Consider the following 576,716-nt stretch of genomic DNA (forward strand, 5'->3'; position numbering starts at 1 on the left):
GGGGAGGCTGTGCCTCCCCTAGCACAGCTGTCCCTGCTGCCCGACACCTGAGCTGTGGTGCCTACCCCTTCCTCTTCCTCACCCTGCTCTGACCCTTCCTCCTCTCCTCCCCTCCACCCTACCCCCTTTGGAGGTCACCACAGCTGGGGACCCTGTCCCTCCTCCAAACCCTCCATCCCTGCCGGGTGTGTGTGTGTGTGGGGGAAATAGGCAGGGGGGGAACTTTACACAAGTGAAAAAGCCTTCAAGAAACCTAGTAGCAGATCACTGAAACTGTTAAACGGCTATTCAAATTGTAATGAAGCCATTTAACAGGCATTTGCCAATGCACAGGAAGCCTTTGGCTACATTCAGCTGGCTTTTGTATTGTAGGAAAATATGTTGTTTGGGTTAAAAACAGTTTCCAAACGACCCATCCCATCCCTCTGAACTGAGCAGAAGTACTTTTGACTAACCTGGCTCAAGGAGGAGCTGACATAGCCAATGAGTTTGTTTCTTGATGGCTATTTTACAACAGAAAAGCTTCAAAAACAGACTCCAAGGAGAGACTGCTGAGCTGAAATTGATATGCAAACTAGATACAATCAACTTAGGCTTGAATAAGGACTGGGAATGGCTGAGCCATTACAAACATTGAATCTATCTCCCCGTGTAAGTATTCTCACACTTCTTATCATACTGTCTGTACTGGGCTATCTTGATTATCACTTCAAAAGTTTTTTTTCTCTTACCTAATTGGCCTCTCAGAGTTGGTAAGACAACTCCCACCTGTTCATGCTCTCTGTGTGTGTGTATATATATCTCCTCAATATATGTTCCATTCTATGCATCCGAAGAAGTGGGCTGTAGCCCACGAAAGCTTATGCTCTAATAAATTTGTTAGTCTCTAAGGTGCCACAAGTACTCCTGTTCTTTTTGCGGATACAGACTAACACGGCTGCTACTCTGAAACCTTTCTTGATCTAGTCGTTTTATTCAAACCCAGTTTAAGCAAACGAATGTGGCAGGGAATTCTTTGTAAGAAAGGTTATTAAACTACTGCCTTAATGCAGGCTGCCAATGACAGACACTTTTCAAAAGGAGAGCTTAGGCCTCAGTTTGGCACAGGTAGCCTGGCTTTTCATCTCTCTATACAGTATACCCAGAACTCCTGACCACGCAGAGGAGAATTGATCTATAGCTGTTGCTTGTTCAGTTCCCTTGGGGAATGTTATTAGTGCTTTAGGTGAAAAGGGGAGAGGGTCTTGCAGGGGAGGGGGCAGCAGGGTGAGGAGGTGAGCAGTGAGCCAGCTGCACAGCAGATCGGGGGGATCTAGTGGGGGGAGGAGGAGGAGGAGGAGGAGAGCAGAAGGTGGGCGAGTGGCAGGCAGGCAGGGGATGAGGTAATCAGAGGGGAAGACCTCAAGGTGTGTGTGAGAAGAGGTGAATGGTGAGTCAGTGTTGGGTGGGGCCTGGGGCAGAGCAGGGGTGAAGTGTGGGTTGGCCTGTTGGCTGAAGAGGTGGGACAAGGAGCTAGCCTCCCACAGGGGAAGTTTCACCAACCGCCCATGATTACAAGAGTGGATGGGTGGGTGGGTGGCTGAGGTTCTGTGGCCTGGAATGTGCAGGAGGTCAGACTAGACCAGGGGTCTGCAATCTTTCAGAAGTGGTGTGCCAAGTCTTCATTTATTCACTCTAATTTAAGGTTTCATGTGCCAGTAATACATTTTAACGTTTTTAGAAGGTCTCTTTCTATAAATCTATAATATATAACTAAACAATTGTTGTATGTAAAGTAAATAAGGTTTTTAAAATGTGTAAGAAGCTTCATTTAAAATTAAATTAAAATGCAGAGCCTCTGGACCGGTGACCTGGGCCGTGTGAGTGCCACTGAAAATCAGCTTGCGTGCCGCCTTTGGCACGCGTGCCATAGGTTGCCTACCCCTGGACTAGACTATTATGATAGTCCCTTCTGACAATAGTCTATAAGTCTGAGTCTATGAACAGGGAGGATTCTTTTACTTGTACTTTGATTCTTTAAGGCATTTTACAGGGACATAAGCTATGATCTACTCATAGGTTTCCATTCTTCATGGTCTGAAAAATCCTGTCTACAGTACAAAATAACACTTAGAAGTTTTTTAAAACTTGGCTGTAGCTCAACTGTGTCCTAACACTTTGACCACAATGTCTGGGCAGAGTGAAGTCATGTCAGAACTGTGTTTAGAAAACATGCTTTGTCTTAACTTGTCAAAAGTTGCTTAGGGAGGGACAGACTTAAGGTTGTTAATTTCCAATTCATTTTTGGATACACGGATTTAAAATATTTCAATGTACCCTTCATGAGAAAATCAGGACCTGCTAACTTATTTAAAAAAACAAAACCCTCCAGTGTGAGGGTTCTCTTGAGTATTTTCATTAATTACTTATACTTTCTTAGTTTTAAGTGCAAGAGTGTATGTAGATGAATATAAATATACATACTACAGTGGGGTTATTCCCCCTGCAAGATTGGAATCTTTGTTACCCAAATTACTACTAATACCTTAAGCACTGATCCTGGGGCCACCTTATGCCTCCCCCCTGCCCCACCCATACCTCTCAAATGCACCTCATTTTAAGGAACACTACTCATTTTATTCTCCAATTTCCACACGAATTAGGGGTCTCCTTCCTTTTACTGTTGAAAGTTGTTTATATAGGAAATCTTATATCTCAGATTAAACCAAAGGTTGTATCCAGTGCAGGGAAAGCCAACCCTTTGAGTTTCCTGCAGGGATAATTGTTGGTACTCATTCAATCTTTGACATACTGTATCCCACATTTGGGCCTTAGAAGTTGGAGGGAGGTGATGCATGTGAACTAGGGTGACCAGACAGCAAGTGTGAAAAATCGGGACAGGGGGTCATAGGAACCTACATAAGAAAAAGACCCAACAATCGGGACTGTCCCTGTCCCATCTAGTCACCCTAATCATGTGAACAACTTTAGGGAGGAAAGCTGGTGTCACAGTTTCAGGTTAATTGCGCCTTTAACTCCCTGCTGGGGTTTTCTCAAGGGCTGCCCTCGCTGGCCTTGAGCCTGCTCAGCTCCCGGGGCAGGGAGTTCAGGCTGCAGCTGCACTGGGCTCATCCCCACGCAGGTGAGGCTGCGTGAGCCCAGTGCTCTGCTCGGTCTCTAAGGACGCGCTCTCTCTGGCCGTGTTTTTTGCTAGCGCCCACCCAGCGCTCACAAAGCGGCCGGGGTTGGTTTAAGGGCAGAGGCGGCACCCACGGAAAGTAACGGCATGGAAACGCCTCGGCACTAGCCCCGCGACAGGCCCCCTGCAGGACGCGGACCCATCCCGCTCCAGGGCGCCCCGTGCGCAGTAATAGCTGGCGCGGCGCCGGGCGCGTCCCCGCGGCGGCAGGGGCGGGGCCGGGCGGTTGGTGCGGTTTCCCCTATAGGTGTTGGCGGCGGCGGTGACGCGCCCGCGCTCGTGGCCGCGCGTACCCCCCTCCCCGGCTGCGCTGGTGGCGGCGGCGGTGGCGGCTCGGCCATGGCGGACCTGAGCGCGGAGCGGCTGTGCTCGCTGCCCGGTAACTGGAGCTACGGGATCAGCCAGGGCGGCCGCCTCTTCTTCATCAAGTGAGTGCGGGGCCGGGCGGGGCGCGGGGCGTTGGCGGGGCTGGCGCTGACTGACCCGGTGTCTGTGTCCCCCCCGCAGCGAGGAGGCGAAGAGCACGACCTGGCTGCACCCGCACACCGGAGAGGCCGTGATCACCGGGCACCGCCGCAGCGCAGGTAACGGCCCCGCCCGCCTCCCGCCGGGGCAGCGACCGCCTGGGGAGCCGCCGCCTGCGAGTGCAGCCCCCCAGCGCCCTTCCCTCCCGAGCCTTCGCCTCCCCCCTGCCCCAGCCATTTCCTCACCCCGACCCCACCCCATCCCACCCTTCTCTTCACCCCACCCCCGCCGCTAGCACCACCCCCTGGAGCTGCCTCACCCCTGCTCTGTTCCCCCAGAGCCTCTTGTTCACCCCACCCCCAATTCCCACCACAACCGCTGCCTCCTCCCCCGTCAGAGCCCTCACAGCTGCATCCTCGCCCCCAGACCCACCTTACCCCCCCAGCAGCGCTGCTTCCTCATTCCTCCTTTGGAGACCTTGGCACCTAAAGAGAATTACGATAGGTGTATTAAATGTCTAGGGAGAGCCCACTAACTATAGTCATCTAGAAACCTCCCCCACCGCCTTTTTCCAATCTAGGCTGAGAGCGTGTGCGTGTTTCTAAGTGACAGAGAGTGGCTTGGGTAGGAGGAAAAGGGGCTGAAGCATGAGGAGTAATTTGGGGGTGGAATCAGTCTCCTCTGTGGCTGCTGTTTGCTCCTCTCGGGAGAAACAGCAGCAGAAGGAAGTGCTGGAGGAGGAGGATTTTCAGCAGACGCTCTTGGAGACCCAGAGCCAAACTCTCACTGCTGGAACTGTACGCAGGCTACAAATGCCATTGGGAGGCTGTGTGTGTTTATAAATGCAGTTGTTTTCGTTCGTGTAAACTATGGGGGAAAGAAGAGGAGAATCTGTAACTGAGCAAGTTATTGGAGTATTCCTCTTTCATGTTTACATTCAAGAGGTTCTTTATTTTAAAATATCACCCAGGATTATTGAAAAACATAGACTATGCTCCCTCCCTTTTTTCTTTTCCTGTGAGTTGGGACCAGTTGGGGGAGTGGGTTTCTTATTTTAAATCTCCCTACACTTTTATCTGCAGTGAATAGTTGTGAGTTATAACCATGAGCCTTTGAAATGCAGGAAGTAGAACCATTGGTTTCATGCTCTTCCCCTGTGTAATTAGCATTCATATTAACTGAGAAATTATCTTAAATCCACTATGAAGGGGTAAAGCAGCATATGTACATGAGGTACATTTGCTGTTGGACATTGCTGCTAGTCACACATGAATTCCTTGTTAAATAACTGTTAATGGCTCTATTGAATCATTGATGTTTTATCCTAATCACTTAAATGCTTGATTTTTATTTCTACCTTCTTGTTTGCCATTATCCTCTTTTAGAGGAAACAGTTTTGTTATGCAGTATTCAGGTATTGATCTAACAGGAGAGTTATTGGCAGGTAAACTTAAATTTTCTTTTAACATTAGTGTGAAGTATTTTCTGTGTCATATCATGCACATATGATAACAGATGCAGTATCGTGTACAAAACAAACCTGTATCTGTATTTTCCGTTTTAATGTGCACGTGTTCATTCATTTCCCGTATGTAGACAGAATTTTGTAACTTATTTTGGCTGATTTTGGTTTTGTAACCTAAATTGAAGTCTCTGTCTTAAGGAGGGATTGTGACCAAATAACTGATCTACATGTACTTTTGCAAAAAAATAACGTCATTCAAATATTTCACACTGTTAGCAGGGGATTGTCTTCTTTGAGTTGAGGTAGTATCTACTTTGTGAGAGCACCAGTTATGAGAGACTTGTTCTTTCTCCATGTGATGGCCATTCCTATTTACACTGGAGAGGCATCCTGTTGGTCCATACTTTCCCCTAGTCTTTTATCAAAAGACTCTAGATTTCCTCTTCTTCCCCCCCCCTCCTTCCCCCCGGAGACTGCAATATATCATGAAGTGAAAAAGCAGACTAGAGGGATAAAGAAAACAGACACATTAGACTGGATAGTTTTGTCTTAGCTTTGAAAATGAATTGTTTAAAAAACCCAAAGCATCTTTAAATAGCCTTTATTCCCTTAAGTCCTCACAAAATCCCCACCTTTTACAGGCTCGGGGGCAGATATTAAAAGGCATTTAAGCACCTAACATGTAGGTGGTGGGACTTTCAGGTATCTAATACCTTTAAAAATCTGTCCCTCAAGTTATTCTATCAAGATTTTACTTCTCTAGATGGGGCTTCTGCCTTGTTGACTCTTTTGCTTAGGAAACTGATACTCAACAGAGGGGAAAAAATAAGTCACCTCTTTCTCTTTCCCCCTAGATGTGAGGTAAATGTATTTTCATGCAGTGTTGGACAGAGTTGTAAACGCTGCAAGAAAGTTGATGTGTGTGTCTTAGAGACAGTGTTTAGTGATGTACCTATGTTAATATAAAACAAATATCTTCTGTGGTGTATTTTAAGAGGATATCATGCTTGTTAGGGTGCATGTGACTTATGCGCACTGCAGAACTTTGTAAATTGATTTGCTTAAATCTTTACCTTATCAAGTAATTTGGAACTACTACTTTTTAAGATTAGGCCTGCAACAATTCTAATTATTGTTTAAAGAGAAGGAACACTTCTGGGTTTACATATGTCCTTACCTGAATTACTACTTCTGAAAATGCTAATCTAATTTACATTTCACCATTTATATTGCTTGCACACTACAGGGAATGGTTTAAGCCCAGACAATTTTTTTGTTGACTCTCTCTATAATCTTTAACAGTTTGAATTTTGTTTCTCTATGTAGACAAAGGTACATATTGGCCAGGTATGCACATTGCTGTAACTCTGTACTAGTCTAGCCTATAAAACTTATGATGTATCACTTCTTGTTTTCTAGACTTACCCACAGGTTGGGAAGAAGCATATACTTTTGAAGGTGCAAGATACTACATAAAGTGAGTTGAATGATAGTTTGTCAAGATATTAAAATTTGAAATTTCCTAAGTGTGGCTGTATATTATTCGTAGTGAGTACATTTTAATTCAGGATTAAATGCAATGCTATGAATAATCACTTTAAAAGGAGTGTGCACTGTACTATAGCAGAGATCAATTTTATTTAGTTTATTCGACATTGTGACAGTAATGATTTATTGAACTTAGTGTCTAGATTTTTTTTTTTTTTTTTTGGAGCGTTTCAGGTGCAGATGGAAACTATCATATGTTATGATAGTGTGTACACATCTAGCAAGAAATGGCTGGGCAATTCAAGATATAGCCTGAGTTTGTGTACATATGTGCTTATGTGATGTGTGTATCTAAAAAGTTTTCAGAAGGACAGTTTTAAAAAAAAAATTTTTTTTCTCTCTTGTTGGGACAGGATTCCTGGCTACCAAACATCATATTTATAGTAATTACATTTTTAAACCACTAAACTGTCAGTTTTGTTTTTAATCTGATTTTTTTTCTTACCTTTTTTCAGAAATTCTGCAAAAGAAAAAACTGTCTGCATTTACCATTGTGTGCTTAAATGTGTCATATTGTAACTTTAGCACAGTTCTCAGTTAAAGTAGTTTTTCAAATATCTGTCTTTTGATTAATGAGATGAGGTTTTTTTGTGACTTGACCAGATTTTTATAGTAGAAAAGAATAAATTGATCCTTAAGCTGTTTTCAGAATTCTTTAGTATATTAATATTTGGGTAGAAGAAACCATGTCTCTTCTCTCTCCCTCCCCCCCCCCCCCCCCCACCGGCCTTTTTTTTTTTTTTGAGTGATTGGTTCAGGGAAGTGTCCACTTTGGTTGTTTTGTGTAATATTCTTTTAACTGAGAAACAGAGGTGAGGCGGCTTCTTCTTCTTTTTTTTTTTTTTAAAGTCCAAAGTAGGTGTTAGATCTGTGCAAACTTCTTAAAACCTTTTCAGTGTGAGGTGAACAGAATATTTTACATTGCACCCCCCTCACAACAAAAACAAAAAACCACAACAACCTAAAATATAGAGGAGTATTTCCTCCTCTTCTGTTCAAGCTTAGGCACTCCAACAAATTGTAAACATCTTCAGACTTGTGAAGGCACTTCTTAGTATGCTGTGGTCTGATATACGTTCCTTACTTGCATTAGTAGTGTATAAATGGGACAACTCTTATGAGTAAGCACCACTAATGTAAGAACGGTAGGCTACTGCCCATTTTTCTACTATTCTTTGCAGTTTTCTGCCGTGAATGTTGAGGAAGGTGATGATATTTAAGTTGTGCCAGATGGCAAGTGACGGGTACAATATAAATGCTTGTATTGATTTGACCCACTGTATACATCTTTTAGAACTGATTTTGAGTTTTCTGATTTTGATTGTAATACCAAAACTTGCAATTGAAATCTGTATCAACCTATATTAAAAGGCCTAATTGTTGATGGACTGTGACTTGTATTTCCGAGCAGCTTGATTGTCAATATTAAAATGTTCTTTCCAAAGGCTACTCTCCTATAATGCATTCATGCAACTTTAGGTAGAAATGCTATAAAATGAGGTGATAAAGAAATAAAATGTTTAAAATTGCTCTGAACTGTGTCAGGAACCTGCCAATTAAGAACCATGCTGTTCATAGTGAGAAGCACATTTTTGCAAATGTTCAAACTTACAGCTCTTGTGGCACAGGATGTTGTTAGAAATGTTATTTGAAGTACACATTGCTGATAGTACTTTCAACACCAAATAGTTAAATATTATACTTATTGCATCTCTGAGAACATATGCTTCATTTTACTGCAATGTGCTTGACATGTTATAGCAGTATAGTAGTGTATCAGTTTATACTTTAAAATGTGAGGGATGAAGAATGATGTTCTTGGCTTTAGTTTGTGTTCATTGTTTGTAAATGGAGTATTTGAGGCTATTTACACTTTTACACTACGATTTCCTACCATTCAGCTCCACCAGCGTTAGCAACTATGAGTGGTAGAGTAGACAGGGTACCTTAACCAGTCTTGTCTAACTTGTGCAATGCAAGTCTGGGTATGTTATAATGTGGCTGTCTGAGCCCAAACTATACTTGTGCTCCCACAACTGGTGGAGAATAGGGGTTGTTAGGTGGGGAAGGGAGGCGCTAGTATGGACAAGATCGTAGTGTGGGGCAGTTTTCACTGTAACACTGCTCATGTGAATATTTTATGTGGATACATTGTTTTGATACTCTAAAATGAACTAATCATCTTAATGACTATTTAACACTTAGAACAATAGTAGAAAATAAAATATTAGAATCTTGTGGATTATTATTAAATAAGAAAATAGGGAAAAGACAATTTATTCCATCTTTGTTCCCAGTTAAAGGTTGTAAAAGAGATGATCCTAAGTTATATTTAAACAGGGAGTAGATGGAAATTAGTGGAACTCTGTGTTGGTGTTTTTAGCCATGCACTTGTGTAAATTTTCTTTATGGTATGCTATAATGTACTCCAAGAGAAAATAGGTGAAAATATTATTTCTGTGTTAGGAAACTTGAATGTAACTTTTGAAATGTGATTTCAAATATAGTGGTTGAGTTAGAACAGGGGTGGGCAAACTTTTTGGCCTGAGGGCCACGGTTCCCCATTCCTGGCCAATGGGAGCTGTGGGGGGTGGTGCCTGCAGGCGAGGGCAGCGCACGGAGCCTTCTTGCCCGCCTGCGGGGGCTGCAGGGAAGTGGTGCCGGCCGCTTCTGGGAGTGGCGCGGGGCCAGGGCAGGCAGGGAGCCTGCCTTAGCCCTGCTGCACCACGGGCTGGATTGAAAGCCGTATGATGAGGCGAATCAAGCCGTAGTTTGCCCTCCCCTGAGTTAGAATATTGAATGAATTTTTTTGGAAATACTGTGTAATCAAATTGAGGTAATATAGAGGAGAATACGCATCCAGCAAATCTTAACTACATGCTTTAGGACTGGCATTAAACAAATGTCTCAGATTACATTCTGTATTGAAATGTGATTATTTAAAGAACATTTTTTGTTGGGGTGCATATTTTCATTTTCAGAATAAGTAAAGTTGGTTATTCCATTTCTGTTTTAGATTTTCTGCTTGGCTTTGGGTCTATGCTAATTTTAAAGCACAGATAGGTAAATAGAGTTCTGTTTGCTCTGGGTAATGAGGTTCTGTCTGAAGAATTTGAATAAGATTTATTTAATGAGTTGGGAGTAGGACTTGCAATTTGGGTTAGTAGAAGAAATCTAATAGTGAAACTAGCGTGGTAGAGGTAGAGGCTGTCTCTTTTTACTGTGGAATGTCAATGGCCAAAGCTCATTGCTAACTGAAAACAATGTTTTTCCAATCTTGTAAGTATTTTATTAGTCTACTTCATTTATCAGTTTGTTGTATACTTCAATTATTTAGAACAGCTATCATGGCACTCCACGAGTGTGTTGAATCACATTGTTAAAATGACTTGTCTTTTTCATGCATGTATTCTTTTTTCCTGAATAGACTTTACATACTTCTGTACATGAAAGTTGTAAAATTAGACATGTATGCAGTCAGCTCTGCTTCCTAGTTAAAGAAAACTGAACTGTTAAGTAATTATGAAGTGAGACATGGCTTGCATGTAAACTACAGTTTGCCTCATTCTTTTTAGTAATTGTACACTTCTCTCTGAAAAACAACACTTTCACATGTAACAATTGTTTGTAGAATTAATACTTCCAATTATAACTTGGATTTCATTTAAATTATCTCACTTGTTAGGTAAATACTTTCACATGGTATGTTCAAACAAGTTAAGATTAAGCTAGTATGGAGAAATTTAATTTGCATAATTGAGCTCAAATTGTGGCAGTGAGTGCCATAGGAATGCCAGTAAATTTAGGGATGGGGAAGCAAAATTATTGATTGAGCTAGTTGTATATCTTTGTTGTTAAGAGCTGATTGTCAGCGCTGGAAAGTGAAATGTTCTAGAATAGGTAGTGACACTGCAAGCTTAGATATTACAATGCTCATACAGATAACTCCCAATATGCCTCGACCTTCCAAAACAAAATAAGGTTTACTTTTAGGGATGCAAGGGATGTTCAGTCTGTCTCAATTCATTCTTGATTGTGTGCTGCTGAGACATCTATCTATACCAATTTGGGTAGTGTAAGGTGTCAGTCTTCCCTTGCTGAGAAATGCAGGTGCCTGTACATTAGAATTTGATCTGAGTCTGCTAACTTATTTTACATGACCTCCAATTCCTCCAAATACCATCAAATGTGACTTCCAGAGAGAATAAAACTTGGGTTTCCTTTAAAATCTGAGAGGCTTGCAAAAATTCCAGAATTTCATCAAAGTTTTTTTTTATCTCACTCTTGGACTTGAGTGTTAGATGTCTTAAGACTTGAGATTCGGCATATTGCAGAAACATTAAAGTTTTGGTGTTAAGCTACGGAAGTGCATATTATGTGTAATGCTTCACGGATGGTAAACTGCATGGGTCTGTGCTAAGAGTTGCGTTGCTGCAGTAATCCCAGTAGCTGAAATCATAGGGTAGATAAGCGCTGAGGGCTTGTCTACACTTTAGTGCTTCAGTGTAAGCACTACCTGTGCCAACAGGAGGGATTCTCCCATTGCCATAGGTAATCTACGTCCATGAGAGGTAGCAGCTAGGTTGACAGAAGAATTCTTCTATCAGACCTAGCACTGTCTACCGGGACTTAAGGCAGCTTAACGGTGCTGCTCAAGGGTGTGAATTTTTCACACTCCTGAGTGTACTTATGCAGAGCTAATTTTCTAGTGTAGACCAGGCCTGAGTTTTCATAGACTTCTAAGTAAACACCATTAAGATGAGTGAGAATTTTAGTGATGGTAGAGTAGTATGGCTGTAGACTCACAAGACAACAGTGCATTGGTTTCTGTTGCCACTGCTATAATTGCAAATGAAGACTCTGTGATGCAGCTGGACCTGTGATAGTTGCAACTGGTTAGAACTTGCCTGAACTACACCTCTACCCCGATATAACGTGACCCAATATAACACGAATTCGGATATAACACGGTAAAGCAGTGCTCCGGGGGGGGCTAGGGGGCTGCGCACTCCGGCGGATCAAAGCAAGTTCGATATAACGCGGTTTCACCTATAACGCGGTAAGATTTTTTTGGCTTCCGAGGACAGCGTTATATCGGGGTAGAGGGGTATTTTCTTTGACCTTGTCTAAACACAGACATGCACTGGTTCAAGTAATAGTGCTTTTTTAAAAAAGGCTTAGTTAAACCAGAGCAGAAATCCTGTGTGGGTATACTTAAACTGATTTTAAATCTCATTTATATAATTTAGCTTGCATTGGTAAGTTCATCTCTGTAAGCAAAGTTTAAAATCAGTTTAACAATGTGCACACAGGGCTTTGCACTAGTTTAACTAAACTGTTTTTTAAAGAAACCTCTTTAGGCAAACTGGTGCAAGCTTCATGTAGACAGGGCCTTAAATTTGCCTGTCTTTTCTGTAGCCCTCCTGCAGCTCTAGCGGCAATAGACAGGGTGGGAGTACTAGTATGCACTAAATCAGGGGTTCTCAACCTTTTTCTCTCTGAGGCCCCCCTCAATGTGCTATAAAAACTCCAGGTCCAGCAGGGGATGGCTTGGGGCAGGGGCCTTGGGCATAGGCGTAGTTTGACTTCTATTTGGGGGGGGGGGGCAGGGGCCAGCGGTCCAGGGAGGGAGTGCCACTTCCACCCTCTGACTTACCTTATCAGGCCATCTGCCTGTCTGGGTTGGGGGTGGGGGAGAGGGGGGTGGGCTGCAACCAAAAATTGTAACTCAAAGGTGGGGGGCTTAGCTAAAAAAGTTTGAAAACAGCTTAGGGTGCAGGGTGGAGGTGGCTAGGGGTTGTGTGAGGGCAGGGGGGGTAGCTCAGGGCGCAGGGAGGGGGTAGCTGGGGCTGTGTGCGCACAAGGGGTAGCTCAAGGTGTGGACAAGGTAGCTGGGGCTGTGTGCACACAGGGTGGCTGTGGGTGCAGGGAGGGGGTGGATGTTACTGTGTGCGGGCAGAGGGGTAGTAGCTCAGGGTGTAGGGAGAGGGGTACTAGGGGCTGTGTGCTTGGAGGGCTCCCCTGCGGTCCCTGTTCCTGGAGGGGTCTGCCAGCCACGGAACCGGGTCTCCCAACCTGGGCGGAAAGGGGGCTGGGACTCGGGAGCTGAGGAGCAGCTTCAACCCAGCGCACCAGCAGGAGAGGGAGGAGGGAATGCTGCGGCTGCCTGCTCCATGGCACCTGCCAGAGCAGCAGCTGCCCCACACTGCCTGGTGTAACAGCAAAACCAGCAGCCGGCACATTTTCCCACCAATAGCGGTTACCTGCTGAGCCTGCTCAGTTCGGGTGAGCATGCTCAGTACAACCTAGATAGGAAATTCTGCCAGGGAGCTGTTTGCCACTACATTGGCTCTGGCTTCCCGCCTCCGACCTGGCGGGGGGAAGGTGTGGCGCTGCCCCTGGGACTGCCGTGCTCTTGTGCTGTAGTTTTTTTTGGGGGGAAGGCAGTGTCCTCTATGCCCCCAACTCTGCCCATGGGCTCATGGCTTTTACCCCACAGGGAGCAACAGGGCTCAGGGCTTGAGCCCCGCGCCTCCTGGCTTGAGCCCCGCAGGGGGCGCTAGAGCTTGGGGTCTGGGTTTCAGCCACGGGGCCCCGTGGATCCCTTGAAAGGGCTCGTGGAGCCCCAGGGGGCCGCGGACCACCGTTTGAGAACCGCTGCATTAAGTGGTAAGGGGTGCATCACACAACTTGGAGCTCAGCCCCGGAGCTCAATGTGACTTTTGTAAGGAATTGCTCTAATTAAGCAATTAATGGCCAATCACTGATTTGGCTGCATTGGTGTTTACCCCGGTGTAGATAGGCAAGATATTATAAGCCCAAGTTGGGCAGAGAAGTTGTACCAGTGCAAACTGCAACATGTAGAGGTTTCGCATGTCTGTGCTTAGGGTTTGTACCATACAGATACATTGGTGGGTACAATCCCCAGAGTAGATGGATACTGAAATTCAGAAGGATAAGGGATTATAAGTAAAAAGGATTGTCCTGTATGAAGCCTAGTCTGCTCTTAAAAATTGGATCCATTTAGTTACATTACTCAGGGCTGTGAAAAATTTCACACTTCGAGCACTATACTTTAGGTCAGGGATCGGCAACCTTTGGCACGTAAGCCCCCTGGCGGGCCGGGCTGGTTTTACCTGCTGCGTCCGCAGGTTCGGCTGATCGCAGCTCCCACTGGCCGCGGTTCGCCACTTCAGGCCAATGGGGGCTTCGGGAAGCGGCACGGGCTGAGGGGGAAATGGAAGAAGGCACAGGGCTATATGGTTTGACAGGGAAGTTTTAAAATTAAAAAAGAAAGCTGTGCTAGTTTGTAACTGATGGAGCTTACTACTGTTCCCCTTCCTGTCCCTGCTTCGCTTTGCTTCCTTTGTCTTAAGTTCAGTCTCTGTCTACATTGTGACAATTAGCCATGTTAATTAGAACACTTTAGTTAATGAGACCATGCTACCTGTGTGTGTGCACAATATCTAGTGTATTACGGTCTAGATTGGTGGCCTTGACCACTACTAAATATGTTAAAAAAACAAACTACCCAACAACTAATATTCAAACATACCTCAGAGATATTCCTTGGTTCTTTCTCTAGTGGGTGGAGTACTGAACATGAAAATCAAGAAAATAGTTGTACTTTGGCCTTGGCTACACTTGCGAGTTACAGCGCTGAAAAGCCGCCCACAGCGCTGTAACTCACTGACCGGCTACACTGGCAAGGCACGTACAGCGCTGTATCTCCCTGGGTACACCGCTGCAGGTACTCCACCTCCCCGAGAAGCATAAGAGATACAGTGGAGTGGCTACGACTCTCCCCTGTGAGTGTGTACCAGGAATCAACCTGCAGCGCTGTACTGATCACCTTGTCAAGTGGCCAGTCCTCTCCATTGTTGTGACCGGCTGCAGGAATGCGGAAGTGCCGGTTTCAAAGCTCGTACCACAGAGAAAAAGCAAACAGTTTGCTGTTTGCTTTGAGTGAGTGAGTGAATGAATGAATGAATGAATGAGCAGGGGGACGGGAGTTCGGAACTTGCAAAATAGAGTGCTGACACGCTCCAAAAAACGCACTCTCTCCCCCCACGCTCTGTCACACTCAACCCCCCTCACCCCCCGTTTTGAAAAGCACGTTGCAGCCACATGAATGCTGGGATAGCTGCCCATAATGCACCGCTCCCAACACAGCTGCAAATGTTGCAAGTGTGGCCATGCCACTGCGCTGTCAGCTGTCAGTGTGAACAGACTGCAGCGCTTTCCCTATTCAGCTGTACGAAGACAGGTTTACCTCACAGCACTGTACAGCTGCAAGTGTAGCCAAGCCCTCTATGTACACAGTGTGTGACATAAAATGTCTTATTCATAGTAAGGATGGCCTTGAAAATTATGTGAAGAAAATAAACTAAATACCTGCTGCTATTTCTTATTCGTATGTAAAAATGCAGTATTCAGTGTAATCACGTGCTGTAAAAGCTAAACTTCTCTCTCTATAGCATATTAAATTAACTAAGTCTTCTTAATATGAGATTAAAATTAAATTGAATTAATTGAGAAGATGCTTAAGATACTGAAGGCTGCATTCTATCTATTAGCCAATTATAATCTCATTTAATCAAGTTTAAATGGCTCAGTAGTTTTTGTAAAAGGTGATGCTTCAGTCTCAACCTCAGTCTTAGCTGTTATTGAATTGGTAATGAGGAGGGTGAATATGCTTTGTTTTCAGGTGCCCTTTTGTGTTGGTATTACATATAAAAGGAGGATAAACAGTGAAGCAAATACTGATCATAACTTTGTGTGGGTGGCTAGTGCAGTTGTTATGACCACAGTGATGCATTGATTTTTCCATTAGAAAAATATAAATCTGGACTAATTTGCACACCAGTATTTCTGTTGAAGACCGAGAACAGGAAACTAAAAGGGAAGAAAAACCTCTTTGGTGCTTAACTAGTATTGTCATCTTTTTCCCTAGTTTTCCAGTCAGTTCTTTCGGGACCTTTCTTTCCTTTTCCCCCAGCCTCCATGCCTCTCTGGAAGCCGCCTCGGTAAATTTTTCTTACTGAAATGAAGTACTAAAAGAGCTGAATTGGCAGCCCAGAAACTTTGGAATGTTTTAGAGTAGAAAAATATTTGATGTAGTTACTCTTCAGTGAAACCTTTTCAGATCCAAATGTTAGCCTTCATCCGAATGCACACTTTAAATTTTTCACTTTAAAAGCATTTATTGCTTTCTAATCTGAGTGTTATGTTTATTTATTGCATTGGGTCAGAAACCAGAATCTGTCCTGGTGCTGTGTTAAGCCTGCTTTTCCTGCATGTGTTCTACAGTGTGTTAGCTCTTGTTATAATGAATTAATGTCCATTATACCAGAGGCACAGTTTGGTTCAGGCTAAACTGCGGTGTCTGTCTGTGTGAGCACCAGTGAAATACAGGGATAGTACCTAGTTGGAAAATGAGCCCCCAAACCCTAGCTGCTGGGATTCCTGCCACCGTGCTGTCTGTATGTGATTATCTGTTGTTGTGTTTTTTGTATCCTTTGTCAAGTAAGTGTCTAAGTTTGAATATTGTTTGCTCTTCTTCCCTCACTGTCTCCTTCAGAAAGGAGGGGGGGGGGGAGAAACAGCATATTCTCACTCTCCACCCCAAAGAGTTGGAGGGAAGGTGGTGATGAGGTGCAAAGGCACTAGTTATTTGTGGACTGGGGGAAGGAAGCACTGCATCAGTTCAAATCTGTGAGGTTATCTTTGATACCTAAAAAATGAAAGTTTAGATTAATAGAAAATTGAAAGCTTAAACACCCCAACCAAATTGCCAGGGAAGACTTGCCAATAGGAGTAGGTCAGTAGATTTTTTTTTTTTTTTCAAGCCCTTTTAAAATATTGCTCTATTATGTTGTGAACCCAACCAGTATTGTCTTAAGTGCAGGAGAACCAGGAAATTAAATCATTGTCCACTTTTAAAGTGAGCGAACTGCAAAAAAAAAAGGCAAACTACAGTGTAAATGTTGGAAAATAACATTTATTTCAGGTAGCATACGCATATTTCAATGTTTGTACATTGTTCTTTAGGGATCAAGGTAGTTAAGTCGACTTACATTATATGAAATTTGTTTTTGAATCTTAGTGTACTGATCAGTTTTTCCTTTGTAATATCTTAACATCAGGGTATCACAAGGATAATTAAAAAATATATATAACTCAAGCAAATGCTAGCTAGCACAAACCCCTACAAACAAGATGTCTTTAGATTATGTTAAACCTACATCCTTTGGGCATATAAAATTGTCCAAGTGTTCCATTCAAACCCAGGAAGTCCCTTACTGGAAAAAGGATAATTTTTAAAACAAGATTTTGAAAACTTATATGGCAAACATCCATTTTTAGTAATGGTAAAGGAGTTTGTGAAAACAAGTTCCAAAATACTTATGATTAAAGATATTTTAGTCACTCTTTATATGGACTATTTTGTCTATAACTACTTGAGGATTATTGGTAGGCAGAGATACTTTATCCAGCAATCCACCCTTAATAAGTTAGCTTATTGCAGAATCCATTTACTACCAGAGTTAGCAGAAAGAAGCACTTAATGACTATAATTTTGCATGTTCTTAGCTGAAAACATTGCAGTATGTCAAACAGCACAGGAAATAATATCTTGATATTCAAATATCTTTGAATATGAAATAACCAAGAAAAATATTCAATAAATATTTTGATTTAAAATGCCATCTTCAAAACCTTTTGAGTAAATAATTTTAAAGCAGAAATATTCATTTAAGATTTTCTTGTATGCTTTGCCACGTATTTGACTAAGTAGAACCACTAAAAATTGTGGTGTATTTCTTGCACAATCAGAACATAATTTCTGATACTTTCATCTGGGTTGAACTACCAGCTAAACATTATTCTGTAGCTCATCTTGTTGCAAATATTTTTTTGTCCATAGATTTTACACATGTATTAAATGCAGTATGGGTCCAGGAATTTTTTTGTTTAAAATGGTCTTGGAGAATAGAATGTCTTTCTGAATGTGTGTGTGTGTGTGTGTGTATATATATATATATAGCAACTAACTTTCCTGTGCATCTGATTTAGAGGAAGAAAGTGTATAGACCAAAGTATAATGCAATACATTATATACCAGAGGTAGTCGATAGGCGGACCATGGGGCAAATCTTGATCGCCAGATGCTTTTGAACGGATTGCAAAAGCTTTTTATTTACTCGTGTTTTTTTATATTTTCTCTGGAATCTGGACCTTGACTATACATTGACAAAGAAATTTGGATCTTGACAAAAATAGATTACCCCTGTTATATATGAAACACCAAGCAGTGTTGTTTTTAAAATCCATTAACTTAAAAAATGAGGAAGAAGGGTCTGTTGTGGCTAAGATAGATGTGTTTTTTTTTTTCCAGGTAGCGAGGCCCAAAACTAATGTTTGTTGCTGTTAGTTTTGCTGACATTAAAAAATTTATTTTAGGAGAAGTTATAAAGAGAGAGAGATACATAATACAGTCCCACTAAACACTAAAATTTCTTGGTTCTGACCCTTACTGGAGACAGATACGGAAGGTAGTTATAGAGAACCACCAACAAAAATATATATTTGAGCCATCATTTTCATAATTCAGAATAAGGTTATTTAATATCTATCTTAACAGCATAAAGATAAAATCGGTTAGATGCATATATAACTTTTTTTTTTATGGTAAACATCCAATAGGGAAAAAATTCATTAGCCTCCATATTACCTTCTAACCTGATTTGAGAAGGTAATATCAGAAACTGATGAAGATTCTAACTATGTCCAATTATCTATACTTGAATTATTAATTGATCAGTGTTTGAGAAAATGAACATGTTTTTACACTGAATGTTCAGAGAGGATTTGGCATTCAAATTAGAATCCTCTTGTTTATATGATAGAAATAACTGTTCAAAAGGCTTGTTGAATCAAATATCTAAGAATATTTTCTCAGTGTCATAATTAACTATTGTATTCAATATCTACATTACAAAATCCAGCCTTGACAATGGGAAAAGACTTAATTAAAATTTGTACCTGTAGAGATTTGAGCTGGTTTGGAGTCTTACAAACTTACGCTAGTTGTCTAAGGCACTACGACCACTTTTACAAAATTTAACACTTACCTCAACTTTCTTTTTCAAGGTTCTATTTTATCCAACTATCTCTAACTTCTCCTGTTTCCTTCTTCATTGAATTTCAAGGACAAGATGTGACCAAAGAAATGTTATGTGGTTGATCCACTTAAGGCAGTACCGGTTTCTTGAGATGATGGTCCATCATACATAAAACTGACTTGCCATTGATCTTCCTGTCTTCTTCTGCGATAATGCATAAAACCCAGGAAAAAGCGCATGATTGACCCTTCTTGACGAAGTGGCTTAGCAGTCCTGGCACAGAGTTTTCTCTCTCTCTCTCCCTCCCTCCCTCCCTCCCCACCCCCCCGAAAGAGAGAATGTTCCTTTCCCTCTGCTTCAGACTGTGTCTGAGTACAGAATTAGGCTGGCAGCTCTGAACCACAGAGGTTCCACTGCAAAGTGGCTGTGGTGCTCAGACAGGGAGGCTACTCTGCCATGTAACCTAGCTGAGAAAAGGTGACCAGATCTTCTCCTTCAGTCTCATCTTTTTATGCTGTTCTTGTATTCAGCAAATCTAATATTTAATTGAAGTGATTTCAGGAAATTTAAAACAAACTCTTCAGCAAATTTTACATTTCCTTACAATGTTTGCAACCCAAAGATTGCAAAATATTGAATCCATTTAGAGAATCAGCAGATGAAACTGACCAGAAACAAAAATGAATTCTGTATTGTGTTCAGCTTGGACAATAATACCAGATAGTGAACAAACAGCTTAAAAAGTGAAAAATGCAGTAGACTTGAAATTTTCCGTTTTAATAGTATCTGGCATTAGGAGTACTGCAGGTAAAATGACTTATTTCTGTCCTATTAGTCCTCTGGTACCTGTGCATCCTTTCATTTCCAACAGTGGTTTAGTGCTGTGCTGGGAGAACATGTCTTAAGAGGTGTTGAACTGTCTTATATGAACATTGTTGTGTATCTTTTTCACCAACCCCCAAATTACATGGAATTGGGTGGTATAATTTTATACATTGTAACTTAACCTGAGGTCTCTTCCAACCCTGATATTCTATGATGCTATGAATCACTATTTAAAATCAGAACAAAAATTAGTCTTTCATACACTATAGGAAAAAAATAGTGAACGTTTCCAGATGGTGTCCTTGAGTCCCATATCTTGGAAAACATCCTGAGCAGTAAACTAAAGAGTTTCCAGTTGCTTTGTTGGCAATAAAAAAAAATTAGGGTGAGATCCAACATATTTCAGGTGAGTGTCAGACCTGTCTAACTAGAAATGCAGGCTTTCCAATGCCTTTGAGCATTCCCATTGTGCTTTGGACAACAAAAAGTCCTCCTGGATTAAAAAACTAGTACTTTCCACATCCCTTTGAATCTCTGGTTAGGGTCCTTAGTTTTTGTTGCTGCAAAGAAATTCATGCTGATGGGCTCACAATTTAGAATTGCAGCTGGAAAAGAATTCTTTTCTGATTTTATAGGCAGGAGTAAAGAATTTTGTGAACAGTAAAGGCGGTCAGAAGAATTCTGTTGAACTAAGCAGTGGCTTCCTGTGAGTTTCCAGGTGGAGCTTAAGTTTAATGTGTAAAGCCCTAAGTGGTTTGATCTTCAACTGAGTGTGCACACCTGCTGCAGTATGACACGGGGAAAGAGTCAGTTGGCTGAAGAGCTTGGGCTAATAGCCTTCTGGTTTAAACAAGAGGGAGTTAGGGCCAGGAGGGTGTGGGCTCGGTGAGGGATCCTCTGCTCTGTAATTTAGTTTACCCCTTCCCTTATCATTCAAGAGAACTGGGATTTGTTAACCTTTAGGGCAGGCTGAAAAGCACATGTACGTACCTAAGCTTTTTAATGATAGGGGATAATGTCATTTGGTATAAATATTTTAATCCGACTTGATTTTTATATGGTAGCTCATTGCACAGCTTCTACATTCTTATTGTAGGTTTTATTTTATTAATGAAAATAATGCTCAGAGAAGTTGAGAATAGACCCTTTAATGAAATCCAGAATTAGGGCTTTCATTTAATGCTTCATGCAGTGTTGTAGCTGTGTTGGTCCCAGGATATTATTGAGACAGAGTGGGTGAGGTAATAACTTGTATTGGATCAACCTCTGTTGGTGAGAGACAAGCTTTTGTGCTTACACAGAACTCTTCTTCAGGTCTGGGCAGTGTACTCGGTGTGTCACAGCTAAATAAAGTGTGGAACAGACTGTTTAGGTGAGTGGCTCTCAACCTTTCCAGATTACTGTACCCTTTTCAGGAGTCTGATTTCTCTTATGTACCCCCAAATTACACCTCACTTAAAAACTACTTGCTCACAAAATCAGACATAAAAATACAAGTGTCACAGCACACTATTACTGAAAAATTGCTTACTTTCTCACTTTTACCATATAATTATAAAATAAATGAATTGGAATATAAATATTGTACTTAAATTTCAGCGTATAGTATATAGAGCAGTATAAAAAAGTCATCGTATGACATTTTAGTTTGTACTGATTTTGCTAGTGCTTTTTATGTAGCCTGTTGTAAAACTAAGCAAATATCTAGATGAGTTGATGTATCCCCTGGAAGACCTTTGTGTACCCCCAGGGGTACATTTACCCCTAGTTGAGAACCACTGGCATAAGACGTTAACACATTTCAAGAGACCATTCAAGGTAAAGTGGTCTGTTAACACCACTCCAGTCATAGTGGGGAAAGGAGAGAAGAAGAAAAAGCTTTGGGGGGGGATGGGAGAGAAGTTGTTATGGATTGTTGCAATAAACTGTAAGTTCAGTGTATTCAGTCCATGATTTTTAGTATCTAGCAAAGTTATGAATTTAGGATCCCAGGCTCGTCTTTTGAAAGTGTTGTGTCCTCAAAGGAAACCTGCACAATGCCTAAAGTCATAAGCCCTGCTCCTCTCAGTTTCTAGGTGGAGATTTTCTTTGCACAGACCTAGAGAGCAAATTGTTTCTGTGATGTGGGTCAACAATTTAAATCAGTCAGTTTTTACCCAGGGTAGTGCGTGGCACCCACTTAAGTCTTTGGGAGACCCAAATTGTGAATGGTATTTAAGAAAATGTTCACTTCGCTTGTGTAGATATGCAGTCTGGAAGGATTACAGTGCACTTTGCCCAGTAAAGAAAAAGGGAGGGTTTCTATGCAGCCACTTAATGCTTGTCTGGATACTTTGAGGGAATGTGCCAATGCTATTGCCCCTGGTGAATGTCCCACTGCTAACGTTTCTAGTCCAAACCTTGGTACGCTATGCCGGGGTGGCCAGCCTGTGGCTCCGGAGCCACACGCGGCTCTTCAGAAGTTAATATGCGGCTCCTCGTATAGGCACTGACTCCGGGGCTGGAGTTACAGGCGCCAACTTTCCAATGTGCCGGGAGGTGCTCACTGCTCAACCCCTGGCTCTGCCACAGGCTCTGCCCCCACTCCACTCCTTCCCGCCCCCTCCCCTGAGCCTGCTGTGCCCTCGCTCCTTGCCCCCCCCCCAGCCTCCTGCATGCCAAGAAACAGCTGATCGGGGGTGCGGGGAGGGAGGGGGAGGTGCTGATTGGTGGGGCTGCTGGTGCGTGGGAGATGCTGCAAGTGGGTGGGGCGGAAGCTGCTGGGGGGCTGCTGATGTATTACTGTGGCTCTTTGACAATGTACGTTGGTAAATTCTGGCTCCTTCTCAGGCTCAGGTTGGCCACCCCGCACTATGCAATAAAGATTGAACTCTTTGCTTCCTACAAGTTGTCTGTTAAGTTATAATATGTTTTTATTTTATTGTAGAGTGGATAAAAATCAATGATTTAAAAAAAAATAAAAGAAATCTTTTTTTTATTTAAATCAGTTTTTTTTTGATAAAATGCTTTTTGAGGGAAAAAACATCTAAAGATAGATGCATTTATAGCTCAAAGATATCTCATCATGGCATAGGGATTATAAATTCTGATTCTATATTATGAGACAATATGTTCATGTAATGTTTAAGAAAAGTTTTATAAATGAGTTCCAATAGTTCATGGATTCGGGACCCAATCTTATGGAGTTAAATTACAAGCATTAAAAAAAGAATGGGACAAGCACTATCTCCAGCTCATTTTCTTGCAGATATTCTCAATACTTGGTACGAGGGTCAAACCTTAACTGCTGAATAAGAGGAGTTGGCTATGACATGGACATCCAGCAATCATCCCTCCGTAATGTCAACTATAATAAGCATCAGAGCTAAGGGTGAACCATTCAAGAAATGTATGTTTGCTGCTGATGTGTTAAAGAAAGTCACACCAGTGAGCTGGTGGAAGTCACTTAAGCACTTGGATGCAGAGACTGTTGAAGTGATATCACTTTTAACAGCATTAGCTTCTTCTGCCGGTGTATTTTCTTCCTTTGGACTAATTCATTCCAAATTGAGATATCATTTGGGACCTGAAAAAGCAGGAAAGCTTGTTTTTCTTTTCCAGATTATGAACAAACAGGAAAATGAAGGTGAAGATGACTGAGTTAGCTGCAGAAGCCAATATTTTAAGTTTCTTATGTTGACCTGGCTGACATAGTCCATTTAATTTTTTTTTTTTTTTTTTTTTTAAAAATTCATTTAACTATTTTAGTTAAAAACAATTTTAACAAAAACAAACCTGATTTAAAAAAAACTTGAATGTTTAACTAAATTCAAAAAGTCATATGCTTGTTTTGTTAAAATATTGTATGTTTGCCGTTGGAAAAAAAATCCTCCAAATATTAATGATTAAGCTGTTGAATTGGAGATAGTTCACCTCCCAATGACTTCATAAATATCTGTTTCAGTTTCCTTTGGTAAATGAAATAACCAATCAATCATTCATTTTCTGATATAGCTGTAAAACTAATCTGAAAAGTTTTCAAAATAAATTACTTTAGAAATGTATAGCGTGTACCTTCTAAAAATGAAACCTACATCTATGAGTTGTGAAGAATATGTATTAAGGTTATAACAACTAACAAGAATGCACTTTTATGTAGAAATCCATGATTTAAATCAAGTCTTCCTGACTAGTGATTTAAATCATGATTTAAATCAAATCCACCCTGTTTTATTGTGAACACAGCAGAGTAGTCATCAGCTGGTGTAACCAACATTTTTATCAGGTAATGAGGACTGAGAGGGAGGGGTAGGATAGGAATGGTGAGAGGGGTTATGGCTGTGGAAGGGGCAGGAAATTGGGGTGAGTAATAGGCAAGCCTTGGATTGGTTGTTTGAGAACTTGTATTTTATTAGCTCCTTTAATAGGTCAGACAGAATCTTTGAGTGAGAATGAATGGGTTGTAAAAGGAGATGAAGAGCACCTTGTATGTTTCAGCAACTGTGGGATTGGCAGAGTAAAGGTATGTGTGTTAATGGGGCATTTTAAAGCATTCCTGAAAGAGGGCAGAACCTTTCTGCATTTCCTGGTTTTGAGAAGTTTGTTTTGCTCAGTATAATGTTCTTCAGGGGGATGACATACAACCAAGCAATGTTGATCCCAGATAACATAGCTTTTTGCCATTGAATAGCTTTATTATTGTAAACCATTAGCATAGACTCAATTTACACTTGCATTTTTTTACACTGGTTTCAAACCAGGTAAATTGCAATGGGACAAATCATGCTTCATTTGTGTAAATTTTGTCTGATAGGGTTTTTTGTACCAGTCAAATAGCTACACCAACCACCAGAAACCCAGGGCAGACAGAGCCTCAGCTAGTGGTCCATCAGTGCTTTTGAATAGGGTTCATTCTTCTAATATACTTGGCTTTCTTACTTGACTCAAGTGGTTTGGCCCTTCTTTATCGTTTCTCTGTTTCAAAGTCTGAATCTGCTTTTCTGGGCACTTGCTACTACATAAACAAGGTTTTCTGTTTTTCACAGGAAATGTTGATGTCTGCCACTTTTCTGTTCCTTTCCTCTTTGACCTTCTCTCTCCTTCTTAATATATGCCCTGGGAACTCCTTCCTCCCATTTCACCGTTACTTCTGTTTGCTTCTAGCTCTAGTAACAAAACTAGCATTAGACATGATTTCCCTCAATTGGACAGCATGCCAAGCTTTCCTAAGGGGGAATTGTAAATACTGTGAGGTCAGTTCAGTAGTATTGTGCCTGTGGCAAAATCCTGCAGCCTAGAATGAAACCTGCAGTATGTTCTGCTGTTCTAATTTAGAATTGGCTCAGCAGACACTGTTAAATATTGCTAGTTCAGGATTCTAGCTTTCTCACTAAACTCACTCTAAGAAATTGATGAACTTAATGGAGGCAAGAATAATTAGCTAATAAATAAACAAACAAACAGATGTAGATACAAATTTGTGCATATATTTGGAAAGTCCCCAATTCTTGTATGATGCATGACTTTAGACTGGAAGTTTCTTAGGGCAGCGACTGGGTCTGTCAGCATGATGTCTAGTATGGCATCATCACAATATAAATATGTAGTAATAGACAACCTGCATCTCTAACTTCCCTCTCTCCCCTAAAAAGAAATGAATTCTATTTATGCAAGAGTCATCCATCCACTTAATTTAAAAACAGTATTTTCTAGTCCCATGTGCTTCATACAAAACCCTTGAGGACCATACCACTCCCATCTCAGCCTATGGCAGCCATTCTTCTGAAGATCATACAGAACTAATCACTGTTGCTTTTTAATTGGCCAAATGATCCTGCAGATATAAGTTAATCATATCCTGCTAGAGGCTAACTCAGTGCTTTTTCTAGCTGTATGGAGAGATGAACTAGGGTTTGGTAATTGACCTTGGTCTTCCACTTTGTGGTATACCATGAGATTGGCTTAGTTCAAGGATCTATTTTATTTGAATTTTAGTCTTGTAGAATTTGGAAGTCAGAGTGCCCAGTTCTTCTTTAACTTTCATGGTTGCAACTCTGTCCTTGCAGCTGAATCCATGTAGCAGAGTAAATTGGGCCTGATTTTAAGTGCTGTCTGTCCTCTAGAATGGTGATTGAACAAGTGTGAGAGGCTTAAGTGTTCATGTTCTGTTGTCCAGTACATTAACAGACCGAGTCGCACTCTTCCCTGTTATCTCCAAAAGTGTAAGATGATGTGATAATGTCAGTGGGAGAAGTGCATAAAATTATGACTTTAATATCTGAACAGTTGTTGCACTGTTTTTAAATTGAAAATAAGTTGTTGGTTTTTTTTTTTAAAGCCAGAAGAAAGGTAAATGCAATGTTTATGCTTCCAGGAGGTAAATATGCAATACTTTATTGGAAACATTGCAATGTACTCCAGGTCTCTCCCAACATGCCTGTAGCTTTTTGTCTGCAGTTTTGTGAGAGACTTCTGTGATCTTAAGATGAAGAAATATGATTATCAAATGGTGGGTTTCAATTTTCTTAATGGATTAAAGTATTGAACTCCTCTATAACAGGCTAATGGGACAGGAAGGGATTAGTGCAGAACTAGAACTAAAACAGATTTTAAATATATGTGGAATAAATCATTTTAGTGAAATTTATCAGACTTGGACATACATGGCCAAAGGTTCAAAGGTGTGGGCTTATAGCATAATAATTACCTTCTAAAGGTGGTGTGTTTAAGGCTGGAATTAAAACTTTGTAAAGTAGACAGCTCATTCTGAAGCAAGGGATAAATGTATTCTATACAGTAAACCACCAGGGTACAGAATAAATATCAAACACATTAAAAATTTTATTAAGAGTTTTACTGCTTCTGAGCTGCATGCTGTTGAACTGCATATTTTGGTCTTCCCATGTCTGTGTGCATGCAGACTAGGTTCCTTTTGGGTTCAGTTTTTAAATGAACAGATGAATTGTAAAAATCAAAACGTTGTCCTAGTAGCATCAGTAAAACAAGAGGAAATAAAACAGTAGAAGGTAAATGTTTATTAAATCAGATGAACAGCTTTACTCCCAGCTGTCTATTAATCTGTTATCCAAAATAGTCAAATTTTAGCAAATAAGCTTTTCTTAAAAAAGTTATCCCATGGCTGTATGTGTTGCCATTTGGTTGTGATGGGAGTTAAATATGCTTGACATCAGAAAAGATTTACAGTGTGTGGTTCATGATTGATTGTCTTTTCCTTTACACTGCCTTGTAATAGATCAGTTGAGTTACTTGAGCATCAGCCTTTTTTGTGAAAGCTATAGTTTTAGGGTCTGATACTGTAAATATTGATGAATGTGCATAACTTCAGTCAGTGGGACTGCTTGAGTGAATGATGTTATGGACATGCATAAGTATTTGCAGGATGAAGCTCTAAATGTAAATTCTGCCATTGAATGTTCTAAGAATTGTCAATAATGCTGTGATTGGGAAATTTGCAAACAGATTGTAGTTATGTTCTATGAAATATAAATAATTTGTGGAGGCTCTTTTGAAAAAGCAGAGACTTTTAATCCAACTTGTATCCTTTGCATCATTATAACCTTTTAAAGGAATGCTGATGCAGTTAAATTTTTCACTTAGGAAGAATGGTGCAGAGCTGCTGTTTAACTTGTCGTCTGAAAAATTGTTGCCTGGATTTTCTGTCTTCTGTATGCCATGCAACTAAATGCCTGTCAAAACACTAAACTTAGATGAACTGAAGGAAAAAATGACTTGAGGGGGTAGGGTTTTCTGAAGACAAAGTGACTATTGTTCTCCAGGTCTTAAATTGTATTTAATGGAGGTATATTTATAAGTGTAATCAAACTAAAGAGCATAACTGATAAAGATGTAGTTTTGTGTATCTTTATGTATGTGCATAATACAGCTGTATTCACCTATATCATCAGTTCTCAACCATGGGTCCAGGGCCCTCTAGGGGGCTGCAAGCAGGTTTCAGCAAGTCCACCAAGCAGGGCTGGCGTTAGACTCGCTAGGGCCTAGGGCAGAAAGCCGAAGCCATGCTGTGTGGTGCTGAAGCCCCACTCCGGGTCTGAAGCCTGAGAGCAGCTTACCTGCACTGGGCCCCCTGTGGGTAGGACCCCACACAATTGCCCTGCTTGCTAACCGCTATTGCCTGCCCTGGCTTTTATATGCAGAAAAACAGTTGTGGGACAGATGGGCTATAAATTTTTTTATAGCATGTTGGGGGAGGGCGGGCTCAGAGAAAAAGGTTGAGAACCCATGACCTAAATAAAACTAGTGTCTGACAAATTGTCAAGGAGGTCAGCTGTATATTTTTTTTACTCATTTAATGTATTTTTTGAGATTAATATATTCACACTTGGTGTGGATTAAATAGTTCTTATAGGCTTATAGATCTATGAAAATTAGCTAACACAAGTTTTACTGACCCTCAGTTATAAATGTTAACAAGAAGACAAGGCTGTTGTGAGCCGTTCATGTTCTCAAAGTGCAACCCAAATTGGGAATTCATTTTTATATTTTATTCTTTAAACTAGTCTAAAGTTATGAGGGAATGATTGGTGTAAAAATGAAAGTGGAACATGTTGGGGAAATTATTTTAATACATAAACAAAATGTCTTTTTGTACATAGAGAAAATAAACCAGAAGTGAGATGTCTAAAATCAGTCATAAAGAAACTAGAAAAATGTGGGATATCTAGACAAGTACCTGTCATATTGTTAAATTAGCGTTACAGGAAATAACTGATTTTTCCACAGAAATAATCTTTCTTTATTCCCACAGGCACTAACATTATTCTAAACTGAAATGCATACTTTTCCAAAAAGGATCGTTGTTTAAAAAAAAAAAAAAAAAAATCATCTAGGGCCACTAGTCATTGGTCTTAGAGATATTGAGTTTTGTTGGCTGCATTCCAAATTGCAGTGTATTGAAATTGTAAGAAAAGATACATCAAGAAAACGAGGTTAGTTTGTTGGCTTGATGCATTTTCAGATAGCTTCAGCTACTCTAAGACCGTGTAAAAATATGAAAAATATTTTAATCTCTTACTTCACAGAACTTAATAACCTAGCAGCTTGGCTTTTGTCTTTATAGAAATACAAAACTTTTTTTGAACTTGCATCCAGGGCCATATTCTCTTCACTTCATCTTTGGAAGGGTTAGTCTCATGCCTTAGGTTGTATGTTCTCTTTTTTTGTACAAAAATGTCATGCAGAAATATTTATGGTTCTTGCAGCTTGTTTCCTCTGTGGGACATCTTTTGAGAGATCCCTTTCTTTACTACCCAACTGCCCAATCTTTCTCAGATCATTCTGTTCTTATGTTCTGTGGAGCACAGGAAAGAGCTTTTTCAGACCATTTTATACCATAATTTGAGAACCACTGAAATAAAGAATGAGTACATGTATTCCATACTGATTTGCTCAAGATGTACTATGACTAAATGGGTATAAGCATCAGATCTGACATACTTAAACTCTTCAAAACTCTTCAAAGTTACAATTCTAATTCTAGCCAGGATCAGCTCAGCTCTTCATCCAAATAAAGATAGCTGAAATGAAGTACCATGCACTTAAGTTTCTTTCAGATGACCTCTTTAAAAAAAACAGGTCCTATCTGACCTGTGAAGTCAGATCCTGTAATTCTTTACATTAGAATAACAGCCTGCTCTGCTATCTTTAGTCAATTTGTGTCTTCCCTGTGCTCCATGCTGTTGTGAGCTGGCTGTCACTTAGCTGCCACTAAGAGGAAAGCTTTGTTTCTTTGGAATAAGAGGTGTACAGGTATAAAATGTTTAATATATTAACAAGTAACCACCTGTGGTGTTTAGATGCTGGATGTGATTATTAGAACTGGGAGCACTGGCTGTTGGGAGTCTGAAAGGACAGGAAACAGGAAGGAGGGGGGAGGAGTTGAGGAGGCGGGGAGAGTTACAGAGTGTGCAGCTACAGCTTGGAAAAGAGACTTCCACTGTAAATAAAGTTCTGTTCAAGTTAATACTTTGCTTGGTGGATACAACACCTTCCTCCTCTTTTGAGGAATGGGGATGTGACACATTTTGTGTTAGTATTATAAAGGCTACTTAAATTATCCAGATTAATATATGAATTTCATATTGTAATAGTGAACTGCTAATCTGTCTGGTTTGGAATTCAGGCATAATATCACGTGCTCATTAGTGAGGATGGAAAAACCTGATCCCATACTGAAATCTTAAAAATCAACAGTGAATTGAATAGTAACTAATCCTGTTTTTGATTCACTCTTAGAGTATCACAAAGTAAAGACAAGACTTCCTGAAGGCCCTGACAATAATATAGAGAGAGCTAAAGAAATATAGAATTAAAGACAATTTACTAAAGAACTAATTAAAGAAAAAGAACTAATTAAAAGATAACTTTCATGGAACTAGTAGATGTGTATCACAGCTGAGATAACTAAATTGTTTTGGAATAGGAGTTCTTTGGGGTGTGTACCACTCCAGTAAATAAGCTGGGGGTAGAGGAGATGGGAGATGTCTGAGAGAAAACAACTTCTTGAGGGGGAAAAAAATAGATTTTAATGAAAACTGACCTTGGTGTCTTTCCAAATATTCAGAGGAGGATTGGCCTGCTGTGCCAACAGTCAAAGAGGGGATGGGTAATATGTGAAGGGAGATCAGGGATTTACAAATATTTAAACCCATGTGGTTGCTTTACTAGGTTCAGAGAGAGACAACTCGTTAGAGCAGTAGTTCTCAAACTTTTGTACTGGTGACCTCTTTCAAATAGCAAGCCTCTGAGTGCGACGACCCCCCCCCCCCAATAAATTAAAAACCCTTTTTTATATATTTAACACTATTACAAATGCTGGATGAAAAGCGGGGTTTGGGGTGCAGGCTGACAACTTGCGACCCCCTGAGGGGTCCTGACCCCCAGTTTGAGAATCCCCGTGTTAGAGAGAGAGCCAGTTTGGGCTCTAGTAGAGAATATACTGTAGCAGTTTGCTGTAGCTTTATCAGATGTTTCCAGGACTAAATAACATGGTTAATGTTAAACATTTTATATTCTGTATGTTTCCCCCTTTGTACCTTTTTAAAATTTTTATCTAACCTGGATTTGATCAGACTTCCTCTTTGTAAGAGATCTTGTTATTACAAAGGGGGCTTTATAGGTTTTTGTTATGGAAAAAAGGACTAATAAATGAAGAGATCTGAGGCCAGTGGACCAGTTAAAAATATTTTCCTATCATCTCCTAAAGTAGTTGAGCACCAAAAGGGAGCAAGGATAATAAGACCAGATAAGCATTTAAAGATAATTCACTTGAATGGATGGATTGATTTCCTTTTTCTATAAGGTGTAAATATTGGCATTCTTTTTCTAGATTTTAAAGCATTGCTGGGCTTTTGGTAAAAGTTAATAGTAAAAAAAAAAAAGAAGGGGGGAGGGAAGGAAGTCTTCACCTGGTACGAACAGTATTGCAGGGGAATCTGAATTTTTTTTGACTTTGTGCTCTGTTCATTCTTTACACACTGCAGCTACTGCAAAAGTATTGAACTTTTCCTGGCTGGTTGAAAACAAGCATAACCATTTATTTACACTTGCATATTTGAGTTTCTTTGCAAAATCTGCTGTTGCATTCTCAATTTGTTTGGTTTTTTTTTTTTTTTTTAAACAGTGCTATATTGACAGCTTTGAAAACTGCTTGCCCTCTTTATTGAGTGACAGTGTCCCACATGGGCTGCAGTAGTACAAGTTTCCACACTGTCCTACCATTGTGCCTTACCCAAAGAGGAGATATCTAAGTATATGGCTGTATAATGGAGCTGGAAGTATACACATAACTCTGGCAGCTCTGATTAAGCTAGCATGTTAAAGTTCAGGTGTAGCCATGGAGGGATGGGCTAGTCACCCCAAGTATGATTCTGTCTGAAACCCTAGTATGTACTCAAGTGGCTAACCCATACTGCTGCTGCTGTGTCTATTTTTAGCATGCTAGCTTAGGGTTACCAAAATTCAGGTCCCAAAAAGAGGACACTGCTGGGGGGAGGGGGAGGTGGGGGAGGAACTGGGAGGGGTATCTACTGTGGGGATACTCAGTGGAGGTGAGGGGCAATGTTGCTCCCTGTCACAGTGGGAGGGCAGCTGGTGCAAGCCTAGGATGTAGCGCCAGCTGTCAGTCAGCTCCTCCCAGTGAGATCCCTCCCCAGGGCTGAAAGTGGGGGCCTGGGTGAGTGGGATTCAGCAGCTTTGGCTTGCGGGGCAATAGACCAATCAAATGCAGAGGAACAACCAATCGGGAAGCAGACCAATTGGGGCTCTTGCTGAGCTGCAACTTGTCTGCTCTGCAAAAATGTTGGACGTTTCCTGTTTTTAAAATTCCTCTCCCTTCCCCCCCTGGAGAGAGAGGTGGCTTAAAAAATATGCTGTGGTTGTGAAAACCTGGATGTCTGGTAACCCTATGTTAGGTTTGATCATAGTTAATACAGGTATGTCTACCTGAGCGGGAAATTAAACCTCCAGGTTCAGTGTAGACATACTGTAAGTCAAGGTAGAGAGGTCAGTATAGTCAGCATGTCCATTCAAACCAGTCTTCAAAGCCTTCCAAACTACTGCCAATTAGTGTGAATTGTACTGTGTATTTTCATGTGCACATGAACATGAAGTTAGGACTACCAACCTCCTTTCACATATACCACTGAATATTAGTAGTTTTTGGTCACTCAAAATGGATGTGTGCTAGCTTGCTAGAGGTAATGGCATCTATCACCTTTCTATGGAGCTTCCAGTCCAATAATTCTAGTGATGTTTCTTTACAAAACTGCTTGTTTTAAGAAGTGGTTTTTTTTAAGAAGAATGTAAGAACTACTCTTTGTATTTCCTTCTAAACGAATATCTTAATTGAATCCTATTTTCACTTTGTTAGAGTATTTTGAGGATGAATGTCTGTCTGGGGAATTAGTACTTTTACAGTTTTATTGGGGGAGTTACATTTTTGTTAATGGATATATTAAGTGCAAACTGTTTTATATTCTATCACTTTGTCATTCTCGCTAGAGAAATGAGAATATATATCAGTAGTTACCAACGATGGTTAACATGGTCTCTTCACTGGGGAGGTGGATAGTATGTGTATGTGTGTGTTCATTATGGTAACCCCTGCCCTGTAATAGATGCTCTACAAATCCATAGAACGCCACAGAGTTTCTGCTTCAGAAGATCTTACATTGTAAAGATGCAAGATATGGCAAAGGATCAGGAAAAAGGATTAAAAAATATACATGCGATTTATGTATGTAATCTATTCCCAACTGCCCCTCAACTTTAACTTTATTAGTTGGCTCATTTTACCCACTGTGGCAAGTGGGTAAAGAGGGATCTGAGTGAGTAGCTTTGTGAATTGGCTCATGGAGGCTGTTATAGATATAAGGGACAAATGTTGGAGAAAGTATGAAGACAGTTGTGTGGGGAAAATGGGCAAACAAGGCATCAAGGCTGGTATCTTTAATAGAGCATAGAGGATCCAGTGAGGGACATTGGAGGGTAAATAAGGAGAAACAGAATTGTGCAGATCTTTAAATGCCGGAGTAGGAAGCATGAATGTTGAAGGAAAACTATTGGCTTTAAAATACATTTTAAACCAAATACAGATACTTTCAGTTATTAAAACGGTCTGTTAAAAACCTAATCTAAGTTTCACTGTTTGCATTTGTCATCTTGAAAAGACAGTATAAGTTTCACTACTGTTTCTAATCAGCTTCTGATTGCCTGTCAGGATCTTCTAGTGCAATATTGCAATGTGAAAATTGTAACTATTTCAGGGAAATGCTTAAAAAACCAGTTAAACCGGAATATAAAATAAATGTTTGGGTTTTGTAAGCTGGAGGAATTCTAGAAGTAATAGGACTAAACCATTAGAACACTTTCTGGAAAACATTCTAGACCCAAAAGGAAGAAGTTAAATATTTAAGTGCTTTCGACTGATTGGTGGTATTAGTTTTAAAGTTTTGACGCATTCATGTAACGCTCTTCAATCTGTAACACTGTTGCTGTTGACTGGTTCAAATAAAAATTTCTAATTCTTTTAAAACTAGGTTTCCTATGTGGCAGGACAGCACTGCTTTCTAAAACTGGATGTTCATCTTGTGGTGTTGGATTCGTATAGTGACAGAATGTCTTAGCTTCTAGGTAAAATGCATTCTAAGTATCAAACAAGGGATTACATTTTTTCTTATGGCAGTACCATTTAGTAATTATAAGATCCAACCTCACTGCACTATGGAGAAAACAGGCTTTTTAAGTTGATCTTCAGCCAAAGAAGTCACACACATGTAAAGGCTTAATACATTAAGTAGTGTTGCATAAGTAGATATGCCCTAGATATTCTCCAAAAAAGGTTGTAGTGCTATTGAGGCAAGGGCACAATTGTATAAGGAACTAGCTTTGAATCAAGAGGAACAATGCTATTCTTTAAGAAATGAATGGACTTGTCTAGGTCAAAAATGCCTGCATTTAATTACCCCAACGACCATGGATAGATATGCAGATCCTGATAGGGGGTGGATGATTGGTATCCTGTTGCTAGAGCTGTGATAGCTAAGACAAAACAGCAGGAGGAAATTCTCATTGCTTTAAATAAAGATTTGACGCATCTTTAGTCTGTTGAAAGGTAAATCTTAAACTCTCAAAAATGAAGTATGTAAATATAAATGAGCTGCTGATCTCCTGTGCAGGCTGTGCTGTTGGGCAAGATGTAATAATGAGCAGTATGGACTTAAGATCCCTTTTCTCCTCAGCATTGAGAGAGCAGAATATGGAATGGGATTGATGTAATTGAACTTTCCTGCCTGGAAACAACAGGTAACTTGTTGAAAGGCTAGAGAGTGGGAGTACCTGGCAAAAAAAATCAAAGCTAAAGTGTGCTCCCTTAATAGCAAGAGGAGCTGGGGGATAAAGTGGCACGTGCTTTCAGTGACATTGTGATGAAACCCCCATAAGAGGGAGGCATAATGCAAATGAACCTTGGGAAGATCAGGAGTGGGGAGCCAAGTGTGTCATATTAGTATGGGTTTGGTTTTGCTTTGAAAAACAAACATCAATTTCCTGAGCAGAGAAAGCATGCACATGCCCTCCCTCCTCCACCTCTTGAATGTTTCCTTTCCAACCCCAATTTCCTATCTCTAGAGCAGGAAATAACTACCCTTCAAATGGTGGCCATCCGTCAAGTTGTTCCATTGCCTTAGACTAGTGTGTTCTGGAACTCAGCTGTCCTCTTCCACTTAAGGGGCAAGTCCTATGGAAATGATCACAAAAGGACTATCTGCTTTGGAAAGGGCTTTCACCACCATTCAGATCACTTTTATTTCTCTAAAATTAGAATGATCTTTTCACTGGCCAAAGAAGACTAAATGTAGGAAGTCAGAGCTTATAATGTGCTTTTTGAAGTTATTGCATACCAAAATACTAGAATATTTGTTTTGAAAACCTAAAAATTCAGTGAATTTGAGAACTCATAACTAACACTGAACTTCAAATATCTATTAGCTATATACATACCTTGCCTTATGTTCAGACTTAAGTGAATAATAGACTTTACAGCCCTACCCAATGGCTTGCATTCATAAATATATGGACTGTCTACTCTTTAATACAGTTGTTGTAGCTTGTGTACAACTCTTAAAAATTTGACACAACTTTTGTTTTCTAACAGAAAGCTTTTTCTTGTGGAAACAATTACCTTTTGTCATGACTAAATTCGTGTCATTGCTCCTTCTCAACAGCTTGAAGTATTGACTTACTGTAATGATTCACAACAGTACTTTTTGTTGTAGACTAGCATTTATCAAAATACTCTTATGCATTCTTTTGGAAGGTTCATCACATGAGACCATTTCCAAACATATCTGTGAATAGCTTTAAAACGAAAATATTAGACTTTATTATGTGAAATTACTTTTCCTCCCAGAAAATAACCATGTTATTTATTTTAAGTTTTCTGTTCAAATGGTATGTTTGCTTTCTTATTCTTGAAGGCAGGATTCACATGTCCCCAACACTTAAAATCGAAGGCTGAAGGGCTAGTATAAATATGAGACCACAAATGCTTCAACATACTGGAGCAGACTAAAAAATTACATCTGCGGGTAAAAGGCAAAATATGAAGCCCAATGGATGTATGTGGTAGACGTCACTTGTATCTTTCAACTTTATCTTTCTGTCTTGCTTTTGGTGGGATGAAGGAGAGGGAAGGAATAAAGTAATAGAATGAGCAGCATAGTTGCAAAATACTATCTCTTAGACCAGTGGCCTCCAAACTTTTTTGATCGCGCACCCCTATCAGTAAAAAATTTTTGAGTACGCACCCCCTGCCATGCCGGCTCTACCATTTTTGCCGAAGGAGGGGGGGGGAAGCCGCTCGGACGAAGCGCCAAAAAAAAAAAGTGCTCCTCCTGCTACACACCCCCAAGGATCCTCTTGCGCACCCCACTTTGGAGACCACTGTCTTAGACAAAAGAGTAAGGGAACTATGTAAGGGCCAAAAAATATTGGAAATTTGGCATTTCATTCAAATCTTTGGCCTTCGTTTCCCACCCTTCAGCTATGGATCACCAAACAGAATTAAGCATTGCACCAGTGTCTTGCTAGTAATCCAATAAAACTTTTGAATAAGGGTATTCAGTCATTTGTGTACAGGATTTGTCTTTCTCTCAACAGAAAGATAACAGGGTTCCTATAAAGATACATTCAGGAATAGTTAGGTACATTTTAATCACAGAGCTGTGGATAGAGGAACTTGATATGCTTTCCAGTTTTCAGGTTCTTGTATGTATCTTGGTCTGTCTTGCAACCAAGTGCTCCTCCTCCTCCTACTTCACCCAAGAAGTTGGCTTGTATCCCAGACTACAATAGAAGAATTGTTTGGCAGAGAAGTCAGCAACCAGTATCTTGGCACTAACTTCAGTTTTTGAGGCCAGGTTACTGAGAACAAAAATAAGCATAAGTACTGCTTTGCAAAATATTTAGCCTTCCAAAAATGAACCAAGTGAAAGAAATGGTATCATTTGGTTAAGAACACATCTTGTACCTACCTGCCAAGGTCATTCTGATGTATCCGCTTTTTACCTCCAGAATGCAAAATGGAACCATTTGGATCTCTTGGGCACCAATTCACATTTCATACATTTTTATATTTGGAATCATTAAGGGCTATTGACGGACTCAAGAACAACTTTTGTAAAGCATTTTGTTTAGAAACAACTTCACGTTACTGTTGGTACATTTTGTATGTAAATTGGTTATTTAATACAAAATACAAGTTATTCAGTTATTGCAGTTAGTTCCTTACTTCACTTTCAATCCATTTGATACTATTCCCACATCAAAAAATCAAGTTGAAAACCAGTGAGTTGCCACTTCATTTGGTTCTAATTCTTGTTCCCCACTGGCAACTTCTAATATCCAGTTTTCACATAAATAACTTTTGTAATAACTAAAGGAAAGTAAATCCTATGAAGAGTTCTCCTGAGGGTCAATTTCAAAGACTTACACAAGTTGTGGTTGGTCTCTGTCATCATTATTGTTGTGTACCCTTTTTAAAACAGGCTTAACCCAATTGACTCTGTATCAGTACTTGAACACCAGCTTGGATATAGGTGTATGCTTAAGCATTAACAGAAGCCTCCTTTAATTATGTCAGGCATTCATGTCATGGAGTGCAGTGCCCTTGTTAGCCATAACTGCTATTAGATAAGGGGAGAGGAGAAAGCAATAACTGGTAATCTTCACTCTTTCTATAAAACCAGTTCCTGTTGATTTCATTAAGGTGGTAACCTTCTTTCATTTCTGTTCTGAACCTGAGCTGAACTTACTAGTCAAGGAACCATCTTAACAAATGCAGTTAAGGAATTCTGAAAGGTGGGCCCTGCTGAGAACTAAGTGTACTGCAGCAAAACTACATGTGGTATAATTTAGATATGGCCCAAAAACTAAATGAATACTTTGCCTCAGATTTCAGTAACTATGATAATTTGCACATGGGTATGAAGGCAGGATGGATGCTGGAAATGAGTATATAGAAATGGAAATTGCCACATCTAAGGTGCGTTTTTTTGGTTTGCTTCCTCGGAAGCATCAGAGGTGGCCATGGCTGGAGATGGGACACTGGGTGGGGTGAGTCAGTGCTCCTGAGGTGGCACTGAACATTCTCTCACATGCTTAGCTGGCTGGTTCTTACTCACGTGCTCAGGGTCTAGTTGGGAAGGAATTTCACCAGGTCAGTTTGGCAGTGACCTGGGGGGTGCGGTGGTGTTGTGCCTTTCTGTAGCATGGAGTACAGGTCACTTGCCAGGATTATCTGGGTATATCTCACTTAAATAATTCCTTGCCATTGAAGGTGCCTCAGGCATTTGTGCTCTTCAGTCCCTCCTATTCTCTGCCTGTGGGATGTAATAGTTTAATCTCCTGTAGGCTGTAATGCTATGGTCCAATTTTGGTGGTTGGGTTTAGTGTGTGGGTGCTGAGGTGGTGTTCATGGCCTGTGGTATACAGGAGCTCTAGACTAGATGATCTGATGGTCCTGGCGGACTTCAAATTCTATGACTCTCTTGTGTGTTGTAAGATGCCCACTGAACAGTTCCAATCACTATAATTTCTATTAGTATTTATTGATTTGGATCCATAATTTCACGGTGCATTCTATTATGGAAATAGCTGCTGTCTAGTTGTTCCCAGAGATATCTAGTTGACCACCGGAGCCTCTTGCTTAGATATTCAGATTCCAATACAGAAAACATGCCTTGAAATCTGACACTTCTTTAAAAAGCACCCTAGTGGTCTTTATGGCCACCCTGAATAGCAGTCGTTGTCAAATAATAGAGTGGAAAATATCATCCATGGGACCACTGTTCCATCTGTTGATGTGTGCCTTAGGGTACGTCCATACCTAAGTTCCCTGTAAGCTGCGCGGCCGCGCAGCAGCCTTCTTAGCGCCGCGCAGGCACTCAGGGAACCTGCCCGGGGACTAGCTGGGGGAGGGGTGATCCTACTCCAGCCCCAACCTAGCCCAGTCCCCAACCTGCTGCGGCCAGGGCGACCCTGCCCTGGCCCCAACTCTGCTGGGGTGGCCCAGCCCGGACCCAGCCATGACCTGGACTTGCCGGGGGAGGGGCACCTATCCTGCGGCCCCAGCCCCGAAGCTGCTGTGCGGGGAGAGGCACCTCTCCCCCTCAGCCCAGGTGCTGCTGTGGGGGGAGAGAGCTGTAGCCCTGGAGCACCCCCTTGCACTCCAAACCCCTCATCCTTGGCCCCACCCTAGAGCCTGCACCCACAGCCGGAGCCCTCACACCCCTGCGCCCCAACCCTGTGCCCCAGCCCTCAGCCCCCTCCTACGCTCCGAACCCCTTGGCTCCACCCCACCACATGAATTTTGTTATGTGCACCAATATGAAGGTGATGTGTCACACATGACCTTCTTATTGGTGCACATAATAAAATTTGTTCCGCACATGGGTAGGAAAAATTAAAGGGAACACTGGATACTGCAAAAAGCCCTGCAGCAGTGAGTCTCAGCCCTAATCAACTGGCTTGGACTTGTGCTACAGGACTAAAATTTTGGGAGTCTGCGTTCTGAAACCCATGGGAGGGTCTTAAGACCTATGCTGCTATTTTTAGTTCTTTATGAGAGCCTGAGTCAGTTGACCTGGGCCCTGAGACTCAGTTTTTCAGTGTAGAGGTATCCTTAGACTTCACCTTAGAACTTCTTCGTAAGGTTGCTTATTGACTTCACTTGTCCCAAGACAGAAAGAGGTTGAATGTGAGATTTGTGAAGAGAAACATATAAGCTAGGCCTTGTAGTCAGTCTTTAAAGATAGAGCTTCTGCACCATTTCGTTTCTCAAGACCCCGTTTTTACAGCATTGGCTTAGTGAGGACTTTGGAAGAAAAGTTCCTGTTATGTTGAGAAGTCTTTTGGAATTATGGTCAGGTAATATTTATAGAATCCCTTTTTCTCCTGGAAAAAATGCAAATATGTTAACACACACACACCCGCCCCCCCCCACCTATATTTCAAAGAACACCATTGAAATACTGCCACTTTTGGGGTGTAATATGGCAGATGTTAAGCATCATGCAGTAACAATACACAGGAATTTGGAGCAGAATACCATGGTATCTAATAAAATGTATGGGGAGGTTAATCAGGTAAAATGTAATTACCTAAATAGGAATTATCTGGAGACCAGGGTTAATACTGCTAATCTTGCAGTGTGCCATGGGATCTTTAACCACAAGTGTTCCGGATCTCAATTTTAATTCTTCTGGTGGTTAAATCACTTATGCAGTGCGAGTCCCTGAAAGTTCTAATATGTCAATTTAAGTTTTAAAGGTGATCTACAAAGAGAAAAGAATTGGGTTTGTGCCCTTTTGTGCTTCTGTATGATGTAAAAGAAGACCTGAAAGATTTTTGTCGGTTTCTTTTCAGTTTGTTTATACATTTGAAATTCAGGTCTTCAGCCTAGAAGATTTGATGGCAACTAGAGAAATATTGAAATTGACATCAGAAAATGAAAGCTGAGTAATAGAAAAACCTGTTCTTTCAATCACATGTTTAAAACTTTTCTAAAACACTAGTGCCCAATGAACACTTTGAGAGGGGGGATATATCTGCTAGTCATGGGCGTGCGCAAGAGGGGGCAAGCAAGGGCATGGCCCCCACAATCAGTGGGGGCACAGAATTCCCGTGGGGCTGGGGTGGGGAGAGCGCGCTCCTCCAGCCCTGGGGCTGCATGCGGGGAGGGGGCAGAACCAGGTCCTCTGGCACAGGGGAGAGCCAGCTCCTTCAGCCGGGGGCGGGGGAAGGGGGAAAAGTGAGCTAGCTCCTCTGGCTGCGGGGGGCACAGAGGCCAAATTTTTATTCCTGTGCATGCCCCTGGTTAATCAAGAAAGTTGTCCCTCCAATATTCATTTGAGATCTCCAGCTGTTCTTCCAGCAAAAGCAGGGAAAACCAGACTTGATATTCCTGGTATCTCCAAGGTACAACAAACAATGAAGGAAGAAAATGCATTTAAGGCTTCATTATTATCAGAAGCAAACTGAATCATCCAGTTCTAACTTAATTTGCAGATTACCTTTAAAATAGCTTATACTATTTATTTGTACTCCAAAGTAACAAAACAAATCTACCATTTTATACAAATTAAAACAAAGTTTAATCTTAAAAATGAACGCTAAGAAAAGGCTTTGCCTACAATATTGACACATTAATTATATGTCAGGATAACGTCATGATTTTGTTGGGGGGGGGGTACAAATTAAATAACAAGGGGAATGGATTTTTCATTTATTACATGATTGTGCATCCACGAAAAATATAGTTAGTAAATATCAAAATTGGGTATGGGAACTACTTACACTCAAGTCACATGTTGAATGTAATTATCATCTTACTGCTAGAATGAGCTATAGATTATTTCTATTTTGGACCAATACTTGTGTTAGGTGCTGTACAGAAGCAGAGCAAGAAGATGGTCCTTGCCCCAAATTGCTTACAATTTAAGTAACACGAGACAGGTGGATGCAGATGGAGGCGCACAAGCAAACACTGACAATATTGGTCATGATAGGAAGTGGGCTTGGCACACCAGCTGTCCAAGCTTGGTCTGAGTGACAGGGAGGATAATGGTGTTGTGCAGTGTGATTGAGCAGCAAAGCAGGAGGACTTAAAGTGGAAGATTAGAAGTGATATTTGGTCCAAGTTAAACTGAAACTGACACCTGGAGATGTTGGAAATGGACAGATTTAAGTTTGGATAAAATAAGACAGGTCTGATTAGACAGGTAGATCTGAGAGTCAGTCGCTTAAAGATTATAGTTGAATTTGTGTTTGGGAATGAGATTCCATAGAAACAACGTGTAAAAGGGAAATAGTAAGGGATCAGGAATGGAGGTCTATGGAATCCCCACAGAAAGTTGGAAGGTGGGTAAAGAGGACTCTAACAGACTAAAGGAGTGATTAGACTAGTAGGAGGACAACCTGAAAAGGACTGAGTAAGTAGTCAGACTAATGGGCCCATAGCAGTGGTGTTGGTTGGTTAGTTTCAGATGCGGAATTGGGAGGTCAGTGATAAAAGCTTGATGTCAGCTGTCACAGAGGTAAGTGCATGAAGGAAAGTTTGAACGTCCAGGTCTTGAACACTATTAAAGGCAGCAAAGCTATGAAGGTATGAACCCCCAACTGGATAGCTGCAGTACCCACCCAGAGAGAGCACACAGGAGAAGATGGTAGCTGGACTTTGTAACTGGGAGGGTTTGGGGCCCTAAGATGGGAGTGTCTCATTGGGGCTGGCAGGTCCGCTGCTAGGCAAGTGGAGTAGTTTGTCCCACCTGGGATGGAGGGGGGAGCATCTACTATTTTTGGTTTTAGAATGTCCTATTCAAAGATAAAATCCTTTCCATCTCAGGTATATGTTGTACTTTGCACAGTCTACTTAACTCCAATATTGAATTTACTTGCATAAGGCTTGTTTATACTTCATTACATCAAATTTTCCTTAAATTTAATTGATGTTTTGATTTTTGAAATCAGATCCACAGTAACAGGTCAAAGTCAGCATTGCCTAGTCCAGTTTTTATGTTAGGTAAAAGTTCAGAAGCATATAGATTTTCAAGATATATGGATATAGTAAATGAATCAACTGGGATTTATTTTATTAATACTTAAAATAAGTTACTCATTCAGTTATTGCTTCAGGTTATGAAGTATCAGAGGGGTAAATTCTCAGAATGGAGAGGGGTAACTAGTGGTGTTCCCCAAGGGTCAGTCCTAGGACCAATCCTATTCAATTTATTCATAAATGATCTGGAGAAAGGGGTAAACAGTGAGGTGGCAAAGTTTGCAGATGATACTAAACTACTCAAGATAGTTAAGACCAAAGCAGATTGTGAAGAACTTCAAAAAGATCTCACAAAACTAAGTGATTGGGCAGCAAAATGGTAAATGCAATTTAATGTGGATAAATGTAAAGTAATGCACATTGGAAAAAATAACCCCAACTATACATACAACATGATGGGGGCTAATTTAGCTACAACGAGTCAGGAAAAAGATCTTGGCGTCATCGTGGATAGTTCTCTAAAGATGTCCACGCAGTGTGCAGAGGTGGTCAAAAAAGCAAACAGGATGTTAGGAATCATTAAAAAGGGGATAGAGAATAAGACTGAGAATATATTATTGCCCTTATAAATCCATGGTACGCCCACATCTCGAATACTGTGTACAGATGTGGTCTCCTCACCTCAAAAAAGATATTCTAGCACTAGAAAAGGTTCAGAAAAGAGCAACTAAAATGATTAAGGGTTTAGAGAGGGTCCCATATGAGGAAAGATTAAAGAGGCTAGGACTCTTCAGTTTGGAAAAGAGAAGACTAAGGGGGGACATGATAGAGGTATATAAAATCATGAGTGATGTTGAGAAAGTGGATAAGGAAAAGTTATTTACTTATTCCCATAATACAAGAACTAGGGGTCACCAAATGAAATTAATAGGCAGCAGGTTTAAAACAAATAAAAGGAAGTTCTTCTTCACGCAGCGCACAGTCAACTTGTGGAACTCCTTACCTGAGGAGGTTGTGAAGGCTAGGACTATAACAATGTTTAAAAGGGGACTGGATAAATTCATGGTGGCTAAGTCCATAAATGGCTATTAGCCAGGATGGGTAAGAATGGTGTCCCTAGCCTCTGTTCGTCAGAGGATGGAGCTGGATGGCAGGAGAGAGATCACTTGATCATTGCCTGTTAGGTTCACTCCCTCTGGGGCACCTGGCATTGGCCACTGTCGGTAGACAGATACTGGGCTAGATGGACCTTTGGTCTGACCCAGTACGGCTGTTCTTATGTTCTTATGGGTAGCCGTGTTAGTCTGAATAAGTATTTCTGGGTTAAAATGAGGGATTTTTTTTGTCTGCAGCTGATAAAAATTTACTTAAAAGATTGAAAAAGGACAGTGGTTATTTCAAATAAGGAAAAAGTTATCAAAGGAAGTGCTTAATTGCTGTTTTGTAACAGGAAATTTTGTGGATGTAAAATTGAAGCAATGGGTTGTGTAAAATAGGTAAACTACCTTATTTGAATATTTTGAGATCTAACATTAATTGTGGCTTAATTCTATCCACAGAAACTCTAATTACTTCATATTGTGGTCCATCTAGATTATGTGGAAAAATCTCAGAGAAACTTGGCTTTCCTTAAAGTTAGAACAGATACTCTAGTATGGGGTTCATTTCCTAGGGCAGTGGTTCTCAACCTTTCCAGGCTATTGTATCCCTTTCAGGAGTCTGAAGCCCAAGCCCTACTGCCTGGGGCTGAAGCATGTAACTTAGCCTTGTGGGCCCCCCTAAACCTGTCCCACGATCCCCCAGGTTGAGAAACACTGATCTAGATGAGTTGATATATCCCCTGGAAGACATCTGCGAACCCCCAGGGTATGTGTACCGCTGGTTGAGAGCCACTGTCCTAGGGGATTAAACCCCTGGAGCAAAACCTTAAGAATTAAAAATTTAGGTATTGCCACATTTTTCTTTTCTCGAAACATACATCAAAATGCTGAAAAGAAGGGTGGCCGTGTAAGTAGGATCCTAGATTGGGATTGAAGGAACCTGGATTCAGTTTAGCCACAGACTTCCTTGTGACCTTGGTGTATGTTACGTTATTTGCCCATCTCTGTTCTCTGTTTTTACAATGGGGATAGTATTTCCCTATCTCACATGAGTGTTGAGGATAAAATCCATTAATGATTATGAAATGCTTGAATGGAAGAGTGATGCGGGATAGTTAGAAACTGTTTAGATCGTATTATAGCAATAGTCTTCTCTTCTCTGCCAGATTGCTGCTGAAGGCTTGAAGTCTGGTACAAGGGAGTGCTTATAAAATTTAGCTGAATCATGAAAGGCTTTTAGATTTTGCTCTGTGAATTTGTTTGATGTTACAGATGTGTGCTGACTGAAACTGTCACTTGCTGCTCTTGCATTTGCTATCACTGTGATTGTAGCTTATGACAGTGGTTCTCAACAAGGGGTCCGTGGCCTTGTGGGGCGCACCACATGTTGGTTTCAGGGAGTTGGTGAGCCCTGGTACCCTGCAGCGCAGAAGCCTTGAACCCCTTGGTGGAGTTGGGGGACCACACAGTGGTGTTGCCCCCAAACAACTGCAGTTCCAGAGCCGGGCAGTCTAAGGGGCAGCTCCAGATATACTGACCCCGGCCAGGTTGGAGGTGGGAAGCTAGTGCCAGGCAGTGCGGGGTGGCGGCTGCTCTGGCTGGTGCCATGTAGCGGGCAGTCGTGGGTTCCCCGTCTCCTCCAACTGCTGGTGCCCCAGGGCTGCAGCTGCTCCTTAGCTCCCAGCCCCCTTTGACTGCTTGCTCACCTAAGAGCCGCCAGTGCACAGTTCCTAGCTACTCCTCTCCCTGCATCCTGAGCTACCCCCTGCTCTGGACCCTTCCGTCCCTCTCTCCCGCAAAATAGAAGTCAAACTATACCTATGCCTAAAGACTCCCCGCCCAGTGGCCGGCACCCCACAGGGCTAAATTCCCAAGGGCTCCCCCAGACTGGTGGCTAAAGCCCTGAGCTGCCGACCTGCCCTCTTTCTCCCCCCCCCCCCCCCCCCCCGCTTGCTGGGCCCTGGGCATGTTGCTAGGGCCTCGGAAAGATTGAGAACCCCTGGTTATGACAAAGAATAATGTACGTCTGAGACATTATACAACTTCTTCAGTAAACATGGTTTATAATCCAATCTGGGTACCTTTTTACAGCTTAATAATCTAAACTAAGTTATAAATTTAGCCACAATGGTTTGAATGTTGGAAATGTTTTGGTACAAGAGTGCAAAATGCAGTGTACTAAATATGTTGGTGCACGGAGGAAACTGAAGCTTGGGTGAGAAATAGCTGGCTCAAACTGAATCCAGGAAAGACTAAAGTGATCCCACTTGGAAGAAGGGAGTATTAGGAGGAATGTGCAAGTTCTTTCACCTGGCTCTGGATAATAGACCATATGTTAAGTCAGTTGGCAATGCTGGGTTCATGACCAAATCATTGCTGACAGTGGACCCTCAAATAACGACCTACACCAAAAGCATCTTTCACTTCAAGCTAGCAAGCTTGGCTTCCTGAATGGTGACCTGGCTCTGGATAAAAAGTTGTTAACCTACAGCCTATGCATAACACAGGAGTCAAGATTTACATCTACTGCTTCTCCCCATCCACCCTGTCAAAAAAAACTATTAGGTTGGTTTGACATGACTTGTTCTTGACAAATCCATGCTGACTGTTACCTATCTTATTATCTTCTCTGTGTTTGCAAATTGATTGCCTAATTATTTGTGCCATTTATCTTGGTACTGAAGTTAAGATGACTGGTCTGTAATTCCCTGGGTTGTCCTTATTCCCCTTCTTATAGATGAGCACAATATTTGCCTTTTTCCATTCCTCTGGGATCTCTCCTGTCTGCCATGATTTTTTTTTGAAGATAATCACAAATGGTTCAGTTATCTCTGCAGTTAGCTCTTTGAGTATTCTAGGATGGTGGCTTGAAGACATCTACCTTGTCTAAGTAATTTTTAACTTGTCGTTTCCCTATTTTAGTCTCTGATTCTACCTCTGATTCACTGGCATTCACTATGTTAGATGTCCAATTGCTACTAAACTTTTTAGTGAAAACTGAAAAACGTCCTTTAGCACTTGTGCCATCCCCCCCCCAAAATTTGAGTAATGGGCCAGCCGTGTCCTTGGTTTTCCTCTTCTAACGTATTTGTAGAATGTTTTCTTCGTCTTCATCTAGCTTAATCTCATTTTGGCCGTGGCCTTTCTGATTTTGTCTTTACATGCTTGTGTTGTTTATATTCATCCTTTGTAATTTGACCTAGTTTCCACTTGTAGGACTTTTTCTTGTGTGTTTCAGATCATTGAAGATCTCCTGGTTAAGTCAGGGTGGTCTCTTGCCATACTTCCTATCTTCCCTACGCAGTGGGATAGTTTGCTCTTGTGTCCTTAATGTCGCTTTGGAAAAACTGCCAATTCTCTTGAACTGTTTTTCCCCCCCCCTCCTTAGACTTGCTTCCCATGGGATCTTGCCTACCAACTCCCTGAGTTTGTTAAAGTATGCCACCTTGAAATCCATTTTTATTTTATACCCATATTTTAATTCATATTGCATATAATGCTCTAAAATTTCAAGGAATTATTTCTAGAGCGTAAATGTAAAATGTAGTAACTGGAGCAAGGGAATGATAAGCTGCACCATACATTTCACATGGGTAGCTAATGGTTTACTTAAGTTTGTCAAGTTTTTATTCATTTATATTCTCAGTATAGATGTGTACACACACATAGGTTCTGCTGAGTGAAAATGAAAAGAGCTCTGCTCTCTAGCATTTGTAACACAATCCAGATCTGAATCACCTTAACTCACACGGTAGGTGAGGAATCTTGTCCTGTCCTTTCTAGACTTTGCATTTTAAATCACCGTTGTCCATCCCGTCCTTGTCCATCCCTACACGAACGCAAGTCGATGACATACCATATGCATTTTAAATACAGTTCTGTAGAAAGACTCGGTCGGGGCTCGTCCCTCTGCGGGGCTGTGGGGCACCACACTGCCTCGCTACACCGTTTCTGCTGGGTTGGGGAACCCCCAGTCATTGGCCCAGACCTCCAGGCAGGGCCATGTAAGAAGTACCATATAAGCCCTGGCCCTGGGCTAGGGCGGGGCAGCAAACAAATAGAGGCCCAGGCCCTCAGGCAGTGACTGAGCCAATAGTTCAATAGAAGCCCAGGCCCTGGGTCAGGGTGGGCAGCAAACAAACAGGGGCTCAGGCCCTCAGGCAGGGACTGAGCAAATAGTTCAATAGCAAACCCCAGGCTCCTGTTGGGTGGCAGGGGGGACGCAGGCCCACCCACTCCACTGCGTCCCAGCCTGGGGCCCTAGCAGCGGCAGAAGACCTGCAGCTGTGTCAGTGGGGATCCTGACCGCAACACACTGACATTGATTCTGGCAAGGCTGCTACCAGACTAGGGTTGGCCGCCCCCGGGCTACTTCCGGACTCCCCTTTGTAAGGTACCTGGGTTAGGGCGGTGTCCTCGGAGGTTTCCAGCACCATCGGTTCCTCTGGGTAGCTGGCGAGGGGTAGGTTGGCTGGCCCGTCCATTCCTTGGGTCGGCTGCGGCCTGCCGGCGTCTCCCAACTCGGAGCTAGGCCACAGGCGTCTGGCCTCTCCGGCGGCTGTGGTCCAAGTGAGCTCTGGGGTTGGGCTTTTATACTTCCCGTCCTGTGCCGTGACCTCTGGGGGGCGGGCGCAGGATCCACTGGCTCCACCCATGTTGGTGTCAGGGGAAGTTCTTCCCTCTGCGGAGCTGTGGGGCAACACACCACCTCGCTACAAGTTCAAATTACAAGTTTAGGATTGTAGGCATTACTGGCTTTTATACAATAAATATAACTCTCGAACATTGTTGTGCTAAATATGTAGGTTGATTTGTGTTATGGGGCACAATTTTTTTTTGCCATATTCACATTGTTTCTTAACCTCATAGGTATCTAGTGGGCTTTACAACAATGGTGTTATCCTGTGGCTGTGGTTTATATCATCCTTTCTGAGAAAGCAAACTTGCCTTTTTAATTATACAGTGTAGCTCAAAACATCTACCTGTAAATAATGTGATGACTTTGTTGTTGAACTGATGCATTTGACCTTATTTGTACCTCGTGTTTTTTCTTGGGGACCAGTATTGCTATAAACGCTTCATGCTGTGGAAGTATAATTAATTTTATATTCACACAGTTTTGTTTTGCTAATTAGTTTCTTCTTTTGTTAGGAAAAAGTACAGTATTTCAGTGCTGTGCAAGATGTATCTTTTTTTCCCCCAAAGAAGGATGTATTTGGGGATCATGTGTGCTGAGAGTCAGGGGGATTTGATTATTTATTGTACCTGCTGTGGAGGGGGCTTCTGGTGTCTGGTTCATGACAGACTCAGTATAATTTGTGGGAATGGAAGGACCAGTCTACGATGGCACTTAATTATAAAAATAATAAAAATGCCAACACTGGGACAAGTTGTTTGTTTTGCAATACAAAATAAATATAATGCAAAAAATGTTTAGCTTGGCATAAACAACTTCCCCTTCCTGCTTTTCCTATTCTCAAGTAGTCCGGGGAATAGAACCTTGGTAATTCAGCTCCAAACCACTGCTTAAAGCTAAAAGGAGTGAATCTTACAGCAGTTACAGGCTGTCATCTTCTGTGTGTAATGCCCACTTAGCCATGTGTTACATGCTCCCACTTCCAGGGGGAGTTTATCTCCAGCATTAAAGATCCATATGAACTTCAAATTCCCATATGGGGTGACCATTTTGTAACTACTTCCCCCACCATGGGTCAGGATCAAAGAATGAACCTGGTACCTTGAGCCCTTTTTTTAAATGATAAATCTGAGGATTGAGATGTCATTAGAGGAGGTTTTGGAACAAATTGAATAATTGAACAGTAATAAGTCACCAGGACCAGATGGTATTCACCCAAGAGTTCTGAAGGAACTCAAATGTGAAATTGAAGAACTGTGGTATTGAACCTATCTTTTAAATCCACCTCTGTTCCAGATGACTGAGGATAGGTCTGTGACACCAATTTTTAAAAAAGGCTACAGAGGCAATCCAGGCAATTACAGGTCGGTAAGCCTGACTTTGGTACCGGGCAAACTGGTTGAAACTATAGTTAAGAACAGAATTATCAGGCACATAGCTGAACATGATTTGTTTTGGGGAGGAGTTTTTGTAAAGGGAGATCATGCCTCACCAATCTACTAGAATTCTTTGAGGGCATCAATAAGCATGTGGACAAGGGTGATCCAGTGGATATAGTGTACTTAGATTTTCAGAAAGCATTTGACAAGGTGCCTCGTCAAAGGCTCTTAAGCAAAATAAGCTGTCATGAGTTAAGAGGGAAGGTGCTCTCATGAATTGGTAACTGGTTAAAAGATAGGAAACAAAGGGTAGGAATAAATGGTCAGTTTTCAGAATGGAGAGGGGTAAATAGTGGTGTCCCCCAGGGGTCTGTACTGGAAGTAGTCCTATTCAACATATTCATAAATGATCTGGAAAAAGGGGTAAACAATGAGGTGGCAAAATTTGCAGATGATACAAAATTATTCAAGATAATTAAGTCCCAGGCAGACTGCAAAGAGTTACAAAGGGATCTCACAAAACTGGGTGACTGGGCAACAAACAAAATGGCAGGTGAAATTCAATGTTGATAAATGCAAAGTAGTGCACATTGGAAAACATAATCCCAACTATACATATAAAATGATAGTCTAAACTAGCTGTTATCGCCCAAGAGAGAGATCTTGGAGTCATTGTGGATAATTCTCTGAAAACATCCACTTAATGTGCAGTGGCAGTCAAAAAAGCTAACAGTGTTGGGAATCATTAGAAAAGGGATAGATAATAAAACAGAAAATGTCATATTGCCTCTATGTAAATCCATGGTACACCCACACCTTTAATATTGCGTGCAGATGTGGTTGCCCCTTCTCAAAAAAGATGATGTATTGGAATTGAAAATGGTTCAGAAAAGGGCAACAAAAATGATTAGGGGTATGGAATGGCTTCCGTATGAGGAGAGATTAATCAAGATTGGGACTTTTTCAGTTTGGAAAAAGTCTAAGGGGGGGCGGGTCTGATAGAAGTGTATAAAATCATGACAGGTGTGGAGAAAGTAAATAAGGTAGTGTTATTTATTCCTCAAACACAGGAATTGGGGTCACCAATCTAATAGGCAGCAGGTTTAAAACAGACAAAAGGAAGTATTCTTTCACAGAACGTACAGTCAACCTGTGGAACTCTTTGCCACAGAATGTTGTGAAGGCCAAGACTATAACAGGGTTTAAAAAAGAACTAGATAAATTCATGGAGGATAGGTTCCATCAATGGGCTATTACCCAGGCTGGGCAGGGATGGTGTCCCTTGCTTCTGTTTGCCAGAAGCTGGGAATGGATGATGGGATGGATCACTTGATTACCGGTTCTGTTCATTCCCTCTGGGGCACCTGGCATTGGCTGCTGTTGGAATGACCCAGTATGGCTGTTCTTATGTTATTACCTTCAAAATCAAATGTGCACAGGTATGTCTTCATTGCTGAGTTAACTAGAATTATAACTCAAGCCCTTAAAATCACTATCCCACTTGAGTTAATTTATGTTGTCTGACCTGAAAGTGAGTATAGGATCCAGCTGAAATTTGTGCAACCTGTCAACTGCTAAGTCATTCTGTGCTGCTAATCCAGTTACTCTGCAGCTGGAATGTTGGGCTGGTCCACATGGGAAAACTGACCAGCATAGCTATAACAAGATAATTATTCCTTCAATTTCCATGGGTAGAGATGCCCTGATTTTTTTTTTTTTTTTTGGTTTGGTTGCTCTCTCTGGAGCTAGGCTAACTAGAGGAGATAATTTGAGTGTAGATGTAGAATACCATTTGAACTAAAGGGGCCATTCACTAGAAGCAGTTCTAAGCTGTTACCTTGCTTGTAGACTGGCAGCCACAGGAGCATGCAACACACTTGATATGTTATGTAAACTTTTTTGAAAGAAATTGTTTCCATTTCCTCACCCTATACACAACTCAAATTGTGATTTTTCTACTTAGTACAGCTGCTTGTGTTACTTTAATATAATCCCCATCTCTTCCTTTTTGAGAGTTATGGATCATTGTGAAACCATGTACCCGAGAGATGGATTTGACACTTTCCTGTTAAGTATGAACACCCACCTACAATAGTTTGGTCAGGGCAACTTTGGTTGTATATTGTGTAGTCAGTCTCATGGGTGTGGAAAATAAATAATACTCATCAGGACTACTAAAATTATTTGCTTTGCTCCATCTAAATGTAGCTGAAACTTAAATATTCAGTGTCAGTGAAGAGTAATATCTTTTTAAGGTAAACATTTGAGCTACAGTTTGGTGTACTTTTGGTTCTGAATGTCTTGGATATTCTAAACAGCTTCAGTTCTTATCACACCACATCGTCATGCAGATACTTAAACCCCATTATTTTCTTGCTTCTGTAGCAAACAAGTAACAGGCTTGGCACACTTTTTCTGATTTTACTGCTCCTGCAAATAGGAATAAAAACCATAGCAGAGGGGGACAGTGACCTCCCATGTCTTGCATATGACACTTTTATTAATATACCCCCAACTGCACCCCATTGTTAACTCTTACTCAACTTCTGATCCACTATAACACCCAGATCCTTTTCAGCAGTGCTACCACCTTGGCAGTTATTCCTATTTTGTAGTTGTGCATTTGATTTTTGCTTCCTAAGTGTAGTTCTTTGCACTTTGTCTTCATTGAATGCCACTGAACAGCTTATAGAGGCGGGCAGGAGGTGCTGGGAGGGAGGGGGAGGAGCTGATCAGCGGGGCTGTTGGTGGATGCTGAGCACCCACTATTTTTTTTTTCTGTGGGTGCTCTAGCTCTGGAGCACCCACAGAGTCAGCACCAAAGCCCTGTATTTCCTGGCTTTGGATCCAGAGATTTATATGAATCTGAAAATGTAATGAGTAGTTCATGTGAATAGGGTTTCTGATACACAACCCCCTGACCAAATGTTCCTGCAATTTTCTTTCCTTTGGTTGCATTAATTTCCCTTATTCAGGAACACCGTGAAAAGTAAAAGTTGTTCATTACCTAAAGTTCTTATATCTTTTATATCTTCCCTCTATTTAATGCTGGTTTCCTTGACAATACTTCTAAAGTAAATCATAGTCTGCATGTGGTTTTAGAGCTCTTCAAAATATTACTCTTAAACTAGAAACTTTGGTCTCAGGACAAAATTTCCAAAAGGAGACCCTGCAGAATGCAGGCACTGAGCAAGGAACATGCATTCTCTAAAACCAGCCAGGGCCAGGGCTCAGACTTCCAGTGCATGGGTGTTGCTCAGGCTGTGACCAACTGTACTGCCTTGCTACAGGTGAGCATTTTGAATAAGCGTAGCCTGAGCTGACCTGAAATTGCAAACATCACCCTTATTTTTTTATTCCCCAGAGGGGCAGTAGATGACACACTCTAGTGGAGACTAAATCCTGTGCTGCTACAGCCGTGCTGCTAAAAGGCGCACAGTGTAGCTGCTCTTTGTCAGCAGGAGAGCACTCTCCTGCCAACAATAAACTTGCACCCCACACGAGCGGCTGTGGGTTTGTCAGCAGGGTGCTATTCACATCTACACTTTTTGTCAGTAAAACTTTTGTTGTTTGGGGGTGTGTGTGTTTTTTTTAACACCCTTGAATGACACAAGTTTTGCTGACAAAGTGCCGGTGTAGACAAAGCCTAACTGTGTAGATCCATTTGAGGAGGATTAGAGACATAGTTTGAACTTCAGGTATGTGCAAAAAAAAAATTAGACTGACCAAGTGATTTGTAAACAGCTAATTTTTTTTATGAATGGCTCTATCTTGCGAAACCTTTGTTCAAATGACTCCAAATTTGGCCCACCAACCCTATTCTCCACCTCGTGATGCACAACAAATTTAGACAATCTGAGTAAGTATGTAGATTTCAAGCACTTTTAATAATAGCCTATTAAACCAGGGGTAGGCAACCTATGACACGCGTGCCAAAGGCAGCATGTGAGCTGATTTTCAGTGGCACTCACACTGCCCGGGTCCTGGCCACCAGTCCGGGGGGCTCTGCATTTTAATTTAATTTTAAATGAAGCTTCTTAAACATTTTTAAAACCTTATTTACTTTACATACAACAATAGTTTAGTTATACATTATAGACCTATAGAAAGAGACCTTCTAAAAACGTTAAAATGTATTACTGGCACGCGAAACCTTAAATTAGAGTGAATAAATGAAGACTCGGCACACCACTTCTGAAAGGTTGCCGACCCCTGTTTTAAACAGACAGTGATGCTCAGCCTTAATTATAGCAGAATTGGTGATCTATGTCCAAAACAGTGAGGGACAAGTTTGATTATTTTGTTTTTAAAGCTTTCAAGCAGGCTGGAGCAAGTTAAATCAAAGTGGTATAAATCAGTGATTTCAAGTAGGGTTGCCACCACTGAGATGAAGAATAATTGGCCACCCACCACCCCATCCCAAATAAAGGGTCCTAGTATTGACCATGCAAACCTCATGTCCATCTTGCTTCCCAAAGTCCTCAAGGAGGCACTCCCTACTGTCCCCTCCCAGGAGCCCTGCTTCTTACCCTCTCCCTACTGGTGAGTCTCACGTCGGTCCTACTTCCTGGTTTCTGGCTCTGAGAGGAGCTGCCTTGGTTTCAGCAGGTGAGGGCTCTGCTCAGAGTGGAACCTGCTTACTGGCAGCTCTCCCTACGGAGATGTGCATGGCTGGTATTACAGGATTGTTTCATGCACAGCCAAAAAGGCACACTATATCTTTTGAGATGTAGGCCGGGTAAAAACCAGCCGGGTGGCAATCCTAATTTTAAGCATGATTTAAATCAGCAAGCATGAAATTATATTTTATCTTTGATTTAATCTTGTTTTGCCTTTGTATTTTTTAGCTGTTTTCCAAAAGAAAGGTTGATTGTTGTTGGTTGGTGACCAATTAAGCTTTTACACTAAATTTGGTGGTACTTTTTGCTAACCAGGAGAATATTGTGTGTGTGTGTGTGTGTGTGTGTGTGTGTGTGTGTGTGTATATATATATACATTTATTTAAGATGACATATAGCTTAACAGACATTTATTCAGATTCTTGATTTTTACTTTAAGTGGGGAATGATGCATTTCTCATTTACTAGATTAATTTTTTACTTGTGACTTATGTGAAGTTAGATTTTGATGGAAATTCAAATTCAATTAATGTGCAAAACCAGCTTAAAAAATTCTTTATTAAATAAAACTACCTTAAATGTGCTGGCTCCATCTTGGGGGGGGGGGCGGGAAGAGGAGGGGATCAAAACCTGTTTTGCAGGTTAGACTGATTTATTAAAGGAAGTATCAAGTATCTAGTTCAAAAAAAGAACTAGATAAATTCATGGAAGATAAGTCCATTAATGGCTATTAGGCAGGATGGTGTCCCTAGCCTCTGTTTGCCAGAAGCTGGGAATGGGTGACAGGAGATGGATCACTTGATGATTACCTGTTCTGTTCATTCCCTGTGGGGCACCTGGCATTGGCCACTGTCGGAAGACAGGATACTGGGCTAGATGGACCTTTGGTCTGACCCAGCATAGCCGTTCTTATGTATCTGTAGTTACTGTACTGAACCGATTGTTTATGGTCACCATATCCTTCATGATTTTAGGATTAGTAGGTCTCATTCTGACGCCTAGTTTTTATTAATGAATTGGAAGAGGAAAACGAGTTTTCTTGCATTTTCAACTTATTCGTTTTCTCAAGTTAGAATGACTTAGTCATTGAACTGAGTAAGTTGAATAAACTAAAATGGAGGAAGTATTCTCTGCACCTTGAGGAGAAGCTACTCGGTCAAAAGCTGGATTAGTGCTTCAGCAAATTCAAGTTGCAAGTATTTAGGCAGTGACGTTCACCAGTTCAGTGGTTTGACTTTCTTTAAAACTTTGGCAGCAAACATATACTGTGATTATTTGATTTAATTAATTGGTTTTAATAGGTTATGGTAAGTTTAGGCCTAAAACTTGAAATTGGTGTTCTATATTAACTTGAAATAGGTTAAGTTTAAAAAAGAAAAAAATATTTAAACAATTACATTGTAAAATGGCAGAAACTTTCTGATAGTGACACCTCTCCACTTATTATGTTACGATTCAGTTTCCCTTTCAGTGAATAACAGAATGCACTCCGGAACCAAGTGTAATATTTCATTGGTTTTAATTGCTTCATTTTATCTGCAGTTTATTTTATCAGTCAGACAATGCAGTGTATAACTCTGAAAAATAAGATTACTGTCAGACTTGAAGCTTTATTTGTTGCTACTGCATTCAGTTGCACAGTGGAGCTACAGGGAGTTGCCCCTCAAGGGTCAAAGGTACAGTCGCTGGTAAGATTATTTACCTATTGCACAATTTGCTGTGTGCGCGAACTAGAGTTCCCGGGGGCAGATCCTTAGCTGTTGTAAATTGTCATAGCTCCACTGAAGTCAGAGCTGTACCAGTTGAGGATCTGCCCCTTAAAGTATGTAGCAATATAATACAGTATTCCAGTCAAACATTGTCAGATTGGATAACTAGTTGAATGCTTCTTTTGCTGTATTCTGATACTTGATTCAGATTTTAACACATCTTCAGCTTTTTACTGCTATTTATTCCTCTTCTCCATACTTAAGATGCATGAACAATGTTGAAATAAACTTCTAGTCTATGAAAATAAAATTATTTAAACTATTTGGCTGTTTGTGAATCATCTTTATTTAGCCTGTAAACAGACACAGGGACCAGCACAGAAGGAAAATATAAACATCCTTGTTGTTCACCATTACTTAGCAAATGTGTATACTTCCTTGCTAAGCCATACATTTTTATGGCTTGTGTGTCCAACAGGAATAACTTGTTTTTTAAGCCTAAAGGAGTACCCGATAATATAGCGATGAAGCTTTGCTTTTTCTTCCTAGCATGTTTGTTTTGATTTGTCTGGGGTTATGCAAACTGTACTGATGGTATTTGTTTACTTTTTGGTTTCTTGAGAAGTAATGCATTTCTCTAGAACTGTGTGAGTGAAGGGGGATGGGAGGGCAGTACTATGATGCTTAACAGCATTGCCAAGGATCTTCTATCTGAGACTTGCCTTGCTCCAGACCCAAAGTAGAGTGAATTCCTTATTGTGAGACTTGATTTGAATCTTCTTTTAAAGAGTGATTTAGGAGGGGTTGGATACTAGGAACTTGTTTATGTACAAGGACAATGGGCAGATGCTTTTAACTTTGTACCATTTTTAGAAATGCTTCCTTTCACTTGTTCATATATAAGTAGAAAATGTGTCTTGGCTTTAATATGTAGCCTATCTAAAGAAGGAAATAGGTGAAGTCTGTGTTAAAGGTTGGTCATTGCTACAGTGAGCAGATTGAAGAATATAGCAATTTAAAAAAGAGGCACAGCATGGTGTTTAAAAATGTCTAGATTTGTGTTTTGCAATAAATCCTTTTCATTCATCTTCGTGGCCAGGGCAGGGAAATTAGGGAGGTTCAACTAGGAATAAGGTGCTTCTTGAGAGAGACACCATTGCATTAAAGCACAAGGTTCAGCCTTCTGAGCTTTGTGGCTGCATACTTCCATTTGTACTTCTGTGATTATATACATTCTGTTTTCAGCACAAACAAGAAGGACAGTGTTGACAAATTTCATTAACCAGTTTACATTGAAAAGCCTTATAAAGGCCATCTAAGGCCAAATAGTATATTAGAATGGGTCAGGGTGAGGGATGCAGGGTCTTAAAATTGGCACTACTTTTTAGTAATCCTTACCACTGTCAAATCAGTGTTCCTTTGCAGTTTTGAGGTTTGTACTTGGGCTGGTTCTAGGCTGTTTCTTCTCACTATGCAGTTCACTTTCAGAATTGACTATATTATTGTTTCATCTGTGTGGATGAGGCATAATTCTTGAGGTTCCCAAACAGTTTTTGGGATTAGGAAAGAATCAAACTCAGTCTTGGGTTGTTCACACAAACATTTAGTTATGGCTAGACTGAGGTGTGAATCTACTCTGCCTGAGCTGGCTGCACACTAACTTTCCCATGGACTCCGCCCTTGCACATTATTTGTTCCTGTGTTTTTGATCTTGTCACATTTCAAAGCGGATTAGATCAGAGTGCACTAACAAACTGTTTAATGTGTGTCGGCTGAGTCCATATGGCCAACTAGTGCAAGGTAGATTCACAGCCCAGCTTGCTCGGAGTTAGGTGTTCATATAGACAAGCCCCTAGTATCCAACAGATTTTTAAAAACTGTTCCAAAAGAGTCAACTTTGCAGGGTAGAAAGTGCCTAAATCAGATGACTTTCAGAAAAATCTGTCATGCCAGAGATTCCTGTTGTATCCAGTCAGTATTCATAAGAACGGCCATACTGGGTCAGACCAAAGGTCCATCTAGCCCAGTATCCTGTCTTCCAACAGTGGCCAATGCCAGGTGCCCCACAGGGAATGAACAGAACAGGTAATCAAGTGATCCGTCCCCTGTCACCCATTCCCAGCTTCTGGCAAACAGAGGCTAGGGACACCATTCTGGCTAATAGCCATTGATGGACTATCCTCCATGAACTTATCTAGTTCTTTTTGAACCCTGTTATAGATTGGCCTTCACAACATCCTCTGGCAAGGAGTTCCACAGGTTGACTGTGTGTTGTGGGAAAAGATGGACCACCGCTAGCCCTAATTAATTTAGAAAAGTATGAGGGCAGGCGTAGGGAGGGTCCAAAAGGGGGAAGGTAGGAGAAGAGAAGGTAGTTACAGTAGAACCTCAGTTATGAACACCAGAGTTAACCACACACCTCATTTGGAACTGGAAGTATGCAATCTGGCAGCAGCAGAGACTTAACCCCCCGCCCCCCCCAAAACAGTACAGTACTATTAAACTTAAACTATTAAAACAGAGGAAAGCAGCATATTTATTCAGCACAGTAATGTTTCAAAGCTGTATTAAGTCAATGTTCAGCTGTAAACTTTTGAAAGAACAACCATAAAGTTTTGTTCAGAGTTATGAACAACCTCCATTCCACTCATAACACCTGAGGTTCTACTAAACCAGGGGTGGGTGAACTTTTTGGCCCGAGGGCCACATCGGGGTTGTGCAACTGTATGGAGGGCCGGGTAGGGAAGGCTGTGCCTCCCCAAACAGCCTGACACCTGCCCCCTACCACTTCCCGCCCCCTGACTGCCCCCCTCAATCCCCAACCCATCCAAACCCCCCCGCTCCTTGTCCCCTGACCGGGACCCCCGCCCCCATCCAACCCCCCTGCTTCCTGTCCCCTGACTGCCCCGACCCCTATCCAGACCCCCGCCCCTTGACAGCCCTCCCAGGACTCCCACCCCCTATCCAACTGCCCTCTGCTCCTCGTCCCCTGACCACTCCCTCCCAGGACCCCCTGCCCCTAACTGCCCCCCCTTATCCAACCCCCCTGTCCCCTGACTGCCCTCCCGACCCCTATCCACATCCCCGCCCCCTGACAGGCTCCCGGGACTCCAACTCCCAACCCTCCCTGTTCCCCATCCCCTAACCCCCCTCCCCCCCGAACCTCCGCCCCATCCAACCGCCCCCTCCTCCCTGACTGCCCCACAGGACCCCCTGCTCCCTTACCCAACCCCCCTGCCCCCTTACCAGCAACAGGAGCTCACAGCCGCGACGCCTGGCCAGAGCCAGCTGCGCTCCCCATGCCGCCCAGCGGGAGCGGCGGGCCAGAGCGTGGCGGCATGGCTGCGGGGGAGGTCCCGGGGACTAGGCTCCCCGGCCAGGAGCTCAGGGGCCTGGCAGAACAGTGCCGCGGGCTTGATGTGGCCCGTGGGCCATAGTTTGCCCATGTCTGTACTAAACATTCATGTATAAAGTGTCAGAGGGACACTATTGAGATGAACAGAATAGGTGGAATGGGGAAGAGTGGGAATGTAGGAAGGGCTGCAGTTTTAAAAGGATATTATCATAAAGCACTTCAGTGCAAATGATGCTTCCACTCTACCCAAGTATTCCCAAAGGAGATGTTAAACCTGAACATGCTAGACATGCATATTTCATATATCTTCTCTAGTCATGTTTGTCTATTTTTAGACAACTAATTATTTAATTCTATTAATGTTTTAGTACAAATCTGTAATTACCTGAAATTAACCTGTTAATAGCTAATGCATGAACTTCTCGTCTTTCAGAGACAAAGCAATGAAAGAAATAGTTATTAGTATGCCTCTACAGTAATTTCAAATGCTGAAAATATATTTCAGGTTCTTACTTTAACAGTTTGTAAGCTACAGTAGGCTATGACTGTGAGACAAACTAGCTACTTGTCAATCTCCTCAAATATGTTTTAAGGTTGCCTGTCAGTTGAATGGTACTCGGGTTTAATTTATAATACACAAGCTGAAGTTCCTGATAAATGCATGCAAACTGTTTTACTGCAATTAAAAAAAAAAAAAGTGCTGTAAAAGTTTTCTTTTTTCTACGAACCCAAGTTATGGAGCTTCTCCATCATGGTAGTTCAGAGTCCTGGATTGTCAGTCTCTGAAATTCTCACTCATTCCTAAAGGTAGTTGGCAGTCAAGCTCTTGGCTGGAATAGCTCTCTTATGGAATCACAAGGAAGGATGGATTTAGCTTGGGGATGACGGGGGGAAGCCACTAACTTCAGTTGTATTTTAAGCATATTTGTAGCTAGCACAGTCCTTTTACACATGGTACGCAGAGCAAAAATATGAAATAGCTGTATATTTTGGGTGTCAAAGGAGCCTGTTCTCCCAGCGCCCACATAGAGATACCAGATTGATGCAATATATCATGTTTCAATATTTACTAGCAAAACTGACTCAATCATTGCTTTGAAATAGGATTGTGTTTTTATTAAAAATATAAGCTGCATTTAAGCAAAAAAGCAAACACAAGTTCTGGCAACTCAATCTTTGAAAAATATGGGTTCAGTCCCCTGCTTCCCTGAAGCAGAGCTAGGTACAGTTGAAGAGCAGGGAGGCTAAAGTGGCATAAGCCACTGCTTCTTTTGTTCTTGTCTCTGACCAGGAACCAAACCAGCCCTTGGTGCAAATTATAACTTTTGCAAGGTTACTGTAACTTAAACCAGTTTGTAATGATTCTCTAAGAGCCATTATACTATCAAGGATCGCTAAAATGCAGTATGGTCTGCTCTGCACTTGACACATCCCTTTGGCCAGTTTTATGTTATCAGAAAATTTCTCTATGCCAGAGGAATCCCCAGCTGCCGCCAACAGCAAGTGAACAGAATGCCTTCAAAATAGGGTACTAAGCTTTTTTCTTCCTTTGCTTGAAAACTTCATGTTCCCATTCTAAAAACGATTTGCAATTGTATTTCCAGCCTGCTGTATGTTAGAATGAAATAGATCCATTACTAAAGCTGCTGCTATTATCTTTTGGTCTATAGTGCTGGCTTTTGACAACATTTATCTTCATATTTTGCTTTTGCTAAATAGTCCTCATTAGTTGGTTTTCCCTATTAATACTTCAAAATATATGGGTTCCCTAGCTATTGTTGTATGAGAACAGTGCCATATTTTAATGTTCACCAAAAGTCTAAATTCTAAAACAGTAGCTAAAAACTTACTAAATGTATACAAACAGGCCTATTTTGTCAATGAACTTTTTGTCAGAGATGTAAAGACATTAATATTACTGTATTCAGAAGTGGTGCCAAACATTCAAGGAAAAGGTACATATTAGAACTGAACATATTTGTCTGTAGACTTTTTCTGCACAGTAATTAAAACAGGTATTTTGACTCCAGTGATATGTTTTAACATTAATTATTTACTGGAATTGGTGCTTTTCCTTGTATAAACTTATTAAACTCCTTCTCTGCATATAAAACGTGCGAAGTACTTGGAAAATTCATCCTTGTTTTTGTAGCCTCATGTTGTTGTCTTTTTCTTCCTGAAAATAAACTCTTTAATTAAACAAGCTTGCATTTTTTCTTCCTATGGACATAAACTTATATATACACTACACACTTTTTCCTGCATTAATGTTAACACTTTATAGATTCAGAGGACAGTGGGAAGTGATGAGATTTAAGGACTTTCTGCAGTTCTTTGTAAAAACTTAGTTTAATAAGGGTTCAATTATTACTATTAAGTGTATGTATGTATTTGATATGCTATATTGTATGCACATGAGTTAAATAGTAATTTATATAAAAATTTCAATTAAAAGTTTAATTCCAAATTTGATAACATTTTTGTTGGCAGATAAAATTGTTATACAGAAGTCTCAATTTGGTGGCCATGCTTTTCTGTTTCAGAATCTTGGGTGAGGATGGACTGACACAGTTGAAAGCTTCGTTTTATTTAGGGGGGGACTTGCAAAGGTTTTTATGTAGTGGGGAGGCAACTCTGGTTCATTCTTACAAGTATAAATGGAAAATATGCAGCAACATATAAATTTAGCCACTTCTAGTCATCTTGAACATTTGAAATGCTTTTTGGGTAGTTTTGCTTTGAAGTACTTTTTTCCCAGCGCTATTTCTCTCTTAACTAATGAGAAAATGTTTCTTGAATACCTACTAGCATGACGTCCAAATGAAATAATATCCAGAGAACCTCTTTAGCGTGCTGTCTCTTGAGTGACCATTTCAGCAATGAACTTTGAAATAATTAATTTCTAGCATAATGGTTAAATTTTTCAGGAAACAGGATTGTTCAGTTTACTGACTAAACATTTTCTGGCATCAGGGAAACCGTGTTTAATTCTCCTAATATTTTTGTCCCTCGTGTGTCAGTCTGTCCACTGCTACTCTAGGATCACTGTGGATTTCCTTCTCTTCTTCCCCCCCCCCCCCCCGCCCTCCCCCCCCCCGTGCTGAATTTTGCTGATCCTCTTACCAGCTGAGTACCAGTGAATGTAATTCTCCCTCCTGTAACCTGCCCCTTGCACCAAATTAATGTAACACCTGGGCTGGCCAGAGAGATGCCACTCAAGACTTTATGTGCTCTCAGTATCTTGCCTCAATTTTCCAGCCTTGGAGTCCATGATAATCTTAGGCTTGGATTCCCCCATGTGGAATTGTGGTGCACTACTGCTTGTTACTAGGTCTTCCTGCTTTCCTATTTTATCATATGCACTTAACTGAGTGTATTTCTAATCAGTCCCTTTAGTGTGTTCAAGTACTTCACTTTCACAAGATAATGGAGTTTAGATTTCATCAGAACATTATAGTTTGTAACTGAATGAAACTCTAAATATAATTAGAATTTAAGATCTGAACAGGGCATAGTCTTTTTATTTATAAAGTAACATGAGCATTTATGGTTCTGTAGAAATTATAACCTAAAAGTGATGGTCTTTGGACCATTAAAATTTGCTTCAGAAACTGGCTGTAAATATATCTGTACTGATCAACACTTAGTTTAAAAAATGTAATGAGGAGAATCTTTTCTAATTGATTTTGTTTACTATTTGATGAAATATTTTACATTTTGCAATTTGGAAAACCAACTTCAAGCAAATAAAAATTTTAATTAGTTATTAGTATGCTATCACTTATTCTCCAAGGATGTTACTTCAAAATGACAAACATTTTATTTGTGGAAACCTCGGTTCAAATCTAATTCACCACCATTGCTGTGGCAAAATTACAGTCAGCAGACGTATTCTGCATAATAAAGAAACTAATCAACCCAGGCTGCATAATCTAAACACTGAACTCCAGCATTGACTGCTGTCAAGCTTTCATCATACTTTGCTGAAAAGTTCAACTGAATATGAAATAATCAGGTTAGCAAACTCTACCTTTGGCTGGATTGCACTACTTGCAGTACAATTATTGCTATCACTCTAGAAAGCCTCTCACCCTAAAGTTGATGCTTGAAACTTGTATAATTGCAAGAGACTAAGCATCCACCCACATCAGGTGTATGTATTTTACTGATGAATGTGATCCAATTAAAAGACAAATAATAAAAAATATTCATCAGGTAAGAAATCCTCAGGCTAACAGGAAGTTGTCCTGCAGTAGTGCATCGAGTAACATTCCATATAATGATTACTTGAGCCTCTGTAGTTAATTGACTTTCAGAAATGTCATGAGAACTTCCTTGCAAACAGTTTGCGTAAACTGCTGATTGATTCACTATTGATAATTTGCTAATTTTATGTCCTTGAAGTAGCTCAGTCTTGTTAGTATTCACACTTGCCTTTGAATTGATCTCCCTGAATAAAACTTGTAACTGGGTCCCTAAGCATTGCCATATCCATTTCCTTTTGTCTTATTGTGAGAGTACTGAACAGACCTATTCCTGGCTGGAAACTTTTGTTGTAGGTGACCTTTAAATAGAACTAACAATTCCATAGTATTCAGCAATATGTGATGGAAGCCCCCACTATAAGGTATATTGGCCAAGGTAAATGGTAGGCCACATGGCACTCAGTCCTGTTGTGGCTAGCCAACTTCCATTCTCCTATTTATTATATTTCTGATGCCACTTGTGCATTATGCTGCTGTTGGAAGATCTGCTAAAATCCCGGGTGTCCCAAGAACCTATCCTATAAGAATTGACAGTTTTTTGTATGTTTGCCAAGTCACTGCTTTTATATCCCAAATAGTTTATTATTTTTATTCTATTAGTTTATTAAAAAACACTTTGTTCCTCCGTAGGCAAGCTCAGTGAAAGCAAAATCATGAAATCCATGATTTCACCAATTCGGGGAATTTTGTATGGTTAAAGCCAATTATCTGCATCTCTAATTTATTGGAGGTGGATGCTGTGGGATATAAAATGGGGAGGGAGCTAGAAATGTTTGCAGTAACTAAAGTATAGAATATTCTACTTTGTTCAGTAGTCATTTGATATGTATTGCTAAAGGTGATGAAGGTTAATGAAGTACTGCTTACTGGGATGATAGCATAAACAATTTCTCATGCTTCTGTGCACCTCTCAGTCAATTAAATACTTTATTAAATCTAAATATACATCTGAAAGCTACTAAGACACCTAAACAATGATACATGGTTACAGAAATGCAGAATTTGCTTGGTCCGGTTAGGGATAAAATCAGGACTAAATAGACCTAAGTGACACCAGTATTTAATGCTTTTTTGCCTTTGTCATTTGTTATGATGGTAAAGTATGAAAGTGAAGGGCTATATAAAGTCCTCCCTCATATCTCCAGAACCCTTAGCTTTTGGTTCGAAGCAAGAGGCTGGATTGTTCTTTTTAACATTTCCATCCTGAAAAGCCACAAGTATTACCTTTCTGTTTACAGTGATAGACAGTTAAATTAGTTTTTAATAGTTTTTAAATAAAGTTTTTAATAGTTTTTCAGGAGAGCAGTCTTTATGCCTTAGTTGGCAAATGTTTGACAATTTCACAAAGATGACTTAGAGTTACTAGACTGATTTGCCTTAGTTTGTGCTATGTACTTTCATGAAGTTTATAAATTCTTCAGGCTCGAAGGAGCCATTGTGATCATCTAGTCCAGCGGTTCTCAAACTGTGGGTTGGGACCCCATTTTAATGGGGTCATCAGGGCTGACTTAGACTTGCTGGGGCCCAGGGCCGAAGCCTGAGCCCCACTGCCCGGGGCTGAAGCTTCAGCCCTGTGTGGTGGGGCTCAGGTTACAGGCCCCAGGGTGGAGGGGCTCGATTGTGCTCAGGATTCAGTCCCCCATCTTGGGGTCATGTAGTAATTTTTGTTGTCAGAAGGGAGTCGCGGTGCAATGAAGTTTGAGAACCTCTGATCTAGTCTGATCTCCTTATAACACAGGCCACAGAACTTCCCCAGAATAATTCCTAGAGCATGTATGTTAAACTAATGTTAAATATCAGAGGGGTTGCCGTGTTAGTCTGGATCTGTAAAAAGCGACAAAGAGCCCTGTGGCACCTTATAGACTAACAGACGTATTGGAGCATAAGCTTTTGTGCATGCATACGACGAAGTGGGTATTCACCCACGAAAGCTTATGCTCCAATACATCTGTTAGTCTATAAGGTGCCACAAAACTAATGTTAGTTGGTATTTTTGGTCTGACAAGACTTTGAAGCATCATGTTACATTCTGAGTTTAACAGTTAAGATTGTAGTGCATATAATCACCCTATTCATTGAGCTGTATCAATGTCAGTTCCTCCCTTCTCCCCCGCCAAATTAATCCAAATGTTAGTTTGATTACTTTCTCTAAGGGATCTTGAGTCTTTTGGTGACCTTGCAGCCCAAGTTGTCTGGCTAATATAGCGTGGGGGAGAGACAACTCTGCAGGTTTCTTGCCTCCAAACTCTCATGTGTTTAGGTGGCAATAGGGGCAGCGGCAGTTTATTAGTTACAGATTAGGGACAATGATGGTGTATTTTTTCTGTACTTTGAAGTGGGTTATCCATCTCATTGAGTTTCAGCAATTATGTACAATAGAACCTCAGAGTTCCGAACACCTTGGGAATGGAGGTTGTAACGCTGAAATGTTCATAATTTTGAACAAATCGTTACTGTTGTTCTTTCAAAAGTTTACAACTGAACATTGACTTAATACAGCTTTGAAACTTTACTATGCAGAAATGTAATGCTGCTTTTTTTCAGTAGTGTACTTTCAACACAATACTATACAGTGTTAACTTTTTTTGGTCTCTGCTGCTGCCTGATTGTATTTCCGTTTTCAAATGTTGTGCGGTTGGTTGACTGGTCATTTCGTAACTCTGGTGTTCATAACTCTAAGGTTCTACTGTATGTCTTTCTTTGTCCTCTTCTCTTTGTTCTTGGCTTCCTTCAGCAGTCATGTAGTATGTGCAGTTCATGACATACTATAAAATGGTTTTGAGGGGAAAAAATCCTGTTAAGCAGAAATTGACATGCAGTCAAAAAAATCCCTGTGCCTGTATACGACTAGGTCTTTGTTACAGTTTTAGCTCTTCAGAGGTTTATGGCTAAATCAGGACTGATATTGTAAAGAATGGTTCATGTCTATTAACTTGCTATTCACCATATTAAAGAATCTGCCTTCAGAAAACTCTAATGTTCAAAAAGGTATTGCGCACATGATGGGGAGCTGCATGCCTGACTTCTGTTTAAGCTTTTGCGCATAAAAACTGGGTAACTGGATGCAGTATTCTGCAGGTATATCTATTATGCTTTGAGTTGGAAATCTGGAAAAATTGAAACATATAAAATGTTCTCTAAGTTCTTTCTTCTGAGATCTGTGTGGCAATGACTGAGTACATGTTTCTTGAACCATTTTGCACGCTGTGGTTTAGGGGGCTCTTGGGCTTGATAACACTTGTTGCTACTCCAGTAGTAGCCTGTGCTTTCTCCAATGGCTGACTGCCAAACAACATGTTCATAGAAGGCCTGGTCATATCCCTTTGGACTATATCATGCCCTTTTTCCTATGTGCAGCGGTTCACTCTTTTTTTTTTTTTTTTTTTTTTTTTTTGAAGCCTCGCATACCGTCAGTAAATACCTGTTGCCCCACTCTGCAGAAGTAAGATTTAGTTCTAAAATTTGCAAAAAGAACAGGAGTACTTGTGGCACCTTAGAGACTAACAAATTTATTAGAGCATAAGCTTTCGTGGGCTACAAGTGGGTTGTAGCCCACGAAAGCTTATGCTCTAATAAATTTGTTAGTCTCTAAGGTGCCACAAGTACTCCTGTTCTTCTTGCGGATACAGACTAACACGGCTGCTACTCTGAAACCTTCTAAAATTTGGATATTTCAGCAAGTTCCTTTCAGAATTCAGAGTCCAATTCAGTTAGCATAAGAGGAATGACCCCTGATGTATCAGTGTGCTGTGATTTCAAGATGTGAAAATATAACATACTTCAGTTTAACTTTCAGATAGTTATCCTTCTGAAAAAAAGCCCAGTTTTCAAATATTTATTTAGGTAGATAGGGTTATACTGTAATCCCAAATACTGTATCTAGTGTATTGATAACTATGCTTTTTCAGTTTAACTAAGTTAAGGATTGTCTCAAGGTGTTTAGCAAGAAGGGACCTCTATCCTAAATTATATTAGACAATAGATGTTCAGAGCCCAGAATATAGCTGTGCTGCTACAGGCATGTCACTAAAAGGTGCACAGTGTAGCCGCTTTTTGTTGGCAGGAGAAAGTTCTCCCACTGACTCTCTCTCTCCCCCTCCCCACCCAAAAATCCACCCCAACGAGCGACAGTAGCCTTGTTAGCAGGAGAGCTCTCCCGCTGACAAAGCGCTGTTCACCTGGGTGCTTTCCGTCGGTAAAACTTTTATCGTTCGGGGATGTGTGGTTCTTCCCCCCCCCCCCCCCGAATGACAAAAGTTTTACCAATGACAGTCCAGTGTAGACAAAGCCTAAGGTTTGTTGTTGGCCATGGACATTGCCAATATATCCAGTCCTACCTTTTGGTTTTTCTGCTGTGCTGAGAGTATTTTAAAAAGGTATTAGCAACTTCTTTCAAGACTTGGGTCTAAAAATCATCACTGAGTAGTACATCCTAATACTGTTCATTGGAGCATTCCTTCTAAAGGACAGATATGAGAACCTCTCATCACTGAACTCACAAATACAGTCACGGCCCACCACCACAGCAAGGACGTGCCTGGCCTTATTGGGGCATATAGCATCTTGTGCCCTTGTGATGCTTCATGGTAGACTACACCTTTGATGCATGCATGCATGCCTGACTGAGGTCAGCATCCACCCCGAGCAAACACCCCCTGGATATGACTCTTACAATGTCCTAGTTTAGTCCTCTTGCGTCAGTCATAGTGCAAAGCCCAGGAAACTTTTGCAAGGGTGTTCTCTTCACACCTCCTCCCTCCTGTGTCAAACAGTCAGATTGTGGAACTGTCAATAAGACATCACATTTCCTTCTCAGCTGTCCACTTACCTGACTTACAGAACTCCCTCACAGACAATCTGAGCAGACACTTCCTGTTTAATTATGAATGCAAGATCAAGGACCCCATTTGTCATCACTTTCCCAAGGAATGGGGCCACTGGCTTATAGACCTGCTTTGAACTTGACACAACAAGAAGTGCCAAGCTTTTTACTCCAGAGGAGGTCTGAGCCCAGGTTCTCTGACAGATGCTTTTCTGATTCTGTGGACAAGGGATATTGTACGTCTTCCCTCCCATTCTTCTAGTTCTTCTACTTCTCAAGGTCAGACAGGAGTCTGCCAAACTGATATGGATAGCTCTGGCCTGGCTGAGGCAGTTTTGGTTCCCAGATGTCCTAAGGCTGTCCAAGGTCCAACCCAATACCATGTCCCTTGTACTGGATCTGCTATCACACTGCAGAAGGAAGATGCTGTACCCAGACCTTTCTCTCTCCACATCACAAAGTGGCTGCTGGATGTGTCTCTAATTTAGAATGTTCCTGCTCTTCTCAAGTTAGGGATTTTTTTGGTCAATAACAGGAAAGATTCCACCAGACATACTTGTGACATGGATCATATTCTTCACCAGGTCTTGCTCAAGGTCATTCCTGCCTCATGAAGTACCTATACTAATAATCTCGGAGTACCTGTTAGAACTGAAATGATCTAATGTCTCTCCAATCTCAGTGAGAATTCACATGATGGCAATCTTAGCCCATCAGCTGCCTGCTGATTGCTAGTCTGTCTTCACTCATCGGACGGTTCTGAGATTCATAGGGTTTGACAAGAGTTTTTGAACCTTTTAAGGGCCACTTTTCCTTTTGGGAAACTTAATCTAGTTCTTTCTGTGCCTATGGGACCTCCATTCGGACCTATGCCGTTAGGCTTCCTTCTATATCTTTCCATTTTTAGCAGTCATCAGCTCTGCAAGACAAGTATGAGAAATTCAGGCCTTAATGGCGGCCCTCCACCTCCATTCAAAGTTTTTACCTAATGTGGTCACAGAATTCCACTGAAGTCAGCAAATACACTTATCTGTATTCTTTCCTAAGTCTTGTATGTCTAAGATGGAAGTGGCCCACCACAGTTGTGATGTCAGAAGAGCCCTAGCAGTTTATTTATGACGAACAAAACAATTCCATTCTTTCCAAGGCTCTTTGTAGCTGAAACTGACCGAATGAAATGCAAGGACATATCTTCACAACTCCTTCACATATTCAGAAATATATTTCAAGAATTTTGACATAGCGAAGAGACCCACCTGCAGGGGTGAAGGCTCATTTCAGATAGCCTCATTAGCTCACTTGAACAATGTCTCAGTCCTAGACTTTTGGAAGATGGTCATCTGAAGCTCTGTTCATACTTTTACCAAGCGCTACATCTTACAGAAGCCTTTAGGTCAGATGCTTGTTTTGGTAATGCCATTCTCCAGTCCCTTCTTTCATAGACTCCAAGCTCCTATCTCCAATGTTATGGTCCACTTCTTGGAGTCAGCAGTAGTGGAATGTTCGTATATCTCCCAATAGCGGGGTGGGGGGAATCCCCCCGGGAGCAAGATGCTTGGATTGTCCAAATTTATCCAATAGTGGGGTGGGTGTCTCACTTTGGAGCAGTATCCCTTGTTCACTTTTGTACACAAAAATGGCTTTTTTGGTGGTAGTTAATATAGGAAACAATATTTAAAAACACTTTCCTAGATTTTTCAAAACTGTTCTACATTTTGTCCCTCCAAAAATTACTTCTGCATGAGTTAAAGCGCTCTATACCTTCCCCCATCCCTCCAACACAATAAAACTTGAGATACGGAGTGGTGTGACTAACAGGAATCATGCAGTGAGAAGCAGATTGATATTTCCTTCAGGGTGGACATATCATGTTATGCTGCTCAGATTTGAATTGTCTTATTTACATTGTGACACAGTAGATTTATGCAGACAGAAGACTCCAGTTTTTTTCATTTATGGCTAACAGTAGAAGCTGCCCTGAATTGGCAGTGGCAGCTGCGGTGGTTTTTAAGGAAGCTTTTTAAATGGCACGTGAATACATTCTAGCTTTAATTATTGCAAAAGTGACTTTATTGAATTAATTAGAGCAAGTAACACTACGTATTCTATAAATATGCCACATGATTAAAGGCGTTATTGACAACTTGTCAAATTAGGCATATACCTTATTAGTTGGTGAAATCAGTCTGGATTGCTTGCACTTCTGAGCATTTTGGAAAGCTCTTTCTTTAATCTGTTACAGTAGTGCTTGATTATTTTCAATCTCAGACTGTTGAAAAATCCATAACCTGTGATTCAAGAAATTCGTTAACTGGGGCGAAGCAAATGCTTAAGTATGACCATATTTTTTCTAATGGTTATCGGTCTAGTTTGGAAACTTTATCTGAAGCACCAGTGGATGTATATAAACAATGTGCATGTTCTTATTATCAAAAGGGACAACCTTCATAAATATATATGTGACTTTCGTAATTGTGCAGAAGTGTGCTCTGCAAATGTATCTGATTTATCTTAGAGTTCACACCATTTTTTCTACAAAAATACACCTCTACCCCGATATAACGCTGTCCTCGGGAGCCAAAAATTCTTTCCGCGTTATAGGTGAAACCGCGTTATATCAAACTTGCTTTGATCCACCGGAGTGCACAGCCCTGCCCCCCGGAGCGCTGCTTTACCGCGTTGTATCCGAATTAGTGTTCTATCGAGTCGCGTTATATCGGGGTAGAGGTGTATTTCTACTCAGTAAGCATGTCTCCTGCTTTATGGCAATACTGTTTTTGTCATGAGTGTATAAGATGCTGATTAGAATGATAGTATAGCTTCAGTCTCTACCCCTAAATTTACTCAACTGTACTGCTGATGTGATCAGCTAAATAGACAGAAATATTAATGTTCTAGAAAAGCCTCCTTATAAGGCACAACATTAATGTTGTGCATAGTAGTTCACTGACATAAAAGATCAGGTCCCGGTCTGAGGAATTTACCATTGAAACTGAGCAAGTCCTTAATTGTCTAGGAGGCCTAGGGACTGTGGTTAGTGCTACTCTAGCAATATCTAAATATGGATGATAAGAAGGTGATAAGAAGTTGGTGGATTAAGTCAGGGGAGGAGACAACACTTGTATTTCTTATTGTCCAAATAAAGTTTATTGAACTGAAGACAAGAAAAGGTAATTGTGTTGTAGAGGAGAATGTTTATTAGTGAAATCAGTGTAATCTTCCATCTCCCGCCTCTTCCCCCTCTATTCCCCCATATTGAGTAAATGCCTTAGACAAAATTATAAAGGGTATTGTATCAGGAAGTGGTACACATGTTCTAATTCCATGGTGCAAGGGCAAACTCGCTATTTTGTATTAAACTAAATTTTAAAAGTTAATGATTTTCTGTAGGGAATGCATCAACATAATGGAAATCTCAAAGGAACTGTTGTACAAAAGAAAATGTGAGAACACTTTTCCAAATCAATTCACTTTGTGTTCCCATCTCCATTATTTAAGATGTTTGTCGCTAGAGTAAGAGTTCTCAAGACGGCCCTTGCTTCTCCTATTGCCTAATTTTGCAATGGTGTATGAGACTCAGCATAATGTGAGCAGGCTATTTTATACTAGAGGTTTTAGTCTTATCAGTAGAAACCAAATGTTTGGTATGAAGAATTACCACTGAAAATCTTGAATTCGTGGTATTAATTTACATTGCAGATGAAGCGTCTTTCAGGAACGTCTATGAATAAGTTATCTATGTTCCACATTAAAATTTTAATGTGGAAGATATTTAACTCCTTGGCATACGAAGTTGCATTTTCCAGGTGAAATGTCTTCAGGCAGCAGCAGACAGTCTCTTTTTGGTACCGTTATTCCTTGGTATGCTCATCATTCTTTAATTATTGCATCATACTCATACTCATTACTCTAATCAAACATGGAAAAGTCAGTTTTAAAAATTATATGTTATGCTAATATGAATAATTTAAGGAGTACAGATTAGTTCTGGGGCAGTGGACACAAAGCTAGCCTTTTAGCAGAGTTGGGATGAGATTTTTAGTGGTAAAGGGGAGCAACAAGAGTTTTAAAGTTGGTAAAATACCTATAAGGACAGATTGGTCTGAAATGAATATAAACATTTGACACCTTGGGTGCACGTCATGTGATAAGAGGTATGAAATATCTAAAGTTCATTTGATAGTGGTAAAGTATCTGAAGGGGGAAACCAGTGTGTTGGCTCTGCTCCCGAAAGCTCCTCAGTAAGTTGAAAGAATAAAAAGCAAAATATTTTGGGGTGATTTTTTTTCTTCTTCTTTGTACTTTGGGCAGCATGCCAATGAATTTGAAAGCACGGAAGTGTCTGGAGATGGTAAGCTAATGATAAACATGTCAGCATTTGGATTTATTTTGAGTATCTACTATTTGGGCCCAAAAGAGCTGAGCTGGTGAATTTAGTCTTTAAGTCATACAAAGTTTGAGTTTTAAATTTCTTACTCTGAAGGACTAGGTCAAACAATGATAATCAAGGGTAGTCTCATTCTCAGAATCTTTGCAGACCCAGCAGTTAATCAGAATCCCCATCAGTCAATCTTTAGAATGAGTTCCTTTCGGAATGCAAGCACAAGAAATCCAGGACTATTCTTCTAAATGCTGATATGAAGGTGGATGTGTATGATAGTCATGACTAATCTTAAACCAGTACAAGGAATATTTCCTTAGTAAGTAAGGGAAGGGGAACTGTCTTGCTTGGATGAATAAACAAAAGGAAAGGTCATATTTGGAAAGTAAAATTGGTAGTAATTTTGGATTGTAATAATCTTAGTCTAAAGTATTACATACACGCTACCAATTTTTAGTTCAAATATACAGGGCTGCGGAGCGCGGAGCAGCTCCGGAGCAGTGGAGCTGCAGGTTTTTGCCTGGAGCTGTAGCGGAGCCGGAGCACAGCTCCAAAGCCTTGCAAATATATACTTCAGCAAATTTGCAATAGTCTTTGGTTGACAATACCCATATTCTTGATGATTTGTAAATAGACTTGGCGTTACAGCATTCTTAATCATTTTAACAGAAGCTTGTTTGTTTGTTTTTGTTTTGTTTATTTAAAAAGCAGTCTAAAGAAAAAAAATTAAAGGTGAGGATTTGATTCCTGGTCTTTTGTCCCCGATTTTAGTCTTTATAATATATTGTTTAGTAATCTTAATTACAAGGTTTATACCTAGATAAGGAATCTGACACCTTAAGTTACAAAAGAATTGGACAACTTTGCAGTTCTAAGATTGAGGGCTTTTTTTCTTTAAATTTATTTGAATGAAAAGAAATACAGTAGAACCTCAGTTATGAACATCAGAGTTACGAACTGACCAGTCAAACACATACCTCATTTGGAACTGGAAGTACTCAATCGGGCGGCAGCAGAGACCAATTTAAAAAAAGGAAATACAGTACAGTATTGCGTTAAATGTAAATTACTAAAAAAAGAAAAGCAGCATTTTTCTTCTGCATAGTAAAGTTTCAAAGCTGTATTAAGTCAGTGTTCAGTTGTAAACTTTTGAAAGAACAACCATAACATTTTGTTCAGAGTTACAAATATTTCAGTTACAACCAACCTCCATTCCCAAGGTAGTTCGTAACTCTGAGGTTCTACTGTACTACAAGTTGGGATGCTAAATCAGGTCACTCATTCTAAGAAGTGCAGAGAACCCAGCGATTGTGAAGACAATGGGAATTACTGAGTGTTCTACATCTGTGAACCTCAGAGGGCTTATTTAGGATCCTAATTATAGGCTCCTGGTTGGGATTTTAGACGAAGATTTTCAAATTGGCTAGGAAGACAAGCAAGTAAATGGCTTCACTGTGCACTTTAAAAGTTGGGAGAAATATAGGAGTTTGAGAGACTAGTTTTTAAATCCTGTCACACTTTTCCATGCACTCCTAAAGAAACACATGCTCTGTACATTTAGAAAGTGTTCTTAAAAGAAGTATCAACTTTGTGTATTCTTGAAAATTATATTGAATTGCACCTGGAAATATGTGCATCAGGTGTTTTTTCCTGATACACCTTTACCCCGATATAACGCGGCCCGATATAACACGATTTCAGATATAAAGCAGTAAAGCAGCGCTCTGTGGGGGCGGTGCTGCGCACTCCAGCGGATCGATATAACGCGGTTTCACCTATAACGCGATAAGATTTTTTTGGCTCCTGAGGACAGTGTTATATCGAGGTAGAGGTGTATGTGGGGAAATTGAAAGAGCAGTTTTTAACTCCCATGTTGTAATATTTAGATCTGTTTCATGCTGCTGCCTCATCATTTGTCTTCGTGCATAAAACATTCTCCTAATAGCTGCTAATGGAAAATTTTCAGAATAATTTGAACATGCAGAATTTAATAGTTAAACATTTGTAGTTGTATTTGTTTTCTTCAAGGATGATATCAAAATCTGTTTACCAGTGACATTTCTTACGATAGTTCAAGACAGTTGCCAGTACAGAACAATTGAAAGACAGGGCTTGTCTTCACTGTGGCGCTAAATCGGCACTGATGCAGCGGTGCTGACTTAGTGCATCTGGTGCAGATGCACTATGTCGATGGGAGAGCGCTCTCCTGTCAATGTAATTACCCCACCTCAGTGAGAGGTGGGAGCTATGTATGCAGGAGAGCATCTCCTGCCAACATAGCACCGTATAGACACTGCTTAAGTTGATGTAACTTACATCGGTTAGAGGAGTGGTTTTTTCACATCCCTGAGCGATGCAGTTTTCATCAACCTAAGTGGTGGTGTAGCCAAGGCCACAGTAAAATTATGCATTTTATGATTTACCTCCACCTGATGACCAATAACAATTTATAATTCTCTGTAGTGGTATTAAACTTTTACTTGCATTTTGAATAAGATCAGTGTTTAGAAGATATTCCACAGAGAAAATAATCTGTATTTGAAGTACAGTATATGATTATATTTCATTAAAAAGTCACTTATTTCTGTGCAAATTGCTTCATAGCATTTGACTCAAATGAGTTTCTTTAGAGGCGTCTGTGCCTGTGACAAGAATTGGTGCAGTAAAAATGTTGACATTTTATTTAGCCAGATGAGGGCACTTTATCTTTACATTTCTAGAGTTTCAGTGTATCATAAGGCTATAGCAGGCATATTCTGATGTGATTTCCTGATTACTGTCTTGTCTGGACAGAAAGACAGCTATGGAGTAACGTTCTGTTTTTACAATTATTTAATGTGATGAAGATTTTTTTTTTTTTTTTTTTTGGCTACTCTTGTTTTATTTTCTGTTTATACTATTGCCTCATTGCAGGAAAGTATATATTACAAAGATTTGCAGCAAAATCCATCAACACAGGGCTGGCCTCTGCAAAATGGCATACACAGCATATGGCATTTGGGGATTAAATCTGAAACTGCATTTATTATCTTTAGACGGTTTTATAATACATGAATGGCCAACATAGTTGCTCTGGGATGAGAAATTTCCAGGCGAGTGGAAGGTTAAATGTTGTCTCAAGTTGTGCTTGTTTGTTGTTTATAAAACAGTAGTATGACATACTACTATACAGCAGTAGTATGACATGTCTTAACTTCTTGGGGAAAATGCAGTATTTTTATTTAAAAACTAATAAATCCAGCAGCTATAGCCATTCAGCTGTTGCATATTTTTCCATGTCCTCAGTTCTGACACAAGACTAACATCATTTACACCATTTTTTGGTTTGAAATTACATAGAGGTGTTGTAGGTATCACACACTTGCAGGAGTGTGTTTGAGAGTTTACTTTGAAGTTTTCAAAGTGTCTGTGTGGTTCTAAATTGTAAAACTTATGTTACTGTGGAAGATCTTAAGCATAAGCAAAGCCTCCTCTTAGCAGTAGAATCAAAAGAAGCACCTGAGCTATGGAAGGAGGCAACACATAATCTAATCCTCCCTTCAAATAGCGGAGGACCCTATAGATTGTAAGGCTGTTCTTGTATATCATATGTGTTGGAAATAATTGCCATGTCTGATGTTAAATATACTTTATTATTGCACATGTATTTTTGTTCAAATTAATATACTGTTAGGGGTTATGGCAGTAGTAAAGCTAGAGTTCTAGTCTATTTTTTTTAATAAGGGGGTGGGGGGGATGGTTCCAGTACGACTTTTAATTCTGCAAATAAACTTGGGTAAGAACTCAATATTTTAAAATATCAAACCAAAGTGAGACGTTGAATTGCTGAAGCGATTGCTAGTAGGATATAAGCATTTCTGGGGCAGGCAGTTCAAATATGGGGTCTAGTTTTTATTGACTGAAAGGTAAACTGTATGAAGGTGTGTGTTCAGCTCTGAGTGGATAGCTATGACCCAAACCATTGCTGAAGCAGGCAGTACTGGTACTCTTTTTGGCAACCTCAACTGAGAATCCAAGAGGTGAATCTGACTGGACACTGAGGGACCTATGAGCCATGATTATGGAGCACTGAAGTGGGACTTGCATTGCTACTATGTGGCATGTATCTGTTTGGATGGGTAGAAAAGTTCCAATACCTGTGGTATTAATCTGACACTTCACTTCATGAGCACTGCATAAATGAATTGAAAGTTGGCAGCCTTTTCCTCATTCAGAGTCAGGGCCCCATTTGCACGGGTTCTGAAATCTATTCCTTGCTCTAGAATCTAAGCTGTGCTTTATTTAAAAAAAATCTAGCCCTCTTCTTTTTGAAAATCTTGAGTTAGACTATAACCTTTAGTGCTGGCTACCTGAGTACAGGTGGGTTGACACCGTTTTGAATGATGCTTCCATAATATTTTCACTTTACCAACCCATCAATGGCCTACCTTGTTCATCAGTTGGTCTTCTGCTCTATTTTGGACTAATTGGGTCTCTTCTGCTATAAAGATGGAGTTAATTTCAGTATGTGATCAAGCTAGTACCTGGTTTCCATTGGGGAAAATTAATTTGTTTTTGAATATTTCATAACTCATCAAATTCTCATTTTCAGTGCAATAAATAAAATGGAAAACATTTCACATGTTAATATTTGTAGGTTTATAACAGTAATAGCATATTTATAATGTACCATTCTATAGTATAGGCTGTGTGTGTATGTGTGTATATGTAGATGACCATTTTAAGAAAAGGATAAATAGTTAACAAAATATCTCTTGGGTTTACTTGGCCACTTACTAATATCTAGCAGCCTGCATCTGGGGATTCTCAGTTGAAGAGCAGAGAAACCAAGTTAGCCTTAATTATTGACTGAAGTATTTTCTAGTTGACTTTGGTTCATGTGAACCTCTTTATGATCAGTGTCTTCAAAAATGTTGAGAGCGTTGCATGTATGATTACCTGCCCTGTGGGCGGATGGCGTATGTGTGCAGTTGGTGCAAGGAGCTCCTGGCCCTCAGAGACCATGTACGGACTTTGGAGGCCAGGGTGGCGGAACTGGAGGAGCTGAGAGAGGCAGAGAGGTATGTTGATGAGGCTTTCCGGGACACTGTAGAATTGTCCCACCTCCGCTTAGACAGCACCTGTGTTGTTAAGGAGGAAGAAGGGCCCAGGGAAGTAGAGCAGTCAATGGGAGCAGAGGGAAACTTTCCCGTAGTTGGGACCCTCCTTCCAGATGGTTCTGGGGTTGCCTCTCGCACTGAGGTTGCCTCTCCGGGGGAGGGAACTCCAGTTTCTAGGAAAAGGCAGGTGTTAGTAATGGGAGATTCGATTATTAGAAATGTAGATAGCTGGGTCTGTGATGACCAGGAGAACCGTATGGTGACTTGCCTGCCTGGTGCGAAGGTTGCGGATCTCTCGAGGCATCTAGATAGACTTATGTGTAGTGCTGGGGAGGAGCCGGTGGTCGTGGTACATGTAGGTACCAGTGACATAGGGAAGGGTAGGAGAGATGTCCTGGAAGCCAAATTTAGGCTGCTAGGGAAGAGACTGAAATCCAGGACCTCTATGGTGGCATTTTCAGAAATGCTCCCAGTTCCACGCGCAGGGCCAGGTAGGCAGGCAGAGCTTCAGAGTCTCAATGCGTGGATGAGACGATGGTGTAGAGAGGAGGGGTTCACGTTCATTAGGAACTGGGGAAACTTCTGGGATGGGAGGAGCCTATACAGGAGAGATGGGCTCCACCTAAACCAAAGTGGAACCAGACTGCTGGCACTAAACATTAAAAAGGTTGTAGAGCAGTTTTTAAACTAGGAGATGGGGGAAAGCCGACTGCTGCAGAGGAGCGTGTGGATCGGACACAGACTTCTCTTAGGGGAGAGTCTGATGATAGAGAATCCCCAGGTTATAGTCAGGAGCAGAGGACTGAAAAGTATAATGTAAGGGCCGGATCAAATGATAAACAGCCACATAAAAAAGAATCTGGCACATCAGAAAAAGGCAGGCTAATAAACAGGGACAAGTTTTTAAAGTGCTTGTACACAAATGCCAGAAGTCTAAATAATAAGATGGGTGAACTTAGAGTGCCTTGTGATAAAGGAGGATATAGCTATAATAGGCATCACAGAAACCTGGTGGACTGAGAGCAATCAATGGGACACAATCATTCCGGGGTACAAAATATATCGGAAGGACAGAACAGGCCATGCAGGGGGAGGAGTGGCACTATATGTTAAAGAAAGTGTAGATTCAAATGAAGTTAAATCTTAAGCGAATCCACAGGTTCCATAGAGTCTCTCTGGATAGAAATTTCATGCTCTAGTAAAAATATAACATTAGGGATCTATTATCGACCACCTGACCAGGACAGTAATAGTGATGATGAAATGCTAAGGGAAATTAGAGAGGCTATCAAAATTAAGAACCCAATAATAGTGGGGGATTTCAATTATCCCCATATTGCCTGGGAACATTTCACTTCAGGACGAAATGCAGAGATAAAATTTCTCGATACTTTAAATGACTGCTTCATGGAGCAGCTGGTACGGGAACCCACAAGGGGAGAGGCGACTCTAGATTTAATCCTGAGTGGAGCGCAGGAGCTGGTCCAAGAGGTAACTATAGCGGGACCGCTTGGAAATAGTGACCATAATACAATAGCATTCAACATCCCTGTGGTGGGAAGAACACCTCAACTGCCCAACACTGTGGCCTTTAATTTCAAAAGGGGGAACTATACAAAAATGAGGGGGTTAGTTAGACAAAAGTTAAAAGGTTCAGTGACTAAAGTGAAATCCCTGCAAGTTGCGTGGGCCCTTTTTAAAGACACCATAATAGAGGCTCAACTTCAATGTATACCCCAAATTAAGAAAAACAGTAAAAGAACTAAAAAAGAGCCACCGTGGCTTAACAACCATGTAAAAGAAGCAGTGAGAGATAAAAAGACTTCCTTTAAAAAGTGGAAGTCAAATCCTAGTGAGGCAAATAGAAAGGAGCACAAACACTGCCAACTTAAGTGCAAGAGTGTAATAAGAAAAGCCAAAGAGGAGTTTGAAGAACGGCTAGCCAAAAACTCCAAAGGTAATAACAAAATGTTTTTTAAGTACATCAGAAGCAGGAAGCCTGCTAAACAACCAGTGGGGCCCCTTGACGATGAAAATACAAAAGGAGCGCTTAAAGATGATAAAGTCATTGCGGAGAAACTAAATGGATTCTTTGCTTCAGTCTTCACGGCTGAGGATGTTAGGGAGATTCCCAAACCTGAGCTGGCTTTTGTAGGTGACAAATCTGAGGAACTGTCACAGATTGAAGTATCACTAGAGGAGGTTTTGGAATTAATTGGTAAACTCAACATTAACAAGTCACCGGGACCAGATGGCATTCACCCAAGAGTTCTGAAAGAACTCAAATGTGAAGTTGCGGAACTATTAACTAAGGTTTGTAACCTGTCCTTTAAATCGGCTTCGGTACCCAATGACTGGAAGTTAGCTAATGTAACGCCAATATTTAAAAAGGGCTCTAGGGGTGATCCCGGCAATTACAGACCGGTAAGTCTAACGTCGGTACCGGGCAAATTAGTTGAAACAATAGTAAAGAACAAAATTGTCAGACACATAGAAAAACATAAACTCTTGAGCAATAGTCAACATGGTTTCTGTAAAGGGAAATCGTGTCTTACTAATCTATTAGAGTTCTTTGAAGGGGTCAACAAACATGTGGACAAGGGGGATCCGGTGGACATAGTGTACTTAGATTTCCAGAAAGCCTTTGACAAGGTCCCTCACCAAAGGCTCTTACATAAATTAAGCTGTCATGGGATAAAAGGGAAGGTCCTTTCATGGATTGAGAACTGGTTAAAGGACAGGGAACAAAGGGTAGGAATTAATGGTAAATTCTCAGAATGGAGAGGGGTAACTAGTGGTGTTCCCCAAGGGTCAGTCCTAGGACCTATCCTATTCAATTTATTCATAAATGATCTGGAGAAAGGGGTAAACAGTGAGGTGGCAAAGTTTGCAGATGATACTAAACTACTCAAGATAGTTAAGATCAAAGCAGATTGTGAAGAACTTCAAAAAGATCTCACAAAACTAAGTGATTGGGCAACAAAATGGCAAATGAAATTTAATGTGGATAAATGTAAAGTAATGCACATTGGAAAAAATAACCCCAACTATACATACAACATGATGGGGGCTAATTTAGCTACAACGAGTCAGGAAAAAGATCTTGGCGTCATCGTGGATAGTTCTCTAAAGATGTCCACGCAGTGTGCAGAGGCGGTCAAAAAAGCAAACAGGATGTTAGGAATCATTAAAAAGGGGATAGAGAATAAGACTGAGAATATATTATTGCCCTTATATAAATCCATGGTTCGCCCACATCTCGAATACTGTGTACAGATGTGGTCTCCTCACCTCAAAAAAGATATTCTAGCACTAGAAAAGGTTCAGAAAAGAGCAACTAAAATGATTAAGGGTTTAGAGAGGGTCCCATATGAGGAAAGATTAAAGAGGCTAGGACTCTTCAGTTTGGAAAAGAGAAGACTAAGGGGGGACATGATAGAGGTATATAAAATCATGATTGATGTTGAGAAAGTGGATAAGGAAAAGTTATTTACTTATTCCCATAATACAAGAACTAGGGGTCACCAAAAGAAATTAATAGGCAGCAGGTTTAAAACAAATAAAAGGAAGTTCTTCTTCACGCAGCGCACAGTCAACTTGTGGAACTCCTTACCTGAGGAGGTTGTGAAGGCTAGGACTATAACAATGTTTAAAAGGGGACTGGATAAATTCATGGTGGCTAAGTCCATAAATGGCTATTAGCCAGGATGGGTAAGAATGGTGTCCCTAGCCTCTGTTCGTCAGGGGATGGAGATGGATGGCAGGAGAGAGATCACTTGATCATTGCCTGTTAGGTTCACTCCCTCTGGGGCACCTGGCATTGGCCACTGTCGGTAGACAGATACTGGGCTAGATGGACCTTTGGTCTGACCCAGTACGGCCTTTCTTATGTTCTTATGTTCTTATGTATTGAGAAATAATTGGCAAAATAAGGTAGAATTTCTGAACAGTGGGCTGTATAGTCCTTTTAAAAAAACAACTGTTTATTACTCTTAAAAATAAAGTTCATCATCCTATGCTAGTTCATACTGCGGATTATAGCCTCTTTGACATGGGAGAAAAACTGCCAAAAAAAAAAAAAAAAAAATCCCACCAATTCAGTTGAATCATGGTTAGAATTTGTTAGTCTTTTCCACTTCACCGCTCTATCTTCTGAATTGATTGTTGCCATCATTTTGATTACACTTACTTTCAGTAGGTTTCACTAAAATGGTTTTTACCATTTTTTTTTACTTTCAGTAGGTTTTACTAAAATGTGGTAAAAATGTCCGGGGGGCAGCAGCTTTGCGTACACGTAGACCTTGTTGGTGCTAGCATAAATTCAGTTGAGTTGGGGACAGCCACAACCAAAGGTAAGACAAGGGTGTTGAGTTTGCTGCAGGATTAGACACTAAATCTGTTGATGTATCTTTACTTTATTTGGTTCTTATAGTTAAACAGTAGTTCATGGAGGGTGGGAGAGATTACCTGATTACTAGAAAATGGCAAATATAGTACTTACCTATGAAAAAAGGAATAAAGGCAGTCCAGGAATTGATAGACCGGTCAGTTTAACTGTGGTACCCAGAAAGATAATGGATTAAATCAATCAGTTTGTAAGTATCTGGAAGAAAATAAGGTGATAGGTAGCAGACAACATGGATTTGTCAAGAACGTATCAAACTAACCCAATATCCTTCACTGACAGGGTAACAAACCTTGAGGATGTGGGGAAGCAATAGATGTGATACACCCCTACCTCTATATAACGCTGTCCTCGGGAGCCAAAAAGTCTTACCGCGTTATATTGAACTTGCTTTGATCCATCGGAGTGCGCAGCGCCCCCCTCCACTCCCCCCCGGAGCACTGATTTACTGCGTTATATCCAAATTGATGTTATATCAGGTCGCGTTATATCGAGGTAGCGGTGTATATCTTGACTTGAGTAAGGATTTTGATACTGTTTCCTGTGACCTTCTCAGAAAGAATCTAGAGAAATATAGCCTAGAAAAACTTACTGTAAGGTAGTTATCAATGGTTCATAATCAAACAAGAATGGCATATTGAGTAGGATCCTGCAGGTATCTTTCATGGGTCCAGTTCTATTCAGTAACTTCATAAATGATTTGGGATAATGGCATAGAGAACACATGTATAAAGTTTGCAGGTATTACCAAGGTGGGGGTGGGGTTTGCAGGCACTTTGGAGTACGGGACTAGAATTCAAAATGATCATGATAGGGAGAAATTCCATAATGACAAATGCAGAGTACTACATTTAGGAAGGAATAGTCAGTTGCACAAATACAAAACGTGAAATGACTCCCTCAGAAGGAGTACAGTAGAATCTAAGAATTACAAATACCTCCGGAATGGAGGTTGTTCGTAACTCTGAAATGGTCATAATTCTGAACAAAAGGTTATGGTGGTTCTTTCAGAAGTTTACAACTGAACATTGATTTAATACATCTTTGAAACTTTACTATGCAGAAGAAAAATGCTGCTTTCCCTTTATTTTTTTAGTAGTTTATGTTTAACACAGTACTGTACTGTATTTGCTTTTTTTGTCTGCTGCTGCCTGATTGTGTACTTCCAGTTCCAAATGAGGTGTGTAGTTAACTGGTCAGTTCAGAACTCTGTTGTTCTACTGTACTGCAGAAAAGGATCTGGGCATCATAGTGGATCACAAATTAAATATGAATCAATATAATGTTGTTGCCAAAAAAACTAAACTTATTCTGAAAGTGTCTTAAGCAAGACATAAGAAATGATTAGCACTGGTAAGGCATCAAGTGGAGTACTGTGTCCAGTTATGGGCACCGCACTTTGGGATAGATGTGGACAAATTCAAGGAAGTCCAGAGGAGTTAAAGGTCTAGAAAACGTGACCTATGAGAGAAAATTGGGTTTGTTTAGTTTGGAGAAAAAAGACTGAGGAGTGGACATAAGTTTTCAAGTACACAAAATATTATTATAAAGGTGATAAATTGTTCTCCTTTACTACTTCTCCTGTTCTCAGTGGTTATGGGCTTAAATTGCAGCAAGGGAGATTTAGGTGATACATTGGGAAAAACTTCCTAACTATAAGGGTAGTTAAGCACTGGGGCATATTATCTAGAGAGGTGGTAGAATCTGTGTCATTGGAGGTTTTTAAGAACAGGTTAGACAAACACTTGTCAGGGATAGTCTAGACCAGGCCTGCACAACATGCGGCCCGCGGGGGCTCACTGTGCGGCCCGCGGGGGCAGGGCCGGCTCTAGGCACCAGCAAAACAAGCTGGTGCTTGGGGCCGCACATTTTTAGGGGCGGCATGGCCGGCGCCAGAATGCCGCCCCTAAAAATGTGCCCCGGCCGCCCTAGCTCACCTCCGCTGCTGCTGCCGCTCTCAAACCTGGGAGGGAAGGGGAGATCCCGAGCGGCCGCAGCGCGGGCGCCGCTTCTCCCCCTCCCTCCCAGGCTTGAGAGGGCCTGGGAGTTGAGTTGAGGCAGGGCCGGGGGTGGGGTAATTAAAAAACGGGGGGGGGGGGCAGCCAAAATTGTTTTTGCTTTGGGCGGCAAAAATCCTAGAGCTGGCCCTGCGCGGGGGGGTTCCAAACCCCATGCACACAAAGTCCCGAGGCTGGCGTGGTGGCGCTTCCTGGGGCAGCTCCTGGTGGCGTGCCTACCCGCCGACAGGAGCCAGCAATGCGGGCGGCTGAGTCCAGCCCAATCAGAGCTGCGGGGGCGGGGCTTTCAGGCGCCCCCACCCCCACCCAACGCCGGCGCTGGCGCAAGGATATTTTTGCGCCCTCGCGCGCCACTGGCCCTCCTGCCCCAAGCAGGACACAGGCAGGGAGCCCTTGCGCGCTGCCGCCCCCCCCGCCCCAAGCGGGACACGGGGATGGAGCCCTCGCGCGCTGCCGCCCCCCCCCGCCCCAAGCGGGACACGGGGATGGAGCCCTCGCGCGCCGCCGCGCCTCCACTCCCCCCGCCCCAAGAGGGACACGGGGATGGAGCCCTCGCGCGCTGCCGCCCCCCGCCCCAAGCGGGACACGGGGATGGAGCCCTCGCGCGCTGCCGGCCCACCCCCCGGCCCCAAGCGGGACACGGGGATGGAGCCCTCGCGCGCTGCCGCGCCTCCACCCCCCCCCCCCGGCCCCAAGCGGGACACGGGGATGGAGCCCTCGCGCGCTGCCGCGCCTCCACCCACCCCCCCCCCGGCCCCAAGCGGGACAGGGGGATGGAGCCCTCGCGCGCTGCCGCGCCTCCACCCACCCCCCCCCGGCCCCAAGCGGGACACGGGGATGGAGCCCTCGCGCGCTGCCGCGCCTCCACCCACCCCCCCCCGGCCCCAAGCGGGACACAGAGCCCGCGCGCGCTGCTGCCCCTCCCCACTGCCCCAAGCTGGACACGGGCACGGAGCCCTCGCGCGCCCCCCCCCCCAGTGGGACACGGGGCTCAGCCACCGCCCCCGTCCTGAGCTCTTTTTGGCCCACCCACCCCCCCGGGACTCCTGCCCCATCCAACCCCCCGTGTTCCTTGATGCCCCCCTCCGGGACCCCTGCCCCATCCACCCCCTTCGCTGTCCCCTGACTGCCCTCCGCCGCCCCATCCAACTCCACTCCTGATTCCCTATCCAACCACCCCTTCTCCCTGCCCCCTGACCACCCTTGGAACCCCTGCCCCTGACTGCCTCCCACCGCCCCATCCAACCCCTGCTCCTTCCTGACTGCCCCCTGGGACCCTTGCCCCCATTCAATCCCCGTTCCCTGCCATCTGACCGCCCCGACCCCTATCTACCCCCCCCCACCCCTCTGAACTCACCTGCCCTCTATCCAACACCCCCTCCCTGCTCCCTTACCGCGCTGCCTGGAGGTGGCTGGCGGCGCTACAGCCGCGCCGCTCGGCTGGAGCCGGGCCACGCCGCCACCGTGCAGTGCCTGGAGCACCGGGTCAGGCTGAGCTTGCAGCCCCCCCGCTTCCCGCGAATCAGCTGTTCGCGCAGGAAGCCTGGGAGGGCTGAGAAGCAAGCGGCGGCTTCGCGCTCAGGCCCAGGGAGGTGGAGCAGAGGTGAGCTGGGGCGGGGAGCGGTTCCCCTCCGTGCCCCTCCCCCCGGGTTACCTGCTGTGGCGCGGGCGGCTCCCCCCACCCCAGCTCACCTCCGCTCCGTCTCCGCCTCCCTGGGCTTGAGCGCGAAGCCACCGCTTGCTTCTCTGTCCTCCCAGGCTTCCCGTGCGAACAGCTGATTCGCGGGAAGCGGGGGGGGGGGGGAGGGGGAGAAGCGGGGCAGAGTGTTCAGATGCGGAGGCGAGCTGGGGCCGGGGAGCGGGGCGGAGAGCTGGAGCACCCATGGGGTCGGCTCCTAAGGCGCCACTTTTGGATAATGTGCTCAGGGGGAGCAGCTGCTCCCTTTGCTCCCCCCCAGCTACGGTCCTGGTCACTTCAACTTACCGGTTGTTAAATTTAGAAGCCCTTTTAGAACCGGTTGTCCCGCGGAGATGTGTGTGTGTGTCAGGGCACTGGGGGTCTGTGTGGGGCATTGTTTAGTTGTGGTGGTGGGGCTGTGGGGAAGGGCACTGGGAGGGAGGGAGGAGAAATCTGTGTGTATTGGGAAACTAGCGAGTGTGGGGTTCTATGTGGGGTGCTGATGTGTATTAAGAGTTACCAGCTGGATTGAGGACTGATAGATCTGGACAGAGTTTATATTGAATGGGCAAATGAAAAAGATCGCAGGGAAAAACAGTAAGGTTAGTTTAGCCGTCTTTGACATTTCGACCAATAAGGAAATTAAAATGCATTTGTAATTACATATCTTAAACTTGGCTGATAATCATTTATTGATATTTTTTAGGAAAATTTTCAATTTAAAACACAAACTTTTGTTTTTCTTTTTTTACTTATGATGTCTATCTGAAAACCCATATAAATTGACACAAATTGCAAATTAAAACTTTTAAAATGTATAAGCATTTTACTCACTTGGGCGCATTTGCCTCATGGCACACAAATTTGAACTCTGCTTCAAAAATTTGCACAGAAGAAATTTTTCTTTTACCTTAAGTATACTATCTTAGGAGCCCGCTATAACATAGTACCAAGGTTCATTACAAAGTCATATAAAAGTTATACAAAAATGCATAATGCAGAGATTTATCTACAACTGCGTTGATTGACTGCTGTGTGCAGTAATATAGTGACCCCTGGACCTACAGGCTTCCACACACCGTCAGTGCCTTGCTAGTGTGCCATGCGCCGTGAGATATCTCTTCTCTTTGTGTGTGAGTGTTTCCCTTGTGTGAATTTATTCAACAAAATCTTGAGCTTCATAATGGATACCATGAGTGAAAAGAAAAAGAGAAAAATAGAATCAGAGCACAGATTTTTCAACACTGAATGGACGAATAAATACTTATATACTATTTCCAAAGACAAAATACTGTGCCTCGTGTGTCGCGAAACGTTAGCCGTTCCGAAAGAATACAACCTTTGGTGGCACTTTGAAACTAAGCATCCCAATCTCGCCAAATTGAGCCCAAATGAAAAAATAATTAAAGCAGCCAGTTTAGCGAAAAACCTTAGTAGAGAACAGCAAATTTTCAAGAAAGTGAGCACTGAGAACGATACAGTTACTAAAGTAAGCTTTAAAATTTCTAAGGAAATTGCTGCTGCTGGGAAATGCTTGACAGAAGGCGAGTTATTAAGAAAGTGTATGTTGATTGCTGTATCTGAGTTATGTCCAGAAAAGAGGGGAATATTTGAGAATGTCAGTCTATCACGCATGACTGTACGGAGAAGAATAGCTGACATTTCTACCAATTTAAATGATCAGTTAAAGCAGAGAGTCAGTGAATTCTGCTTTTACTCCCTAGCTATGGATGAAAGCACCGATTTAAAAGACACCGCCCAACTTCTTATTTTTATTAGAGGTATTGATAAAAACTTTGAAATTACTGAAGAACTTGCTGGCATGTGCTCCATGGCGGGTCGTACAACCGGAAAAGAAATCTCCAGTGAAGTGATAAAGTGCACGAATGATAAGTCGGGATTAGATTTCACAAACTTGGTGGCCATTTGTACTGATGGTGCTCCAGCTATGTGCCAAAAAAATGTTGGAGCAGTTACTCTTCTTGAAGACTTTATCGGGAGAGAAATAACCAAACATCACTGCATTATGCATCAGCAGGTTTTGTGTAGCAAAGTCTTAAAATTTGAGCATGTAATGTCAGTGGTAGTTTCCATTGTAAACTACATCCGTTCTAGAGGACTAAAACATAGGACATTTCGAGCCTTTCTTGAAGGGGTAGACACCGAGTGCAATGACTTAATCTACCATACAGAAGTGAGGTGGTTGAGTCGAGGAAGAGTGCTCCAGCGTTTTGTTGCTTTGAAAGAGGAGGTAGCAAAATTCCTAGAAAATGGGCCAATAAAATTCCCAGAGCTTGAAAATGAGTCCTGGAATCAAGATCTCTTTTTCTTTTGTGATATTACAGCACACCTGAATGATCGCAACATTCAACTTCAGGGAAAAAATCAACTTATATTTCAAATGTGTGCAGCAGTGAAAGCTTTCAAAATGAAATTGAAACTTTTCAGAAGTCAGCTGTCAAAAGGTGAAATGTGTCACTTTCCCACTTGTGCACAGCGTATCCCTCAGCACAAACACGCCGAGTTAGGAGAAAAATACGCAAAGCACATCATTCTTTTGATTGAAGAATTTGACAGAAGACTTACTTTGTCTAAAGAAGAAGACGTCCAGTTGAAGCTGATTGAAGATCCCTTTTCTGTGGATCCAGAGGAAGTGCCACTAGATTTGCAGTTGGAGGTTATTGAACTTCAGTGTTCAGCAGTTTACCGAAATAAGCACAGAGAAAGCAGCTTGCGGGACTTCTACAAAAGTCTGGACAATGAAGTTGCACTGAAAACGTTCAGCATTTTTGGACGCACTTACATATGTGAACAAACATTTTCCATCATGAACATGAATAAAAACAAGCAACGTTCTTCTCTGACTGACGACCATTTGGAAGACACTATGAAAATATCCACTTCAAATATGACCCCCAAATGCGACAAGCTTGTTGCCGAAAAGAGATGTAATATTTCTCGTTAAATTTGCAAGGTAATTATGAAAAGTACAAATGTTTTCTTTCAACGGAACAGATGTTTTTAATTTTTCCATGATTAATAAAAAAAATTAAAATTTAAAAAATTGTTTGATTTAATTGAAAAAATCTTAATAAAGTATCACCCCCCCCAAACCTTAGCTGTTTCGGCGGGGCGGTGCTGGGGAAGGAGGGCTTGTTTCCGCGGGGCTGGGCGGTGCTGGGGGGGGGGGGGTGTTTCCGCGGGGCCGGGGGGTTTCGGCCCTCAGCTGTTTCCTTTGGAGTAATATGGCCCTCGCCGCTTTACGAGTTGTGCAGGCCTAGTCTAGACCAGTGGCTCTCAATCTTTCCAGACTACTTTCAGGAGTCTGATTTGTATTGCATACCCCCAAGTTTCACCTCACTTAAAAACTACCGTACTCAGTTTTGTATTTTTATATCTGATTTTGTAAGCATCACTGCACACTATTACTAAAAATTTCTCCTTTTTACCATATAAGATAAATCAATTGGAATATAAATATTGTACTTACATTTCAGTGTATAGTATATAGAGCAGTATAAATAAGTCATTGTATGAAATTGTAGTTTGTGCTGACTTGGATAGTGCTTTTTATGTAGCCTGTTGTAAAACTAGGCAAGTATCTAGAGGAGTTGATGTACCCCCAGGAATCTCTGTACCCGTGGTTGAGAACCACTGGTCTAGACCTGAGATTCTCAAGCTGCTGGGCAGGTCACCCTCGGAGGGTGCAAATGTATTCTGGCAGAGGCATGAGACGCTTTAGGGGGGAAAACTTACTGTGCACGTTTTATGCACAGCAATGAAAAACTAGCAAATCTGATTCCTCCAGACATATCAGGTCCTCAGATGGTGCTGTGCATTTTGGTGGGTATCTGTTAAGCTTGCATAGCATTATAAAAAGTCATTTCCATCTGTATATTAATACATTTGCTAGGACGTGGTGTGCACATTTAATTGTAAGCATGACCACAATTGCAGCTTTGTTTTTGCTCTTATTACTACACTGGATTTTTGTTTCTGTTTGAATCAATGCCTTGCTGGTCTTAATAGTTAATGAGAGTTGCATATTATTTTTTTATCAGTATATGTACTTGTGTGGCGGGGTGGTGGTGGTGGAAACTACTACAGACGCAAAGAAGGGGGGCGTAATCAAATGAATTTTGAGAACCACTGGTCTAGAACAGTGATTCTCAATGTTTTTGGGCTCTTTACCCATTTGTAAATGTTCATAGCTTGTCGCAAGGCACTAAATAGGATGAAATTCACTAAGGACAAATGCGAAGGAACACTTAGGAAGGAACAATCAATTACACACATACAAAATTGGAAATTACTGCTTAGAAAGGAGTACTGTGGAAAGAGACCTGGGTGTCATAGTGGATCACAAGCTAAATATGAGTCAGTGTAACACTGTTGCAAAAAAAGCCAACATCTCTCTGCAGTGTATTAGCAGGAGTGTTGTAAGCAAGACATGAGAAGTAATTCTTCCACTCTACTCTGTGGTGATTAGTCCTCAAATGGAATATTCTAGTTCCTAGTTCTGGGCACCACATTTCAGGAAAGATGCGGACAAATTTGAGAGGCTGGAGGAGAGCAACAACAATGACAAAAGGTCTTGAAAACATGACCTATGAGGAAAGAGTGAAAAAAAAATTGGGTTTGTTTAGTCTGGAGAAGATGAGACTGAGGGGGGACATAACAGTTTTAAGTCCAAAAAAGGTTGATACAAGGAGGGGGGAGAAAAATGCTTCTTAAACTCTGAGAATAGGACAAGAAGCAATGGGCTTAAATTGAAGCAAGGGAGGTTTAGGTTGGACATTAGGAAAAGCTTCTTAAGCAGTGGAATAAATTGCCTAGGGAGGTTGTGAAATCTGTCATTGGAGGTCTTTCATAGCAGGACAAACGCCAAACGTCAGGGATGGTCTAGGTAATACTTAATCCTGCCTTGAGTGTTGAGTGGACTAGAAGACTTCTCATGGTCCCTTTTAGTCCTACAATTCTATGAATCCATGGGGCATGTTTACAAGTTTAAACTAGTGTAAATGGTGGATTCTCTGTAACTTGAAGTCTTTTTAAATCATGATTTGAGGACTTCATTAACTCAGACAGAGGTTATGGGTTTATTACAGAGTGGGAGGGCGAGGTTCTGTGGCCTGCAATGTGTAGGTCAGTCTAGATGATCATGATGGTCCCTTCTGGCCTTAGAGTCTAACTTCCAGATTTAGGGTAAAGGGTTTAATTAGTTCCAAAGAATATGTTTTAATGGTTACAAACAAATGAGAATAACCTTTCTTTAGGAAAATAACTGACATAAAAATGCAAAACAATACTTAAAATGAATTAAAGCAGTGATTTATACCAATTCACTCTGGTATTTTCTTGTCGTTTTATCTTTTTTTCATTTTTCAAAATATTTCCACATTTTATTTTTCTTCCATTTCATTTTCTCCTTCAGTATTTGTGCCTTCCCTTAAATTCCTTTTTGGAATTCCCCAATTCCTTACACATCACAGAGTCCAGTCCCTTTCCATAGTGTATCAATCATGGGCCAGGAATAAGAAGCAGCTGTTGGGTTTTGCATAGTAGCAGTGAAAGTAACTCAAAACAGCAGAAGAATAAACTGCAGGGAAAAGAGTTTTCACTTTCTGCATCCCCAAAGAATGCATGTTTCAATTGAATGAGGTAACATGAAGCAAAAGCATGAATGATAGGACTAGGAACAGACATATAAACTATACAGTGAAATAATGTTTGTCCTTTCATGTAAGCTTTCACTATATGCTTTGTTCTGATTTATCAAACAGTTAATGCTAGAAGCTTACACTGTAAATAACATGCAGTAACCCTCCCAACAGCCCACAGAATTTGGCATGTTCAAGTCCTAACCTCAGGAAAGCCTGAAGAAAATTAGTACCCCCTGCAGCATGCCATCAATAAATTTGGGCTGCATATGGCCAGCCCAGAGGACATTCAGAGCTAAGGGACCTTCTCAGAAGATGTCCTGCATCTAGCCTCCTGAATTTGAATCTGGAGGATATATGCTCAAGAAATTGACTTTCACATGACGTGGCACCAGAAAGCATGTGAGACAGCAGGGCTCAGTGGATAGGTCACTGGGCTGGGACTGAGACTATCTAGGTTCTATTTTCAGTTCATCACTGACCTGCCATTGGACCTTGGGTCAGTCACATCTCTCTGCCTCCTTATCCCTTCCCACCCTTTTATGTCTTGCCCAAAGAGTGTACAGTATAAGTACACATGGATTCTTTTTTACCATGTTCAGTGTTAATGATCTCAGTTGGGGTCTCTAAGTACCATAGTACCATCACCACCGACACCATGAAAAGAAAGGCAGTCTAATCTAAGGTAGCAAAGTACCGAAGTCCATTCAGGGTTTTATGGGTTAAACAACTTGAACTTCACCTGGAAACTAGTTGGGAGCCAGTGCAAGTTACACAGCACACACCATCCTCATTAAGAAATTCTGTGAAGCAAAGCTGTTTATGCACATTGTGTTTGTACAGTGGCCAGAACAATGGAGCCCTGTGTCACAGTTAAGGGCAGCTGCATCTGTATTTCCCCTTCCATGGTCCAGCAAGGGCATCCACTGTTAGGCTTCTGTGTCTCCAGCTGTAATGTCATCTCTCGTGGCAGAGACGCATGCCTCTTCCCATCCTGACCAGGGTATTTCCCGGCTGCACAGTTCCCTGCCTACAGTGTGTTACTCCCCAGAAAGGCAGACTGCTATACAGGCCCTACAAGTGTGCTTTGCTTACATGTTTTTGCCTTAAATGAGTAATTGCCACAGTTATAAATACTCTGAAACCTGTCACAGTTACAAATGTGCTTGCTTAGAAAGATGTGTGGCAGTTTATTCTTAAGGTAAAAGCTTTGAGAGGAAAGCTATTAAAAACAAGAACTACACACAGGATAAGCTTACTAGGAATCACCCTCCCTTTCCCCCACAATTCTGACAAGGGGTCTGGCCAATGAGCAGTCCTGCCAACCTTTTTATGGGGTTATTCTGTGATTAAAAGTTCATAACTGCTTTGGCTCAGAACACGGACCCTATGAATCAGTTATTCTTTTGTGGTGTTTTGACCTTTTTTAAAAATCTGTCCTCATGTAACAGGTGATTCAGAGACAAAAGGTCCCTTTCCTCCTGGCAAAGCGCCAAAGGCTGAGTTCTTGCATATCTGGATAAGTTTCTATTTGCATATAACTCTTCTTATAGACCTCCTGGGAAACCCACTTAACTTTAAAAAGCTCATTGTTTCAAATAATCTTTGAAGCTCATAACACTTCCCAGGTTTTACATTAGTCAGGTCTCCTCAGAGATGTTATGAACTATTCCATAATTACATATAAACATTCGAACTTTTAATACAATAAACTTCTAAGATACTTAACCTGATTTCGGTAAGCTTTAACTTAATTCAATAAAATATGGCACGAAAGCACCATATCTGTTATATCCTGATCTTGATATAAATAAATATTGATGATAGATGGGTTTGAATGTTTTTAAGGTGTAGACCAGGGGTAGGCAACCTTTCAGAAGCGGTGTGCCGAGTCTTCATTTATTTACTTTAATTTAAGGTTTCGCGTGCCGGTAATACATTTTAACGTTTTTTAGAAGATCTCTCTCTATAAGTCTATATATTATATAACTAAACTATTGTTGTATGTAAAGTAAACAAGGTTTTCAAAATATTTAAAAAGCTTCATTTAGCATTAAATTAAAATGCTGATCTTACGCCACCAGCCTGCTCAGCTCGCTGCCAGCCTGGCATTCTGTTCACCTAGACCAGCAGCGGGCTGAGTGGGGCCTGACCTCTGAAGCCCCCCCCACCCCCAGAAGGGTGGGTGTGGAGGGCTTCAGAGGTCAGGGCAGAGGGCTGGAGGGGTGGGGGGGGGTGCAGGGCAGAAGGCTGGGGTGTGTGGGGTGGGTCAGGGCAGAGGGCTGGGGTGTGTGTGGAGGTTCAGGGCAGAGGGCTGGGGTGCTCCGCTCGTGGGGGTGCTCCCAGCCCTCTGCCCTGAGTGGCTCATGGCAGGGGGCTGGAAGGGATATGTCTTGTTCCACCCCCTGCCCCAAGGCCCGTCCCTACCTCTTCTCTGCTTCCTTTACCCAGGGCCGGCTTTAGCAAGGGGCTGCCGCGCGCCAGCTGGAGCTTCGGCCGGGAGAGCGGGGCCGCGGGGCTTTTGCAGAGCAGCGAGCACGCTGCCACTCCTCGCCCCTCCCTTTGCAAGGGCTGGCGCAGGGAAGGAGAGGAGGAGGGGCAGGAAAGCAGGCTGCACCACGGCTGGGGGAAGGAGGGGGGGAGCTTGGCTGCTGCAGGACGGAGCTTCTGCCTCCTGCCCCAGCAGGGGAGAGCGGTGGGCGGGGGGGGGGGGCTGAGTGCGGCTGGGGGTCGGAACCGCGGCAGGCAGCCGCGTGCCATTCAAAATCGGCTCGCGTGCCGTAGGTTGCCGACCCCGGTGTAGACTGTATTGCCCTCATCCAATATAGAAGTGATTTGCAAGTGTGGCATCAGAAATTATTTTACACCCACGTCAAATTCTGTTTATAACCAGGAGGATACAGTGTGTGTGTGTATACAGTGTATAAAATGTATGTTTTACGCTATATTAACTGCTTAAATAAGTGTGTGTGTGTGTACACACACACACTTATTTAAGCAGTTAATATAGCGTAACATACATTTTATTCAGATTCCTACTTTTTACTTTTTTTATGTTGGAAAATGGTGAACTGATACATTGCTTATTTATTAGGTTAATTTTTTATTCATTTGTGTCAAACTGCATTTAGATGGAAATGTAAATTGAGTTAAATTCACAATCAAGATTTTAAAGTTTTTTTTATCAAATAAAACTTACTTTCAGTGTGCTGGATATGTAAGAGAATGTTCATCAAAATGTGTTTTGCACTTTGTTTATTAAAGTATTATCTGTGGTTAATGAATTGAACTGATTGTTGCTAGCCACCATGTCCTTTGTGGTTTTAGAGCTAGTTTACTGCAACCTGTGACACGAGGCTTTTATTCATAGACTGGAAAAAGAAAAGCTTTCCTGTTTTTTCAACTTTTTCAATTTTGAATTAACTAGTACTCAACTAATTCAGTTCAAATATAGTGCAACCAAGAAAATATTCTCTGCACCTGCACAAAAGGCTATTGCTATCAAGTTAGTTTAGCACTTGAATAAACTCTGGTTTGAGATGCTTAGCTAGTGACTTGAACTAGTTCAAGTGGTTTGACTTTCTTTAAAACTTCAGCAAACGTACTGTTTGAATACTTTTTATTTCAATGATTTTATTAGATTATAGTAAGTTTAGGCCTTGTAGTCATAATTTTAAATTCATTTTAAATAGGTTTATTTATAAAAAAAAAAACCATTTAAAATCATTATCCACCCTCAGAAATACAGACCCCGTCTAGCTATGTTTAAATATTATGGTAATTGACACACTAGGAACAAGCCATCTAAGTTATGAAGAGAAAGGAGAGAACATGACTGATGCATTACATGAAAAGGTGAAAGTAACGTCTTTACATTTTATACAGATACACATCCACCCTTGTAAATTTTTCTGCTTCCCTTCCATGGTGCCACAGACCCTGCACATACATGCTTTGGACTAGCTGTAAACATGATCTTCATATGACTTCAGTAGATGCATTGTTGTGTCAAACATCCAAGTGTGAGGGCACAAGTGCAGGAGAGAGGCAGCCAGCAAGTGGGAGCACAGGTGATAAGTGGTAGAGTGACGAAATGGAAGCAAAATACAGAAAGGGAGAAGTGGGGACCCTAGACTCTCACATTTCTGGAGGGTCTGGCCTCAAAATCTTATTGGTGGGCGAAGCGGGCAGAGGAATTAGCTTTTGCAATGTGTTGCTTGAGGCTACAGAAACAAGAATTGGCACAGTGAAACATATTCAAGAAACATGCTTGTGTGTTGGTATACACCAAAACAGTGAAAAGAGGGACAAAAAACCAGGTGTGATGCATATGATCTTAGAAACTGTTTTGGTCACTAAAACCATATTTGGTACACCTTTAAAATGTATTGAGGAAATAATATTCCCTATATTGTGTGCATCCTTCTATCATGCTTGATTAAAACATTAGTCATGTAAATAAAAATGCTTTAACAAATTCCATCCAAAATAGGGCATAAACTTGCAGACAAATGATATATTTCATTCAAGAGTGCAGGGGAGTTTTCTGTTTAGACTTAAAATTAAACAACATAGCACACTGGTCTTGCTAAAATGAACACCTCTGCTGTCAGTACATATTATTGAAGGTGTTTGTATGTGAACTGTTGCATTGTTGCTAAGAGGTTTTTAAAAGGGAGTAACAGTACTTCAAGGATTGTGCCTGATATTCCTGCTAAAGTTTAAAAAAAAATATTAAAAAACCCTCAGGCATTAAATATTTGCCATTGTGCCTTCTAATTCCAGGCTGAGTTTCAGTGAAAACCTTTTTTCCCTATTTCTAGAACATTATTCTATACCTCTTAAGACTCATCACCCTCTATACTTGCAGAAGTCTGGTTATAACATTATAATGTTTTGCTTGATTTCAAGATCTTACTGAGGAAGCTTTTTGAGAAACACAATTAAGTGCCTCCCTCTAATTTTAAACATTATTGTGCTCTGGCGATGGCAGAATTTACCAATAGGACCATGATCACTTTCTAGAAATCTTGTATGCAAGGGTCCTATTCGCCATCTAGTTCTTATTTTTTGAGAGCTTTTTATTGAATTGCATATTAAATTGTGATTTTTTTTAAAATATTTTTTTCCAAATTTGATCCTGAATGTATAAAACAAGTCTTTTAAAGGACAGTTTTAACTTTAATGTTTCACTTTTCTCTGAAAGCATTTTACTTTTTTGAAAGGAACACCTAAGATTATTGTAGGTGGAACAGAAATTCTTTTTCACTCTTTGTGCATTTGATCCTACTTTGTTTTGGTCATTTTCACTGTTTTTCTTGGTGTGAGTCTTTCACACAACAGCAGAGATATTAAAACTTGATTTGTAAAACTGCAAAAATTGGAGGAGAGACTGGCATGTGTAATGCCTGGAATTGCTTTTAACCCCTTTTCAAAAAGGGTCACAAATTTGAAATCTAGTCAGCTTGAACTGCAGAGGTGCTCCCAGAGTTGCCTTTATTTTAAATTTGGAGACCTTTGTACAGGATTATATTAAATTAAATCTAAGAGATGATTTGTTTGACTGGAAAAGCATCTAGCCCAGTGGTTCTCAAACTGTGAGTCGGCAGGGCTGGCTTAGACTTGCTGGGGCTCGGTGCTGAAGCCCGAGCCCCACAGCCCTAGATAGGGGGGCTCAGGTTACAGGCTCCCTGGTTGCAGCTGAAGCCCTTGGGTTTGGGCTTTGACCCCTTCCCCATCTGGGGTTGTGAGGCTCAGGCTTTGGCCCCCTAGCCGGGGCGGTGGGACTTGGGCGGAGTCAGGCTTCGGTCCTCCCTGCTGGGGTCGTGTAGTAATTTTTGTTATCAGAAGGGGGTTGCAGTGCAATGAAGCTTGAGAACCCCGATCTAGCCTAAAGAAGATTTAATGAATGATTTGTGTTCAAAACGATGGGATGTTGGGAGGCAAAGGGGGCTATGTCTCTAAGATAAGTGAGTGATATCAGCCTTAATTTCTCCTTGGTTTTCCAGACCCCTTTTTCAACTCTTATACCTCAGATTTTGGAATTAATGACAAATAGATAGCTGTACTAATCCATATCTTGCTGTTATGGGGATTTTCCTAAAATTGATGTAGATTAAAGGGATTAATCACTGAGTTTATCATTATTGGCCCAGTATGGATGATTCTATTATTTGGCCTTTCTTACTCCAAGGGTATGTCTACACTACGAGAGTAGTTCGATTTTACTTAAATCGAATATGTGGAATCGATATTACAGAGTCGAACGTGTGTATCCACACTAAGGACAGTAATTCGACTTTGTGAGTCCACACTAACGGGGCAAGCGTCGACATTGGAAGCGGTGCACTGTGGGCAGCTATCCCACAGTTCCCGCAGTCCCCGCTGCCCATTGGAATTCTGGGTCGAGCCGCCATTGCCTTCTGGGGAAAAAAATGTGTCGAGGGTGGTTTTGGGTAACTGTCGTCATCCAACCGTCACTCCCGCCCTCCCTCCCTGAAAGCGCCAGCGAGAAATCAGTTCGCACACTTTTCTGGCCAGTGACAGCGCGGACGCCACAGCACTGCGAGCATGGAGCCCGCTGCGACCATCGCTGCAGTTATGGCCGTTGTCAACACCTCGCACCTTATCATCCACCTTTCCCAGAGGCAGATGCTGAGAAATCGGGCGAGGAGGCTACGGCAGCGCGGTGAGGACCTGAAGTCTGAGAGTGGCACAGACCTGTCACAAAGCACGGGACCCCGCGCCGAGGACATCATGGTGGCAATGGGTCATGTTGATGTTGTGGAACGGCGATTGTGGGCCCGGGAAACAAGCACGGACTGGTGGGACCGCATAGTGCTGCAGGTCTGGGATGAATCACAGTGGCTGCGAAACTTTCGCATGCGGAAGGGGACTTTCCTGGAACTTTGTGAGTTGCTGTCCCCTGCCCTGAAGCGCAAGGACACCCGGATGCGAGCAGCCCTAAGTGTCCAGAAGCGAGTGGCCATAGCCCTCTGGAAGCTTGCAACGCCAGACAGCTACCGGTCAGTCGCGAACCACTTTGGCGTGGGCAAATCTACCGTGGGGGTTGTTGTGATGCAAGTAGCCAACGCAATCGTTGAGGTACTGCTCTCAAAGGTAGTGACCCTGGGAAATGTGGAGGTCATCATAGATGGCTTCGCCGCGATGGGATTCCCAAACTGCGGTGGGGCTATAGATGGAACTCACATCCCTATCCTGGGACCGGACCACCAAGCCAGCCAGTACATTAACCGAAAGGGCTACTTTTCAATGGTGCTGCAAGCACTGGTGGACCATAGGGGACATTTTACAAACATCAACGTCGGATGGCTGGGCAAGGTTCATGACGCTCGTGTTTTCAGGAGCTCTGGTCTGTTTAGACGGCTGCAGGAAGGTATTTACTTCCCAGACCACAAAATAACTCTTGGGGATGTGGAGATGCCTATAGTGATCCTCGGGGACCCAGCCTACCCGCTAATGCCCTGGCTCATGAAGCCCTATACAGGCGCCCTGGACAGTGAAAAAGAACTGTTCAACTACCGGCTGAGCAAATGCAGAATGGTGGTGGAGTGTGCTTTTGGACGTCTCAAGGGGAGATGGAGAAGCTTACTGACTCGCTCTGATCTCAGCGAAACCAATATCCCCATTGTTATTGCAGCTTGCTGTGTGCTCCACAATCTGTGTGAGAGCAAGGGGGAGACCTTTATGGCAGGGTGGGAGGTTGAGGCAAATAGCCTGGCTGCTGATTACGCCCAGCCAGACAGCTGTGCGATTAGAAGAGCCCAGCGGGATGCGCTGTGCATCCGGGAGGCTTTGAAAGCTAGGTTCCTGGGTGAGCAGGGTAACCTGTGACTATTAAGTTTGTTTACAGAGAAGCTGAACCTGGCCCCGTTTCTTTACCCAGTGAATGTTCATTATCCTCTCCAGTTACATACCCCGTTCACCCCGTTCCCCTCCTTCCAACACACGTTTAAAAATAAAATCACTTGAAATTTGTTAATGAACACCGTTTTCTTTATTACTGTTTTCGCGGTAAAGTGTTGAACCTGGGACGCAGACTGTGGTGGGGAGCGGGTGTAGTGTAGTGATGCAAAGGACGCTTCTAAACTCGAGGAATGACAGGCTCTGCACTGGTGGACTGGTTGTTTCAACGGAGCCTGCCACCCTCCTGTTCGGGACTCTGTGTGTGGGGGCTATGTGACTTTGTGGCAGGGGGAGGACGGTTACAGATCCCCTGCTGCGTGGCTCTGTGATCCAGGATAAGGACCGCTGCATAAGATCTCTAACCGCCCTCCCCTGCCACAAAGTCACATAGCCTCCCCCCCCCCCCACACACACACAGAGAACATGAAAACCACCTCCCAGACTGACCAGGGTGCCTAGTGACTGCAATGTGTGTGTGCCCTGCTGCTGAACCTGCCCCCGCGTCTGTACCCTGGTAAAGGTGACTGTCCTGTCCAATTACCAACCCCCTTCCCCCCCTTCAAACAGACTCTCCTCTAAAAGAACATGATGGAAACAGTAATTAACAGAAACGTATTTTTTATTAGCAACTACACATGAAACTGGGGGCTTGGGTGAGGCGGGAAGGAAAGGACTTATCAAATTTTGGGGAATGAGAGCCTTCTGGTACTTGAGCAGTCTGCAGGGGTGGAGTGAGAGTTTTCACGGACTCTGCTGCCCCTCCTTCTTGGGACTTTGGGTGAGGGGGGTATGGGACTTTGTGGCGGGGGAGGGCTGTTAGAGATAGACTGCAGCGGGGCTCTGTCCTCCTGCCTCCGGTCCTGCAGAACATCCACAAGGCGCCGGAGCGTGTCCGTTTGCTCCCTCATTAGTCCAAGCAGCGTTTGAGTCGCCTGCTGGTCTTCCTGCCGCCACCTCTCCTCCCGTTCAATGTGTGATCAGTGGATTTGGGACAAGTTCCCCCTCCACTGGGTCTGCTGGGCTGCCTGGGCTCGGGAGCAGCCCATAAGTTCCGAGAACATGTCCTCCCGTGTCCTCTTCTTCCTACGCCTAATCTGCGCTAGCCTCTGGGAGTGTGATGCCAGGGTAGGTCGGGAGACCGTCGCAGCTGTGGGATGGGAAAAAGGGAGTGAATTCCTCAGAAAGATAAAATTTTTTGTGAACAAAGAACATAGTCTTTCTCTGTGAACAAGACCATGCACAGCACCTATCACATGCGCTCTCAGGACAAGGTCGAATTTTCGGCCTTCGCATTCAGTGCCTGGGGTCTTGCAGTGCAGATCAGAGAAGCGGGGCAGGATAGCGGAATTTGGGTAACAGGCTGACATGGTAAGCCGTAGACTTGTGGCTGCTTAAAACTTTAATAATAGCACTGGCCTCCTTTCACGGTCAAAGCAATGCCAGTCCCTGCTGCCAGCAATCCGGCAAGCATGAACTCTGCCCCTGTCCCACGCCCTTGCGGCTGTCCCAGGGAAAGATCCCTGTATGCTGCTCCTCTCCCGCCTCCACCGCGTGGCTGTAAACCGCCAGTTACAGTTCTGTAGAGGAACAGGCAAGCAGTCCCAATACTAACATTCCCCTACCTAATTCAAAGCAGGTCACCATGAGCGACATCACTCTGATGAGGATTTCAGAGACCGAGAAAGAAAGGATGCTTCGGGAAAGCCTGCAAAGACCAGGGCCGTATGCCGCCATGCTCTGCAAGGCAATGATCCCCGAGTACTTGCTTGTCTCCTGGCGCGGAAACGTTTCCTACCACGGAGGACCCAATAAGGCCGCTCTCCCCAGGAACCTGATGCAAAGGCTTTCCAATTACCTCCAGGAGAGCTTCGTGGAGATGTCCCAGGAGGATTTCTGCTCTATCCCCGGACATATAGACCGGATTTTACTGTAGCTGCACTGGCAGGGACTAAACAGTAGAGCGCCTAGGGCAAACCAATCATGCTAAACCGGACATTGTTAGATTTTTTTTCAGTAGTTGCACTGCCAAGGACTGAAACGTTAAGCGCCTAGGGCAAAGTAATCATGAAAAACCCATTGTTAATATTGTTAATATTCCTGTTCTGTTAAAAATAAATGTTAACATGTTTAAAACACTTACTGAGTGATCCTTCCCCTGATTCTGTGTCCGGGTTAACACTTGGGGACGGTTGGTAGGGGATCTCTGTAAGGGTGATGAAGAGATCCTGGCTGTCGGGGAAATCAGGGTTGTAAGCGCTGTCGACTGCCTCGTCCTCCTCATTTCCTTCCTCATCTTCCCCGTCCGCTAACATCTCCGAGGAACCGGCCGTCGACAATATCCCATCCTCAGAGTCCACGGTCAGTGGGGGGGTAGTGGTGGCGGCTGCACCCAGAATGCAATGCAGTGCCTCGTAGAAACGGCATGTCTGGGGCTGGGATCCGGAGCGTCCGTTTGCCTCTTTGGTCTTCTGGTAGCCTTGTCTCAGCTCCTTGATTTTCACGCGGCACTGCGTTGCATCCCGGCTGTATCCTCTCTCTGCCATGGCTTTTGAGATCTTCTCGTAGATCTTTGCATTCCGTTTTTTCGATCGCAGCTCGGAAAGCACGGACTCATCGCCCCACACAGCGATCAGATCCAAGACTTCCCGATCAGTCCATGCTGGGTCCCTCTTTCTATTCTGAGATTGCATGGCCATCTCTGCTGGAGAGCTCTGCATCGTTGCCAGTGCTGCTGAGCTCGCCACGATGTCCAAACAGGAAATGAGATTCAAACTGCCCAGACAGGAAAAGGAATTCAAATTTTCCCGGGGCTTTTCCTGTGTGGCTGGTCAGAGCATCCGAGCTCGGACTGCTGTCCAGAGCGTCAACAGAGTGGTGCACTGTGGGATAGCTCCCGGAGCTATTACCATCCACACCTAGCCTATTTCCACAATTTCCATCCACACCTAGCCTAATTCGACATGGCCATGTCGAATTTAGTGCTACTCCCCTCGTTGGGGAGGAGTACAGAAGTCGAATTTAAGAGACCTCTGTCGAACTAAATAGCTTTGTTGTGTGGACGGGTGCAGAGTTAATTCGATGTAACGCTGCTAAATTCGACATAAACTCCTAGTGTAGACCAGGCCCAAGAACCACTTGTTTTAAAGAACAGCTGTTCTTGTTTTGACCAACTTGTGGGGGTTTTTTTAGAAAATTCTTTACACTTCACCAATCAAAACACAAGTTGGAGAAAATTCAGGGATGAACAAAAGTTATTTGGTTTGGAAAATAAATCCTAGTGAGGAAAGTTTGAGATGAGAATTCATCTTAGAGAAGAAACTTAAAGGGCACTTGTGACCTTTTACATTATTTTTAAAGAAGACAGTGACCTATTTTTTTCTCATTAGTTTGTAGGACAATACCCAGGTCCTCACTGTGCCACAACCTTCCTTCCTCAGGCTAATGGCAGATGAGAATGCTGATTCAAGAATATTGCCACGTGGCCAACCTTTTACAGGATTTTAATGTATATTGATGTAAGAAAAACACATACTAGCCTAGTGGGTATTGAAAATCAAATGTTTGCAGTTAGTATTTCATCATTACCATTAATCTTTTATAGTGCTGTAACTTACTCATGTGGAAGCAGAAATGAGTGCTTTAGTTGGTCATGCAAATCAGGTTTTACTATAGCACTAGGTCCATTGTGCATCCTGATTTCAGGGTTTATGCCTTCCAGGAATTTGTAGAATAAAAGTACAATCTATCATTTTGTGCAAGTTTAGAGTCAAATGGCAAGGATGAACATTAAAATAATTACCTTTAATAACAAATATTGTTCTTTATGCCAGAAGAGTTTTTGTAAATATGTTGACAGAATTCTCAAATCTCAGACTGTTACCGTTTTCAGATTACTTACAATGGAAGCTGCAGGTTCTCATATGAAATCAGATTTCTTTTTTTGCATGGATGCTGAAATTCGTAGCTAATTATTAAGAGTAATTGGACTTGAGAATGAAATCTTGCTTTTCTCCTGACTAGTGTACCAGTCTTCGACGGCTACATTACAAGCCAGGAACTTGATGTACTCCTCCTGTGGCAAAGCCTTCACTGATAGGGGGTTTGCAGTAGCACAAGACACCACAGCCCCTCCACCCTCACTCAGCAGATGTGGAAGTGGCCAGAGCAGGCTCAAAAGTCAGGGGTGCTGTTGTCGAGGGGCTGTAATTGGAGTGCCTAGGAAATTATATGATTCAGTATATCTAACCGAGAAGCTTTGTTGGCCATTTGGCCAAACCCTTTGCCCATCCTTTCAGGGCAGGGAGAACTCTGCTTGCCTCCTGCTCCCCATTATCACTTAAATACTTCCACTACAGCAATCTGGCCCAATTGTGTATGAAGGCAGGAAGCAGAGAGTAGGCAGTGGTCCCTGCCTTGCTTCACTTCAAGCTCCTGTGAAAAACAGGGAAAAACACAAATTAGGAGATTGCTTAAACCTGCAATGCTGCTTCTGTGATCCCATGAGAATGAAGAGGTAGCAATGGTGGGTAGGAGGAGTTTAGAGAGACAGCTGCAACAGTTTAAAGGGGTGGTTTTGACGCTTCAGTTAAACCAGTGTCAACCATTGTGTGGACACTTATTTCAGTTTAAACTTGACTTATATTGGTTTAATTTGCTTCATTAAATTGCCAGGTGTAAAATAAACCAGTGTAATCAGTAGATTAATTTGATTTTTGTGAAAATCACAGAGGATTTTCACAAAAATCAAACTAATCTACTTTAGTTAAATTGGTGCACCTCCTGTGTGTAGACAAGGCCTAAGATGAAAAAGAGTGGAAAAAAATCACTGGAGAAGGGGGGTGAGCAAAAGTAATAGTGGGTTTTAAAAGACAAATACAATAGTACCAAATAGATTATTCCTTCCATGCATACTCTGTTTTGTAAAATCAGTCCTGCTAGATTATGAGGAATCAGCAATCCCTTGTGTATTTATTTAAATTACATTTTCAAAGAAATAAAAACAGAAAAATAGGAAGAAACAGCCAAATACACAGGAAAAGATAAAAGGTGGAGTAGAATGAACAAAACAAGAGATGAAAAGTGTCAGACCACCACAGTGGGTATGTCTACACTTAAGTCTGAGTTTTCTTGTGGCACAGATAGATAGATATGTCCTAACATTGCTAAAAATAGCAGTGTAGATGAGGCAGGATAGGCTTCCACACAGCTTAGTGATGTGAGTACATACTTAGGATCTCTGATGTCCTTGTACAGCCTGTGCTGCTGCATTTGCTCTTTTTTTTTTTTTTTTTTAAACTAGTGCTGCAATCACACCTCTTATTGTGGTTTAGACACACCCAGTGTGAGGAGTACAAGCAAGGGTGGGCAAGGTATGGATCTATCAAATGGCGGACTTCAATTCAAAAAGGTTGTGAACTGCTAAACAAAGCTATTGAATCACTTCAGTTTAAAACTAATTAATGTACCCATGCCATGGCATGCCCTGCTTTATCAACTCCAAATAAAATATCAGCTGTTCTTGTTTAGAACTTCTTTTTGAGAAGCAGGTGTATATTGCTAATTCAATAGTCAGGGTTTTTTGAGAGTTTGAGTAGTGGGTAGAAGGGAGGTTTGTGAAAGTGAGAAAAATGAAGTCGGTTTCAAATACATAGAGATGATTAGCACTTCTACATTCAAATTATATTAGGCATATGGCAATTCCTCCTTACTCAAATACCTGATTTCTAAAAAAAACCTAATATGATATATGCAGAACATATGAAAGATGCATGCAAATGCTTTTGCTTGTCCTGTGCTGTGTGCATGTGGAGAAAACGCGCTACAAAACACAATGCACTTTTTTCATTAGTGTAACTATTTTAATTCAGGTTTCAGAGTAGTAGGATACAGACTAACACGGCTGCTACTCTGAAACCTAGTTTAATTCAGAAAGCAATTGATTTAATTTCATGTCAAAATAATTGATGAATCTGAGATTTAGAGAAGTGGTAATGTATTCCCTGATTTTTTTTAAAAGGTAAAACAAGTAGAACTCACCACTTAATGCATTGTTTTACTTGGATTAGAGGAAATTGGACAAATGCGGTTTTCCACAGACCAAGTTATGAACTGCTTTTAAGGTTTTTAGGTCATATGTTGATCTGGTAAGTTTCCATTCTGGTAAACTAGCATTGTGTAGGTATGCTGACACATGGTGATGGTGTTCAAGCCTGAGGATATGTTTCAGTAAAACAGTGCAAATAATTGTCTGTACACAGTCAGATGAACAACCCAAAAAGAGGAAAAATCAATATTTCTCAGTGGTTCAGATTTATTTATTGGAGTTAATGATTTTAGATTTGATTTGCAGCTGAGTTTGTTTGGAAGTAGGGCATCACATGCTGAGATAAAGTATCAGGCTGTTTTAAATTAGATACGGAGCATGCTCATATCAAGTACCTACTCTTAGGATTGCAGTTTGTCTCAGGTCTCTGTTAGTAGAGCTGTCACTGAATTGAAGAGGAAGAGCGTGTAGCATGCCCATTTTTTTTATCATATCAGAGAACATATGATTTATCTTTGGAAACTGGAGGCTGAAGATGGAGATAAGCTTCACTGTTAAGACATCAGCATTCAACTACAGGGTTTTTTTTGGTGAGTTAATGTTAGTCTCTTTTCAGATTATTTTAAGAGGTTTCGCTGACAAAGCCGGGTGTAGTGTTCACTTCCCCCTCACCCTCCAGTTGTCATGCCATATACATTTTAATGTATTAAACTGAAACTTTATATAGGCAATAATAAAGAAATTTTAGCTGTTGTGATGTGTGGATGTTCATGGAAGAATTTTCATTAAGTGAAAGGTTGTTTTCTAAAAAGAATGCTAGGTTAATATTTGGGTCAGAAAAGTCCATAAAAACTGTGGGATATATTTTTGTTATGTAACCTGCAGTTTACTTCTGGTAGAATTCTGCAACAAAAATGTCTGCGCACAATATTTTAAAATTCTGAAAAATTCTGCATATTTTGTCAAAATAACACAATATAACCACACCAGTTTCAATTATTTTTGGTCATTTATTTCAAAATACCTGTCAGCAAGTATGTCTGTAACAATACAGACAAAAAAGATTCAGGAAATGTTTTTTGACAAATAGATTCCTTACTAGACATATTAATACAGAACTCTGAGCAAGTCATTTAAACTACAATACAGAGACGTATTTCCCACACCCTTTAGAAGCAGTGCAAAGGCTTGGGGGAGTCAGGGGTAATGGAGGGATAATGGAGGGAAGTAAATTGCTGGGAAGGAGCCTGGGTGTGGAACAGGTTTTTTGGGGGGAGTGGGGAGGGGATTGTTAGGGAGCTTCCCCCATGCAGACCCTGACTGACCCTTAGCCTCTCCCATTCAGTGAGGCACATCCGCCCCTGTCCCCATGTCTCTGTGCCCTCACCCAGCTACTCTCCTGTCCCTATGTAGCTCTGCACCCCCTCCCCTGCCTCCATGTGTGTCTGTGCCTTCACCCAGCCACTCCCCTGTCCCTATGTAGCTCTGCCCCACCTCCCCCATGTGTCTGCATCTCCCTACCCCCCCGGCCCTGTGCCCCCCCCCCCATCCAGCCTCAGTCCCTTGTGTTCTATTGCCGCAGCGCCCTCTGGTGGACAAAAGGCAGAACTGCAGAAGTTATTTTCTGATGGGAGCTGCTGCTGTTCTTGTGCCACGGCACTCTCTGGTGGGCCAATGATGGAACTGCAACAACATTTTGGTAGAAGCTTTTCTGTGCAAAAAATTAGAAATTTGCAGGGCTCATTAAATATGTGCGCACGCAGTGGCGCAGAATTCCCCCAGGAGTAGCGGTTGCGAAACTATACTAAGTAATAATAACTGCTGCTATAAGATATGGTGATTTCTCTTCCTTTTTCATGCTCTGAATATGCCACAGTTAAACATTTCGATTATCCGTTTAGTGAATATACGTTGCATTATAGAGGGAGCTCACACAAATGTACTTTCTAAAAGGGAATTTTATTTTTATATTTAAGACTTGTATTAATATATAGAATGATGTTGAAAGACATCAATTGCACTTGGCTTCAACAGGAATTGCAATTTAATAAGCAGCATAATATAATGAGATCTAACTCATAAAACTGTTTTTTAAGTAATCTTGGCTATAAACATGTTAGTGAAATGTGTTTACTATTTTCTATCAACTAAGAAATTTAGGAGGGAATCCTTTAAAATTGCTGTTATGACTACCGGGACTTATGGCAACTTATGAATTTGCATTATTCCTTTGGTAGTGAATGAACTACGTAACAAGAATTTTTAAAAATACTAATGGTGCTGTTTTTAGCTAGTGCTTATAGTTCTCATTTCAAGTTTTATCGATTTATATTGAGTAACCCTTGAAAAGCAGTATTTACAAAGCAGAATTACTTTTGTCCAATGCTGGTAATTTCTTATAGCCATGAATAGTTCTTCCTTCCCTCCAGTAAGATACAGTACACTTCTTGAAGATTTTCTTGTCCTCAATATGCCTCATTTTGAATGACAGCAAACAATTCTGTTAATATTGTATGGTCTACAATATACAAATTAGGACTCCAAGAGGAGTAATGATTGAATTGCAAAAAAAAAAAAAATTTTTTTTTGGTGTGGATAAAGTTGATGTTAATGGTCTCAGCTATTTAATTGGACTATGTATGTGTTTTGATTCAAATATAGCATGTTGGAAATGCCTGTTTAAAATTCAGTTAATCACTGGGTTAGGATTTGAGCATCAGCTAGAAGGGTGGAGGAGTTTTGTGGCAAGAACATGTCCTCCCTTTATACTGTTTGACCAGGAGAAGGTACTACTAGGAATAATCTTGTCTAATGTATTCTTTAACTTCCTTTGAATGAAGAGATGTTTCTGGCTAATTCCCTTTCCTGAGCAGAGTTATTTGGTGCTGGATATAAAGGATAACTACAGTTTTACACAAAGGATGCACTCTACAGTCTTTCTTAGTATCCTGACCAGTTTGCTTTAGCACACTGCATTTGGTTGTATGTTCAGTGCAGTAGTAAATTTCTGAACGCCATGGTTTTTGTCTGAATGAAGGGATTGCTGTGCCTGGAGGTATAATCTGGGGGCGCGGAACATCTAATATTTACCTGTAAATCTTCTTTTCTCCGTCTGAAATGCCCATATCTTGGGTTCTCAACCCTATTTATGAAATGGTCTGTGCATTTTCTCTTTTTGAGACCTTGGTTATGTGGGCTATTGCAACAATTACCTATGGAGATCTAATCTAGTAAGAGAATGGGTTTTAAAGACATTCTGGACATCATGAGTGAATGGTTAGTGTTCAAACTAGTAGGGTGGATTTTTTAGGATGTGTATGGAGGTGTGATGGATGGAATTTGAGAGGAGTTGTATGGCTTTTTTGTTTTTGGTAGCATTGAGAATGTGCTCAGTCCTGTGACTGGCAATATAAAAAAGCATCTCTTTACTACTAAAATGTAGATTGGTTTGTGAAGGGTGAAAAAAGTTAATGGATTTTTCCCTGTGGAGAGAGGATTGCTGACTTATTCAGTGCTGTTTTCAATAGGAAAGCTGTACTTTGAAGAGTGCAGCAAAATTTGAATGACCTTACTGCACTGTTCAGAGTTGCAGTACCTCAAAATCTGTTTCATAAATGATACTGTAGATTTATAAGAATATATTGTCCAAGAGAAGGTGCTGAAATAATTTAATGTTTTTAGCAATACTTCAGTCTTCTGCATGTTGATATGGAATAGAAAAGGCCTGTAAAGTCTCATCTGGACTGTATCTCTAGGGTAATAGCTAAACACCTGTATCCTACAGCACAGATATGTCTCTGAATAGCCAGCAGTTATGTGACGTATAAAACAAAAAGCAAAACATGGAAAATTAGTTATATCTATTTGTGTTTTATGTGAATTATAATTTTTATATACAAATGGTATAACATTTAAGCTGTCTGTCAGTTTTTCAGTGACTGAAATCCTTTGGACAGCAAAGGCTCATTCTTTTTCGTAGAAGTAGATTTATAAATGAGAACATTTACTACTAGCACACATAGAAAGCTTAACAATTTTAAACTAAAGTTTATTTTGAAGAAACCTTGTTAGCATTCTGTTTCAAACCTTCCTGACCAATTTTAGACAATTTGCTAGAATCTGATGCTTACAATGGGAAAATGCGTCCTATTTGAATTAGTCTTCTCACACAGTGTGGGGGGGAGGGAACTTATTTTTTCACTACTGGGACCTGAATTTAATATCTAATTTTTCCAAACAAAAAAGAAACTGCACTGCACAACACTACTTGGTACTGAGTTGGCTGTAGTATCACAAATGTTTTTGATACAAATAAAAATATAATAAGAAAAAAAGGGTAAATTATTACATAACTCGTTCTACAGGGAATTGGCATAAATTGGAAGGAAAATGTTTTGAATTTTTTTTTTAAAGCAACCACATGCTCCATTATAACCGAGTTATTCCGACTCCTGGAGGAATTCTGCACCAAAAAATTAAAAATTCTGCACACAATATTTGAAAATTCTGCATATTTTATTTGTCAAAATAACTATATCATGCCCGTTTCAATTATTTTGGTAATTTATTTCAAAATATCTGTCAGCAAGTATGTCTGTAACAATACAGACAAAAAACAGATTCCGGTAATTTTTTTGACAAATTCCTTACTAGGCATATTAATACAGAACTTTGTGTAATTCATTTAAATTACAATAGAGAATTGTATTTCCTGCAGCTGTCAGAAGCAATGCAAAGGTTTGGGGGAGTCAGGGGTAATAGAGGAGTTGAGGGAGAGGGGAGGAGCCTAGGAGTGAACCTGGAGGGTGTTGGGTGTGGGTGGGAGAAGGTTTTTGGGCAGGGATGGGGGATTGTTAGGGAGTTGGGAAGCCTCCTCCATGTAGACCCTGGCTGACCCCAAGCCTCTCCCATTCAATCAGGCACGTCTACCCCTGTCCCTGCACCCTGCCCCATCCCCAGGCTCAACACTGTCACCCCACTAGCTCCTGAGCCTATGCACAAGTCTGTCCCCTCCCCACTAGCCATTCTGATCCCAGTCTCTAACTCTCTCCCCCCCCCCCCCCCCACCAGCAGCCCTGTGTGCCCCACTCTGTCCTAACCTGGCTCCGCAGGCACGGTGCTGTGATCAACTTCTACTCCTGGGGGAATTCTGCAGCACTGGCAATAGAATTTTGTATTTTCCTGCATAAAATACATTTTGCCTAAGTGCTGGAGTTGTGGCACCAGAACAGCTGGCATGAACACAGCGGGCTGTTCTGGTGCCACAGCAGCCTCTGGTGGGCAAAAGGCGGAACTGTAGCACTTCCTAGGCAAAATGTTTTTTTATGCGGGGGAAATACAAAATGATGCAAGACAGAGGAATTCTGCGTGTCCGCAGATGCGCAGAATTCCCCCAGGAGTATTCATCTTCACCTTCCAATCATGGACGTCCCAGTGTGGATTATTTTGAGTCTCTCTAGCTTTGCATGTTAGTGCCAGCAGGTGGAGCTGTTGAAGATTGGTCTTCTGGCTGCATGAGCCTAGAATCTCTAGAATTGAGGTTTTCTACTCTTTCAGTATCTCCAGGGTTTGAAATTAATGTTGGACTGAGTTCTGTTAAATTTGTTAGATGTTATCATAGTATATTAGTCTTGTATAGTTAAATTACAGCTATGGATTTGGAGAGAAGGCATGGTAAACACCTAATAGTCAGTCATTTTTCTTTGCTTCATCAAATTACAACTTTTGGCATTTACAAAATAAATTTGTAATTTAAAAAATTACAAAAAACCTTCAAATATGAAAAATGAAATTCTCTGACAGTGGCATGTGGAGACTGAGGCTTTGTACTTCCCACACTAGGAAATGAGCTAGTTGTTCATGGCAGGGACCTGTTTGGGGCTCCAGGGGTTACAGCTGATTTTAGCCAGCAACAGGTGAATTTTATGTATAGAGTAACTTTAGCAGCTGTCATCGAGGTGGCTAATCACTTATCATAGCCAGAGGGTGATGCCAACAAATGCTATTCCTGTATCTCATACTGTGCAGAAGACAATGGAAGGCTGAGAATAAAGGGTTGAAGATTTTCTAAAACTGAAACTTGTCAATAACTATCTTGACAACATTACCTGGATGAGGTGGGAGGAGAAACCTTTCATTGAGTATCCATGTGTGATCCTCTAGCAATGCAGCTTAGACCAAAAAAGTGGAAATATTTCCCCCCTTTTTGGTGGTGGTAGAAAGACTGAATAAATGTTTGCAGCATATTCAGGGACATGCTTTGCCAAAAGGTATTAAAAAAAATCTTTCCACCTTCTATACGGTTTCTTTGCTTCTGCATGTCCACAGTTGTCTAGAGGAACTAGGAACCTCCCTACTGCTCTAGTGAATATGAACATTTAAAATATTATGTGTAGGGGGCATTTACAGTTTAGTGCACATTTCAGTTCAACAGAAGAAAATGGCTTTATTTAAGCATTTAGTTCAACTGAGAATCAGGTTTTGCATCACGTGTTCTTGAAAGGAATTTAAATGTATAGAAGCATACACAATGGAAGGACTGACTCATTTTTGCTTCTTGCTAAATTGTTGCTGTAGCAAACTACATTCTGACATTCAGGAGTAAAAAGCCAATATTTCAGTGTCTTGTAGAAAATTTGGGGGGCTTGAATGCATTTAATATGCCAATGTGTGAAAATACTAATACGTTTTTTAGGTCTCTATTTTTCTCCTACTTGCTTGGACACAGTCAACTCAAATTTATTATTTTTAATCTGTATTTAGGAATCTGTGACCCTGAGAGCACCTCAGTGCCAGTGGGCACACTGTTGTCATGGTAGACGGAAGATGGCATGTAATATGTCTTTGGAAAACTAATAATTGATCATTGATATTCTTGAGTGATGTATGTATAGTAAACCCACAGAAGGACTTCATAGATTTATGCTGCAAATATGTGCTTAAAATGTATTTTGCAAGCAGTGCCTAAGCCCCGCCTGTTCTGGATAAAGGAATGGGTTCCACCTGCTTGAATGTATCTCTGATGTAAATTGCACAAGATGTGACCAAGGACAAAGAAAAGCATATTTACATGTGAGGTAAACAAAGCCATCAGGCGAGCAAGTGGGAGATAACTACTTAAGTCTCAATGGATGATGGAGACTGCACCCCAGAAGCCTGCATGCTTCTTGAAGCAGGGTCAGTGAACTTCAGGAAGACAGCATGGTGTCTGCATGCCAGCAGGAGAGAGAAGCTTTGTCTGGGCTTACTTTTCAAAGAATACATTTCAAAGGTTTACTAGACCATAAAAAGAATGGGGAGAGAACCCCATAGTGATCCATCACTCGATGGACTAAAGAAGCCAGAGCTCTTGAAACCTCAGAATGTTGGATCCTGTAACCAAAGGGGTTGAAGTTTCTGAGACCTGAGTACAGGTGAGAAATTGATGTAAGCAAAGAATTTCAGCAAGTTTCTACACATTTTAGTCTTAGCGTATTTTTACTTTTTTTGTTTGTTTAACCATTTCTGTTCTTACTCAGTCTACTTGATAGCACTTAAATCTATGATACTATAAAACAGTTCAGTGCTTTGATTGAAATTAGGTGTTTGTTAACCCCAGTTAAGGTAATAAGCTTTGGAGCTGCAAACATAATTTCTGTAAGAGTTCAGCAAGAGATCTGATGCTACAGGGCTGATGGTTTGGGGGAAATTTGGGACTGGAGAGGTGTTGGGTCACCTAGCAAAAAGTAACTGGGTGGTGGAAGCCAGGGTGTGACCTGCATGCTTGTGTGCTGGCTGTTGGTGTCAGCTATGTGAACCATGGCAACATAGCATTGAAGGTACCCAGATTTGCAGGGCAGGTGGTGACAGTGTCTTACTGATGTGGGTTGAACCCCAAAGTGTTCTCTGCCTCATTAGCCATTGTTAAGGCTACGATTTAGTCGTGCGTAATTTTAGTAAAAGTCATGGACAGGTCACAGGCAACAAACAAAAATTCATGGACCCGTGACCTGTCCATGACTTGTACTATATACACCTGACTAAATCTTGGGTATTCTCGGGGGGCTCCCGGGATGCAGCTGCTGCTCTGGGGTGCCTGCCAGTGCTTGGAGTGGTGGTGGTGTGGCTGGCCCTGGGACGGCCCGGGCTGCTCTGGGGGCCCTGGGTTCAGTTGTACCTGCTGGCTGCAGAAGTCATGGAGGTCCCGGAAAACCATGGAATCCATGACCTCTGTAACAGACTCGAAGCCTTAGCCATTGCCTGTATTTACACTCATTCACAGGTTTAATACAGATTTGGATGATTGCTCCCTTTGCATCTTGTACCTTCAGATAAAATAGAGCATGTATATGGATTCTAGAGCAGCATATGAGCATAACATAGCCATGCTCATGCATATCAACAAAGTCCCCTGTCTTTGTAGAACTAACGTGAATAACTGAAGTTCAATCAGTACTCAGTGGAAAGAAATACTACATGGAGATTTCTAAGGTGTAAAGTAACTTTTTAATTATCTAAGCGTTATTAAACAGCTGTCTTGCTAATGAGAAATTTGAGCCAAGAAGTTAATTTTCATTGTTGGTCTAAATGTAAATGCGTTTTTGTTTGGGAGTTGGTTTGTATCTTTTTCCCTAGAGAAAATAGTCTAAGAAATCTCAGGCTGTCATACCCTAAGCTCAGAAGGAAAATGTATTCTTTTCAGAGTTCATTTTCTGCAACAGTTAACGGTCTTTTCATCCCTGAGGTCCAATACTTCAGAAAGGCTTCTGATTTCTATCTCAACAAAGCAAAGACCTATTTCTTTAGGATCTGTCATGCTGAGACTGTCAGAATAAGTGTTTTAGTGCCTTCCTAGTACTTTATATAATATAAAGGTTATATAAATAGCCTATATTTATTGTAAGGACCAATTCAGTTACCTCTGGTGAAATATGGCAGCTGTTGAACAGCACAGAAGCACAAGAGTTTAGGGCAGGAAATATATAAATAGAAACTCCAGGGGGAGGTTGTGTAGGTAGTCATCACACCAGATGGAATTTGGCTAGAAGTTAAATCTCCTCATCTTCTGAAAAATACCCCCATTGAACCATTCTCGGGGCATGGATCAATAAAGAAGAGTGCCATCTACTGAATCACCAATACCTGCATTCATACTGTCCAGGAACAGCGAAAATGAATGGTTGCTTTTAAGAGTGTGAAGTCAGCTTTTGTCAAATTTAATTTTCGTACCGTCCTGCTAAGCAGGGAATTGAGCCCTTATCTCCCAAGTCACCAGCCAGCACCTTAACTGCTGGACCATACTTCCTGTCTGATTGTTCCTTAGCATTTCTTTCATTTCTTACAACATGCATCTGTTTTTGTTCTATTGAAATCACTAGGTATAGCCCCGAATTCCTATTTAATGTGGTGCAAGGACAAAGTCATATTTTCTGAAATAGAGCAAAAATGGATACTAGTTTAGAATTTCTTTAACTGCATTGAATACATACATTTTGTCATTGATTGCAAAAATAAATATCTACTATGGAGCTCTGTTTGACCAGAATAAAATAATCAAGAAATGAACAATGTATGGTCTTAGTTACATTATTAACTGAATTGATTGAGGAAAGAGGTCACCTGTGAAAAACTGTTTTGTGTTGAAATGGTTAGGAATTTCACTACAACCCTATTTTCACATGCACAAGTTTCTGAAAATCTTGTGGAGCTAAAACTCTGTGCTTTGTCTTACTAGTAGTTCACAAAATGTGTGACTAAAGTAACCCCAGACTTTGTACATATAAGAGAAGTATAGGATTTTTCTGTGGGTTCGAGTCTTGGAAATAGTATTTAAGTTATGATTCCAGAGCACTTGATAATTGCTGTCATTAATTTTCTTCCTGTGCCCTAAAGTGAAGCACTCCAAAAATCAAAAACTCTGAAATAACCTTTGCATAGCATAGAAAAATCAGTAATCAGATCAGAAGCCTTCTACTGAGATAATTTTAGCAGAAATTAAGAAAATTTGTTGTACCATAATATCCCCCAGGATTTTACTGTGAATTGTGGTCTGTTTTTTGCAAGACTGGTGTCAAAAGTATCTAATTTTCCACTGCTATTCTTTATGTGAAGAGGAATTTGTCCTGATCTTAGTTGTGACTGTTCCTACCAATATTTTGCAGAGGTTTCCTGGTCAATTGGATTTTTAATAATCACAGAGGGTTAGGAACTCTGCATTACTCATTTAAGAGACCATCTCTTCAGCAGCACAGTATGTTGTAATATGCAGGGGCATTCATGCAATACAATACAATACAAGGTGTTGCTGCAAACAAGCATCTAAGAGCAACTGCTGCTTACAAGCAACATTTCCCCTCCGGACGCTTTCCCTACCATGAATTGTCCACTTGGTAACAGCAACATAGCTGCTGCATAAGAGCAACGTTTGTGAAGTTGTGACATCATATCCAGGGACAGAGATTGGGGAGGGGCATGTAGGGGCGTTGACTCCCCTCCCAACTACATCTTTCCACTTCCTTCCTGACCCTAGCCCAGTGGTTCTCAAACTTTTGTACTGGTGACCCCTTTCACATAGTTAGCCTCTGAGTGCGACCCCCCCCTAATAAATTAAAAACACTTTTTAATATATTCAACACCATTATAAATGCTGGAGGCAAAGCACGGTTTGGGGTGGAGGCTGACAGCTCGCGACCCCCCATGTGATAACCTCGCGATCCCCTGGGGGGTCTCGACCCCCAGTTTGAGAACCCCTGCCCTAGCCCTTCAGCGCAGCTCCAGGGCGCATAGCTCCATTCCACTTGTCCGGCCTCACAAGCCTGCGTGGAGCAGAGGCAGGCAACCTATGGCACGCGTGCTGAAGGCGGCACACAAACTGATTTTCAGTGGCACTCAGACTGTCTGGGTCCTGGCCACCGGTCCGGGGGGGCTCTGCATTTTAATTGAATTTTAAATGAAGCTACTTAAACATTTTAAAATCCTTATTTACTTTACATACAACAATAGTTTAGTTATATATTATAGACTTATAGAAAGAGACCTAAAAACGTTAAAATGTATTACTGGCACGTGAAACCTTAAATTAGAGTGAATAAATGAAGACTTGGCACATCGCTTCTGAAAGGTTGCCGACCCCTGGCGTAGAGGGTAGCTTGGGGGCAGGGTTTGGAGAAGGATTTTTGTGGGACGGGGAAGATTGGGTTGGGGGAGCAGCAGGAGTGCAGCTAGGAGGTTTCCACTTCCCTTCCTCAGTGTCCGGCTTGCAGGCAGTGTGTGTGTGGGTTGCTATTTTGCAGTGAGGAATATTGCGCACTAAGCTTTCTGTTCCCTACATCTTGGTTGCTGGTGGCAAGATGTAGGTGTGCTGTTTTGCACTGACCTGTCCCTTCTCTCCCCCCACAGTCTCTGCTGTCCATGCTAGGAGCCCCCACATCCATTGCGGGCTGCGCACTGTGCCCCAGCCTGCCATCCTCTGCCAGGGTGGAGTGTGAAGCTGCAAGCGTGAGCATCCTCAGCCAGTCCCCCACAACCTCACTAGTTAGTCTGTTGTAGTTAGGAAGCTTTTCCTAGTCTCTGACTAATCTTCCTTGCTGAAAATTCAGGTGATTTCTTCTACTCTTGGTGGACATGGAGAACAATTGATCCTTGTCCTTTATGACAAACTTTTACATATTTAAAGACTTCTCTAGACTACTAAACATGTTAACTTTTTCAGTCATTTCTCATAAGTCATGTTTTTAAAATCCTATCTTTTTTGTTTCTCTTCTGAACTCTCCAAGTTGTTAAAGTGTGGTGCCTGAAACTGGACACAGGACTTGCGCTGAGCCCCCATCTGTGCTGAGTAGAGCGGAATAGTTACTTCCTGTGTCTTCTATACAACATGCCAGTTAATATATCAGAGAATGTTTGCCTTTTTTGCAACAGCATCACATTGTTGACTCAATATGATGAGCACTGACAGTGTTTTTGGTATAAAACGGAGGAAAAGATCCTGCTCAGTGGAACTCCAGTGTTCGTCTGATAGTGGGTGCCGTCTCCACATATGTGGTATTTTGTGAAGTTTTTAGTTTCAATATTAAATTTAGTTTTATTTAATTTCTGTTAAATTGCGCACATAGAGATGAAAAAAATGTATTTGAGGAAGTTATTGCTATATAGGGTTAATAAATCCGGCATCTTGTTTGTGGCACTGTTTACACTGGCGCTTTACAGCGCTGTAACTTGCTGCGCTCGGGGGTGTTTTTTCACACCCCTGAGCGAGAAAGTTGCAGCGCTGTAAAGCGCCAGTGTAGCCATAGCCTAAGTGAAGAAATTTGCCCTTTGTTTGTTTGTTTTTTTTAATTTCATTGAATTTAGTTTTATTGATTTCAGAGTAATTCTATAATTTGGCAAGGTTGTTTTGAATTCTAATCCTGTCCTCCCAAATTTCTGCAACCCTTCCCAACTTGGTGTCATCTGCAGATTTTAAAAGCATACTCTCCACTCCATTATCCAAATCATTAATGAAAATATTGAATAGTACTGGACCCAGGACTGACCCCTGTGAAACCCCATTAGATGTGTTTTCCTAGTGTGAGAGTGAACCATTGATAACTACTCTGATTATGGTCTTTCAATCAGTTGTGCACCCACCAAACTAATTATATCTAGACTGCATTTCCCTAGTTTGCTTTTGAGAATGTCATGTTGGGATTGTTTCAAAGCTTTACTAAAGCCTCGTCTGCTGTGTCCCTCCCCATCCATTAGGCCTGTAACCCTCTCAAAGAAGAAAATTAGGTTGGCTTGGCATGATTTGTTCTTGATAAATCCATGCTGGCTATTCTTTGTAACCCTATTGTCCTGTAAGTGCTTATTAATGGATTGTTTAATCATTTGTTCCAGTATCTTTCCAGGTATTGAAAATAAAAATATAAAACAATACATGTCTGACACCTCAGAGATCCTCCAGCAAAACCAAAACACAAAACTTGACATGACTGATATTTCTGTGGTGGTAATTGTGTATTTTAAAAAAAATCAGGAGTACTTGTGGCACGTTAGAGACTAACACATTTATTAGAGCATAAGCTTTCGTGGGCTACAGTCCACTTCTTCAGATGCATATGCATATGGCTGTAGCCCACGAAAGCTTATGCTCTAATAAATTTGTTAGTCTCTAAGGTGCCACAAGTACTCCTGTTCTTTTTGCGGATACAGACTAACACGGCTGCTACTCTGAAACCTGTCGTTAAAAAAAATCACTACTCACAAACACATTACAAAAAGTCGTCCTTCAGAATCCACCAAAAGGACAAAAAGACACAATCCCAATTTTTTAAAAAAGCTTGAGTCACTTCTACGTCCTTCAAATTAGGAATGATTAAATTGGCAGGAATAAAGTCATTCCCCAGGTAAATTTACAATTTTGTGTACTTATTCAAAAAGCCTATAATAAATGAAATAGTTGTAACTAGGATGATAGAATGTCAAGAATAACACAGTTCTCCTTTAGTTTGATAATTCTACTCTCTGCTAGCTTCTATTCATTTATTTTTCAAATTGTCAGCTACTTGTTCTCCATTCTTTAGGGTACATAAGTCTAATTTATTATAGGTAGGGCCCTACCAAATTCGTGGTCCATTTTGGTCAATTTCACGGACATAGGATTTCAAAAATAGTAAATTTGATTTCAGAAATAGTAAATTTGATTTCAGATATTTACATCAGAAATTTCATGGTGTTGTAACTGTAGGGGTCCTGATTAAAAGAGGGTTGTGGGGGGTTGTGGTATTGCCACCCTTACTTCTCCACTGCTGCTGGAGGCAGCGATGCCTTCAGAGCTGGTCGGCCAGAGAGTGGCAGTGGTTGTCTCGGAGCCCAGCTCTGAAGACAGCGCTTCGAGGAGCAGCGCAGAAGTAAGGGTGGCAATACTGCGACCCCCCCCTAATAATCTCATGACCCCCCCTGCCGCTTTTGGGTCAGGACCCCCAATTTGAGAAATGCTGGTCTCCCCCATGATGTGTATAGTATAGGGTAAAAGTACACAAAAGACCGCATTTCATGTCTGCAACACGTTTTTCACAGCCGTGAATTTGGAAGGGCCCTAATAGGTCTTTATAAGCAAGGATGATTTGTGCTTCCACTGAGAATGTTTTAACTCTTGTATTTCATATAACGAGAGGTCCAGTATCCAGTTTTTGTAGGCAGTGCATATAGTTTAGTTTGCCTAATGCTTTCCATTGTAAGACTGTTTTGAGTCTGCTTCTAACTTTGCTACACTTCAACTGTTCAGGTTGAAATTTTCCATGCTTGCTGTCTGCCTCTTGCTTAATTTTGTATGTCAGTTTCACTGAAAATGTAGTTTTGTGTGTGTGTGTATATATATATGTATATGTGTATATATATATGTATATGTATATATATAAAAAGAGAGAGAGAGCTGTTTCTTTGGAGAGCTCTAACACCTCTGTACTTTGGAGCATGAACTTGAAATTTAGACGAAAGCCCTGGTGTCAGAGGGGTCTTCTACTTTTCCCACAACTATCACCCAGTTTTGGCTTAGTCATAAACCTCTGAAAATTGCAGCTTGCACATGCTCAGTAGAGCTGGTTAGAAACTTGCTGCTTAAATATACAGACATACCAACTCCACTGAGCATGCTTCCATCCCCCAATGAACTGCTTAGGTGGTAAGAGCTAGAGATTCAGATGGGGAGTACAACAGCAGCAGTTAGCCTCCACCTCTTTTGGCCTATGAGACGATGTACTGGATAGGGAGCCAGGAGATCATATGTGTTAGTCTCTGCTCTATTCTGTTCACTTCACAACTGTTGGAAGCTGGCAAGTAGCTTTCATCCATTTTTACAAATACAATAACAGAAAAATACCAGAAAATGACTTCTTGCAAAGCTGGGAATGAAACTCCAAGTTTCTAGTATGACAAGGCTTATCACCTTAGCTACCTAGCCTTTCAGAATGAATGTGTTAAATCTATGGTCATCACTGTGCTGTTTGTGACCACTAGATCACATTCCTATCTAGATCCAGATAGGGTGACAAGATATCCCGATTTTATAGGGACAGTCCCGATTTTGGGGTCTTTTTCTTATATAGGCTCCTATTACCCCCTACCCACTGTCCTGATTTTTCACATTTGCTGTCTGGTTACCCTAGATCCAGATATAGAACCCAGGACTCCTAATACCCTGCATTCCTTTGTCTATCAAATGAGCTGTTCCCCACTAGTGGCTGGCTACTTAGGGTACGTCTACACTACCCGCCGGATCGGAGGGTAGTGATCGCTCTATCGGGGATCGATTTATTGCATCTACACTAGACGCAATAAATCGATCCCCGATGGCTCTGCCGTCGACTCCGGAACTCCTTCACGGCGAGAGGCGGAAGCGGAGTCGACGGGGGAGTGGCGGCCGTCGATCCCACGCCGCGAGGACGCGAAGTAAGTAATTCTAAGTCGATCTAAGATACGTCGACTTCAGCTACGCTATTCTCGTAGCTGAAGTTGCGTATCTTAGATTGATTTCCCCTCCCCCAGTGTAGACCAGGCCTTAGAGACTAACAGCCTACTATCTCAGTCAGTTACCCCTTTGTTAGTGTTAGAGCTCTGTTATAGATCTAAGTGGCCAAGGTTCCACTTCATGCTGGGTGTCACTATGGTTACATGTGGTGGAATCTGGTTTTTTTCCCCCTTTGGTTTATGAAAAACCTAGGAAACTGCATACACACAATACATTAAAAGAACAGTCATTGCAAAGTCAAATATTTAGAAGTTAAGAAATACCACAGTAAGGTTTCCCATGCCTTGTGTATGTTTTATGATATTTAGTTATGTGTGGCCGCCTTAATTGTAGCATTTTCTAACTTGAGCATTTTACTTTGAAACCTTTATCATTCTTGTATCATAGGTATTTGTGCGCAGTGGATTGGTATTAACCAAGTATTATGGAAAAAAAGTTGAAGACCGTTAGGCTCAAATTTGGTTCAAAAGTGGCAAAACACTAATTTAAGATCTAGCCTGTAAATACTTTACATGTGTAACTTTTTTAAAAAGTTAATATAAAAAGTAGACCTATAACTTGCAGTAGACTGCTACACTAATAACAAAGACTATTTGCAAATAGTATTATTCAATGCACCTTGCTTTTTAGAGTATTTTGAATTTAGCGAGTTTCTGTGATGTCTCAAGGCTGCAAAGGATTTCATTGTCACATTAGCTGAACAAACACATAGTAAGAGTCCCTACCCTGAAGAGCTTACAATCTAAATGGACAAGATAGACAAATGGTGGGGAGGGAAACCGGTGCGGAAAGGTGCTCAATGTCTTCTGACTCCAACTAGTATCCTAGCCACTGGAACACACTGCTTCTAAATGTACAAAAGGTTTGTATCTTTATCCTTTAAAACTTAATCTGTAGGAAGGAAACTGGCATCTTAAAACAGCGAGAAACATTTTTATATTACATACACGTTTCAGTACAAGTAAACATGAGAGATTGCCAGTTGACAGTTATTAAATATATTAGCAAGTATTTGTGATGCCCTTTCTTATTCTGGAGGTGACAAAATGACCTGTTTGTATTTGTTTCCTGTGTTTCTGGTGAAGTACTTGAGAACTCCTGCATATAACAGCAACTTTGAGTGATTACTTCATGTGGGATTTTTTTAAAGAGCATATAGCACTTAGAATCATAGGGTTGGAAGGGACCTCAGGAGGTCATCTAGTCCAATCCCCTGCAGGACCAATCCCCAGACAGATTTTTACCCCAGTTCCCTAAATGGCTCCCTCAAGGATTGAACTCACAACCCTGGGTTTAGCAGGCCAATGCTCAAACCACTGAGCTATCCCTCCCCCCTGCCCATAAAGTCTCTTGTATGGGTAGGATGATTTTATTTATTAGTTGGCTCTAGGTGTTCATTGTTTTAGTAATAGACAAAGCTATCTGAGGAACTTACAAGTTGAAGAGGAGCAGAGGCTTCTTCATGATAGCTCAAGGATCTGGGGATTGATAGCATTACAGGGGGAAAAAGGACATCAAATCCCAAATAATACATTGTAAATGGATTTAAAAATATATATATATATTTATATTTATATTTAAGAGTAAGGAAAGAAGTCAGGTTAGTGATTCATGGGACTACAGAAAAATCCTAACCTAAAACTTCTGAGAGAGGTTCCAGCCAAAATCCTGACAGTTAGAACTTTCTTCTGTGCTATGTTATGTATAGACAATTTCATGTTCTTGTAAAATTATAGTATACCTATCAAATTGTAATAGATTTAAATGTTTTTTTAAACAAGTACAGAATTAGTTTGTCAATTGGTACTTTATAGTGGATACGTTAGTCTACTGCCTGCAGAAACAAACATTTAGAGGATTTAAGTTTCATGTTTTTTTTTTTTTAAGATTAAATGTACTGAGCTGTACCACGTCTAATTTGGTCCAGTCAGGCCTACAGAAAATGCTTCTCTTACATACAATATAAAGGATTTAGCGCAAGGTCCTGAACATGGGAATATGGTGTCTTCCTTTCATGTATCTGGGGGGGAGAATTAAAGTGGATCCACAAAGGTTCTTGCTTAGACGTTAGAAAATCTTTTAAAAACTCATGTCTCTTACGTTCCACTTAATTCTGGGCCAACCTTTTTCATGTTGTTCTTCAGCTTGTACAGTAACTCCTCACTTAAAGTCGCCCCGGTTAATGTTGTTATGTTGCTGATCAATTAGGGAACATGCTCATTTAAAGTTGTGCAATGCTCCCTTCGAACGTCGTTTGGCAGCCGCCTGCTTTGTCCACTGCTTGCAGGAAGAGCAGCCCATTGCAGCTATCTGGTGGGGGCTTGGAACCAGGGTTGACCGGCAGCCCCTTATCAGCTCCCCGCTCCCCTAAGTTCCCTGTGCTGCAGCCGCCCAGCAGGCTAGCAATTGCTGGCAGTTCAGCTGTCCCTCCCCCCACTGCCATGTGCTGCTCCTGCCCTCTGCCTTGGAGCTGCTCCCCGAGCCAACTGCTTGCTGTGAAGGGGGAGGGGACTAATGTCAGGGTGTCCTCCTCCCCCCTGCTCCTGCACCCCACTTACCCCTTCTCCATATAGAGCAGGGAGGGGACACGGACAGAGAGCTTGGGGCAGCAGCTGCTGTCTCGACTTCCTGATCCACTTAAAAAGACAATGCACTTAAGAGTGGGTCAGCTTACTTAAAGGGGCAGTACTTGTGGCACCTTAGAGACTAACAAATTTATTAGAGCATAAGCTTTCGTGGGCTACAGCCCACTTCTTCGGATGCATATAGAGTGGAACATATATTGAGGAGATATATATACACACACACATACAGAGAGCATGAACAGGTGGGAGTTGTCTTACTTAATTGGCCTCTCAGAGTTGGTAAGACAACTCCCACCTGTTCATGCTCTCTGTATGTGTGTGTATATATATCTCCTCAATATATGTTCCACTCTATATGCATCCGAAGAAGTGGGCTGTAGCCCACGAAAGCTTATGCTCTAATAAATTTGTTAGTCTCTAAGGTGCCACAAGTACTCCTGTTCTTTTTGCGGATACAGACTAACACGGCTGCTACTCTGAAACCTGTCATTAAAGGGGCAGTGTGCATCTCTCTCTCTCCCACACACACAAGGTGTGTGTCTGTCTGCTATGCTTTCTCCCCTCCCCTCCATTCCTGCTGCCTTGTAGAGTGTGAGAGGCTACATTAAAAACTGTTAACCCTTGAGGGCTCAGCCCGAGTGCTAGTTCATTCCCTGGGAAATATCCCACCCTTTCCCACCCTCTAACTTCACCGCCTCAACCAAGCTTCACAATCATCATAGCTGTGAACAGTATTAAATTGTTTGTTTACAACGTATACTGTGTGTATATCTATATAATATATAGTTTTGTCTGGTGAAAAAAAATTCCCTGGAACCTACCCCCCCATTTACATTAATTCTTATGGGGAAATTGGATTCGCTTAACATCGTTTCGCTTAAAGTTGCATTTTTCAGGAACATAAATACAACGTTAAGCGAGGAGTTACTGTACCTAATATATAACCATACTCATCTAGAATACTCAGTCGAGCCATAGACTTGATCCAGTCTTGCAGCTCTCCTTACTGAATATCAAGGGAATGTGGCAACTAGAACTGACATACACTGTGATTTTGATGAATGTGGGTTTGTGCCAACAGTTTATTTTGTTGAAAAGTTTAATGTGGAATTTCTGGTTTGAATAATCCCACAGTCAACCAAAACTCTTTTCATATGGTTTTTCACTCTATATGGCACAAGTATGCTAAAAGAATTGCTAGAAAGGGTGAATCTGCCAGTGCTTTTCGTCAGCTCTTTGATCTTTGTTTGCTTGTTGATGAGGAAATTTTCCCTTTAAAACTGGTACTGACTTTGTGCTGTTGGGCACTTCTGTTGCTTTACTTTATTCTTCTGTTGTTGTGACAATCTCAAATGTAAATATACTGTTAATTCTCTCACAGTTAAGTTTAATGCTTTTAGATTACTATTAGTCTTGATGAGTTGAGCAGCTGTCACATTCCTAGGCCTTTTTAAAGATTGAGCTCAGTGATCCTCAGCTTTTTAATTTTTGATGCTTTTCTAAACGATGAATTAGTCACATCATCAAGTTAAACAACACATAATGAGTGTCACAAATATAAACAAGAAAAGGAAAATGACACATACACAATATAGTGATTTTTAGCAATCCTTTTAGGTATAGTAAGCCACTAACTATTTTTGCGTAATATTGTCTGTCATAAACCCAATAAATATAGTTAATTTAGAGGAGATTTGAATATTCTTATCTGAAAAAACAAACAAACCCTGAACTCTTTTGACTCAGCCTGCATGATGGTAGTTTCAAATCATCCTTCTGAAGCTTCTGGCACAGACACTGTCAGAGAATGCCAAACAAGGTGGACTAGTGGTCTGCTGGTTTTGAATCTGAAAATTCACAAGATAAGCACTTTGTCCTGTGAATTATTGATGATCAGTTTTTAAAACATAAATTTACAATTGATATTTCCAAGCCTACTATTTGTGGTGGCCACATTGTTGCAAGTTTACCTAATGTGACAGTCCTAATTTGAGATTGTAGATCAGGGGTCGGCAACCTTTCAGAAGTCGTGTGCCGAGTCTTCATTTATTCACTCTAATTTAAGTATTCATGTGCCAGTAATACATTTTAACCTTTTTAGAAGGTCTCTCTCTGTAAGTCTATATTATATAACTAAACTATTGTTGTAGTAAAGTAAATAAGGTTTTTAAAATGTTTAAGAAGCTTCATTTAAAATTAAATTAAAATGCAGAGCCCCCTGGACTGGTGGCCAGAACCCGGGCAGTGTGAGTGCCACTGAAAATCAGCTCGCGTGCCGCTTTTGGCACGCGTGCCATAGATTGCCTACCCCTGTTGTAGATCATATTCAAATCTGGTTTCGGTACTAGAGTAGAAAGAAAAAGATGCATTTCACTGTGTAATATACAGATCTTTCTCTGACCTTTTTGATTCATTTGATAAAAGGCTGGATGTCAGGTGAATAGTCACATTGATTTAAACTGGACTACTTTTCAGAGAGGCTTTGCAGGATCAAACCCTTCTTTATATAAGGAACAGGATGAGTTCTGTTGAAAAGGAGTTAAACAATAGTGATTCCTCAGAACGATACTTTATAAGCAACAGTGAAGCATGCATAATTGCATTACATTATCTCCTCATGGAGTATGGATTAAGCTTTTTTCTACCACTTGGGGGGAGCAGAAGCCTGTGATGGAGAAGTAATGGTCGCACTTTTGTCTCCTGCCTCACGATTGTCCTTGGTTCTAAGCAGCAAGAGACTGTGGAGGCTTTGCTATTCGCATTTGCCTGAAAACCTATTTTGTGGTGAAATAAAACACTTACAAAATCAATTAAGTTTCATGATTGCTTCTTGAAAAGACAGCCACAGTCCATATTTATGGTTGGATTAAAAGTCATGAAGGATGCTTTAGAAAAGGAAGGGAGGGAAATAGCTCATATGTTTGTGTTACTCTGAAGTGTAGATCGTGGCTTCTGGAGTCATAAGTAGGAACCTTAAAAAAAACAAACACCCTTCTGTTTCCTATTCAACAGCTGTGGTTGATGGCAAGCTGTCTTTCTATGACTGCAGTGTTAGATTTACCATCAGTGCTGAGGAGGTCTGCAGCTTCTCTATTTGTCTTGTTGAATGTGAAGGCAATAGGTTATATAAAAAATGAATGGCCAGCTAGTCACTGATTTAGCTGCAGAGATTTGAAAATCCCCTCCTCCAATCTTACTCATCTCATTTTTCCCCATGTATTTAACTTAAAAATGGTTTATAACTTTCACCAGAGGTGAAGGGAGAACCCAATTTCATTCCCTTTTTCCTCAGATGACATTTCCCCTTCCCTTTCACTACATCTTTCTACTTTTGTCTCTCTGTACTTTGCTATAAAAATAATGTAATACTGCAGTTAACAGCTCTGGAAACTGAAGTCCTGCATTTATCTATAGAAGTGGCATACTGGTATGTGTAGCATTTGTGTAAGCTTCCCGGCCATGTCTACATTCTAGCCTCATCATGGGGTAAGATGTCTCTGTGCCCATTCAGTACTTGCCATCCATGCTGAGGTTATCAGCAAGGATGCCAGTAGGCAGCTTCTAGAGTGGATCTCCAGCCTATGTGCTGTTTTAGGGCAGAATACCAGCAGGGACTAGGCTTCTCCTTTAGAAGAGTTCCCCAGTTCTGCTCACTCATCTTCTGAATTCCTTAAATTGTTGTGGTCACAACATTCAATTTCTTTAAGCACTTTGATAATCTGTATTAATTTAGCATTTTTGGGTGGAGGGAGTAGTGTTAGTGAGGTGGCTTGTTTATTTCTCTGCCCTCTTAGGACTGCTCTCTCTCCTGCAGCATGAGGGTATTTCTTTATGGCAGATGGGTAGACCATTTAAAAAAAAAAAAAAAAAAAAAAGCTTTTACACTTCTATTCTTATCAGATGCTTTGTAAGGGAGTCCCTATCTTCTGCAATAGGACCTTGTGGTATCCACATCTTTCCAGACCAGGAAGTCGTCCTTACTCTGGATCTGAAGGGAAGTTAGGACAGGCAGGGAGCATACACAGAAATAAATCTCAGCAATTCTATCAAGTGCAAATCAGCAATCCAAGGCTTTATCTATACTGGCAAATTACGTAGTCTTTGAACGTTTATTGACTAATGACATAAAATTACATTAAATACAACTTAACACTCTGTATTGAAAAGGCTGTTGTGTGTTAACATCATGCTAGCTGGTGGTGGGTTAACATAGGGTATCTCCACCCAACCATGTGAGCTTTTTAGGGTATGTCTACACTTCAAATGCTACAGCGGTGCAGCTTGTGGCACTTTAGTGTAGACAGTACCTATGCTGATGGGAGGGATTCTCCCATTGATGTAGGTAATCCACCTCCTTGAGAGGTGGTAGCTAGTTTGACAGAAGAATTCTTCCATCAACCTACTGCTGTCTACACTGAAGATTAAGTCAGCTTAAGTACACTGCTCAAGGGTGTGGATTTTTCACATCCCTGAGCAATAAAGCTAAGTAGACTTAATTTTCTTGGGTAGACCAGGCCTCGGAAGAGACTTTTGTATGTTGCCTGATAAGTTTTTTTCCCCTAATATAGGACTTTTCCTTTGGGAATATTTATGGTCCCAAAAGTTCATCAGTTTGGGTAAGCTTCAGATACTGGTGCAAAGACTACAACATAGTTAGCTCTGCCACACACCCCAATCCTGGAATTGCTTCAAGATGGTCTGACCAATGGAAGTATTGATATGTATACTGAGGGACCATAACTAGGCCATTTTCAGCATGTTAGGAATTACATTGACAAAATCCTACTGAACTCATAAAGATTCTTCAGAGTGGCAGATAGAATTAGCTCACCTCCACATATTACCCTTAAGTACATATGATGCCCACCCCATTGAGTAACTTCAGTAAAACCTTTGAAAGAGGTGCTCAAAGTTGTGACCTAAGTGCACTGGTGTCTGCATGAAAAAATATGTAAGGCTACTGTATGGTTTTCTGTTCTTCACAAAATACTACATGATAGATACAGGTAGTAGTTTATTTGGAGGTAGGAAAGTGGATCCTACCTGTCAGTAGCTCATGGGTGCAAAATGTCACACTTTTCTATAGTTGCTCATTGCTCTTTGTCCTGCGGAATTTTATCCCCTGATGACATGACATGATGCTAATAGAATTTCCTTGTCAGAGCTATATGTATGCTTGACTGAAGAACAGAATAATTATTTTCTATTATGTGGAAATGCTTTCTTTATATTATATATGACCCTTCTTGAATCAGCAGAGCGAGATCTTCAAAATCTATTGGAAGAATAGGGATTGATGGCTCTAAGGTATGATCGTTATGTTTTAGCATTAATCATTAACTGTCATGTTACATTTTTATAATATAGAACTAATGGTTAGGCTAAAGTTTTTCTTCAGCTTTGGAAGCTAACTCAATTGGCAAGTTTTTCAGAAACAGGAAGCTAGTCCTTGTCAGTGACTGAATATCCTTACATAAAGAAGAGATGTATTTACTTAACAGTAGAAAACCGTGAGAGAGTAGGAATTGTTTCCACTGAAGCAATAGAATAAAGGACACTCTTCACATTCAGCACCTAGTAACATGGGTGGTGGTAGTGGCAGAGAAGAGTTCACTCCTTTGTTTTTTATATATTAAAGAGGGGTGATTTGCCATGGGGCGAGGGGAAGATGGACTAATTTAATACATCTTTTATCTCTAACTGTTGTGATCTTATTTCTAGCTGCAGGAAAAAAAGCAATCATGCATTGTCAGGTCTCCCTCTGAAACAAGGGCTAAAATTGTTATGAAACTTGATTATGGAGAAAATAGCAAAATTATTACAAAGGCCTTAATGCCTCAGTTCTGTGCTTGTAGAGGATTTAAGTTACCTCGAAAAGGTAGTCATATTGATTGAAAATGAAAAAGTTGTCAAGGATATTTCAGCAAAGGGTCTTTCTGTTTTCTCCAGATAAAGGGAGAGGCGGAGCTGTACTCTGTGTAATGTTGGCCAGTTGAGTAGAGCAGATGTCTGTGTTAGTATATGAGCATGTGGCAGGGTGGACTAGATCCGGAGGCCCCCTGCTGTGGAAGCCTCATGGCCCTGCATCATCCTGTCCCAGAACAGAGCAGCAAGAAATCCTCCAGGCAGCCTAGAGTGGCTGCAGAAGAGTGGCCAATCAAAGGGACTGCTGGAGTGACCAATAAGGGGCCAGAAGCGCCAGATAAAAGGCAAGCAGCAGAGCAGAGCTTTCAGTTGCTGTGTGGCGCTTGACAAGGGAAGACTGAGTGCCTGGCTGGCTAGACGAGCAGCAGGCCACGCACGGGCTGCTCACTGCAGAGAGCTCACCAGGCAGAACTGAGCCCAGGGAAAGCTACCAAAGACCAGGTGCCAAGCTGGCTGGATAGAGTAGCAGCAGGACCATGAAAAGGTCAGTGTGGGCAGGCTGAGCCCAGCACCTAGCCAGGCCAGGCAAAGGTACCATGATGGGCCATGCTGGTCTGGTTGCGGACTGAGCCCAGGGAGGGTTGCTGAAAAGGACACCAGCTGAGGGTACCGAGAGGTCCCCGGCTGGGTGGTCGAAGAAGGCAGTGCCTCGGGGAAGAAGCCTTCGAGCTGTGGCCCCATCCCAGAGCTAAAAAAAAAAAACTTTGCATACCCTGGAAGGTGGGACAGTTTGCGCAGCTCAGCCAGAGGGCTGAGTTGCCGAAGACCAGCAGAGAGAGCTAGCAGCCGGGCGGTGTGTGCGCTCTTGCGAGAGGCAGGTGCCACCCTGATCTAAGACCAAAAAAGAAAAACAGGCTCTCACCTAACAGAGAGAAAGGGGGACATCCACAAGAGGTGAGTGCCTCCCCGAGAAACAACTGTTTGCAGGCACTATTGGCCAGAGAAAAGGGAGCGCTCGTGAGAGGTGGGTGCTGACCCCATTACAGAGTAATGATTTGTTTTATAGTAATTGCTATTAGAGTGATTTGACATCTTCAATCTCTTTTAAAATTATGTACTTTCAGGAGTGATTTCTTTTTAAAGAAAAGTCTAAAATCTGTTGGTGTATTTTGATTAAAAATTTCAGACCTCTATTGCCTCGTTTTGTGGGGAAAATGGAATATGAATCACTGCTTACTGCAATATACAAAACATAGTTACTGTATTCAGTGAGTTTCTTCCTTTGCATCCCTAAGTACAGGATGAAATTTCAAAATGAGTCAGTATTTTATGAGCAATTCAAGCTGTATATAGAAACCCAGTCTCATAAGTGAAAATAAAGTAAAAGATTTGCTGTTTGTGTAACATAATTTGACACTGTTTTTTAAACTAATTGGACTTCAGTATTTTGCCCTGCAAGCTGTAATGTTTAAAATCTATACTCTTGGTTTCAGTTTTTGTTGAAAATAGCTTTTATTGCTCAATACGTCTTGTTTCATAGCACTTATTGGTAACAATTTCTCATTGGAGAGAACTGAGTTAGTGATTTGGAGCTGCAATAACATTAGAGAAGCAGTGTGACATCACTCTGGTATCAGTTTTCTAGTGAGGCTAGGAACCCTGACAGCTAGAGGATGTTTTTTCTCCGTGTCAGGGCTGTGCAGTGCTCATTGGGGAGCAGCTTCAAAGACAAAAGGGCTGTGCCTCACATCTTTTCCAAGTGTTGTTTTTGTTGTTTGTGAGTTAAGCTTTTTGGTAGAGAATGAATTTCCCTGAAGACTGGTGAGTAATTCTTGTGTTTTGTATACATTTCATCAGCTAATGACTCTAAGTGATGGGCTTTTCTTGCTTTCTTGGGGAAAAAACAAGTTTTGCTTTGTATGAATTTGGATATATAATGAATTTGAGGTGCCTTAGTGTATAATCTACATTAGAAGTTAAAAGTTGAGAACTCAGTTTGAACTTGAAACAATAGCTACTTATTTCAGATTGCTATCAGTACGTGTATATAGCTTGAAGGGTTAGCATTTTTAAATATAACTTCAATATTGCTTTTTTTACCTTTACTATATATCTTTTTTAATGAACTGCTACTAGAGGAAACTTGCATACTGCATGTAAAGTGATTTAAATGACTACTACCAAAATCATTTATATGAAAACTGCAGCCACCCAGAGTGCTTGTCTGTGGTTTTAATATTTTCATAGATATAATATACAATGCATAATTACTGCTGTTTAGTTCTATAGCTCATTTGTGAGTTTTCAAGCATTTTTTTAAATTAGTGTGCAACAATAGGAATACCTCAAAATAAGTAGCTTCAGGTGTATCACAGAACATAATAAAGGTAGTGCTAGGAACTGACCGTATAACACACATTACATATGTTGAAGTAGGAGTGTTTGTGACAAATATACAGAACGGAAGAGGAAAATCTGATCCATTCTCAAAGAAGCTATATCAGTGGAGACTGCAAAGATACTTTTTAAACCTTGTACTTTGAGCTGTGAAACCTGTCATAAAATGTACCATGTTGTATTGTATGGCAAAGTCTGCATGTTTATTTGCAGCTTTTCAGGCATGAGGTATCTGAAGTATATTTAACAAATTCCTACGTCATACAAACTGATTTTTTTTCTTATTACAAAGGTAACAAGATATCTCACTTTCATTTTCCAGGCACTGGACAAAACCCTTGAAGGGAAGCCTTCTAATGGTAGCTTTACATTCCAAAAACCCTCGAGCAGATTCAAATGTTAAGAAAATTATTTGAAAAACCTGTTAAGCGTTCTCTTTTTAAGGACAGGAAATTCTATATAAATACATGAACAGGTATATTTTATGAAAAAAAAGCCTGCATATTTATCACAATAAGGATATCAAGTCTTGATGGATAAATAAACCTAAACCCATCTAATCGAATTTTCTGGAGTTCCTAGAGAGTAATGAAACTAATCTTTGTAGATGTTAGATTCTAGCAAAGTAGTAAGTTCAGGATCAAATATGTATGGTCAAAATCAGTTCTTTATGTAGCTAGGTGAATGTAATATTCTTAGATTTCAGAAGCTGACTCTGTGTGTCACTTCATGTGTGCCATCCCTGACTCACTGTTTCTGGTATAATACTTGGTGATACTGTATTGTTATAGAATTACTATCGTGTTAGTGATTGATATAATTTGACTGCTTGCTATTGCAGTAACCTTTTTTGTAGTTCTGGTTTTCACTTGCGGTGAATTTCCAGCCAGAGCTAAAAATAATTAATTGAAGGAAATTAATTCCAGTGAAGGAATACACTGATACAAATATGTGCATTTGTAATCTTTTTGTTAAGCTTTCTAGAATGAGTTTAAATGTTCCTGCTGCATGTTTTTTATTTCTGTTTATCTTTTTAATTTGGTAATCCACTGGATTATTCTACTGCTGATTGGTCTCTGCCCGATAAACCCTATAAATATTTCCATATTAGAGGTGCTGCTTAAATGTTATAGAAGATGAAGTGGGGCGGGGGAGTGAAATTTAGTATCAGTTTGGTGTAGATATCAAGTTTTGTATAAAGTGGTAAGAGGATAGCAAATTATTTTAATTTCAATCATTGAAGGATCATAAGGTCAATTTTCACACAAGTCAGATGCAAAAACAAAGCAGTGTTCCCAGTGCTAAGCTAACTGGATATCAGGGCACTGGATGTGTCTCTCTTCTCCCCCTTCTCTCCCCCCCCCATCCCCCTTTGTATTTTGCATGCATGTCAGTTGTGTTTTTATTTACAAGAGAGAAATTAGAAAAGATAACGTTGCTCTAATTTCTAGTAAAAGAAAAGCAACTGAAATGATGAGAAAAGGCTTTCTTAAACAGTTATTATGCAGGACTAATTGTATCACACAATGTGAATGTGAAATTTAAGGTTTCTATTAACCTGCTAAGTGAGAGTCACTTGTCTTGGGTTTGTTCTTGAATCTGAGTCAGAGCATAGGGGGATTGGGATTTAATGATCCAGCCATTTTATTTCTACCACCTACAGTAGTAACGGCCTTGTTCACGAGGAAAAAAAGGATGCAATATATAAGTGGGCTCTGAAAAGCAACTACTAAGCTATTTAATAAATCTGAGCAAATGCTTTTAAATAATCTTCTGAAATCTAACTTGATTGAAACACCCTGATATTTTTAATGTAATACTGTGAGCTGAGGGGTGAAAACATTATCACTGCTGGAATTGTTTCTTGGAATGTTAAAGGAATAAAATAGTGTACTTCACTTGATAAATGACTTTTAAAGTATTCTTAGTGATTTTAAGTTTTATGTGATTTAATTGAACCTGTTGTGGTATCAGCATGACTCTTTCATGAGGAATATGTTTCATCTTCTGTTGAAACCACTATTGCATTAAAATAATTTGATCCCTGTTGAAATCATGTGCTTCATGAACACAGTGCAGAGTGTGGAAGCATGATAGAACTTGTAGATAATAGAGATGTGAACACTGGATGGGATTTTTATGATTTCCTCTCTACTTGCATATAGAACCAAGTTTCATTTGTAGCCATGTTCACAAGAAAGAACTTTGTGCACACGCAAGCAGATCTAAGTAGTTCTGAGTTTATTTGATAGTGTGGGTTTTAATTTTCCCATATTGAAATACCAACATGAATTTTTCATACCTTGATACCGTGGGCAAAGTAAAAACAAGTAAAATTTCTTGATCTTGCAAAAGTAAGTGTGCACATTCTTTGGAGCTGAGCAAATAAAAGTTTGTTAAAATGTTTCCATTTGCTAAAATATATTTAGGCAAGTGAAGCTCCCAATTTGGTACAGAGATTTTTTTTCCCCTCCAGATGTTACTTTTATCACTACATGTGTTTTATTTTCTGTTTGTTAAAAATTGAGATGACATCTCAGAAGTAAAAATTTAGGAGCTAGCTGGCAAGTTTCCATTAAGAGTTACGAATTTTGAGCAAATTATTTACCTTGCTGTCAACCTAGCAGTAAATGAAGGTGTAAACAGAACATCCCTCTGCTAGCTCCTTACAAGTTCAGTTTAAATACATGGCTATTTCTCCCTAAAAGCTAGGAAAAGTGATTATAAATAGAGGTTAAATTGATACTAAATTAAAAAAAAAAGGCATAACTGTTAACACTCTAACTTTTCAGACGCTTACAATAATATCTAATTCCTCTCTAGATTTTTTTAAATTTATTTTGTGCATAATTTATTAGTGTTAGTCTTCTGGAATCTACTTTTTACTTTGTTACCCAAAACATTTATTTTCGTGAAATAAATACATACAGAAATATTAAGTCTAGTTTTAATGTAACATCAACAAAATCCTCAAATATCACTGATTTATATTGCTCATATGTACTGGCAATACTGATAGGTTTTGTTCAGGTTAAAAATATTCTAAACCAAAGAGGTTTTTTTTCTTATTACAGGCAATCTACAAAGAATTTTAAGTTGGCCTTGTGCTGCTGTTCTGCTTTAAAATGCATAAAGGTAGCCTGAATTTTTAAATGTATTTTAATTTTTTTATTTAGTGATATTTTTAAGGAAAAATACAACTGTCAAGCTTGTTCTTCCTTGGTTATGTTGGAAGACCTGTTAGAGGTCTCTGGAACATTTCGTTGTGAGCTCCAATGCTTTAATTAAAATACTGAGGGTGTTGGGTCTTCATTAAAGATGCCATTTCTCCAAAACGTTACTTTACCATTGTGCTAACAAACAAAACATGCTTTTAAGCAGTCTCATTGAAAATGCCGTTGTCAGTTGCTCAACTTTCACTCTTTTTGCTTTTGTGATATTAACATTTTGCTAGTTCTTAAATCGTGAAAGACCAACAGGACCTAAATTCCTAATGATAAAAAGCATAAAAGAAACCACTTTAAATAACAAAACAAAAAATCCTTTCAGACCTTCTTTATGCATCAAAGAAGCAAGAGGGGGGAACAAACCCATTTTTTTCACTTGGAGGTCACCTTTATGCAGGAATTTTGTGACTAAATTATAAAAAATGTCAGGCCTTTCTTTATACATCAAATAAACATTAAATGGCACAAGTCCAGTGTTTTCTTCCCTTTCCAGATCATCTTTTAAAGGTTTACAATCAGAAGATTATTTTTCCCGTTGGTGTTGGAGAGCTTTGGATGGGACAAAAGTAAGAGCATTATCAGTAACCATAAATAGTTGATGATTGTGAGTGGAGGGATAGATTTCAGGTTTGTTTTTTGAAGTTTGCTGCTATTTATGATGCCTTAATACTGGTTGCATGGTCACAGTCCTAACAGGATGGTAAGAAATTGTTTCCAAAGGCTGCACTAAGACTTATTTTCTTACAACTTCCCACTAGTGGTAGCAGTAGTATAGATGCGGCTGTAGGCAGCTGCCAGTATTTTAAGCATCCTATCACATGACTGATCAGAGCAGGTCTATACAAGCCAGAGGTTAAAATGCCAGCAATTGCGTAGGTCTGGTCTGTAGTAGTAACACTCCCCTTATTGTTGCTGCCTTGTAGTGCCTGGAATCCCAGTGATACCAAGAGGAGTTTCTTACTAAAGAAATTTAATAAGGTGATTGGGAAGCACTGCAACAACTAAAAGTTGGACTGCATGACATCAGTAGACTTGAAGGATGCCTATTTCCATATCCCAGTTCAGCAGTCTCACAGATGCTTTCTAAACTTTGCTCTGGGAGCACAACACTACCAATACAGGCCCTTTGGTTTAGCAGTGGGACAGTGAATGTTTACAGAAGTTTTAGTAGAGCGACAGTCTCCAAGAGCAGCCTAACATCGGTTCTTCCCAAAGAATATTTCTGCAATCTGGAAGAAAAAAACTGAGGCAAGGAGGTCTTCATTTTTTTGTCCCTAGGGAAAGTTAGTGATTCAGAAATCTTTTCCGTCTGTGCATGTTTTCTAGTGGTGAAATGAGTAATGCAACATATGGTAAACTGTAGTTAATTTTTCCTGTTGCAAGCAAGTTACTATTTGTTTAGATCTCTAATAAAACCAGTTTTGACAAAACTTAAAGCTAGTTTTGACACAAAATGTATGCAGTTCTTTAAGAATTTAGCAAGAATTAAGCTTCCCAACATGTGGGAATGCAGCAACCAGGTCACTGCCATGCTTTTGTTTTCTAAAATGTATGCACTTTGACAGATACAGACTCTAAGTGGTCCACACTATCGAAGTTTCCTTTTATCCCTGTTACCTTACTGCTTTTATACATCCATAAAGAAATTAAGCTCTGGTATTATGTAAGTGACTTCATACTGAAGGCTTGTCTAAGCTGGGATGTTTTGCACATACGTAGTTAACACCAGAACAAACCGCTAGTGTAGATGTGCTGCTCTACCATAAGTGACTTCACCAGTATGATACTAAGACCTTGTCTACACAGGGAGAAGTTGACAAGCACAGTAATTCCAGATTGCCCATTCCTCTATAGCTGCGATGATATAATTTATCTATTTAAAGTAACCCCCATGTGGACACTGTTCTTGAATAAGTGATTTTATTCTGAAATAATTACTCAAAATAAAGTAAGTATTCTGGAATAAAGTAACTTTTTAAAAATTTCTGAATAGTGTGCTCACATAGCGGAGTTATTTTGGAATAGCTTTTATTTGTAATGAGGTCCACAGATCCACGATGTTGAGTTTCTGCTCTATGCAGCCTTTAAGGCAGACCAAACTTGTCAATTAGTAGCAGGAGAGGTTGGCCCCAGTTCTGAGAAACTGCCAGTACAAGTATCATCTGCCTCTTGAGCTGCAGGCAGGCAGACTGTCTCTTCCCTGCTGCAGAGCAAAATTTAAAGAAAGGGGTGGGGGGGGGGGAGTCTTCCCTGAGGAAGAGGAGAAATCAGGGCATGCAGACAGCCATCCTAGATCTTCTGAGAATGGGAGCAATAGATCCTGTCCCTTGCCACAGAGGAAACAAGGCCTTTACTCCATATAGTTCCTAGAAAAAAAATCAGAAGGCTATAGAGTAGTTCTCTACTGCAGATATCCCAACAGATTCATGAAGAAATCAAAACTCAAGGCGGAGACCTTAAAATTCACACTAGCTGCCATTAGTGAAAGGCATCCTTCAAGTCTACTGATGTTATGCAGTCCCTATCTCCATATCCCAGTTCAGCAATCTCACAGATGCTTTCTAAGCTTTGCTCTGGGAGCACAACAGTACCAATTCAGGTCCTTTGGTTTAGCAACAAGACTGCTAAGTGTTTACAAAAGTTTTGGTAGTGTTTAATAGCAGCCCTCAGACATGAGGGCATCTGTGTCTACCCTTTCCTATGTGACCCTCTTATCCAAAGCATCATCCAGAGTAAGTCATACATGTTAGCTAGCTTAAAAGGATGCCGCAGAGTCACAGGTCTGTGAAAATCAGTTTAATACAATCTAAGCCAGTGGTTTTCAAATTCTGGGTTGCGACCCAGAACTGGGTCGCGGGTCGTGGCGGCTCTGGTCAGCACAGCTGATCGGGCTGTTAAAAGTCCTGTCGGCGGTGCTGTAGAGCTAAGGCAGGCTAGTCCCTACCTGTTCCCACGCCGCACTGCGCCCCTGGAAGCGGCCAGCAGGTCCGGCTCCGCGCTCCCATTGGCCGGGAACCAGCCAATGGGAGCAGGGGTGGGAGGGGTAGCCTGTGGGCGAGAGCTATGTGGAGCTGCTTGCACGCCTCCACCTAGGAGCCGGACTTTGCTGGTAGCCACTTCCGGGGCGCAGCGCAGTCCACAGTATCAGGACAGGTGGGAAGCCCGCCTCTGCACACTGACTGCGCTGCTGACCGGGAGCTGCCAGAGGTAAGCCTGCGCCCCAACCCTGAGCCCCAATCCCCTGCCCCAGCTCTGAGCCCCCCCAAACCCAGAGCCCCTTCCTGCATTCCAAACCCCTCATCCCTGGCCCCACCCCAGAGCTTGCATCCCCAGCCCAGAGCCCAGACCCCCTCCTGCACCCCAACCCCTTGCCCCAGCCCAGAGCACCCTCCTACACCCTGACCCCCCCATTCCTGGCCCCACCCTGCAGCCCTCACCCCTGCACCCTAACCCTCTGCCCCAGCCCTGAGCCCCTCCCACACCCCAAACCCCTCACCTATAGCTTTGTTGGGTCACGGGCATCAACAATTTTCTTCAACTGGGTTGCCAGAAAAAATGTTTGAAAACCACTGATCTAAGCGGATTCCCTATCTCTGTGTGGAGACACACTGTCTACAGTGTTCCTTATTGCAGGAAAGACAGGAGAAACTGAGGGATGTTATTAAAACAGTCAACCTCTCAAGGGAAGTACCCATTCATATGCTTCTGTCTCTGTTGGGATCAGTGGTCTCCTCTGTGGATATTCTTCGTGGCTCTGTACTCACATGAGGCCACTACTGGGCTGCTCCTTGTACCTCCCTGAACTATTGCCTATCTTGCCTTCAGTGAAGGTATCTTTCCCTAGAAAGATTCTAAGGTCATTCATGTGGCAGATGAGTTCAAGCAGCTTCAAGCCAGGCTTTCCAATAAGAGAACCAGTAAGGACAGATACAAGCCAGGAAGGATGGGGGTGTTCACACACAATCAAAGAATGTCCAGGAGATGTGTTCCAAACAGAGAGCAAGCACAATATAAGCTGGTGAGAGCTCAGGACAAGCCAGTACGGCCCTTATGTGGACTATCCTTCATGTGCTGATGATTTGGGCAGAGGAAGATAAGCAGTCAATTTGCTCCTTTCACATCTAAGAAAAAACTAATGTTATGGCCAACTGGTTCAGCTGATGTAAGTTAGATCAGTGATACTCAAACTGAGACTCAGGAGACTTTTTAATGCGTCTCCTGCAGCTCTTTGCAGCACATATTAAAACACTGTGATTTGGTTAATAATTAAATCAGGGTGCTTTTACTATGTTATTAACCAGTTGTAGAATATGTGTGTGTGTGTGTGTTTATTTATTTATTTTCTCACGGTAAAATGACTGACCAGATATTCTACAGTTGATTAATAACATAGTAAAAGCATCCTGATATATATCAAAATAGTAAATGAAACAATGAATTCACACTACTGTGGCTTTTTTGGGTAATGTTGATTGCTAATTTGGCTCCTCAACCACTGAGGTCTGAGTAAGATGATCCATAATGGGGACTTATACCCAGAGGCATTTTCATCTACTGGTAAAGGAATTTGGTCCTTTAGATCTTTTTGCCTCCTGTTTGAAACATGAAGCTCTTCTTCAAGTGATTGTTCATGTCAGTTCCAAGTAGGTATGCACGTGCCACATGCAAAGTTGTCAGAAGGGTTTTCCCCTAGCGGTACCCATCGGGATGGCTGTGGAGCCCCTGGAGTGGCGCATTTATGGTGGTGTGTATATAGGTCCCTGACAACCCGCCGCCTCTTTAGTTCCTTTTCTCTTGCCTCAGGTAAGCAAGCATTCCCTAGCATTCCCTTTCTTTGTTTTGTAAATAGTTTTATTAGCATAGTATTGTTAGTTTTTAGTGTAGTTACTTAATAGTTGTCTTTTTTGAGGGGTACCTCCCTACCCTACATGCTCTCCCCTTCAGGGATCGGGCCATGCCTTGGTCTCAAGGCTTTAAATCCTGTGGATCCTGTCAGAAGCCTGCACAGCCCATGTCGGTGCCAAAACCCTGCACTTTGGCGTGGAGCGCACCGGCCTCAGTAAGGGAGGCCGCAGTGCGGGCAAAGGATCCGGCATCCAGGGACTTGTGGCACCAACACTTTCCGGCACTGAAGACAACTTCAGCGGCCTCTCGGCACCGGCGCATAAGAAGCAAAGAAGAGCCGAGAGTGGGGCATTCACCAACAGTTAGCTCAGTGGAGCATGATTGGGCTTGCAGTGTGTGTGTCGTGCGGGGACACTCAGCTCCTGCTCAGGCGAAACTGGCACTATTGACTCTGGCTGCACGGGTGGAACCATCGAGTCCGGTCCAGTTGGACTCCCTGAGCGTGGGAGAGCCAGATGGGGGAGTTGGATATGCCATCTACCCAGGACACATTTGAGGCTGCAAGGGACCTTATAGAGATGATGGCCCAGCAGTCTCTGGCACCGGAACTGCACAAGGGGCCAGTTCTCTCCAAGGGCAAACGGGCCATGCTTCGGCAATGATCCCGCTCTCCTCCTGCCCGGCACTCCCGTGGTCCTCAAGGTCGGACTCGTTCTCGGAGCCAGAGTCATATATCACCAGGTGGAGCTGGCACCGTTCTCGGTGAGAGGACACTCACCAGGTCCCTATGGTGCCCTGCCTTCCTTAATGGCAGGCTCCCATGTAATGGCCGTTCTGGAGCCCCTGGGCATACCATCAAGCCCGGGGCCAAACTCCAGGTCCCTGTCTGTTGCCTCGGACAGGTGGGAGCCCCCATGTTCCTTGATAGTAAGGGAACCTCCAAAAGAATTGGAGCCAGATGCCCAACCCAGCACCGTGCAGATGGCATCACTTGGGGATCAACCCCATGAATTGGAAGGTTAGGAGGAACCTGTGCCCACGTGGGCTTCATCTTCCTTCCCAGACGAGGCAATAGTGGGCAATAGCGGCCACATCGGGGAATAGAAATTGTATGGTGGGCCATGAATGCTCACAAATGCTCACATTAGGGTTGGGGTGCGGGAGGGGGTGCGTGGCTCTTGAAGAGAGCTTCTTAAGCCAACGAGATTATTCAGAGAGCGAATATCCACAATTTTAGCTCCCAAAAATAAATCTTAACTCCTCTGTATTCAAGGGCCTGCTTGAGTTTTGCCCACTGATACCAGGATAAGAGTCTCACCTCATATCTGCATTGGTAGTACAAATTTGTGAATTTCTTAAATGGACTTTGGCTAGGCCTGGCAGTTCAGACTCTCCAGAGTAGCAGGCAAGAGGCAGATTTCATCTTATCCAAATGTCCAGTGTTGTGGCTTTTTTTAAAGCAGCATCTTTTCTACATTCTCCTGAAGTGCAAAGAGTTCTTTTAAATGAGCTTATCTGGTTCTCAGTGCCATTACAGGCTCTCCACTTGAACCATTCATGGTGTCTCATTACTTCTGAACCATTAAGGTGACCTTTTTGATAGCAATCATGTTAGTTTGCATTTGTGTTGAGTTAGGCTCTCCTTTCCTAGAATCTCAGTTCTGCAACTTCCATAAAGAAAAAGTGGTATTCTGAACTGACACGGTCTTCATGCCAAAGACTAACTCCGTGCTCCACAAAGTATGGGAAATTGTCTTTCCGTCCTTTTGCCCAGGTCTATTGCACCTAAAAGAGAAATTGTGGCATATTTTCAATGTCAGCAGAGCTCTCCAAGTATATGCTCACCTTACAGCTCATTTAGAAGGACAAATTCTTTATCTGGTGTCAGGGAAGGAAGGCTTTGGAATTCTCTGTTTCCAGATAGTTAAAATATCAAACATACAAGTAAAAAAGCATAACTCCTATTTCCAATATCAGAACTCACTCTGTAGAACTGTGGCACTTCATGAACAGATAGACCATAAGCAAAACTGTGTTGCCAGAAGGCTCATCTGTAGATCTGCTTCTTTGTCATGTGCTCATACCTTCTTCAAAATTCTACAGGTTGAATGTTCAGGCATCACCTTATGCTACTTTTGGTAAATGGGTGCTCCAAGCTGTAATATCCCAGTAACTACTAGGAAGAGGTTATTCCCTTCCACATCTGTACATAACTGTATATAATGTCCCTCCTCTCCCCCTCTCCAGTGGACACTACTTTGAAAATCCCAATGTTGTTGATCTGTGGCCCTCGTTATAGGTAAGAACTGGAAAATTTATTCATGTCTTACCTAAAAATGTCCTTTCTTCAAGTAATGAGGTCCATAGATATAGATCTAAGCCACCCTGCATGGGCAGTTAATTAGATAAAGATATTATATTATTAATTGACATTCAGTTTGTTGCTCATTTAATTTCTTTCTATGCAGGAAGATTGTTCTGTTTAGTCTTAATGCTTAATTATCCTTACATGGAGTAGTTGGTTTTCCTAGGCTGTGGAAGTATCTCAACTGGTGGTTTCTCAGAGTTGGAGCCACACCTCCCCTGCCACCAATTGATAGGTTTGGTCTACCTCCAACACTGCCTGGAGAGCAGAGACTCTGTCATGGATTTGTAGTCCTCATTACTGTAAGAACAGAAATTTTCAGTTAAGACATAAGTTTTTCCATGGTGGAATACCTATTCCAAAATAGCTGTGCCAGTCAATTTCCACACACAGACAGGTCTAAGTGCTTACAGTGCAAGTAACTTCTTTTGCACCATTGCAACAAATTTTACAATAGGGCTTTGCATCAGTGAATTAGTGGGGTTTAAAAAAAAAAAAAAAAAAAAAAAAAAAAAAAGACAAACCTAGAATATTTGTGCATATTCCTTTGTTCACCTCTATAGTTGACTTTTCCCAGGCTTCTGTTTTCAGTCACTGATTGCTAGATTGGGCCCTTTGACACTTCCAGGTTGTTTGGTACACAGGGCCGGCTCCAGGCACCAGCCCACCAAGCTTGTGCTTGGGGCGGCACCTGGAGGGGGGCGGCGCGGGGCTCCGGTCGCCGGGGAGAGCCGAGCCCCAGCCGGGGCTCGCCGCCCTCTCGCCGCCCTGCCCCCGGCGCTCTGGCCGCCGGGGAGAGAGCGGAGCCCCAGCCGGGGCTCGCCGCCCTGCCTCCGACGCTCTGGCCGCCGGGGGGAGAGCCGAGCCCCAGCCGGGGCTCGCCGCCCTGCCCCCTGCGCTCTGGCCACCGGGGGGAGAGCCGAGCCCCGGCCGGGGCTCGCCGTCCTCCTTCCAGGGCTCCGGCCGCCCTCCCCCCCGGCGCCCTCCCCCCGGCTGCCGTGGGGGAGAGTGGAGCCCCCGCCGGGGCTCGCCTCCCTCCCCCCGGGGCTCCAGCCGCCCTCCCCCCCGCCCCGGAGGGGGGGGGGGCGGCCGGAGGCTTTTTGCCTGGGGCGGCAAAAAAGCCAGAGCCGGCCCTGTTGGTACATGAATATTTTAAGCATATTTTGTTCGCAGGTTTAGGACCTAAGAATGTTTGTATCTGCTGTACTGATAAAATGAGAAGTTCAGATACTCTGAATAATTACTCTTTCTTCAGACAGACTTAATTGATAATGCACAGCACATAGTGATTTAGGGAACTGAGTATTGCCAGTGGTTGAACAACTTTTTTCTCTTGGTGAGATAATGAATTTATAATCTAGGTACTATTTATAGGCTTGACAGAATTTGATTTTTTTGTTTTATAATTTTGATGGAGAATGTCTGTTTACTTTTAAGCATTTTCTCTTATTATCAATTTAAATTTTCACAGTGGTGGGAAACTGAGGGGATCAGACAATTAATGACAGTAGCTGAGATTCAAAAAGTTAAAGCTTTATAATTGTTAAAACACAAATTGTCAACATTACATGTCAAAATATTAGTTTGATTTTAATGGTGTTTACTTTGTATAAGTTCTCACAACACTTTTCTGTGTCTGCCTGTAAATTTAGATTATCGATGGAAATATTTTACATCTGTATGTGGGGTAAAATCAGCATTTCCCAATAAATCTAATCCTTCCAAGCCTAGCTATTTAAAACAAAATGAATGAGAGCTTTGTTTTTGATTTAGTTCCTGAAAACAATCCCTCTCATGAATCTTATTTTTGTTATTTAGACTTAATTGGATAATAAGAAAAGGTCATGTTTCTTCATGTGACTTTAATAGGTCAGTGTTACCAGTTGCCTATGTACTGTGTTAATAGCAATACTGTCATGAAGCAGTTATTGTTGAACTCATTTACATCAGAAAATCGCAGCCCTTGGCAACAGGTTAACACCCAACATAGGTTGGTTATTGCTCAATAAACTAATTCTTTATGATGATGAAATGATTTTCTTTAAGTAATCTCAATTTAAGAACAGTATGTAGAGATGTATGCTGTCAATTAAGATATTGAAGTGTGATCCTATAACTAGGTTTCTCATGTAGCAGTGAAACCTGCAGTTTCCGAGTTGCTATGCTAGCTAACCACTTATTTTGTAAATAAACTAAATGCATTCCCTTTTATTTATGGGGAAGATGCACAATGCAGAAAAAGTTGAACAGATGTTGAAAACTGTGTAGATGTGAAAATATAGGAAGAGACAGCCAATAAATGGTTTCATCTAGCAGAAATTTCCAAAGCTCGTGTATCCATTGGTTTGAGCATATTGAATACATTGTTTCAAGGACTTGTGATTCAATGCAGCAGATATGCAAATAAACCAGTGCTTTGATATAACTTGCCTTTTCACCTCACCCAATACCACTCAGATAATGTGTTTGCTGCTGACCTAATGTCATGGTAGCTACTTCAGCATTTTTAAAGGAAATATGGTTCTAATGTATTTTACACAGAATGAGATATGGGGAATCACAGAACAAAATCATCCAGGTTTCCAACTGTGAACAGCCAGCAGACTCCAGAATGCTCAGGAATTATTATTAAGCATTGGGCAATTGATGAAAACTTTTAATCAGTTTTTATGCTAAAATTTCGTAATGAAGATTCTGGTAAAATGAATAACATAACCTGTTACCTAAATGACCTTGCTGTAATAGCAGCTCTTATTGTGCTGCTTTGACCAATCAACCTTTTGAAATACCTGACTGAATGCATTATGTCACACTCAAGTGATTCTAAGCCGTTAGCAATACATTTGTTTTCCAGTATAGCACAGATCATTGCTGCTTTTAAAACTTAATGTGCTTTTAGTAGTTTGTCTGCTTTTACTACATGAATGTATCTGTGCAGTTAAAGAAAAAGGAATGCTGCGTATAAAAGGCTTAAAAGTAATTACTGTTCATAGTTACAAAAATATTGTATTTCCCATTTATTCAGGAAAGCCATCTCTCTTCCATCCCTCGATCTTAATAACAAAGAACCAGTGATGATGTTTAGGAAAATCATAGATTACTTCGGTTTCTTCAGTTTGTCCCACTGTGATGTGTACCGGTGTAAGTCATTTTGGACTGTGACAAGTAAATTCAGAATTGAAATTATTGAAACACTATGTGTAGGAAAATAGTGTCTGTTTGTTTTCGGGTTGATTTGTGCTATTCTGTTATAGTATGGCTGGCCCTAAAACCACTGGATTTTACCCTAATCATCTGGAAATGTGGACAGTCTTGTTTGAACTGTGGAGGCATCCTTAAGTATGTTTACTTATTCAGAATCCTACTTAGTGCATAGATCTGTGATTATACTGGTTTTGAATTTTTAGGCATATGAAATTTGACACAGCTAGAAATTAGGTATCTGGGGAGAAATGCTCAGAAATGCTGAAATTTGATAACTCACTCCAGCCTTACTTGATGGTTGTTTTTTTTGTTTTGTTACATGGTGGCAGACTGCTATCCTGTCAGCTGCTAATCCAGCCCTTACAGTAATTGCAGAGGCAAATCAAAACATGGCTACTGAAAGAGGGTGTACTCTTCAGCTCATCCCATGAGTCCTATTGGACTGTAATTACTTCAGCCTGACACAGCGGCCACTAGCCAGTCATGTTCTGACTGCTGAACTCCTTGTAGTATGCCACTGTAGAGTGTTTATTTCTGGCATTGAAGATAGGCAGAGTCTTTTGTGTGATTTCTCTGGAGTCTATACACCCTTTTCTGTCTTGAAATGACCATGCTTCCATTACTTTTTGGACCATGCACGAGGGAGCCAGGAGTTGACTCTGAACAGAACGTACTTATTTGCTAGCCGCATTCACTGTCAAGGAAGAGATTGCATAATTTGTGGTAAACTTAAAATTTACAGTGATTGAATCCTAGTAGTGTTAAATTGCCTAAAACGTGGCAGAGACTGCATAAAAACATAGATGTGTAGTTCTTTAATTATCGTTGGCAAGACTTCCTAGCATTTATTTTAATGCCAAAAATTACTGAAGTTTACTTATAATTAAGACCAGTGAGGTCCAAAGATCCATGACATTGGGTACTCTGCTCTATTCAGCCTTGAAGGGGGATCAAACCTGTCAATCTGAGGTAGGAGAAGTGTGACTCCATCTCAGAGAAATGGCCAGATTTCATCTGCCTCTTTGGCTGAAGGCAGGCAGACCAGCTCCTGCCTGCAGCAGAGCAAATTTTAAAAAGGAAAAAAAAAAAAAAACCTCAATCTCCAAACTGTCAGGAGTCTGCCTTTATGGGCAGGAAGCATGTCCTTTCTCCTAAGTTGCTGGGACTCTCCATGCCCCCTGCTCACCCATGACACAGAGAGCTGAAAGGGGAAACCAGATGTCTGCTGCCCTTCCCTGCTGATTAAGTGTCTGCATGAAGATCTGTGCCTGTTCTGTAGAGCCTCAGGCCTTTCCAGTGCTCACACAGGGGCAGGGTTTCCATCAGCCTCCCTCCCCAAACGAGAGCTCCCAGGAAAAAGTAGCAGCAAAATCACTCAGGCCTAGCACAGGTGACAGCAGCAGCTCTGGGACAAGCAAGTAGAAGCTCCTTCCTACCTCTTATACATGCAGTGGCGTAGTAGGTTGAAGCACAGTATCAAAGGGGCAGCGAAGCCTGCCCAGCCTCTGGAGCCTACACTCTCAGCCCAGTGTTTACCCCAGGAATTGAAGTGTGTGTGTGTGTGTGTGTGTGTGTGTGTGTGTGCGCGCGCAAATTTACAAGGGTGGCGTGGCGACACCATCAGAGGACCCAACCACATCAGCCACACCATCAGGGGCTCATTCACCTGCACATCTACTAATGTTATATATGCCACCATCATGTCCCAGCAATGCCCCTCTGCCATGTACATTGGCCAAAATGGACAGTCCCTAGGTAAAAGAATAAATGGACACAAATCAGGCATCAGGAATAATAACATACAAAAGCCAGTAGGAGAACACTTCAATCTTCCTGGACATTCTATAACAGATTGAAAAGTAGCTATACTTGCACAAAAAAACTTCAGAAACAGACTTCAAAGAGAAACAGCAGAACTAAAATTCATTTGCAAATTTAACACCATTAACTTGGGCTCAAATAGGGACTGGGAGTGGTTGGCTCATTACAAAAGCAGCTTTGCCTCTCCTGGAATTGACACCTCATCTATTATTGGGAGTGGACTACATCCACCCTGATTGAATTGGCTCTGTCAACACTGGTTCTCCATTTGTGAGGTAACTCCCTTCTCTTCATGTGTCATTATATAATGCATGCCTGCATCTATAATTTTCACTCCATGCATCTGAAGAAGTGGTTTCTTACCCATGAAAGCTTATGCCCAAGTAAATCTGTTAGTCTTTAAGGTGCCACCAGACTCCTTGTTTTTGTGGATAAAGACTGACACGGCTACACCCTGATACTTGAAGCCTGCTATGAAGCACTACATTTGTTGTAATTTTGCACAACTCTGTTAATAAACTTCTCGAATGCAGTGCATTCATCTTTGGTGGCATCTCATGTGTCCCATGTTTCCAGTTCATGATATGCTCATGATCAGACAGAAAGCAACTTCTTTCTGAACTCACAATTCTATTCAATGAGGAAAAAGAATGTTCAACTCTAGCTGTTGAAGTAGCAAGAGATGAATTTCCACTTCTTTCATCACAGGAAACATAGCATAAAGTTTGGGTAGAATCACTTGTGGAAATAAAGAAGAAGTTGAAGTCAAATCTTCATTCGTTCGTCTCATGATATTCCACTGTGTGTTCAAATTTTCTGTTCTGTCCTGATCAATAGCAGCCCCACTGCAGGTAGTGCCTCACTCTACTCAACTGTTGGTGTTTTATAAGACAGGCTTCTGTAAAAGCTACATAGAGGTTGAGTAGAATCCAGAAGTCACTGTTGTAGATTTGTAAGAATCAAGTCTGTGTACTTCTTCAGCTGGCTTAACAAACACTTCTCGTCCTCTTCACATAAGGACTCAATATAAGTGCCTTCATTAGTCAACTTCTGGGCTGAAGTCTTTGTTTCTTCCAGTACGTTTTCAATGGATATCTCCCTGATCCAAGTATACCTTCTATTGCCAGACAAAGATCTACTACTTTTGTAGCAGATGCCTGGATGGCATTGTTTAATGACCCAAGTGGTTTCAACAGTACATTTCCAAGAGAGAGAATGGCGATTTATTTTATTCGTTTCATTAAGTGACCACTAGAGCTGAAATCACTAATAATCAGGACTAAGTGCTTAGACCTGCTGTGGGGGACAGTTTCTGTGGAAGAGACAGCAGAGCCTGCACTAGCTGTGAGGTTCCCCCACTCTGAGAGCTGAAATCATACAGCTAGGTGGAACCTCAAGAGACTGACTTGCAGAGGTCGCAGTGGCAGCAGAAGGTGATGGCGCAGGGCCATCGGTGACAGAGCATTGGAGTGAATGGTGGCAGGACAAACAACAGCGGCCAAGTGAGCAACTGGAGCAAGTGGTGAGCAGCTGGAGGAACGAGCAAGGTGCCTTCTCCCTTCCCCCACATCAGGGTGGGAGGTGAACTCACACGAAAGCACCTCTGAACTCTGGGTCTCCACTGACTGACAACTATGAGTGGGACACGGTGGAGGGAGAAGGAAGGGGCACGTTAAAGGAACATTTGTTGGTTGGACTATGTTTTAGTGCCTTTGCTCCAGAATGCTAGATTGTGACTGAGATGTTTATTTAAATATACATTTCCCAATAGGCCAAGATTTTTAATATGCACTATTTGCCATGGTTATCTCACATTGTCGCTACCTCGAGAGGTTATCTTGGGAAGTTTCTCTACTAAACATTTTATTATAATTAATTTTTTACATAAGAATTTTGCAGAAGTTTTAGGTTTTTGGTGCAGAATTCCCTCAGGAGTAGGATTTGCAGAACACTCAGAGGATGTTCCCTTTCCCAGACTAACAAATATTTTTGACCTCCTCCAAGACCTGTAACCTTAACAATGAAACTTTATAGCTTTAAACATTCCAGGAAAAGCTATGAAGTTTCAAAATCTGAATTATAAAATCACTATACCTTTATTTTTTAAAAAAACATGGTAATAGTTGATCAAAAGGGACTTAATTTTCCGCACAACGCTAAATTATGTTTTTCTTCCGCATGGTATTGAATTGGAGGTAGACGGTTCCCATCAGAGCTGTCAGAGAGACATGACTCAAAAGACAAAAATGGGATTGCGATTTTCAAGACTTCTGCAACTGAAGCAGGGTGGAACTTCATAGATATTAAAATCAGCCACACTGGACATATTTGCTACGATTGCATGTTTGTTAGGAGCTCATCCACTTTATGCAATTTCTCCTAGACATCTTCAGCCATGTCGGTAATACAATGAGATATTGTGTTAGTTGATGCTGCTTCAGGCCCTGTAACTTTTGGAACTGTTGACTGTGCAGGAAAGGATGGTTTTCTTAAACTGTATGTGCCTTACTCTGTTATGTGATTAATGTCTATACCAAACAACAAGATACTTAAAAGATGTTAGTTTGGACATGACACAGTTGCACACCCTTCCATTCTGCACTATTCTGGACTACTGGCTAGTGCTATCCAGTCAAAATATGATAGCTTTAAAGAGAGACACCATTAGAATATTTGTGGTGATCATTCATCACTTGAAAGTTTTGCAAAAAATAATTCAGCACATTTAAAGTTTGAGTAGGACCCACTCTTTCCTCCAGAATGGGGGGGTTGTGATCCACAGCATGGGAAGCCGTGTACTATAGAATTTGTTTTAAGCGCTGTAGCTCAATTGAAAATCACTGTGTGGGGCAGTAGGAAAATGGAAGTAGGGACACTTTTGATACTTTTCTGTCTCAAACTTTGTCAAAAGAAAATAAATCTTTCTTAAAAATGAATAAATTATTCACTTTGCAGAAATTAGTAAAACAGTGCCCCTTTTTTCTTTCACTCAGCAGACTGAGTGTGTGTGACTTGCTGTGACTAATGTACCTGATGCAGTAGAATGAATGTGTGCACTACTTTTTAAAAGCTTGTCAGAGTAATTAACTAACAACCTGTTCAGATGCTAGGAAACAAATTGTTGTATAAGAGAACTGGGGTTAAGGAGCCATGTTGCCTATTGGGCCATGGTGGGGTGATCAAGCACTCACGGAAGTGTGATGTACTTGGGCTCTTGTGGAAGGTGGGAAAAACTGACAGCATATGTTGCTTTCCTACAGCATGTTTTGTTGGCTGAGGGATGTAAACAGGATTTGCATCAGAGGAAACAAATAGATGTTTGTTTAACTAAACTAGGTGGATGGCAATGGCCAATACTGTCAGATGAGATAAGAGAAACATGTCTCCTGAAAAGATATAAAGGAGAAAACTGTTATTAGTAAAGAGTATATTTATTAATAAGTATCAGATTTCTGTTACTGATGTACTTAGCTAAATATTTCAGACTTGGCAATGAAATTCTTCCAGATCATAACTCCCTCTACTACTATGTTCTCTGTATGCTAGAAAAGCCCACCATTTAAGTTTAGAGTCAATAATTTATTTAAATAAACCCTTAAAAATACATTCAACTAAATAATATTGAACAGTTAGATGTACATCTTTTCCCCAGTGTGCAAAAATGCTTTAATGGACAGTGTTATGCTGTAGCTTTTGTATGATGATTGTTTTTTAAGTGATATCCCTGCCTTAAAGAGTTTGTTGCATAAATTAGACAAAAGTGTGACATGAAAGCAGTAGAAGGCAGGAACTAGGGAAATACCAGGGTTAAAATCACAAGTGAATCATATTTCATAGCAAACAAATAAGTAGTGACCCCCGGGGCTGCTGCTGACTATAGTCCGGAGCTGAAGCTGGGAGCTACAAACCATAGCCCTGTGCCCCTACTTTCCTGTACCCCCACTTCTGCCCTTCAAACAGCTTTACAAGTGCATCATCAGGAAGCAAGCTCCCCACAGACCAGGATACACCAACTCAAAGCTGCACCAGACTCCTGCCAGAACAACAGATATAAAACCTGCATACATATTCCGCTGCTATGATGATCAACGCCCCTTTCAAGATCCATGGGTCCTACACATGTCCTACCACCAGGTGGAGTCGTGCGCCCTCCCCAGATCCTGCTGTGCAGAGCTGGCTCGATCCACACCAGCTCTTGCCCCCCCAATATAGAAGTAAAACTATGCTTATGCCCAAGGGTCCTCACCCTGGCGTGGAGCCCCGAGTTCCCCCCGCTGGGCTCTGGTGTTGTTATAGCAGGTTGAGGGGGGCCTCAGCAAGAAAAAGGTTAAGAACCCCTGCTATATCTGACCTATCAGTCCTCATCCTCAAAGGAAACCTGCAGAACACTGTCAAAAGATGAGCTTGGGAGCTTAAATTCATAAGGGTGCTCAGCACCAAAAATCAGGGACTGAACAGAGACACTGGATTTATGGCTTATTACAGCAATCTGCAACTCACTAACCCCGTTTAGTCCTGTGACTACATAGGTGTGAATGGTCCCTTATCATATGTGCTAACTACTTACACTAAACAATCTGCTCCCCCTTGCATTTTGCTGTAGGGCTCGGAGTTCCTTTCCCAGACTTGAACAGCTCTATGTGACGCTGTTGCAGGGATGGGGCTGAAGCTAGGAGCTGCGGGGTTGAAGCCCTGAACCCTGGTGCGGCTGTGAGCTGTAGGCAGGAGTTGCAGCCCCAAGTCCCAGTGCCGCTGCAGTCTTCAAGCCCCGAGATACAGTGCTGTCCCTGGTGCAGCTGTAGCCAGGAGCTGAGGGGTTGAAGCCCAAGCCCCGGTGTACCTGCAGGGTTGAAGCCAGGAACTGTAGGGCTGAATCCCCGAGCCCCTGTGCCGCAATGGGGCTGAAGCCCTGAACCCTGGTGCAGCCGTGGGCTGTAATCATGAGCTGCGGGGCTGAATCCCTGAGCTCTGGTGCTGCCAGTAGCTGCAACCCTGAACCCCGGTGCCACTGCAGAGCTGAAGCCGGGAACTGCAACGCCGAGCCCTGGTGGTATCGTGGGGTGGCAGCCGGGAGCTGCAGTGTTGAAGTCCTGAGCCACGGTGGCATCGCCGGGCTGGGAGCTGCGTGGGTGAAGCTCTGAACCTCATTGCTGCCATGGGGCTGAATCACAGAGCCCAACTGCCCCCCAGGGGTAGAGCTGGGTGCCGCAGGGCTGGTGCTGCCGTGGGGTAAAGTCATGAACCACAGTGTCCCACAGGCTTAAGCAGGGAGCCGGAGTGCTGAAGCGAGAACTGGGAGCCTAAGCCCAGATCTGTGGTGTGCCCTGTGGGCTGAAGCCCCTTCCCCCACTGGGCGGAAGCCAAAGCCAATGCCATGGCTTCATCCTCAGGATGTCAGGCTCAGACTTACAAGTCAACCATTGGGGCATGGGCCTCCCAGCCTGTAGGTCAGCCTCAATGTCTTCTGGCCCAGTGCTTGTTCTGCTCCAAGACTCCAAGAGACCTGGCATGTGAGAGCTCACTCCTTGGTTTCTGCCCTGGGCCCAGTGAGTCTAACACCAGCCTTGCAGGTTTCGGTGCAGCTCTATTTACTGGGTGGAAAGGAGCTATTTCAGTGGGAGAAGGACAAGTTACACAGCACAGGGAAAATTAGTGTAAATGTAAACAATACATATCAGTTATGTATAAAATTTTAATTCAGTCATCAGCTTCAAAACAACAAAACCCAGAGATCAGAGATACCGACCTTCCTTCAGCAAGTTCAACCACCGTAAGGGCTGAAGAATACTGAGGAGGTGGTGTGAATAAAAAACATAAAGCCGTTATTAATCTTGCAAAAATTAGGAAATACGAAGACAGCTATCTGAATTTTGGTTTTATTGGTTATGGAAGTGGAGATCTACCTCAACCTCAGTGTGTAATTTGTGCATAAGTACTGTCTAATGAATGTTTGAAACCCTCCAAATTATGGACATTTAATTACAAAGAATGAAATCTATAAGGATAAGCACTGTCCATTTTTTGAGCAAAAGGCCAAGGAGCTGCTTGGTACTAAAGCAGTAATGAAAACGCTTTAAAGATCATTTTACATAGGGGCACAGAAAACTGCTAAAACAAAAAAATCACACACAGTTGCTGAGACTTTGTTAATGTCTTGTGTTGAAATAATGAAGTGTTTGGAGAGGATAAGGCAAAGGCACTGACAAAAATACTAGTGTCAAACAACACTGTCAAACGACAGATCATTTCTATGTCAGAAGACAGTTTCTCAGTGTATTGATTGGCTGTGTGACAAGGATTTTGCTATACAACTAGATGAATACATAGACATTTCAAAAATTTCCCATTTACTTGCCTATGTTCCTTATGTGTGGAATAAGGAAATAAAGGAAGACTTTTGTTTTGCGAAGAGCTCAAGACAACAACAAAGTCGGACGGCATTTTCAAACTGTCAGATGATTTTATGATTTCAGTAGAAATCAGCTGGACTAATTGCATTGGGGTCTGCACTGATGGAGCCACAATGACTTGGAAAGCATTCTGGTTTTGTGCAAAAAATAAAAGCCGTTGCACCTCGTGCTATTTGGACACACTGCTTTTTAGACCAAGAGGCTCTTGCTGCAAAAGATATTGAACCAGGTCTTCACAGTGTTCTGAACACAGCGGTAACACTTGTTAATTTTATTAAATCCAGAGCAACAAACTCCAGGTGTTTTGCTGAACTTTGTGAGGAGGTGAGTACAGAGCATCATTCCTTGCTCATGCATACAGAGGTGAAATGGCTGTCCTGAGGCAGAATGCTTGCCCATTTATTTAATCTCAAGGAAAAGTTTTATGTACTTTCTTAACTGATAAGAACCCTGAATGTGCAGCAGAAGTGCTGAAAGATGGGTGGCTGTCAAAGCTGGGTTACCTTGTCGACATATTCAGTGACATGAATAAGCTGAATAAAACTGTGGAAAGGCAGGAAGACTAATTTTATTGCCCAGCGTGAAAGAATTGAGGCATTCAAAAGAAAACTACGACTCTGGAAAATTCGTGTCTGTCAGGGCACGACTGATATGTTTTGAGCTCTTACGTTCTTTCATTCAGGAACGAAATACTGACTTCGATGTAATTAAACATCTGCTAGTAGCGCATTTGCCTGGTCTGCTTAACAGATTTAATGCTTATATTCCTGAACTCACAACAGAACCAACATGTGGACTACAAACCCCTTCAGTGAGAAGCAAAATTTCCATCCCTTGTCCCATCAAAACTGTTAGAAGAGCTCACTGACATTTCATCAGACAGCTCCCTCAGAACCAGGTTCAAAGAAATGCTGCTGGAAACATTTTGGTGTGGGTATTCTGATGAATACAGCACTGCTTCTTCTGCAGCGCGGAAAGTTTTGATCCCCTTCGATACCACCTACTAATGTGAAGCTGGATTTTCTGCCATGACATCAGTGAAAACAAAGTACTGAACCAGGATGAATATTGACCATGACATGCATGTGTGCTTGTCAAAGATACCCCCACTTCTTGACAGGATTGTTGATCAGCACCAGCAACAAGTTTCACACTGAGTAAATAAAAAAAAAAATTAGTTTAATTTTGTACATATCTATCTATCTATCTATCTAATCTTGTGTGTGTGTTTCATTTAATACAGTTTTTAATCTACTGGATATGCAGAAAAAGCAGTTGTGGCACAGGTGGGCCATGGAGTTTTTATAGCATTTGGGGTGGGGGGCACTCAAAGAAAGAGTTGAGAACCCCTGCTATAGGACATACTACCATTTCAGGGTGTCTGCCCTGCTCATGACAGTCTGCCCCAAAGTAGACACTCAGGGTCGTGAGCCCCTCCAGATAGCATGATGCATGATCATTTAGAATAAATGTTGGGTAAATATTTAATAAGAATGTATTAATAACATCAAGTTAGTAGCAGGAGTTTTCTATTTAAATTAAACTCCAGACTTTCAGGCAGATTTAAATTGGCTTTTTGATTAAGAAAGGTCTTGTAGAAGTGAAAGCTTGCAATTTCAAAAGTATTGGATGCAGCAGAAGCAATCATATGCGTTCTAGAACGATCTTTGAGAATAAGTATTAAGTATAGTGAAAGAACTGAGAACAATGATCTATGTAAAAATGAAATAGGAAGGCAACTGGACATCAGTAAGAGGGAAACAATCTTTTTGTACATTGGCAATCCTGTTTTGAATTAATTTTTTTTTAAAAGCATCAGGAAAATAGGCCCCTAGGAAATACATTCTCGCTTGATCAAGAGTGGTGACAGCAACAGCCCTAAAATAAGTTATGTCATTGTCTGCCAAACAAATGGAAAAATGTGGTGTGCACACATACTAAAATATGTGGCTGCATGAAGGGAAACAAATTAATTCCAAACACTGATGTTTTTCACAGTTTAATGTGAGTGGCAGTGTGCACACACGTTGGAAGCATGGATTGTCTTTTTTACTCTGTCTGACTGACAGTAAAACTTTTGATATTCATCTGTTTTCTAGAGCAGCCATGCAATATGGTTCCCAAATTTATTGTTCAAAACCCCTTAATTGAAAAAAGGCTCATAATAGATGGGTATTTGAGTACCGACTGGAAAATGCTTGCATGTGCTATTTACTATGCCATGTGGCATTGCATTTTTAGTAAAATGGAAGGAGTTGAACAACCACAGACCACATCCTTGCTAACAGTTATACATAGGGGCTGCGTTTACTTATATTTTTTCCAAATTCAAATAACTTTCTATTAGGTAACCATAAGTTCCTGCATTTATTTCAATTAGAAATGAAAAGTTCTTCTTAGGCTGGAAAGCAAAAATGAGGCAGAAGTTGCTGACATACTTTTTTCCTGTTCAGATCTGAAACACCGGTTCAGAAGTAGAACAGAGCTTGATCAGACTTGCTCTGCTTGTCTCCAGTTTAATTTTATGTCTGTGCAGAAACCTAATGCATTTATAAAGAGGGCAGGGATGCATCTGCCCCATAACTTTTTCTGGAATTTGTTTGCAATTTTTAAATGTAAGTAAGTGGTGGTAGAATTTTGCTTTTCTTGCAAAATGAGGAAAATGTTTAAAGTGAGTATTGCTGAATAAATAATGTGACACATGAATTACATTTGCTAAATAAGGATTTGGTTAATAAATCAAGAGCTTGGTAAATCACAAAGTCTTCACATTTACTTTTCCCCCTTAGTATTTGTTAGGCTACTTGTCTTGATATAATAACTCCTTAAGCATTCACTTATTAAAATAAAGTGTCTTTTTAAATTAAGATATGGCTTTTAGTTCATAACATCATGTTTTTGTTTTTGTTAGTATTTTTGCAGTGAAGCATTATTCAGCTTTTGCTTTGTTAGTCTTATTGGAAATGAGCAAATAAGAAGGCTCAAGTGTTAGTAACATATAATATGTGCAAAGGTAAGGTTCTAGAGAAGCACTGAAGTAGCCTTTAGTTTTAGTTTCAATGGGAGAAAGCCAGATGTCACTGTGAGAGTTCTGGCTGAGCTCCATTTCTTGTAGGGCAGGGAAATCAAACAAATGTGTTTTATTAAAGAGAGCCCAAAACCAAATGTCCCAGCCCTGATCTTTTGATCCCTCTTGCTACTTCTGACTGAATTGCTCTATTCCAGATGAAAGCTGTTCTTAGCCCTCATTTTTCCTTGGTCTTCTATCCTGCTGTACAACTGCTCTGTGTACCCTTCATTCTGTTCCATCAACTCTACCTGAGTTGCTCACCTCCTCCAAACAAAAACCACAGAAAATATTAGTGTTGGAAGAGACCTCAGGAGGTCATCTAGTCCAATCCCCTGCTCAACGCAGGACCAACACCAACTAAATCATCCCAGCCAGTGCTGTGTCAAGCCCGGCCTTAAAAACCTCTAAGGATGGAGATTCCACCACCTCCCTAGGTAACGTATTCCAGTGCTTCACCACCCTCCTAGTGAAATAGTGTTTCCTAATATCCAACCTAGACCTCCCCCATTGCAACTTGAGACCATTGCTTCTTATTCGGTCATCTGCCACCACTGAGACCAGCCTAGCTCCATCCTCTTTGGAACCCCCTTCAGGTAGTTGAAGGCTGCTATCAAATTCCCCCTCACTCTTCTTTTCTGCAGACAAAATAACCCCAGTTCTCACAGCCTCTCATCGTAAGCCCCCTAATCATTTTTGTTGCCCTTCGCTGGACTCTCTCCAATTTGTCCACATCCCTTCTGTAGTGGGAGGACCAAAACTGGACACAGTACTCCAGGTGTGGCCTCACCAGTGCCGAATAGAGGGGAATAATCACTTCCCTTGATCTGCTGGCAATGCTCCTACTAATACAGGTTATGGGAAGTACTACCTTCAGAATTGTTGAATAACGTAGTATTAGGCTGTTATTTAGACCTGGTCTGCACTAGAGTTAAGTCGACATAAGAGAGCTTACATACACCTAATTATTTCAGTATACACACTACAGCCTTGTCCCGCTGATGTAAGTACCCTACTATGCAGACACAATAATTCCATCTCCACAAGAGGCATAGGACATACATCGGTGTAGTTAGTGCGACGCAGTGTCTGTATAGACACATCGTTACTTATATCAGCTGTTGGCTGTCTTGTCACTTTCAGGGCTCCATGCTAGAGCTTTGGCTGCCCCCAGGTCCCTGCTCCAATCTGGGCTGCACCTGCCCGACTCCCAGCTCCCTGGCTGGGAAACAAGAGGCAAGAAGCCCAGGAGGCTGGCCCCCACTCCATATGGGGAGCTGAGCCCTGGCTGCCAGCCTCCCCCCGCACTGCCCCTCTTCAGTCAGTGAAAGCACTCCTGATGAGGATGCGCACCACTGACAGAAGGAGCGTAGTGTGGTCATCAGGTCGATTTTAAGTCTGTACTGTAGACGTGCTCTTAAGAGGAGAGAAATGTGTCTGAAACTTTCTATATGAAGCTTTTTTTAGCCTCACTTTGAGTCTTTGTTCCATATTTGGCCCCAGTTAAATTGATTCAGTATTCTTTATGTAGTATTAGGGCTTGTTTACATTTACCGTGCTGCAGCGCTTAGTGAAAACACTCCCAATGCTGACAGGAAAGCTTCTCCCATCAGCATAGGTACCCCACCTCGCCAAGAGGCAATAGCTATGTCAATGGGAAAAGTCCTCCTGTTGACATTGTGCTCTCTACACCTTGGGTTGGGTTAGTTATAACTACATCACTTGGAGGGGTGGAAAATCGACACCCCTGAGCTATATAGTTACACTGACATAAGTTTGTAGTGTAAACCACGGCTTAGAGCAGGTTAACAACAAATGTGTTTGGAGAGAGGAAGGGTGTGAAAGTGCGTGATTGTTAGCTTGTAGCACACCTTGTAAACAGAGCATTGCTCTGAAAGAATGTTAGGAAGGGGAGGGAAGCAGATGCTAGAGGGCAACAGCATGAGTGGAATGTAAAATGGATAATACTGAAGTTGTCACCCTGAAAGATGGCTTCCCATGTGGAAAAAACTGGGTTTTGTTGGCTCTTCCCAAAGAAGTACCAGATCCTGTACTGTTGAGATGGAAAAAAATCAAACTCTTGTTTTCCGAAATCACATGGAACAAGCTAAATTGTGTTGTTACAGTGAATTATTGGGTTACACCATGTAGTTGAGAACAGAATTTGTCCCCAAGGTATTATGAAACCGAATTGAAATTTTGACCCACTTTTTAACAGGTGACCATTGATGGACCTTAGTGGAACTAAGAACGAAATAAGATCCATGACACAGGCAAAAAATAGTTTATTTTCTACTGAATGCATATCCGAAATGTCATCTTAGCCAGCTGTACCTGCTTCTGGAGTTCTATATACCCCAGTGCAGTGATACTCAGACCTCAGTGGTTCAGGAGCCAAATTACCATTCAACATTACCCAAAAGAGCTACAGTAGTGTGAATTCATTGTTTCATTTTATATAGACAGATGTATTATTCTCACAGCAAAATGACTGACCAAGTATTTTATCAACTACAATTGGTTAATAACATAGTAAAAGCATCCTGACTGGCTGTTAATTGAGGGTTTTAATATCATGTGCAACAAGGAGCCACAAGAGTTACATTAAAGAGCCTCAGTCTGAGTATCACTGCCCCAGTGGCATATATAACAGCCATCTTGTATGTATTGAGTTAGGGAACGTATGATCATGAATATTAATAAAAATATCCAAGGAAGTTTTGATTTTGGATTTTGGCTCTAGACATGACCATATTGTTGAGATAGGCCAGCTCCTGGAATTAAAATAGAGCCAACTCCTGAGTGGTGGTAATGGAAATACTCTGTTTATAATGGTGTAACCAAGAACAGAATTTGGACCTCCATTTTGAGAAGTTTTACTGCTGTGCATGTATTCACAAGGATGCTATATTTCTGCCTAAGTGAAAGGAAAGAATGAGTTAAAATACCTTGGCTTCTAACTGTTTTTAAACCCACTGTAATACAATCCTTACCACACAGTACAAGTACAGACGCAGAAAGCTGCAACACTGTAATTTTGAAGTGCGGTTTTGGCACTGTGGAAACTGGGAAATGAATGTGCTGAAATATTAAAGGGAAAAAATTGGCTTAATTTCCATTGAGTTGTATTAATTAGATGCATATTATCATAATGAAATATACAAAATGCTGTGCTTGTGTAGAGACCTAGAGTGGAATTTTGTGCATCACTGACTGATGCCTAAATTGAACACACTGGAAATTGTGCCTAGTATGTGGTAGCTTTTAATAAAATTTTCAATGAACTACAAGAGATGAAGCCCGTAAATAAATGCCTTGGGGCTACTGTTCTATAGAAGGAACATAGAAATTATCTAGGGACAGTACTTCTTACATAAGTATTTTGAGAAATCTAGGTAAATGTTGGTAATCTAAGTTAAAATAGTGCTGAAACCCAGCTGTTTGGGGTCCGAAATGAGAATCCGCTGTTTTTAAAAGAAAATATTTGGGTTTTAGTCAACAAATCACATTTCTTTACATAAAGCATTTTTTATTACTAGAGCAAGTTGACATTCATTGTTAGCTGCAATGCATGTTCATTCACATGACTTCGTTTGGGAGTCTGGGCTTAGGAGAGATGGGAAGAGGAGTGTTCCTTGCCCATTTAAGTGGTAGAGATCTCTAAACAAGGAAGGGAAATGGCTCCTTGCTTCACAATGTACTTTTACAATGTCCATGCCAACTTTCCAGGCCCCCTTTCTACCAGATACTCATTATTGGGCCAGGTTTTCAACTTCAGACATGCTGTCTGTTTATCACATATCAGTTTGAATGAGGGGGAGAAAGGTGGTGTCTCTTTTTTTCTAGGTTTAGCCCTAAAATTATTGACCTAACAGTTGTCCTCAAATGGCTTTTGTGTAGTCATCTGGGATTGCTCCCCTCTCTCCAATGTTTTCCATTTATTCTTGCCATTTAGATGACCTTTCCTTTAGTAAGGAGGAGTGAACACAGCTTCTTATTGACCTAGGCAGTGCCACTGTGTGCAAGTTGTTCCCTCCCAACAAAAGAGGGAATATTCTACTTGGCAGCCTTTTGGGATGCCAGTTGATGGCCAGATGTATCAAATTGTCAAGGTTAAACATTAGAGCAGTCTACATCACTATAACCTAACTGAATGACACTCTTTTTTGACTTAGTGTGGGATTTAAAAAAAAGCCTGAATTAGAAGCACAAGTCCCATGGAAAGTCGGTGTAACTTGTGCTCCTCAGGCACTTTTAAAAATCCCACCATTTATGGCCAACTTAGTTGGTTGTGGCTTAATGTTGTCCACCAAGGCCACATGGGGAAAAAAAAGTTGAAAATAATTATTTTATGATGATAAAAGTTCAATTCATGCCCTGTATTCCATAATCTCAAGTGCTGTGGATACAATTCTCCAGCCTTTCTCAAGAGATCAAGACAGTGAGTCTGTTGAATTGGAGGAAAAATATCCACCTAAAAATGGATGTTGTGCAGTGATGTTTGTAACTTAGTTTTCTTTTTCTCTGAGCCACTTTATCTTCCTTAGGGAACATAGAATCATAACAATTTAGGATGGCAAGGACTTAGCTGAAGAGAATCTATCTCATGGCCCTTCAAAGGTTATGGATGTACTTTCCCAATAGAATCTTTTCAGAGGTTAACCTGATTATAGTTGTTGTAAAAAGGTAGAGAACGATGTACTTCGTCATTATTAGCCCCAAATATACACAACTTGCTTTAAACTAAACTCTGACATAAGAAAACATGGTACAAAGAAATGGGTTACATTTTTACCTCTTTTCTGTTTGTGTTTGCATATTATATCCAATACAGCTTAAACATGAAAGAAGCTTTCATTTTTTTACTGTAGATTTTTGTGTGAAAGGGGACTTGTGACTAGAGCATGACTGTGAAACTGCAAAGTGATCAAGATCTAAGCTTTTTAATATAAGCACCAGCCAGGGAAATGTTAAGATTCCTCTCAGGAATGGTCTAGTTATTAGATAGTCCTGCCTTGAGTGCAGGGGACTGGGCTAGATGACCTCTTGAGATCCCTTCCAGTCCTACACTTCTCTGATTATCTTGCTGAAGTTAAGACTTCGGGGGGTGGGGAGCAAGGTTTGCAAAGTAAACAGTATTTTGTATAGTTAAAATGTTAGTGTCTATAACCAAAGGTTATCCTTAAAGTGCCGTAAGCTTTCATTCTGAAACAGTGTTAAGATTTTTGTAATTTTTTGAAAGTTTCATTGGAAGGCTGATGTTTTCCAGGTTTGTTACCTGTCTACGTGTGAAATTTTTGGGGAAGTTGGTGCAGAAATAAAGGTATTTCCCTTATACAAAGAGAGAGCTGTGTCTCATATCAGTACTTCTGGGTAAATAGATTTCAAAGCAAAAATCAATGTTATAATTTTAAATCTACCAAATAAAAAGTAGAAAAGAAAAAGGAAATATTGGCAAAAATTTTCTAATGTTTATTCCAAATTTGTTGAACTTGCCTAGATACAAACAAGCTCTCTGAAAATGAAAAACCTCATTTAAGATAGGGAATTAATATTGCAAAGCATTTGCTATTGGATGTACTGTATTGCATTGATTATAGATATTATGGTTTGAGATTACATATAACAGTTTAGTTTGATATGACAGACTTTCGAAGTATCTGAAAACTTTATAGTGGGATCTTCTGTTATTTCAGTTAATAGGTTTTATGTTTCCATACAAATCCCTTTGACATTTTCCTGTATCAGCTGCAACAGTAGTGGCAACAACGAATACGCTCTGGTAGCTTACATGACCTTCATGATTCTAGTATCTGAGTGCCACACAGACATGAATGTACTTATCCTCTCAACATCCCTGTGAGACAGGGAAGCATAACCCCATTTTACAGATAAGGCACTGAGGAATAGAGAAATGAAGTGACTTGGCCAAGGTTACACAGGATCTGAAGTGTGTGGCAGATTGAACCCAAAGATCCAGCATCCCAGTCCAGTGCCTTAACAACAAGACCATTGTTTATCGCTGTGCTTTTGCCTAAACAACTAAAAGTGTATGTTCTGTTTCACACAGAACTTGGAAGAAAACCAACAATGGCTGCTTGTTTTTGTATTTTTGGCACCTGCTGGTTAGTCTGTCTTCAAAGACTTGAAATTGTAAAACTTTAGATGAAGTCCGATTCTGGTGAGAGAGAATGTGTCTAAGTTGGAACTCTACTTCGATCTTTTTATTTTAGTTTCATTTTATGTTTACCTCTTGCAATATACTTCTGATTTTTATTCTTGTGGCTTTCAACTTTTGTCTCACTTGAAGCCTCTCCCTTGATAATTTTCCTTCTCAGTTCAACTCCTTCCACAAAATTAGTATGAAGATGCTACTTAAAGTTACTATGTGCAGAGGTAGGAAAGGGCCAGACGAGCATAGGGACATTTAACATCTCCTGCTTCTAAGATAACCATCTCCCAGGTCTGTAACTCTATCTAGAATTTCTTCAATACACTATTTTTAGAAAGGCCCCATCTTGAGACCTGCTGCAACTCTTAGTTTGTAACATCAGGTTTTTACCCTCTTGCCAGGAGGAGGAGGAGGAGGAGATCAAAAATATTTCCAGTGTAGGCAATCTTGAAAAATTACCAACACAGTGGAGAGTTTGATGGTATCGACTGTTGCCTGAAAAGTAACAAAATGGAAGCGACGGCAGCAGCATTCCAAGGAATGTCCAATATAGAAATATTTTTGACAATCTGTATCTGCTGGAAGGAGGGTAGAAAACCCAGTATTATAGAATGCTTCAAGCCATTTTCCAACTGAAGCCACGAGGAAGCTCTTGTGAGGATAAAACAATCTAGCTCATCTCCATTTTCTGCCTCTCAGAATCTGCTTGAGTTGCATTGTGATCACATACACACATGATACTTTCATATGAAGCAGACACACTTCTGGGAATACAGCACTTTTTTTGTATAGACGAAACAGGTGTATTGATACTTTTTACATGCTTCTGGTGTAGTGACCAAATGAACCCCATTCTTATGTCCATGGTATCATTATTCAAAATTAACCTACTTAGAAAGGTTACAGCCTTTCATAGGTTAGTTTATCCCTATGAAATTTCCTCCTTCTTCCACTCATTTAGCATTGACCTTAGTCTGCCTGTCTTCCACAAAATCTTGATATTGCTGGTGGAAGAACCTTCTCTTATAGAGTTCCTGCTGTTTTGAACTGACTTTCTATATATATCAGTCTTAGTGACTGTTTCTTTTCAAATCTAAGGTAAAAGTATACATTTTCTCTCTCATCCCTTTTTAATTTCTCCCTCCTTCTGTTATTAAATTACATGAAGGATCCAGGGATACAGGTTCTATTAAATACCTCATGCAAAATACATTTGTACCATAGTCAATATACTGAATGTTACACTACTCCAGATTATTCCAGGTTTAAATCTCACTTTCAATTTGGAGAAAATCAAAAAATTTGATTTAATTTTGAACTGCTTCTTCAGTTTTGTGCCAAATGTTATAAAGTCATATGTCTTCCCCACAGTGATGGGAAGAATTTAGGACATTGTTACAAAACCATTGATTTTAATATAGTCTCTTGTTGCATGAATTTATTGTGCCTGACTAATACTTATGACATTTGCATTCATTATGATGCCATAAACAATATGCAGAGGTAATATAACCATGAAATGTAATTTATTTGTGCTTGATTAAGTTAAAATGAAACATGGGTTTTATCTTGTGTATATATCTATCTGTAATCTTCTCTTTTTTTGGCTCTTACAAGTTCATAATGTTTCTTTATGACTATCACGGCATTTTACTTGGAAGTTTTAAATGAAAAATGCCAAACTCCAGATTAGAAATCATTAGCTTTTTTTATCCCTAGAGCAGTGTTAAAAGCTCTATTAAAAGCTTTTATTTTCCTCTCTAAATTGTTAGAAAATGTTTACCATAAGGGTTTCAATCATATTGTGAATGAAGCAATATTAGCATCCATTTTAAAAATAAACTGGTTGCATGGTTTCAACTGTAGCATGGATAAGGGCACAACATGCAAAGACACACAAATGTTTTACATCTGTAGTTGCCAGGAGTTAAGTTCCAGACATCACAATGAACTCTTCATGGAACCGTCCAGCTATTTTCCTTGTATTTGGACCTTACACTAGATCCTTAAAAGAATTTTACAGAAAACTACAAAATACATAACTTTATAAATGCCTGTGTCTCTTCTCCACAGTCATAATGAACGGAAAGTGACCTGCAAGCATCCAGTAACAGGACAGCCATCACAGGATAACTGTATTTTTGTTGTGAATGAACAGTAAGTGAAATGTGCTTTGCACAATATAAAATGCATGCATTCTTAATTCATAAATTTCACAATGAGCTCCAATCAATATAGAAATTGATTTCTTTTCTAATCTAATTCTTCTGTACTCTGCTAATCCAAGACCAAAGAAGCACAGTAAAACAATTAAAAAGAAAAAAAAACTAGCCCAAATAGGGTTTTCTATGTTTTAATGAGGTGTTGGGACCATTATTTCACTGTTCACTACAGTTACCCTACCCAATTTGCATGCAGAGTAAACTAAAAGATTTTTAGCATGATAGTCTAGTAGGCTACCATAAGGTACATTTTTGATGATCCATTTGAATTGGTCTGGAATATGTTGGCATTCCATATCTCCTGTAGCAGCTAGGACTCCTTTTCCATTTAATATTGTTATTCCATTGCCCTGTCAAGAAGTTTTCTGAGCAGGTGGATGATAGATTTGTTGACTATTATTTCATTACTCTTGCAGAATAAATCATGAATGACATGATTTCCTTAGACCTTCCTGAAGGTTTAGGGGAATCAAGAATTTATGTGCAGTAGTAATTCCCGATCTCTGGTTGTGAAGTGGCTGAGTCTTGTGTATCTAATCAAATTACCAGACTGAACTTTAGTAATACTTAAAAGTCTCATATTTTCACTAACATGAGATTGGTGTACAGCATTCTCTTACTAACTGTGCTGTGTGGTAAACCATGAATTTGAATTAGTTTAAAGCAACTTTTAGAATTTCCTATAGTAGAACTAAGTTCGTCTTTGCTATACAATTTATTGACCTTTTTAATACTTGGTGCAGATAATTTTCTCTTGAAATCTGAATTGCTTGCTTCAAAATTGGAAAAGTAAGACACAGTCACTATTAGAGAACATCTTAGGGACATGTTTTAATATCAGTCTGCACACACAGCAGGTTCTGGTGTTATTGAATATTCTGATTTTCAGGACTGCTGCAACCATGACATCTGAAGAAAAGAAAGAACGAACAGTAAGCACAATAAGTGACGCTTCCAACTACAATTTGACATCAGATTATGCTGTGCATCCAGTGAGCCCTGTGGGCAGAGTAAGTCACTGTATCTGTTTGTTTATTAATGTAAAATTATTCAATTATTCCATAAGATAGCGAACAGAGTCCTATAATTAAAGAGAAACTTTGTAATTAATATTCTATTTTAAAAAAGAAACAAAGCATATGTATATCTCAGGGCACTTGATAACCTGAATGTTTTTATTTGGAAGCTGAGGTGTCTGAAATAACTTATCACTAAAGCTGTAATGTTTGTCACAGGCTTCTTGGCTCTTATGACTTTCACGTTCTGATATTGTCTTTGGTATTAGACATCTGTCTTGTTTTGTATATGAGCAACTGTGTGTTTTAGTGGGCATATAGGTAAGTGTGCATGTGGACAATTGCACTATGTTTTGAAAGATTTGACCAAACATCCTCATGGCAGGAGCAGGGGCGGCTCCAGGCAGCAGCGCAGCAAGTGCGTGCCTGGGGTGGCAAGCCGCGGGGGGCGGCCTGCTGGTCGCTGTGGGGGCGGCAGTCAGGGAGCCTTCGGCGGCATGCTTGCGGTAGGTCCGCCGGTGCCGTGGCTTTGGCGGCAATTCGGCGGCAGGTACACCGAAGCCGCGGGACAGGCGGACCTCCCACAGGCATGCCGCTGAATCCGCGTTACCAGCGGACCTCCCGCAGGCACGCCGCCGAAAGCTGCCTGACTGCTATGCTTGGGGCAGCAAAATACATAGAGCCGGCCCTGGGCAGGAGTATGGAATTATAGCAATTAGTAAGGGATTGGTTGCAGCCCTTGAAAGCAGTTATGGGAACAGACCAACAGACCATATGGCAAAGGTTACATTTTAACTAGCAACTGCCAGTACTAGAATTTCAGTGCAACTAGGTAGGAAAATTGCTCAGTAGCCCATGAAATCATAAGCAGTCTTCCTTGTTTTGTAGTCTGGTCTTGTGGTTAAAGCACAGGACTGGAAGTGAAGAAGCTTGAATTCTATTCCCGGCCTTCCCTTATTTGTGGGATCTTGGATAAATCAACTTAACTACGTTGTGCCTCAGTTTCCCTATCTGTAACTGGGAGATACTTCCCTGCCTCTCAGAGATGTTATGAAGCAAAAAGCTTTAGAGATCCTTGGATAAAAGGCAGTATAGAACTACAAGTTTCATTTTGTTTTTCAATTAGAGGCCACTTTGTAGAAGGACAGTTCACTTACTACAAAACTGAAAATTTTCATTGGGTTTTGCCAGGATAGATTTATTATCTTCAGAGAAAAGTTAGCCAGATGACATCTTGGTTAGTGATGAGATAAGCAGTGCCATCTGTCTTCTAGTTAACAGTTAACATTTCTTCTTGAGTATTTTTACATTCTCAGTTGCAAACAAAAAAACCTGTTGAATTAGGCACTGAAAGACTGTACCCAGCAAAGTGGTTCTCCTGCAAATGAATCAGATTTGTAACATATGTACTTTGAAGTGTTAGTGTTAACTGAGCAATTTCTTTAATTTCAGTAGGTTTGGATTGAAACCCTGTTTATTTTCTCTGTGAAAAAATGAACATTTTACAATTTCCCATAAAATAAGACATTTTGAGCATGTTGGAGACTGCTGTTAAAGCAGCTTTTGTTTTAAATGGACACAGTCAAATGGTCAGGCAAAAACTTGACCTACATTAAAACCATTATCTACTGAGAAAAGACTTCCAGATTCTAGAAAATGCCTTAATCTAACAGTGTTGCTGAGAAAATAGTAGCAGTGTTGATTTATTAAAAAATGCTACTGTTAAGCATGACCTTACAATAGTTGCTAAGCCCCTGCAGGGACAGCCATCAAAAAAGCACAATAAAATCTTTTTCTCAGGACCGTGCTGACGACATCAGTGATGCTGATGCAAAATTATTACAACAGAGCTATGTTAGAGTTCGTTATGTGGGGTGAAATGTGGATGAAGGGAAGGGGAAATATGTTCACTTCCATTTGGGAGGCAATCAGGAAATTAGTTTAGGGCTTTTGCAGACAAAATTAAAATAAACTACTTACTGTATTTCGTTGACAATGTACTGGAAAGAAATGGAGATTGCCACTGGCTATTGAATTATAGGCATTTGTCTAAATTGTTAAGTTAGAGGCTTTGACTGTTTTGTTGAATGGGATTTATTGAGCTACTTTTTAGAGAAATCAGATTTTTGCTTTTATACTAAAAGCTGCGCCCATTATCCTTTTTTCAATTACTAAATTAACTATTTACGATGTTCATGTGAATGCTATTCAAGTTACTTTAAACACAGTTATCAAAAATAAACTTGTTTGCATTATTGTACCATTTTTGATAGTCCAGTCTCAGAAGACAAGTGTCTGCAACATAGAAACCATAGTTGACACTAATCAGCCTCTTTGGCAGTTTCAGAGGGCCCATGGGTTGAATGCATTTAAGACTGTTATTCCCTTGTGCTTAGAAGTGGCCCTTCAGTGATAGTACTGAGGAACTTTAGCCCAACCATGAGGAGATTTGTGCTATCAGTTTTGATGTCTACCTCTATCTATGAATAGAGAACTTGAGGTGCCGGGGCTGCCTTACTAACACTAGTCTCTCACAGTCTGTCTTAAAAATAGTATTACAGTGCATGAGAGAGAGAAAATAGTTGGGAGAGTAGTTATTTAGGTTCTCCATAAACTAGGGAAAGAGAGAGAAAAAGCTACATTTGGTTACTTCTAAGACAAGCAAAAATACTGGTGGCAATTGGGGGGGAGGGATAGCTCAGTGGTTTGAGCATTGGCCTGCTAAACCCAGGGTTGTGAGTTCAATCCTTGAGGGGGCCACTTGGGGATCTGGGGCAAAATCAGTACTTGGTCCTGCTAGTGAAGGCAGGGGGCTGGACTTGATGACCTTTCAAGGTCCCTTCCAGTTCTAGGAGATGGGATATCTCCATTAATTTCAATTTCAATTTCAATTTATTAAAGTTGTTTGTAAACTCAACTGTTTTCAGGGATGACTAATGAAAATTGCTAATGGGTTTATCTAATTAGTTGGGGGAGATCATGAATTTCATATTGGGAACAGCTCAGTTGAGATAAAGGACTGTTTCAAGGCTCTTGTTAGTACAATGCTGTTCCTTTTATTAATATAAAACCATCCAGAATTAACATAACAATATTTGTAGAAGATTCTGTTTGCAGTTTTGTTCAAAAAAGGCTGACTAGAGTCTAAAGCCACTGTTCAGCGGCTGATACAAAAAATGAGGTGAGCTGAGTGAGACCAAACAGAAAGGGGCTTGATTTGACAGTCAGGCCTCCTTCTCTTGCTCCCTTCCTCTCTCCACCCAAAAATAAAATAAAATGCTGACAAAGGAGAGAGTGCAGATTCATACCAGAGTGGTGTTAAATGCTCCATCTTTCCAGTCAGCCTCAAGTATGTTCTAACTTCAAAGCCACCTGTCCAACTTCCTGATTTCTGGAAAGGAAAAGGTGCTCTTTTTACTTCCCATCCTAGACCAAAACCTACTGAAGATGGTGTGGATAGAGCCTGGCACTCTCCCTCCATAGCCTCCTGGCTGCTAAAAGGTGGAGGGGTGGGAGGGTTTTTCCATTATTCTACCCTTCCTCCAGCCCCTCTTTCTAAGTTGCTATCCTCCATTTATTCTGCAGATGGTATTAAAATCTTTATAAAGGCCTTTGTGAATGATATGATCGAACCCCTATAGCACATACAGGGAATATTGCTTAATAACATGGTATGTACTTGCACAGGCAAAATTGTACTGGTCTCATGGTGATCTCTGTGGCTCCAATGTCTACCTCTGCAGTTCTTCATAGCTTTCCCAAACATTAGCAGACATTGGGTTGGGAAACTGACATGGTCCTTGTTAGGTTCATTGTTGCCCACAAACTTCTGATTAATAGCAGTACTGCCCAGTCTTCTCAATTTCCCTGCCAGTGCTTGGAAGACTGAAGCAGCACTGATGCTAGAGCTGCCTACAGAATTAAGAAGGCAACACTGCATTGGTTCATATTTTGAAAGTTATCTTATCAATCATAAGGATTAGAAACTTATTTTTAAACAAAAAATTAAATTTGGCAGAAATTGATCGCTCAGATGCACCTCTTCACACCCCACACACATCACAAGGGAAAGCTTCCAATTTGTTAGACATTTCCAGGCCTTGTTTTAAAATACTTAAGCAATAGTTTTGCTTCTGTGTTCTTTAGATAAACTAATCTACAAGGTGACCACATATTTTTATTGTAGTATTTAAGTAATACAGTAGCTTCACACAGTGTTTAAAGCGTGCTGGGTCAAAAAGGGTTGCAGACCCAGGGAATATCTACAACTGGAGCTGGCTTGCTGAGGGGCACACATTTTAGTCCTACTTGTGGGGAGGGTGTGGGGGAGGAATCCCCTCTGATTGGCATCTTCCCCCCCCCTAGCCTACCTTCTGGGGAAGAGCCAATCAGGGTTGCTGCATTAGGCAGGCAGAGCTCTCTCCCCAGGAGCAGACACTGACCATTCACACAGGAGAGGAGCAGGGAACAGAAATAGCCAAGGTGCTCAGGTCAGCTCTGCTCCCTCCTCCTCCGTCCTTTGAGCATCCAGATGGGTCCTGTGCTCCTCTCCCTTCCCTTTAACACCCATCCTGGGAATGGGGAGAGGGGGGACCCTGCTGAAGCCCTCCAGGCCTGGGGAAGGAGGATGAAGAACCCCAGAGAGATTTGGGAAGGGGGGCAAAACTGATGGGGGAATGAAGGGGACAGAATAATGGGTGATCCACCCCCACACACTTTTTTTCACTAAGCACTGGCTTGACTATAATATTTATACTATTCTAAGGTTTTAAAATACAGTCTTGAGATCTTTAGAACACATTGTGTGTGAGTTGAGATTCTCATTATACAGTATAAGATAAAATAATTGACAAGTGTCTAGTGTTCTGTTTATTAACTAATATTAGAAAACTCAAGCAGTGCCGTGTTAACCTAAGTAGATATTTGCAGTTGGTAAAATGTATGAGCCTGTAAAGGTTCACTTCTGAGCTCCATGAGCTTTGTGTGAAAGTGTGCATGTACTTGGTTACCAAACCAAAGAGATGTGCATTTAAATTACCTGAATCTGCTAGAGGAGTTGAAATTATTATTTGTTTTTTGGCAGCACCACCTGGATGCATTAACCATTTTGCAAACAAAAAGGGATTTGTTGGCCTTGCGTTGGGGAGCTTACACCCTTTCATACCAAATGGTAGCGTGGGCATGAGTATTGCATCACTGGTTCTTAGAACATGCAAAGACCATTTTGTTTGTATATTGCATGGTAGAAAATGTTGAAGGATTTTGATGAGTATTAGTAGTGCTGTTTTTTTGTTTGGGGGGAAAAAATTCAACCAGAAACCAACAACTCTTTATTAAAAAAACCAAAACAAAAAAATGATTTAAAACAAGTGGACACATTTTGTTTCAGGTCAAACAAAACATTTTTTTTTCATTTCCAGTCATCCTTTTTTAAAAGGAAAGGAGATGAAGGGCTAGATTCACAAATGGTTGCTGGCGGTAATCGAGTTGCTTCCTCATTTTCAGCCTTTAGACCAGCGGTTAGGGCATTTACTTATGATATGGGAGACGCAGGTTTAATTCCCCTATCTGCCTGATGTGGGGCAGGGATTTTAACTTGTTTCCCACATTGCAGGAGAATGCCCTATTCATTGGACTATAGGGTATTCTGGGCAAGTCTTCCTCTCTCCTGTTGAAACTGTTCATAAATAGTAATTGGAGCAGTGACTTGTCTCCAAGGCGAATGCCCTAGCCACCCGCTCCTCCCCTCCAAGTCTGTAGTGTCGTTCTCACTCTTGCTCGCCCGGCGATTAATCAAGTATTTTATACAGAATGGAATAGCTTCAAAAAGGAGGGATTGAGACTACCCTATTACTCACTGGTTGAGACACTTTCTGGCTGTCTTGTGAATGACAGCTAAGTCTCCTTGTGAATTTTTTTTTTTTTTTTTTTTTTTGGACAAACTATTTGGCAAACTTTGTATCAAATTTTCAAGTAGTTTAGGTCGATCAAAACTTGCATTTTTAGTCAAAAATAACTTATTTTGGTGAAAAATTGCACCCAGCTTTAGTAGGACATAGGGAAATGTCTTTGAAAACAATTATGAAAATCTATGAAAAAAACAAACAAACGTAAACATAATAGTTTGAATGTAATTTGTCACAACAGCTTCCAAGTTTTGGAATCTTAATGTATACTTGTCAGACCTGATCTTTAATTTATTCTGTCTGAATAGTCTTGTCTTCCACATTCTTCCCTCTGCTTCTTATAAAGCAGCATTTGCTGACTTCTCCTGAACGTGGACTGAGTTTCCCAAACCAAAATGTTGAGCTTTAGAACAGTTTTGACTTTTGTTTTGAATTGTGTGTGTATTTTAAATTGCTTAAGCTTTTTTCCCTAAACCAAATTTTGTTCAGCTGCCTTACTTCCAAATAAACATAAAACAGCCTCTTCACCCTTGCTTTTCATCTTGTGAGCTTAAGTCAACCCCTTAATAAAGACTTTGGATTGTAAACCTCTTTTTATTTTAAGACCTTATGCTGCCGTTCACAGAAAATATTGTTCACAAAAGCTGCATATTATTATTAAGGTAAAATATATTATGCAGTGTTACATGTGCTACTATATTATGAAAAGTCCCTTTGAAATCTAATCTAAATGTCCTGTTCATTTCAACAAGGCTGTTCAATAAAAGTACACTCTGACACTACAAAATTTTTAATAATCTATGCTTTGCAAACTTAGTAGAGAAATATATTATTAGCATGCTTCCAAGAGAATACAAACAAATCAGAATTTCCGAAAAATATGATCGGCTTCCTTTTGAATTTTGTATTAAAAATTAAAAATCTTTGTCTTTTTCTTCCTCATCTCCTGTGTTGCCAGTGCTAGGGTCTTAATATTGTCTGCTACATATATGGAAAATACTGTTACACGCAGAGTCGAAATTCAACATGGGCACACTAAAATGTTTGTTCATCTGAAAATCAATTCCCACTGAAATCTTGTTTATCTGTTGTTGTATTGGTTCCTAATCTGAGATACACCTCTATGCTCTGTTGTTGTTTTATAACATCTAAATGGTGACCATGCTCCCACTGCTTAATTTATGCAATCAAAGAGCTATCCTATGCATGGGTTACTAAGATAGCCAGTTGTTTATCTGAGAGCAAAGCCATAATTGTCCATGTTCAGCATTTGTGTTGGCTGTATCACGTCTTTGTACACTTTTCAAATTTGTCATTCCCTCATAACTTGTGGAATTATTTCTCTAAATTAGAGGCTTTGTAGACCACAGCTCAGTGTCTAAATCCAAATTTAGAAAGCACCTCCACAAAGCAACCCCATATCCAGGCAATAATTTTTGGAACACAAGCTTGTAGATACGAGAAGCAATAATAGTATTTTTCACATTTATAAGGACTTTTCATCTGAGTATCTTAACAAATATCAGTTAAGGCCTTAAAAGTCCCCTTTGAGGTACCAAAGGGTAGCCGTGTTTCAGCAAAAACAACGAGGAGTTTTGTGGCACCTTAAAGACTAACACATTTATTAGAGCATAAGCTTTCGTGGGCTATGACCCACTTCAGATGTATGGAGTGAAAATTACAGTAGGCAGGCGTAAATATACAGCACAGGAAAAGATGAGTTATCTTACCAAGTGTGGGGTCAGTGATTCAATCAGGGTGGATGTGTCCCATTCCCAACAGATGACAAGAAGGTGTGAATGTCAACAGAGTAAAAATTACTTTTTGTAGTGCAAATGATGCCAATTCCATCAGGGTGGATATCTCATCGGTGTTGGATTAAACTGAGGTGCAGAAGTTACATGACTTGTCCAAAGTCAAGCAGTAAGTCTGTAGCAGAGCCAGGAACAGAACCTAGGATTCTTGTTTCCTAGTCCCCTGCTCTTGATGAAAGGGAAACTATCCTTGTCAATGCACCAGCCTCTAAGCCATTCATTTCTATGGAATTTAAGCTTTTAATATTAAAAAATAGGTTTCCATCCTTTGTTTGCAACAGTAACTTTCCAAATAAAAACTAAATGTAAACCAATGCAGAGCAGTATTCAAGACACGGTGAATCCCTCCAGTGTCTCTGCTGCTGCTTATTGCTTTATGAGGCAGAAGAAGAGTGAAAAAAATAGGACTCTTGTTAGTTTCACAGCCGCTCTCCTAAACTGTCAAGAATCCCTTTAATTTCATTCTGTAGCAGCTTGGAAAAAAGCTATAAGCAGCATGAGAAATGGATGCTGGAGTTACAGGGGAAGGAGAACCAAAACAGCTGTTGGAGCAAGTAGAGTAGTGAAGATATTCTCCCTTTTGTAGCAGTCAAGAGAAAGTGAATGGGAAGATTGTGAGGGGAGAACAGACAGAATAAAAGCTATTTCACCAGAGGAAGATATGAAAGGCTCAATCAGAAGCCAGAGATTGCACCCTTGTAGCAATCTGACCTCTTTCCCAGTTATTGGGGTTGTGCTGGGAACAGAAGAAAGCTGGGCTTTTCTCACCAAGATGTTGCTCTGGAGCACCTTTTTCATTATTACTGCCATCTATCATAGTTTTAGTTCTCTTACTAGTTCTTGTATTGTCTTGTAAGTGTTCTTCAAGCCCTGTCTTAGAATAAAGTCAGCTATATTTTTGTTTTTAAAAAATTATATTAAATCTGTATTTAAAATGTTTTGATCCTGTAATGCTCTGGGATTTCTCTTTTTCACTGCAGAAAATTTAGAGAAATTCTGGAGCCAGCAGAAACAGCATGGCAATTACCGTACTTACTTGTCTAAAAAGGAACAAAGCAATATCCTGCAATTCTCAAGGGGAAACGTGGGTAGAGAACAAAAATCTGAGGAAAGAAATGTATGACAATTTCCTAGAGTTAACAGACACTGATGGTGCATTTTCTAACATGTTCATTCCATTTAGACGTCACGGTCTTCAAAGAAGGTTCATAATTTTGGAAAGAGATCAAACTCAATAAAGAGGAATCCTAATGCACCGGTCATCAGACGGGGGTGGCTTTATAAGCAGGTATTCATATTTTTCCTTGTTTATTATTGTATGCAGGACAATAGTTTATGTGAAACCTAATGCTAGAAACATTGGAGTGAAGATGACAATCTCTTCTGGTGCATGTGTGTTGCCTTTCATTAACTCATATCACCTACTGAGTAAAATACACAATGAAAAATAAATAAAGGCAGCCAGGAAGTACAGAATAGTGGTTTACTTGTTGTATTCCTTTGAGAAGCATAAGAGGAGAAAGGTACAATGTTATAAATTCAGGGACCTGTTATATCTGAAGGATTTGGGTGATGGGTGTCTGGAAAATACATATTGGGGATGGAAGACTAAGTTAATAAATCATAACTGGTGGGAAAATGGGACAAGAATGAGTGGCCAAATGTTTTGCTATTTATTATTCTGGGATGGCTACTGGGGGATATTTTTTGCCTTGAACATTGGTTATATGTTCACATACTGGGAGTGTGTTTGTTTGAAATGTGATTTTTTTTTAAGTCACTTATGTACATTAAGGGAAAGATTTTTAAAAGTATAAATAGCAATTAGGCACCCAACTCCCATTGAAAGTCAATGGCTTACCTTCCTTTTTTACTTTTGAAAATCTCTCTCTAACTGGTTGTACTTTCTTGCAATCAACAGTTCAGGACTATTAGATCTTAGGGCAAGAACACTTCTTTTTCTAGCATGTTGTGGGTGCTACTGGAAAACAAACTGGTCTTTTTAGGTGAAAATAGAGGCAGGGGGAGGGGGCATGTATGTATGTATTGGACCCACAATTGCCAGGCATAGTCCAGTTAACTATAATGCAAACAGATGACCTAAAATAGTTTTTTCTCAACCTTTTTTTAGGTAGATAATTAAAAACATTGATCATTTAACTACATTAAGCACTGGCTGATATTCAGTTGGGGGTGGCAGTGGGTTTCCTCCCCCATATTTAGATTCTTCTCCTGGCCCATGGTTTTATCCAGCCATTGCCAACTAAAAGACCATAAGGTTGGGTTATGTGGGCTTCCTCTTTGGTTACTTTATGGCTTGAAAAGAAGCTGCTTTTGAATTTCTGTTGTAATTTCACTTCTTAATTTATGTCCAGTTAACATATTAGTTTGAATTAAAAAATATTGGACTGAAAAAAAACATTGTGGTGGAATGAATAGCGTAACTCCTATACAAAATGTTCAAACCAACGGATACGTTCTATACTAAGAAATAAAAATTATTTGTAAGAAAATACTTCTTATTTGCACCATGAACCGAATTGTTTAATGAATACTAATAAATGAGATGGTTAGTTATCCTAATTTAAATCCATAAATACAACAATTTTGTACAGGTAGCAGCAGCATAATTTGGCCAGCAGAATTCTTACGGTTAGTGGTGGGCAAGAAGGAAAAAAGGCCATTTGGATTTTCAAATTCCAGTTTGAATTAGGAAGGATAGCAGAGAAAAACATCTTTTTTCTGCTGCACTTTAACCCACTAACATAAATGATGTATTTCTCTAACTAGTGTGAGGGGGGGCAGTAGAGCTCAAGCCCTTCTTCCTGCACCTCAGCTTAGCTCCAGGCAAGACGACAGTTCTGTCTTTTCACGACTTCTCAAAAATCAATACACAGAGTTAAACCTTGGGGCTATTGTATGTAAAACCCTGACAAGTGAATGTTAATAGTTCCCAGTCAATTTTGAAGAGTACACCATATGTTTTGTTAGTAAAACATTTAATGGACACAACACACTGTAAATAGTATAAAATATTGTAAATACTATGAATAACTTCTAAACAAATGTTATTAGACAATAAATCTGTTGGTGTTCCTTATATAGTTTTCCCCTTTTGTTTGTTACAAACATTCAAATATAAGGTTTAAATATAACATTTTCTAACTTCATTGCACACATCAAAACATATTCCCCTCTGATTTTCTCTCAAAGATGATTTCTCATCTTTATAGTGTAACCATAGTATGTAGTGCGTGTCACCTGTAAGATGCAAATTTTTTAACAGTGAGTAATTAACCATTGGAATAATTTACCCATGGGGGATTCTGATAAATTTTAAATCAAGATTGGATTTTTTTTTTCTAAAAGATGTTCTCTAGGAATTATTTGAGGGAAGTTCTATGGCCTTTGTTACACAGGATATCGGATGAGATGATCACAATGGTCCTTTTTGGCCTTGAAATCTGAATCTTCAGAGCTTGAGAAATGTCAGCATCTCAGTCCTGTCAAACACTTCAGAACCCAGTACGCAAACAAACAGTCTGGGGATCTCCACAGCTAGCATCATTCCAGCTGTTGTGTTAATAGCTGACTGGTCCTCTCAGTTGCTGGTGAAACAGAAGTCTGTATCCAAAGTGTTACAGGGATTGGGATCACATATAAAATATCCACTTCCTTGATCGCTCTAGAGCACAGTCTTCTCCCTATAAGCTCAGCTAAATCAGGCAAGAATTCACAAACCGTCACCTCACTAAGTAGTGCCTCATTCTCTTTCTGAAACAGAATCCCAGTTTAAAGCAGTTAGCTGATAGCTAAGTATATGTTCTACAGGCTCTGTAGCTGCTAGAGGTGACACATACTTCTCCCACCTGTCCCTCTAGGTCCATAAAACATATTGTGGTGGACCAAACATTATCCTAATGAAGGGCTTCCTTAGCCAGTAAAGCTGAAGTTGCTCTCACTTGTATCCAAAGATAGAGGTATTGGGACCTAGCCCTCACAGCAGACACAATTCTTGGTTCTGCATCGATCAGCTGTTGAGTCCACAGGGTTGTTCTTAACTCCTTTATTAAAATCCCTACTCTCTTTTGCTCTCTGTTTGGCACAGTTCTCAGAACGTGACTAGGGTGTAACCTGCCAGATGGGTTGTCCACAATGAAAACTTTATATACAGCCCAGAACATCTACTGAACATGTCTGGTAACTACCACCTTATTCTGGAAGTTTCTGGGTCTTTAACTGAGTTGCCCTGCCCTGCTGTCTGCACATGTGCTGAGAGAGAGTATCCAGCTAAGATCCATGTCTCCTCCCCACTGTTTCTCTCCCACTTATGTGGAGGAACGAAGTTATATACTGCAGTATAAAGCATATGGGTTACGTTAGCACGATGCAAAGCCTGTGGATCTTGTTTAGTACCATCATTTTACAAGCAATATTTAAAATTGTCCTTTTTTTAGATCTACATATAATATCCCTTTGTATAACAAAAGTTGATTGCTTTTCATTCATCAGACAATTCTTTGTCCTATTCTGGATAATGGACAGTTTTGTGCTGTGATATAGAAGGACTTCTCATGAGTGTGTGGACCTGAGGCAAAAAACGCTTGATCAATAACATTTCTATCATTAGACTGTTTTACACAAACATTTTTGATCATTGTCTGAAGATTTAGACAATTTTAAATTCAAGACACTGAATGTATCTTAATACTAGTAAAGTCATTTTAGAGGTCTGAATGTCTTTGCCAGTGTCTGTTGCTGTGATTGTTTGCTCTTGGCTGTCAAGATAGTTATGTTTTTTAAGAAGCATTCTTTTAGAATCAGCTCCTCCCTAAGAAAAATGAGTGCTAAGCAGCGCTGCTTAAGATAGCTTGTAATCAGAATCATCAGTATTGTGATGACTTTTTTGGATGGCAGATGTCTTCCTTTGATGCACTATAACTTCACATTTTGGGCTACGTGCTGCTAAATTGCAAATGTTTCCTTCAGAGGTGTCACTGTCATCAAAGGTCTTCACATTTGGGCCACAAGTCGTCGTGGGTTCGCACTCCAGGAAGTGGACACCTAATAATTTGAGAGACACAAATGCAAACAGTGATTATTAAAAAATGTTATGTAAGGAGCAAATCTATATCAGCAGGATGATAAACTAGATGACCTAATAGGTATTTTCTAACTCTAGTTTCTGTTAATCTATCAAGATACTGGAAGCTCTGTTTGAAAAGGAGGGATGTATATAGGGATGCAAACATACATATTGTGTGCAAAGGTAGGATTTGATTTTCATAAAGAAAGCCTTGAGGCCTTCTGTGCACATTGGCGTGCCTATAATTTGTGACAGAGTCAGGCCGGACGGCTGCAAGAGGGTCCTGGAAGGCCAATATATTAGCCCTAGAATGTTGAAGGCCCTTTTTCCTACAAGCTGAGAAGGGGTTACCTCAGATCAATTAGGGACACCTGAATCCAATTAAGGGCTGCCTGAAGCCTTTAAAAAACACTCCTTTGGGGAGAGCAAAAGAGGAGCGAGAGACAAGCTGCTGCCAGGCTAGTGGCAGCAGGAAAATAGACTGTTCCAGGGTGAGAGGCTGTGCTCCTTCCCATAAGGCAGTGTTTCCCAAACTTGGGAAGATGCTTGTTTAGGGAAAGCCCCTGGTGGACCAGGCCGGTTTGTTTACCTGCCGCGTCCGCAGGTCCGGCCGATCGCGGCTCCCACTGGCCGCGGTTCGCCACTCCAGGCCGATGGGAGCTGCTGGAAGCAGTGGCCAGTACGTCCCTCGGCCCGCGCCGCTTCCAGCAGCTCCCATCGGCCTGGAGCAGCGAACCGCGGCCAGTGAGAGCCGCGATCGGCCGGACCTGCGGACGCGGCAGGTAAACAAACCGGCCCGGCCCGCCAGGGGCTTTACCTACACAAGTGGCGTCCCAAGTTTGGGAAACACTGCCATAGGGGAAACAGCCAAACCTGAGTGCCTGCTAGGGGAAGGACTGACACCCCAGGGCAACCAACTGGATGACACCTTGCCCAAGCGAGGGGGGCAGCGAAATGTATCTCCCTGGGTTTTTGTTTGAGAATGTTTCCTTTTGTTTGGTGGAGGATCACCCCTTAAGCCGACCCTCAGGCCTACCCTGAAAACATGACCAAGGGAGCACAGAAGGGGGAAGGCAGTGGGTCCGCGCCTCCTTTATATGTTCTGGCCTGAGAGCACAAGGCACGGCTCTCACAGGTGCGGCCCTACGGACGCTGCTTTTTGCAACCTCCAGTTGAGAGGACACACGTGAGCGCACATCCTTATATACTCAAAAGGAGTGAGTATTATGGAGAGGAATATGAGGGAAGTAAATTCAATTTCTGAAATGAGAGATTACCACATAGACTACATCTGGATGCACTATTCTTTGAATCACCTTGTTATGTATTTACCCCTCATGGTAGTGAAATTCATCAAACACATAATGCATGATTTTCCTTCCCTCACATTCCTCTCCATAATATTCACGCCTTTGAGTATATTTCCACCATAGGATGTGCGCTCACTTGTGCCCTCTCAACTGGAGGTTGCAAAAAGCAGCGTCCATAGGGCCGCACCTGTGAGAGCAGTGCCTCGTGCTCTCAGGCCAGGACATATAAAGAGGCGCGGGCCCACTGCCACTCCAGTTCCTTATCAGTTCCTGTGGCTTGAGACAGAACAATTGATGTATCTGCTGCTTTCATCTACTTCCTGCCTTTTTCTTTCTTTCCTTGTTGTTTTTGTTTATGCAGTTAGTTTTCATTTTGCCTAGTTATTTTCTTCTTTGTGGTAGCACAACTTGTGCTCAGAGGGTTCCTGAGCCCCCCACCCCCAACTTCTTGCTGTCCCTATTGTGGTATATGGCACTTCTCCGTTTTATGCCTAAGACCCTTGGGTTCAAGCCCGGCCAGACCTGACCCAGGTCTTTCTTCCACAGTTACAGGCAGGCTATTTTGAGTGTCTCAGAAAAACTCATGTCCCGTTGTGATGTACAGTCCACATGAGTTTAAAGGCAGGTCCTGCAAAGAGAGAGGCTAGATCAGCGGTTCTCAACCTGTGGCCCACATGCGACCCAATTTGCACACAGCTGCAGCCTAGTTGTGTGCTAAAAAAAATTCAAAATTTGCTGCTCTGGTCTGCAAGGGGGCAGGGCTGGCTGAGGGGGAGACAGCATCTGGCAGCCTGCTGGAGCGCTCCCGGCAGCATGGGGCTGGTGAGTGCCACAGGGTACAGGAGAGTGGGTCTCCGGGTGGGTTTTTTTTTTTTTTTTTTAATGGAGATATCCTATCTCCTAGAACTGGAAGGGACCTTGAAAGGTCGAGTCCAACCCCCTGCCTTCACTAGCAGGACCAAGTACTGATTTTGCCCCAGATCCCCAAGTGGCCCCCTCAAGGATTGAACTCACAAACTGGGTTTAGCAGGCCAATGCTCAAACCACTGAGCTATCCTCTTTCCCCCCCCCCCCCCCCCACACTGGGCTGTGGAGGCACTCTGGGCAGTGAGGGGTGTCGGGGTTCTGGGAGCTAGGGGAGTATGGGTGCTGCAGCACCCCCAGGTTTTAGGCTGCATGGTCCCACACGGCAGGGTCTGGCCCCGTGCCCAGGGTGCCGCTCGTGGCCCCATTCTGTGGCGGGGTCTCTGGGCAGGGGGTGCTGGGCATAGGGGACTGTGGAGGGGTTGGTGGTGGAGGTGCTATGGTTCTCAACCTAAAGTCCTTGTAACACATTGTGGGCCACAATGATAAATAGGTTACACCTTTCCATATTTGTACAACTGGCTCCTCAGAGGCCACTCCTCCCAAGAGGCTCAATTAGCAACCATCTATAACCCTATATCAGTCTCTGGGCCTCTGTGTCAATATAAAAAAAGTCTAATACCATTCCAGCAATAGACTTAATCGGGTCCTCGCCAAACTCCCTAACCGCTTGGGCTTACCTTCCCAATGACAGATTCTTCACTATGTCCAGACTGACCTTTACAGCATAGTCCCCAATAACTGCAAGAATCTGCCGGGCTACATTTTGGTCTCCTTGTTCATTACACGGCATGCAAGATTGCACTTCAGGTGTCTTCAGGCATGGCTAAGGATTACGTACACCCTAAACAGACAGTCTTTCCAAACAAATCACCATGCCTATGTAAGTAGTAGACTCTTTCGGGTGGTGGAAAGTCCCACTAAAGATCTTTATGGGAACTCCATTTTCACATCCACCACTTCAGAAACAGCTCATTATGGACACTTCTTTCCTCATTTGGGGGGGATCGCATCTGAGGTGCCACAGCACAAGACCGATGGTCCTCACAAGAGACATTGCTTCACATTAACATCCTGGAACTAAGGGCAGTCTGTGTGTTAGCACTTCCTCTGTGATACCGAGGGGCACACTCTAAGGGTAATGTGAGACAACAGGGTAGTTTGTAGCTGTATAGTACAAAAACTGACAAGTGGGAACAAGATCCCAGTCCTTAAGCACAGAATTGCTAAGGCTGTGGGACTGATACTTTTTACATTACACAGAAATCTCCATGATTTACCAGCCAGGTCTTCAGAACAGGGATGGCCATCGGGACCACGCATGGGAAGCTCCGTGGCTCCATTTTCCACAGCATCTGCCAGATCTGAGGCCTCGTCAAGGTAGACTTCTTCACAGCTTCAAGCAATGTAAAATGTCATCTCTTCTGCTCCAGAAGAGCATATGGCCACAATTCCTTGGAAGATTCCTCACTAGAATCTTGGCCCCACTTCCTGCTCTATGCTTACTTGCCTGTTCCTCTAATCATCAAGACTTTGCTTCAGACTGAGATAAGAGAGGGTGAGGGCTATCATGATAGCACCATTGTGGCTGAGGCAAGTGTGGTACTTTGTTTTCTGGCAGTGCCTCTCCGCCTTACCCTCAGGAAAGATCTCCTGTCATAAAGCTCAGGTGCCCTGACCTATTGCAACCTCTAGTCTCTGGACCTGACAACTTGGCTCCTAGATGGTTCTCGGGCACAGAGTTCACAGCTCAGCCAATGTTCAGTCAGTCCTTCTGTCTATCAAGAAACCTGCTACACGTAAGACTTACTGCCAAAATGGAAATGCTTCCATTCCTGGTGTTTTCACCACTCTGCAATCCTCTCCACTCTAGGGATCAGAAGCTCCACTCTAGGGATTCTAGATGACCTATTGGACTTAGACATGAGGTCTTTCAGTGAGCTGAGTTAGAGTACTCCTGGCCACTGTTATGGCCTTCCACTTACCTATAGAAGGGGTTTCACTCTTTGCCTATCGAACCACCACCAGATTCCCTAAGGATTTATACAAGTTATTCCCTCTTGTCCGAAACCACGCTTCTCCATGGAACCTTAATCTGGTCCTCAGTGTCTTGAGCAGCTCCCCGTTTGAGCCGAAGGCTACCTGGTCCTTCTCACATCTCCCTTGAGGCTTCATTTCTGATATCCTTCTGGCTGAGGTGATGGCTGGGAGAACTTGGGGCACTCATGTCAGAACCATAGTAAGCTACTTCCTACTATGACAGGGTCATGCTATGCCTCCATCTTCAATTCATCCATAAAGTATCATTGGAATCTCACATCAACCAAGAGATCCATTTATTATATCCTAAGTTCCATACCCCGAGGGAGGAAATTAGTCTCCACACATTAGATGTCAGAAGTGCCTTGGCTTTCTACCTTGGCAGAACTAAGACTTCAGGGCTTCTCCCAGACTCTGTATCCTTTGCCAAAAGGATGAAGGGACAGCTAGTTTCCACTCAACTATTGAAGTGGTTTTGGGTTGTATCTTGACCTTCTGTGAAACTGCTGGGGTACATCCCCCTCACAGAGTGACAGCTGACTCCACTAGGGCCCAGTGATGAGAGACTGATTGGGAATCTGCTATAGTGAAGCATCTATAGAGATATATATTTGAAGAACCAGTCACTTACCTGTACAGTAACTTGAGTTCTTTGAGATCTTTTGTCCCCTATGGATGCCCCACCTCCTGTTCACCTTTTCTTCTGCTGTGGAGTCTTCCAGGCTTCATGGTTAAGAAGGAATTGGATTGGTGGTGGGTCCACATCTCCCTATATGACCTTACGTGGGAGCACCAGGCACACCTCTGAGATTGTGGCCTTTCACAATCTCCAGTTGAGAGTACACAAACATGCATATATCTTACAGTGAAGCATCCACAGAGGCAGAACATTTTGAAGGACTCAAGTTATTGTACTGGTGAGTAACCGCTCCCTTTTTATCCTGAGCTGTGTCTTTGTAATTTGTTTTTATAGGAAGATATACTTCTGTTGCTAAAACAACTTGATACTTTCTTTATTGGAATGCTCAGGAGGAGGGGAGAGTTCCTCTTACATATTATTCATTTCTTAAGGGATACATAATATCTTGTCCGGTTAGTATATCATGGTAGTGCTGAAATATTCAAGAACGAAAGACTTACTATGGGAGAAGGAGTAAATTAAGGTACAGAGCTATGCTATTTTTGTAAAGGTTGTATTCTCATTGCTATATACGAATGTTCAAACCCCTTTTAGAATGTAATTCCTATCTTGTTTCACTAATGAAAAGACTACAGCAGATAGATTTTAAGGTAAACTCGGCTGGAGCGGGCGTACAGACTTAATTATTCTCTTAACATTTGAATGGTGGTTTCAGATAGGAAGGGGATGCTATAACTTACTGTGCTGTGTAAGTATTTACAATGACAGTGACACAAGTCAGCTGATCTAAGAGCATTATCTGGATATGATATGTCCTTCAGAGAGCTACAGTTAAAGTACATACAGCTTTCTTTCTCTAATAAGTTAACTAGTAATAGTATTCCTACTATATTTAATTATAGAGAACAGTAATTTGAGTCTCAGGATGTGTAAGCTCATTACACACAACATCATTCTGTATCAGGGTTGGGCAAACTTTTTGGCCCAAGGGCCACATCGCAGAATAGAAATTTTGTGGCAGGCCATGAATGCTCACAAAATTGGGGTTGGGGTGCAGGCTCTGGGGTGGGGCTGGGGATGAGGAGTTTGGGATGTCGGAGGGTGCTCTGGGCTGGAACCGAGGGGTTCAGAGAGTGGGAGGGGGATCAGGACTGGGGTGCGGGAAGGGGTGCAGATTCTGGCTGTGGGTGCGGGAGGTTAGGGCTGGGGATCAGAGGTTTGGGGTGCAGGAGGGTGCTCTGGGCTGGGATCGAGGGGTTTGGAGAGCGGGAGGGGGATCAGGGCTGGAGCAGGGGATTGGGGCGTGGGTAGAGGCTCAGGGGGATGCAGGCTCCGAGTGGCGCTTACCTCAAGCAGCTCCCAGAAGCAGTGGCATGTCCCTTCTCCGCCTCCTACGTGGAGGCGCAGCCAGGCGGTTTTGCTCGCTGCTCCATCCATAGGCACCGCCCCTGCAGTCCCATTGGAGCACGTAGGAGCTGGAGCGGGGCCATGCCGCTTCCGGGAGCCGTATGGTGCGGCCCCGACCCAGCGCCTCGGCCGGAGCGGGGCCAAGCCACTGATGCAGCCCCTGACAAAGTGCCCCGGCCGGAGCGAGCCACGTGGTGTCCCCGGCCAGAATGCCAGAGGGGGGCCGAGCCGCTGGTGTGGTCCCGACTCAGTGCCCTGGCCGGAGCGGGGCCGAGCCGCTGGTGCAGCTCCGACCCAGCGCCCTAGCCGGAGTGCCTAAGCGGGGCGGAGTCGCTGGTGCAGCTCATGGGCCAGCTTAAAACTGCTCGTGGGGCGGATGCGGCCTGCGGGCCGTAGTTTGCCCACCCCGTTCTATGTTCTTTCTACCAAATCTGAGTCTAGAACCAATTCTTAACTTTCTCATTTATTGAAAACACTGTCCAATTGCTGTGTAATGACACTCAACTAAAAGAAAACAAATAGTAGCTTGCAAATACACCATATACAAATGTATTGACTTTACTGGAGGATTTGCCATACCAGAACCATCAACTCAACTCTTCTGCATCTTGGCCTGATGATTCAAAGGAAAGCAAAAAATAAAATCCATAATATTTGAGTAGTGGTGCAGTTATGGGCATGATTTGGGGAATTTTCTTGATCCCTGTAGATATCAGTTGAGGTCCTTGAGTAAGAGAATGTCTGTTGTGTTGGATGGCTCAATTAAACAACCTCTTAAATAGTCTTTCACGGGTTAAAAGAATGCTTTAGATTCAAAAAAAGCTTTTAGAAGCATTTCAAGTCTTTAAAATTAATGCTCTTGTGGCTAAAGCACAGTCCTGGGAGTCAAGTTCCCTGCTTTCTAGTCCCAGTTCCACTGCTGAGGTAGTGTATGACCTTGGTAGGGCAAGACCTTTATGTTCTTGTTTCCCGATCTGTGAAATAGGAATATCAGAGACATTGTTGAGACTTAATTCATTAATGTTTTGTAAAGCGTTTTGAGATCCTCTGATGCAAGTTTCCATAAAGTGCCAAATATTCTAATTATGAAAACTGTCAGTGGCAGAGGGTTTGCTAAGTATAGATAAAATTATTCAGAAAAAGTAGGTTTTACACTCTGGGTAATATTTGTTTTTTACCTAGGGAGCAAAGCTTGAAAAGAGAGGCCCAAAAATTTGATGACTCTTCTAATTTTTTTATAACATACTCTCTCCTTATTTGAGTGTATATAAAGCTTAGGGTTTTACTATAGTGCCATCCTTGAATATCACTTTAAACCCCATTCAGTACAAGAATACTTTTAAAATTCACACATACCTTTCTTTTTGGAGTAGATTAACATATTTATTAAATCTTATTTTACCAGGATGTGCACACTGCAAAGCTTCATCTTACTTACACTGCAGTAGTGGTGGCAGTCCTTCATTCTGAGAAATGTATTGCAAATTGGTTACATACATAAAAGCAAATGAAATTGGTTTAGAAATAAATTTTTTTATGTTGGAGAGAAATTTGCTTTAGGTGTATGAATACTGGTGGAGCAGGGAGTTTGGCACACACTTGATATGAAAGACAACAAAGGATAAGGATAGCTTTTTAAATATTGGCTCACATAGTTCCTCTAAAAAAAAGCATAATGTTTATTTCCTTCTTCCCATTTACTGTAAATTGTTGTCTCTAGGTTCCTAAAATAATGGGCTTGTATTTCATTTAATCTTAGATCAGCTGTATGCTTTCTGGTAATCAGCTTGGTATTTAAAGTCAGGACTATGTTAAGAAATCAAATGTGCATAAAACATGCTCTTAAACAAGAAAATCAATGGATGGCATAAAATCACTGCAAACCAGGGGATCTGTTTTCAGTATGAGGCATTAATTGTTGATAGTCTGACAAATGCTTACTTGAACACTTTGATTTAATGTAGGATAGTACTGGTATGAAGCTGTGGAAGAAACGATGGTTTGTGCTTTCTGATCTGTGCCTCTTCTATTACAGAGGTAAGTTTTCTTTAGAAAGGTTTGTTTTTGCTTTACTTTGGAAACAGGAAAATCTTAGTGTCTTTAAAAAAAAAAAAAAAAAAGTTTGTAAGAATTGTTGACATAAACTGTTCTTCCCCCACCCTTCTGTCCCCTGCCCACTACAATTGAGCCTTTAAAATAAAGCTAATCCTGTCTTCTAATTGGTGAAAGGGTGCAAAGAGCTGTTGGTTAACTTGACATGTAAAATCAGCACACTAATAGAACTAGCTGCACCTCCCAGGTCAAAACCAACTGCTGACATTGTGTGTTTGGCTATGCCAGAAGGAGGACAGGAGGCACTGGATGTGGTTTAATTAGGCTGCAGCTTTATTGTTAAATATCTGGGAGTATGTGGCAGATAGACTAGTACAGTGCAAGTAATTCCATAACCCTTGCCATATACTCGGGGACTGTCCCCAACAGCCAATCCACTGTTGGGACCCAGCCACCCCCCTCATATGAGGGTTGTGCGGGGGAAGGCTATAACGAAGGGGGTTGACTTCCCCCCCCCCCCACCATACCAGTTGTAGGAACCCCAAATCCCCTTTCTCTGCTCTTTTTAAAATTCTTTACCAGTCCATTTTATGAGATCAACATATCCATTCCCTGTGGAGTACCTGCACTGGACATCCACCACAAGCTTGCCTGGTCCAGATAAAAGGGGGCTTTTCTGGCACAGCTCTCCGTATAAATACCCCCCCCCCCCAACTGGAGGGGGGGGGAGTGAGGGCAAGTCACCATGCTGACTTGGTCTGCCTTTCCTTGCTTCCTATGTGGAGTAGGAAAACCTTTCTGGGACAGGGGTCTTAAAGGGGCGATGACCACTTTTCTACCAGCCCAGCCACACTTGCAAATAAAAGGGTAATTCCTCTTCTCTGTTAAAACAAAGGGCCCCACCCTTTAATATGTACTGGGGGCATTCTTCCTTTCTTATTTGTTTGTCTCAAAGACTTCTTTGCCAGGCAGAGCAAAATATTGTGTAAATAATTGACACCTCTAATATTTCACCACCTTGCTGTCAGTTTTTTAAAAATTTATTATATTAGTGAGTAGATATGCCAAGGTAAATTTGACTTCAACTGCAAAAATGATAAACTGATTATGGGGAAGTTCACTCCTAGAGACAGATAGGGAGGGCAAAAACAGTGATGCTTGTGATGATGGAGAGGGGCGGGGCAAAAGACATTTCTCCGATCTACCCAGCTCTCTTGGATACTCATCAGGTGTCTGAAATGATAGAAATGTCATATGTGGTGTTCCCAATCTCCACTTTTGATGCTGTTGGTGAAACTGGGAGCAGTGGGTGATGAAACAAAAATACCATGACATATAATTCATGATCTCTCATGAGAGAGGAGGTGCAAACCATAATTTAGATATTCAAAGCTAATCAGTAGTTTTGGACTTTGGCAGAGGTGTATGGCATTTTCAGTTTATTTTGAAGAATTATAGAATCATAGAATATCAGGGTTGGAAGGGACCTCAGGAGGTCATCTAGTCCAACCCCCTGCTCAAAGCAGGACCAATACCCAACTAAATCATCCCAGCCGGGGCTTTGTCAAGCCTGACCTTAAAAACCTCTAAGGAAGGAGATTCCACCACCTCCCTAGGTAAACCATTCCAGTGCTTCACCACCCTCCAAGTGAAAAAGTGTTTCCCAATATCCAACCTAAACCTCCCCACTGCAACTTGAGACCATTACTCCTTGTTCTGTCATGTGCTACCACTGAGAACAGTCTAGATCCATCCTCTTTGGAACCCCCTTTCAGGTAGTTGAAAGCAGGTGTCAAATCCCCCCCCTCATTCTTCTCTTCTGCAGACTAAATAATCCCAGTTCCCTCAGCCTCTCCTCATAAGTCATGTGCTCCAGCCCCCTCATCATTTTTGTTGCCCTCCGCTGGACTCTTTCCAATTTTTCCACATCCTTCTTGTAGTGTGGGGCCCAAAACTGGACACAGTACTCCAGATGAGGCCTCACCTATGCCAAATAGAGGGGAATGATCACGTCCCTCGATCTGCTGGCAGTGCTCCTACTTATACAGCCCAAAATGCCGTTAGCCTAGTAAACAGTGAAAATGATTGTACTTGTTTGAAAAATGTGCAGCACATTTCTATGCTAATCAAGGTAAACTAAGTCTCAAAGCAGAAAAGCTTTCCTTGTTATTCTGGTTAGTTCAAATTCTGAATTATTGGAATGCAGTCATCATGCTTGCAGTCAGCACTTGAAAGATTACATGTTGTTGGATAAACCACTGCTGAGTCAAAATTAGTCTACTCAGTAGGACTGTAATTTAGACATGGAGACATTGGTTGAGCTTCAGTTATTTTATTTAGTTAAATGGCCAGTGCATATTTTGTGGTTTTCCTGGTAACGTTTGCCTACTTTTAGGAAGTCCTTTAAGGGTATGTCTGCACAGCCCATGGAAGTTTCATTTGTTTAATATTCTAGGTTGGTTGAATCTCTGATTTTATGTTTTTCTCCCTAATGCAACGGCGAGCTTGTTTTGTTTTGTTTTGTTTTTGGAACCTAAAAGTCTAAGGGTCTGTCTACCCAGCCTGCAGCAGCAAGCCTCCCAGCCCAGATCAATAGACTGTGGCTAGCTGGGCTCACACTAGCACTCTTAAGAATAGCTGTGTAGATGGTACTTTAAAGTCCTAGCTTGAGCTCTGAAGCATATGGAGCTGTCCATTCAGCTATTAAACATAGTTTTATTTATGTGCTCAGAGGTCTGTTTCCAATTTCCCATTTGTTCTATGCTTGATTAAGGTGTTAATCGTAGGCTAGATAAGAGACACGGAAATAAAAGCAGAGTTGTCTAATCTGTATAAAGTAAGAAGCTGAAGTTTCAGACAGCTATTTTAGCTATCGTTTCATTACTGAGACATATTTAAATCAAAAAGTGTTTCAACAATGGTTTACAGTTACTAGAAATGGTTATTAAAACAAAACAAGCAGACAAATTCTAAACCCTATCCTTTTGAAGTTGTTTGTGCTAGGTTAATGCTATCTCGTTCAGGGACTTAGATGAAAAGGGGAAAATGTGTACTTGCTCTTCAATTGCAAACAATATTTCTGGTTGTCTATCTGACTGTAACACCAGTTTTAAAAGTTTGATAAGGTTTAGTCCAAAATTTTACCATGTTAAAATCCAATACGAAGTCTTGATTTAAGGGTAGAAAGAAAACTGATTTCATTGTAATTTTTAAATGCTTAGAGTATTATGTTTATCTGTTTTCACTGGGGAATAAGACTGACTGCTTTCACATAGAAAAGATATTGCTTGCAACAACAAAAAATCTTATAGAACAGCATAAGAAGATTCTCTCCTATTTGTACAAATGAAGATGGATGTAGTGGGCAGAGTAACCTAGATAACAGCTCAGATGATGGGAAACAGATTTTTAAAAATTTGGAAACTATAAGCATAGTGAGTTTTCAGAACACACTAGTTTATTTGGAGGAGAAAATGCCATGTTGCCTTTTCAAGATTTTTTTCATATTCTGGACTAGAGAAGAAAAAATGATACACAGCATCTCGTAGTCTACATAGCACTTTGGAGCACGCGGGATCGAGCCTTCCAGCCCGGATTGACAGACTTGGGGTAGCAGGACTTGTGCTAGTGTTCTAAAAATAGCTGTGTAGACAGCTTTTTGAAGTTGCAGCTCAGACTGCAGCTCGGACTCTGTAGCTTCACCACCTCTGTAGGTTTCAGAGCCCAAGCTCCAGGCCAAGCCACAACTTCAAAGAACTGTCTACACAGCTGTTTTCAGAGCGCTAACGCCAGCCCCACTAGCCGAAGTCTGTTTTCCTCCCCCTCCCCCCCCCTCCCGCTCCCGACTGGGAGGCTAGCTCCAAGACACTGTGTATGTCTACACTGCAGTTCAAGCCTGGGCTTGAGCCTGAGCTCAAGCCTAACCCCTTTGCATCCACACACCAGTTGGGCTAACCTAGGCTTCAAAAACCTGAAGGGTCTGAGCCTTACTGCTTTTCTGCTTGACTCAGGTTCCAGAAGTCCTCCAGATGTTTCCCAGAGTTCCTAGCAGCAGAGGAGTAGCGCTTTGGGCAGCAAGCATGGCGGCCAGAAGTGCCATTACTGTCTGGCTGAGCCTGCTCCCCCTTCCTGCTCTGGTTACTCCTTGCTGCTACGCAGAGTTTACCCAGAGCAGGGAGCAAAGCTGACGTGCGCGAAGCAGCTCCTGGCTGCCAGGATGTTGCAGGTCACATCCCTGCCCTGGCCATGCTGAGTCGGGAGCTCTGTCACTCTGTGTCCCTGCAGGAAAGCTGCTTAATACTTGCTCTGCTGTATGGCCCTTGCTCCCGGACCTACCCTGCCCTCTCTGGGGCGCCAAGACATGGTACACTGTCAGGGCAGTGAGTGGGAGCCAGCCCCCAAACCACCTATAGCCTTCCATGACTCCAGCTTCATCTTCTCCTTGCTATCTTCTCCAGCTAGGGGCTGGCTCCCATGACATATAGCTGAAATGTCAGATTTGCACTACTCGGTGCTTTTGTAGTATAAATCTAAATTTCTGTAGAAACTTTAAATAGTTCAGGATATGGCAAAATGTATGATTTGTAGTGTCTATATTGTAGGACTTCAATTCAGTTAAAATGCTAGAGAAGGAGTGTAAATATATTAAGGAGCATAAACTGTTGTCATGTGGGATTTAAAACATTCAATCTTGTAATTCAATATGCCCGACTTCAGTCAATAATTGGAAAGGATGTGCAAATTGGCTCAGAGGCCAACATTTTTTAAAACTATTTTGAAATCTTTCTGCTCTCTCATGTATTAGCAAGTTGTACTGAATAAACAGTGGGATGCAAGTGGTTCTTTTGTCACTGTCTTTTGCCTTACACTTTCTCAAAGATGAGGAGCGTGAGGTAGTATATTTTATTGGACCAACTTCTTCTGGTGAAAGCGACAAGCTTTTGAACTACACAGAGCTCATCTTCAGGTGTACTACTTCCACACCTTTTTCAGTCATTTACGTGTGTGCAAAGTGATGCAAAAGACAATTATTCTGATTGGGAAGCATTTTACACTTACTGTGCACTTTAGGCCTTGATCTGCAAAAGATCTGTGCACATGAGTAAGTCTCATTGGCATCACTGAGATTACTCATAGGCGGCATGTATAAGAGGCTTGGGGAGATTTAGCCTCCCCCATAATGGCTGGCCATGCAGGGGGCAAGAAATGCTGGCTGCGGCGCAGATCACATCCCTTTGGAGGCACGCTGGCCAGGTACCCTTGGAGCACCACCACCAGAAGCTCCCTAGAAGTGGGGAATCCACTGGCACCTGGATTGACCCCGCCCTCGCTCTGCCTCTTCTCCCTGAGGCGCCCCGCCCTCGCTTGCCCTTAAGGCATGAAAAAGGTGGGAGGGTATAGCCCTCCCACTTTTAAAAGTGACAAGCACACACTCCTTCCAGCGTCCCTTAGCTGAGTTGCTCTGGCATGAGCATGCACAACCTCTCACTGACTGGCCCAGCTATAGGACGACGACTCCTGCTGTGCATGCTAATGCTGGAGCAACTCAGCTAAGGGGCGCAGGAATGGAGGGCAGGTGGGGGCTATGCTCCCATCACTTTTATGGATCTTCCACCGCTTCTGTAAACCGCCCCAAACGAAAGTCATGTGACATCTGTGGGATTACTCAGTTGCATAAACCTTTGCAGGCTCAGGGCTTGACTTCACAGTTCTAAAAAAGAAAAAGACAACTAAAAAAAATCGGTTCCCTTCCTTGTTCTGCACCTTTTAATGTGATATTTAGGCATTCACGTTTATTCTGTGGGTTGTTGAGATAGTGCAGGGCTCGGCAACCTTTGGCACGAGGTTCGCCAGGGTAAGCACTCTGGCGGGCCAGGCTGGTTTGTTTACCTGCCATGTCGGCAGGTTCGGCCGATCGCGGCTCCCACTGGCCGCAGTTCGCTGCTCCAGGCTAAATGGGGGCTGCAGGACGAGGGATGTGCTGGCCACCCTTCCTACAGCCCCCATTGGCCTGGAGCGGTGAACCGCAGCCAGTGGGAGCCACGATCGGCTGAACCTGCCGACGCGGCAGGTAAACAAACTGGCCTGGCCCACCAGAGTGCTTACCCTGGCGAGCCACATGCCAAAGGTTGCCGATCCCTGGTATAGTGAAATACTCTCATTATATTAAAATCTTTATCCCCAAAGTAGTAATATGAAGAAGTTAACCTTGCCTATTGTGAAAAGATTTATATTTGTACATTAATGGCATAGCTCTTCTATTATAGTTTGCTTTGTAGGCTGCGTGCTCAGTTTGGAAAAATGCTATCATTGTGCTTCATAGCTGTCATTAGAGGCAGGCATCCAGTACATTTTATGAACAAATTGTGTCATCTGTGGAAGCGTATCTTAAGGTATATTAAGGCTAGACATGCACTGTCTGTGAAATACAACATTCACCCAGTAATTTCTGAGTTGCAGATTCTTTGGCTTTCATGTTTCTCCAGTAGTCACAATGTGCCTCTACTGGGGGGGCGTTATTAGTGACTCCTTAGTTAAGCTTATGTTGAGAGATTCAGTTAAAGCAGGATTAAAAATCCTATTTTCCACTTCAGTGATGGAATTTAGTATCTGATGCAAGTCTTTAGAGGACAATTGAATTTTCCATAATATTTGATTAGTAAAATATTTATGGTTTTCACAGGAAACATTTTAAAATGAACCTCCTGTGGCTATCCAGACAGGAGCCTTAGTCTGACTATCTAACTTTAGCAAGGCTGCTGGGGCACTCACTCCTGTGGCATTATATCCCAGAGAGGCTGAGTGAGGACATGAATGTGGGGCACAATGAGGAGGTGGAAGAATTGACAGTGGGACTGCCTGCCAACCCCTTAGTATCACCCACTCCCAGACCCCTACCTAACCCAGTTCCCAGGCTGGCCCCAATGCCCGATCTAGCTGTTTGGTTCCAAGTCCACATTCTTTCTCTTTCTCTCCCCTCAGTAACTTCCTTACCACTGTCCTGTGCCATGAAAAGCTTATATGTTAAACAATCAATCTAGTATCAAAGTAAAATACTCCTGGTGTTCTCTCTGGATACTGGCCATCTACTGAAATCCATCCTCAAACACTGAATACAGTCAAATTCTCAGATTTTCAATAAATGAAAAACATATCCAGGGGAAAGGGCGTCTAAATGTATGTACTCTGTGTATAAAACTATTGTAATCAAATATTATATTTTAGATGAAAAAGAAGAGGGAATATTGGGGAGCATACTTCTGCCTAGTTTTCAGATATCGATGCTTTCTTCTGAGGATCATATTAATCGCAAATATGCTTTTAAGGTGAGGGCATTCATTTTCAGTTTAAACAAATATAGAGTGCAGAACACTTTTCACTGTGTCTTTATGCAAGATAGGATAAACAAACTGCCTCTGAGATTGATTATGCATAATACTATATGCAGATGATCCAAACAATGTAGTCTAATATGCAAATGAATTTGTTGTAGATATAGACAGATAATTGCTAAACTTGATGAAGGAGCTAACCAGGCATATTTCATCATTTTGCAGCTCCTTTATTTTTAATTCACATCTCTTAATAAGCACACCTTGGTGGCTTGGAATTGCAGTCTCCATACGGGGCTAGTCTATATCTACATGGCCCTGCAGTTTCAACTGCAGGAGTGTGAATCACAGCATGCACTACTGTGCTGCACTGTAATTCCCCTGTGTGGACACTGTGGGCATGAACTAAAAGGTCCCTTGTTGGCGTTAACTTAGTCCTGATTAAAGAGGATTAAGTTAATGCCAACTAAGGCTATGTCTACACTAGAGACCTTACAGCAGCACAGCTGTACTGATGCAGCTGCACTACTGTAAGATCTCTCGAGTAGCCGCTCTATGTTGACAGGAGAGAGCTTTCCCATTGACATAATTAAACCATCCCCAACAAGCGGCAGTAATTATGTCAGTGGGAGAAGCTCTCCCACCAACATATCGCTGTGCATACTACCACTTAATGCCAGCGAAACTTATGTTGCTTAAGGGTGGGTTTTTTCCCCACCCCTGAGTGACATAAGTTTTTTGCTGACATAAGTGGTAGCATAGACATGGCCTTAAGTACCTTTTACTTCACATCCGCAGCATTCACATGGGGGAGTTGCATTTCAGCACACTAGTATATGCTGCCTTTTTAACCCCCTTAGTCTGAAATGCAGGGCCGCATATATAAGTCCTAAGATGTATTTTCCTCTATTGTGCACATTATGTTTATGAAACTGGGATTGCTAATTAGTGCACATCATGCTGTCTCTCTTTTTAATTTTGGGAAAAAACACTTAAGGCATTTACTATGATGTGAATGGATAAAAGAAAAAAAATTGAGTTTAGTGCTTACCTCTCAGTATTAGACAAACTATTTTGTGTTTAAATATTTATTTTAGTTGGTATATTCTTTAATCATGAGTAAAGTAATCACTTGCATATTCTCTCCTAACATGGAATTTCATTTCTTGGCTTTGAGTTCCTTTTTGGCTGTCCTTAATGACTGTTGAGCTGTACACCACTGAAAGTTACAATGGTGAGTACAAATTAAAACTTACTGAATTGTTCAGGCTGCAGAAAATGTATAATTTAATATTTATATTAAGTTAATGTTTTATGAACATCGGTATAGGATTTTTGATAGCAGAAAAATATAAATAATTTCAGCAGGGTACATTCACAGAGAAGCAACAATTAAACTTTCAAGCTAATTCTTTTATTAATCTAATTGCACTGAAAAAAAGCATAATAGTGAATGATATTGTACAAAATGTTTTCTATAAATTATTTGTAGTGTTTTCATAAACCTAACAACAATGGAGTAAGAAAACAATAACATTATTTGCCTTTTTTTTTCTTTTACAGAAATCTTGTCTTTTTATTACAATGACCTTGTCATTTCCAATCAGGCAGCTCATCCAAACATGAGGACCTATTATTTCTGCACAGATACAGGGAAGGAAATGGAGCTATGGATGAAAGCCATGATAGATGCAGCACTTGTACAGACAGAACCCGTGAAAAGGTAATGCAGTTTGGCAAACCAGTAGAACAAGGAGTTAATTTCCAATCGTGGGTTTGAGTTTGTTTACTTAAAATGTAAGGTAATTCAGCTGTGCTTCAGCCCCACCAGTGATAGCAATGATGAGAGCACTTATGGGGTATGTCTTCACTGCAGTTAGATACCCGTAGCTGGCCCATGCTAGCTGACTCAGGCTCAGGGGCTATTTAGTTGTGGTGTAGACATTTGGACTTGCACTGCAGCCCAAGCTCTGGGACCCTGCCACCTCACAGGATCCTAGATCCCAGGCTTCACCACAAGCCTGAACATCTACACCACAATTAAACAGCCCCTTAGCCTGGTCCCTGCTAGCCTGAGTCAGCTGGCATGCGTCAGCCACAGATTTTTAATTGCAGTGTAGACATACCCATGCTTGTTGAGAATTTAAAGCCTCTAACCTTCCTCAGAATGACATGGTAGTTAAAATACTAATGGCAGCTAGCAGCTTGTTTACATTTGTGCGCCGATTGTTGCTACTATCATTTGATCTGAACCACTGGTAGTAATGGTGGTACATTTCAAAAGGAAAAAAAATTCCTATGAACCTGGACACAATGAAGAAAAAAGGGCAAAAAGATGCGAAATCAAGCCCACCTCACAATTTGTAACGCTCAAGAAAAACATTTGCACACTACACACTGTATGTGATAAACTCATTCCTGTTTCATGATTCTAGTGTCCTTGCTTCAGGCAGTATGCTGATAAAAATAGAAAGTCCATAAGGAATGTTCGGACCAGTGCTGCTTTAGGCTCAATGCTAACAGTGTTTTGTAGCTATATGCATATAACCTGTAGTATTTTGAGAGCTTCTCCATTACAAGTGTTCTCACTGACCCTTTTACTTCTGCCTAGTGTTCAGAGACTTAGAGGGATGATAGTCTGACTAACAAAAACTCAGAATATACTTAGATTTAATATTAAATGTAAGTTAAACAGAAAAAAATCAGAATTTTTAGCTTTAATCCCAGCTAAAATCCCTGAAGAGCACATTAGTTAATATTGGCTTGTGGTTTTTTCCATCATCTTGAAGACAGATTATTAAAATAGAGTAATTTTTTCATTAATCTATGTGTGCCTAGCTCTTTTCGTCTAGGGGTCTAAAAACAAATTACAGATTATTAAGCCTCCCAGTGTGTCTCTGTGAGATAGAGTATGGTAGGATACCTACCCATTGTATATCTGGGTAAACTGAATCCCAGAAGTTAAATGCCTTGCCTATAAAATCTCTCTCTCCCTCCCCACCTGCCTGCATATAGTAGTCAGGAGTCTTGCTCCTCTGTAGCACTTACAGGGGTTCTTAAAGGTTTTCATAGCACAGGCTACATCTGAGAGTGGTTGTTTCATAGTCCACCTCCTGCCCCATTCATGATAACCTATCTCAGAAATTTAACCTCCTTTTTCGAGTGATTGCTCATGTGTATTCCACAATAGGTGTGCGTGCATGCCACGTGCACCGGTGCCGGAAGTTTTCCCCCTTAGCAGTACCTTTAGGGGAGCACCCCTGGAGTGGCGCTGCCATGGCGCGGTATAAGGGGCTCTGCGCGCTTCCCCCACCCTCAGTTCCTTCTTGCCACCAGTGAAGGTGCTTTGGAACTGCTCTGCTGTAGCTTTCCCTCTTGGCCTCTGTTACTTCATAGTTGGTAGTGCCTATAGTTTATTTAAAAAAAAAAAAAATAGTTTTAGTTAGACTTAGTTAAGTGCGCCTGGGTCGGGGCATGCCCTGTGCCCCGGGCTTTAAGTCGTGCAACACTTGCAAACGGCCTATGCCCGTGAGTGATCCGTGCGTGGACAGTTTACGCTGTGTGGGGGAAACCCATCTCAGCGACCGCTGCAAGATTTGCAGATCCTTCAAACCTCAGACCAAGAAGGAGCGGGACATTCAGCTCCGAGCCATTTTGATGGAGTTGGCCCTGACCCCGACTGCTCCGAGTTGGCACTGAGCACCGTGGCATCAGTGCGCAGCGACCCAGAGGTGCCCTCCACCAGTCGGCACCACTCCCCGTCCACGAGACACTCTAAAAAGGTGAAGAAGAGGTCTTCCCCACCAAGGCACCAGAGCAAGACTGGGAGAGAGACTAGACCCGCATTGGGCAGCTTTCAGTCCCCATCGGCCTTGTGGCCTCCAACTCAAGTTGAGCCGAGTAGCCCGGCCCACTCCGAGCCAACCTCCCCAGACACCAGTGGCCACATTTGGGTGCCCTCCACACCGGAGGCCCTGCAGGTGGCTCGAGACGTTATGTCTCTACCAGTACCAGTATCAGTATCACCGTCGTTGTCGGCTCCCCGGTCCAGAGGTAAGCCACTGCTCGGATCCCCACAGTCACCACCTGGATGGTACCGCTTACGGTCAAGGGAAGGTTCCCGACGCTGTTCCCCGCTCAGTGACCGCCCCGTGCGCAGTCCCCATCGACCCCCACCAGGTTGTCTGGCTGGGTACCAACCAGCAGGGGTTCCAGGCACCACTCCGCGTCAAGGGAACGTAAACCTCGCGAGGAGAGCGTGCCCCGCCAAGACCGGGACAGACGGCACCGGAGGTCATTGTCTCCGAGAAGGTACTGTAGCCCCTTGCGGTATGGACATCATCACCGTTCCCATTCCTGGTCTCGCTTGAGGTCCCCACCGCTCCCGCAGTCCCAGGCATCGATCACTGGCACCTCGCTGTCACGGATCCGCACATCGGAGCCGGTCACGGAACAGCTGCTACCGGCAGTACTACTGCTCTTCCACACCGTGATCATGGTCACACGTTCAGCACCGCTCCTGATGCCGCCACTCGTCCCAGTCATGGGATAGCAGTCGATCGTATGCCAGCCCAGCCTCCTTTCGGAGTCATCAGTCGATGGGCCAGGCTACTCAGGCTGGACAGCCCGCTCCGCCAGTGCCACAGCAGGTGCAGTGGCACCGGGCTCCCTGACCAGTGCCATGGTACCAATGGGCCCCGTGGGCCCCGACGCAGCCCCTGGTGGTGGCTCACTCGGTGGCTGGAGCCTCGGAAAGACCGTCTGCCTCCCTCTCTCGGCCTCTCAGAAAGGAGTCAGTGGAGTGCTCATCCCCGGTCCCGCACTCAGAAGTGGTGAGACCTGTGGCACCGGTGGGGACGCAGAGTACTGCACCCCCATCCTCATCCTCTCCTGATGAGGCGATCACGGCCCCTCCTCCACCAGTCCCGCAGGAGGACACGAAAGCCCACCAAGAGCTGTTGAAAAGGGTGGCATCAAGCCTCAACCTACAAGCTGAGGAGATGGGGGAACCCTCGGACTCCCTCTTCAACGTCCTCTCGGCACTGGCCAGGGTGTCTCTCCCACTCCGTGAAGGGGTATCAAAGATCTCAAATCTCAAATGCCTTGTTGCACACCCCGGGTTCCTTGCCCCCCATTTCTAAGAGGGCAGAACGGAAGTATTTCATGCCCACCAAGGGGTATGAGTACCTGTATACCCATCCTGCCTCCAACTCTCTAGTGGTCAAGTCAGTCAACCATAAGGACCAGCAATGTAAACTCACTCCTACTCCTAAAAATAAGGACTCGAGGAGACTAGATCTATTTGGTAGAAAGATTTATTCATCCTCAAGCTTCCAACTGAGGGTTGCGAATAACGAAGCCCTGCTGGGTAGATACGATTTCAGTTTGTGGCGCTCCCTGCCCAAATTTGCAGACTCCCTCCAGGAGCGTGTTAAGAAAGAGTTCAAGGCTCTGGTTGAGAAGGGCATGGCTGCCGCCAGGGCGGTCCTTCAGGCAGCCTCGAATGACGCGGATATGGCTGCAAGGTCTATGGCCTCCGCGGTGTCCATGAGGAGAGCATCGTGGCTCCTTCTGTGCCTCGCTGGACAACCCAGACAGAACTCCTTACAGGACCTTCCGTTTGATGGCAAGGCCCTGTTTGCGGAACAAACCGACGTGAAGTTACACAGTCTGAAGGACTCCCGCATGATATTAAAGCCCCTTGGCCTCTATGTCCTGGTCCTGGCCACAGCAGGCTCCCACTTAGGCCACCCACTCCAGATATGAGCCCCCTTATAAAAAGTCAAGGGACTATAAAAAGCACCCACAAAGGCAATCACGGCCTGCGCCCCAGCCTGGGCCCTCTAAGGGTAAACAGGCGGGAAAGCTCCAGTTTTGACGGGACGCCCAGAGGCAACTTACCAAGGATCCACCCACAATAAAACTTCCCTTCTCCAACCGGTTGCGTGCTTTTCTCCCGGAGTGGTCGCAGCTGACCTCCGACCGATGGGTCCTCAACACTGTCTCCCGGGGCTTTACCCTCCAGTTTATTTCTACCCCACCCACCTACCCTCCATCCCCGTCCCTCTTCAGGGACTCCTCTCACGAGAGCCTACTCGAGCAGGAGGTGAGGCAGCTCCTTGACTTAGGAGCGGTGGAGGTGGTGCCAGTGGAGTTCAGATGCAAGGGGTTCTACTCCCGCTATTTCCTTATCCCAAAGGCCAAAGGGGGGCTCAGGCCCATCCTGGACCTGCGAGGCCTGAACCAGTACATGGTAAAGCTCAAGTTTCGCATGGTCTCTCTGGCCTCCATCATCCCCTCCCTGGCACTGGTATGCCGCCCTAGATCTACAGGATGCGTACTTCCACATTCATATATTCGAGGGACACAGGCATTTCCTCCGCTTCACAGTTGGGCAGGAGCACTGCCAGTTCACTGTCCTCCCGTTTGGCCTATCCACAGCTCCCAGGTTCTTCACAAAGTGTATGTCTGTGGTAGCAGACTACCTCAGACATCGGGGTGTCCAGATCTTTCCCTACCTCGATGACTGGCTGGTCAAGGGCAGCTCCAGGTCGCAGGTACAGGATCACGTAACACTCCTCCTGTCCACATGCAGCACACTGGGCCTCTTGGTAAATGACACCAAGTCCACGTTGGTTCCAGTGCAGCGCATAGAGTTCATTGGGGCAATTCTGGACGCAACGTCGGCCAGAGCCTCCCTCCCACCGGACAGATTGGAAACCCTAAGGGAGCTCATCAGCACAGTCAGAAGGTTCCCTGTGACAACAGTCAGAGTGTGCCTCCAACTCCTGGGTCATATGTCGGCGTGCACGTATGTGATTCGCCATGCCAGACTCAGGATGCGGCCCCTCCAGCTCTGGTTGGCCTCGGTATTCTCCCAGTCCAGAGACAGGATAGACAAAGTCCTCACTGTGCCCAAACCAGTGATAGCCTCCCTGTGCTGGTGGCCCTTCCCAGGGAACATGCTCCAAGGGGTCCCGTTCAGGGGCCCACCCCCGTCTGTGGAATTGGTGTCCGATGCGTCGGACCTGGGGTGGGGAGCCCATGCAGGGGACGTTCAGACCCAAGGTCTGCGGTCCGCGCAGGACCTTGCCCTGCATATAAATGTCAAGGAGCGCAGGGCAGTCTGTCTGGCATGCGTGGCCTTCCACTCACACCTGGTGGTCAGGGTTCTCACGAACAACACGGCCTCGATGTTCTACATCAACAGGCAAGGTGGGACCCGATCCTCAGCCCTCTGCCAGGAAGCCCTCAGACTGTGGGACTGCATAGCCCACGATATTTACCTGGAAGCCCACCACTTACTGGGCGTCTGAAACTCTCGGGCAGATCGGCTGAGCCAGGACTTCTCCTCTCCGCACAAGTGGTCTCTGCACCCAGAAGCGGTGCACAGGATTTTCCAAACGTGGGCACTCCCCAAGTGGACCTGTTCGTGACCCAGCAGAACCGCCGGTGTCCCCGCTTCTGCTCCGGGGAGGGTTGGGTGTGGGCGCGATCTCAGACGCCTTCCTTCTGTCCTGGTCGGGCCAATTTTTCTATGCCTTTCCCCCGATTCCACTGATCGGCAAGGTCTTAGAAAAGATAAAAACGGATAGGGCCCGGGTCCTCCTGATTGCCCAAGCAACATTGGTATGGGACTCTCACGAGCCTGGCAGTTGCCCTGCTGTGGCCGTTGCCATCCCGCCCGGACCTGCTCTCCTATGTCCATGGTTGCCTCCTCCACCCCAACCTAGCAGCACTCCACCTCATGGCGTGGCTGCTCAATGGTTAGGCCAGGGGGAGAGGACTTGCTCGGAAGGGGTTCAGCGCATCCTCCTGGAGAGCAGGCGGCCCTCCATGCGTCAGGCCTACCCGCCGAAATGGTCTTGGTTTTCCCGGTGGGCCGCTGGTCGGGGTGTCTTGCCTGTGCCTGCTCCGATCCAGCTTATACTAGACTACCTCCTTCATCTTAGAGCCCAGGGCCTAGCGCCCTTGTCCGTCAAGGTGCACTTGGCAGGCATATCGGCCTTCCACCCGCCAGTGCAGGGTCACACGATATTCTCTTATGCCATGACTGGCCAATTCCTTAAGAGTTTGGATCGCCTCTTCCCATATGTTAGGCCCCCAGTCCCACAGTGGGACCTGAACTTGGTGCTGGCCAGGTTAACTGGACCTCCATTTGAACCGCTAGCAACATGCTTCTGGTCACACCTCTCGTGGAAGGTAGCATTCCTGGCGGCGATCACATCCGCTAGACAGGTCTCGGAGCTCTGGGCCCTGACCTCCGAACCCCCGTACACGGTGTTCCATAAGGATAAGGTCCAGCTCCGACCACATTCTTAGTTCCTCCCTAAGGTGGTCTCTGCCTACCATATGCGCTATGACATTTTCCTGCCGGTGCTCTCTCCCAAACCCCACGCATCCAGTGAGGAGCGCCGCCTCCACATTCTGGATGTGAGACGGGCTCTGGTTTTCTTCCTGGAATGTACAAAACCGTTGAGGAAGTCTTCGCAACTGGTCATCACCTCGGCCAAACGCATGAGAGGCCGGCCGATCTCCACTCAGCAGCTTTCCAACCGGATCACCTTGTGTATCCATACTTGTTACAACCTGGCAGGAGTTCCCCCGCCGCTGATTGTGAGGGCACACTCGACTAGGGTACAAGCCTCGTCGGCTGCCTTTCTGGCCCTTGTCCCTATTCAGGACATCTGTAGGGCTGCCACATGGTCATCGGTTCACACGTTCACCTCGCATTATGTGATTGTCTCCCAAACCAGGGAGGATGCCGGGTTTGGCAGGGCTGTGCTCCGTCCCGAGTGTCTGAACTCCTACCCACCTCCAACAGATATAGCTTGGAATCACCTATTATGGAATGCACATGAGCAATCACTCGAAGAAGAAAAGACAGTTACCTTTTCCGTAACTGGTGTTCTTCGAGATGTGTTGCTCATATCTATTCCACATCCCGCCCTCCTTCCCCACTGTTGGAGTTGTCTGGCAAGAAGGAACTGAGGGTGGGGGGAGTGCACAGCGCCCCTTATACCACGCCATGGTGGCGCCACTCCAGGGGTCGCTAGGGGCGCTCCCCTATGGGTACTGCTAGGGGAAAAACTTCCGGCACCAGTGCACGTGGTAAGCACGCACACCTATTGTGGATTGGACATGAGCAATACATCTCGAAGAATACCAGTTACAGAAAAGGTAACTGCCTTTTTTTTACATTACTTCCTGTTTGTGTTAATGAAATTTAATATGTGCAGTATTTTAAAGGTTAAACCTTTTGAAGATCAATGAAAATGTATTGTGTGTACTGAAAAATATCAGTGTAAACTGCTCCTATACATCTCATTGGGGTGTCAGTTCTTAAGATTTAAGATTTGTTATAATTTGACTTAATGATTTCTTAATGATTTAATGATTTCTGATCATTTCATCAAAATCATGTAAACTAATATTCTCTGAATGTAGTGTGGTAATCTTTGGGATGTGGGGCAGCTTTTTTCTGTCAAGGGTGGCTGGAGTACAGAACAAGGAATTCACGTCTCCTCACTCCATATTTTAAGTCCACCATCCCCTACACAAAAAGGGTGGGAAGAAGTGCGCATTCTCTTACCAGTACTAAAGGCCTCATCTGTCAAGTGGTCCCCATGCCTGCTGTCCAGTTTTTCTGTGACGGCTTCTGCAGTCTAATTATATTTTAATACCAAAATCTAGAGCACATTGAACATGAAAATGTCTAGGAATAGTGTAAAATAAATTTTAATTTAATATCCGATAAATAACACCAGGAATACTGCAGGGATTATAGCATTCCATTTTCATATTTAATTCACTGGAAAGCTTCATTTTCAAACTTACATAACTTTTACAGACTTTTCACTTTGTTGCGTCAGAGCACCCCAGAAACTACCTAGAAGGGTCTTGTCACAAGTTTTAGGTCCAGCTTACCTAAACCTGGACCTTATTCCTAAAATACTTTAGAGTGGGGCCGCCTTTCTGTGGATCCTGTGCTTGGGAGAGACAGCAAATCATGGACAAACCTACGAGGCCAATTCTGTCTACTTTAGCAGCTGAATATTGGAAAACAATGTCTTTAAAATGTTAGTGGTTGAAGGGATTGGTGGTAGTGAACAGAGGATCTAGGACTTTTGACCACCCAGATTTCCCTCTTCTGTGCACTCTTTAGTTTCTCCATGCAATAGTCCTTATGTTGTTATAGTAGCAGTAGATTGAGGGATGAGGTGAAGACTGAGGAAGGGAGGGATGTGTGAGTGCTGCAGAAATCTGTGATCTGTCTCAAATAATGGGTTTGCGTATTTTATATGGGGTCTTGGTTATCTTAAGCTATGTCTGTGCTGCACTGCAATGCGGACTATGGAGGTTTAAACTGAAAGAGAACTCACCTTAATGTGAACTAGGTACCTTTATAGTTCATGACAGCAGCTTCCATGCAGAGCAGTTAGGTCACAACAATTCACACCCCGTGTAGTCTGCAGCAACATGTAGATATGCCGTTAGTTGTGTCAGGGTTGTAGGATTTAGCCTTAGGTTTGTGAATATATTTTAAGGGGTTGATACTGCAGTCCTTGTTGCATGCAAAACTAAAATCGGTCCCCTTGAAAGGCACAATAATAGTCTTGAAAGAATTAATTGAACAGATACTTTTCAAGACTAGCATAGTCTCTTAGGCTTTTGTATCTGTTAGCTATAACCGGGGGGAGCAGACATCTGTTTCTGGTGAATCAATCTTTTGGCTATAAAATCAATCTTTAAAAATAAACTTTTTTAGCAGGATATGATCTTATACACATACTGTAAAATAAGTATTCTTGGATCCCCAGGCAAATCTGTTAAATATTATATCTATTACCTCATCCTTAAGTAACCTGATGTTTTGGCATTCCTGTAACACATGGGATAAAGTGCTCTTGGTTGAATTATATAATCAGCAAGTGCTTTTGTCTCTTTATTTTAATTTTTTTCTTCTTGCTAGGAGTTGTGTATCCTAAATATAATTTTCCTATTGTTTTACTTCAGGTACAATAGGTAGGCTTGTTAAGAGAACAGATACTCTCCCTGTTTTCATCCAAACTGATGCTCAACACCTTACTTCCATACCTTTTGTTTTCTGAAGTTAAATTACCTATTAGTAAAATGATTTATTTAAATGTAGAAGTTCTGCTATTTCACGAACGATGGCATTCCTGGAACTCCCTTGTACCTAAGCCTAACAGTCTGTTAAATTGTGCATTTCAGCTTTAAAAAATTCCAGCCTCCAATTTTTCTGTCTTTTGTGGGTATGAGAATACTTATTCTTTTTCTGATGAAAGCATTCCTTTTTATCCAGTTTTGCTGTAAAGTGATTTTTATCTCCCCTGTTTAAAGCCTGCTTAAAATAAAACAAAGTTTGAGGTGAGGAAACAGTTACTTTATTTCCTTCTTGGATAATTGATCTTGAATGATTAATAGCTTCAGTCGAGGGCGTGAGCTCTGGTGAAAAATCCTATTGAGAGCTAATATGAGAGGAGAATCTTCGATAAATTCCTCTTGAAAGCCAAAACTGGTCCTTATTGCCATTCTTATTTGTTGTCCAGTGAATAATTTGGTGAGTTTTCCGGATAATTCTTATATATTCAATGGAAAAAAACGTGACTAGTATGTTTGAGTGAAATGACAATTACGGCTTCTTTCCCTCTATCCCAAATATTTTAAAAAATTGAAATAAAGTAAGCATTTTTGTTACTTCCATAGGTACAACACTGAGTGTATATAATATTGTAAGGTGCATATTTATTATCATTGAATTTATTTTTCCCCATAGGCTTAATTGTAATTGCTTTTACCTGAGTAAGTCTGGCTTTATTTTCTTAAATGGTAGATACAAGTTTAACCAGGTCCTCAGGGTCCTATTGTAAGTAATCTCAATACTTTAATCTATCAAGAGTCCACTTAAACCTTTCATTCATAAAACGTGACCTGAAACAACCTCTTGAAATTGGCAAAATATCAGATTATTTCCAAATTAGATCACCACCAGCTTAGTGATAAACGATAGCAATGTAGGGTTTTTTTTGTCTGCTCTAGTGATATGTTATCGGTGTACTACTATGTCATTTTCTTTTGCTGATCACCTAGTACAGTACACTATTTACCTATGATTGCTGTGGCTTGTTTCACAGCCATGTCAGAAAGTAAGAAGTGACAAATCTAATAGGTGTCTTCACTTTTCCATATTAAGGGCTAGAGTCTGCCATATTAATGTACACTGAGTAGTCACTTATTTCTTGAATATCAGGGACTAAGTAGGGTTACCATCCGTCGGTATTTCCCCGGATATGTCCGGCTTTTTTGTCTTTAAATAGCCGTCCGGGAGGAATTGGTAATAAGGTAGAAAGGTCACGGCTGATAGAGCGGCTGGACCTGATTGAGCCGCTCCCATTGGCCTCCAGGAGCCAGAGCCCCTCCCCCCCGCCTCAGTACTCTGCTGGGGTGGGGCTGTGCGCTCGGCAGCCCGGCAGCCTGTTTGGTTTGGCCCACGTGGAACCAGCGGCTTGAGCGGCATGGTGGTAAGGGGAGTCCCGGGGGGCAGTCAGGGAGCAGGGGGAGGGTTGGATGAGTCGGGAGTTCTGGGGGGGCTGTTGGGGCAGGGGTGTGGAGAGGGATCGGAGCAGTCGGGAGAGGGAGCAGGGGGGGTTGGATGGGTCGGGGGTTCTGTGGGTGGGCTATCGGGTGGGGGTGTGGAGAGGGATTGGAGCAGTTGGGACAGGGAGCAGAGGGGGTTGGATGGGTCGGGAGTTTGGGGTAGGGCTGTCGGGGCGGGGGTGTGGAGAGGGATCAGAGCAGTCGGGACAGGGAGCGGGGGGGTTGGATGGGTCGGGAGTTCTGGGGGTCCTGTCAGGGGGCGGGGAGTGGTTGGATGGGGCGTGGGAGTCCCGAGGGTCTGTCTTGGGGCGGGGTGTGTGGATAAGGGTTGGGGCAGCCAGGGGACAGGTAGGGGGTAGGGTCCTAGGGGGGCAGTTAGGGTGGGGGGGGTCTCAGGAGGGGGCAATCGGGACAAGAAGCAGGGAGGCTTAGGTAGGGAGTGGGGTCATGGGGGGCAGTCAGGGGACAAGGAGCAGGGGGGGTTGGGAGTTCTGAGGGGGGCGGGAAGTGGAAGGGAGTCCTCTTTTTTGATTGTAGGACTAAGGTACTACTCAGTGTTTGTATAGGTGGCAAAATCAACCCCTAGATGGCTCGGACACAAGCATTTATAGCAATGTAAGTGTTAACAGTGATACGCAGTTGTGAAATTTGTTTCTGAATTTGCAAAGATGACCTTAATTTTGGCATTTTCAAATTTTTGAGTGCCGATCTTTGAAACTTTTAACATTCAATTTTTCGTATCTGTAATTATCAGTGCTCTACCTATTATTATCTGTGAGAGGTCTTTGGCAGAATCTGTCATCCATTTTCTCTTTTGGGTTGAATTGTATTAGAGAGCACATTTTTTAGAAAAAATAATTTCACCAAATACTTGCTTAGGCAAAAATACTGGTATGTTAATATTCCAAGAAAGATAAGTGTCAGCCCCATGGGCATGTGCTCTATTCTGTTACCAAAAAATCCATTGAAATTCCAATGAAAAAATCCTCAGAAGACTTAATATTGCCAGATGTCATGTTGACCTGCTAGCAGAAAACATCAGATGGATCAAACATGGGAATCCACCAACACTGTGCAAGAAACAGTACATTGTCCTGATGGGTAACATGTCAATGCGAGCAGCCACAGAGATGCACATTTGAGTATTGGTTTGCATATTTCTCAAGTGCCTTTCATCCTGTACGTTTTCTGCCTCTAACAGCTGGCCTCCTGCGCACGATGAATATTGCTATTTCTGGCTGAGATACATTAAATACACTCTTTTGTAAAAGTCAAACTTTTTTTCATACTTCACAGAGGGGTGAACGTAGGGCTATATGTGTGAAGTCAGCAAGGTGTTATTGTATCCCTTCACTTCTCAGAGATTTCATCAGAGAATTCACAGCAAAGTAGGACTAGTTGTCTTGCATAGCTTTAACCAGTGGTTTGTCCACATGAACACTGAGAGTATTCATGTTTACACTGCAAAAAAGACTCTCAGCAGCAACTCTCAGAACCCAGATCAACTGACTCGGGATCACAGGGCTCTCTCTAAGGGGCTGAAAATAGCAGTAGAATCATAGAATATCAGGGTTGGAAGGGACCTCAGGAGGTCATCTAGTCCATCCCCCTGCTCAAAACAGGACCAATTCCCAACTAAATCATCCCAGCCGGGGCTTTGTCAAGCCTGACCTTCAAAACCCCTAAGGAAGGAGATTCCACCACTTCCCTAGGTAACCCATTGCAGTGCTTCACCACCCTCCTAGTGAAAAAGTTTTTCCTAACATCCAACCTAAACCTCCCCAACTGCAACTTGACACCATTACTCCCTGTCATCAGGTACCACTGAGAACAGTTTAGATCCATCCTCTTTGGAACCCCCTTTCAGGTAGTTGAAAGCAGCTATCAAATCCCCCCTCATTCTTCTCTTCTGCAGACTAAACAATCCCAGTTCCCTCAGCCTTGCCTCATAAGTCATGTACTCCAGCCCCCTAATCATTTTTGTTGCCCTCCGCTGGACTCTTTCCAATTTTTCCACATCCTTCTTGTAGTGTGGGGCCCAAAACTGAACACAGTACTCCAGATGAGGCCTCACCAATGTCGAATAGAGGGGAATGATCACGTTCCTCGATCTGCTGGCAATGCCCCTACTTATACAGCCCAAAATGCCGTTAGCCTTCTTGGCAACAAGGGCACACTGTTGACTCATATCCAGCTTCTCGTCCACTGTAACCCCAGGTCCTTTTCTGCAGAACTGCTTCCTAGCCATTCGGTCCCTAGTCTGTAGCAGTGCATGGGATTCTTCCGTCCTAAGTGCAGGACTCTGCACTTGTCCTTGTTGAACCTCATCAGGTTTCTTTTGGCCCAATCCTCTAATTTGTCTAGGTCCCTCTGTATCCTATCCCTACCCTCCAGCGTATCTACCACTCCTCCCAGTTTAGTGTCATCTGCAAACTTGGTGAGAGTGCAGTCTACGCCATCCTCCAGATCATTAATGAAGATATTGAACAAAACCGGTGTAGAGGTTCAGGCTCAGGCTGGAGCCTGGGGTCTGAAACCTGGCAAGGGGAGTGAGTCTCAAAGTCTGAACTCCTCCAAAAGACAACTAGATCAAAGCACATTAATGAACTATTAATGTATGTCAGCAGGGTCCTCATAGACCCTTAGAGTGCAGTAGGCTAGTGCAGGGTAGATTCACACCCCAGCTTGCTGCAAACTAAATGTTTGTATAGACAAGCCCTTATAACTGCTCTGTGAGTTTGAGTATTTTAACTCGTTTTTGGGAAGGAGATACAGTGAAGGAAGAGTTAAAGTATATCCTACCAATTTGGTATATCTAGTTGACCTAGGAGATGCATACTCATACAGAATTGCCTTAATCTTTCATTAATTCTCATAACTGCCTGTATAGTTTTAGAGTGGTAGCTGTGTTAGTCTGTATCAGCAAAAACAATGAGGAGTCCTTGTGGCACCTTAAAGACTAACAAATTTATTTGGGCATAAGCTTTTGTGGGCTAGAACCCATGCATCTGATGAAGTGGGTTCTAGCCCACGAAAGCTTATGCCCAAATACATTTGTTAGTCTCTAAGGTGCCACAAAGAGGACTCATTGTTTTTGTGTAGTTTTAGTAAGTTTTGCTATGTTAACAGTCTTGAACCAATATAAATGTATGTACAAAAAAAGGGTCAGCTCCACTCTAAAACTACACTGCATAAATGCTTTATTTTCATCATTTGTAACTAGTTAGTCTAGTTGAGCTAGCACTTGTGGGTGGGATAGGAGTTTGTGTCAGTCTAAGAAATTCCTTGTAAAAATATTTGAACTAGTTCATATATCTGTAATCCATCTGTGTAGGAGTTGGTAAGGAATTCTATTAATATGTTCTAACAACTGCTTGGTATTAAAAGGCATGATTCCACTTAATGTATAAGCATTTCACCGGTGGAGCATTTGAAAATAAATGTCCAGAATTCTTGAAGAAACTATAGGAATAATGGGTAAAACTTTCAAAAGGGAATTAGGTTTCTCAGTCCTTTAGGTGCTTATGAAAATTATACCCAACATGATTCGCTTGTGAAAATACTCTTAAAGTATTTATGGTTTAAATAAACTTCTGGAATGATGCTTAATATTTGTCAGACATTTAGGCCTAATGCTCAGAATTCAAGTGGACGTAAATCAGTGTGCATTTGCATATGAAATTACTTAGATTGCATGGAAATAGACACGATGGGCTGCGTGCACTGGTAAATACTATAATTGGTGATATGCATCTCAAAGTACTATTTGCACATGCAATTGTTAGTTGTGATACAAATTAGGCACACAGTTGGAAACTTGGGGCTCAAATGTCCCAGTGTTGAAGCACCCTTGACTCCTTGAAACACTAGAATTTAAAAAGAAAATAATTAAGCTCTCAAGGTATACATTTCTATAACTTGTGTAATATAAGTACTGTATAGCAGTTACTGTTTGGTTCTAAAAATATATATAATTATTTTGTGCCACAGTTCCATAGTCAGCAGATATTTTCCTCCTAAAATTAAGGAAGCCACAAGCATTTCCCTCAAAATATACAATAGCTGAAATGACAACATACCAGAGAAAGCTAATTGATGTCAGTGACCATATAAAGTTTAAAATATAGAATAATGTGCCCATTATATGTTGAAACGACTAGCATAGTGAATTATGAGCTAGACAGGAACATAATATGCTGCCATCTGAAACACTTTGGTTTGAAGTCAGTCTGGATTTTAAGCTGTTTGCATTCCAGAGGCTTTGATTCCTGAGAAGAGCCACAGAGTATGTGCTGTTCCAGCATCCTGTCCTTTGGGAAATTAATATCTGCTCTTCCAGTTTCTCTAGCTTGATGTCAACCTGTTTAGTGGCCACTTACCATGATGGTATAACTTGGAGTTTGGCTTGGTATGGATGTTCCTAAAATAGAAAGAAGTAGAGGGGAATTCTTTAACAAACAAACAAAAAACCCTACTACTGACCATTTAAAACTAGCCTGGATTATTCTCCCAAAGACAAGCTGTTATAGCTTATTGGTTAGACAATGGTCTCTTAGAACAACCTGGAACCCATAATAATCAAGGAGTGTTTTTTCAAAAGCAAATACTTCAGCTATTACAGTTTGTGTGTAGTTATGTTGTTATGCCATTTTCTTCTCTTTTCAGAGTAGAGAAGATAACTGAAAACACACCACCTCGAGAAGTGAATAACATTTCGAACCACAGGGTGTTAATTAAACCAGAGGCACAGAATAATCAAAAAAACAAAGAAGTAAGCAAAAATGAAGAGAAGGCGGCTTTGGAAGCTGAAAAATATGGATTTCAGAAAATTGGACAAGATAAACCCTTAACTAAAATTAATAGTGTAAAGCTAAATTCAGAATACAGAACCTTACCAGTGAGCGCACTTCAGACTGGACTCTACAGGCCAGTTCATTTAAATGGGTCTGAGAATAAAGCTGTCAATATTGTGGCAGACACTGGAGATGGAGGACAGCACAATGCAGTTCACTCACATATGGAGTCTGAACGAGTCATACAGAGAACTAATTCAATGCTTCAGTTGGAGCAGTGGATTAGAATTCAGAGAGGAAAGGGGCAAGATGAGGAAACAAGAGGGTAAGCAATTTGATTATTCTTTTAATTTAGATTTTCTGTGACAATATCTTGGTCAGATTCTTTTTCAGGTGTGTAATTAACTTAATATTACATTCCTGTAAAGTCCAGTTTTTGGCTTAAAGAGGTTGTCTTGCATTATTGTGCATGCTGGTTATCTAGATACACAATCTAAGTAGATAGTAAGAGACGCTCTCAAACAGTCACTTAGCCTCGGTAAAAGTTGTTTTATTTAAATGGGCGCTGCCAGCTAGTTTTTAGGCACAAAATTTAGGTTGGGGAAGAATATATGAAACCAGGTAAGAGATGTGGGAGGGTTGTTTGGGTTTTTTGTTTGTTTGTTTGTTTTTAAATTTGGTGTTGCTGGTGACTTTAATATTCCTTGGTAGTATTGTGTGCTTAAATATTTATTAATGCATGAAAACAAATTGAAAGCATTTGGAAACAATTACATAGATCAACTTTTTTGTTCAAATTGAATGAAATCCAAAGAGTAAATAGCCCCCATAAATGATGAAGAGTAAATTAGTTATTAAAACAAAATGTTTGCTAAATTCAGTCTTTGACTTCAAGGAAATAAGACAGATGTAAACTCAAAAAATATGCATATTAAACACACACAAACATATTGCATATTCCTGTTAAAACATTGGCATGGGGTTTGTGTGCTTCTTTAAGAAGGAAATGTGCGGATAAGAAGATTCTTGTCAATTTAGGTGATAATCGTGAAATGCACGGTTTGTTAGAAATGTGATTTGCTTTCTCCTCTGCCCCTTCCTTTCCTTCTCTCTTGTCCACTCCCCTCTCTGATTGGTGGGGGCTCTGACATCAGAGGGAAATCATCCCTCTTTCTCCCCTGTCTTGTCTCTGTGTTCTTCCCTCAGTTACCATCATGCTAGGATCAGTTAATTGGTGAGTAGTGGATTTGAACAAAGGTGGTAGGTAATGTATGTGGTTAAATGAGAGGGGAAGCACTGACAAAGATGCATACACCATATGAGGAATATTGAAAGTAGCATTAAATATCTGAGTTGCATATGAAAGCTGGTCAAAAACCCCTCTGAGTGAACTTGGCCTCTATTACGGTGAAAACTTCAGATGTAATACACCTGGGGGAATTCTGTGCCAAAAAAATGAAAAATTCTGTACCCGGTATTTTAAAATTCTGCATATTTTGTCAAAATAACACTCTGTAATCACGCCCGTTTCAATTATTTTGGTAATTTATTTCAAAATACCGATCAGCAACTACGTCTGTAACAGTACAAACACACAAAAATTCCTCCAGGAGTAGAGAGTTAAGGAAACACTTACAACAACCCAGTTCCTGTTTGTCCCCTCACCCCTGAGCCCAGTAGGGTTACAGACACCCACACCCCCTCCCTCCCAGAGCGCAGCTGTGAGCCCCCCTGCCCAGACACTCGCACTTCCTCCCTCCTCCCTCCCTCCCAGAGAAACAGCCTCATGTTGGTCCCAGGCTTGTGTGGAGCTTCCTGCACGCTGCCTCCTTCCTTCAGGGCATGCTGAGAAGCCTTCAAACACCCCCTCTCCCCCCCCCCCCCCCGCAGTGTCTTCTACTTATGAGCTGTGCTCTGCCGGGTCCAGTGGCCTCTAGTGGCAGCGCTGCAGCACATTTCTGTGGAGGAAAAGGAAATTCTATGCAAAAAACTAATTTCTGTGCAAATTCTGCATGCACAGAGGTGCAGAATTCCCCCAGGAGTAATGTAGTTAAGGATTTCCCATTCCAGCACAGAGAGTGGTGATTCTTTAAAACACTTGCTTTTAAGCACTTCATGAGGGAAAGTCCCTGTTCATGAAATTGCCTGAGGACTGTTTTTATTAATAGATTTTGCTATCAAAATGCTTTTATTTAAAACTCTTACTATAGAAATATTCTATGCTATTTTAAAAAAAATTAAGTTAAAAAGATAGAAAAGTATATCCTAAATTTTATCATTTGGAGTTTGTCATGCAAATTCATCTAAATTCATGTTAATCACTTTCTTTTCTAGATATAACCATGCTTATGGCATAGCACCTCCAAAGTCTAACAGTGCATTCCAGTGATTAATCGGAAAACTTTAAAGTTCCTCTATGAATCATTGACATTATTAAATCTTGCTGTGTTGTTAGCAATTGTTCTGCATCACGGAAGCATAGGTAGGGTTACCATATTAAACAAATAAAAAAAGAGGACCCTCCACAGGGCCCTGGCCCCACCCATTTCCCGCCCTAACTCCGCCCCCTCCTCCCTCCCACTCCCAGCCACGCGAAAAGGGCTGCCCGAGCGCTACCGGCTTCACGGTTTGCCGGGCAGCCCCCAGACCCTGCGCCCCCGGCCGGCGCTTCCCCAGCGCAGCTGGAGCCCGGGAGGGGAAGCGTCCAGCCGGGGGCGCAGGGTCTGGAGGCTGCCCGGCAAACCGTGAAGCCGGTAGTGCTCGGGCTTCGGGCAGCCCCCATGCCTCCGGACCCTGCGCCCCCGGCCGGGCACTTCCCCTCCCGGGCTCCGGCGGCGCAGGGTCCAGAGGCAAGGGGGCTGCCTGAAGCCCGTAGCGCTCAGCTCTTAAACAGAGCCGAAGAGTCAGGGGAGGAGCAGAGCCGCCGCGGCCGGAGGCTCTGCTCCTCCCCTGACTCTTCGGCTCTGTTTAAGAGCCGAGCTGCCCGAGCGCTACCGGCTTCGGGCGGACCCTGCGTCGCCGGAGCCCGGGAGGGGAAGTGCCTGGCCGGCGGCTGGGGTCCGGAGGCAAGGGGGCTGCCTGAAGCCCATAGCGCTCGAGCAGCTCGGCTCTTAAACAGAGCCGAAGAGTCAGGGGAGGAGCAGAGCAGCCGCGGGAGGAGAAGTGCCCGGCTGGCATTTTCCCGGACATGTTCGGCTTTTTGGCAATTCCCCCCGGACGGGGGTTTGATTGCCGAAAAGCCGGACATGTCCGGGAAAAACCGGACGTATGGTAACCCTAAGCATAGGGATGTCTCTTCCAGGATGTCTAACAGGCAACTGCATTGTATGGCACACTAAACATGAGTTTATAATATTTATTTCTCAAACCTCTTAAAATTTTTTGCTTTCAATTAAACTTTTATGGGAATGTCACTGCAGGAGGAATTTGGAGAGTGCGAAATTATGCCCTTCACATTGTAGGGAGGAGGTAGGTTGACCTGAATAATCTTCTTTGCTGGAATGTTCTTAAGATCAGTTTCTTGCAAAGCTGTGAAAGTTTACCTTACTCTGACTCAATTGCTAAAGCTCTATAACAGACCCATCATTAAATATAACTGGTATCTGAGGGTCGTATAGTATTCCTGATATATTTGTGTTGCCAGTTGATCAATTTTTAATTTTAATTTGTACTACACGGAGTAACTATTAAACCTTGACATTTATCACATTATGTATGCTTGGGCAATGAGAACTTAACACAGTTTTTTGTGATGTAATTAGATTTTTAAATTTAGAATTAAAAAATTGTGTAACTTGCATCCAGACAGTGATAGTTGAATAGATGTTGTTTTTCAATTATGAACAAGGATAAAACCTCCGAGTCTTTTCAATTTGGATTTCTCTTATCATTGCTCCAGTATTATGTTGGCTGTATTCCAAAACACACTGATTCCATTGTGGGAGATGTATAGTGGAAAACATTAACAAAACATTAACTGGCAGAACAGAATCTCCTTGAGTATAGAGATCATTTCTTATTTAAATATGGATGAAATTGGTAGCACAAACAATATACTTAAAAATGAAGCTTGATGTAAAGCTGATCAGCAAAGTGGAATTAAAATTGGGCCTTTGCCCTTCTTTGCCTTTTTGGGATACATAAGGTAGCTTGAAGTTTTTGTTGTTGCTGCTGCTGTTTTAAGAAAAGGGTTTATAATGCTGCTTTTTTACACTAGAAATTCAGGTTTTGTCTAGACTAGAAAATTCTGATTTGGACAACTAGTGAAAAGGTAACATCACAAGAGAATGAAAGTTGAGCTATTGAGAGGGGAAGGAAGTTTTAATGATAAAACTGTTTTTTGTTTTTCAGTAAGGTTGGGTTTTGTTGTCTTTTAATAAGACGTATTTAACTTCCATGACTAAATTTTGGAGAAGGGCAGCCTTTGTTTAAAGACTCAGCATCCTCAACCCTTTTTACTAAGGTTCTTTCAATAAAGCATCCATGAGTCCTCCCAGAGTTTTCCAGCTAAAGCAGGGAAGACAAAACTTGATATTACTGTACTAACATTTCTAAGGTTAAAAAAAAGTCTTAAGGCTTTATATATATCAGAGCCAAAGGCACAAGCCCAATTTATTTAAAACAAAAAAACAGAAAACAACCCCTTACAGACCACCTCTATAAACTGCCTTACAGATAAAATTTAGAATTTCAGGGCTTTGGGGTGTTTGTAACATTTGTTAGTTTCGTTAGTAGGTAAGAGTTGCTTATTATAACAATAAGCATCTGAAGAATTACTTTTTAGGAATACTTTTAAAGAGTAGGGTGACCAGATATCCTGATTTTATAGGGACAGTCCCGATTTTTGGGTCTTTTTCTTATATAGGCTCCTATTGCCCGCCACCCAGTCCTGATTTTTCATACTTGCTGTCTGGTCACTCTATTAAAGAAAAGCGCATACTCCACCATTAGAGTTCTAAATAGCCCAAAGCACCTCAAGGGCAGAAATAATAGCATGGCTATTAATCCCTGAAATTGTTTTCTCCCTCTTGCCCTAACCGTCTCTTCCCCCTTTCCCCTCTCCCCCCCCCCCCCCCCCCCGCTGTCCTTTCTGCATTCATACTTGGTTCAAACTAAAATCAGTAGATTGGGAGAGATCAGTAATTTTTCCATAGGACAGTTTGTGCAAGCCAGTGGATGTCCCATAAAATAGCTCGTGTACATTTTTTTTGTAAAAACACAAATTTCTCCAAAGAATATATTATAATGGACGTCTAGGCATTAAGGAATAAGTTGGAAGGTGGTCTTGGGTACTGGATCTGATCTTGATCCCCCTGCTGTTTTTGTTTTTCTCACTTGCTGTGTGAGAGATGTACACAGAGGGGGGGAGAATGTGACTATTCAAGACAATCAGGAAGACTTTTGAATAGGTAAAAGTTTTGTCAAATAATCATCTGAAAACTGAAGGTGTCCAGTCTTCTGTTACATTAACTGTAGGTGTTAAAAGTAACAGTAGTAGGTAAACATTTTCAACAGAAGTGTGATTCAGCTAACTGTTCTTACAGGTGTGAGAAATGTGTGTGCCAAATATCTGCATATTTGCAGTCTTTGTTACAGAGTACACTGAGCATATTCTTAACCCGAAGATTGGTCCCATACATAGTTTTGGATTCCTCTACCCTATATTTTGAAGAGATGACTTAACTCTCCTCCATTTGCCATTTTCCTCTATACTCTCATACGAGGCAGTCTAAGGAAACCATTAATTGTACTCTTTATGATGGAGGGGCATTTTTAGTCTTGAGCTTGTAAGGTGCTTCTCTCTGTGCCTATAGGACTGAGAGATCTCTACATGTCACAGGATCGAGCACATAGAAAGCATATCAGCAAGCTCTCTCCCCCTTTAGAGTAAGTGAGTTAACTTCCAGATTGGAACAAATCTTAGAGCCCAGCAATAATCACATGCAATGGGGACATTCCCAAAGTTTTAAAGAGGTTTTTTTTATCTTGCAGAAGTTTTTCTGTAAGTTGAAGATTTTGTGGGTTATTTATAAAGCCAGCCATAGAACTGTTACTGCAGCTCAGCAGCTTACATGATGGATTACTGTCCTGCTGCTGCACATGAGGCATCTTGCTTTTAGTAGAGGTTTTGTGTGTGATTTAGGATTTGGTTAGGTCAGTCTTGCTGGTACCCTCAAAGCACTGACAACCCAGCTTTGGGTTTAATCACTGGATTGCAAGCCAGGGCATCATTTAAGGGTTTTTTTTTTTCTAGTGCTAGTAATTAGTAAGAGGTGTTGGATGTTTTAAATCTTAAGTTCCACAACTTAAGAACAAATAGTGAGTGTAGGCATTTTTAAATTACAATTTTTCATACATTAAAAATGCAAAGAATTTTTTCCCCAAATTAGATTGGATTTTCAAAGAAGTTTAAAGGAGACAAATGCCCAACTCCCACTGAATGAAATTTGAAATTCAATGGGAAATGAACATCTAGCTCCCTGGGATTCCTTTGGAAAATCTTAACTTTTAAAATCATAAACATTACATATAGCTAAAAATTAATTTGACAAATCCACTGGAAAGTCTAGGAAAGGGGAATTTGGATGTGTTGTATTGAAATATAAGGGATGAAATATGAGCATGCTTGCTCACGTCCATTGCATGCTAGGTGTGCGCACGCCACGTGCAGAGATGCGGGAGATTTTTTTCCCTTAGTGGCATCCGTAGTAATTGGCCCTAGCACCTTCTGGAGCCCCGCACACATGCGCTGATATAAGGGGCGCTGCCGACTCTGCACCCTCTCAATTCCTTCTTACCACCTGTGACGGTTACTTGGAACCACCTCCTTGCTCTCTTGCAAGGCTTTCCCAATGGTTTGGACTCTGTAGTCTATTGTATATAGTTTATGCAATTAGTGTATTTAGTAATCAATCAGTACTAGTGTATAGAGTGTAAATAGTGGTCCCAGTCGTCGAGGGACATCGTCCCAAGGACTAGGGATGCCTCCATCCCCAGGTTTCAAGCCATGTACCTCCTGCGGCAAGCCCAGACCAGTGAGCAACTTGCATTTGAGCAGTTTTAAGTCCCTCAGGGAAGCTCATGTTAAGAAAAATCTCTGGTAGCTGTGCACGTGGCATGTGCACACCTAGCATGGAATGGGCATGAGCAACACATCTCCAAGAACAACAGTTATGAAAGGTTGGTAACTGTTTTTTATTGTCTTTTTCATAATTACGGCAGTGCAAATGCACAGAGTTGGGTGAACGGAAACAGGATGATCTTGAGAAGACTTGTGTGGAAAAACTAACATTTTTATATATGATGTTTATATATGATTAATTTTCCTATCTACAAAATGCCTTGCAGATAATACTTCTGGGAGATTGTGTGGATTGATTCATTGGTATATGTAAAGCACTTTAAAGCAGTTTCCATCTGTAGTTCTTGTAAAGTATTATAGGTAATAGTAAATGTTCAAAAATGAATTATTTAGCTTAACATTTTTATTTTGCATGACTGAAAGATAGTTGCTACAAACAATTTTTTTAATACTTATTTTGTAAGGGGCTAATTACACTTAGGTCTTAACTCTGTTTTTAATGTGCCGTTTGCTGTAACCCACTAATTTTCAGTTCCAGGACTACAGTTAGTGATGATTCAAACAGTTAAATAGCTCTGGTAATGAGATGTTTAGTGCCTTTCACCTCTATGCTGTCAGTTTGAATTTAGCCTACTTTACATGTGACAGCTCATGCCTGTTCCATGTCCTGTGTGAAATGAGTTAGGTGTTATTCTCCTTCTCGCTAGAAAAGTGTCAACATCCAAAAATCATCATTACAAATAACATTAAATGGAAAACATCATGACAGGTCAGACTCTTTGGTCCAAGTCTGTCTCACTTCCCTCCAGTCACAGTTGAGGCATATTGATGGTTCATTAGGGAAAACTTTGCATTGCCACCTGATCTGTCACTGAAGGACTTCAGTTTTCAGAACTGTTTAATCTGGTATCCAATTAAAGAAGAGTTTTAAATTCACACACAAATTAAAAAGTAAAAAATAGCATTAAAATTGTTGTCTTGTAATACAAAGAAATAATTTGCTGTTTGTTCTGCTTGGGCTGATTTACGTGAATGGTTTATCTAAAATTGCAGAATATAATTGCATTAGATAATTATTACCATTTTTTCTGCCTTAGTCTAGCCATAATTAATAAATGGTTTTGATATCATTTTGCAATTATCCGCTTTTATAGACAAATAGTCAGCTTTTGCCTGTTCATGAATTTGTATTGGAACAAACAATATAAGACTTAATTTTAAATTTTAAAAGCTTGACACTAAACTATTCACCTTGCAGGTTTGAGCTGAAATAAAAACAAAATAAAAGATCATAGGGCTATGTATCCCAAGTATCTGAAACATCTATAGGAGTTGTAGGTGCACCTCTCAGGAACTGACCCAGAAATGGGTACTAAGTAAACTGATGTGAAGATTGGATTGGTATGAATTATTGGGTTGAATAATTAATCCAATCAGTTAAAAGATCCAGTTGCATCATATATAATATATTCATTTGGCATACTTGATTTTTTCAGTAGCCTTTACTGTTTCCTTCATATGATGGAGAGCATAGATCTTTTAAAATGTGATGCCCGTAGATTAGAACAGATTATGAAGTATTATATCTAACAAGCCTGGAAAAGAAATTAGATAACTTTGTATTCCCATAATAGCAGTATTCTTGACAATTAATGGAAAACTCTTGTTTCAGCATAATTTCATATCAGACGCTACCAAGAAATATGCCAAGCCACCGACCCCAAGTTGCACCCCGTTACCCAGAAGGCTATAGAACCCTGCCAAGGAACAGCAAAACGAGGCCAGAGAGTGTTTGTAGTGTGACACCATCAGTTTATGACAGGACCATAGGACCAGTAACAGCTGAAGAAAAACGGAGATCCATGCGGGATGACACAATGTGGCAACTCTATGAATGGCAACAACGTCAATTTTACAATAAGCAAACAACTCTTACTAGACATAGTACTTTAAGTAGTCCAAAAACCATGATCAATATTTCTGATCAGGTGATGCATTCCATTCCCACATCACCTTCCCATGGTTCCATAGCTGGTTACCAAGGATATTCCCCTCAACGGACATACAGATCAGAAGTGTCATCACCAGTGCAAAGAGCAGATGTAACAATTGACCGCAGACATAGGACGCATCATGCTAAGGTGAATACTTTCCTTATACATAGTTAATAGACCAACTTATTTCCAGTTTCCTTCTTTAAATAGAATGGTTCCAGGTAACAGAACACTGACTTTCCATGTTACTTTGGAAAGTTCTGCTATTGTAGGCATAGTTACATGCCACTGTTTGTTTGTTTTTATGAAAAAATAATTACTATATTAAATGTTTGTTTCAAAGAAAAAAATGACTTTATAAAGTCAGGTGTAGCCTGTGTAAGTGATGGGAGAAGTTATTTTCTTTTAGAGGATGGAGAAGTGTTCTCTTAATGGTACTAAATTTAACCTTGTATAGCATACTATACATTGCTGTGAGAGACAGAAAGCAAGTCGGTGTTCTCATTAGTCTCCAGAGTATCTTAAGGGACTGCAAACAGGTTTCTGAAGAAAAAGGGCATTTAGAATTTCTGGGATTGTAATCAAGGTCCAATATGATTTTTGGAAATGATAGTAATCTTTCTCAGCTTCTCTTCAGAGCACTCGAAGTCCTTGCCTATTTATTTTTCTCACCTTCAGCTACAAGTCAGACTAACTTTCTAGTTACTGTTAAATTATCCAGTGAGATCACTAAGGAACAGCAGAACCACATGCATATGACCTCAGTGACCCTCCATAAGTCTGTTAGCCCTTGCCAGCTTGGGTCAGAGGGAATAAGCTAGAATCATAAACCTAGATCCCCAACATGCTTTTGGTAGACTCATTAAATTATGCTATGCACATTGTTTCTGCAGTTGAGAGCTCCTTTTAAAAAAATCATGCTGTTGTAAGTAGGATGTAAAACTAACAATTTTCCTGCTCTACACTACGTAAGGTGCTCAAGGATTTCATTGAAGCTGTTCCTTGAACTCTGACCCAGGATTCTTTATGAAATGTTGTGGCTTCCTGCAATATTGAAGCATGGAAAAGATTTAAAAAAACTTTAAAGATCTTTAAATTACTTTGTGTGTTTTCCCCTTTTGGGGTTGAAATACCTCCAACCAACAAAAGAGCAGTTTCTTTCTGTTTTGAAGTCCGTTGCCCATTACTGCTTTGGAAATTTAACTCAACATTTTATGCAGCCCTAAAAAAGAGCATCATAGTCAAGTGCGCACAGGATATATACTATATCTTATATAACGGTGTCTAAACTGAGTTTTCAGTTTACTTGTATAATACATTTTACTACTATTATATATTCAATTCTTTTTAGCCAAGTTAATCTAGAAAGTGCCATTCATTGTCATCTACTGATTTTAGGTTTTCAGGTTATTTATTTTGTACTTTTTAACATTAAGCTAAGTTTATTCATAAAACCTTGAACACATTGCTAATTCCTTTATTTAAAATGTACAAGTTAGGGGACTGAATGGTTTAGGCTTGATAGTGCTGAAATACTAGATAGAGATCAAAAGCTATTTGAACAAAAGCCTTGAAATATTTCATGACCTAGATCAAATGATTCAGTGATCTGTCTAGTTCTCAACAAAAATTGTTTCATTAAAAAATACCACAACGCTTGGTCCCAATTTATTCTTGCTGGAACTCTAAGTGGAAGGGCCATGAACTGAAAGAGCCATGAAGACTGAAGTACTTTCTCAAGTTTAGAAGTGGTCCTTCCAGGGCATGGATTCAGGCACGCCAGAGGATTTGAGTTGCTTTTGAATATATTTTGTAGACCAACAGAGGACTTCGTTATCTAATGCTGTCATTCTGGGTATGTCTATACTGCAATTAGACACCTGCGGCTGGCCCATGCCAGCTGATTCGGGTCTCATGTTGTGGGGCAGTTTCATTGCAGCATAGACTTCTGGGCTTGGGCTGAAGTCCAGGCTCTAAGATCCTGTGATATGTGGGAGAGTCCCTGAGCTTGGGCTGCAGCCTGAGCCCAAATGTTTACACTGCAGTGAAACAGCCCCACACCCAGAGCCCTGCAAGCCCAAGTCAGCTGGCACGGGCCAGCCATGGGTTTTTATTTGCGGTGTAGACATACCTCTGGCACGTTTCATAAGAATGAAATTGACTTGTAAAATTATATTAAATTCCTATTTAACCCTCAATGCAAAAAACTTTGCCAGACAACCATGGATTATAATATGCAGTCTTGTTTTTCCATAGCACGTCTTCATGCCTGAAAGAAGGTCGATGCCAGCAGGTCTGACTTTACAGCCTGTTACTCCTCAGAGCCTCCAAGGCAAAACGGTGAGTGGCACTTTTATTTAGTACATCATTTTTTTATTTAAGAACAATCCATAAAATAAAATATGCAACACTGCAACATTTCTGTTTGTAGAGCTTGTTTTAAATGCAGTCTTCAATTACCAAAGATTTCCAAACCAAACAAGTTGATTCTGTTTGCTAACATTGAGGATTTGCAAGAATAGAAGTTTTAGTTAAAATTTTCTGCCAACAAATACAATTCTCTTTCTGGAAATAACTTTCATTTACACATTGAGTATCTTATTTTGGAAACATATAGGACAGCATCAAGTTTTCTATTTTAGGATTTTTCCAACATGCATTTGACGAAAAAGTTGCCTCTTCTGAATTTTTAAGAATAGTACAGTAAAATAATGTGCTCTTATTCACCTGTATAGAGCATTTGTCTTTGTAACAGAATTAAGGCTTCTCTTTCATTAGATATTTTCTATTAATGGTGATGTGTCAATGTAGTATTGCCAACTCCAAGAGCCCAAAACTCAAGATTTTTAAAGTATGTTTGAACTCCCCTTCCCTATCCCCAAAGCTTGAAAATTACAGGTTGAAATTTGTACCTTAAATCCATATGTAATGTCCCCATGTACAGTGCAGGCCCCATTCCCCGTTTGCACTTGCTCTCCGACTCCATTATTGCCCTCCTACTGCCCAGAGACCTCCCTGCTTCTTGCAGCCCTCCACACCAACCCCAGTAGGCTGCTGGAGCTGCTTCTTTCTTTCCTTGGACTCTGATCACCAATAACTTCCTCTTCTTACACTGTCGTGCTGGGGTGAGGCTGCTGAGCTGGGTGGGAAGCAAAGGGTTGTTCTTTCTGTACTTCTTCCAAGGCTTTGCCTGCTATGGGCAGCCAACGGGTACTGTAGGCAGCAGCCAAAGGGAAAAACTGTAGGTGACTCTGGCAAAATTCCTGCGCTGCCTGTATTATCACAAGAGCCCCCAGAATCTGTCCGATTTACAGCACTCACAGAATGTCACAAGGATTGGCAACACTATCACTAGCTGATATTGGGAGTTGGAGCAATCTATTATGCATTGTGCTTCTCTGTGATAGGACAAGTATGCACACAAACCAAGGATTTTAATTAATATACCATAAAAATAATTTACTTTTAATTTGGAAATTAAGTTATGTTCATGCAAGACTTCTCAAAGAAAATGTTTTCATCCCTGAAAATATCAATTTCTTATGCATTTACCATACAGAGATGTTACTATCTTCAATTTATTTCTGTGAATGTGGTCATGCAAAGAAATTAGTTCTGTTTAAAATTTAATTTTTTACGTGAAAGCCTGTCCATCTTCATTGTGAACACATTTTAAAATATATTGTAGTGACCTAAATCCTTATTACATATTTTCTGGAAATAATACTCCAGTTGGTACTGAAATGAACAGTTAGAAAGTGCAAGATTACCCATTATGGAACTTGATTCTTATATTGTGTTTTTCAGTGAAAGCTAGATGGGATTGACAACTGAAGTTATAGTAAAATTTGCTCCCTCTAGTGGACTTCTGCAGTATGTGCCCACAGTTGTACTGATGTGTGTTTTGTTTGTAGTTAGATCAAGAAACACATGAGCTTGTTCTCAGACTCTTGTTCTGTGTTTCAGGTAGGGTGACCAGATGTCCCGATTTTTATAGGGACAGTCCTGATATTTGGGGCTTTTTCTTATATAGGTTCCTATTACCCCCTCACCCCCATCCCGATTTTTCACACTTGCTGTCTGGTCACCCTAGTTTCAGCAAATGGATAGTAATTGTTTTTCAATAATATAACCTCATTCTACATTTTTCCTCCCCACTTCTTGATTTGGAAATTTTATGAAAACAGAGTAAAAGTTAATCTACTGTATTCCTGTGTGGTTTTTTCCTACTTGAATTCAATAACTGTGACAACAAAGTCAGTTGCTGTGGAAATAATTGACCGCTCATTAGACTTACTTTAGGTGGTGAATAAGCAACAGGAGCAAGTGAGCCATTTACAAAACAAAATCTGGGTATTTTTTGTTTTGTTTTTTGTTGTTGTTTTTTTTTGCCAGTATTGCAAATAAGAAAAGAGAGGATCCTCAGAAAATTGTACAGACAGAGATGTTCCTAAAAATAAGGCTGTTTGAAATTATGCAGGTGATAATAGTTGCACATGACTATTCTTTCCAAATAATCTCTATTTTTAAATGTTTAGTGAGAGCCTAACCTATAAATTGCCAGTGGCTGTAAAGGTACAGTATTAAGGTATATTTATAGATTAGTTTTTTTATTATAAATCCTTGAGGAGGTGAAAGGGACAAATTCTCTTTCATGCTTCTGACACTTTCTTCCATGCCATATGCTTGTTTTGATGGTCTTTGGTTAGTCTCATTATTTAGTAAAACAAAAGGGCTTTGAAATATGTCCTGGCCAAAAAACCCCACACATGCAGAGGATTACCAAGGACTTTTTAAACAGATAAAAGAGAAAGTAGGTCACATTCTGAGCCTACCAACCTTGACAATGTTTCTTTTAAAATAGTTTTATTCAGTAAAGGGTAAACTTCAATATTTCTTCCCCATTCCTTTTGCTATTGTATAGACAATATTTTCCTGGGGGTTGGAATATCTGGCTAGTGTGTCTTGCCCACATGCTCAGGGTCTAGTTGATCGCCATATTTGGGGTCGTGAAGGAATTTTCCCCCTGGTCAGATTGGCAGAGACCATGGGGTTTTTTTTGCCTTCCTCTGCAGCATGGGACACAGGTCAGTTGTCACTTGCAGGTTTAAACTAGTATAAATGGTGGATTGTCTGTAACTTGATGTATTTAAAACATGATTGAGAACTTCAGTAACTCAGCCAGAGGTTAGGGGTCTATAACAGGAGTGGGTGGGTGAGGTTCTGTGGTCTGCAAAGTACAGGAGGTCAGACTAGATAATGATGCCTGGTCCCTTCTGACCTTGGATTCTATCTTCCTCCTCTCTTATTGATATGGATGACACTTGTAGCCTCCACCGTTGTAGTGACCACATAGATTTCTTTTTTCTCCTGCAAGCTCCTAACCTTTGTGCCCCTTTGTACACAAAATTCCAGTTTCTACCATTTGAGGTTCAAGTGCTTTGAATTCTTATAAATTTTATGTTGACCTTTTGTTCTAAGTTCTAGGGAAGCAGTTTGGGGAAAATATTATAGTACAAGTTTTTTTAAAGGAATTTAACATGTGTTTGGCATATTAACAGTTAACCTTGAGAAGATGCCTTTAGTTTAATTAAGTGTTGTTCAGGACACCAGTTAACCTATTCTCCACTCTTTGGCTTCTCACACTGCACTCCTTCAGCCAGAGGAGCTCACGCTGCTGCTAATAAAGCTGAGACGGCAGCAAGCTGAACTGAGTAGTATCCGGGAACACACACTAGCACAGCTCATGCAACTAAAACTTGAGGCCAACAGCCCAAAGGTCAGCTATGAAGTAATGTGTGCTGTGTACCATCCTCACTAGCTCTGAGCCATTCATTAATCAAAGTTTGCGTTATGCCATTAGTGCAAAGTTCTCTGGTTAGCCATGGATGTAGATTAGAATACCATTGTTGCCTTGCATATGTGATGTTCAGCTATTAACCCTTTGAGTTCTTAACACAAAGCTTGAGAGTACATTACTGAATCAAAATAGGGGTAGGAACACTTCCAAATGTATTGTTTCCACAAAACTGGAAGCAAAATTACAGGCTCTGTACATTGATCAGGTGAAATATACTAAAATAAGTAATAATTGCCATAAACATAAATAGTTGCCATTAAAAATATGTATTATGGTAGATGAGAGAGTGAATTTATTTTGATTATTTGCCTCATCTCAGGTGTGATTTGTTTTCTATAATTTGTTCAAAACTAGGTCATTCATTAAAGCACATAAACTTATCAAAGGGTTTATAGTTGCTATGTAGTCATGTATAGAAAATCCACATGCACGTACTGGTTTTCTGTGTGTATTAAGAAAATTGTTACTAAATTGACATGAATAAAGAAATGAAATTGCAAGTTAATACCTCATCAAGCAAAGGTATACCTTTTTCTGTATCTTCCTGCTTCCTTGTCTAATTGAATATGCTTGGCTTTTTAAAAATTTACTCTAGTAGTTCATAGTGATATTTGTAGGAAATTTTAATTATCCATTTTCTCTTGAGCTCAAAGCAGTTTATGTAAAAATGTATAGAAATGTAACGTTAGTTTTTAATTAAATTGAAAGATCACTGGCTAGTTTAACTCTTTCCAAACTGACCTTTTCATACATTCTGCACCTTCTGTCCCTTTCCTTTATCTTCTTGACTGCTGCCTGCTAGAATGAGATTCTTTCACATCACCTTCAAAGGAATGCCATATATTTGGATCATCAGGTGGGATTAGCAGCTTTTTCTTTGTTTGTCTCAGTGTGTGCTGCATGCTTTTGCCAAATTTAAAGGTGCCAGATATTTAAAGATGTTTTCTATGAACTGGAGTTGAGTATTTTATATATTACCTTTATTTACAGATCACAAAAAAACTTAAATTTTATTGAAAATAGGATAGAATGAAATAATAAGAATCTGAGCATTAAATTTATACCAGAACGTAGTTTTAATTCTCAGGTTCCAGTTTATTCCTGCAGTTCACTGCTTTCCTGTAACTAACTAAAATTTCCTCAACTTTTTATCATCATAACCAAACTCATCAGAGATTTCCAAACTGACAAGTGTGACAAGTATACTATTCATAGAGAACAGCTAATTCTGATTATTTCAATGTGTTCAGAACAAAGAAAACTGAGATCAAACTTCAAAATACATTTTAAACAAAAGACAACTTACCTAATTTTGTTTTTTGCTAAGCTATTTGGTCATGAGTTATGAATGAATAAGACTTTACTCCTTCATAACTCAGATTTTTCTTCTGCTGGATTTCAGAGTGAGAGCATAATAATTTGACATCAAAATCTGTTGATAAAGAAACAATTGGGATGTCATATTCAGCTTTTTGTCTTCAAGACAGGCTCAAATGAAATTTGCAAATGGGTTTTGCAAGAGAGCTTTTTAAACGGAATGGTGAGACCTTTGACAGAAATAGAGAAAATCATAACAAGTACTTGAAAGGAAATATAGGCAAATTGATGTTTAACTATCGTTTTCTTACATGAAAATCTCAAAACTGATTTTCAAACACTGCATGCTGAATTTTACATCTTAAACATTACACTTAATGCAAACAATTTCCTGATTGTTTTTGCACCTGGACATCCTATGCATTGCTGCAGTAGTCAGGACTTCATTGAATTGTGTGTTAAAAAAAAAAAAAAAAAAAAAAAAAACCTTTCTGGCTTGATTTTTCTATCACCTTGCACTTTGGGTGGTCACTTATAAATGCAAATTGAGTGCAAGGTTGCGTTCAAGATGAAATGCTACCATTCTGATTTGGTTGTGATTTACATTCATCTTGCAATCAGTTTGCATTGATGTATGTTAGTAAATGACTAACCAAGGTGTAAGGCGGTGGACAATCCGAAACTCTGTTAGTTGTGTTAGACCAAAGTATTTCATCCAGCTCAAACATTTCCAGCGTTGATTTTGTTATTGCTTATACAAGATGTTAAACTACTACTTATGTTCCATTTTTTATATTATTGGTTGGTTACAGGGTTTGTTCAGTGATCTGTCAGTGTGATATTCTGATTTAAATAAAGGAAATGGCATTTATTGTTTGAGAGGTAGTAAAGCAGTTCTTTACTTGCATAGTACATCAGGTAAAAACTGATTATTAGAATTCCAGAACAAATGTAATTATATCTTATAAAGTTGAGGATTGCAGAAATAAGTACTTCTGCATTTGTTGTTTCTTATAAATTCATTTAATGCTGGCATTTAAAAATATAAACCAAGTCTCTGCAGTAGATCAAGGAAATGGCTAAACTTCACATACAGTAAAAAAGAGGCAGTTAGTATAAAATGAGATTCCCAGTCATAAAATCATAGGGCATAAGGTTGGAATAAATGTTCTGGGTCATCTGCGCCATTCTTCTCCCCTCTCCCTTTGCACTAGAACAGGATTGTCCCATATACTATATAAATTCCGTAAGAGATTGTAATCTTCTTGAACACCTCTGGAGCTGGTGTTTCAACTACTTCCCTTAGCAAATTAGTCCATTATCAAATTGACCTTATTTTTAGGAGAAAAAAATCCTACTGCATAGCCTAAATTTTTCCTAGTCTAATTTCAGGCCAATGCTCCTTCTTTACAGCATCTTTAATCACCTTGAATAATCCTTTGTCCTCTTTGGATTGCTTCATTTTAACTTGATATATAAATTATACATTTCCTTTTTATGACTAGTCTGTAATTTCTGTATATAAAATTCCCTAAACCTCTCTCCATGGTGCAAGTAGCTGCACTCCAATCCTTTTATCTTGGTCACCCACCTTTTGGATTGTGAGGAACTCAGAACAGTACACATTGCCTACTGCCTCCTAACCAAGGCTGCATTGCACTCCACTCTTCTCAGTACTACATGCAAAACCTTATGTATAAAGTAACCTATAGTGATTGCTGAGCTGTCTCAATGAAATATTGCCTGTGATTAAGATTAGTTTCACAAAGCCCAAGAAATCATAGGAACTTTTTTTTTTTTACTAGAGGGCAGTTCTTTATACTGCTGTTTTCCTTGGAGATGCTTATGATTTGTTACATTTTGGTTTTGGATTTTTGTTTTCTGTAGTTTTAGGTACATAAGGACAGTGCAGCACAAAATTGTCTCTAGACAATAGGTTTCCTTGAAATCTCATGGCCACCAGGAGTTTAGATCACCAATCAAACACCATCTCTTTTAAGAGGGGTTGAACCACTCTTGTGGCTGTGGTATTCAGGAAACATCAGAGGAGCCAGATGTGTTTGCTGTTTTTTTCGCAAGTGCCCACTTGGGACACCAGCAGTGATCATAGGCATAGACTATTTGCTTGCCCAGTGCATGCTCTTTTACGAGGGCAGTAGTATAAATGTAATCATGGCATTATATGAATCCAAAGGATTAATTATCTAAGTGTACTACTAAATCCATTTCCAATGGCCTCTTTATTGCCCTTTTTTCCTGACCATGCTCACACCAAGAAGTAGTAATAACCACAAATGGAAACATCAAAATTTCAAATAAAGACTGTGTCCACAAGACTTAAATGTTTTATTTCACCCATAAATGGATGTTTTATTAGAACCTGCACCCATTATCAGAGGGCAATTCCGTAAACAGGTCTTAGAACTTAATTGTAATTTTGTTACTGATGATGAAAATCTCCAATAATAACCAGCTATACTTTTCAGTGAGATTGAGTTATGTATTTTAGAGTTTGGTGCTGGGTCTGATCACCAGAGTATATGAGTACCTCCCAGATTAATTAGATTGGCATAGTGACGTACCTGTTGGACTGCATGAAGTCTTCTGTCTTCTTCCTTCTCTGATAGTAGGAATTTCTGCTTGAGGTAGAGATCTTTCTGGGGCAGGAGACGATGTTTCACCTCTAGTCAGCCCTGGATCAAGGAATCTGATAAGAAAGAGAGTATCTTTTATTCAGTATGCATCTGTTCTTTTATGGTTTTCAGTACTGAAGCTTTTTATGGTATACATTTTTTTAAAACCTCAGGAAAAGTCAGAAATTGAATAATAGAAGAGAACTTCCTACAGGAAGAGTCTCTGCTCTCTAGCTGATCATAGTTGTAATGCAATCAGCATAGTGGATGCTGTGAAGTTTCATCTGTGCAGAAAGATGTCAGTCACAGGGAAGAATACCTGATTAACTTACAAATGTGTGGGGCAATGGAGAGGAAAGAGGGAAAGAGAAGGGAAATGAACATCTTTTTGGTAAAACTCCACTGAGAGTTTTCTTGGATGTTCAGCAGATTTTAGATTGGCTTATAATGTTGCTCTGTATTCTTTGGTGTTATGGCATCTGAGTATAATATACTCACAAATTTTAAATGCTAACTATTAAATGGATTCAGCTGCTTTTATGTATGTCTTGTTTAGGGAGAAATGTTGTTGTTTCTCACTCATATACCACACTGAGTATAAAAAAGCATAGCAAAGACAGACATCAGTTTTGGGGAAGGCTTAATGATCTACAGGAAACAGCAGGCATATCTAAGATAGGTTTCTTGAATTCTATTCAGAGTTCTGCTACTGACTTGCTTTGTGGCATCAGGCATTTCCTTAAACCATTTTGTACTTTAGCTGGCTTATGTGTAATACTTTTGTGCCTGGGGTCCCGGGGAAGGGGGTCATGCTGAGGTTGCTCAATTAGGGCAAATTGCAAAGAATGGGGCAGACAGTCCCCAGAACTGGTGGTTATTCCAACACTTAGATTCACCCAGCCAGCACCAAAACAGCTTTTACAATACTTTACTGGTTACACAGAAGCCAAAACACAATTCCCTTAAAGCAACCCAGCCTTGGGCACCCTTCTAGACAGCAAAGTCAAATATGATGGGGATTACTGAAAATCTTGTTCATCATATAAAAAGTTGTATCAATCCTAAAGGATCGGACACATTACCTCCCAAGTTAATGAATACTTTAGATAGTACCCAAATATACACTTACAGCCAATTCTTATTAACTAAACTAAAATGTATTAAAGAAAAGAGAATGTATTGGTTAAAAGATCAGTATACATACAGACATGAATACAGTTCTGAGATCAGTTTCATAGTAGAGATGGTGAGCTTTGGAGTTGCATAGAGTTCTTAGAATTAGTCCATAGGTTTAGTCCAATGTCCAATACCAGGGTGATCCAAATGAATTTGGAGACCTCAATATTGAAGCTCAGTGCTTCCCCTGATAAAACATGAGCAAATTTGAGATGAAAGGATCAGGTCCCAAGAGTCCTTTATACAGTTCCTGGGCAGCATGCAGTCCTTGGGTGAACAATGGGCTTTTGAAGTAACCTTTTGTTTCCTAACCATCACCAGTAATTAACTATATGGATTAACATAAGGTAATTATCCATTAAGCAGTTTATAGACAGTTTACCACAAACTTTAAAGAGACACATAGACAATGACATTATTTCACCCAAGTTCCATGTAAATGTTATTTAGGATACAGCCCTAGACAGGAACCTTTTGGTTACGTTGTCAACCTCTAACAAGATGGGGTAAACATAGACTACTACAATGACTATCTTCTTCCAATTCTTTAACAATACAAGTTTACATTTTAAAGCTGTAGCCTATCTAACATGGAATGGCCCTAATTATATTTACATATTTTTCTAACATGTCTCTAAAGGTTGAATCTGGGTCAATTATCCTGCAAGTTACCGTACTTAACCCTTTTTGGCCATGTGTCACAATTTTAATTTAAGTTTGTAAAAAGAACTTTGTATCTTCAGATAAGACAACTATATAAATGCACTATTATTACTGTGTTATGGTGCAGCTGTTTGTAAAATTTTGTTTTCCTAGCACTCATAATATAATTTGGATCTGTTTTTATGTTAGTACTGTGACTAAGTTGCTGTCTTACTCAGTTTAGGTTCCATTTTGCTCTTCCACTTCTGTTCAGATAATTTTACTGCATATCTGTGGGTTAGTATTTATAAAAAATGGTAGAGTGAAATTGAATAAATTGACTATATATTGTATCACCTCTTGACAAATATTGAACATTTAACGGTCTGTCATAGGGATATAAAAATAGTTTGGTTTCTGCTGGAATGGCCTTTTGGTCAGCACTTTGCAATGTTTTATACAGAGGATTGATTCCCAATTGTTGACCCTCCACGGTATTTAGGGACTGGGATTGCTGTTGAGCAGTGACCTTTCCAGTCAAAATTATGAAGTGCTGTTAACCTCCTCTAGTAAAAATGGAGGAGGAGGTCCCCCAAGATACAGTAAAAGTTGTGTTATCTGTCACTTTACCATCTGGAAAGCTCTAGAAACGGGCATTTTAGGATGCCAGATCCGGGCGGCACTCACCTTGGGCAGCTCCCCGCAAGCGGCGACATGTCCCTGCTGCTCCTAGGCAGAGGAATAGCCATGGGGGCACCATGCACTGCCCCTGCCCTTTCCCGAACACTAGCTCTGCAGCTTCCATTGACCGAGGACCGTGGCCAATGGGAGCTGCAGGGAAGTGCCTGAGGATGGAGGTAGCGTGCAGAGCCGCCTGGCCACGCCTTCGCTAAGGAGCAGCAGGGACATGTCGCTGCTTGCAGGGAGCTGCTCAAGATGAGCACCGCTCAGATCCAGCATCCCGAAACCCCTCCTGCGCCCCAACCCCCTACCCACCTGGCCGCGCCTTCGCCAAGGAGCAGCAGGGACCTGTCGCTGCTTGCAGGGAGCTGCTCAAGATGAGCACCGCTCAGATCCAGCATCCCGAAACCCCTCCTGTGCCCCAACCCCCCACCCAAGACCCCCCCCAGCACCCAAGCTCCCTCCCAGAGCCTGCGCCCCACACCCCCTCTTGCACCCTAACTCCCAGTCCTGAGCCCCCTCCCTCACCCAAACTCACTCCCTCTTAGTTAACCAGAATTTTTGACTTACCCGCACCCCCCAGTCCCCGAATATGCTGGATAAAAAAGCTTTTACTGTAGTATTAAAATTAGAGCTGTCTGGAGGATGACAACTCAGTTTCATAATACGTTTCAAATTTTCAGGATTTGTTTTTGTTCTGTTAGAACAAAACCAAAACCTTTCAAATGTCTTCACAAAACAGAATTGTGTTAAAACATTTGTTTTTGGATTAAAAGATCAGTCTCTCAATTCAGGTCCATCTCTTGCTCGCTCGCTCTGGTCAGAGGTTCCAAAGAGCCCTGGACCTTAGAAAACTTGGTAGTAATTGATAAGTCTCGGTGAAATGGTTCAGCTTCGAAACAGCCTATTTGGTTGACAATGTTTTGACTCTCTTTAGTTAAAATTATTTTGTTCAAGTTGTCAGCACTTTGTTATATAGTGGGTTTAAATTAGTTCTGTCACACTTTAGTTGTTTCCAAAAGAGCTTTTGATTGGTGTACAGCATTATTAGTTTTGTTTAGCATTAACATGGACCGGGGCTGCCATAAGAGAGGAGACCCTTGTACATCATGAAAGATGTAATTCAGATACTTCGTATTCCCACTCTCTTCCATAGGCTCAGCTCCCTGCTCAGACGACAACTCCAAAAAGGCACTTCCTAATAGAAATGTTTGTTTTCAAATTTAGCCAAAAAAATTAAATTTGTCTGTGGAAAATGTATACAAAAATTAAATGTTTTCTATAAAAGGGGGAAAATGTTTTTTGACTAGCTCTGGTTTTTAGTAGTTTCCTATTTACTGCATATTATGGGGAACCTCACTGTTGTAGATACAGTATTTTCCTTCAACACAGGCCAGTTTAAGATTTGGTCACATGACTCAAAAATTGCCCTCTTAGTGTATGCTAAGAATGCTACTGATCTGCTGACAGGTAGTTATCAGCTGAGACGAACTTGTGTAAAGAAGCTAGAGCAGCAAGTAACTCTCGTTGCAAAGTAGCACAAAAACAGAGCCTTTGAGACTTTTAAACTTAGTGAACACTTAAGTATTTCATATGTGACTATTACCTTATTCTGCTTCTCTTTAGGTTTGTCAACAATATACTATAGGAATAGGGGAAAGAAATCTTGCTAGAAAAATGGTACTGAAATAAATATTTTCAAATGTTCCCTGTGGCGTAAGGACCTTTACCTAGTGGGATTGGAGTAAAAATGGACAAATGTAAATAAGTGAGGAAAATTTCACTTTAATCCAAGATGGGCCTGCTTTTGCCTCTCAAACTCTACTGTTGTCTATAATAGGGATGTCTTAATTTACAGGACAATATAACTGTCTCATTAGAGGCACAGTATGAAATAAATTCCTCACGTATACTGGAACCTCAGTATTTCCCACTAATACCTGGTAACCCATTGTGAATTAATGAATGTTGCAGATGAGTGAATAAATAAATGCACAATAAAGCAAAGAATGTATCACAATATACTTCATTTAGTAATTGTATCTTACTTTATTTGTAATTCAAATTTGATTCTTCATAGTATACTAGAAGTATTTGCTTTTTAAATGTAATGATTATAACTTTACTGAGAATGGGAGGGAAAACAGTTGTTTTTGTACAAATTATGGGGTCCTTAGCCAGTGCAAATTAGTAAAGTACCACTGATAAAGAAGGTTGGAACCCTCCCCTAAAACCACACACAGATTGGAGTTTTCAGTTTATGGGGAAATTGTTGTCACTTAGGTGGGCAGCAGAGCAGCAGCTTGTTGTCTGTCACATCAAATTGGTGAGACAATAGTTAGTCCGTATAAAAATCCACTGTGTATACAGTTACGTGGTGAGAGAGATCACACACATACGTCCTCTATAGCTGGATGTAAAATTGATGTAGCGCAAGAACTGGTTGAAATTTTTATTCAAAGGGTCTTTCTACAAAAAATGGCGTATCAAACTGGACATTTCTAAAGTAAATATCCATTTTTGATATTTTTTTCAATTTTTGTTGGGAAAACAGAATTTTTCAACCCTAAGACTGAAAATTACGGTTTTTGGTTTTTCAACAAAGTCTAAAAACTTCTGAAGAAAATTTTTGACAAACTTTTTTACTTTATATTGATTTTTGACAGGAACCAAAATATTTCTTAACCAGCTCTACCTAACACAATATTCAAAAATCTTATAAGATTGTAAGAATTCTCACCAGCATGCTGGCATAAGACAGCCATTTGCTCTATACATTGCTTGGATTTTTTTGAATGCCTAATTCTATAAATTTTTTTCATAAATGATCACAGAATCTGTTTTAAAAATTGCACTTGTGGCAGTAAATACAAATGATTTGTTCTGCAAATATGGCAGCACATATGTCTAATCTAGCTTGAAATGTGCAAAAGATGGTTTCATAGCCATATGTGGGTAAATGCAATAACTAATATAATTGACTACTTTTGTATATAAAAAAAGTGCTGCATAAAAATTGCTGCATTGTTGATTGTGAAGTACTAGTGTAGATCATTGTAAACTTGATCTTAGTATTCCGTTCCAGAAGGGCTCAAATAACTCGTAACATACTGAAGATGCAATCTACATTTTAATGTCTGGGGGACTATTTTATGAGATGGTTCTCGGATAAGAATTTGGATGTTTCTTACTGCATATTTAAATTACTGTATTTGTGTTTTAAATTACTTCAAATCTAGCTGGCTTATTTCTAAGTAATATCGTGGTTTGGCTACTCAGTATTTTATCCAGTCGTTCCTGATGTTTTACCTATTGTAACTTGAGTTTATTGGTGAAACATTTGAAGTAATGAGACTTACTAGTAACATGAACCACAGTGGAAATGATGCAGCTTTTATGAAATATTAATATAGTAACACATTCTTTTGTATATGGGAAACATGAGTTTGATATTTATCACTTATGTTTTTCAAATATTTACTTTTTCTAAATGATGGAATCTTTAAAGGAATTGGTTAAAATTTAAACTGCTGCATTATTAGAAAAAATATTGAAGTAGAGGCTATATTTACAGTGTCGTCTTTCAAATCTAGCTATGGTGTAAACTGATGTTTGCTGTATGCTCCTCCTGATTTGAAATAGATGAAAGAGAATGAACCTTTAATCACCATGGTTCACACTATGATTGAGAACTCGGCGCTAAGACCACAACTGTACCAGCAAGTAAGGTCTTGGATAGTGAATGAAATTGCTTTATCATCTGCAAAAATTTTCCTCAGTGACAGTTTTTGGTTGTTCTTCAGATTTACTCATAACATCAGTGTTTCTCTTATTTGTTTTGAAAAACCACAAATCACTCATGCTTTATAAAATGCTGCGATATTATTAGCATGGCTTTTGCTGAACGCTTTTGTTGTTGAGTATATTAAGTGTACCCTTTTGGATAACTTTTTCTGTCTAGAATGTTTGATCATTTGGTATCATATGCAGGTGTCCAATAAACTCATAAAATTTCCAACAAGCTTCCAACATTTGTCTTAACGTGGTCCTATGCACAATTAGCTTTCACAGGTGCTTCTTTTTGTTCAACACAAAAGCATGCCATTGGTGTTTACCTGGTCATATCTGGCAACTTTCTTCATTTTAGGAGATGGATTTCTAGATCTTTTATTGTTGTTGTTGTTTGCACCTAGTTAGTTCTTAGCCTTGGAGAAAAATGGATCAAAATAATTTAGATCTGGAGATTGTAGATGCAAGGGGCAATGTTTTATTAATAAAGTCATAGCAAACCTACCAGAGTACACATTTCTAGACTATATAGTCATGGCTGCAACTCTGCTGAGACATTAAGAGGGGGAAAATGTGCTGAATGGAAATATGTCTTTGGGTTGAGACCTGCATTAACTTACAAGCATGGCCAATACAAATCTGTAAGCGCAGTAGTTCCTTAGACACATGAGTTTTGCTGCACAAAATACTGTATTTCAAACATCAAAGTTTTAAAGAAGCCTAAGCATTCTTATTTAAGTGATTGCTGTATTTTGCAGCTAATTGAGCTATGAAAATCTCTGTCTGCCAAACAGAATAAATATTCGACCTGTTCCCTTCAAATTCAGGAATTACTCCAAAAGGGGAAGAGTGGTAAACAAAGTTTCATGGCTAGAAGGGAGGGATAGTTCAGTGGTTTGAGCAATAGCCTGCTAAACCCAGGGTTGTGAGTTCAATCCTTGAGGGGGCTATTTAGGGATCGGGGGCAAAAATCTGTCTGGGAATTGGTCCTGCTTTGAGCATGGGGTTGGACTAGATGACCTCCTGAGGTCCCTTCCAACCCTGATATTCTATGATTCTATGAAGGGAGTAAGACCAATTCTGCTTTGAAGAACGCTCATTGATGGTGATGAAATTTTTTGCTATGCCACTGTAATACGGCTCCCATGCAATTTTTGACCTTTATATTACTATATCACAGTGTAGAATATTTCTAAATGTTTAGGAAAACAGCCAGGTATCTTGAGATAAAGGGGAAGTGCTTTGAATCTCTAGTTTCTTCTTGGACTGAAACAGTGGCTTGCATTAACAGATTTTCCTGGAACCAATCTCCCACTCTTGTGTGCCAAAAGACAAGCTGTTTTCACACACAACTTTGAAGGGTTAGGGGTGCAATGGGAGCGCGAAGGTTCCTCCAGACCCAAACTAAATAAGATTTTTATATGTTTAAAAGCTGTCCCACTCACTGCTGAAATTTTTTTGAAAAATGCCATCAATTTTTAGAATTTTTTTAGCTGGTTAAAATAATCCATGTACGTATTAAAGCCTGTTTTATGGTAGAGATAACTTCATTTTATATTTGACACTGAAATAGCACCTTCTTGACAACCTTGTCAGAGACCATGAATCTGAAGGGTCATGAAGATTGAATTACCCTCTCTCCCCTAGAGATATGGTCCCTCTAGAATGGTGTTTTGAGATGCATTGGCAGGATAGTGCAGGGGAAAGTGTGTACTGCATAAATAAGGGACTGTCATTTTTAGTCAGTCATTGTTCTTTCACACTCTAAATTTCTTTATAAAAAAAAAAGGGAAAAAAAGCTGGAGCCCAAATATAGCTATTCATAGTAATTATTGGGTTAAAAAGAAATTTAGGTCACCAAAAATAAAAGATCACCCATTCTTCCAGACCACCTTGAACAAATTTTCTTCTACAGTCTTATCAGATGCCCTCTCTTAGCTACTTTCATTTACAACTGTGAATTTATCCCTAGGAAATATCAAAGTGACTATTTGTTGTGGGTAACAGCTGAGATTACTCAATTTAGATAGTTGTTCCTGGGTCCTGATTTGAAACCATAACGAGGTATGTAGTAACGTAAACAACATAAAGATCCTGTTGTGACAGACCCAGACCAGTGGGGTACAGGAGTCTGGTAGAGGGCAAATATACTGGTCACTGGATGAGTAGTTTTCAGTGACCAGAGCAGGGGCTGCACTAGAGTAATCAGGAACCTGCTAGAACTGGAGCCAATTAAGAAGAAGCTGCTAGAATCAATTAAGGCAGGCTAATCAGGGCACCTGGGTTTTAAAAGGAGCTCACTTCAGTTTGTGGTGGGAGTGTGAGGAGCTGGGAGCAAGAGGCGCAAGGAGCTGAGAGTGAGAGGGTGTGCTGCTGGAGGACTGAGGAGCACAAGCGTTATCAGACACCAGGAGGAAGGTCCTGTGGTGAGAATAAGGAAGGTGTTTGGAGGAGGCCATGGGGAAGTAGCCCAGGGAGTTGTAGCTGTCATGCAGCTGTTACAGGAGGCAATATAGTCAGCTGCAGTCCACAGGGCCCTGGGCTGGAACCCGGAGTAGAGGGCGGGCCCGGGTTCCCCCCAAACCTCCCAGTTGACCTGGACTGTGGGTTCTTCCAGAGGGGAAGGTCTCTGGGCTGTTCCCCAACCCACATGGTGAATCTCTGAGGCAAGAAAATCAGCCAATAAGCGCAGGACCCACCAAGATAGAGGAGGAACTTTGTCACACTGTATTTTCAGTATTTACAAGTCAAACATTTTATTGTGAGATCTGGATATGGGGCAACTCAATCTATACTTTCAACCACATTTGAGGAGTTGAGCCTGGAACAAAAGATTTAATTTCCAAGATATATACAGTTTTTTGAATGAAAAAATTTTAAGAAAACAACCCAAATGAAAAGATGGGAGAGGGATTTAGGCAAATAAATTGATCTGGCTGATATGGGAAAGGCAATATAAACCCTCAATTTGTGTAGCTCATAAAGAAATTCCTGGTAAGATCCATCATATTTTTGGAACTAGGAAGGCACTTTGTTTGAAGGATTACAGGGAAAAGGAAACCTACTTGCACATGTGGTGGTTCTGTCCAGGAATTAGGGCTTGTCAACACACGGACATCAGGAAAATTAATCCAAATTAACTAAAAGTGTGAATTTTCAGTGGATTAGTTTTAAGCCACATTAAGCCACTGTGGGAATACCCCATTCAGAATTTAAAGTTTAGCTTGGATCATTTCCAAAGTGAATTAAACTAAACCAAATTAAGGCCACTTTAATTCTGAATAAGTGTTCACACAGAGGTTTAATACAGTAAAATTCATCCACTGAAATTAACTTTTTATTCATATTGAAGAAATGTAGTAATAACCAGCTACCTATCCTCTTTGGCTAGCTCTGCTGGACACATTCAGGTACAATTAGATGAGCCTGAACCAGTACCTAACAGTACGAACAGTAAATTGGAGAAAACTTAAATTGTCCCTTTGCAACATCTCTAGACAATCTGTCCTTTTCTCAGTGTTAAGTGAGGTATATTAATGTTATATGAAGGGGATTCTATTGGTGCAAATTCACGAATACGCCTAAACTAAGGCTTAAAATTTGAGACAACTTCCTGTGCTGTGTTGACTTTTCATATTTTAAAGATCACACAGGATTTTAACGTGAATGAGTTAGAATATTGTGTGTATAAAGCACAATGACATTGAAAAGACCAGATTAAAATCTGGTTAGAACAAGATGACATGCATGCCTAATGTCAGCATGTTTATGCCGAAGAAATTGGAAAACCATTTAAGAACAGATCGCTGCCCCATACTTCAATCTAGGACAGCAAGATGTTGAGTTGTCATACACTGTTCACCAGTTGCACAAATTAAAGCTGTTGATGGGCTATTAGCTTATGATCCTAATGTTTAGAAATATTTTCTAAGCTTTGTTTCTGAATTTGTTCAACATTCTTATTTGGCCTACATCCTCTTTTCCTGCATTTCTTGTCCCTATTTGAAATTCTACATGTTGCATTATGCGAAATGCAATTTTCACATCTGATATATAATACATTCAAACCACAGTATATTCTTACTACTAAAGACATACTCTTTCAGCTAAATTACATGAAAGTATCACTGAGTGTCGAATAGGTCCATGTATTCATACTAATGGGTGAAAAGGGCCTTTTAAAAAATGCTACTAGAATCTTAAAGAATATCTCACCCTCCACACAAAAGCCCCAACTTTTTATTTAATTTCCTCACTAGAACAATCTCCCAAAAGATGTTAAACATGCCATCAGTTGTGAAATTCCATGCCACAAGACTTGATTGAGACAACAAGCTTAGTGTAATTTTAAAAAGTTTTAGAAATGTGTATTAATATCTGCACTTACACTGGCTAAAATAAAAACACAAGGATACAAGCCCTCATGCTTCAGGAAATAAACCCTCCAATAGTTGTCTTAGGTTAGGAAAAAACTTCCCCTGTGAACATCTTACATAATGTCCATTTTCATGGTTTTATACCTTGCTGTGATTCGGCAGATATTGCCCGTTGTCTAAGATGCGATACTGGACTAGATGGACTACGTTTCTGTAACTTTTGAAATCTCTACTTGCTAAATTCTTCTTTGTAGATATACGTATTGTGCACAAGACTTAATTCACAGATAGGTAGAGAAATATTTTCAGCATTACATAATGGACACTACACATTTCTCATTGAATGCGATGGCAGTTGTGTAACACCATTGTAACCGCACACAGAGAAATATTTGCCCCAACTATACATGTAGCTTACACTAACAGCAAGCAATAAATAATACTTCAGGAGTATTTAAAATGCTATTAATTCCTCTGCACTCATACAGTGTGATTTCACTATATATTTAAATGTTAGCAGAAATAGGCTATGTCAGTACTTGGATAGGAAGCCTTCAAGGAAAACTCACAAGTCTGTGGGAAGTGATGTGGCAGTGCAGTAGATGGCACTCTTCCTCTTAAATCAGTGCCCTGGCAGGGTGTAAAAAGGAACTGTCACTGGAGGCGGTTCCACTGGATGCAACATAAAAACAGGCTCATGGCCACTTGGTCACTAAATATCCCGTAGCATACTCCAACAGGTAGTGTAAGCTACCTCAGTTCCTCCTGTAATTCCAATCGAATATGATGGTGTTCTTCACATCTTGCCCTAAACCATCTAGTAGATTTGCTGTACATTATTAAGCAGCTGCTCCATTGACAGTGATGGGGCAAAGTAGTTCATATAATTTTGAGATTTTCTGTGTTAAATGAATGTAAAATGTTATTTTACAATATTCTCTATTGTGTGGAGGTGAAGTGCTTCTGTAGAAGTTTCTGCCTGTTGTGTATTACAGATAAAACTGTAAAAGAATAGAAACATTTCACTGGCTATTATAGACTGTAAAAAAGTACGCTCACTGCAGGCATGCCCCTTAGCAGCTCTCTTGTCATTTAATATCCCCTGCCATCAGCTGCTCAGGCTCTGTGGTGGTCTCTCTTGTGACGTGGCCCTCTGGCCAGGTCATTTAAGTTTCTCCCCTTCTGGTGTGTTAGTGTCCCACATGACACTGGGCATCAGTATGACATCTGCCACTCCTCCAGGGCTCCTCTTCTGTTCCACTCTATTAGAGCCAAGGGCCCCAGGACTTCAAGCTATAAAAGGAAAATTATAAACCACAACAAAAGCAACTTTGGCCCCTTCTCCAGGCTTGAACTTTTAAATTATCCTGAGTCATCCTCAGCTCTCTGTTTTTCTACAGAATTCTGACTCAGAGACTACCTTGGTGGAATCTTTCCCTTGTTTGAATCCTCAACTTTCTGCCTGTGATTGGCTTTCACTCAGGTGCACTAGCAGAGTCCCCTGCACCCCTGTTAGCCTATTCCATCAAGCCCAGGATGTAAAATCTGTCCTGAAGCTCCTCTGCTCTCCACTACCCAGAGAGGGACTATGAGGTTCTTCCCCTTTCTCCCTGCAGCCCTTTTCTACTCTTAGGGTATGTCTACACTACGAAATTAGGTCAAATTTATAGAAGTCGATTTTTTAGGAAGCGATTTTATACAGTTGATTGTGTGTGTCCCCACTAAGCACATTAAGTCGGCGGAGTGCGTCCACAGTACCATGGCTAGCATCGACTTTCGGAGCGTTGCACTGTGGGTAGCTATCCCACAGTTCCCGCAGTCTCCGCCGCCCATTGGAATTCTGGGTTGAGCTCGCAATGCCTGATTGGACAAAAACATTGTTGCGGGTGGTTTTGGGTACATGTCATCAGTCGCCCCACCCTCCATGAAAGCAATGGCAGACAATTGTTTTGCGCCTTTTTTCCGTGCAGACGCCATATTGCTTTCAGCAGATGGTGCAGTAGGACTGCTAACCGTCGTCATCGAACAACTGCTTCTGCTGCCACTCTGCTCTCCTGCTCTGGCCGCAGACGGTGCAATAGGTCGGAAAAACTGGCATTCCAACCACCGCTTCCGCTGCCACTCTGCTCTCCTGTCTCGATTGATAGCAAATTTCTCCATGTTGGCTGTCATGGGCTCCCACTTCCGCTGCAACTCTGCTCTCCTGCTCTCATGAATCCATCTCGCAGGTCCTCTCGTCATTCTCGTGGCATCTCTCTATAAATATCTATTCCATCATCCACCGCTTCCACTGCAACTCTGCTCTCCTGCAGGCGCCATACCACGGCAAGCATGGAGCCCGCTCAGATCACCGCGGCAGTTATCACCGTTGTAAACACCTCGCGCATTATCCTGCAGTATATGCAGAACCAGAACCTGCAAAAGCAGGCGAGGAGGCGATGAGAGTGATGAGAACATGAACACAGACTTCTCTCAAAGCACGGGCCCTGGCAGTGGGGACATTGTGGTGGTAATGGGGCAGGTTCATGCCGTGGAACGCCAATTCTGGGCTCGGGAAACAAGCATAGACTGGTGGGACTGCATAGTGTTGCAGGTCTGGGATGAATCCCAGTGGCTGCGAAACTTTCGCATGCATAAGGGCACTTTCATGGAACTTTGATTTGCTTTCCCCTGCCCTGAAGCACAAGAATACCAAGATGAGAGCAGCCCTCACCGTTCACAAGCGAGTGGCGATAGCCCTCTGGAAGCTTGCAACGCCAGACAGCTATCGGTGAGTCGGGAACCATATGCCGGAGCATATCAGTTTGATCCTCCAGTAGCCTCAGCATTGCCTCCTGCCTTCTCTCATCACGCTGCCGCCACCTCTCCTATTGCTCCAGCTATCTATCCTCTCTCCTCGCATTCATTTTGTGCTTTCCTGGACTCTGACATTGTCTGCCTCCACGCATTTTGCTGGGCTCTTTCAGTGCGGGAGGACTGCATGAGCTCAGAGAACATTTCATCGTGAGTGCGTTTTTTTTCGCCGCCTTATCTGCGCTAGCCTCTGGGATGGAGATGATAGGGGGAGCGTCGAAACATTTGCAGCTGCGGTAGAAAAAAAAAAGGGAGAGTAGTATTTAAAAAGACACATTTTAGAGTACAAGGTTGCATTTTGCCTCTTATATTGAGGGGCTGCCGGTTTGGTGTGAGAGATCACACACACAGGGCCGGGCAACAGAATTCGGCTTGCAGGCAGCCATGGTAAGCCACAGTCTTTTGGCTTCTTTAAGTCTTCAGGGCAAATTAATCATTAAACACGCTTGCTTTTAAACCATGTATTGTATTTACAAAGGTACACTCACCAGAGGTCCCTTCTCCACATTCAAGGTCCGGGAGCCCGCCTTGGGAGGGTATTGGCTCCATGGTGATAAACCGTTCCTGGCTTTCGGGGAGAACGGTTTCTCCGCTTGTGTGCTGTGCGCTATCCTCATCTTCCTCGTCCCCAAAATCCTTAACCCCTATTGCATGAGACTCCCCCCTTGCAGGTGTCCACGGACAGGGGTGGGGTAGTGGTAGGGGCCTCCCCTAGAATTGCATGCAGCTCATCATAGAAGCGGCATGTCTGGGGCTCTGACCCGGAGCGGCCGTTTGCCTCTTTGGTTTTTTTGGTAGGCTTGCCTGAGCTCCTTAAGTTTCATGTGGCACTGCTGCGGGTCCCTGTTATAGCCTCTGTCCTTCATGCCCTTGGAGGTTTTTTTTTGTTTGTTTGTTTTTTGTTTGTTTGTTTGTTTTTTTTCCAAATATTTTGGCATTTCGTCTTTTGGAACAGAGTTCGGATAGCACAGATTCATTTCCCCATACAGCGATCAGATCCAGTACCTCCCGTTCGGTCCATGCAGGAGCTCTTTTGCGATTCTGGGACTCCATGGTCACCTCTGGTGATGAGATCTGCACGGTCACCTGTGCTGATCAGCTTGCCACACTGACCAAACAGGAAATGAAATTCAAAAGTTCCCGGGGCTTTTCCTGTGTACCTGGCCAGTGCATCTGAGTTGAAAGTGCTGTCCAGAGCGGTCACAATGGAGCACTCTGGGATAGCTCCCGGAGACCAATACCATTGTGGAAGCAGATAATTGCGTCCACACTACCCCAAATTCGACCCGGCGATGTCGATTTCAGCGCTAATCCCCTCATCAGGGAGGAGTATAGAAATCGATTTTAAGTGCCCTTTAAGTCGACAAAAATGGCTTTGTCGTATGGACGGGTGCAGGGTTAAATCGATCTAAGGCTGCTAAATTCGACCTAAACGCGTAGTGTAGACCAGGGTTTAGTTTCTTTGCTTTATAGAAAGCACATAGCTCCTCCCCCAGCTGGACTCATCTTTTAATTGAGTCTGTCCCACCCTCTAAGTGCAGCCAGCTGTTAATGGGCCCACATTAACCATTCCATTGCCTGTGTGGGGTAAACACAAACTCAAACTTAATACTATTTGAATCAAAGTATTTTACAAGTAATTATTAAATTTGTTTTAATACCTGTGGAAGTTCTGTACCTATCTCATTAAAAGTGCATTTAGATTTTCTAAATAATTATGGAATAATAGGAATAGGTGTGAATGATAGATCATCAGCCTATTTTAAGCTACGCTATAATTAAGATTGGGCTTCTGAGAACACAAATAAATTAGCTTTTTAAAAAGTCACTAAACTTGAAAAGATTTACTTTGTATATCACTATCCAAGGAAGCTGCATAATATCTAAGAGTGTTCTGGAAAGATAAATTTGGGGTCTTGAAAAGCTACATAATGTCCCTGTTGAGTTAAACAGAAATCAGTGTAAGGTTTTAACCATATTTTTGGGAGTCTGGGCCAGATTTATATTGACCATGCTTATGAGCGCACTCTTAAAATATTTCCATTCCTAAGTTCGTTCTTTAGTTCGGAAAGGAGGGTTTTTAAAAAATATATATTGTTTCTACGCTATTAGAGGTTTAAATAATAATCTTAATGAAGTGCAAAAGTGCTGTGGCTTTTTCATATTCTGATACTCATTTTCATTAAATATTCATTTTAAAGAAATTTACTATGCGGTTTTAATACACTATACATACTTTTAAATTGTCACCAGATGCATTTGCATGAGGTATGTGGAAATAATGTCTTGAAATGAAACACTTAAGTCTTTTAAAGGTTTATTGTATGTTTGGAATGCTTGTATGTTTAACTCTCCCCAATCCTTGCATTTATAAACCTCCTTTGGACTTGTGTTTCTATAGTCTCTTTTTTGCACAATTGATCTAAAAATGTTCCAGTTAAATAACATGCATATGGAGGGGAAATGTATATGTTAGGAATGAATATGCATATATTTTTATGTATTAACTAAAATGGGATATAAAAAGTTTGGCACAAATGGGTATCTATATATGTTAGCCCGTTTTAAGTATTTTAAAATATATCGCTAGCAGTCAGTCTAGAGATGAAAAGAAGTAAAAAGTTAATATGTTGAGCATTCACTCATATCAAATCAGAGTCTGAGGATCCCTTCTACTGCTGAGTAGGATGGCAGTCATAACCTTGGTAAAAAGAGTTTGCATACCTCAGCACAAGAAATAGAATTGTATCCATTTACAGTAATTGCTGTAGTATGGAGTACCGTATCTAAAAGAAAGCTGAGGAAAAAGTGCACATTTTTTAAAAAATCCCACCTACATGCCAAAAAAGTGTGTATATCTGTATATCTTACACACACTGTATACACAAAGAGCCAATTCTGTTCTTAGTTACTCTGGTGTAAATTTGTAACTACACTTGAACACACTGGAATTTCTATACACTGCCATTAACATAAAAGAGCAGAATAATAATATTTAGAATGCACACATGAAAATTAATATAGTGATATATAATTGTGTGTGGGGATCTAATCAGGATGTAATTTTATCTACTACACAGTCTAGATTTGATTGAATTTTTATATTGCAACCATAGCACTCAACATTTTTCTGAAGAATTATGCATGCCTAATAAACTTAACATAATTCCACAGTTTCAGTTTTAATTAGCAAGATTTAATAGTTTGAGAAAATAACTGTGATATACCTTTCTCCTTCTGATAATCCCTATTTGACATTCCATTAGGTACATTAAGTAACTGAGATTTAAATATTGTTTATTGATTCAAACTATATAGTCATACATTAAATGTTTGGCATTCAAATGGAATCTGATTTTGGTGTATTAAAATTTTAACTCTAAGATGAACATCATTTTCATGGTTCTGGTGGGAAGTTATTTTATGGGAATATTATTCTTCCTTATAGTTGACACAAGAAGAATGTAGGGGTACACTATACAAATATAGATCTGAAGAATTGGATATAGATGTAAGTATTTGTTTTTGGCTTACTGTGTTATTCTGATGTAGAAGTTTCTACCCTGGTCATAAAATTTAGATGCAAAAACTACTTAATATAAAACTAGTAGCAATTGCTTTAGAAGTTGGGGGAAATATTCCTGGATGTTTGAGCAAATATCCCATAGCTGGTTTTGAATGTATTGGGGTTGGGGAGATACTAGTACTGTAAGTGAATTTGTAGGGGGGAGTGTGTGTGTATATATGTGTGTATATATATATATTTGTGTGTGTATTTAAAAAAAAATCCCTCGAATCGTCAAGAGATTTACAATACTTATTTATGTAAGTCTCTTGAATCAACAAGTCTACACTAAGGGCTTGTCTACATTACCCGCTGGATCGACGGACAGTGATTGATCCAGCGGGGGTTGATTTATCACGTCTAGTCTAGACGCAATAAATTGACCGCCAAGCGCTCTCCCGTCGACTCCGGTACTCCACCAGGGTGAGAAGCGCAGGCGGGGTCGACGGGAGAGCGTCAGCTGTTGACTTACCTCAGTGAAGACACCCCGGTAAGTAGATGTAAGTACATCAACTTCAGTTACATTATTCACGTAGCTGAAGTTGCGTAACTTAGATTAATCCCTCCTCTCCCCCGCCCCCTGTGTAGACCAGGCCTTAGATGCACTGTTTGTAGACCTGTAGGCCTTTTCTAAAGTACATGTTCCATATGCAGTTTTAAAATGGGTAAGTTTGTGAAATCAATTATTTTAAAGCTATTAAATGCATATAGTCCTTTTTCATGACTACTGCCCATGTCAAATTTCAGTTTTTTAAAGCTTCAGCCACTATAAAGGGATTACAGGAAAAATTAACATTACATTTACACATGGTTTGTTCTCATTTTAGTTATAAACATGCACAAAACTGGCTCAGCTGGTTTCTGTGAGTGACAGAAATGGAAGGTTACGTATTCACTGAATATAATATGTGAGATAAGGCATGTTAGTTGAGGCTAAATATTACAACATGAATGTGTCCTGTCCAACTGAGCCATGTACATTAATTGTAGAAGGTTTTGCAGATGCTTTATTGCCTAAACTCAGGCCATAGAAGAAAGTATTTTCTAAGGGTATGTCTACACTGGCAAGTTTCAGCACCACAAGTTATACCACTTTTATTAAAACGCTGGGATTAAACAATGTTGCATGTCCATACTGTGCTCCTTGTGACACTGGAGCGCATCCACATTAGCAGCCCTTGCAGCGGCAAAGACAGCAGTGCATTGTGGTAGCTATCAAGCTGTGCAACTGGACGCAGGGTGCTTTGGGAAGGGTTTGCAATGCCTCATGGGGCACGCACAGCATCACATGATGCAGGTTTCTCAATCCCATTGTTCCTTGGGCATCCTACTACACTGCCAGCTGATTTTCAACTGAAGTTGGGGGAGGGGAGGAGAAAGTGTGATAGGGAGTGTGTGTATGGGGGGGGGGAGAGACTGTTTTGGGGGACAGTTTGTGTCAGCATGCTGTCTTGTAAGTTCAGACAGCGGCAGGAAGTAACCAGTCTTGGGGGAGGGGAAACCCTGACATCAGCCCCTGCCTCCCTCCCTGGGCTCTCTGCACAGCGCGCGGTGCTTTGGAAGGGGAGGGGTGCATGTCTCCAGGGCAGCTGAGTTCAAAACAGTGAGGAGAGTAGTCACTTGAGGCATTATGGGACAGCTCCGGAGGCCAATTGCAGCTCAGAAAGCAATCAAGTGTCTACACTGGCAATAGAGTGCTGGAGCCTCTGCACAAATAGCCTTACGACTCTCGTCGAGGTGGGTTTTTTTGCAGCGCTGCAACTGAGGAGTTTCTGCGCACAAAGTGGCTTAGCAGTGTGTCCACGTTTGCAGTTTGAGTGCAAAAAGCTGCTTTACTGCACAGAAACTTGCCAGTGTAGACAAGCCCTAAATGTTTCACCACTTGAGTCTAACACAAAAGACAGGTGGGTACAATGCCTTACTTGACTTGTTATGTTAAATACAAGTATTTTACCTTTTCCACTCATTTGATGACAACTCACTTTACTTTCTAAGTCTAATACAGTAAAAGGTAAAAAGCTGTTTTATAAGTTTACATTTGAGATTTAGAAAAAAGAAACCGTATTTAATATGTAAGCAAAAATGTCATTGAGAGCAGATTTGAGTGTTTCAGAAAGCAAGATAAAAGGTCAGTGCAATCTCACAACATAACTCAGTATATATTTGATACCACTGTGTGTTAATATGCCTAAAAGGGAGGCTGAAAGTGGAAATCTCCGGATTCTCCACAGCTTTTCTTAAATTAAAGCCATTTCCACTTGTTGGTGCTGAGACCATTTGCTTCATCTGGTCTTTCTGTAAGTAATTTGGGCCTGGTTCACCCTACTAGCACAAAGGGAGGCAAACTGCACTTCCAGGCCAGCAGGGCTGTTTGATCCCTAGGGAAGGTCAGTCAGTCTGTTTATACCTCCTCCCTCCCTGGGGAGTTAGCCTTACCCTCCAGCTGTTGAAAGCTGTCCACAAGATATTCTAATTAAGTGTATTGCTGGGCATCCTGAGCAGCGCCCCAGTGCAGTAAATGTTGCTGGTGCCTTATGCTGCTCTGACCTTCAGGTGGACTTCTGATTGGATGCATGCAGAATGAGTCAAGCTAATGTCTCTGAATTAGTTAAATTCTAGCAGTATGTGTGTAAAGTTTTATTTGACTGTAAAATCCATTACATTTCATTACAGGAAATGTGAGAATCGTTATATACCCTATGTACTCTGATGGGAATAAAAACCATAACTGACAACAGATTTTATTTTTGCCTATGCTGGAATCTCTTTGTCAGTGTAATGGAAGCTTATACTACTGATGAGTTCTTCAGAAGAATGCTGGCCCTTAAAATAAAACTTGCAATGGAAAACTTTTTTAGAGAAACCATTGCCTCCGCAGAACACATCAGCAGCTGAAATTCAGATGTCTGTGTGTTTTAGCAATTTGATAGTACTTAGTACTGTGTAAAGTAAAAGACTTAGTGCTGCCCGTCATCTTCAAGCTAATGGCATTGCAAAACAAATAATCTATCACCAGAGTAGTCACACATACGTGTTTAACAGAAGGGTGTGAAAATAGAACCACACAGGGCTCCCACAAGCTTGCTTTCGGCTTTGGTGAGTAATTGCTCAAAACAACCTTCTGTAATATAGGATAGAAAAGAATGGATCTACTTAATATGTACCCCAACCATGGCCTGCAGGTGGGTCAAAATAGTGTGATCAGCTGTAGTAAAAGCTGCTGTGAAATCTAGAAGACTTAGCTGTAGAATAACTAGTTACTACATTTGACCCATGCTGTTTGAAATTACAGTAATACTCTAGTTAATAGGGCCTTTTTCAGAGTCTTAGGCTGCTTTGAAAATTCAATATTTAACTTTACAGCATTTAAAGTTAAATATATAGTAATAACAAAACTTTAATACTCGATTTGATACTGTGTTAATATAGATGATATGCAGAATAATAAATACTAATTACAACCATATTCTCTTAAACTAGACTAAGCTTAGCCGATTATGTGAACAAGATAAAGTGGTACAAGCACTGGAAGAGAAACTTCAGCAGCTACACAAGGAGAAAGTAGGACAATTATATTTATTACCTAAAATGGATGTTATTTTACATGGCTATTATCACAACACTGATAAAGTAAAAAGAAAATCAACCCAATGATGCAGAACATTAAAAATTAATTCTTTTTATTATAATAGTACACGCTTGAGCAAGCTTTGCTATCAGCCAGTCAAGAGATAGAAATGAATGCAGATAACCCAGCTGCCATACAGAATGTAGTCTTACAGCGAGATGACTTACAGAACGGACTGCTTAGCACTTGTCGAGAAGTGTCTCGAGCTACTGCAGTAAGTAATAGATTTTTTGCCAGTAAAATTCAATGAGGTGTTAAGCGATTTTTCTTCATGTTGGTACTTTTAATTGAGTTGTCTGCGGGTTCTTTCTTTATTATATCCCAGCATCTTTAAATTGTCTTTAATTTACCTCGAGCTTCTGGTGAGGCAGATAGAAAAATATGTTCTTTTTAATTCAGTCAACAGGTGAAATCTTTTGCCTTAAAAGGGACAAATGCATATAAACTGTAATTGATTTGGCAACTTTTTTCTGTGAGATGAAGAGTTGATTATAGAGTGAGTTATATAATACCAATAAACCATATCTTATTGAGAAGTTCTGATGATAACTTAAGATGCTGCACTTAATTTTCCAAAAATGTATTGGCTCCTTTGTAAATATGTTAATATACAATAGAAGCAACCACAGAGAGGTCGTATTCTCCTGTTAAGTTTACTATATGTTGTTCTTAGAGTAGATGTAGCAGTGTGTTCCACTTAGGTATGTGTGCGCCCACAATGCCAGAGCTGGAGAATTTTCCGTAGTAGTACCTGTATAGGGGCTGTGCTTGCACCTCATGGCCATAGTTCCTCCCCTAGATATATGAGGCAGCACTGCCCCGAGCCCTCTCAGTTCTTTCTTACCGCCCATGGCTGGAGTCAGAGCTGTGTGTGGTTTTCATCTCCCAATCCCACTATTTTAGTGACTTTTCTAGTTGTATATAATGAATTAGTATCCATAGTATAGCGTTAGTTAGATTTAGTGTTAGTTAGCTGTAGTTTAAGTGTTTCCCTGGTGATGGCCCTCACCAGGATTGACGTTGTTTAAGGAAGCAATCCCCTTCAATGATCCACACGTGGTGCTTGCTGTGCCTAGGTGAAGCCCATGTCAAGGAGCAGATCATTCACCAAATGGACTTAGGTGGCGAGGGATCTTCAGCTGTTGCTCAAACAGGCCTGCTTCAGCACCAAGGCCATCGTCATCATGGAGCTGGCGCGTCTCCAGAGACACAGAGGAGTTGTTCCTTGTCAAGTGCGTCAAGGAAAAGGTCGCATAAAACTGACCAAGGTTGCTCCAGGCCCTGTGGGGACTTGTCTTCCTCCTCCAGAAGAAGCGCGGATCGGCACCAGATGAATGCCAATGCACGGGATGGAGCATGACCTGTCAACCACTTCCCAGTATACTATGTAAGGAGGGTCAGAGACACCATGCCCTTGACTCCAATTCTGGCCACGGGGTGTCCACTGAGTCCGGTACTGACGAGGATGATGCTGACACCAGCTGTTTCTAAGCCAGCGATTAATCAGGAGCCAATGGACCTCTGCCTTTCGGTTCCTACCTCGCCCTTGGTCCAGGACTTTGCAGGCCTGCATCTTTTATAGCCCCATTGGCTGGGCAGGCTGCTGAAGCTGAGAGTTTGTCTGCACGGTGCCCTGAGATCTCTTTCGCAGTCAGTGAAAGTAGGGCTGGTGCTGGGCTCAGCACACATTTGGGAAGCCTTTCCCTCCCCGGAGACAGCAGGACTACCCCAGAAAGGGCCATAGGTACCATAGGAGAAAGCAGTCTGGTCTGGGGTTCAGATAATCCACATGCCCTCTCTTAGTGCCTCCCAAGCCCCCCGTTTGACTCCATTGGTCCATAGCAGTGTTCCAGTCATCTCTCCTTTCTCCCCACTTCCTCCATTTGGGAACAGGCTGACCCACTTTCATAATGCTTGGTACTCCAATCACCACTGTTGGGCTGTGTCATCCAGTTCCTTTCCATCCTTCCTCCTTCTGTCCTTCAGGGACCCCTCTCAGGAAGCAGGTTTGCTCTTTACTGGCTTTGGGAGCAGCAGAGGAGGTGCCGCTGGAACATCAGGGTCATCGTTTCTATTCCCAGTACTTTCTGGTGTCCAAATCCAAGGTAGAGGTGAGACCCATTCTTGAGCTTCATGGCCTCAACAATTATATTGGATAAATGACATTCCGAATGGTCATTCTATCGACTGTCCACCCTGCGTTGTCTCAGAATGGCTGGTTTACTGCTCTGGACCTTCAGTATACCTACTTCCATGTGGTGATTTTGCCAGGCCACAGAAAATTCTTTCGATTCGTTGTGGCAGTGTCATTTTCAGTACACGCTGCTTCCATTTGACTTGTCTTCTGCCCCCCTGGGTTTTTACCAAATGCATGGTCATTGTGATGGCATATTTCATGAAGAAAGGAACCCACATCTTTCTGTATCTGGGTGACTGGTTACTGAGGGGCAGGTTCAAAAAGAAAGTTCTTGCTCACATCGACAGTACTCTGCATTTGCTCAACCATCTGGTTCTCATCCTAAATACTGGAAAGTCAACTTCAGTTGCCGCTCAGAAAATTGTGTTTGTTGGGGCCTTAGTAAATTCTACACGTTCAGGAACATTTCTGCCGACCGACAGTTTTCAGGCAATTTGCCATCTTTGCCTCAGTCTGCAGTCTCAGCTTTCCACGTCAGTGTCCCAGATGTGCCTGAAGCTCTTTGGCCATATGTCCACTTGCATGCAGGTAGTCCAATTTGCAAGGTTTCGCTCTCTCTCTCTCACTCTCTCTCTCACACACACACACTCTCTCTCTCTCTCTCTCTCGCCAGGGCATTCATTCCCTTTTCTGCCCCTTGCCAACCAGGTCTGTTGTCACCGACACGTCCCTGATGGGTTGGGGAGCACACCTGGGGTCACTGAAAGTCCAAGGTCTGTGGTGGGAGCAGGAGGCCTCACTACATATCAACGTGCTGGAGCTTGGGGACACCTACAATGTATGTCATTGTGGATGGACTACTGGGCTCAGTGGTTCACATACTTACTGAAAATACCGACAAGATGTATTATGTGAACAAGCAAGGGGGAGCGGAGCACACATCTCCAGTCTTCTCATACTGTCGGTTCAGCATCCCCATATTGCTTCCTCTCCATCCCGAACTACTCACTCAGAATAACGTTTGCATCCTCTATCCTACACTCAGTTCCCTGCATCTCATGACATGGCTGCTGCATGGCTAAACGAAGAGGAAGAGCGGTGTTCAGCAGCTGTTCAACAGGTACTGCTCAACAGAAGAAAGCCATCTACCAGAATGGGCTATTCAGCTAAATGGAAGAAGTTTTCAGTGTGGTCATTGGGCTATGGAATTCAACTGATGCTGGCTTCTATCCACGACATCTTGGAGTATCCTGCTGCACCTTCAGTGGTTGGGACTTGCACTTAGTTCAATGAAAGTGCATCTGGCAGTGATATCAGCCTTTTATTCCCCACATTCAGAAAAGATCAGTCTTCTCCAATGCCATGGTAGCAAGATTCTTAAAAGGGCTTCATCTCCATTTTCCGGTCTGAGAGCCAGTTACTCAGTGGAACTGTAACACTGTCCTAGTGGCTTTAATGTGATCTCTGTTCGAACCCCTGGTATTTTGTTCCATTTTGGTTTTGTGTCAGAAAACTGCATTCCTGGTAACGATAACATCAACAAGGAGAGTCTGAGTTGCAGGCTCTGATGGCAGAGCCTCCTTATACACAGCTCTCCAAGGTCAGAGTAACTTTACGACCACACCCCAATTTTTTATCTGAAGTGTTTTCACAGTTTCATTTGAAGCAGGCAGTATATTTACCTGTGTTCTTTCCTAAGTCATTCATCTCCGGAGGAGCAGTGTCTCCACACGTTAAATGTCAGGCAATGTCTAGCCTTCTTTCTGGACAGGATTAAACAGTTATGTGCTTTGCCTTGCCTGTTTGTATCACATGCAGATCGTATGAAGTGTCAGACGATTTCTTCAGATGATCTCTAAATGGATAACCTCCTATATCAAGACTGCTTCAGCTATGCCTCCTCCGCGAGTGCAAGTTCATTCTACAAGAGCTCAAGCAACATCAATAGCGTTCCTCGGTGATGTCCCAATATTGGACATTTGCAGGGCTGCTACGTGGTCATCCGTACATATGTTTATTAAACCGTTATGCCATCACCGCATCTTTCAGGATGCAAGTTTTGGTAGGGCGGTCCTGCAGTCCTTGTTTAGGTAGACTCCAGCCCTGCCTTCTGGGGGGTACTGCTAAGTGAGTGAGTGAGTCAGCTAAGTGGAATAATTTGCTGCATCTACTTGAAGAAGAAAGTTAGTTACTGTAACTGTAGTTCTTCAAAATTTGATGCAGAAGTGTATTCCACAACCCTCCCTTCATCTTCTCTGCATTAGTCTTGTCTCGTGATATTCAGTGTGAAAGGACAGAATGGGGTCAGGGTGGTGCTGCCTCATATAGCCGGGGAAGGGCTACGGCCACAAGGCAGGAGCATCACCCCTCTGTGGGTACTGCTAGGCAAAATTCTCTGGCTCCAGCGCACTGAGTGCGCACACACCTAAGTGGAGTACACGTTTGCACCACATCTTGAAGAGCCACAGTTACTATAAGTAACCTTTTCTTTTTGTTGGTTGCTGCTGTGCACAGTGGAAACATACATTGGAATGCTCTCATTTATTCTTCAGAGCTTTGGTAATTTATGAAGGGAATCCCTCTACTGATGTAAAGTTAAGTGGATTCCCTTATTTCCCACACTAGTGTAAGCTGTTTCAAAAGGATAATTTTGTTCAAGTACTTGATTTTTGCTGGGGGGAAACTGGTTATCAGTTTGGATGGGTAATAGTATTGGACTAGATTTATGCTCTGATTTGTGCCTAATACAATCCCAATGAAGTCAGTGGGGCCACACAGAATGCAGAATTTGACTCTTTGATGTCAGGAAATACTTCAGTAATATGCGTGTGATATATTATCAAGGGATTGAATTTAAGTAAAACTTTAGTTGAAAAGTGAAATACACAGAATGGCACCTGTGGAATACTAAAGGTTGTAAAAAGAAACTTCATCCACTTGGCATAGCCCAGCAGAGTTTATATGAGAATCACCACTTGTTGCCATGCAACAGAAGCAGGGTGGGAGTGTAAAGGGGCATTCACCTCTTGAGCACCTCCCAGCAGCTGGGTATGGTACCACAGTCCTTTTCTCACCTCTGGTGCCCCTTGCAGGCTGTCAGCAGACCTTTGTTGGTCTTCAGTGGCTTGGCATTCATTGAGTCACAAAATCCAAATGAACGCCCTAATAATGTATTGGAGTCCAACAAATAAGCAATCTATTTCCCCTCTCTAGGATTTTCATCCCTAGCTATGGGCCCTCTAAATTCAGCTCCTTGTTCAGGCCCACACACTACTCTGGATTCCAACCCCGGGACTCTACACACAGTAGCCACGTACTGCTTACTCCAGTCCTGGCCCTCTTCTTACTGGGCCCTTGGATATCCAGCGTGATCTCAGGGCTAGCATCCTCAGGTTCTTCTCCCTCTTCAATCTGCATGTAAGTTCAGACAGCCATAAACTCTGATACTTTTTGGGCTGCTTTTAGTCAGAGAGAGCACCCTTCTTTGCTCTTCTGGTCCCAGCCAGGAACCGCCCCTGCAGCTTCTTTTACCTGAGCTATGATTGCTTCGGTAAGGTCTCCCTAAGCAGGCCTGGAGGACCCACCTTCACTGCTTCTGGAACAGGGTGTAGTAGGACCACAAGGCCTCCTGTAGGGAACTGCAAAGGCCAGATACACCCTGTCAGAGGGACCCTCGTATATAAAACTGTACACTAGCTCCCAACTTGTTTTAATGTTTAACAGTGAAAAGAAAAACTTAAACAGTCGCATTTTAAAATATTTGTTTCTCCATCACAGATGACTATTAAAGCAGGTTGGAATGTGATTTATAGTGTAGCGGTGTCTCAAATAACATTTTTAGCAAGATGGATGCCTCATCACTAGGCTCAGAAGCTTTGATTAATAGCCCTGCATACAGTTAAATAAATGGAACATTTCTGCACTCTGCAAATGTTGTGTTCCCTTCATCTTCCACTGTTTTAATGGTGGATTTTTCTCTGTCCTTGTGGTCAGAGGCTGACTAGACATTATGTCATGGCTAGGGAATAGGATTGCCCCTACTGAAAACCTTTGTTAGTTTTCTCTGCTTCCAGAATGGTGCAAAAGGCAGGCTACAGACCTCCATTTGTGACAGTCATCTTGATTCTAAATTTAAACACTTTCTTCATCCTGTGTCATTTGAAACTTTTATTCTCTCAGTGGGCTTCTTTACTCAAGAGAAATACATTTTTTAGACATAGTATTCAATACTCTTGTCTAGAAAAGATTTATTATATTTAATACTATGTCAGCTGGTTGTCATTAATCCTAAAGTGGGACTGCCCAGGGTTCACCATGACACAGCTGATACAAAACTAAATACAACGGTCCAATTATACTTAGTGATTAATGTTAGTTAAACACATAATCCCTAGGAGAATCCAGACCCATGAAGGAGGGTTGGCCACTGCCACCTCCTGCCCACTTTTCACAGGAACTCTGGGGAAGATTGCCAGTTCCAACCATGTTTGGAAGTGTGTCTCACAGAGCTGATTGATCAGTTACCAGATCTGGAACTGGACTGAAAACAGGAAGGAACAGCAGAAGCAATGTGGCTGTTCTACTCATTAGCAAAGCAGAACCTGAGAACAGCATTACTGCTTCTTCTATCCCCTGCAGCTCTTGATGCTCTTAAGTGGCTTCTCAGGTCACAGTGGTCCTGCTGCTAATGTGCTCCCTGCCTCAGACTTGTTGCAAAGAGTGACAGCACTGTTGCATCATTGAGACACTCCCATCCTCCTCCTCCTCCATCACCTCCCTCCCCCCCTACAGTCAGCTAGCCAGTTAGCTAGGGTGCCAACAAATATAATACTGTGGCTGTTTGCCTGGGGAAGCAGACAGGTTATGTTCCTTTCCCTGGACAAGGCATGGCCCCTCCACACTCAGACCATTTCTGTATGTGGAAAATACTATTCCTGCTGTAGCTCCCTGTCCCTGCCCAAGGCTCCCAGCCTGATCCCCAAATATAAATCAGTCGGGACAGACTCTTAAAAGGGTCAAGACAAAACCGTAATCATCAATAAACAGAAGCCTTGGTCTTACCCCTGAAAACAAACCTAAAAAGGAGACATCCTGGCTATAACTCTGACCCCTGCCCAGAGTCCATCAATATCTTACATTAAACATCAACAAGATAGATGGAAGGGTGGGGAACCTAAAGAAGGGAAAGTTAATCCTGATTCTCTTTGATGGGACAATGTCTGTCTCACAAGCCTTGCACTTTCAAAGACCAAAAAAGGCACAATCACGTCACTCTCCAACTTGTCACCATTCCAGCATTGTAAGAGAGACAAGGCAAAGAATCTTAAAAGGAAGAAAATAATCTTGGTCACTTAGTTAATGGTCTCCAGAGGAAGGGCATCTGTCCCAATTGGATGGAGAAGAAGAAAGAAACTCAAGACAGACACCTTTCAAGGTTATGTTAAATAAACTTTTTTCAGAACTCCAGCCTGAGCAGCCAGAAGAACAGGAAGTGACAGACAAAATCCCAGAACAAAAATCTTGCCCTTTAAATTCTAAGGAGGAGCTTTGTGTCCCCATCCATCCATCCACGATTCGGAGATTCAGAAATGCAGAATGAGCATTACCTGGCCAGTCTAGATGACCCAATTGGCAACTCCACAGGTTTTACTTGCTGTTGAAGGACAAGCTGGGCTTGAGTTATTCTGCCTTAGGTGGAAGCAGCAGCCTCTTCAAACAGTGGCCTCAGAGAAGGGTGAGTTTTTACCCTCCGTACTCATGGATAGAAAGATAATCCACTCTAAGGCATGATTCTGGACTTGGCCTGAAGGCATCTGTAAAACTCAGAGGAAAGACTATTAAAAATCTTAATTCTGAATTAGACACCGTACTTTTGTCCTGTTAAATAATAATAAAAATAAAAAAATCTACCAATGCATCCTGTGGGGGAAAATTGACAAAATTTAGTCTGCTGCAGTGGGTGATAATTGAAAGTCTTGTTTGTCTCCAGACGTGTTTGGAGTGTGAGGGAGGAATTAAGACAAAGGGTCCAAGAAGGAAATTCTCAGGTGCAAGCAAATTTTTTCCCCTTCTTTATCTTGTTGCCCACAGAAGAAAATAGATGAAACACCAATTGAAATTGAAAAACTATTTTTAAACAGGACCAAAATGAATTTCTTAATTTGTTCTTGAGAGGTACTGCTGAACTTGCATCTGCTGAGCTGAGAAAAAAATGGTGCACGTTTTTTAAACCGCTAACATCTCTTTTTAACTTGTCAACACCTAACGTGAGATCTCAATACTACTTTTCTTCTAAATTAAGGAACTGGAAAGAGCATGGAGGGAGTATGACAAATTAGAATATGATGTAACAATTACAAGGAACCATATGCAGGAGCAGCTGGACCGACTTGGGGAAGTTCAGGTATAGAAGAATTGTAATATGATTTTAAATCTGTTTAAAATACAAAGTTAAAACAAACAACCTCTTTATTTCATGCCTGTTTGATTCTTCCTGAAAGAATAAAAGAAAATAAAATAATTCTTCAATAAAAGGAAGAGGAGGGAAAAATGAGATTGTCCTTTGCTGCTTTTTTGGTATTATTTTTTATTATTTGTATTACTGTAATGGCCAAAATGGTAGTTTGGGTTTTTTGTTTTTCTGGGGAGAAGGGGGGGAATATTATGTATTTCATTTTTGCCCTGTTTTATTACTTTGGAAATATGAGGCATATCATGTCTAGTCTTCCTAATTTTTTCTTAACATGCCCTTGAAGGAGCCACAGAAATGGAAATGTTTCAAGCCTTAATTGGAGGAGCAGATGTGTTACAAATTTAACACAGAAATTCTTCTTCCTAAGTGACTATCAAGCAGCTGAGTTAAATCAGTGGTAGCAAAGCCAAGCAAAAATAGTTGAACAGTCTGAATAAAAATTCCTTCTTCTCTTAATTAGGTTTTACACTTTGGTACTCTGCATGTCTACCCTGGTATTCCTGGAAGATACTGTAGGTACCTAGCATGATGACAAGTCTTAAATTTCTAATGCAATAAGTCAGTGGTTCCCAAACTTGTTCCGCCTCTTTTGCAGGGAAAGCCCCTGGCGGGCCAGGCCGGTTTGTGTACCTGCCGCGTCCGCAGGTTTGGCTGATCGCGGCTCCCAGTGGCCGCGGTTCGCTGCTTGGCCTGGAGCAGCAAACCACAGCCACTGGGAGCCGCAATTGGCCAAACCTGCGGACGTGGCAGGTACACAAACCGGCCCGGCCCGCCAGGGGCTTTCCCTGCAGAAGCGGCGGAACAAGTTTGGGAACCACTGGGGGGGGGGGCGGGGGGAGTGTAGGGAACCCTGTGCAGAGGAGCGCCACAAGCCATGCATGCTACAGATTGGCTTTCCACACACAACCATGGAAGGGATATTGCAGATGATTGGTAGGAGCAGGGAAATAAGTACACAGCAGACCCATTGGCACAAATTTTGAATGGATATGGGGGCACACATCGGCCCATAGTTTATTCATCAGTGTAGAGTAGTTCATTCAGGACAAAGACAAACTCAATTCCACACTGTCAGTCATGCTGCTTTCATGTTGATTGGATCCACCTACGAGTCTGTACTGATGGTGTTCCCTTTTGGCCAATGCAAGACATGCAAACAGCTCAACATATGAAGAATCATCCCACAGAGCAGAGCTGTGGTAATGTGTACAGTGGTGAATTCCCTTGTTTCCATTCTCCTTTGTAGATTGAGACATTGTGTCCTCCTTTGTCACTAGTGAAATGCTCTACTGTCAAATTGCTTAATTTTCATTTTGGAAGATGAGATTTGCAAAGCCGCTGAATCAGGCAGCTGGAATGTGTGAGCAGTCAATTGTTGTGATGGTGGCTACTTCACTAACCACCCTGGAGAGGATACACTAACCTCCAGATAGTGTGAACATTATATCAGTGTGGATGGGGAGTGTCAATTATCAGATTGCTTCCTAAATCCTGGTTCCTTTCACTAAGGAGAGAACATTGTGTACTGTCTACAGACAGTAAAATTGTTTGTTCTTCCACCATATTATACGTGCTGTCCCATGTCTTTTTACCGGCAGACTGAGTCAGCAGGTATACAGCGTGCTCAGATTCAGAAGGAACTTTGGAGAATTCAAGATGTCATGGAAGGTTTGAGTAAACATAAACAACAAAGAAGTTCTACAGAGACAGGTAAATGGGCTGCTTTTATTAAACCACATTGTACTTCTAGGGAATAAACTTTAATTGCTTTTTTGCTTGACTGAAAACTGTTTGATATCATAGTGGCTGGAAACAAGAGTAACTGAAATTATTTACCAGTTGAAATTACTGTGTTTAAGCCTTTCGGTCAATACAGAGGCAGGCTTTTGTTCTAGTTCATAAATAGTTATTTATTGTAAACCGATTTTCATGTTTTTTTAAACAGGTACCATCGGATCAAAGTCTTTTTCAGCTATTAAATGTAAAAATGAGGTATGATTTTAGTAGTTTTATATTTTAGCATCAATGAATTTCTGAATTAAAAATTATTGGCTGACTAAAATTATTTCTGAACTCTTCTAATGGTATCAGAAATGTGTATTCAGTATATTTAAATTGGCAGATCCGTTACTGAATTATTGGATTACTTTTGAAGGTTAAAGTCCCATATAGTAATTCTAAATTTTTCATTTCTTCTGTGACTTCATATTCTTACCAATTCATGATTCTGTGTCCCCATTCCTCACCCTTTTTTGTTCCCAGGCCTCTACCCCAAAAGTGTAAATCCTGATTTTTTTCCCCACACACACATTTCATGGAGAGAAAAATTATATTGTTTTACATCTCTCTTCATATATAAAGCCTGGTTCGCAGATGTGCCGAGCACCCCAACAACAGATTAAATCGATGGCAGCTCCAAGTGTTCAACCCATCTGGAAATCAGGCCCATAATGTCTAGAAATCATAGCTTTAAAGGGACACTGTCAACGTGTTACACTCAAAATTTAAGCTTGGTTTATAAAGGTTATAGAAAATCTAATATGCACCAAAATCTTTTAATAATATTGAATTTCAATTAAAACGGTGGGGTAACAAAATCAGTATGCTTAGTCACAACAGAAGCATGTCTGTGCATGAGAGGCAGAAAGTACAACAGATAGAAATGAAAGCATAACTAGCTGAGTGAGATGCAGAAAGTAAATGGTGAAAATGAGATTTAAAAGAGAAGTATTTCAATCTCTGAATCTAGATGGTGTTAGTAAAACAATGTTGCTTGTTAATATATCTTTTTAGTATGACAGTGTCCCTTTAATTCCAAAACACAAAGCTTGTATAGCTACAGTAATATACTTTTTAAAAGTTATAAATAATTGTAAAAGGTGTGCATATCTAAATAAGGTGACTATTCTACAATCTTTAGGAAGAGGAAGTAGTCCCACCTCGTCCTCCACTCCCTCGGTCCTATGACTTTACAGAGCATCCTCCCATAATCCCCTCTCTGCCCAGTGATAGCAGCTCCTTGCTCTGTTATAGTAGGGGCCCAGTACATCTGCTGGAAGAAAAGAAGATTCACCAAGTTCAAGGATATCAGAGAAATGGATCTTACTGTGTAAGTGGCTAAAATTGCCACAGTGTACGTCAAGCATTTCCCCCCATCCGCTGCACAGTCACTTTTATTTTGACATCTGGCTACTTTTGTGCTGTGTAATTCGTTTTTGGCTAATTAGTTTTATTTCTAGCTGCATCATTTGCATCTGACATTTTTTCATCAGATATACCATGCTTATAAACGTGTTTTAAGAATCAAACATCAAAGCAAGACTCTCACGGTGATTCGATATATTTTGATCACTTTTTCAAAATCAGGTTTTTCTGAACTCTTGTTACACTACACAAACCCCAGTCCTGGCAATCATGTATCTGTTGAAGCCTTTTATAGTTAGTTTTTTGTTTCTTGGGGTTAGCGTTGTATAATAATGGTAAACTTTCTTCTTCACATCAGCCAGACTCAGTTTATATAACTTTTGAAAGTCGGTGGCAGTTTGTTTCATGTTAATTGCAAAATGAATATCACTACACCAGCCCCTGAGCAATGGAGCCTTGGCTTACAAAAATAACATATTTAAATGAGAGCAAAGTCAGCCGCAAGATTACATTGTTTGATTCTTAAGATACTAACATTTAAATGATAAATCAGTGTTCGTTACCTTTTACTATTCTCATCTTCTAGGGTCCAGATTATAGACTTTATAAGAGTGAGCCAGAGTTAACAACAGTGGCAGAAGTTGATGAGTCTAATGGTGAAGAAAAGACAGAACCAGTTTCAGAGTCAGAAACTTCTACAACTAAAGGTTAGTGCCAAGCATGTTGATTTCCAGCCTGTTTTTCAGTCTTTCACAAGGAATACAGAATATTGTAAGTGCCTTGTAGAAACTGTTATTTTATTTGTATGTGTGTGTATATATATATTTGTGTATGTATATGTGTATAATATTTATTTCACAAATAGTATGTCCATTGCTTGATGCCAATGAAACAGCTCCCGCAATAAAATGCTTTAGTTGTACAACAAGAGGATTTCAGTCAATCAAACCACAGAGAAATGAAACATTACACTTAACAACCCTGAAATCCTTATTGACACTGTGTCAAATCATATCATTCATGTCCCACACACATCACTCCCTTGAACAATTACCCATTTTCTGTCCTTGCCCTCATGTGGTTTTTTAGTCCAACTCGCAACAGTATGTTCTCAAAATGTCCAAAAAGGCAGCATCACAGAATTCTCAGTCTCTCTCAAGACAAGGAAATAATGTGTTTTTTTTTTTTTTTTAATCTTGTAATTGTTGAATTGCCCTCTGTCTTGTGATACAATAGAATTAATGTTATTGCCCTTGGAATATACTCATAATAAAGGTCTGTGCTGTTGCTGAATGCCTCAGTTTCTCTTCTTCATATAGTCCCCATAAAAGCTATTAATTACTTGGTAGATTCCTTCACCGTGAACACTCACTTAAGGAATCTAATACTCCTTGTTAAAACATGTAAAATAGCTTTTTAAAAGTTGTGTTTGGAAAAGGCAGTTGTCAAAATCCCCTCACTTTAACAATATGTGCTGCACCCCCATTAGCCAAATTGAAAGAACATTCAAGAATGATGTCTTAAAATCAGCCTCTTCCCGCCCCCGTAGTACCTGCAATGTTCAGTGCCAGTCAGGTCACTTGGCTTCTGTTCTGATGTGATGACTCAGCATGCACATGAGATGTTGGTGTTATGGGACTTGGCTGAATGTGGTTTAAAGGGATTTCATTAGTTAACTTGTAGTTTTATGTTGTTTAGTTTTGAAGAGTTGAAAAAGCATTTAATCCCTGTGGATTACCTCATTCACTTTATCTCTCATAAATGGAGAAATAATTTTGTCTGTCTGAGAAAACAGGCCTCACTTAAGAAAAGCAGATAATAAGCTGCCTATCTGATATAGATGGCACTTAAAAAAAATAGCTACAGCCTCAGTGTGGCAAATGAGTGGGAGATTCTTCCTCTTACCAGTAGATTGAGATAATTTTATTGTAGCTCTTACTGTTTATTCCACCCAATGAGCACTTAGTCTTCCAATGCACTTAATTCAGTCTAGTTCTCTTTACTCAAAAAATCCCAACAGCATGAGGGAGAATATAAGAAGTCAGTTTTTCCTAATTGTCTACATGCAGTAACAACATATTGCTTATACTTGTATTTGTATTGTTTCAGTTAACCTTTCCATACCTTCGTATCCCAAACAATTTCAGCAGAGCTCAACTTAAAAATCACACATCTAAAATTGTATTTTTACAATTTTAACAAACCACATCTAAGGGCTTGTCTACATGATGGTGTAACGCACACTAAGTGTGATTTCTATAGTGCACTAAGGTGTTATATATTAATTGGTCCATATAGACCCTGCTTGTGGGATCGGAAGGTTTACAGTGCGCTTTAACCCAGCACTATGTTAAAGCACACTGGGAACCTTTAGTGCACACCAGCAGGGTCTGACGAACTAATTAATGTGCAACACCTTAGTGTATTTTAGAAATCACATCACAGTAGTGTGTATAGCCTTACCATGTAGACCAGCCATAAGATGACTATAGCCACATGTAGTGGTTGCTACTGCAATAAAATAAGAGATTGGAAGGGAACATTTTATTTCTTTTTTTATTTGTTTGTTTTGTGCACTTTACAGCACTAGTTATTTTTAATGTTTCCCTCTGTCAATTATTTTCCTTTCATTTGTCCTTCGCGCTCCAAGAAAGAAAAAACATTTTAAAAATAGGAATTTATGATTGTAAAACTCTAGAAATTGGAGACCAGTGACCTGCAAAGGAGAAGAAAAATAGGCTTGTGCCCTTTCTTTTACTGTTTTGATGACTAAAGAAGGCCTGAAGGGTTTCTTGAAATGCATTTGTGTTGGTCAGATGCTCAGCATTCCTTGTGCAGTACGAGTTCAGGTCCTATCTAGTCTATTTTGTTTTAAAAAAGAAAAAACTTCCATGACTAATTAACATTTTGGATAAAGGAAGCTTTAGTTAAAGATGCATCCACCCACCTCTCCAATTATGACAGTAGCAATCTGCTGAGAGCTACAAGAGTTCTTCTAGCCAAACCAAAGACCACAGCTGACATTCCAGATATTTTCAAGGGAAAAAAACTTGCAAAGGGACAAAAAATTGTGAAAGCCCAAGCAAATCTTTTGGGTTTTCTTTATGTATCATGAAGAAGCAAAACAGGAGCAAGCCTGATTTTTAAAAAAATTCCTTTGCTGGTCACATTTAACATACTGGTTAAATACTGACTAGATTTCAGTTTGACTGGGTTTATTTACATAGAAAAAAAATGCAGATATACTAGTTAGGCATCATGACTTTTATGGTAAATACAAGAGTGGTAGCCTATCAATTAATGACTTCACATCCTAATATGTTTTCGTTGGAAAACAATACAGTATTGTATGTGCCATTTTGCATAACACTTAAGACGCTGTTTTATTACTTTATAGGTTCACATTTTCCTGTTGGAGTTGTCCCTCCCAGAACCAAATCACCAACTCCAGAATCGTCAACAATAGCCTCTTACGTCACTTTAAGGAAAAACAAGAAGATAGATCTAAGAATGGTATTTAAAAATAATTTGCAAGCATCGAGATTTACAACAGTGTATTTGTTTTTCAAGTTTAATTTCTGGATCTTTAGTTACTTTAAAAGCTTTATCTTTCATTTACTTTAAAACATCCCACTGGCTTAAAAAGTACAATAAAATGTATTACCTTAGTGCATTCAGTTCATAAGTAAGGAATGACAGCATTTTAAAATTCACTTATGCCAAAACCCCCATAGACTTCATTACATTTGAATTGGTAAAGTGCTAAATGTTTGTGATAAAAGCTACTGAATAATTGAGGACTTAAAATCAGGCTCTTTGATTTTTCTAGTGGTCGCCAGTATTATTGCTAAACTAGTTTTGAATCTATTGCCAGTGGGTCATCCCCAATACTGAATTAAAAGTACTTAAAGTCCTGCCTTTTAGGCTTGGTTTTTTAAAGTGCCTTTCTTGTTGTGGGGCAAAGGGACAGCATATTATTAACCTGTGTTGGTAAATAGTTTTTTTTTTTTTTTTTTTTTTCCCAACCCAAAAATGATTTTTGAGACATCTGAAATAATCAGGACAGTTGAGAGTACAGTGCATAGTACTGAACCTCTTGTGATTTTCAGATGAGATGTCAGATAGTGTGGGATAAAGGAAGAAGACAAAATGACTAAGATAGGAAAAGGGAGCAGAGAATAGAGAAGACAGAAGGGAAAACTGACAGAGGATTTTAGGAATGAGGATGGAGGCGGAAGCAAGACAATAACAAGTGTGAGTTCAGAGAAGAGATTACTACCACTTTTGAAAAGACAGTATCCAGACTTTTTGTGAGCTTTTATGACATATGCATGTTTGGGAAATCAGAGTCCACGACGACAACCGTACTCTAGTCTTCAACCTTGTCTGTAGTATGAACATTTTCTATTACTACTTAATACAGTTTAATTGTAATCATAGAACAAGGTGAACCAAGTCCAGAACCATTCAGAAAACAGCTTAAAACCTTTAAATGCAGTTGCAGAAATGGTGCTGAACATAGTTTGTCTTGGTCTATGCTTGCAGTTAAATTGTGTCCAGCTGTACCCATTCATAGAGTTTAAGGCCAGACGGGATAATTAGATGATCTCATCTGACCTACTGTATATCCCAGGCCATTAAATTTGAGCTACCCCTGTATTGAGCCCAATAACTTGTGTTTGGCTAAAGCTTATCTTCCAGAAAGATATCTTGTCTTGATCTGAAGGCTTCAAGAGATGGAGAGTACGCCAGTTCCCTTGGTAGTTTGTTCCAATGTTTAATCACCCTCGCTGTTGAAAACTTTTGCCTAATTATTAATTTGAATTTGTCTGGGTTCAGCTACCAGGGGTGGCTTTTGTTTTGTCTTTCTCCGCTGGATTAAAGAGCCCTTTAGTGCTCAGTTTTTCCCGGTGAGTACATATACATTGTAATCAAGTCATCTGTCCATCTTCCTTTTGATAAGGTAAACAGATTGAGATCTAAATGTCTCACTGTAAGGCATTCCCCCCCCCCCCCCCCAGCTTTTGAATAATTTTTTGTGGCTCTTTTCTTTACCACCTCCAATCTTTCAACTTTTTTTTAAAATGTGGACATCAGAACTGTATGCAGTATTCTAGTAGTCTCATCAATGCTATGTATAGAGGTAAAAACACCACCCTACTCCTACTTGCTGCCCATCCCTCTAGGTGTATACATCCAAGGATCATGTTAGTCCTTTTTTGCCACATTGTTGCACTAGAAGCTCAGACTGAGTTTGCTTGTCCATTGCTCAACATGAGTTCCCAATGTGATGCTGTGGAGAAAAAGGCTAATGTGTTGCTGACACCTGTTGTCAGCAATGGGTAATAATTTTTCTAGTATAGACAAAAGTTACTGATACTTTTTAGCTCATTTGACAGCAGATTAGCAACTATGGTGCTGGTATATTTTAGGAATAAATTAGGAGTGAGGAAACAACATATGGATGCCAAATGTATGGTGGTTCTTCGAGGAATGTCCCCGTGGGTGCTCCACTTTAGGTGTTCATGCACCCTGTGCTTGTAATCGGAGATTTGTGGTAGCAGTGCCTAGTTTGGTTGTGCATGCGCCATCGCCGTCTCACGCTGCTCCAGGCAGTTACATAGTACTGTGCAACCAACTGTCCCTCAGTTCCTTCTCTACTGCCTTTTGCCTTGAGTCAGAGCGATTAGCAGTGCCCTCACTTACCTTTAGATAAGATAGTTTATAGTATACTTAGTAATTAGTTTATCATTGTTACTCTTTATGCTTATTTTATTTAAAAAAAAAAAAAAAAGTCTTCCTTATTCCCCTCAGTAGGAAGATTAAGTTTAGGCTTAATCTAAAGTAGAGTTACTGCTCCCTTCTTATTTGGGACAGAACCTCTCCACATGCCCGGATCGCCGAGATTCAAACGCTGCCTGACTTGCAGACTGTCAATCCCTATCTCTGATAGACATGCACAGTGTGTCTGCTGTCTCGGCAAGACACACATTCCTCAAAAGTGTCCACATTGCTGTAATCTCATGGCCAGCACAAGAAAAGTTATGGATCTTCAACTTAAACTCCTTATGATGGAGAAATCTCTGATACCAGCCTCAAACTCTGAGTCGAGGACCCCTCCGGACCAACAGTCACCATCATCAGCCCCTACGAAAGAGACTTTACCCAAGAAGTTACTAAAAAGCAGGCTCAGACTTCTTCACAACTGGAATTGGCTACGAAAAAGCGATCCCCTACCTCCAAGTCTACCTCGGTACCGATGGCACTGAGCCAGGACCTTCCGGTACCACAAGTTTTCAGAGAGCCAAAGACCCTAAACGGGCAAGCTCAAACAGAGGCTCACAGGGCAAAGTGAAACCCTCCACCTCGGTACCCACAGAGCTGAAAAGGCGCTCCACACCACCTGCGGTACTTACACAGCAGAGCACAAGATCCTTGGCACTGGTAGCTACTACTCACACTCCCGTACCACCAGCAATGCCAACATTGGTATTGACGCTCATGGTACCACACCAATTCCTGAAACATACAGACCTTCTGGTCTTCTCAACACTGGAATCTCTGCTACTCGGTACCGATGGTATCCATCTCGATTGGTACCAAGCTGGCTGACCACTCCACCTAGGTCAGCTCCCCCTCACTCTAGTGACGATGATGATGAGGATGAAGGGGTGATGCATCCAACTCATTACTCCTCACCCAGACCTGGACCAACCCACCGACCAGAGTACCACTCATCCTCAGAGGCACGTCGTTGGTATGGGCACCTGTGGGCACAAACACACCCCATGCCATTCCCACCAAACTGGCCCAGTTGGGATCAGTGGGCAGTATACAGGGCTCAACATCATAGGCCCCGTAGCCCACCAAGATCAAGAACACCATGGTCACCTATCCCAGCAGCATCAAAAACATAAGAGGGGGTGACTGAGGAAACCTCAGACCAGGAAGCATTACCAAGAGTGAACCTGTCCTCTTCGTCACCAGATGGAAGTATAATGTCCCCACCAGAGGGGATGACTTCAAGCAATTCCAGGAACTCTTCAAAAGGTGGCAGAGACCTTGGGCATATCACTAGAAGAGGTACCTGAATCACAGCATAAACTACTAGACATACTTCAAACATCTACCTCGGCAAAGATAGCATTTCTGATCAACGATGCTATTATGGAGCCTGCCAAAACCATCTGGCAGACACCAGTAACAGCACCCCCATCATGCATAAGATCAGTCAAGAAATACTATGTGCCATCTAAAGGAGTTGAATTCTTATTTAAACACCCCACACCAAACTCACTAGTAGTGGAAGCAGTAAATGGCGAAAACAACCCATATGACAGAGACTGGAATAAGTTAGATCTCTTCAGCCACAAGGTGTATTCATTTGCAACACTGCAGTTTCGCATAGCTAATTACGAGGCCCTACTGTCCAAATATACACAGAATTTTTTTGAAAGTTTCAGAATTTATTGAAGAGAAAAAAGAACAGTTTAAAGCTAATATCGCTAAAGGCCATCTCATCGCCAGGACAGCGCTGCAGGCCTCTCTTGATTCCACAGACATGGCCGTATGCTCCATCACAATATCTGTGGTAATGCGCCATGCATCATGGCTTCATCTCTCGGGGTTTCCCAGGGAGATCCAGTCAACAGACGAGGACCTGCCCTTTTAAGGCCCAAAGTTATTCACTGCCAAAGCAGACAAGTCACTCCATACTCTTAAGGACTGAAGGGCAACATTAAAATCCCTGGGCATTTATATACCTGCAAATAAAAATAAATGGCTGGTATTCTACCCAGAGATTCTGCTTGCCGCCGTACACGCAACCGCACAGGCAATATGACCAACGCTGCAAACAAAGACAAACCAGATGTCGACAAAACCAAAACGAACCTTCGACATCCCAGCAATCTATCTTTGAAGGTGTGGTCGAGGACATGAGACAACCACACGCTCTAACGCTGGAAACCGAGACTATCTCCCGAACGTTCGGAGATCACCTGTCACCAAGTACCAAGTCTGGAACACTATCACTACAAATAAATGGGTTTTTAGAAATTATCCAACAGGATTATTCCATCCCCTTTATCTCCATCCCACCTACCCACCCCCCTTCCCTGTCCCTCTTCAGTGACCACTCTCCTGAGTACCTGCCACAACAGGAAATAAACCACCTCATACACCTAGATACAGTGGAACCATTACCAATGCAGCACAGGGGGAAAGGTTTTTACTCTCACTATTTTCTAACCCAGAAAAAGATGGGCGGGTGGAGACCCATTCTGGATCTAAGAAAACTCAACAAGTTCATAAAAACACAATGTTTCAAAGTGCTGACACTTAACAACTATAATTCCAGCATTAGAGAAGGGGGACTGGCTCTTAGCCCTCGACCTGCAAGATGCATATTTTCACTTTACCATCCATCCATCACACAGAAGATTCCTAAGGTTCACCCTGGGAAAACAACGTTTCCAATACAAAGTATTATCTTTCAGCTTGTCAACTGCCCCACAAATTTTCTCCAAAGTTTTAGCACTGGTGGCAGCGCACCTCCGCAGACAGTCATGATATTTCCATATCTGGATGACTGCCTCATAAGGGCACCAACATAACATGAAGCAGTAAGTGTCACACAGAATACGATAACCCTTTTCACAAATTTAGGATTACAAATAAACACGCTTTAAAAGTCAACATTGATTCCTGTCCAGAAACTGGAATTCATCGGAGCTTGTCTTGACTGTTCAACCACGACAGCAACACTACCTCAGCAACGCTTCATCACACTCGTCAACTTAATTTCGACAGTGACGGACAGTCCACAAACATCTGCCAGAACATGCTTACAACTACTGGGACACGTCAGCAACGTCGTTTGTCGTCAAACACGTCAGACTTCACATGAGATCCCTGCAGGCTGGCCTTAAACAGCGTACATACCTCACAGACGCAGCCTACACAGACATCTCTCAATTCCAAACAAGGTAAAGGACTCATTTAAGATGGTGGACACAATCAAAGAAAGTCTGTACAGGAGTCCCATTTCTGCAAAGGACTCCCACAATGACAGTCACCACGGATGCCTTCCTAATAGTCTGGGGAGTGCATTTACTCAACAACATAGTACAAGGTCAATGGTCCCAATCAGAGTCCAAAATGCACATAAATTTGTTTGAACTAAGGGCAATTCGCAATACATGCAACCACTTTCTATCACGAACAAAAAACCAAAGCCATCAGAATGCACACAGACAACGTACCGTGCATGTTTTACATAAATCGCCAAGGGGGGTGCACAATCACGCTCGCTGTGCACAGAGGCGATACTGCTCTGGAACTGATGCATCAGTCACAACATTGACACATCAGAATCCTACCTTCCAGGATGTCAAAACACAACAGCAGATGCACTAAGCAGAGATTTCTCACAAAATCGTAAGTGGGAAATGGACCCTGGAGTTCCACATATGATATTCAAACTATGGGGATTCCCTACCATAGACCTCTTTGCAACAGCACAGAACACCAAGTGCCCACAATATTGCCCCAGAGCCGTATTGGGACCCTGTTCCCTAGGCAACACTCTCCTCTTCAAATGGGATGCACCGTTAATGTATGCATTCCCCAATCACTCTCTTAACCTGGGTCATACACACGATCAAGAGGGACAAATCCAAAGTCATCCTAATAGCACCTACATGGCCCAGACAGACATGGTTCCCATACCTGCTAAAGATGGCGGTACGCTCACCTCGAAACCTTCCCCAATACCTCACCACCTTGCACAAGATGTGAGACACATCTACCATCCCAGCCTCTCAATACTCCACCTCAGGCCTGGCTACTCCATGGCTGAGAGGAATTGAAACGGCCTGTTTGGAGGAAGTAAAAAACATATTACTGAATTGCTGTAGAACAAATACAAGAAAGACACATGTCCATAAGTGGAAATGGTTCAACATTTAGTGCCAAGACGAATAGATCTTACCAACATCCTCCCCCTTAACAAGGGTACTGGATTACATATTAGAACTAAAAACGCTGGGCTCTTCATAAGCTCTGTCAAGGTACACTTGGCGGCTATCACAGCTTTCCATAATAAGGTGAACGGGGTCAGCATATTTGCCCACCCAACAACTAAACGTTTCCTCAAGAGCATTGACAACACCTACCTCAAAATAAGGAACCCCCTCCTATGTTGGACCTCAACCTCGTCTTACGCAGATTTATGGGAAAATCATTTGAGCTGCTTGCCACCTGCTCGCTACTCCACCTATCTATGAAGGTGGCTTTCCTCATTGCCATCATGTCTGCCAGATGGGTGAGGGAACTAGATGCCCTAATGCATGCGCGCACACACACACACACGCATGCGCGCACACACACCCCATACACAACTTTCTTTAAAGACAGTGTTGCCTTAAGGCCACACCCCAAATTCCTACCCAAGATTGTATCCCCCTTTCATTTAAACCAACCCATTTACTTACCTATGTTTTTTCCAAAACCAGATGCAGACGAAAAAGGGGAACCACACACTGGACGTTCAAAGAGCATTAGCGTTCTACATTGAAAGAACAAAAACATTTAGAAAATCACCAAGACTATTTGTCTCTGTAACAGAATGTTCAACAGGGGAAACCATCTCAAAGCAGAGACTATCCAAGTGGATATCGGGATGCATCCACCTTTGTTATCAAATGCTTCATTTACAAGCTCCAGTGGGAATCTGCACACACTCTACCAGAGCACTTTCAGCACCCATAGCTTTTCTCAACAATTATCAACATTTGCAGAGCAGCAGCTTGGGCATCAGTCCACACATTCACAAAGCACTATGCTATAGAGCAACAGTCATAATCGGATGCTCAATTTGGACTCACGGTTTTATCCACCATCAATAACGCAAATCCGAAGCCCTTCCAATGCTCAACAGTCACAAAAGTGGAGCACCCACAGGGCTATTCCTCAAAGAAGAAGAGAGGGTTGTACAGTAACTGAGCTTCTTTGAGATGGTTGTCCCTGTGGGTGCTCACTACCCTTCCTCCTCCCCTCTACTTCAGAGTTTCATGTAGATTCTCTGCGGTAGAGAAGGAATCGAGGGATGGTTGGTCACGCAGTACTACGTAACCCCCTGGAGCGGTGTGAGATAGCGACGTTGCATGCACGACCCAACTAGGCACTGCTACCACAAATCTCCAATTATAAGCGCAGGGCGCATAAACACCTAAAGTGGAGCACCCACAGGGACAACCATCTCAAAGAAACTGTTACTGCACAAGGTGAGTAACCCTCACTTTGACTGGACCAAAAAGACACAGTAGTCCATCATGAGGTGTGTGATATGTAAAAGATAATAATTCCTAATAGAAATAGAATTTGGTAACAGCATATAATTTTGCAGGGATTCTCTCCCTCAAGAAACAGGATCAGTGTTTTCAGGTCTTGTAATAAACGACCTCATAACCTTGTGGATTTTCTAGCAAATTTTTCCTGGAAATTCAATGCTCAGGAAAGTGAAAAACAGTAATAACTGGATTCACACCTAATCCAGGGTGTGCTGTGTAAGACGCTGCAGTAGAGTCCTGACTTGCTGCACCATGCGCATATATAAGTCCTGGGCCACTCCTGCATAAAGCCTTATATTTATGTCAAGCTGTGGGGCAATTTTATGATGTGGATTTGGAACTAATAAGGATTGTAATATAGCTCTCCAGAGAGGGCTAGTGGACTTAGACACTAAATAACCTAGTCTCAGGTCTTTTATATTGCTAGTAACTTCACTTACAACAGAACATCTTATTTTATATGTACTAATAATCTTGCTTCTATACAATATGTTCTTTGAGTAATCTATATGATTACTTGCAAAGTGCTAAAGAAAATGGAGTTCGGGTAACATTTAGACTTTCTGTATGTGATCAGCAGGAAAAAACTCTTCAAGAAATTATTTGAAACCCACAAAATTATTTTCAGTTAAAGGATGACTGGACAGCTAAGTTTTCTTTCCAAATACAATAGAGTATAATTTACAAAAACCATCAGAAGTAACTATAAATATATGCATTTTAAGGCAGCTGTCACTGTAAGATCAAGGTGCCATTTCTTGTATTCAGAAGTAAATCACAGCCCTTAATAAAGAGGAACAAGGCCCAGAAAAGGAAAACACCAATGCATTTGCTTCCCAGTACACATCTCTCTGGTCATTCTGCAACTTAAGGAGAGAGTTTGCAAACAGAAAGCCAGGTAGCCATCTATCATAAAGATGGCAAGATTTGGGATCAGCCTGGTCGCTAGTGATGGTAAACTCCATAAAGCAAGACCCTCCATTTAGATTACTCTGCATTGTAATCTAATAGTTAGTAATGAGGTTTTTTTTAATTGACTACTTTTTAAAGAATCCAAGACTTTACGGCCCCCAAACCCACATCCGGCTCTGCATGGGCTCCTAGGTCTACCCACCTGGATCCAGGGTTGAGGACCCAAGTTACAATATTTTCATGTCTATCTCTGTATCCCCCATTATTAAAATATTGATTTGAATTCTTATGCATTTCTATTCATTACTGTATACAGTTTTCAAAATCTCTTCAAAATTGTGCTGTCACTGACATTTTATGCTGTCCTCTTAATTTATTGTTTCAGGTAATGTTCTCATATACACCTCTACCCCGATATAATGTGACCTGGTTCGCATACAGCGCGGTAAAGCTCTGACACGCTGCTCTGAACAGCATGTTAAGGTTGCCGGTCCGGGGCTGAGGGGTTGGATAAGGGGCAGAGGGTCTCGGGGGCAGGAGCTGGGGGGGGGCAATTTTGGGGGCCCCGCAGTCCCAGAGTGGCCTGGGGGATTAGCGGGGGGCCGGGAGCAGCCCACTCCGCTTCCCTCGCCCCGGCCCCAGCTGTGTTGCTTGAGGGGTGGGGGGGCTTGGGGGAAGGGATTCCCCCCCTCCCCCCGCACTCACCGGCAGGGGTGGAAGCGGAGCAGCCCGGCCCCAGCCCACTCCACAAAACCAGCTCCTAGCTGTGGTGCTGTGCTTCCTGCCGCAGGTGAGTGCGGGACCTTTCCCCAACGACCCCCCACCCCCAGTGACGGGGTAGGGGCAAGGAAAGCAGAGCGGGCTGGGGTCGCATCGCTCCTCTTCCCGCTGCCGGTGAGAGTGGAGGGAGTCCTTTCCGCAACCTCCCCGCACTCACCGGCGGCGGGAAGTGGAGTGCTGCGGCTGGGAGGTGGCGTAGTGGAGTGGGCTGGCGCCGCGTTGCTCCGCTTCCCGCCGCAGGTGAGTGCGGAGGGCATCCTCTCCCCGCACTCATCGGCAGTGGGAAGCGGAGCAGCCTGGCCCCAGCCCGCTCCCCTCCGCCAGCACCCAGCGGCGGCGCTCCGCTTCCCACCGCAGGTGAGTGCGTGACCCCTCTCTCTCTCTCTCTCTCTCTCTCTCACACACTCACACACACACACACACACACACACACACACACACACACACACACACACACACACACACACACCTACCCCTACCTACCTACCTACCTACCTACATGGCTGGGGCCGGGGCAAGGAAAGCGGAGTGGGCTGGGGCCTCGTCGCTCCGCTTCCCGCCGCAGGTGAGTGCGGAGGGCGTCCTTTCCCCAACCTTCCTGCACTCACCAGCAGCGGGAAGTGGAGCAGCTCAGCTCGCTCTACTCCGCCACCTCCCAGCCATGGCGCTCCGCTTCCCGCCGCAGGTGAGTACGGGGGGCATCCTTTCCCCAACCTCCCCACACTCACCGGTGGCGGGAAGCGGAGCACCAGGGCTGGGAGGTGGCGGAGTGGAGCGGGCCGGGGCCACATTGCTCCGCTTCCTGCTGCTGCCGCTGGGTCCTGTCAGGGGGCAGGGTGTGTGGATAGGGGTCGGAACAGTCAGGGGATAGGAAGCAGGGGGGTGGGGTCCTGGGGGTGATTAGAGACAGGGGTCTCTGGAGGGGGCGGTCAGGGAGCAAGGAACGGGGGGGCCAAAGAAAGTTCGATATAACATGGTCTCACCTATAACGCGGTGAGATTTTTTGTCTCCCGAGGATCGCGTTATATCGGGGTAGAGGTGTAGTCACTTTAAATTTATATAAAGTTGTTTCACCTGATAAACAACCATTTCATTGGAAAACAAACTATAGTGGGCACTATTGTGCAGTGTAGGCAAAGACTGTCATGTTTTTGTTCTGTGTTTGTACAGCGCCAGTTTGTACTGGTCCATGACTGAGACTCTTAGGTGCTACAATAATATGAATAATAATGAAGTTGAACTCCATATCAGCTGGTCATGGTAACCATTCCTTATTAGCTGACCAGCTCTTATTTACCTCAGGGCAGGTCTACACTACCACTTAAGTCGATGTAACTTCAATCTCTCAGGGGTATGTGAAAAAGCCAACTCCTGAGCGACGCAACTTACAACGATCTAAGCGCTGTCCACAGGTGGAGTAATTATGCCTTCAGCCTAGGGCGTCTTCACCAGACATGGCGCAGCTGCATCTAGTGCTTCTGGTGTAGCCTAGCCCTAAGTAAGTGCAAAAGAAGAACAAAGGCAGCTGAATCTATTAACCCCAACCCAACGGTCACCACAATCAGCTGACACATTAAACATGCCAGTCTTTATCTACACTGAGTGCTCAGTCATATTTAACATTAAAACATGTTCTACCATGATGTAATTTTCTAGTGCAGATAAATCTTGTCCCTAAAACTTCCTCTGGTACTTGACATGTTGACCAGTCTTAATATAGGGGATACCAGAGTTAGGCCAAATGCAGGTGTGCAGAACAAGCTTTTTTAAGTGAACACCCACATTATATGTTCACAACATTGCTTCAAAGAGTGCCCTTTAATAAAGTATGTTCCTTTCTTTTAAGGAAAGGCCGAGAAGTGCAGTGGAGCAGTTATGTCTGGCAGAAAACACTCGGCCTCGAATGACTGTGGAGGAGCAGATGGAAAGAATAAAGAGACACCAACAAGCTTGTCTGAGAGAGAAGAAAAAGGGGCTAAATATTATTGGCGTTTCAGATCTGTCTCCTTCACAGAGCTCATCCTTTGTTAGGGATAATCCATTTAAGCTGTCTCAGGTATGCCAAAAGTTCCTTGGTGTGTACACAGTAATATGTTAGAACAAAAAAAAAATACATCTGGTTTTTTTTGGGGGGAGGAAGTTGCAGTGTCAAGTGCTGCTGCTGCTTTGGTGGCGGCATGGGCCTTGCACTTCAGAATGTCCATTTATAGCAGGCTGCCAAAATTGTCCTTAGGAATGCAAGCAGGAGAAAGGGAAATAGACTTTTTTAACAGTTTATAACTCAGCTAAACCTAAATGGAATTTCCTGGGATAAAGAAAAGGCACTCCTCTAGCCTGAGGTTACCAAATTTCAATGGCCTGCTGCAAACAATGGAGGTGTTAGCGCTTCTCAAAAAAGGTTGCAAGGTTTTTTTTTCATAATGGAAAATGTTAGGCAGCCTAAATTTGAGAATTACTACCAGCTCCCCATACTTTATGCAGTTAGCCATAAATTTTATATCTGCTACAAGCAATAAATTGTTCCTGACTTATTACAGTTGGATGTTTTAATTTCACGAAAGTCAGGATATTTAAAGTTAAGATTTCAAAAGCAATTTTAACTCTTACCTATTGCATTAAAATAACATGCCACATCTATGAGGAAATGGGAGGTAAACTTTTGAATTGAGGTCAAGCAGTCTAAAGTTTTTTTTCATAACTTTTAGCAATGTTTGAGAGGTCATAATGGAAGTCTCAGCACAACAATAGGAAAAGAGTATGCAGTAATACCACTGGATTTTTATTGCGAGTATCTCCATATATCACATTTGTTCTACAGAGTCGAAGAAAGGACGATATGGTATCCAGTAACATTAAGGAATTAGAGAGTGCCATAAGAGAGAATGATTTGGAACAAAATCATGAAACTCCTGCAGAAGAAATAACACAACTAAATGCTGGATCAGAAGAGCATAATGCAAATTTTACTAAAGAGGTAATAAGTTATATTTAGAGTGTTCAATCCTACCTCAAAAGTAACTTCTTCCACAAATACTGAGCACATCTGTAAGTAACATCACCTGCCAGTTCAGAAACTCTTCTAGATGAATTTAACTCGGGTCTTCCAGTGCATTTTGTGACTGAGGTTTCCTCCTCAGACCAGGGACCTTTTTCTTCCTTTTTTGATTTGTATAGCACCCAGCACATCAAATTGCTTAACAAATAAATAAGAGGAGAGACAATAATTTACACGGCATGGAGTTGGGCAATAATTATGATTTGTGCTGATCATCAAAGTGGTACTTCTCTCAGATTTATCTTGCATCTCACCCAATTTTACCCTATTTTAAAATATCCTAATTGCTGTTCATGATGATTTACAGGTGGAGCTAAAGGCTGTCAGAACCACTACCACGCAATCATGCCTCCTTGTAATTGAACACTTTTAAATCTACGTATGCAGAATTTCTTCTTCCCTTTTTTTGCCCATATTCTTTCATTAATCCCCTTTTCTTTTTGCTGCTGCCTCTCATTTCCTCTCCTTTACCTTTACCATTTTATCAAGTTTCCACAGAGTAACAATATAAAATCAAGTTATTAAAACTGACCATCTTTTTCTTAACACCTTTTACTTGAAGCCTTTTTGAGCCTTTTGAAAGAGTGCTATTTCACACACAGATAATGACTGTATCTAATCTGAACTTCTAAAGCATTCACACTGAGTAATGTGTCCAAGCAGTTGTGCGTTGTATTCATTTTGGATGGTGGTGGAGGTATGAAAACAATACAGAAACTGCAATCCAGATTCTAGATAGTTCCCTGATAGTTCTAGGTCACTCTCAAAATTCATTGGGCCAAATTCTGCACATTTCTTCCTGTATTGCTCTTCAGGTAATGGTATTGATGTAAATTATATAAACGTAATTCTTTAGTTATACCTATATAACTGAGGCCAAAATTTGGCTCTGTTGACAAAGCTTACTTCCTGAAAATCAGTTATCTGCCCACCATTCAGTATGTGCTCACAGTGTGTACCTACAGATTTTTCTTAAAACTTCTCAACTTTTCTTTTTAAAGTTGACAAAAAGTGATGACCCACTGTTACCAGACACGTGTGTTATAGCTGATCCAAAAGAAGGGAATGCTGAAGAAGGAGTAGAAAAACAAAAGAAATTGGGAAAAACACATAATGTAGATATCAGGTAAAAATAAATAAATAAAAATAAGATAATTGCATATTGAACTAGTCCAACAGTTAATTACAGTTTAATAATGAATATTTTAGTTTTTTACCTTTGGAAGCTTGATTCACTGTTCTACGCAACTCCAAAGGGGAAGTGTGGGTAGTATGGGGCTGCATGTAAACAAATATGTTTATTTTCTCTATAAAGGTATAAAGAATATGAATGGTTAGGTGGTATGAAAAATGGAAAAATTGATTTAAGTATGGACAGGTTGTTCATTACAAGATGTTTTTTGTGTTAAGATTTGATTGCATAATATAATCATATAAAGAAATAGCACATATTTGACCCAGTCCTGCATTCATTGTCAGAGGCAGGTATAGGATCAGGCCATGAACTGTTTACAGATGGGCTTTAAACTTTGTGATTCATGGAAATAAATTCTTCAGGTCTGAATAATATTATCAAAGTTATTCTGCTCATTAATTTCACTCTTAGATTCTCTCTTTGTAGATATTGAGAGAACTAAAATACTCAAGATTTTTCTCCCTACCCCTGTTCTCCTACTTCCAGACAAATTCAGAGTCCATTCTACTTAGGGGCTCCAACACAGACTTCATTATTCTGAGAAGTAGAACACAACACAGCTATGGAACAAAATATAAAAATATAACATATTCTGAATGCAACTTAGTTTTTCTTCCTTTTCATAGCAAACTCGTTATACTTAGTCATGATTCATTTCCAGCCACCTATTGAAATCAGAAATTCCCTGAGTTCACCCACCATGGATTGGTAACAAGGAGGGAACTTGGTCAACACTGGTTCTTAGATCAAACTTGGGGCAAAAGAAATAACAAGTAATTGTGAAATAGCTTGGAGTCGGGTATCCTCCCTAGACTAATTTCTGGGTTAGGTTTTGTTTTTGTTTTTTCCTTTTTCTGTGTTGCTGTTTTTGCTCAGAACTAATATGTGGGAAGTTTCAAATACATTTATGAGCATATGTTCATCATGGACAAACAATTTGCGGTTTGCTTTGGGATGCAAGATCTAGTCAATAATTTTATCTCAGGATGAGGGCTTAATAGCTTTTCTTGCGTCATCAAAGCTTTCCATAAGATTCTTGTTAAAAGCCTCACCTGAAGGCTCCAATGGCAAGTTTTTTATTGGAGTCCATTGTACTGTGTATGGAAGCCATCAGCTCAGGAGCAGTCTGGACTTTTGACCCCTTAGGGCAATTGTTCTTAACCTTTCCAGACTACCTTACCCTTTTTAGGAGTCTGATTTGTCTTCCCTACCCCAAGTTTCACCTCACTTAAAAACTACTTGCTTACAAAATCAGACACAAAAATACAAAAGTGTCACAGCACACAATTACTGAAAAATTGCTTGCTTTCTCATTTTTACCTTATAAAATAAAACTATTGGAATATAAATATTGTGCTTACATTTCAGTGTATCGTATATAGAGCTGTATAAAACAAGTCATTGTATGAAATTTTAGTTTGTACTGACTTGGTGAGTGCTTTTTATGTAGCCTGTTGTAAAACTAGGCAAATATCTAGATAAGCTGATGTACCTCCAAGGGTATGCATACCTGTGGTTGAGAACCACTGCCTTAGGGTACTTCATCACCTTGGAGGGTTTCCATTAACTCCATGATTTCAGAGTTCGAGTAGTACTGGAGTTTTGGTGCACCTCTTAAGTAGTTCTTGCCTGACTGGAAGCTAGACACATGTGTCTTACTAACAATGTAGAGTGAGGCCCTCTCAGATGGTCATAACATTCTCGTGACACACTGTATCTTCCCTACGGCCTTGAATTTGGTATCTATTTCAGTGTATAAGTATGAAAAAGAAAAAAAAACTGTCAAGTTCCCAGTTTAAAGTTCTTTTTTACTCTAGAATGAATTTTATAAGATTGAAATAAAACTAACTTTTTCTTTGATTCAGGGTTTCAACACACTACTATAGGTTCCAGAAATACGTATTTGATTTAAACAACACAATCTTGTAAATTGGAGGGTTTTGTGTTAAGAGAAAAAAATTAAGTGCTGGAACTCCAGTTGCACGTAAATATTGGTTAACACCTGAAATTAAATTAAATGAACTCTAAAAATAGCAACTTTTTTTAACTAGTCTGCAGAACATGGCCCCAATTGCAAACCACAAACATGAAACCAGTCCAAAAGAGAGTGAAGCAGCCAGTGTTCAAGAGCAAGAAGGGATTATTTCTTCTTTTGCATTAGCAGTACAATCTTCAAGAGAAAATCAAACAGCAGGTATGGAAAAGAGACTGTCAGTTACACAGAGGTGTACATTGGGAATTAAATGTTACATATGTAATATACATTCTGATTGTTTTCTGATGCTCTGAAATTCTTGTGTAGTGAAAAGAAATCTAAACTAATCTGGGTCTTGCATGTATATTTTTGCACCTGATGGGGAGGGATGGACAGAGACCCAACCAATTTCCCAATGGACGAATCTCAGAAACACACTGTTTTCAGAGGTTTAAATGCAGATCTTTTGGAGGCAACTAGTTCGAGGATGAGAGAGGGTTCCCAGAAGTTTCTCTTGTCTGGAGCAAATCGTTCCCTGTCTCCCTCCAGAACACCCCCCTCCCCAATCCTCTGCACATGTTCAGTGCTGTCTACCTCCTTTCTACTGGTTCCAATCAGCTCCATGACTTTCTCCTGTAGGTCATTTCACCAAAGGCATCTATTCTAAACACACACTTTCCTGCTGTTGATCCCCTTTCCTGATCCTTGCAGGTATGAGCTCCTTGACTGGAGCATAGATACTACAGTGATGAGGGCCATATTAACACTAGATAGTTCCCAATTTAGGCATTCGATTATGAACCAGCAAAATAACAGAGAGGTTGGTGTGTGTCTCCCCAGAGGTCAGGAGGGATGCCAGAAGTGGAAAAGACAGGGTGGTTGCGAATACCTTAATGGCGCACTTTGCAAGAAAATCAGAGTGCTGGGGGACGGACAAGTTGCTTATGAAATGGGCAGATGGAATGATCAATACTTGAGGTGATGAGGAGTTGTTTGGTGCCAGGGAGGAATAAGGAAGTGCAGATGTGATGTAAGGATAAATAAACAAGGCAAACGGCACAGTCCTTTCCATGACTGCTTAGTTCAGGCCAGGACTAGGAAAGATCCTTTGTGGTGACATCATAGGGAAGGTTTAGTTACTCTTAGCTAGGGAACATAACAGGGTTATGGCTGTGTCTAGTAAACTCAATAAAGAATTCTCTTCATGTTCATTAACCATCAGTCCTGTATCCATTGTACTGTGTGACACTACAACTGTCTGTTCTGCATAGGTGCAATTATTTGTGTGAGCAAATATCTTCCTTAAGAATGTAAATTCTTCTCTTTAAATAGCATTATTTTCACTATATAATGTTGATTTAAAAAGTTTCTTCTGATTATTTTAACCTTTACTTGCATAACACCTTGCTCACAAATTTCATGCTGCTTGAAATATTTTCAATTTGTCTAACTTCTGCCTTCTGTGATATTTATTTTTTAATTTCTCTTTTCAGGAAAAAATCTGCCCTCTTCACCAGAGTCCCCACCATCACCAGCTCTATCAACGCAACCACAGCTCACAGAAGGATCACATTTCATGTGTGTATAGTCTCAGAGAAGTACGTCTGCTTTTCAGTCATGCTATTTTTCTGGGTATACTGTAGTTTTCTTTGAGAAACACACACAGACAATTTTATTAAGTAGGGTGAAGGTAGCTGAGATGTATATATCAAGCAAACAAAACAGGAATGTATTGATTCTTTGAGTAGGTGCGGCTGCGTATTCAACTGAGGTGTGTTCGCACCTAGCACACTGGAGCTGGAGAATTTTGCCAAGCAGTACCATTAGAAGGTCACCGCTCGCAGCTTGTGGCCATAGCCCCTCCTCTGGCTATATGAGGTAGCACTCCCCTAACCTCTGTCTGTTCCGTCTTACCACCCGTGGCTGGAGTGGTAAGTGGTAAGAGCTCTGTGTGGTTCCTAACCTCACAACCTCTCTCTTTCTTAAATGCCCCTAGCGTCTTGTCCCTTTCCACTTTCGTCTCAGAAGACTACGTTCCTGATAGCAATAGCATCCACAAGGAGAGTCTGTTGCAGTCTCTGATGCCAGAGCCTCCTTACGTACAAATCTCTAAAGACAAACTGACTTTATGACCACATCCCAAAATTTTATCTGAAGTGGTTTTTCAGCTTCATTTGAACCAGACGGTATATTTACCTGTGTTTTTTCCTAAGTTGCATTCATCTCTGGAAGAGCAGCATTTCCACACATCAGATGTCAGGCGATGTCTAGGCTTTCTATTTGGACCAGACTAAACTGTATTGTGCTTCACCATGCCTGTTCACGTCACATACACATCATATGAAGGGTCCGGTGGTCTCTTCACAGTCTCTAAATGAATAACCTCATTTATCATGACTTCATATGAAATAGCTTCAACTACTCCTCCTTCAGCGGATGCGAGCTAGTTCTATGAGAGTGCAAACAACATCAGTAGCATTCTTCAGTGCATTTCAGTATTGGACATTTTCAGGGCTGCTACATGCAAACCATCCAGTCATTACTGCATCTTCCAGGGTGGATGCTTGTTTCAATGGGTGGTCCTGCGGTCATTGTTTATGTAGACTCTGAGCCCCGCCTCCTGGGGCTACTGCTTGTGGGCCACTGAAGTGGAATACATGGCTGCATCTACTTGAGGAAGAAGAAACCTTTTCTTACTGTAACTGTGGTTCTTTGAGATGTGATGCAGATGTGTATTCCACGACCCACCTCTGTCCCCTCTGCGTCACAGTTTCTGTGGGCACTCGGTGTGAAGGAACTGAGGGGGTTTGGGACTGCACTTCCTTATATAGCCAGGGGAGGGGCTGCGGCCAGGAGGCACAAGTATTTTCCCTCTACAGGTACTACTAGGTAAAATTCTCTGGTTCCCGTGCACTGGGCACACGGACACACCTAAGTGGAATACACAACTGCATCACATTTCAAAGAACCACAGTTAAAGTAAGTAACCGTTCCTTACATGCATATAATCCATACAGTATTCAGATAAGGTAGCAGTAGTTAAAAATGGAAAGGACCAATTAGCTCATCAAGCATATTCTTCTGTAATGGTAGAATAACAGTCCCTTGATAGGAGACATTAAATTGTAATGAAACACATGCTTATGCAGTCAAGGTAAAAATGTATCAGTATTTGGGTGTTGTAACACCCAAAGGCTCCAGTCAGGATCATAGCCCAGTTGAACTATGAATTGTACATACTGTATGTTCCTAAGAGTTCAGAATCTAATTGAAGACAAATAAGTGTGACTTGATAAATAGTAGGAGGGAAAAGGATGGGAGGAAAAGGATAGCAATAATAAAAACACGCAGTTAGGCTCACTGTGTGTGTAGAATTTGATGGTTCTTTATATTTGTAGGAATCAAGGTAGAAATCATTGGTCAGAAGAAATGCCCTTATTCTATATGATGATATGATGGTCTATTATGATATAGATAGGTATCACATTATGATATACAGACAATGGAACAATGATCAAACAATCAGTTTGTAACCTCCTAGAAGACAATAAGATGATAAGTAACAGTCAACATGGATTTATCAAGAACAAATCATGTCAAACCAACCTAATATCCTTCTTTCACAGGGTAACAAGCCTTGTGGATAGGGGGCAGCAGTAGATGTGATATATCTCAACTTTAGTAAGGTTTTGATACGGTCTCACATGACCGTCTCATAAGCAAACTAGGGAAATACAGCCTAATATGAACCTACTATAAGGAAGGTGCGCAACTGGTTGGAAAAGCATACTCATAGAGTAGTTACCAGTGGTTCTCTGTCAAGCTGAAAAGGCATATTGAATGATGTATCGCAGGGATCTGTCCTGGGTGCTGTACTCTTCAATATCTTCATAAATTATTTAGATAATGGCAGAGAGAATACAGGTATAAAGTTTGTAGGTGATACCAAGCTGGGAGAGGTTGCAAGCTCTTGAATTAGAATTCAAAATGATCTTGACAAACTGGAGAAGTGGCCTGAAATAGGATGAAATTCAATAAGAACTAATGCAGTATACTACTAATGTAGTACACTAAGGAAGGAATAATCAATTGCAGAAATACACAATAGGAAATGACTGCCTAGGAAGAAGTATTGCAGAATGGCTCTGGGGGTTATAGTGGATCACAAACTAAATATGAGTAAACAATGTAATACTGTTGCAAAATAAAGCAATCATTCTGGGATGTTTTACCAGAAGTGTTGTAAGCAAAACATGAAATTCTTCCACTCTACTCAGCAATGATAAGGCATCAGCTGGAGTACTGTGTCCAATTCTGGGCACCACATTTTGGGGAAAATGTGGACTTATTGGAGCAAGGCCAGAGGAGAGGAACAAAATGATTGAAGTTCTAGAAAGCGACTTACAAGAAAAGATTGAAAAAAATGGGTTTGTTTAGTTTGGAGAAGAGGAGACTGAAGGGGGGTATAAGTCTTCAAGTACATAAATGATTGTTATAAAGAAGAGTATGATAAGTTGTTCTCCTTATCCACGGAGGACAGGACAAGGAGCAATGGGCTTAAATTGCAGCAAGGGAGATTTAGGTGAGACATTAAGAAAAACTTCCTAGCTGTTAGGGTAGTTAAGCACTGGAAGAAATTACCTAGGGAGATTGTGGGATCTCTATCATTGGAGGTTTTAACAACAAGTTAGACAAACATCTGTCAGGGATGGTCTAGATAATACATAGTCCTGCCTCAGTGAAAGGGATTGGGCTCGATGACCTATCTAGGTCCCTTCCAGTCCTACATTTCTATGGTTCTGAGAGTTCCTGTTTGTTGAACGTGAGTGAAAATAGAAGTAAGCAAGTTTGTTTATACAGGTGTTTAAAGAAACTAAGGGATACAGGTCGGAACGTTTTAACACTTTTACCAGCACTTTAATTAGTCAAAACTTCTACATTGTCAGGGAGTATCTTTTAAAATAAGCCTTCAAGAAAAGGCAATCAAAAGAATATGCCTTGTTTCATTGGGCCTGTAAGGCCATATAACTAGGAAAGGAGAACTTTGTCAGTTTTTAAAAGATGCTTCCTTAGTGAAGTTTGAAAACGCATAACCTAGTTCATATAGGGCACCTGTGTTTTGTTTTAACAGTCATAATAATTGCATGCAATGTGATACTTTCTTGTGTTAGTAATAGGCAGAAAGAGGTATTACCTCTTTGTTAAAGTGAAATGGTTTTCATCTCTTCTTTCTTGTCCATACAAAAACATCACATGCCGCCTTTGTTGCTATTGATTTTCATGAACAGTATAGCAAGTCCTGTTCAGATTCAGGTTGTTTCAAACTTAATATTATAGTAAAAATATTTTAAATGGTAAATCATGATATGCACTTTAAGAATGTAGAAATAGAGCTGTTTATGTACAAATCAAATAGCATATGTATAAATACACACGAACATTGGAGCGGTGTATGTATATATTCTGGGCCTTTAAGTAGAGCTGTCATTACCCAACCAACCTTTTCTTTTACATAGTTTCAATTCAGTGGACTGACTGGAGCTAGACTCTACTGGTTATAGCTCTATTAGCTTCCCCCACGCGGATCAATCTCTGTGTCTTTCGTAAAAGGGAACAACCTGGCATTCTTCTTCAAGTGATGGTCCCTATATGTATTCCAAACACTGGTGCACATGCGCCGGAACTGGAAGTTTTTCAGCAGCAGTGTCTGTTGACCTGCACGGCCACCTTATGTTGCCACATGCTCCAAATGAGGTCATAAGAGGCCTTGTGGGGCGACATGCCCTTGGTTCCCTCTTACCGCATGGTTGGAGTTGGAATCCTCTTTATGCTCATACCCTCTATGAGAACAACTGTATGTTGTAAATAGTTAGCTCTGTTTTCTTTCTCTTCATACTTCTGTACATATGTTAGTTTAGTTGGTGTATATAGTAGCTCCTCATGGGGCCTCTCCCGACCCCGTCAGGGGATTATGCCCTGTGTTCCAGGGTTCAAGAATTGTACTTCGTGCTCTCACTCGTTCTTCGTGAGTGATGAGCACATGCGTGCTCTCGCCTGCCTGGGCAAGACAACCCTTGTCGCTCGCTGCAATATGTGCAAATCCTTCCCCTCAAGGACCTGCAACACTTGACTTCAGCCCCTCTGCAAGTTCCTCATTGCGAAAGTGCTGCTCTGGCCCCAGGCGGAGTCAGATCCTGTGCCGGTGATGCACCGACCATCACCGGCAGTGAGCGTCTCGCCCTTGGCTTCACCTCTGGGTCCATCAGCACCGCCAAGATGTGAGAAGGTACATAAGGACAGTCACAAGCGCTCTCACACTGCAGCAGGTCCCCATCGTGGACCACTGTGCAAAACTGCGTTTCTTCCCCGATCTGGGTTCGGTCGGGTGAGACATCGCATGGTGACCCTGCAGGGCGACCACCTAAGGCGGGGCAAGGTGAAGCAGAAGCAAGACCTGCCAGTTCCCGCAGGGACCGAGGGTCCCGACCGCCCACCAGTGCACACTACTCAGCTGTCGCAAGACACTCTGGGCTCCACTCTGCATACCCCTCCTCGGAGCGACAGACAGTGGGATGTGCCCTGGACAACGGGCCAGCTGGATCCGCTGGTCTCCCACCTCAAGCTGTTGTAGCCACCCTTGCTGCTTCTCTCAGCCCCGCCCCCACCCCCTGTTCACCTTCACTGGTGGATGAGCCGCTCCTCCTCAGTCACAGCCCACCCACACTGGTTGCAGTACTGCCCAAACCGATGGCTCGTCCACTTCCGGAGGTTTTTTCGGAGTAGGAGGGCTTCTCAGCGGACAACCCGTCCTTCTCCCTGGTCTCGCGGCATAGTGTGGACTCCTGGGCTTGCCCACCATTTCTGACCCCCTATGCTCCGGGCCTTCCTCCCAATGGCCCGCTTCGCCACCCTCATAGCCCTTGTGAATGCCCTGTGCTGCAACCCGTGCATGAGGGTGTGCCGTCGTCTCTGCCTCCTTGGCCACATGGTGGCCTTCACCTATGTCACACTGCACATACATCTCACCAGGACCACGGCAGGGTTTGCCACCCTAACCAAAACCCTCTCCAATTGATGCCCTGGTTTTTGGATGGGGCTCAGGTGTAGACAACGCAGGTTCATCACCTGTCCACCGTATTCTCTCACACAGTAGGCGAGAGTCTACGAGGACATGCTACACCACAAAATGGGTGCGCTTCACCTCTTGGGCACAGCGCTGACACCTCCCCCTCTACAGTGTCTCCGTGCCTGTCATCCAAGACCACCTCCTAGAGCTCAAGACCTCAGGTTTTGCAGTTAGGTCAGACACACACACCCTCCCCCGCCCCATGGAGAGACAGTTGATATTTACACACCCTACCACTACCCAGTTTCTGAGGAGCCTGACAAACTGTTTCCCACCAGTCCTTACCCCACTCCCCTTGGAACTTCAACTTTGTGCTGTCTGTGCTCACCTGACCTCCATTCAAACCACTGGCTACATGCTCCCTGGCCTACCTAGCCATGAAGGTCCTCTTCCTGATGGCTATCACCTCTGCTGAGTCAGCAAACTGGCGACCATGGTAGCTGACATCTCATATACAGTTTTCCATAGATAGTCTCCCTGTGCCTCCACTCTAAATTCCTCCCAAAAGTTGTCTATAAGTTTAATCTCAACCAGTCCATCCATCTTCCGGTCTTCCACCCTAAACCACATGCCACTCCCGCAGACAGTACGCTACACTCCCTGGATGTCGGCAGGGCACTGGCTTTCTACCTGGACAGAACTCATGCATTCTGCGCCTCATCATGCCTCTTCATAGACATAGGTGAAGCACGTCCATTGTGGAACAGTCCAGAGGGCAGGCCCTTTCCTCACAGCGCATATCCAATTGGCTCTTGAAGTGCATTACAGAATGCTACACGCGCTCCAACGTGACACCATCTGGCAGGATCCACCTCCGTCTCCTTGGCATGAGATCTGCCATGCAGCAACATGGCACTCTGTTCACACCTAAACAGTGCACTATGCCATCGACCAGTAGGCAGCCAATGGGCAGATGCCACTATAAGTCATGCCACTGCAGCAGGCCTTGCCCATTGTGTCATCGCTCCCCTGCCTCTGAGTTGATCGCTGCTCCGTACTCACCTGTGTTTGGAATACATGTAAGGACCATCACTTGAAGAGAAGGTTGCTACCTGTATCTAGAGGTTCTTCGAGATGTGTGGTCTCTATTTGTATTCCAATACCCGTCCACCTTCCTCTCTGCTGCAGACTCATTATACTGCAGTAAGAGGGAGACTGAGGGCGTGTCGCCCCGCACGGTCTCCTATAATGTCACATGGAGCACATGGCAACATAAGGTGGCCATGTGGGCCAATGGACACTGCTGCTGAAAAACTTGGGGCGCATGGTGTGCTGCGCACCTGTGTTTGGGATACATATAGAGACCGTACATCTCGAAGAACCTCCAGTTACAGGTAAGGAACCTCTTCTTCTCTTGAGCAGACACTACCAATTGTGTCAAATTGCATTTGGCTCTGTCATGTGCATCAATGATGAGCTCTCCAAAGCCATTTTCTCTAAGTATTTATGCTACAATATGAATTCAGGTCTGCAGGTGTGAAAGGCTGGTAATCTCTTTTGCTGCCTAAAACACTAACCCCAACATCCTACACAGTTGTTTATGTGAAGGTGGTGATGTGTCCATAATATTGCCACCTTAGATATGCTTCCTCAAGTAACACTGACCTGCTGAGGACAAAATAATATATTCCTAGATGGTACTTCTAAAATGGACTCTGTCTCTAGTTCCCTAGTTTTAGTAAAGCCAGGGATATTAGAGCCTAAACATAGTTTCCCTCTGTTCAGTATCTGAATTTAGTTGGAGACATTAGTCCATTTCCTAGTGTATATCTTGACACACTGGTTAGCAGTCTCATGAGAGCCCCAATATTGAATGGTCATTGTATAGCTGGTTTCATATCAGGGTTAATACTAGGCCTGGAAAACAAGAATTCCATGTCACGAAAAATATTTTGACAATTGGTTTTGTTCTACGTGGCGATGAAACCTAGACCTTCTGGAAGGTTTTTGCAAAAAATTAGAGGGAGACTCTCATGAAGGCTCAAGTCCCTGCCATGCATGATTTGGAGCAGGGACTTGAACCCGGGTCTTGGGCTAGGTCTACACTGGGGGGGGTCGACCTAAGATACGCAACTTCAGCTACGCGAATAGCGTAGCTGAAGTCGGCGTATCTTAGGTCGATTTACCTGGCCGTGAGGACGGCGGCAAGTCGACTGCTGCTGCTCCCCCGTCGACTCCGCTTCTGCCTCTCGCTGCGGTGGAGTTCCGGAGTCGACGGCAGAGCGATTGGGGATCGACTTTATCGTGTCTACAATAGACGTGATAAATCAATCCCCGATAGATCGATCACTACCCGCCAATCCGGCGGGTAGTGTAGACGTATCCTTGCTCATCCCAGAAGATTGCACTAGCCACTCTGCTATTTGACTGTTCTGGGGTGGGCCTTTTCTTCCCCCACCCCCATTGAAAACAATACATTTCCACAAAAAGTTTGTTTCAGTAAATCAGCATTTTCCAACTAAAAAAATGTTTTGTCAAAAAATTCCCGACCCATTTTAGTTGAAACACAATGAAGCACAGTGTGTGGGAGCCTGCACTGCTGCTGCCCACAATATACTTCTCTGACTAAAGGTCTTTCACCAGGGCTGTCAGTCAAACACCTTTCTTAAGCACTATCCAATGCATTTAAAATATTTGTTGAATGTGAGGAGCATTGCTGTTACCCATGATTAATGTAAGAGCTGTAATTTCCCAAATGAAACAGCAGACGTACCAGGCTGTGAACCAGTTTCCTGTCCTGTAGGAGGAGTTTAATTTTTTAAAGCAGGAACTCATTTACTCAGTGGGATGCAAACTGTAGGGCAAGAAATCCTCTGCAATAGAGAGAATTTATAAGTTGGGGGGTGCATTTCAATTCATAGGCCAGTTTTTAAGACCAGGTCTGGGAGATGCACGATGGGTTTCAATAAGGCAGTGGAATTTGGAAAAGGAAAGTGGTGCTATGTGGTATGATAGGACTAAGGAGAGAGCTTATTCTATATCACAAGTATATTGTTATATTTTAAGCATGCTGATATATGCTTAAATACAGTTTAATAGAGTGATGATGACATTTATTTAGAATCTTTCATCCCAAACACTGCATTACATCATAGCAAGTGAAGAGTACTGTGTCCTGTTCCTAATCTTGCCAGTCCTTTGGTACAGCATTTAGGGGCTTTGCTACTAATTTTACATGGAAAGCACTTAGATGGTGGCAGTATAAAACCCTAAAATGGTTCTTTGTACAAAAAAACCCCGTTTGTTTCAGTTTATTTGTGAATTGCTGTCAAAGTAGCTTTAACGCCTAAAAAAATAGGTTGTGGAAACTAATTTTTTCTTAGATTCTTTTTAATATAATTTAATTTACTTTGCGGATAGCCACAGTGAGGCCAGAATCTCCCCACCATGCCTAATCCTAAGAGGTACTTTATGCAGTGTTTTGGTAAAATACAGTAACTTGATCCTTGTCTGTCTTTCAGCTCTTAACAGATTCTGTTGAAACCATTCATGGCCGAGGAGTATGGACCTATGGAAATATAAGAAGATATTGTAGAGTATATTTTAAATCTATGAAATTCATAGTTCTGATGCTTTTGGCCACAGAGCATCATTTTATAACTTCCTGGAAAATGTTTATTCCAAGACAGCTTTAAATGGCCCATATGTACACTCAACAGTCTGAAGATTGTTCTTCCGATACCAGCTTGCTGCTATGATTTCCATGCACATAAAGATTCTTTTTAATATGCAGCCTAAAGTCAGAATCTTAGTTGATGTTTTACAGAATTTAATGTTTTTAATTATGAAATCATTTAAGTTTGCCTTTTTGCTTCTTTTAGGTACATAACAGATCAGTTTCTTTTACATATCACCACTAAACCTTGTTTTACATTTTTTAAATACTAGTGTATTTTGACATTTGATTTGTAAAATTTTTATATATATTTAAAATGTGCCATTTTTATTATTGCTGAGTAAAGTATGTCCAGTTTCTGCTGTAATTATTTCTTGGTCAGGTTGCAGCATCAGCAGTTACTGCCACACTGTTATCACATATACATGAATGTTTGTGCTTACTTTTTCTTAAACAAAATGAAGTGTAGGTATTTTGAGGTACTGGGCTCTTACTTTGTTGGAATAGGGTGTGTACAGCAATAAGCAGGTTTTCAATTCCAGTACTTAGTTTGTGTACAAATGTAATTATGTTCATTGTGTATATATTATACAATGAGCACATCCAATGTAAGTATAAGAAGCCACTTACTATTGTTCAAATGCAAATGTTCATATCTCATTTCTTTTTTATCATGTTAAATAAATGTTAATGTTCTTAAGTTGTGTGGGTAGTATTTCTTTCAGCAAGCAGATGACAGACAGTGTACTCATCATGACTGTGTGGGAAGCACATCTTAATAAGGGTTATTGGGCCTATTACAGCAGTGGTTCTCAACCAGTGGTCCAAGGCCCCCTGGGGGGCTGCAAGCAGGTTTCAGGGGAGCTGCCAAGACGGGGCCAGCATTAGACTCCCTGGGGCCCAGGGCAGAAAGCCAAAGCCATGCCACGTAGAGTTGAAGCCTGGGTCCTGTGCACCGCCACCTGAGGCTGAATCCGGAGCTTGAGCAATGTAGCTTTGTGGGGGCTCCTGTGGCATGAGGCCCAAGACAGTTGCCCTGTTGCTACCCCCTAACGCTGGCCCTGGCTTTTATATGCAGAAAACCTGTTATTGTGACACAGGTGGGTCGTGGAGTTTTTATAGCATGTTGGGGGAGGCCCGGAAAGCAAAAGGTTGAGAACCCCTGTATTACAGGATTAGTTGGAGGAGGGTCTGTGATGTGCAGGAGATCAAACTGTATTATAATGATGGCCTCTTCTGGCCTTAAAAACTGAGGCTATGTCTACACTAGAGAGCTTACAGCGGCACAGCCGTACCAATGCAATTGCACTACTGTAAGATCTCTCGTGGAGCTGCTCCCAGGCCAATGGGAGAGAACTCTGTTGATATAATTAATCCACCCCCACGGCGGGAGACGCTCTCATGCCGACATAGTGCTGTGCACACTACTACTTATGCTGGTGAAACTTATGTTGCTCAGGGTAGTGGAATATTCACACCCCTGAGCGACAAGTTTTACTGACATAATACGTGATAGTGTAGACATAGCCTGAGTGACATCACCTCCATACAAGAGCAGCACTGGTAGACTCTTAAGGGATTCCACCTTGCCCAGCTGGAAGTAGTGCCCATAGCATAGAGCAAAAAGACAGCCTTGTGGCTGGTACTCAGGAAGAAATTTGGGTTCCGTTCCTGGCTCTGCCACGCTTTCCCCTGTGACCTTGGGCACGTCACTTCGTTGCTTTTTGCTTCAGTTCCAAATCTGTTTATGTAAAATTGTTTATCTCCTAAGGATGCTGAGAGGATTAAATTATAATTTTTAAAAGGCATTAAGACATTAGAGTGAACTCCATGTATGGTAGGGGTGAGGAGAGGAATGAGATGATTCCTCAGGGCTCTGATGTTTGCACATCATCTTCCAGGAATCAAAAAGCAAACGTAAAACCATTTGTTGTGCATGTCATCTTATTACACACACTACTGGTTTCACTTCTCCATCCCCCACTGCTGTCTGAACTGGTGTAAGTAGAGACTGATTGTGCACATTTTTAGAAAAGGATAATGAAAAGTAGATTTGAAAGAAAATCATTTGGATCCCAACTGCAAAGAGCTGAAATCTTTTTTGTTTGTTTGTTTGTTTGAAACTTCAATACATTTTCACTTCCGGGAGAAGTCAGTCAGACTGTCAGAGCTGTTTTTAAAACCGAAAAGCAATGTTTGCTGAAGACATCGTTCAACTTCTCACTGACTTACCTATTCAGTATCTTGGGCCAAACCCACATAAAAGTTGTTGAATCCCCAGAGGTGCAGCACATACTTAAGATAAGGGTCTAAAATATGGGTTTCACTTCATGTGGGTGTGTTTAAATTGCGCACCAAGTTCTGTGGCTGTTTAAATGCAGAGAAGTGAGGAAAGGGAAAGGCACCACGGGGCTGTTGTCTTGGCACTAGCCAAAGAGCGAATAGGATTAGTGATCTGGAACCTTCTTGGGCCTTGTCTTCACTTAAAAGGTTTGCTGGTATAGCTATACCAGCAGACCCTCATAGTGTAGATGCAGTTTATACCTGGAAAAAAGTCCTTTTGCCGGTAAAGCTTATATCCATTCCCTGAACAAAATAAGCTATGCCTGCAAAAGAAAGTTTTTGCCAGTATAACAGTCTACGCTAGTTTTTGCTGACACAGCTATGTTAGCAAATAATCACATCCTTCTAATCAACACAGGTATGCCAGTGTGTCAGGCCTCAGAATTTCCTCTGCATTTGCGCTGAAGATCTGAAGTACAATTGGGTGCTTGAAACTATTTTCAACTGTGTTTGGAAAAGTAAATTGATTAAAAAAGCAGCTACTTCCCTTTCTCCTGCCTCATCAGAATTTCTCTGTTGCACTTATCTTTTAACTCTCCGCCCACTGGTCATGCTTTTGAAATGTTCACCGCTAAACAAGTGAATCCCTAGATTGTCAGCCTGGAAATAGCTATATTTTAAGTCTGTGTCTAGGTTATTTTTTAAATTTCTGATTGATTGCTTCATTGGCTACTGTGCTGACATTTGTACATAGTTTGCTTTTTTCCTCAAAAGCAGGGTCTCTTAGGAATATACGACAGACACATGCTCTACAGATGTTCATGCTCTTCAAAACCAATTACATCTCCTTCCGTTTGGAGCTTTTGTTCCACCACTTGCATTGTTCCAAGAAGACTAAGGAATGTGGTCCTTTCAAATTCCTGAATAAAGTAACATCACTAGAAAAGCTGTACTTTATGTCCTGGGAATTTCTTGTGCGAACTGGTCTGGGCCAGTTCAGGGAGTAGATAGATCATCCAGCAGTTAAAACCCGACTCTGATTCGGTGTCATGATGGGGGGAAGGGGAGACTTTCTATTCAAATTCATCTTTTTTTTTTTTTTTTTGTAAAACATAAAGGAACTTGACAAAAACACTGAGATTATTTTTTCAAACAATCAAAACTACTTTTTTTCTTCTTACCTAAATTAATGTGCATTAATCAAGTTGAAAGTAAACTGTTACAGTTTCACTGGACATAACTAGGGTTACATGTAAGAAATGTTTGTAATATTAGCTGCTATTCCACTGCCCAGTGAAGTGTCACTGGTGTTAAGCAATAGATTAGATGAAATCCTAGGGTGAGGTGTAACAAAAGATCCTGATTAATGCAGAAGGCTGGACTGGATGGTCCAAGAAGTTCTTTCCCCTCCCTCCTAACTTTTGTTGCTCTGTAACCAACAGAGGTACAATTTTTGTTTGGTACAATGATCTGTGAAGCATCAAGTGAATGGCATGGAATCATGGGACTCAAGATTAAGAACCAGATCACTGTGGTTTTTCCTCACCGGTGTCTCATGTTTTGGATCCTGTGCACGCTTACTCCAGAGTTGGATTCTGCTATCCTTACTTATATTTTGTAATGTTCCGGGGTAGTCTAGCTAATTTCAATAAGAATATTCAAAGTAAAAACACAATTCAACATGTGGAATCTGGCCCATCATTTAGAAAGATGACACTTTACATTGACTTGACTATATAAAAAAAAAATGCATAACTGATGGTAAATCTGAGGAATAAACTATTGAACTAATTTTCCCAAGCATGTGCACGCAGGGTATACCATAGCAAATCTGGCCTTCATCAAACTGAATTACATTAAGGTGTTAAACTACAAAGCTAGTCTTCACCGCAATCACACACAGCTAGCATCAGTAGGATTACATGGTTAGTTTTCCAACCCTAGTATAGATAAAGTTTGAGAGTGGTACTTAGACTGGATTGATTTATGCTTGGGGTAAAGAAAACTCTGAAACACAAAACTATTCAGAGGGGATTATTATGGACTTCAAAGGATTACGATAGTTGGACTTGGAGCAATGCTCTTATTAACCTCTTTGCTGTTCTTCCTGTCCCTAATATACAAAATTAAATGCCCCACCAGCACTATCCAGGGGTGTGTGCAACAGAATGGTAACACTTCAAAGAATGATAGTGTTAACTTTTTGGTCACGATAGTTTTTTATTGAATTCAGTGTGGGTGAAAGTTGCTGCCCCTGGCGACTGAAGTTCCTCTTTAGCCACAGAACAAGCACAACCCTTCAGGCTTGCCCCACACTGCTCACCAATGGGAGTTTGAAAACAAACAGTACCTCGATCCTTAAATTTGCAAACAGATTTAAAAAAAAATAATCTGAGTTATGGAAGAGCCTTTTACATCACAATTACATAACTCCTGCACTCCTGGGGTTGTGTACTTGAAGCAATGTTCATGTGCTCCAGAGTGGAAAGTCACTATGCATTTCACCATTGGTTCAAATGGTGGTCTGACAAGGCCCCGCAGTACTAGATTAAGGTCCCATGCTGGTGTAGGGGTTCGTATTTCGGGGTAGATGTTACGAAGGCCCTTAAGAAAACATTTAGTGGTTGGGTGAGCAAAAATGGATAACTCACCCACCTTATGATGGAATACTGTACTAGCTGCAAGGTGTACTCTAATGGAACGCATTAGATTAGAACCCAATTCCTTGAGTTCTAATATATAATCCAGTACATAAGGTAGACGGCTGTGATTTGTCTATTTTGGCACCATATAGTGAATCATCTCCATTTGTGCAGGTATGTTTGTTGGGTAGTTGGTCTATGACTATTTAACAGAATGTCCTGTACTTCCTCTGAGCAGGTCATTTCAGCTTCTTGGAGCCATGGAGTAGCCACACTTTGAGATGGAGTCTTGTGAGGTCGGGATGGTGAAGCTGGCCCACATCTTGTGAGAGGAGATGAGGCAGAAGAGGGAGAGAGCAGGTGGACACGCAGACATCTTTAGGAGGTAAGGAAACCAGGCTTGCCAGGGCTATTAGGATGACTTTGCAGTTCTCTGTTCTGATTTTGTGTATCGGGGGGGAAGGCGTAGAGCAAAGGTGTGTCCCATTTGATGAGAAAGGCATCGCCCAGGGATCATGGACCCAATCCTGCTCTGGTGCAGAACTGAGGACATTTGGCATTTTGTGTCGTCACGAAGAGGTCTATGGTTGGAAACCCCAACTGTATGAATATATTCCTTAGTACTAGAGGGTCCATTTCCCACTCGTGGTCCTGGGAGAATTTTCTGCTTAATGCATCTGCGGTGGTGTGTTCTGACATCCTGGTAGATATGAGGCTGAGATGTGGATGTTGTGACTGATGCACCAGGTCCAAAGTAGCATGGCCCCCGTGCATAGGGAGTGTGAGTGTGCCCACCCATTGTCCGTTTATATAAAATATGCAGGCAACATTGTGAATCTCTGTCTTTGTGGTTCGTATTACCTTTGTGGTTGTGGGTAAGACACTGATCGAGCTCTATGTGCTACGTAGTATTTGCCCTGTTTTTTCTTATTCATAGGCATATAGATGCCCAAGGACTTCAGTGTCGCTCTGGGTCTGGAGTCCTTCAGCATATGAAGAGATTCGTCCATTTTGCCAATGAATAACTTTGGACCCTCAAACGGGAGGTCATCTACGGTCGTTTGTACTTCTCTGGGAAAACCAGATAGGTGCAGCCAGGATATTCGTCGCATGACTACGGCTGTGGCTAATGATCAGGCCATAGTGTCTGTGGAATCCAATGCCGCTTGCAACACTGTTCTGGCAATAAAATGCCCTTCTGAAATCACGGCTCCAAATTGTTCTTTCTTTTCATCTGGGAGTAATTCAATAAATTCTGAACGTTTTTTGAATAATTTTGTGAAGTCATACTTAGCTAGTAGTGACTGATAGGAATCTCTTCCAGTCCCTGTCATACAGGGTATTTCTGGAGTAGTGCCAGGGTGGCTAAAAATCAATGATTTTTTTTTTTAAATAAAAAAAATCTGTTTTTCTTTAGATCAGATTTTTTTGATAATGCTTTTTGAGGAAAAAAACTACCTAAAGATCGTTTTAATTAAGGTACAGTATAGGTCAAAGATATCTCATCATGGAATAGGGATTATAAATTCTAATTCTATAGTATGAGACAATATATTAATGTAATGTTTAAGAAAAGTTTTATAAATGAGTTCCAATAGTTCATGGATTAGGGACCCAATCTTACAGAGTTCCACAGGCTCCTGTATAGATTATTTAGGTTAATCTTTCTATCTACCCAATGGGACTCAGTGCTCAGTCTAGAAGATACCATCAGAGATGCTTAGTTTTGCAGTTCTCAAACTGTGGATTTGTGTCTCCAGAGGTAACATGCTTGTTAACAGCAAAAATGTTTTTAAATAAAATAATATATAGAGGTGAGAAATAGACCTCAACTCTATTGTCCCTCTGCAAATGTGTACACTGAGTCAATCCCTTACCTCTCTCTAAAGTGCAAAGTTTCAAAAAGTTCAATGAATAGAAGATTGTTGGGGGTGGAATAGATCTGGACAAGGAGAAGAAGTCTGGAGATAAATGTGAGATGCGAGGGACATATGCTTGTTTTGTTAAAGTACTATAAGTTTGCTGTTGAAGAAAAAAATCCAGAATACATGATGTTGTTGTTTTAGTTAAATAAAACAATTTAAATGTCTATCTGGTGATGTTCTCCTAATACAGCATGGCAAGAAAATCCTCCAAATATTAATGATTAACCTGTTGAATTGGAGATAGTTCACCTCCCAACAACTTCATAAATATCTGCTTCAATTACCTTTGGTAAATGAAATAACCAAACAATCATTCATTTTCTGATATAGCTGTAAAACTAATCTGAAAAGTTTTCAAAATAAATCACTGTTTAAAAATGTATAGTGCGTACCTTCTAAAAATGAAACCGACATCTGTCTCTGAGTTGTGAAGAATATGTATTAAGGTTATAACAACCAACAAGAATGCACTTTTATGTAGAAAACCATAATTAAATCAAGTCTTCCTGACTAGTGATTTAAATCATGATTTAAATCAATTTGACTTAAATCAAATCCACTCTGAGTAGTGCTATCTGCCCCATTCGCTCACTGCCTCCATCATCCGGGTGCAGGGTGCGAAAAAAGGAATTCAATTTCCCTAGAGAGCACATAGTATTTTTTATCTGACCTTTTACAAGTGGGTGCTGTTGTTGCCAAAGTCTGCCAGATAGTTTTTGCTGGTTCCACGAGGGCATCGTTAATTGGTAAGGCAATTTTGGAGGAGGTTGAGGTATGTAAGGTGTCTAATAGCTTATGTTGGGATTCGGCCACTTCCTTTAAAGATGTGCCCAGTGAGTCCGCTACCCTTTTAAAGAGCTCTTGAAATTTGTTTAAAATCATCCCCCATGGTGAGAGGTGGGGGCATGACACTCTTGTCCGGAGGAGAAGATGAAAAATTGGCTGCAGGGGCATCTTTCTGGTCTGACAGCTCCCCAGATTCCTCAACAGCCTCTTGTGGAAGTTCTGCCGGTCTCTGTACTGACAGTGAAGGGGAATGTTGTGGCCTCACCCTGGGTGGACAGGGAGGCTTGTGATGGTGTGGGGGGTATGCAGCCCCTGGCCTCCAGTAAGGCCAATGTGGTGGTATAGGCATTAGTGGCATTCCTGGGTGCCTGTACCAGGTCTGAAGTTCAGGCCCCGTGTAGTGTTTCCTTTGCTGTGATGTGCCCGGTCTGGCAGAAGTGAGGGGGGAAGAGTGGTGGGAAGAGTAGATTTCTCCTTCATCAGCATCCTCCTTATTACTCGAGAAAGGAGGAGCAAATTTGGGTGGTGTGGGAAAGTGGCTTGGAACCGACTGAGCGGAAGTGATATCAGTACTGAGAAGAGAAGATTCTGGCACTTTGGAGACCAGCAAATCTTTCTGCCATAGGAATTGTTGCAGTACTGGGAGTCTCGGTGCTGCTGAAGATGTCAGTATCAACGGCTGTTGCACGGTTGTTGGTGCTGTGGATCGCATTGTATGGGTTTTGTAGGCAGTGGGCAGCACCATAGTGTGACTGGTTCGGTCACAGGGTTCCCCTAGGGACTGTCACCTAATGTGCTGAAATTACCTCCAAGCCCATTTTCCCTGCCAGCTTGGGACTCCAGAACCCTGCCTTGTTGAGCCAGACATGCTAGCCTGCTGCAACACAGACCCAGGGTCTGGGCCACGCCCCCAAAGCTGCAGACTTTAACTAAAAATAGCTCAGCAGATTACCTGTCTCCAGCACCCAGACACCCAGCTCCCAATGGGATCCAAACCCCAAATAAATCCGTTTTACTCTGTATAAGGTTTATACAGGGTAAATTCGTAAATTGTTCTCCCTCTATATCACAGATAGCGAGATATGCACAGCTCTTTGCTCCCCCAGGTATTAATCACTCTGGGTTTATTAATAAACAAAAGTGATTTTATTAAGTATAAAAAGTAGGATTTAAGTGGTTTCAAGTAATAACAGCCAGAACAAAGAAAGTCACAAGCAAAATAAAACAAAACATGCAAGTCTAAGCCTAATACGTTAAGAATACTGATTACAGGTAATATCTCACCGTCAAAGATGTTCCAATAAGCTTCTTTCACAGACTAGACTCCTTCCTAGTCTGGGCCCAATCCTTTACCCGGTACAGTCTTTGTTAGATCCCGCCTCATCAATGGAAAAGTACGAGGATTAAAATGGATTCCAGTATCATGTGACATGGTCATATGTCCCTGTAAAACCCCTAGTTTCCATTCTTCCTGGGTTGGCCCACATGTACACAGGAAGGCATGCAGGTAAATAAACCTTTTACAACCAATTGTCCTAGTCAATGGGAGCCATCAGGATTCTAAACCACCATTAATGGCCCACACTTTGCATAATTACAGTAGGATCTCAGAGTTATACTTCATATTTCTAGCTTCAGATACAAGAATGATATATGCATACAAATAGGAGGAATATATTCAGTAGGTTTTAACCTTTGTTATGATACCTAACAAGAGACCTTTTGCATAAAGCATATTCCAGTTACATCATATTCTCACTCATAAGCATATTTCCATAAAACATATGGAGTGCAACCTCACACATAGTCTGTGGTGATGTCGAGCTGCTCAGTGCCAAGAATCTTGTCGACTCCAGTGGTGCCGAGGCAGAGGGTTTCAATGTCCCCTTGCTGCCCTTGTCTGAGCTAGCCTGCTTAGGTTATTTTGCTCTTGTGGTACCGGATGGTCCCACTATCTTGGCGGTGGTAGGCCCGGGTGCGGTCAGTACCGACAGAGTATGTTGAGTTGTGGACTGCCTTTTCTTGGCATATTCCCGAGAAGGAGATGACGAGGCCCACTTTTTAGTCGCCTTCTTGACACTGTTTTTCTTTTGCTTGAGACATCCTGGGAGAGCCTCTGTCAGAGGTTGTCGTGGGAGACAGTTGTCCAGGAGAAGTCTGTGATTTGGGCTCGGACATCAGGCGCAGATACTTTTCCATCATAAGAAGTTTCAACTGCAAATCTCTTGCCATCCTGGTGCGGGCTTTAAGTTTATGGCAGTGTGAGCTTTTCTGCAGTATGTGTATTTTGCCCAGGCAGAGAACAGACTGCGAATGCCTATCCAAGACAGGAATAGATAATCTGCACGTCAGGCAGAGTTTGAAACTTGGGGAGCCAGGCATGCTCCTCAGAGAGGGGCTTTCTCCCTCAAGGTAAAATAACTCTATTCCAAGGGGTCACTAACAACTGAAGCTTAATCTAAGTAAAATAAACCAGGAAGATAGGCTATAGTCTAAATAAACGCTAACTATTAACAGCAAGAACTATACTAAGTAGGTTAGGTACAGAGGCACCGCTAAGTGGTCCGATTCAAGCCAAAGGTGGAAGAGAAGGAACTGATGGGTGGTTGACCACCCAGTGCTATATAACCTCCTCGGGCAGTGCGAGGCGGGGGCAGCGCATGCTCAGCCCAACCAGGTATTGCTACTGCAAATCTCCGATTTACAAGCGCAGGGGTGCCTGAACACCTAAAGTGGAGCACCCACAGGGACACTCCTCAAAGAAGAACAACGGCTATTGCCCACAGGTGGTTGTAGGAATCAGCCTCTCAGCCCCATTTAGCAAACTGTGTCAAGGAAGGAGAATTTGTGGAGACAAATTAGAGCACTGGGGGAAAACACAGCTGCTTACATAATCTAAACTCTTGAGGGCGAAAATTACTCTGATCTCATTGAATTCACTGACAACTGCACTACCTGAGTCATTCAAGAGGAATATGGAAGTGAGGCCCTCTTCACATATCACATTGTCATGATCTACTAAACGTGACCTAGCAGAGCTGCTCATTGGGCACCTTAACCAGGCTTAAGGACAGAAGCTATCTAGTAGCTGGATCAATATTCAATCAGTAAATCCAGGCAATCTGAAATAGCTATGATCTCTTGACAAAACAAAATCCTTCACAATAGGAGGATGACTATACAAAAGAACAGACTCAGCATTTCAGATAAATTCCTTAATTAACACGAAGGTGCTGTCTCTGCTGCATTCAAACAGAGATACAAACTCTGGAGTTTTGCTCTGATATACAAAGGGCCCCTTCTAAAACCGCTAGGAGAATCTGCTGTTCATGTACATTCATTGAAAGGGGCCCCAAAGAGCTGGATCTGTGCTGGAAACTCCTGATGGCAATCAAAATTACTGCTCCGGGAAGTTTTCTCCCACACCCTCCCTTCTCCTGCCACTTGCTGCTTTCAACAGGCACTGAATCTCTGGGTTGTGTCATAAAAGCAAAGTTATTACCTCTTGGCTCTGCTGACGCACAAGCAATTAATCCAAACTAATTTCCAGTTTCTGCACTGGGGAGACTAGTTGTGTTACAAGTCGAAGCAGAAGATGAAGGGCGCGCACACATTCTCAGTTCAAGTTCAAGTATTCTACCGGAAGGACCCCTAAAGAACAAAGTTAGCTCAGCAGCTGCTGCTGCTGCTGCTTTCCCACTGCAGTTTTCCTCCTTTTGCCTCTCTCCCTGTGCTTTTGTCCTCCTGGCAGGGCTACTATTGTCTAGCGGTTTTAAGGCATGAAAGCAAATAATTGCTGATGGGTGACATGATAGTACCTTTCATGGGAATGTAGATTGATTCCAATGGTGAGCAATATAGTACGCCAGAAAAAACAAGTGGCAATAACACGACAGAGTTAAAATGATTGTCAGGCATGAGTATAACTGACAGACGAAAGAAACTGTTGTTATACAAGTCTCAACATGCATAGAAAGGTTTAATATTGACTCAAAGCTCAATTTAAAAAATACATAAGGGGCTGTCAAAAGCTTGAGGCCTGGGATAATTGTCTAGGATTTAATCTATCCAGAGGCACAATGAGCCAGAACAGACTTGTCATTTTAAAGATTCTTTAGAAAATATCCAGTTCTGCTCTGGTTTTCCTTGTATCTGGGTGCTGAGCACACGCAGGAAATCTGCAAACTTCCAAACTTGTCTCAACTTTTCACTGGAAGACATTTGCATGCATGTGCAGCAGCTTGTATGTAAATGATGCTATCTGAGCTGTTTTACATGTAAGGTTTCAGGATAAGAAAGATTATTCCACTGTGTAAACTAATTACCTGTAGGGAAAAAATAGCTCCTTTTTAGTTAGTGTAAGAGTCTATTTTATTAACCTCTTTACCAGAATCGTCCAATGTTTTACTTTCATTATGTATTTTCAAATATTAAGGGCTCAATCCTGCAGCCTTACTGGCAAGAGAAATCCCAGACTGAAATAAGCTGCTGCATAGAACTGTATCCAAAACTGTAATAAATTTCACAGGCCTCATATGATATAAATATAGGGATTACTACACCCACCACTAAAATAGCTTTTGAAATGGAATGCTGTAGCTATTTAATAGTACACAGCAACAGTACACAGCAGTTTAGGACAGGAAGTGAAGAATTATTATATCAAACTGGAATTAATTGAAGTAGGAGTAATGCATTTATCAGAAGTCAAATTTGACCGAGACAACAAGGTTAACGTTCCTATAATGGGCGCCCCAGTTCTGCGAGGGACTTCAGCACACTGACTTCAATGGGGCAACTTGCATGATTAAAAGTTAGGCACATGCTGAAGTCCTTGCCCATTTCATCTGAAATACTGCACAGTGAGCCTTAACGCTGTATTTAGCTAAATAATGAGGGAACAGATTTTCAAATACTTTGTTTTAATGGATATTGATTTAAAATTATACATGTTCTGTTAATATTGATTTGGGATGGCAACTGTGACAGATGTGGGGCCAGTCTGTATTAATTTATGAATATTGTATGTGATTGTGTTATCAGAATGTTTACTGCATGGCAGTATTGGGTTAATTTACTGTATGTATTTGTAGGTTAAGTTTAATAGCAGCCTGTTGAAAACAGCCAGGAAGGCCAGCCAATGGTTTTGGATAAAACAATACCTTGTGAACAGGTCAGAAGGTTAAGAGACAATATCTGAGCTACTAGCTGTGAAGATGCTACTTCTAGGCTCCAACCAAAGTTAGACAGCTCTTTTGTCAACTCTTGGGGGGGGGGGGGTGAGGAACCGATCAAAAGGATTATAAACAGTTAAAAACTTGCTGTGTCCAGAGGTGGAGGGCAGTTATCAGTGAGTGGTTTGCAGGGAACAGACTGACATACACTTACTTAGGCCTATGAAAAGGTTAGGCCTTCCTAAGCTTTAAGGGGGTAAGCTTCAGGTAAGATAGACATGCATATAAACTGTTCCATTGTTTTAAAATCCTCTTCTCTTATGCTTTTCAGGGTTCCTACTGTTAAGATTAAACAATACTTTGGTAGTGCATTTGGCACTGTATTCGCTCTGGTCGCAGACTCCTTAAGGGAAGAACTGCAGGTGTCAAACTCAGTCAGATCTGCTGGGTAAGCACAGCAGATACAGAGTACTGTAGCCCAGGCCCTGGTCTAAGGATTGTGGGATTTCACCCTGAGAGAGGTGAAGGCATGAGGGCTCAAACCTGAGAGGGTGCACTTAGAGAGACCAGCGAGGAGTCAGAAATACAGCTAGCCATATAAAGAGACAGTGACCATTACATTTTAAAATCATGTTGTTTGTTTTTGTTGTTCTTTTTAATATAAAGGATAAGATGCTACTGAAATCATACTTGGGCTAGGTCTACACTACGGGGGGGGGGGGTCAACCTAAGATACGCAACTTCAGCTACGTGAATAGCGTAGCTGAAGTTGCGTATTTTAGGTCAACTTACCTGGCTGTGAGGACGGTGGCGAGGCGACCGCTGCCGCGCCGCCGTCGACTCCACTTCCGCCTCTTGCCGCGGTGGATTTCCGGAGTCGACGGCAGAGCCATCGGGGATCGATTTTATCGCGTCTTCACTAGACGCGATAAGTCGATCCCCAATAGATCGATTGCTACCCGCCAATCCGGCGGGTAGTGAAGACGTGCCCTTAGAGTGGTAAGTATAGTTTGCATGTAACAAGCACATTAGTATAACACAGTGCAAACGGGAAAATTAAGAATGGGTTTGGATCACATGATACAAAAGGATAAGGCCTACAGATCTGAATAGCCCGCCATTCAAAAGCTAGGCCCTTTATAAATTCATAATCAAATAATAATAAATGGTTAACTCCACAGCTTCCACTTTAGCACCTTCCAACAGCACTAAATTAACTTGAAAGTAAAACAGGAACAACATGGAATTCCCATACTTGTCTCCACGTTACTCTGGCCACTTTATCAACCCCTTGGTCAGCAGAGGATGATGAAAGAAAGACAGGGGGAATGACAGAGTTGAGGAAAATTTGTGTGGGTATGTCTACACTACAAGGTAAACCCAGGCTCAGACTCAGATTCAAGCCCAAACCCCCCTTCTATTTACACACAAATCTCTCAAACTCCAGATCAGACCCAGGATCCTAGGACCCTGCAAGGGTGGAGGGTCTGAGTCCGAGTCCAAGTCAAGTCGGGACCCAACGTTCGAGCCCTATCGTTTTGAAATGTAGACAAAGCGCCCTCCCACCCCCCAGACTGAGGTCCTTAAAATGTACTAATAGTATCCCACAATGCTATGGGCTGACTTCCAAAGAATTGCCTATTGACTCCAAGGAAACCGAAGCACTCCACCTTGTTCCAGTGAAGCAGCTTGCTGTTTCTCTGCCATTTTATTTTGACTGCTGAGCTGCAAACATACCTTAGGAGAGCCACTGGTGTTTGCAATGGATTCTGACCAGAAGAAGTCCTTTACAGAGCATGCTGCATGGTGGGAGCACAGCCCGATTTTGGTTAATTTCTGGTGCAAGGTCAGCAAAACAAGTGATTTTTAGTGAGATAACCAGGAAAAACCATCAATTTCATCTGTTTGTGTGGCTTTGGAAATTTACTGGACCAGTGACCAGGGCAGAGAATGGAATAAATGGCTCAAGACTGAGTATCAGAAAAACAGGGACCGCAACTCGCCGACATCGTGACCCTTTTATGAGGAGTTTGACCTGATGCTGGGGACTGTGCCAAGCACTGAGTGACCAGCAGTGCACAATGACCTGGTAAGCTGGAATCACACCCTGCTGGCCCCAGAAGCCAGCATGGGAATTGATGGGAGCCAGCAGCAGGCACTGAATAAGGCCAATGAAGTGACTGCTAATGAAAGTGGTTCTAGAGGAAGCTTTGCCTCCGAAGCAGTTGCAACACATCCTGGGGCCATACTTGGAGGAGCTTTTCAATGACTCCCCTGGAGGAACAGCCCACCGCAGAACCAATAGCAGGAATGGAAGATCGAGAAGCTGCCCCGGCACCTGGTAAGTTTCTAGCTCTATTTTTGTGTTTATTAATATAGGCAGAGATGACTCATACCTGCTGATACTGAGGAGGGGAGGCACAATGTAAATGGGAGGGATGGGGACGGGACTGTCCCATGTGTTGCCTCTGGGAGGAACTTTCCAGCCCCACCTCCATAGGGCTGCCAATCCTGCCTGCTCCTGGGGGGCTGGGACCACAGGAGTGGGGAGCATGTGCCTCTGGGCCCAGGTAGACTCTCAGCACCACAGCCAGGCTTTCACAGGCAGCCGCCATGCTGCACAGAGGCAGCGACCCTGAGCGGCCTCCAGCACCTGGTGTGAGAAGCAGCTCCATCCCACCCCTTCCACGCCCTGCCTGGACCCGGCTGCCAGGGAGAAGGGCCAAACAAGCCAGAAACATGCCGGGGGGAGGGGCAGCAAGAGAAGTATAGAGGCCCCCTCCCCCGCCGACAGTCTGAGCAGAAAAAGCCCTCCAAGGGCATCTTAGCACCTGCAGAAATCTGAGGGGGGCATAACCCTGCATGCCCCACCATTGCTTCTGAATATAGGAATGGGAGGGATTTCCACTCTATCAACCAATGCAAAACATGCCCCGGATAGTAGCATGTATCCACAAATGGCGATTGCATGCCAGTGCTTTGGCGTCCCTCCTCCCGACCACGTGGAATTCAAAATGGAGACCACGAAACACAAAAGGTAAAACAAGCACATAAAAGAGAATTTTTACGGGGAAGGCACACATTGTGTAGTTCATTCTAATTTGTTAAAATAAGAACCTTATATTACCTTCCCTGTACATATGCTGCTCGGCACCAATCTGTAAGGAGTTGCCTGAAAAGACTGAACTGAACGGGGGAGGGGGAGAGGTTCAAAGGTAGTCCATTTCAAATGTAGTCCAAGCCTGTTAAATGTAGTTCATGCATTCCATGGCTGATGAAATCATTAGTCCCAAATACAAATGGGGGCTTGAATTCAGTCCAGAAATTTGCCGTGAGGAGAAGGGGGATGGCAATGGAGTTCTGTTTGTTTGCATGAAGTCCTAACAGGCTGTATTGGAAGCCATAGGGTGTTATTAGGCTATGTGGAAGCTAAAGCAGCATCATGTGGATTCCCTCATTAATTCTGACTCAATCCTGGGCACTGATAGCTGCAAACTTTTCCTTCAGTAGGAACTCCAGATAGGTAGTCACATTTCAGAAGGGCATATTTTTCATGGCCACCTCGGTAGTTCTGTTCCACTCATAGATGTGCTGTTCAGTTACCAAACATTTGAATACTTCAGTGGCGCGCACACACACATGGTTTCTGATTGGCAAAGAGAGATTATTCCAAGCTGCCAATCGGGCACCTCAAAAACTTCATGTCCCCCAAAATGTGCAATGCCTGAAAAGATAGATAAGGTTTATATAGGATGACACAGCCACCAACCTCTGCCCAAACTCCATTTTATTATTTGTTTAAATTGTGATTTTTAACTTACCATTTTCTCAGCACTTTTCATTGTGATTAACTTACCTATGTCCAGGGAGTTTCTGTGGCCTGAAGTAGCTCTCTGTTAGCCTATTATTGAAGTTCAGTGTCAAAAAGTAACATTTCCATCTTTGACATTCCAAAATGATTTTTCTGTTCTCGTGCACTCAGCAATTTGACACAATAACCCTCTGTGTCTTGTCCCATTGCAGGTTCCTCAACCTCTACAAGCTGCAATACCTCCACAGCTCGCACGCACTACAGAAGCCTGTCTCACTGTACCTTCATGGACGCACAAAGAGTCTACCTATGAAAGAACAGTATAGATGTAGGTTATGGTTCCTTAAGCAAATCTTACTGACTTAAAATGATGATTTTTCAATGAATGACCTATTCTTACTGTACAGTACCTGTTCTTTGTGTTTCCTCACAGACTAGCACAGTGTAAATCAAAATGTTATTTTTCTGCAGACTAGACAAGTTTGGTAGAATGAACTGGGTTATACTGTATCATATTGTATCTAAAAATAGACCTTTTTCACGTAACTCAAGCACATTACAGTAAAAATGCCTCTTATTATCTAGACTGAAATTTAAATGACTGACTAGAAATCCAGACATGAAGATCATTGCTGTAACAAATGACTAGCTCAAGACATTTCAGGATTAACACACACAATGTTCCAACCTCAGAAACAATTTAATAGCTACCTAGTAATAATTTCACACCAGATTTTCATTCTGCATTTCAACATGCACTGAAAGCTATTTTTAGGCACTGAACTGTTTAGGAGAAGAAGTGTTGGAGGGTAATAGGATACACATCTAAATGTTTCAATAGGTGAAAATTATTACTGAAGTTTATCGTCTGCTAATTTTCTTTTCTTTCTTTTTTTTTTTTTTTTTTTTTGCCGAAACAAGAAATTAGAAAAGGGTGAACAGTACAAAATGTGTTTGTAAATAAAAGTATGCCCAGCTTTAGTGAGAATACTTTGTGTTGTGTGTATGTAGGGGGAGATTTTGGCAAACCAGTAAAGTGCCTGAAATCACTATGGCTTATTGTTAAAAGCAGCCTATTCAGCAGTCTCAGCTTGACCAAGGCAGGAGGGGTTTTTTGGGTGCCACAGAAAGGGGAGTTTGACCCCACGTCCTTCCTGATAAGAATTGTGTTGAAGTTGCTGATACATGCATTTTAGAAGAGCAGGAATTTCTATTGGGGCTTCAAGGCTGTAAACTCTGGGAAAACCCCACACCTGGTTAATCAACAATCAGAAGGAAGCCTCTTGCTTGACCATTGAAACTACTTGCTTAACAAGTTTTCTTTAAGGGACATGGCGTTCTATTACTAATGTATAAATAAGGGGGGAAAGTTTGAGGTAGGGGGGCTCTTCAGGATTGGACTCTCCCTCTGGATGCATCTTGTGTTCCCCACGAGCACATGGGCTGCCGCTGTGCCACTCGAGAGCCGCACTCAGCTTTGGTAATTATCAAGGGTTGGTGTTTTACTAACTTGTTGCGGACGTGTGTAAGTGCTTGAGACTAAGTAAAGTTTAGCTTTAAGTGAAAGCACTCTCGTGTTGTCCTGTTTGTGCCAGCCATCTATCGGTTGGACGGCCACGTCTCCCCGGATTTATTTCCTGACACCACCTCGCATAGAGTAAAAGTTACCAAGAGCTTTGGGTTGAAAGAACCCCAGGTAACATGTGTATATATAGTAATAACTTTCACTGAATGGTTTCAAAGCACTAGACCAAATGATGCCCCTACTCCATTTGTTAAACTTTTGAATACCTTATTTTTTTATTGCATTTGTAGCCCATTTCACAACTTCAAGTCTTAAAACACAAGTACATTTCACAATTAAAATAAGGTTCACAATATTGCAGCTGGGCTCTCACTTCACTTTGTTCTTATATCTCACTGACTGACTGGTGATGCACCGCCCCTTATATACCTGCGAAGTATATACCTAGGAGGTTCAAGGAAAATTTAGTTCTCAAAGTCTGGGAGGTTCTATGAGATTCTATGGAGGTTAGTGGAAAAAATGAATCCACCTACAGAATACCTGAAACATTTTACTTCAAACATTCTATTTCCCTTTTGTCACTAACAACAACAACAGCACCCTGAGCCTGGTGCCCCCCAAGCCCAGCACTCCAGGCAATTGCCTGCCCCTAAATCTGACCCTGGAGCTGATGATAGATTTCAGGGGTGAGATTCTATGTCGTGCCTCTTAGAGGCACAGCATAGCGCTTAGTGGTGTGGTGTGAGGGGCATCATGGTAGCTTTAAGCCACCTGTGTGTCCTCACAATTCTGGGAAGCTCTGCAGTCTCCAGTATAATGGGGGTCCTGTTTAACTTATGGCAGCCGCTATAGCCCAGACTCTTCACAGTGCTACCTGCTGTGGTCTCCCCTCTGATGGATCCTCCAGCCCTCAGCCATCCCCAGCACACACCACCTACACCAAGGCTTGCTAGGAGTCCTCTGAGGGAAAACCTGCAGTTGACTTCCTCAGTTCCTGCTCTAGGGCAATCTTCTGAGAGCCCAATCTGGGTGTGAAATCCAAGCCCCACTGAAGTCAATGGGAGTTTCACCCCTTTGCATTATTCCTGCTCTTCTACTGGATACAAAGGTGCTAGAGTGGAGGTGAGAATCTCATCCCAGAACCCCTTATTACCAATCTCTTGCTCTGCTAGATTTAATCCATATTAGTGTAATTGTTGTGACTATACAAATTTTCAAAGTTTATATTTTTCACCACATTAAATGAACAAGTATTGAAATTCAGCCAATCTGCATATAGCAAAACCTTTTTTTCTACAATACAAAATTCCCAGCCATGCATCATATCATTCTGTCACTTCTGTAAAACAAAAGCTTCATTGAAACAGTAACAGTCTCATATGTCCCCAAAACTGATGTGACTTGCAGTGATCACACCATGCCAGTTGACATGGGGGCAGGCTTCCCAACTGCAGGCTAAAAGAAAATAATTTTATCTGCCCAAGGAATGGCCAGAATTGGCCAGATAGGATCTAAGGCTTGTCAGAACATCATCCCAAGCAAGTGATGCTCCCACAAAAGTCTCTTATTTTTAATTCCCATTGCAATACTACAGTAGTCACCAATAACAGGAAAAAAATTGTAGTCAAGATTGTAAAATGTGCAACTGTGACTCAGATTGCAGACCACTGTAGTATTTTTAATAAGGTTTTCAATAGCCTTGAGATGCTTTTTGGTACAATGCAATTTTGCCAGAAGAGGAATGTAACAAGCAGTGGAGGAGCAGAATACAGCATTTTTTCCTTGTTAAAAAGCAAAAAATAGATGTCTGAAAAAGGCAGTATTTTTGCAAAATTACCAAATCCCAGGTTTGGGCTACAGGAAAGTTAGAAGAATGAAATTGGAGAGGTTCGAGGAATTGGCATTTCCCTGTAGTTTTCAGAATGCAGACTGGCAGTGGCAGTGTGATTCCATTGGCATAGAATTGCTGCAGTGAGCTGATGAAGAGCTTTTCAGTCCCCTGGCTTCCCAGTGCTGTCATGACAACAGTCACTTTCTCAATCCTGTTGAAGCCCTTTTCACATTCAGTGAATGCCATGCACAGAAAAGTAGGTTGTTCTCATCAATCTCTCTCTTCTCTGAGATTTGATTGAATGAAATAGCTTCAGAGACATACAGTACTGCTCACTAAGCAGAATCTATCAGGTTCATTTAGTTTCAATATACGTGATAGGTCCTTGAGCAGAGGAAAGGTGATAAGAGTTACAAATTGGAAACAACATGGTCTATAGCAGTGGTTCCCAAATTTTAACAACCCGTGAACCCCTTTCACTAAAATGTCAAGTCTCGTGAACCCCCTCCTAAAAATGAATATCCAGGGATTTTCTCCCTTACCTCAGCATAAATTATAAAAGCAGTGATCTTGGAAATATAACATTTGTTTTTATGACATGCTAATTACACACTATTTATTAATTAGCATTACAGTATTTTTATTACATTATGAAAACGGCAACACTCTGCCAAGATCTCACTTTTGTAACTTGTATCACTTTTGATTACGCCTGTTATAAGACAAGGCTCCTATCAGAGGCACCAGCAGAAAAAAGGGGTGCGAGGGCAAAGCCCCCGTGTACTCTGGGGCCGGGGGGGCACCGCCAGAAAAGTGGGGGGGCCTGTGGGGGCTGCCAGAAAAAAAGGGGAGGGCTCGTCATCCCCCACCCCCCCGATCTGGTGCCTCTGGCTCCTATCTTTTATCAAGGAGTATCAGATGTGAGACAGCATGAAGGTATTTAAGAAGCCAACTCAAAGAGTTCCTCCTACACAAACATTCAGGTCTTGAGCAGTCCAGGCAAACAATGCACATTACAACAAAGCTTAAACTTGTTCTTCATAATAATGTAAAAACAACACTAGCAGCCTATTTAATTTTAAAAACAGTAAAAAATATCCACCTCCCTTTCTATTTCATATAAGGAGTCTTGAAGTTTAAATCTCCTCAGTGTGATAGATATGCTTGCTTTGAGCTACTTAGCTCTTGGTAGTCCCCAAGGCTGCTGGCCCTGTACTCCTGATGAACAGCTCTGTCCGTCATTAGGGAATTTTTCCCCGAGAATCCCCTGTAACATTTTGTGAACCCCAAGGGTTTTCGAACCCCAGTTTGGGAACCACTGATCTATAGGCTAAGATAAATGTATGATCCATAATCTCCTGTATTATGTTTTAATGGCACATGATAGTGAAATTGTCTGCTGTTTGTGTTCTTACTAGGAAACTCATTTGACTTACTTGAAATATGACCTATTTATACAAGTAGATAAAGACAATAATCGTATAGAGAGTTGATATCCTAATAAAGAGAGGCTTCAATGCAGATCTGAACTTCTTCGAAGTTCAAGAGTGTTTGGATCTCACATTCTGCACCATGAAATTCAGGTCTTAGGATGTCAACACTGCAGTTAAAAACCTGCGGTTGGCCCGTGCCAATTGACTCGGGCTCACAGGACTCAGGCTAAGGGGCTGTTCAATTGTAGTGTAGACGTTGGGCCTAGGGATGCAGCCTGAGCTCTGGGACCCTCCCACCTTGCAGGGTCCTAGAGCCAGGGCTCCAGCGCAAGCCCCGAACATCTACACCTCAATTAAACAGCCTCTTAGCCTGTGCCCCGCGAGCCTGAATCAGCTGGCATGGGCCAGCCACAGGTTTTTAATTGAAGTGAAGACATACCACTAATCACAAAGACTGATATCAGTTGGCTCTGGAGGTCATGTTCAAGCCCATCAATAAGTATTATTTAATATGTATATACAATAATGCCTTATATATAAAATTTGCCTCACAAACTAGATTTTCAACTGACCTTAATTTTTTTCTCCATTTGTGAGTGCAAATTGTGCACTTGGGTCTTGATTCTGCAACTTTATGCAGGTGAATAGTCACACTGAGTTAGTCTATTGATATTATGTTTCTGTACCCACAATCTATTATTATTGAGAGATTATAGAAACAAACTTTATACGATTTCTCTCAGACCATTATATCTCAAAATGCTATATAGATTTAAGTTACAAAATTGGTTGTTACAAATAATCACAGAATGAAACATTGCAATCACAAAATAGTGGGACAGAAAAAGAAGAAAGGAAAAATTGTCCAGGAGTTAGGGAACTAGTTGAGGACTTGGGAGACTTTGATTCAAGTTCCTGTTCTGCCACAGACTTCCTGTGTGACTTTGGGCATGTATCTTAGTGCCTCTGTGCCTCAGTTCCTCATCTGTACAATGGGGATAATAGCACTTCCCTGAGGGTTCTGAGAATAAATAAATAAAGTACTGTGCGGTGCTCAGACACTACAAAATGGAGGCCACATATGTACCTTACATAGAAAGTGTGTCAAAGGAAAGGGAAATTTTCAAATGAGAATTTAGAAGCGGGAGAGAGACAAGAAGCCTATCCTAAATTACTTGGGTGGTAGAGGAAAAGGGTCTTGCACCAGAATGGCCATAGTGTGGAGAGAGAGAAAGAAGTAATTAAAAAAAAAAATTAAAAACACACACACTTGAACAGAGTTTTGTACTGTCATCAGCATTTTGGTTTTACAAAATGTACACATAGTTTGGAAAAAAAAATAGTAGGTCTTTTCAAACAAAAATGTCACAATCTGGACTACCATGAAGCACGCAGTAAGTTCTCTGAAGGCTGTTTTAAAGTGATTCTACAATTGTACACAATATCTATAGTACAGCTGTGCTCTTCCAGAGCTGTGTATCATTTCATTGGTATCATTGTTTATTTCAGCTGGACTTTAATGTTTTCATGCTGGTTTTGCAGCATGCAAGGTCTTGATTAGTTTTCTCTTTGTCTTTGAAAAGGTAATCCTTTAAATCTAGTAAAGGCAGAGGAAGACTCCCTCATAGGCAGGTAAGTTTGAAGTATAATTTCTTAAACTATGGAGATTTACTGGCTAGTGTGCATGTGCAAAATTGCCCCATCTATTGGATGGTCTACTCACGTTTTTATTTTATAACTCTCCTGACAGGCCTGCAAGGAGAACTAATGGAGGTGTCAGTAGCAGCTTCATAATTAAGGACAGATTCAGTTTCTCACTTACAGCAGGGATTTGTGTCTCTGTTTGGTATAAAGAATACATTGTATCTTCCGCAAATATACAACATGTATAGTTTAAATTTTCCATTAGCAGGCCATACCTCTTAGATGGAGAGTGCTCTCTTTCTTCATCAGATGCCCAACAAAGCAGGGAAGGATCCCCTATATATTCAGTAATGGTCCCCTCATTTCATCCTTATGAGTCTCAAACAGTCAAGAGTCTCATACATGCCTAGATTGTACAGGGATATAAAAGTAGACATGTGCCCTGCTCCTGGTACTCTTCTCCCTGAGCTTCGGGCGCTGTTCCATATAACATTTCATCATGGCCTTACTCTGGGGTCTTCACAAACAAGGTACTATGTTTCTGCACCATCTTCCAGGGTGAGAACCTCTTCTCCTTCACCTTCCCAGGGAGCTAGGATGTCTCAGCTTGCAGTCCATGAAGCTGAGCCCCCTGAGGAATATCTGCAAAGGAACACCCCCAGCCAGAAGATGAGTCAAAGCCAGCTGCTGTATTAACTTCATCCTTTGATAAGGCAGTGGTCTCATCTACGCTGTCTCACCCAGACAACTACAAGAGCTTTCAGGATCTGCTCAGACATATCACTGATTCTTTTGCGATACTGGTGGAGACCGCACAAGAAAGCTCACACAAGTTCTTGGACATTCTCTGTGCTTCCATACCCGGTTGCTCATCAACAAAGCCCAACAAAGCATATCTGGCAAACAACTTCATCAGAACCTCCAACCTCTAAAAAGGCAGGTAAGTGGTACAGGTACCATCCACCAGGTCTGAGTATCTACACTCACCTATACCTTACTCACTAGTGGTTATGGTAGCTAATGAAACAAGCACAGACAAAGTTAACTTCCAGAGATTTATTCAGATGTAAGAGTTATTCATCTGCCAGCCAGCAATTCTAGATTGCTAATTATCAGGTGTTACTGGTGATGACTTTTAAAATTACATTACATTTTCAGATTTTACAAACAATGTACCCCTGGAGAACAGAGTTTCAATCTTTGACTGCTGATGAGCAGCTAATAGCCAGGATGTCCCTCCAGGCAGCAATGGATGCCTCTGAATACAGCCTCTCATTCGATGACACTGTCTATCATTAAGAGGAGGGTACCCTGGTTCTGGCATCCAATGGGAGGTGCAGTTGATGGTGAAAGATTTTCCCTCCCCTCGCCCCTTTTTATCCACTTCTCCCACCCAAGACCTTAGTGATAGACATGGAATCATAGGACTGGAAGGGACCTCGAGAGGTCATCTAGTCCAGTCCCCTGCTCTCATGAAAGGACATGTCCCTTCTGAAATGGGGAGCATATCTGGACCATCATCAGGCTTCAGGTCTACAGACCCATGAGGATACTTGACTACACATAAATGTATTAGGGCCCAAAGTGGTTCGTAGAACCTGTGTTGCATTCCTACCAATTATCCATGGACTGACAGTCCAAGTTATGGCTGACAACACGACAACCACGTTTTATATAAACAGGCAGGGAGGAACCCTTAGATGTCTGGAAGGAGGTTAACTATGGAACTGATGTTTCAGCACTAAGTAATCTCTCCTAGCAATACATATCCTAGATCAGCAGAATGCTCTAGAAGATATTTTTGTCAAGCCATGATCAAGGATTCTGTTATCCATCACATTTTCCACGTGTGGGGTCATCCTTCTGTAGACCTATTTGCAACCGCCCAAGAACATTAAATGTATCAATTTCTGCTCCAAAGGAGGTCTAAGCCTAGAATTCCTGTCTGATACATTCCTCACGCAGTGGTTGCCAGGGATGATGTATGCTTACCCTCACATCCCTCTGATTCCCAGGATGCTCAAAAAGATCAGACAAGATGCTGCCACAGTCATTATGATAGCAGCTGCCTGGCTGAGGTAGTTTTGGTATATGGAGCTGATGCTGTTCTCATTTCGTCCACTGAAAACCTTTTTAATTCTACCAGATGTAATATCTCAAAACAATGGGAACATCTTACCTCTAAATCCAGTCTCCCTCCATCTGACAGCTTGGCTACTTACTGAATGTCCGGAACGTTTTGATCCAAAGTAGAAAAGATTCCTGACTAACATAGGCTTTTTAGTGGAAAATATTCAGGATTTGATGTGAACCATGTTAATTACAACCTATTGATTCCCAGATCCCTAATTCTTGGACTACTTGCACTCTCCAAGGGCTTGTCTACACTACCTGCTGGATCGGCGGGCAGCGATCGATCCAGCCGGGGTCGATTTATCAGTCTCGTATAGACGCGATAAATCGACCGCTGAGCGCTCTCCCGTCGACTCCGGTACTCCAACAGAACTAGGAGCGCAAGCAGAGTTGACAGGAGAGCGTCAGCTGTCGACTTACCGCAGTGTCTTCACTGCGGTAAGTAGATCTAAGTACATCGACTTCAGCTATGCTATTCACGTAGCTGAAGTTGTGTGTCTTAGAGCGAACCCATGCGGTAGTGTAGACAAGCCCTTAGAGTGTTCCTGGGAGCAATATTGCCACATCCCCGCTATTCCTCCCCCCTTTCAACGCTATAGTTTTTTCCCCACCTACTATGATTAAATTTCTTAAGGGCCTTATACATGTTTTTTTCCACTAGTAAGGGAGCCTCCATCTCCATTGGCCTTGAATGTTGTGCTGGCAGGTAAGCCACATCCACTCCATCCATTTAAGCACCTAGCAAACTGCTCCCTGTTGCATTTATCTATAAAAACATCCTTAGTAGTGGCAATTACATCAGCCAGAAGATTTGGGGAAATGCAAGCTGTCATAGCTGGCCCTTCCTGTACAATATTTCATATGGGTAAGGCATCACTCAGATCCCACTCTGAGTTTCTGCCCAAGTAGCAATGGGTTTCCATTTGAACCAAATAACTCTCTTATTGGTGTTTTCCCCAAAACTCTTACTAACCAGGGGAGAGCTAGGGTGCACATTTCAAGTGCACAGGGCCTCATCCTTTTATTCACTAAGAGCCTAACCTTTCAGAGTTTCCACAAGATGATTTGTACCATTTGCTGACAGAGAGGAAGGTCAAGCAGTATGTTCTCCGAGACTACCCAAGTGGGTGTTGGGATGCATTGGGGTCTGTTATGCGTTAGCTAGTTTAAACCCCTCTGGCTCAGATTAGGGCTCACACCCACTTGGGGTTCTTCAGCCCGTATGTCTGTTGAGCGTTATGCTCTGGCAGAAGCATCACCATCTTCTTTTGGCGGAGCTATGCTGCCATCTTTCCGACACCGTGGGGCACCCCCCAGGCACACGGTGGGGCACAGTGAGTGCAGTGCTAAGAGTGGGATGGATTTGCACAAGCACTCGAAGAAGTAAAAAAAGTTACTTCTCTGAGCGGGGTGGGAGTTTGGGCGATTCATTACCCGCCTCTGTGGCACGACCCACCCTCCGTGCCAGCTCCCTGCCAGTGCCTGGAGGGTGGCAGGGGCAAAGGCAACGAGGGTCCCTGTTTTCTCTGGAGGGGCCTGACTGGAAGAATCAACAGTGCGAAGCCCGGAGCCTTGACTCCTGCCCCAACCACTTAGGGCCGCCCAGCCTCGCGTCCCCCTCACAGCTGGCAGCTGCCCCCTGCCTCCCAGTGCCTTCCTTCCCCGCCTCAGAGCCCCCCCGCCCCGCCGCATTTGGTTCTGCCCATTCTCTCCCTCCTTCCCCCCTCCGCCCCGTGCACTTGGTTCTGCCCGCTGGCAAGCAGCCTCGCGTCCTCGATTCCTTTCCCCTCCCGGCGCCACCCTCCCAGCTCGGTGTTTTGTCCCCGGGCGGGTTCCGTAGCGCGTGCAGCGGCCCCTCCCCTCTGCGGCTCGCTCGCTCTGCTGCGCGATTGTGCGGGCGAGAGGCGGCGGCGGCGGGAGGGAGCTAGCGACACAGGAGGCAGCAGCTCGGCGGCGCCATGGCGGCCGCTCTCAGCGACATGGCGGAGCCGGAGGGGCTGTTTCCCGGCGAGGCGGCGGCGGCGGCCGAGGAGGAGGAAGAGGCCGGGGCGGCGGCGGCGGCGGAGTCCGAGGCGCTGCTGCTGCTGAGCGGCGAGGCCGAGAGCATGTCGGAGCCGAGCCCGGAGAGCGCCAGCCAGGCCGGGGACGGGGAGGACGAGGAGGAGGAAGAGGAGGGCGGCGAGGAGAGCAGCCTGGTGGGGAGCAGCAGCACCAGCAGCGGCTGCTGCAGCGACGAGACCCGCTCGCTCAGCCCCGGCGGCAGCAGCGAGGCCGACGCTAAGGAGGAGCCCAAGGGCCCCCGGGGCAGCCAGGAGGACGGGCTGGGCCGCGGCGGCGGCAGTAGCAGCAGCAGCAGCGTCGTGTCCAGCGGCGGAGACGAAGGCTACGGCACCGGCGGAGGGGGCGGCAGCAGTGGCAGCAGCAGCTGTAGCGCCACGTCGGGGGGCCGGCGGGGCAGCCTGGAGATGTCCTCGGACGGGGAGCCCCTGAGCCGGATGGACTCGGAGGACAGGTCAGTGCAGCCCCCGCGCCTCGGCAGGCTGGGGCCGGCCGCAGCCCTGCGGTCGTTCCCCCCCCGGTCGGGGATTGGGGGGGACGTCGGCCCTGCAGCTCTTCCCTCAGCCGAGGGAGGCCGCCAGGGAGGCTGGGGCAGGTTCAGTCTTGAAATCCCTCGCGAGATGGGGGCCCTGAGACGCCATCTCCTGGGCCTCTTTGCACACAGCGGCCCCTGGGAAATCACCTCCCCCCAGCCCAGAGGCGCACACAGCCCGCACACGGAGCAGCCCCAACCCCAAAGCACCGCCACCCACACTTCTCCTGCCCCCGGCCATCTCCCAGCCAGGGGCAGAGGGCAGTTAGTGCAGGAAGAAGGGATGGGTGGGGATTGTCATTCCTAGAACCGAGAACAAGGGCTAGGAGCCACCAAGTGGGTTGTGTTTTCCTCTTGTACTTACCCAGCAGAAGGAAGAGAGGCCTCAATATTTTTATTTGCATATTGAGCTTTTGCATGGTTAGTGCTCTCTCCTGAATGATTCTGCTCTTACCAGGCTTAATGATAGCAGAAAAAATCGCCGACTTCTGTACTTTCAGTAATCTACTTTGTCCTTAGGTTTTCATTTTCTTCCTGGAGGTTTTTTTTTTTTTTTTTTTTTTCACCTAAAAAATCTCTCGTCAGGTGAGAGCGGTGTTCTTGAAGTATAGAAATCATTAACTGACTGTTTTGATAGCCACTCAGTTTGGTTCCTTCTTGTTTGATGTGCAGAGGTCCGTATTTAAATAGTAAAGTTTAACGACTGTTTTCCTGGGATGCCAATGCCTCTTTCATAAAACAGTGTCAGGTGCCTTTGTAGTTGTATTTTGTGTTAAAATGCAATCAGTATGACCTAAAGTTCAAAGATGAAGTGTTAAAGGTGTTGATTGGTGTATTCTGCCTATACTAGTGCAGGTGTTTGTGTATTACAGAGAGAAGCAACCTGTCTGTAACTATTGAGGGGGAAATTTAGTTTACTTGATTAGCATAGGTTGCTATCTGGTATGTGGAAAGGCCTTGTCATGTACCAACCTTTTCTCTGACCATAAAATACTTTTCTTTGTTTAAAACAAACACAGATTAATAATCAATGTGGTTGACAGACAAGGTAGGTGAGGTAATATTGTTTATTGGGACAACTACACCAACAGAAGTTGGCATCTTTAGGATGTTTTTTAAGGATTAAAATTGAGTAGAATATTTATGTAATTGAATCCAATAAAAGATAAACATATGGTTCCTATATATTATATATTTATCTTTTACACTGTGTTTTTAGTTATTTCCTTCTTGCAAATGAGCAATGAACTTGGTGTGCAGTACTGAATATACTTATAAAATATTGTTTTTGTTGTGATTTAAGCTGTTCAAAAACATGTGATGTACTGAGTGACTCTTGTTTTTGTGTGCTAGTATTTAATTAACAATCAAACTAAATGATAGGACAAATAAATAGAATAAGAAATGATGTTAAATTATTTACTTGTCACTTTACTAGTCCAACTCTATTCTAGATCTAGTTATTATTGAGTTTTAAAATGGCTTAAGAAATTCTGTAACTTTGATCATAAATGGTACTTTGTGTCCTTGACAAATCTAATAGATCATGGCCCATTATAATTTTTACATAAATGTGTTTCTAGTTTTACTTCCATTAAATGGAGAAATCTAGTTAATGTATTTGTTCATGTAGAGGAACAATTGCCAAAACAGTAAGGTTCTTAGCTTTTGAAAAATTACTTATTTACATTTGCAAATGGTATTTCTACAATACAGTGGGCGGTGTTTTTATCACCCCTAACAGTACATGATAGTGTGGGGAGAATTTTTTTTTGTTAAAGTCTAGTTGGACAAAAAGTTTAAAATAGTCCATTCAAATATTGCAGAAATGTAGCAGATGAGATTGATGTCAGTATATTTGAGTATTGACAACCCCAAGTGTTCAAAAACCCTGAATCAGCCCCCCTTCCCCCTCACTCCAAATCATAGAATTGGCTTGAAAATCATGATGATGTAAAAAACTATACATTTTGGGTGCTTTGTATTTGCCATCTGTATCATGTGCCTTTAGCGTGCACTGGGATCATGTTTTCATACCTTTCTCCACTGTTGAGTGCTAGAAATTTCTTTTAAATGAAAGTTGGGATTCTCATGAAATGACATGAAATCTGGGAGTGTGAGCTTTAAAAAGAACACCAAATGTTGCTAGACATTGCAATAAAATTGAGAGGATTGGCAATACTGATTTTTTTCTTCATATTTTAATCTAATATAAACCACTTCATGTGTTTGAGTGACTATCTCAGGGCTTTATAGATACTGGAACACAGATGAGAGCTAGCTATCACGGTGAGAGTGACACTCAACCCAGATAAGTAGCTGAGTTAGGGGAGCAGTGGAAAGAAATGGTGGAGTTTCTCTTTTGTGATTTATTTACTGTATAATAGAATTCATAATTTTCCTCTACCCTTCCTTTGATATGTTCATGCTTGGCAACCAGTCTGAAAACTTTTTTTTTTTTTTTTTGGATCCATGCCTTGTTACAGTGTTTGCATCTAGATTGTAGTATTAATGATGTCTACATGGGGATGCACTTTCCAAATGATTTTAAGGTGTAACGATAGCATCCTGCTCATTGACTGGTGTATTACGTAGAGAACATTACACCCATGCTCTGTGAACTTCACTGACTATCTGTTGATTTCTGAGTGAAGGCTAAGCTTCTGGTTTTCACCTGATGCTCAGAGAGGCTTGAATTAATAGCCCCCTTGTTTAAAGGAGGAAGGGGTTAGTGGAAGGGCATTGTTGGTGAGGGATCCTTTGCGAAGATCTGCCACAGCCTAGGTCTGGTAACATTAAGATTACCATTCAAGGCTTGTTTTCCCAAACTTTTTCTCTGTCGGTTTGAACGGGTGGGCGGGAGTTGTGAGAGGGTCAGAATTTCAGGTGAGTGTTAGCATTCTGATTAGTTTAATGCGTCTGGATTTTATTATTGTTGTCTACAATAATAGAGAAACGCCAAAATAGTTAATTTGCTTACCTTTTGACAGAATAATAGCATGTGCTAGTATGAAAGTATTCTAAAATAAGACCATCCATATATTAGAGCAGGGCGTCAGCAACCTTTCAGAAGTGGTGTGCCGAGTCTTCATTTATTCATTCTAATTTAAGGTTTCGCGTGCCAGTAATACATTTTAACGTTTTTAGAAGGTCTCTTTCTATAAGTCTATAATATATAACTAAACTATTAATGTATGTAAAGTAAATAAGGTTTTTAAAATGTTTAAGAAGCTTCATTTAAAATTAAATTAAAATGCAGAGCCCCCGGACCGGTGGCCAGGAAACGGGCAGTGTGAGTGCCACTGAAAATCAGCTCGCGTGCCGCCTTTGGCACGAGTGCCATAGGTTGCCTACCCCTGTATTAGAGGTTATGTAAGATTTTCATATTTAATTGAAATCTTTCTCCTTCTAAGAAGCAGTAGGTACATGGTTTATTTATAGAATATGATTCCAGAATTGTCACCTGTCTGTATGTCATGCTGAAGCCTGGAATATCTGAGGCAGTGTGAAGCAATGGAAACACCTACATGCATGGTTTGGGACCCTTTTTTTCAGAATATCACCACATTCAGTTACCACTGGGATTTACTGTATGTTACCATCCAGTTTCTAAGTTTTCAGCCATTTTGACTTTATGAATTACACCTGAGTATCTCTGAGCCCAAGACTATTGTGATAGCTGTGGTAACTCAGCCAATCACCACCCTCATTCTACAGCTAATTTGCATGCAGCAATTTCATTGGCTGTATGAGGGCAACTGCATGGTGGATTCCTTGGCCCAACTGCCACACCCATGTAACACAAAATACTCCAAACACATATAGTTCCTCACCTGCACAACTCAGCACAACTCTCCTGGTACAGTAACTCACAGTAAGCCCAAATGCAGCCCCGTACCACAACAAGCACCCCTCATTTGCCACCTGCACAAATCAACACAAAATCTCCCAGCACAAAACACACACTCTAGCCTACCCTGACTCATGCTTACCATAAACTTGAGCAGCAACGCTGCAGGTCATCACAAATAAAGATTATTAATCTATTGTTACTGATTTTGAGTGGATCTTGATAAAACTCTGAGGGTCAGAAAAATTTATTTCCTACAGCAGAAGCCAGGAAATTTTAAATGTTAGAAGTACTGTGTAGAAAATAGACACATGACATTGAGGCTGAATTTGACTCAGAGGATTTTACCCATTTACTCCCAAGTTTGAAATAACATCCTGAAAGTAACTCATATGCACCACTTGGTTTCTTAGGCCTGTTTATCCAATTAATAAATTGCCATGTATGAGAACTTTTTTCAGCTTTAAAGTATTTCTAGTGGTTGACTTTCAGTGCCACTAATGTTTGAGAAGTTGTACAGCACTAACTTGCTGATACCAATCTTGAAAAAACATCTTAAGCTGATTCTCCTCAAAGGATGAAATAGATATAGACAGCTAGTAAATGAATCACCCTGGGTATGTCTTCACTGCAGAGTTAAGTTGGGCTTTTACTCAGGTGTTGTCCCTAACCTCCCCATCCCCACACACAAACTTCTGACCTTTAGTTTGGTTCTGTCAGCTTGGGCTAGTTGGCTTGTCTGGGGCCACAGGCTAAAGCCTGGATGCTGCTTTCAGTTGGACTGATATCCCATTTCAGTGAAGATGCAGGCCAAACCATTCGGGAGCTGATTGTCCTCCAATGCCTCCCACAATTTCCCTGTGTACACAGGAGGACAGACAAGTTCTCCCACAACTCACTTCAAAAGATTCAGAGTGGCTTACCTTACTGCAGTACAAAGAACCATGGGATATGCCTGCAGAAGTACAAGCGGCACTCAGTGTGTACCCAGTAACTTGGAAATGACTGGAGTGTGGCTACTCATACCCAGGTGCTTACACTGGAGTGCTGATTACCCAGGTTAACTCCTGAGGCAAAGACATACCCTCAGAATACTGTGAAGTATTAGTGAAGGACATTTTTAGACAAATGCATTTCAGAAATTATTTTTCAAGGGTTTACTTTTAAACCTTAGATTAAATTGTTCCTTCCTAAATTTTTACTCTCAAAATGAGAATATGGCAGCACTAGGAATGAAAATCCTGATTTCCTTTTTTTGGTGCCACAGGACTCTTTGCTCCTTTTTTTGTGTGATTTGAAATGGGGGTCTCCTTAATCTTTAGTTGTGTGTACTGCCTTTTTTGGGGGGGGGGGTGTTAGCTTATTAGACCTCCTAAAGTCTTAGTGTCAAGGTTGCCCATATTTGACCTACTTTTTTTAAACGGTGAGTTGTAAAACTTAGTCGTCTTCTAAATTGACCACTTTGGAGTGACATTTGTGACTGTATTATGAATGATAAGAGTGCAGAACAGCAATCTAAAATACAATAAAAAGGCAAGCGGTACTAGTGCAGATGCTTCATTTCTGTGATGTGTTCATGTGACCAGATTGCAAAATGCTTCAGGCCTCTTTTATGTATGCATTCTCATTTGTGAAGGCTGCACATCCTATCCAGGAAGTGAAGATCATCCATTTTGCACCTACAATAGGGTGCTTAAGGAGATGGAATTTAATATAATTTGTTCTAGTTCTTATGTAATACTGACAAACCTCGGTTGACAATTGGCTATACGGGCCGTTATTTATAGTTCAGGGATTCTGCTGAAAATAACTTTACCATTGGTTCTTTAAAAGGTGTTCCTGACATCTTTTTGCAATTGCTTTCAGATTCAGAAGTAATACACAGAACGGGAAAAATAAATTCTAAGTTCTTGTTCCCGTAACGTTATGTTCAAGTCTTTATGGCACTGGAAAAAAAGGTTTATTGGAAGACCAAACTGCCCAGATGTTTTATAAGAAGGCTAGTAACATCTCTTGCTATAAAATCTGCTGCTAGTTTTAATTAACCATGGATAACATAAAGGCGTTTTGTGGGATTAGTTGAAAGAACTTGCTCACCTGTACTGAATGTTAATATAGGATTATTGCAGTGATATCTAAAACTTATCTAGAATCCAAGCTTAGTACTCTTGCCACCCAATGAAACAAATGAGTGATATAATTAATTGTGTGAATTACACAATTTATGTAAAAATATATTTGGGATTCATGATAAAAATACTGGCCTTCATTTCCAGATTTTAATCAGACACCTACAAACTACAGACGTTCTCCGACTTGCGTAAGTCGGGAACATATACCCGACAATTACGTGCGTGTCAAAAAAAAAAAAAAAAAACTTATGGAAAAAGTTCCGTAAGTGTGGATTTGCGTAACTCGGGTTTGCATAACCCGGGGAGCATCTGTAAATTTGTTAGCTACTCTGAGGGGTTGAGGATTTTTAAATGATATTTTTGAGTTTTCAGTTACCTCAGACTGCTTCCTTTTGAACTTTCAGTGGTCTTAGTCGTTGATGTCAAGTGTTTTGTCATGTATACCTAGAGCAGGGGTCGGCAACGTTTGGCATGCGGCTCGCCAGGGTAAGCACCCTGGCGGGCCGGGCCAGTTTTATTTACCTGCTGACACGGCAGGTTCGGCGAGCCGCGTGCCAAACGTTTCCGACCCCTGACCTAGAGTGTAAGCAGCATGTTCAAAGAAACTGTTTTGAAAGAATGTTATAAAAACATTCTGTATTTCACATATTAGTTTACAGTGCACAGAGATGTAGTGTTCTAAAGTCTCAGCAGCAAGTTATGACTTTACAAAACTGGAAAATACATCCCATTTCATGAAATTGGTATAAAGCATCCTGCCACTTCCTACTCAAGACTTCCACGGCCAGTTCTTGCTTAGCTTTTCTTTCATGCCAATAGGATGCAAAAAGATGTATCCTGAGACTTGTGATTTCAAATTTTAATTTTCTATGTAGGACTCTCTTTGTGCTAGCATTTAAGATCCTACGGGTATGTTTACACAGGGATAAAACACCTGTGACTGGCTGGGTGTGTGGGCTTGCGGGGCTCAGGCTCCAGGGCTAAAAAGTCAATGTGTAGACCTTCGGGCTTGGGCTGGAGCCTAAACTCTGGGACCCTGGGAGGGTGGAAGGTCCCAGAGCATGGGGTGCAACCCGAGCCTGAACATCTACACAGTGATTTTTAGCCCCATGAGCCTGAGCCCTGCGAGCCTGATTCAGCTGACATAGGCTATCTGCAGCTGTGCCATGGGTCGTTTATCCCATGGCAAATGTAGCTGTACCCTAAATCTTTTTCCAAACTTTACCATTTGCTTAGTTTCAGTGGGCAACTTCTCCAACTGTAAGTTCTGAAAGGCATATGTAAAAATACCCTGTGTATTAGTAATGAAATGGAATCCATGCTGACCGAGTTTGGCTGCCAGACATGTTGTTAACCTATTGAATGTTGTCCAACACTTGGCTGTCTAAATACTGCAGTTGATATAATAGGGGCCAAGACAATTTAGGAAGTTTGTTTGGGTATTAGCCATTTTAAAAAATCCGAATTACTGGCTGTTACCATGAATTTCCTTTATAACTTGGATATATTTAGCCAAATAAGGACATGAGGTAATGGATCTGTGATTAATGTTAGAGTCCCAACACTGCTCAGCATTTTACAGGATGCAAAAGACATAGGGCTTGGTTATCTGTTGCTCTTTTTAGTCTGCTCCTGTGGTGTAAAGGGGGCTTAAACACAGTGGGGCAGATCCTTAGCTGGTGTAAATTGTTATAGGGACCATTGAAGTGGATTTTCTCTCCATTGTAGAGTTGCTAGACTGTATCTGCACTGGCCACCCTGACACAGAGGCCAGGGCCCTGTGTGTGTTGAAAGGAGGGAGCATTCCAAGAGAAAAGAAGAGGTGGGATCAAAGTGCACTAGACACTGGTTATTCTATGCTTCGCACAGCCCACAGAATATATTTAATTCATGAATTAATTTTCTTGATTTTCTTTAAGGTGTACCTATTGTTTTATACAATTTTTGGCTCTTTTAAAAGGGAACAAGGAAAGAAAATGTCAAAATTGACGAGCAGTTGTACACAAAGTGTGATATGGTAATTCGGCTGCAGTGGAAACTTGTAATAAAAATTTGAAGATTTTCTAACTTTCAGATTAATTTAACGATAGTGATCTAGTCAATCTTTCAGTTCTAGAAATTGATCAGATAATCACTTGTCAGAAACCCAGAGTAAGAAATTTTCAGAAAACTAAAATTGAAATTTAGATTCACTATCATGTGTAAAAATAGGTACTGAGCAATAATCATTATTTAACTATTAGCGATTGGTATTCAAGAACTGTAAATTCAAAAAAATCTAGTAGCTTAAGGCCTGAAAAACGTAAACTTTGCTTATCTTTGTGTACTATGAGAGCAGAAAAGTTAAATATTTTTCGGTTGAAATTCCTTTTGTAAAGTATTAGCAAATTTCTTTGTTACTTAGTATGTCAAGTTATGGCCTGAAAGATTTGTGTGAAGAGTTGCAGCGTGGATTTGATTTAAATCAAATTGATTTATATCATGACTTCAATCACTAGTCAGGAAGACTCGATTTAATCATGGATTTCTACATAAAAGTGCATTCTTGTTGGCTGTTATAACCTTAATACGTATTCTTCACAACTCAGAGATAGATGTAGGTTTCATTTTTAGAAGGTACGCACTATACATTTTTAAAGTGATTTATTTTGAAAACTTTTCAGATTAGTTTTACAGCTATATCAGAAAATGAATGATTGTTTGGTTATTTCATTTACCAAAGGTAATTGAAGCAGATATTTATGAAGTCATTGGGAGGTGAACTATCTCCAATTCAACAGGTTAATCATTAATATTTGGAGGATTTTCTTGCCATGCTGTATTAATAGGAGAACATCACCAGACAGACATTTAAATTGTTTCATTTAACTAAAACAACGTCTTGTATTCTGGATTTTTTCTTCAACAGCAAACCGAGAATATTTTAACAAAACAAGCATATGAATTTTTGAATTTAGTTTTTTTTAATATGTCAGCCAGGTCATCATGAGAAACGTAAAATACTAGTTGACACTTAAAATACTGGCTTCTGCAGGTAACTCAGTTGTCTTCACCTTCATTTTCCTGTTTGTTCATAATCTGGAAAAGAAAAACAAGCTTTCCTCCTTTTTCAGGTCCCAAACAATTTCTTAATTTGGAATGAATTAGTCCAAAGGAAGAAAATATTCTTTGTACACTGGCAGAAGAAGCGAATGCTGTTAAAAGTGAGATTATCACTTCAACAGTCTCTGAATCCAAGTGCTTAAGTGACTTCCACCAGTTCACTGGTGTGACTTTCTTTAAAACATCATCAGCAAACATATATTTCTTGAATGGTTCTTATTCCCAAACTGGGTCTCTCTTACGGCGTGCTGCCATTATAGGTTTTCCCTTTTAGTGAGAGAATGGTATGGTAGATCTCAAATCAATGAAGGCTACACTCAGAAAGACCTCAAGACTTCTGGAATATGGTGCTCAACAGTTTCACTTTTGTTTCTACTGCCTGTCCCTGTCTTCTCACATTTATCTCCAGACTTCTTCTCCTTGTCCAGAACTATTCCTCCCCAACATTGAAACTTTGCACTTTTAGAGAGAGGTAAGGGATTGACTCTGTGTACACAAATTTGCGGAGGGACAATAAGGTTGAGGTCTGTTATTTCTCACCTCTATATATTATTTATTTATTTAAAAACATTTTTGCTGTTATCTCTGGAGAGACAAATCCAAAGTTTGAGAACTGCAAAACTAAGCATCTCTGATGGTATCTTCTAGACCAGGGATCGGCAACCTTTGGCACGTGGCCCATCAGGGAAATCCGCTGGTGGGCTGGGACAGTTTTACCTGCAGCGTCCGCAGGTTTGCCCGATCGCAGCTCCCACCAGCCAATGGGGGCTGCGGGAAGCGGCGGCCAGCACATCCCTCGACCCACACTGCTTCCCGCAGCCCCCATTGGCCTGGAACAGCGAACCGCGGCCAGTGGGAGCTGCGATCGGCCGAACCTGCGGACACTGCAGGTAAACAAATCGTTTCGGCCCGCCAGCAGATTTCCCTGACTGGCTGCATGCCAAAGGTTGCCAATCCCTGGTCTAGACTGAGCACAATTGGGTAAATAGAAAGATTAACCTAAATCTATACAGAAGCCTCTGGAACCCCATAAGATTGGGTCCCTAATCCATGAATTATTGGAACTCATTTACAAAACTTTTCTTAAACATTACATGAATATATTGTCTCATACTATAGAATTATAATTTATAATCCCTATTCCATGATGAGATATCTTTGACCTATACTCTTAATTCAAACTATCTTTAGATAAAATGTTTTTTGAGGAAAAAACCTATCAAAAAAATCTGATTTAAATCAACATTTAAAAAAAAAAAAAGCATTGACTTTTATCCACCCTGAAGAATTGTACTTACTGTGTGCAGTGCTAGTGCAATTGGGGATCTAACCTCAATTGTGGCTCCTTTCAGCCACTGTAGTACAAATAATTAATAATCCACACAGTGCAATAGTTTAAAGTTTATCAATTTCCCTTTTTAAAATCAGATTGGTACTTTAGGAATAGCAATTACATACCTTCCATTGGAATAGGCACATACAGTAGTTACCTATTAAAAGGATACAGTAGAACTCAGAGCTACAAACACCTCAGGAATGGAGGTGGTTCATAACCCCGATATGTTCGTAACTCTGAACAAAACATTATGGTTGTTTTTTCAAACGTTTACAACTGAACATTGAGTTAGTACAGCTTTATTTTTTTAGTAGTTTACGTTTAATGCAGTACGGAACTGTATTTGCTTTTTTTCCTGCTCTCTTTCTCTCTTGCGGCCTGATTGTGTACTTCCGTTTCCACAGGAGGTGTGTGGTTGACTGGTCAGTTCATAATTCTGGTGTTCATAACTTTGAGTTTCTACTGTACCATCAACTCCTGTCTTTGGGTTTTTTTTTTTTTTTGGCCTACTTTTAAATGACACTTAAGATGACTATAGCTGAAAGATTAGAAAGAATATTGGTTTTCTTTGTGCATTTGGCAGCACTTTGTGTATAGTCAGTTTAATGGCTTTTCCTGTTTAGTGTGTTTCCTCAGTTTTGTGGGTCTTACATACAGCAACAGGGAAACATATTTTCAAAGAATACAAAAAATGGGATTGTGAAACCACAGAAATTGGCAGGAATACTTAAGTAGGTGTAGTACCTGAAACTATTTTAAATTTTTCTTATATTGACTGTTCTTCATGTTGATGGTGTCCCTTTAAATACAACTCATGGTTTCTTAAATATTTATGATTGGTGTTCTAGAAGTACTGTTCAAATGTAGAATAATTTGTTTTTTCCACAACATGTTAATTGTCTTTATAAAGCTATACACATTTAGCTCTTTAATCTTTCCTCATAAATTCAATCTCCTCCAAAACCCGCTGACCATTTGTTTCTGTTCCCTGAACTCCCAGGAAAATAGACAAGTTGAAGGTAATGTGGTCCCTGGAAGTAAACCTCAAATTCATGGTGTCTTTGCGCCAGAGCCATCTACAGACGCTTTTCTTGATCCATGTGATAATTTTGCATATGTTGGCCAAAACTGTGGTCAGAGTGGGAAAAATTGATTATTTGAAAAAAATATATATATAAAAAGGATTTTTTTTATTTAAATTGGATGTTTTATTTAGAGTGAATACAGGTTTGTTTAGGAAAAAAACTATTTAAAATTAAATTTGAAACCCATAGTCTTTGTTAAGGCCTACACTTATTATAATCTACTGAAATCATTTAAACCAATTACAAAAAATATTAAGTAGTGCATGTTTTCTGCTAAGTTTAAAGAATATCCTCCCACTGAACTGGTAGAAGTCACTGGCTGAGCACCTGGAACCAGAGTTTGCTGAAGTGCTAAATCAGTTTTGACAGCAGTAATTTCTTCTGCAGGTCAACTAGTTAAGTTCAATGACTAGTGTATAAGAAACAAGTTTGAGGTTGAGAAGGCAGGAAAGCTTGTTTTCCTCTTCCAATTTATGAATAAAATCTAGGTATGAGAGAATCAGATCTACTGGTTCTAAAATTTTGTAGGACGTGTCTAGAAAAAATTAGTTCTCTTCATAACTACAGATAATACTTCCTTTGTTTAATAAATCAGTAAGTTTTAAATGCAAAACATGCTTTGATAAACTTTTTTCTTATGCATCTAACACATTTAAGTAGTTTTATTCAATAAAAAAATTAAAATGCTGTTTGTCCTTTTTAATTGAATTTCCATGCAAATGAGCTTGACTTACTTACATTTTTACTTGTGATTTATCATCTAGTAAATAAGAAATGCATCATTCACTATTTTCTAACATAAAATAAGTAAGAATCTGAATAAATGTAAGTTAAGCTATATAATTGCTTAAATGTGTTGAGGCATAGTCTAATTAAGAAAAAGAAGCACCAAATTTAGTGTGAAGGCTGTATTTAGTTTTCAGTGTGTTTTAATAATAAAAGAGGCTCAACCTTTTTTTAAGGTAAGTAACTAAAAAGTTTAATGCAAAACATGATTAAAATAGATCTAAGTCAAGGTTTCCTACTTGCTAATTTAAATCATGATTAAAATTGGTTATTTAAATCCAGCCACTCTGACTCCATTATCCTTTTTTTTTTTTTTTTTTTGGGTTGTGTCACATTGCATGCTTGTTTAACTTGCTCTTCATTCTTGCTGCTGTATCTGTTTCATTATAACTGCTTTCCTGGTTTCTCTTTCCTGTTAATTTATTATTTGCATTACAGTAACACCCAGGGACCCCAACCAAGATCAGGGTCCCACTGTGTTATCTACTCTACAAACTCATAATAAGAGTTCTTGCTTTGAAGATCTTACGATGTACACAGTCAGGGTAGACAAAGCATAAAGGCACAGAGAGGTGGTGATTCAGAATATCTTATTTTGTTTTCTGTACATGTTTCTTATCTCTCTAGGTCCCTTTGTATTATTTCTCTTGTCCTCACTGATTTTTGTAAATCCTCCCAATGTAATGTCAACAAACTTTAGTAATATGATCTTTCCCTCCATTTCTAGGGTTTAAAAATGTGTGGCGTAACCCATCTAGATACGGCTTCACAATTATCTACTTCTAAAAAGTACTTTTTAAAACCAGATTTAGTGCTGGCATGGCAACTCACTTTTAAAATGATCTCTCATTGATCTGTGTCTGTTCATTTTCCACTGTTGATTTCTCAGCATTCAAATTACATTATAAAAATACAAATAGTTGGTTCTTATGTTTATTTTTGATAGTTTGTAATTGTAAAGCCTTTCTTGTTTATTTCACATGGTTTTAGTTATCATGGCTTAATCTGGGTATGGTTTAGGTGTGATTTTCAAAAATGCCTATGTGATCTAGGACCACAAACACTTTCAATTAGACTTGTGCACCTAAATCACTTAGATGATTTGAAAGTCACACCCAGTATTGTTTATCATAAAGTTTTGTCTTCATTTAGGACTTTACACCTAAATGGCAATACTTAGTAGGGTGGTGGTTGTTGAGCACCTAAAAGTGTCCTGGGCTCTTTAGACACATAAGGGTTCTGTCCTGTCTAAAGAGCTTTAAATGTAAGTAGGCAACGCACACAAGAGTGGGAAAAGGTTGTAGTGAAAGTCAGTTTGTATTGATTCTTAATTTAATTATTTACCCATTTTTAACTGCTATAACCTAAATACAGGATATTTACTCATTCTTTTATCCCTTCCATCACTTTCACATACTGATTTATCATCCCAGGTTTCTCTCTGTACCTCCCTTTTCATTTTTGTAATTTTTCTTTCCTTTTTGGAAGACCCTTCTTCTGTATAAGTCAGCAGTTGCATTTTGTGGATATTTCTGCTCTTGCTGCTGCTAGATAGGAGTTTCTGCCTCTGCTCCCCATGATTTCTGTGTTACTGCTTGAATCCTGACATTCTGGCCTATTCCCTTTTCTCCCTGATGGGCATTGGGTGTTCTGTGATCCATTATTCTATGGTGGTGATACTCTCTACTCTGTACATTTTTCTGATTATCAGTGGAATTTCCTCAGTCAGGTACCAGATTATCTTCTGCACCACTGAAGGAACTCAGATAGGTCCCATGTAATTCAGGGCAAACGGCTGTCCTAGGAAGCTCATCAGAACAACTTCTTAGAGTAGAAAGAAGTTTTTCTCTCTACTCTTAAGATTCACTTGGGTTAGTTGCCATTCACATGACAAGTAGGACCTCTGTGGCATATTGGCACTTGCAGGTTGGAACAAGAAAGAACAAGTTAAAAATCCAAAATTAAGCAAGGGAAATTCTTTTGTTCCTGAAACAGGAATATTTTTGATAATTGGGAAAACTTGTAGAGTAGAGATGCATCACCAGTATGGAGTTAAAGGATCACAGAGCACCAGTTGACCACTTCAGAGAAGAAAACCCATGTGTAGGTAAGTAAATTTTATCTTTTCAGCTTCTGTTGCTGGCCATGTGTCTATCTCCTGGGGAATCTTATTTAATAATACCTCATATTTTTCAGAATGTGTACTTAATCTTTCCACAGATCTATATTACCCTGGCTTTACATTGATATAACTAGTACTTGAAGAGCATTGGTTTAGATTCCATTAAATCTGTACTTGGGCAAGTGATAATTGCAGTCATTAACTGTGTATTTTATCCTACTTCAGTACCCAGAATGTTGGTCTTAAAACTATCAAATACTAACATTGTAAGAAGTCAGTATTAAAACCAGCTTCACATTCACAGATGATCAAGGTAACCATGCAATATGTTTATAGTAACATATTTAACTATATACTTAAATTCTGTCTTTGTCTGTTACAAGTTTTTAACTGAGCAGCAATCCTGTGGTCTAATTCCTCCATCTTTGAAACTTGTAAGAGTCAGGCAATGGAAGGAACAGTGTGTCACTCCCAGGAGCGTGACTGTATGTTTCAGTTCAGAACAAGTTTGGTTTGCAATTTCTGTTCCTAAGTGAGAGAGCAAGCAGTGAGTCAGATTCTCATTATTACTACATAGCAACTAGATACCCACAGCTGACCTGTGCCAGCCAACTTGGGCTCGGTTTCTGGTGCTGTTTCATTGCTGTGTAGACATCTGGGCTCAGGCTGGAGCCTGGGCGCTGGCATGGGCCAGCTCTGGGTTTTTCTTTGCTGTATAGACATACCCTTAGAGTGTTTCTGGTATCTGAGCCCTAGTTTACAAGTGATGAATGCTGCATCAAAGCAGAAAGGATCGTAACCTTACATGCTGCTCAGGACACATCCTTCAGATGGAAAAAGCTTACTGCAAAAGCAAGGGCTCACAGAGTTCATCTGATTGTGTCATTTTCAGACTTTGTAAGTATCTATCCTGACAAACTGTTATACTTGTGTGGAGTCCCAATTAGAGGTGATCAGGAATTTTTCAGCAGTGTTTTTTGTTGGAAAATGCTGATATGTCAGAACAAAAACTTGCAGGTACGGATCAGTTTTGACAGGTTTTTTACTTGACTTTTTTTGGTTCATTTTGACATTTTTATAATGGAAAAACTTTTTTTCTAGTTCAAAACAACTTTGTTTCAAAATTTCATTTAATTTGTAGTTAAAAAAAAAGAATAGTCTAAATAAAACAGAAAACTTTGACTCAAATTGAATTTTTTTTTTTTTTCAGATTTTCAGTTTGTGAAAATTTCTGAGATTTTGACTTTTTGCCCTGATTCAGGATGGGAATTTTTTTTTTAATATCTCAGATTTTCTTAGGATGGAAAAACTGTTTCCTGCCTGTCTCTAGTCCTTCTGAAGTTAGTAGGACTCAATCCATAAATCCTTTAGTTGAATTAGGGTCTTAGAGGGTATTTTATGTGGAGGAAGTCCATTGCCTCAGGCTGTACTCTCTAGCATTCTATCTGTTTTCCTCTTGAAAAGGAGTGTAATGCATAGGAAAACCTGTAAGCTAACTTTTCAAGTGCTTTACTTTTCACTTTGATGTAAATTAGTGAAGTGGCCAGATAATTACCTTCTCACAGGATTCTCTGGGTTATGTTTGTTTTAACTCCCAACCTGAGCTGAGTGATTGGAATTTCTCTTCAGTTCCTTCCTTTTTTTCGGGGAGGGCGGGGGGAATAAGAACGGCCATACTGGGTCAGACCAAAGGTCCATCTAGCCCAGTATCCTGTCTTCTGATAGTGGCCAATGCCAGGTGCTTCATAGGGAATGAACAGAACAGGTAATCATCAAGTGATCCATCCCGTGTTGCCCATTCCCAGGTCTTGCAAACAGAGGCTAGGAATGTTTCAGAGTATGTTTTGCATCCCTGCCCATCCTGGCTAATAGCCATTGATGGACCTATCCTCCATGAATGTATCTAGTTCTTTTTTGAACCCTGTTATAGTCTTAGCCTTCACAACGTCCTCTAGCAGAGTTCCACAGGTTGATTGTGTATTATGTGAAGAAATATTTCCTTTTGTTTGTTTTAAACCTGATGCCTGTTAATTTCATTTGGTGACCTCTAGTTCTTGTGTTATGAGAAGGAGTGAATAACACTTCCTTATTTACTTTCTCCAAACCACTCATGATTTTATAGACCTCTATCATATCCTCCCTTATTCATCTCTTTTCCAAGCTGAAAAGTCCCAGTTTTACTAATCTCTCCTCCTATGGAAGCTGTTCCATACTCATTAATTTTCTTGCCCCTTTCTTTATCTTTTCCAATTCCAATATATCTTTTTTTGAGATGGGGTGACCAGATCGGCATGCAGTATTCAAGATGTGGGCGTACCATGGATTTACATAGAGAAATATGATATTTTCTGTCTTTTTATCTGTGCCTTTCCTAATGATTCCCAACATTTTGTTAGATTCCCCCAGTAGTGGTTTTGGACAATTGCTCATCTGCCTTGATGGATATGTGGGGCCACTGGGGGAGATAGTGAAAGAAATGTGGATGACATGCAGTTCTAAGTCTTCCTTATGTCTGATCTTGATAGTAGTCTTCCTTTTCTGTTGTCTCGCAGAGATAGATTAGATGGGAGTGATGTGGTTAAAGCTCAGACCAGATAAAACAAGATGTGTAAGCCTTTGGAAGTATCTAGAGGGGATGGAAGGGGTATCTTCCACCTCTGTTCGCAGGCTCTTGGTCTCTAGCCAGTGGTTCTCAAACTTTTGTACTGGTGACCCCTTTTACATAGCAAGCCTCTGAGTGCGACCCCCCCCCCCTTATAAATTAAAAACACTTTTTATATATTTAAAACCATCATAAATGCTAGAGGCAAAGCGGGGATTGGGGTGGAGGCTGACAGCTCATGACCCCCCATGTAATAACCTCGTGACCCCTTGAGGGGTCCCAACCCCTAGTTTGAGAACCCCTGCTCTAGACAGTGATCAGCAGTAGTGCTGCCTTCCTATTCTCTGGTTAGATACTTGCTTTCAACAGTTATCCACGTATTTGTCACCTTCAGAAGCTATTCTTAAGGATCTCTCAGAAGTTATATCTAGTATAGAATGAGGCTGCCTGCTTATTTAGCAGTGTTGACTACAGCGATCGTGTTTCCTGAAATCTGTACTGGCATCAAGTTGTGGACAAACCAGTGGAGGTATACACACTACAAAGTTACTTTTGGCAGCAAAACAAAACCACCTTGATGAGAGGCAAAGCTTTTTGCCGTAAAATTAGAGTGACAAAGCATTGGTGTAGACGCTGCCATTCATTATTTTGACATAACTGGCCTCCCCCAGCATCCCACAATGCTGGCTGTGACCACCCTGTTCACTGTTTTGAACTTGGCTGCCCTGCAGGCATTCACCCTCCCCTTTCAAAGCTTCGGGAAGCTTTCATTATTCCTCAGTGTGGAGAGTGCACAGAGCTGCTGAGGATGACTCTCCCAGTATGGGAGAACTCAGAGGGAATTACAGAATCCCTAATGTGAAATCAGCAGGCAGGCAGAGCAGGCTGCTGCTATTGGGGGGGGGGGGAGGGGGAGGAGGAGGGAGGAGGGAACTGCTGTGCTCTGCAGAGCTGGGGGCTAATGTGGGGGGGGGGTGTCCCCCCTCCCCCAGGGTTGGTTGCTCAGGCTGCTGTCTGAACTTAGAGACAGCATGCCGACACTCTCTCTCTTCTCCCCCCCCTCCCCTCCGCACACCCCATTCCCTGTCACACAATCTCCCTCTCCTCCCCCTACACTTCAGTTAAAAAGCAGCTGGTAATCTAGTAGGATGCCCGTGGAACGATGGGATTGAGAAACCTGCATCATGTGACACATGTTAGGCATTGCAAACCCTTCCCAAAGCACCCTGCAGCCAGTTTCACAGTGGGGATAGCTACCCACATTGCACTGCTCTCTGTGTCCGTGCAAGAGCTGCTAGTGTGGATGTGCTCTGCCAACACAAGGAGCATAGTGTGGACATGCAAGAGTGGTTTAATTAAAGCGGCATAACTTTTGTCAACAAAATTCTGTAGTGTAGACAAGGCCCTAGATTTGAGCATCTTGAAGGCTGGGTGTTCTTAGTGGAGGGACAGTAACTCTGAAATGTTCTCCTTTTGATCAGACTGAACTAAAGTTTGTTGATATTCAAGAGCTCTCATAAGGCCCATCTGTTAGGTTTGAATTTTGCCTGGGGGAAGATTGCACCAGTTAAGCTCCTGAGGGGAGAACAGTTAGATCTAGAAAACATGGTTGTAAATTTTACAGGGTTTGGTGTGTACCTTTTTATTCAGTGTCTGGCTCTGAAGTAGCCTTTATGTAAGTTGACTGTGGCAAGTAATGATGTGTTTATAGAAAGGTAGAACAGAATTATGCTGTTCTTGTTTGTTTTTTTAATATTCATTCTAAGCCCTTATGCTGTCTTCAGTTATGAAAGACTGACAAAGATGAATTTTGAGATAACAGTGCTTTCAATAAATTGGCCAGAAGGGATTACTTGCAATAGTGATGAAATCAGCCTCCTTGGAGAACTGAACTGTGTGTCAAGAGTGGTATGTGCTTACATCATTTTCTTTAATGAAATAAAATATATGTTCAATATATTTTCATTCATATTTCTTTATTTTATCATGCATTTTTCAAACTTGCACAGCCGTTAGGTCTTAAGAATGTATGTAATCAGTTTAAAATGTCAAAACAAAGCATTTTACAGTTTTTCTTTAATTTTCCAATTAAAAGGAAAAGTAGAATCTATAGATCAGATGATGCTTGAGGAACTTCAGTCCGGAAGAAAAATGTTTGAATTTTAAAAACAGAAATTAGTGGTTTAAAATTGAATGATCTTTTCACTTTTCCTTTGACCGATATTAAATTCAGCCCCATAGGCCAGATCCAACCTTCTTGATGGATTTATATGGCCCACAAAGCACATTCATATCTACAGAGGGTAAGCTGTAATTTTAAAAAATAACTTCACAATCTTTATGAGGGCTAGTTATGAAGATAACTTTCCAACTCTGAATCAAATGTAGACCAATTGAGCGTTGTCATCCTGAAACAATGGCTCTGAAGTGTGAACTCCCCTACCTAGGCCTATGTTCATTTTTTGCCTCATTAAGTCTCTCCAAATGTCAGCATTAACTATTTAATTGGTGATCATTTTAGTGAATGAAATGGGTGGGAATAAAGTCTGAGGTTGGGTTTTGGGAGATAGTGCCAAGAAGGAAATGGAGAGGGATGAAAGGAGATGCCCAAAAACAAAAAGAGGGGCAAATACAGGAGGATAAGGAAGGAAGGAAGAGAAACAAAGGGCAAAGATGGCAGCGGTTTAAAAAGTGTTAACTTTTTCCCACTGTTGAGTGTGAGTGTAATAGGAAGGTATTTAGGTTTGGAAGGATTAGCTTTTTATTGGTAACTATTGGAAAATTTTGTACTGTACACACAAACTGATGAGAAAATATTTCTATTGATGGTGACTGAAATTTACAGCTAGGGAAAGTAAGAAAAATGCTGTTTGAGACCTTACTAGAGTTTGATTTAAGGGTATTTACTTTGTATTTTGACATGTGGTGTTGACCATTTGTGTGTTAACTGTTAGAAACTTTTAACTTTTTGAATCTCAGCATCTACTGTCATAAATAATTATCTAAGGCTCCCCTTATTTCCTGCAACTTTGAAAATTTAAATAGATACATATTGAAAAAATGCTTAAAACCCATAATTCTGCTCAACTGTGAATTTAAATCAGTAATTAAAAATGCTTAAAAATAACCAATATTATCCGTCAGTTATAAAAGTAAAAATTGATTTTTGCTAAGCCTTAAGATATTGAACAAATAATTACCGGTAAGTTTATTTAATATATAGAAGCTATTGTCTACCTTCAATCTTTCATTAAATCTACTGTTGGATATCAGTGGGAGATAATACGGGGAACAGAGATAATTTGAACATCGGATTGCTATACTTGATTGCACCATTAGTCTTTTGAGTCAGATATCATGCTTCCAGAAATTACCAATACATGGATGCTTCAGAGGTATGTTTGAAAATCCCACCATGCAGTGTGCAAGACTGCAAGGAAAAAATCTCCCTCCTGACATTAATACAGTTAGGCCCGAATCATGAATTTGTTAGCAAGCGCATCTACAAGCATTTTTTGATTAAAAATATCACAGTGCAATGTACTATAGACTCAGAATAATTTGGCCAGATCGATGTGCTTTACTCTGTTGTCTGTACATTTGGACCTACTTAAGCATACAAAGCCCTCAAGAGAGACAGGAAAATTTGCTTAGCAAATAGTTGCATATGATGGAGTTTCTGTCAAGTGAACAGGCAGGGAACTACAGGAAGAGAGAATGAACATGTGCTTAATACAATGGACTTGAACCCAAAATAACTGAGCTCTCTCTCTGCCACAATTCTTATTTGCTGTTGGGCAAGTCACTTAAACAAGAATTTTTGATAACTAATTTTGTCTTTTATCTCTGCTTCAATAATTGAGACGTGATTTAAGAATACAGTAACTCCTCACTTAAAGTCGTCCCAGTTAACGTTTCGTTGTTATGTTGCTGATCAATTAGGGAACATGCTTATTTAAAGTTGTGCAGTGTTCCCTTCTAACGTGTTTGGCAGCTGCTTGCAGGCAGAGCAGCCTGTTGCAGCTAGCTGGTGGGGGGTTGGAACCCCGCTCCCCTAAGTTCCCTGTGCTGCAGCCGCCCAGAAGGCTATCCATTGCCGGCAGTTCAGCTGTCCCTCCCCCCACCGCCATGTGCTGCTCCTGCCCTCTGCCTTGGAGCTGCTCCCAGAAACTCCTGCTTGCTGTGCAGGTGGAGGTGGGGGGCTAATGTCAGGGTGTCCCCCTGCACCTGCACCCCGCTTATCCATATAGAGCAGGGAGGGGGCACAGACGGAGAGAGAGAGCTTGGGGCAGCAGCTGCTGTCTCAACTTCCTGATCCACTTAAAAAGACAATACACTTAAGCGTGGGTCAGCTTACTAAAGGGGCAGTGTGTATCTCTCTCTCTCTCTCCCTCCCTCCCACGAGGCGTATGTCTGTCTGTCTGTTTCTGTCTGCTATGCTGTCTCCCCTCCCTCGTGTTCATGCTGCCTTGTGTGAGAGGCTACATTAACAACAATGTGTTAACCCTTGAGGGCTCAGCCGAGTGCTAGTTCATCATTTAGCAGCATGGCATTCCCTGGGAAATATCCCTCCCTCTTCCATCCTCTAACTTCACCACCTCAACCAAGCTTCACAATCATCATAGCTGTGAACAGTATTAAATTGTTTGTTTAAAACGTATACTGTGTGTATATCTATATAATATATAGTTTTTTTGTCTGGTGAAAAAAATTTCCCTGGAACCTAACCCCCCCATTTACATTAATTATTATGGGGAAAATTGGATTCGCTTAACATTTTCACTTAAAGTTGCATTTTTCAGGAGCATAACTACAACATTAAAAGAGGAGTTACTGTACTGGACACAGCACAGACACTACTAAATGTTCCAGCACTGGCAAAGGACCTTGGAGCCAAGGACCTTCCTCCTGCTGCCACCTCTCAAACACACGTCACAAGGGTCCCTTACTGATATCTCCAGGACTGGGTGGGGACAGAAAATACAGACCATGTGGACAGTGTGTGGTGGGGCGGGGCTGGAGGGAGCCATTGTGTTTCTGGAGTGTCCATTCACAAAACCCAGCCCCTGAGACCTAAAAGAGGCCCTTGAATAAGAAAATCAACAATAAATCCAGCCTCTTTGAGGGCAACAAGAACCCTGATTACCTGAAATGTATATTCTCTTATCTCCTGTACCTCTGAAATAATCAACGTATTTCTTTCTGCAGTATCACTAGAGAAGTTACCAACTCAAATATGTTTCAGTAAGACTGAAGTCCAAAGCCATTTGAAACAAAAAGTGAGATGACAGCAGGCTACTTGTATTTCAGGGGGACTAACACACAAAAATAGGGAGAGGCATCCACATATTTATTCTGAAAGTAATGGACTCCTGTTGAGGAGCTTCTGCTGATTATCAGTCATGCTAATAAGCAAAAAGTAGCTATTTCCAGAATAGGAAGATGTAACAATACTTGTGAAATGTTCATCTTACCTCCCCCTGTAAATCATTTTGAGATCTACTGATGAAAAGCGCTTTATGAGAGCTAGATATAGTTAGTGGTATTCTCAGTATTTTAATGTCTTGCATAAAGATATGCTAGATAGGAAAATGGGGACAGAAATGAAAAAAATGTGCTAGCAACAGCTCAGCTGGGAATGACAGTTTATGTATTCTTTATCTCTAGGGCATATATCAAATGGATTGCAGAAATCCAGACAGATAAAGCACTTTATCCAAAATACCCAAGGAATCCTCAAAACTCATTTCAAGTGCAAGTTGGCTATTAAGTGACATTTCCCAGGATTCTGTTAAGAGTAGGAACTGACACTGGCTTGTTGTACTAGCTATGAGAGTCCTATAGCTTGAGCAATGGAATGAGGACTTCACAGATGAAATGGCGTTCATGCACTGCCTATTCAGTTGCAAACTGGACTGGTTCTTAGCCATCAAAAAATTAAAGCAGATGTGGAGCACAGATGATCCACATATGAACTACCTACCCTGGGTTCCAATTTTTGGAGTGCTAAACTTCAGTTTAAACACACAGTAGGTCCTTATCAAACACTTTTTCCAGCAGTTATAACCAGTCCAAATTCTAGGGGTTATTGTTCTCCCACTTTATTAATAGGCCTGGCCATCATAACAAAAGGATTCTTAGCATCTTCCCACAGCCTTAAGGTTACTGGTTTCAGCCTTTCCCATATTTTTTCCTAAGAGGAAAGAATTTTCTGAAAGCAATCCAGTATCTACAGAAAACTGTGGAGCACAGATGATCCACATATGAACTACCTACCCTGGGTTCCAATTTTTGGAGTGCTAAACTTCAGTTTAAACACACAGTAGGTCCTTATCAAACACTTTTTCCAGCAGTTATAACCAGTCCAAATTCTAGGGGTTATTGTTCTCCCACTTTATTAATAGGCCTGGCCATCATAACAAAAGGATTCTTAGCATCTTCCCACAGCCTTAAGGTTACTGGTTTCAGCCTTTCCCGTATTTTTTCCTAAGAGGAAAGAATTTTCTGAAAGCAATCCAGTATCTACAGAAAACTCAATCTATTTGCAGAGTCCCGAGGCTTCAGAAAGTCACTGAGATTTGTGACTTTGTATCCAAAAGAAGTAAGCTAGTGCACACTCCAAGGGTTAAATATAGATATCCATTCTATTCCCTATTGTCTAGAGAGATTTTTCAACTTCTGTAGACTTGAAAATAACATATATATATATATATATATATATATTATATGATATAAATCCCAGTAACCATAAATCAGCAGTAATTCCTAAATTGCATACTCTATTCATCATGTCCAATACTGCTCTCCTACTATTCTGATCTGACAGTAGGGTTGCCTTTTAACAGCATCTTTTTGTACAGTGCCTAGCACGGTAAGGTCCTGATCCATAACCAGGGTTCCTAGGTGGTATGGTAATACAAATAATAATATGTATGGAACCTGGGTGAAGTAACCATCCCTGCTCCCACCCTCTCTACCTATTGTACTTGTGATAGTTTTTTTGACTCCCCTATGCCTGCCAGTAATCCATTGTGGTCTGGCTGTAGCAACCTTCTCTCCCCTTCCCCCCATGCACACCTGGTGGTTTGGCTTATGGGGGCCATTCTATGTAGAAAGACCAGTATTCCATTCTTTGTGTCTTAGTATCTGAGGAAAAAACTCTTGGGGATGGAGCAAAGACCCCTTCTCCTAGGTGCTTTGATAGATTATCTGATGTGATGGCTAGAAGGAATGTCTGCTGCAGGAAAGACAGCAGATGCTTGATCAATGGCTAAGGATATAGTCAAGGCTAGAAATATCAAGATAAAATTCCTTTAACCCACTAGATGTAATCTACAAGGTCTCTGGACAACGTATCTGATAAATCTAATGCTATATGGATGGGAGAGGAGACTTGAAATAAACTTGAGTTAATACTTCCCCAAACTGAAACATTTGCTTTGAGATAGGAAACTTGAGCCCTTGGTGAATCTTGGTAATGAATCCTGATTTTCTCACAAGGCAAACCATATCGTCCAGGTCCAGTGATGTTTTCTCAAGGTAGAGGCATCAAGAATACTGCCAGATACTGCCAATAATGGTATGGCAGTAAGCTTAAGAGTTTCAGGTTCTAACCTCTCATGTAGCTCAGGAGAGTCTGATATAGTAGTGCTTTGAATGGGCCTGTCCGTAGTTAGAGTAGTCCAAGATTCTGACACACATTCTTTCCTGGTAAGAGAAATATAGCTTCTGAACCACTCCAGTGTCATTAAGTCATTGATGCATTGTCTCATTTTTGTGGGCTACTTTTACTAGTAGTGGAAAAGGATGTATTTCACACTTGTGCTCCTGAATGAAATGCACAATTTTTTCATGCTTTCAGGTGCCTGTGCCAGATTTAAAAAAAAAAAAAAAACCCAGAAAACCCCCAGTAAGACAGCCAGTTGTAAGTGTCCTAGGGAGAATTCTTTTTAATCAGCTTAGCCAATCCACATGTTTGTTCCACTCCAGGTGAGTGAGTGCAAAACTCATGAGGAGCTCAACTTCTACAAGGGTGAAAGACTTGTCTTCCAATTTGACTTTTTGCTCTTGGCTGACACCCTGCTGGTTGCTCTGTGCAATCAATGTAGGTGTAGTGGTCATCTTTGTACAGGTTGGAGATCTCTAGGATTGTGGGAAGAAGGGCTCTGATGATAGTCTCAACCACCTGCAACTTCAAAAGGCCTACGTTTTGAGTTTTTCTCCAAACACACACATAGTCCAAAGCCATTTGAGCTTTCCAGCCAGAGAGGCGGGCATTCTTGGTGATTTTTTTTTGAATGGTGGTCCAATAGCTATTTCCCTGATTTCTGTAAGATATTCACCATTGCAGAGATTTTTGTACTGAGCGTGGAATGACCTGTAGCCTGTCAGAGCTATCCTACAGTAACAAAAAAAGGGCCTGAGGTATATTTGGAAACGGTAAAGTTTGCTTAATAAAACCTTCTTCTATGAAGGTCTCTGCCTTTCTGTGTGTGGATATATGCCTTGAAAAGCCATGACCATTTGGGAGTGCATGAGAATTCTCGTTTGAGGGTGGTATCATCATCCTACTAAGGGAGTGCACTCTCCCAACTGCCTCAGTTCCTTTGCTGGCATCACAGAGAAGAAATGGAACTTGCTTTTGGTCTTCAGGACTAGACTTACTTTTTGCCTAGCTTGAGACCTTATTGTAAATAGTTTAGAGTATTTTATAGTAATTTCTGGGAGCCCTTGGCTTCTTACTGGGACTACTAATAGCTGAAAGCCTGCCAGGTGTAATTCATAAAGTCATGTACAGTATGTAAAAAAATCCAATAATAGGGGCTTGTTTCCATGCACTGTGTTGTAGTAAGCAGTGTTGCTGTTTATACATGTTCCCCAAAGTTTGTGTGCAGAGTGATATTCTTCTAAACAAAAAGCGCACTCAACCATGCTTGTAGTTGTTTCCATTGCTTCACACTGAGTCAACAGTCATTCTAGGCATCAGAGTGACACACAGATAGTGATAATCCTAGAATCTTGTTATACAGTTGTCTGACCCTGAGCCTGTAAGGGCTTCAAGAAGTGTGCACCTCTTGCTTGCTGATCAGACCAGAGACGGATGCCCACATTCATCTTGCCACTCATCTTTTCTTACCCTACAGTCTCTGGGTTTTTAAGGGCATAATAAATGGTCCACCCATTAGGAAGCCCTGCCTTTGAGATCTAAACCTTGTCCTGATAAAGTTGATGGGTTCTCCTTATAAGCCTGTTACTACCTCTGTCATTTATCATTGAAAACAGCTTTCCTGATAACTATCACATCTGCTGAGAGGGTGAGGGAGCTCAGTCCTTAGATGACCATTCCACATTACACTGTGGTCTACAATGAGAGAATCACCATGAGGGTGCATTCTACCTTCATGCCCAAGATGGTGTCATATTTCCATCTACTTCAATGCATTTCACCACTCTGTATCTTTTCCAGATCCTCACTCCCATCCAAGGGAACTTCCTCTCCATGCCCTAGGTGTAAAAAGGTCACTACTTGCAAAGGACCAAGTGATTTAGACAGTCTAGTAGGTTATTTGTAGCCTGTTGGGAGAGTGTCAGGAAAACCTGTAACCAAACAGACTTTCACTCTGGATTAGTAGATGTATAGAATATTGCCACATTTTAGCCAGGAAGCCAGTATTCCCTGGTTTAAAGATCAAGTCCATGAGAATTACCACAGCTTCAGTGGCGTGTTTTAGACAAGTTCCTATGGTGGAGATGTGCAAATCAACAACTTGCAGTTCAGTACAGACATTCACAGAGTGCTACTTTTGGACTTGGCTTTGTTCTTCAGTGCCGGGTTTGGCAGAACAGTGCTGCCATCCAGGTTTAGCTAAGAACTTGTCCATCATCCTCTTGGTGGAATGTTGTTTGCTAATCTCCCACGGGTAGCAAATGTACAAAGGCCCTTGAAGAAGTAAGGTTACTTTCTAGTGACTGTTGTCCATGCTACCCGCCCACCTTCCCCTCTACCTCAGTTCTGTATAATATCAAACCTGCAGTTTCAGAGAAGGAACTGAGGGTAATGGTGTGTGTGTGTGGGGGGGGGGGGGGGGGATCCTAATATAGAGTAGGGTGATGACATCACTCTTCTGACCTAAGGACATGGCTTTTTCAATGCATTTCTGCAGCTGAGCATCAGGGGAACCTTATTCTTCAAGTGTGAATACATGAGTGCCATTCTTGAAGAGCATTAGTTACTGATAAGTAGCTTCTCTTAAAAAACAGGGTGTATTATTAGGTTGTATTGGGGACTGGATTTTATTAGTTGACTGTTAGATATGTGAGACCTTTTATCTCTAGATCTGGCCCATGTAAAGACTGCAAAGCTTATAATATGACAGCCCTTCAGCTTGTTAGGGTTCAGTTTTGATTATTGATTAACAAGACATCAGATAACTCAGCTCAATCAGTTTATTAAACATAGACAAATCAGCACAGATAGAGAAGTTCATACTTTATCAACTCTGGGGAGCAGGCTTGCAGTGATCACAGCTTACATCTTTCATCTGTGTCTGTTCCAAAATTAACCCAACTTGACTTATACCTGTATTTATATTGTACTGGTTTACAAAACATAGAAAATTAATACACCTTGCTCCCTCTTTCTTACCTAGTTTTATACAGTGCCATTCTGGATGTTAGTAGACCGTAGAGGACAGATAACATTAGGAATGAGAGATCTACGCTAATAGTATCTGGCGCACAGTTCATATTTGGCAAGCCTCAGTAGGACATACATCGTGTTTTTGACAACTCAATAGAACATACATTTTATTTCTAATAAAGTCTACACATACAAGAAGTCAAACTAAAAGTCAGATGTTCATTATCAAGTGTTTGCCGTGTTAACATGCACCCAGGAATAACATTCTCTTTTTTTCTTTGTAGCATAAGCAGCACTATAATGGACGTAGACAGCACAATTTCCAGTGGGCGTTCGACTCCAGTTATGATGAACGGCCAAGGAGTTACTGCTTCATCGGCAAAAAGTATTGCTTATAACTGTTGTTGGGACCAGTGCCATGCTTGCTTCAACTCCAGCCCGGATCTGGCAGATCACATTCGCTCCATACATGTAGATGGTCAGCGAGGAGGGGTTGGTTTTATTTCTTCTTTGCTGTCCTATCTCTATGCATTAATATTTTGTAGCACTTTCATGAAGTCATGTCAACAGTTTTGCATTTTCAGATAACTATCTTTACCTGCATATGTTTGTTGAATGATAAAATTAGATGCCAGCTATTGCAGCTTTATTTGGAACTCTTGCAGGTTGGTGTATGTCATCACAAATTTCTTTGAGTAGATAAAATAGCTCATGTTAGGAAATGCAGCGTCTGAAGGAAATGGGGCCTGGATGATTTATACTAGTCATTCTGCTTAGGACTTTTTTAAAAAAAATGGATTCCTAAAGTTAGACTCCTTTGTAAATCTGACCTGATAATTCAAAAGTTCTAAGCTCCAAATTTTAAATCAAATTCAGAAAAAAAAGCCAATATTTTAAGTTGATTTGTGTATGTGATGGATTTTTTTCACAGCAGTTTGGCTATAACGGTAGTTGTCACAGGTACAATGGAAGATAAAGTATGTATGTTGTGTTTTGTATTGTGGGTACCTTAACATTCAACCCTTTCTTGCCACTAATTTAAAAAAAAATCCTTTAAAAACTTTTGTATGCCCCCCCCCCCCCCCGGTGCTCTGTTTCCGGTTCCAAGTGTTATCGTTTGAGTTGCAATTACATAGTTTTAAAACTGAATAGTTACCTTTTGGAACCCTGTGCTTCCTCATAAGCTCTTCATTGTTGTTATGCTTCCTTTGATACATTTTTTTTTTTTTTGTAAGTGAGGAAAGGATTTGTCCTTTGCAGTGTTGGTCCTAGGATACTGGAGACCAGGTGGGTGCGGTAATATCTTTTATCGGACCAACTTCTGTCGGTGAAAGAGACAAGCTTACATAGTGCTCTTCAAGAAAAGACCTCAAAGAATTTGTCCATAGAGATGCTGGTTATTTGGGTGCTGAATCTGTTAGTATCTCTTTTAATTATCCATAGTTGGAGCTTGTTTTGTAATGGTTTCTAGAATACATATTACTGCATACAGCTCAGATAAAAGCTACATTTGACCATTTTAAGAGTGTAAAATGTCTTTGGCTTGGCACTGAATATGTAATAGTGTTGGCTGGCATTGGTCCAGTTCATCCTGAGAATGCGGGATCTCATACTTACAACAGTATTTGTAGTTTGACAGTTCTCTACAAGATGTACCCTCAAAAGATGTGCTTTTGTATTTTCAGGCTGTGCATAGTCTTAGGCCTTGTTAATACTTGGGGTTTTATAACAAAAAAAAAAGATAACATGCTCTGAAAGCTTCTGGCTTCTTTATGCCAGTGTTAATTTAAAGCTACATCCCGAGTTAAGTATTAAGAAGCCCACCGTGTTATAGAGCATTAATCTGGTCCCTTATCAACACATGAAGCCTTCCTTGTTCTCATAGAAATCTGTCTGAGTTTCTTACAACGATGTAGTTTAAAAAAATAAATTGAAAGCCATAGAATTAACTTGGTGTCAGTGATGTCATTGCAGAGTAAACTGGCTTTGGATTAGGTATAAATACTAGAGACCCATCCAATTTCTATATCATGTAAAATGCATCAGATTGAGTGGTGTCAGTCACTCATCCTAAATTCCTTGGACAGATATCATTACTTAAACTAGTCTGTGATCAGTATTTCTCAGTTTCTTCATGCCTGTTTTGACAAGGATCTTCCCTACAAATAGGAGTTAATAACTTCTAATGCCCTATCTGGAGTAGAATTTAGAATTGTCAAGTTTTGGATTTAATAACTCAGTCTGTTATTAAGGGAGACTTCATGATATGACTGTATCTTGTTAATGTTATTCCTTAGCAGGACTTAATCTTCCTGTTAGATGTTAGGTAATATTCAGTTGCAGGCATTGCAGTGCAGTTGGCCAATCTCAGACATTTTACCATGTGCAAAATATGCAGAGTTGCCATGTGAAGATCTCTGCATATGTTCACCAACTGTTATGCATGGAATGTGGATTACAACAATAAAACTGCTAGTCCACATCAGTATTCTGCCAGCTTTCTCACACTCCACTCTTTCAGGCTTTTTTAAAGTTGGATTTGTTTTTTTGAAGCTTTCATGTTTCTTTAATGTTTGCATATTTCTCTGTATTTTAATATTCTTGGAGTTTTTAGTTTACAAAATGTGCTCTGTGATAGACTATACTTTGCTTTCAGAAAAGAGATGTTTGCGTGAAGCTCTGAGTGTCTGAATTGCAATCTGTCTACACTTGTCCATTTGTGTGCCCTGCTGTAGTTTGGAATTTGTTGTTAAAAATTAAATTCTTTGATTTGGCAAGAAAGAGACTGACAGTTACTGTCAGGTTTGTTTTACAAGAGTAGGTGTATGTGCACCACCTGCAGGTGAGGTGGTTGAATAGCTCATGGCTTTACTGTGGAGTTTTCAAGCCTACTTCTGCACAATGACTGTAGCTTGTAGAGAACAAGAATTATAGGCAAGGGAACAATGAGAGACATTCAACATAGTATGATTAAATGTACAGGCTGCATATAATATATATATTATATATAGATATATAGAACTAATACCCAAACTACCTGTAGGACTTTTCCAGTGTGGGCACCAAATGGCACATATGGCTGGGGGTAATATAAACCTGAGGGTGAGTGTGAAGGCCATCCTACGTCTATACCTCAGGCCTGTTAAAGGACCCTGATGGAAGCCAGAATCCCATCCCACTCCCTTTCCTGAGGTAGGAGAGAGTAATGGTCTCAAGTTGCAGTGGGGAGGTTTAGGTTGGATATTGGGAAAAACTTTTTCACTTGGAGGGTGGTGAAGCACTGGAATGGGTTACCTAGGGAGGTGGTGGAATCCCCTTCCTTAGAGGTTTTTAAGGTCAGGCGTGACAAAGCCCTGGCTGGGATGATTTAGTGGGGGAGTGGTCCTTCCTTGAGCAGGGGGTTGGACTAGATGATCTCCTGAGGTCCCTTCCAACCCTGATATTCAATGATTCTATGAGGGAAGCCACAAGGTACATGAGACAGAGACATACCCCCCCATCATGAGCTGCTGTGTCCAGGACCAGTCCCCATGCAGCCCATTGAGTTATATGGACCTCAGTCAAACACTTCTAACTCACCAGCCACACTGGAACCTTCCAAAGTTGGAACAATTATAATTGAAACACCCAAAACCAGATGTCCAGCATGCCAGATGAAAAGTGAAAACCCATATGGCAGTTTGACAGTTTTGCCATTGTGTAAAAATCCCTTCCAGATCCCCAAATGATCAGTCTAGTCCCTGCCATCAAAGGAGATCCAACATACTAGTTTAAGGGTAGGTCTGAAACAGGGAGCCCAAAATGGCTGTTTGCCTATGCAGCAAACCATTGCAGCCTTCTTCCTCCTCGAGGCAGGAGCCAATCACCCTGTCCCATTGCCACCCTCACCATCCAATGGTAGCAGTGGTGAGTGGGACAGGCTCTGGAGCTGGAATGCAGCATGCAATACCCTTTTTCCCAGCCACTCCCCCCCCCCCCAGCACAAGGGGAGGATGAAGGGGAAAAGGAAGCAGCCCACCCTTTCCCCCAGTTATAAAGGAAAAGGAGAGAGGGAAGCAGCAGCACATGGAATACAGCCCTAGTTGCTCCTGGTTGAGATCTGTCTCTCCTCCTCCTTCCCCCACTCCCCATGTCAGTGCTTCCTGCCCCATCAAAGCTGCCAACAAAGTGATCGTTTTCTTTTTACTCACAGACATGAAATTAGCAAATACCTTGGAAAATTAATTAAGAGATACTATCAATTTAAAGACACTTCTGTATGATAATTTTTTACTTCATCGTTTTGCAATTAATATGTTTGGATAGAATAGGATAGCACAAAACATGTAAAATCACAAAAATTGGCCTGGGAGATTGGGGGTGGGTAGATATAGATATAGATTTATTTAAAAGTCATTTTATATATATATATATATATATATATATATATATATGACTTTTAAATCTTTTTAAATTGCCAAAATATGAAGGTGTCCCTTTAATGCACCGCTTTTACTTTTTCATCTGCTTGGGTTTTTGCTCCAAAGTCCAGAGAACTCAGATCCTCTTCTTTTTTTTTTTTTTTTTAAGCAAAATAGAAATGTGTGTGCAGGGGCAAGTGATAAAAAAAAATTACAGAAAGAATTATTTCAAGTTGATGGTATATACATGATGTTTGTTGAAAGCCATACTTAGGGTCTCTACATAATGATTAAAGCCAATAAACTCAAATTCAGCAGCTCCGTCTTTTGAAAGTGAAAGTGTATTTAAAAAACATGTTTTTTAAAATTACTTGAATGTAGCTGCTTATGGCATCAGTTAATCTTTGGAATATGATGAATAACAAAAGCCTAGTTAAAGTTTATGTTGGAGGGTATTTTTTTTGCTGCTGTTTTTTGTCATCAGCATTTTGAACCCATGGGAGAATGTAGAGAGAGAACTCAGGAAGTAGAAGTTTGAGTTTTATGGGAGGAAAGAAATGGACATAGAAATAATTGGCACCTTAGAAGGAGTGTTAATCCATATGTGTATCTAGAAATAAATTCCTTTTCCTCCATCATCCAGAAGCAGTTAGATTCCATGGTGATAAATGCCCTAGAAAAACCCAGTTACCTAAGATGGGGTTAAAATCATACTAGGCAAGGATATCTTTTCATCCCACAATAAATATGTCTGGATGTATGCTGTGATGGGAATAATGTGAATATGTGGTTTAGTTTGGAGTGTCCAAAAATTCACTATTGTTGAACAGTTATTTAAATACTTTTAGTACCTTGAAACAAAGTTTTAACTTGATTCCCTCATATAGAAGAAATGGACTGTTGCTTTTATATGAGAGTAAACCATTTTGTCCTTTTCTCTTATGAGAAGAATGTAAAGGTGATTAGTCAGTTTGGATCTTTCTTTTCCTTTCTTAGTATGTATTAATCATTAGAGGTTTTCAAGATTTGGAAGATATCTCTAGGGTTCATGGTGTAGCTCCTGAACTTATTTATAGGGGGCAAGCACTTGGGCACCAAAACTTTGTTCCTGAGAACTGCTGTTATGAATGCCTGTGGGCCTTATTTCTTTCCCAAAATTCTGGGCAAGCTGGTATGAGAAAGCAAATAATTCTTATTTATTCAGGGTCTAAACACTTTTTGTGTATCCTTTGAACCAACATATTTTGTATTCATAACATAATCAAATAATATGTTTTTAGACTTCTGTAAGAATTAATTACATATTTTTCCTTTATTAGGTATTTGTTTGCTTGTGGAAAGGTTGCAAAGTATATAATACACCTTCAACAAGTCAAAGTTGGTTACAGAGGCATATGCTGACACACAGTGGGGACAAACCTTTCAAGGTAAGCTGTTTTTATAAGAAATCATGTTTTGTATGTTGAAAATGATAAACAATTGTACTTTTTATGTTTGGGCTACATTTTTAACACAGGAGGATTTTCAAAAAGTATCGAGAGAGACAAACTTTGGCCAATTGCACTTCATTAATCATTTATATTATTATAGCACGTGAAGGCTCCATCACGGTACGAACACAGATGAAGACACAGTCTCTGCCCCACAGAGATTGTACATTTATTCCCAATGCCTTTATCCGAAGTGGTATGGGAGTCTTAAATTTAACTGTCTTTCCTGAAGCTCAGCTTCCAGTTTAACCTATCTGTTTATGCTGAAAACAGGTGGAAGCATGACTCTTATGTTTTAAACGTCCACTCTTGGTGAATAAAAAAGCATGTGAATCCTGCATCTAGATGACAGCCATTTTTGCAAACAAAATTTAATTAGTGAGCGATATTTATGATCAACATATTTCTTCTTAATGTAGTAAGGAAATGTGAGTCAGGAATAGAGGTCCATATAGCTGACTATATTTCTTGCATAGCATTTTCTAACTTTCTCTCTCTCTTTCTCCCCCCCTAATCTGTACCTGTGATTCTAGGTATAGTAGTGTTTATCATTCCCATATCCACCTATCCGTTATTAATGGGTTGCTTCATCCTCTTATGGATACAGTGGGGCAGTTCATAGCTGTCAATCCTGGATCACTTGATGGTAAGTCCCACCCACACTATTTCCAGTCTGAAGTTCTCCCTCCATGTAGGGTTCATCATTTTGATGAAACATCAATTTGGGCTTTTCTTCCTCTTTGATAACTTACCTAGGTAGTATTTTTTTTCTCTCTAAAAAGTAGTACTATTTTTTTTTTTCCTGGCTACTCTATTGCGTTTTCTTTTTTTAAGGCATTTATATTTCTCAAATACAATTTTTTTGTTATAATGACCTCTGCCAGATGTTGTTTCTCTGCAGAGCTCATATTTGCATCATGGCAGAAAAAGAGAAACTACGGTCAAAGTCTGAGATGAAAAAATGCAATCCATCTCTCCAACCTTGTATGAAAACTAAAGTGTCGTTTTTCATCGCAAACTGCGTAACATAATATGAGGATTTCTGACTCAGAGGATGAATGACAAAAGGGCAATTCAGTACCAGCCCTCAAGCTTGTTCAGGGGAATTAAATTGGCATGGAGGTGATGGCTCTTATTTTTAGAAGCTCAACAGATGGGTCAGAGATCCTTAACACCTCCAGATATGATTATTCCAGTAACTGATCCAGTGCTTACTGCTAGTCCTGGAAACAATTTTGAAAGTTATTGATCAGATGAAACTTCTCCTTTAATTCCCCCGCACTTTGAGATTTAAAATGGGTATTTTCTGCTTTATAAATAGAGGCAAGTGGTGGTGATTGTTCTGAAAGATCATCTCTTCCTGTAGCTTTCTGGTAGCATGCAAACTTGTATTGGGCCTAATCCTGACTAAATAGGCCTGTCCTAATTGTCCTTATGCAGCAGTTAGAGATGTCAGATATATTTTTTTTATCATCAATCTGCCTAGACCAGCAAGATTATTCCTGTCAAAGTTTTAAGTTTTAGTATGGTATAAACAAGCAATCGAAAGTCATAGGCATTCAACCAAGGCATTACTATAAATCAGAGAACTTGGCCCATGAAAGATTAGGTAAAAAATAATCCAATTTTAGAGACATTTGCCTTTGAAAATGTAGGCTTTTTAGGGGGTACACCCAACAATGGATGATGAATTATTTCATCTTCAGTTACAGTTGCCATAGTTAGTTACCTAGCAAAAGACAGAAGCTTCTGAAAAGATCCCAGCCCCAGTAGACGCCAGCATTTTAGGTTAATGCATTTGTATTGGTGAGAACTCGTACATCTAAACTTCCAAGCAGTTTGTCCTAGATGAAGGCATCTTATGTTACATGTGCTGATATTGCTAATCTGTTCCCAGTACTTTCTGGCTAAGGTTGATGAAAGAACTCTCTAAAGACTACAACTATTGGTCAATAGTGCTCATCATGGCTCTGTCTGAGTAATTTCAGCTTTTCATCCTATTATCCTCTAATTCTTTGTGTATCTGGTGTATTTTCCTTAAACTCTACTGATTTTTTTTTTAAACACCTCCTGTGGTAGCTGTGACTCTGGGGGAAGTTTGCATCTCCAGTGGAGCTTACTGCCATCTTTTTTTTTTTGGTTCCTTTCAGAGAATCTAGCACCAGAAATCAGACTGAAGTAATCAAAGCACCCATGTGCCATGATTTCCAGGTATTGGGGAGTAGACTGTTCCCACATATATATGGGGGCAGAGTCTTTAATGTCTGTACTTGAATGGATGGAGAATATGCTATGGCCAGTGCCAAGACTGGTTGAACTAACATTATGGGTGCCGGTCTCTGACCTAATGCACTGGATGCTCTTTATTAAGGTTTTCTGGACCGCAATGCTAATGGCTTACATTGTAACCACTTGTCTTTCATTTGGAAAATGCCATTTTGAGCAATGGAAGAGAGTTTTCACCTTCTGTTCTTCAAGAACATGATTAGTGAGGGAGTGCATTCGGATATCAGGTGCAGTCATCCTTTGCCTGTTGTATGGCAGAAAGGGTAGGTAGCATTGATGGATACAGACACACATGGCTGTAATTATCTGGCCTTCATATAGTATTCATTAAAGGCTCAAAGATCTACCATATCACAAGAAAATCTCTTTGATGAAAGGTAGTGTCTAGTCTCACTAAGGCCAAAGAGAATGTGCATCCCCCAAGTTTCAAGTATATTATCCATTCATCATCCTTCATCTACAGCAGGAAAAAGTTTTTTCAAGAGGCCGACTTCTGGGTCTGAATTCAGGAGTTCCCAAAGTCAAATTGCTCAGCGTCATAGCAGCAGCCAAAGTATTCTGAGTCCTATTTACACACTCAGCAACTCCTACTTTCAGCGAAGCCCTGTGTTTGCTACAAGTTAGCACATAGCTAACCCTGGTCAGTATCTGCTTCTCAGAAACGTCTTGTCAGGTTGACTAGGACTTTTTGTTCCTGATGACCCCAGTCAACTCAAACACAGGATCCTCAGCAATATCCAGCTACAAAATCTACTTCAGAGAAATCCCTCCAAATGATCCCCTTTGAGAATGCATTTGAGTTCAGTCATACCAGCAAGAGACATTGCAGGAAATCTGATCCCATCAAACCTGAGATATCTGGCAAAAGTTGGGAAGGGTTGTAATTTCAAGGAGGGCTTCCTGATACCCAGAAAGCCAGAAGAACTCAATCCTAACATGAATTCCTGAGAAGCCAAACTTCACCCGGTTAAGAAAAATTTCATAATATCTCTGGGTGCTAGTCACTAGTGTTCATGATTGATTACCCAACATTCTGTCTTGTCCTCACAAAGATCACTGAAATACATAGAAGTCCTACATGATTCAGACATGATTCACCTCAAAGCCTTCCTTCCCCATGATGGGATCCAGAACATTGTGGATTTGGCAGGCAGGATTTGCCAGAGTAGGCATCAACAAGAGCTGTGCTACTAATGTCACTGCTGAAGGCCAAAACAATGTATGGATTAGTCACGACACAAATGTGTATACTGCAGGACTATTCATGTGGCCACAGAGCCTTGTATGGCATTGAGGAAATGGACAACTTCCTAGCCTCGCTGGCTTGGTGGCAGATCAAGGATCAGACTGAAATTAGGCATGGACTTCCCCTAATCTCCAGTTACTCCAGTGGGATTGTGAACCCATGCAGAGACTGCACAATTCAAGTACTTGGTCTCTTCAGGTATTGCAGCAGCTTCATATTAATGTTATGGAGATGAGGACTGCTTGAAAGCACAATGGACTTTCAGAGAACTGACATTTGAGCCACTCTGTCTCGTATAAGTGCTAAAACAGAAAAAAAGAATTTCACTTCCTTTATTAGGAAGCCTTTCACATGTGAGATTGGGCTGTCCCCCACAGGACATTGCTAGTTGCCATTTACCTAGCACAAAAGGAAAATAAGATTGCAGACATGCTTAGTAAATGGGTAATGGACCTGCCAAAATTTAGGAATAAGGATAGTTAGTGGATGAGAGCTTTTTTGGGTGGGGAACACCAGAGAGATCTATTAGGAACCCTCCAGAAGAATGAGCTACCAATATTCTGTAGAAGGCACTGGGAAGAAATGCATTTCCACAGATTTTTGTCGTAGCAAAGGTTCTGATCAAACTCAAGAGATTGAGGAATTCCACAACCCCCCCACCCCAATGCTTTGGTTTCACGTGGGTCTCAATCCCGTTAATGATAGTAGTGGCTAATCCCATCAGCATGAGAATTTGACCATATTTTATCTCCTAGAACTTGGGCACCTCGGTACATCCCAGTTTAAAGTCTCTTTACTTGTTGGCATGGGTCTTACAGTTCAAGAGCTAAGTACTATTATGGTGGAAAGTAAGATGATGTCTCTCTGAGAGTCCTGATTCAAATTCTTTTAGCTTTCTGAAGGCATCTCTCATAAGGATGAAGGATAAGGGCATTGTGGAGATAACTGATTTTTGTATCAGTCTTCACTACAGAAGATACTGTATGGGGTGGAAGGAGTCTTACTCTGGACCTTCACATTTTTAGCTAATAAAGATGAGGCACTGTCAGACTGAGATGGCAAGAAGACTTGCTGGAACAAATAAAATACTGCAGTTTAAAAAGACCTAATGGTACACATCCAAGAATGTAATGGCTGAGTTGCAAACAAAAATGTAGTCTAATTAAAATCGCATGGGCTCCTGTAGCAGGACTGGAAGGGTAGTCAGGGTTGTGCCTATTTTTATAAAAGGCAATAGGATTGATCCTAGGAGTTAGACCTTGGAGCTTTTCTTCAAGTCCAGGAAAACTGGTTGAAAAGAGTCAGAGAATTATAAAACATATAGCTGAATGTGTGATAGGAACCAACTAACAGGGCTTTTATAAAAGAAAATTGTGCCTGTAGTCCACTAAAAGTAATTGAATGTGTCTTTAAAACAGCACTTAAAAAAAGAACTGGTAGATATAAATTGTTTGGATTTTCAAAAATCCTTAAACTTAGTTGCTTTGTAAACTAATATGGAGTAAGAGGCAAAGTTTTATCTTGGATTAGAAACTGGCTAGGAGAAAACAAGGAACTGAAAAAATGGTCAGTTCTCAACTTGGCAAAAGATTAAATGGAAGATTGAGGAACTTCAGAGGAGCAGATCAGAGTTAAGCCATATGTCTTGTTGACAAATGTAAGTTAATGCATACTGGAAGGAATAGTTTGAACTGATCATACATATTATTGGGTTCTAAATTAGCTATAGACTTGTCAGGAAAAAGAAATGGATGTATTGGGTATGTGTACACTGCATGCTAAGCTTGGGCTCTGACTCAGGTTTGAGCCCACTCCCACCCTCATCTGTCCACACACGTGGGTATGACTCAGGGTAAGCAAGCACTCAGAATCCTCCTAGTGCTTCTGATAGGTCAGAGCCAAGTCCCGGTGTGTCTTGGGTTCATGTCCCATGTCATTTTGCAGTGTGGACTCAGTTCCAGCTGCAGATTCAAGTCAGAAGGTCTGTGTAGTGCAGTATGGATGCATCTGAGACTTGGTTTACAATGCAGTGCACACACTAAAGCGCGCAGGCTTGGAAACAGAGTCCATAATTCTAGGTCCCACAGACCTGTGTTTACAATGTAGTGTAGACATCCATTGTGGACAGCTCAATGAAAATCTCTACTTCTTGTGAAGCAGTGCTCAAAAAAAAAAAAGGGAGGGGTGGGGGGACACACATGGTGTTAGGATTTTAAAGCATGGGAAAGAAAATAATGAAACTATAACAGTATATATATCAATGGTACAGATTTAACTGGAAAACTGTTCAATTCTGGTCGGTCAGTTTCAAAAAGGGTAGAGTAAAAAAGAGGGGAGAAGAGGTATGTTGATTAGAAAGATTTCTTATGTGGAGGATGAAATGACTGACTGTTTAGAGAGGAGACTGATCAAGTGAAAAGAAGGTAAAGTGGGTACTCCTCTGCACCTTTTCTTCTAGTACAAGAGAAAGATGTGTTCATTAAATTGAAAGATAAGCTTAAAAGTGTGTGTGTGCGAATGAATCAAACTCTTAAAAAACTAGTCTGGAATTTATTGCAATAGGTATCACTGAGTCATTCAGATGTGTTGGATTAGAAAAGGCTTCAGCATTTATGTGGTTAATGAGAACATGCACCATTACATTAAATAGGATTAAAATATATATTTTTAAGAAATATGTAAACCCTCATGCCAACCACTGAAGGTTTATCTGCACTGCAATAGGGTGGCATGACTGCAGCGCCAATAGGCATACTCAAGCCAGCTTTGATGGAGCTAGTTATTAACAATAGCAATGTAGCCACGATGGCATGGGCTAGTCACCTGAATACAGTCCTGCTCAGGACTGTGGATCTGTCATTGGGTGTCTAGCTTACATGTTGTTGTTGTTGTTCCCCAAAGATACACTGTATGTTTGAATGAATTCTTATTAGTACACCATTTTCCCCACAGAGTTGAGGATTATGTAAATTATGGGTATTTCGGTTATGAAAGTGTTTTTGCCCCTCTTACGAAGGAACTGATGGAAGACTATGGCCAGCCTAGCTACATCATGAGTAGCATGAGATGCTTCCTTGAGCCAAGTGACTTAGATCTTTTGGGCTGTGGTAGTCCACACACACACGGAGCCAAGGGTGGTAATTTGTTGCAGTCTTCTCTTCAGAGAACTATAATTGCATATAACTGATTACCTCTTCCAGAAGAGAGAATGTCTCCCTTATACTTCCTTGGACTGTCCTGTTACTTGCTTATCACAGACACGATTAATATTGAACTTTTAATGATTTCAGCCAGCCTGATTGTTCCCCAAAGTGGATTGTAGTGCTTATGAGACTGACTTGCAGTATCCCTTATTATGCCATATCCTGATAAAGCAAACAGAGAAAGGAAGTTGACCTGATTAAGCTGTTAGATGTACTAAACACACTCTTCAAAAACAGTTTCCTCAACAAAGTCAACAGGAATTTGACACTTGCTGAAAGGATTCATATGTTGGGAGAAATGATAGGTTCAAGGCAAGGTGCAACAATTAATTACTGACCTAGAAAGAATTCAGTGAGATTTAATCTGGGAAATTATAACCCTGAATAGAAATATCCCTGCATGCAAGACTCCATATTGAGGACATTGTAGCTGTTTCTTCCCAGCTAAAATTATTCCCGTGGGTGTATTCTGAGTTTCTTACATCTCTCTTGCAGGGTTTGCTTCTACAGTGGTTAGTATTTAAAGTAATAACTGATGTCAACATGGACACTTGTCAGAGGCTCTGGTATGGGAACTCTAGTCAGCAGTAAAAGAGAGAGCATTAAATAACTGAGTGGTCCTGCCAGCACCAGTCACTTCCAGAACTCATTAAAGGATGAGCACATATGATATGCTTGATAATGGAATGACAGTTGCATAGCCCAGCAAACAGGATCAAGACGCTCCAGTCTTTATTTTGAATTCTGCCAGTTATTCTTCTGGCAAAGTATCCTCTTCATCAGAGCACTCCACACGAAGGATGTATAAAATATTAAGGCAGATTGCCTAAGCAGACTGATAATTGAGCAATAACAATGTTCAAATCTGTAGGACTTATGCAGATGACAGATGTTTGAAACATCAAGATTGGATTTATTTGCAAAATTTCACATTTGTTACTGTCAAAAAGAGACATAATTTCTTTGAATCCAATAGAAATACAAAGGCAACATAACTTCTTTTCAGACCATGATTAGGAGTCTCTTCTTTATTTGTTAGAGTCCCATCAAATTTAAATGTTGAACCAACATGTCAGCTTTTTACTTGCTAAAACTTGTAGGTGTAATGTTCCATGTTTTCATCTTCCAGAATTGAGTATGTCAATACCCAAGGGTTGGATTTTCAGAAGTGCTTAGCTTTAGACTAACTCTGCACCCTTGGAGTCAGAATTTAGGCCAGTGCTGAATGCTTCTAATCCCACCCAAAGCAGCATAGGTATTGTGGCACTTAGAATTATTTTAGGATTTAATAATGTCCTCTCAAAATAAATACCATGACTGAATTAAGTTTGGATTTTTAAATTTGGAGAAAAAAAAGTTTCGTCTTTAAAACCTGACCATAGAAAGTAAGGTCTGGCTAAAATAAAAGCTCTGGTGTGCAAAGAGAGAACTTTTTATTCTTGACATAGGGTATTTTGTGAATCTGTAGGGGAATATTAAAAAGTATATTTTACAGATTTCAGTATAATTAGAATGGTTAACTGCTAAATGTTATACTCCCATCCACGTGCTGTTAGATATTAGAGGGGATCACATCTTGTTAGTCCACAGTAAATTGGGAAGTTCTGAAAGAAGGAACCGGAACTGAATGTTTGAGATAAAATAACTTCACAAGTTAGATCTTATCTGTTAAGTTGGCATTAGTATAAAGGATAAAAAGTGCACATTTTAACCAAAAACAAATAGCACAATGAGAGCTTTTACAGCTGCTATTTTAGTGGATCAGGTGCTGGAATATTTACAAGTGTCACCTATGGTTAGAACCTTTGTTTAACACATCAATGAGAACAACTGTATGGTCAGAAAGAGTGCAGATTTCTTAAGAGAAATCTATGGTAGAGTGTCAAAGCTTTTCAAAATGTAAGTCGGCACTGAGAGTTTGTATAGATACATCCTTTCTTATATAGCACAAGCTATAATTCCAAAATAGCATTTATATTTAAAAGGGGATTATAGCAGATCTTTCGTTTTACTTCTTTACTACCTATTTCTTGCTTTTCCCTACCTATTCTGTAAATTAAATTCAATGTTGATTACTGCCCATTAGTAATGGTGGGTATGGGTACACTGGAGAAATTAAACTTCTTACATGTTAACTTATTTTCTCTTGAAGTAACATATCCACCAATCCGGACCCACCCTATGGTATTAACAAACAAAACCAAAAACACCTTAGATCTGAGTTTCTGAAAGAGAGAGGTTTAAAGTTATGCATAATAGTTGAGTTTGATTTATCAGAGGTCTTCTAAAGCTGTATAAGTATTTGGTGGGAAGCTGATTGGATGGGATTTAAAGTCCAGAGATCCTGAAATGACAGCCTGAACTGCTCCTATATCTTTGGAGAGGAAGAGACATAACCCATTAGTAACGGATTGCTGGATATATTATTTTAGAGAAAAAAAGAAAAGAACAGGTAAGACATTTTTCTCTTCTATTTCCTCTTGACTACAAAGTATTCTGTAGCATCTGTGGTATACTACACTTCTTTTAATTAGCTGTAATAATATAACCAACTATTGTCAAACTATGTTGAACATGAAGACACAGTAAAATAAATGGTCCTTATAAATAAATACTTTTGTATCTTGGTTGCAGGCTCAGTTGCTTAACTTTATAACTAATCATTTTTTGGGTGCTTTTTAGATGTAGACTGCACCTACTTGAGTATGTAAGTATGCTGTGTCAGTAATGACCTGGAAAAGAGCTCAGTTTTGGATAGAGCAAGTGCTGATTTTTGTGGTGAATCTCTTGAATATCTTGTGTGTGGTTGGAGAACAATGACGTTTTGACCAGCTGTATAATCCACCCAGACAGACTAGAAACACCACTGTGTCTTATGAACCTGCCTTCCAGAAACATGTCTGGTACACATTTACCTGGCATATTTGTAGAATGTATTACTGTTTCACTTTCATTTAATAAGTCTGTAATGTTGTCACGCTTATAATATTCCATTTTTTTTTTCTGGGACTATTTTCTGAGCTCTAGCACAAATTGCTAAGAGTGTGGCTTTAAATTTTGCAAGGAGTGTGGTTCTACTTAGGGTCAGGTTTTTTGCTTTGTTCAAATCTTGTCAGAGCTAATGGAGCTAGGAAGATTTTGAAGTGAAAGTTAAGAAGGCTGTGTAACACAACTTCAGTAGAGAGCCCTATTTTTTTTATAAAGGCTAAATAGTAGAGAACCTCAAGTTTTATTTTAGTGACTTTCAATTTCATTTCATGAAACCATCTTGTGTTCATGTAGAAGTCACCAGCTTCTAATGATTTCAGAACTACAGAAGAAACCATTTTTGCTAGAAATTATGCTTTCAGATAGTTGTTTTCATCCTTACTTCTGCTGGCACAAGTTTGATATATATATATATTTTTTTACATGATTAAGCTCAGATTCTTATTTGACATCACTATGAATTCAGAGTAATTGAAGTCACATTGGTGTTACTCCAGCTTTACAGTTGTGTAAATGATACTAGGATCCTGGACCACTGTATTTAATTTGTCCACAGATGCACTTATTAGGTGCTTATATGTGAGTCACAGGTTCCAAAGCCAAAGGGAGGATTGTGCTCATCTAGTCTGACCTTCTATATATAACAAGTGTCTATAGAACTTTCACTAAATAATTCCTGAAGCATATTTTATAGAAAAATATCCAGTCTTGATTTAAAAATTGTTAGTGATGGATAATCCACCATGACCCTTAGTAAATTGTTCCAGTGGCTGATTACTCACCGTTAAAAATGTATGCCTGATTTCCAGTCTGAATTTGTCTACCTTCAACTTCTAGCCATTGGGTCATGTTATACCTTTCTTTGCTAGCTTGAAGAGCCCAGTATTAGGTATTTGTTCCTGATGTAGATACTTACAGATTGTAATCAAGTCACCCCTCAACCTTCTCTTTGTTAAAATAAATAGATTGAGCTCCTTGAATCTGTCACTGGGAGGCATGTTTTTTAATCCTCTGATCATTCTTGTGGCTCTTCTGAGAGCCCTCTCCAAATTATCAACATCCTTCTTGAATTGTGAGCATCAGAAGTGGACACAGTATTCCAATAGCAGTCATAGCAGTACCAAATAGAGAAATAAAATGTCCTTTCCTATTCAAAATTCCCTTGTCTATCCATCCCAGGATCATGTTAGCTGATTACCCAAATCTTTTTCAGAGTCACCGCTTCCCAGGATAGAGTTGCCCATTGTGTAATCATGGCCTACATTCTCTATTCCGCAGCTCAGAATGGCTCAGTTGGGAATGAGGGAGCAGAATATGCTAAGTGATAGCCCCATTTCCTCCCTTCATTCAGCCCAGTTTGCAAGGTCAGGATATGTGAGGAAGAGGTTTGTGGTTTTATTTCTTGGTCTGCACATGGATGTCATTACCTGCAGAGTTACAGCCTCCCACACTCCTCCAGCCGCTGCATTGCCTGACTATCAAGGGAGTTTTCCTAAGTGAGATTGGAAATAAGAGGATGCAGGCCAAACTCAAACAACAAAGTGATAATAGCGAGGGAGAGAGAAATAAGAGCACATTGTTTCATTTTTGTTTCATTTTTGGGCAGTGATATTTTAGTTCCTTTCAGCTACTAGTACAGTTAACTATCACTGTTACTTGGAAAGGGAGCTGAAAAAATTAATATTACATTCACACACACATTGTCATCATCCATTTTCCCCGTCTTCCATTTTCAAGTGTCTGGCCCTGGAGGGAAGATTTCCCTCCCCAGCTCCTAATCGAAGTGAAATTAAAACATTTTGTCTATGAACTAAAACTAAGTAAAACTAAGACACATATTGAATTTTGTGCATTGTTGAAACATTGTTTTATGATTTACCATTTGTCTAATAACCAGATATGAGAACACTGACTATATCTGTAATTCTTTTGTTTATGACCAGGAGATTTCTTGGTCTCGTCTTGTTTTTCTGTTTTGTTTTCTGTCATTATCTTTTGATTATGCATTTTCTCAAAAAAAATTACTAAGGTAACCTTACCAGGCCAAAATAACTGAGGTACTTCAAATTTGTAAAATATGTATTACAGTATCTTTTAAAAATAAGCATCCTTTATTAATAGTATAGTACTTCACAGTAAGTGTTAAGCTCAAAAAGTACTTTTTAAAAGCAATCTCAAACAATGAATTGTCACAAGGAAGGGCAGAAGAAGTAGATGTAAGAGAACATTATATTTGATAGGTAAATAAGGTTGTAAAGTAACTGCAGAGTAGAGCTAGTTCATGAATGGAGGGTTTTGAAAATGGGGTAAGTTTGAATTGAAAGGGGAAATGTCATTGAGGATGAGAGTGAATGGATCTGCTTCTTGCAGCAAGAGCTGTAGGTACAGTGTCTAAGGTTTTTCTCTGAGCTTTGAGAACTCTTTTTTTGTGCTGTACAGTAATCTGTTTCACTGGAAAAATATGTGACAGAAGCTAGGATGGGAATTTGTATCACAGGTTTTCTGTTCTTGCATAGAATTTCATGCACTTTGAGAACTTGAATTGATTGCTTCTAATTTGCTGGAATTCAAGTAAGAAAAGGTAATCTGAAAAAACCTAAAATATAACAAATCAATTCTCTGCAGACTATCTGCCACTTGAATGAATGCCACAGATCATCCCCAATATTCTCTTGTCATTTTGTTTCCCCTTTAGTGTGTGGTTGGTGGGTGCAATGCCAGTTTTGCATCTCAGGGAGGGCTGGCTCGTCATGTGCCCACGCACTTCAGCCAGCAGAACTCTTCAAAAGTTGCCAGCCAGCCAAAGGCCAAAGAGGAATCTCCTTCTAAAGCTGGAATGAACAAAAGAAGGAAGTTAAAGAACAAAAGACGACGCTCATTACGTAAGTGTATGAGTTATACTGATTTTTTCCCCCCTCCATTGACAGTATTCTCTTATTTTCCCCTTTTCCTTCCACCATGTCATCTCCATGCTCCCAGCTGCATATTTGAGATCCCTTTCCAGTGAAACTCAGAGATGCCTAGGATATATTTGCCAGGCAGCAATAAGCATCATTGTGCAGAGGGGCTGTTGGGAAAGGTTTTTCTGATACAAATATTAACGTGTTATATGTAGACATTGGGTGGGGAGAAAAAACCAGTTTTATGAACTGATCTGTAAAACCTTACTCAGTTTAAATTCACTTGTTGAAATGACAACTGATCACTTTTTACACATAAAAATAAAGGCTGAAAATCAAAGGAAATCACTTTGAATAACAGAATCTCCATTATTTCTGGTTTGAAGAACGAGTTCAGCACAAAACTAAAAAGAATAATAATGTTTTCAGCATTTGGTCTGAAAATACTGATGGCTCCAAGGTCCAGTATGAAAATGTGGTGTAAAGGACTTGATCAGCTGCAAATCAAAACAGATGTTTTCTTTCTGCTATGTAGTGTGTCTGATTTGCATTTGAAGCACTTCCATCCAATGAAGACTTAACAGGAGCTTCTGGAGCTTGCCAAAACTTGCATGACTAAAGCTAGGCATCTGAAAATAAATGACTGCACTTTCAGAGATGCTGAGATTTGAAGTCAAAATATGATTTAGATGGCTGACTTTAAGTATCCAAATTGGAAAATATTGATTCTTGTGTCCAAAAAAACTATTCCAAATTGGCGGTATGCAGTTCTTATTTATATTTAATTGAATGTGATTGAGTCATAAGAGTCAAGTCAGAGCTTCCTCAATTAAAGCTATGACACAGCTCTTTGCCAGCATCAAGTTATCTACATCCTTCGAGATTTACACAGCTATAATATGAATATATTGTTGAATTTTTCTACAGATACTCTGTAAAGAATACATACTGTGTATGTAATGGGGAAGTAAATGGAAAAATCTGTAAAAAGTTGTAGGTGGTGATAGGAGTTACAAACACATCATGCAAAGTGACCTAGAGAGATTAATGTGAGTGGAAGATGATAAAATGAGATTATCTTGGAAAAATGCAAAATAATAAATCTGAAGTAAAAGAATCTGATGCAGATTAATCAGGAAGGAGAAACCAGGAATGGACAGTAAGGAACAGTACTCGCTGGGAGATGGACTAGATGACCCAATAGGTCTTTTAATTTTTCTAGATTCTAGGATTCAAAATCTGATTCTCTTCCTTTTTATCTTGTGTATATGTGTTGCTTGGATAATTTGTTAATATGCCATTTTGTCTAACGTTTCATAGACAATGTGTAGAACAACTAATTTACTTTTTTTTTTCCTCTTGACATTGCTTGAGAAATTCTTTCTTACAGGACTTCACGTAAGGTATTGTTCTGTTGGAGTTCTCTTCAGCATGCTGACATCCTGTAGCTGTTTAATCTCTATACATGTGGCTTCATGAGTAATTTTTTCTTTTAAAGCAAATAATATTCACAGCTCCAACTGTTTGGTTACATACCTGTCTCTTATTACATTGTAATTTGCTTCACTTTACTTCCAAAAGTAAGTTCTATATAGAAAGAGAACTGACAGTTGCCAGAAGCACTTGCAGTTTTCTTGCCACATGCAACAAAGCTGTCTGAATGACTTTACCTTAAGGCAAAATTCCCATCTAACTGAGTTGAGGATAGACTCCTGTAATGTACTTTTCCCAAGGCCATGTGACTAAAACGTTTATTCAAAGCTGATAACACTTTCACAAAATGCTACGTATAGGTAGCTTGTCTTAAAACTTTCTCCATGGGTTGCAAATCTTGTTAGGCTCTGAAATCAGACTCCTTAACGGTCTCATAATTCTGTTTGTCTTTGTTTCTTCAAAAGTAGTGGGCCTAAAGTTAGGCATCTAAGGCAGTGATACTCAAACCTCAGTGGTTTAGGAGTCAAATTAGTGCTCAGCATTACCCAAAAGAGCCAGAGTAGTGTGAATTCATTGTTTCATTTACTATTTTTATATGTAGTAAAATTTGGCTCCTGAACCACTGAGGTCTGAGTATCACTGCTTTAGATGCCTAACTTTAGGTACACTACATTTGAAGAAACAGAAAGGCAAGTGACTGACCAGGCATTCTGCAGTTGGTTAATAACATAGTAAAAGAATCCTGATTGGTTAATAACTTAGATTGGTTAATAATTAAATCAGTGTTTTAATATGTGCTGCAAAGAGCCACAGGAGACACATTAAAGAGCCATCTGCGACTCCCGAGCCTCAGTCTGAGTATCGCTGATCTAAGGTCTGGTCTCGCTTAAAAATTAGGTCGACATAGCTATCGCAGTCCGGGGTTTAGATTTTTCACACCTCTGAGTTCTGTAGTTAAGCTGATCTAACCCCCAGTGTAGATGTGGTAGGTGGGCGGAAGAATTCTTTCATCGAACTAGCTGCAGCTGCTTCGTTTCCTACATCAAAGGAAAAACCCCTTTAATCGCTGGAGAAAGAGTCTACGCTATGGTGCTACTGTGGCACAGTTGCAGCAGTGTTGTCATGCTGCTGTAGTGCCCATGATGTAGACATAGCCCAGATCTGTATTTAAGTACTTGGGTGAGTGGCCTGACTTTCAGAGGTACTGAGCAGCTCAGGTTAGAATAAGTTATTGATCAAACAAATTCTGAAATACCATAACATACCATTTGCTAAAATCATTCAGAAAAAATAAATTCCTAAAGTTTGTCACCTCCCCACCAACCTTCCAACTTCCTTTTTCATTAACTGAAGAAAGTTCTCCCTCCTCCCTTTGAAGAGGGAATTCTGTGCACCTGGTTACAGTTTATAACTCAGGCAATTATTTTTTGTTATTTAGAAGTAAAAGTGTCTAACGAAAATACTAGCTATTGATTGTTTATACATGATTACACTGAAAATATCCTCGGTTTTTTTATATATAAATAAAAGTCAAAGTAAAGAGAGCAGATTCTCTGCTCAAACCCGAGGTTCTCAGAGGAGCGTATTAACACAAAATAGTTTACCATGAATGTTTAGGTGACAAAAGCAAGATCTTACTTAATTTACTGGAATATGAACAGTTTATTCTTCATGTTGATATTTTGCTGGTCTTAAACTAGTTTGTATTTTGTCTTCCTGTTCATAAACACTGTGTATATTTTTTCAGTTGCTTGTTATAGGCGTATATGGGTTTAAAAATAATTGGTAATGAAAGATTAGATATTGTGTGAAGTTGAATCTAGTATTTTTTGACAATGTGATTTTTTTTTCTTTTTCTCTTGCTGTAGACACCTTCCTAGCTGATTACATAAGCAGTCAGATGGCGACTTGCTGACCTTGTTACTATAAGTGCTATCAAAATTGACACTCACGCTCATAGTCATAATATCTCTGCTACTGAATTCTGTTCTGTATAGCCTCAGATAGATTCTCTGTTCCTAATACATTTGGAGGCATCCATCCAAACTTATTGAAAGTGATTCTCAACTTTGTACCGTGACCCTAAAGTGTGTCTTCATATTTGCTACAGAATCTAAGCTTCTTCAGTTGCTTGTCTATATGTATTCTGCTCGTGGTGTGCCTACACCCCATGCACTCAATTGGAATATTTGGGCCAGCAGTGCCTGTTGGGACTGTACCAGGGAGAGCCCCCACCCCTTCCAAAGGTATAAAGGGTGGAGCAGGACCAGCCATCCCTCAGTTCCTTCTTGTCACCTGTGACTGAGAGAGCAGTTTCCCTGTCTCTTGCACTTGTGGTCCTTAAACCGGAATTATTGTATATAGTTACCTTCTTAGGGCTTGTCTACACAGTGGTGTAATGAATTCTACAAGGGTGTGATTTCTAAAGCGCACTAACATATTGTGCATTAATTGTTCCATGTAGTTCCTGCTGGCATGCCTTAATATAGTGCTGTTTGAAACAGTAATTTGAAACAGGCCTGGTCTACACTAAAAAGTTAGTTTTGACCTAGTCCTGTGGTTCAGGGAAGTGAAAAATCCATACTTCTGAGTGGCGTAGGTAAGATGACCTAACCCTTGGTGTAGACAGCACTATATTGGCAAGAATTATTCAATCAATCTAGCTACCATCTCTTGGGGAGGTGAATTATCTGCTGATGGGAGAACCCTTCCCATTGGTGTAGGTAGTGTCTACACTGTAGTGTTTCAAGTGTAGACAAGTCCTAAATCACACAAAAAAATCCTTAGCGCTCATCAGCAGGGACTACGTGGACCAACTAATGTGCAACACATTAATGCACTTTAGAAATCAGACCTCCATAGTGCATTACCCCACTAATATTAGACAAGCCCCTAATAATACTTTAGTAGTTAGGATAGTATTTGTATTAGGTTTTATTTTGAGTTAACTATTTCTAACTATTTGTTTACCCCAGTACCCAGGTGGTCAACTTCATAGCTGACCAAAAATCTCCTGGTTTTAAATATTGCTGTTTGTGTGGCACAGCTATACTACTCAGTGATTGACATTATTATTTTTTTCTTTGTGAGGGACATATCACTGAGAAATGCTTTGTTTTTCACTTGTTCTCCAGACGAACCCTAATAGCCTGGGGTGCATGTGTGACATACCCAGGGTACAATCTATGCTGATGAACAGCTGTGTCACCTCAGTCCTCTTTCCTGGGGTGCCCTTTACACTGCTTTGTGCTGTAGCTACCACTCCTGGTCTGCTCTCACACAGCCTCCAGCATGTAAGTCACTCCCAGCCACGTTGTATGAGTTCTGCAGCCAGCCACTCTTGAACCACACTGCAGGGTGACAACAGCATGCTACCAATCCCAGACTTTCCCCTGAAATGTGTATCTTGTACTGCCCAGCTTTCTCCTGGACAATACAGGCTCATATGAAGTCCATCATTTTATTAATAGAAAATGATATTCACAAATCCTGTTATCCCAGATGGAGTTTCCCAAACACTTCAATTCAAACACACGGATAAAGATAAAACAATAAAACAAGTTTATTAACTACAGAGAGAGATTTTAAATGAATACAAGTAGTGAGGCATGAAAGTCAGAATTGTTTACAAGAAAAATAAGTGACCAACTAGAGTAAATTCAAAGCAAAGTCTCTCACCACTTGTTTCAGCAGTCCTACTGGTGGAACTTCTTTCAGTCAAGATACTTCCTCCAGTCCAGTGTTGTTTTCTTTGTTCTTCAAGTGTTGTGAATGCTGTGGGCAGAGAAAAAGGGAGGAATCTTTCCTTTTATAGTCCTCTTCCTCCTGTGAGAGGCTTCTCCAGCGGGGAGCAGGGTGCCAGGCAGTCCTCATTGTCAGGAACTCTATGCTGTTTCTTTGCTAAGATGTAGACTTTCATCCATATCCCTTTTCCTGCCAATGAATGGCCATGTAAGCAGGTGATGGCCATTTTGGCCTTGTTTACACCTGACTGAGGTGTCAGTTTGCCCATTGTCTCTGAGAAAGTAGTTTGGCCACTCCCAGAATTTGAATATGTTTCAGTAACACCATACAGTGGAATCTCACACACATTTTGCCAGGACAGCATTGACCAGCGAGTTATGGGTTTTCAAATAAGACCTCCCAAGGCATACTTTGTACCAAGATTATTATAATAGTGTGGAAGGGGTGAATACAGGGGTACAGACCATCACAGAGTGCTTGAACATGATTCTTTTAGATAAATAAATGAGACCTTCCTTGGATAAGGGCAGACAAGAATCTTCTGGCTCCGAGCAGTTCTCTTCTGAAAGTACCTCGGTAGGCACTGGCTCTTCAAGTTTCGAGGCTCCTGCTTCTTCACTGAAGCATTCCTAGGCTGTTCCAGCTGTCACGTCTTCCTCAGGAGTTGAAAAGGGTAGGACACAGCACCACTCCCCTAAGAAGCACAGAAGTTGTCCCAGGGACCTAGCAAAAGAAAGAGGGGAAAATCTCATCTTTCCTTTCAGATGAGGGTTACTTGAGGCCTGACCAAGGTCCCTTGGGCACCCATAGAAATCTCAATATCTGTGCTCTGGTACCATTTAAGAGTCCATCTCTAGCTGCCTTCGGTATGGAGTCTGTAGTACCACCATCTACTGTGGTGCTGACAACTTCTAATTTGTTATTGTTAGTATCACAGCTTATGTAATGGGGGATTTAACTGTATCAGCACTGCCAGAGTCACCTTTATTGTCTTCCATAGTGAAAATACCTGCCACAATACCAACTGCTGTGGTACCAGGGCTGTCTTTGGCGCTAGTAAAGAATCTCCTTTCCTTAGGCCCACAGACTTCTGCTAGCTCTGTTCCTCTACTACATGTGGAGGACTTGTACCGCTTCTCTCTCGGAACATCATGGTGGGGAGTCATCACATACTCACCGAGGCAATAATCTTATGACTCCTACTTTTCAGATGGGATTCCAGAGCTAGGAGTCATAGTAGGCATATGGAATGTAGGGAGAGACCCACTTCTTGGTATCCCTCACTTTGGCTACCCACTTATTACCCGTATGGTTCTCACTCCCGGCCATACTGGGCACCTTGAGCATGTGTCATATCAGGAAGCCCATTTCCTCTTTTCAATCCAAATCCAGATCCCTCTTGACAGAAATCCAGGTACAACCGCAACCACCTCCCAACTCTCCTGTATAGCACTTAAGAATTCACATATTTATGAAGAGAAGCAGCATTATTCTACTAAAGTTGCTCCTGTAGGCATATCTTCATCACCAAGTGAAGCTGACATATCTTATACTTCTGCCCCTGTTGTATATAAGATTTTTTTTTTCTAAATCTTCTTTGTAGGGTGGCAGAGGTGCTGGAAATACCAACCGAGGTTGTGCGAGAAAAGGCACACAACATTTTTTGACATATTGCACTCCTCTTTGCCTGAAGCTTGGCTGTTCCTGTGAATGAAGGTCATCATATGTCAACCTCTATTCCACCATCTTTTAAAAAAGCCGATGCAATATACAAAGTCCATTCTTCAGACTTAGTATTTCTGCGTGCATCCAACACCTGGGTCACGGATGGTTGCTGCAGCTCAGGAGAAGATAAGACAGCAGCATTCAAAATCTACACCGAAAGAGAAGGAGCTGAAACCCATCTCTCTCTTTGGCAGAAAAAGTGATTAATGTGCTAGTCTTAGAAAGGAGAGCCTGATAATTAGTATGAAAGTGTGCACAAAGTGTCTGATTTCCTTGATAAGGTACCACCACAAGACTCCAAAAAAAGGATGGAAATATCTAACTTCAGAAGGACAGCTCATTGCGTGCACCTCTTTATAAGCAGCAATCAATGCTTCAGATACTGCAGCTAAGTCAGTGGCAATAGCTATTCCTATGAGGCATGCCATGGCTATCATCTTCTGGGATTCTCAGAGAAGTTCAGAATGCAATAGATTTTCTTTTTGATGGAAATTAAATTGCAGCACCCAAACTGACAATGGTCTACTTTCACTAAATGATTTTAGGCCTGTGCTCAGATCCCTGGGCATTTACAGCTTTCTGCCTAGGAGGAAGCAGTTTAGGTACAAACCTTATTCAAGACAAGCTCCTGCTTCCTCCTGTCAGTCATACCACTGAACTGCCCGGAAGGAAATAAAAGTTTCATAGGAGAAGACCCTCCTCTGCTGCTACTGTGACTTCATTGAGTCACATGCCAGCTTAAAAACAGTTTTCCATCCAGAGCTGTTGGGAACTTCATCTGAAGTTTCGTTTACACTGCACGTCACTTGTGGCGGCGTGTAGTGTATGTGTAGTTCGCAGAAAAGCAGGTTGCATCCACACTGCAGTGTGCAGCTACACATGTCAATGAAAAGTGGTGACTGAACGGATGCAGCTCGGAAAGGTTCAGCAGGAGGTATCTGCCAGAACCTTTCTCTGCTGCCTTCCCCCCTGCCAGAGCCTTTCCCTGCTGCTGGAGTCTTTCACTGTGGTGGGGAAAGGCTCTGGCAGCTCCCTCCAATGGGGAAAGGCTCTGACAGCAGGACATTACGCTGCTGAAAACAGCAGCGTAGACGGGGGCGGGATGAGGTACTGTTTGGGTGAGTAAAGAGTACAGGTTTCAGGCATATCTGTAACTCTACTCTCCTAAGCAGTGCTTTACTGTCCATACTGCTATTTATATCCTTGTTAAGGAAGCGTGTAGTGTATGTATTGTACAGGTCGCCAAAAGGGGTGTGGAATGTAGATATACCTTAAAACATCCCTATTTCCAGTTCAAAAGCAGTTGATTTTATTTTCAAGAAGCTTGGAACAATGTTACCACAATCCAGTGAGTCCTAGAAATTGTAATTGAAAAAGGTTACTCAACTCAGTTTCAAGCAGTTCTAAAACCCACCAATCTTCCCTCTCCCTTTTCAGGGACCCTTCTCATCAGAGGTTGTTGAATCAAGAGGTGAAACCCCTTCTTACACTGGGAACAATAGAAGGAGTTCATTTTCTGTTTAGAGGGAAGGGTTTTTATTCCCATTAATTTATTCCCTAAGAAGAGAGTAGGGTGGTGGCATATATGCATTTGAGAGAGCTCAATACCTTCATTTGTTGGTTCAGCTTCAGTGTGGCCACTCTGGCCTCAGTTATCCCTATGTTAGATTCTCAGGATTGTACTGCAGCTCTTGATTTCCAGGCAACATTTTCATATATTGATCTATCCAGCTCTCAAGAAATACTTAAGATTTGTAGTTGCAACATCACACTACTACTACAGAGAACTGCCTTTGTCTATCATTAGCCCCAAGAGTCTTCGTCTGTCATAGGAACAGCACATTTAAAGAGTCAAGGTATTATAGTTTTATTCATGACTACTGTCCAATTCAGGAAAACTCTTCTCAGCAAGCCACAGACACCATACATCACATTCTTAAGCTTATCACTGCTCTGGGCTCAAGATCAACAAAGAGAAATCCTCGTTCGTGCCAACTCAAAAAAACAGAATTTGTAGGAGCTTTTCTAGACCCAACAGCAGTGAGAGCATACTTAACCCAAAACAGGTTTGATGTCAGTCAGACTTCATAAATCAGTTACAGACAAATGAACAGATGACTGTAAGGGCTGGTCTAAGAATGTTAGGCCACATGGCATTGTGTTCATTTGTGACTCAGTATCCCACACATCACCTTTGTTGTTTGCAAGTTTAGTTCAAGTCCACTTATCACCCAAGCAGACATCATGGAGATGTGGCAGTTGAGATTCCATAAGAAATGCTATTATATTTAAATTGGTGGAAGAACCTAGATCAAGTTTGCAAGGGCATTCCATTTTCTCCACTTCTGCCCCCAAAGATGATAGTAGTAGATGCTTCTAGTGTGTGATGGGGAGCTCATCTTTTCCATCACAGGATCTGTGGTAATGTGCACAGATTCACTTGTACATCCCACATATTAGAACTCAGAGTGATCAGCTTGGCACATATGATACTTTTTCCTTTCTTTCAAGGCAAGACAGTTCATGATAGTCAGTACCACGACAGTGGTTTATGTAAACAGACAGTGAGGAGCTGCTTGGCTGTGGAACTGGTACACTGAACACCAAGTTATAATCATTGCTGTCTGCCGGGATTACAGAATACATTGGCAGATGGCCTGAGCAGGTATTTTTCTTACCAACACTCATGATCAGTTAAGGATTCCCTCATTCGAAGAGTATTCCAGTGCTGGGATAAGCCAGACATAGACTTGTTGGCCACAGAAAATAACACCGCGTCAAACCTACTGTTTGAGTGGGTCAGAACCCAGGATTCCAACCAGAAACCTTTTTCATACCATGGACTGGGGAGTGATATATGCACGCCCACCTTCATTTATTTATTTATTTAACAAGGCTTTTGAGAAAAATCAAATGAGTGTCTTGGTAATAGAGTTGGACAGGAAACAGTTTTCCCCTCCCATGATGATATTTGAGATTTTAAAAAAATAAATTCCCATCCTGGAACAGGACAAAAAGTCAATGTCAAAAGTTTTCGTGAACCAAAAATAAATAAAATAGAAAAATGGTTTGGGTTAATCAAAATGTTTTCTTGATTTTTCACCATTTTTTGTTTGTAATTAGCTTAAATTTTGAATCTGCTTAAAATGACTTCTTGAAATTTTTTGTTTAGAAAATGATTTAAAAATGTTGCAACAAAACATTTTGGCAGCTTCAGATTGGGGGAAAAAAATGTAGAAAAAATAGTTGAAATCAACCTTTTCCTGCAAATAATTTGTTTTGACAAATCCACATTTTCCAGTGGAAAAAATGCTTTGTCAAAATATTCCCGACCAGCTCTATGCACTACTGATTTTATTAGCACCAGCAAGGCCCAGACAATACTGATACACAGACTGGTTGAAACTTTCCAGACATCCTCCAGAAACGTTGTCAGTGTCTATGAACATGATTTCCCAGGACAGTTGGAAGAGTCTTCATTCGGACCTGGCATCTCTGCATCTTGTGGCTTGGACGCTGAGTGGCTAACTGATTCTGAGAAACCTAGCCTCGGAGATGTACAAAACATTTTAATATGAAGTAGAAAAGATTCAGAAACGTCGGATATACCATTAGAATTTGTGTTATCCTGTAGCTGCTATGGACTGGTCCCATTGCTATAGAGATGCTTTATGGGAGCAGAGGGTCCTGCCCAGGCCTTGGAGGAAATTCCTAAAACAGAACGTGGTTGCTCAGGCTATGCACTGGGACCAGGATTTAGGCTTCAAGTGTAGCTTACAAACCTTGTTTCATGCTACTTCCAGATTCAGGAAGGGGACTGCATTGGTTTATGTTTGAGTCACAGTTGGAAAAGGTGTCTTTGTAACTCAAAAGCTCAAAATTTAACTTTTTAAGAATGAAAGCTTAGATTCCGTAGAGACTGTTAAGCCACCCCATTCACCACAGAAAGTCTTACTCACCACTGGTGAGTGGATTTGTCAAGTACTGAATTATAACTTTTTCAGTGTGATGGAATTATTGCTTATATCTATTTGGATAGTAGCGTCATATGGCACAATGAACTTTAAAAAACTATATGACAGCATTTGGATCATTTGAGTAACGGATCCAAGATATTGGATCAGAGAAGAAAGCAGCTGGTGGTTTGAGGTTATGGGTGGAAAAAGGTTGAGAATCCCTGCAGTTGTGGAAGCTTCAAGTATTATGCCAAATCAGGCTTTCATAGTGCTAATACAAATACCACACTTGCCTTAGAGTATTACTGTACATGTTTTATTCGTACAAAAATGTCTTTATGGTTGTATTATGAACAAGGAAAATTAGTATTAAGGCTATTTGTCGTACAAGGCCATGGCTTTGTGTTAAAACAAAGGTACATTTTGCAACCATTACAGCTTTGACAGAATAAAGTCTCAGTATAAAAAATGGTAGCTTCAGTAGCCTCTTGTGACCTGGCCTACAATTTTAGGTTATCTGATTTCAGCAGGAGAGCATTTACAACTGAGATGATTGCCTAATTTGCAGTATTGATTTCTGAGAGAATAAGGCACATTATGTGAAAACCAACGTCTAAGCAGTAATTGGTCCTAAGAGTGTAGAAAATAGTTTTTTCCAGTAGAATTTTGAGAATTGTTCTTAAATATTTGATAACTAATCTTTTTTTTTTTTTTTTGAGGGGGGGAAAAGAGTAGAAGTTGTTTAAAAACTTAAATAATTTTCAATTTGTATGGTGGTATAGCCCATGATATAATATTTGCTTTTCTTATGAGCTAACCTTTACTTTATCTTTCAGTAGAGATTAAATGCAGGGTTAAACTGTTAAAATTTGTCACATGAAATTAAAGGATTATTTTAAATTGTCACTAGTACAGCAAAATTTAACATTATGTACTTTAATATGATATTCATGTATGCTAGGTAAAGCCTAAAGTATTTTTAACAGAGTAAGATGAGAATATGTATTTTTAATTGCAAATACCTTTTAACTAGATGCAATTTTCTGCTTTTCTTAAAAATAGCTTAGATCTGACAAATTTCCTTTAACCCCCCCCCAAACCATTTACTATAGCAGCCTCTTACTCATAGTTCTTGAAGTGTTTGCCAGTAAGGTCCACCTTTAGCCAAAAAACAAACAAATGTCTTTAACACCTGAGACAAATCAGTTCTGTTGGTTCACCAACCTTCAGCTCACCCAACCAATGACTGTACAGTACCAGAAGGATGTTAATACCACTTCACCTAAAACTGTAAGTTAAAACTTAAGGTCTGATGGAATGGTTGGAGCACAATTGGCAAGTGTTCATTTTTGTTTTAATATCAACAATTTGTTTATTATCAAACAATAGAAAATGAAGTACTGCACAATGTATTCATAGAGGGTAGGATAGTACTAGAGTTTAAAACTGGCTTTAAAAAAAACAAAAACGTAGTTGATAACCAGTACACCAATATTAATTTTGCCTTAGTCCTTTGTGCTTTGATTTAAAAGCATGTGATAAATACGTGGATTTTTAAAAAATATATATCTTCAGTCAACTTTTAGACATAATGATCCACAGATAAACCCTCTGGTTTGGGAGTCAGAATTTCTTGTCATTTACTGATTTTCTTACCCTGTCAGTATAGTTCAAGTGCTGTTTAAACTTGATGTATGTTCCTCTGCAGCACTAAAAAAGATTGACTGAAACAACACTCCATATAGACTAGCGTAGTCAGTCTGTCTTTGAAACAATTGGAGTAACAGTGGATAAACTTTAGTTGTAATTTAGTTAGGCCTCTAGTGAGATTCCACTTCCTGGATTTCCCTGGGTCTGCTGGAGTATCATGCAGTTTGTCTACCATTGCTATTTTAGTATGTTATAAGTATGAGGAGTTCCCTTTTTAAATACTACTTTGAATTAAGTAATAGCAGCAGTAGTGAAACTAGTTGGACAGCACTTCAGGGTGGTTTGGAGAATTAGGTTTGCAAATATATTCATTGCAGTGCTGGGAAGCATTCCAATATTTCTTTTGCCATACATTTGGATTCCCAGTTGTTAAAAAGGAGTTGATCCATTTTGAGTTTGAGCAGTAGAACTACATTTTTTTTTTTTTTTGTAAGAAGAGTGCAGTACTTCTGGGGAAGCTGCATTCTTCAGTAAATCCATCCTGAAATCCTTATTCTTAATACTGAAGGTTAAAAAAGAATAGTATGTACTCCAGCAGTGTAAAAGCAAAAGGATTTACAGTGAGGTTTAGTGCACATATTGATGCTGTGCTGGGACTTTAAAGTGAAAGCTTTAAAAATAAATGTTTTTGAGCAAACTTGAAAGACAGGCAGGTGAGAGCCAGTTTTATGAGTCAGTCCCCCCACCCCTTTTTTTTTTTAGCCAAATTAATCTTTAGATCATATTGACAAGATACGATGCTCACTACCAGTATAAATAACTGACTTGTTAATTACACTTCACAGCCTTTTGGTGTAAATATAAAGTACTTGCAGGTATTTGAATGCTTGCGACGTCTTGGAGTTTAACAGTAAGGATTTTTTTTTCCAGCAAGACCACATGACTTCTTTGATGCACAAACACTGGATGCCATACGACATCGAGCCATCTGCTTCAACCTCTCAGCTCATATAGAAAGTTTAGGAAAAGGCCATAGTGTTGTATTTCATAGTACTGTAAGTATTATGTTGTTTCCTCCTTCATATTTGCATTTGTGTATCTGAAAGTGTAATGGCTACAGTGAAGATCTTGTTGTTAATGATGTTCCACGTGCAAAAATATTAATAGGGAATTTTCGCTTATTATTAAAAACAAGGAAATCAAGGAATTTAATTTTTAAGGTATGTTGGCAGTTATTTCCAGTAATCCCAGTTTTGTGCCCTAGGTTTGAGAGATCCAGTTTTGCGCCCTAGGTTTGGGCGATATCTTAACAGTAGATATGTAGTGATGAACAATTTAATTTCAAGGCATCTTCTCAATCAAAACTCATTTCATTGGCTTTGTAGTATGAGTTCATGTTAGTATCATAATGTGGAATTTTTAGGGCTTACTATTTAAAAAAAAATTCAAAAAAGGATACTAGAATGAGAATAGTTGAAAATATACTTATCAAGAGAGATTAACAAAGTCCTATAAAGTACGTATGCTTGTTTATGTATGGTCCTATTGGTGGACTGACTGATGGGGGACGTCCAACCATGATCTACATCAAGGTCTTTTTTCCATTATAAAAGTTATGACCACGATAAGTATCTTAATCAAAATTCACTGTTGTCCAGTTCCCATCAGCATACCACCAAAATACTAGGCAAGTAGCAGCTGATGAACTCAATTTCAGTCCCTTTTACGTGTAATATTTTTAGTATTGTATTTTAGATTTCCTACTAAGAATATGTAGATGGACAGGACTGATATTAATATACACTGATGCAGAGATCAGCATGGTTCACTTAAAAAAACTGTGTGATAGTGTTCCATCAGTGATGAAATATAGGAATTTCAAAAAGTGTCGCATCCCAATTTTCCTTCCTAGGTCAGATGATTTGGATATGCAAGAGAATGAAGACACAGCCATAGTGATGAATTTTAAGCAACAGGCCACTAATTCATTAACTTTAACAAAACTGTTGGGAGGGAAGGGAATTGTGGTCTGCTGAACTACCAGCATTTAATTGGGTTCAGTGGAGGGTTAACTGATTTTAAGGCATACAACTACTAGAAAGGAAGGAGGGCTATCCTTGGCCTAACCCTCCATACCCAAGAACAGGACTCAGCCCAGCTGTTGTATCCAACCCATGGGAAGGGTGCATTAAGTTTAAGACTTCAATCCCATCCCATGCACCACAGGATACAGGCCTATTGACTTACGTGTCCTGTGCTGGAGTTTTACTTCAGCTGGCGAACTCATGCGTCCTTTTACCCACAGTGGACATGAGCTGTAAGTAGCGACCACGGATGCTCCATTTATTGCTATTACCGTATTTTAATTGTTATCCTGTCATGTTTTTCTAATTAAACACGCCTCCAGGATGCTGCGAGGAAAGTGAAAATTCCTATAACCCGTCTGTCTTAGTTGGAGGGGAAAATTCTTTCCTTATCCCCAAAAAGGCTATCTGGCCAGACTCTCAGCAAGTGTGGAAGCCCAGCTCTGGCAACATGAGTAGGGAAGTGTGACCAGGTCAAAGATTGTGCTCTAAAAGTTGGCCCTAAATGCAGTTTTGTGGACTCTTTCCCCTTGTCCTCCATCCCCCCTGGTCGGTACAAACTGACTTTTTGGAGGCGGGGGCTTCCTTCTCTTCCTCATGTCCACCACTCATGAGATGGTGGGTAGATGGGGCACTGACTAGATCTCAAGGCCATTAGTCACTTAGGTACTTGGGTCATAGTCAATTTAAATACCCCTAGATATTAGCCTAGCTCTCATCAACACCAAATTTCAAATTTGTCACATGCAGTTTGGCAAACAGTGCTACAGCTACAGCCCACATATATAGGACATCTTCAAATAGGGGTGGGAATGGGAACTGTAATTTGTGAGAGCCTTTTACACCAAAGGAAGAAAAAATCCAAAAGAAAATGGACTTGGTTCCTGGAAACTAATTGGAACAAAATGGAGTCAGCACGATGCAGTATTGTATATGATGGATGTGTCTGCATTGAGAGAAAATTAGAAGTCTTTTCTAGGGTGAAAAATCTGGGAATAGTAATTATAGATTTGATGTCTCACCCCTTACCAAAGGCACTCCTTTTGTACATTTTTGAGCCTATTCCTCTACAAGCAGGATAATTTAGACAGTTGGGGTACTGTTTCATTAATAAGACTACATACTAAAGTTTTTGTGTAGTATATAATACATTCTTGTCAAATATGAGATGGATTGCTTTGAATATCACTGTTTTAACTCATACAGATTATTTCAAATGTTAGATTCTTGGTGATATAACTTTATTAAAATTGAATTGTTTGAGCAAGATTTTTGTGATAGGTAAAGTTTTATCTTCTTATCTGACTAGGATATTTGGCTATAGTAGTTGCTGCTTACTTTGACTAGATGCCTGCATGTTTACATTCTTCCTATTTTTTTCTTGTCTAAATTGGTTGATTTACTGTAATCTTTGTTGTTGGCATTTGGAGTGTCTTCATAATTGAGCTAAGTAGAAAACATGAGACATCACATTCTATTTAGCTGCCAGTGACAGATTCTAATCTCCGTTCAAACTTGCAATTTGTAGTTTGTCTGCCTCCGATGTTGCTTTCTCAAGATCAGGCCTGCACAACATACGGCCCGAGGGCCGCATGCGGCCCGCGGGGGCTCACTGTGCGGCCCGCGGGGGCTCACTCTCAAGCCTGGGAGGAAGGGGGAGCAGCGGCGCGCGAATCAGCTGTTTCGCGTGCCGCGGCCGCTCGGGGTCTCCCAGTCCCTCCCAGGCTCTCAAACCCGGGAGGGAGGGAGAGATCCCGAGCGGCCGCGGCGCGCGAAACAGCTGTTTCGCGCGCCGCTACTCCCCCTCCCTCAGAGCCTGGGAGGGAGGGGGAGAAGCTGCGCCCGCGCCGCGGCCACTCGGAGTCTCCCCCTCCCTCCCAGGCTCTCAAACCCGGGAGGGAGGGGGGGAGAGATCCCGAGCGGCCGCGGCGTGCGAAACCGGCCCCCCTGCCCCAAGCGGGACACGGGCAGGGAGCCCTCGCGCGCCGCCACGCCTCCCCCCCCCCGCCCCAAGCGGGACACGGGCAGGGAGCCCTCGCGCGCCGCCGCGCCTCCCCCCCCCCCCCCCCGCCCCAAGCGGGACACGGGCAGGGAGCCCTCGCGCGCTGCTGCCCCCCCCCGCCCCAAGCGGGACACGGGGATGGAGCCCTCGTGCACTGCCGCGCCTCCACCTCCCGCCCCAAGCGGGACACAGAGCCCGCGCACGGCGCCGCACCCCCCAGGCCTCAAGCAGGACACAGAGCCCTCGCGCGCCGCTGCCCTTCCCCACTGCCCCAAGCGGGACACGGGCACGGTGCCCTCGCCCCCCCCCCCCAGCAGGGACATGGGGCTCAGCCACCGCCCCCGTCCTGAGCGCTTCCCCCCCCCCCGGGACCCCTGCCCCATCCACCCCCTTCCCTGTCCCCTGACTGCCCTCCGCCGCCCCATCCAACTCCTCTCCTGATTCCCTATCCAACCACCCCTTCTCCCTGTCCCCTGACCACCCTTGGAACCCCTGCCCCTGACTGCCTCCCACCGCCCCATCCAACCTCTGCTCCTTCCTGACTGCCCCCCGGGAGCCTTGCCCCCATTCAATCCCCCTGTTCCCTGCCATCTGACCGCCCCGACCCCTATCCGCCCCCCCACCACCCCCCTGAACTCCCCTGCCCTCTATCCAACACCCCCTCCCTGCTCCCTTACCGCGCTGCCTGGAGGTGGCTGGCGGCGCTACAGCCACGCCGCTCGGCTGGAGCCGGGCCACACCGCCACCGTGCAGTGCCTGGAGCACCGGGTCAGGCTGAGCTTGCAGCCCCCCTGCTTCCCGCAAATCAGCTGTTTGCGCAGGAAGCCTGGGAGGGCTGAGAAGCAAGCGGCGGCTTCGCGCTCAGGCCCAGGGAGGCGGAGCAGAGGTGAGCTGGGGCGGGGAGCGGTTCCCCTCCACGCCCCTCCCCCCGGGTTACCTGCTGTGGCGCGGGTGGCTCCCCCCACCCCAGCTCACCTCCGCTCCGTCTCCGCCTCCCTGGGCTTGAGCGCGAAGCCACCGCTTGCTTCTCTGCCCTCCCAGGCTTCCCGCGCGAACAGCTGATTCGCGGGAAGCGGGGGGGGGGGGATGGGGAGAAGCGGGGCAGAGTGTTCAGAGGCGGAGGCGGAGCGGAGGTGAGCTGGGGCCGGGGAGCGGGGCGGAGAGCTGAAGCACCCATGGGGTCGGCTCCTAAGGCGCCACTTTTGGATAATGTGCTCCGGGGGAGCAGCCGCTCCCTCTGCTCCCCCCCAGCTACGGTCCTGGTCACTTCAACTTACCGGTTGTTAAATTTAGAAGCCCTTTTAGAACCGGTTGTCCCGCGCAGGACAACTGGTTCTAAAAGGGCTTCTAAATTTAACAACTGGTTCCCGCGAACCGGTGCGAACCGGCTCCCGCTCACCACTGGAGACTCCCCTTGCCGCTCTCACCCTAGGAGACAGAGACCTCCCAGCAGGGCTGGTGAGTGCGGCCAGGGAAGGGGGAAGGGTGTGGTGGAGTGAGTGTCTGGGAGATGTGCGGGGGGTGCTGGGCTGTGAGGGTGTGGAGGGCGCTGGGCAGTGGGGGAGGTTTGTGTGTTTTGGGGTGCTAGGCAGTGGGGGCCTGTTGGGGGGTGCTGGGCAGTGAGGGAGATCTGTGTGTGTCAGGGCACTGGGGGGTCTGTGTGGGGCATTGTTTAGTTGTGGTGGTGGGGCTGTGGGGAAGGGCACTGGGAGGGAGGGAGGAGAAATCTGTGTGTATTGGGAAACTAGCGAGTGGGGGGAACCCGCGGGGCCGGGAGGTTTCGGCCCTCAGCTGTTTTCTTTGGAGTAATATGGCCCTCGCCGCTTTACGAGTTGTGCAGGCCTGCTCAAGATGATACTTTTTCTATTTATGATTAGCTTTGAAATTGATAGGATTACTTTATTTTGGAATATTTGAAGGCTGACCCACTTCTCCCACAAGAGAGATTTCTGGCTTCCAATAGACTTTTCAACTAAAGCTTTGTGAAACTTCTCCTTTGAACACCACCATATATATACTATTTTCCCATCTCTTTGGGTATTTTTATTTTCACTGCAGGCAAGTTAGAAGTATAAAAATGATTACTATATCTTATTCTGGGTTTATTTCAGAGTTCTGTTTCTTGCTGGTTCCACTTATGAGAGACCATTCCAAATATGTTTAAAAATGTGAAATCAATAATGTAGTTGCTATGGAATGCAGGAAGTTAAGTTGTTGCCAATTTTTTTTTGTTTTTGAAGGTGGGATTTTTCTGCTTTCCAGAAGAGGTCAGCAGATTACCGTTTATCTATAATTAACCTTTCTGATTCCTAACTAGAAAGACTATCAGATGATCAGTGCTGTAAAAGTAGATATACTGTAATTCAGTTTCCCTCTGCAACTAGATTCCTGTATACGGTGTAAGTATTTTATAAGAAAGGTATATGACTTTTTAAAAAGAAATAGTACTATACATAACTCACCCACTTAAAATTACCATCTCGTACCTAATAAAATGTTTTATTTTACAACAGGGTGAACTGTACACTTAAAAATAAAATATTTCACATGAGTTGAATAAATTTAGTTTTAAAAATAATGCTTTTTTTTAGAGGACCTTTGAGTCTTCACAGCAGTATGGTGACAGCAAAGCTAGCTTCTACTATTTCAGTTATATTGTGGCTTTTGCAAACAGGGGCCATAATATTCTAGTTGCTAATATTACAGTGGCTGGTTTGCATACTGACTGTCCATATATTTATGGTTTTCACCATGAAATGAGCACTACTTGTGACTCTGGTCCTCTCCAAATTAGATCCATGGGAGAGTCAGAATTACTAACTTCTAGTGCAGCACTATTTTTGATAGATGAGGTTCTGTAGCTGTTTGGGTAATCTATTTTAACTTGACTTTTCAAAATTTTAGAGGTTTCTATCTTTCAGGGAAAGTTCTGGTCAGTTTAGTGTGTAAATTTAGGGGACAAAAGTGTTCTTACTTAAAGTGTGACTAGAGAATCCGTCATCCCTGTCAAACTAGTTATTCAGTTCTCTTTTTAGGATACCAAGTAATCCATGTTCTGTAAGGGTAAGAGAAGCTAATGATACAAGTTACAAGAAAAAAAATTAAAGAGTGAATTGGATTTAGAATTTCTGTCTTGGAAAACCCATAAAATACACCTTTCATAAGTATATATCTAATTGCATGTTATAACTATGTACTAATCTGTAATGGTTAGTCGTCATTAACTTCTCCATTATAAAATAATCAGCAACTTGACCTTGAGCCTATTCAGTTGAAGTTGCTGTTAATTCTAGAGGGGTACTTCTTTCCTCTATTGAGGTCCTGGTTTCTTGCGTTGATCACTTCTGTTCACGTGCAATTCTGACTAGAGTTGATCCTCTGTTCCTTAAAGCCTTCCACTTTAAAAATAAACCAACAGTTAGGTTCTTTATCATGACCTGCCCCTTCCTCGGTGCACACCTTATTAAGCACCTGTGCAACATCAGTGCATCCTTTTTGCCCCTCTAATCTTCTTAGGGAAGATTTGGAGAGAAGGGCAGTTGACAGGAAAGGATAGCAAATGTGGGTAGCCCAATGTGCAGCAAAGCATGGGATGGACTAAGGTCTAAGGTAATCTTAGGAACTTGCCTGTTCCTCGAGCCTTGCTGGCTGCTTTTCTTAATTCTTTTGAGGAGCCTGCAGATCTCTTCAAAGCTCACTGATAGACTACACCTGCAATCCCTGGGTTTGACAAAACACAAAACTTATTTAACAAGAGTAAAACATAATACTAACAAAACAAATTCAGTAACCTTTCTACTTCATACTCCACTGAAGACAGCCTAAGCTTATAAAAGCCCATCAGTGCTGCTTCTCCTCACAGGAGCTAACTCACTAACCTTCTTCCTTTTCCCAGGAGCTAGCTGCTGATCCTTCAAATTCAACCCCTGAAGTTCTGAATGAGTTGTCTGTGTGGCGCTTCCGTCCAGAAGTCCAAGCCTCTGTTTCTGTGCACCCAGTGGCATGTGTACTTTTTGCTTTGTTCCCTAACATACCTCGTGTAAGCCTGCGTGGCCGTCCCTCCTGGTCTTTCTCCGAGGCTGTTGAGCCCTTAGCACTGCAGTCAATTAGTGGGTATTAGCAGTCTTTAGAGCTCAGTCTGCTTGATCTGGGCAGGGCAATGGCGAGTCTATGAACCCTGGCCCTCAGGCAGGGCATGGCACCAACAATTAGGGGCTCCAATCTGCAATGAGGACACAGTAACACAGTCTGTAAGCCCAGACCCTGGGGCAGGGCAGCAAGCATTTAGGGGCTCTGGCCTGCAACCAGGACAGAGTGGTAAGGCAGTCTCGGGGCTCAGGCAGGGGTGAGCACCAAACATTGGCCTCCTGGCCTAATGCGGGGAGGCTGCCACCCCAGGAGTGGGGTCGCAGGGGGACCCCCCCACCCTACTCCACCAGTCCCAGCCCAGGGCCCTAACGGTGGCCGAGTGGTCTGCCACTGGGTCAGCGGGGATCCACCCGCAACATGCCCACCTAGTATCAGGCCAAGGTCCAACCAGACTGTCGTCTAGTTTCCCCAGGCTACTTCCAAATGCTGGGGAGGTAGGTACCTCCGTGCTGTAGGTGTCCTCCATCTCCCTAGGATCGGTGATCAGCGGTAGCTCGAGCCGCTTGTCGATGCCTTGGTCGGCCAGCAGCCCTGGGAGCTCTGGCCAGTCATCGGGGCAGCTCCTTGGCATCTGTCAGGTGCCAGCCTTGGGAACTCTGGCCAGTCCTCAGGCGGCAGCCCTGGGAGCTCCTCCTCAACGTCCCACTCTGGAGGCAGGGGAGAAGTCTCTGTCTCTCTTGGCAGCTCCAGCCCAACTGAGCTGCAGGGCTTGCCTTTTGTACTTCCTCTTCCTGTCCCGCCCCTCAGCTTCCGGCGAGGTAGGCATGGCTTTCCTGGCTCTGCAGCCCAAGGGGCGGGTTGTGGTCCTTCCTGGTCCCTCTCTGAGGGAGACCACACCTCCTCATTACACACCACCATACAGTTTTGCTAAACATTTATCTTTTGACAGCATCTACTGTCAAACAATTTTCAAATCAATGTGGTTCCTTCTCAGAGAGACAAGGTGGATGAGGTAATATCTTTTTATTGGACCAACTTCCTCCTGCCATGGCAGGAAGCCTGACGTTCGCGTTCCCTCCGATTCTGCTCATCAGCAAGGTCCTAGCGAAAATCAAGAGAGACAAGGCTCAGGTTATCATGATCGCCCTGGTGTGGCCAGCACTGGTTTGGGACGCTGTTGAGCCTAGCAGTGATCCCTCAGTGGCCCCTGATGAACTGACTGGACCTGCTGTCACAGGATCACGGCCACCTCTTGCACCCCAACCTCGCGTCCCTCCACCTCACGGCTTGGATGTTGCGTGGCTAAACCCTGAGGAACGGGCCTGTTCGGAAGTGGTCCAGAAGGTCCTCCTTGAGAGTAGAAAGCCCTCGACTAGACCTATTTACCTGGCAAAGTGGTGGATGAGGTTCTCCCACTGGGCGGCCAAATGGGGCATCTCCCCTTCGCATTCTTCGGTGCAGTCGATCTTAGACTCCCTGCTTCATTTGAGGAATCAGGGCCTGGCGCACTCCTCTATCAGGATGCATCTGCTGGCCATTTTCGCCTTTCATCCGCCAATCCAGGGGCAGACGGTGTTCTCCCATGACATGATGGTCAGGTTCCTCAGAGGTCTTGAGAGACTTTTTCCACAAGTTCGATCCCCAGTCCCTCATTGGGATCTCAATTTGGTTCTGTCCAGGCTCACGGGTCCGCCCTTTGAGCCTTTGGTCTCATGCTCCCTGTCTCACCTATCGTGGAAGGTAGCTTTCCTGGTGGCAGTGACGTCGGTGAGGCGAGTCGCCGAGCTGCGAGACCTGACCTCAGAACCGCTGTACACGGTCTTCTATAAGGACAAGGTTCAGCTCTGGCCCCACCCGGTCTTCCTTCCCAAGGTGGTGTCTATTTTCCACATGAGCCAGGACATCTTTTTTCCAGTCTTCTGCCCCAAACCCCATGAGACTGGTGAAGAGAGGCACCTTCACGCTTTGGACTTAAGAAGGGCCCTGGCTTTCTACCTAGATGGGACAAAGCCTTTCCGTAAGTTGACTCAGCTTTTCATCTCTACAGCTGATAGAATGAAGGGCTGAGGATTTCTAACTGGATCACCTCTTGCATTCGCACCTGCTTTGAGTTGGCGGGAGTCCCTCCACCGCCGATCGTCAGAGCTCACTCGACCAGAGCGCAGGCATCTTCGGCGGCCTTCCTGGCACACTTCCTGATCCAGGACATCTGTCAAGCCGCGACATGGTCCTCGGTGCACATGTTCATGCCCTCTCCTGAGCCATCACTCAGCAGGCCTGGGACGATGCTAGGTTCGGCAGAGCTGTGTTGCAATCTACATGTCTGTGAACTGTCGCTGCCATATTGCACTGCAAACATCTTAATTTCCTGACTGCGGTCATGCTCGATCTCTCAGTATTACTACTTCCTGCTTGTTCTCTCCCATTGATGGGATAATTTCCCATATTTTTGTGCAAAAGTATAGGAAGCGTCTAGTTTTTGACAATTTAATAGTAATTTGTCAATAATTGCTACCTCCCTTAGTAGAAGATGACTTACCAGTATAACCTTTGTATGCCCATCGCTGTATGAACTTGTTGCAGTGCTAGTTCGTCTCAGACACTGTTCTTTTATGCAATTATTTTCTTGTTAAAGAAGCCAAAGGTGAAATATTTCCTAAAAAACACAGTTATAAATAATGTGTATGGTATAATTAATTAATTTTTTTATTTCTATGGAAATAAAAACTGCATTTAAAATGTCCTCAGAGGCCAATACTTTTCTATATCCTTGACTTTATATCATGTGTGTCTAACACATTTGTTCATTATTGTGGATTTCTAGCCAACAGCAGTGTTTTTCTGTCTTTAAGCAAATTGATTGAATAATAAGCCCATTTTTTTCAAAAATCCTCATATCTCTTTAATTAAAAAACTAGTGAAGCAGACGCCAGCGCTGGAATCTCAGGTGATGAAAGACTACTTCAGAGGCAGAATGCTTGGAAAGCTTAACTGTATATTAGGCAATTATACATATTTGAAAATTTGTAAGTTAGTGTGATTATTAAAAGCAGCTGTAGATGAGTTTTTGAAGGTACAAATAAGGAGAGAAAAATACACAAACATTCTAGTAGATCTCAATTCTATATTTTGTTTGATACCTTGAGGCATGTCTACACTACAAAATTAACTTGACCTAACTTACTTCGGCATACAGCTGCCACACTAATTACATCGCTGGTGCATGTCTACACTTTGCTCCTTGTGTAAGCGGTGCATGTCCTGACCAGGAGTGCTTGTACCGATTGTACTGTCAGTGTGGGGCATTGTGGGATGGCTTGTTAAAGCCTGTAACAGTCAATGTAAGCAACAGTGTTAAGTCAGCACAGCAGGGCAGTTAGGTCAGCGGAGCAAAATGTTAGTGTAGACCAGTGGTTCTCAACCTATTTACCATTGTGGGCCGCATATGCAGCTCTGTTCGTGTAACATGGACCACATCCACACAATATATATCCTACCTGTATGGCACTGAGGATGTCACATGGGCTGCCGTTGTTGCTGATTTGGGCCACAAATGGGCTGTGGGTTGAGAACCACTGGTTTAGACACTTAGGTTGATATAAGCTGTTTTGCATCGACCTTGTTCTGTAATGTAGACCAGGCCTCGGTATAGTTAAATTTAGTTTTATGTATGATTTGTATGATGGGCTTTTCTTTTGGTAAATGAAATCACCCCGTTTTGTCTTCTGTCTTTAAATGTCCATTGGTAACTTAAAAGCAAGCATAATTAAAGAGTAGACTTTTTTTTATATAACAAAATTATACAGAAAAGCTTTGCCTGGCAAGAAGACTAATTCCTGTTTTGTAGTGAAGGTGAAATCTAATTAAATCAATTCAAGTGACAGGTAACTGTCAGTGTTCTTATCCACGGATAAGCACCATGTCATCAGCCTAAGTGTACTAGAAGAAAACAGTTCAAGCTTATTCTGAAAGCGTGCATGCTTTCTGTCAAATCAGCTTAAAGGAAAGGGGATATGAAACTGAATCAAGTCAGCCTTTTGTTATGAACCTGACTGCACATGCCTGGGGTATTGGCATATCTGGAGACTTGATTACTCTGTAATTTTTTTCCCCCTGTTCTATTGCTGGCATGATATTGATGAATGAGTCAATCCTATTACTTTCTAGAATGGCTGCATATAGACCACTCAAAAGGTAGGTCAGTTCTCTGAATTCATAGTGTCAGCAGGATTGTAACAGAATCCGAGTGCCTGGGTCTCCACTTCCAAATGTATTGCCGGTGATTTGCATGAAGTGAAAAATAGTTGTCATTTGAAAGGTTCAGTATCAAAGAAAGGTTAATTTGCTACTTGAAAAATTCCACTTTCTTGTGCCTGCTCATTCCTTAGTGTCTGAAAACATGCAAAATTGTTACATAACAGTATCAATTAAGTAAACAAATTTCTATCAATAGTTTGATTTCAACAAGCAGGGCTTATTTGGGACAGCAAGATCACTTCAATGGAATTTAATGGCCTGTGCTGGATGGTTGTCCCTTTGCAATTTTGTAGCTGCAGAATTCTGACATGTATGCTTGCATCTGCAACCAGCAATTTCTATGTACTCCTGCTGTCTGCCACAATGAAAACAATCTTTTCTTTGATCTGTTTCATTTTGTTACTCTGTGTGACTCTTCCTGTCTTGCAAAGTGATTAAAAGAAGTTTAGCATCAGTGTCTGGGTGATTAGTAACATCTTCCACTGTGGTGAATACTGGCTTAATTGCACAATTTTTGTATCCAAGAATACAAAGGATTTAGTCTCTCATTAAGCGAAGATGCCATTCTCTCTATAGTTGTCACAATCAACTTTCAGTCCTGAAACTGATTCCCCCCCCCACTCTCCCATTGCCTCACTTCTATATTATTTTTTAAGAAATTCTTTTGTCCTTCAGATTAGGTCTTTGAGCAAAGGCAGATCTTTTTTTATTAGATTCCAGGGGCATTTGACAAGTCATGTGAAGTGTGACACTTCCAAAATAGTGTTTCCAGTTTTTTTTAAATGTTTTGGTCAGGTCATATTTTTTCAGGTATCTTGGCCTACAGACATCCAACTTATTTTATTATAGAGTCCTGGAAAATATGTCATGGATAGGGCTAGTTTGGAGAGGATAGCTTGGGCATTAGTTGCTTGGGTATGGTAACATGGGAACGGCTTCAGTTCTGGCACAGCTTATGAACATCATCCTCAAACATCTACATAACTTCTTGACATTAGAGTTTAGTCCTGCACATTTTGCAAAGGTCATTTGCAGAACAAGTGCACTTACCTTTAAAAGCTCAGCAGTAATCTGTGGATCTGACATACTCTGAATTGGCAGTGTTACAGGCTTTATAGTCTCTATCACAGATTTGATGGACTGCCATGCATTCATAGATGTACAGGAGTTGTTAGGATTAATGTTTGTACAGCTCTTTGACAGTGTGTGCGTGCGCAATATATAAGTGTTAGGTCCAGCATTGGTGAGCCAAAGAATAGTCCAGTACATGGGAAAGCAAGCAGCCCACCCTGGATTGTAGGTTATTCAAAAGTTTAATGTGAGTATTAACACATCGGTGTTAAGGAAAATACACTACATGTGTAAACTAACTATATTAACTTATATTTTACGTAGCTTTTTTAATGCTTAGATTTCACTATGTTTTATTTAAATCTTGGCCAAGACTTAGAAGCCTAAGTATAGGATCCCATATTTAAAAATCTGGCCCTTGACTGTAAGGATTTATTTTGTGGGAATAGATTTGCAAGTGCTCTCCAGTACCAGCAGAATAGAGAATGGTTTGTTTGCAAATAATTAATTTTATGATCCTCTGTAGAACAGTGAGTCAATTGAATTTCTTCCAAGAATTTGTGGTATGCTGTCATACTGTAAGTTAGTCTGAATTGTAAAAACACAGTTTCATTTTCTCCTAAAAACCCATTGTGGGGAGAAACATTTTCTGTTTTAATATTTCTGTTCCATGTCTTCCACATTTGAAATGTCTTGGCTGTTACTATTCGGGGAGCTGGCACCCTGTGCAACCTTAATTTGTGTATATACACTTTTGTGTGTGTATGTACACACACACACACGTGTATATACACAATATATATATATATAGAGAGAGAGAGAGCGCCTTTAATCACATGAATCATATACTTTTTTTTCTATAGGGCCCCTTCCTCATTCAGAGAACACTTTACTCCTGGGGGCGTTCTGCGCCAAAAAAATAAAAATTGTGTGCCCAAAAAATTAAAAATTCTGCAAATTTTGTTTGTCAAACTAACACTACATAATCACACCCATTTCAATATTTTGGTAATTTATTTCAAAATACCTGTCAGTAAGTATGTCTGTAACAATACAGACAGACACACACAAATTCCCCCAAGAGTAGAGAGTTAAAGAAAGCCCTATGACAACCTGATTCCTGTTTCTCTGGCCCTTTCCACCCCCACTCCAGCCGGGAGGGGGTCAGATACCCACAACCCCTCCACACACCCCCAAGCCCACCTGGGGGGGCCCCCTCCAACTAATACACCCAAACCCCATCCTCCCCAGACCCCAACCATGGGGCCCCCCAGCCCAGATACCCACACCACCTCACCCTCCGCAGAGCCTAGCTGCGGAGTCCACCTTTGCCATGGAGTTTCCTATGTGCCGCCCTCTCCTTCCCTCAGGGCATGCTGGGAACTGCAGCTGCCAGGAACCCTCTAGCTCAGGGGTTCTCAAACTGGGGGTCGGGAGTCGCGACCCCTCAGGGGGTTGCGAAGTTATTACATGGGGGGGTCATAAGTTGTCAGCCTCCACCCCAAACACTGCTTTGCCTCCAGCATTTATAATGGTGTTAAATATATAAAAAAGTGTTTTTAATTTACAAAGGGGGTCTCACTCAGAGGCTTGCTACGTGGAGGGGTCACCAGTACAGAAGTTTGAGAACCACTGCTCTAGCTCCCTCTCCCCCAGCATTGTCTTCTATTGCAAGCTGGGCTCTGCAGAGTCCAGTGGCCCCTAGTGGCGGCTAGCAGCACTGCAGCCCATTTCTGTGGGGAAAGGAAATTCTGCGCACACGTTAATTTCTGCAAAATTCTGAATTGCACAATGATCTCAGAATTCCCCCAGGAGTAACAGTTTGTATGTACAAGGGGGAAGAATTAAGATTGCACAGGCATCCATAAATGTAGCATTTCCTAACTTTTGAGTGATTTATTCTGCAATCTAAATACATTAAAGGAACATTAGGTTTTGGATGTAATGTTAGAATGAGATTGTAAGCTCCATCAGGCAGTAGCTTTGTCTCCTTAGGTATTTCATAAAGCATCACATGCATATTTGTAACTATATATAAAATTTGTGGATCTTATTCAATAATTTCAGTTTTGAAATAACTTTTCAAAATCTTGACTGATTTTAAAAAAAATCTTTAATTTAAAAAAATTTCAAGATGCATCTGAATTTTCATTCAGTGATTATTGGCTATGTCAAATATGAAATATTAAGGGAAATTTAAATGAAAGGGTTACAACCTTACTAAGAACTATTTGAGCAGTTCTATACATAGATTTCTTATGCATATAATTATCATTGTCTTTGATGAAACAATTTTTATTTCCTAAGTAGTTGTTTCAATTGGGATAAAACCTAGAAAGGGAATGTAAATGTGAGCAAATATTCTGCAGATGTGATTTTTAAATAATGTTTATTTTAACTGTTAATGTCAGGTAATAGCTAAAAGAAAAGAGGAGTCTGGAAAAATAAAACTCTTGCTTCACTGGACACCAGAAGACATGTGAGTACATACATTCTCAATTATACCATTTGCATGTGGAAGTGTTTACAATCAAGTTAATGTGCTGTCCTTTATTATTCTTTGAATATTTAACAGTACATTTTCTGTATAAAATATTGGTTTTTTTAAAGTAACCTGGGTGTTTGGAACAAAACAGTCATTAACTTTTTCCTTTGTCTAGTTGATTTTTTTCAGTTGCCAAGTCATTGAGATGATCCATTATTACTGTCTATGTAAATGACTTTTAAAAAATACTCTGTTTTTCCATAAGCAGGTGTACATGCTATATTGGGCCAGAGTAAATGTTAATAGCCAGTGCCGTTAATCATTGAAATGTGGAATTACTAGGGCTATCAAGCGATTAAACAACAATAGAATACCATTTATTTAAATATTTTTGGATGTTTTCTACATTTTCAAATATATTCATTTCAATTACAACACAGAATACAAAGTATACAGTGCTCACTTTATATTTATTTTTGATTACAAATATTTTCACAGTAAAAAACAAAAGAAATAGTATTTTTCATTTCATCTAATATAAGTACTGTAGTGCAATCTCTTTATCATGAAAGTTGAACTTACAAATGTAGAATTATATACAAAAAAAAAAGGTATTCAAAAATAAAAGATTGTAAAACTTTAGAGCGTACAAGTCCACTCAGTCCCACTTCAGTCAATCTCTCAGACAAATAAGTTTGGTTACAATTTGCAGGAGATAATGCTGCCTGCTTCTTGTTTGTAGTGTCACCTGAAAGTGAGAACAGGTGTTTGCATGGCACTGTTGTAGCCGGCGTCAAAGATAATTACGTGCCAGATGCGCTAAAGAGTCATATGTCCCTTCATGCTTCAACCACCATTCCAGAGGACAGGTGTACATGCTGATGATGGGTTTTGTGCGATAACAATCCAAAGCAGAGTGGACCGATGTATGTTTATTTTCATCATCTGAGTCAGATGCCACCAGCAGAAGGTTGATTTTCTTTTTTTTGGTGGTTCGGGTTCTGTAGTTTCCTCATTGGAGTGTTGCTCTTTTAAGACTTCCGAAAGCATGCTCCACACCTCATCCCTCTCAGATTTTGGATGGCACTTCAGATTCTTAAACCTTGGGTCGAGTGCTGTAGCTATTTTTAGAAATCTCACATTGGTACCTTCTTTGCGTTTTGTAAAATCTGCTGTGAAAGTGTTCTTAAAATGAATTGTGCTGAATTATCAGAGACTGCTAGAACATGAAATATATGGCAGAATCCGGGTAAAACAGAACAGGAGACATACAATTCTCCCCCAAGGAGTTCAGTCACAAATTTAATTAACGCACTATTTTTTTTTAACGAGCATCATCAGCATGGAAGTATGTCCTCTGGAATGGTGGCTGAAGCATGAAGGGGCATACAAATGTTAGCATATCTGGCACGTAAATATCTTGCAACGTTGGCTACAAAAGTGCCATGCGAACGCCTGTTCTCACTTTCAGGTGACATTGTAAATAAGAAGCAGGCAGCATTATCTCCTGTAACTTTGTATTCTGTGTTGTAATATAAATCAATATATTTGGAAATGTAGAAAAACATCCAACATTATTTAATAAATTTCAATTGGTATTCTATTGCTTAACAGTGCGATTAATCACGATTAATTTTTTTGAGTTAATCGCGTGAGTTAACTGTGACTAATCGACAGCCCTAAGAATTACAGATGGTTTTGCGGTATAGGAATATATAATGAAATGGTGATTGTTCTGTCACTATGGTTTATCTGATTCTCAGTATGTCAGGTGTTGGGAAAGTGAAATAGCAACAAACTGCATAAAGTGGACACATAAGTGTTGTAATTGGTAATACACAGCAGGACTACAAGATACATAAAGCAAATGCTGCAATCTCGCAATAAATTTACCATGGGAACATTACATTTTGTCGCTTCAATTGTAAATTGTGTAATGCTACCATTTTGGATTCTCCTGTTTAACTAAGACACACTGAGGGTATGTCTACACAGCAAAGAAAAACCTGTGACTGGCCTGTGTGAGCTGATGTGGGCTGCGGGGCTGTTTCATTGCTGTGTAGACTTCTGGACTTGGGCTGGAGCCTGAGCTCTGGGACCCTCTGACCCTGCAGGGTCATAGAGCTCGGGCTCCAGCCGAGCCCAGAAGTCTACACAGCAACGAAACAGCCCCGCAGCCTGAACCTTGCGAGCCTGAGTTGGCTGGCATGGGTCAGCTGCAGGTTTTTCTTTTCTGTGTAGACATACCCTAAGAACAAACTGCTACACTGCATTTGAAGCTTTCTCAGTGTGTTTGGTTGCTTTGTCTTTTGATTTTGAATGTTCTTTGAGTAGTGTTTTTGTGCGTACTCCGTGTCAGGATACGTGATGAAATTTTTCATCAGCAGTGCCCGTGGGTCCGCAACTGTGCCCTAGATATCCTCATGCTCTTTTATGAGGTCATATCAGGAGGGATGGACCTGCTGCCACTCCAATTCCTTCTCATTCGCCTGTGGCTGTGTCGCGGCATCTGCTAGCTAGCCTCTTGGTTTGCTATCCTGTTGCTAAAATGTCTTTATTTTTTTCATTTTTGTTTAGCACAGTTTGTGCTTTTATAAAGGGGGGTTTTCCCCTTCCCTTTCTTTGCCTGATTCGGGCCTTTGCTTTTTCTCAGGTCTTTGGGTCATGGCCTCGAGTTTGTTATGCCCAAGACCCTGGGCTTTAAAGCCTGCCAGACCTGCCATGGGTCTTTCCCCCACAGAGACAGTTCAAGCTGTTCCATTGCCTTGGGGAATCTCACATCCCCTCCCCATCTAAGATCAGCTCAGGATTTAAGAGCAGATCTAATAAATTGAGGAAGGAGAGGCTCAAACGCCTGTCAGTGGAGTGCTGCCTGAGACCTATGGGATTTGAGTCACCCCCTTTGTACATTAGATCCTCAGAGAGCTCTGGTGATCGTCTCTACTAGCAGTAAGCAAAGACCCTGCAGGCCCTTCGAAACCATCTAAACTGGGGGTTCTCAAACTTCATTGCACTGTGACCCTCTTCTGACAGCAAAAATTACTACACGACCCTAGGAGTGGGGACCAAAGCCTGAGCTCACTCGAGCCCTGCGCCCTAAGGGCTTCGGTCCCAGGCAGGGCTGTAATCTGAGCTCCAATGCCCAGGGCTGAAGCCCTGGGGCTTCAGCTTCGGCCCCGGGGGGGTGGGGCTCAGGCCTCGGCCCCAGGCCTCAGCAAAGTCTAAGCCAGCCCTGGCAACCCCATTAAAACAGGGTCACGACCCACAGTTTGACAACCGCTGATCTAAACCATTGAAGAAGAGAAGGCTTCCTTCTCCAGAATGGGAGAAAAGAAAGAGAAAAGTTACCCTCAATCTCGGTCGCAGGGGACCTTGTGACTAGTTATGGGAACCATTGAGGCTCCCACCAAGACCACAGCACAGACTGAAAAAAACATGCCATGTACTGAGAAACCATCAGGTAAACTATCTAAAGTGGCACCTACATTTGCACTGGACTCTGTGACTCTGACATAAGGAGTCAAGTCAAGTCGAAATCATTGTCAGTACTACCTCCAGCAGCCAGACATGAAGGAGGCACCAGTTGTACTTCAGTGACATCTCTGGTACTCCTGATGTTTCCTATCCAGAGGCCCTGGTACTGTCTAGTCTTTTGACCCTTGAGGACCTTCAGATTCTGGAGGAGCCTGAGCCATTGTTGCTGAGGGGTACTGTGAGATGCTCCCCACTGGTACCATCTCGCTTGCTGGAGCCTACTTAACCTCCACTACCGTGTTCAATGTTGTCTTGCCCCCTGGTACCGTCAGTGTCTTCAATCTCTCATAAACTTGTTGCGGATACACATATTCATTTCCATTTCTATCAACTGGACACTATCTGATATCTTAATATTAACAGGGTCTGGTACTGATGCAATTAAAGGACCCATTTCAGGCCTCTGTACTCACTCAAACACTGGTAACTGGCACTATTTGCCCCTCCAGTTGACACAGGAGATAACTCCTTATCAGATTCAGAAGTGTCTATTCAGGGTTCCCGGTTGAGCCTCTTTCATCCAGGGTTCACCTTGGCAAAACTTTTAGCAGGGGATACACCCAACCCTGGCGAGGACAAGTAGGGTCCTGTCCCTTTCCCTCCATCCAATGTGAAGTGCAGATGATTCTGCTTGAGGGGAGGATACAGGTGGAACTCAGTGGGAGATGCCCTGAGAGTTCCTTGGCCTCACATACTGCTATATGTTTAATCCCGACTCCCCTACTGCTCAAGCATCTAAATATAGCAAAAAACCTACATAAGAGGATACATTTCTAGACTTGGTACAGTCACTGATCTATACTTCCTCTTGAGTCTCGTCTGACACACATTCTCAATTACTTATTCAGTTTAAAAATCACAGGATTACCCCTGCATTCAGTTAAAGTTCACCTAGTTGCTATAACAGCCTTCCCTCCCTCATTGAGGGGTTTTCAGTCTTCACCTACCCAACCATGATGAGGTTTCTCAAAGACCTCTTTAAACTTCTTCCCTCCAATTAAAGAACCAACTCCACCACAGGAACTCAATTTAGTCCTCACCGCACTGAGGAAACCCCCATTTGAACCTACGGTGAACTATTTCCTCTTCCATCTGTCTGTTAAAACCCCATTCCTCATACCCATCACCTTGGTCAGGAGGACACAGGAGGTTGGGGCCTGGATAGCTTACCCACCGTGCATGGTGTTCTATCACAACAAGGTGACTGTATCCATGACTTCGCTTCTTTCCTAAAGTTTCCTCAGAATTCCACCTCAGCCAAGAAAATCGCCTACTGTTTGCTTTATCCCAAGCCCAACTCTTCAAGAGAAGAAGTGAGCCTTCATATACTGTATGTAAGACAAGATCTTACCTTTTATCTAGCTAGCACTAGGCCCTTTAGAGCTTCACCCAGATTTTTTTATCAATTGCAGAAAACATGAAAGTACAGGTGATTTCCCTTCAGACTACCCAAATGGATTGCAGGATCCAACTTAAAGCCTCAGGGTTTCATCCCCTTCCCACTGGCTGACTCTACCAGTTGCCATGCTGAGAAACATATGCATCACAGACCTCTGCAGAGCAGCCCCCTGATCTTTGATACACATGTTCACCCTGCACTACGCTCTTGTGATTGCTTCCAGAGCTGAGGCTGTTCAACATTCTGTAATGAATCTACCTCCTCAGCACCCTCCTTTATGATGGAGGTACTGCTCAGGAGTCTTTGTGACATGGAGCACCCATAAGGACGCTACTTGAAAAAGGAGAGGTTACTTACCTTGTACAGTAACTGGACTCTTTGAGATGTGAGTTACCTATGGGTGCTCCACTACAGGCCCTCTTTCCCTTCTGCCTTGAGAGGCTCTTGTTGGACTTCTGTGGTTGAGAAGGAACTAGAGTGGCAGTGGGTTCACCCCTTCCTATATGCCCTTTTACTGGCGCATGAGGGTATCTAGGGAACAAGCATGCACGGACCTGTGGCCACTGCTGATGAAAGATCTTCATTCCAGAGTGCACAGTCATTCACACGTCCTGATGAGGACACATTTCAAAAAACTCGAGTTACTGTACAAGGTAAGTAATTTCTCCTTCTGCCAGATTTCAAATGACAACAGTTTCAACCCTCCTCAAATAGGTTTAAGGCAAATAGAAAGTTGTAAGTATAAAATATTTCATACATCATTGATTTACTTTTCTAAAATACTCTACTTTAAATAATGATGAGAGCTCTCTCTTTCAAATAAGAAAAGTTCTTTTGTATGCAAATATTATAATCCTAATTATATGGAAAAGTGGAATAATCTTTTTATTTCCACCTTGTTCTAATATTATTAGGAAACCCATTAGGAGTGTAGTTTAGCCAGTGTTGCGCAATCCCTGGGTTTTCCACAAGTTTTTTTAACGAAGTTACTACTTTTTCTTCTAAAGGTAAGTAGAATTATAATAGGTCCACATCCATGCTCTTGCATATGACTGGATCTGGAATACTTCAGAGCTAAAATTCAGAAAAGTTAAATGGTTGCATCAGTAAGGTGGCATGTGCGCATCCTTCTTTGGAGACTTTCAAATAAAATCCCTGTGGTACTGTCTATCAAAAAAGCTCTAGTTTTGTAGCAATCATATAATTTGAAATTAGGCATGGACTTCAGGTTTCAAGCATGACACTATCATAAGTGAATTTCCATTTATAGAGAATAATTGCATATAATAGCTCTGCATTCATTCACTCAACCAACATCTCTTGGCGCAAGGGAATATTTTTAGTTTCAGTGATACTTTAGATCAAATAAGAACTGAAGATTGATGCAGATACCACTGTGATGAGCAGATGTAATCTAAATATCTTAGATCTTCAAAAGCAGGTAGGCAAACACATGTTCTGATGAGGTGGTTTTAACACCTCAGATTTTCAGTATCCCAACCGGTTGTGTGCAAGAGCATGAACCCAACAGTGTGGCTCTACTATAATTATTGTCTTTAGAGAAGAAGGATTACTGGTAAGTTATTTTTTCTTTCTTTCCTGGAGTCCTTGGCATTTTGGTTTGGTGTTGTAACTACCTGTGGCACTTTTTTTTCTGCTGCTGCTGCTGCCACCTACAGAAGAGCAGGATGATTGAGTAATTTTCAGCCAGGAATGGGAAGGGTATTATAAATATTTCAGCTGCCACTAAGAAGTACTGTTCTTGCCATTTCATTGGGCAAGAGTGAGTCTGAATGTATTAAAAATAGAACTTAATATCTTGTAATAGAATTCTAAGTTATGAGAGTATTTATAACAGTACTGTAACACATACTTACTCCTATTACAGTAGAGGAGATAAAAGGTTATTTGCTTAATTAATTAATACCTGAAAGTTTCAGGTCTACAAACGTTCTGATATCAATATAAATATGATTTAAATTTTCAATGCAATATTTTACTGTTAGAGTTAAGCTGAATTTCAATATTTCAATTTAAAGAAATGAACAACATTTTAGAACCTATTGTACAGTGCAGAAGAGAAGTTACTCAGATATGTTAGACAATCCGATATTTAAAGTAAATGTAAAGAGTGGAAGTTCTGGTCCATTTAAAGGAATGCTGTAATGTGCATACTTCTGCTGTTTCAACAGAAGTGAACTGTTACCTTACTTTTTCAAGAAAGCCAGTCAATTTGTATGTTCTGACACAATAATCTTGGACTACACCTTTTGTAGCTAACTTAATATATTAGTTGTAAATCCATAAACATTCTGTACTATCTGGTGTAGGTAAGAGCCAGGACAGAGCGCCAGATGGCATGTCTTCCCAATAAACACAGGGAATAATAAAAACTACAATTGATTTTGGGGTTCAGAAAAAGAATCTGTTCTACTGTATTTTCTCCATCTTAAGTGTTTCAAATTGCCTCTTAGGCTTACAAAAGGACTAATTTTCTTTTCAAAATTTTCTGTGCCACAGGCTCCCTTAGGAACAGTTAATATTCCCTATTTCTAAAATACATTTTATAGAAACTTCTTTTTACATTTCATCAATGTTCTCTGTAAAGTGCGTTCATATATGGCCATGCAGCATTCTTCCATATACCGTGCATGTCACAATCCTTAGCACTCACAACTTCCTAAACAGCAAAAGAAAAAGCCAGTTTTAAGTGGATTAGTCTTGTTTCAGAGCATTGTTGAGTACTAGGAACTGGGCCAGTGTTTTTTTTTTTTGTCCCAAGCCCTTCCCCGTGAGCCTCACTATACGCAGCACTGGGACTACCTCTCAATTTGTGTAGTAACCAGGTTCTACTGTATCTCACCCTAAGAACAGTTGAAATACTAGATACTGAACATGCTTGAAATTAGCTGTCTGTATATCCAAAAAAGAGAATTAATACATTTTACTTCATTATTTTGACTCAGGAAATCCATATTTTGATGAGCACGTCAAGTAAGCTTTAGTTTTGTGAAAATTAAGCAGATAACTAGCAAGTTCATTGGTCCAGGGTGAAGCTCAGGGCATTTAATATTCTATCATTATCTAATACTTGAAAAATCAAACATACTATTTTTGTTTTAGATTTGAGACTTTAAGTTGAATTTATTCTTTTTTGTTAGAAGTCACTGTGTGCTTTTCTTTGTTTTACATTTAAAATGCCAAAATTCTGAAATTCAAAATGCAAGGCCATTATTTTATTTTTTTCATCCAGTATTTCTAAGTAACTATAACTTCAGCCATTCTTAGCGTCTCTTTTGCACTGTAAAGGTAAGGAATGTATGAAAATTCTGCTGTCTTTTTACCACCCCAGTGATGATGCTATTTTTAGTACATGAAATTTGAGGATTATATTAAAATACTTCATAAGTGCTAGTTTGCCACATACTTTTGTGGTGAGAAAAAGGGTTGATCTTTTTTGAAAATTTTTATTTTATTTATTCATAGTCTGCCTGATGTGTGGGTAAATGAAAGTGAACGACATCAATTAAAAACTAAAGTAGTTCATTTATCAAAACTACCAAAAGATACTGCCTTGCTTCTGGACCCAAACATATACAGGTAACTTCCTAATTTTAAACCTCTTACTTTATTTCAATAAAGTCTTAAGCCTCACCTAACTTTTTGATGCCAGAAGCCAAGATTGCTAATGCATGATGCACCCCAGTGCAGGGGACATCAATCCTGCAGTGTACAGGGGTTAAGTTCTGAGGTTTTAAGTCTTTTCAGAATTGCTTAACTTCTTGAACTGAACTCTAGTAACTGAGAAACAGGGAATGTATGTATTTACCAAGTGTATTTTACTTTTTTGTGCTTGGTGTACAGAAATTCTAGTAAAGGAGGTACATACAGTGGAATCCTGAAAGATCACTTCTGTTAAGATCACATACTGGTTTGTATACCAATTTTTTTAAAGTCCAAATTTATCTTTTCATATTTTACATTCAGCTGTAGTACATGCAGTATTACTTTGGCTATGTCTACACTACAGCTGGGACTGACGCTCCGAGATCGATCCACTGGTGGTCAATTTAGCAGGTCTGGTGAAGACCTGCCAAATCGACAGCAGATCGCTCTCCAGTCGATCCCAGTACTCTACCCCGACGAGAAGAGTAAGGTAAGTCGATGGGAGAGTTTCTCCCGTCGACCCCCCGCGGTGTAGACCCTGCGGTAACTTGACCTAAGATACGTCGACACCAGCTACATTATTCACGTAGCTGGAGTTGCGTAGCGTAGGTCGACTTATCGCAGTAGTGTAGACATAGCCTTAGAAACCTGTACTTGTATACAAGTACTATTATTTTTTTAATACAAGATTCTTTAGTCTTTGGGGTGGGGTGAGGGATAGTACATGTCTTTAAGCAGCATTCACGTGTGTTTTTTTTAGGACTTCAGATTGGCTTCTAATCATCACATTTCTAATAATTTTCTTATTTTATTCCTCTGTATTAGCGTGTTATACTTAATCCTATAGAGGCCCACAATTGTATCTTGTGTAAAATTTTTTTAAGGTAATCTGAAATGCTTTCAATTCTTTTTAAATAAATTAAGATCCCAAATCAATAACAGGATGATACATGTGTAGGATTAATTATCAAAACTTAAAAAATTTGAAAATCTGGTTGTTTTTCATTTACCTGCCATGATCAAAGTTCAGTGTTCCTGTGTTTCTTGACATCACTAACGTCTAAAGCAATACACAGAACACTCAGCTGAGGTCTGGATGTGTATTAAGCCTTTCAGTTTACCTTCATAGCCAATTTACTTCACTAATCAAATTAATGGATTTTGAGTATGGAGAGAATTAATTTTGCTATATGTGCTGTCTCTCTAAATGTAAGTATTTAAAATACTTACTTGAATATGAATTACTGATGTGAACTAATAATTCATAAGTGTGATGAGCAAAATTAGACTGTATCTTGTTTTAAAATGTTTAACACAAACTGTTTTTATTCCCTGCTTTAGGTATTAGTTACTTGTAATTTTATGGCCCAAATGGAATTTAACTGATGTCATATAGATCAGTTTGTTTATTAATTTATTTTTTGCCAACTTTCTACAAGTTCCATGAAAATGGATATGATAATCCTTTCAAATGAAACTGTAATGTTTTTGGGCTAAGAGATACCCCAGTAAAACTACTAAAATACCCCCATGAACTATATAAATTGTACTCTAGAATTTTAACTCCTGGAATTGTGTATTGGTAAATATTGCTCTTTTGGAAACCTCACAGTATTGTGTGATCAAAGAACTGAAACTGGAGCCTAAAACTTGAATGGGGGAAGAATTATTGAAGGGATACTAGTCTCAGTACAAAGGCTGATATAATGGATTCTAGTATGGGATTTCTAAAATGACATTTCAGTTTGAATAAAATTTAATGAAAATAAATTGTGTATAATCATGACTCCAAAGTACTCCATATACAACTATATTGAATCAGCTGTTGAGATGACCTTGACCCATAAATGTATCTTCTTCTTTTTCAGAACAATGCCACAGAAGAGGTTGAAGAGGTAAAAACCAAGCAATTGGGGACACCTGCAGTCTTAGTCACTGACAATGGAATTAGAAATAAAGTTGCACATTAGTCAAGGCCCCCCAACCCACCCCCATCCTTTTTTTTCAAATCCTTAGATAATATTTATGCTTAGTGTAAACATTCTGTGAATGAAGTAGATGCTTCTGTGGAATATATTAATATATTACTGTATATCCACATTGTCATGGAATGGTACAGTGGGAGACTGAGCAAACACTCTTCTGGCAACTTAGTGGAACAACTAAAAGGCTTTGCATGCTTGCTTCTTTAAGCTGCTTTTCTTTTGTTAGTATATACAGTAGTTTGATGAAAAGAGGAAGTAACTAACCATCACAACTTACACAGTTCCCAGGAGAACTCTTAACAAGCTGCTAAGAGTTTAACACTCACCAGAGAATGAACAAACTACCAAGGCTTTATCCTATTACCTTCTGAGTATGGTGTATAGTGATCAGTCGTCATTTGTACACTTGTGCGTCCTTTCACAAAAACTATGAGACATTAATTGATGTTTAAACAAATGTTAATGGAATGCTTGTTTTTCCCAATCAACTCTAAATTCATATATCCAAGTAAGACTGAAAGGTGTTGTTAAGAGTGTTGCAGTATGTCTGCCCCTTTTTCAGGACTAGTACTGTATGTTAATGAGGTCTACTTCTATGTAATCTTTATTACTGAACGGTTTTTGAAAAACCTCCAGTTAAGCAGTTAGTGAAATTGGTGTTTGATTTTAATTTTTTGACCTTTTAAGACTGTCACTTGTACAGTATGTGTTTTTTTTATTTGGCCTAATCTTTTCTAGATGTAAAGAAAATGATATTTTTTTAAAACATCTAGAAATTCAACCTTTATGCACCAAAGTTGGCTTTGAAAAGGAAAATAAAATCACTTTCTTGCTTAATAAGCAAGAAATCATGGATTTTTTTAACTTACAGAAATAGAAATGTGTGTAACTTGTTAGTCTTGTATGGAGACAAAAATGTTGCATATAGATAATAGGACATTGCTTGTAAATAATTCAGCAGATTTGTAATATATTTTTATATTATGAAATGTACTGTAGATGTTTTTCTAGAGGCATGAAAGTTAAAATGTATATATTATGTTAGAAAATATGGAAGGATATTGTAATTCACTAGCGCTGCCAGAAGAAATGTTTAAAAAAGCACCTTCCTAACAACAAAAAAAGTCGTTTGCATACCTAAGGGACTATGTACTACTGTTAATATCTGTTGTAAGAACAAAAATACATTGAACATCCTTCCCAGAAATCTTTGAGGGATGAACAGAACCCATAATGGCACTCCTTTCTGATAGTGAACGTGAAATCAGTCATTTCCTTGCTGTTGGAAGGAACTAATGTAAAATATATGTGGATATATGCAGTCAAACTGCAGAATTAGTCTTCCTTATTGGGGAGGAATTTTCACGTTACTACAGTGAAACGAAAAACCAGCAGTTTTTACACTAAAATTTTATTAAATAGAATAAAACTTAGAATTAACCCTTTGGCTGCAGGGTTAAGTGTTTCCTAATATAATACGAATGCATTCTGCATTGGTACTGACACAAGAGACTTGCTTGGCTCCAACGGGTTAAATATGTTACTTATATACATGAAAAATCTTATCAAACAAAATGAAGTGCAGATTAAGAGCACCACTAATATAAGATGTTCTGGACTGGTTGTTTAATAAATAAGGGTATTATTCATAAGATTTGTAGCAACCTGACTTTATTTTTTAAAAAAGTACAGTGTTTTGTTTAATTGTTTTGCTTGAGCACTTCATCTACTGCTTATTCTGTACCTATAAAGTAATCCACAATCTCTTTGGTTCTTTTTTAAAATTTGTTATAAAATTGCCAAATAGAAGTGTTTCAGATATAGTTTGTATTTGTATTTTTTTAATTTTATTGCTTCATGAGTTCCTTGTAAGTCATCTATAATTGACAGATGATTGTAGACCTTGCCTGAGTATTTTTTCTAATAAAACAAAGCAAATAACCACATGTTAGCTTCCAAATTGTAACCATTCAATGAAGGTTTTAAAAGAGCTGAAATATAAATTAAATATCTTTTTAGTTCCTCTGTAAATGATGGAATGCACACTTAAGAGTTGTTGGATATAAATCCTGTACTGTACCTGTAAACCATTAATAATCAACCGGTGATTGTCTTTTCTTGCATTTGAGAAAAGCATTTTGTGATTCCTAATGATGCAGCAGTTGCCCGGGGTGGGGCGGAAGGGCATGGTGGGGGAAGACTCCATTTAAAACCAAAATGCAGGGGGACAGACAGAGTTAAATCTGAGTTTGCACTGGTAACGAAAAGGTAAGTGAATTTTTTAGCTTTGTTTTAGCTTGAAGAAAGTTTCTGAAATGATTTATGCTTACACATATCCGTGTTCTAAATATATCTAATTTTTTTGTGTCTGTGCTTCAGATGCAAGAATTAAGTACCACTGATTTGTTGCGCCAAACAAATACCAACTTTGATAGAGGTATACCAGGCACACGCAATGGCAGTTCCACGCATCTGTCTGAGTGACTTGTTGAATGTTACTTAGAGTATTTCTGAAGAATAACATTAATTCTCCAGTTTGGAGTAATTCAAGCTGTTCTCTTTTTATTGGTATTACCCAGATATATAACTTTTACTTGCGTTCTTCTGTTCAGAGATCTATTATAGGACATTTTTCATAAGGGAGAAGCCACCCAAATAGTTCAGTCAGAGAATGCATTTTCTCATTTTGTATTTGTGAAGATTTGCTGCCTTTCTGCAGTATGACTATGATGCGTTCCCCCCGGGGTACCACCTGGAACTGGGGTACCACTGAGCCCTCCGATCCACCAGCCTGGGTTCCCTTTCACACTGTACTGCTGTGGCAAGCTGCAAAGCCCTCCAGCCTGCACTTTCAGCAGCATTCCTACAGGTAGGGACACACCCAGCTGCAGTTACACGCAGGCTCTCTGACCACCAGGTTCCCAGCCTAGGACTCCAGAGCAGTCCTGTCCTGCCCTGTTCAAATCTGGCCAGTATATGGGTATTAAACCTGGTCCGCCTCACCCTCAATGTGAAGAGGACAATGCACACTTGTGGTAACCAATCAGAGATTTTCCCCAAGCACTCCAGTCAAAGCTCACAGGTTTAGATTAAAAGAAAAACAAGATTATTAACTACAAAAGATAGATTTTAAGTGAGCATCAGTGATAGCAAACAGATCAAAGCAGATTACCCAGCAAATAAACAAAAAACAAACTAAGCTTAATATACTAAATAGATTGAATATGAATTAGCAGAATCTCACTCTGAGAAATGATAAAAGCAGGCTGCAGATTCTTAATGGGCAAGTTGCACGTGCTTTACAGCTTTGAATCCCCAGGAGTTTCATAGGCTAGAAATCCCTTTTGCCTGGGTCTAGGCCTTCCCTCAGTTCAGTCTTTGTTCCTCAGGTGTTTCCAGGGGTGTGGGGAGCGAAGAACCACAGATGATGTCACTCCCTGCCTTATATAGATTTAACATAGGGCGGGAACCTAAATTCCTTCTAAGCTGTGCAGGTGCCTCTTAAGCCCCATGCCCATGCTCAGGGCTGCAGTGGGGAGCGATGCCTCTCCCCCAGCATCGACGTGCCGCAGCCGGGGGAGAGGTGCCCCTCCCTGGGCCCTAACAGACCTGCCCCAGACTTGCTGCGGCTGGGGGAGAGGAGCCTCTTGCCCAGCCCAGCCCTGCCGGAGCTGGCACAGCCAGAGAGAGGCATCTCTCCCCTGACCCCGACCTGCTGGGGGGAGTCCTCTCTCCCCACCGCAGCCCCGGGGCAGCCTGCACTCCAAATCCCTCATCTCCACCCCAGAGCCTGCACACCCCAACCTTCTACCCCAGCCCTGAATCCCCTCCTGCACCCTGAACCCCTCATCCCTGGTACCACCTCAGAGCCTTCACCCCTAGCTGGAGCCCTCACCCCATGCACCTAACCCTCTACCCCACGCCTGAACCCCTCCTGCACCCCTCATTCCCACCCCCACCCCAGAGCCCTCATCCTCCCACACCCCAACCTTTTGCCCAAGCCCCCTTCTGCACCCTGAACCCCTCAGCCCCACCCCATGAGTTGTATGTGCACGCACTACCTCCATATTGGTGCACATAACAAAATTCATTCCACACATGGACATAAAAAAGGGAACACTACCGGGAACCCTTTGTTTCAAAACTTGGTTCCCAGACTGTTTTGTGGAAAAATACTGACATCCCAAGATGGAGTCCAGAATCATGTGGCCTGGTCACATATCCTTAGTCGTCATAGCCATCCCTTACAGCAGGGTGGCCAATCTGACCCTGAGAAGGAACCAGAATTTACCAATGTACATTGCCAAAGAGCCACAGTAATATGTCAGCAGCCCCCCATCTGTTTCCCCCCTGCTCCCAGAACCTCCTGCCCACCAGAAGTCCCGCTGATCAGCGCCTCCCCATCCCTCCCTGCCCCTCCCTATCAGCTGTTTCGTGGCTGCAGGAGGCGGGGAGGAGCGAGGGCATAGCCAGCTCAGAGGAAGGGGTTGAGTGGACGTTACCCAGGTGTAACTACATTTGAAGTATAGATACATAGTATCTTTAACGTCAGATACAAAAATGATACATGCATACAAATAGGATAATCATATTCAGCAAATCATAACTTCCAATGACACCTCACATGACTTATCTTGTACAAAATGCATCATAATTGTGCCATAATATCACTATGAAGAATATGGGGTGGAGTGTCACAATGACATCAGGATAAATGTGTAGTTGTTATTTTCCCCTTCATTGCAATTTATTTCCAGATTATTTAAATCAATAGAAACTACAGAAATTTCACCACTAAATTCATACTCTTTACGGACTTTGTTTTTTAACTTGGCTTTCCCCCCCCCTTTTTTTGAGGAAAAAGGGGTTAATGTTGATGAGCTGAAGTAAATCACCCATCCAAGTTAATTACCATTTCAATTACATGTCTCAAAACAATTTAATACTTACCATAATGCCCAAAGGTCCTCATCAGTATTGAGGTCCTATTGTGTATATGGCTGAAGAAATGTTGAAGTAGGCAGTTCGCTGCCCCAGTTAACATGTTTTTTAAAAAAGTTTGGAAATGATTAAGTTTCAGGGCATAAAACAACCTCTCATTAAGGGTATGTCTACCCAGCAATGTAAGCCTGGGCCTAACCTACGTTGTGTCCACACACCAAATGTGTTAACCTAGGGCTCAAACCTAGGGTCCCAGGACCCTGGAGGGTCCGAGCCCATGTTAATCTGGGACCTAAGGTCTGAGCCCTATAGCTTTCCTGTGTGCATTCTGCCACAGCTTGACCTAGATCCTGGCAGACTTCTGGATATATCCCAGTGTTCCTTGGGGCAATTTCGTAGTCCTTTTTATGCCAACAATCTGTGGTGCGGTCCAAGGGTTCTCAACCGTTTTCTTTCTGAGACACCCCCCTCCTCCAACATGCTATAAAAACTCCAGGGCCCAGCAGGGAAGGGGGAGAAGGGCTTCTGGCTTCTGCCACCGGGCAGTGATAGGGGGAAGCCAGGCAATCTAATGCCAGCCTTGCTTTGCGGACCCTGTGGAACTGGCTTAGGGATTGCAGCCCCCTGGTTAAGAACAGCTGGTGCAGTCTATTGCACTTTATTGCAAACAGAAGCCATACCTCCCTTGGCAAATGGCAGCAGCTCAGGTCAGTGTTAACCCATTGTCTACAAGCACACCATCAGAGAGCCTTCAGGGTTTTCATGGAGACTGATTAGAAGAAACTTTTTGCAAAGAGAGCTGCTTCCAGTTCATCAGAGCACAGCCAGATTGCGATGCAAGGACCAGAGAGCGGAATGGGGACTAAGCAGCTGATCGGAGGATGACCCCCCAACATCCCAGCCCTTCCTGGGGCTACATGTGCAGGAGTGCCCGGGCAGTGTGTGCTGTGAGGGTGGCAAGTGCGAGCCAGCCCCCAAACCTCCCCGCAGCCTCCTTCAGCGGTGACTCTGGTTCCTCCACGCTGCTGCTAGGAAGTTGGGGGTCATCCCTCCCCCCCGCTGTGCTGAGCCAGGAACTCTGCCACTTCCCCTTCCTGCCGGGAAGCTGCTTGGTCCTGCTCTACTTGCTGTCCCTAGTGCTACGTGTGCAGGGGGTGCCCAGGCAGTGCGCACTGGGAGGGTGGTGAGTGGGAGCCAACCCCCGACCTCCCCACAGCCCCCTGAGGATCCCTCATCTCTGTTTCTTGGGGTGTGGTGGGGTCAGGGTTAAGGGTTCCCTGGGGCATGCTGGAGCACACTGCACTCCAAGCCATGGGTGTGCACTTCACCGCTCCGCAGCTGGCAGCAGCCAGGCTGGGGTGTGTTTCCTTTGAAACCTACATTTTATGTCAAACTTCAAAACAGACAGAAATAAATTTAAAAAACCAACCAAACAAAACATTTTCATCTAACATCCCATTTTAAAAATGAAGAATTGCAACATTTCATTTTAATAGTTTGACAGCCCTGGAGACTGATGTCCTAATTGTCCTCAGAGCAGGGGCACATGGGCATTTTCCTGCCAATGTGACTCAGCCTAGAGGTGGAGAGCCCAGTTCTCAGATTAGATGGTAGTTCAGTGTATAAAGCCGCCTCAACTGCAGTCATTCTACTGCGAGAGCTACCAAAGGAGCTTATTTTGCAGTTTACGGACTCATGCGCTCCTTATGGGCACTTGAGTCCCATCAATAGAATGGGGCTAGGGTATCAACACGGGGTGGAGAGAGGCTGCTAGCCACTCTGGGATAGGGTTACTTTGACTCGGGTTTGTGCATTGCAGTATGGACACCAACGCCCAAGGTTCAAGCACGGGTCAGAAAATCCTTAATCTAAAGTTATAATGCATTATAGATGCTCAAGCCCAGGGTTCCCTAATGCTGATCAGCTGACCGAGTCCCAATAACCCAAGGCGTACGTTGCTGTGTAGATGTATCCTAAAAGGATTAGAAGAAACTTCCCCAGAGGCAGGTTTCCCCAAATAGTCCACTTGTGGGTTTCCTGCTTCATCTTTGGCAGCATCTAGTTCTGCTCTCTTGTCAGAGACACAGGATAGTGGACTATATGGAGGACTTGAATTAGTCTAGGTCTCACTGGGTCAGCAACCTGGTGCTTTTTTGTGTGTGTGTGTGGGGGGGGGGGGCTATCAAACAGTCAAACTGCCCCATTCAACTTAATTTAAAGATCTATTTCAACCAGTTCACTATTAACTAAGTATATACAAAAATAGGAGAATTGCAGCTCTGCTCAATCTATGGACTCCTGTTTAATGTTGGTGCTGTGAGTGGAACAATCTGACTCGTGAAGCCAAAAAGCCAGAAGGAAGGAGTAGAGCCCTCAGATTAAATCTGAGCCCTGAGGAGGAGCAAATTCTGCAGAGCCCAGCAGGGAATCTAAGTCCCCAAACCAGCCACAGTCCCCCATCTGGCTCTGCAAGGGCCAGGTCTGTTGTAATGGCCATCTTCCCCCCGGCTCTAGTGACTGCTGCGCTTCCCTCTGCAGATTCTTGCAGACATTACTGTGTCAGTCACACTTGGATCGTATTTTCAAGCTCTTCTTTCAACTGTTAGGGTTAGAAACTTTTTTTTAAAAGTGAAAGATGAAATTGATGTTACAGTGACTAGAAGCTGGGACAAGTGCCTCTGCATAAATCTGACCTTACTAAATGTGTATCTGGACCCCACAGACTTATCCAGGATTTCAAGTCTGGTAAGCCCAGCGGAACCTGTGTTGATCATACGTGGAACATCTTCGCAATCTAGTGCAAGTGGAGTAATATTTTGGCAGTTGGCTTGTGGGTCCTGAGGCAATTCTGCTATTGGTGATAGTGGAAGTTGGAGGGGCAGAGAGCAGAAGAGGGATAGATGATGGTTTCTGCTCTTCCTTTTGATGGTTAGGAACACTGAAGGTATGTCTACACTGCATTTTAAAACCCATGGTAGCAAGTCTCGGATCCCAGGTCTACTGACTCAGGATCGCACTACAGCACTAAAAACAGCAGTGCAGACGTTGCAAAGGTTGGAGCTCAGGCTCTGAAACTGCCCTTCCCGCAGGGCTTCAACTCGAGCCCAAACATCTACACAGCTGCTTTGAGCGCTATAGCGCTGAGACTCGTGGCCACAGGTTTTAAAACTTAGTGTAGACGTAGAGCTTGTGTGTACACACACATACTCTCTTTGCTATTGTCTGTAAGCTAATTTGGTTTAATCCAAGGTCTGTATTTGGAAGTGTTGTCCACAGCGGAATAAATCTCTCCAGAAGTATTGTGCCTTAGGAGAAAGACAAAAAAGTAACCATAAAGCTTGGGAAAACCTCTGTGCTCCCTTGCTCTGCTGCTGGGTGGGTCAGGTAACACAATGCATCAGTTTTAATTTTGTGTGCTAAATGTCAGCACTCATATGTATCCTCTGAGGTTCCATCTCTGAAATGTTTCTACCTTGCCTTTTGAGAACTCATTAGTGGGTAATGTTAACTGTGGAGAGACTTATTTATATTATGTGCTAAGTATTGCCAAGTTAGGGCAAAATATGCCAGTGCCATGAGAATACAAGAGCATTCGTTGTCTGATTCAACAAAAATGAAGATTCAATAAATGTTGCAGCGCCTGGATGGCCTTATCAGTGACTAAATCTGTGGTGTCGTTTCCCTTCTGATGACCTGACAGTTCCTTAAGTCTGAAACCTTTCTTCTATTACAGTTAAAAATGTTGCCCAAGGTTTGCATAGGCTGGGTGGCTTTGGCAGTAGCAATAGGCAGTGTTATGGGGAGATATGGCTGACCCAAATACAATAACAGGTGAGTATTATGAGCATAACATCTTATTAGGGATGCATCGCATCACTAATTTATATGAAGTTCTAGAGACTCTAATGGTGTTGCTGCTAGCAATCTGCACTATAATTGCAGCAGGAGAAAAAATATTAATGACTGCCCATCTTTTCTCAGAAGAGCCTGCAATTTCAGTCCTTCAGTGTATGAGTAACGCACCCTACCTTAGTCTTACTCTGAATTGGTTTTGTGTTCAAATTCCCTAGCTGCTGTTACTCTGAGGACGTGGAGCAGAAAACAGAGCAGGTTGCTTACTATGCTTGTTAACCTTTGGGTAGTTGACTAAGGCAAGGATTTTCAATAATGACTGATTTGGGGACATTTTTACATGCACAATACACTTTAAAGGACCCCTATTTTTAAAAAGTGCTGAAAACCCTGTTCTCTGAAAAGTAGGCCCTTTTAAAGTTTCATGTTGGGTACCCAAATACTGAAGCATTCAAAATCTTCTAGGCACTTTAGAATATCTTGGCCTAAGCTTCAGGTGGATGGTAGAAATTTGGAATAAGGAGTGGTTAACAGCACTTTTCTGGGAATGAGGGAGAATGGCTACTGAGAAGCTGAGCCAATGGAAATTGTGTTCCCAAACTTATCCTTGGAGCAAGGTGATCTGCTGAGAACTGGCAGTTCATATAGTGCTCAGTTTCCATATACTGCATTGCATTAAAAGACAGTACGATGTGTTTTTATCTTTCTTAATGTTTACATTGTCATGTAAATAGTTATTACAAAATGAATTACTGGTGTAACCAAGACGAGACTCTGTCCCAATTGCACTATGTATGCCCATGTAATTTTGCTTTACACAAAGTAATAGTCAGTGGGTGAGATTCTGATTTTGATTACAAAATTATATAAATTTGGACTAAGTCCATTTGAAAACAATGGAGTTATTCAGGATTCTGTACTGGTATAATTGAGATCAGAATCTCAAGCATTGACTTTATTCCTTGCTGCTTTTCACTGCAAAAGGTGAGAGATTGTGTATTGTGGTAGTATCTAGCAGCCTCAGTCACGTGCAGGACTCCATTATGCTAGGCAATGTAAAGATAGTGCCTGCCCACAGAGCTTATGATTCCGGTTAGGTTAAAATTGGCTTTATCCAGGATTTCAAGCTGAACGTGTCATTTCATGCTCTACCACTGCTATTACACCTTGATTGTTTTACACATGGACATGAACACAACCACAAATGTTTCCCTTCTTCTTCTTATAAATGTGTGACAAATAGGATTTTTCCTTCTCCATAGTTTTAAAATGGTAGATAGTTGAACCTACAGTCTGTCCCTTTCAACCGTTCGCTATAAATTGTTCAAGTAAACATTCACAGATCTGTTCTGCAAATGGCTCCCATATGCACACAGCTTTGCAAGTAAAATAAACAGTTTGGTCCCTGAAAACGGTATTTTAAACAACATTCCAGAAGGGAAAGATGTCTAAACATAACATAGGCTTTTATAGTCACATAAAGATGCACTTTTATCTGTTAATGACATTAGCTTGGTACTTGCTTGAAGCAAGCAGAGTTTGGGGATTGTTTGTTTGTTTTAAGATATCTATTGATAAATTATTCTGCTTAAATTTTTAATAAATTTATTCTGATGTGTAGGTTTGGAAAAGCAAGGAGGTGTGTGTTTCGCTTGAGTCTTATGAAACTGCTGTATTAAAAACAAAGGCGGATTTTCATTGGAGTTTGGAAAATTTCACCTGAATCAGCAAGGTCACATTTCTAAATTTTTCCATATTCATGAATAATGGATGAGCTGAATTGAAGCTAACGGAGGGGGAAAAAAACAGCCTGTCAAATACTTTGACCAGATTACTTTTAAAGGGCCCTGGGTACTTTCACAACAACTATCAATGTTTGCAGATATGCCACTTAAGAGCTATAGCCCCAAAACATAGTACTTACTGTCTTGAAGTGTTCCACTGAGAAAATCCTTATTGTAGCGAATACTGTGCCTGATGTAGTTGGCAGTCTCCTTGCCCATCCAATCTTTGTCCCACCCACTTCTCCAGTATGTCTCACCAGACTTCTTGTTCCAATCTACTTCTCTCCCTTTCCTAGTTCAGCTTTTGTCCCTTCTGCATATTAATCAGACCACTTCTTCCTCTGGGCCTACTGGGTGCCACAGGGATGTTATGGAGAACACAGGAGAGACAGGCTCCCTACTCTGTTTCCGTGCCCAGACCCACCCTGGCTTAGAGGAGCAATCAGGGAAAGTCCAGCTTTGTCCCTGTAGCCCTTGGCTGGAGCATGCTCAGTTACTCTGTGGGGATGGTGCATATGCAGTCTGGTCAGCCCTAGGAGGAGTGAGAGACTCAAGCATGCTCAGTGATGATGGAATCTTAGGGAAATTTAGCTAAAATTGAGGTCTCTACTGAACGTGTGTGCACTGCAAGTGTTCAAATGCTTATAACTTGGCTAAATGTAGGCAGTTTTTCATAATGATGGCAAAAAGGCTACAGAGGCCACCCGATAGGCAAGTTTAATCCATTCTCCAAAGCATGGGGCCTCTGGACTGTTCTAAGAAAAGGTCAACAGAATTCTTTAACCTGGGCAAAACAGTGTGTTTTTTTCTAGCCATGTTCTCTGAAATGTCTGAATCATTTTGTCTGAAATTCTCAAAAATAATAAGCCTGAGGCAGACACTCTGCATGCAAAATTTCAGCTCCAACAGTTTAAAGTTTGGCAAAGTTATAAGCAATGGAAAACTGGGTCTTATAATGAGAAGTGTTGGACAACCTTAATAGGCAACACTATTAGCCTCCCAGAACTGAGGCAATGTATTACCATGCTAGCCAATCAATTAACCTTTTTCTATTCTTCTTCTTCGAGTGCTCGTTCACGTCCATTCCACATTAGGTGCGCGCGCACCGTGTGCACAGACGTTGGAAACTTTTTCCCTTAGTGGCTCCCGTCAGGTCGGCAGGGGAGCCCCCAAAGTGGCGCCTCCACGCTGGTGCATATATACCCCTGCCGACCCAACCCCCCTTCAGTTCCTTCACAGTTGTAGCAGTTATCAATAGTTAGCAGTTATCTGTAGTTAATAGTTATCAGTAGTTAGCACTTCTTAATAGTAGATAGTTAAGCTTCCTTTGTTTAGGTGTCTGGAAGTCGTTTCCAGCACCAGCCCTGGGCTGTGGGGCATGCCGCAGGCCCAAGGGTTTAAGGCTTGTGCCACGTGCCACAAGCCTATGCCAATCAGTGATCCCCACGCTCGTGTCTCCGTTGTTTGGGGAAGCGCACCAGACTGAGCGTTGCAAGATCTGTAAGGCCTTTAAGCCAAGAAACAAGAAAGAAAGAGACTTTCGCCTCAAGCAGTTTCTCATAGAGGCCGCGCTGCAACCTGCGGCCTCGGACCAGCCGGCTTCGGTGCCGGCGTCCTCGGTGCGGAGTGCCCTGGCATCAGTCTGGGATCCGGCGCCGGTGGGGCACCGCAAGCATGCGGCTCCGAGGCAACAGGACAAGCCCCAGCACTGCTCGACCTCTCCAGTACAGTCGAAGGGGCAGCCAAAAGGCGATAGAGGGCGCTCCCAACGTAAGAAGGCAGCACCTTCCAAGGGTCCGAGCGCTCAAAAGGGCAGTGTGGCTCCAGGACATAAACCGGCACCGGTGGCTCTGGCGCCGCAGGGCCCGTCGAGCCCTGGGCTAAGTGGGTTGAGTGCAGAAGAAGGGCTGGAGGACATCCTAGAACAGCCCTCCACGCCAGACACCTTTGAGATGGCAAAAGACCTCATTGAGCTGTCGGCAGCAAGCCCCCTCCCTGGCAAGGAGCAGCCTCCGGCGCCATCACCAAGGGTGCCGTCCAGAGGCAAGCCGGCAATGGTGCACCATTCGAGGTCACCGCCCCAGCACCAGTCCCGGTCAAGCTCAGCCTCCGTGGACTCCCAGCTAGCTTTGATTCAGCAGGACTCTATGGCACTGTAACTGAGCCAGCACACGGCATCGGCTCTGCCAGTGTACCGCTCCCCGGCACCATCACTAAGCCGGCACCGAGGGGGCATAAGGCTGCAATCCCCGGTCCCGGCCAGAAGGCAGCGATCCCGGTCCCAAGAGCATCGGTACCGATCCCAGTCTCCGTCAGTGAGGAGCCGCTCTCCAGCCTCCCGACGGCACCGTGCCACGGCACCGCCTTGGCCTTCGAGGTCAGCGTCCTCAGAATCAGAGGTCGACTCAGGCCTCTCCAGCTACGCCCACAGGGCACCGGCTAGCAGGGAACCCCAGACCGCGTGGCATCCCTAATGGGGCCCACCAGGACTATGGCCCTTTTGGACACCGTGGGCCTATCATCAGCAGCAAGGGACCTCCTCTAGAGCTTCGAGGTCTGGCTATTTGGTGCACCAGTCCCAGGCCCCACGCAGGCACCCCTCCACGCCCAAGGAGGCTACGGTATCCAGGCCGTCAGATGCTTCTCTGGAACACCGGCGAGCGGAAGCAGCACCGAGCCCAGGGCTGTCCCAGGGACAATCAACCAGGCAGGGCTCGGACATGCCCCCGGTCTATGATGAGGGGCAGGAAGAGCTGATGGAGGAAGCACAGCAGGCCCTCACCTCCACATCGTCCCCAGACGAAGCTGTGGTGGGCACTGTGGTGTCGGGGCCTCCCCCGATTGACCACAGGGCACATCAGTAGCTGCTCCACAGGGTCACCCAGAACTTGGGCCTACAGGTGGAGGAAGCGGTGGAGCAGGAGGATCCTATGGTGGACATACTAAGCCCTGAAGGCCCCTCCAGAATTGCGCTCCCGCTCATAAAGACCATTCAGTCTAACTACAAGATGGTCTGGCAAACCCCAGCCTCCAGCGCACTGATGGCAAGGGGGGTGGAGAGGAAGTACTTCACCCCTTCCAAGGGATACAACTTCCTTTTTTTCTCATCTGGCCCTGTTCGCTGGTCGTCTCAGCCGTGAATGAACGGGAGCGTCATGGTCAGCAAGCCCCAGCCCCCAAGGCCAAGGAGGCTAAACGTTTGGACCTCTTCGGAAGGAAGGTCTGCTCCTCTGGGGGCCTCCAATTAAGGATTGCAAACCAGCAGGCAATCCTAAACAGGCACAATTTTAATTCCAGGGCAGCAGTTTCCAAATTTAAAGACTCATTGCCCCAGGGCTCTCAGCCTGAGTTCACGGCCCTCGTGGAAGAGGGAAAGGCAGTTGCTAAGACCTCTTTACAGGCCTCTCTGGACTCAGCAGACGCAGCAGCCAGAACAATCGCCTCAGGTGTGGTGATGAGGCTTTTGGCGTGGTTTCAGGCCTTCCGCCAGAGGTCCAGAACACCATCCAGGACCTCCCCTTCAAAGGGTCTGGCCTCTTTTCCGACCAGACGGATGCCAGGCTGCATAGCCTTAAAGACTCCCGGGCAACCCTCAAGTTGTTAGGCATGCACACCCCGGCGACTCAGAGGAAGCCATTCAAGCCCCAACCGTTGCAGCAACGGCAGTACCAGCCTCGCCTTAGGCAGGAGCCTTATCGCAGGAGGGGCAGAGACAACAGACGCAGGCGGAATAACACGCCTAATCAAGGCCAGCGCCAGGGCAAGCCCTAGCCTGGCAACAAGCAGGGGTTTTGAAGGTGCGCTCGAGGACAGCGTACCAACCCAGCTCCCGGATCCTTCCCCATGTTTCTTGGACCGCTTCTCCCACTTCTACCAGGCGTGGTCCTGTATAACGTCGGACCGTTGGGTCTTACGCACAGTACATGTGGGTTATACGCTGCAGTTCTCCTCCTTCCCTCCTACCCACCCCTCTTCCCCGTCCCTCTTCAGGGACCCTTCTCATGAGCAACTCCTTATGCAGGAGTTACAGTTGCTCCTAGAGGCGGGGGCGGTGGAGGAGGTCCCTCGGGAACTAAGGGGGAAGGGGTTTTACTCCCACTATTTTCTCATCCCAAAGGCAAAGGGGAGCCTTCGGCCCATTTTAGACCTTCGTGGGCTCAACAAGTTCTTAGTCAAGGTCCGCTTCCGCATGGTCTCCCTAGGCACTATTATCCCATCCCTGGATCCGGGGGATTGGTACGTTGCCCTCGATATGAAAGACGCATATTTTCACATCGCTATTCACCCCGCTCACTGGCGGTTCCTGCGGTTCGCCATAAACCAGCACCATTACCAGTCTACGGTCCTCCTGTTCGGTCTGGCGGCAGCCCCCCACGTGTTCATAAAATGCACGTCAGTAGTGGCAGCCTTTCTGCGAAAGAGGAGAATACGGGTATACCCGTACCTCGATGATTGGCTCCTCGTGGGCAGGTCTGAAGAGGAGGTCTGCTCTCATGTGACGGCCCTAGACGCATTCCGCAAGCTGGGTCTTCTCGTCAATGTGCCCAAGTCTTCCTTGATAGCAACCCAAATGCTGGAGTTCACTGGGGCAGTGCTGGACTCGGTGCAGGCGTGAGCGAGCCTTCCTGAATCCAGGTTCCTGGCCATCCAGCGGGTCATAGACTCGATGCTAAGGTTACTCACTACCACGGCCAGATGCTGCCTACAGCTCCTAGGGCTCATGGCAGCGTGCACTCACATAGTCAAATACGCTCGACTACAGCTCAGGACTTTACAAGCGTGGCTTGCCCGGGCAGAGATCCCCTAGACCTTGTCGTGACGGTTCTGGCCCAGGTGTTAGACTCCCTGCGCTGGTGGCTCAATCAGCCGGTAGTCTGCAAGGGTATCCCATTCGCCGCACCGCAGCTTGCTCTGACGCTGGTGACAGACGCGTCAGACCTTGGCTGGGGAGCTCACTTAGGGGACCTAAGGACACAGGGCTTGTGGTCCAAAGCCGAGATGTCACTCCACATCAATGTGAAGGAGCTCAGGGCGGTTCGTTAAGCTGCCAAACCTTTCACGCTACTTTGGAAGGCCACAGTGTAACAGTTCTGACAGACAACACCATCGCCATGTTCTATATAAATAAGCAGGACGGAGCCCGCTCCTCTCCCCTCTGCCGAGAGGCCCTTCTCCTGTGGGACTTTTGTATAGCCCGCTCCATCCATCTCATCGTGTCGTATCTCCCAGGAGAACAAAACAAGCTAGCGGACAGCCTCAGCAGGTCGTACCGCATGCACGAATGGTCGATGAGATCGGACATCTTGCGATCAGTCTTCAAGAAGTGGGGGTTTCCCCAAATGGACCTCTTTGCCACCAAGGACAACAGCCAATGGGCCCGCGGTTTTGCTCATTCCAGAACCACAGTCCGGGCTCGGTCACAGATGCATTCGCGATCCCTTGGAGCGGGAGTCTGAAGTACGCTTTCCCTCCACTCCCGCTCATCCACAGAGTCCTCCTCAAAGTTTGCAGGGACAAGGCGATGATAATTTTGATCGCCCCAGCTTGGCCTCGTCAACACTGGTTTACAACCCTGCTAGAGCTGTCAGTGGCCACCCCAATTGCCCTGCCCCTACACCGGGACCTCATCATGTAGGATCGCGGGCACCTGCTCCACCCGGATCTGCAGTCTCTGCATCTCATGGCATCTCTCTGGCTAAACGCTATGGAGAGCCAGTGCTCTCTTCCGGTACAGCAGATTCTCCTTGGCAGTAGGAAGCCTTCCACTAGGGCGGCCTACCTAGCTAAGTGGAAAAGATTTTCCTGCTGGTGTGAGCCTAAGCAGATACAGCCACTCCAGGCCATTATTCCAGTTGTCTTAGAATGCCTCCTGCACCTCAAGCATCAGGGTCTCGCTCCTTCCTCAACCAGAGTAAGTCTAGCTGCCATTTCAGCATTCCACCCGGGGGAATCCGGATGCTCTGTGTTCTCTAACCCCATGAGTAGAGCCATGAGCAGCAGAAAATTGGCTTGTAAGAAGGAAGGGGGGAAAAAAACACCAGGAGGATGTTTAAAACATTATAATAAAATGGTATTAATGAATGTCCTTCGAGATGTGTCTGTATAAAGAAGGCTGGCAGGGTTGTAGCTGAATGTGAACAAAACTTTTTAATGGGAGAATATACCATCACCAAGGCCTCAATTCAGGAAATCATTTACGCCTGTTCTCAAATCCACCCCTATTCATGACAGCATGTAAGCACATGCTCAAATCCCATTGAAGTCAGTGGGACTTCAGTAGGTGCTTAAGTGCTGCACTCAGTTAAGTCCTATTGACTTCTATGTGACCTGAGTGTGTGCTTCCTTGCTGCCCTGAATAGGTATGCTTTCTTGGATTGGCCCCTGAGGAACAACTTTCAATTTAATTTCAATTAATGCAATACTACCAGGCATTTGAGGCCCAAAATTCAGGGTTTGAATAAAAAAGGTAACAAGTAATAAAACCTCCACTAGAAATAAAAATTGTTTCATGCAATGAATAAAATGTAACAAACTTTTTTTTTTTTAAGATTCAGCATTAAAAACCCAAACACACCAGCATTGTGGTAGTGCTTGAGACCCAGAAAGTGAAACTGCCCAGTCTGCTTTCACTGTTCAAGGTAAGCAAAGAGCAGAAAGTGTGTGTGTGTCCCCTACTAAAATTTTAAACAAACAAACAAACAAGGCAATCTAAGACTTGGGAAACTTTTTGTTATGCTCACTCAACTATAGATATTATATTCTAATTATAGGAATTCCCTATACTTAAATGAAAAATGCTGTAAATGTAACTTCTTCGCGAGGTAAATGTTGAATCTTTCTTATGGCTCCCACAGTTTCACTGCCCTGGAAGGACACAATCCTAGGAAGGGCAGATGCTGTGTCCACCATCTTCCCACCTTCAATATCACTGCTGGGTGTGGGCAGTTTTAAGTTTCAGTTGAGGTACCTTAGAGCAGTGGTTCTCAAACTAGGGCCACCGCTTGTTCAGGATAAGCCCCCTGGCGGGCCGGGCTGGTTTGTTTGCCTGCCACGTCCACAGGTTCGGCCGATCGCGGCTCCCACTGGCTGCGGTTCACCGCTCCAGGCCAATGGGGGCTGCAGGAAGGGCGGCCAGCACATCCCTCGGCCCGCGCCGCTTCCCGCCGCCCCCATTGGCCTGGGGTGGTGAACTGCGGCCAGTGGGAGCTGCGATCGGCTGAACCTGCGGATGCGGCAGGTAAACAAACCGGCCCGGCCCACCAGGGGCTTTCCCTGAACAAGCGGTGGCCCTAGTTTGAGAACCACTGCCTTAGAGGGCCCAGATAAGAGAGGCTATTCTGGGGATGTAAAAGATCAACACATTCCCAGCTCCTGGGACATCCTGTTCCCAGACAGTACAATATTCTTTCAGGGTTATGCTTTTTCCTTGGTGACCTCATCTCTAGTCACTTTCTACCACTGCAATCTCAGTCTCCCCCAGCAGACTTCCCAGTCCCAGGGACCTCCCCTAGGATTTATGTTGGCAGAAGCCACTGTAGAATGTGAGGTGAATGTGAGTCATAAGTCTTTGAAGATCCATTTCTGCTGAGAGGGTAGGGTGACCTGATGTCCCGATTTTGGGGGCTTTTTCTTATATAGGCACCTATTACCCTCTACCCCTGTCCTGATTTTTCACACTTGCTGTCTGGTCATCCTATGAGAGGGTGAGATTTTCTAGTGCAACATTTTGTGACGTCATTACAGAAAGTGCTGTGGGCCGAAGCACAGGATTTTGCAGGGATGTGTGGGAGCTGATTATTCCCATTTTAAGATAGCATTAGGACAGTCTGACAGGTTACAGTACCTGTCTGGGCCTTAAGAGGGTCGTCAGAGACTGAAGTTTGCTGCCTGGTATGCGTGCTTGAGGAAAGGATTAAGAGACAGACAGCTGCACTTCTCAGGGACAGCTCTTTAGATATAAAGAGATATAAAGATCAGGAAGAGGGAGACAATTGCTGGGTTTGTACAACCAGTCCCAATCAGAGTGCATGAAAGTACCTTGCAATGAGGAGTTAGTACAGAGCCAGGCAAATGCTCAGAGGGAAGATGGCTGTACTCTAAGACATACCCTCTGCAATGACAATGAAAAGATATTTGAACACTCGTGGGAAAAGCCTTATTTTCTCTGTTTAGTGTGTTCTAAGCTGTGTTGGCTGTACTGTAGCTCTGGGGAAGGAACAAAAGTCTTAGGGAAGGCAGTGGAGAGTTCAGGCCTGGATACAAACCTTGCTTGTTTGTTTAGGGCCCAAGGCTGGAGGTCTGAGGGTGGACAATAGCGCTCCCTCTTTCCTCCTCAGTGCTCTGTTACAGTTATCAGTATATACTAGTGGAAATAGTAGGGTTGTTTTTTTCCCCACCTGCTTCTATAGTGCGACCCTTACAAAGCTAAAAATCTCAGATTTGGCACACTCAGCAAAGGGGACAAGGTCTGAGTGGACATGATCCTTCCAGGTCAGTGCTGAAGGACAAGGCACTTCTGATGCTGTACCCACTCCTGAGATAAATAGGACTTCAGGGCAGACTACTGTTCATCCGGTACCTTTCAACAACACTAAATTCACTAAGAAAAATAATTAAACCATAAAAAGATCCAAGTAGCAGCCCACTGTTTGAACACATTTCATGCGAGATGTTCCCAAAAAAGTTACAGCTTCTGAAATACAGATTTGTAACCCCAGTTAGCTTTGGGACTGATCATAAATCTTAAAATAATAAATTTATCTTTCACTATAGCACCTTTTCTCCTTATGTCACCAGAAACTGCAAAAAAGAAAAGAAAATGTATCTTGTAATCCTGTCACAAAGATTAGTGTACAGGGATTTATGGTGGATTCCCATCTGCTGCTTCTAGAAATGCCCTTTTCATTGTGGTGTAAATCCTTTTTGGTAAAAAAACAACAAAAAACAAGTAATATGATGATAAATCCCATTGCTTAGTCCCAAATGAGACATAATTGCTAGTCGTTCAGCCACCCTTTGAGCTGTTTTGCTTGTAGAAGGTTTGAGTACTGCCTATTGGATGATGTTTAAAGGCTTTTGTTAAGTTTAATGCCCTTACCACTGAGTATTTTCCCCTCTATTTGTAGCCTGCTAGTGGAGGTGGGAGTCAAAAGATCCCCTCATATACTTACTGTGAAGATGACAAGCAAACTCTCCTACGAGTCAGAGACATAAGATCCAGCAGGCTTTCTGACCCAGCAAAGTTAAGCAAGAAATTGAGCAGAGTCAGTGATTTTCTTTCAACTGATAAGTGAACAGTTGGGGCAGGTGAGTGAAGGTGAGAGAAAAACAGCATGTTTCCTATTTAAAAGGAAGAATGTTTATTGCATTAGGAAGAGAGGACTAGGACATTTAATGGAAAGATCCTTCCTTCTCTGATGCTTCCTTTTAAAAACAGCTGCTTTCTGGGCTACAGCAGAAGGGATGATGGAGGTTTGACCCATACTTCCCTTGGATGCTGGTGGGTATTCTGCAGTACACCATGAAAATTTCCCATAAGGCAGCACACCTGCAGGCATCCTGGGATACCTGAGAACACTGGGCCATGCTTACATTGATGCAACTTGTTGCAAAGTGCACCTGAGTGATTGCATTCCACTGAAATCATTGTAGTCATCTAACTAAACTGATATAGCTATAGAGTGGTGCAACTTGTGTGTAGTGCTTAAAGTGTGCCAGGTCAAAAGGAGTCTGAGACCTGGCAAATAAAATTTCTACAGCTCCAGAGGAGTTGTTGAGGGGCACAAGTTTCAGCCCTGCCTGGGGGGGTTAACCCCTGGTAATTAGCTGCTTTCCCCACCTCCCTACCTCCTGGGGTGCAAGCAGCCAGTCACAAGCTGAGCTCTCTCTCCTCCCTCCTCTCAGGAGCCTATTTTCACAGGTGGGGAGAGGAGAGAGCAGAAAGATCACAGCAGGTCAAGGCAGCTCTGTGCCCTTCTCTCCCCAGCTCCTGCAACTGGGTCTGTGTGGGTTGACCCTGTCCAGTGCCTCATTGACTTAAATGGGACTCCACAGAGGCACAGGGATTCATCTGGGCCTTAGATTGTGAAATCTTTGGGGCAGGGACCTTGTAATACATATAAGACAGCATATTCAACCCACTTACTTCTGTGCCTAAACATGGCTTTAGGTGCCTAAATTTATGCACCCAAGTTTGAAGGTATTGGCATTATGACATTTTTGGGGCTAGATAAATAATAATAAGGTAAGTTATGTTAGAGTAAAACTTTGCAATCTAGAATTAAGGTTGCCTTGAGTAATGAAGAGCCTTAATCTGTTTACCTTTAATTTTGAACAATGCTTTGTAGTTTTACTTTTGAGTTAATGGAAAGCAGAGACGCGGCTTTCTGTGTGTTCAGGTCATGAACATTCTGTCCTGGAGCATGGAAAATATGTCAATTGCACTTAAAACAATGTTTCTAGCACAGCAGATGTGCACACGCGCACACAGGCTGCAGTTGAAATCCGAAGCATTTAATTGTCAGTTGCCCGCAGCTGGATTCTTTCTTTCCAAGCAAGTGAGGAGGTTAGGTAATATAAAAGGACGTCAAGAGACAGTGAGCGAGTTCATGTGTGATTACTTATTAAAAACGTTATTCTGCCTCAGTTCACAAGCATGGGAAATATTGCCCTCTGTTCAGTATGTGCTCACTCGTCACGTATACTTCAGTGAAATCACTGACCAGACATACAACAAATATCTAATACAAATAATAATTCACCAGCTTTTGTCCCTTATATAAAAGGGAATATAATAGTTCATCAAGTTAATGCTATAGAGTGGCAGTGTTTCCTAGTGGAAAGACACTGGACTAGAACTCAGAAGACCTGTGTGACCTTTGGGCAAGTCACTTCACCTCTTTGTGCCTGTTTCCCTATCTCTAAAATGGGGATAATGATACTGATCTTGTTTGTAAAGTACTTTGAGATCTACTGATAAGAGCTAGATATTACTGGGATTCTTTTAGGAGCTACAGCCTCATCTATTCACTACAATCAAACTACACCTTACCTCTGCTGAAGATCTGGCTCATTATTTTTATGTCTCTGTGGCAAGACCATGAAGTAAAAGCATGTTTTTAAAATGTTTATTCAGCAAAGCTCATCTCAGGTCCAGCTTCTGGTTTTCAGTGAGGTCACAAGTGGGTGTATGTAAGTCTAAGCCAGGCTGTTACATATAAAATATTCACAACTACTGTAATGAACATTTGCCCTCACACTGCTTGCTTTGTATGTATGTTTAATATTAATATGGAGATATACCTATATCATAGAACTGGAAGGTCATAGAGTCCAGTCCCCTGCCTTCACAGCAGGACCAAGTACTGTTCGTGACAGATTTTTGCCCCAGGTCCATAAATGGCCCCCTCAAGGATTGAATTCACAACCCTGGGTTTAGCAGGCCAATGCTCAAACCACTGAGCAACCTGGCAAAACCTGAACGTGGGGCTCAATATGTGACAATGGCCCAAAATAAGACACACACAGAAATTATTCATACAGGAAACTTAAAATCCTAGAGGATTCACCTTTCTATAAATAGCTTTCTGTAAACAGCTTTCTATAGTTTTATGCCTGGTCTACACAGTTTTTAACTAAACTGGTGAATTTTTTACTGATACATTTCTATCAATATAGCTTATTCCCTGCCCCTTACAGGAATAACCCATCCTCAAAAGCATTTTTTAAATGATATAGTTGTGTCCATATTCAAAAGGGTTGTGCTGCTTTAGCTATATGATTACACAAGACCTTTGTTTCATGATTCTTTAGTTCTGAGGTAAACAACTTTCAATAGTAAAAGTGAGAGGACATTAGATTTGTATGGATCATATTTAACTTTGGGACTACAATAAGTGACATCCCTCAGAACAAGAGACACTTGAGAGCCGTGTCATTTCTAAAACTTTTTCAATATGATTCCTAAAGAACTTGTAAAATACACACGATACAGCACTTTTCAGGCTGAAAGATTCATGTGAAAGGTTGTGACCATCTTGTTTAAGAAACAAAGGAGTTTTATTAAAACTACGGTTTATTTAATAACAGTAAATTAGCAAAATTACCACCACAACCCACTTGATAAGATGCATCATAAACAAGCACCCTTCCTATGCCTTATTGAGAGCACCTCAGTCCGAGCACTGTATGGCCTAGCTGCAAAATGCTAAGCACTTCCTGGGAAGTTCAGAGCTCCTTCTGAAGTTGGTGGGAGTTGGGGGAGTATAGCACTTCCCAGAAACCCACCCAAAGTGAGAAAATTATCTATAAAAATTAATATCTTCTTTCATTAAAAAAATTGTTCCATGGATGAGACAGGGGAGTCATCACCATCTTCTCATTAAAACAAACACCTTAAACCCACAGTCTTCAGTTTACCAGAAATAGGAAACAAACATGTCTGTATCAAAATGTCTGCCCTGATATCAGACTGCATTTCCCAGAACTTCTATGAACCAAATGTCAGAGTTCACCCTGCCTTTCCTGGTATAAAGAATTCCACCGTCTACTTTGCCTCCAATAGTTTATAACTATGAGAAGGATATGCACGGTAAACATCTGTGGTTTTAACTTACTGGTCGTGAAGATGTCTAAACAAATACATATCAACTTATAGTTCAATACAGAACTCACCATTTGTCTCAGGGTTGCACAAAAGCATTCCACTTTCCTTAGCATGGGCTTGATCCCGCTAGGTACTGAGCATTTTGGCCCTGATCCAACAAAGAACTTGATTGGGTGTATCTTTAAGCCTGCCAGTAGTCTCCTTGAAGGCTAAAGGGCTACTTGTGCTTAATATTGAGCACCTGCTTAAGTCCTTCTCCAAGCTGGGGTCCAGAGTGGTCAGCACCTTGCAGGACTTAACTGTATATTCCCTACACTATTCCAGCCTAAAACCTGTGTGTTTGCTGGCTAGTGAAAGAAAAGAACTAAAACCATATATATCACTTATATGCATATGTGCAGCAATGTATATATCCATATCACTGTCCTCATATCTAAGCAATTCTTGCATATGGTGAGTTCAATTCTCAGCTACACTGAGTGGCGCTCTACTGCACCTTGGGAGTGGGGGAGCAAAGATGGCTTTTCATGACCATTTCCAGGACTAGGGGAACAGAAAGCTGAAGAGCTGTTTTGGACACTAGCACAACTTTGAGCCATCTGAAGGCTGTCTTAAACTGTGCTGGAGTATATCAGCCATTGGTGGTGGTATGCTAGCTGGGAATCACAGGAGGGTAGCTTCATGCTCCACCATGCCCTCAGTGCCAAGGAAACCAAGAGAAAGTATGTAACAGGATGACTTGCCTGGTGGGCTAGAGAGCCTGGGGCTAAGGCATTCTGATTACAGAATGAGCCGCGCCTGAGGGGAATCAGGCACTTCCCCATAAAGAGTTGAAGTAAAGCGGGTGAGCTGGGCTTAAGTAATGATAAAACCCAGCTGGAGAAAGAGGTGGTGGAGAGACAGGAAAAGCTCTAGAGAGGCCCAGGTGAGATCCGGCCTAAAGTAGGGAAGAGGTGGAGATGCCCAGAGGAGAACGTAAGAGTTTGGAGAGGAAGTAGCACAGGGGAAAACTGCAGCACAGGTAAAGGAGCAGGCCTAGTTGTTCAGTACAGGGCCCTGGGCAGGAACCTAGAAGTGGGTTCTCCTACTGGCCCCAATGGGGGGTGGGGCGGTTGTAGAAGCCCTTCACAAGAGTTATTAAGCCTTGCAGGGGGGCTGCAGGCTAAGTCTCAAAGATGGGCTGAGGAATAGTTCCAGAGAGGTCAGAAAGACATTTTGAGACTCTTAGTTTGGACAGTTGTGATCCCAAAAGGGGTAGACTTAAGACGGTGAACTGGCCAAAGGGCTGAGTCACTGGAAGAGATGCCATCACAGTGACTGGTGGCAGGGGGGCCCTAGTGACGTCTGAGAGCTATTATGCCACATCTGCATGCAAGGAGGTGACTGCCGGTGAATAGACATGTTTGCAGGGTAGTACAGATTTAAGGGCTGGAGATTAGGAGATGTTGGGAGGGTGCGTGGGGAGTGAGACTGGAAGTACCTTCTCTATTGGTAAACCAGTCCAGTGTTGCTGGCTCCCAAGACATGTTATAAGGGCTATCTGTTCTTTCACGCTTTTGTCTGAGGAAGTAATGTAGTCTGTACAGGTCAAGTCACTGTTGAGGACTGAAGAGTTCTCTTTGAGGCAGTATTGTGTCAATTAGTTTTAAAACTCTGTTGTTTTTTTTTAAATTGATCGTGTACCAAGAAGTAGTAAGCGAATTACCAGAAAACTGAACAAGTTATTGATTAAAGTATACAGTGCCATTCACATGTATCATAGTACCCCACAAGCCTAAAGCATGGCAATGTATTACAAACATTTAGCTAAAGGGGAGGGGGGGGAGTCTGAATGTAATAAGCAATGATGATTGATATTGGTCTCCAGAATTCCGTCCATATATTATAGTCAGAGTTTTTATCGTACTCAATTCTATGGTGACAAATAAGAGATGTTGCCATATGTATCTATTTAAATGAGAAATGAACCAGACCAAGTGCCCTAACTAATTGTACAGTGTTTGTTGGTTTTCTTAAAGCACTCATGGATTCATGTGACTAAACACACACTAAGCTGTGATTCTCAGGTAGTGGAATTTTCTAGCCTTTGTGGTTGTGGAGTAAATGTGAACCCTAAGGGCTGCAAGGCCAGAATACCAAAAAGGACCCAAAAGCTGTTGGTTTTAAAAATCTTGTGGTTTTGGGGGACCTGAGTCATGACTTTTGAATGCTTGGGGTTGACAATACTGGTACCCCCCCCACCCCCACAAACCTTGGGGAAAACTCAAGATCCAGTTCCAGATCTAGATTTGATCAGACTTTGGCCCTGTCACTCTAACTTAAATAGCTTGAGAGCGTGTCTCTTTCACCAACAGAAGTTGGTCCGATAGATCACCTCGCCCACCTTGTGTCTCGTGTGTTCAAGTAAGTCTTTGTCCCGATTCTGGTCTTTTGTGTCTCTGTGTGCAGTGCAAAAACTAGAATGTGTCTCTGTGCAAGTCAATATGCTTGGAACACTCTCTAACCTCTGTCACTACCCTGGGATTGTGCCTGACCCATACAGCCACAACAAAGGGACAGGCGGCTTACCGCCTGTTTCCTCATACCCCCCAGTTTGGCCCTTTGTGGCTTAATTAGTGAAGTGAAGATATTTGTAGATGCTCTAAGAAGTCAAGAATCTCTTTTGCACATTTCTTTCTCAGTGGCTACTATGAAGGGTTTTAAGTGGAAAGGGGGTGTGTGTAAAAGTTAAATGGATGTTGTTGAAGTTACAGATTAGCTGGTGGGGGTGGGAAGTTACCCCTGCCCTGATATGAAACTGAGGTTTATTTGTTTTTTCATTTAACTGTTAACCATTGTGGGAAAAAATACTAAACTAAAAAGCAGAGCTACATTTGTTAATTCCTTAGCTGAGTGATCTGCTACAAACCACCCAGGACAGTTTTTCTGGTATATGTGCATGTGTCTTTGCCCACCTAGCTTCCTTTTATAGTGGTTTCCCCCACTCCCCCCCTTGGCTGTTGTATTCCTTACTTTCTTAGAGTCCTATAGTTTTGTTGTTCACCATTAAATAGCTGTCACATAGCTGCATTTGAGTGGTGGGTGAAGAGATTCTTACCTTTATAGAGTACCTCAGGCTGAAAGATGTTATGTAAATGTAAGAAAGCACAGAGACTGTGTTGTTTATAGAGGAAAAAAGTAAACCTCTGATGTTACTATCAACAATTAGAACTAGGCATCCTACATAAAGCATTCCCATTCAGGAAAAACTACTAATCAAATCTTTTGTGTGTTTTATGTTGAAAGTTTTCTAATCATTTCCTTTTACAGCAATATATAACCAAAAGGTGGCAGCAACCTACCATGTTGTGCCAGTAAATAAATGTAGAAACTTGCTAGTGATATTACCAGTAGTGTTTACTTGCTTTTCTAAACCAGTTTCCTTATCTTGTATCAACAAAGCCAACAAATTGCACACAGTAGGGTATTGTATGTTGCTGTCTTAACAGCTCTGCTTGCTTTGCCTTATATCTTTGGCTTCTATCTTTCAGATATGGCAGATCTTTAATAATAGAGATTTGCTTCTCTTTCTCTAAAGTTTGTACCAACTAACATAAAATCACATACTCTTCCCCCCCACACTCTTCTTTAAAATAACATTAAGATTGTAAAATTAAGCACTCAAAAGTTAGGAAATATCAGAATTAAGGCTGCTTGTACAACCTTAATTTGGCCTCCTGTGCGTATGTATTATGGTAGTCTTAATTACATGATCACTTACTATATTTTTTCATAGGATTTGGGGATCATTGGAAGAGAATAAGTATATAGTCATTTTTCTGCTAAGGCTGCGCTTCAAATTGTGGTTATACTCTTAAAGAAGTATTGTGGGGTTCCACAGTTGTTTCAGTAACTTTTATATTACATACGCCTGAAGAAGAGCTATGTGGCGGAGCTTGACAGCTTCTCTCCCCAATAGAAGTTGGTCTGGTAAAAAATATAACCTCGCCCACCTTGTGTGTCTTAGCAAATCATATAATGTTTCTAACAGAAGTCTAGTGCATAGTCTGGGATTTGGAAAAAAAAATCAATTTGCATCCTTTCTATCATTTGCTGCATATTGCAACCTCTTTGAAGTGATTGGTATTAATCTGAGTTAAATTGACCATTGTGCTGATGATGTGCAAAGTGGAGCAGAATCCTGCTGTTTCTTCTGTAGCCGTGTTGGTTCTGCATTGGTAAAAATTCAGCTCTGTCAATGAAATAAGTAGCTGTGGCTAGGGCAGGATTAAGGTACAGACCCAATGTCCTGACCCTACCCACCTGTGCAATTTCCCCTCCCGACTCCCACCACCACCTTGCCATGGTCCCTGTATATTACCCCTGTGTTGTGAAGGGGTTACCCACAAGCGCTGTCTGTCTACTGGACTGGAGGGAGTCCTGCCACCATTATTATTATTATTATTTTATTATTATTTTTTGGACCAGGTAAGGCCTCCCCACTCCCCAGGTGACCATGTTTTGATGTGTTGTACCACAGGAGAGATGATTTGACTCTCACCCCACTCAGTGTGTGAGGATCCCTCTCAGGATCACCCAACAGAGCCATTATGGGGCAGCAGCAGGGGTGCACACAGTCCTCTGCCAGGCTGGTGCTGTTGGGTGGGGGTGGGGGGCTCTTATGTATAGGAACCCTTGCTTCAAGGAGCTGGGGGTGGCAACCAAAGTGCCTTTAATATTTTTTAAAGTGTGTGGAACTAATGGCTGTCAGCTCATGATTCAACCCTCCTATCCTTCCCACTCCCTTTCCTCTAGCCTCTCCTTCATTCCACGCATCTCTCCATTCACTCATACCCTCTTCCTTCTCCCCCTCTCTCCTTCCAGACACCGCAGCATTATTGTCTCCTGCCTTGCTCCCTTCCATTTTCCTCCCCTCTTGTGCGTAGGTTTTGAACTGCTCTGGCACTCATGCATCTTGCACCGAGGAAAAGTAGAGAGGAGCAGAGAAGGTGGGAAGGAGGAGCAAGAGGAAGTGGATGCCTCTGTGTCCTTGACCCCCCCCCCCACACCCAGCCCTGGAGAAAGAGCAGTGACTGGGGTTCCCCGAGCAGAGGCCCCACTTTACCTGATCAGCGAGGAGCTGTGAGTCTGGCTCTTCCATCCCCTGGCCTCTATGAAATGGTGCCGGGGCTGTGGTCCCCTCGTCCCCCAACCCCCTGGACAGTGGTAGAGCCACCCTCCTCTGCCCTCAGTGGTGGTGATGATGGCAGCGCCCTTCAAAGGGAATGGCCGGGGCTGCCTCCACCTTCCTTCAACCAAGCTGGGACTCCCACCATCTGGGGAGGACAGAAGTGGTATCCCTCCCCTGGCAATGACAGTGATCTTCCTCTCACCAGAAAAGGGCTGCTTATCTGCTCTGGTGGTGGTTGCGGGGCCAGGCTGTTTGCAGACGCAGGCAGGCATCACTACATTGGTTACACCCGAGTCATGTCTTCAGGCTTTTCTTCACCGTCACAAGAGCTAGAAACTTTCATATAGATCTATTTTTTTAATAACAGCTGAGCGTCTGATGTCATCATGTGACTCTGGGAGCCAGGGTGCTTAACCATGCCTGTGCCTTAATCCAGCCTTAGCTATGACCCCATATATGCAAGAAGCAGATATGCTGACTTAAAAGCTGCCATTTTAGTCTCTTTCCTGTCTCTTGTCACATGCCAGTCGTCTCTTTGCCAGTGGCCTGAGTTCAGGTCCCTCCTGGCTAACCTCTTAGCCATGTAAGAATTTCTTGGGCCTGATTCTGCTTTGCCAAGCACCTTGTGTAGTCATTTGTTTGTGCAAAGAGGGTGTAAGATGACACCAAATAAGAATGGGAGCATTTTATACCCCTTCACACTTTTACGTTGAAGTGGTGTAAATGAAGGTCCAAGATTCAGGGCAATGGTCCCCTGACTAGAAGTATAATTTTCCAAAGTGACTTAGGCGTGCTACATCCCATTGACTTTCAGTGAGATGTAGGCTCCTAAATTACTTCTGAAAATGTGGATCCCAAACCACATAGATGCTTTTGGAAATTTTACCCCGTGTCCTTATGGTTACTATCTTAATTGGCTGCTGTATATGTGTATCTCTGAACCTTTACTGGATGGAATCATCATTGTGCAATAAGAGCATCATTGGACCCATATTGCTCAAAACTAAAAGGATTTGCCTGTGGTAGGGAACTGTGCATTTGCAGCAGGATAATCCAAGTTCTATTCCCCTGCTGTGGCTGTGAAGTTATAAATTTTGCATGCATACTGAGAACTGGATACTGATTTTAGGGTACATGTGATGTGACATACAACCAAGATCTTAGAACGCCTCCTCATCAGACTAATTGCTATCATAGAATATCTATTATATATCAGGGTTGGAAGGGACCTCAGGAGGTCATCTAGTACAACCCCTTGCTCAAAGTAGGACTAATCCCCAGACAGATTTTTACCCCAGTTCCCTAAATGCCCCCTTAAGGATTGAACTCATAACCCTGGGTTAAGCAGGCCAATGCTCAAACCACTGACCTATTCCCTCCCCCCGTAGTACCACATCCCCCCATTCAATAGAATTGACCGTCAATTCCTCCTCCTTTGTGTGGTGTGTTGGAAATTGTGTAAAAATTACAAGTTTGTCACTTTAAATTTCAAGGGGTTGACTGATCCTGTTTCAGGCTAGAGGGTTTTCTGCAGGGAAGCATGCAATCTGGCTGCAGACAGACTGCTGCTAGGTCCAACCAGCCTAGAGTAGCATCATTCATCCCACCTTACTCTATTTTAGGAGCCAGCCTCTGTTTTTTGAGTTCTTGTGTGTTCTAAGAAATAAAGTAGTACTACATGGCAACCTTCTAGCAAGAGTATTTTATGTGGTTTTTTTTTTTAATCTAACTTCTCTGTTTGTATGCCTTGAAACAAAACACTCTGGCATACTGGTTTTGTAGTAGAGGGTCCCTCAGTGTCTTAGAATTGGTTTGAATGTGGTTCTCTCCAAGAATCCTTTTCTAGTCATTGCTGTCTTTGTCCTCCTATGGGTTTTTCCCCCCTGTTGCTTCTGCCAGATTATTTCTCTCAATCCTCCCTTCAGTAGGGCAGCCAGTCCCTTTCATTGTGGGTTTACCCTTAATATTCTTCTGACCGAATAATTAAAAGTGTAGTACCTAGTTGGTGTAACTTGTCATGCAACTACCGCCCTAGAAAAGGCTTCCTGAGACAACTGGCCACCTGCCCAATTGCGACACAAGTTGGTGAGGTCATAACCTCCTACTGCTCCACTCAGCAGCTCCCCAGACATAACAGGGTTGCTGTGTCTTTTCTATTTGAGTTCTGTTGGCCAAAAATCTGAAGACCTTACTCAGTGTTTAAACAAAACTTTCTATTGAAATCCATGGAAGTTTTGTCTGAATGATGACTGAGCAAAGACCTCAGGATTTGGCCCTGTGTCTGTTACTGCAAAGCAAGAATTGAAGGGGCCAGGGAAAAATCGCAAGACAGTAAAATAAACATGTCCCTTTTCTGACCTTTTGCTGCTTAATAGTGACAGATACAAAACATTGTCCTTAAGCATCCAAAATGGCTTTGCCCTTTTTCATTCTAATATGCATCCATGTACTGTAAGAGAGAATCAGGAAGGGTCACTGCATCTTTTTAATGAGCATAGCAAAAGGCAGCAACATTTGCAATCACTGAGTTACAATAGAAACATGTCGTTATGATGAAACTAATATATTTCCCTGTACAGACTGAGAGTCAAATTGGTCCCGCATGCAAAATCATTGACTTCAAAGAGGCTGCACAAGAGTAATTTGGACCAATTATAAAATGTCCATTTGGCCCCTACATTTCACATTTTGTTTGCTTATTTTTCTATGAAAATATGGCACATAAGCTTTCTAGGCTGTTGAGTTTTTGGGAAAAGCTTCTTGTGAAGAACAAAGCTGTTTAACACAGGTTTGAGCCTAAGAAAAGGGGCAGGTAGTGCTAATATACAGCTCAGAGAACAGGTTCCCAAGGGAATGGCTAGGGAAAATTCTCTTTCATTCTAAGACAAATCCGGGAATCACAACCTCTTGGATTGCATATCATTTTAGTCCTCTCTGTCTGCACTACTTGGAGTCCTCATTATTTTCTGATATGAAATAATTTGTTTTAAAAGAACATAATGGGGGACTGGACAGCAGAGGGAATTGCTAATGCAATATGAGGATTTTACACTGGGGAAGGGTGTTGTATTAGAAAACATGTTTAACATGTTTTAATTTACCTGTTAATCAACATCAGCAACCAGTTTGGACAAAGGCAGCTGTGTTTCAAAACGTGTTAGCTGATCACAAGGCCACTGGAAGTAGGGGTGCAGCAGTACCCCCTGGTTTCAAGTAGTAATAAAAAACTGAATTTGTGACTTCCATCATATACAGAGTTTACAATTTTGTTCAATGTCTTTCAGCACCCCTCCCCGCCCCCAATGAAAATTATTCCAGTGCCCTTGGCTGGTCATGATTAACCCTGCACCCCCTGTCCTCCCCCCACTTTTGAAACACAACTGTCTACACTCAGTGTGAGGGTGTTTACCAATATGCTTTAGTATGTTGTTAAACCTGTTTTCTGGCACAACTGAGGGCTTGTCTACGTGGGACAGTTATGCTGGTATAAGCTAAGGTGTGAACGTAAACTGCTACTGTTGTACTGGTCTAATCCCTTATGTGGACACACTTTTATATCTGCTTAAGGGCCATTTTCAGTTTAGCTTTGGAAGGGGTTAATCTCAATTGACATAAGCCACTCTTACACCAGAGTAAGTGTCCATACTGGGGTTATAGTGGTTTAACTGTATTGGTATAACTATACCAGTATAAATACTAAAAATTTTCCTATGCAGACATACCCTCATTTAGAGAGAGAGAGCACCTAGGTAACTAGTTCACATCTAGCTTAGGGGAAATAGACCAAAGTTGTTGGATCTGAAGAGTACTTGGTGTCCAGAAGTCAGTCCAAATGTTGTACAGTATTTTTTAAACACAAACACTTAATACTTTCAGTATTAAAAAAACCACCACAAGGTGTCTTATCCTGAAAGTAACTGTACTCCACCGTTGTCAGTCCTAGCAATGATGAAGAAGCAACTATATTATCACTGAGGAAAAAATTGCTCATATTAAAAAGGCCAATAACCTAAATAGCTATTAATGCCTTTTTTGTATGAAACTGCCAGGGGACTGAGCTACCAGCGTATGAACTTTTTGTGTGTGGCTTCTGTCATGAGCAGCCTTTTGCTACATTCTTGCTCTGTTTTAAAACAGTTAAATAAATGACTCCAGTCTTGTAGACCTGTTTGCTATTCTTAGCAAGGCTCCATGGGAAAAGCAGGGGCTACTGCATTAAGTGAGCATTTCAATGAATGGAAATGGTCAGAAAGTTCTATAGTGGTAGCAGAGGATACAGCATGTCTAGGACTGAAGCTTGAATTAGCTGTGCTGCTACTTCTACTTTCACAATGAATTTTCACTGAGTTAATGCTACTTAATCTGGCTGCCACCCTTGAGGTGATTGCTTGCTTTCCCCTATATGCTCTATGCAGTGCAGGTTCGATTTCTCATCTCTGATGAGCCAGTGATTGATCAGCTACAGTCTCATCCTGGAACTTCAGAGACAGAGTGTGTGCGTGCGAGAGAGAGAATGCTGTAATCACTGAGTAAGCCACCACGTAGTTGGTGCTCAAATGCTGCAGTGATGAGCCTGATGGACATGCTTAGGTAGACAGCACAGCATTGTCGGTTATGGCATCCCAATAGTATGATTAGGCTGAGGCAGCGGAAGTTCTATCTGTATCTCTTATGCACTTAGGAAGGGTTTTCAGTGGTTAGGAGCACTGGCCAGAGACCTGGGTTTAATTCCCTGTTCTGCCATAACTTCCTGTGAGACCTCAGGCAAGTCAGTTAGTCTCTGAGTCTCAGTTTCCCATCTGTACAATAGGGAAAATAGCATTTCCCTACCTCCTGGGGAGTTATAAATATATTAAAGATTGTGAGGTGCTCAGATACTATGATAATGGGAACTATGTAAGCACCTAAGATAGGCAGTGGAGGCTACTCAGCATAGGCAGTGCCTATCCTGTTTGGAATCAAATACATCCCGATGATGATTTGCTTCTAGCGTTTGAAACGCACTTGGATACTGCAGTGATGAGCACATCATAGGTGCCTAGACAGATATATCTTTAGACACACAAAGTGGGTGGAAAAAATCTTTTATTGGACCAACTCCTGTTGATGAAAGAGAAGACGAGCATTCAAGAGTACACAGAGCTCTTCAGGAAGTTCGAACGCTTGTCTTTCTCCAACATAAGTTGGTCCAATAAAAGATATTACCTGACCCCCTCCCCCCCCCTTTTTTTTCTTGAATATCCTGGGACCAACACAGTTACAATAACAATCTGCAAACAGATCTATCTTTAGTCATGGCTGAAAACTGGCTCCAAGTGAACCTTTCCATATCTGGCTCACTCATCCTCTTTCAGATGTCAGCAGTTCCCACTGCCATGTGTATTTAAAAACCCTATCAATGGGATGAGCATCCATGAAATGCAAAGACACAGGACTCAATTCTGTTCTCCATTACATCTGTGCAACCCTCGGCATGTCGGAGAGGTTGCAGGTGTTTAAATGAGGGCGTAGTGTTAGCAAGACTGTTGGAAGCAAACCTGACTGTTGAGGCTTCCACTGAAGTTATAGGGGTCCCCTTGGACCACCAGGAGAAATTCCATGTGAACTGAAATAATAGAAACCTTTCGATCAGAAATCCTTTAGAGTAGCAGCCAAGATTTAATTCCTGGTCTCTGAAAGCTCCAGAGTCCAGTTGATTTGCTTTTAACAGTATCCTTGCATCCTAGTGGCATTGTTGTTAGACAAAAAGGCAATCATTTTGAAAATGGAAAACTTCAGTCTTCTACAAAAATGGTTTGGGAAATATGCTACTGAGTGTTATGGACCTAGTTTCCAGAAAGTCTGCTGCAAAAATTCATGGGCCATTGCCTGCTTAATTTGCATGTGCACCTACTACAATTGTGTGTGCAATGGTGAAGTGGCTATTTGCACGAGAAAATACTCTGTATGTAATCATAAGTGTGTGTGTGTGTATGTATGTACATTGCATTAAATAATATAAATTGCATGTCTAATGTATTAGACATGCAATTTCATGTTTGTGTGGACAGCTGTGTGCTTGACTTTGAAAATCAGACCCCCTGACTTTTTATTTTAGAGAAATACACCCAAAATATTCTCTCAAAGCCTGTGTACAGATAAAACTCATGATTTGCTCTAACAAGATCCCTCCTTTTAAGGGGTGAGTTACATTAGGAAAAGCACAATTTCATTGTCTGGGTCCCACTCTCAGCGAAGTGTATGTGTAAATAAATGACTTATGTTTTGATATCAAGTATACTTGGTATATTTTGAGTGATCTGCTTTGCTGCTGGTATTTTCTAAAACCAAGATCTGGGTATCATTACATTTTTATTAACATGTGTAAAGCTATACATTTTCTATGCTTTCTTTTGCAATTTCAAATTGTTGGGATTTTTACTTGATCTTCAGTGTTTGTTTTGGTTTATATCAAGGTACAATCTACATCATGAACAGTATTGATTTTGCTAAAATCAATACAAAATTTAATTACACTTAAAACAGCACACTACTGAAGGAGCAGACATTTTGCAAAGGTAAAGTGAGAGCAAATCATGTATCTTCTGTTGCTCTTTCAAAACATTATACTTTTTCTTCCAATATGCTTTCATTTCTTACTACTTTATTAACATGTTTTTGAAGATGGATTTAGGTGTAATACGTCAATGTTCACCTTATCTTTTGGAGTGTGTCTGCTTTGACCCCTCTCTTTTCCAAGGTACCATAGAATTAATTTAAAAAAATTATGCTGTTTAGTCACATAAGATGGGGTTTCAGTAACATTCAGCATTGGCCTAACTCTCATTGACTCAATTGGGAACAGAGTTAGGCCTCCAGTGATTCTGAAAATCCCATCTTTACTTGTTTGGATCTCTGCCCCCTTCATATGTCTGATCAGCTATGTGAGATGTTAGAACTCAGGTGTGGTAATCACTAAAATGCCAATTTTTTACAAAAATCCCCAACACTGGCAATCTCAGAAATAGCCTGACTCACCTGGGCATTTTCATTATTTTCTCCATATATGGCACAGCAGTTTTGATCTATATTGGAAAATCATCACTCTAAGAGTATATGATTAATGATAAAATTGTGACTGGTGTGGAGACAGTAAAAAGTGTTTACTCCCTTCTCAATCACAGGAACTAGGGGTCACCAAATGAAATTAATGGGCAGCAGGTTTAAAACAAAGAAAAGGAAATAATTCTTCACACAACATAGTCAACCTGTGGAACTCCTTGCCAGAGGATGTTGTGAAGACCAAGACTATAACAGGGTTAAAAAAAACTAGATAAATTTACAGAGGATAGGCCCATCAATGGCTATTAGCCAGGATGGGCAGGGATGGTGGTGTCCCTAGCCTCTGTTTGCCAGAAGCTGGGAATGGGTGACAGGGGATGGATCACTTGATGATTACGTGTTCTGTTCATTCCCTCTGGGGCATCTGGCATTGGCCAATGTCTGAAGACAGGATGCTGGGCTAGATGGACCTTTGGTCTGACCCAGTATGGCCGTTCTGATGTTATGCCAGATGAAATGGTTCATTGGGATGCTTCAGACAGAAGGTGGATTGGTTGGTTAAGCACCAAAAAATGTGCATAGTGGTTTAGAAGGCTCAAACTCAGTCAGTTTCCATCCCAAAGAGCTTGCAGTCCAAGGCTCCTATCCTGCAATGAGAACCATGTCACTGGAATCCCATGACTGCCAAATTCTGTGCAGCTCCATATGTGACATTTTATGCAAGTTACTTAATGAGTTAACTTAATATATTTGCCAATCACTTGTGTATAACCCATAAATTTCAGCTTTAAAAAAAACAAAAACAAAAAACCTGTGGCTAAAGTGCCGGTGAAAGGTATTTGACAGCTATGGTGAATGACTTCTTCTGTTTGTCTACAGGACAGCAGAAGAGCAAGCTTCCCGCACACACTGCCCAGCCAGCCTGCATCAACTCTGATTTGATGTGGGGGCTTTGTCCAGGGCTAACAGAAGTAGTGCAGTGTCCATGGCCAGTGCAATTCATGGCCTCTCTGAGGAGTTTGTGAACTAGTGGAAAGCCTGGTGGTGCGTATGTGATGTGGGAGCTGCAAATGAGATCCACCAAACTCATATCATATATATGCATCACCAAACACCCTTTAGATGGAAACAACTTTTAATCACTACTAAACTTGGTTGTAATTCAAACTGGTGACCTTCTGGTGAAAAGGTCTGTAGCTCATTAACAATGACATGATGTATCTAGTAGAGGGTCCTGTATATACTACATTAAAGTAACACTATGGGTGCAAAGTCAAGCTCTAAAGTTAGGAAATGCCAGAATCAAGGTTGCCTGTGCAACCTTAATTAATTGTGCTTGTGTGTGCATTATGAAACTATCTTTAATTATATGATCACATACTGTTTTTATTTATTTATTTATTTTTAATTTCATTTAGGTCACTATCTGGGCTTAAACATAAGGCCTTGAGATCTTCAGTGTTCAATCTCTTCCACTTGAGGAATAATTAGCAGAAGTAGACTGTTACTATCAATGTGGACCATTTCCTAGAGGGTGACATGACACACGTTTGCCAGTGGGCTACATACAGGAATGCCAAACCCACGAAAAAAATGCAGAAATTGGGCTTGTTTTTGGCTTAATTGGCTTGAGTTGCTTGTTGGCTAGTTTTTTGGCTTGTGGCTTGTTGTGTGTGTGTGTGTGGTGGGGGGTGTTTTTTTTAAAAAATCATCTCCCGGCAAGCAGGGGCAAAGGTGGACCTGCTGTGCACCCCTGACTTTCTCCCCACCACAGTCCCAGACTGCACGCCGGGGGGATCTAGTCACATAGTGTTGGGGTTCTTGGGAACTGGCTTGTTTTGAAATGGGATTAGCTTGATTTTTGGCTTATTGTAAAAGTCGGGGTGCTTATTTACCACGTGAAAGTTGGCAACTGTGGTTACATAACTATTATTTGTGAGATAGCAGTGGAATGTTGGACTCCTGGGTTCTATTCCTGGCTGTGGGAACAGTGCTTGGTCTTTTGGTTAGAACAGGGATTACAGAGAGCATAGCCAAGCATGCTGATTTGGCACATTTTATTCTGAAAGGCAATGTGGCTAGGGGGGGGAGATGTGACTTTGACTTGTCACGTTGCAGACATAAGTTATATTTCAGGTAGGATTACAAGGGTTGTGAATTTACAAAAACACTGACTATAGTCTGGGGAAGAGATATAAGACAGGAAACCAATAGTTCCTAACTGCACCTTCTGCTTAGCCAAAGGGTATTTTGTTGGGGTGTGTGTTGGGGGTGGGTGGGGAGGGGTCTTATTCTATAGCATACATAATATTTTACATACCTTGTGGAAAGTCGAGATGGGGATACCACATGTGATAGGACTGGAAGTCAGTGGGACTCCATAGAGGCACAAGGGACTGCCACTGCTGAGCTCACTGCGTGACTGGGCCTAAAAGAGAGACAAAAATAAGACCCTGAACAAGCTGTTAACTTGAGAATATTTTTTTCAAAGCTTGCGACATACCTCTGCGACTGTCCTATGCAGTTCTTTCCCTATCTTTTGGAAATGATATTCCTTTTTCAGAAGCATGAGTTAGCATTTTCCAGTGTCCCAAGAGAAGAGGCAGGTTGTGTGGGGTGGACCACCCAAGCTTGGACCATTATGTAAAGTATAATGGTGTGGGAGGTCTGAGCTTGCTTTTATTTATTTATTTTCATTTGAAAGGTGAACACAGTTCCCAGGCTCATGCCAAACTCTTTGAAACAGGGAGCTTATTTCCCTTCACCTCCAGCTAAGGGATGGGAGCTCCAATAGTTTCAATTGTTTTTGACCCAAATGCTGCTCCAGTTATTTTTCTTTCAGTCTAGGAATTTTTTTAAATGGCTGCCTGACAATGGTACCTCTGTTACTTTCTAACCTGACGTGCCAATAATTGTGTTCTTCAGCCATACAAAAAGGTCTTTTCAAGAAAAATAGTTACTCTGCAAACACTTTGGATGTTGGAGCTTAAAAATGGTGTTTTGCTTTCAAGAATCTGTGTTAAAGGAAAAGATTAAGCTTTATGGTACCCTCGCCAGTCACTTAAAAAAAAAAAAATTAAATCCTATCAAAGGTGCTGTTATAGTTAACCTAGAAATACCAAAGAAACATCGTAACATTAAGACCAGGCATCAACTGAGCTAGAAATTAAGAACACCTGAATACACAGAAGGGGGAAAGTGATTTAAAATGGCAGTAAGCATCAAGGGTCCAATCATGAAAGTCTAGAAGGCATTTAGTGGGGGTTCTGTTCAATGCCTGGAGTACTTATAGGATCAGGACTCATGTGTAAAGCTCATAAGAGACACTGGTGTTAGCTGGTCTGACTTCGGAAGCCAACAGTTTTACTTCATACAATAACATTCCAGCCTTTGGAAAAACCGTCAGCAGCACTTATCACAGGCTCCTCGTCCTACAGTGCGATGCAGAACAAGTATTCCCTTTTCCCAAGCAAAACATGGCAATCATTTGAACTGTTTTTAACTACCCATTTTCTCCCAAATGATGCTTCTACCCACAGGGCTCCGTTACAGCTGCAATGTGACTGGATGCAGTATGGCTGCATAGCCCTGCAGAAGGCATACAGTAATGCCTTCATGAGCACTTAGGGGGTGGAAGACATGCACTCATTCATAGCCTTTGCTAAAATGTTGGAAAATGTGTAGCTGGTGGATAGAAGATAGGGCCATGGTAACACCGCTACCCGCACATACATTCCCTCTCTGGGCTGTTCAGTGATGTCAAAAGTGCAAGTACCCCACCCTTTGTGATCAGAAAGTTCTGGTTCCAGTATTATGGCTACCTCCTGTGTGGGGACAGTCAGCTGGAGGAGACAGAGTTTGACCCATAGTATTCTCAGTAACTTTGGGAGACTCTCATGCTTAAAGGTAGGCACATGCTTAAGTGCTTTGCTGAACTGGGCTAGCATGCTCAGCACCTTGCAAGTCCTTAGCAAGCTGGATCTCCTGTAAAGGTCTTTATTTTTGTGATGTTGGCAATGGAATATGGTGTAGAGGTGTCTTTCCCTTCTCCAGACTGACAGGTCAATCGTACATACATTATTTGGAGTGACATAAATTGCCAAACTTTGCTACATTTCCATCCATCTTTAAATTAGAGGTTTCTCTCCTATGATTCATTATTGATAAACTAATTATTTTAAATGTCCAGCTAAAGAACTTCTTGTGTCACGCTGGCTATAGCTGTCACTGTGGGATTTTTGGCTATTTTTTTTTTTTAATGTCTGTTAACTATTTCCTTTATTTATTTTTTGGACTGCTTGTCTGATAAGCGATTTTAGTACCATTGACACAATTTCTCTATAGCTAGAGGATGAGGAAGAGGTTGTTTTCTTGCTATATCTTATGGCTTAATGGTGGCAAGAGCCTTTCATTGTGGGCAATGTACCTTGGAAGGATCTTGAAAACTGAAAACATAAATGTTACTGCTTAATTTTTTTTGAATGAGCGGCTGAATTACATGTCAGAACCTCTTTGTCTACACACAAGGCTTTCAATGGGCAGTGTGAGGTGATGACTGTAGTGGAAATTGAGGGCACTTAGTATCTTGCAAGGAGGTGTCCCTATTTTGCAGGATCAGACTTGGCCTGGAGAAGCGTGGAAATTACTGCTCTCCGTCTACACTACAAAACAATAATACTTTGCATTGGTATCATTTGTTATATCGGCTTATCTCTAGGACTGTGCTAGACGTCTTGCTGTGTCCTAGGAAGTTCAATCCATCTGTTGGGTAGATGGGATTGAGCTGGTGCTGCACTGGTGCAGGAGTTCCTGGGTCCAAAGGCAAAAATAGCTGCCTCCTCTTTATTCAATATATGATTTGCATGTAGGCAAATCTAGAGGCCCACCACAGTAATACTGCCTGCTTGTTCTTGTACACTATCCTCCTCACTTCACTATGAGCCAGATCTAATGCTCCTTCAAATCAGTCTGAATCAGTCCTTCCATTGACTTGAATGGGCTCTGGATCAGCCCTGTATTGGTTTTTGTGAAAAATAAGTGGTACACAGGGCTAGTCCTTATTCTCTGCATAAAGGTGAATTTCATAGTAGGTTAATAGGTACTGCTTGATGTCTGTATTCATTGGCAATAAAATTCAGTTAATTAACTTTTGCTCACTCCGCACTTACAAGGAGTGGGAGGCTGGCTGCAGTTTGCACTTTACAAACCTATGAATTAGGGCTCGATACTGTGAGATCACTGGGAGGATAAGGATGCTGAGCACTTTGTAGGATCAAACTCTGTCTAGTTTAAGACCATATTTTTCTTAGAACCTTTTAGATAGTTGGCAATATTCACTGTGCAGATGACTTCAGAATCCTCTCTCTAGATCTTATTAACCTTCCCTTTAATGATCTTATTGGAGAAACAGAGAATCCATTCACCCAACACCATGGAGACTTGTTAACTTACGTTAAAGAGACTTGTTGCAAATCTCAAAGACTCCAGCTTAATATGATGAATGCCCAAAAGACAAGTATGTGAGTGTGAAAAAGGAAAATGAGATGGTAGTCGCTCCATCTGTCATAGAATAGGAGAAACAGAAGCATCAACAATATTTCCATTCGGTTATTTTAGTATCTGAGTGCCTGCCAAAAGTGCATTAAGTGACATGATTAGTTTATCACTGGGGGCGGGAGGAGAGGTCTGAGTCTCTCAGTTCAACCACCCAATGCAGCCCTGTATCCCTTGATGTCTAAAAGCAGAAACAACAAGTTTATGTCCATGTACTAGGGGGAAATGTTTGCCCTTAATATATAGTTAACAGTAGGTCAAATCCTGAAGTCTTAACTTGGATTTTATTGAATCTCACTGACTTCAGAATTTGTCAGTTTTAGTATTCTCATACAAATGTAGGGGGTTGCACTTTATTAAAATTCCATTTATAAAGGGTTAATATATTATAACATGCTGAACATCATCATTAGGCATGAATAACTTGTGTTATAGATATTGATAATGGCATTAGGTGGAAGGTATTATGGATGGCCTTATGCTGTTTATTAAAACCTCTTTTTGGTATTAATGCTTTACAAATGAACCTGTGACAGGGTGACCTACCCATTCAGTTAGCCCTGTTCCACCACCCTGGTGTGGGGGTGAGGAGAAAATCCCAGCAGTATGAGAGTGTCTGGTGAGGTGTGTAGACTGATCGATTGCAGCTTCCTGAGGGCCAGAGCCCTTCACAGAGGGCTGGCTGAGGAAGAAATCCAGGGGAGAGCAGGGAGTCTCTCCACTGAAAGACTTGAGGGAAAACAAGTGTGGCTGTTGGGTCTCTTTTGGCCAGGGCCTAGGGAAGGACCCCAGAGCCTGGGAGTACTGTGACCCTCTGGAGCTAAGGGGGAGCAAAGAGAAGTTTTCACTGATGCTAGTGAGAGTGCTGTAGACTGAAGACCCCTGCAGCTAAGTGGAAAAAGGAATGTGGTGTGCCTAGAGGCTGGGGAGGAAGAGGCTTTTACAGACTGGAGTGTAAAACCTGGGGATACAGGTGCCATGGAAGTGGCGGCACTAAATGTAACTTGGCTGGAGGGCTGTCATTGAAGCAGCCTGGAAGCCATTGGTGGCTGGGTACAGTTAAGGAAAAGCAAGGGAGAACTTGAGCAAAGCTACTCAAAAGCCCCACAATGGCATGAGGGGGTATCCTGGGATAGTAAACTTTGTAACAGAACCTTAAGTGACCAGGTTGCGCCTCAATCCAGCAGTCTGTTATGCATGCCTGAACCCTTGTGCCCATTGAGTCTCCCCATTGAAATGATGCAAGAATCATAGAGAGACTGGGCTGGAAGGGACTTGGAGAGGTCATCAGGTCCAGCCCCCTGCACTGAGTCAGGACCAAGTAAACCTGGACCATCCCTGACTGGTATTTGTCCAATCTGCTCTTACAAACCTCTAATGACGGAGATTCCACAGCCTCCCTTGGAAGCCTGTTCCGGAGTTTAACTACCCTTCAGAGTTAGAATTTTTTCCCTACTATCTAACCTAAATCTCCCTTGCTGCAGATTAAGCCCATTACTTCCTGTCCTACCTTCAGTGGACATGGAGAACAATTGATCATACTCCTCTTTGTAACATAGTTGAAGACTGTCATCAGGTCCCCCTTCAGCCATCTTTCCTCAAGACAAACATGCCCAGGTTTTTAAACCTTTCCTCAGAGGTCAGATTTTTCTAAACCTTTTATTTCTCTCCCCTGGAATCTCTTCAATTTTATTTATATCTTTCCTAAAAAGTGTGGCACTCAGAATGGGACACAATATTCTTGATGAGACCTTACCAGGACCAAGTAGAGCGGGACAATTACTACTTGTCTTGTATCCAGCCCAGAATATAAGCCTTTTTGCAACATCACATTGATTCATATTCAATTTGTGATCTACTTTTCAGCAGTACTACCACCTCGTCTTTATTCCCTAATTTGTAGTTGTGCATTTGATTTCCCCCCCCTTCCTCAATGTAGTACTTTGCATTTGTCTTTATTGCATTTCATCTTATTTTAAAACCAGTTCTCTAATTTGTCAAGGTAATCTTGAATTCTAATCCTGTCCTCCAAAGTGCTTGCAACCCCTCCCAGCCAATTTTATATGCATACTGTCCACTCTGTTATCCAAGTTATTAATGAAAATATTGAATAGTATTGGCCCAATGACCCCTGCAAGACCCCACTAGATCTACCCAGTCTGACAGTGAACCTTTGATAACTATTCTTTGAATCAGTCATGCATCCACCTTAGTAATTTCATCTAGACCACATTTCCCTAGTTTGGTTACAAGAGTGTCATGTGGGACTGTATCAAAAGCCTTATTAAAAACAGATATGTCAAGTCTGCTGCTTTCTCCTCCTTATCAACTAGGCCCGTAAACCTGTTAAAGAAGGAAATTAGGTTGGTTTGGCATGATTTGTTCTTGACAAATCCATGCCGGCTATTCCTTATAACCCTATTACCCTCTAGTGACTCTTAGGGTGCTGGGATCTGCCCACATGGATCCAGTTGAAGGCTCAGGCCACATAATGTGCAATCCTTTCTGATACATCTTTCTATATGTAGTGCAAGGGGGAGTTTAACACCACTGTCTAACTCTCTCATACTTTAAACTAAGAGACTAATACTCTTCAGAATTACACAACAATTAGAAAGGATAGTCTAATGATTAGGATGTTGGCCTGCGCCTTGCATTCAATTCTCTCTCTGCCACAGAGCTCCTGTGTGCTGGGCAAGTCACCCAGGGCTAGGGCAACCGGATAGCAACTGTGGAAAAAACGGGATGGGGTGGGGGGTAATAGGTGCCTATATAAGAAAAAGTCCCCAAAACCAGGCCTGTCCCTTTAAAAATGGGACATCTGGTCACCCTACTTAGGGCTAGAGTTGCAAAGGGACTTGGACTCAAAGCTGCACACACAATGTTTAGGTGCCCTGCTGCCTAGTGAAATCCCCAGCCCTGACTTGGGTGCCCAGGCTCTCTATACAATGCACTGGGATATTTAGGTGCCTAAGAATGGGAACTGCAGAAGCCTGCATGCTCAGCTGGGAGCTGCCTGAGCTAGCCGGTATGAAATGCTAGGCATCAAAGGGAATGAAACATCTCCTTCCACTTGCAGTCATTGCTGTGAACATGTTCCTGGAGTTAGGGCTTACCTGGCTTAGGTGCCTTTACTGAAAAAAAATGGTGGTAGTGGTATAGGTGCCACATGCCTTTATGCCCTGTAGCCCCATGGTGAGAGTACTCAGCTGGAATGTGGGAGACCCAGGTTACCATCCCCCTTTGCCAATCTGGAGAAGGGATTTGAACATCCCTAGGGAATGCCATGTCAGGCTATAGGGTGGGTCTCAGTGTCTTCTGCTGAAGTCCTTCCGCTTTGTATAAAATATTTAAATAGTCATTGGAGTGGGGATGGAAACCTGGGGGTCCCAGGACTGTGCACTAAGCACTAGGTTATAGTCATTCTTGCTCTCTAGCCCCTTCAGCTTGGAGGCCTAATGGGGGCACTTATTTATTTGGCATATGCAGTCTGGTCAAGCCAAACCACCGCATTCTCACCAGCAATGTTCAAGGCACAAAGACCTCCAAGAAGTTGTCATTTTTGCAGTCCTCAAGAATAGGTGTCATAGTTTGACTGCCACATCGACGTAGAGGACTGTCTCTAAAACGCCACCAAAATTCCACTGCAGCACAAATCCCATGTCCGGTACAAAACTGGTCCAGAAGGCTCCATTGCCTTCATGGTAAATCAGATCCAGGTTGATGTTGAGTGGGGTCTGAGATGAGATAATTATTTGTCACTTTCTCTGTGGACCATGAAGCTCAGTACGTGTCCTCTACCGTAAATCCCTTACACTAAACTGGGAAGAGTGGTAGATACGCTGGAGGGTAGGGATAGGATACAGAAGGACCTAGACAAATTAGAGGATTGGGCCAAAAAAAAATCTGATGAAGTTCAACAAGGACAAGTGCAGAGTCCTGCACTTAGGATGGAAGAATTCCATGCACTGCTACAGACTAGGGACTGAATGGCTAGGCAGCAGTTCTGCAGAAAAGGACCTAGGGGTTACAGTGGACAAGAAGCTGGATATGAGTCAGCAGTGTGCCCTTGTTGCCAAGAAGGCTAACGGCATTTTGGGCTGTATAAGTAGGGGCATTGCAAGCAGATCGAGGCCTCATCTGGAATACTGTGTCCAGTTTTGGGCCCCACACCACAAGAAAGATGTGGAAAAACTGGAAAGAGTCCAGCGGAGGGCAACAAAAATGATTAGGGGGCTGGAGCACGTGACTTATGAGGAGAGGCTGAGGGAACTGGGATTGTTTAGTCTGCAAAAGAGAAGAATGAGGGGGGGATTTGATAGTTGCTTTCAACTACCTGAAAGGGGGTTCCAAAGAGGATGGATCTAGACTTTTCTCAGTGGTAGCAGATGACAGAACAAGGAGTGTAATGGTCTCAAGTTGCAGTGGGGGAGGTTTAGGTTGGATATTAGGAAAAACTTTTTCACTAGGAGGGTGGTGAAATATTGGAATGGGTTACCTAGGGAGGTGGTGGAGTCTCCTTCCTTAGAGGTTTTTACGGTCAGGCTTGACAAAGCCCTGGCAGCGATGACTTAGTTGGGGGTTGGTCCTGCTTTGAGCAGGGGGTTGGACTAGATGACCTCCTGAGGTCCCTTCCAACCCTGATATTCTATGAATCTATGATTCTACCCAGTAAATTTATCCACAACGGGCACCATGAGGGCAGATGACCATGTGGTGGATTAATTTTTAATTGATGGTAGATGTGGCACATCATGCAGTTTCATCATGAGCTTTGCTACACTTTCCTCTCTGCGAACAATGGATGGAGCAGTATTGCAGAGAACAGGTAACCATGGTAGAATAATAGATTTTAAGTGTCTGAAATAATACGCATGGTAGAATTTAGTTGTACATTGATCATCTTTGTGTGAGATGAGCGCGCTCATACTGGAGCACAGTACTCAGCCACTGAATAACAGAGTGCCAAGGCGGAAGTGCGAAACGTTTGGGTGTTGGTGCCCCATGTTGTTCCGGCCAGTTTTCCAAGTAGGCTGTTGGATGTTTTGACCTGAGGCAAGATGGTCATGATATGTGAGTTCTGTCCAACGTGATGCCTAGAAAACCAGGTGTGAATCATGCTTTATTCGCTGACCATTGAGAACTATATTCCTGCCCGCTTGTGCATGATGTAAGTGGAAGACACTCGACACAGTCTTACTTCCACTTGGTGGTATGTGCCATTGGCCATAGCTACCATATCTGCATTCAGAACACTCAAGTATGTCAAAGGAGTGTGAGTGAGTGCCAAGGTATGCGTTGTCTGCATAAACAAACTTGCAAGACTGGGTGGTATACGGTAGGTCATTTGCATACAGGTTGAATAACGTTGGAGATAATAGTGATCCTTGGAGGCACCAGAGGAATGGCCTCCCACAAGAACTTGTTCTAGCACCAATATGCACACGGATTTCTCAAAAACAGAGCCATTGCACATACTAACCAACTTGGCATAGTTCTAGAGAATTTCACCAAAAGGGCCGTATGCCAAACTGTATCATATGCTGTGGTCAGATCAAGGAAAACTAAGCCAGTCTTCAGCTTATGTTGGAATCCATTTTTGATTAAAGTTGTGTCAGCACTTGATCACATGTACTACGACTGCAGCAAAAACCTGCTTACTCTGGTGCCAACATGCGTTCCACAGACGGTGAAATTCTTTGTGAAATCAGATGCTCAAGCACCTTTAAAGCAGACACTTAGGGGGGCACTGGCACCACCAGTCTTTTGTGGAGCCTGATCCAGTAGGCTGCCTCTGAACATGCCTACCAGATCAAGTGACATAGGCAGAAGAACACCTAGTTTGAGGCTTGCTGGCATCAGGACTCAAGTGGCTTTGCATGTGCTCACTGGCAGGAGTTTAGGGGACTTCACTGGTGGAAACTGAGGTGCCATGGGAATTTAGGCACCTACATGGTTAGGCAGAAGTTTAGAGGATATACATTTAGGCTTAGGTGCCTAAATCTCTTTGTGGATCTAGATCTTAGTGCCCAAGTGCCTCAGTTCCCCCACTATAAAGTGTGGATAATAGCACTTCCCTACCTCACAGGGGTGTTATGAGGATAAATGTTCGATATTGAGGGGCTTAGATACCATGGTAATGAGGATCATATAAGTATATTAAATAGGTGGCTCAACAGTTTAGTTGGCTCAATCACTTTTTCCAGTTATCCAGAAATGAAAAACACCTACAGTTGGAATGTAGTACTTGCTGGCTAAAGTCATTATCTGGTGATCAAAAGCCTTTTTTGGGGGGAGGAGCTATTAACTCAGGGTGGTGACATTAAGTTGACAAATAAGAGCATTAGGATTTTCTATGTTCTTATATCCTGGGAAAGTGGGAATTTGTTGTTCTAGCCACAGTGAGGGGCAGAAATAAAATGTTTTAAAATGCCATTGGTCCCAAAGGCCAGATGCTCCACAAGAAATGAGGCTTCTGGTTCACGAAGTTAACAGAGCAATCCTAGATGTGTACATCACTCACACAATCATCTGCATTTTCTAACTAAATCTCATGCAGCTTCGAACAGCAGGGCCTAAGGAAACGTAGCAGGTTTTCATGTCCATACCAGGCACTGTGGTTCCCTTGAAGTATGTAGAATTGTGCTGCAACTCTGGAAATATTGTGCATGCTCCTGTGGGTGTGCTTTTGAAGGCAAGCTGTGTGTGTTAGGGAAGCTAGAAGAAGGCATCTATTTTAGGTTGTTACAAAGAGGACCTCTGTCATAAGGGCTCATGGGAGACCATTCGATTGTTTGTTTTTATTTTAATTTAGCAGAGAGCATTAACATGAAACTCTGCTGGTGTGACTGCAGAGCAGTAGTGACTTCAGTCGAACTATCATTTTCATGGCCCAGTGTGTGCATATCAGTCAGGACTGGCGATAAGTACAAGCAATGCATGTATCTAGAAGGGGGTACATGGACACCTCTGTTCCTGTGGTGATTCAGCTGGCTTAACTTCCTTGTCAAGCAGTGGGAATGAAGGGGGAGATGACTCTCTGTTCCTTAAAGTTGTGAAACTGGAGGGTCAGGAAACTCACAATCCTTTTTTCTGCCTTCCCTTTCCCTCTCTCAGCAAACTTGGGACCCAATCCTATGCCTATTCATGTCTATTTACTTCAGTCAGTGCAGGACTCAGCCTTTGGGCACTAGAAACCACAAGTCTAGCCTTTTGTCAGTTATCTCAAGAAGCAAAGAGAATTTTAGCACCAATAGGTCTCTCCCTGTTTAATGAACTTGAGACCTGTCCAGAAGTAACACACTCAAAGGTGCCAAACAGCAATAGGAGCAATTCCTCAGCAATTTTATTTATATTTTAAAAAAAATGTGTTCCTGGGGATGAATCTGGTTAATGGAATATATGTTAGATTGCCTTTGTTGTCATGGAATCCAACTAGGAAACAACATAATCATGTTGCAGTAAGAGAAGAGACAATTGGCTGAAATGAGAAGCAGAGTACTTACAGGAAGAAGTTCCAAAAATCATGCGGTCTTGTGTTTGTTGGGGATTTTCTCTGATTACAGCAGTGGGTGACCTGTCAGTATAGCCACACCTATGCAACCCCTAGATCCTGTCAACAATCTGTGCTTGCTTTGGCTTCGAACTGTGGTGTGAATAGTGATGCTTTTTGCCTGTGTTTACGCTAAGGGTGGGATTTTTACAAGTGCTAAATCTGCTCCAATTAAGTTGATGGGAGCTTTATAGTACACAGCCGTTCTTGCATGACTAATTCTGCCACTGGGAGCATCGATGGAGTTACACCAAGGCAGAAAATTGCCTCCACGTTGTCCTCAGCGTAACTAAGGCCCAAGAGGAGCACCACTCGCTCCATTTCCTTGTACGTGGAGTTTCAATGTAAGAGGGTTTTGTTGTCTCAAATGATCATGGTAGCTAGTCATTCATCATTCCGATTGCATGTTTATATAGCTTCCATATAGTGTTAAAATAGATTTGTTGAGAAATACTCATTGCAGTTCCTGAACCAACTTTTAACTGTCCCAGAGCTATGGGTGTTTTCTCATGGAAGCCTCTGCGGGGCAAATAGCAACCTGACACATCTGCAAAATATGGGCAGCCTACTTATGTCAAGTAGTGTCTATGCAAAAGTTGTTTGTACTATCTCTAGGCCAAATTGTGAGTCCATTGGCTTCAATGGGACTGCTTGTGTGAGTAAACGTGCACCAATGGGAATAAAGGGTTTACAGTCTGGTGCTAGGAGTACCATTGCATTCCTTCCTTTCATAAGAAGCTGTAATTCAGTGCATTATTCAGAAGCAGGATTTTTGTGCCAGAAATTGGAGCAATTTAGCCAAATTACCTTAAGTTGCACTGTGCAATGTTTCTTTTCCTGCAGTTTCCCGGGCATCATGTATTTCCATGGACATCCCTTTTTAAAAAGTCTTAGGTGTAAATGTAGTTTTACTTTCTGAGTTGGCAGAATGTAAGTCTTCATTACTCTGAAGTAAAGCAACATTTTACTGTACATTACATTATGTGGTGTTAGAGACACTGTGTGTGGTTTCTTTAATAGCACAGAGGAAAAACAAGGCCACCTGGTGAGCAGGCTTTTAAAAATGGATTGAACTGAAGCAGCTCTGGCTGCTCCAGTTCAGACAATAGTAAGACAAAAATCATGTAAATGCTACAGATGGCCTCAAAACTGTGGTGTGTTTTTTTTCCCCTCCGCCCTCCTTTCTCTTTCCTCCCCTCCCCCCTTAAACTGAGATAAATAAAGCATGCACACTGCTCAAGGTTCTACCTGGCTTATACAGCAACATCAACTCAGCTGTGTATATGTTTTATAAGCAATAATATATTAAGTAACGAGAAAATCAGGGATTTGAAAAAAACCCCACTGTGTACAATCATGGAGCTTTAAACATTCCACCTCTTCAGCCAAGGATTTTTGTCCTGCAGGGTGAATGCCACTGAATTACAAGAGTATGTGGTTTGTTTGGGGTTTTTTTTTTTTTTTTAAGTGGGACTTGAAGGCTGTAAGACAGTATTTGCAATGGGGTTGAGGTGGCTGTAGTGAGTTTAATGTTTGACTACACCACCTATACACGTTCAGAAACATGCCCCGATTTCCAGAGGTGCCTGAGCACTCTCAGTTCCTCTTGATTTTAGTGGAAGTCTGGAAATCAGGTAACTCACTTAAAGATCTAGTGCTTCTGTTACAGGCACTTAAGATGCATTCTATGTCCAGCTCTGCTCTGTTTCTGGTTTCAGCTCGGGTGAAGATGGGAGTTATAGGTTGAAACCAGGCTTTCTGGGAAAGGACTGTCATAAAAGTTCCCTTTTATCATGAGGGACTTAAAAGGAGCAAGAGTTCTTGGCCTCTTCACTCCAATTAACTGGAATTAGGTGGGGGGGGGGGAAGAAAGGTGTTGGGCAAAAGAAGCTCCATGAGCTTGAGGCTTGGAGTGAGCACCTGCTATTTTGGGGGAGGGGAAGCGAAGCGGTGCTGTGGGGGATAAAGGCTGGAACATCTGAGAGATGGAAGGCAGACTATCCCCTCCACATACATACACCTCCTCCTGTGCCCAGGTAGAAGCCTGTTAAGTGGGTGAAGACTGGGGAAGACGTGGTCTTGGTTTGGGACTTAAGAGTTGGACTCTCAGTACCCTGGAAGAAATTTTGATTTATTCAGAAGGCTTAATCAAAGTATCACACAACATAAAGAAACTGAGGTAGTGGCTGTGTCATCTTGGCAATGAGGTAAGAACCTCTCAGTGCCTATATCTGGCTATAGAGGCCTAACTTAAAACTATCAAAAACTGGAAACATTGCCCTTCAGGTTTTGTTTTTTATTGTATAAAAATGAGATGGAAGCACCAGGTACAAGATACCTAACTGGATTCTGAATGCTCCAATTTCTGGGGGTGCTTGTATCCAGTGTTTTGTTCTGATCTGCTCTTTAGCGAGGCCATTTGCAAAACTTAACTACAGGCTCTCATAGTGGATGATCCTCTAAAATCAGGGGTCTCTCTATTTATTTACTTGCTTGTGTGGTGTTACCATCTCTGGGTATATCTATGCTGCAATTAGACACCTCCAGCTATCCTGTGTCAGCGGATGCAGGTTTGGGCTAAGAGGCTGTTTAATTGTGGTACAAACATTTAGCTGACACTGATTAGCTGGGGGTGTCTAATTGCAATGTAAACCTACCCTAAGAGCCCCAGTCATGGATCAGAGGACCCTATTCTGCTAGGTGCTGTACAAACACAGAACAAAAAGACTGTCCCTGCCTCAAATAGGTTTAGATCCATCTCCCCCTCAGGGATATTGTCCATAGACACATCCCTTAATTTTGTTCTGCATCCCCTTGTGTCTGAGTGGATTGCATTGCACTCCGCTGTGTGGGCTAAGATTCAAATCCATAAATTGGAAACCAGCTGGACAAAAAATGGATGGATCAGATTGTTCAACATTGGATTAAAAAAATACAAAACTAGTTTTCAGCCATAGGGCATAAGAGCTATGACCTACCAATTTGAGCTCATTCTGAACGCTTGCTTAGTTTACTGTTCATAGAAAATTGCATGATTAAGTTAGCAACTGCCACTTCACATGAATTAGCTCTGATCTACATGACATTTCCTTCAATGAAACACGTGCACTCAGGCCTTGCTTTGGTGTTTTTTGTTTTTGTTTTTGTTTTTAAACAAAAAGTAGGTACTGCTGAATAACCATATGGAATACAGTATATTTGAAATGCTGGCTGTTACTCCAACACAATTTTTAACACTAACCTCCCAATATTTTTTGCTTTATAACATGGGCACAGAAACCTTGTTTTTCCTCTTTACTCCCACCCCAAGCACGGTTGTGCACCCCCCCCCCCACACTTTCTTTTTCTAGAACACTGATCATCACAGAACCTAGGCTGTGATTATCATATTAAAAGATACATGTGAGCAATCTATGCAAGTAGTATTTTTTTTTATCCCTCTACTTATGGCTCCTGTCACCATAGTATCTGAACACCTCATTATTAATGTAGGAGGTTCTGATGTCAGAGGGTTTTTTCTCTCCTCCCTCCCCAACCCCCCACCCTGTTCATAGTTGATGACTGTAAACTCCTCCTAGCTTTGCCTGCCTTGGGTTTTAACCTGCAAAACTGTATCACCAATTTGCTCCTCAAAACATGAACGGTTGGCTCTGACGCACACAGGCTGGAGCTGCCTGACTCGCTTAAAATCTGGATGATCCTGAATCAATACAGAGGCATCTTACCTCAGCAATAGTTAAGTGCTGCTAAGGGGCTACTTAAACCTGCTGACTTGTATGCCAAGATTATTCCTGGCACAGCCTTCTGAATGGTGTAGGTCCCAGTCAAATGAATTAAAACAAATCCTTTATTTCTTTGGGTTTGGGGAGTGGCAGAAAGGCAGAGTATAGCAAATCCAGAGAGCAGTAGATAGACCGTAAAATGTATCAGTTCAGAACAACAGCAATGGAAAAAAATCTCAAATCATCACTGCAATATGAGCCTGTGCGTGTCTGTGGCACTATAGGCTAAATAATGCAGGGTCCCTATTCTGTATCTGAGGACATGTTCACGGGAAACTCTGTCTGCACAAAACCTGGGCTACTTTTATTGGGTGAGGAGGGGTGATTATACTGTGTAATTGTGAAATGACTGCAGAAAGAGGTGTAAAGCAGATGTTCCTCTGGGGACCATATTACCACTAATGTTGCTGAAGTGAAGTTGTGCATGTAGCAGAGCCAGTGCATTGAAATGGGGATTTCCGTCCTATGCTGTAGCAAATGGAGTACACTTAACTCATTGCCTGCTTTTGTGAGTATGGACTGAAAAATCTAAACAGCCCAAAGCTTTATACATGCAGCCAAATCATGTCTGGAGAACAAGGACCCAACCATGTAGGTAGAGCAGGTGATCTGGAAGTTAGACTGAGTTGTAGTCGAGGTTGTGACAAATACATCCTGCGTGACATGGGGCAAAGCACTTAATTTCTCTGCCTCAGTTCTCCCCAACATGTAAAACTGCTATAGTAATACTTACCTACCTCACAATAGACCTTGAGAGGTGTCTCAACCTGGCCCAGTCCCCCTCTGTAGATGGACACTAGTCTGGTGTGAGGTGGGCCCAACTGCTGTATGCTTCTAAGTCCTCAGAGTCTGGGTAGCAATTGGTCCGTGTTCTTAGCTCTAGGTCTTTCAGACCCTGTGTCTGACACCCACCTTTGGCAGTGGGATCCTACAGTCCAGGTATCTTAGAACCTCAATACCTTATTTGGAACTAATACCTCGGCCCTTCTGATCCCCCAATTGTTTAGATGTGTGCCTCCCTCCCCCTGCCCAGAGTCCACCTGGAGCTCTGGTTATACCCTTCAGGAACAACAGGCCAGGAAAGCAAGGAACAGAGGCTGAAGAAAGGAATTTCATAACCACAAACACTTCATTCTTGAAAGCACTAGTGCTTTTGAGATGTATGGAAAAACAACTAACCGATCTGAATGTAATCCCTCTCAGACTGATCTTACCCCTTGTGTCTATCTGAGGTCTGGTCACCAACTTTAGGCCTGTCAGCCCACCCTGCCTCCTTGGCCTGGTGGTCGTCTTAGAATCATAGAATATCAGGGTTGGAAGGGACCTCAGGAGGTCATCTAGTCCAACCCCCTGCTCAAAGCAGGACCCCTCCCCAACTAAATCATCCCTGCCAGGGCTTTGTCAAGCCTGACCTTAAAACCTCTAAGGAAGGAGATTCCACCACCTCCCTAGGTAAACCATTCCAGTGCTTCACCACCCTCCTAGTGAAAAAGTTTTTCCTAGTATCCAACCTAAACCTCCCCCACTGCAACTTGAGACCATTACTCCTTGTTCTATCATCTGGTACCACTGAGAACAGTCTTGTCTGGGCCCCTACTGACAAAAGTAGCCACCTTTTTAAAAACACTGTCCCATTTCTGCCCATGTGCTTTAGCTGGGGAAATTTCAGGCTGCTGTCCCTCCCACCCATTTCTCTATAGAAAGTTATTCCAAGTCGATGGCCCTACCGCTAGACAACCCATTGTTCCAGTAGGGAAGAGTCATTCAACACTGGTGACCCTTGATGGCTCTCTCAATATTAGCCCTCTTCAAGATGTCACACACAGTTTCTAGAATGGACTGACATTGTCAAGATTAGAGTAGTTTGCAACACAAATTGGATGTCTTAATCTAACATGGAAGTTACAATTCAGAATGAAGGTTACGATCAAAATGATCACCAAAAAATGAGTGTCTGTGACAAATCATGAAATCTGTCATAAGGGGTTTAACAGATAAAAGCTTCAACAGTGCCTGAGTGACTTAGGTGCTCAAGTCCCTCTGCCTTTCAATGAGGCGGATTTCTAAGTGCCTGTCACTTCTGAAAATGGGATATAAGGACCTAAGTCATGTAGATATGCATGAAAATTTTACCCCATATCTGAACAGAGCCTTTGGTGGCTTTCCTGCCTCACTGGGTCATTTCAGGCCATGGTACAACCAGTCTACTTACACAGAAGCACAAAAATTCTGTGGTTTCAAAGCAGACTTAGGCATTAGAACAAAATGTTAGAACAGATTGCTCTGGTGTAAGAGTAGAGGCACTAAGTGATTAAATGATTCTGCCACCTAAATGATTTTTTAAAAATAGCTTACAAAGAACATTTTTAATTACAAAGTGAAATTATGTTATTGGAGGTACTTAAAAATATCAGAAGCAAAGAAGGCTAAGCACCCAAGTGTATAAATATTTTTTAGGTTTGCTGTATAGGGGAGATATGTAATAAGTGAGAAGAGCTCCTTTGGGGTAATTCCAGCAGCCTGGAATAAAAAAACATTCTTGCTGAAATAAAAATATGACTCTGCGATATGGGAGATAGGAAAGAAAATAATTGTAAGCTCTTCTTAATGTCATCGGGTGGTCCCTTCTGGCCTTAAACTCTATCATCTAATTTGACTTGTGTATCGCATGCTATGAACAGCACCCAGCACTCGTACGCTAAAGCCAGCAACTAAAATTAAACCAAATCATTACAGACAACAGGATAATAAACTATTTTGTGCCACAGGCAGAAAATAGGAGGGATGGAGGTGCACAGAGGCCCCTGGAGGAAATTAAGTGGGATCATCTGGGTATAATCTCAGGAAGTGACACATACCCTGTGCTGCAGCAGAAGGCAAACTTCTCCCCCTACCCAAAGTTACTGCCAATCTGTCCTGAGGGAAAATTCTTACCTGACCCCACACGTGCACAAACTCAGTCTAACTGATTGCCACAAGAATCAGCCGACCAAGCACCTGAGAGAGAGTGAGCATGCTCAGTGCCACCTCAGAGCCCTAGACCTCCCCATCCAGTTTCCCATCTCCAGCCTTAGCCATCTCTGATGCATGATGCTTCAGAAGAAGGAAAGATAAAATCCAAAACAAACACCCTCTCCCCTAGAATACCTGGGAGAGGGGAGCCAAATCACTGCCTTTGAAATCTCTAAGGCCATTGAGGAAATCGGTGTCATAAATGGGATGTGAATGTAGGAATTCCTCACTCGTAATACATTTAACATTAGTTCCCAGCCTCTTTTGGTTGTCAAGCCCAAAACTCATCCTCTGACCTATCAGTTTGCATAGGCTTTCGTGGCTACAAGGGATTGTGGGATTTGGATTGTGAAAAGAAACTAGGTTTTGTGAAATTAGAAAATTGGCAACCCTAACACCTCTGCCCCACCCCTTCCCATAGGTCTCATGCCCCTTCTGAGGCCCCACCCCCACTCATTCCAGCCCCCCTCCCTCTGTTGCTCACTCTCCCCCACCCTTGCTCACTTTCACTGGGCTGGGGCAGGGGGTTGGGGTCAGGATGGGGAGAGGGCTCCAGCTGGGGGTGCAGGCTCTGGGGTGGGGCTGGGGACGAGGGGTTTGGGATGCGGGAGGGGGCTCCAACCTGGGGCAGGGGATTGGGGTGGGGTCTGGGACGGAGTTTGGGTGCAGGAGGGGGTTCCGGCCTGGGATTCAGGTGTGGGCTCTGGGAGGAAGTTAGGGTGCGGAAGGGGGTTCCAAGCTGGGGCAGGGGATTGGGGTGGGGGTGCAGACTCTGGCCAGGTGGCGCTTAGCTCAGTTGGCTCCCGGTTGGTGGCTGGCATGTCCGGCCCTGAGGCGCAGGGGCCAGGGCGGCTCTGTGTGCCGCCCCCACCTACAGGCACAGCCCCCACAGTTCCCATTCGATGTCCTGCACTAGACCCTGTTGTTTCTCCACCTTTTCATTACTTGTCACCAGAAGTCATGCTGGTTGCTCAGCAGAGCCAGTTCAGCTGTGGGCAATTAGCCAGCCAGCTGTGAGGAAGCTTGCATTGGCTCTAGTGCTATCAGTTGTAGCCTGGGGTGGCACTAGCTTCTACAGCCGCAAATTGTTCAGGGACCCTTCCAAAAAATGGAGAGCAGTGGTTTAACAGACCTCAGAGGCCAGCCCTGGGTGCCAGTTTGTGGTGAATGTAAATAACTTTTGATCATCAGGAAATATCTGTAACACTTTCAATCCTGTCCATCAGTTTGTTTTTAAAACTATCTTTTGAAAGGAAAAAAAGAGAAAATCAAGTTTATTTTTAAAATGAAAACTGAGATTAGTTCTGCCGTTTCAAGGTCACCAAATTCCAAGTTCCTGAGGCTGCAGTCTTGGGAGAGCCTAAAGGCCAAGCCTGTCAGCCAGATAGAAAACTCAGTAGTTCAGACAACACCACTACATCCTGAATCTTCATCCCATATTGACGTGATCTTGCTGTGCCGAACTACATTAGATCTTCTATAGAATTGATTGTTTCCTCAGAGGAACTGGATGACCTTCTATGACCTGTCCATTAAGATAAGTTATCTCTGACGCAAGCATCTGCTCATCACTGCAGTAATAGAGTTGTTCACACAATCTGTCTGTGTGTGTGTGTGTCTCTATAGTTCACTGTGGCAGCTCTTCCAACCTTGGCTGCTTTTTAGGTGAAGCTTTGCTGGGTTTATTGTGAAATGACTTTTTCACTTTGTCCCTCCCGCTTCATTTGCTTCTGCCTTTAGAGAATTGCCGTTTACACAGTATTTTAGATTTTGATCAATGTAGCCTTGACCAGTTCTTGGGGGGGAGGGAAGAAAAAATAGCAACTGTTGATACTGGCCTGCTTACTATAAATACTATCTTGCTACAAAATGAGACACTAAACTTGTAGCACAACCATACAACTCTGAACTGGTTGGTGATTGAATTTCATTTAATTTCTTTTAAGGGACTAGATTGAAGATTCCTGTTTGACCAAATCTGGAGAGATAATGCCTCAGGTTTTCAAAGGGCACTATTGGATGCCTGATTTCCTTAGACACCTTTGAAAATCTTGTTCTATGGTCTCTGCATTGAGCAATGTTTGCATGATAGCTCTGTCAACACTGGTGTCCTTTGCCCATTGCCCCTCTGACTAAACCTTCATCTGATAAAATTGCTCCAAGGAATTGCTAGCACAATGCTAAGCAATAGCCTTTTCCGCTTGGCTCCCAAGGAAGTGGTTTGACCAGGTTCTGAAGGAGCATTTTAACCACAGAAGAAAGGTCACTGGTGCTGGAACCTTGTCACTGGGGCATACTGGAAAAGAGAGAATTCTATTGGAATCCTTTTTGTGTTAGATAATTGCAGAAGTTTGTCTTGGGTTTGATCCTGCAGAGTGCGAAGTTCCTTTTGAGAGTTGCTGAGTGCCTTGAAGGATCAGTCCTCCTTTTTGCATTTATTAACTGGTTGAAAAATCTTTATAAGATTGGAGCCCAATAACTGAATGTTTCTCTACAATACCTTCAATCTTTTTTTGACCTTTCTACAGCGTTTGGTACTATAGATTATCCCTTGTCCTTCTTGATTTTTCATGGCCCTGTTTTTTCTTGAGTTCTCTTCCTTACTTCTCAAACGTTCTTTCAGTGTCTTTCGATGGTTCCTTTCCCTCCCTCTGTCTGAGTTCATATCAATCTCCTTTTTCTCTACACCTTATCCCTGGATGACCTCAACTGCTTGCATGGCTTTTATCAGCAAAAATTGATAGTGACTCTCATATCTACCCAGGGCCGGCTCCAGGCACCAGCTTACCAAGCAGGTGCTTGGGGCGGCCACTTCGGAGAGGGGCGGCACGTCCAGCTGTTCGGCGGCAATTCGGCGGACGGTCCCTCACTCCTGCTCCGAGCGAAGGACCTCCCGCCGAATTGCCGCCGCAGATCGCGATCGCAGCTTTTTTGTTTGTTTGGCTGCTTGGGGCGGCAAAAACCCTGGAGCCGGCCCTGTATCTACCTCTCTTCACCTTTCCTTTCTCCTGCTATCCAGCCACATGTATCTGACTCTCTTTCTCTCTTCCTGACAGTAACCATCACAAACGGTATAAAGCCAAAACTCAGCTCCTTATTTTCTCTCCCAAGTGGAGCTGGTGCTAGGAATAAGCAGACTAAGCAATTATCTGGGGTCCCAAGCAGCTCAAGGGCCCCCCCGCTATGAATTAGTTTGGGGGACCCCAATGGGCTAGCACTGGCATTGCTCCCAAGTCCTTTCCACTACTGCTTTTCTCCAGTGCTGTGGATAGCATCACCATCTTCTGTTTCACTCAGGTTTGTAATTCTGGGTTTGTTGTTAGCTCTTGGACTCCCAGCACATCCAGACTATTACCAAGCATTGCTACTTCAACATATAAAACATCTGTCTCAGCCTTTCTGTTCCAATGACCAGAACACTAGTTTACGCTCTATTCACTTTTACCTTGATTACTGTAACTTCCTCCTCTCTGGCCTCCCTAATCCCCCTTATTGCTTTTTTCCATTTGTTTGAAAAAACAGTTGCTAAAATTATCTTCCTTGTCCAGCAATCAAACCACATTGCTATTATCTTCAAGTCCCTCTATTCATTGCCTCTTGCACATGGTATCAAATTTAAACTTCTTTTCTTCAACTCAGGCCCTGCACAACTTCCCCTTGGCTTTGGCTTTTTTTTTTTTTTTAAATCATGTACCCTCTCATTCTACTGCCAGTCTCCCCTTCATCTCCCCATTCAGTTATTTCTCTGCCCCTTCTTCTCGTTCTTATGCATGGAATGCTCCCTCAGTCCCAATGTACTGGGCCTCTATCCTCTCCTCACCCAGATCTCTCTCAAAGAAGTGTTCTGCAAGGCCTATGAACACTAACTCTGGCAGTGGGTCTTGCCAACATGCTCAGGGTTTAACTGATCACCATATTTGGGGTGGGGAAGAAATTTCCCCCCAGGTCAGACTGGCAGAGACCCTGGGTTTTTTTTCACCTTCTTCTGCAGCGTGGGGCACACGTCAGTTGCAGGTTTAAATTTGCATAAATGGTGGATTCTCTGTAACTTGAAGTCTTTTTAAATCAAGATTTGAGGACTTCAGTAACTCAGCCAGAGGTTATGGGCCCCCTGCTACAGAAGTTGGTAGGTGAGGTTCTGTGGCCTGCAATGTGTAGGAGGTCAGACTAGATAATCAGGATGGTCCCTTCAGGCCTATGAGTTAGTCAAATACCTTCTTAGCCCCAACATTTTACAAGAGTGAGACTGGGAAATATTTTTTCCTAAACTAACACCCTGTTGGGGTTTAATGTCTTACTATGCTTCACCGAGTCCTCTTGTTTTCTATGTCTTTCATATAAGATGCACTGGGCACTCCCCTCATACAGAGACGGGGTTCCAAACTCCCACCACTTTTCTGGGGGTGGAGCACCCTCCTGGAATCTTTAGGGAACAGCAGTTCACCTACGAATTACTCCATCTTTATCAGCAAACAAATAAATAGTCCAAATGTGTCTCTGGCATCGGCCCCTGAGTCACATCAGGAAGTACCCTTCCCTTTGGGCTCTGGACAATTCTTGAGCGCAGTGCAACCTCCTACTGGCCTCGCACCTGGTCTGTCTCCCAGCTGAGTTCAGACTCTGGGCCTGCAGTGTCCCTGCAGCAGCATGTGCCCTGTCATGCAGCCTAGGCAGCGTCTTCTCAAATGGCATTCCCACTGCGCAATGGGAGGAGAGCTAGCAAAAGGCAGATAGGGCAGGGATCTCCTGCCAGCTGCCTAGCCAACCAGACTCTGCAGGAATGGACATGCCAACTCCTCCTGTCTGCCCATTTCTTCTTTAGTCAGGACTCCTGGGGTCTATGGCAACCTTCACAGCACTGTTGTTGATTTTGAGGAGTGGAGATTCCAATGCAGGCTTTACATGTGTTTCATACAGCACAGCACATTCTCCATGCCTAATGATTAAAAAAAAATGGCAATAATAACAGCATTATGCCCACTAGTGGGGTGGTTTGGTTTCATGGCTGCATCTTTGTTTTTAATCTCTACCAAATGTTTTGTTCTTTACTAGTGTATTTTATGTTGTACGTGTGCTGCTTGTTTAATATGTCATGTTTAATATTAAACTTAAAACGTACAAAATTGTCTTAATATTTGACATAATGTATGACACTTGATAACATGACATATGCAGGGAAAAAGGTATATGCAAATGTGTAATTAGAATTGATGTAGACTATAAACATCAAATCTGATCGGTGATATTTTGGTCTGAGTCCATCTCTGATATACAAGGAAGGACATAGTTTGTACAGAAATAGTTTGAGCAGAGCTAACGCTGAGATTTTGCTTTCTGTGTACACAAGGCCAATGGGGCTAATTTTAGTACCTATTATTTTTATGACTCATTTATCTAAAGCCACATCTTGATGTGGGACCTTTTGAAGCACTCTTGGCTGGTGTACGAGGCCCTTAAGTGGGATATAAAGGTGGCAGATGAATTAAGTTGTTTCCAGTGTACTCCAGAAGGCTCCAGAGTAACTAAAACAGTTTAATCTGTTTGCTGCCAACATTTTAAAAATCTAAATCCAAAAATATTTTCCATTAAACTCATGCTGAAGTGCAAGGCAGTGGAGTTTGAAGAGCTGTCTCTGGAAGGTCAAAGAGTTTGGGCCAAGCAACTCAAATACACATGTCTCTGGAGCAAAAATTACTTGATGGTAAAGTCACAGAGTCAGGAGACCTGACTAGTATTCCCAGCTCAGCCTCTGATATCTTCTGTCACCTTGGGAAAGTCACTTGAGCCAAAATTTTCATATAGTACTAGGCATTGATATTTAGGCAAATAAAAATGGATTGATTTTTCACAAGTGCTGAGCACCCACTATTTCTGTTGATTTCAGTGGTGCCCAGGTATGGATTGATGTATCTAACTTTAGACACCTGTGTTCAAAACTGTTGGCCTTAATCACCATGTGCTTCAGTTTCCCCCTCTGTGTAAATTGGGGATAATACTACTTCCCTTCTCCAATGTTTTCTTTCACTTGTCCATTTAGACTTCAGGGCAGGAATTGCTGCTTAATGTTACATACAGCACTTAGCACAATGGGCCTGCTCTCTGTTGGGGCCTCTAAGAGCTATTTATAATACAAATAATAGTAACATTTCTCTCCCCGCCCCCCCGCCACATAATGTTAGTACTTCCTGGTTCCCTGAAGATATCTTAAAATGTGACCTCATAAATGACAGAAGTCTCAGTATAGACTGAGCAATCCATGGTACAATACTTATGATGTTATAGAATTATGTATTCTGTATAACACACGTTAATTAAAATGGAGTGGATGAACTTGGATGTGTCTGGTGATTGCGAAGTTCTGAGACAATTTTGAAGAACCTAGCACCCATTACCCTTCTCGTGAGTGGGAGGGAAAAATCCAGTTAGGTAGGCAATGGGAGGATAGCAGCCATTATTAAAACTTAGAGGAAATAAATGTAATAAAATAAAATCAGGGGATGGGGTGAGAGATATAAGAGAGGATGGGGGCAAAAGGAGTTGAAACCTTTACTTTTCTCCTTTTGGGAAATGGATCTCAGCAGGACCAGATCTAAGAAATGATAGCGGGCAAATCCTCTACTGGTGTCAATTACTATTAGTTTATACCAAGAGAGAATTTGGCTCACTGTGTGTGTTGTGGGGAGGTGGAAAAAGCTGAGATGGGGTAGATAGGACTTTGGTATGCAGTTTTCTTAAAAGTGTGTGTGTGTGTGTTCATTCTTTAACATTAGGATTTAGCTAACCAAGGCCCAATATTGTAGCCCTTAAGTGTAAACTTTTTACCCAGGAGTCCCATTGCTGTCTCTAGGACTACTTGTCTAAATAAGAGTTACAGAACTGTAAGCAAACCTGTTATTGCTACTTGCATCATTGCTCACTGTAATTCTGACTGAAAAGCAGATTTGCTGGAATCCAAGGTGGCATCTGCAGAAAACTGGATACCCAAAGGCATAAAAAACCAAGATCTCCAGAACTAATGATCTGTGATGCAGAGGGATGTTTATTACACTTTGAATGAATAATTCTAGTTACTTGATGACATTTTTGAAACATTCAGATGTTTCATAGAAAAACCAGCCTGCTGTTGGGAATTGCTGATATATGTAGCTATTAATAGTGGGTTAACACTTGGGATCTATTTAGGCTGAAAGATGGAGGTACACAATGAAGGGACAGATTTCAAATAAATAGGGGCTTAAATTAGACTCCTAAATCCATATTTAGGCATTTAATTGGAAGCCTGATTTTTCTTCCCCCACCCACCCAAAGGTGCTGAGCACCCAGCAGCTCCCATTAACATCTGTGGGATTAGTTGCAGGGAAATCTTTGGGCATAAAGCCACCATCTTTTTAGAGGCATTTTGTGCCAGGGATTCTTTGCACAGTGGCAGCAGCACAGCCAAAAAGCTAGTCCACAGTTCCTGCCCTGAATACACATACCATGTACATTCAATATGAAAATGAGGGTCATAGACAGACAAAGGGGAGGGATGAAAGTGGCAGAAATAAGATCACATGGTTGCTCAGGAAGTCGTATACCCATTTTGATTCCATTAAAATCTTATTCTAAACCCTTCTCAGTACAGCCAAGATGGCAAAAGTGAGTTTTTTAAGAGGGATGAAGCCAGGGAAGTGACTTGGTGTGTAGGTTTGGAAATGGTATTCCATGCATAAGGGACAGCATGGAGGGAGGCACAGAAATGTATGTGAGAGGAGATAAAGGTGTAGTGAGGCTGGTATCATTGGTGGGAAGAAGACCAGGGCAGAGATGTAGACACGTGGGGTGTGTGTGTGTGTGTGTGTGTGTGTGTGTGTGTGTATGTGACGTAGAGGTTAAATGTAGATGTTGGACATGCAAGAGTAATCTGATTTCAGATGGCATCATAGGTAACTATTGTATACATTTAGAATATTCTGAATTAGTGTAATATGGTCATACTATTTTCAGACCTGATATTTTGTAGATATTGCATATATGTTTATGTACAATTAACCAAATGCAAGGCAAACATGGAAAAATATTTCCTCTATACCAGAATCTTGGTGGACTTTAGAGCTCCATACACCGCAAAAGTAAAATATTCTAATAGAAGTGATTTTCCTGTCTCTGCTGTTTATCAATATTGTGGCATGAGGCAAATTGTACATATAGTACAGTGGTTCTCAACCTATTTACCATTGTGGGCTGCATATGCAGCTCTCTCTGTGTTATATGGGCTGCATCCACACATGTATACACTACCTGTATGGCCCTGAGGTTGTCACATGGGCTGCAGCTGTGTGCTGATTGGGCCACAAGTGGTCCACAGCCCGTGGGTTGAGAACCACTGATATAGTATGTTCTGACTTAGGTTATGGATATGACTTGGATATGAAGGTTTGGACCAGTCTAATGAAATTTACAGTGATTGATGTTTAAAATGTTAACATTTTCCAACAGTTATCACTAGTGTTATATGATGGACCACAGGTTCTCACTATTTCTACAGGATGAAATGTCTATGTGGTGGTTGTTAGCTGACATGCTAATAGTAATGACTAGGATGTCTGGATCAACAATTTAATTACATCTGGGCCAGCTGTAGAACTCCTATCTCTTAGTGACATTTCCAAGTGAAGATCTCATTTTATGGTATGTATTGCCAAGGTACTTTTATAGGGTTCATTACTGTAGTATCGGAATAGCTTAAAAGTATTAATAGATTGTTATCCTCACAGAATCCCAGTGTAAGGGTAGAAGTATTATACCCATTTAAGAGATGAGGAACAGGGTTGATTAAGTCACTTAATGTCACACAGGAAGTGTGTGGCTGAGCTGGAAGTTGACCCAAGATCCAGTAGAACATCCTTCTTATCCCTAAGAGTCTTAGTGCTTTGCCATCTGCAATGGATTTAGGTTGAAACCCCTGTGAGGGAGATGAAGCATCTGTCACCAGTAAGAAAGATGAAGTGAATTAGCTAAGTCCACTGTAGCTAATGGTGGAATTAGAACGCATGACTTCCTCATTTCCCAGTCCTTTGTTCTCACACTTAATCCAGAGAGATAATTAGCACATCTATAGTACCTTCCACCCAAAGATAGCTAAATGTTTTACAAACATCCGTGAGTAAATCTTACAACTATAGCTGTCCAAAAATGGTTTTTATTAGCAGAAAAATTGGATGAAAATGAGAAATTTGTCTAAATTTTCCACAGAAAGTCTTGATTTTTTTTCCCAGCAAAAATTTGAATACCAAAATATATTGGCCAAAACAAAATATTTTGATTTAAAAATGCTGTCATGGTGCCTCATGGGAGTTTAATTAAAATTCTCATGCCCCTGTGCTATAAACCAGGCTCTCTGGTCAGATTACGTTTCCCATGATGCACCACAGGAAATGTGGAGAATTCTGGGAGTCCCTGGATATAGCTCAAGAGGCTACATCTGTTATGTGCTGAATTGGGGCATGAGGCTTCTGAACTACAACTTCCAGAAGGTACTGTGGTAGTTTATCCAAATTGATATATTTCAGTTTTCAGACAATTTTTTAATGAAAAAATCAAATTTTGAGGAAATAAGAAACTTTGTGAAAAATTTTATTTAGTGGAAAACTCAGGTTTTTTGTTGGAAAAATAGTTTTGATGGAAAATTTTTGACTAGCCCCAACTTACAACCCCCACTTTAATGTAAACATTGTACTGTACCCATTTTAAAGTTGGATAAATTGTGACACAGAAAGATTTTGACTTAACCTAGATCAAGTTGCACGTCAATGGCAGAGCTAAGACAAGAGTTGAGGAAACTTGCTTTCCTTCTCCTTATCTAACACTGGATTATGTGCCTTTTCTCCCTAACATTGACTTCCATTCATATGGTGCCCTATACCTCTTGCCAGCCAACAGGTCATTCCTAAGAACATGACTGATTACACCTTTTCTCTCATCAGTTGTTTTCTGTAGCATTGGGCCTGATCCAGACATCCCAAAAGGTTAGGGTGACCAGACAGCAAATGTGAAAAATTGGGACGGGGGTGGAGGTTAATAGGAGCCTATATAAGAAAAAGACCCCAAAATCGGGACTGTCCCTATAAAATTGGGACATCTGGTCACCCTACAAAAGGTTGTGGTATTTTGAAGTTTGAATGTGAATCTCTAGGTTGTTCCCTCCCCCATTGCCTTTTTCAGTTTCTTGTGGCTTTCATTTAAGAGCTTCAGAAAATAGTACAATAAATGTTATCATTATTATTTGGCAACCTCATGCCCTTTTATTAAATTTGCATTTCTGCAAAAATTGGGACTATTTACTCTAATTGTCTGACTAACTTTTGCTTTATTCCATGCCCACACACTAGGGCATCACAGCTGTGATGGAAGTGAACTATCACAATCTTTACATGGCTGGAATGGGTAAAGGGATAATCTGCTATTCCATGATAACTACTTCTACCCACTCTTGTAAAGATGCCAAATATGTGGAGTGCCTGATACAATGTGATGTGTCATGTCAGATAAGAAAATGAAAGACTTTTTTTTTTTTTTTAATCCCATTTCCCATTGTAGAAGGGAACAAAATTCCATGATATCTGTCAGAGGGGAATCCCATTTTTACTGATGGCCTAACTATTAATTAAATAGCTGAAAGTCTGACATATATTCTGTGAAATGATACCAAATTCCTGTATATTACAGTGTGACAGGATGAAACATGATGCAACATGAAAGAGAATGTAAAGAAACCAACCTTCTCTTCACATCAGATATTCTAAATCTTGATAATCAGGATCCCTCCAAGAAGAAACTTTGCAGATAAATTTAGAACAGAGAATAGTGTTATTGATTGCTCACAACGTGTCTTGTGTGTAGGTTAGTGTGCTGAGCAGTGTTCTCTGAAATGTGAGGTTCTCCTAAGGGAGGAGGGAGCAGGAATCACTAAGATTAGATGGAAGCCACACAATCCCATAGCAACCTTCACCTGTGAATGAACTTCCCCCTCAGGGAAGAAGAGATTCAAATGAGGCAATCTATCCCTATTAGCCTTTCTAAAATGCTTATCAGAAAAACTCAGCACTGTCACAGAACACAATAGGGAGGAAGGATGGCTCAGTGGGTAAGGTGCTAGCCTTCAACTAGAGGGAACCCTTGATCAGTTTCTAAATACCTTTGTGGATCCAGGCCATAGTGGTCCTCCATTTCCCCTCTGCAAAAATGGGGATGATAGTATTTTTCCCACCTCACAGGGGTTTTGTGTCACTTTGAATGTCCCTTCCCTTTGTGTTTTAGCTTTCCAGACAGGAATCCTGGGGGAAGAGCGCTGCAGAAGCTTATGTCCTGGTATACAAAGGCCATTGGAATTGTATTGCTGAATTAAAATGATCTTTCAGCCATATAAGTATCATAGAAAAGACAATGTGTAATGGATAGTCACAATGTATGCTTTTAATATACAAAGCTGGACAAATCAGTCAGAAAAGGAAGTATGACCATGAAACAGGAGAGGATCATTGAGCTGCTACTGTGATGTACTATTTCCTGACTATACATGCTCAGAAAGGGCTTCTGAACTACTCCCTCTGGAGAAGGGGCAAGTACCATTAAGGTATCACACCTGAAGATACCAAAAGAGAATTTGATTTGGCCCTGCAGTAACCAGGTGCAACACCACTGAAGTAATGAAGGCCACTGTTGTGTATTTGGTTGTCGTGGTAATAGAAGCTTATTGTTGCTATGGCCACTGAGTTAGATTATTAGGGGATAGCCCAGCCAGTTTTGGCTGTTTTTTGCTTAGTTCAGTGTGTGGCAATAAATGGCTGCTTTTAAGGTTTATAGCTCTGTCTCTCAAGTGATTTCTTCCTAAAACTGTTGCCCTAAGGACAGGGCCGGCTCCAGCTTTTTTGCTGCCCCAAGCGGCGGGAAAACAAAACCAAACCAATTGAGCTCCCGCAGCAGAAGAAGAGACGGAGTGAAGGACCCGCCACTGAATTGCCGCCGAGGACTAATGCGGAGCGCTTGATCAGCCGCCGAAAACCTTGATGTACCACCCCAATACCGGACGGAGTGCCGCCCCGTTCTATTGGCCGCCTCAGGCACCTGCTTCCTTCGCTGGTGCCTGGAGCCGGCCCTGCCTAAGGATATAACAACGTGGCGACGAGGATGGGATTCCTGTGCTGCCCCCAGCAACAGAAGGAAGTAGAAGTCAAGGTACCCCCCAAAAACCCCCTTTTTGCTGCTGGAAGGGGGTGAGAACTGGCTTGTTTGCACTAACTGTGCAAACTGAAACTAAAACCATGGCTACACTTATGGGGCCGCTGGAACCTTTTGAGGAGACTATAGTGCAATGGCATGTATATACTGAGCGTTTTGAGCTTTTTGTTATTGCAAATGACATTACAGAGGAGAAGAAAGTGCCAATATTCTTAAGTATTATAGGGGCTAAGACCTACTCCCTGCTATGCTGAATTTAAGGAGATATTAAATGATGCCCTACACCACAGGTTAGTGTGTGGCCTGCACAGTGAAGCTATACAGAAGCACCTATTGACAGAAGCTCCGCTTACCTTACAGAAGGCTGTTGACATTGCAGTCTCCATGGAACTGGCTACAAAGGAGGCGCAATACATTGGTGCATCCCCTAGGGTGCATAAGGTATCACAACAACCTACCCACAAAACTGTGGAGAGTCAGGAATGTTACCGCTGTGGTAAGCCGGGTCACCATGCATCAGAATGCTGGTGTAAAGACCTGGTGTGTCGACACTGTGGCAAAAAGGGACACATTGAGTGTGCCTGTAAACAAAAGAAAAAGAGTTCTGTGGTCTGGCCGACCAAAAAGGGAAATCTGCATACCCTAGAGCAGACTCAGGATGACCGAGTAGACACCTCATCACAAGAAGAGTCACTCTTTGTCTTTTGTCTTTGGCAGTGGGCTCACATGAATACTGGGTAACCCCGTTGTTGGATGGCAAACTTATACGCATGGAACTGGACACCAATGCAGCCGTCTTGCTGGTCTCCAAAACTGTGTATAAAGAAAAGCTACAGCATCTTCCGCTTAAGGCAACAAAAACTGTTCTGAAGACCTATATGGGAGAAGCTGAGTCTAGGTTGGGCACTACTGATGTTAAGGTGGAGCTCAATGGACAGGCTGCTAAATTTTTTGTGGTGAGAGGTAATTACCCAGCCTTAATGGGTAGGTCTTGGTTTAGGAAGATTCAGTGAACTAGGCAGAAGTGCACCGAATACCTAAAGAAGAAACAGGTCTGACCTCTATACTAAGGAAACATGCTGCTGTTTTTGGAGAGGATCTGGGAAGTATGAAGGGAATCACTGTGACATTGAACATTAAACCTGACAGTCAACCAAAATACCTGAAAGCCAGAACTGTGCCATATGCCCTCAGGCCGAAGGCTGAAGAGGACCTGGAGCGCCTGGTCACAAATGGAGTCCTAATACCAGTTACCCATAGCCCATGGGCAACTCCTATTGTTCCAACAGTGAAGAAAGATGGCTCCCTCCGGATTTGTGGTGATTTTAAAGTCACTGTCAACCCGGTGTTGTGTGTAGAGCAATACCCGCTTCCCCGCATCAATGACCTCTTCGCAGGCCTGGCTGGGGGACAAAAATTCAGTAAGATTGATCTGAGTCAAGCGTATTTACAGATGCACGTTGATGAAAAGTCCCAAGAGCTGTTGACTATTGTGACGCATAAGGGGCTTTATCGATACTGTCGCCTACCCTTCGGAACAAGGTCTGCTCCCACCCTGTTCCAGAGGGCTATGGACCGGATCTTGTGTGGCTTGCCAGGAGTCCAGTGCTATCTGGACAACATCCTGGTCACTGGAAGGAATGAGGAGGATCGCAAAGAATTTAGAGGCTACCCTACAAAGACTGGAAGAGTATGGCCTATGAGTCCACAAAGACAAGTGTGAATTCTTCCAGCCCTCTGTTGAATATTTGGGACACATCATTGATGCTATGGGTCTTCGTAAGGCCCCGGCAAAAGTTAAGGCTATTGTGGAGGCTCCCCGTCCTTGAAATATTAGTCGGCTTTGCTCGTTTCTAGGACTATTGAACTATTATGGAAAGTTCTTCTCACAGTTAGCCACACTGCTAAAACCACTTCACGAACTCCTTGGGCAGAACAAGGCCTGGAAGTGGACTGAAGCCTGTGATGTTGCATTTAACAAAGCTAAGGGTGCATTGCTAAATTCTGAAGTTCTGACACACTTAGATCCATCCTTACCCCTACAGTTGGCCTGCGATGCATCCCCTTATAGAGTGGGAGCAGTTGTGTCACACATTATGCCTTCGGGAGAAGAGAGACCTATTGGTTTTGCTTCACGCACTCTAAGCAAAGCGGATACTAACTATGCTCAAATTGAACGTGAGACATTGGGAATTGTTTTTGGAATTTGGAAGTTTCATCAGTACCTGTTCAGACAGAAGTTTACTCTTCTCACAGACCATTGACTTCTGACTTCAATTTTTGGACCCCACACAGGCATTCCCCCATTAGCTGCTAGTCGTATACAATGTTGGGCATTGTTGATTTCCGTGCACACACATGAAATCAAATATCGGAAATCCACTCTGCACGGCAATGCGGATGGTCTCTCAAGGCTGCCTTTGCCACTCAAACATCAAGATATTGCCCAGAAGGAAATCTTTTACTTTGAACAGGTAGAGAGAGAATATACCCATCACCGCTACTCAGGTAAAGAAGGCAACTCGAGTTGACCCAGTATTGTCCCAAGTCATTGTCCTGGTGATGCATGGAACAGCTCGACGAACCTCTCCTGTCTCTCCCGACCTTGTTACCTACGTGTCCAGGAGAATGGAGTTATCGATCCAATCTGGTTGTTTGTGGGGGAGATCACAGATATTGGAACAGCTACATTCTGGTCACTGTGGAATAGTGCACATGAAGGAAATTGCACGAAGCTATTTTTGGTGGCCTGGATTGGACAGTGCTATTAAAGAGCTTGTATGTCATGTCAGGGTGCGAGGAATGCACCCCAGTGGGCACCCCTATACCCATGGGACTGGCCTGAAAACCTGTGGCAATGTATTCACGTTGACTTCACTGGCCCAGTTGAAGGAAGGATGTTCTTGGTGGTGGTAGATGCCCATTCTAAATGGCCAGAAGTCTCTCTAATGCAGTCCATTTCTGCAGAGTGTACTATCCAAAAACTAAGAGGACTCTTTAGTTGTTTCAGTCTGCCAGAACAACTTGTGAGCAACAACGGACCGCAGTTTGTGTCTCAGGAGTTTCAAAATTTTATGAAGGCAAATGGGATATACCACATCACTTCAGCACCATATCATCCATCCACCAATGGATTAGCTGAAACATTTGTGCAGACAATGAAACAAGCTTTGAAATTGGCAAGGGGACAATTATCCATTCAAAAGCATCTGGACACCTTCTTACTATCCTACAGAAACACACCTCATGCTACGACCAAGGCATCCCCGGCCTTTCTAATGATGGGACAACAGCTGCGCACTTACTTTGATCTTCTGAACCCTGACAAATTGTGCAACGTCAGCAGCAAGATCAAGTTCTCAGGCGTGCACCCAGAGCAAAAGACCAAACCTTTAGCCCGGGATCGCCAGTTTTGGCTTGGAATTATACTTCTGGAGCTAAATGGGTCCCTGCCATTGTCATCGCTCAAACAGGGCCTGTTTCCTACACAGTCCAGACTGCAGAGGATTCACCTGTCAGCGACATGTAGATCAGCTGTTGCCAGGGCATACCAGTCCTCAGGACACATCTTCAGTTGAGTTGCCTGACTTCACCACTTTTGGCGAGACACCAAATCAAGAGTCATCTGTTCCGGACTCTCCCCCTCCATTACTGCCGGTGGAAGAGATACCCCTCTGCCCGGAATGAGCTGATACCACATCCTCACCTATTTGCCTGACGAACCCTGAGCCCATTGTCAGGCCTGCGCCCAAGACACTTTCGGGTGCAACACCACCAGAAGTCCGCCGTAATCCACCTAGAGACAGAAGGCCTCCTCAATGGCTGGATCTTTAGCTAGGGTGAACCCATGGTTACGGGACAAAATAATCCCCGGGGTTTAGCTGGGAATGGAGGCTGTCTACCCTCCTTCTCTAGTTTAGTGTTTGTTTTATTTAGGGGATGTTCTCATTAACAGGGGAGGAATATGTTGTGTATTTGGTTGTTGTGGTAATAGAATCTTGTTGCTATGAGGGGATAGCCCAGCCAGTTTTGGCTGTTTTTTGGTTAGTTCAATGTGTGGCAATAAATGGCTGCTTTTAAGGTTTACAGCTCTCTGTGTCTCAAGTGATTTCTTCCTAAAACTGTTGCCCCAAGGATATAACAGTCACCAGCTTACCACCAGGCTCAGTTTGGCTCAAAGGTATTTAGAAGTGGATTTTTATTAGCCATTCCTCCCTTTGCCCACACCACACATGCATTATGGTCTCTCTTCATATGTTAAAACATGCTTTTTAAAGACCTCTTTGAACACCACTGACTAGACCCCAGGAGTTGTCCTCTTCCAATCACTGTGGAGGCCTTTGTGGTAATTCTGTCCTGATTCACCACTGTTAGAGTGAAAGCACCAGGATAGCTCAGCAGTCCAATAACGCAGCATTCAGCAGACATCTTAGTGTGGCTGGTAGGGGCTGAATGCACTGTGGAGATCGTATGCTTAGTTTTAGAAGGAGAGACCACCTCGTTCTCTGATTAGATGCCACAACGTGGTCTGGTGCTTTGTGGGAGGGCAGGTTTCCATAGACTCTTGTGTTGTATGTGGTATGATTGAATGAATGTGGCACGAATGGAGTATGAAAACTCATCGCATCTCTTTTCCACTCCCACCTCCGCATTATGTTTGTTTATGCTGCAGCATTTTTCTAGTTTCTTTCCCATTTTCTTTCCTTTCCCTGGTGTCAGCATTCTCTGGTGTTCACTTGAATCAGTTGGGTTGCCTTAACAATTAGGCAGAAAGGCCTGGTGATAATTGCCCTGATGGAATTCTGAAAGGCCAGGTGAAGCTTATTGAAGAAAGCAGAGCCTGGAGCCAATCAGATCAGAAGAAGGGTCAACGAAGAACAGCCGCTGAGGTTGAATGCCGGCAGTTTTAAACACTGAAAGCTTCAGCAGCCTGGACCTAAATGATAGTATGGTTAAGCTTGTGTTGAGGTTACATCTTGGAGGCCTGCAGGCTGAAAAACTGATTTTAATTTGGGGTTTTGGTGTTAGGAAGGAATTTTCACACAACATTCCAGACTCAGGAAGGATGCTGATGACAATAACAAGGAGGAAAGAAACAAAACCCCCAACCCTTTTATTTAATCTGGGGGAGAGAACCAGTGACTTAAAAAAAAAAAAGCCAGTCCTGCTGCTGCTCACTCTGACATAGTTGTTTGAAACTCTGCCATTTCAGGTCATGAAGTTTTTTGTGAAATAGTTTTGCAGTTTGGTTTGGGCTGGGCTCAAACCTCAAGAGAGTTAATTTTTCAGATCTAAAAGGGGTCTACTTTGGTTTGGGTACATCAGACAGGAGGTACATTTGTACATGCACGAAGTCTCACATCCAATGTAGTTTCAGAGTAGCAGCTGTGTTAGTCTGTATCCGCAAAAAGAACAGGAGTACTTGTGGCACCTTAGAGACTAACAAATTTATTTGAGCATAAGCTTTCGTGGGCTACAGCCCACTTCATCAGATGCATGTAGTGGAATATACAGTAGGAAGATATATATACACACACACACACACACACCATGAAACAATGAGTGTTACTATACACACTATAAGGAGAGTGATCAGTTAAGGGGAGCTTTTATCAGCAGGAGAGAAAAAAAAAACTGTTTGTAGTGGTAATGAAAATTACCATTTCCTTACCACTACAAACAGTTTTTTCCTCTCCTGCTGATAAAAGCTCCCCTTAACTGATCACTCTCCTTATAGTGTGTATAGTAACACCCATTGTTTCATGGTGTGTGTGTGTGTGTGTGTGTGTGTGTATCTATCTATCTATCTATAGTTCCTACTGTATTTTCCACTACATGCATCCGATGAAGTAGGCTGTAGCCCACGAAAGCTTATGCTCAAATAAATTTGTTAGTCTCTAAGGTGCCACAAGTACTCCTATCCAATGTAGTGTCATCTGTCACTTTCATTAATATGCTGTTCATTCAAACAGAGAGCTCTCTCCGTCCCCTTCTGATTTGAAACATTGAACTGTACCATTACCCTTTTAAATCATTTTTTTAGCCCCTTTTCAGGGTGTGTGTGTGTGTGTGTGTGTGTGTGTGTCCATATCCCAGCCAATGTGAATTAGTTTTTCGGTTAAAACTTTGAGAGCACAATGCTTTACTAAAATCCCAAACCCACGTAGCCTCACAGATCTGCTACCCTAGAACCAAATTTGTTCCCTGTGGCCCAGAGGGGAAATTACACCCAGATGAAGGAGATGTTTTCACCACCACTGTCTCGTGGGGATTCCACCAGTCAGTCTGCATTAAATTCCACCAGGGATGCCATAGGAGCCTTCCTAGAGACTGCAGATGGGATATTGAATTATCTCTTTTCTGCCCTGGCCATACCCTCTCCTAGGTTAGTACTGTTTACTTTTTGGAATACGTTGGCCCACCATGGCAGGGATGATCCAGGTGTCTTGTGTTGTTGTAACCCTTTCCCTCCACATCTGGCAACTTTCCTGCAGCCAGGGGCTCCCCACAAGGATCTGCATTGAAGGGAAATGACTAAGAACCTGAATGAATCTGGCCTTAGATGTTAGTGACCCCTCTCCCCCGCCTTACTGTTTTTCCATTATTTATTCAGTAAAGAAGCTGGATTTGTGGGCTGGTAATTGCCAGAATCACTTTTCTTCCTTTTTTAAAAAGCTGGCCCTGTGCTCTATCTCAAGGTCACTCTTCCCTGTTGACCCATGCCGAGTTTCAAGTGAACAAAGGCTGATTTATGGGTTTGGATGGAGGAAGGCCCCAGGAAACTTGATGGATTTGAATGTTTTTGACCCTGCAAACTTACCTAAAACTGCTACATTTTGCAAGTTTCACTTTGATTGTCATTAGACTCACTCTAGCTGCTGTTTTAAAAAAAACTCCTATTCCTATGAATTTTTAAGTAGTTCCCTTCCTTGATGTGTTTTAAATTATGGACTACTCGATGTGCAGAGTGCATAGGTTTTAATGAATGACGACAAAAGTATGTTTGTGCAAACAGTCATTTCCATTCCCATCACCCCGCCTTTCTTTTTTTATCAAAAAGGACGTGACACTTATGTGAAAACAGACTCTAAACATTTTCCCAATGTTATTGGCATAACAGGCTTTGTCAAGGAGTCATGTGGTTTATGCAAAGACTAAAGCTAATCTTGGAACACTGACATATGTAAGCTTTAATTTAAAAAGCCTGTGAAAATAGTGAGAAACAGACGGAAAGTTGCCATGGAAACCACTAACACTTAGGTGTGGGGGAAGAAAAACTTTTGCGCAGAAACCACAATTATTTTCAAAAGAATCTGCAGATTTCAGAAGCTTATTTCCCCCTCCCCCCCATTCCACTGGTGGGACAATTTTAATATATATGTAAATATACACGCGCACACATCTACCTTGATATAACGCTGTCCTCGGGAGCCAAAAAATCTTACCGCGTTATAGGTGAAACCGCGTTATATTGAACTTGCTTTGATCCACCGGAGTGCACAGCCCTGCCCCCCCGGAGCACTGCTTTACCGCGTTATATCCGAATTCATGTTATATCGGGTCTCATTATATTGAGGTAGCGGTGTACCTGTATTTTCTTTCTGATGACTAAAACGTGGTATTGGAAGAGGAAATTTCCCAGTACCAAAGTTATGTGCTCAGGACACCCCTTAATTGACTCTGTGTGTGTGTGTGTGTGTGTGTAATTGTATCTTTAACTTTCAGAATGAGTGGATTTGATTTATATGTCCATATTGCTTTTGTCATGCTAACCATAAAGCACGGGTAAGAGAACAACCAGTAGTTCAAATGTTGAGTACGCACAAGAGGAGATAAGTGTATATACTACGGCACACACAACATTGACTGTGGAGGGGCACCTCTAACAAGCTTGAAGACTTGGGAGATAAAATAGGGAGAACACAAAAAAGGGAGGAAGAAAAGTAACATGGGGAGGGGCCAAGATTTCAAAAACATAACAGATTAGTCAGATGTGCTGAGAGAACTAGAGAAAACTCATTTTAAATTTAAATAAAAATTTGATACTTTTTTTAATTTTTATTTTTTATGTTTGAGTCTCACAGTAGAAGGGGGTCTTGAGGAGGGATTTGAATGAGGAGCTGGTAGGGCAGGGTGTATGGTGCTTGGAATAATATTCCAGGTACAGAGCTGCACAGAAGGAGGTGGCGAGATGGAGAGAGGCAATATCAGCACCCTGTAATTTCACTAGTGCGGGAGTGGAGGGGGTGAGAGGGAATGTTTAAGATGAGATCTGAGATGCAGACTGGGAAAGTTGTACAGGGCCTTCAAATCAAGGCTGAGAAGTTTCTCTTGGTACCATAGATAAGGGGAAATAAGTGGAATGATTTGGAGAGGGGTAAAGAATCTGATTTTGATGAGGAGGATCCTTTTAGCTGGTTTGATGTGGATGGGCTGGTGGGGAGCCACATGAGTATCGGAGTACTGTATGAAATCTTGGGCCCGTTTAAGTCAATGGGAACTTTGCTATTGATTTCGGGGGGATGAGGGTTGTACCCCAAGAATACTCTCTCAAGTGCTGAAGTAGGAATGGTTGTCATTCTCTGCGTGAAATATAAAGCTAGTAGGTAACTGCATATTTGTAAACTTTATTTTAAAAAAATTAAGTATTTTATTTTTTTGTACAGTTTACTGCGTAGTCTGGTTCAGCTGATACACATCTCTTTTGCCCCCTAGGATTAAATAAGTGAAGAGAAAAAGGCTTAATAAGGATTGCAAGCAAGTAGTCTACACTGTTCATTTTGCATGAATGATTATTTACTACATTTGTTTAGCTATTCATTACCTTGCCCTTTGGTATAATTGCTAACTAAATTCTAATTCCTTCCTATTTTTATTAAAGCTGCTGTACTTGGTGCTGTAATGGTGAGCAACAGACTAATCAGCAGTGGAAGGGAATTAGAGCTGGAGCCAGATGGGGTTTAGGAGATCAACATAACATTTCTTTGGTGGAAGAGAGTGGTTGTTTAATAAAATATGAAGCAGGATTAATGTTGCAGATGACCTTAAAATACTGAATAGCAAAGAACAACTGTGTGATATACTGTACAGCTGTACCTTCTGTTAATGCATGCCTCTCAATCATCAAACCTTACAATGTATGACACAAACAATCAAAATTGTGGAACAACTGTGTTTTCTTGTGTGTCTTGACATAATTGACAGATTATGAAGTTTTATCACGAAAACTTGTTTTTAAGGATGCCTATTTCACAGTGTGAATTAAATAAACCAATTTTGTAAAGAGAGAAATGGAAAAGCAAATTACATCATGTGCAACTATAAGGAACCCCCATAAGGGTCATGAGCAGGGTTTGATCCTTTGGCCATGAGAGCCTTAGCACAGACTTCTACCTCTTGAGCTAAAAGAGTGTCTGTCTGTTCCCTCTGTTGAGCAGCTTCTAAAGGAGGATGTGATATATACTTTGTTGGGGGGGGGGGGGGGGTTGCACAGACTTGCTAGACAGCTCTCAAATGTTGCTGATTAGGATTCCTGGGCTCTCTTTCTAGTTCTGAGAGGCAGATGAGGCCCACCAGTGAGAGGTAGGATAGCGAAGGGAATGAATTTGACAGGCTTGCTGGTGTGCTGAGGCCACTGCCTATCATGCTGATCATTATTGTCTCATTGTTTCCCCCTTGTACTCCCTCCTCTATCTCTATCCAAATGTTGTCTCTTGTCTTAGATTGTACATTGTTTGTAAGCTGTTTGTTCTGTCTTTGTACAACACAGTGGGGTCCTGGTCCATGACTGGGGCTCTTAGGCACTATGATAATACAAATAATAAATCATAATACTAATGGTTATGTAGAGGAGCTGCCATATTGGAAATCTCTACCTTCATCTCCCATCACATTATTCCCTGAGCTGACCTTTACCATCCCCCTACAGTCTCCTGGGATTGGTGGACTGAGTGGTCTTGTGGCCTCTAATGAATTTTCTATAGTATAATCACCAATTCTAATTTTATTAGCTCTACCTGCAACCTTTTATATGCTGAGGCATTTAGCCATTGGTTGTCCTCTCCCTTTGCTATTCAGGGACACGCGTTAAAAGGTTTGACCCTTTATCTTTCCTGCTGGTCATTTTTTTAGGATCAGTGGCAAAAATTTATTCCAGTCATTTTATCTAGCTGTCGGCATGTGCCATACATCTCCAAGCCTGTTGCACTTTCCTCTATATTTAATAAACTATTTAAGTCAGTGGGGGTTGATCAGCATTTGTATGCAGATGATACCCAGATTTACTTAATCCCGATGTCAGAAAGGAGGAATTTACAGGAACTGTTTGACTCTGAAAGACAAGTGATCATTCAATCAGTTCAGTTCTTGCAGTGCTTTGAAATCATACTTCTAAATATATTTTATATTTATCATAACATAATTTAATGTTTTAAATGTATGTTGCAATGTTATTTTTAAAGGTCTATTTCTTAGTTTTGTGGCTTTTGATTATTTCTTACTATACATTTTAACATGGCTTGATGCTTCTGAAAGATGCTGTATTTTGTGAATAGTACTTTGTATCTGTGAGATGTATAAACCCTCCTCCTTTCTCCCTCCTCATTCCCCACTGATCAAGTGAGGTTTAATGAGCTGCTGTGGGCTGAAGCAGCCATGCCCTGCTACACCTGCAAGTAGGGTTGCCAACTGTCTAATCACACAAACCCAAACACCCTTGCCCCACCCCTGCCCTGAGGCCTCGCCCTGCTCACTCCATTCTCCCCTCCCTCCATTATGCGCTCTTTCACCAAGCTGGGGCAGGGGGTTAGGAGAGGGGGAGGGGGTGCGGGCTCTGGGCTGGGGCTGAGGGGTTCAGAGTGTGGGAGGGGAGCGCAGTGCAAAACTCTGGGAGGGAGTTTGGGTGCTGGAGGGTGCTCCGGGCTGGGGCAGGGGATTGGAGTGTAGGAAGGGATGAGAGGTGCGGGCTCTGGGAGGGAGTTTGGGTGCAGGAGGGGGCTCAGGGCTGGGGCTGGGAGGGGGTGAGGGATGTGGGCTCCGGCTGGGCGGTGCTTACCTTGGGCGGCTCCCGGTCGGTGGCACAGTGGGGCTAAGGCAGGCTCCCTGTCTGCTCTGGCCCCGTGCTGCTCCCAGAAGTGGCCGGCATGTCCCTGCATCCCTGGGAAAGGGGCTCTGTGCACTGCCCCAGCACTGACTCCGCAGCCCCCATTGGCCGGGAAGTGTGGCCAATGGGAGCTGCTGGGGTGGAGCCTGCCTTAGCCCCACTGCACTGCTGCCCAAGAGCCACCCAAGGTAAGTGGGTCCAGGGGGCTCTGTGCGCTGCCCCTGCCTGCAGGCAATGCCCCCATAGCTTCAATTGGTCGCAGTTCCTGGCCAATGGGAGCTGCAGAGTCCCCTTCTCCCCCTAGGGGCTGCAGGGATGTGCTGGCCACTTCCAGGAATGGTGCGGAGCCAGGGCAGGCAGGGACACTGCCTTAGCCCCACTGCGCCGCCTGACTTTTAGCGCCTAAAATCTCCTGGTTTGGCTTCAGTAGCCTCCGGGTGATAGAGCCCAATTCTGGGAGACTCCTGGCAAAACCATGAGGGTTGGCAACCATACCTGAAAGGCATGTCAGGCTTAGAGGGAATATATAAAAGGGAGAAGCCTAGCTCAGCTGGTGCAGACTTGGGAGGGGGAACAGACCTTCAGTCCTGCTTTCCTGGAGATGACCTGGCTGAAGCATGTTGCAGCCCCATTAAAGAGAAAGGAGAGCCCTGAGGCCAAACCATTACTTTGGGACTGTTAGAGACTTGCCTATGGGTGCCAAACTGGGCTATGGCCTACTAGAGGCTCTTTGAAGGAAAATGCCATGACCCTCTGTTAGTTCATTTGTGGCTGGTTTTCTTTTTGATTTTTTTTTTTGGTCCTGGAAGGGGTGGACTCCAATGGACTCAGTCAGAGGGTTGGGTCTTCCAGGGCTAGACCAGTGCCATCAGATGATTGAAGACTAAAGGTCAGGTGCAGGGCTGGCTTTAGGAAGTGCGGGGCCCAATTCGAACATTTTCGGCAGGGATGACTAACACAAAAAAATGTTTAAAAAAAGCCTTTCATTTCTTCCATGTATTATTTACTTTCCATAACTATATAAATAATAAAATTATATATTATGTACATTGTGTCATGTATGCTGTTGATCGGTTATTAATGAGCTCCATTTCACATGTATGGGTCCCCGCCACTCCCTGGGGGTGTGACTGGTGTGCACATGTGTGGGTCCCAGCTGGTCCCTGCCCCTCCTCATTGAAGCAGGTGTGCAGGGTTACTGCCCTGGGAACTGCAGGGCACCAGTGAACATGGGGCTGACTGGAGGTAGGGGCTGGTTGCAGGCAGGGCAAGGGGTGCGGGGCTGGCTGGAGACAGGGGTGTGGGGCGGGCTGGCTGGCTTCAGGCAGGGTCGCAGGGGGGTGTGGCAGGGGTTGGCAGGGCTGGAGACAGAGAAGTGCGGGACTGGCTGGCTTCAGGCAGGGGGGTGCAGCGGGGGTTGGCTGGAGACAGGACAGAGGGTGCAGGGCTGGTGCGGGCAGGGCTGGTGCGGGCAGGGCTGGTGTGGGCAGGGTGTGTGTGTGGGGCTGGCTGGCTTCAGGCAGGGCCGCAGGGGTTGGCTGGAGACAGGGCAGAGGGTGCGGCAGGGGTTGGCTGTGGGCAGGGGGTGCAGGGCTGGCTGCAGGTAGGGCAGGGGGGGTGGGGCTGGTGCGGGCAGGGCAGGGGGTGCGGGGCTGGAGGTAGGGCAGGGGGTGCAGTAGGGGCTAGCTGTGGGCAGGGGGTGCAGGGCTGGCTGGAGACGGGCTGGCTGCGGGCAGGGCAGGGGGTGTGGGGCTGGCGCGGGCAGGGGGTGCAGTAGAGGCAGCTGGAGCCCCGGCCCTTTAAATAGCCCCCGAGCCCTGCCGCTATCCCAGGGCTCTGGGGGCTATTTAAAGGGCTGGGGCGGTAGAGGCAGCGGGAGACCCAGACTTTTCAAATAGCCCCCAGAGCCCCGCAGCCCTACCCCAGGGCTCCAGCAGTGGGGCTCTGGTGGCAATTTAAAGGGCCTGGGGCTCCAGCCCCTGCTGGGAGCCGCAGGCCCTTTAAATTGCCCCCTGGGGAAGCCGGCTGCCCCGGTACGGCGCACTGGCTCTTGCTGGTACACCATACCGGGGCTTGGGCGCGGGGCCCTCTTAGGCGTGGGGCCCAATTCAGGGGAATTGGTTGAATTGGCCTAAAGCCGGCCCTGGTCAGGTGAGTCCAGAAGTCTGTCAAACTCCTAGAGGCACCCTGGGGGACCAGCACTGTGACAGTGTCCATGAAATATTCTGTTCTATAAAGCTTCTTATACCACCCTCATAATTGAAGTAGCTGAGTGCCTTCCAGTAGTGCATTAAGCAATGTGTCTGTCATGCGTGATTAATTCTTTCTCTCATCCTCTTCCCAGGGGGAGAATTGTGTATGTAGTGGTGTTTTGGTAGGGTTTTGTTCGTAAATGTATTCATTGCTGTGTTCATGTTAGAGAAGACAAGGTAGAAAAAGTGTGCCTTGCACTTGGAGTGGAAAGTGCTGAGGTTTGTGATATCCTTTAGTTTCTATTAGATGTAGTTTCAAGGTCTCAGACCCACCACCAAGAAAGCTCTGTCTCCTGCCCAGATGTACTTTAACCTTTATAGTAGAAAGTTCCACAGTGCCGAAGGAGTGGAGTTATCAACCAGTTTTTATCCTGGAGCTTTCTCAGATACCTGGGCCCAGGCCATTGAGCATCTTGTTGGTAAGGACTGAAATCTTGAACTTGACTCTCTACTCTATGGGAAGCCATTATAGAAAGAAGAGGACAGGTGCTCATGGTAGTCTGTGTTGCAGAGGAGATGCGCTCCAGCATTGTTTACTGGTTGCATTTTTCTAAGGGATGATAGCTTTGTGCTCAGGTATAGTGAATTGCCTGCATCACTTCCCAGCTGGACTATAGTATGTGTTATTGAGACCAGGACATCATCCACCAGAATAGGATGCAGTCTCCTAGCCAACTGGAGACAGTAGAAAACATTACCCATGGATTCCCTGTACCCTCTGAAATAGGAAAAGAATGCCTCTACCCTCCATTCTAGTCCTCTCCAATTTAATGGAGATGGAACCAATAGGATTCTATAGAAAATACTATAAAAACCCTATATAATTATATTTTTCGCACAGAATTTTTAAACCAGCCTATAAAATTTAATCAAGGATCATGGTCCTGATTCAGCAGAGCACTTAAACATGTGCTTGATTTTTAAGTATGTGACTTCTCTTTTGAAGACCTAAGGCAAAACTCCTATTGACTTCAATAGAGCCAGGATTTCACCCCGTATCCCTATTATGGAATCCTATAACTCAGTTTAAAAATGTCTTAGAAAGATAATCATTTAATAGGTGTAATGACTAATTTCTATGAAATCTAACTACATTCTATGGGGGTTTTTATAATGGTGAAATAGCTCCTTCTCACGACTTCAAATTACGCAGAATTTATTTCAGAGGGAGACAGGACCACAGTGTCTGTAACACAGTGTCTCTATTAAATTCTACATGACTTTTCCATAACAGTAGGATTCTCTTTTCTTCATTTGCTCACTTTCTCTCTCCCTCCTGTCAAAAACAAATTGGCATTTACAGATGCAGACTGTTAAAATTCAAGATAGCAAAAATAGTCCAAGTGTGGCAATTTAAAATATATTAATAAAATCACAACCTTTGATCCTAATTTAGTTCTTGTACAGAGACCGGGATAAAATTTCTGTTCAGAAGATAATAAAAGCAATGAAAAATCCCAATCAAAGTCCCCTTTTCAAGTGATATCATTAACACAACTTTGGATCCAATCTGGCTCCTATGAAGTGCAGTCAATGGCAAAACTCCTCTTTGTCTTCCATTAAGATAAAAAGGAAATCATTTTGCTTCAGGGACTAGCAGCCCAGTCCTGCAGCGTTTTTCAAATAGTTTCGTTTACTATTTCCATATTACAGTATTACTTCACATTTGCTGCCTTACTCCTAAAGCACTGAACAGGTTCACTCAATGGGGTGATTCAGGGATACGCAAGCTACCAGATTGGGCCCTACATCCACACGAAAACAGGATCGCATTGTTTCTGAAATGTGGGTCACAGCAGGATACGCTTCATATGTTTTAATTAAATCTTTTTATGAATGGCACACTTTCATGCATTTTTCACTGAAGGAAACGTAATGTTTTCATTTATTAGGAGTTAGAAGCGAGACTTGTATCAAAATGATTATGTAGCTTGACTTATTCATCAAAGCTTGTAAGTACTTCCAACCGGAGGGATGACACATGAGGGTGCTTCCTCAGGGCAGGCGAGTCTGGGTCTCTCTAGGTGTGCCCTGGATGCATAGCTTCTTCAAAGGGAGATGTACCCCTACTCTATGCAAATACACTGACTAGATTTGACTCAAAGGCCAGTTGACCGGTTGGAATGCCACGGGAGCAGAAAATGTGCTAGCATACTTTAAAGTTATTTTTCCATCCAACTATGAGTGACTAATGAGGCCTGGTTCTTCCACAGCTGCATAGAGGGTGGGTGCAATAAGACTTCCTGCCTGGTTGGGTGACTGATGTCAGGGTTATCACAGGACTTGCCCATAGAGAGACTGCTCCATTCTTATGTGCCTAGGGGAACACACACACAGAAACAGTCTTGCCCTCTTCCTCACTGCAACAGGCTACAGAAGGGGGCAGACTGGTGCACAGGGTGGATAGGCTGCACCTTATAAAAGGTGGGAAAATTGGCATGTGTACCAGGGCATTCAAGGAGGCACTTTTTCTCACTCCACCACCTGAGGCAGAGTGCCTCTCAGTGCTTCCCCTGGGGATTGTGGCTCCATGCTCCCCCATACTCTGGGCTCTGCCTACATTGTGCAATCTAGCCTCAAAGGAGTAAACATTCCAGAGAATATAGATTTTTCTCTTGTCTTTATATTTCTCCTTTAGGCTACATTTATAAGAGAGCTAACTGGAGTATGTCTTTTGTGAGCTGGGAATCACACCCCTAGCTTATAGTGTAGATGTAGCCTTAAACGGAGTTAAATCATTAGTAATCCCATGAACCAAAATTTGTAAACTGGAATGGATGTGTCCTAGAATGGGCTATCTCTAGGTTTGTCAAAAATTAAATATAAACGGAGAGGAAAATGAGAATGTCCTTGTTTGCATTTAGCCCTAGTGTCATAAAAAGAAATGCACAGGGCTGTAAGAAGACAATTTGAAGTGTTCCTGAAAACTTACCTTGCCAGGGGAATCTTTATAAAACATACCAATTGTTGCAGATGCTGGTTCAGCTGCACTGGTTTTGGGAACCCTAGTGTAAAGAGTTCTCCGGGTCCAGCAACTGTTTTCAGTACTGTCTGTTAAACTTGCTCTGAAGAGAGATAAGCAGTATTGCCAACTTTTGTGACTTTATCATGAGTCTTATGATGTTTAGTGGGTTTTTCCTTAGAGCCCAAGCTCCTTGAGTCAAGAACACCGTGAGTTTAAAAAAAGAAAAAAGTTTCTAGCTCAAATGGTTGTGGAGAAAAGCTAGAAAACATGATCTCTAAAGGCTCAGAAGGCAAATAAAGACCCAAACTATATTATCTTCTAAAAAAATCTCATGATTTTTTGCACACTTGAAGTTGGCAATACTGGATGGAAGGTCATGCTTGGAAAAACGTAGGCCTTATTTATTACCAAAGTTGCACTGATTTAACTTTTACATTGGTTTAGAAAGCAACAGAGGGTCCTGTGGCACCTTTGAGACTAACAGAAGTATTGGGAGCATAAGCTTTCGTGGGTAAGAACCTCACTTCTTCAGATGCAAGCTTAGTCTCAAAGGTGCCACAGGATCCTCTGTTGCTTTTTACAGATTCAGACTAACACGGCTACCCCTCTGATAATTGGTTTAGAAATTGATTAAATTGGTGTAAAAACCTTGTGAGGATGTTCTTATTCAATTGAAACCTGACTTTTTAAAATCTAGCTAGGGTAACTGATAGAAGTTGAGCTTTTGATTTAGGCCCACCCCTATCAATATGTGATGGTTGTAATCTTTGTCCCAGGTGATTAACAACCACTAAAAGGTCTGGGTTCGGGATATTTAGAGTCCCCCATGACATATAACTAAAGTGGTTTGAGCCTCCATCCAGAAACCTGGGAAAATTAAATGGGGGAAAAGGGCACTCCCGGGGTGCCCTTAACAGGCAAGACTTTCCCCACTCATAAGCACTCTGAGACTGTGCACAAAGAAAGAAATCTGTATGAGGGGAAAAGGGAACACAGCCATAAACTTGGGAAAACACAAGTGACTCTACATATGCAAATAAACAGTACTCCCCTACACCCCCACTGGGGACAATGTGCCACAGGTGCAAATCCCTTGGCCACACCACCTCCACAAAAAACACTCATTGATTGGATCAGCAAGAACAATGTCACTTTGCAGGTCTGTTTCCAGTCCCAAGCGTGCTGCTTGTCTGATTGCACCTGGGGGTGCCACCACCTAACCCAGCTAACGATTCAGCTGTAGGCCATACCAGAGTCAACTCAGCTCTGCTGCTCTCTTCTGTGACAGCTCTACAGAGTCCCCATTGGCAGGAAGCCAAGAGCACTTAGGATGAGTAGAGTCCTGGCTCCTTGGAAATGAGCTCTTTGCTAAAAAGTAAGGTCTCTCTCACCTCTGAGAGCTGCCCAAAATCCATGTTTGAGTATTGTTGTGGTAATACTCAAAGTGTCACTAGCGGAATTGGGGGTTGGCAGCACTTACGCTTTTCACCAACAGAGGGAGCAGAGAACTCTTTTTCCTCTGAAGCATTGGATCACAAGGCTTACATCAGGGGCGGGCAAACTTTTTGGCCTGAGGGACGCATCGGGTTTTGTAAATTGTATGGAGGGCCGGTTGGGGGAGGGGGTCATGGCCCGGCCCCCACCTCCTATCTAGCCCCCCGGGACTCCTGCCCCATCCAACCCCCCCATTCCCTGACAGCCCCTCTGGGACCCCTGCCCCATCCACGGACCCCCGCCGCCCCATCCAACCCCTCCTCTCATTCCTGACGGCCCTCCTGGGACCCCTGCCCCATCCAACCACCCCTTCTCCCTGTCCCCTGATGGCCCCCTATCCCCTGCCCCTGACTGCCCCCTGCTGCCCCATCCAAACCCCCCTCTGGCTTACATGATGCTATCTAAAGTAATTATATAAATGCAAGGAAGAAAGGTAGCATAAAAATATCCTTATATCCTGGTTGTCCTTCTAGAACACAAATGGATTGTCCCTTTTTCAACCCCCCCCCTCCTTTTTTTTGTTTTGCTGTTCTCTTTTGGCGGAATTGTTAAATCTATGTTACTGCTGTTCCGTATCCTATTTCAAAACATGACCTTGCCAAGGATTCCTCCCATCAGTTAACAATTAACCAGGCTTGTGCCCAGTCATAAATACTTCCGATCGATAAACTGATGTTTATTCTGATCCTTCTCAAATGCAAATCATTTAATGCAAACTCCTGCAACCTTGAAATAGAATTCAGATTGCCTGCAAATATTTGAATAAACACAAGTGAGGCCCTTCTCATTTATGAACATTTTTGAAGCTGAGTCACTCCTCAGCCTCTGAGGGCAACCTATACTAATAACAAAAGCATGAGTTTTGTCTGATTTTCATACACATTTTCCTAAAAACACATTTGGCTTACTCAAACCTTGACCCTGTAGGCTATGTCTACACTTGCAGAATTTTTTCGCTGACAGTTTTGTCGATGATGGAAAAGCACTAGTTTGTGTTCATGTGGTTTTCCATAGGCGTCAGAGCGTGTTTACAGATGCAGCACTTGTATCGCCGATGAGAGGAGCACACTGTGGTAGCTATCCCACTATGCACTGCTCCGGGACACAAAGCAAATCATTATTGTGGCGGCGGTGTGTGTGTGTGTGACAGCCGCCGGAAGCAACCAGTCCTGAGGTAGGAAGAGGGGGAGACCCTGACCTCAGCCCCCACCTCCTTCCCTGACTCTGCACAGCACTTTGTCTGCCTTCCTTTGTTCACATTGTGGGAGGCAGCAGGAGCATTCCACAATAATGATTTGTGTTGTATCCCAGAGCAGTGACGGCACCGACTGTCAGAACAGAGCTAAAGGTGAGGGACGCATACCTGCAGGCAGGACTGCTGAGTTTCAAAGAGCAGCCACTCCCGCTCTGCAGTGTGGGTCCGCTCTGGAGGGAAATTAGACCCGTAAAAGCAATCCAGAGTCTTCACTGGCACATCAGCGCAAAAAGACTCTCGTTGGGGTGGTTTTATTTTTGCGCTGAAACTCCTCCGTTTCAGTGCAAAATGTAGATTTCCAGTGAAGAAGCTAGTTTGGTTTTTGTGCAAAAACCTGATGTTTTGTGCTAAAACTGGCAAGTGTAGACATAGCCTTAGTGAGGCTTTTGTAGGCAGTAAGACCAGTGAGCCTTGATCAAACATCAACAGCCAAAATGGAGATGTAGTGACTAATGTGCCCTTTTATCTCCGCTTTAGTTAATGTTATGGAACCTATATTATACCAGCAGTGGACATCAATAATGTTGGTCTCCATTGGGAGTTTTATTTGTTTGAGATTCCCGCCCCTCCCCCCCCCACCACACACACACATTCTTTGATTAGTATCCCGTGTAATGTATGGCAATGCACTGATTCCACCCTCTTAATGTAGTTTTGGGATGCTATGCCCAGTACACACAAGTCCTAGGCCGTTATGCCCTGTGACCATAAAATTCAGCCATAGCTAGAATAATACATTTTAATATTTCAGATCCTAATACCCAAAGGGCTCTGTACACCTTAACAAAAGAGAGCTAAAACTAACATTTACATAAGGACAGTGTGTCCTAAATAAACTGCAGAGCAACAGGCAAGAGAAACTCCCACAATCCACCCAGAATGCAATTAGTAAGACAAATAAATCATCTGTGCTATAGAGAGACAATTTGGAAGTTGTGCGCTCTGATAATGCTACTTAGGTATGTTGAAGGGAGAGTTTGCTACAGTTAGTAGCCCTCGATGGAAAAAGATTTCACCTCCATCTTCTTAAAGTTATGCTTTGGGATGGTCACCTGAAACCCTTACATCTTCCATGATTGTGAGTGTGTGACAGGCACTAGATGGTTCCTGTTAGGGCTGAGTGGTAATGGGATTTTTCATGCCATAAAAAAAATCCAAGCTTTAAAATTTTTGTTTTCATTCTGTAGCGGAATGAAAAAACAAATCTCTGAATATGTTGCGGAACATCTGCCTGGCTTCCTGGCTGCATGGCTAGCAGCCAGAGAGCCAGGCAGCTCACCCTCCAGAGAGAGCAGACTGGAGAGCTGGTCAGGTGGGAAACCAGCTATCTGACTCCCCAAGGAATGGTGGGTGCCCCAGCTCTGTGGCCACCTACCAGGTGAACTGACAAGCTGGCGAGCAACCTGGGAGCTAGGGCTTGCCTGGCAGACTTCCCTGGAGCTGGGGAACCTGGGAGTCAGGTCTGCCAAGGAGCTGAGAGCCAGGTTCTTGGATCCTTGTCAGTCCACCAGGTGGGTTGCTGAAAAGCCAGCCAGATGAACCGACACACAAGCAGGCAGGGGTTCCCTCACAGAAACCTGCCTGCTTTCTGTTGAAATTTCATCGAAATGACACATTCCCTCAGAACGTCTTGATTTCAATGAATCAGCATTTTCTGATTTGGGAAAAAACCCACAATTATAGTTTGTTTTATTCAAGGCTTTAATACTATGAACCTCATTCTCCTTCTCTATTTCCTTGCACTTCATATGGTCACTTACCACTGTGAGGAGTGGGTATAAAAAGTCCCAAATCAGAATGGGAGCAATCTTACATCCTTCCTTGTGCTCGTCTCAGGAATAAATGACTAGAGAAGATTCAGTACAGCTTCATGGATCTATGTCACACCCCTTTTAAGAAGCAGTAGGGTCCAGTGTACCTGGATTCATTATGTGGTGCCCAACTGGGTTTAAGGAGAGACACCTGGGTCTTGTAAAGGGGGAGGCAAGTGCAGATGTGTGTTGACAGATGGCTACAGACATTATAGGGAGCACGAAGGATTCTGTAGGGCCATGAGTCATTGGGGAAAGATATCGCTGGGGAAGGCTTGTGGAGAAGGCCAAGCTCCAGGCAGAAGGGGCTGGACAGCAGGATGACAGACCCTCAGGGCGGAGGGGCTGTGCCCGGCTTGGGACTGGGGCAGAAGATGGTTTGAACTCTGAAAGGAAGACAGACCCTCAGAGGTGGGGGCTAGCAGCAACTGTGATGAAGACTTAATAGTTTAGAGTTCTATTTTAAAGGAGTTTGTGCAGGACTTAATAACTTGGACTGCAGAAGGGGAATGTTTTGAATATCTGGCCTGTGTTGATTTGCTAAGGGTCCTTGAGTGAAGGGGAAACTGAGGCAGGCCTCAGCAGAGCCTTGCTGGCCAGCAGTGGGTACTACAGGACAGGGGTGCCCTTTGATGGCCTAATTTTTAAGAAGTCAAGCACACATGTGCATGCACATAGGCAGGCAGTTGCATGTGTGTTTAACTTCCATGTATGCTTCCCACAGTATGTAAATCAAGAACTTGCATGTGCAAATAGCTAGTAAGAAGCCAAACTGGCCAACTGGTGCAAACATTTGTAGTCATTGGCATATAATTTCACATTTGACTGTCTCTGGAAAATCCATCTTGAAAGCTGAACATAGAACTGCAGTTATCAAACAGTATTCTGCCCATTTGGGTGACAGATGCCTGTGGCTTGTGCCATAGGGCAGGAATTTTGCTGAGTCATACAAAAGAGAGCTGGCATGAGAGACATGTTATGCATCCTGTAATCTGCAATCCACTGCAATCCTGACTCGTTGTAGCTAAATTAGCCCCCATCATGTTGTATGTATAGTTGGGGTTAAGTAATGCACATTGGAAAAAATAACCCCAACTATACATACAACACGATGGGGGCTAATTTAGCTACAACGAGTCAGGAAAAAGATCTTGGCGTCATCGTGGATAGTTCTCTAAAGATGTCCACGCAGTGTGCAGAGGCGGTCAAAAAAGCAAACAGGATGTTAGGAATCATTAAAAAGGGGATAGAGAATAAGACTGAGAATATATTATTGCCCTTATATAAATCCATGGTTCACCCACATCTCGAATACTGTGTACAGATGTGGTCTCCTCACCTCAAAAAAGATATTCTAGCACTAGAAAAGGTTCAGAAAAGAGCAACTAAAATGATTAAGGGTTTAGAGAGGGTCCCATATGAGGAAAGATTAAAGAGGCTAGGACTCTTCAGTTTGGAAAAGAGAAGACTAAGGGGGGACATGATAGAGGTATATAAAATCATGAGTGATGTTGAGAAAGTGGATAAGGAAAAGTTATTTACTTATTCCCATAATACAAGAACTAGGGGTCACCAAAAGAAATTAATAGGCAGCAGGTTTAAAACAAATAAAAGGAAGTTCTTCTTCACGCAGCGCACAGTCAACTTGTGGAACTCCTTACCTGAGGAGGTTGTGAAGGCTAGGACTATAACAATGTTTAAAAGGGGACTGGATAAATTCATGGTGGCTAAGTCCATAAATGGCTATTAGCCAGGATGGGTAAGAATGGTGTCCCTAGCCTCTGTTCGTCAGAGGATGGAGATGGATGGCAGGAGAGAGATCACTTGATCATTGCCTGTTAGGTTCACTCCCTCTGGGGCACCTGGCATTGGCCACTGTCGGTAGACAGATACTGGGCTAGATGGACCTTTGGTCTGACCCAGTACGGCCTTTCTTATGTTCTTATGTTCTTATGTTATGTTCACTAAACTCGGCTCGCTGTGCTTAGGTGAGAGATGAGCTAGCTGCCGCTTTAAATCCATAGATGGTCTAAAATTAAACTACCCTGTCTTTCCGTCATGCCTGGGTGGTAATGTCTCCGATCCTCCCCATGCAACCAGAAATCCAGAAGCCAGCATGGCAGCGCTGCATGACGCACCCCCTCCTATCCCTGGTGTAGGTGGTATGGCTGGAGCCCCTCTGCACTCCATTCATCCCTGGTTTCCGGAGCAACTCCTTGGGATCTTAGGCAGTGAGGAATGAGTTAGAACAGTTTCAGGGATGCTTTGTTGTGCCAGGGGATCAGCTATCTGCCTCTGCACACTCTTAAGCTGTGGCATGGCCCAGGATCCAGTCCATCATCGGTACAAATCAAGACTTCAGAAGGATGGAATTACCATGTTAAGTGCATGGTATTATGAAAACTGTTTCACCCAAGAAGACCATATCCAGGGCTTGGAGTGTGAATGTTATACACTCATGTCAATCAGTCCCACTTAAAAGGCCAGCTGGCTGCATTCTCCACTAGCTGACACTTCCAAGTGGTACTGAAAGGTAGATCTAAGCAGAGTACTTAGCGATAGCCCAGCCTAGAGGTAATAAAGGTTTGGATAACTGTGGGGAGAGCTGCCTTTGAGATGAAAAGGTTGCAATCGCCAGGCTACCCAAAAATGACAAAAGGTACTTTGGGCCACTCCATCACCTAGAAAGCAGCAGAGATGGATCTAATAAGACCTTGATTTTGCAAACTATTGAGAGTGGTGAGCATTAGCAGCAGCGCTTTCTGCTGGTCTGTCTAGCTCAGACAGCTCTAAAAGAACAGCTCCTCTTTTTTACTAAGCCCTGGTCCTTACAGTGTCAGTTCTATGGGGAAAATGTTGCAATCAGAAAAAGAATATACAGGGCCTGGACAGAGCAAGAGCAAGTGTACGTGCTTGTACAGGCGTACAAAACAGTAAATCATGAAGGGAGTCATTCACACAAGGCAATAAAGGGAAACCAAACAGGACCATAAGCAGGAACTTCTGTAATTAAGTTCCCATGTCGCCTTCTGTCACTTCTAAATGCTGTTCTGAAGGAAGATATAACGAGCTAACACAAATCCTGGGTAAATCTGTGGAGTTGATATGGATTTACTTTGCTATAAGAGAAAGATCTAGCTCTATAATTCTACAGCGTGGGCTTGTGGCACTAGCAGATTCCCATGAGATAAATGGGCTAGCATGACATGGAGGGTCATTTTCAGAACTCTGATTCTCTTTGCCACACAAGAGGAAGGAAATAAGTTGGTCAGACAATGGAGAAATTTAACATAGTTGAATATAACCACAGTGTGACTGACCCTTTTAAGGGGAGATGGACCCAGGCACACCTATACCAGGTTAGCTGCCTTGCAGCTGAGACTGTGGGACTAGGGGTCTGGTTGTTGCTGGAAGAGCAGCTGGTCCTTATAAAAGCCTGTATGGGCACATTAATTGGAGAGCTGCAGGAGTTCCTGGGTTAGGGGAAAGAATGCAACTAGTGACTCCCAGACTGGTGGCCGGGACAGTGAGAACTAAAGGGGCTAGAAAGGCTCCTTTGGGAATCCCTGGCTCAGGGCACTGGCTGAGAGAGGTAAGGGAAAAGCCTTTGGGAACTTTAGCCCATGTCAAGTAGACAGACTACTTTATTTTGCCTAAATTTCTTTTTAAGCAATAATCTGTGACCAGGGTCAAGGGCTTAAAACCACATCAGTGTAAAAGTGATGCTCCTTGGGCTGGTTAGAGAGCCCACCAGCATACGTGCAGCAATAAATACTGCTCTAGTGGAACTACACTGATTTACAGTAGCTAATAACCTGTCTGAAAATGTTAACCCCAAGATCAAAAGACCCCTTCCAATAATTTGTGGCTGGGGTGAACAAACAAGCAGTTATGAGTCAAATAATGAGTGTAGGAAATGTTCATCTTTTATTGTTAATATGTTGCATTTTACATTGGACTACTTTGTGTCTTAGGGTATGTCTACACTACGAGAGTAGTTCGATTTTACTTAAATCGAATATGTGGAATCGATATTACAAAGTCGAACGTGTGTGTCCACACTAAGGACAGTAATTCGACTTTGTGAGTCCACACTAACGGGGCAAGCGTCGACATTGGAAGCGGTGCACTGTGGGCAGCTATCCCACAGTTCCCGCAGTCTCCACTGCCCATTGGAATTCTGGGTCGAGACCCCAATGCCTTCTGGGGAAAAAAATGTGTCGAGGGTGGTTTTGGGTAACTGTCGTCATCCAACAGTCACTCCCGCCCTCCCTCCCTCAAAGCGCCGGCGGGAAATCAGTTCGCGCACTTTTCTGGTCAGTGACAGCGCGGACGCCAGAGCACTGCGAGCATGGAGCCCGCTGCGACCATCGCTGCAGTTATGGCCGTTATCAACACCTCGCACCTTATCATCCACCTTTCCCAGAGGCAGATGCTGAGAAATCGGGCGAGGAGGCTACGGCAGCGCGGTGAGGACCTGAAGTCTGAGAGTGGCACAGACCTGTCACAAAGCACAGGACCCCGCGCCAAGGACATCACGGTGGCAATGGGTCATGTTGATGTTGTGGAACGGCGATTCTGGGCCCGGGAAACAAGCACGGACTGGTGGGACCGCATAGTGCTGCAGGTCTGGGATGAATCCCAGTGGCTGCGAAACTTTTGCATGCGGAAGGGGACTTTCCTGGAACTTTGTGAGTTGCTGTCCCCTGCCCTGAAGCGCAAGGACACCCGGATGCGAGCAGCCCTGAGTGTCCAGAAGCGAGTGGCCATAGCCCTCTGGAAGCTTGCAATGCCGGACAGCTACCGGTCAGTCGCGAACCACTTTGGCGTGGGCAAATCTACCGTGGGGGTTGTTGTGATGCAAGTAGCCAAAGCAATCGTGGAGCTACTGCTCTCAAAGATAGTGACCCTGGGAAACGTGGAGGTCATCATAGATGGCTTCGCCGCGATGGGATTCCCAAACTGCGGTGGGGCTATAGATGGAACTCACACCCTATCCTGGGACCGGACCACCAAGCCAGCCAGTACATTAACAGAAAGGGCTACTTTTCAATGGTGCTGCAAGCACTGGTGGACCATAGGGGACGTTTTACAAACAGCAACATCGGATGGCCGGGCAAGGTTCATGACGCTCGTGTTTTCAGGAACTCTGGTCTGTTTAGATGGCTGCAGGAAGGTATTTACTTCCCGGACCACAAAATAACTGTTGGGGATGTGGAAATGCCTATAGTCATCCTCGGGGACCCAGCCTACCCGCTAATGCCCTGGCTTATGAAGCCCTATACAGGCGCCCTGGACAGTGAAAAAGAACTCTTCAACTACCGGCTGAGCAAGTGCAGAATGGTGGTGGAGTGTGCTTTTGGACGTCTCAAGGGGAGATGGAGAACCTTACTGACTCGCTCTGATCTCAGCGAAACCAATATCCCCATTGTTATTGCAGCTTGCTGTGTGCTCCACAATCTGTGTGAGAGCAAGGGGGAGACCTTTATGGCGGGGTGGGAGGTTGAGGCAAATAGCCTGGCTCCTGATTACGCCCAGCCAGACAGCCGTGCGAATAGAAGAGCCCAGCGGGACGCGCTGTGCATCCGGGAGGCTTTGAAAGCTAGGTTCCTGAGTGAGCAGGGTAACCTGTGACTATTAAGTTTGTTTACAGAGAAGCTGAACCTGCCCCCGTTTCTTTACCCAGTAAATGTTCACTATCCTCTCCACTTACATACCCCGTTCACCCCGTTCCCCCCCTTCCAACACACGTTTAAAAATAAAATCACTTGAAATTTGTTAATGAACACCGTTTTCTTTATTACTCTTTTCGGGGGAAAGTGTTGAACCTGGGACGCAGACTGTGGTGGGGAGCGGGTGTAGTGTAGTGATGCAAAGGACGCTTCTAAACTCCAGGAATGACAGGCTCCGCACTGGTGGACTGGTTGTTTCAACGGAGCCTGCCACCCCTCCTGTTCGGGACTCTGTGTGGGGGGGCTATGTGACTTTGTGGCAGGGGGAGGACGGTTACAGATCCCCTGCTGCATGGCTCTGTGATCCAGGATAAGGACCGCTGCATAAGATCTCTAACCGCCCTCCCCCGCCACAAAGTCACATAGCCCCCCCCCCCCCCCGAACATGAAAACCACCTCCCAGACTGACCAGGGTAACTAGTGAATGCAATGTGTGTGTGCCCTGCTGCTGAACCTGCCCCCGCGTCTGTACCCTGGTAAAGGTGACTGTCCTGTCCAATTACCAACCCCCTTCCCCCCCTTCAAACAGACTCTCCTCTAAAAGAACATGATGGAAACAGTAATTAACAGAAACATATTTTTTATTAGCAACTACACATGAAACTGGGGGATGAAACTGGGACGGGGGCTTGGGTGAGGCGGGAAGGAAAGGACTTATCAAATTTTGGGGAATGAGAGCTTTCTGGTACTTGAGCAGTCTGCAGGGGTGGAGTGAGAGTTTTCACGGACTCTGCCACCCCTCCTTCTTGGGACTTTGGGTGAGGGGGGTATGGGACTTTGTGGCGGGGGAGGGCGGTTAGAGATAGACTGCAGCGGGGCTCTGTCCTGCAGAACATCCACAAGGCGCCGGAGCGTGTCTGTTTGCTCCCTCATTAGTCCAAGCAGCGTTTGAGTCGCCTGCTGGTCTTCCTGCTGCCACCTCTCCTCCCGTTCCATGTGTGATCGGTGCATTTGGGACAAGTTCTCCCTCCACTGGGTCTGCTGGGCTGCCTGGGCTCGAGAGCAGCCCATAAGTTCAGAGAACATGTCCTCCCGTGTCCTCTTCTTCCTACGCCTAATCTGAGCTAGCCTCTGGGAGTGTGATGCCAGGGTAGTTCGGGAGACAGTCGCAGCTGTGGGATGGGAAAAAGGGAGTGAATTCCTCAGAAAGATAAATTTTGGGGTGAACAAAGAACATTGTCTTTCTCTGTGAACAAGACCATGCACAGCACCTATCACATGCGCACTCAGCACAAGGTCGAATTTTCGGCCTTCGCATTCAGTGCCTGGGGTCTTGCAGTGCAGATCAGACAAGCGGGACAGGACAGCGGAATTTGGGTAACAGGCTGACATGGTAAGCCGTAGACTTGTGGCTGCTTAAAACTTTAATAATAGCACTGGCCTCCTTTCACGTTCAAAGCAATGCCAGTCCCTGCTGCCAGCAATCCGGCAAGCATGAACTCTGCCCCTGTCCCACCCCCTTGCGGCTGTCCCAGGGAAAGATCCCTGTATGCTGCTCCTCTCCCGCCTCCACCGCGTGGCTCTAAACCGCCGGTTACAGTTCTGTAAAGGAACAGGCAAGCAGTCCCAATACTAACATTCCCCTACCTAATTCAAAGCAGGTCACCATGAGCGACATCACTCTGATGAGGATTTCAGAGACGGAGAAAGAACGGATGCTTCAGGAAAGCCTGCAAAGACCAGGGCCGTATGCCGCCATGCTCTGCAAGGCAATGATACCCGAGTAATTGATTGTCTCCTGGCGCGGAAACGTTTCCTACCACGGAGGACCCATAAGGCCGCTCTCCCCAGGAACCTGATGCAAAGGCTTTCCAATTACCTCCAGGAGAGCTTCGTGGAGACGTCCCAGGAGGATTTCTGCTCTATCCCCGGACATATAGACCGGATTTTACTGTAGCTGCACTGGCAGGGACTAAACAGTAGAGCGCCTAGGGCAAACCAATCATGCTAAACCGGACATTGTTAGATTTTTTTTCAGTAGTTGCACTGCCAAGGACTGAAACGTTAAGCGCCTAGGGCAAAGTAATCATGAAAAACCCATTGTTAATATTGTTAATATTCCTGTTCTGTTAAAAATAAATGTTTACATGTTTAAAACACTTACTGACTGATCCTTCCCCTGATTCTGTGTCCGGGTTAACGCCTGGGGACGGTTGGTAGGGGATCTCTGTAAGGGTGATGAAGAGATCCTGGCTGTCGGGGATATCGGCGTTGTAAGCGCTGTCGACTGCCTCGTCCTCCTCATCTCCTTCCTCATCTTCCCCGTCCGCTAACATGTCCGAGGAACCGGCCGTCGACAATATCCCATCCTCAGAGTCCACGGTCAGTGGTGGGGTAGTGGTGGCGGCCGCACCTAGGATGGAATGCAGTGCCTCGTAGAAACGGGATGTCTGGGGCTGGGATCCGGAGCGTCCATTTGCCTCTTTGGTCTTCTGGTAGCCTTGTCTCAGCTCCTTGATTTTCACGTGGCACTGCGTTGCATCCCGGCTGTATCCTCTCTCTGCCATGGCTTTAGAGATCTTCTCGTAGATCTTTGCATTCCGTCTTTTCGATCGCAGCTCGGAAAGCACGGACTCATCGCCCCACACAGCGATCAGATCCAAGACTTCCCGATCAGTCCATGCTGGGGCCCTCTTTCTACTCTGGGATTGCACGGCCATCTCTGCTGGAGAGCTCTGCATCGTTGCCAGTGCTGCTGAGCTCGCCACGATGTCCAAACAGGAAATGAGATTCAAACTGCCCAGACAGGAAAAGGAATTCAAATTTTCCCGGGGCTTTTCCTGTGTGGCTGGTCAGAGCATCCGAGCTCGGACTGCTGTCCAGAGCGTCAACAGAGTGGTGCACTGTGGGATAGCTCCCGGAGCTATTACCGTCGATTTCCATCCACACCTAGCCTAATTCGACATGGCCATGTCGAATTTAGCGCTACTCCCCTCGTTGGGGAGGAGTACAGAAGTCGAATTTAAGAGACCTCTATGTCGAACTAAATAGCTTCGTGGTGTGGACGGGTGCAGAGTTAATCCGATGTAACGGTGCTAAATTCGACATAAACTCCTAGTGTAGACCAGGCCTTAATTTCCAGGTCTCTAGGAGCCTCTAAATGAAAAAAGCCTTCTGTATCTGTAGGAAAAGTCCAAAGAGACATTTCTGGGAATTGCAAATGTTTGAAGTAGTTTGTGTCTAAGAAACAAAGCCCCTGTTTTCTGAGTCCTAATTATTATGCAGCCTAACAAAGACAGTATTATTTTTGGTATTGCACTGGATTTTATGCAACTGGTGCAGCATTGCCTGTGTTCAGCAGTATCTGGACTCACCTCTATCTTGCCTTTGTCCTCTCATCCTGACTATTGAGGCTCCCTCCTTGCTGGCCCAAGTCCCAGCTCTCCAGCATGAGCAGAATGCCTGCTGCCTTACATATGTGTATAAAAGCATGAACATATCAACCTCATTCTTGAACAATTCAGCTGGCTTCCCTTCTGTTTCAGAATCCAATTCAAAAGCAGCCTGCTTCTGTTTAAAACCTCCATTTGAATAGCTGTGTATTAACGGAGATACTATTTGGATATACTTGTAGCAAAAAAGAAAAGGATCTTGTAAAAGTACATTAGTAGGTAATAAATGTCAGAGCTCATTTTGGCCAGGAAGTTCTCTAGGCATCTGGCAAAAACAGTGCATGGCTTTTGTAGCACAGAAAGGCTCTGTAGCCAAAACATCTTCCTTCTGCTGGAAGTCATTATTACCTTTTTCCTCCATTACATATGCAACTGAGAGAAAGAGAGAGGGAACTCTAACAAAATAAATTGGTTGATACTCGATAATTCAGCTATCTAAAGGGAATGGAGAACTCACGAATTACAGTCTAACGATTTGTCTACATGGGGATACTAGTGAGCTAGCAAATTAGGGTGTGAATTTGTGGTGCACTAGCCACATGCTGACTGAGTCTTAGAAGTGCCTTTGTGTGCTTTAGCTTAATACACTGGCACTTCCAGTGTGCAGTGTCCACATGAGTTAGTGAGAAATAGCTGTATGCTAACTTCTCATGTAGACAAGCCCTAAGGAAGCATTTGTAATGATTAAATGCTTTCATTAGGGTTGCAATGGGTTGGACTCCTCCTGCCTCCCCCCCCATCTGGATGCCACCTGAAGTGCTGGGGTCCCACTGGTTCCACCCATTCCACCAGCTTGGGTTTCCTCACCCTGTCCTAGCTGTGCCAGGCCCTCAAGTCTTCTCCAGCGCGCACACATAGGGCGGGACGCATCCAGCTGCAAATGGACACAGAGATATTGAGATCAGCTGTGTGTGGGAAGAATCAGCTCGGGGATTCCCCCAGCACTCACGTGCACACCCCCTTTGGGGAGTAAACCCAAAATAATTGTCTTGTGCTGTATAGAAAGATCTGCACAGTGCAAGCTCATAAAAATGTGGCCTCTCCCTCATGTGGAGAGAGAGATGCACAGCTTTTTGCCCCTCCCCAAATATGAATGGCACAAACTGGGTTTTGAAATGAACAAGAAATAAGTTTAACTACAAAAGGTAAATTTTAAGTGATTATAAGGGATAGCAAACAGAACAAAACAGATTACTGGGCAAATAAAACTAAACACATAAACTAAGTTTAATACACTCAAGAAACAGGTACAAATGTAATTTCTCACCAAAAATGTTGTTTTAGGCAAGTTGCTGAGTTTCTGTAGCTTAGAGTTCCAGTTATTTCTCCTTACAGACTGGACCCCCATCTCAGCCTGGACCCCTGCCTTTCCCTTCGGGTGTTTTTATCAGTCTTCCTTCCTGGGTAGGCAATGGAGGAGAGCCCTGATTGATTTACTCCCTAGCCTTAAATAAAATTTACATAAGGCATGAATCCTTTGTTTCCAGTGGAAAAATACCAGCAGTGTCCAAGGTGGTACTCCGTACCAAGTGACATCAGATGACCCTGCAGTGTTAAAGCAACATCCCAGGAAGCTCCTCATGAAGGTGGGAGATAAGTTCTATTGTCCTTCTTAATGGCCCAATCCAGGCTGATTGCCTACTATCTCGTGGGCGTTCCCCCAAATACACACACAGTTGTAATTGATACATAATCAATATTCCTAACTTCAGATACAGAAAATGATACATGCATACAAATTGGATAAACACATTCAGTAGATCATAACCTTTCCAATGATATCTAACATGACCTATCTTGCATAAAAATATCTTAGTTATGCCATATTCATATCCTAACAATATTTCTATGAAGAATATGGGGTGTAATGTCACCAGGGTCTCATTGCACCTGGCCCTTCTATGAATGTGCAAGATGAGAATACAGCAGCCTCCTAAGGGATTGTGCAAAGGGTGTATAACTTGTGGACTTCCTGGAGCTTTGGGAGGGTTAGTCCCTAGCTCTCTTACTATTATATTGAGATGGGCTGAAGTGATGAACTTAAAATCTGAATGAGTTCCTAAAGTTTTTGGTGGGAGGGTAGGGTTGGGTTCTATGATTGGCTTTGAAGTTTAGTGTTACGAAGTTTAGATCTCCATAAAGATTTAGATTTCCATAAAGCTTAGGGGTGTTCAAAGATACATTTAAAAAAGGGAGACTGGACAAACATGGATGTCAAACCCAGAAGGCCAATGATGAGTACTACTGCGTAGTAAAAGGGACATCCACAGCACATTCTTGTTAATGTCCACCAATGCTGATTTGCCATAGTTGATTATTGTAATTACCAATTGGCAACTATAAGTATTTATTGCAATCAAACCACTGTGTAATAGATGTATTTGTATTCCATGGTTGTTAAATAGGAATAAATGTACCATTTAATGCTCCAATGGGTATTTCATGAGCAAATAAAAATAGAACAGTGCAAATAAACCAAAATATCTGTTTCTGGCAATTCCAAAAAAAACAAAAAAATATTTTGGATTGAACAAAAAATTGTTTTGATTTCAAACACTTATTAATTTTTTTAAAAAAAATTAAAATGAAAGGACAGGCATTTCAAATCAAAACATTTCATTTAGAAAATGTTAAACCAAAACATTTTGATTTTTGTGGATTTTTTTTTTTTTGACTCAAACAATTTGGCAAAATCAACGTGAATTTGCGAAATGTTTCGCATCACAAAATCTGTGTATTTATTTATTTTTCCCCCCCAAAAAGTGTTTTGGTCACACAATTTCACCTACCTCTATATAACGGGACTGTTTTCTTCTAAATTAAACTGGGATTTTCAAAGGAACATAAAGGAGTTAGCTGCCTGACTCACTTAGGCTGTCATTTTCAAGTGAGCCTAAATCCTTACTTGTGACACAATTTAAAGTGTGATCTACTATTTAAATAGAGAGGGGACATCTCACAAAGTCTGAATCTGGATCCAAACTTTCCTAGAATGCAGGGTTGTTTGAACATAGGAGTTTTGCTTTTGACCATTATAGGGGGTAAAGACCGGTCAAGAAAATTTATCTAGCGACTTACATGGCTCTCATCACTAGTTAGATTCAATTTGGACTTAAACTTTACCAATTTTCCATGTTGGTAGAATCAAGATTTTTAATTCAGATCCATCTCTAACAAGTATCTCCCAAGGTTATGAGACACTGCTTTTTTTTCTGCTTGAAATGCCAACATGTTACAGACCATTTTTAGCAGAACATTGATTTGAATTGGCAAATATTAAGTAAGAGAATACTTAATGGATATCCATAGGAAGCGAACACTTGCAAAGCTCAATCCTGACCTTCAGCTGTCCTTGCTTTAAAATGAAAAGGAGTATTTGGGGAGCCACAGGGCTGATGTGAGGGGGAGGATGAGATGCTGTGGAAAGAGGAGCATGTTTGATTCTTATAGAACTAAAAAAAGATCATGATGGATCAGATTTCCATAATGACTAGTGATTTTTGGGTGCCTCAATTTTTTGGCGGGCCCAACCTGAGAGAGCTTTTAAAGGAGCCTTACTTTTCAGAGGGAAGGAACTTAGAACTTTCTGAACAATAGCTCCTTGAAGTTGGCTCAAGTTGGGCAATCAAAAATGGAGGTATCCAAAATAACTAATCACTTTTGAAAACCTAGGCCATGTAAAGACCTGTGAGAAAAGGGCAAACCACAAGTCTGAGTTTCAGTGAATGCACCACGATAACTTAAGAAAAAACAAAAAAAGAAAAAAGAGAGAGAGAGAGAGAGATCTGTGGCTAATGATTTGCAAAAAATATCCTAAGCAAAGGTCAGACTAGCTAATGCTTTGGGATGTACAACCTAGGAATCTGGGAAAGTCTCTGAAAAAGCTAAAAGCAATATTTGTCACTTCCTGAATTTTGAACAAACAGGTTTATGCAGCTGCATGTAATTACAAGAAGTTAAAGGACTGTTTATTTAACAGTGATATATTATAAATTCACTGGGAAATACAGCATTAGTCAGAAAGACATTAAAATGTCCATTAAACTATCTGGAAAGCTGTACCTTTTATAAATTAGTATTGTTGTGCTCTGGTTAATCAGATATAGATCTCTGTACATGTGGCAACAAAGACACAAGCAATGGGGCTAAGTTAATGGACTGTATCATAAGGGAGGGAGATGTTAACCTCATTTTAATTTTCAAAATAAGGTACTTGTATGCCCTCCCCATGTTAATATAGGCCTTGTCTACACTAACTGTAAGTCGATTCTAAGTTACCCCAGATAAGTTACGTAAGTAACGTAACTTAAGTCGACATAATTTACATTGACTTAAAGTGGTGTCTGCACCATGGTCTGTCAACAGGCGATGCTCTCTTGTTGACATAGCTTCCGCCTCTCGTAGAGGTGGAGTACTGAAGTTGACTGGAGTGTGTCTTCACCAGACCCACTAAATTGACACCGCTGCATCAATTGCAGCAGTGCCAATTTAGCACCATAGTGAAGACTAACTCATAGTATCTGAGCACTTCACAATCTTCAATGTAGTTATCCTCACACCACCACTGTGAGGTAGGGAAGAGCTATTATCCCTATTTTACAGATGGGGAGCTGAGGTACAGAAAGACAGTGTAACTTTAAGTCATACTGGAAATCTGAGTCTGAACAGGGAACTGAATCCAGGTTTCTGGAATCCTAAGCCAGTGCCCTAACCACTAGCCCATCTTTCTTCTTTGGGCTATGCCTATTGGTAAATGAAATGCCATTTTATAGTTTTAACCTTTCCCTGGGGTAATCTCTTTTCTTTGTACAATTTCCTGAGCAAATTTAGTGCCGTCGACAGGTTCGGAAGTTCCTGTTGGATGAGAACCAACACCCACTGAAGACAATGGAAGTATCTCGGTTGACTTCATTGGCCATTGGAACAGGTCCTTCATTTGCAGGAAAGATGCAGCAATAGAGGAAATTCTGCCTCTCCCCTGCCTGCCTGCAACACATACCCTTCACTTGGCTCCTCACTTCTGAAGGGTGAGAGTAGTTAATTCTCCAGGCCCATTCATTTCTTGGCCTCCGAGCTGAAACTGCTAGTGATTGCCAGTTGTAATATGGAAAACCTATCCACTAGGAACTGAACTGACACCACCAACTCATTACCTACGGGTCACCAAATAACTGTCCGATGGTAGCAAATTTCAGTTACTACAGACCTGCGCTGCATTCAAACCAGTGTTCTATAATTTCAGTGCCAACACTCTTAATCTTACATCTGCCGCTTGAGATTTTTTTTTTTGTTTAAAGAAAAGAACGTGAATTCTTGATAGTCATGTCATGACTGAAAAAACAAACAGTGGGGTGGATTGGTTAGGATCCTATTAATAGAATGAAAAATGCATATTGTTCTCTCACCACCAGACAAAAATAATTCATCATTGATGTTGTATTATCACAGCTGCAAGTGTGCTTGCTGTGAAATCTTCTGAATTGTATGGAACAGCCAAACCAGCTAGCTGCCTCGTGAGGAAAATAAATAAATAAATGTGAAACGTCATCCTTCTCTGGACAAGAATTTAGCTCCTTTGCCTTGATCAGCAAGTACTTTAGGACCCGATCCTGCTTTCATTGAAGTCAATGAGATCTTTGCCATTGACTTCAGTGAGAGGGCGATCAGGACCTTACATAGGATTTGCTATATTGGATCAGCAGATTGGTCTATCTAGTCTGGTATCATCATTTCAATAGCAAGTACCTGATGCTTCGGGGAAAGAGAAGACCTTTCGTAATGTGCCTCGCTAATTGTGCAATGCTGCCCATGGAGGGGGTGGGAATTCCTTCCTCACCCTGCAGGAGGTTGGTTTGCAACTTGACAAAGTCGTGTAACAGGGTTTGCTGGCCCTTTAGGGCCGGGGGGAAGTCTACACTGCAGCTGGGAGCAAGCCTCCCAGTGCACATAGACAGATTTATAGAAGCAGGGCTTAAGCTAGCATGCCAAAAATAAGCGAGGATATTACAGCGTGGGTAGCAGCTTGGGCTCTCAAGCCCACTTGGCCCTCCTGGCCTGAGCACAGGTGCCTAGCCTGAGTCTTGTCTCTGAAGCTGCAACATCCAGGCTGCTATTTTTAGTGTGCTAGCTCAAGCTCCACTAGCAAGTCTACCTGGCTTGGGAGTCCAGCTGCAATGTAGACACACCCTTAGAGGCTAGGCTATTCTGTTCCGGGAGTTCTTACGCAGACAGGGACGCTAGAGGAATGACAGAGGCAGATGCTGAGAAAGGAAATGGTCCTAGGGTAACAGTGTCTGCGAAAACTCCAAGCGCTCAGCCACCCAGGGCAAATTCTGGGAAGGCGGGCAGGATATAATCTGCTTTTCCTCTCAGAGTGGAAAGAGAGCTTGGTAGGAAGAGAACTGCCTGTGAATCTCTCCCATGTCAGGGAGAATGAAAGTGAATTAGTTTTGACTATGCCTCTAACTGCAGAGGAGTGTTGGCAAATTGCATCCCAGTGGAGACAAAAGGACAGTTTTTGTTGGTTTGGAATTTTGCTGCCAGTCTGGGAGGAGCCAGCTCAGAGACTCATAACCTACTATGAGATTTGATTGTGCCTTATTTGTCACATTTCTGGGCCAGAGAACTGTGTGGGGTAGCTCTCCTCTTTGCTACTCCCATCTCGGACTCCAGCAAAGATGGTATGTCCTGGAGAAAGGACTGAGGACTTTTATCTACCTCTTGGAGTCATCATGGGTACGTCTACACAGCAAAGAAAAACCCGCATCCAGCCTGTGCCGGAAAACTCAGGCTTGTGGGGCTAGGGCTGCAGGGCTGTTTCATTGCTGTGTAGACTTCTGGGCTCGCGCTGGAGCCTGGGCTCTAGGACCTACAGGGTGGGAGAAGCCCAGAGCTCAGGCTCCGGCTTGAACCTGAGACAGCTGGCATGGGCCAGCCGCGGGTGTCTAGTTGCTGTGTAGACATACCCCACGAGTCAACCCCTTATTTCCTCCCCATTGTGTATCTTTCTAATGGTGGGATGCTCCCAACCTGCCTACCCTTCCTCTTAGAGGGGAAGAGTCCCATCCTGCACCATTTATTTCTTAAGAAAGATGCTTATGCAGATTGGGTTGCTTCTATGGATTCCCAAAATTGCTGACAACCTTTTCCTTTTACCCTTATTTAACAGTAAGCCAAAAAAATCCTGGTTTTAGGCATATCTTGCATGAATTGTAAATGTATTCATTACTTGATTTTGCTGCTGCTTGTCTGGAGAAAATAAGCTAGCGTTAGTCGTCAATACTCTGTAGAATGATGCCAGTATGGAAAATAAAAGGATATTTTATTAAAATATAGAAATGGTAATCAAGCAACTTTACAGTACAGATGCTTGTAACAAAAAGTGGGACAGGCATTTCTGTGCATTCATACTGCGTTCAGGAGGAAGCGTCAGCAGGTGAAGTAGGGAACTTGCAGTCAGGACTCCTGTGTTCTATTCCCATCTCTGTGTGTCATGCTGTGGTCTTGGACAAGTCACTCCACTTGAGTCATTTGCAAAATGGGTCTAATAGAGTTACAATAGAAAGGCTTAACTTCATTTAAAACAAAGTCTTGGAAGGGATGTAAAGCCTCCTTCAGGCTGTAAGCCAACATCTAATAGGGGTTAGAAAGAAATAGGCAGCTTATTCCATAGATAATTATGGCATTGTTTCTTGAACTTGCCTCTGAAGAATGTAGTACTGACCACCATCAGAGGTAGGATAGTGGACTAGATGGAGCATCAGTCTGCTCTGGTATGACAATGCCTAAACTGTTAATACTTAACTATCTCACAGTGGTATAAATGAGGCATAGAGACTCAGAGGTTTCCAAAATGCTTTAAGATCTCTGGATGAAAAACGCTATGTGAGTGCAAAGTATTATCAGTAGATTACTGCTGTGTTGCAGTAACAGAGAAACAATGAAAAGCTCTCCAGTATGATTCCAAAATGTCCAGTACATTTGTAGGTGAAATAAATGGTTACTCATTAAAAGACAGACAGCTGATTGCTCTAAGCAATGGCCTCTTTTCCCATCTAGGCTTGTGGTGCCCCTTCCCCCCCAAATCATAACTAAATTTAGAACAGAAGCCCTCAATAACCAGTCAATAAAAAGTAATTAGCTATCACAGCTGGAGATACATTTGTCCTTGAATGTAACCAACAAACTGTTTTTGACTGTATGGTGGTAATGTCAATCAAGCTGGAAAGAGAGAGAATGTTATTAAAGAATTCATATTTTCCAGGGTTTTATCTTTTAAAAATGCATGCTTCATAGCATAAGATGTTGCTGCCTCTAGGTAAGGCTCCAGACTGTTACAGATCTTGACTGAATGTATATACTGTTGTGGTTTTGGAGGCAATTCTATCTACAATGTAACTGCAAGGCAGACCTTCATCTAGTTCTCCTCTTGGGCTATTTGCTGACTGTTGTGTGACTGCTTGTCTAAACGTAGTAGATCAGTTACCACACTCACTTTAATATCATTCTTCAGCATTGGCTTTATCCTGCCTGTGCTGAGTGCTCTGGTCTGACAAAGCTCTTAAGCACAGGCTTAGCTTTATGAATTCAAATAGTCCAGTTGACTTCAATAAAAATATTCATGTGCCTTGCAGCATTGCACTCCTCCTAGAAATGTAGGGCTGGAAGGGACTTACAGAGGTCACCATGTCCAGCCCCTGGACTTGTCTTAGTATTAGAAAAATCCTGTTGTCATTAGCTTTGCTTATCCTTGTGCTCACTCAGTTTGTGTTCTGTACTGTGAGAGGTGTTTTCTGCCCTTGGATGCGTATATGCTTAGCAAACTGGAGCTGGGCGTGTACGTCCAATGGCACAGTGGGACTATGTGGTAGCATTTTCAATTTGGTTTCCATAATAAAATATTGTTTGTCTGATTCTAGAGGCTATTGTAAAGTAGCCTTTCCAAAACTGCCATCATGTTGTCCTGGCTATGTAGCCTAACATCTACTAGTCTGCCCTTACCAAAATGAGGATGATGGCAGCCTCAGCCAGCCTGTTGCTGTGTGTGTGCTCTGAGGGGGGATTGGGATGGATGAACAGGACAGTTTCTTACTAAGGGTTTGTACAGTGCCTAACACAATGGAGCTCTGCTCTTGGTTTGGACTCCAAGTGGTACTGTAATACTACTACCAATAATGATGCTCTGCTGTGGGAGGAGGTGGTGCAGTGCTTTGTCAGAGGAGGGAATTGGATATATGCTGCCCGAGGACTGAGGAGGTGAGTCCTCATGGGTAGGAGAAGAGAGGAGGGGAGAAGATAGTCTCTTTCTCTTCTCTTTCCCTGGTTGCTGTTGATTGGGAGGGTGGAGAAAGAGATTGCAGATGTCACACCTTGTGGTCTCTGATCTGGCCAGTCTGTGTGTGTTGAGATACCTTTATAGGACCAGACCTGCCTGAACTCTTGAGGCAGCACCAGAAACATGGCCCACCAGGGCACGGTTCACCCTAATGGAGCCAGATTAAAGGGCTAGTTTTCTGTTGCCCAATAAATAAATTCACTTGCCATGAACAAGTGTGCAGACTGAATTTTGCACTGCAATTGTAAAGTATGCTCCGCATCCTCTCAAATTCCAGGATCACATCACCTATGTGGTCATGGGAAGTCTGGACCTATGTTAACCCAACCAGTGACATTTCCCCTTCAATTCACAGCTAAACTGTCTCTTTTTATGGTTTGCCTGACAACCTTTACAGAGCCCAAGATTTCTGAAGAGGAATCTTTCCCATTCTTTCTGCATTTTTCCCTGGGTCCTGGATTGATCCTCCATCTGCTTTGGTTTGTCCTCCACCCCATCAGCGTCTGCAAATCCCCCCTGCCCCCCTACAGTCAGAAAGAAGTGAGATGCTTTTCCCTACTGACTCATTAACAATATTTATTGAAGTTTTTCCCTATTGTCTTCATTCCTTTTGGATTTGGTGGAAGGAAAGGGGCTGGTAGACTTTTTGCTTACAGTTGACCTGATCTCTCTGGATAGAGCCACGTTAGCATGGAAGAAACTTGGAACTTCCATAAGGGAGATCTTACATTACTTATGTGGAATGTTTCAAATGGTCTCTTTTTTTTGGATATAATCTACGTTTTCATAACAAGCATTTTAAGATGCCAAATCTATCTAACTTTAAGTGTGAGTCTATCATGCTGTTCAATTTGTGTTTCCTGACTTAAAAAAAAAGTTTCAAGTGTCGTATCTTAGGTTGAGTAGAAAAGTTTGTTCCTTTCTGGGTCAGGGGCACTCTCTCTCTCTCTCTTATTCTTTTATGATCTTGATTTATTTGTGCCTGTAGCAGTGAGAGACTCACTCCTGCGGCACCTCCTGCTGGTTTCCTGGGAATTAGCTCTTTTTCCAGCTCCGGAGCGCCCTCTGCAGGCTGGTGTCCCACTTGCCGCTGGCCCCCATATCCCTCCCCAACCCAGGGATTCTGCCCACTGCAGCAACCCCCCAATCTGGGTTTACCCACTCAGGGGAACCCCCAACCCCCTATCCCTACCTCGCCTCAGTATCAGGCTACTGCCAGTCACCATCTAGCCCTCATTCACTGGGACAAACTACAGTGTACAAGCCACTCATCACAGGCAAGCGGGGTTTGGACCTGCTGCCTTGTCCTACCCCTGGGCTGCCCTCTGCAACCCCAGTACCCTCCTGGGCCTTTAGCAAGGCCTGCAGCCTGGGGGGTTTCCAGGCTGGAGCTCCCCAGCTCCTCTGGCCTTCCCCCAGCCCTGCTCCACTCTAGGTACCCTGTGAGCTCCTAAGCAGCCAGGCCCTTCCCTCTCTAGATGCAGAGAGGGACTGTCTGCTCCTGGCCAACTGCCCTCTTATAAGGGTCAGCTGGGCCCTGATTAGGGCGTGGCCCCAGCTGAGGCTGCTTCCCCAATCAGCCTTGGAGCTGCTTGCCCCAGCCACAGCCCTCTCCTGGGCTGTTTTTAACCCCTCCGGGCAGGACCGGGGTAACCACCCCGCTACACAGCCTTAGGGTTTATATATGAAATGCATGTGGGGAATATAAAGAATGAAAAATGAAGTTTTCTGGAGCATCTCCAGAAACAGCAGGATTTTTTTCCCCCAGAGAAGTCCTACTGCAGCCAGGAGGAATGGATCCCTCTTGCTGTTAAAAATTCTGTTTGATAACTTAATTATAATATACCAGCTTACAATTCCTGTTCCAGAACTGTTTGTAAGCTAGTACAGGATTTCTAAGGGCTAGTCTACACTTACCGGGTAGTTCGACGGCTGCGGATCGAAGTTCCGAGTTCGATTTATCGCGTCTGGTGTGGACGCGATAAATCGAACCAGGAAGTGATCCCCGTCGACTGCGGTACTCCAGCTAGACGAGAGGAGTACCGCGAAGTCGACGGGGGAGCCTGCCTGCCGCGTGTGGACCGCGTCTGAACCGCGGTAAGTTCGAAGTAAGGTATGTCGAATTCAGCTACGTTATTCACGTAGCTGAATTTGCGTACCTTACTTCGACTTGGGGGGTAAGTGTAGACCAAGCCTAAGTGAGAATGGAATGGCAAAGAGATTCAGAATTGTTGGTCCAAGTGTAAAAAATGGTGCTTCTTGTTATAGGGTGTTAATTAAGTCCTATATTCTTGCTGGAACACATGTAACCTGGCTGGCAGCATTTTTATTTTTTTATTTTTTATTTTTGCTAGACTGTACCTGCACCCCTTTGGTTCTCAAAATATGTTCTCGCACCCCTTATCAAAAATCGTTGAAGTAGGCCAGTTCTTTAAACCTAGATATTTTTTTTTGTTTGTATATTACAGTAATCGTTAAAAAATGTATAAAGTTAATAAATACATAGGTTTGATGAAACAAAGTAGTTGTACTTATGTGCCTGTGCTTAATTTGTGTTTTCGATGATTTACCTTCTAAAAAAACCTGGTATGTCTCACATGCCCAGAAAGGGCATCCCACACCCCCAGGGGGTGCGTTCACCCCAGGTTAAGAACCACTGTGCTAGAGCATCCATTCATTTAAATGGAAAGTTGGGCAGGATGCATTAGATATGTCTGACTACACTGGAGTAGAGCAATTTCCTGGCTGTACCTGGTTTCTCATTAGAACTATAAATAGGGCTTTTGATTTTTGGTTTTAACTGATAAACACCTCCTATCCTCCCCTCCCCTGAAATAGGTGTTTATCCTATAAACACAAGAAATGGTTACTTGTCTCGAAGGGCTTGTCTACCTGGAACAGTAACTGCAGGGGTGTGATTTCTAAAGCACACTAACGTCTTGTACATTAATTGGTCCATGTAGACCCTGCTGCTGCGCACTAAAGGATCCCTAATCAGCTTTAACATAGTGCCATTTGAAACAGTACTACATTGAAAGCACACTAGGGAACATTACAAAGAGATTAGTCATTCCGGTGGTATATACTATAATGAGCAATGTGTTTTATATTCAAAGAGAGCCCTCAAAACCCTGATTTTTGAACATAGTTTTAGCACTTTGAGTTTTATGTATAACCCTCCAAGTGAAATTAATAAAACCCCCCAAACAGATGCCCTAATTATAAACTACGGTTATTAGGTTGCTTTAGCCAAAAGATCCCTTTTCTGATAGTTTCTCTTGGTCAAAGCCACTAGGAAATAGAAAGAATGGAGCCGGGGGGTGAATTTGTAGGCTGCGCTAAAAAATTATATAATTGTAATACAGGATAGAGTGTTCCTTACAGCCAGGAGAGATTCCCCTGAGCTTAACGGAACAACAAATCTTATTGTCATTCAGATGCTTTTCAAGTGTAGATTTAGCAGCTATTGAAGTTGGTCTTTTTGTTTTTTCCAGCTGTATATGAGCTCCTTTTATTTCAAATTATTTGATTGACTGTAGATCTATAGTAAAAGAAAAGGACACATGGGCATAAATTTTCAAGTGATAATGATCACCGTTGGTTGGGAAATGTTCTATGGAAATGTTGTTTGAAATGGTGGTTCCAGCAAAACTGTAATTTTCATCAGGAATTTGAGTTTTGCAGAAATGTTTATTTTTTCGGTCAGGCTTCCTGACTTTGTTTGGGGACAGTTTGACATTAATATGGATTTGCCTTGTTGCTCTGGAGCCTCACAGGAGTTGTAATTGGGGTGCTTCTTGCTCCAGTTCTTCACTTTGAGTCAGGCTCCCTGATCAGATCAAATCTTCCATGATGCACCAAGGTCTTGTGCTGAGCTGCCATATTGCATCATGGGACATGTCATCTGGTCTGGATGCCCAGCCCATAGGGGAACATAAGAACAAAAGAATGGCCCTACTGGGTCAGACCAAAGGACCATCTAGCCCAGTGTCCTGTCTTCCGACAGTGGCCAGTGCCACGTGCCCCAGAGGGAATGAACAGAACAGGTTATCATCAAGTGATCCATCCCCTGTCACTTATTCCCAGCTTCTGGCAAACAGAGGCTAGGGACACCATTCCTGCCCAATCTGGCTAATAGCCATTGGTGGACCTATCCTCCATGAATTTATCTAGTTCTTTTTTGAACCCTGTTATGGTCTTTGCCTTCACAACATCCTCTGGCAAGGAATTCCACAGGTTTTACGTTGTGTGAAGAAATACTTCCTTTAATTTTTTAAAACCTGCTGCCTATTAATTTCATTTGGTGACCCTTAGTTCTTGTGTTATGAGAAGTAGGGAGAATAGGGACATGAGGCAACTGAACTATCACTGTCATGAGGCACTACAGCAACTCAGAGACAGATGCAGTTTAAATGTCAAACCAATTTGAAATTAAACATTGCAATTTGGAAATGCCCACATTGGAACGTTTTGACTTTTTGAAAAATTTCAATTTGAAAACTTATTATTCTGCCCCGAAAAAAAAGATATTTGGACTTTTCAAGCCAATTTGGGACAAAAACAAATGTAAAATTATTGGAATTTCATGAAGAAGAGAAATAAAGATTTTTTTTTCTTTATCATTTCTGCTAATGATTTTGAGGGTTTGAGTTTTTGGAGGCACTACTTGAGGTGTCTTACAGGGCCCTGATTTTTAGAGGGTTAGCGTTCAGTACTACTGAAAAATCAGGCTGCACTAAGATGTCACTTCTGAAAATTTAGGCCATCAGGACTGTCTACCTTAGACAAAAAAACACTGTTACCATTGGTAGTAGCACTCTTTATCATCACCACCACCTCCAAAATGTCCACACACAAATCACCGAGAGGTAATAGGGTAGGATTGCATCACATTGAATTCTACCTCTTCTCTGGCCCAGTTCCAGTTTACATTAATGCTCAGTGTGTGCGGACAAGAAATCACTGACATTGCAGCTGTACGTCCTCCCAGTTGCATCGCACCGAACTGTGCCCATCAGTAGGCCTGACCACAAATGAGGCATTCCCTGGGTTGGGGCAGCTCAGCTGAAGAAACATCTGGGAGAAAACATGGAGCTCACAGAGTGCAATATGAAAAATGAATGATGAACTTTCAAAATGTGGACAAAAGAGGGTTTTTTAACCTTTTTTGCCTTTTCTTATAACATAAAGAATAAAAATAGAAAGACTGAGGAAACTTCAATACTTAAAACACCAATAGAAAACACCAAATAAGAGATTCTGATACAGTTGTGGCAGGGCAAAAAGTTTCCATTAAGCTGTTGTTGTTTTTCTAACAGAAAAATGGGTTTTTGACAAAATGAAACTTTTCACACAAATTTTCTGCATCCTGCAAAAAAATTCAATTTTCTGTTGAAAAATGGAACATTTAAAACTTGAAATATTTTGGCCAAAAAAAGAGAGAGGAATACATCCATATATGGTGCCACAGTGCCTGATGGGATTAGTAGTTTGGTTGCCTCGTGTCCCTATTTTCTATGGGCTGGGGGCTCCTTGGCCAGGCTACATATCTCATGATGCCCTATTGTCAGCAACTCCCAGGAAGAACTGCCTCCCATCTCCAAGCGGGAAGACTGTGGGGCATCATGGGAGATACAGTCTGACCAGGGAGCCTGGCCTATAGAGGAGAATGGGAGCCAAAGTGTTCTCTGAGGAAATTCCGACCAGCGCTAGATACAGTATTGTACTGTTGCCATGTACACTACCCCAGTCCTCAACTGGTATATCTTATGCTATTGCCCCAGGAACAGCATCTAGTCACTAGAGGTGAGAGTGCGAAGAGCAGAAGAATGGACATTAGAATGAAACTGAAACCTGTCAAAATTTCAATTTCACCAGTATGTAAGGTTAAGTGTGTGCATAAAACTTTGCACACTAAGGGCTGTAGAGTGCAGAACCTCATCATGTGAAGAAAGAGGTAAAGCTCACCTGATTCAACCACTGTTGCTCTCTACAACTGGTTATACATAGATCTTTTTGTTTGGGTCAGGGGGTTGGGGAAACAGTTGTGTGAAACTTTCTATGATCCTCGGCACACCTAGTGTGTTGTGCAAAACATTTTCGTTGGTAGTAAGGGTGACCAGGCAGTGTCCAGTTCTGAGCTTTCGTTCATTTGTTCCTCACTCAGATCTTTCCATATTCTTCAGACTAACACTCAGGCCATTGCAAATTCTGCCCAGAGCAAAGGCTGTCAGGATACAAAGAGCTTTGAGCTATTCCAGCCTTTGAGCTATGGCCCTTAAAGGTGAGTGATACTGGCAGGGAAGGAAGTGGCCCAGAACAGCCAGGAAGTGCACTGTTTCAATACCTCTCTGAAAGAGGGTTAGCTAAAATTGATTTAAAAAAAAAATTTTTTTTTTTTAATTTCATCAAACTTTGAAAAGCTCTCTACTTGGGCAAAAACCAGGGGGGAAATTTGAAATTATGACCAGGTCTATCACCTTTAGCGCTCTAAAGCAGCTTCCAGCTCCTTAAGTGCTAGAACTCTGATGGAAGGTGCCTGTGGAAATATTACACATCCTTCCCTTGCGTTGAAGGGTACAAGAGACCCCCCCCCCGGCACAAGGAGATGTAAATTACAACTCCTTGCACCACCTTCTGGCCTATGACTTGTTCTGAATCCCTATTCTATCCCCAAGCTTTCTAAAAACTCAGGGGGAAATTTGACCTGTGTCCTTGCTGAACAACTAAGAAGCAAGATGTAGAAAGGATATATTTAGGTGCAAAACGGGACTCAGCCGAAAGGACTTGTGATTGCTCTGAGAGCTTGATCCCACACCATTATAGTTAATGAGAGTTTCTCCATTGACTTGAATGACAGCAGGGTCAAACACAGAGAGAAGAGGGACCTGAGGTCTTTAATTAATGGCCTTTAACACTTTCCCTGGAATCAGAGCTAGGTGTAGTAAATGGGAGAGAGCTGCCACATATAGACATCTGCTCTGGAAAATAGTAAATAAGGCATTTACCATTGCAGCTGCTTTCAGCCCACCTTGTTCCACTTGGCAGAGCTACCGCCAATAGACCATCAGGTTCTTGGTTTAATCTTGGCTGTGGTGATCTGGAGCAGAGGTTCTCAAGCTGTGGTCCGTGGATCACCAGTGGTCAGCGAGCTCCATTCAGGTGGTCCGCGGATAGTTCCCTCTAAGGTGCGCACCTGGGCGGCCGCACACGACAGAATGAAGGGCCACTCACCTAATTAGTGGAGCCACACTGGCGTGGCTCCACTAATTAGGTGCCTGACCCCTGAGAAGATGCACAGGTAAGGTGAGGTGGTGGCCTTGGGGGGAATAAGGGGTAGATGGGAGGGGGCAGTGGGGTGAGAAGAGGGGGTGGGGGGAATTTGGGACATGCGGGGCTGTGGCGGCCAGAGAAAGAGTCGACTTTCCCCAGCTCCAGGGCTGCGGCTGCCGGGAGAGACCCCCCCCCCCTCCTCCCCAGCTCAGGGGCTACCATGGAGGGGGATAGAGGGCACATCCATCTCATTAGAAAGGTAAGACTACTGATATTAAAATATGGATTGTGTGCTTTTATTTGTAGAACAAAAATGTTAATTTTTTTTTTTAAATATAGCACTTTTATCCAAAGTGCTTTACAATAGTTAGCTAATGATACAAACAATATTTGGAAAGATCATTAAGTTATCTGCCGAGACCCTCAGCAATTTTGAAGTGGTCCGTGGAAAAAAAAGTTTGAGAAGCACTGATCTGGAGAATGCATAAGGCAATCAATCCACAGGATGGTGGGACTCCTTCAGCTGGTTGGCTGCTCTTGAGACTGGACTGTTTACAGACCCAACATACAGTTTCTAATAGTAATGATTCTCCATTTCTATAGTTCCTTTAAACCCAAAGGATCTAAAAGTTACAGGCCAAATATTCCAACTAATTCCACCTTTAGACACCTAAATCACTGACCTGACTTTTTTCTTTTTAAGAGAGATACTGACTACCTTCAGCTTCTGTACCTGCTGTTTGCTCTTTTGTGAGGTGTTACACACTCCTATCTATTGTATGCTAGCAGGCAGGGCAGAGCCAGGACAGTAATTCTATCAGGCAGTAGAATCACAGCAAAAATTCAAGTTGAGAGAAATGCTTTTCACATCCTCCTTGTACACCCTTAGAGCAGGGAGGCACAGTTTGGTCCTGAGGCACGCAAGGCAAAGATAAGGCAAAGCATAGGTCAATAGGTTCAGTAAGGGAGATAATGGAAAGCTGATTGGTGAGAACCAGTGAGGAAGAGAGGATGGAGCTAACAGTTTGAGGGGCATGAGATAGATACTAGAAGGGAGGCCGAGGGAATGGGAGGCTGGGGTGGAGGAGGACAATTCTCGCAGAACAGCAGCACTGCCAACCCCAAACATTAAAAAAAAAAAAAAAATCACGAACCAAGCCCCAAATAATGATTGATTGTCTTTAAAATCATGAGGTGTTTTTTTTTTTTTTTTATGAGAGTTCTTTTTATCTGACTTCTGGTTTTTAAGCATTTAAGATCCACTAAGGTCATATTTTCAAGCTTTTCTCCACAATCATGAGGGATTGAATCTAACTTTTTTTTTTTAACTGAAAGCTGAGATTCTCAGCAAATAACTTGCTTCCAGGAGCTGGGGCTTTAAGAAAAATATTTGCTATCATGAGTTTTGGCAACACTGGGAAAGTGTCCATGCTGGGTTTACAAAGATATATAAGAATCATTGTAATCCTTTTCACTTGTTAATTTTACATGAACCAGTAAATCCATGGGCCTCTATGAAGGATGAGAACAGGCATTTACATTATTACATTTTTCTTCCTCCCCAATGGGTGATGTAGTCTATTTTCTAGGCAACATCAGGCAGTCAGGGCTGTCAGTCAGTGTTCTGAAGAACACAAGAAGACCAGAACACTGATGGATAAAAAAAATAAAATAGAATCGGATCCTCATCTGGAGGATGAGGCATAAATTGGCATAGCTCCATTGAATCTATAGGAGTTAAAGATCTGGTCCAGCCTTTGTCATGGTGGCAAATTCAGAACATTCATTGGCAGCTAGTGTGGCTTTGTTATTCTTTCAGTTATTAATGTGGCCAGCAACCTCAGACAGAAATTTCGCTGACAATGTTTTCCCCCCTAGCCCTCATTTCAGAGAGACTAAGGAAGATCTGTAGTCACTCCATATTAAATTATATACACTGCCTTTCAGCTTTCTCTTTTCTTCTTCACTAATGTTTAATTTTGCTGATAAACTACTGTTCTGAGCTACCACTCAAGTTTGTCCTGACATCCAAAGTACACTGAAACTTGGACGTTAAATCACTTTGCTCCTGTTTAACAGCAGTGGGCCAAATTAATTTCTCATGCAACTTCCAGAGAAGTCAGCAGACTTGTATCAAGAATGAATCTGGCCCACTGAATACAGTATGGGCCAAAGTCAGGGTGGGTGCACAACTCCATTACTTTAATGGAGTTAGGGCAGGTCTACGTTAGAAACTTGCATCGGTGCAGATGCGCTGCTGTAGCACATCTGGTAAAGATGCTCTAAGCTGCTGGGAGAGAGCTTTCCTGTCAGCTTAATAACTCCACCTTTGCGACAGGCAATAGCAGCTTCAGGGTGAGAGCTGCCCACCAACATTGCTGGTGTAGACAGCGCTCTGGGTGTGGATCATTCACGCCCTTGAGCGATGTAGTTATACCGAAGTAATTCTGTAGTGTAGACCAGCGCTTAATCTCCCTTACATCAGGTCTGGCTTTGTTCCCATAAATTTGTTTCTATAGAAGTCATTCTGGAAAGTTGCTCACCCTTGTGTATGTCTATTGTTTCTCATACTTGTTAGAGTTTCAACTCATTTGTATCTCACATTTTCAATATGTCAATGCCCTGGGGCAGAAGACTTGTATTTATTCATTTAATTAATTTAGGTAGGAGTAGCTAAACTCAGTTCTTGTGTTCCATAATTTTTCTCTCTCTCAGGAAATTTTGATGCAGCCTGTATAAAGAAGGACTAATATTTTTGCTGTAAAGAGAATCTTCTTCTCATACTTGTGTGTCTCTGTATGGACACTTTAGCAAAACTTACTATTTATCATACAGGTGGTCAAATCTTTCCACACCCAATATGGCCCCTTTCAAGGTGCTGCTAATGTGGCTAGATCTGGAACTGAATTTTGCAGTGGCTCCTATCTTACTGACACAATTAGTCTCACTGACTTCAGTGGAAATGTCCACCTCAGGAACTGTGAATGAGGGGCTGACTTGAGCCTTTCTCTACATAAAAGTAGTAAATACCCTCTCAGTCGCTTAAACATCTGTACTAATACTTAACAACTGGAGCATGTAGAAAATAGGAGAGCTACATGAACCAAACTCAGTTCTCATAAAACAAGACCTAATGAGGTCTACCCAGGCATTCAGATTCATAATAACCAAATGTGTCAAGGATTTAATGTTAGCTATAGAGCTGAAACACATGCACATCCAAGCAGTAATAACCTCATACAATGTATGGGATACCCTTGGTAGCTGGAGTGAATGGAAACGCCTATTCTTCAGTATCCAATATTATGCACTCATAAAGCTTTTAATTTGATAACTTAACTTTAAAATTAGAGAGCCCATTGAATTTATGAATTAACACCATCATTATGGGAACAGATGTCACTTGCTGCTGAATGAGCAGCAGAAAATATCAGCAGGATACTGTGTAATGCTGTCTCACGCTCCCTGAAGTCAGTGTCCTCCTTAAAAGCCTTAGCCTAATGGTTGTCTAGCTAGAGGCAACTGCAGTGGTGACAGAAGGTACCCCTGCTGTGTGTTCCCTCGCCCACGTCACAAGAGGCTCAGAGTGATTCTATTCACTATAGCCATTACCTTCAGGGATTCACTGAATACAAAACACGAATGCATTTGCCTGAGACCTCTCTCAGAATAAAGCACGCATAGACCGCTATGTAATAATACCATTTTCTACTATCAAATGCCATGTCATTATAAGATTTTTACCAGCATCTCACTGGAGGACAATTGTACTATATTCAAGGTTAGATTAAGGCAAAGACACTAAAAGACCATGCCTCAGGCCCTGGACCCCAGAGACCTATGACGATATCAGAATCCAAGCTTTCATTAGCAACAATCACAAAAACTAACCTCTGTGGTTGCAAAGAGAACCTTGAAAATATGGATCGAGTGTGAGTGATGCACTGATGTCTGCAGACAGCCTCTAACAGAGGAAGGAACAGGAACCACAAAGGCCATGTCTATACTACCACTTATTTTGGCAAAACATCTGTTGCTCAGGGAAGTAAAAATACACCCCCCCCCCCAAGTGACATAGCTTTGCCGGCATAAGTGATAGTGTGCACAGCGCTATGTCGGCGAGAGATCTTCTTCCACCGACATAGCTACCACGGCTCACGGCTTTATTATGTCGACAGGAGAGCTGTCTCCTGTCAGCATAGAGCAGCTACATGAGAGATCTTAGAGCAGTGCAGCTGCATTGGTACAGCTGTGCCACTGTAAGCTTGCTAGTGTAGATATGGCCTAAGCCTGAGAAGGGGCTGCCTACCCCTGCAGCCTTCACCAGAGCAGACCAGACTCTTGCCACTCCTCTGCAGTGCAGGACCATCCTGCTGCTGGTGTGGCTATGAGGGTGCAGCCTTGCCACTGCTTCCACTGCTCTAGGGTTGCTAGATGTCTGGTTGAAAAGGGACCCTGGCTGCTAAAAGTCCGATTGGCGGTGCAGCTCTGTGCAGCTCCTGGAAGCAGCGGCATGCCCCAACTCTGGCTCCTATACGTAGGGGCAGCCAGGGGGCTCTGCATGCTCTCCCGCCCTAAGCGTCAGCCCTGCAGCTCCCATTGGCCAGGAACCGCAGCCAATGGGAGCTGATGGGGCGTCACCTGCATACTGGGCAGCATGCAGAACTGCCTGGCTGCAGCTCCACGTAGGAGCTGGAGTGGGGACATGCCGCTGCTTATGGGAGCTGCATGAGGTACGTTCTGCCCGGAGCCTGCACCCCCAACCCCCTGCCCCAGCCCTGATCCCCTCCTGCCCTCCAAACCCCTCAGTCCCAGCCTGGAGCACCATCTTGCATCTCAAATCCCTCATTCCCAGCCCCACCCCAGAGCCTGCACGCCCAGCTGGATTCCTCACCCCCCCCCCCCGCCCCAGACTGGAGCCCCCTCCCATGCTCCACACCCCACAGCCCTCACCCCCAGCTGGAACCCTCTTTCCCACCCGCACCCCAACCCCCTGAGCCAGCCTGGTGAAAATGAGCAGGTGAGTGAAGGTGGGGAGAGCAAGCGATGGGGTGGAGGGGATGGAGTGAGCAGGGGGCAGGGCCTCGGATAAGGGCGGGGCAGGGGTGGGTCCTCAGAAGAGGGGCATGGCAGGGGGTGGGACAAGGGTGTTCGGTTTTGTGCAAATAGAAAGTTGGCAACCCTAACTGCTGCTGGGGAGGGGTGTGGGGCACCACTACCATCCCACCCTCTGCTGGAATGGTGGCTGTGAGGGATCCCAGTGTCTATGTGGGCTTAGGGCCCCAGATTGCCTTAATTTGACCCTGATTATGTGACACATGGAGCGTAGTGTTGGGAAGGAATTTGTTTCTGCTGAAATCAAGGATAGATTTGCTTTTGACTTCAATGGTTGTCAGATTGGGCTCTTAGAAAGAATAGTAGCCTTTGGTGAACTCTGTTTGCTATGGGCTGGAATGGATTTTTGGGGATTTTTTTTGTAAGGAAAGACAGGTCCTTTGGGATGTGCTCCTAACAGTTCACCACAGTTTATTGTCACTCTTCAGGCAGGGAGACCTGTTCAATTTCCCCTTTCAGGATGCTGAGTATTGAAGCCCAACTTGCATTTCTTGTACTGAGAAGCCATGTACTTACAATTATGATTAGAGGCCATCCAAAATACACTGGTGCTGATTCTTCTCTCCCTTGCACTGGTGCATGCCAGAAGTAATTCCACTGATGTCCACAGTTCTATCATATGCACACATTACTGTATTGTACCATCCCATATTTTGAAAAAAACAACACACCTTTATTTAACTGTGTTATGAGTCAATATGACCAGGCTAAAATCAAAAAGTCCTGAGGCATATGGAAAATAAAACTAATTTTAAACAAACAGAACCAAATCTTGTCAAACTTCAACGTTTAAATTAAACGAAAAGTTTAAATATTATCACAGTCTTACAGGGGAAACTGAGGCATAGAGGCAGTATGACTTCCTCGAGGGAACACAGTGAGTCAGTGACAGAACCAGGAGCAGAACCCGGGTCTCTTGACTCCAAGTCCTGTGCCCCGTGATATGGCAGCCATTCACATAAATTTTGGATAATAAACTTTCAAAAATATGTATCAATCTAGGCATCCTAGCACTGTGTAACCAACTCAAAAATGCCTTTTTGTCAGTTCATCCACATCCTAAGGGCTAGATTCACAGATATGCTCCACTCCAGTTGGCTAAGGGTACACTAACTGCAATAAAACACCTGCAGCTGGGCTCAGGCTGTGGGTCTATAAAATTACAGTGTAGACTCTTGGGTTGGAGCCTGGACATCGGAACGCCCAGTGCTGGGCTCCAGCCCAAACCTGAATGTCTATGCTGCAATTTTATTGCCCAGCAAGCCTGAGTCAGCTGCCACAGGCCAACCATGAAGCCTTTAGGGGCACACAGGGAGTGGAAATATCCATTAATTCCTCTGCTGTTATGACTGAGTCCCCATCTGATGTAGAACTGGTGGCTCCAGCTCCTGCACTTCTTTCCCTGCAGCTACTGATGTGAAGGGCTGTGTTGGCGGTGGGGAGGAGTGGGCAAGGGGAATAAACAGGGCAGAATGTGCTCCAGCTTCTCCCAGCTGGTGTGTGGTCCCCAGGGAACCATAATCTGCTGGAACAGTTTAGAGAAGCTCCCAGGCTGCTCTAAACTGTGTCTGGAGCAAGGGGCAGAGAGAATCCAGGAGCCTTAACTGTCTCCCTGTGAATAGGGCACTGACTGGGACTCAGGAGAGTTCGGTTATATTTCCAGTTTAACCCTAGACTTCCTGTGACCTTCACCAAGTTACTTAATCTACTCCCTGCCTTAATTCCCCATTTGTGCCTTTCTACTGCACAGGGGTATTGTGAGGATGAAATCTGTGAATGATTGTGAGAAACTCAGATACTAAAGTGATTTGGGTCATATAAGTACTTAGATGTCAAGGAAGATTAATCAATTGCAGACATTTCTGTGTCGCAGATTGCTCTTTCCTCTCTGGTTTGCTAGTCTGAACTCAGAGATAATTTTGGTATTGCCAGTTGCATTCTTTCGGATTCTGTTTGAAGCAGGTATTGAATGACTCACTGTTTTATGAATATGGAAAATTTCCCTGACTATGATTTCAGGAAATGGAGCTGATCAGGGAGCCAGTTAGGGATGACAAATTGTATTTATAATGGGTAGTTTATTCTCCCCTCCTAAATCTGCTGGTGATTTAAAAAAAAACAAAACAAGACAATTCTGCTGGCTAGCTCTGTTAGCTCGCTAATACTGGTTGTATTTGTGCCACCAGTGATATATCTTCACAGGAGTACACATGCCATTTACTTGACTTCAAAGAAGATTTTTACACTGGAGTAATGACACACAATTAGTGTTTATCTAAAATAAGTTTACTTTGCCAGTAGTTCTGTGTTCTCTATGCTGCTGTTAGAGATGGTACCAAGCCATAAAGTTGAACTTTGGATTCCTAAATGTGGGTTCAAGATGTGAGCTTTTGGTGTGGGCTGTTTTTGAAGCTGGAATCTTCCCCCCCCCAGCCCATCTTATTTCCTTCTGTTTGGTACTGCAATGAAATTACAATCCTGTGTTTTGTGCCATCATGTTCTGTGGCCCTGGAAATTACTGTGATGTCAGAAATCCAGTATTACGATTTCAGAGTAGGAGGAAATAGACTGTCAAGGAGTAAACAGAAACCCTTGTGAACACAAAATAGCAATGCATGTGGGGATGAAAATTAAGTTTGAGCTGGGGATTTGAGATCCAAATTTCAATCAGAATTTTCCCGAGTTTGTGGGTTGTTCAGATTTGGATTATTAGAGTAAAGATGTGATATCCAGATCTGCCCCTGAAATTCCCCTGTGTTTGGAAAACGAGTTGTACCTTGTGTTCTGGTTCAGGATCATCTTCTAATTGTGAGATTTGGGGGGAAAAAACAAACCAACCCCATGCTTATGAAAGAAAAGGTTAAGAGAGAAATAGGTATACATTGATTATAGTGATCACCCTCAAAAATGTTAGAGGCTGGAATTGGGCTGGGTTGTTGGCAGTGGCTCAGAAATGAGTCCTCTTTTTTTTTTTTAAGGCTGCCATCTTCTCTAGAGTCTCAATTCCTCCCCTGGCCCCTTTTTGTTTAACTGAAATTCTCAATCTTCATTGCTAGAGGAGAGAACTTTGAAAACTTGACCCATGTGCAAATGATGCAGTCATGTCTGCCTGAGAATATAGCAGCAATGCTGGAAAGAGATGAACTGCCCCATTCTTCTTAGTGGGGCGCGTTAACTCAGCTGTCCAGTTTAAATGTCAACATTAACTATTTCCCTGCTGATCAAAGCATGTAAGGATAGAGAAGACTGATGGTATTATGAAGCTTTGCACAATCTACTGTGAATGGTGTCTTATTTTGGTGCCATGAGTGAATGGCATTTGTGAGAGTATCACCTCTAATTTTTCTCTAGTATCACTCTGGAGACCAAAGACCAAAGGTAGGAGTGGAGCCCAGGGTGAGCATCTGAATTGCACCAATCTTGCAAAATCTAGCAGAGCATCCCACCAAGGGACAGCCAAGTTCTAGGAGCCCATCAGAGCCCATCGGTGCATCCAAAACCTGCTAAGGGTTAAAAATGCCTGAGGATCCCAGTGAAGCGTATACGATCATAGTCTGAACATGTGCACAATTTACTGTGAGTGGCATCTCATTTTGGCATCTAGAATAGGTCGAATTGGCTTGTGGGTGAAGCTTGAGGGAGTGCCAATATCTTTTCCCCCCAGTTTGAACCCTGTAGTTGGCTTCAAAAAAGCATATCTGAAGCTGTAGCAAAACTCTGTAACTTGTGGGTTTTGGGGAAAAGGATGGGCTTTATGCTTTAGGGCACACACTGATCACTGCAGTAAGGGACATTCTTCTTCCAGGGTATATTTGTGTATTGTTCTTTCTTTTCTTTGTAATATCCAGTGTTGGCTGCTGTCAGACACAAGATACTCACTCAGTCGAGAGGATACAGAAAAAAGCCACAAGAATGATTCAAGGTCTGGAAAACCTGCCTTACAGTGAGAGACTTAAGGAGCTCACTTTGTCTTCTTATCAAAGAGAAGGTTAAGAGGTGACTTAATCGTGGTCTATAAGTACCTACCTGGGAAGAAGATTTCCGATAACAGAGGGCTCTTTAGCCTATCAGATAAAACCCATGGCAAGATTCAATGGCTTGAAAGAGAAGCTAGACAAATTCAGTCTGGAAATAAGGTGCACATTTTTAAGTGAGGTTAATTAGTTAACCATTGGAATAAGTCAGCTAGGGATGTGGTGGCTTCTCTGACACAATGAAGTCTTTAAATCCAGATAGGATGTATTTCTGAAAGGTATGTTGTGGTTCCACCAGAAGCTCTGGGCTTGAGGCAGAAACTACTGAATTGAAATTCTATGGCCTGTATTAAGCAGGAGGTCAGACTAGATCAGCAGTTCTCAAACTGTATCACTTTGGGGTCCCGACCCTGTTTTAATGGGGTTGCAAGGGCTGATGTTAGACTTGCTGGGGCCTGGGGCCAAAGCCGGAGTCCGAGCCCCACCACCGGAGCCTGAACCCCAGCCCCACTGCCTGGAACCCGAGCTTGAGGGCTTCAGCCCTGGGGTGGGCCTCAGGTTACAGGCCCCTCACATGGGGCTGAAGCCCTTTGGCTTTACCCCACACTGCCTGGGGTGGTGGAGCTTTTGCAGGCTCAGGCTTTGATTCCCCCCTCTTGGGGTTGTGTAGTAATTTTTGTTGTCAGAAGGGGGTCACGGTGCAATGAAGCTTGAGAACCACTGCACTAGATGATCATAATCTCTTCTGGCCTTAGAGTCTGTGAATAAATTGGCCTGTTTTGATAAGGCAATTCCTATGCTCTTCTTACAGAGGAAGAATTAGTGCTATGATTAGACAGAATAATAGTAGTTTCATATGCAGTGATGAAGCTGATTTACTAACATGGTTAAAAAGTCCTGGTGGATTAAGGATATGAACAGAGAAAATGGATTAGCCTTTCTATATCAGAGACACATGAGAAAAATAAGCTTAAAAATGGTCTTGAATGGTTTAATTAGGATTTACTGTTATGTTGTTTACCTTTTATAAGGTGATCCAGGTCAGTAGTTTGTTAGTCCATAGTTTCATTGTTGTTTTTGTTACTGTTAGGATGCTTTGCAATATAGTGCTATAAAAATGAGTGTACCACAGAAAAGAAGATAACAGGGCTATCATGGGGTTGAATACTGCTTGGAAGTTTAATTTTGGCTAATGAATTCTTCTGCTTTGAATCTTACATCGGTACATTTATTTTAAACCAGAGCGTGGCTATATCCCTTGTTTCAGTCACTAACAGTGAAATAATATTATAGTTTCAACTTGCAAGAAGATCTTGCCAGAATTTTCATAGCTGTATCTTTTTACCTTCATATTTGATTAGTGGATTGGATTTTTAGATTTCTTTTTCAGGGGGTAGATGGGGCATGGAGTTGGGAGTGAGATGGCTGTATGTACAAGTGTGTAGGTTTATGAATATAAAAGTATTACTTTATTGTAAGAAGCTTACATTTCTGATATGCTGCTGTGTTCCAAGCATAAGTACTACACTGCAAACAACATCAAAGAGACACTTTCTTGGATGCACGTTTTCGCTGTGTTTTTTGTTGATCCTGTGTTGCGAAGTATTGTTATGGCAACTTGTGAAGCAAGAAATAGATGAGCTTCCTGCGGTTCTAGGAGGTATCATGGAGACACTGACATTCCTGCTAATTACAACTGTATATACTGGCACCTTGAAGTCAATGTGATTCCTTTAAAAAAAAAAAATCTGCCAAGACTTTCTGCATATTCATTAGACCGATATTAAGAAAGAGTTATTTATGAGAACATGTCATCTCTCTGAAGCGATCAGTTTTTTTTAACGTTGTGTTTCTAAAAACTCTGCCAGAAAGAGAGATGTTCTGGTACACTGATAATAAGGCATTACATCAAAGATTTTTCTTAAGTGCAAGTGGTTACAATACAAATTGCCAAGGGGGTGAATTATCCTATTTTTTACGTTTGCTTTTTGAAATAGCACAAAACCCTACCAGCACCAAAAAGTTGTGAAATGAGTGTAATGGTCTCACTCCTAGTGGTCATATGCCACATCACCAAAGCCACCTTTGCTCTTGGCAAGAATTTCCTTCAAGCGGATTTTGCCACCTTTACTCATGTTGAGGAGTACCTTACTCCATGACTAATCCCAGTAAACTCGATTACATGCTAAAGACAAAGGACCTGATAAGGTTAGGTGCTTTGCTGATCCATCTCAGTAGCATTCCCAGAAGGGAGCTGTTTCTCCAGTGGCGTAGCCTATACCAGCAGCAAATAACTTATCCCTTCTTACATTGACTCAGGTCTCCCAATTAATCAGCCAGCAGGGTGCAGCCAAGACTCTGCCCCACACATTCCCCACTTTCTGGTCGCTTGCTTTTTTGGATGGAAAAAGTTGGGCACACGACACTCGTCACCCCTGTATGTATAGATGCTATATCTGAGTAGCCTGGCCAAGGGGAAAGTGGTGTCTTATTTCCTCGCATGGCTTCTCAACCTGGGCTACCACCTGGTCCATGAAATCAACAGGACAGCTTGCAGAATTGCGGGCCAGTGGGGGCAGAATTGGGCTGCTTGTCGTCTTTTAATTTTATTTTTAGCAGAGAGGCCTAGGAACAAATGGGCTTCTAGGCTGAATTGCTTTGTCCCACGAGTTGTTTGCAGTGTTGTTGCAGACATGTTGGTTCCAGGATATTAGACAGACAAGGTGGGTGAGGTAATATCTTTTATTGGTTCAATAAAATATAATATCTCTCCCACCTTATTTGTCCCACAAGGGCTCTCATTGGTGGGACATTTGGGGGGAAACTTTAGGGTGACCAGACGTCCCGATAAAATCGGGACCGTCCCGATTTTGAGCTGTTTGTCCCGATATTTTGCGCCAGCTTTTTTTTTTTGCTCGGCCGGCTGGCAGCACTCGGCTTCCCCCCCCCCTCCGGTGTCATCTCATCTGGTCACCCTAAGAAACTTGCATTACAGGACCTTATACTGTCCCTCTTCTCTGAATACACAGAGAACTTTGACAGCTCTGGTGACCTTTCACTCAATTTATTTTTTGAATTACATTAGAAATAAAGGTTTGTTTAAGAATAGGCCAACTTCAGTTTGTACTAAGATACAATTCAAAACACATGGAGTAAATTTTCAGCCTGGTTACACATCAACCTGGAACAAGTTTCAATATTTGTAATGTATTTATATCGGAGAGAGCAAGTTAGAATTTTAGGTAAATGTCAAAAGTATTAATGGTATAAATCAAAAATATTTATGAGAAACTGGAGCCTCCAACATAATAAAAAAGAACTAGAGTTGTTTGGAAAAGCATTCCTCCCCTCCCCCAAAATGCTAGTTCAAAATTTCTTGGTAAAAATAATATTTTTTTTTTCATGAGAAATTTCAAAACTAATCAAAACAAAAGTTTTTTTTGTGTCTAAATGACACTAAGAGATGGTTAAAATGTGTGTGGGGGGGAACCCACTGGGTTTGTTTGTTTGTTTATTTATTTTACCATTTTCTAACTGGTAAGAGTTGGAAAACAGTAAATGTTCTCCCCCTTATGCCTCCCCCCATTCACTTTCTTACCACTAACACACCTTTTTCAGGGAAAAAGAAGAGGGGAAAACTTGGAAAAAGGGAGAAAATATCCAAACCCAAAAATAGAAAACCATTTTTTTTCCACTTCCAAAACCTGAAATGAAATCTTTTAAGTTGAAATCAAAGCTAACATTTTTTTGTTTAGTTTTTAAATGTTGATTTAAAGTTAAATTTGTGGTTTTGAATTTTTCTTTGGGAAAACTGAAAAATTTCACCAAAATTGATATTTTCATGCAGAAAATTTTCATGTTGATGAAACTTCACTTTACAGCAGGAAAATTCTTTCAATAAAAAATTATTGACCAGCTCTACAAATACCTTTCTCAAAGTAGTATAATATTGAGTTTATGTTGAATTACTCATTAACACACATTCTACTGTATACACAAGGCTAAGTACTACAGAATTTCCTTGGGAGATGCTTTACTGCTGGAGGTACCAAATTTTGGATGAAATGTAAAGATCCCATGGCAAACTTGACAACTAGGAGTGTTAATTACTTAGGGGTCCTGTAAAATGCCAGCTCAATAATTACATTCAGTTTGGTAAGTTATTTCCTAAAACTCTGTGTAACACTTTCTGGCACTGATAAACATCTGCTGTGTTTCACCCCAGACGTGGTTGCATTTTAGAATCATAGAATATCAGGGTTGGAAGGGACCTCAGGAGGTCATCTAGTCCAACCCCCTGCTCAAAGCAGGACCAATTCCCAACTAAATCATCCCAGCCAGGGCTTTGTCAAGCCTGACCTTAAAAACCTCTAAGGAAGGAGATTCCACCACCTCCCTAGGTAACCCATTCCAGTGCTTCACCACCCTCCTAGTTTTTCCTAATATCCAACCTAAACCTCCCCCACTGCAACTTGAGACCATTACTCCTTGTTCGGTCATCTGCTACCACTGAGAACAGTCTAGATTCATCCTCTTTGGAACCCCCTTTTAGGTAGTTGAAAGCAGCTATCAAATCCCCCCTCATTCTTCTCTTCTGCAGACTAAACTATCCCAGTTCCTTCAGCCTCTCCTCATAAGTCATGTGCTCCAGGCCCCTAATCATTTTTGTTGCCCTCCACTGGACTCTTTCCAATTTTTCCACATCCTCCTTGTAGTGTGGGGCCACTGGTGAAATAAGTGAACTCTGAACAGATTAACCACAATTTCACAAAGAACTTGGATGTCCACCCTCTCTTCTAATATCTTGATAAAAATCATGGTTTCATAAAACAAATTAAGTTTCAATATAAATTTTGCAGATGAGATAGATGCAGGCGTTTATTCTTTAGAAAATTGGTGTATACATCTGTGTATAATATATTTGGTTAAGTGTGTAAAGTGCATTGGGATCCTTCTGGCACTTAATAAGTTGCTCAAGTTTTAGGTAGAATGACTGAACAAGGAGGATGAAAGGCATCAGGAAGATTGTTTTATTAGTGAGAAGATTTGGAGTCATTGGTTAGGTGGAAGAGATGGACCTGACGTGGGATTTCAAAAATTTTGCGGGGAGGAGGGAGAAGGCTACAACTCATGGTGAGAGCAGAGAATGGGATGTGAATTTTAGGAATCTGAAATATTCCTGAAATATGACTCGGCAGTTATTCTATGTTCGTTATTGTACAAATCAGATTATGAAAAGCATCTGATACTGGATACTGAAAATGCCACAGCACAAGACATTTTCTGGAGTAATGATAAATAATACTTAGCTCTTATATGGCACTTCTCAGCCATCAATCTCATAAAACTTTACAAAAGAGGTCAGTATCAGTATCTCCATTTTACAAATGGGGAAACTGAGGTATAGGGAAGGGAGAGACTTACTCGAGGTCACCCAGCAAACCAGTGGCAGAGCTGGGAATTGAACCCAATCTATTGTCCAAGTTGCAGTCTAGTGCCCTATCCATTAGGCAACACTACCATAAGGCCTACTTCTTCCATTTGTGCTCAGATATCCCTTTCCTCCCAGCCACATCTCCTGTGGTGCTCTTCAGCTCCCTACTTGATAATTGATACCCTCTTCCTCTATCTCTCACCCACTAAAGTTTCATTCTTTTCCCCTTTCACAGAACCCAGATCTGATGGATAACAAGCCCTGATGCCCTTGATCTTAAAAAATCTTATGGAGATGTCCTATCTCCTAGAACTGGAAGGGACCTTGAAAGGTCATCGAGTCCAGCCCCCTGCCTTCACTAGCAGGACCAAGTACTGATTTTGCCCCAGATCCCTAAGTGGCCCCCTCAAGGATTGAACTCACAACCCTGGGTTTAGCAGGCCAATGCTCAAACCACTGAGCTATCCCTCCCCCCTAAAGGTGTGTGTGTGTGTGTGTGTGTGTGTGTGTGTGTGTGTGTGTGTGTGAGAGAGAGAGAGAGAGAGAGAGAGAGAGAGAGAGAGAGAGAGAGAGAGAGTGTATCACATACTCGAGTAGATCTGGGTATTTTCTTCATATAATTGGTAACCAAGTCTGAATTCTGAGGGGGCGAACTCAGACCTGGATGCAACTTGGCTGCAGAGTAAAATTAACTGGCAGTCTGTATCTACTTTCTAGAAGCCATGTATCCATATCAAAAGTCACCACCACTACAGGCTCCATTTGATGATTGTCTCAGTGAAGAAGTGTATGAATAGCCATAGAGGCTGAATTATCAGAGTTGAAGTACACGACTCGGACAATGTAGGGAAAGTGCGTACTGCTACTGCCCATGCTCTGTCTGTTATGTTGATAACATTTTGTCCTTGTTACAAGTTTCGTAATAATAAATGCTTCTTTGCTTTTATGTTAGTGATAGTAAGTAAAGAATTCTTACATCTTAAGAGTGGTAAAAGCTAGCACTGTCTTCTTTCACAGCTGGTTTTTGACTATTAAATATAATCCCACTTAAAGAGGATTTTCCAGCAGTTCAGTCTTATGATTTCTTAGCTTATGTAGTTTAAGAGGCTACAGATCTCTGCAAGTGTTCAGAAATATACTTGGCAGATTGGTGGGATCGGCCTCTTTATTTATACTGCTTGGCGTCCCATATGTATTCCATCAATAAATGGCTTTCTCTTTTGATTCCTGAGTATTCTCTCCTGTGGCTGTACTGTATATTAAAAGGGAGTTGGTTTTACCACTTCCATTGCTTAGACTGACTAATGTGGGTGTGTAGTTCTCCCTCGCTCTCCAGTGGGGAGGGAGGCCACTCTGCCTCGTTGTGTTTGGGTTCAGTCCTCAGGCTCGGGTTGCATTGGGGGGGCCCGAGCTGTAAACAGCCTAGAGCTCAGGGCCTGTCTGACAGAGGCAAGCGGACAACAACAGTCTAGGGCTCTTGCCCCTGGGCAAGCAGCGCCCACGTAGTCTCTAGCTCATAGCCCCTCAATGGGGCTGACAAAACTTAACAGTCTCGGGCCCTACTCCTCAGGATGGTAGCAGGCTGTAGCCTAAGCCTCCCGGCCCAGGCAGCCAGCAAATACACTGAGTCAATAAGCTCTAGCCCTTTGGGCGGGGCAGAGCAGGGAGCAGGCTTTAGTCTGGGCTTGTGGGCTCAGGCAGCCAACAAACACACACAGTCTTAGGGTTCAGGTAAAGGCGAGTGTCCACCCAGTCTAGGGTCTCTGAAAGGGGTTTGCGCACTCGGCAGGAAGTCTAGGGTACTAGCAGGGGGGTTCACAAAGCACAAGCCTCCTGGCCTAAGGTGGGGAGTCGGCCACCCCGGGGTTGGGTTGGCAGGGGGACGCGGGCCCGCCCTACTCCACCGCATCCCAGCCCAGGGCCCTAGCAGTGGCAGAGAGGTCTGCCACTGGGTCGGCAGGGATCCAGCTGCGACACGCTGACTGAGACGTGGTCAGGCCTGTAGCCGGCCAGTCGTTGGCTGCTCCTGGGCAACTTTCTACCTCCCCTGGGTTTGGTACCTCTGGCCTCCACAGGTCCTCAGGCTCCTCGGTGTAGACAGCCGATGGTAGTCCCAGCAACTCCTTGTCTGTGTTCATCTCCTCTGGGGGCAGGGCATGGCAGAGCGCAGGTTCCGCTCCTGGGTGCCACAGCTAGGCAGAGGCATCCGTCTCCTCTGCTGGCTCCAGCCCAACTGAGCTGCCGAGCCTTCCTTTTATACTTCCGGCCCTGCCCTGGTACTTTTGGCAATGGGGGTGGGGAGGGTTTGGTGCCGCCCACCAAGGGGAGTGTAGTGCTCCCTCGGTCTCCAGTCCAGAGGGAGGCCACTCTGCCTCACTATAGGGTGCATGAACATTAGCTCTCTCTTCAGGAGACATTTACCTTCCTCTCTATCAGTACATGGCAGAAGAGTCTCCACTTCCCCACCTTTTCTTTCTTTTAGTGAATTTAGTGCTTGTGAAAGGTGGTGGATTAATGGCACAGAAGATTTATATTCACAAAACTGGTAACAGTATTGGCAGTAGCAATCCAAGTTCCTCCGTGTCACCCTGCCCATGTGTCAAAACACTCTTTGGGAAAGATAACCTGTAGGTAAGAGGTTCAACATCCAGGCACGTTAAACACTGGATATCTCAACTGAGACTCCCAGCAAGATTGCAAATTAATACTTAATACAATTGTAATACCTGTGATGTGGACACCACGCTGGTTTGTTAGGAAGTGGATTGAGACAGTCAACTTTTTCCATGTAGACTACTGAACAACCAACTGATTTCAATGATTCTCAATCACTGTCAACAAGATTTGAATCAATAACAGAAGGTATGTCTACACTGCAATTAGACACCCGCGGCTGGACGTTGCCAGCTGACTTGGTCTCATGGGGCTCAGGCTAAGGGGTTGTATAATTGCAGTCTTGACGTTTAGGCTCGAGCTGCAGCCTGAGCTCTGGCACCGTCCCACACCGCAATTAAGCAGTCTCTTAGCCTGAGCCCTGCAAGACCAAGTCAGCTGGTACAGGCCAGCCACGAGTGTCTAATTGCAGTGTAGACATATCCTTAGAGGTGACAGGTTCTTTTTCCTATTGTTGGTCTCCTGGACTATATAGCATCCTCTAACCCCTTGTCTGATGCCATCAATCCATTCAAACTGACTCTACTTTAGAGGAAACCTATGTGTATTGGCCAGAAAGCAATAGTAAATTCCATTAGGAAAGGAGAGAAAATTACCAGGATTAGAGAAACACATAACTGGTGATGAGATTGTTGCTTTTGAGCAGGAAGTTTGATACCAAGGATTTGTTCAGAGGTTTCTTGGTACAGCACTTAAATGTATTGGAGAAAATATCAGGTTACCCTCCAAATCCTAATTGGAAAACTTTTTCCTGGCACTCGCTAGTGGATAACTATAGATTTAGGAGCAACAATAGGTAGCTGTAGAGAATTGGGAGGATGGTATGACAATCTATTCTCTTTCCCTTTCTCCAATTACTTCATAACAAGGTTCTGGACCCCATACTCGCTTTGCAAAGCAGGTTTGGCAAATTTGGTCCCCTGGCTGCGGATGTAACCTTCATATTTTAAACCCCATTAATCTGGACTTGTATGGAGCAGTCCCAATTTTTTTAACCCGATGCATGTGATGGATTCATTAAAGTAAACTAATTCCATGTGGACCTAAACAATAAGATTTTGTATTCTTGGAATATATGAAATGTATGCGACAGTCTTTCCTGTGCACATGTGCAGCTAGAAAAAGTCATGAGACACTGGCAGTCAACTGTAGCACCAGTTTACCTGGAATAAATACCAACCTTTCAACAATTGTACTAATGGAAAAGCTGATATACTCCAGATGCGACAGTTTGTGGATATGATATTTGTGACACATGGTTGCTTTATGCAAAACTAATTTTATGCTTTGTAGAAAGAGGTTGAACATTTTTAAATAAGAGGACAATTTTGAACTTTGTGAATCTCTTTTTCCCCCTGCATATTGAATAGATAAAGAAAGTGTTTCTTTTAAGTTGCTGAAACTGCCATAATTTAAAGTCTATCCTTGAAATCTGTTTCTCTCTATTGTATTCATCATAGGATAATATGGTGTAGTAATAATTGATAAAAATTGACTTTTGAGTTACAACTATCATATGTCTGATTTATGTAGTCAATTTACTCGTGGTTACAGGAGTAAGGTAGTTACATTTTGAAGCAAATGATGAATGGTTAAATGCGCTGAGAAAATAATGACAAATCTAAAAGGATTGGATAGCAAAGCAGGTTACTAGACTAGACTTTTATCACTGGAAAATCAATTCCAGCTCTGATTTGAGGTTACAGCTGAGTGAATATTACAAAAAATTGTGAATATTTTATTCAAATTTTTAATTGAATTTGCTTCAAATGTGTGTGTTGCCCTTGATGACTTTCTAGGATTACTATAGGGAATAGGTTGACTGGTAAGAAAAATCACTAAAAGGGAGCTACAGAAGGCAAACCATAAACTCCTAACTGTGGGTATTTACACTGGAAACTTGACTGTAAGAGTTACGCTGATCCAGTGTCTGATAAATAATTTTGAATAATGAATACATTTAATTAGGGCTCTCAAGCGATTAAAAACATCATGTGATGAATCGCACTGTTAAACAATAATAGAATACCACTTATTTAAATATTTTTGGATGTTTCCTACATTTTCAAATATATTGATTTCAATTGTAACACAGAATACAAAGTGTACATTCATAATAAGAATGACGTTTACGTTTTTAATTCATACACAGTTCAGTGCAATACTTTTACACAATCCTATAGTAGTAGGTGACCCTAACACATATCTCCAATGGCTGGAGGTGGGACTCTAGGAGGTGAGGGCTTTGAATTACTACAGAGAGTTCTTTCTCAGGCTGATGGGCCTTGCCTACAAGCTCAGGGTCTAACTAATCATTTTATTTGGGGTCGGGAAGGAATTTCCCCCCAGGTCAGCTTGGCAGAGACCCTGGACTTTTTTCATAGTCTGCTGCAGCATCGGGCACAGGTCACTTGTTGCTTTGAACTAGAGTAAATGGTGGATTCTCTGTAACTTGAAGTCTTTAAATCAAGATTTGATGACTTCATTAACTCAGCCAGAAGTTATGGGTCTATTACAGAAGTGGGTGGAGAAGTTCTGTGGCCTGTGATGTGCAGGAGGTCAGACTAGATGATCATGGTGGTCCCTTCTGGCCTTAAAGTCTGTGAGAGATAATATGCACTTATTTAATTTTTATATTACCACAGCAACCTGAGGCTCTAGTTAAGATTTGCACCCCATTATGCTAGGTACTGTTCAAATAAGTGTCTCTTTTATCACAATAAGCAGGTAAAGTAAGTAGTTGCTATCCCTATTAGTCCCTCAAACCTCGGTTCATTGACCTTGTGCTGGCCAATGACACAGTACACCTTCAGGCTGCCTACACTTGAAGCTTGGGGTGTGAGTCCTGTGCTCATGTACACATACGCTAGCTCTCATTGAGCTAGCGCTAGTATAAATAGCAGTGTAGCTGTGGTAGTACGGGCAGCAGCAACCGTGGTACGGCTGAGCCATGCCAAACACAAACTCCTGAAACTGTTGGGTATGTGCTCAGCTCAGTCATGCCTCCGCTGCCATTGCCTTTTGCTACCATGGCTACACTGCTGTTTACACTCACTTGCGGTAGCTCCATAAGAGTTAGTGTATGTGACCATGAGCAAGGGAATCACACCCCCGTAGTGTAGACTTAGCCTCAGTGAGTAAGGGCTGCAAGACTAGACTCTTTGAGTAAAATTCACTTCACCCACATAACCCAGAGTAATAGCACACTATGTAGTAGGTGAAACATACAGAAGTTTAGGAGGCAAAATCCACATTCTCTACCTGGGCATATGGCTACTGTGCCACTTGCCCTGGATGTTGGAGCCACTGGATCTGCAGATCATCTAGCCTTTCCCCGGGCCCCTCTGTGTCAACTCACTCCACCATGACTTATGCAGCAGTAGGAGGGACATCCATCCAGAAAAGCCATCCAAAGGTACCCTCCTATCATAGCTCCAATGAAGGGCTTAAGGGGTTCAGATGGCCTCACACCAGGGTGAATTTCATCCTTATCTCCCTTCTTGATTGTTGTAACCTCCTCACCGTCATTGCCCCCTGCCTCACAACCCTTTCAAAATACAGATACTAATATCGTCGTCTTTGCCCAGGCACATCAACTCCCTGGTCTCTTTGAATCCTTCCATTGGCGCCCCACTTGGAGAGCTTAAGTGGGAACGTCCCTCCTGCGTACTGGCTCACTACAGAGGAGTGGAATTCCCACATAGCACATTTGCCCTCAGCTATTATGGATTCCTTACTCAAGACTTTGGGATTGGGCTTACAGCCTTAAACTCATGCAAACATGCAACTCTGGAAAATTAATTGCAGATTCAATAAATGCCTGTAGGCTCTCTTATGAGCTCTTGATACCTCCAGTGGATGCCATGTAGCAACTGGATTTTTTTTTTTTTTTTACAGATCTATATGCAGATTAATTTAAAGTACCTTATGGGAAACGAAATAACCTTTTTGCAAGACTTGTATGTTGAAAGTTATTTGAACATCAGGAAATATGGGTCTATTGAGAAAGATTTAGACTGACTGTTTAATTATGAAACAGTAGCATTTGTTCAGTCTGGAACCAACTGAGGGATGTTTTGTGTAAGCTGTTTACAGAACCTTATTGCTTCAGAGACTACACAGCAGCATAATAAAGGCTTTGTGCTGGTCATCTGCTTATAGAAATACTACCCATACGGCAGAGATCAGACGTTTTCCCAGGACTATAAGCCCATGCCATAGCTAACAAATCTCCTAGAGCTCTTAGGCTTATGTACATGGAGATAAAAAGTATGTATATGTGTAAGCACATACTGCAAATATTACCAACATTCCTATATAATACAATTCTGTAAATATGTACAATTCTAACTCATGCTTTAGTATGCAAAAAGCTAGGCTCAAATATATGCATATTTTTATATTAAAGAAATCCTACAAAGGAGTAAAGACAATCCTATAAAAATTGTGTAAAGTTCCTGTAGAATCCTGAGCATCTGGAATTTTCATTGTAGTCAATGGGAACACTTCTTGGGATTTGACCCTATAGGGTTATTTTAAAATGAGCAACAAATAGTTAGCACACACTAACGTTACTCCTGGATTCTTCCAGAGAACCTTTCTGCTCAGATCTACAGAGTATCAAAAAAGCACATCAAAAGCTTGATGCAAATATCTTATAATAATTAGACCTCTGAGAGGACTAAAGGTACACAGTTTTACCATATGCCTTACAGCGAATGCCCCAGTGGTATAATGTACTATGAAAATGTATTCCATCCATCCATCTGTCCACATACAATATACACATGAGACACACCCGTGTTTTTGTGTAGTGTGTATTTGTTTTTTGCACTGAATATACTGCCTTAAACAAACACGTGGGACAAAATCCTGGACATGACTATTCTCACAAAGCCATTCCTCCTAACACAGAGCAGCATAATGCTCCATGGAGTGCAACTTACCTGTACACCAAAGGGATCAAACCCTTCTCATGTGTACTGTAAATGATGGCATATATGGACTGGGCACTGAGGATCTGACCTCACCCTCAAACCAGCAAACTGTTCCTCCTTATGGATATAGAGCAGCAGTGAGCATGTTAGCCACCCTCACCAAGAGAGCTATGCATGTATCCTACTTTGCTGCTGTTCAGATGGCCTGGGTTAGAGGGACAAGGCTGCTGGCACTCCTAGCACACATGCAACAAAAGGACAGATGATAGTTTACTGCCACTGCTACTAAAATTCACATATCACTGGTCTACAATTTTTGAGAAGTCGTCTGCTTCAGAGATAAAATGTGCTATTTATTATGTATTTTGATGTGCTGAATTCAAATATGACAATTAAAACAACTGATTGGCTACTGTTGCTAAGATATTTAAGTTTTTACATTTTATGTCTATGTATATTGTGTGGATAGTAGAGTTTTAATCATAAATTGTAAACCTAGGTCTTTTCATGTGTTTATGGTTGCTTTACATGATAATATTTCACCTGTCCTGTTTATGTAACACTTTAAAAATCAGCAAAAGGGTTATATAAATAAAATTTATTACGAAACAAAAGGCAAAAAACTATTCTGTACATAGTTTAGTCCTATTCAGTGTCTACTTGGCGCTGCTTGGCTTGTCTCTTGTATTCATTAAATGGAGCATCTCTTGTCACTGTCCAGCAATAGTCTGCAAGCATTGATGGGCTCCATTTGCCCTGATAGCGTTTCTCCATTGTTGCAATGTCCTGGTGAAATCGCTCGCCGTGCTCGTCGCTCACTGCTCCGCAGTTCAGTGGAAAAAAATCTAGATGAGAGTGCAAAAAATGTATCTTTAGTGACATGTTGCAACCAAGGCTTTTGTATGCCTTGAGGAGGTTTTCCACCAACAACCTGTAGTTGTCTGCCTTGTTGTTTCCGAGAAAATTTATTGCCACTAACTGGAAGGCTTTCCATGTCGTCTTTTCCTTGCCACGCAGTGCATGGTTAAATGCATCATCTCGAAGAAGTTCATGAATCTGAGGACCAACAAAGACACCTTCCTTTATCTTAGCTTCACCTTGGAAATTTTCCACGGAGGTACTTGAAAGCTGCTTGTGTTTTGTCAATGGCCTTGACAAAGTTCTTCATCAGACCCAGCTTGATGTGTAAGGGTGGTAACAAAATCTTCCTTGATTCAACAAGTGGTGGATGCTGAACACTTTTCCTCCCAGGCTCCAATGACTGTCGGAGTGGCCAATCTTTCTTGATGTAGTGGGAATCTCTTGCACGACTATCCCATTCGCATAGAAAACAGCAGTACTTTGTGTATCTAGTCTGCAGACTAAGCAAGAGAGCAACAACCTTCAAATCGCCACAAAGCTGCCACTGATGTTGGTCATAGTTTATGCACCTCAAAAGTTGTTTCATGTTGTCATAGGTTTCCTTCATATGGACTGCATGACCAACTGGAATTGATGGCAAAACATTGCCATTATGCAGTAAAACAGCTTTAAGACTCGTCTTCGATTAATCAATGAACAGTCTCCACTCATCTGGATCGTGAACGATGTTGAGGGCTGCCATCACACCATCGATGTTGTTGCAGGCTACAAGATCACCTTCCATTAAGAAGAATGGGACAAGATCCTTTTGACGTTCATGGAACATGGAAACCCTAACATCACCTGCCAGGAGATTCCACTGCTGTAGTCTGGAGCCCAACAGCTCTGCCTTACTCTTGGGTAGTTCCAAATCCCTGACAAGGTCATTCAGTTCACCTTGTGTTATGAGGTGTGGTTCAGAGGAGGAGGATGGGAGAAAATGTGGGTCCTGTGACATTGATGGTTCAGGACCAGAAGTTTCATCCTCTTCCTCTTCCTCGTCTGACTCAAGTGAGAATGATCTGGTGCATCAGGAACCGGCAGTCCTTCTCCGTGGGGTACTGGGAGTATAGCTGATGGAATGTTTGGATAATGCACAGTCCACTTTTTCTTCTTTGACACACCTTTCCCAACTGGAGGCACCATGCAGAAGTAACAATTGCTGGTATGATCTGTTGGCTCTCTCCAAATCATTGGCACTGCAAAAGGCATAGATTTCCTTTTCCTGTTCAACCACTGGCGAAGATTTGTTGCACAAGTGTTGCAGCATATGTGTGGGGCCCACCTCTTGTCCTGATCTCCAATTTTGCAGCCAAAATAAAGGTGATAGGCTTTCTTAACCATAGTGGTTATACTGCGCTTTTGTGATGCAAAAGTCACTTCACCACAAACATAGCAGAAATTATCTGCACTGTTCACACAAGTACGAGGCATCTCTGCTCACTTTGGCTAAACAGAAATGTGTCCCTTTGCAAAATCAAACACTGACAAAGAAGAGAGCACGACACTGTATGATTTCTAGAGCGGATATAGGGCAATTTGTTCAGCAGAGTGATGTAAGCTTCGTTATGATTGCATCATCCATGACTTCTAGGAATAACATGATACAATTCATATCATGTATGACGCAATACCAGCTTCAGATTGCATCATTCCTTGTTTTGCCTAAAAAGCAAGTACTGTCCAAACCCAGTCATAGATTTATTCATAGATCGAGTCAAAGATGTATTTTAGTCATTTCTGGTTTAAATTGAGATCCCTTCCCTTTATAACTCACTTATCCTCCACCAAGTCAAGGGTCGTATATACTGACCCAATAGCATATCTTGAAAACTAGAGCCAATCAACAATTTTAAGCATCATTTTCATTTTCAGTGCCCCAGAATTAGTAAAGTTTGACTACATTTATTTCAGAAGCATTTTGGCTGTAGAGCAGTGATTCAGAGATTGAGACTCTGATGAATGAAGCACAGTGAGCTTTCACTGCTTTATCCATCTGTTCACCTGTTTAGGCTCACGTGTGGCAGACTTTTCTCATTCGGTCTGATCGACACGCTGCTGATAGCATTACTGAGCCCTCCAGTCCCATTCTGAGAGACCATTAAAACTGGCCCAGAGGAGCAACAATCTGCTTTGGAGATGTACAAGGAGAAGCTGGATTCCCCCCTCCCCCCGCATTAAATATTCCCATGTTTCAGACTGAAAGCCCTAGGTGGATGGAGTGAGGTGGAAATGAGGAGAGGGGAGAGACTTGAAGATTACCCCAGTGAAGTCAATAGGAGTCTTTCCATGGATTTCAATGGGAGTTGGATCAGAAGCTGGTGTGTGTTATGGTACCTTGATACTTCAGATGTGCACAATGAGTCCCAAGTGTCTGGTGGGGCTTGTTTGGGTGGTTGGTTTTTGGTAGTTGATGAGATAGACTATTGAACACATGGAATATTCAAACACCACTCTATCAACTTTATAAATATTATATGTATCTTTATGCATCAAGTGCTGTATTCTGGCTCCATGGGGCAATTGCATAGTTTCCTGCAAGAATTAAAATCCCTAGGAGGTAATTAACGCAAATCCCTATGTGGGTATCAAGTCTGGAGAAGCATCACCCCGGAGAGGAAATTGCATAGATGGTTTGACCTAGTTGGAGAAGACTAGCAAGTAAAGAACTGAAAACTGAATAAAGTGACCAACCTGATGCATGGGCAAGAGGAGACACTCACCCAAGCCAAGAAGTGACAAGAGATTGTACCCCGAAAGAGTGGCCCTGAGGGAGGGCCTGAAGTACTTTGACCCCTACCAGGGTCTCCGTGCAGAAGATGGGTGACACCTGGTAAGCTAGACATGCATATAAACTGTTTATTGTTGTCTTTAAATTGTGTTTTCTCTGTAATGCTTTTGTTCTGAATAAATAGTACATTGCTCTTTGAAAGCAGGCTGGTCACTGGTTCATCCAGTCACTGCCCTTGAGAGAACAGGACTGTAGTGAACTGCAGTCAGATCTGCTGAGGTGATCACCGTGAATTGCAGGAGACTGCAACCTAAATCCACGGTCTGGAGGGAGTGGATCACAGGATCCTGTCCCAAAAAAGGTGACCTCCAGAGGCCTGTAACCTAAATGAGGTTCCCTTATGGAGGCCACAAATGACTTGGTGGAAGTTACCTCAGAAACTGAGACACCTGGCATGATATAAAAAAAATTAATCCGTAACAACACATAACTGTTTCAAGACTGTTCAGGTTAAGTGTCACACGGTAATAGAAATCTTAAAAGTTCCAATGTTCAAAGAATGGACTTCAGAAGTTTCATAGTGCATCACTATCACAGGGTGACGGGTCCCTTTAAGAGGAAGCAGGGCCAGTGTACCTGTGACTCATCAGCTGCCTCCTATTTGGGGTTAAATGAAGGCAGCTGGACCTAAGAAGGGGGAGATTCTGAAGCCTGGTCTAAACTTAAAAGTTGGGTCAATATAGCTGTGTCAGTCAGGGGTGTGAAAAATCCAGTCCCCTGACCCAAAGTAACTATGGGGACCTAATCACCAGTGTAGATGCAGCTAGGTCAGTGTAAGAATGCTTCTCTCAACATAGCTGCCACCGTTCGAGGAGGTGGTTTTCCTACACTGACAGAAAACCCCCCTCCATCAGCATAGACTGCAGTCTGGTCTATATAGAAAATTAGGTCTGTATAACAATGTCGCTTGAAGTGTGAAACATCCTGAGTGGCTTAGTTAAGCCGACCTAAGTCCCCATATAGACAGTGATAGGTCAACGGAAGAATTCTTCCATCTACCTAACTACTGCCTTTTGGGGAGGTGGATTACCTAAACACATGGGAGTATCCCTCCTGTTGTCATTGGTAGTGTCTATGCTAAAGCTCTGTGGAAGAGGCGCAGCTGTGCTGCTGTAGCATTTTAAGTGGAAACCAGCCCTGTGTCTACAATACAGGATCATGCTGGCATAGCTTGGATGTCATAGCTATGTTGGTATAGTCTCTGTAGCACAGAGAAAGGAGGAATCAGTCAGGAAAGGGGCAGGTGAGAGCTGCCTTAGAGGAGACGGAAAGAATCTGGAAGGACAGGTGAAACACAAGGCACAGGAGAGAATTGCTTGAGGGAATGAGCTGCAGGAGACCTGAAGGAGAATAGCAACTGTAAGCTGATGGTGATAAGTGCAGTATGTAACCATTGTGTTGGGTGATGTCAGCAGCACCAAGGGTCAGGCTCAATACCTAGGGTGGGTTCTTAGCACTACAAAACAGAACTGACCCAAGCCCCATCCAGAAGTCTGGGAAAACTAAACAACACCCCAGGGTGCCTCTAATACGCAATTCTTACCCACTCGCAAACACTGACTGTGGGTATGAAAAAAGAGAATGTTTATTAAGAGAAAAAAAGAAACCCAGCATTAATTTGGGAAAACAGTGATTCAGAACTATGTAAAACACCCACTCCAAAGTATCTTGGGCAGTAGTCCTTTGCTTCAGTTTCCCGCCCAACCAATGAATGTCCCTTTAACATGCCACTCTCCTTTTTCCTCAGCTGCACCCCTACTGATGGTTTGTCATCTGAGATCATCAAAGTCCCAGAAGTGTGTTTAGGTGTGGGTCACCTCCCACCCCTGGCCAGAGAAAGGGCAGTCAAGTGATAACTGCTGCTCACTGCTGTCACGGTTTGACGCTGCCATCTCTGCCTTCAGCTTCAGTGATGCGTTGTGAGGTTCCTCCACCTAACCCAGCCCTTAGTGATTTCACTGGGTAGAGGTAAACCTCACTGCTGCTGTCCCCTCTGCAGGGAGCCCTCTTGTGGGAGATCTGACTTGGGGCTACAGGAGAATCATGAGAGTACCAAGACCCATTTCTCTCCCAGGTGGATGGCCTGGAGAGTGGGAACTGCAGCAGGGGCTGAAGGAACTGGGTAATGACTCTCAAGTGGCTGACTTGTGAACAGTATTGAAGAGCTGCTGCACTGTAACCTTGTTTTTAGTTGAGGTTTTGAGAGGAACTATTTTTGCTACCTGGGACATTCATCTCTATGGGCCATATAGAGGGGAGACGGATGTGTGTCATGCCATGGCCTGCTGCCAGATGGCACCTCAGGTGAGGGCTGCCCTTTTACAATCTTAATGAAGAATTGGTTTGTAGACTAAGAAATAATAAGACTTAAAAAAAAAACCCGGAATCCTTGGCTAGATACAACGGTATAAAATAGACTATTCCTTTCGTTGTGTTTCCTGTGGACCCTTTCTTGCAACAAGGTCAGCTTGTACATAGACCTTTACAACTGTACAGAATCTCTCTTGAAGTCAGTGGTACTCTATGTGGACATAAAGATCTGGGTGAATGGATCCAGTTGCATGGTTGGAACCTGTTCTTTTAAGTCCCCCAAGAAATCTTTAAAACATGCGCGCGCGTATACACACACACACAGCCACAGCCACAGCCACACAGCACAATAAACAAAGTTTGAGAAGATAGAGATTGTTTTGCTATTTCATAGTTACCCATCAAACTTGGGAAGTGTGGCAAACATCTTTTAAAAAACTGTTTTTTGGGAGAACAAAAGGTTAGTAGTGCCTAGTACTTTCCCCCCCAACTGTATTATTCCCTCCTCTTTCAAAAATCAATTAACTGTGTTTTCTAATATCAGCCCCTACAGGATATGCATCCTCCCTTGCAGCTAGATCTTTAGTATTATATTATGGTGTGTTTACAATGATTGTGTAGTAGCCTATTTTAAACGTCTTTGCAGCAAACCAAACATTTTTGCAGATGAAGGAGGTGCTTTTGCTAGTTCCCTAAAGCCATTTACATTGTGGTATCTTTAGAAGCAGTGTGAGACGCACGTATTCAGAGCCAGTCCTTAACTTATTAATAAGCGTGAAGAACAATACACATGGTCAGCCTGTAACTTGTTTGAATACAGATACGTACAATAACACTATTGTATGATGAGATAACTGGCTCTGTGGATGAGGGGAAAGCAGTGGATGTGTTATTCCTTGACTTTAGCAAAGCTTTTGATACGGTCTCCCACAGTATTCTTGCCGCCAAGTTAAAGAAGTATGGGCTGGATGAATGGACTGTAAGGTGGATAGAAAGCTGGCTAGATCGTCGGGCTCAACGGGTAGTGATCAATGGCTCCATGTCTAGTTGGCAGCCGGTTTCAAGTGGAGTGCCCCAAGGGTCGGTCCTGGGGCCGGTTTTGTTTAATATTTTTATTAATGATCTGGAGGATGGTGTGGACTGCACTCTCAGCAAGTTTGCAGATGACACTAAACTGGGAGGCGTGGTAGATACACTAGAGGGTAAGGATCGGATACAGAGGGACCTAGACAAATTAGAGGATTGGGCCAAAAAAAACCTGATGAGGTTCAATAAGGACAAGTGCAGAGTCCTGCACTTGGGACGGAAGAATCCCATGCATTGCTACAGACTGGGGACCGAATGGCTAGGTAGCAGTTCTGCAGAAAAGGACCTAGGGGTCACAGTGGACAAGAAGCTGGATATGAGTCAACAGTGTGCTCTTGTTGCCAAGAAGGCTAACGGCATTTTGGGCTGTATAAGTAGGGGCATTGCCAGCAGATTGAGGAACGTGATCGTTCCCCTTTATTCGACATTGGTGAGGCCTCATCTGGAGTACTGTGTCCAGTTTTGGGCCCCACACTACAAGAAGGATGTGGAAAAATTGGAAAGAGTCCAGTGGAGGGCAACAAAAATGATTAGGGGTCTGGAGCACATGACTTATGAGGAGAGGCTGAGGGAACTGGGATTGTTTAGTCTCCAGAAGAGAAGAATGAGGGGGGATTTGATAGCTGCTTTCAACTACCTGAAGGGGGGTTCCAAAGAGGATGGAGCTCGGCTGTTCTCAGTGGTGGCAGATGACAGAACAAGGAGCAATGGTCTCAAGTTGCAGTGGGGGAGGTCTAGGTTGGTGGTGAAGCACTGGAATGCATTACCTAGGGAAGTGGTGGAGTCTCCTTCCGTGGAGGTTTTTGGCTTGACAAAGCCCTGGCTGGGATGATTTAGTTGGGAATTGGTCCTGCTTTGAGCAGGGGGTTGGACTAGATGACCTCCTGAGGTCCCTTCCAACCCTGATATTCTATGATTCTATGAAAGTTAGTATAATAAGTATTTTTCAAAACTGGTACATCAGTTGCAACTGGTACAGCTGATGCACTCAGATACTACAGTGATGAGCAGTGGTATAAAACTAAGATGGGAAGCTACATCAAATATGAGTTGACATTTTTTTAAATATCCAAACTGCCCAAGTGTGAGGCATATGCATCTAGTCCAAACTTGCTTGAATTCAGCTGTATTGGATTTTTCATCCTTACAGGAAATCCTTTCCAGGCTCTGATTATCTCCAGATTCCCAGAAGTAGTTTTCCCCCTCAGCTTTAAGGACCTATTGAGTGACTGTATTGTTATGAAATGTGGCTGATACAGATAGGCCAAAAGAGAGGGAGATATAACTGGATATAGAGTAATATCACTGATAGCTTGCCCAAATAGTATATGTGTTTTACTTGGCTTTGTCAGCTAGAGTGTTTGAGTATAAGAAAAGACAGAGCCTATCTGAGCAAGCTGTGAGCAAACAGTAATCTACGACACTAAGAGCCTCTCTCTTTGTAAAGGAAGATAATGTGGAAAATCAATTTCCAGTATATGTGCTTGTGAGGCTCACAAAGCCTGAGTCTTTAGGTCCCTCCACTTTTGGTACCCTATAAACGTCTACATTTCTGCACTCATTTTAAAACCAGTAGATTCTAACCCTTTAGTTCCAGTGACTAAATATTTCAAAATGCAGATTTTTGGGTAAGACCGCAGATCAGTATGGTTTTTCCCCCCTAAAATGACAGGTTATCCACATCCAGTCATAAATCAGGCATCCCAAATCATGAGATTTAAAAATATATATAGCTATATATTTTAGGTGGTTTTCTTTGCTTTCTGATTTCTGAATCTTTAGAGTGCTCTTGGGTCACACATTCAAGCTTTTCTCCACAACTATGAGGGCTAGAAATGTTTCTTTTAAATGAAAGATGAGATTCTCATATAGTTTCTTGATTCTAGTAGCTTGGACTTTTAAGAAAATCACCGAATATTGCAAGACCTGTGATTAAAATCACAAGAGGTAACAACAATGGGCTTTTTATAGTCCTTTTCAGGGCCAGTCTGTGAGCCCTGTGACACCCTGTAACGGGAGTCAGTTAATCCTGACCCATGTCATGTGCCAGGGGTATTAATATTTTGTGACTCTGATCCATGTTAAATGAGTGGTGCAATGAATCATAGAATCATAGAATATCAGGGTTGGAAGGGACCTCAGGAGGTCATCTAGTCCAACCCCCTGCTCAAAGCAGGACCAATTCCCAACTAAATCATCCCAGCCAGGGCTTTGTCAAGCCGGGCCTTAAAAACCTCCAAGGAAGGAGATTCCACCACCTCCCTAGGTAAAGCATTCCCGTGCTTCACCACCCTCCTAGTGAAATAGTGTTTCCTAATATCCAACCTAGACCTCCCCCACTGCAACTTGAGACCATTGCTCCTTGTTCTGTCATCTGCCACCACTGAGAACAGCCGAGCTCCATCCTCTTTGGAACCCCCCCTCAGGTAGTTGAAAGCAGCTATCAAATCCCCCCTCATTCTTCTCTTCTGGAGACTAAACAATCCCAGTTCCCTCAGCCTCTCCTGAAATAAAGATCAGACTTTTACTAGTGTCCCTGTATGTCACTGCAGTGTCAGAATCCTTAGCCAAAATGGAGCAAATGAAGCCAGCTGAACCCTGGCAGAGTGGTTGCAGAGCCTCCATGTTTTCCTGGAAGCCAATGGTATTGCATAGAATTGTTAGAGGGTGACTGTTTTATGTGGCAGGCCCAGAGGCAATGGGATATAAAATATCTTTTAGTGCGAGCATTAATGGGACTACATACTGCTAGGTAAAGTCATCCAGAAATTGCCAGAGTACTGTGAATTTTACTGTTTGTTAATAGTATGAGTGTCTTATGGTCTCTAACTAGCTGGAAATGATCAAAACTCTGCAACTACCTTATGACACTCTTGCACACCCACACATTTCACCAAACATTCTCTCTCTCTTTCTCTCTCTCTAAACGTGGTCTCAGAATCCTAAAGCTATGGGGAACAATGTGCTATGGGCTTCTAATCATCACCTTGTAACAGGATTAGCACCCCATCATGCCCACACTTCTAGCATCTGCTGAATTGGCTGTAAGATTTTGAAACCGAGTATGTCAATAGCAGGAATATGGGGAGTGATCTAAAGTCCACTGAGGTCAACTGAAAGACTCCGATTTGCTTCAATGGCCATGATCAATAGATTCTCTAGATCCTCCTGTGTTTTATCCCACATCCACTTATTGAACCAGTTACTAAAGCCCAAGCGTGAGATCCTTGGTTGCTTTATACAGTAACTCCTCGCTTAACGTTGTAGTTATGTTCCTGGAAAAATGCGACTTTAAGCGAAACGATGTTAAGCGAATCCAATTTCCCCATAAGAATTAATGTAAATAGGGGGGATAGGTTCCAGGGAAGTTTTTTTCACCAGACAAAAAACTATATATTATATAGATATACACACAGTATACATTTTAAACAAACAATTTAATACTGTTCACAGCTATGATGATTGTGAAGCTTGGTTGAGGTGGTGAAGTTAGAGGGTGGAAGAGGGAGGGATATTTCCCAGGGAATGCCTTGCTGCTAAATGATGAACTAACACTCGGCTGAGCCCTCAAGCTTTAACACATTGTTGTTAATGTAGCCTGGGGTTGGCAACCTTTGGCACGCGGCTCGCCAGGGTAAGCACCCTGGCGGTCCGGGCCAGTTTATTTACCTGCTGACGCGGCAGGTTCGGCCGATCGCGGCCCCCACTGGCCGCAGTTCGCCGTCCCGGGCCAATGGGGGCGGCGGGAAGTGGTGCGGGTGAGTGATGTGCTGGCCGTGGCTTCCCACCGCCCCCATTGGCCCGGGATGGTGAACCGCGGCCAGTGGGGGCCACGATCGGCCAAACCTGCCATGTCAGCAGGTAAATAAACTGGCCCGGCCCGCCAGGGTGCTTACCCTGGCGAGCCGCGTGCCAAACGTTGCCGACCCCTGATGTAGACTCTCACCAAGGCAGCATGAACAGGAGGGAGGGGAGAAAGCATAGCAGACAGAAACAGACACACACCTTGTGTGTGTGTGAGAGAGAGAGATACACACTGCCCCTTTAAGTAAGCTGACCCACTCTTAAGTGCATTGTCTTTTTAAGTGGATTAGGAAGTTGAGACAGCAGCTGCTGCCCCAAGCTCTCTCTCTCTCTCTCCCCCCTCCGTCAGTGTCCCCTCCCTGCTCTAAATGGAGAAGGGGTAAGTGGGGTGCAGGAGCAGGGGGGAGGGGGACACCCTGACATTAGCCTCCCCCTTCCCCCCCTGCACAGCAAGCAGGAGTCTCTGGGAGCAGCTCCAAGGCAGAGGGCAGGAGCAGCACATGGCAGTGGGGGGAGGGACAGCTGAACTGCCCAGCAATTGATAGCCTGCTGGGTGGCTGCAGCACAGGGAACTTAGGGGAGCGGGGAGCTGATAGGGGGACTGCTGGTCCACCCTGGTTACAAGCCCCCACCAGCTAGCTGCAATGGGTTGCTCCTCCTGCAAGCAGAGGACAAAGCAGGCGGCTGCCAAACAACGTTAGAAGGGAGCATTGCACAACTTTAAACGAGCATGTTCCCTAATTGATCAGCAACAAAACAACGTTAACCGGGATGACTTTAAGTGAGGAGTTACTGTACTGGGTAAATAGGTTGGAGCAGCATAAAAGAACTCTAAAAGCCCCTGATTCTGGCAAGGGAGGATTTCCCTGGTGCAGGAACAGTAGAAGACAGCTGCAATGGCAAAAGACAACCCTTGAAAACCCCTGGCATAGGGGACAGGGCTGGTGGTGGGAGGAGTACATCAGGAGTGGGACCGCAGCACTGCAGTGACTCCACACAGTGCTACGGCACATAGGGAAGCCCAGGGAGGCTGTGTCATTTAGACAGCCCAGACCAGGAGCGAACAGCTGAGAACTGGAAGGGCACAAAGGTAGATTAAAGCCACCTCAGTCCCCCTTGCCTCTGGTCTGAGAGTTCTGTGCTGTGCCTCTTAGAAGTTCAGCAAACAACCTCACCCCGGAGGCAAATTAAGTATGATTTTGTTCCAGAATTGCAATGTCCTGAAGAATCATCAGTTCTGATGTGCTTTTGGTGGAGGTATTTTGGCCAGGTCTTTGACTCTTTTTCCAGGTCTGTCCACAAGATGTCCTCATCAAATACACGTGCCAAGAGCATCTAGCTGAGTTAGTCATAGCCTATATTTTTCTCTGTTTAGTTTTACTCCAGGTTACATAATTGTCTTCAGAGCTTGTTTTAACCTTATGTTATGTTACTCCTCAGGCCTCCCAGAAACTAAAATGTGGCTTGTACAGAACTTCCACTCCCTCAAGGGGTTGTTTGTAAGATTTCTGATGCTCTTGTGATGTTAAACAGGATGTCACAAAAACATTGGCTTCAAAACAGCATTATGGACACTGTCAGGGTGACAAGTCACCTCCTTAAATTTAGGCATGTGCTTAAGGACCTGGTGAAATCAGGACTATAATGAGGAACTATCATTGTTACATCAAAACAGCCTGCTCTTGCAATAGTGAAGGGCCCATTCTACAAAATTCAGATGTGAGTCAGGGTCTAAACTTCCCCAAAGAACAGTTGTGTGTATTTGTTTGGTTACTAGTTTTAAGACGCAGCTTCATAAATTTATGACCGGGATTATATGAAGGGATCACCTGTGATAGCAGAGGACTGGACTTGATATTCCAGGGACTTCCAAGATTTTGATTCAGCTCATTAGGCAGAAGATCCAGATGCAAAGTTTGAATCCAGCTCTGAAGTTCACCAAAGTTCAGAGTTGTTGTAATCTGGGATTTTGGTTGAAGAAGGGTCAAGAAAACTGTGAAGGGGCAAAATTCAAAACCCTATTAGGACCTGGTCAAAATGGGAAGATGTAAGTTTGCTGACAGTAAAGGAATATGAAGAGGCGAGCAGCAGCTTTTATGCTGATAGCAGAAAGATGCAACACATTTGACCTGGCAACTGTTTTGGGACTTTACTGTAGCAGAACAAAAGGACAACTTGAAGGTACATGAAAACTCTTAACAACAAAAAAGGAAACAGACGTGTTTGATTCTCATTTACAAACTGGCCTGATCCCAAATAAAAACTAAAATGTAAATTGCTTTACATGAGCACAATATGTTAGAAAAAAACAAAATGAAATTCTGTACAGCGTTTTTATCTTGGGCTTGTCACCCCTGCAAATTGCACATTTCTGAGCGAGAGGAGTTGGACTGATATTATTTGCACCTCCCACCCTCCCTCATGGATTTATTCCAGGGAAGGTAGCATTAAATGTGGTCAAAGATTGTTCAGGGGATGAATTGCATCAGATTTCCCCCCTCCAGGAGCCCTAGCCAGCATTCCTCTATTCTGGGGTAGAACTGGATGGCTGTGAATCCCTGGCAGGGAGGTGATATGGAAGCTTTCTGAAAGGCCCATCCTCAAATGGGCTTTCTGCTGCCTGGGGCCCTGGATTATGGATGTCAGAAGCTACAATGTTGGGGGTATTAGAATCCACTGTTGTTAGAATCCAGAGTTAAGATTCTCCCCATTGTACAGGGGCCATTTGCAAAATTTGGATCAAGATCCTGGTTCAGATTCTGGATACCCTGCAAATTCAGGATTATTTGATTCTGGGATTTTGGTGCGAGTTTCTCTGTATCAACGGTGGTAGGAAAAACTGGTTCTGAATAAAATGAAAGAGATTTAAGCCTTCACTTTAGGAATGAACTCAAGTGGAATCTTTTCTTGGAATTTGACAATGCATTAGCTTTCAGTTGTCTGAAAAAATGTAATACCTCCCTGGTTATCTGGGTTTCTTGGGGACCCGCTGTGGAAATTGGCTACTATCATAGCATTTCTGCCTAATTGGTACAAGGGAGTATTGGGGAGTCTCATGGCAGCCTGAATGTGAAAGATTTATAGCCCTATTTCCAGGTTTTCTAGGTGTTGGGAGAAGTTTAGATAAACTCCTGAATTTCTGGATGCTTAACATAAATTTTAGAAAGCCTGATTCTCCATTACCTTGCAACTTATGCAGACTCTGTGTAAAGTGAGTGCACTGATTTGGTAGAGTTGTACACCCACTTCCTAGTCACTTTGCACACATGTAAATGGCAACACCAGATGCAAGGCAGTGGAGAAGCAGCCTCAAAATCTTCTGAGGTTCATTTATCTTTTATCCTTAAATGTAGCATAAAATTAGGGAAAATATAGTATTAGAGATGGTCTTAAAATTTCCATTCTGCAAGAAATTCCGACATTCCATTCAGAACATTTATTTTATGTTGGAATTTCCAAAAAAAATCTGTTTTTGTTTCTGTTCAGTTGAAACTTTTCAGTTTGAGTTAGACTTCTTAATATTTTTTTACTTTATAAATTGGAAATTGCTATTATAATTGATAAGGTGGTTGGGCAATTGGTTTTGTAGTTTATATAAAAAGTACAAAAATATATAAAATAAGAAATAGAACTTATTTGTATATATTTTATTATAATATAAACATAAAATAAACTACTTTTCATTTTGAAATTTATTATAATATTGAAATAAAAAATGGAATGATCCCATGTTGAAGCATTTTTTCTAAACAAAATTTTGTCAAAATTGACATGTTCCTATGGAACAATTAGATTTTAAATAATTGTCATTTTCTTATTGGGGGAAAAAAAAATCGCTTGGAAAATTCCTGCCCAGATCTAATAGTTACGTTTACTTAGGTTCTTAGCTGCTATGATAATGAGTGCAGCATGCAGATCTGATTCATAGATTCTAGGACTGGAAGGGACCTCGAGAGGTCATCGAGTCCAGACCCCTGCCCGCATGGCAGGACCAAATACTGTCTAGACCATTCCTGATAGACATTTATCTAACCTACTCTTAAATATCTCCAGAGATGGAGATTCCACAACCTCCCTAGGCAATTTATTCCAGTGTTTAACCACCCTGACAGTTAGGAACTTTTTCCTAATGTCCAACCTAGACCTCCCTTGCTGCAGTTTAAGCCCATTGCTTCTTGTTCTATCCTTAGAGGCTAAGGTGAACAAGTTTTCTCCCTCCTCCTTATGACACCCTTTTAGATACCTGAAAACTGCTATCATGTCCTCTCTCAGTCTTCTCTTTTCCAAACTAAACAAACCCAATTCTTTCAGCCTTCCTTCATAGGTCATGTTCTCTAGACCTTTAATCATTCTTGTTGCTCTTCTCTGGACCCTCTCCAATTTCTCCACATCTTTCTTGAAATGCAATGCCCAGAACTGGACACAATACTCCAGCTGAGGCCTAACCAGCGCAGAGTAGAGCAGAAGAATGACTTCTCGTGTCTTGCTCACAACACACCTGTTAATACATCCCAGAATCACGTTTGCTTTTTTTGCAACAGCATCACACTGTTGACTCATATTTAGCTTGTGGTCCACTATAACCCCTAGATCCCTTTCTGCTGTACTCCTTCCTAGACAGTCTCTTCCCATTCTGTATGTGTGAAACTGATTTTTCCTTCCCAAGTGGAGCACTTTGCATTTGTCTTTGTTAAACTTCATCCTGTTTACCTCAGACCATTTCTCCAGTTTGTCCAGATCATTTTGAATTATGACCCTGTCCTCCAAAGCAGTTGCAATCTCTCCCAGTTTGGTATCATCTGCAAACTTAATAAGCGTACTTTCTATGCCAATATCTAAGTCGTTAATGAAGACATTGAACAGAGCCGGTCCCAAAACAGACCCCTGCGGAACCCCACTTGTTATGCCTTTCCAGCAGGATTGGGAACCATTAATAACAACTCTCTGAGTACGGTTATCCAGCCAGTTATGCACCCACCTTATAGTAGCCCCATCTAAACTGTATTTGCCTAGTTTATCGATAAGAATATCATGTGAGACCGTGTCAAATGCCTTACTAAAGTCTAGGTATACCACATCCACAGCTTCTCCCTTATCCACAAGACTCGTTATCCTATCAAAGAAAGCTATCAGATTGGTTTGACACGATTTGTTCTTTACAAATCCATGCTGGCTATTCCCTATCACCTTACCACCTTCCAAGTGTTTGCAGATGATTTCCTTTATTACTTGCTCCATTATCTTCCCTGGCACAGAAGTTAAACTAACTGGTCTGTAGTTTCCTGGGTTGTTTTTATTTCCCTTTTTCTAGATGGGCACTATATTTGCCCCTTTCCAGTCTTCTGGAATCTCTCCCGTCTCCCATGATTTTCCAAAGATAATAGCTAGAGGCTCAGATACCTCCTCTATTAGCTCCTTGAGTATTCTAGGATGCATTTCATCAGGCCCTGGTGACTTGCAGGCATCTAACTTTTCTAAGTGATTTTTAACTTGTTCTTTTTTTATTTTATCTGCTAAACCTACCCCCTTCCCATTAGCATTCACTATGTTAGGCATTCCTTCAGACTTCTCGGTGAAGACCGAAACAAAGAAGTCATTAAGCATCTCTGCCATTTCCAAGTTTCCTGTTACTGTTTCTCCCTCTTCACTGAGCAGTGGGCCTACCCTGTCTTTGGTCTTCCTCTTGCTTCTAATGTATTGATAAAAAGCCTTCTTGTTTCCCTTTATTCCCGTAGCTAGTTTGAGCTCATTTTGTGCCTTTGCCTTTCTAATCTTGCCCCTGCATTCCTGTGTTGTTTGCCTATATTCATCCTTTGTAATCCGTCCTAGTTTCCATTTTTTATATGACTCCTTTTTATTTTTTAGATCATGCAAGATCTCGTGGTTAAGCCAAGGCGGTCTTTTGCCACATTTTCTATCTTTCCTAACCAGCGGAATAGCTTGCTTTTGGGCCCTTAATAGTGTCCCTTTGAAAAACTGCCAACTCTCCTCAGTTGTTTTTCCCCAATTGATCCATAGCCTAATCAGTGGACAGACTCCCATTGGCTTCAATGGGCTTTGGCTCAGGCCCTTTCTTAGATATTTCCCAAAACTCTTGTGTAAACATACTCTGTAAATGTGGTAAAGGGACTTTGACAAGGTTGGCAGGTGCATAATAATAATAAAAAACCCACCTACTCTCAGAAGTGCCAAAGTTTGTGGATGGGTTGTCTACTTCGGCCTGAGATTTAAACGTAACTGCAGCTCTTGTGTTGGGTGAACTGATTATTTCACTATAATGCCAAGGGATGTGGCAGAATAAAGTGAAGGTGTGTGGGTGTGGAGGGATTTTAAATGGACATGGTCTACTTTGTTTAGGACTAAAATTTGTGTTTTGGAAAGAATGTTTTATAAAGAACTGGAATAGAAAAGTTTACTATGATTTATTATTTCAGTAAAAACATTTATGGGCATCACCAGAAGGAGCTGCCACAGATAATCTGACAAGTTCTGTTTAATAGAAAATGTAGTAACTAGTTCTTGGAGAAATCTGTGATGTCAGCTGTGGTGCAGTTTTCTTTGGCAGTTCTTCCATAATTCTTTGACAGGAATAATTTCTTGCTACACAATATATCCATAGCAGCAAACTAAAGCATTACAATTATAGATTCCTTTTGTAGTGCTAGGCTGACAACATCGTTGTAATTATTTTAAAATCAATAAGAGCATGATCCAAACCCCTCTGAAGTCAGTGAAAAGAATTCTGATGACTTCAGTGGACTTTGGATCAGGCCCTATGTGAATGCTAGTAGGGCGCCAATCTTGCAAGTATTTTAGTCAATGGGACTTGGGCTCCTATATCACTGAAGCACTTTTGGAAATCCCACCCTAAGACTCTTACCTCCCGCCTTTGTAATGTGATGCTTACATTGGCTGTATCATATTGTAAAGCCATGTTAATTTCCGTCCTTGTATCACCACCTAGGTGTCTTTCAGCATCACCGCTTTCTAGGTTTCTCTTCTCCCTGGGGTATAAGTGTTGTATTATTTTATGAATGGTAGAATCTTCACAGTGCTAAAAGAACAAAAAAAGTGCAGACCAATCTTTTCGCCAAACTTAAATTATTCTGATAGGTCAGTTGCAATTTCTGAAATGGCAGCTCCAGCATAACTACCATCGTGCACTGCCTCACGTAACTTCTTTTCAGCCAGTATGTGTCTGCCTTTTGGTTACACCTTTGTTTCCTGTGATGTAGCCAATTTTCAGTTGATTGAGATGTAATTTCCTTCTATCCACCACATTTTCGAGCCACTTGCAGCATCTTTAACAATATATTATGTTGACAGGTTTCAGTGGTAGCTGTGTTAGTCTGTATCAGGAAAAAAAACGAGGAGTCCTTGTGGCACCTTAGAGACTAACAAATTTATTTGGGCATAAGCTTTCGTGGGCTAGAACCTACTTCATCAGATGTATGAACATCCCACAAAAGCTTACGCCCAAATAAATTTGTTAGTCTCTAAGGTGCCACAAGGACTCCTCATAATATATTATGTGGAAGTCTCTCAAATGATTTCCAAAAATCCCAGGAAATGCTGTTCACATTATTCCCCTTACATATACCCTGCTCCTCTACATACACTCCATGGTACACCGTTGTTGATGTAAAATACTGAATCATAGCAGGTCAAATCCTTAAGGGTCTTGAAAAAAGAGCCATGCTCTTTATCTATGGTACTTATAAGACTCCCATTACCGCACTGTCTGAGCATCTCACAATATCCATTTGACATAGGGAAGTACTGCTAGCCCTATTTTACAGATGAGAGGCTGAGAGAGACTAACTAGTACAAGGACACACAGGGAGTCTGTAGCAGAGTTTCATGACAAACCCAGGCCAAGATTTTAAAAAGTGAGTGATTTTTTTTGGAGTGTCTGAACATTTGGGGGTTTCACTTAAGACACCTTAAAAGGGTCCTGATCTTAAGAAACTGCTGTGTACCCTCTGCAATAAAGTGAGCCATTTTTAAGGGGTCTCAAGTGGAGCAAACAAAGATAGAGACACCCAAAATCATGAGTCATTTTTGAATATCTTCGGCCAAGATTTCTCAAAACGTTTACTGAGGCTCCCATATCTTCTAGCGAAACACAAGGTCGGTTTTTAAGCAACCTTAGGTTGATATGTGGTCTTGGACCAGCCAAAAATAGTTAATGGTTTTGGATGAGTTTCACTTGGAATTTTTGGGGAAAGTATCTCAAAGCAAATCTCAAAAAGGGGACAAACCCAGAAGAAAGTGAAAATAGGAAGGAAAAAAGTCCTGTGAACAAAACTTAGCAACTTTCTCACAAGGGATTTGTTGAAGAATATAAAAACAGTGGATGAAATTGAACCGCGATGTAACCCCACAAACTAACATTAGGAATGAATTTGGCCTGTTGTGTTTAGAAACAATGTACCAATACTATTTATAGTACTATGCTACATAGTACTAGAACGCTACATCTTAGTACATCCCAGAGTTACAGCAGTAATATCATGCACACAATACAGAAAACAGCCCTAATAATGAACTAGTAAAAACAGGTTGACATGCTTGTATTACTGTACACAGTGCAGGGTAGAGAGGAAAACATCAGAAAGTAACACCCCTATGCATAGACTACCAGAAAACCCTACAAAGTTGCCAGTATCTGCAGGATGGTACACATTGTGTGTAACTGCAGGGGTTCTATTAGCAGTATCCTTCTGAGAAGCTTTGGTTCCACAGAAAGCATAGACAACTGGAAAAAAGCCCCAAAATCTCACTATTGTTTCCGAAAGGGCCTGGGGACATACCAGGAAATTACACACATGTTAGTTTAACTTAATTTAAAAAAGCAAGCTATTTGAGCAGCTTGACTAATGATGGCCAACCAGGTTTCAGGAAAAGGAGCTCATGTCTAATTAGCCAGCTGGAATCTTGGAGGCGATTTCTGCCACCATATATTTCTACTACATTAAGCAACAGCAAATTGGCTAATATGTGATATTTATGGTAGGAAAATATTTGGTCTGTCAATCCTGCAAACTTCCTTTTCATGACAAAGTGAAGCTCCTGGCTTTTTAGAAAATTCTTCACAAAATATAAGTTTATTCACCAGTAGGCTTTTTAACATTCAATTTTATTTTCACCTTTAACACTCTCCCAAAAACTCTTTCAGAAGGTTATAAAACAGGTATCAATCTTCGCAGTTATTCCTGTCCCTTGGCAGACAGCTTTTAAAAATTGTTGACCCATAGGGTTTTTCAAATTAATAAGCTTTGCACATAATGTGGTAGCTCTTTCAAAGAGTAGGGATGTACAGGTATTTAACCCTCTTTTAGGGATTTGGATTCAGTGAAGAAGATTTTCCAGGACCACAAAGAGAAAAGCACAAGATGCAATGGTTCATCTGAAAGAAGAATTTTTGAGATGAGGCCCATAGGTTCTTGGTAGGTGAAAAAATACAGTCTGATATTCATTGTATGGATGATGGATTTATTGCCAGTACACATCAATGTAGAGGACCAACATTTAATTCCATAAGGGAATATATCAGAGAGTACTAATTTGTATTTAAGAAAGCAGAAACAAAAAAATCCCACCCAGTGAAGAGATTCAAGGAAGCTGTTGCAGAGATGGGAGTGAAATAATTCCTTTGTGAATGTGACTGTTCTGTTTGTTTTACTGCACCGTCTTACATCTGGGTTTCTGCTGGGGACAGCTGTCATTTTATTTTTTATTTGGGGGAAGCCTGTTACACAGAGGCACACTAACCTCTCCATGAGGGAGAGCACACTTTTGTTCATTGTTGTTTTCCTTTAGTGAAGAATAAGTTACTTAGACTGAAAGTATATGTAGGATTACCATATGTCCGGGTTTTCCTGGACATGACCTCTTTTTTGGTAGTCTGCTCAACGTCCGGGTGGATTTTTGAAATAAAAGTAAAAGACTGTAGGTTTTGCAGAGCAGACATTACAGCTCAGAAAGAGCACTGATTAGTCCACTTCCTGATTTGGTTCCTCCCCTGCATCTGTAGCTGATTGGTGCATTCCCCTACAGCCCTGATTCCCAGCTCTTGGAGGAGGTCCTGCAGGGACGCTGACGATGGCTGGTGCTGGGTCCTGGGTTTGCACTAGCTGCCCTGCCACCATAACAGGGAGCGACACTGCCCCCTACCTCCAGTGAGCACCCCATCCAGCTTCCCCCTCTTTCCCATTCCCCCCCCCCCAGTGTCTTCTTTTTGGGAACCTGAAATATGGTAACCCTAAGTATATGGGTTGCCCTGTGTGTGTGGAAAACATATTAATGTTTTGGGTTTTATTTATTAAAGATTAACACACATTATATTTAAACAAACCTATTTTGTCACCATAGTTCACCTGCTGGTCATTTAAAGAAAAAGAAAAAACAGGCCAGAGCATGCTGTACTTGTTGCCTGAAGCTGCATAGTTAAAACCTTTAATAATAATGCTTTCAATTGCTTTTTCTTTTTAATTCCCATAATTGCCAGATGCTCTGCTGCACATCAAAGGAATGTTGGTGTTAAAAGGAATGGTGAGTGCTATACACTCCATTTCATAGAATCATAGAAGGGACCTCGAGAGGTCATCTAGTCCAGTCCCCTGCACTCATGGCGGGACTAAGTATTATCTAAAACATCCCTGACAGGTGTTTGTCTAACCTGCGCTTAAAAATCTCCAATGATGGAGATTCCGCAACCTCCCTAGGCAATTTATTCCAGTGCTTAACCACCCTGACACTTAGGAAGTTTTTCCTAATGTCTAAACCGCCCTTGCTGCAATTTAAGCCCATTGCTTCTTGTCCTATTCTCAGAGGTTAAGGAGAACAATTTTTCTTCCTCCTTCTTGTAACAACCTTTTATGTACTTGAGAACTGTTATCATGTCCCCTATCAGTCGTCTCTTCCCTCGTAGGTCATGTTTTCTAGAACTTTAATAATTTTTATTGATCTTCTCTTGACTTTTTCCAATTTGCCCACATCTTTCCTGAAATGTGGTGCCCAGAATTGGACACAATACTCCAGTTGAGGCCTAATTAGCACAGAGTAGAGCAGAAGAATTACTTCTTGTGTCTTGCCTATTGCAGTCCTGCTAATACATCCCAGAACGATGTTTGCTTTTTTTGAAACAGTGTTACATTGTTGACTCGTATTTAGCTTGTGATTGACTGGGACCCCCCAGATCCCTTTCCACAGTACTCCTTCCTAGGCAGTCATTTCCCATTTTGTATGTGTGCAATTGATTGTTCCTTCCTAAGTGGAGTACTTTGTATTTGTCCTTATTGAATTTCATCATATTTACTTCAGACCATTTCTCCAGTTTGTCCAGATCATTTTGAATTTTAATCCGATCCTTCAAAGCACTTGCAACCCCTCCCAGCTTGGTATCGTCCGCAAACGTTATAAGTGTACTTTCTATGCCATTATCTAAACCAGGGGTAGGCAACCTTTCAGAAGTGGTGTGCCGAGTCTTCATTTATTCACTCTAATTTAAGGTTTCGCGTGCCGGTATTACATTTTAACGTTTTTAGAAGGTCTCTTTCTATAAGTCTATATTATATAACTAAACTATTGTATGTAAAGTAAACAAGGTTTTCAAAATGTTTAAGAAGCGTCATTTAAAATTAAATTAAAATGCTGATCTTACGCCACCAGCCTGCTCAGCTTGCTGCCAGCCTGGGGTTCTGTTCACCTAGGCCGGCAGCGGGCTCAGTAGGGCCTGCGGCCGGGACCCCAGACCTGGGGGTGGGTGTTTCAGGGGTCAAGGCAGAGGGCTGGGGGAGGGGGTGCAGGGCAGAAGGCTGGGGTGTGTGTGTGGGGGGGTTCAGGGATCAGGGCAGAAGGCTGGGTGTGTATTGGGGTGTGGGGGGTTCAGGGCAGACGGCTGGGAGTATGGGGGTGCAGGGCAGAAGGCTGAGTGTGTGGGGGGGTTCAGGGCAGAGGGATGGGGCTGTGGGGGTGCAGGACAGAAGGCTGGGTGTGTGTTGGAGTGTGGGGGGTTCAGGGCAGAGGGCTGGGTGTGTGAGGAGGTGCAGGGCAGAAGGCTGGGTGTGTGTTGGGGTGTGGGGGGTTCAGGGCAGAAGGATGGGGTGGTGGGGGTGCAGGACAGAAGGCTGGGTGTGTGTTGGGGTGTGGGGGGTTCAGGGCAGAGGGATGGGGCTGTGGGGGTGTAGGGCAGAAGGCTGAGTGTGTGGGGGTTCAGGGCAGAGGAATGGGGCTGTGGGGGTGCAGGGCAGAAGGCTGGGTGTGTGTTGGGGTGTGGGGGGTTCAGGGCAGAGGGCTGGGGGTGTGGGGGGGTGCAGGGCAGAAGGCTGGGGGTATGAGGGTGCAGGGCAGAAGGCTGAGTGTGTGGGGGATTCAGGGCAGAGGAATGGGGCTGTGGGGGTGCAGGGCAGAAGGCTGGGTGTGTGTGTGGGGGTTCAGGGCAGGGGGCTGGAAGGGATATGCCCTGTTCCACCCCTTTCCCCCAGGCTCCATCCCTACCTCTCTCTGCCTCCTCTACGGAGCTGTGTGCACGCTGCCGCTCTTCCCCCTCCCCCTCGCTAGGGCCATCAGCTGATTGGCCAGGGACGGAGAGGAGGGGGGGCAGGAAAGCACCACGCTGAGGGAAGAAGCGGGGGAGGGGGGAAGCTTGGCTGCCACAGAACCAAGCTTCTGCCTCCTGCCCCTGCAGGGGAGAGCGGTGGGCGGCGGGGGCTGAGGGCCGGGATTGTGTCAGGGGAGCTGCGTGCCACTCAAAATCGGCTCGCGTGCCGTGTTTGGCACGCGTGCCGTCGATTGCCAACCCTGATCTAAACCATGGATGAAGATATTGAACAGAACTTGATATGCCCTTCCAGCTCGACTGTGAACCACTGATAACTACTCTCTAGGAATGGTTTTCCAACCAGCAATGCACCTACCTTATAGGAGCTCCATCTAGGTTGTAGTTCCCTAATTTGTTTATGAGAAGGTCACGTGAGACAGTATCAAAAGCCTTACTAACATCAAGACCTCTTCCACCCCATCCACAAGGCTTGTTATCCTGTCAGAGAAAGCTATTAGGTTGGTTTGACATGATTTATTCTTGACAAATCCATGCTGTTACTTATCAATTTATTATTTTCTAGGTGTTTGCAAATTAATTGCTTCATTATTTGCAATCAATTAATTATTTGCTCCTCTTTGATTCCCATCCACAGTACAAATGACAGCCTAAATTCTATGATTCTATGTCTACATTGTGCACATACTCAAGTGCTGGCCCATGTACATACTCATACGTGCTCCCTGTACCAGATGCCTACATTCTGCTGTGCTGGAAATGGGTATAACATTGTGTACACATGCATACCTGCTTCTACACTGCCACTGTGGTTATGTGACATTAGTGCTACTATTTCAGGGGCAGTATTCCAGGGTTCTGTGCGGACAGGAAGATACTCTAGGAACTGCTTTGCTGTGTGTCCCCAGCCTCCTACATTTGCTGATGGCAGTTTCTGATCACTGTTCCCTCTCTGTTATTCCCTGCGAAACTGGGTGAAAGACATGGAACAATGGGATGATGATCTGGTTACCCTCCAAATCTGGTTCTGTTCCTACTCCTGCTCCTTATTGTGGGACAAATGGCAATGCAATGAAGTAGGTGATTGGTCAGATGTTGGATGGAATTTAGGCAGAACTGTTGATACATTGAAGATGGTTGAACGTGAGGATCAATGGCAATTCATTCAGCTCATATGGTGCAGATATGATGAATGCCAGCATTGCCACGTTATGCTCTTGGGTGGATTGGCACTTCAGATGCAGAAGAACCAGCATAGTGTGGTGGGATCACATCTTTTTGGAAACCTGGGCTGACCAGTAGTGGCTTCAGAACTTCTGAATGAGAAAACAGACCTTCATGGAGCTGTATGAAGAGCTTGCACCAAACCTTCAGCACCAGAACACTCGATTCAGGGAAGCCATACTAGTGCAGAAGCAAATTGCTGTTGCCCTGTGAAGGTTGGCAACACCAGACAGCCATCAGTCTGCTACAATAATAACAGACACAAGTCTGAGTAATCCATTGGCCAAAATGTATTCACATAAAATATTTGGCAAACCATTGCCAATGGAAAACAAATTAATAAAACTTAGTCAGTTCATAGACAATTATTGAACAGAAAAAAACTGCTAAATTTGCTGAACGAATTGTGAATTCATTTCTAGTCCTGGACAGATTTTCAGTTTGGATTACTACTGTACCTTCTGCCCAATTTCCCCCCCCTCCTTCATTTTCATTTAGATATAATCCTTTTCATTTTCTGCTTAATTGTTGGGTAGCATTGCAGCTTGATTCACCATATTCATTGCAACGGTGACTGTAAGTAAGTTGTTGGGAAAGTGATCCCTGTATAATTTGTAGATCAGTTTGTATAGGCCCTTGGGGTTTTTGGTTGAAAGGCAGTGTGCAAAATCTCAGTTGTTAGCAATCTTCTTCACCATGCTGCCCTGTCCCTGCACTCCTTTCATGTCTAGCATGACAGCTGACCATTGCCCAGTAGAAGAGTTCTTTAATGTTTTAATACACTGCCCACCTACAAGAATTGAGTGGCATGGCGCATAATGTGTAGGCATATGCTTATAACTGTAGAATCCTTTTCCTCTGATGCCCTGGGTTTGCTACAGTAGGGTAACCACTGTTTGGTTCTACTGTAGACTTAACTTTGGGGACTAGATAGAACTTGTATGGTTTTTATTTGTCTTTATTGTCTTTTGTGCCTGACGCTTTGGTGCGTCCATTGGCATCAATGAATGGCTCTGCTGGGAAAACCCAACCCCTAAGGGGAATGGATGAATGTTTTCCCATTCTATTGAACAAAGCGGACTTCAGCTGCCATTTTTAACAATTGAGAATTACTGGAATTAATTTGATGCATCTGTTCCTGAATTACCTCCTGTAGTTCCTCACTAGATTTCCAAACAACTGTTGATTCAGGGCTGTTTGTTCCAATCCATCTTGCATTCCCATAAACTATGCTATTTTAAAGCAGTTTACTTGGGAGGGATTCATAAAGGGACTTAAGTATTTGTGACACTGAGTGTCACGTTGCCAATTTTTAGGCACCTAGAAAAAATCACAGGAACCACACTGTGATCCACAAAGCTTGTGTTAGGGGCCTAGGCTCATGTACAATGAATGGGGGGGAGGGCAGAGACAGGCATTTTAGAAAGAAATCCACAAACGCCAACACACAAGGTAAGTCCACTGAAGCTAGCCATTAGGAGAAGCCGACGAGGGGTGTGTGCTAAATCCCACCCCTCCCACAGAGATAGGTGCCTAAGTCTGGGCTGCAGGGAGATGCCTATCTTTGCTAGCGATTCACAAAGCAGAGGAAGATAGGCACTCAGCAGCCTAAGTTGCGTGTAGGCAGGCCATTCATCTGGTTTTTGAGATGGACAGTCCCGTTTTTGGAAAGGTTTGCCCCTATCTGGTAGTGGATGTGGTTTTGTCTGGTATCATTGTGGAGGACACCATTTTGCACCATGTACTGCTCTGCCACCACCAACATGACCTTGTGCACACTGTGTAGATGAGGTCCCACTGGGAGGGGCAGGTTCATGTATTTCCGAAAGTGCCAGAATGTCTGGTATTCTGGGGGTGTCCCAGTGGCCACCTGAGGCTAGGTCTATACTATGGTGGGGGGTCGACCGCGTAGCTGAAGTTGTGTATTTTAGGTCGACTTACCTGGCTGCAAGGACGGCGGTGAGTCGACCGCTGCTGCTCCCCCGTCGACTCCGCTTCCGCCTCTCGCTGCGGTGGAGTTCCGGAGTCAACGGCAGAGTGATCAGGGATCGATTTTATCGCGTCTACACTAGACGCGATAAATCGATCCCCGATAGATTGATCGCTACCCGCCGATCTGGCGGGTAGTGAAGACGTGCCCTCAGGGTCATGGGCAAGGCCTGAAACAAACTGGAGGAGGAGGAGGACCTGCCTCATAACTTTTAGCCCAATGGTTTTAGGGTACTCACTGAGATGGGGGAGATCTCCAATTCAAATCCCCCTTCGGCCTGTTAAGGAGAAGGGATTTGAACAAGAACGTGCCACCTCTAAGGTGGGTGCCCTATAGAGTGATTCTAACTCTTTCAGTGGCCCAATTAATATTGAATTATTCAATTATTTAACTAAAGTGGAAATTCAATAGGAAAGATTGTGGGAGCCCCACACCAGAATATCCCGTAGCCCAATGGTTAGGGCTCGGACCTGGCTAATCCCTGTTCAGATCCCTTTTCCTATTCAGGAGGAAGGGGGACTTGAACCAGGGGTCTTACACATACCAGTTGAGTATCCTATCTGTGAGACTAAAGGGTAAAAGGGAATGCCTTCCCCTAGGCTGTTCTGTATGATCTCACCGGAGGTCCCAAACCAGGAGGTGATGTCTGAGCATGCCTACAAGGTCAGGTCTCCACTCACCAGTGGCACCAATTCAGAGATTTCTTGGAGAGGGAGTGGGGCAAATTTTTCAGATCCGAATTTAAAGATAAAATAAAAAACAACGTAGCCAAGCTCTGCTCCCCAACAACCACAGCGCGCACACCCCTTTGTGGAAACATGGGGAGACACCCCCCCCGAAACCTCCATCACAGCATGGAGACATCAACTGGTGCAGGCACCCTGCTGTGAGTGTCAGGTGTGTGTGTGTGTGTGTGTGTGTGTGTTTATATCTAGAGGCAAATTATTTATTTAAACCGGGAAGAGGAAAACGAGGGTAACTCTGGTATGTACCCCCCTTTTTTAAAGCATAGCCTTTAAGGCTAATTTGAGTTTCAGGCTTGCCATGTTAGGTTTTAATCCACAGTATAATTTCTATCAGCAAACAGATTTTTTTCTACAACTGGAAATAAAAATGACCACTTTACTCTATCAATGGCCTTTTGTACATCAAGTGACAAGACTATTCTTTTTAAACAAAGAAACAAAAGAAAAAAACAGCTAATTAATAAGATTGATCGCATTAGTTCATTAAATTAAGGAACAGCTTGCTAATTCTGCCCTTTTTAATTCTGTCTGCCATACTCAATTTTAGATGCAGACAGTTTAAAATTAATAGGCTGCATTAAGCAGAGGGGATAGCTGTGGTCTGCGGTGGAGAAAGAAAAGAACATAAATATTGTGGCAAAACACATATACAATGTAGTAAGCTGTATGTCTGTCTTCATGTGGAAACACTTGGCTACTTAAGCTGATTTTAAAGGTCTAAGAAATGACAGACCTGAAGACAGCATTTTATAAAGCTTTCAACCCTCTCCACGGAAATAGTATACAAATATACCCTTATGTACCTTGACACCATGAGACCAGAACATAAACATTGTGCTGTGTGTGTATTGTCACTGACTTCCAGCTTTTCTCTGAGCACATCTGTAATAGCAGTGCCTTTCAACCTTTCCTATACCACAATCCTTTTTTTTAACACTGGTCCTATTATGGTATTGTTCCCATCAAAGCCAGAATTTAGTTGATACCCCCTCCTGTTTAGGAATGTGGGACAGGCAAGGATGTTGCAATCTATGGTACTTGTTTGTGACTTCTTTAGGTTCATAACCCCCATGCTGACAACCTGCCCATATTAGGTTATATTTGAACATGCAGTTTCTTTTATATTACTCTAGAAATCATTCTCAGCTTCATTCTGATTGTGGTGTAACAGCTCAAGGGCATTGTTTATTCATGACGGTCCCAGTTCAGCAAAACATTTAATCATGTGTTTAAATTTTTGCCACTGCTGTAGTTTTTGTCTATTTCCTGCAGTCATTTTGCACCTGTTCTTATCCTCATCTCTTCACTTACTGGCTCAGGCCTGCTGTGAGTGTAGGCTACCAAATATTCAGATCTATCACAGATAAATTGACCTCGATAATCCTACTTGTTTAGTGGAGGAAGGGATTTTTATTTGTTTATTAATAAAAAAAGCATTTACCACACCCTCCAGTTGCATTCATGAAGCAATAACAATGAATTTATAAAAAAACATATAAATCATTTGAATGTATTTAACTATAATAAAAGCTCCGTCACCACAAAACCCTCAAGCTGCTCTTTTCCAGGAAAAGCCTGCATAAATAGATAGGCCTTAAAACTGCCCTGAAGGTCAACAAACTTATGCTCTGTTGAAAAAAGGTGGGGGGAAACAAATTTCGGAGTTCAGGGAACTCCAATGAAAATTCTCTGCCCAGAATCTTATCCCCAGACATAGAAATCTAGGCTGATCTTAACTGCCTGATTGGAGCAGAAATTGAGATGTGAAACTAATTAAATTTCACTTTTGTGAGGGTTATGAGATAAATCTGGAAGTTATTCTGGTAGTAGCAATATAATGGTGGAAAAGCCCCCACCTCAAAGCAATTTTTGTAATCAGCAAACTCGTTACCCTCCGTCTTTCTCTTCATCCCCTTCCATTACCCCTATGTGGTTAAAGACACTATGGTAGAACTTCTACAAAGAAAACAGATTTAATTATATGTCTGTGGTGAAGGTTCATGTAATTCATTATTCTGTTTTTCATTGTGGCCACTGATGAATTCTTCAAAGGATAGCATTACCCCTTATTTTGTACAATGCTCTCATTTGGGATTAGGGTAGGCCTGTTTCTTTTTGATCCAACTTGATTATCCTTATGCTTCAGGGAATAATCTAAGGTAGTTCTGGAGCTGGCTTTTTATAGTTGTGAAACAATGCAAAACCTTTCTGAGAAACAATCTGTTTTTTTTTTCTGGATGTGAAACCTAGCAAAACTCATTGGTTTTGCTTTCATGTGCAAAATATTTTTGTGCAGCTCTAGTCTAAGTAAGGATGAATTTAAAATTACTTTACCTAAACTGATACTTTCCACTGCTTTTCTATATACAATAACAGTTCTCTAGGAGGCCAGTGCATGCCTTAGCTTGAAATTAATTTTCTAAAAGAACCTCTCATCACAGGTATAGAAATGGATTTTGTGTGGAACATTGTATCTTTAGTAGAGGGTATATCACCAGGAATCAGAGTCAAACTCTGGGCTATGTGAAGAGTGTATGCACCTTATGTTGAAAGAAAGAGGATTATCCTTAGACTGCCTAGCTGCTAGACATGGCTGAAAGAACTGGCAGCTGTGGCTCATTACGCTTCTGGGAACTGGTCCTGACAGATATGCTTCCTCAGTAGGGGGAAGCTATTGAAGGAATGCAAGCTTCTTCTGTGTCTCCCCTTCAGCCTAAAGGTGCCTGACTTAGAGCCGGGGAAGGAGTAAGTGGGGCAGCTAACTGCTTGCCCCGAATTAAGGGATGCTATGCTGCTGTTAGAGACTTCAATTACAGTAAGGCTGGTTCTGTTCTTGATAATGTGATTTGGACAATTAGACTACGTAAAAGGAAGTTTGTCCTGTGTTTTATTTCATTTGGTGCCTGCGTTCAAGAGAGCCCAGGACTGTTAGTTTCCCAAGGCTGAGATAAGAAATATGTTTCTACCTTTTTGTTTTGGATTGGATTTAAAGGGACTGTAACCCCAAATCTCCCTCAGTGAGACTGTAACACCAAGAGAACCCTGGTCGTTGGCGGGCAGGATCAAACCGGGGATCTCTGGAGTTTAGGGCATGAGCCTCTACTGCATGAGCTAAAAGCCAACTGGCTAGTAGCTAAGGCTATACAGCAGACTCATTTAACTCTCTCTCTTTAAGTGGTCTCGGCGCCACTAGATGAAACAGAACACCACACCCAGACGATGTGTGGTTTACAAGACTACTGTACCTGTTACAACTAGGGAGAGTGTCTGTACCTTTCCTCAGCTTCATCCACCTCTGCCCCTCTACCGCCTTCCTCCCCCCTTTTACTCAGAACTTTCTTGTTCTTTCCCTGCTGTGATCTTAATTTATTCACTGTAATCTGTCGTTATATTTGCCAATATGACTAAAGTACCAGCGGTGTAGTATAACAGAGAAAAAGTTATAGGTCCTGCTTGGTTCTTCACTGGCTTGCAACTTGTGTCATCATTTGCACCTGTGCAAAATGGGTTTCAAACGCTACCAAATAAGACTGATAGCATTTTTAAGCCCACTTTGCACAGGAGTAAATGATGACTCAAGGTGCAGCACAGTGGCAAATGAGGCCCAGTTTGAGGGCCCTGCTATCTTATGGTCTCTCTTACATTTATTTAGAAGAAGCAGTCTCTTTCTCATTTTCTGCTAGCATGCCTAACTGCACCCTTTTCTCAAACAAGCAGCAATATTGGCTTTAATATACAGTGGGGATGGTGGAGAAGACATTCAAACATGCTGAAAGGGCACAGGAACTTGAGTCCCACTGAGGGTATGTCTACACTACGAAATTAGGTCGAATTTATAGAAGCCGGTTTTATAGAAATCGGTTGTATACAGCCGATTGTGTGTGTCCCCACATAAAATGCTCTAAGTGCTCTAGTCGGCGGACCGCGTCCACAGTACCGAGGCTAGCGTCGACTTCCGGAGCATTGCACTATGGGTAGCTATCCCACAGTTCCCGCAGTCTCCGCCGCCCATTGGAATTCTGGGTTGAGATCCCAATGCCCGAATGATGCAAAACAGTGTCGCGGGGGGTTCTGGGTACATGTCGTCAGGCCCCTCCCCCTCCGTCAGAGCAACGGCAGACAATAGATTCGCGCCTTTTTACCTGGGTTACCTGTGCAGACAACATACCACGGCAAGCATGGAGCCCGCTCAGCTCAGCTCACCGTCACCATATGTCATCTGGGTGCCGGCAGACGTGGAACTGCATTGCTACACAGCAGCAGCAGCTAACTGCCTTTTGGCGGTAGACGGTGCAGCATGACTGGTAGCCGTGGGGCTGGCAGCCGTAGGGCTGCATTGCACCAGCCCCTTGCCTTTTGGTAGAAGATGGTATATTACGATTGGTATCCGTCGTCATTGTACTGCAGTGGCTGTCGATCATGGGCACCTGGGAAGACATGCTCAGTCCTATTGAACTGTCTTGACGATGATGGCTATCAGTCGTAGTATGCTATTTTCTGCCAAGCGCCCAGTATTTTCTGCTAAGCACCCAGAAGAGGCCGAGGGCGATCTGGGTGCTGGCAGACGTGGGGCTAGCAGACGTGGGGCTGCATTGCTACACAGCAGCAGCCCCTTGCCTTTTGGTAGAAGATGGTATATTACGACTGGTATCCATCGTCATCATACTGCAGTGGCTATCAGTCATGCTGCACCGTCGGCTGCCAGCTTAAGATGTAAAAAATAGATTTGTTCTGTATTCATTAGCTTCCCCCTCCCTCCATGAAATCAACGGCCTGCTAAACCCAGGGTTTTGAGTTCAATCTTTGGGGGGGCCATTCTGTGTGACAGTTGTTTGTGTTTCTCCCTGATGCACAGCCACCTTTGTTGATTTTAATTCCCTGTACCTGTACGCCATGTCGTCACTCGCCCCTCCCTCCCTCCCTCCTTCCCCTGGTCCGTCAGATACTAGTTTCGCGCCTTTTTTCAGACCAGGCGCCATAGCTAGCACTGGGATCATGGAGCCCGCTCAGATCACCGCGGCAATTATGAGCACTATGAACACCACGCGCATTGTCCTGGAGTATATGCAGAGCCAGGACATGCCAAAGCAAAACCAGGACCAGCCGAGGAGGCGATTGCAGCGCGGCGACGAGAGTGATGAGGAAATTGACATGGACATAGACCTCTCACAAGGCACAGGCCCCAGCAAGGTGGAAATCATGGTGTTACTGGGGCAGGTTCATGGTGTGGAACGCCGATTCTGGGCCCGGGAAACAAGCACAGACTGGTGGGACTGCATCGTGATGCAGGTGTGGGACGATTCCCAGTGGCTGCGAAACTTTCGCATGCGTAAGGGCACTTTCATGGAACTTTGTGACTTGCTTTCCCCTGCCCTGAAGCGCCAGAATACCAGGATGAGAGCAGCCCTCACAGTTGAGAAGCGAGTGGCGATAGCCCTGTGGAAGCTTGCAACGCCAGACAGCTACCGGTCAGTCGGGAATCAATTTGGAGTGGGCAAATCTACTGTGGGGGCTGCTGTGATCCAAGTTGCCAGGGCAATGAAAGACCTGGTGATATCAAGGGTAGTGACTCTGGGAAACGTGCAGGCCATAGTGGATGGCTTTGCTGCAATGGGATTCCCAAACTGTGGTGGGGCCATAGACGGAACCCATATCCCTATCTTGGCACCGGAGCACCAAGCCACCGAGTACATAAACCGCAAGGGGTACTTTTCAATGCTGCTGCAAGCCCTGGTGGATCACAAGGGACGTTTCACCAACATCAACGTGGGATGGCCGGGAAAGGTACATGATGCTCGCGTCTTCAGGCACTCTGTTCTGTTTCGAAAGCTGGAGGAAGGGACTTTCTTCCCGGACCAGAAAATAACCGTTGGGGATGTTGAAATGCCTATCGTGATCCTTGGGGACCCAGCCTACCCCTTAATGCCATGGCTCATGAAGCCGTACACAGGCAGCCTGGACAGGAGTCAGGACCTGTTCAACTACAGGCTGAGCAAGTGCTGAATGGTGGTGGAATGTGCATTTGGACGTTTAAAAGCGCGCTGGCGCAGCTTACTGACTCGCTCAGACCTTAGCGAAAAGAATATCCCCATTGTTATTGCTGCTTGCTGTGCGCTCCACAATATCTGTGAGAGTAAGGGGGAGACATTTATGGCGGGGTGGGAGGTAGAGGCAAATTGCCTGGCCGCTGATTACACGCAGCCAGACACCAGGGCGGTTAGAGGAGCACAGCAGGGCGTGGTGCGCATCAGAGAAGCTTTGAAAATGAGTTTTGTGACTGGCCAGGCTACGGTGTGAAACTTCTGTTTGTTTCTCCTTGATGAACCCTCCGCCCCCCCCCCACCCGGTTAACTCTACTTCCCTGTAAGCCAACCACCCCACCCTCCCCTCCCCCCTTTGAGCACCGCTTGCAGAGGCAATAAAGTCATTGTTACTTCACATTCATGCATTCTTTATTAATTCATCACACAACTAGGGGGATAATTGCCAAGGTAGCCCGGGATGGGTGGGGGAGGAGGGAAGGAAAAGGACACACTGCAGTTTAAAACTTTAACTCTTATTGAAGGCCAGCCTTCTGATGCTAGGGCAATCATCTGGGGTGGAGTGACTGGGTGGCCGGAGGCCCCCACACCGTGTTCTTGGGCGTCTGGGTGAGGAGGCTATGGAACTTGGGGAGGAGGGCTGTTGGTTACACAGGGGCTGTAGCGGCGGTCTCTGCTCCTGCTGCCTTTCCTGCAGCTCAACCATACGCTGGAGCATATCAGTTTGATGCTCCAGCAGCCGGAGCATCGAATCTTGCCTTCTGTCTGCAAGCTGACGCCACCTATCATCTTCAGCCCGCAACTTGCTCT

The 576,716-nt window shown here is 42.4% G+C and overlaps 2 protein-coding genes across 5 annotated transcripts; both read left to right on the top strand.

Annotated features, from left to right (window-relative positions):
- Window positions 1-3,511: 3,511 nt before the first annotated feature.
- On the top strand, window positions 3,512-284,022 carry PLEKHA5 (pleckstrin homology domain containing A5). 4 transcript variants are annotated; one of them, XM_065422970.1, is made up of 29 exons: window positions 3,512-3,606; window positions 3,686-3,762; window positions 6,528-6,585; window positions 164,790-164,873; window positions 165,828-165,948; window positions 174,858-174,962; window positions 186,986-187,058; window positions 194,298-194,398; window positions 196,012-196,127; window positions 211,691-212,143; window positions 220,572-221,040; window positions 223,150-223,233; window positions 226,553-226,672; window positions 227,556-227,609; window positions 236,845-236,925; window positions 247,669-247,731; window positions 251,266-251,346; window positions 251,478-251,627; window positions 259,852-259,953; window positions 261,621-261,732; window positions 261,968-262,014; window positions 262,943-263,131; window positions 263,753-263,873; window positions 266,564-266,679; window positions 278,056-278,265; window positions 279,028-279,183; window positions 280,266-280,390; window positions 282,511-282,653; window positions 283,928-284,022. In XM_065422970.1, exons 1-29 carry the CDS (start codon window positions 3,518-3,520, stop codon window positions 284,020-284,022), a joined length of 3,795 nt encoding a protein of 1,264 aa, XP_065279042.1. In that variant the 5' UTR covers window positions 3,512-3,517. The 4 variants fall into 4 exon arrangements, 3 of the variants coding, with proteins under 3 accessions (XP_065279042.1, XP_065279043.1, XP_065279044.1); XM_065422971.1 differs by lacking the exons at window positions 236,845-236,925; window positions 262,943-263,131; XR_010562446.1 differs by lacking the exons at window positions 164,790-164,873; window positions 165,828-165,948; window positions 194,298-194,398; ... (19 more) ...; window positions 282,511-282,653; window positions 283,928-284,022 and having other exon boundaries at window positions 186,986-187,050.
- Window positions 284,023-320,810: 36,788 nt separating this feature from the next.
- On the top strand, window positions 320,811-408,175 carry AEBP2 (AE binding protein 2). The gene is made up of 8 exons (XM_065404125.1): window positions 320,811-320,875; window positions 348,892-349,099; window positions 354,327-354,434; window positions 366,916-367,102; window positions 380,560-380,684; window positions 395,544-395,611; window positions 404,037-404,150; window positions 406,085-408,175. Exons 1-8 carry the CDS (start codon window positions 320,829-320,831, stop codon window positions 406,113-406,115), a joined length of 888 nt encoding a protein of 295 aa, XP_065260197.1. The 5' UTR covers window positions 320,811-320,828; the 3' UTR covers window positions 406,116-408,175.
- The last annotated feature ends 168,541 nt before the right edge of the window (window positions 408,176-576,716 follow it).

The sequence above is a fragment of the Emys orbicularis genome, chromosome 1 (genome assembly GCF_028017835.1).
Source record: "Emys orbicularis isolate rEmyOrb1 chromosome 1, rEmyOrb1.hap1, whole genome shotgun sequence".
NCBI classification, from domain to species: Eukaryota; Metazoa; Chordata; order Testudines; family Emydidae; genus Emys; species Emys orbicularis.

Excerpts from the sequence above, each read along its gene's own strand:
- PLEKHA5 (XM_065422970.1), top strand. The coding sequence starts at position 3,518 with ATGGCGGACCTGAGCGCGGAGCGGCTGTGCTCGCTGCCCGGTAACTGG. Across the intron at positions 174,963-186,985 it reads GGGGGTGGCTTTATAAGCAG|GATAGTACTGGTATGAAGCT; the intron begins GTATTCATATTT and ends GATTTAATGTAG. Across the intron at positions 263,874-266,563 it reads AGAAACTTCTACAACTAAAG|GTTCACATTTTCCTGTTGGA; the intron begins GTTAGTGCCAAG and ends ATTACTTTATAG.
- AEBP2 (XM_065404125.1), top strand. The coding sequence starts at position 320,829 with ATGTCCTCGGACGGGGAGCCCCTGAGCCGGATGGACTCGGAGGACAG. Across the intron at positions 354,435-366,915 it reads GTGGGGACAAACCTTTCAAG|TGTGTGGTTGGTGGGTGCAA; the intron begins GTAAGCTGTTTT and ends TTTCCCCTTTAG. Across the intron at positions 395,612-404,036 it reads CACTGGACACCAGAAGACAT|TCTGCCTGATGTGTGGGTAA; the intron begins GTGAGTACATAC and ends ATTTATTCATAG.